The sequence below is a fragment of the Lonchura striata genome, chromosome 15, assembly GCF_050655825.1.
Source record: "Lonchura striata isolate lonStrDom1 chromosome 15, ASM5065582v1, whole genome shotgun sequence".
In the NCBI taxonomy this organism is placed as follows: domain Eukaryota; kingdom Metazoa; phylum Chordata; class Aves; order Passeriformes; family Estrildidae; genus Lonchura; species Lonchura striata.
In genome coordinates, this window is record NC_140717.1 from 15,100,613 (window position 1) to 15,676,053 (window position 575,441).

Here is a 575,441-nt window from a genome sequence, read left to right on the forward strand (position 1 = left end):
GGGTCAGTCCCTCTGTCCCTGCTGTTTCTGGGTCCCCCTGTCCCTCAGGGTCAGACCCTCTGTCCCCCCATCCCTCTGTCCCCCCTGTCCCCCAGTGTCTGTCCCTCTGTCCCCCCCGTCTCTCTGTCCCTCTGTCCCCCCTGTCCCCCAGTGTCTGTCCCTCTGTCCCCCCGTCTCTCTGTCCCTCTGTCCCCCAGTGTCAGTCCCTCTGTAAACCCCTGTCCCCCAGTGTCAGTCCCTCTGTCCCTCTGTCCTCCCTGTCCCTCTGTCCCCCAGTGTCTGTCCCCCTGTCCCTCTGTCCCCCAGTGTCAGTCCCTCCGTCCCTCTGTCTCTCTGTCCCCCCTGTCCCTCTGTCCCCCCTGTCCCTCTGTCCCCCAGTGTCAGTCCCTCTGTCCCCCAGTGTCAGTCCCCCTGTCCCCCTTGTCCCCCTGTCCCCCTGTCCCTCTGTCCCTCTGTCCCTCTGTCCCTCTGTCCCCCAGTGTCAGTCCCTCTGTCCCCCAGTGTCAGTCCCCCCTGTCCCCCGTCCCCCTTGTCCCCCCTGTCCCCTCTGTCCCCTCTGTCCCTCTGTCCCCCTGTCCCCCCTGTCCCCCTGTCCCCCCGTCCCCCCGTCCCCGCCGCGGTCCCGCAGCGTGCGCGGCCCCACAGCGCCCTCCGGCGGCCGCCGTGCCGCGCTGCAGCGCCGCGGAGCCGCCGTGGCCGCGGCGCTGCGGGCGAGGAGCGGCAGCTCCGCGTCTGCAGAACGGCAAAAAAACCCACCCGCGGGGCTTCTGCTCACTGCCCCGCGCCCCTCGCCATCCCTGGTCGCTCGTCCGGCTGCAGGGAGCGCCGTAGTGGCGTCAAAGCCCCTCAAAGGGAGCTCAGGCGTGCTGCTGCTTTGGTACCCTGTGGTGCCGCAGTCCCTGCCCCGCTCCTGGCTCATCACCGCTGGACGAGGCTGCGCCTGTGAGCTGCTCTTTGCCATGGATGCACTGGGATTCAAGGCCAAAGACAGTTCACAGCTGCAGTTTAAGAATCTCTCTCGGTGGTGATTTGTGTCATGAGATAACCCAGCAGTGATGCCACAAGAAGGGACTTGGCCAGTGCTGTCACACCTGCAAGACACACTTCAGGCATGTAGGGGAGTTCAGCCCCCAGAACAAAGTGCCACCTTTCCCCTTGTGAGCTGGGCTCCACCAGGGCTGTTTCCATGGTCAGGCAGCCTAGGCCCACTGCAGGACTGGGACATGGCCAGCAACGAATGCACTGGCCCAGAATTGGCTGTACATCCTGTGCTCCTCCTGCCCAGGAATGGAGGTGTAGGAGAAAAGCATTGCTTATCCCACTCGAAGGTCACAGGGCTGTCCTGGACAAAGGTTTCCAGACCCCATGAGCATCCATGTCACACACAGTGCAACAAGTCTGCTCCAAGCCAGAGCAGATTCCCCACCTCTGTCTCATCCTTGTCAGATGCTCCAGCACTGGCTCCTTTGGTTTTCCCAAACTCCTGGCTGGAAGTAGGCAAGGCAGGTGTGGTAGACAACTCCAGGCTAGTAATTTTTCAAAAATATTCCTAAGCTTTGGGGTTCCTTCCCATGAAAGTGAGGCCCAAACCACGCACTCCCAGGTAACATCCAGCCCCAGGTCACCCAGCACACCATTTCAGAAATCTGCAATACTTTAATCAAACCCTACTTAAGGCCATGGTTACTTTCAGGATTGCACTCATTCCTGCTTCCCAAAAGCACAAATATCTTTATTAACACACAAGGACAGGGCGAAGCTCCCCCCTCCCATGGTCAGCCAGGGTGACCAGTGCCTCCCAGTGCTGATGGCCACGACCAGAAGAGCTGGTCCCAGATGGCAGAGCAGGCAGCAGGGACAACTGCCAGGAGCTGAGTGACACCTCACATGGACCACCAAGCTTTTGCCAAGGCTCATCTCACACAGCACCTACAGCCAGGAGAGATTAAGTAACAGGGCTGTGAGCTGGAATTGCTGTGCAGCACAAGGGCATGGCACAGAGCTGGGCCTTTGAAAGTCACCACTCCTCTCCAACACGAGCAAAAGCTGGAGCAGCCCCAGGCAGGCTCCAGGTACTGTGGCAAGAGATATCACTGAAGTGACAGAGCCCAGAAATGATTTGCAGTGTAGTCCAAAAGTGGCAATAAAACTGTGAGTGGCTGCAGGACAGCGTGTCCCATTTGGTGAGATGAACAGTGGCTTTTAAAAAGATCACTAAATCCCATCAGTGCTACCTATACAAACCTCATTTATTTTAAAGGCTGCCATTAGAGTGCATTTTATCCCTAGCAATAGGCAGTTTTAAATTGCAAATAACTTCTCAGATCAGTCAGCAACCATCTTCATTCCACTGGAGAGAAGAGCAGTGGCTCAGGCTGGCCCTTGGGGACAAACGGGTTCTGGAACAGTGTTGAGGCTTCTGGATGAGCAGGTATGCTGAGCAGCATCGCTGTCCCATGGTTTTGCTGTGCAGGATCTTGGCCGAGCTGTCCACGACTTCATCTCCCAGAGAGCTCTGGGGACCCAAAGCAGCATCACCTGCAGCGTGGCTGTGTCCCAGTGGGGAGCTGTCCCAGCAGGAGGGTGTCCCAGGGAGGAGCTGTCCCCGTGGGAAGCGTGCTGGGGGTGGCTCAGGCCTCGGGGCTGTCACACAGCAGTGGCGTGGTCTCAGAGGAGGGGGTGGCTTTGCTCTGCGTGCTGCAGGGACCAGGGCTCTTCTCGGCGATGCTTCCCTGCAAGGGAGGGACAGAGGTCACAGCCTGCCCACAGCCAGCGTCCCCACCCAGCCCATGCACTCCCCGAGCCTCTCGCAGTGGCCAAGGACCCTGCTTTAAATGGAACATTTTTGTAATTTCTTTTTGTACCTCTCGCCTTAGCAAAATGAGGTTATTTCTGTTCCTGCCCACCAGCACCTATAACACCACCCGAGCACCCAGCCTGTGTGGAGGAGCTATGGGACAGTCACCCGAGATGGAAGGGACAGGGACAGCCTGCTGAGGGACACGAGAGCCTGGAGAGCCCCAGGCACCAGCTGCAGCTCACACAGGCAGCACTCCTTCCTGGGATAATGGCAGGGGCAGCCTTGGGAAGAGTGGACGCTGGTGCCTTCTGGCTCCTCCTCACCTAAACACACCTAAAAAACAGGGTCACCACCCTCTGAGCTGAGCAGGAGCCAGATACACCCTCCAACAGACCAATGGGCCCTGACCCTAAATCATGTGGGCCCTGACCCTGATAAATGCAAGAGCCTCAGGAGGAAGCAGCAGGTGACAGGAGTGGGTCACTTCCTGCTGCTGGGGACAGGGACACCAACCTGTCCCTGTCCCAGAGCATTTTTCTTGCTGGGGATGTGGGTTGGGGTGTTGTGGAGGGATGTGAGGCTCTTCTAACCCTTTGACTATTGCTCTTTGCTGCTCCAGTGACACCACCAGGAACACCTGGAGACTCTTTGGGCACAGTGGTATTTGGCTGAAATTTGGACTTGAGGATCTTGGAGGAATTTTCAACCTTGATGAGTCTAAAAAGGTCTCCAGACCTTTGGTGAGGGGATGCTGTCAGGGCAAAAAGGATGGCTAATACTCAAGGTTTGCCTCCTCCAAGTTCAAGAACAGTCCACCCTAACAAGCATCCCGAGCCAGGGAAAAATGCCAGCAGGGCAACAGGGATGAAGCAGGAGCTCCAAACACAAATGCAGAAAGGAGACCCATAGAAGGTGGGAGCAGGGACAGGGAACCTGGCAGGAACACAGGGAAACTCTCCCAGCATGCAGGGATGAAGTCTGGAAAGCCAAAACCCAACTGGAACTGGATCCAGCCAAGGATGTCAGAGACAAGGAGGGCTTCTCCAAGTACCCAGGTGATGAAGGAAAGAGGAGGGAACCATGAGGGCCTGGGGCTGAATGAGGCAGGGGACCCCAGAAACCAGGAGAAAGTCCAGAGCAAGGCAGATGCACCCTTGGTGGAAGAGGATGAGGTCAGAGAATGCTTAAGGAACCCAGACATGCAGAAATCCATGGACCAAGATGGGATCAGCGGGCTCATGTCACAGCAAGGCCATTCCCTGTTGTCTTTGAGCAGTCCTGGCTCAGAGACTGAAGGAAAGCAAATGTCACTTCTGTCTTGAAGAGGATCAAGAAGACCTCAGGAGCTACAGACCAGTCAGTCTCCCTTCATTCTCGAGCAGCTAATTCTAAGAACCACTTCCAGGCTCATGAAGGACAATTTAATCATGAAGTGTAATGAAATCATGGGCTTCAGCAAGGGGCAACTGTGCTTGAGCACCTGTGCTGAAAGGACTGGAGTGGTAGAGCAGGGGAGAACAGTGGATATTGTCCACCTGGACTCCAGGCTTTTGACACCATCTCCCATAAAAACCTTACAGGGAAGCTGGGGAAGTTGGGATTGGATGAGCAGGCAGTGAGGTGGACTGAAAACTGGCTGAACAGCCAGACCCAGAGAGTTGAGCTGGGGGCCAGCAACCATCAGTGTACACCAGGGGTCAATTCTGGGTCCAGGCCTGTTTAATATCTTTATTAATCATCTGCAAAACCTGGGGGTGTGGCTGGTACACCAGAGGGACCTCAGCAGGCTGAGGAAGGCACTGGAAGGGCCCTCATGAGGTTCAACAAGAGGATGTACAAGGTGTCTTTCATTTGGGATCAACAACCAGCACGCTCTAAAGGTCACCCAGCTCTGCAGCAGCTTGGCAGACAAGGACCTGAGGGGTCTTGGGCACAGCAAAGGCAGCCAGCTGCTTCCTGGGCTGCACTGGGAGTGTTCCAGCAGGTCTTGAGTGATCCTTGCCCTTTGCTCATCACTGGTGAGGCCACACACGGAGTACTGTGTTCAGTTCTGGGCTTCCCAGAACAACAGAGAGATGGAGCTACTGGGAAGAGTCCAGCAAAGGACCACTGAAGTGATTTTGGGATTTGGGGACTGGAGACTCTCATGTGAGCAGAGGCTGAGAGAACTTGTTCAGCCTCGAGAAGAAAAAGCTCAGGGGGATCTCAGCACTGAAAAGAAGTTTCTGAAGGGAGGGTGTAACTACAGAGCCAGGCTCTTCTTGGTGGTGTCCAGGGACAGGATAAGAGCAAAGGGACAGTTAAATACTTAAAGGGGATTCCATCTAAACATTAAGAAATATTTTTTTTTTCTTTTTTTTTTTCCCTGTGAAAACTGTAAAAATGGCAACAGATTGCCCTGGGGAATCTCCATTCCTGAAGACATTAAGAGACATCTGGACATGGTGCTGAGCTAGGTGACTCTGCCTGAGCAGAGGGATTGGGGATGACCTCCAGAGGTCCCTTCAACCTCAACGACTCAGTGATTTTGTGTTCCTGTAATAAAAACCCAGATATTTTATACATCAGCAATCCTGAAAGCCTCTCTGTTGAGGGGAGGGGTGACACCTACCAGTGGACTGACCTCTGTTACCCCACAAGTTTCTACCCATTCAAAAAACTTACCTCTGGAACTCAAAACACTCAGAGATGGGGGGAAAACAGGCAAGCAAAGTATTTCCTCACACCAATCCTACTTTTCCCCTGATCCCTGCTGACATTATTAGTGCTGCAGATCAGCTACACCGGGAGAAACAATAAGAACACGTGCTTGCAACCTGCTTTAGAGCCAGCATTAAGACATCTGGATTGCCCCAGATAAAACCATGAGACAACACTGCTCCATCAAGCTCGCCAGGAGCTGGGAGATGTGGACAGCAAACGTTTCATTTGATTGGTTTCCAGTGAAGCTGAATCAAGTGAGGAGGAGAGAAAAGCATGTTACCTTGTGTGGGTACCCACCTACAGTCGGGCTTCCCGCAACACCGTCCCCTTAACCGGAGGCAGCTTTTTGGCAGAGGTGGCCTGGTTTGTCTTATTACTGTCTGAGCTCTTTTTATTGCTACTCCAAAATAAAGAGCACTTTTCCTAGAAGACAATCAGTCTGGTTTATGGTGCACCCGGATGTGAATTTCATGAGGGTTCCAATTTTCGGAGGAGATTTGAGAAATCACTGTTTAACTAGAATCGAGTTATTAACGAAGATTTCAAAATTTAGATTAAACTAAGTCCTAGTTAAGATTTTTTTCAGTGTCAAGCCAGTTTTAAAATGGTCTGTTTGCCTTTTGAAAGTGTCACCACACAGGCGTTTTGCCACAAAGGTACAAAATCTGGGGGTATTTTACACCTGTACAGATTATGCTTTTTTTTTTTTTTAGAGCTGCAAGTCCAACAGATGCATTTCAAACTGGCTCCACTATGAACTAGACTAAGATTAAAGTATTTCACAGTACCTCATCTGCACTGGCCTCGGAGCACACTGCTCCCTCCAGAAGCCACAGGCACACAAGCCAGAGGGTTCAGGGAGCCCTTCACGCTGGCAGACACGTGAAGGTGTGGCCAATGTCCCCGCTCAGTGTCCCCTCTGACATGGCCTGGGACTTGGGGAGGCAGAACTGTGCATGATTAAGCAATCAGAGCTAGATCAGCAACGCTTCAATCAAACGAGGAACACACAGAGGAACACACCTTGGCTGCAAATCGCTGTCTTCCAGTTTACAACCTCTTATCTACTCATTAGGTGGAGACCTTCATGTGTTCTGCTGCCTTCTTAGAGATTGTAAAGTCATTGAGGCTTTTTAGTCACTTTCCAGGTAGTCAGGCACTTCCTGCCGTGGATTTTTAGTTCTAACACTTCATGACTCTTTTGCCTGAGCACAGAAATACAGCTGGCTTATGCCTGAGTTTGGGATATTTCACAAGCAGATATTCAGTTGGGTTCAATGAGTAAAAATCCAGCTTTTCTCCCTGCCCCTTCCTAGTATGGTTAAATCTCTTTGAAACCAGGAATTAAGACTTACACAAAGCAGGGTGAGGACATGCCAGCTGCTCAGGGTTGTATAAGGTGTCAGAAACAGTTGCTCAGCTCTTTCTCCAAGCCCCTGGGTCATGCAGCAGGGTGCAGCCTGTCTGTCAGCAACCACTCACTCACATGTGCTGAAGGGGAGCAGTTCAGCCCAGGACATCCCTGGGAGCACAGGAAGGTTTGGTGGCGAGCTCTGGGCTCCATGCTGGGCCCTAGCATCACTCCCACCTTGCAGGACAGTGTGTGGAAGAACAAGGGGATTTGGGATCATGTGTTTAAGTCACTTAAGTAATTGTAGACTTGATTAAAATCCAATTACGTGATACTCTGAGAATTCTGGCACTATTTAAGGTGGGTTTGCATCGGTGTTCCAGGAAGGGCAGGAACCAGCTGAGCAAAGGCAGCCCCTCACACAGGCTCCTCCTCAGTCTGCTCTCATCCCCAGAACTGCCTTTTATCCCCACGAGCAGCCTCTTCACCTCGGCAGCTTTAGAGCCAGCCTAAGCTACCTGACTGCAGTCCAAAGCTAAATCAGCTTCTTTTGATATAGGGTTAGGGTAGGAAGTCAGATCCCTGCTTCCTGAACTAAAGCTTGTAGAGAGAGCTTAGTGATACCAGATCACCGTGGGGCCAGAGCCACAGGTCTGCACTGAGTGTTTTGGCTGTTTTATGTTCAGTCCTGAGAGCTCAGCTCAGCCTCACCCCACTGCCTGCCCCACAGCCAGCTCCCAGCAGGCTTCAAAGGTCTTCACTCCTCAGGAAGCCCAGGTGCACAAAGGCTCTGAGGCTTTCACTTCCAGAGCTCTTTGGAGCAGTTTGCACAGCAAGGGCGTTTCAAGGAAATACAGGGTCTGTGCTGGGCTGAGAAGCAGCCACAGTGGCTGTGTCCCCTCTGCAAGAACACACCAACTGCATTTCACTTAACATGCTGTGCTCAGCTAGCTCCATTCCCTGGAGAAGACTCTGTTCTGACTGGAAAAACGCTGGGACCCTGCAGAGATGCAGATCTGTGCAACAGCACAGACCTGCTGCTGCCTTCTATGGAGACTGGGTTGATAAACCAGGATTATTTCTTCACTAGCTGGGTGAGCTGAGAAATACCTCCTCCTCCAGGAAACCACTTCCATCACTGCTGTGCACCAAAAACGCCAGAAATGCTTCATGCTATCTATTTTTTAGATGGCTAAGGAAGTCCTGCTGCTATCTGCTGGCACCTGGCACCATCAGGAGATTGCTGGTGGCGTCAGCCAATGTTTCCTCAGACAGGTTAAGATTGTCAGCCCAAACTACAGCGTCTGATTGAGTCTGATTTGACTGGCAGCGCTTCCCACCAGGCACCTGCAGATTCTTACCTTCCTCACTGCCATGAGCACAGCTGCTGAGATAATGAGAGGGACACTCAGGCCAAGGAGGGTGTACTGCAGGTACTCCAGCACCGACGGGAGCAGCACCAGGTTGGTGTAAAACTGCTTTAGGACCGAGCCCTCGATGGATCCGCTCTGCTCGAAAAAGCAGAGTTGTCAGTGGCACTTCCCTCCCGTCCAGGGCTGAGACAGACCAGCTGTGTGATTCCACTCCCACCACCTCCCAGCATAAATTAGGGAATTTATGCAAGATTCAGTCAGGTTAAGAGCTTTTACTAAATAGCAGGAGTCAGCTGGCCACGCACCCACAGCTGGAGGCCGCAATCCCTGGCCCACGGGAGGACAGGGATGCTGGCAGCTCTGTCCAGGGCCCTATTTAACCCCACAGCTAGGCCAGAGCCAGAGATTTACCATGTATAGTGCAGGGTTTGTTCAGCTCAGAGGTATTAATGGCATAGCCAAGTATTGAAAAGCCTTCTGTTGGTGCCTAATTAGTCTGGCTGGCTTAAAGCTTTATCCAAAGTGGAGTTTCCCCAGCATGGGGTGATGGGGAAGCAGGAGAGGCTCTGCAGAATCAGGCTGAGGAAGGCAGCTCACCTCTGCAAACCACAGCAGCGGCAGGACCACTGGCTTAATCTTCCCTGTTTGACTGGGGGGAAGAAGATTAAAAAAGCAGCTTAGGTTTATGGCTGATCAGGTCACAATGAGCACCACAGTTCTTCCTAAGGGGACACGACTGACAGACTAACAGTGGCCAGGAAACCAGCATGAGGAGATGGCAATCCCTGCTGCTCCAGTGAGCTGCTCCCACAGCACAGGCAGAGCTTGTGCTTCCACAGGGATTTAGCGGCCCAAGGGCAGCAGTGAGAGCCATCCCAGACCTGGCTCCAGGGAGGTGAAGCTGAGTGAGCCAGAATGCCAAAGTTCATGTCTCAGTCACCTGGGGGCTGCCTGCAGGTGCTTGCCCCTCAGCCCAAGCAGCAAGAGCACACTCCCACCCTTGCTGGCATTTAACATCTGGCACCACACAGTTTGGTTACAGAGACCTCCCGTTTGCTTTCATAGAGCTGGAAGTGTCTTCTGGACACAGGCAGAGTAGGTTTTGCCTCTCCGTGTTGCAGGTGACTCCTGAGAGGCAGCACAGTGTAGGTGAGCAGCTCCTGCCCCACCAGGAGGAACATTCCATGCCTCAGCTGCCTGGGGAGGGACAGGGACACTGCCCGAGCTGAGCAAACAGGCAGCCACTCTCTGTACTGCTGAAGGATGGAACTTGGAATGGCTGATGTTTCAACAGGAGCTGTCTGGCTCCAGCAATAGCACAACTGCTCATGGTAAAGCTTTGGAGAGAGTAAAGTCTGCAGCAAGCTCAGCATCAGCAGAGCTCCCTGCTCAGGGAAGGCAGGGGGACATTTCTAGGAGCTGAGCACTTACGTGATACCAGACACATGCTTTATGTACAGGTTCAGCTGGAGCTTGATGGAGCAGTTCATGGGGATGCCTGTCATCTGCAGAGGAAGAGAACAACCAGTTCATCAGTAACTTCCTAGTGACTTCTTGGGACCAACAGACCCTATCCAACATTCCAAGACCAGGAAAAACATCACACTTCAAAGCTGGTCTTGTTGACACCCATTAAGACATTGATTTCTCATGACTCTGCAGTTTTGCAACACATTTTTACAAGCAGAGAATTTTTGTTGTGCTGTCCCTGTTTGCAGTCAGCAGCCTGCAACTAGATAAAAATGTAGTTAACTGTACTGTTATCAGTATATGTTTGATACTGTAATAAACTTAATTAGATTTTCATAACTGTGATAAGAAAAGCAGTCAGAACCCAATTGCTAGGTAAGACACAGAGTAAACTCTGTGTCTGAGAGGGCAATAGGTTTTTTTTTTTGCTTGAGCAAATATCACGGAACATTTAGAAAAACTGACCTCACACAGCACAAGCTGTGGGTGGAAAATCCCAAAGTCCCTTTGCCATCAGCAGCTGGGACAGTGATACCTCAGGACACCCCAAATCACCCCTCTGGAGTGGTGACTTCACCCTCACTCTGTGAGTACATGAGGGCTGTAACACAGCACCCAGGCCAAAAGCAGTCAGTTCCAGATGGGCAGGCTGAGAAAGTGGAAGAAGCCAGCCCAAAAAATGGAGGTGCCAGCTTGAGCCACAGCGTGGTCCTCAGGCTTTGCCAGCCAGCTCTCATGGCAATGTGCATTTGCAGATCTGGGGCACAGCTGGGCTGCTGCCAGATACACCTCCTGGTCTATAGGCCTGAGTCAGTGGAAAGAGTTTCGCCGTGCTTATCAAAACAATTATGTTTATAATTAGTTCTGCAATTTTCTAGAAGCCAGGCTAATTATTCAATTAGTTTATGGCTTTGACATTTTTTATCTGCAGACGTCCTCGCACTATGGAACCTGCTCGGATCAGTGCCATGAGAGCAGAGTGCTGCCACCACTCAGCAGCTGGCAGGGTCCTCCCCGTGCTGGGCTGGTCCCTGGGCTGAGGGGAGGACCCTGCTGGGCTCACTCACAGGGTGCAGATCGAGGAAAAGCCCGTGCTGGTCCTTGTTGGGGTGCAGGCCTTCCACTGCATTCACCAGGGATGGGTCGGCGTTGTAGAAGTGAGGGTGGGAAATGAACATCGGCGCATCTGGATGAGATTAAGGCATCTTTAAGCTGCTCCACATCCACTTAAGAGCTTTTTTTTTTGATGTTTTTAAGGTCCTGCAGTACTTGTTCTGAAGAAGCTTTTATATTTTCTCCTCCCAGCCAGCAATCTCCTTCCCCTCTCTCCCTGCAGGTTGTTCCACTGATCTGGGAGGATGCAGGACCACCCGCAGCACATGCTGCGGTGTCCAGAGCCAACATTTAACCTGGGAGCTGTGTGGGCTGCCTCCTCCCTGCTCCCCCCAGCAGCCCAGGGGATGTAATGCTCCCACTGCATCCCTGGGCAATCCCACAAATGCCAGGCTCTCCTAGGGCTGGGCACTGAAGGTTAGGCACAAGGGTTTTCCTTGTGGGAGTGCAAGCAGCACTTTTCACCCTCCCAGCAGGCACTAGAGCTGTTTTTCCACACAGCCAAGCTTCTGTAGCATCTCAAATTGAACACTGGCCCACTAAGGAGAGCCAGGGAGGAAAGGACTTACTGAGCCTACAGGTGCTGACGTTCAGGATGCCAGACTGCATGCAGGGGCAGAAGCCCTCGTTGGGTGGGTAGTCTGTGCCGTTGGCAAAGAGGGTTTTGGGTGCCACGAAGCGATAGGTGGGCACACCCTTGAAGTCCCCCGACTGCTCGTACACCAGCCTCATGGATCTAGAAGGGTTTCAGTGGAGAAGGATCAGGGTTAGCCAACAGGCTCCCAGCACAGAAGTGGGTCCTTATCTTGGCTGGATAAGATGCAATTGCAATGTAACTTAGACTTTGAGATCAAGATAAACCCTCAGCAGTGCTTCAGGGAATGGGGAATGAGTATTTAAGCCTTTTGTTTTCCATGTTTTAAGCACATCTAAAGGGTTGGTCAGGAGTAGTTACTGAGAGAAACCACAAGCTTGTAAGTCCTCTTGCTATATCCAGGTGAGATTTGTTTAAAGGCATCCAGTAATCCCCAGGGCTGCTCTCCAAGAGATAATACCCACTTTATAGAAGCCTTGTCTACAAGGTGTTCCATTACAGCACTGGATAAATCTCTTTTGAAGGCCAGCTCCAGCAATACACTGCCAGGGGAGTGGAAAATTTCCCTACCTGATGACAGCAAGATTTTTTTCTTGCTACTAGACGCTGTTGATATTGTGCTGCCATATTGCTGACCAGGTTTGATGCAAGTCTCTAGGACAAAATTTTGCTCCCTTCACACTTGAGTGAGGCTTGCAGAGAATCACAGAATGGGTGAGTGGGTCACAGTGGGCTGCCAGGACAGCCCGGGCAGGCCAAGGGGATGCTCATTCCTACAGAGGAATGGTCCTTTCTGATGCTGGGAGCAAGGATGGGGGATTCAGGGCATGTCCAGCAGATACACGTGGGCCTCCTGGCTCTGCTCACCTCCCAGCCAGGAGGCAGAGCTTGCTGTAGCCCATCAACAGGATAAAACCTTGAGAGCTGCCTGTCAGCACCAGCTGCACTTCACGTGCACCGAGCAGAGAATGGGCCCTGCCTGCCCTGCAGAGGCAGGGATGCTCTTAGCCCGCCAAGTGATGTTTGTGACAGAGGCTGAGGCAGAGGTCTGGGGAGCAGGCAGCACTGTCTGAGAAGCTGAGCCACTTCCCCACAGCTCTGTGTGGCAGGAACCTCCTGTGCCAACAACAAACCAACCTGGGTTTCCTCCACTTCACTGGGAGCCTTGCCTGGAAGCATGCTCTGCTCCAGAGGTTCCTGTAGTTTGACAGGGACAGGTATGTGTTTAAACTTCAGTTACAAACAAACTTTCTTGTACATTCCTGGCTCCGGGTCATTCTGGTGTTTGCTGATGACCCCAGTGCAAAGGGATCCCTGTGCTATTGCTCAGCTCAGCTGCTTGCTCACCGGTCATTGTTCTCTACTCAACAGGAGCACTTGCCTGCTTTGCAGCACTATCTACAAAGCTGGAGTTATCATTATCTTCCCCAGGCTAGGACAGGGGTTCTGTGCCTGCTTCCCCCTCCTTCCAGCCTCAGGCACAGTGGGGTACTTTAACCCCTGTGTGATGATCAGCTAAGGTCAGGGTGTTTTACACAGGCAGAACAAAAAAGAAAAGAAAAAAAAAAGGGAAAAAAAAAGAAGAAAGAGCCTGGAAAATGGTGGCACGAATTTCCTCCCAGACATAATTTCTCCAAGAGTTTAGTCAGCTGAAAGAGTTCTGCAGTTACAGTTGCATTTCCCTCTGACAACCCTTACTTCTCCTTCCAACTGCCCACATCTTATCTACATTCAACAACCACATCTGGTTATTTTGTACTGATTAAACGTGGGCAAGCTGGACATCTCCAGTGACCTGCAAGGTATTTATGGACACCACAAGATGCTGATAATGAGACAACTACGCTGTTGTAAAGCTCAGAGGTAATGCAAACCCAAACTGCAGCTGAACTTTACCTACAGGAACAATTCCTGAGCCCTCTGCGTGTGCAGGATGGGTGCAGTGTGTCCTGCCACCTGCGTGGGGACAGGCTGGCAGCTGTGGCCTCACCTGCAGGCATCAGGGCTGTAGAAGTCCAGGAAGGTTGGGGACAGGAAGGGTGGCCACATCTCCCCCGCTGTCCCGTTGATCATGTTGCACTGGCTGCTCCGCCAGTAGTTCACCTGTGGGACAGGTGTGGAGAGAAGAACTCAGAAGGACGAGCTGGCTGGGGTCAGCTCTCACCCCTGCATGCAGTGTCCACCACCCCACACTGCTTCCATAGCAGCAGCAAAGATCTTTCCCATCCTAAGCATATTTTCCATCCTCCATGACTCTGTGAGCCAAACATCCACTTAATGGACAAGACCCACCTGCCCCCAGAATCTGAGCTCTACCTTCAGCTGATTTTAGTTTGGAGCAGAATTCTACAAGGGAAGAGTAAAGCATCCTTTAACAAGAGCATTTACACCTTCAACACAGGCCACAGGAGCCTGAAACTTCAACCATTACAGGCAACCAGCTCCAACAGCACTGCAAGGGAGTGCAAGTGAAAAACCCATGAACAGATGAATTTAATGCTTCCTGAAAAGCCCCTTGCCACATGGCTGCTACAACAGAAGTCCTGTAGAAACTTTTCTTCACACCTGAGGCATACACAACAGCACCCAGAGCTTTCAGCTTACCCTGCTTTAAATCAGGCACTCCCCATGATTCAGGGTTTGCTGCCAGACACTCACCATCTTCATCCCATTCCACGAATCCACCATGTGGACTTGACTGATGTTCTTCACGCCTGTGTTCACTGTGAACAGCCCTGAGTTGGAGTTGTTAAACTGCAGAGAGAGGGAAGGATTGTTTAATCTACTGCACGCAGCAAGGCAGCAACACATCCCCGACTCTGGGTACCCATCAGCTCTGGGGGTGCCTCACACACCATCAGCTGCTCAGCTGAGTGTCTGAGCCTTCCCCAGGATCAATATTGCTGTGATTTCAGCACTCCCAACCAACACTTACATCCATGAATAATCCAAACTTCCCCTTGAAAGGGAGCAGGCCAGGAACAATCAAGTTGATGGCGTCTATGAGGGGGTCATCGTAGCCCCACATGATCTCCCCCACCGTCCGGTTCATGAACGCCTCCTGCTTCAGGCTGGCCAGGGCTCCACTCAGTAGAAATTTCACAAAAGCTGGCAGTTTTTCCATCATCACAGCTGCTCCCTGAGAAAGGAAACCAATCTCTGGGATGAGAGGCCCACCTTTAGCAAAGAGGAAGCATTTTTGGTGCTAACCAAAATCATTCTGCTGCTCCCATCTATGGTCCCAGAGGAATTCTCTGGGCAGACTGAGGTTCCTCATTGATTCCCAGTTGGGGAAGGAGGCAGTTGAGGGCTCACAGGCTTGGTTTTCCCACAGGATGCTCAGATGAGCTTGTGGACTTCAAGACCAGCTGCCCTGCACACTCTGGTTGTGGAACTGTAGCAGCCTACCAGAACAACTCAACACCCACAAAGCAGAAAATTGCATTATACAAGCTTAACCACCTCAATGCTTGATCAGCCTTAAGCCCTACAAGAAAGCCATTGAGTAATTCAGTGGTTCAGTGCTGGATATCACCACGCTCCCTGCAAGCCCAGAAGGTGGAACCTTTGCAGGCAACAAGCACTTACCATCATCATGATGTTTGGCACAACAATGTACTCGTCCTCCGTGCCGTTGGACAGGTCTGGCTGGAAGAAAAGGTGCCGGTACTCCAGGTAGGAAACGGTATCGTTGTCATAGAAGGTGATGTTAGTTTTAAACCTGTACTCCCTGCCAAGAGATGGGAGAGCATGGGAACCAGCCCTAGGCAGAGCCCCTTGAGCCAGAATGGGCTGCACAGGCCTGGGCTTGCTGCTGAGGGAGACCAAAGCCTAGCAAGGAGCCTCGGGGCAGATGGGGAGGCAGTGTGGGAACAGACAGAAACCTCCCACCCCAGCCAGGGTTAGGGCTTGGCAGGAGGAGAGGGCAGCCCAGGAGCCAGGCATTCCTGACACGTTGGATTCTTGCAGGAACTAAGTGTTTCTTCCCAACCCATTACCCAAAAAAATTAAGACAGTAAATCTCCTCTGTTGCTTCACCCACAGGCACTGTTAAGCCCAAGCACACCAGAGAGGTGCCCAGACATGCAGAGCCCATGCACCAAAATCACCTGCACACACGAGAGGACCAGCCAAGATGCTCCATGCTCCACCAGGGATTTGTTCCCAACCTCCCTGGTGGCTCCTGGGTTCAGGGCAGCCTGACACTCCACACAGCACGTGGCCCTTCTGCTCCTCAGGGCTTCAGGCACACTGCCTGATACTTTAGCTTTCATCTTTTCCAGATTCTGCATTGCTTTGGTGTGTAGCTCTGAACTCCATATAAAGTGTCAGCAGCTCTGCTCACAGCTCAGGCACACAGAACAATCCTTCTCCAGCCCAGAACCAGCTCAGCACACAGAACAATCCTTTTCCAGCCCAGAACCAAGGACACCACTGCAGCTTCAGCCCAAAAAGTGTAAAACAACAGAGAACTGAGGAGAGCAAACTGGGAGGGTGGGACTGCACAACCTGGAGCTGGAATTGGGCAATCTACCCCAATATGGAAATGGACCAAAACTTCTAAAAGTGTGAAAACTCGTGACATGCCATCCATCCTGGGTGGAGCCACAGCTGGGCTCCTGTGCTGCCCAAGGTGCATCCTTTGAAGGCCTTTCAATAAATCCCTATTTATTAATTTAACTCTGTCCAGCCTCTGTTCTAGAGAGCCTCTCCAGGCATCAGCCCAGTGCTGCTGGACTTCAGCCCATGCCACAGGGGCAGCCCCAGGCCCATGGAGGCTGCAGTGCTCTGCAGCACTGCCAGGTTGTCCCCAACATCACAAGCCTGTTACTGCTCCTGGAGGAACTGAAGCTCAGCTCACCAGCAAAAACAAAGTCCTTCACTGTGGAGCCTCTGTTTTACAGCCCACATTAGGGAAGGGCACTAATCTTGCTCAGCAGAAACACAAGGACACTAATAAGCTTTGCCCCTTTGTTTAGTCTTACTTACAGCAAGTGAAGCTTTTCCCCGGGCCAGGAGAGCGATGCTATGGCAACATACAGAACCCACCCTGGCAAGGCCAGGGCACACAAGGGCACCTACATACTGCAGGTGTCCACTCACACTGCTCCAACAGCTTTGGATTAACCAGTAATCTTCCCACATGAGCTTGCTCAGGCTGCTGCTCAGCCTCACCCCACTCCTGTAGGTACTAACATATTGAAGATCACTGCTCACGGGGAGGTTCACATGCTCAACATCAAGCATGGTGTCCTCCTTCAGGAGCTGGGAAAGCCCCTGGGGCTTCAGCCACCATCCTCAGCCATGGCAAACAGACCCAGCCCTGCTGGGTGTGGGTCTGACCCAGTACTGGTGCTCCATACTTGCTCTCCATATGGTTCCCATGACCAGAACACTCACGTTGGGCACGTTCTGGGTCTCACGTCAGGTAAGGAGCCACGAAATTCGATATTGAGGTGATTCCAGCTCAAGAGCTGGGCTCTTAAATGCACAGAAAAGATAAAAGAGCACTCTGAGGACAGGGTCAGCCACCACCACACTAACACCCCTCATGTTGGGACTGTATCAGCCCAGGTCTGCCTGCCCAACAGGCCCCAGAAAAAGACTGAGCACAACTCAGTGGAGCACCCACCGATCTCCCCGTCTCAGCTCCTACACGTGTCTTGAGCAAGATCAGAGCAACTGGAGCACATCTGGGTCACTTTAAAATGCAGTGCCCCGGGCTCTCACCCAGCCTGCTGATGCCATGTGCTCCTGCCAGAGGAGCCAGGGGCAGCCTGGCAGGCAGCACAGCGGGCAGGGTCACGCCAGGCTGGCCACCAGTGGCTCCTGACCTGTACACGTAGGGCCCACGCTGGCTCAGCACCGGCTTCTCGCCCCGCAGGACCTGCTTGGGGTTCAGCACTTCGAAGAAATACACCGTCAAGTAGAAAGGAACAGGGATGTCTTTCCACATTTGGAAGGAGATGCTGTTGGGGTCGATCCTGACGTTCTGGAAGGCAAAAAAAATACAGGGTCACAACATTTGGGTTCTGTGGCTGCAGGTGAACACGTCCACCCTCAGCTCACTGTAGGGCACAGATGAAGGTGGCATTTATAAGAGCTCTCCAGAGGATCCAGGTGTGCTTGGCAGACTGAAACCCAGCTGGATATACAGTGAGAAATCCTGTGTGTGCAGAAGCATCAGGTTTTATGGCACAAGATGTTTGCTGGCTTATTTATTCACACTTAACTTTTCTAATCCTACCCACAAAGTTTCTGAGTGTTTTGATATGCTGCATTCACTCTGCACTCTGCATTCATTCAGCTCTGAATTCACTACTCTGCACGTTTCACTTGTCTGTTCCAGAGGCCTTTGCTCGTGGGTTTGGCAGCTCCACAGAGCTAAAAGCAAGCAAGAAGTGGCACAGCTATCCTCACAAGAGTTTGGGTACCAGCAGGGAGAGCACACTAGAATCCCAAAAAGAACTTTGAGAACTGGGATGGCAAGGCAGCTGTGTCCCACCAGCACAGCACACCTCTGCCTCCTCTCAGCTGCCAGCCTGCACTGACTCACAGCTGATCATGAGGCAGTCAAAGGCAAGGCACCTATCACTGTCCTGAAATGCCTGCAGGAGCTCAAAGACAACTTAAGTCCTCCTCAGCTCAGACCTGACACAGGGACACATCTGCCTCCATGCCCTCCCTGCCCCCAGGGTGCTGCAGAAGGGCAAGAGCTTGTTCCTTCTTGAACACTCACTCTGGATGTGTTCCACCATAATCTTTTCTTCTGAAAGCACACAGATTCCTGACCCTGCTTAGGTAACCCAGCCAGCTTATGGCAGTGGGGTTGATCCATGAACAGGAGGAGGGACGTGGGCTTTATGCTGGAGCGGCTCCATCTCACTGGGCACATATTTGCTGACACAGGAGTTGAGGTACCAGAGGCTTCCCCATAACATCTCCCCTTTCTTGGGTCATTTTGTGGCAAAGCTGAGCTACCTGTGAGTGGGAGGCCTCTGTGAGCCCCTCATCCAAGCTCCATCCCTGGGAAAGCATCTCCACAATGTTGTGCAACCCATGTAACCCTTCCCACCACCACCACCACATACTCCTCTAATTTTTCCAGCTTCAAGGATTTAATGGCAAAGAAGCAGAAATAGGAAAGATTTTTATTTAATCTGCTTTACAACCCTGATTCCCCAAGCATCGAATGGATTATGATCGAGAACATCTCCTTTCCTTTAATTGCCTGTTCTGTCTTGCACTCCCTTGACCACTTGTTGCATATGCATTTATTTTTATAATTTATTTTTATAAATAAGCATTTATTTTTATAATAAGTCAGATGGAGCTACATCCCAGCTCCCTGCTGCCCTTCCCAGCTCCCTCCCCACCTGGGCACAGCAGCTCAAGGTACTCGACAGGTGCTGCTAAGATCCCCACAACAGGGTAGCCTTAAAATTAAGCTATTTTTAGGTCAAAACAAACATGGTCATATGTCTGGAATGAAAACAGAGTATTTGTCAGCTAGATGGGTTGCAAAGGGTCACTGAGATGTTTGACCCCTCCTGACCAGGCTGATCTTTGTTCCCAAAGAACTGAAAGGAACTGGTTACTGCCCATCAGCTCCAGATGGGGCCAGAAGAGCAGCAGCTCCACCACAGCATCCAAATCCTGCCTGGCCGGGAGGGAGGGAGGCACGCTGCTCAGGAAAACAGAGAGCTGAGGTTTCCCCTGCGGGCTGGGAGGAACAGTTAAGTCTGTCAGTCAGACCTCACCCTTCACATCCCCTCAGCACCCTCCTCCTCCTCACCCAGGACCCCGCTGCCCCCGGCTCCTGCCACCCAGGACACACCAGGCTCCCAAGGGGACCAGCCACGGGTGGCAGAGGGATGAGCTGACGCAGCCTCACTGCGTGCAAGCTCGTACCTTAGGCAGGTCTGTGGCATTCCAGATGCTTCCAGAAAAGCAATATTCCCCAGGTTTTGCAGGGCCAACCCCACAGGCAGCCCAGTGCAGCTGGGGCAGGCTCCAAGCTCCCTGCTTGCACACTTCACCCAAAGATATCCTTGAAACAAACATCTCTCCATAACTCCTGCTTTTCCATCAGGGTGCACCACCTGACAGAGCTCAGGAAGCCAGGATGGGCAAACCTTTACCTGCCCAAGCCCAGCCCTTCAAGCTCCTCTTATCCACACTACTCTGAAGACCAACCCAGGAGTTTCAGTAAAGGCCTGAATGTTTCTCATCACCTACCATCACTCAGTTATTAGGCTTAATCTGAAATGGGAAAAAAAATGAGCTCAGGGTAATTTTGTGTCATGTTGAAGATGGGAAGACCAAGGGCTTGAGGTGAAGGGAGGAGAAACAAGGGTTGATCTTTTCTTAATCTTCTGTTCTCATTGCAAATTACTAGGATTTAGCTAATTAGCTTGAAAAAAATTAGATTTAGCTTAAAAAGAGGACAGAAAGCTTTTTGCACAAAAAAACATCATTTCTGTTCTGCGGGGGCCATTCAGCCTTTTATTTGCAGGTTCCTGATGTCGTGAAACTGAACAAATAATTTCTACTCTTTAATCCACAGGACTGTGTGGCTCTGCCCAGCCAGTAGCACTTCCAAGGGGTACGTTTAAGTAGGTCATTTTCAGCAGAGACTTTGTGCCACACAACACCAGCCATTGGCTATGAGGTGTTTGTTCTTCTCTTTCATTAGAAGGAAATTTTCAGGGGCTGACCTGGGTAGGTGGAAGCTTGGAGAAAGGCCAAGGCAGGGAGCACATTTGCCTTGGACAGGGAGAAAAAGGTTTGGCTAAATGTGGGGATGAGCTCTACATTACAGCAGGATGATAACCGGTGTCCCAGCAGCAGGGACGGGAGTGCTGGTTCATAAGACTGCAGCAATTACTGAACAGATCATCAGCTCCATCCACAGCCCCACATTTTGGCACAAACCCTCTTCAGCCTCAGGAGCTCTCCTGTGGATAAGAGGTGTTCAGAGAAGGAACTCTTCAAGCTTTCAGTCTAGGAGAGAGGACAACTTGGAGGCTGCTCCACGCACAAAGCTTCTCTGGAGCAACCTGTGCATCATCCCATTTCCAGCAGGGAAAGCAGCTCACCTGCAAGCCCGCTCATTTACTTGTGAGAGGAATAACGGGTGCCGCAGGTAGAGGCAGGAGGGAAGGGAGGAAGCGCCGGTGCTTAGGGTGATGCTCTGCCAAGCGCTTTTGCATCCCCAGCCAAATCCCCAGTGATGCCCAGAGCTCGTTAACCTGCGCGCCCAGAGGGGTGATTAACCTGCTCACTCGGGGCACGGCTGCTGTCAGCAGGGATGGAACAGCCCGAAGCTGCACCTACCCAGAGCTAGAGCCCGAGGCTGCTCGGGGCTGCAGCGGGGACAGTTACCTCCAGCGCTCCGCACCGCACGGCCCCAGCCCGCACCGAGCCCCAGCCCCGCACCGAGCCCCAGCACCGCACCGAGCCCCAGCACGGCACCGAGCCCCAGCACGGCACCGAGCCCCAGCACGGCACCGAGCCCCAGCACCGCACCGAGCCCCAGCACCGCACCGAGCCCCAGCACCGCACCGAGCCGAGCCCCAGCACCGCACGGCACCGAGCCCCAGCTCCGCACCGAGCCCCAGAACGGCATGGCACCGCACAGCCCCAGCTCCGCACCGAGCCTCAGCCCCGCACCGAGCCTCAGCCCCGCACCGAGCCTCAGCCCCAGAACCGCATGGCACCGCACCGAGCCCCAGCCCCGCACCGAGCCCCAGCCCCGCACCGAGCCCCAGCCCTTGAACCGCACCGAGCCCCAGCACCGCACCAAGCCGAGTCCCAGCCCCGCACCGAGCCGAGCCCCGCACCGAGCCGAGCCCCAGAACCGCACCGAGCCGCACCGCACAGCCCCAGCACCGCACGGCACCGAGCCCCGCACCGCACCAAGCCCTAGCCCCGCACCGAGCCCAGCCCCGCACCGAGCCCCGCACCGCACCGAGCCCCGCACCGCACCGAGCCCCGCACCGCACCGAGCCCAGGCCCGCACCGAGCCCTAGCCCCGCACCGCACCGAGCCCTAGCCCCGCACCGAGCCCTAGCCCCGCACCGCACCGAGCCCTAGCCCCGCACCGAGCCCAGCCCCGCACCGAGCCCAGCCCCGCACGCGGCCTCCAGCGCAGCCCCGCGGAGCGGACCGGGTCCGCCCGGGGGTGACTTTCAGCTCCGGCCCGCACGCCCCCGCCCAGCCGCGCTGACCTGGATGACCTGCCGGCGGACGATGCGCGGCCCCGCGAGCAGCAGGCAGCCCCCCAGGAGCGCGCAGGCCAGCCCGGCCAGCCCCAGCCCCACGGACAGCCTGCGCTGGGCCACGGCCATGGCGGGCCGAGCCGAGCCGAGCCGAGCCGGCAGCGGGGCCCGCCGCCGCTTTATGGCCCCGCGGCCCGGCCCGGCCCGGCCCGGCCCGGCCCGGCCGAGGGGGCGCGGCCGGGGCGGGGCGTTCGTGATGGGCGGCGCCACGGGAAAGGGCCGGCGGCGCGGCCCCGCGGAAAAACGGGGAAATCGGCGGAATGGAGAGAAAAATAAAATGTATATGTAAGGAAAGTGTCGGTCAGTCGTGCAGTTGTGGAATAGAATGGGTTTGCGTTGGAGGGGACTTCAAAGATCGTCTCGTTCCACCCTCTGCCCACCTCCCACTATCCCGGGTTGCTCCAAGCCCCGTGCAGCCTGGCCTTGGACACTTGGACACTTGGACACTTGGACACTTGGACACTTCCAGAGATCCAGGGGCAGCCGCAGCTGCTCTGGGAAATATGTCCCTGTGCCTCACCATCATCACAGCAAAGATTTTTTTTCCTAATATCTAATCTAAACCTATTTTTTTCAGTTTGAAGCCACTCCTTGTTCTGTCACTACATGCTAGATAAGAACCACATAAATGTGCTTGTATTTATGTGTGTATGTATATATATATATGTCTTGCCTGAGTAAACATCCAGCACACGTTACCCTGCCTCTGTTTTTCCATTTAACCCAGCTCTGCTTTGCCAAGGAACTGGGTCTTTTGTCTACCCAGCTCTGCTTTTCCAAGGAGCTGGGTCTTTTGTCTTTCTTGTGAATCTGAACATGGCCCCGAATAAAAGCCTTGCTGAGATGCATCCCCAGAAGCATCTAGAACACAGCAGAAAATAAAGAGTCCAGTTTGTGACAGCCTGTTTTAAATCAACCATGTGCAACATCCCATTGTCCCAGCTGAGCTAACACATCTGGAAAGTGGAGTGCTTCCACCTGCCACACACTGTCCTGCACGATGAGAGGAGGCAATCTCATGGCTGCCACCAGCAGGGCCCAGCACAGGACCTGCCTCTTGCCATGGCCCCCACCTCGGTGGAACATTTGTGTCTTTACACTTAATTGGGTCTTTTTTTTTAATTTTCTAAACCTTTTACACTGATAGTTGCCTCTGTTTAATTTCCTGATCAATAAACCAACGTCTTTATTCGATCCTGGCTGGTCTCCACTGTAGGACGGGCCCCCTCTCCCAGCAGCAATGCCTTCAGAACAGCACAAAATAGGCATTGTGTTTTCTTTTACTTTTTAAGACTTTTTTTTTTTTTTTTTTTTTACAAAGGAATGCAGCGAAAGTAATATTTCCTCAAATCCCAAAAAATCCCAGTAAATAAAATCCAGGAGATTCCCTGAGGCGCTGCGGAATAACGTAGCTCTGAGAAGATCTCATGGAACAGCACGTTCTGAATTTGTTAGAACAAAACACAGCCTTGAAGTTTATGACATGCTTTGGTGTTCTCAAAAACTTTGGCTGTTGGGTGGTTGATCCCACCCCAGCTGTAGTCTCTGCTCACAGGTGCCACCTCTGAAGCGCTGCCACTGCCACACTGAGCCTTGAGGTTCCTCCAACCCAGCAAAGCGACCTGCGGGGGTCACAGAACCATGGAATGTCCTGGGATGGAAGGTTCCCACTAGGATCAAGTCAAAAACCTGCACAGAACAGCTCCAAAGTCCCACCATGTGCCTGAGAGTGTTGTCCAAACTCATCCTGAAGTGTGGCAGGTGCTGTGGCCAGCCCCAGGATGCCTGCTCAGCCCACCCTCAGTGGGAAGAACTGCCTAACACCAATTCTAACCCTCCTGACACAATTTCACGCCGTTCCCTTTGTGGTCAGCAACTTCAAGCCCTTCCCTCTGTGGTCAGCAGAGGCAAGGCTGACCCAGCTCATGAGACCACAGCACGTGTTTCTCCTCCAGGCTTCCTGCTCTGCCTGCTCCAGGCCATTACAGATTTGTACAGCATCGTGGTTTTGAACAGGCCACTGCAAAGGTTTTTTACTGAGACGTTGGAAATAAAAGGATTTCTTAAAGCACAGCTCTGTAGCCATTCATGGAGGCTTTTGACATTCACCAAACACGCCGTGTCCTCCTGCAGCTGTCCCCTGATGGATGTCAGGCTGCCTTCAAAGCAGAGCCACGTGCAGTTATGTTCCCTGCACTCCGGTGTCAGCCTGACCTGCACTGATCAGACACCTCTGTTTAAGGAGCTCTGCAGAGGGGATGCTGAGGTCGTGAACTCCTATTTCCCCAGAGGATGCCTTCACACAGAGCTACATGCAGTTATGCTCCCTGCATTCCAGTGACAGCCTGCCCTGCACTGTTTAAGGAGCCCAGCAGAGGAGATGCTGAGTTTGTGAATTCCGATTTCCCCAGAGGACAGCAAGCCCACGCAGCTGCCCGGTGCTCACTGCAGTTGTTGGGGTTCAGCTCAGGAGCGTGGGCAGAGCCTGGGGCACTCCTGTGGGGGAGGATAGGATGTCCAGCATGGCACAGCACCGGCTCCCACCCACACGGGGTTCAGCTCCTTAGCATCCAAATGCTTTCTCCAGCACAGCACAGATCTTGGTGCTTCACTTTCACCCTACTCTGATGTAACTGGAGCCACACGCTGCTATCCCACCAGGCAGTGAGCTCCCTTCGGGTCCCCCTGAGGCTTCTCCAGCCGAGACCCTCATTCAGCCCCCACCCATCCCCTTCCACAGGCGAGTCCATGCCACCACTCCTGCCAAGGGCATTTCTGTGTCACTCTCCCTTTTCCCTCTCCACACACCAGCACAGCCACGGTTAACTGCTCATCATCCCCGCCAGCAAGCTCCACATGTATTTCAGAGGCAACTTCCCTTTTGCCAGGGCTTCTGCAGCATACAGGAACTGCTCTGAGACAGCTCAGCTCAGTAGCATTTCCGTTCAGGGCACAGCTGGAACAAAGCACATTCAGATTTCCAGCAAGTCCATCTGAAACTACTGCTTGCTTAATGCCACAAAGCCTGACAAAACAACAAGTCCACCCTGTAACTGATGAGCTACACTTCCCAAGCCCAAGGGCTGCAGGACCAGCAGTGACATCCAGTTCCCCAGCCTGTGAAGCAGCTGCAGATCACCCTTCTGCTCTTCCCCCACTAATCCCAAAATAAAGGGAATTGCTGGGCAACCAAGAGTTATCTCAAAGCCTTTTGACTCGGAAGCATCTACAGCTTCCCGCTGCATATCCCTGCTTATACAACACCTGCAGGCAGGCACTGAGCTGCAGCCAGGTACCAGAACACTTATACAAGGCCAGGGAAACCACAGCTGAGGGATTAGCTACAATCACCAGGAATGTGTAAGCCTTGCATAAGGCAGCTTTGCGACTCCTTTGTCTGCAGAAAATTACATAATTATTGTTTGTTAGACACCTGGGTTTGGGCAATATTATGAATGGCTGTTCATGTAACTTGGCACACAAACTTTTAGAGATGCAACAGCTTTATTGGAATGAACAAGTGCAGGGAACCTTTTATTTGGAAGCAGCAACCTGCTGGTTTAGTTACCACCCCTGAGGCGCAGGACAAGGTGCAGAGTTGACTCCTTCTGGATGTTGTAGTCAGAGAGGGTACGGCCGTCTTCCAGCTGCTTGCCAGCAAAGATCAGCCTCTGCTGGTCAGGAGGGATGCCTTCCTTGTCCTGGATTTTGGCCTTGACATTCTCGATGGTGTCACTGGGCTCGACCTCAAGGGTGATGGTCTTCCCAGTCAGGGTCTTCACAAAGATCTGCATCCCACCCCGCAGGCGCAGGACAAGGTGCAGAGTAGACTCCTTCTGGATGTTGTAGTCAGAGAGGGTACGGCCATCTTCCAGCTGCTTGCCAGCAAAAATCAGCCTCTGCTGATCTGGGGGAATGCCTTCCTTGTCCTGGATCTTGGCCTTGACGTTCTCAATGGTGTCACTGGGCTCGACTTCCAGAGTGATGGTCTTGCCCGTCAGGGTCTTCACAAAGATCTGCATCCCACCCCGCAGGCGCAGGACCAGGTGCAAAGTGGATTCTTTCTGGATGTTGTAGTCAGAGAGGGTACGGCCGTCTTCCAGCTGCTTGCCAGCAAAGATCAGCCTCTGCTGGTCAGGAGGGATGCCTTCCTTGTCCTGGATCTTGGCTTTGACATTCTCGATGGTGTCACTGGGCTCAACCTCAAGGGTGATGGTCTTGCCAGTCAGGGTCTTGACGAAGATCTGCATTTTTCCCTGGAAGAGGAAACCGCCTTAGTGCTTCAGTGACCGCTCCCCTTCCCCGTACCGCGCCGCCCGTGACGTCACAGTGCAGGTCTTCCCCTTCCCGCGCGAGGCGCGCGCCCACCTCCATCTTGAAGCACCGCTGCGCCTGCGCGGCCGCCATTTTGCCACTGGCCGCCCGCCGCGGCCCCTCCGCGCCACCGCCTCGCGGCGCTGCCGTTGAAGGGCAAGGCAAGGCCCCAGCCCTCCCCCCGCCATCCCTGTCCGCCGTCGCCCCCCGCCGCAGCGCCCCAGCGCACACAGCCCTCGCTCCCGCCCCGACGCCCAGCCCGTCTCTAGGCCCTCTCACCGCGGCGCCGCTCGGCCAAGCTGCCACTACAAAACCTCACCCAGCGCCAACTGCGCCACGCATCCTCCCCCCGCCCGGTTTTTATATGGCTCCCGGCGCTCCGCCCCCCGCGGCCGGATCACTCCGCCGCGCACTATTTCCCTCGCGCCGCGCGCCGCCGCTCTCCCGCGCGGGCGAGAGCGGATGGGCGGCGCGGAGGGATCGGCGCCTCGCGCGGCCGCGCTGCGGCTCCCGCGCGCGCGGGACGGCGGGCGGCGGGAAAAGCCGGCCTGGAGCCGGCGGAGCGGCGCCATCCCGGTGTCCCCAGCTTGGAGGGACGCAGCCGCACGGAAAAGTTTCTGTCGGAGCCTTTAGTTACGTTCAGGGGTTTAAACCCTGCAGTTGTGCCCCTGCTTGATACACACATGCTTGGCTTCTAGCCCTAGGGCGAGGCGAGGGTCCGCTCTGCCCGCGGCCGCACTCTAAAATGGTTGTAAAAATAGTAATGCAATTGGAGTAATGCAATTTAGAGTTAGGACAATTGCAAGACAATAAAAAGTGAAGAATTACGGATGTCTGGATGTTCTCATACACTAAGTCATGAATAGCCTACCTCGTCAACAAAGGAATAACCTTAAAAACAATAGCCTGCTGCATATTCATATATCCTCCATGGTTATGCATACATTCTATTTAAAACAAGCAACTCTGTTGTATGTCAACTGTTTCCTTTAATCCCCATGGCGTTTTCGAGTCTGAGCAAGGCCTGAAGAAATTAGCTTTTTTTATAAGAAAACTGTAAATTTCTCTTCTCTAGAGGATTTCGGTATTCCTCAAAGCGAGTATTTCATTCCTTAAAAAAATCCCCTTCACATAGCAGAGTTTCTATTTTAACATTATGTTGGAACCTGAAACTATATTTAACATACTACTTAAGAGAATTAATACCGCATAACTTTCTAACATTACACATATAATATTCATTGTAACATTTGTGAAAAGCCAATCATAAAAGATGCATTTTTCATGGGGGATGTGAGGGACAAAGAAAGACTGATAGATATTTTCCTGCAGATGGTGTGCCCGAGAGATAATCAATGAGTGTGTGTGCACATAAAGTGGAGTATGCATCTGAGCTGTAATGGAGTTTGTAACTCAGGGTAAAATCAGAAATAATAATGCCTATTTCTTATTCTGTTGTCAAAGGGCACCTCCTGATGGACCTCTGCTGGCTCCTGCACCATCCTGCTCGCACTGCGCAGCAGCTCCAGGCAGCAGCTGGGAACAGCTGGAGTTTTGTCTGCAAGATTCAGGCACTGCCTTTCGGTTCGGTTCGCCTGCAAAACCCTTCACTTTGTTATGTGTAATATTTTATCCAGAACAACTTGGCGGCTCCCGTGGAAAATGGAAGGGACACCGAGAGCACCCAGGGGTGCTCACCAGCAGGAAAGGAGCAGAGGTGCAGCAACAGCTTTGTGGTTTGAGGAAAAGTGCCTGCGTGTGCCTGACACATGGAGGGGAATGCTCTGGGGAGATCTTTGGCCTCTACTGCTTTGCGTTTTGCTGCCCTGATTTTTAAAAGATTTTTCTTTTATAGTTCTTTTGAAAGATTTAAAGTTCTCATAAAACTTCTTTAGCCTTCTGATAATGTTTAGAGAGTCAGAATTCCCACACAATTTCATGTAGAAATAGAATAGTTTACATATTCCTCTGTGGGTGGAGAGAAATGATTGATTGATCTTTGGACCAGTGTGGTTGTAATGTGGTGGTAATTCCATCCTCCAATCCACGGTCATCTTTGGAATTCTATCAATACCAGATGTTCGAATAAAACTGGATCTTTTTCTCTTTTGAATTTACCAAGCTTCTGTGTACTCATTTCATGTCCAATAGCGACAGTGTTTGTATCAACACTCACCACAGCTGTACTGATAATAATGTCAAACACTCAGGTCATTTAGATGGAAAAAAAAATGCCACAGAAGTCTTTTGGTTACTGCTCAGTGCCTGACACTGTGTGCTTTGGGAGTGTATAAACATCAAAAATTGGAGAAGCCTTCTAGGTTTAGGCCTTTCCTCAGCAGAAAGTGAATAATACTGTAAAGCTTGTTCTTTTACTTAGGACTGGTCAGAAATCATAAAAAAGGAACACGGGGAAGTGTTTTGTGACAAAAAGTCTCTTACTCCACGCCTGTCACTGCAAACTATCTCTTACATTCACGTGCAGGGCACAGTCCAAAAATACAGCTGCCAGGGAGATCCAGGGAGTAATTTACAAACGGGATCTTCACTGTGGCCAAAGATTGGCTCAAAATAACAACTTGGAAGTAAGATGAGCACAAGGAGCTTGCCAGCCACCGTGGCAGGACGTGTCCCTTTCCATTTGTCAGGGGTAGCTCCTGCTGCTGTCGGTAACCAGGCAGCGAGACACAAGAGCTGCCCCCGAGCTGGGTGGGTGGAAGCTGCCTCATGCAGGCTCTGCGTGGGCTTTGGTCAAACCTCTGGACCAAACCCCGCAGCTGTGCCCTAATTCCCGGCCTTCCAGCCACACGGAATTTCCCCAGCCACCCCGAGGAGAGCAGAGCAGGGCCGTGGTTTCCCTGAGAGCTCTTCCCAACCTGCTCACGCTGCCAGGACAGCGGAGAGGGTGGGCACCACCAAGCCAGGAGAAGCTCCCCGGGTGTCGCAGCCGGCGGTGATGTCCTGACCTCTGTCCTGCCCCTCTGGCTCCAGGGATGTGCAGCAGAGCCCTGTCGCTGTAGGACACGAGAAAACACAACAACTGCGATGGCAAGGTAAAAAAGAAGAAGGTTTCTTTTCTGACTCCAACCTTTATACTTTTCCAAAGGTGACAGTGGATTGGAGAGCGAATGGGCCACCGCTCCAATGACATTGGACAAACCACCAGTACATCAACTTCCTCCACCCCGACGAAGGAATGCAAAACAATATGTTGTTTATAGAAAATGTGTGGGAAAGTTTTCTAACAGAATATAAACTCAGAAGGCTTTAGAAAATCTTAAGAATCAGGGCGACAGAGCCCCTGCGCTCTGTGCGGCTGCAGGGGTGTGGGGTCTGGCGGTGTCAGCCTGGGATGAGTGGCCACTGTCCCCCTGCATTTCGGGGTTTGCTGCTTTGCCCTTCTCTTCGTGCCTCCTGCATCCCTTAGTGCACAGATGGGACACAAGAGCTGTGTGTGTTCGCACAAGCCTGAGGAGAACCAATTGGGAAAAAAACCCCAAAAAGCAACACTTTATGCCGCTGGGAAGTGCCACTGTGGGCCCATTCCGGCCGCACAGTCAGTTTGCTGCTGCTTAGCGGGACGCAGTGACTTCTGCCAGATAAAACATCACCAAAAAGCGAAAAAAATATGAGCAGCACCCGCGTGGAGATGCCGGGGATTGAACCCGGGACCTCATACATGCAAAGCATGCGCTCTACCGCTGAGCTACATCCCCGTGCCCGCACCGCATCCCCTGCCCGCCGGCCAGCTCCGCACCGAGGGCCCGCCAGGCCCGGGAGCGCTGTGGGGGCTCCTGCGTACGGACCCGGTGCGATCCTCAGGTAGCCCTCAAAAAGGCAGGAACGGGCTGGCTCGCACACGGAAACCTGCATGGTTTTGCTCCGTCGGAAATCAGAGAAATCCGTGCGGAAAGCAAAGAAATAAACCAAAGGGAAGAAAAATATGCAGTCAACCTCCCCGTCGGGGAATCGAACCCCGGTCTCCCGCGTGACAGGCGGGGATACTCACCACTATACTAACGAGGACGGCTGGAAGACGCCTCCCCGAGGGGCAGGTCATGCCCGGGCGGCGGCCGCGGGACGCGCTCCATCTCCGGCGCTCGTCGAGAAGCGGCTCCTGACACAAGAGTCCCACACGCGGGAGCGGCTGCGATGGCCCCGGCTCAGCCGCCCGACGCGGGGACAGCAGCCCCGGCCCCTCCGCTCGGCGGCAGAAGGAACCGTCTTGACGGCAAGGAGCAAAAAAAAAATACAAAACAAACCCAAAAAGCGCTCTGCCGAAACCCGGGATCGAACCAGGGACCTTTAGATCTTCAGTCTAACGCTCTCCCAACTGAGCTATTTCGGCGGACGAGAACGCCCTCGCTGGCAGCGGATACGACCCCGCCCCGCGCCCCCCGGGCGCCGCTGCCGCCGTCCCGCGCGGGTTCCGCCGCCCGGTTCCTGCGGTGCCCGGGGGTTCGTTCGCACCTTCCTTCCCGCAGGCATTTCCATCCCAGCTCCCGGCAGCGGCGGGTGTTCCGCACGCAGCTGCCGGGAGCTGACACAAAACGCGGCTCAGCCGGCTTTGTCCCGCCCCTCGGGCGGGGGTTCCACGGCAGCGTCACAGACAAACCCTGCGCGGGGCCGCCCAAAAAAATGACACCTGGCGACAAAATTGATCGCTCTCCCCGTCGGGGAATCGAACCCCGGTCTCCCGCGTGACAGGCGGGGATACTCACCACTATACTAACGAGGACGGGCACAGCGCCCGCCGTTCTGCCCCGCTCCATGAGGGCGCGGCGGCGGCCCGGCGCAGCTGCCCCGGCTCTATCCGCTGTGCGCAGCGCTCTGCCTAGCCAGGGGATGTAGCTCAGTGGTAGAGCGCATGCTTTGCATGTATGAGGCCCCGGGTTCAATCCCCGGCATCTCCACTTTTTTTGTCCCCTCCGAGCCGCGAGTTTATTTTTCCTGCTCCGTTTTCCAGAGCCGAAATTTCCAAACACACTCGCTAAGCGTCTGTTGGTTTTCTTCCCTCCGCTCAGCAGCAAGCATATTTCTCTCCCTCTCAGGATTTTTCATAGAGGTGCACAGAGAGAAATGAAAGGGAAAATTTCTATTTCTGCTCCTTGTTTTTCCCATGTGGAATGGGTTTGGAGAATTGTTTCCCTGGGGTGATGCTTGGTTGGATTCTGGTGAGGATTGTTTGAGCCTGGTGGCCAATCCAACCCACCTGGGGCTGGGCTCAGAGAGGGTCACGATTTGTGTTAGAGAAAGTAGTATGTAGTTTTAGTATCCTCCTTTTAAAAGTATATTAATGTATTTTAGCATAGTTATAATAAAGAAATCATTCAGCCTTCTGAATTCAGTCAGACATCAGCATTTCTTCCCACTGCATTTACAATAGTGCAGACCTGCGCTATGATTCCTGCTAAAGAAAGGAGTCCTGCCAAGAGCCCCCAGCCCCCTCCTGCCTGGGGTTGTTCCAAACCCAGTAGTACTGAAAAACCCCCAAAATCCCAGTCTTTGTCTGAAAACACACCAAGGGGATGTTTTCCTTCTGGCTCCAAACCTACAAGTTACTGTTTCTTCAGCTTTAGATGTTTTTCATGCTTGCTTGTCTTCTGGCCTTGCCCCCGGAGCACGTGGGAGTAATGGAATTATGGAGAGAATTATGGACACACATCCAGGCAGTTGGGCAGCACCAGTTTCCTTCAGAGCATGGGGACAGGAGGGTCCCTGTCCAGCCTTTCTCCTGCAGAGTGTCACAAGCAGCAGTGTGACCAGTGGTTATACCAAGGCTCAAAAGGAGCAGGTGAAGGTAAACTAAACTTCTTCCCTTCACTAATTAAACCATTCCTATCTCAGCCCATTAAATTCCTCATTTTTGTGCTTCCTGCCCTGAGCTGCTGCCCAGGTTCTGTCTGATACCTGTGCCTGCACAGCTCTGATGTTCTGCTCACTGCAGCATCCCACACAGCAAACATTTCTCCCATCCAGACCAAGAACTTTACATATTTATTACACTTCATATGACTAATATAGTCCAAAGAGAAACTAGGTAAAAAAAAAAAAAAAATCTCCATAAAATACAATGGATAAAATTATCCAAACATTACTATTATGAAATACCAGCCAAACAGCTTGCAGGACTCCTGGGAAAGCACAACACCACCTGGTTTGCCTACAAAAAGGTATTGCTGGTGAGTCCATCTGTTCCAGATTTCCAAGGAAACCCTTGGGATGATCTCAGAACCCCTCAGAGAAAAGGAATCCATCAACACCAGGAGTCACAGGGCTACTGGTGGCCACTTCAGGGCGAGCTCCTGGTGCATGGCCTCGGGCAGCCACTGGCAGTAGGCTGCGAGCAGATCTGCAGAGGAGAGGAGCAGTTAGAGTCTGGCTGGAATAGCAGCTCCTGAGGGACCACCCCACTGCTGGGATGCTGCTGGAGCTTGGATGTTTCCAAGCACAGCTGACAGCATCCTCAGGAATCTCTGTGAGCCTCACTGCAGCACTTTGCTGCTGCTTCTGTGAAGGAATTCTTATCATCTGGTACCCAATATTGAAAAAAATCCACTCTACCAGGGAAAAAAAAATCAATATATCCATGGAAAGTACCAACATAGTCCATACATTTAAACTGTGGTTACAACTATAGAAAAAAAAATCTCAGAATACAAATAAATATTCCTTTCTGAAGTGCTTTCTGTCATTTTTCACAAGAACCAAACAGGGCATTACTGCTTCTGGTAAGAAAATAGGAAATATCTGGAGCTTAACAAATGAAATAGTCAATTTTTTAAAATTATAACTCAATAGTGCTCAAGGTACCCCACTTAGGCAAGCAGAACTTACATTTAGGGTTTTTCTTCCACGCAGCCACCAAAGCATCACGATTATCACAATTTTCTTTAACCAGAGCTTGCAGGAGAGCTTCTGTCCTGGGCTGAAGTCTGAATTAATGAAATGGAGCAGTAAAACAAATGTTCATTAGCACAGCTTAGCAGAGCTAGAGCATTCAGCTTACCTTTATCTTTGAAAAGTCTAAATACAGATGTACAAACACACAACCCCTGCATACAGAAATGTTCCACTGGTTGAAGAAAATTCACTGTGAGTAGTTTGTCCCCCCCACCACAACCTCTTGTGGTCAGAAGCAGCAGCAGGTGGCTCTGGTGTCTCCTCTGCAGCTGCAGAGCTCAGGGCAGAGCCACAAGGAGCCCCCAGGGGCCGTGCTGAGCTCTGACCTGACTGAAACTCGGTCACTGCAGGGCTTCAGACAACATCTGTCACTTCTAACAAAAGTCTTCCCCAATCCTTGTGCTGATCAATGTGAGGAAAAGTCAGAGCAAACCCTGAGAAAGTTCCTTTTGGTGAGAGAGAGAACCAGGGGAGAGAAGGGGAGTGACGGCTGCCAGGAGGGTCACAGGCCTGGAAGTGTCACCAAAAACACTCCAGTGCTGGTTGGAAAGATGGTTTTGAAAAGAAATAAAGGCAGAAGAAGCGCCAAATTGCAAAGCAAAGCTCAGAGGGCAGCAGTGGCTCACCTGCCACTCCTCACAGGGCTGGGCAGCACGTGGGCAGAGCTCAGTGGCCAGCAGAGCCCAGCAGAAAAACTCATTTTCCCAAGGTCACAGCCTCCACCACCCTTCTCAGCACTGAATTTTTTAAATTTAGAAAGGAAATAAGAAATGTTTGGTGGAGACAACCACCTGAAGTTTGTTTTTCACAACTTACTTGGACCATGTCTTCAGCATTATGAGGGGACTGGACAGCAGGCACTGGCTGTAAGAACTCAGCTTTTTAAAGACCTGGAAGATTTGTTATAACAATTATATAATGAATAAGGTAAATTAATTGTGATGTGGTAACAACCATCAATGAACTTGCGCTACTAGAAATTTCCATGTCATATTCTCCATCATGACATGGAAATTCATGAATTTCCTCCTATCCATGTGTCCCTAAGTCTTGTCCTGACTGACTTGGACAATTCTTCTGTCTCAGGGTGGACTTGGGCTACTAGCTTTTCTTTACTTTGCAAAAACAGGATTTAAATTTGGGGGTGTCTTTCACTGAAATACTGTTTTTTTTCATGCTTTTTTGTGTTTTAAAGATACCTCATCAACCACAACAAACTCTTGCATGCACCAGCAAGTGCTGAGGAACGGGAAGACACAAAAAATGAAGCCACGAGGTTCATCTTCTCCAAAAATGGGGCTAAAAACTTATTGCTAACATCAGGGAAATGGTGCAGCTGGGAGCACTCTCACCTTTCCTTCCAGCAGGAACCTGGCAAAGTGTTTGTAGCGATCGAGTCCTGCGGGGTAATCGACTTCCACAGCAGGGAGCTGCCAGCCCACACGGTCTGCAAACAAACAGAACACCCCAGCTCTCCCCCATGCTCCCCAAGGAGGGCACAAGCCCAGGGAGGAGGGACAGCACAGGTGCCAGGAGAAGTGGGGAGGACACTGCCACCCCACCTCAATGGGAAATGCAAATATTTAAATGCTGCAAACCCCACGGAGGTGGCCAGAGCACTGCTGAGCTTTTGGAGCTTCTGTGAGAGCCTCGTGAAGGCAGCAGCACAGCAGCACCACTGCAGCAGCTGCAGGAACACCAACAGAACCCTACCTGAGGGTCTGTATCATCTGCTGCAAAATTCATTGCTTGAGAGAGACACATGGCATGCCTGCAAACAGCCCTGTGCACAAGTCTGGGGGAATATCTCCCCCCTTAGAAGGGAATTTCAGCCCTGTGGAATTTATTCCTGCTAAAGTGAGGCTTGAAACACAACCAGGCTGTGTGAAGTACAGCCACTCTTCCCTGGTTTCAGGCTGTGTCCCATGGCTCCACATCCAACCTCACAGCACCCACACCTTGAACTGACTTAAACAAAACCATGACTGCTTGGTGGAGACATTAAATCAGCTACTCAGGTCAAAAATAACAGCATCACAGCAGCACCACTGCAGCATCACTGCAGCACCACAGCAGCCCTGAGGGACACTCACAGAAGACACTGGGTCTGTGGCAGCGAACTCGGCCCGTGCCAGGGCAGTAGGAGGGAGGAGGCTTTTCCAGAGGCTTCCCAAAGTGGCAGTAGGGTGGCAGCAGGGCAGGGATCCACTCGGGTTCCACCGCAGACACACCTGAGGAGGGAAAACACAACTGGATGCAGGTTTGCTGACAAGGGCCACAGCAGCCCCAGGGGTACAAGGCACGGTCAGGGTCTCATCTCCACAGATTTACTTGTCCCTCATTTTTTTCAAACTTTTTATGTTGTAAAAAATCTGTTCAGAGATCAGCAGCGGGCAGCTGTGGTTGGCAGGGCTGGGGCAAAGCAGACATTTCAGAAGGTGAGCTTTGCTCCAGCCAATTCTGCCAGGTAAATAAATAAATAAATTTTCAAAAGGCCATTTCAGAAGGTGAGCTTTACTCCAGCCAATTCTGCCAGGTAAATAAATAAAAAAAAAAAAAAATAAAAAAAAAAGGCCAATTTATCTCCTGATCCAGATCTAGGAAGCCTTAAGGATCCAAATCCCAGGAGTCAGTAAGGACACCACAGAGGGGAAAACATTCTGCCAGGGCATTTCTGAGCTCCTCAGCAGGGCTGCAGCACACAGCACAGCACTCACCTTTCATGTACAGCTTGGTAGTCTCAACTATTTCTTGATACACCACAAACTCTGGGAGCTCTTTGAAGAGGACTGAGCTGGGGTGGATGAACACTGGGTCCTCCAGGAGTGCAGTCTGTAAGGAGGCACAAAGATTGAAGCTGAGTAAGACCAGTGCTGACAATTCCATTTCTTCATTGCCCCTCATTTCAGTCTCTCTCAGATGTACATTTGTACTTTCCTGAATGATGGAGGTTTTTAATAACCCCATCATTTTCTGCTCCACCTTCTCTGGAGACACCAAGCACTCCACAAGATGAACTAATGGTACTTCTTAGCCCTTTTATAACATTTCCTACGTGAACACCAGGAGATGGAAACACTGCAAACTTCAATTCCATCGAGAGAAGCTGCAGGAAGCCAGCACAGGCATCGCCAGCACTGCACCCAGCCAGAAACTTTGCACAGGAGCACCACACAGGGGAGGAGGAACTGAGCCCAAGCCAGCTGCTCACCTTGTAGGCATTTTTCCACTTGTCCTCCAGCAGCTCCTCTGCCTGAACCCTTCGGGCAAGGTGATCCCCCAGCCCTGCCAGCACAATCTGCCTCAGGTAGGTGACCTGAGCTTCTGTTGGGGGCTTCATCTTTGGGTCAACGTAGAGCCCAGCGTCCTTGCAGACAGAGTTCACTGCAGGAAAAACCAGGGGAGAGGTGCAAGAGGACAAGAATCAGCTCTGTGCACATGCCATGCCCCAAAAATAGACCCACCAGAGCAGCCCCCCCTCACCTGCTGTGGTCAGCTGCCCTCTCAAGCGCCGGACCTCCAGCATGGCTTTGTGCCGGAGCCCGTTCTCCTCACAGAACTTTCGGGTGCACCCAGCAAATTCACAGGCACCCACTGCTCCTGGGAGGGGACAGAGGGGCTGGTCAGCTCTCCTGATGACACCCACAGCACTGTCCCAGGCAGTGTGGGCATTGCAGGGCTTCCTCTGGGCACGGGGCAGTGAGTGGAGCCTGGGAAGCACTGCTGGACTCAGTGCTGCAGTGCCAGGGAGCCTCTGGCTGTGCCAGGAGAGGAACAGAACCCAGGGAATGGCACAGGGAATCAGGCTCTGTACCTAACATCACCATCAGGTCCCCCAGCTTCTGCATGGGCCCCTGCCCAGCCCAGACCTTCTGCATCTGCAGAAACCTCGCTCTCCTGCCCTTCAGCTGGGCTGCCTCCTCCTCGCTGCCTGCTGGCCTGCAGGGGACACAGAGCAGCACGTGTGAGGGCTGTGCTCGAGGCAGAGGGCACAGTGCATGTACCAAAATGAACTGTGAATGGCACGCTGTGCAGGGACAACGGCACACTGTGCAGGGACAACGGCACACGGGGACACAGCCCTGGGGAGCACCCAGCCACTCACCTGTCCAGCTCCTCAAAGAGCTCCCTGACGGTCATGGCAGACACGATGGTGATGCTGTAGGGCAGGCAGTCGTGCTGCCTGCTCAAGGCCAGCATCTTGGCATAGCGAGGGGCCACAGGGAAAGTGGCCATCACTCTGCCCAGGGGACTGATGGGGCAGCTCAGCTTCGCTGCCAGCTGCTGCTTCAGCCTGGGCCAGGGGAAAGAGAGCTCATGCAATGAGGTAACTTGGAATTGCAACAAGTTGGTGCTCCCCGTTCTGGCAGCCCAACAAATCTGAGGTGTTTTCTTCAGGTTTTGTTATGTGCTGGTCCCAAAGGCTGGGAGGAACATTCCTCTTCCTCCCACAGCTCCCACCAGCCCTGCCTGGGCTCCCAGCACCGTGTTTCCCTGCCCAAACACACCCAGGGCCAGTGGAAGAAGCAGAGACAGAGCTGGTGCCAGTTTCTGAGCCAAAGGACATCCCTGGGTGAGGTGGGACGGGGGCAGTGGGACAGCAGAGTGCAGGACACCAGTGGGGCACCACAGGCATTACCTTCCTGTCATGGGGGGCTCCTTCAAGGCACCCAGGGCTATCAGCAACTCCTCAGCTGCTGCCAGAGCTTCCGTGGGAGGAGGTGTTGGGAATGGGAAGTTGATTACCTAGGGAAATGAGAGCAAAGCCCCTCAGCCCCTCACTGACACAGCACCCACTGGAAAACAGCCTGAAAGGGACTGAAATCCTCCCCTCTGCTTAGGTGTACCTAAGGAAAACATTTAGGATGTTTGCCAGGAGCGAAAGGAAAGGACACATAATGGCAGGAAATGCTGGGAACAAAAACATGAGGAAACAGGAATACCAGAATCACCCTCAGCTGCCACAGGCTGCAGGCACCGCCTAGGGCAGGCTGCTGTAAGGTCTAAATTTAAGTGCTGTGCTGCCTGAAAGTGCTCCAGTATCTCCAAAACACAGACCCTCTTTAGAAAGGTTTTTTTTTAACATCTAAGATTATAAGAAAGCATTTACTGCTTGAACAAACATGTCTGTTGAGGCCTAGCGGAATTCAGAGCAGCTTCTGCAATGTGCAGAACCAAAATGGACTCTCAGGATCTTCATTTCTACCACAAGGCACAGCTTCGAGCAATGACAATAAAATACATTTCTGTTTGTTTCTGGCTCCTAAGGGCAACCACTTTAATGCATGCTGTAGTATAAAGCCCTTTCCAGCTCACCTTTTCTATATTTAATGCCTTCATTTGCAGAATCAAGTCTTCTACTGGTCGATTTGTTATTTCTGGAGCAGAAAATTTCTCAAAGTCCATGAAAACTGCTGAAGAGTATAGCCTAGTGAACCAGAGGTGTTATTTAGACACTTAAAAATAAATCTTAGCTCAAAGGATATGCAGGAAAATTTAGCAAGGGATTAAAACAAGGCAGCTGTGGATAGTTTTACACCATCATATCTTAATTTACAGGTTGGGGCATTTGCCTTATTCACAAGTTAACTTGGCTCAGAGTTAAATTCATCTGGCCATGGTGAAATATAACCCAGCCATGAAAACAAGAGTTCTCAGCAAGAGAAATGCCCCTGAGCAGCCAAACAGTATCAGCAGGGACAGCTCATGCCTGGCTTCAGCTCTCGCACTGGGACACAGGGCAGGAACACCCAGAGCACCCCGAGCAGCAGGGGAAGGAAAGGGCACTGGATGTGGGATTGTGGCAGGCACATTCTTCTATCCCTCAGGATTTTTCATAGAGGAGCACAGAGAGAATAAAAACAATTTCTATTTCTGCTCCTTGTTTTCCCATGTGGAATGTGTTTGGAGAATTGTTTCCCTGGGGTGATGCTTGGTTGGATTCTGGTGAGGATTGTTTGAGCCTGGTGGCCAATCCAACCCACCTGGGGCTGGGCTCAGAGAGGGGCACGAGTTGGGAGTCAGATATGGGAGTTAGAAAAAGGTTTGTAGTTTTAGAAGCGTCTTTAAACAGTGTATTAATGTATTATAGTGCAGTTATAATACAGAAATCATTCAGCCTTCTGAACTAGAGTCAGACATCATTTCTCCCCACCAGCTTCCCCTGCATTTACACTGATGCCAAACTGCTGGGGAGATCCTTGGGCTGCTGGCTGTGTCCAGCGATGTGGAACTCCAAGGGAATCCATCAGAAAGAGCAATAAAAACCCAAAAAAAGCTAAGAGAAACCTGTAGCAGTGTCCGGGCTCGGTGCGGCCGGCGCGGCCGGCGCGCTGCTGGGCCGAGGCCTGCGAGACCCAGGTGACCCTGAAGGACGAGACCCCCGTGATCCTGTCGTGGAAACGCCGCTTCACCCGCCCGCAGTCCACCACGTACTTGATGCCCGGGATGGTCAGGGAGGTCTCGGCCACGTTGGTGGCCACCACGCAGAGCCTGGTGCCGGCTGGAGGAGGCTGGAACACCTGAGGGAGGCACACGGGTGTGGGAGAGGGGAAGGGGCAGGGAAAGGAAAAAAAGGAAGGAAAGGGGCAGAAATAAAATTGGCTCTTTTTCTATTTTTAAACTCACCAAGCTCCTGTGTACTCATTTTGTGTCCCATAGCAGCAATCTCTCCCACCCTGCTGAAGTGGCACATCAGGGAGACCCCAGCCCAGTCCAGGCTGCCCCAGTCCCATCCCAACCTGCCCACTGGGCCATTCAGGCTGACAGAGCAGTCCAAGATGGGAATTTTATCTCACTTGTGACTTCAGTCAATGATCACTGTTATCTGTAAGATATCCTGCTCACTGTGACAAGGAATCCTTTACCTTTGCCTGTTTCTCTGGTGCCAGCAGGGAGTAGAGTGGCAGCACATACAGGGGCAGGGATGAATCGGATTTCTCCTCTGTGGGGAACAAACCAGCACTGCTCAGTCCAACTCCCAGGCTTAGCCCCAGCAACATCTGCACAAACACCACATTAAAACCAGGAAAGCAACTGGTGCAAACTGGTACCAGTAACTGGGAGTGGAGCTGGAAAACCTGATCAGCTTTGCTGTGACATGGGGCTGCTATGGTGCCACAGCTCAGCACAGGAAAACCAACTCATGTCACTCATTCCACAGGTGACACGAGATAGGGATTCCTTCCCTCACGTGTGCCAAACCTTCTTCTGAGTCTCCATCTCCTAAATCCAGGTCAAGATCAGAGCCTGCAGCATCATCATCACTGTCAAGGTCTCTGTCTTCATCTCCTTCATCCACTGGCACCACAGAGTAACTGTTCAGATCGATTTTGGGCAGTGTCTGAGAAAGAGAGGGAAGATGAAAACAGCACATTAGGAGGGGGACACAAGCAGCACTTTGCATTGCTTTGGAAGCAAAGCTGAGGCAAGGATTCACATTTCTCAGGTGCAAAATAAAGTATTTCCAAATCAGACATTTTTCAAATTGGAGGCATTGCAAAAGCATACAATGCCAAATCCCATTCCATCTCTTTATATTGTCATTTATTATAATGATCTTAGAATGAAGAGGACTGGCCTCCTAACCCAGATATGTCTAAGAAATGTTCAAAAGTTTCTGTCAAGATGGGGTAGTCTTAGAATTTTATCTCTCTGTCAAATCCAGTCCAAATTTTAGGTAACAAATGGCGAGATGAGGAGCAGCCCTGGTGCCAGCAAGTCTGGAGCTCCTTCCAGTCAAGTTTTAGTGGTCAGAACTCAATCTAAATCAATCTCCTGCCCATATAATGCAGAGTTCCAGCACTCTGCAGCAGTGTGAGCAGCACTGAGGGGCTATAGGGCTTCAGACAGGTCTGGAAGAGCTGGGGAGAGGCACAGCCTCACAGCAGGGCTGCCTGCAGGGAGGCACCTGTCCCTCCTGGCTCTTGGAGGAGTTTTACCCATCACACCTTACCAGAACTCTCCTCCGCTTCCTCGATTTCTTAAATTTCCTCATTTCTTCCACCGAGTCGTCTCTGTCATCCTCTGCTCCTACAAAGGCAGCAGTGGAAGAGCTGTTTGCTGCTTTCCTCTTGGAAAAGGCAGTGGCAGGACTCTGGCCCCACTCCCACCTCTCTGGGATGCCCAGTGTGGAAGAAGCAAACTGAAGGCAGGGGGGAACTGGAAGGGAACTTTTCCCAAACTCGAACCAGCACAAAATTTAACATCAGAAACAACAATCATCCACAACCAGCCCTTGCCCTGAACCTTGTCTGTGGTGGTTTTAAAATCAAAGTTTGTATTTTTAGATGCAAAGCAAGCCCGCTTCTCAGTGGGGTAAATCTGAAGTTTAAGTTTCTACAGCAGTACCTGCAGCATTGTTTTTTTGGTATGGGAATGCTTTCCTTAATCTTCTACAGAGAGAGTGAACTTCTGCCTGGCCTGTTAAAAACACCAAAATGCCACCTACAAGAGAAAAAAAAAAGAAAAACAAACAACAAGAAGAACAAACTTCGGGTGTGTTCAGTATGAGCAATTGGAGAGGCTCTCAGCAGTGAAGTTCTCTTACCTGCAGGCAGCATCCGATGGATTTTACACACTTTCCTGAAGCACTCCCCACTGTAGTCATCCAGGGGGGTTTTCTTGTTAAAATGAACAGTTACAGGGAACTGCCTTGCATCTACCTGCAGAAGAAATACCAAATAACAGTATTTATAGAAATAAAGGGTTTGTTTGCTGTCAGAACTCCACACAATCATTACAGCACCCAAGGGACAACCAGAAAAGCTCACCCTGTATTTCTGTTCTCCTCTAGAGTTTGGTACCCTACAAAACACCAAACCCACAGAAATTACTGGTGTTGTCTGCTCTGAACAGATAAAACCATGCTAGAAACCAAAGCTTTTCTCCCTTTCACATCATCAAATCAGATTTAAGTTTTCTAGCTCTCCTGAACCATAACTTAAGAGTTTCTCAAGGCAATCAGATTCTGCCAGGGCGGTTTTCTGATAAAAGTGGAAAGAAAAACACCAAGTCCCAAAAGAAACAATAGCCTAAACAAAATGACTGTTTTTAAATCATTTATCTGAAAGATTTCAGCACCAGCTGAAAAGATTGGAGTGCCCCTGTTTTGTGGTGTTATAAAGGCTGCCCTGGCTGTATTTAGCTCCCGGGGAGGGGACAGTACCTGGATGACAGGAGGTTTAACAGAGAACAGCCTGGTGTTGTCAGTGAAATCCTCCACTCGCAGAGTCGCCGACATGATGATCAGCTTCAGGGGCAGCCCCTTCTGCAGGGACACAGATCTGTCACCCCGTGCCCAGACAGCTCCCCCTGAGCACTGCTGCTGCCCACTGCAGCAATAAACACCTTGCTGGAATTCAGTTATCTACAATCAAAGTCTCAAGTGAACTGGGTTTTGCCTGAGAAGTCACCTCTTGCTACTGATCTGTGCTATTTCCCCCTTGGTGTAGGCTCTGTGCCTCTTCAATCATACAGAAAGAGAAATGAGTGTTATTTCTGTCAGATTTCCTTGGAATTCCACATCACAGAGCCTCCTCATACCCTCCCTGGCACATCCATGTCCAGAGCAGGAGCCCTGCCCCTCTTGATGTCTTGTGAAGGCTGACCTGGAACAGAGGCTGGATGGAGTTACAGAATAAATCAGGGATTTATTCAAAGGATCTCCTCATGGATCCACCTTGGGCAGCACCAGAGCCCAGCCAGGGCTGCACCCAAGATGAACCAAAATGGAACAAAATGAACCCAAATGAACCAAAATGGTCCCAAAATGCACAAGCACTCCCGGGGGCTCTCCCTGGGATCAGTTCTGCTCCATTGGCACCTTGGAGCTCATTCCCAATTCCATCTTTAGCCCATCAGTCCCATCCTGCTTGTTTTTCTCTCTCCAGCCCACGCTGTTTGTGCTCCTGGGCTGAGAGTTGGATCATTTGTCCTTGGTGCCCAGCTGGAGCAGGAATTGTTTTGTCTCCCTGCTCTATGAAGAGTTTAGCATCCTGTGATATGAAGCCCAGACCCACACGCTGAAGCAGCACAGAATGTGGAACACAGAAAAGCCAAACCTGAGGCCTCCCTCTCACCTTCTGACGGAGGGGCACGATGCGAGACAAGAGCCCTATCAAGATGTCTGTGTACATGCTCCTCTCGTGGGCTTCATCAACGATGATGACTCTGTACTTTGAAAGCAGGAAGTCCTGAGGAGAGAGATGGATTTCACCCAGGAGGTCAGGACACCCCACAGCTACACAAGCACTGACCCCATCCCCAGCTCTACTTCTCACTCAGTTTAATGCACTCACCCCACACAAAGCAGCCTGGTTCCCAAGCCTCCTCTTGCTCTCATTTTACCCAGCAAAATAACCTAATGTTTAGGGACTTGGGCAAAAATATCACGGGTAGAGATGAAATAAATCTCTGGTGCTGAAAGGGATTCTGATTTGAAAAACTGGCAACAAGTCCATGTTGGCCTCTCTTCTCAGCTATACAAAAAAAATCCCTTTTTTTTTTTTTACCACTAAGGACAGCAAGTTACCTTCTGAATCTCTTTGAGCAGCACACCATCTGTCATGAACTTGATCTGCGTTTCATCCGTGACGTTCCCTTCGTACCGGATCTGATAGGAAACCACTCTGTGGGGAAACCCCAGGAAAGAGCATGGGGGGAAGCACAAAGCCCGTGCCACCCCCAGAGCACCTCCGTGCCACCCCCCAGCAAGGTCCCAAGCCTTTTTGAAGCCCACCTGTGTGACAGGTTCATCTCCTTGGCGACCCTCTGGGACATGGACACGGCGGCCACGCGCCGAGGCTCCGTGATGCCGATGGCGCCGCCGGCACTGATGGGGTGGGGGAAGGAAAAGGAGGAATTGTTGTCATTAAACAGAGGAGCAGCCAGGAAAACGACAGTGGAGTTCTCACTGATGGTCCTAGATCAATGGCATCAGCCACACAGCCTCACTCTTGATTATGGCTGGAATACAAACACAGACAGGAAGTGCTGGGATTCCCTTCTGCTATATCTGTACTGCTCTGAAGATGCACGGATTACAGCTTAGTTTTTCTCAAAATGCTGTCTCTGCAATTCCATCTGCTGCAAATAAAATCCAATTCCTACCTGGCATATCCAGCTTCATAGAGGAACTGAGGCACTTGGGTGGTTTTGCCACTTCCTGTCTCTCCACAAATGATCACAATGGGATTCTCATTAATGGCTTCCATGACCACTTGCTCTTCAGCAAGGATGGGAAGCTTTAGTCTTGCCTCCTAAATAGTGTAAAACACATATTTTAGTTGTGTTGTTTCTCACTCTTTTTTTATTTTCCCCAGGACTGAAAACTGTTACCCTCCTCAGACCATAAAACCCACAAGAAGGAATTCTGCAAGCCCGTGACTCAGAAATCTCAAAACCAGCTAACACCACACGAGCCTGGCTGAGAACCAGAGTCATCAGAGCAGCTTCCCAGCAAGCAGAGGGCAAGCCCTGCACTTTAATTTGTGAAACTTCAGAGTCCCTTGAGTTTCTTAATACAGCACTTCAAGGGAAAACTCATTTCACAAGAGCCTCATCTGCTGAGACTCGTGCAGGGCTTTTCCTGCTTCTGCACGATGCCCTACCTACAACAAATGGGACAAAAGCATCCAGCATAAGGTACAAAACAACAAAGAGCTGAAAGGGACTTCAGAAGACTTCCCAGCAAAGGAAAAGGACTGTTAATAAATTCTGTATGTAAAACTAAAGATAAATGCTAATAGGCTAAAACAAGGCGAGTTTTCCTGCTGCTGGAGCAGAGCTGAGTGCACCCAGCTGCAGGAACACCTCTGACAAGCACTGTGCTGCTCACAGAGCCTCACCTGAATCTCAGGACTCCTGTCCACAGGGACAAACACTGCAGGCTTGCAGGGAGCCTTGCTAGGGGCTGCCTGGGGCGCTGGGGCTCTGGGACCAGCTGGAGGCTGCTCAGCCTCTGCCTTCCCCACTCCTCCCTCTGCCTTTTGAGCAGCATTCCCAGCATTGGCTGAGGATTTCCCAGGGTCCTGCTTCTGCTCTTCCTCCTCCTCAGAGCTGCTGGGCTCCTCCTCAGGCTCTGATTCTGAGCCTGAGCTGTGCCTTCTCTTGTTGGCACCGCTGATGCTCCTGATCCTTTCAGGGGCATCAGTCCTGGGCTCCTGTGTCACCCTGGAAACAAAACACCTACGTGTGAGCTGGGTTTTGGCACCTCAAACCAGATATGACTTCCCCAAAATCCAGGGTCTCCATCTCCTGGAGGTTTTCACAACTCTGCCAGGTAAAGCCTTGGCTTTGGTGGATTTGTAGCTAAGCATTTCCCATCCTGGGCTTTATCCATTTCTCCTGAAGGCATCTTTGTAGTTTAATCTCCAAATGCAGTCTTGATAAATCCATCTCTTGATAAATCTAGCAGTTATGGCCAACATCAGTAGATGTCTTCCAGCACAAGAAAACAAGTAAATGTTTATCCACCAGTTTTGTCATTTAGCACAATTGTTAAAAGCCTGCAGATTGTGTCACCCACCTCATCCTCATCCCATAGGAAGGACCAAGTTCTTTTAACTAACATCCTCTCACACAAGAAATATCAGATATCACATTATCGGATAAAAATAGCACATTATTTAACTCCATCCATTCTGAAGAACCTGTCTGCACCGAGAAGAAAAAAATAAATAAAGGGAAAGCTGAGGATGCTGCTGTTCAAATACAGTGATCAATTGCAAGGGTTCCACCCAAAAATCACTTTTACCTTTTAGCCTGATACATGCGTTCCCCAGTGCCCAGTTTGGAAGTTGTGTACAGGAGTTTCATTTCTGCCTCTGAAGCCTGAACCTCGTTCAGCTTGCTCAGCAACTCAGCTCGCTGTTTGGGGAAAAAAACCAACATCAGAGCTTGCTTTGACCAGGAAAGAATTCCATTTCAAGATTTGCACTTCAGCATTCCAAGGTGTGCTCTGGCAAACCCTGCTGCGATGTTGTAAAACCTTCCTGCTGCTCCGGGGGCAGACCTCCCTGATGAAGATTTCGGCAAAAATAGAAATGGGGACTTGACAGCACAGCAGTGAGCAGCAAAGAAAAGAGATTTGAACTGAACCGCTGGAATGGGGCCTGCAGCAATGGGAGCCTCCCCCCAAATCCCTCCCGTGGGACATGGCATGGCAGGAGGTCAGGCAGCCACACTGTGCAACTGCCTCCAAAACCAGAGCTCCTCTGTGAAAGCTTTGTTCACACACCAACAGGAGCAGGAATTTTGCCTGGAAAGGCTTTACAAAGACAGAAAAGCTCTTATTTCCACAGTGAAAATACACAATAAGCATTTCAGAGGCACTGACAGGCCAATGTTGGGGTGCAGGGAGGTTTGCGGCCACAGCTGCTCGCAGCATCAGTTGCACAGAGTGCTTTTAAAATGCAAAACCATCACTGAGTGCCAGTGATGTGCTCCCCAACACCTGTACACCAAGCCATCCTTTTAAAAGGGCACAGAGTTCCCAGAAACAGCAGCATACCTGTTTTTTCTTCTCCTTCTGCTCCAAAACCTTCTGCAGGTTTTTCTTCTGTTTCTTGCTCAGGGGTTTCTTCTGCTGCTGCACAACACAGGTGACTTTTTTCTTCTTGGCTTTTTTGGCTGGCAGGACCAAGGCATTGCTTTCATCAATTCCCTTCAGTATTGCTCCATCTGAAGGCAAAGGTTTGATTATTTTGATTATTCACCTGTGCCAGGCGGATTATTTTCAGCACACTCTTAGCAAGCTTACCAAGCACCATGCCAGATTTAGGTGCTTCAAACGAACACAACCCTCATGCCTAGCCAAAAAAAAAATCCTGCAACATCAGCAAGGGCAAAAGACCTCGAAACTGGGGATTCAATAACCCTGAGCTTTCTACAGCCCCGAGGGTAATTTTCCAAGATTTATGTAACAATATGATGCAATTTTTGCCTTTTTACTCAATCCCCCAGGGTCAGGACACAGTGTGCCCCGGGGTGACCCCCCAGTGTCCTGCTTCACACGGGCACCAGTGGATTTTAACACTAAAAAACTGCATTACTAGATTATGAATAATAAAGATAGAATAACAAATGCCATTTTTATGCAGTAACGCCTTTTTTTTTTCTTTAAAATTTGAGAAAGCAAATGTTTAACAGAAGAGATATGTTTAATAAATTAATAAAGCATTATTATTTAATAAATTTATATTATTTAATAATTTTATATTATTTAATTTTAGATTATTTAATAAAATTTATATTATTTAATAAATTTTAGATGATTTAATAAATTTTAGATTATTTAATAAACAATGAATTTAGATAATTTGATAAATAATTTATTAAATAGAAGATTATTTAATAAATAATGGAACCACTGAGTGTCGTGATTGGGAAGGGACCCCAGGTGCTGAACTCCCTGGAGGCAGTCACTGCTGTAACAGAGCCGGGGAGTGAACGAGGGAATGAATCCGGCTGGAAAAGCCCCCAGAGAGCACCGAGACCAGCACTGAGCGCCACGTCCAGGACGGGGAGCCCACCGCCTCCCCGGGGGGTTTCAAAACTAAAACCAATAAAACTAAAAGCAATAGTTTCGGCCCGAGCTGTGTCTCAGGAGCACAGCGCGGTCCCGCCGCACCTCCCAGCTCCAGCGGCAGCTCCGGCGGCGGCTCCGGCGGCTCCGGCGCGGGCGGTGCCGCGGGGCCCCGCGCCTGCCGCGCCTTCCAGTTGTGCCGGCGGCGCGCTCGGCCCATGGCGGGGACGGGGACAGGACGGGGACACGGCACGGCACGGCCCGGCACGGCACGGCCCGGCTCGGCTCGGCTCGGCTCGGCTCGGCCCCACGTGCGGCCCGTGCCGGCACCGCTTCCGGGAAACCGCGGCCTCGCGAGAAGCGCGGGAAAGGGCGGGGAAAGGGCGGGAAAGGGCGGGAAAGGGCGGGGAAAGGGCGGGAAAGGGGCGGGAGAATGAGCGGGGCGGTTTCATGGGATCGGGGACCCCCACAGAACCCATTCCGGGACCCCCGATCCCACCCCATTCCTTCCCATCCCACCTCATCCCTTCCCTTCCCCTTCCACCTCATTTCTTCTCTTCCCATCCCACCCCACCCAACCTCATCCCACGGATCCCATCCCAGCCCATTCCATCCATCCCATCCCATTCCACCCCACCCCGCCCCATCCCATCCTACACCATTCCTTCCCACCCCACCTCACCCCATGGATCCCATCCCACCCTATCCCACCTCATTCCATTCCATCCCACATCATTCCTTCCCATCCCTTCCCCTCCCCTCCCATCCCATTTCATCCCTTCCCCTCCCATTCCATTCCTTCCCCCCGCTTCCCTCCCATCCCACCTCATGCTTTCCCATCCTCATCCCTTCCGCTCCCCTCCCACCCCTCAGAGCCTCACCAGGCGCTCGCAGCTCAGTGCAAAGTCTCAGTAAACATTTATTTGAAGCTTTGCCACAATTAACCTTAAGTTGATTTGTGAAACTGGTCTACAAATACTGAACTACGGAGTACATGGTTTGGATGGTCCAATAAAGGAATAAATAAAGGCATGTAAAGCTCTGTAAAAAATAAGTCTGGTACAGTTGTAACTAGTTAACAGGATTACCAGTAGGATCTCCTATGTGTCTAGGATCAGAAGTGAACACACGGCGTCTCTTCAGACCAAACCATTTTTACATAAACAGTTGTACAAACTTAAACACTGTAATCATAAAACCTGATGTACAAAACAGGATGTGAAATCACTACCATCAGTGCCAACAACAAGTGCTACCACAGCAAATATAACTTCTGAATAAAAGGAAAAGATTGGTTTTTACATGTGCTGTCATCACAGGTCGATGGAATTATCCAAAAAGTTTAAAATACATGCGGATACAATAAAACCTTTTATTTTCCAACCCAGACAAAGAGAACTCATGGTCACTTAACGCCATTAGCTGCCAAATACAGATCAGTATGTGAGGCAAACCACACTTAAAACACTTGTACACCACCAAAGAGCTAAGGTTGATACTGGTCTATTTTCCACACCGACGATGCAACGACGAGTCTTGAGAAGCAAACCACGACGTGAAGGAGGAGCTACAAGTAGAGCACTGAGCTACACCGGGTGTGCACACTGCACTGACACCCAAACCACCAGCACTGAGCTACACCGGGTGTGCACACTGCACTCTGACACCCAAACCACCAGCACTGAGCTACACCGGGTGTGCACACTGCATTCTGACACCCAAACCACCAGCACTGAGCTACACCGGGTGTGCACACTGCATTCTGACACAAACCACCAGCAGTGAGCTACACCGGGTGTGCACACTGCACTCTGACACCCAAACCAGCAGCACTGAGCTACACCAGGTGTGTACACTGCATTCTGACACCCAAACCAGCAGCACTGAGCTACACCAGGTGTGTACACTGCATTCTGACGCCCAAACCACCAGCAGTGAGCTACACCAGGTGTGTACACTGCACTCTGACACAAACCACCAGCAGTGAGTTACACCGGGTGTGCACACTGCATTCTGATACCCAAACCACCAGCACTGAGCTACACCAGGTGTGTACACTGCACTCTGACACCCAAACCACCAGCAGTGAGCTACACCAGGTGTGTACACTGCACTCTGACACCCAAACCACCAGCACTGAGCTACACCAGGTGTGTACACTGCACTCTGACACCCAAACCACCGGGGAGCGTCACGTTCCACAGGACACATCGGCTATCTACAGGGGTGTGCGTCCAGAGGAGTGCCCTGCCAGAGAAGAGCACTGCAGGATCCCAGAGCAGGCAGCTGAAAACCTTCAGGGATGGGAACACTGCAGGATTCCAGAGGCTGGGTCTTAAAGCAGGTAGGTAAAAACCTTCAGGGATGGGAACACTGCAGGATTCCAGAGGCTGGCTCCCAGAGCAGGCAGCTGAAAACCTTCAGGAATGGGAACACTGCAGGATTCCAGAGGCTGGCTCCCAGAGCAGGCAGCTGAAAACCTTCAGGAATGGGAAGAGCACTGCAGGATTCCAGAGGCTGGCTCCCAGAGCAGGAAGAGCACTGCAGGATTCCAGAGGCTGGCTCCCAGAGCAGGCAGCTGAAAACCTTCAGGAATAGGAACACTGCAGGATTCCAGAGGTTGGCTCCCAGAGCAGGCAGCTGAAAACCTTCAGGAATAGGAACACTGCAGGATTCCAGAGGCTGGTTCCCAGAGCAGGCAGCTGAAAACCTTCAGGAATGGAAGAGCACTGCAGGATTCCAGAGGCTGGCTCCCAGAGCAGGCAGCTGAAAACCTTCAGGAATGGGAAGAGCACTGCAGGATTCCAGAGGCTGGCTCCCAGAGCAGGAAGAGCACTGCAGGATTCCAGAGGCTGGCTCCCAGAGCAGGCAGCTGAAAACCTTCAGGAATAGGAACACTGCAGGATTCCAGAGGTTGGCTCCCAGAGCAGGCAGCTGAAAACCTTCAGGAATAGGAACACTGCAGGATTCCAGAGGCTGGTTCCCAGAGCAGGCAGCTGAAAACCTTCAGGAATGGAAGAGCACTGCAGGATTCCAGAGGCTGGCTCCCAGAGCAGGCAGCTGAAAACCTTCAGGAATGGGAACACTGCAGGATTCCCCAGAGGCTGGTTCCCAGAGCAGGCAGCTGAAAACCTTCAGGGATGGGAACACTGCAGGATTCCAGAGGCTGGCTCCCAGAGCAGGCAGATGAAAACCTTCAGGAATAGGAACACTGCAGGATTCCAGAGGCTGGCTCCCAGAGCAGGCAGCTGAAAACCTTCAGGAATGGGAACACTGCAGGATTGCAGAGGTTGGCTCCCAGAGCAGGCAGGTGAAATCCCTCAGAACCCCGGTGAGTTCCCGATCCCGGGCAGCCAGACCCATCCTCGGCGCCTGTGCCAGCTGCTCACACAGGGATGGGCTCTCCAGCAGGCACAGGAAGGTCCAGGAGCAGGATCTGTCCTGCAGGAGCAGCCAGGTGGGGCTGTCCCTGTGTCACCCGTGCCCCAGCAGGGCAATACGGGCATGGCCATGGCAGAGCTCCATGAAGTCACAGCAAAAAGCTGAAGCTACCAGGGTTGTCCTGTGCCATCCCCACCTGGGACAGGTGACACTGCTTAGGTTGTCCTGTGCCAGCTGAGGGTTGTCCCGTGCCATCCCTGCCCTGGGACAGTGACACTGCTGAGGGTTGTCCCGTGCCATCCTTGCCCTGGGACAGTGACACTGCTGAGGGTTGTCCCGTGCCATCCTTGCCCTGGGACAGTGACACTGCTGAGGGTTGTCCCGTGCCACCCCTGCAGATGTCACCCACAGGTGACACAGAGCCCTGACTGTCTCTGAGATGCTCTATGGGATACAAAAGCAGTGCAGCCACTGGCACGGGTTTCTAAAAAACAGCAGAATCCTCCATGGATTAACTAGATGGCCCAGTATGGAAAACACTTGTAAAAGGTATTTACAAAAGTTGAAAGAGATTAAATACAATATCACGTTCATGTCCCCAAAGCGCTTTCACTACAGTGCATGTTTAAAAATACAGAGCATTTTTAAAGTATGTATTTATATATATATATATATATATATATATATGTATATATTGAAGATTAGATTGTGCTTTAAAAAAATCATTACTTCTGAATTTGACTAACGTGAAAACTGAGTGCTGGGAAAAATACTGATTAAAAATACCCAATTTTATATATACTGCTTTTCACATAACATTTTGCTATACATGGGATGCAAGTAATTATAAAAATATCATTTTTCAAGCAGCAGGGTGATTGAAATAAAGAGTATCAATATAGGAGGGCTGATTTTACAAAACTAAGATAAATTATTAGAGTGAGACAGGGAGAAACTGTAATCCAAATTAACATTTATATAATACTTTCAAAGAAATCTTTATCATAGACAACTCTTAATATATAAATGTTCAGTATTTTCAACTTTAACGTTAAATATGGATTACACAAAATACAATCTATGCAAACTGACCCATGCACATTGTCCTAAGGAGGTGATGGAGCCACTGACATGAGCAAGGTTTGCAAACTTTGGTCCTCAGGTCTCGAATTTGGCAAAACACATCAAGACCTGACAAGCTTTACTAGTCAATTCCTAATTTCCAGGCTGGCGTTTCAGCCCAGCCCTCTGTGCACAACAGTAGGGAGAACTGAGTCTACAGAGAAGACTCTGTAATACTATGGAAAATGAGCTGAAAAAAGGAATTTACTGTAATTTACATTTTCAGCTTGATAAAAGGGACTATTTGTTGCCATAGTCCCTATTTGATCACAGGAAAGATTTTAAGTTGTGACAACCAGTTATTTAACAACTCTAAACCATGGACTTGTTAATAAATGGGGTGCAGGGGGATTTACAGGTGACATAAAAAATTAAACCACATTCCAACCGTGCCAAGTGCATATGAACTTCAACCGTGTTGAACCAAAGTGATCACCAGGAGTAAAGGCCATTAACATGGATTTAAAAATAACCCCCATGGAAATGCCACACACAGACCCAAAGAGGTTAGGCAAGTAATACACATATTTCAAGAACATTAAACTTCAGCATCAAGAGAAAAATAAATTCACCCCACAGTTACATTCAGTTAAGCATCACATCCAGCTTTGCCCAGTGGAAGAACAAGCTGTGCTCAAGCTGCTCCAGCCTGTCCCACCAGAGCTGGCACTGGCAGGCACACCTGGGGAACCTCCTCCTCCTCCTCATTCCCTTCCTTGGTAGCCAGGCCCCATCCCAGACCAATTTTTGTTGCATTTTTTGATGTAGTTGTTTGTTTGGACCCTATGGAATATGGAGCTGTGCTCCATCCTACCCCTCGTGCTATCAGAACTGTGCTCATCACTAGGGGTAGGTGCTTCCCTTCCCTCCTCACCTCTGTGTGCTTGGGTGCTGATGTTTCCAGGTGAAACCACATCCCAGACTTCCCTCCCTGAGGTTACCTTTGTTTCAGTAAACCAGCACAGCCAGTGATGCCCTACCAAGCTCGTTAGCTCTAAGAAATACAGAAATCCTGCAAAATAAAATCGCTCCAAAGCTCCTCGGCTTTGAAAGAGAACCATTTCCTACACCTTCCTCTGAAAGGTGACTCGCTTTTCCCAAAACCTAATGAGGACATAGACTTCAAGCAAAAAGCTCCTAGAAAACTATTGTAATTTTAGAAAAAAATCCAGATCTTCCTGAAGGTAATTTATTGCCGCTGATTGGTCCTGAGAAAGCTTTAAGCAACAATACATTTGCACGTGTTTTATCTGCTGCCTTTTCTGAGAAGGGTCATGGGTCCTGAGATTAAAAACCATGTTTTAGTCTATGTACTTAAGCTTGGAAAATGCTTCACTGTGCAGATTGAATATGAATTACAATTTGTCACGCTACATCTTCCTTCTGTGCCAATTTATTAAAGCAGATTTCCTTCCAGACACTAACAAATTAAAGTTCTCGGGATGAAACGCGATGATAAAATGCCACACGTGTGCTTCCTCACATTGGACTGGCATTTAAGGACTTCAGATCTTCCTTCTCCCTCATTCCCCACCTCCTGTTAAAAGCTATGGTGTGAATTTTTTGGCCTGGATACCAGAAAATTCCTCATCTGATACTCTATGAAAGGCAACTTCAAGGCAATGGAATAAGCCAACAAAAACACAAAAACATTCACAACTCTGAAGAAAAAATATGGACCCACAGCAGTTACTTCTCAATGGAAGTGCTTGGTAGCTTGAGATTTTTTTTTTTTCTTTTTAACTGTTAGTGTCAAATTTGCATATGTTTAACTCAATTTCAATATCTGAAAGACTACTCAATTTGCTTTTATAAAAACTTTACAAAAGATGTTTTTAAATGCTTGTAAAAGTAAGCGTTTATCTACTGAGAAAATTCTAGTACTGGATAAAACTCTGAATATACAGCTGAATTTTGTAAATGTTTTTTTCTTTCTCCTAGAAGTCTAACGGCTGAGTGTTTAACCTAGATAAATTAAGTCTTAGACACGATGAAAAGTTATAACTTCGCACACTTTTTACCATGTGATGTTTTGTTGCTTTGTAACTTCGGATGAGACAGTGCTTAGGATTTTTCCAGAGCTGGTGCAGAGTGGTCAGCAGGGGCAGGTTCACTGCTCGCTGCCCCTGTCCAGGTTCTCGATCACCCTGGAAAGGCGGATGTTCAGCAGTCTGATCTGACTATCCAGGTGATCCATCTTCTCCTCCAGGCTGCTGTTGCTGTTTCTTCTCCAGTAAAACCCAACCGGCCCCGTCATGAAGTAGACGGCCACGACGAAGCAGAGGGGCAGCACGGCGTGCTCCGGGTCGCCCTCGTACTTCTGCAGGATGTACACACAGGACAGGGTGAACAGAGCCACCCTGGCGATCCAGAAGAAGCGGCCAAACAGCATGTGCAGCAGATAGAAGAAGAATCCAAGGAAAAGAGATAAAAACCAGTAGGCCAGTAAAATGGCACCGATCAGCAGGAGGGCGCGGGTCGGGTTGTTGGCAATCGCTGCTGGGCTGAAATAATGAGTCAGGTTGGAGGCTGAAAAACAAAGGGAAATGTGCAGGGTGTTAATGAGCGTGGGCCGAAGGTGGCACGGGGCAAACACATGAGCACAGCTCCAAAGGGTCAAATCCCCACAGCAGTGGGGTCACGGCTGTGTTTTCTAAAGTAAAGGGTAAAGCTGGTTCACCTACTTCTGGATGAACCTTCTTCAAACCACTGGCTCAGCTCCAGCGATTCAACTGAATTCAATCCAGCAAAGGCGCTAAAGGCTCTTTAAAGACAAACCACTGTAGAGCCTGAGGTCAAAATTCATACTGGGGCTGCAGATCCTGCTTTGTCAAAGCTACATTCTAAAGGCTCTCAACTGCATTTTTCTTTTCTCTGGTCCTCATTGATTTCCCTGCACTGTTCCTGGCTGTGTGAATCCATTTAATGATGACACCAAGGAACCAGCCGTGACTGGTAATTCATTCTCTACACATCCTGTAGATACACATACAGAAATGGAATGGTGGGGTTCAGTCTTCTTGTTTGAAGATACTAATAGGAAAATCAAAGCCATGTGAAGCAGAGACACCACTGATGGATGTTTAAGCAGCATGATAAAATGTAACTGTTTTCCCATTCGCTTGTAAACACTGATACAGGCTGAGACAGTTCAAGGGTGAACAGGCATCACACTTACCATCAATTCCAAGAACATCTAACAAATCAGTCCATATTCTCCAGAATGTGTCCATTAATACATCCACCCCATTCACAAACCTCTCTGTCAACCTTGAGAAAAACTGAGAAATAAAATTGAAAATTAAAAAAATCCTCAATTCCTAAATAATACTTTGAGACTTATTTGCCATGAGTAGAATTATAATTAATTAAGCAAGAATTGCAGATTATTTCGTAGTCCCCACAGTAAAAATGGTAAATCTGAAATTTTTTTAGCTCCATGAATCATGAATTTATGCGCTGCAATTATCATTACTGTAGGTATTTTGGAATGTAAATGTATACGTTGGCAAGATTTAAAAATGCACTTTATTGGCTTTACTATCGTTTTGAAGATTAGAGAAAACACTATGACCAACAACTAGTAAAGCAAACCAAAGAATTAGTTTTATCGAGCAACTGAGAGATGTCCCCAGCAGTCTCAGGTGTACTCAGAGGTCAATCCAACAGCATTTATTGCTGCCTGAGGAAAGGAGGCACGGAGGAACGCACGGCTCCCATGCCCCACGAGCACAGGATGCTGCAGACAGCCGGGATTTCAGCCGGCCTGCCCGTCTCCCCACCTCACACCCCCTACATTCGAGCGTTTAGCCGCTATTTCCCCGCAGTTCGCTGCACGCCTGGCCTCCCTCGCCTGCCTCCCTGCGAGCTCCGATGCCCCCAGCACAGGATGCTGCAGACAGCCGGGATTTCAGCCGGCCAGCGGGCGGCCCTGCGCGTCTCCCCACTCGCACCACCTACACTTCAGCGTTTAGCCGCAATTTCCCCCCGTTTGCTGCACGCCTGGCCTCCCGCTTCCCTGCCCGCAGCAGCGCTGCGCGCCGGGACGAGGCCGCGGCCGCTCCAGCGCCGCAGCAGCGCTGGGGAGGGAGGAGACGCTCGCCAAGCCGGCCGGGGAGGAGAGAGGCGAGCAGCAAGCTCACCTTCTGCAGGGCCCGCACGTTGTCCTCGCCGAAGAGGCCGCTGACGCCCTGGTAGAGGCCGCTGGCGGCGCGGCGCAGGCTGTTCTGGCGGTCGGCCCCGCGGCTCCGCGCCGCCCGGGCGCCGGGCCCCGCCGCGCCCAGCAGCAGCAGCAGCAGCAGCAGCAGCAGCGCTCGGAGCTGCACCCGCCGCGCCGCCGCCATGGCCGCCCCCCGCCGCAGCAGCGCCGCCCGCCGGCCGCAGCGGCCCCGCGCGGGCGGGTCCGGGAGGCGGCGCGGCGAGGAAGTGACGGGAGACGGGGCCCCGGGAAACGCGGGACGGGGCTCTGCTCCGCTGGTCGAGCCGCGTCCGCAGCGCTGTGCCTGGGCGTCGGGGTGCAGCGCTGCTCGTCTTCAGGTTCTGTGCTGCTTTGAAGTTCTGAGCTTCGTGTTTGTAAGCTCTGTTCTGCAGATAAAGCAATTCCTTCTCTAGCTAGCAACGATAAATGATCCAAATCTCAGCCCCAAGAGCATAAGCAACATGGACTGAAGAGAGAAAAACGAGAAGGATGGGACTTCATGAGCTAACGCTACTGTAATAGACAGGGACAGGCGAACGGAAGATTTCGAGATGTGATGGAAAGAAAAACTCTTCCCCCCTCACCCTGCAACACGTAACCACACCTAACCCAGTAGTTTTCCACTCCTTACTAACCCTAGAGACCCTACTAACCCCCCCTGACGTAGCAAAGTCCCCCAAGACTATTTAAACCCATGAGATGGGATAATAAAGGCCTTTCGACCGTCCACCACATTGGTATTAGTGTGTGTTGTTGGCCCGATTGCAACCAGGTCACCTTGCCTTCCCCTGAAGGCAACACGCTGCAACTGGATGATTAACTCCAACACGCAAATGGAGCAGAATTTACAAAAGTGTGAGACCCCCTCTGACCACTCGTCTTTATTGTGACCATTTTTGGGTGTAGCCCTGGTGGGGTCTTGTGCTGCCCAAGGTTGCAAATGGAGCAGAACTTATAAAAGTGTGAAACTCCCCCTGACCCACCAGTCGTCTTTTTTGTGACCATTTTTGGGTGCAGTTGTGCTGCCCAAGGTGGATCCATGGAGGAGATCCTTTTAATAAATCCCTGCTTTGTTCTGTAACTCCGTCTAGTCTCTGTTCTAGATCAGCCTTCTCAAGGCATCATGCCCAGCTCGGGGCTGCTGAGTGCGGGAGAGATAAGGAGCTGCTGGACAGGGTCCAGCAGAGGCCACAAAGATGATTTGGAGTTTGGAGCGTCTCTTAGGAGGAGAGACTGTGGCAGCTGATTTTATACTCCATGTTCTTGATGTTTAAGCCGTGTGGCTCGGCCTAGGACTGGTAGCTGAGTAGACATTTAGAATATAGACATCTCTGCTCTGGCCTTTTCCCCAGTTTTATTCTGGCCAAAGCGCTTATTTTCACATTTAGCAGAACAGCCCAGACATCTCAGCATTGTTTTCTATTTGGCCCTGGAAAGTAATGGGCCCACATCCAGGAAGGTACTTAGGATTCGATTTCAGCAGGATATAGATGCCTTATATATTAATAAAGGCTGCTTTCATTTAAGTTTTGCTGATCTGTTGATACCTGTGTACAGTCTGAAGCCTCATGCTTTTCCAGAACAGGTTGGTAGCTGATTTTTGGAGGTATTTTGGAGGTTCTTATGAGGTTTCTGGTTATCTGCCCTCAATTCCACATTGTGCTCTGAGCACACACTAAATGTCAGCTTCTGGGGCATTTCTTGCATGTTAAGAGTCTCATGATACAAAAAAACCCTGATGATAATTAGCTGTCATGAGTGTTGCTTTCTGTGCCTGGTATAATACTTTGATTTGCTTCAAGTTGGCATGGCCTTCCCTTGTGCTGCTTATGGTTCAACGGGTTATTTGTGCAAATTTGGGAACATTCCTATTTCTCTGTGTGAATGTCCATGGTGGAATCCCCTCAAAATCCTTTCTCCAAAGTGTCTGTTGTTTCTTCCCATCTGTTCTTCACAGAGTTCCAGAGGCCTGTGGTAGTGGCTGCCCTTTGCATGAGGTCAGGACAATTTGGGAAATTTCCTGGTATTTCATTGATATCCTGACCTGTCTCAACGAGGCCATTTCAGGTGTGTTTATCTCTCCAAATACCCAGCTCTTATGAAATTACATGGTATTTCACCCTGCTCTTTTAAATAAACCAAACAGTGTCTGCTCAAATAATCCATTGCATCATGGCATGAAACACAAATCTCAGCCACACTCAACTTCTTAATGAGGAGAGCTGGGAGGTTTCTAGAAAGGTCCTCTGGTGAGGGTCTCACTGTACAGAGGAGACATGAGTGTGCTTCTCTATTTCTTCATCTGCACTAAAAACTGTGGTTAGTTGTCTTACTCAAGAGAAAGGGATTTAACAACAATTTGAGTAGTGTTTAGAAAAAATTGGGGCCTTCTATGGGTATGAGTTTTAGCAGATCTCTTTTTATTTTTCATCATTATACTCAAAAAAGTGTGGCCTTAAAGAAAGCCAGCTGTTCTTAACCTCACTGACCCTTCTATTTCTGTCTTTGCTTCATTTCACAGCCTCTACCTGTCATAGCTGATCTCTTTATGACCATTTGTCATTTTAGGCCTTTTTTCCTTAATGTCCTCTCCATGAGGTTTTTCTTGCAATGTGTCAATGTTTCTTTTCTTTTTTTCCCTTTTCCTTTTTCCCTTTTCCTTTTTCCGTTTTCCCCTTTTCCTTTTTCATTTTCCTTTTTCCTTTTCCCTTTTCCTTTTCCCTTTCCCTTTCCCTTTTATTTATTTTTCCCTTTCTCCAAACACCTTTGATTTTGATTCTGGTTACTTGTACTTCTGACACCATATAGAGCTTGCAGAGATCATGAACATCAAATGAGCCAGGAATTTCTTATTCTTATCCAGACTCATTAACCAGCTGGCTGATGCTCTGTATGCAGGATTTAAAAAAAAATCAAAAATCTTTAGATATCTTAATCCAGTTGGTTCAAGGGATCATGGTCAGGCCTTGGCATATTGCAGAGATTGCCCTGAGGTATTATTACAAAACTTTTATCTGATAGATTCTGGCATTTCATCAGTCAGTTTAGTCTTGCAGGTGACTCCAGGTTACCTCCAAGCCCACAGCAGGGTAGTGCCATCAGCAGCATTATTGCTGCCCACCAGCTCTGAAGCATCTTTTGAACAGCCCCTAATCTAATCTGAAAACACGATTTCATTTCTACCCTTTTATTACTATTAGAAGGCATAAGGCAAGGCTTAAAAAGATTTGGAAATGGACAATTCCAGTTAATCTTATTGAGGCTATTTTCCTCTGGCTATCCTAATCTAGTCTCCAAACTAATTGCAATGGTCACTGCAGTCCTGTTAATGCCTATTTTCTCATTATAGGTTTGTTTAATTTTCCTTCTTTTACTTGATTTTTTAAAAATCACTTTCGAAAGAGGGAAAAACTGGTGTGGATAAGGGGAAACTGGAATGAAGGCAGGGAACATGGATGCATAATCCCATTTGAAGGACATGATAGTAAAACTGCTGCTAATAAGGGGAAAAGTGCTATCAGTCTTTCCTAAAAGCCCAGTTTTAAGAGCAAATCCATCATCCCCCTTCCTGCCCGATCTGTAACCGGGTCAGTCCTTTCTAAATTACACAATTTTCAGCTTTGATTTTGATTCTGGTTACTTGTACTCCTGACACCATATAGAGCTTGCAGAGATCATGAACATCAAATGAGCCAGGAATTTCTTATTCTTATCCAGACTCATTAACCAGCTGGCTGATGTTCTGTATGCAGGACTTAAAAAAAAAAAAAAATTCAAAATCTTTAGATATTTTTCCTAAAAGCCCAGTTTTAACAGCAAATCCATCATCCCCCTTCCTCCCTGAGCTGTAACTGGGTCAGTCCTTTCTAAATGACACCTTTTTCAGCTCAGCGAGAGGATTTTTGTGTCCCTTTCCAGGTGATTTAGCTGCTCATTTGCTTTGGGTAGGAGAAAGCGGCGTTTTTGCTGCTTCTTTTAGGAGGAAACACTTGGCAGAAAGGATGTTTGAGACATTGGAACAGCGGCTGGGGAAGGTGGGGGAATGAGCGGCCCTGGAGGGGTTCAGGAAAGGTTGCACGAGGCTGCCGTGGTGTGATTGACAGGGTGGTGTTGAGTCAGAGGTTGGAATCGATGACCTCAGACGTCTTTCCCAGCCCAATTGATTCAGGGACTGAGTTTTTTATCCTAAAACGGGCAATTCCGGCATCGCCTCAGCGCTGAGGGGAGCCGCGCAGCGACCCCGGCCCCAACCGCCCAGCGCCATGAGAGCGCTCCTCCGATTGGGCACACCTCCCGCTGCTCCGGCCGCTCATTGGTCGGCAGGCAGAGGGGCTTAAGAAACCTCTGCGCCGATTGGTCGGTGCTGGCGCCGGCTCTTCCCCCGCCGGGCCAGCCGCGAGGAGCGCGGGCTCTGGGCTGATGTGGGGCCAGGCGCGCCGCAGCCAATCAGGTGCGGCGGCGTCGGGGCCGCCGTGCCCCGCGCGGGATCCGTCCGCAGCGCGGGCCCGCCCGGCCCTGAGGGGCGGCGGCGGCGGGGTCAGAGCGCGGACGGCTGTGTTATAAATGAAAATTTGTCCAGCCAAATTAAAATAAAAATAATTAAAATATTCATTTTGCAATCAAATTCTATCTAGCCATAAGGAAAGAACAGTGCCGACCCCGGGGTCGGCGCTGGGTGTGCAACAAAGAGGCCAGCCTCAGCAGAGGTTTTCCCCTATGCCCACACACCTCCATCCTGGCACAAGCGGTTTTTGTAGGGAAAATTCTGCCTGAGGCCAAGATTTCGGCAGTCAGTCTTTTCTTCCATTCAGAGTCCATAGGTTAATAAGATTTTCATTTTTGGTGATGAGGAAGAACAATTCAGTGTCCGGAGTTGGTGAATCCCCTTGATGAAATTTATGGGAACGCTGCATTGATATGGATCTGCCTCAGGATTTCCACTATATGCATCTCTGGTCGTTTATGCGATGATCAGCGCCTGGGCATCCCCGTATCTCTCCACACATGGCCCATCTCCCTGCTGAGCCACATCCTTTTACCTGTAAATCGGGTAAATCGGGTTTCAACATGCACCAGTATAACATATATCATACTAGAGATGGCGCGAATTATATCTACTACACATAACGGATGGATGGATGGATGGACGGACGGATGGATGGAAGGAAAACGCCGCTGCAAGCACCAGGGCCAGCCTGCCACCCAACACTGCCTTGCCATCCAAACCAGAGCCCTCAGTGCTATGTTACACCTTTCCTTAACAACGTGATTCCACCACCTCCCTGGGAAGTACATTGCAGTATCTAAGTGCTCTTTCTGGGAAGAAATTCTTAATGTGTCAACCTAAACCTCTCTCCTGGCGCAGCTTAAGGCTCTGTGCTGTCACTTGCTCCCTGGGAAAAGAGCCTGACCCCTCCGGTTGTCCCCTCCTGTCAGGAGCTGTGCAGAGGCACAAGGGTGCCCCTGAGCCTCCTTTTCTCCAGGCTGAGCCCCTTTCCTGGGGCTCCAGATCCTTCTCCAGCTCCCTCAGCCTCTCCTGGGGCTCCAGATCCTTCTCCAGCTCCATTCCCTTCACTGGACATGCTCTTAATGCCCCCCCTGAAGGGAGAGTCCCAGAACTGGGCACAGGACACAGGGGTCAATAGGCAGCCCCACCCTTGAGCTGTGACCCCCTCAGTAAAAATGACAAATTACAGCTTTGCTTCCAGTCCTAGCAAGGAGCACCGCGACCAAGGATGGCATCCACCAGGTGTTTGCTCAGGTGTAATTCTCCACCTGTCCCACAGCTGGCTGGCCCTAAGCTCACCCCAGAGCAGGGCAGGCTGTTCATCACCGGGGGTAAATGGTGTGGAGGGGCTGCCTGGGGGTCTGAGGCAAAACCCCCCTGCCCCTTTTGGGTTGTGAAGTGTTTATGACATTAACAGAGCTTTAAACCTGTGTGGGTGCATCCATTGCTACATGACACGCGGGCAACCAATATAACTTATCTCTCCAGCAGATTGGAGAAGATGGATTCTTCAGGCAGTTCCCCCAGAACAGGCTAAAGATCCCAAGGCCATTGAACCCTCTGGCAGCTGGACACTGGAGCTCCCATTCTGCCTTCTCCCTTATCTCTGTGCTTGGCAGGTGTCCGGCCACGGATTTCACACTTCCACTGACCTCTGAGTGCTGCCAAGGCGAGGGAGGCACGGCGGGCAGATAACGTGTTCCCATTCCGCCTCCCCGAGTCCCTTAGGCTCTGGGGAGAGTTATTTTAAAATACATCAGATTTAAGGTCTGTCTCGAGGCAAGTCAAAATTGTGGATTGTTTAAATCACATTTCCACCGCCTTCAAATTTAATAAAGGAGTTGTATTCTGGTAGCACAAAAATCTGAATGACATGCAGAGCAAGCATACAATCTACTACACTTATTTTGCTTTCATATACAGTATGTCTGCATAATTTCCCATCAAATTCCCATTTTTGAGGTTTCCATGAATTAGAAGCAAAACCATGACCTTGAAAATAAGTTACATAAGCAGCATGAGTACATTGTGAATCGTGGAGTCGTTTAGGTTTTGAAAGACCCTTAAAGATACGGACTAGTGAATTTCACGTTAAGTGCTTTATTCCAACCAGTTTCCAGCTGAAATCAGTTGCTGCAAAATCTCGATGGTCACTCGCAAAGCCCACATTTAGAAAGCAGAGCAGCAATATTAAGTTTTAATCCAAGGAGCAAGCTGTGTAGCCTGGGAGCGTTACACAAGCGCAGCTGCGATGGCGAGGCCACGGAGAAACGCGTTTCTCGCCTCATTTTTGGGTCAAAGACACTTGTTGCTACTTCTTCACGCTTTCTCGGGGGAAAAACAAACAGAGCGGCGGTGATTTTGAGGCGTAAAGCGCCAAGTGATGGTTCCTCCCGGTGTCGTCTGGTGACCTTTAGAGGCGCGGGGCGGCTCTCGGGTGTCCGCTCCTCCGTTCATCCCGCACCTCCCGGGGCTGCGGCGCGGTGACCCCGCTGTGCCCGGGCTGTCCCCGCCGCCCTTCCCCGCTGTGCCCGGGCTGTCCCCGCCGCCCTTCCCCGCTGTGCCCGGGCTGTCCCCGCTGCCCCCGCTGCCCTTCCCCGCCGCCCTCTGGGCGGGCGGGGCGCACCGCCCCGCACTTTTCTCTGCGGCGGAGGGTTACGGAGTGATGCGATCGCTGTCGCCTTTAAAGCGTGCGCACGGAGCGGAGCCCGCAGTCAGCGCCGGGGCGCGGCCGGAGCGCTGCGGTTCGGGCCGGTGCCTGCGGGACGGACGGTGCTCGCCTCGCTCCACTGCCGCCGCCAACATGTCCCGGGAGCCCGAGATCATGGAGTCGCAGGTGATGTGGGAGCCTGACACCAAGCGCAACACCCACATGGACCGGTTCCGCGCCGCCGTGGCCAGCAGCTGTGGGATCCGCCTGGGTGAGCGCTGGGCGGGGGCCGGCGGCGCTTCCCGGCGCCGTGCTCGGGCTGTGGGGGCCGGCAGCGCTGCCTCCCCGGGCTGTTCTCAGCGTGGGCATGGGCAGGTGTGAGGCCCATCCGTGTGCCGGTCTCGCTCGCCGTGGGTGCCCTCCGGGCATGTGGGCACCGAGCTGCGGGTGGGATGCTCTGCTTGAGCCCCAGCCGGAGGCCTCGGGGCAGCATCCGCGGAGTGGAGGCACATGCGGATGGGAAGGGCAAACAGCCTCATCTGCGCCTGCTGCTGCTGCCGCAGCCCCGGCAGCGCTACCTGCGGATGCTCCCGGTGTGCGGCCAGCAGCGGCACCGGAGCCACTTCGTGCTTGAAAGGGATATGGGCAGGCGGGATCACCATGGTAAGCCTTAGCGTGATCCTTCAGCAGCAGCGGCATGTGAGAGTGGAGATATGGTCCTTTCAACGTGGAGAGTACGTGTCTTATGACAGGCACGCTGGGAGGTGAATGGGGATGCGTAAGCTTGTTCGGTAGTGGAAGCTGCTCTGCATCTTCCACGGCTCTTGAGCTGCCATCCCTGCTTTGTGCTTGTTCAGAAATACCTGTGTGGCTGTGACGATGTGTGTGGTTCTCTGATTTAGAAATAACCTGTTGCCTCTGAAATGAGGCCCGCTTTGAGCAGGGGTTTGATGTCCTGAGGTGTTTCCATCTCAAGAGTGTTGTTTTTTCCTTAAGTGCTGGCTGTAGGTTTCCGTGTCTCCCAGGCTGTCAGGATTTAGTGGTGCTGGGTAAACCTCAGTGTGCGAGGAAGTCAAACTCTTCAGTTCTGACTAGTTCATTTTATATTGTTCTAAGTATTTGGGGGCTGTATAAGCTGCTTGTGTAGCTTTCCTGTAATCTGATGGCGGGTGAAAGGAGTAGCTTTGGCAAGTGGCTTGGAAGTTTGTCAGTCTAGTCTGTGTGTCAGTGGTGTGAGCATACAATCAAAAACAAATGCAGTTTCAGATGGGCTGCCTGTGTTTATGGCTGAAACAACCAGAACTCTTTTCATCCCACTGGGAAGTGGCTTTATTGGAAGGTGGACTCTTGTGTATATTTAGAAACCTTTGTCAGCTTTCATTAGGCTTGCACTGGTGCTTGTTGGCGTGAGTGCTATTGACAACAAAGAATGGATGCTCTCCAACATTAAGATCTGGACTCTCTGAGGAGAGCTATGGGCAATATGGTCCCCTAGACAATGGTTCTGCTGGGCCCTGGAAATGTAATAACAAAATACAGTGTTTGATTGCTGAGTAGCAGGCCTGTGCCCTGAAGGACATACATGCTGAAGCTTATTTGGAACAAACTGCTGTAAGAAACCAAATTAGTAGTGACCTGTAGCTTCTTGCACATAGCAAATTATTTGGACAGGTGGTACAATTGAGTTTTGAAGGAGGAAGTGGAAAATTCTTCTTGTGGAATTCTTCTTGTGTCAAGTCTTATCTCTGTGCAGCTGAAGTGTGGAGTAGAGGGTAGTGATGAGTAACTCTGGAGTGTAAAAAGGGTGTGTAGAAGCTGGGATTTGGGCAATATGTGGATAAAATCTGCGTTATGGAGGAGAGTCTTTGCCTTGTCTATCAATAATACCTAGGGGATAATCTCACTTGGATGGAAAGGACAGACTGGGTGGGGAAACAGTTAAGCATTGGCTAAGTGTGAGTAACAGTGCAGAGATGGTTTTGAATATTTTTTTTTTTTAAAAGCTGGAAGATGCCTTCCTTGTAGAAAAGGGATTGCAAAGATGACTTTTGCAGCAATTGGCTGGATAACAGGCTGAAAAAACAGAGATAATTGATGAAAATGCCTTTGAGTGGTTTAGCTGAAAGCATCAAACAGGGAACAGTTGGCAGAGCAGGAAACTTACTGTCACTGATGGCAGAAACATTTAATTGGCTGCTGGCATAGCTTCAGATACTGTGGACACGATGAGGGAATGTCACTTCCAAGCTTGCAATGGGAATTGGCTTCAGTTATTCATACCTAGAACTGCTTTACACTAAATTTCAGCATTTAGTGTGTGTTTTGGGGTTTGTTTTGCATGCTTCAGGTTACTCCATGTGCCTCACAATCAGGTAAGACTTCAGCTGCTTATTTGCATGTTCTTAATGGCAGGCCATATTTTTAATATTTATCTAGTAAGCATATTGTTCAACTTCATTCATGCTGTTTCAGCATGAAGAGGTGAGCTGCAGTTTGTCAGACTTCATATTCACTGAAAATTAGATGTGCTTCCTGTGACAGTGATGTTGATGCCACAGTTGGATAAAGAGTGCCTCTAATCTCTGTGTCCCTGAGCCATCAGAAGTCTTTGGCCCCTGGCTGGGACCTTGCAGCAAACATCCCTTGTCAGGAAGCCTTGGTTATCTTTTGCTGTGTGAAAGTGTCCTGTTGATGGATAGGAAGTGTCAACAAGCAGGACTTGTTTCATCTTCAGTTGCACTGATGGGAGGGGGGTGTGTGTAGGCATTGCAGGGAGTTATTAGAAAAGGTCACTGTCTCTGTGGTGGCAAATGGCTCAGGACAGTCAGGTGAAGTGGTGCCATTGTTCAGGTGTGCAGGTGGACTCTGCTGGTTCTGCAGTCACTTGCTTCAAGCAGAAGTGATCCACTCCATGGTCAGATTTATCAACCTAATAGTTTTGACCACAGATTTTCTTTATATGGGATATCCCTAATTGCAGTTTGTATTGATCCCTGTAATTCTCTGCATAATGCTGACACATATCTCTTGCTTCCAGCCAACTATGATGATTTATACCAGTGGTCAGTGGAGTCCTACTCAGACTTCTGGGCAGAATTCTGGAAGTACAGTAACATCATCTGCTCTCGCCTCTACGATGAGGTAAGTTCACTGCTTATCTTGCAGCAAGTGTAACACAAAGGGGAAATAAACTGATGTTACAATCAACCTTTTGACCTCTTCTTGGAACTCTGGGAAGTGATACAAGGAATTGGCCTAGTCCTGAATTTCCTGGTGTGGTGGATGGTGGTGTTCTGTTGCTGGTACACTTCAGAACGGTGAAGCCCTGAGTTTTGTTCTCCTAAGCAGTTCTGTAGTGTCCTTGTGCTCTTGCACACCTTGTCATTCCTGGCTGCTCGTGGGGAGTCTGCCACTGCACTGCCTTCTGCCTTCGGGTTGTGCTGGTGGAATATCATCCTGGTTTTGTAAATGCTGGCATTCTGTCAAGTTCATGTTTGCCTTTCCTGAGTCACTTTGCCTGATAAGCACGTGTGCTGCACTCTGGCTTTGTAGAACTGGTTATGGAAGCTCCTGCAGTCAGGTGCAGGCTTGAAATATCTCTGGGGGAATGGTGGTGGTTGAACACAAGCATGGGTGGGTTACCAGACAGTGCCACAAAGTTCCTTTGGAAGAAAGGTGACTCTGCAGATCTTGCCAACGGAGCCCTTGCATAGTCCTGATGTGGGATATCAACATCACCCTGTGATTTTCCATCTGAGGGAGATGTTGGGCTGTGAACACCTTGATGCAGTGGAACCTTCCTGGGATTTAGCTGGGAGGACTGGGCTTGTCTTAATGCCTGGATTCCATCTGTTCCAGAGCCCCCAGAGTACTGGCAGTAGTCCTGCAGAGGGGGCTGGCAAGTTTCTTTTGACTTTTCCTGTTTTACTGATTTCTGTACTGATGAGATTAGATCAAGTGGTTCTTCCTGCCTTGGAACTATGTGCTCAGAGGTCTTGTTTAATGTGACCCACCCTTCAGAAGTGTAAGAACTAGCCTGCTTTTTGAAGTGTGTGGTCTGAGCCCTATGAACACTTAAACTTTTTCATTTTCTGTAGATGCTAGTTCAAACTCTGGGAACTGTCAGAGTAACTGAGCTGGTCTCTAGTAGCTAGAGGGCTGAAAAGTTTGATTTGAAGTTTCTTACAGATTGAGCCTGGCTGTCTGCTGGAAGTAAGCATTATGTTTTGAAGTAAATGCAATTTTTAATGAAACATAGTTGACTCTTTTGTTCCCAAGCAGTGAAATAGCTCCTACTTCCATTTCTTAAAATTACTTGGGTCATGCTAAGAAAAGCAATGAAACCTTGTGAACAAAGAATAGATGCAGCCAGGATTTTATTTAATCCTAGTAAAAGTTCTAAATATGGGATGTAGATGTGCTGATGTTGCTCTGTAGCAGTTGACATCTGTCACCTGTGACATGAGCAGAGGAACTTCAGTGAGCAGAGCTGAGCTGGCAGGGCAGCACTGGCACTGGAAATTCAACTTAGAGGCTGCTGGTTTTGAATGAAGGATGTCTCTGAATTTCTGCTTTTGCTGTGAGAAACCCCTGACACCTGTTGGTCCTGTGGAAGGGCCTCTGAGGGAGGGATCAGGCTGTTCATCTAACAAAGTACCACTGCCCAAGCTTGAGCTTAACTAGGAGGCAAAGCCGTTGCCTGGGCAGAAAATATTGGAGTGTGAGTCCAGCTCCTTTGTGCTTGTGGAGCTCTTGGAAGCTCTGGGAAGGATTTTTTCCCACTTCAAAAAAATAACCAGTTATTTTGGATCTTGTCCTGGAAAATGTTGGAAGCATTCTGCTCACTTTTCTTCAAGCTGAGGAAGTCAGAAATGAGTCAGTTTTAAGAGCAGCTTTAATTGCTGCAGTAATGTATGTTAGTATAAAAATCATTTGTGCAGCCTGAGTTGATATTGATGTTAACTCAGTTGATGTTAACTCAGTTCTTGCCAATTGTTAGGAGCAAAGAAATCTGAGCTCCCTCTTTTAGAAAATACGTTTGAAATGAAATAATGCAGTAGTGCACTTCTGCATGAATTTCGCTTAAGAGTTAATTTTAATATTTTCTCCAGTACATATGTACCCTGCTCTCAAAGCATAAAACCATTGGGTTTTCTGGAATGGGATGTATTTTGGTGCTTGCTTGGCTTTCAGAAGAGCCTTTCACTTGGGCTGAAGGAATGCTGTTTCTGTAATGTATGTGCAATCCATGAGAGAGAACCTGAGGGTATAAACTGAAGCTTTCAAAAACACAACTCTAAAATAAAGCTTCTATTTAAAGATTTCCAAAGAAATGTGCTGCTGAGCAGCTGAATCACTAAGCAGAGGGGCATTTTGGGAGCAATTTAGACCTCTGGCTAATGCTAAGGAGCTCTTTACCTATCAGTGTTATTAAAGCTAGTCTTAACTGTGACTTATGAAGGGGTATTTAATATTTTGAGGCTTAATCAGTTCAAGATGGGGGAAGTTTTTTCAGCTGACTATATTTTGGATTATTTTTCATTGCATTAAATTCTTTACATGTCTTAGCCCTAAGTGGGGAGTTATTTAATACAGGTTTATGAGGTTGTTGGATTGTGTTAATCCTAAAAAAATGGAGAACTTTAATAAAAAACGGAGTCCCTTCAGTTACATTTGACTCTACAATTAACTATTTTGAATTACCAGTGTGTTAGGGTCTCTGTGCCCTGTGGCTGTGGTGGGGAAGGGTGGATGCTCACGTCTCCCAAAGAGGGAGGCTGGCTCAGGGTTCAAATGTGCTGTAGCTCAGTCCCTGTTTGGGCTGTTCCTGGGGGCAAACCCTCTGTGTTTTCCTGAGTTCTGTGTGCCTCTCCTTCTCTGGGTGTAGTCACAACGGTTTGTTTTACTTGTGTGCTAAAGGCTGGTCCAAAGGTAGAGCTGTCAGCAAGGAACTTTCCCTGGTTTTGTTGTAATGACATATTTGCACATGACAGTTGACAAATAATTAAATTTTCCAGGCCTCTCATTACCGGATCATTGTCTGTTTGCCATCTCTAAGCTGGGAGAGGTGATTCTTGCCTAATAAAGTCTGCAAAGAGCTTGGAATGGATCAGTTGACTCTACACAATGCTGTGAAAAAGCAATTCTGTTTGATTTCTCCGGGAATGTGTTTCTTTCAGGTGGTGGATACATCCAAAAGTATTGCAGATATCCCCGAGTGGTTCAAGGGCAGCCGGCTGAACTATGCAGAGAATCTCCTGAAGCACAAGGACAATGACAAGATTGCACTCTACGCAGCAAGTAAGGGAAACTAATGCCTCGTATTTCTCTGCTGCTCTCAGGACTAGGCCTTATGAAACATGGAAATAAACTGGTTTGGATGAGGAAAAAAAGGGTGATAAAGTCAGTAACACTGCACAGTCTGTGATACAGCTCTGCAAAAAAAAAATGCTCTGGGAATATAGATCTGGAAAATCCTTTGCAAGTTTAAATGAAGTTTTCTTAGAATGTGCTCACTTGCATTGAGGTAGTGGAGGTCATGCTGTGTTTAACATCACTCAGTGTTTGAGGTATTGTTTCACATTTGTCTTTAACACCTACTGCTTGCCTACAGGAAGTATTTTGGCACTGTAGCTTAATGTGTCTTCCTATGCCTTTTATTTTGGGAATACTGAGAGCTACATAGGGTTTAGGCAGGAATTAACTCTGATTTTGGCACCACAGAAACAACAGTTATGTGCTTGGAAGACTTGGAATTTTACTTTTTGGAGCACTAAATCTCAGTCTTAATTTTTGTTATGCAAAGATTTGAGCCTAGTAAAATCTGTTTACACTCATAAGGATGGACATAGAAGCGACTTTTTGTTGTCTGCTGACTTTGGTAACTTTTAAAACATGTTCTAATCTTGTTGGGTGGGATTAACTTGTGTGCAGGTGTGTGAGTGCTTCCTTAGGGAGCTACATTTGGGGCTTCCCTTCTGCTGGACCTAATCCTTACCATGAGACTGAGCAAGCAGTGATGCTTCTTAAAAGCTTATCAGTGAACAATGAAGCCTTGCAGCTCCTCAGTAGAGAAAATGGTGCAAGACTCTGCATTGATTGTGTAGGTGTTAAAAATCTTAGTTTGATTTTAGTGACATGGGAATCAGTTTTTTGAGCTACAAATAAATTGTTTTTAAACAGCTGTGTGAGACAACAATCACATTCTGCAAGATTATTGCTGGGGAAATTCTTATCAGTTACATTTCACTGGTTAGAGGTGTTGAATATTGAAATATTGCTCTCGTATTTATTAAAATCAACTACCAGTTCAAAGAGAATGGTGAGATCTGTGGCCCAGTTTTGTTGGAGTAAGAATTGATCTGGTAAAGTCTGATGGAAATGAGGTTTGTAACCAAAAGCTGGCTTTAAAGTAATTGGACTCATCACTTTCAGATTTTGAGATCATTAGAAAAGCTTCTTATCTATTATTTAGTGGAAGAAAAAAAAGTCACTGTAGTTGAGTGCATCTTCTGGAGCACCTGAAAGCCAAATATTGGTTATGAAGTCAGTTCTAAATGTATGTAGAATTGATGTGATTGATTTGTTAATGTTAAAAGCTAAACATGCGACTTGGGAAGGTGGAGTTAAATATTGTCACCTCAAAATATCACAGGAATTATCAACTCAGTGAATTGCTTGGTTTGACATGTGGTTATTGTTCTGTAGGTCTTTTTGTCAGGAAGTCATGGGGTGTATCAGAGACTCACGTAATCACAGGTAGTGACAGCAAAAGGAGCAAAACCATTTTCTGGTTGATTGTAGTATGAATGCTGGAATGAACAGTTGGCTCCTCTGTGGTGAGCAGACTTCCACCTGCATCTCCTTTGTGACCTTCTGTGTTTAATCTTCTTAAGACCTCTTAAGTCAGAGCATTTCTTGCTAACTCCCTGCTGCTGGCTCAGAGTGGTGGTTTGGGGGCCTGGCTCAGGTTTGTGTTCACTGGGGATGATTCTGTAGGAGCCGTGTGGATGTCACAGGGCATAGGAATGTAAATGTAATTTTCCTAAACAATTTCACTTGTCACTGGCTCCCATGGTGAGTCTTTTTTGTGACTCCCTTCTCCTGGGGCTGTAATCATGGAGCAGGATCAGTGCCTCATTTCCTGTGGCTCTGTTGGCAGTCTCTGCTCAGTTTATGAACTGCGTGGAACAGGGACGTGGGCATGGCCTGCCCCCTTGCTCTGGAAGTCCAGACTTACTGCTGTGAAGGTCTAAGAAGGCAAAAGAGTAAAAAATGCCATTCCCTGCTCAAGGCAGGCAGTCTGAGGGCAGCTGTTCTGAAAGGAGCAGGGTGCAGCTCACCTTTCCTGGGGCATCCTTGACACGTGTGTCTTCATGGGAAGTGCTGGCTGGTGAAAACAGGACAGCAGTCACACTGAGGAGGTACAGGAAGGGACTTCAAGATGACAGATTTTTGCTTTCATAACATTTGGCTTTGTTTGTTTGATTTGTTTCACGAGTGATTTGTTAAGAGCTTATGTAACACCTGACATTCATTACAATAGGGAAAGCACCCTGCAGATCCTTTCAGAGGTGAGTTGAGTCCGCTTTAATTTGTTTGCTTTGTGCTATGTTGGCAGAGGCAGATGTTCCAAAAGCACATCAAAAGTCAGGCCTGGATGTGCATGATTTTCTAGTCACTGACTTGCTGTAATAAAACCTGAACTTGGCAGCTTGTGCTGCTTCCTAGACCTGATGAGAAAACTGAGCAAAAAGGGAAAATGAGGTTCTTGCCAGGGTAGAAATTAGCTTTGGTGAGTGCAATCAATTTCCATCAATCCTCCTTGAGAGCACACCTTTCTCCAGTGAATAGTTTGTGTTTTTGCAGAGGTGTTTATCTTCAGAAATGCTCTCATGCCTACTGAACAAATACCACTGATTAATACTCGATTCCCATTAAAAAGAAGAGGTTTTGGTGCCGCATAAGAGAACTCCAAAAGTGAAAATATTGATATTAGAGTTCCCTTATAATTGCTTTCTACTAGGATTAGTTATTTGTACTAGACTCATGTTTCAATGCCCGATTTCTGACTGATTGCCTTAATTTTCTTTCCTCAGGGGAAGGCAAAGAAGAAATCCTCAAAGTTACTTTTGAAGAACTGAGACAAGCTGTAGCTTTGTATGCTGCAGCCATGAGGAAGATGGGAGTAAAAGTAGGAGACAGAGTTGTGGGTGAGTAATTTTTTTAAGGGACAGGAGGTGGAATTTTTCCTTGAAGTGTGTGAGTAGTCAGTTACAGAAACATGCCTGTGAAATAGTGTTTCACAGAAAAATTCACATAAACTTTGTAAAGAAAAGGCTCTAGTGCTGCTGTATTTAGATTTGTAGGAAAAACATTTCTAGAGGGAAGGAACCTGGATTAGCCTGTAGGTTCTGTAGCACTGAAGGGGGAAGAGATGAGAGTTAGAACCCTGTGGTCCTTGCAGCATCTTCTGCAGCAGCATTTCCTGTCAAGAGACTGTCATGTGTGGTTTTCTCTATAAACAGGTTTTTGTCCTGTGAGCTGCTTGTCCAGGCTTGGAAGGGAGTTACATTTATTTCTAAATTGCTGGGTTTGATCTCCCAGCTGAGCTGCTTCACCTCTGTTTTGTGTGCTCTGTGATACTCTTCAATTTGTCAGTGCAGTGCAAGTCAGAACTGCAATATCCTTGAAACTCCTTGGCTCAAGGCAGTTCTACCTGGCAGTTCTGGTGTTTGTATAATTGTGCTGCTGGAATCCCATGTTCTTTGAGCAACACTTGACCATTATCCTAAATAAGTGTGTGTAAATTCTTACATGATGCAAGCTCACAGTGATGAAACTCTTGTTTTGTTTTCTGCATGCTGCAAACTTGATCATGTGTCTTGAAAACTAAATTTTAAACCCACAGCTATGACCTGGAAATGTAAATCTACTCAGTAGAGCTCATTTCTTGCATGTGGTACAAGTGTGCTCTGGAACTGGAAACATGAAATTATCATAGCTGGTGGCTTGGTTTTTAACATGGAATTAGAGCTAAATCCTTAATTAGGTATGAGCCATACAGTGAAGTTTGTATGAACCATAGAGTGAAGTTGAGAAGGTTTGTTTGAATGAAAATGGAGATGCTAGAATTTTATCTCAGTTTTCAGCCTTAATGCTGTCATGTTCATATCTGACCATTTCTTGAGCAGCAGCAGCAGGGAAAATGTACTTTGAAGCTGGAGAAAACATGGTCTTGAAATAAGGCTGTAGCCTGTGCTGCTGATAATGCTATTATAATTTTAGTAACAGTTCCTTTTGGCTAATGACTGTTGTGTTTAGCACTGCAGGCTGTCTGATTTTTGAGTTTTTCTTGTTTTGGTGGCTAGCTTGCCTCTCATTTAAATTAAAATACATGGTTGTTACTTTTTTAAAGTATTAATAAAGTAATTTCAGATACTTCTATGGGGGTCTAAATTTCTTTCCTATGTTTCTCTGCTATGCCAGAGGATATTTGCAGTCATTGGAAGAGCTCAAGTGTAACATTGCAGAGGCTGAAGCTTCCCAAACTGAGTGGGGCAAGAGGCATTAAGTGTTGGGTGGGGAAGCTGGAGTCCTACACCCACTTTTGGTATCAAAAATCAGGCTCTCCAAAACTTGCCAGAATCCAGGGGGATGTAATTTTCCCCAAAATTTAGAGCAGATGGCAGAGGGAGAGGCAATTCTTGCTGTGCTTCCTAGTAGTAAACACAGGGCATGCTTCTCTTGCTTCTGAAAAATCAGGTTTTAAATGGAAAGGAGGTATTCTATGAACTTCATTACAGCTGCCTACCATATAGTCAGCCTGAGAGGTTCTGACACTCTTTGTTGACACTTTCTCCTAAAATCTGAGCTGTTACAATTACACATGAGACTTTTACTGTTGTCTTCCTGTGAGTTTCATCTCCACGCTTTGCTGCCTCTAAGACAAGGCTGCTTTAACTTCTCATTACACTTAACATACCCCCTAGTTTGTTCAGCACAATTTATGGTTGCATCATGACAGTAATAGGATGTTGGAGCTGGAGGTGGGTGGGTGTGGGTGGACAGGCAGTAGTGTCAGCACTTTTTTTTAGCTTGATTTCATTCCATTCTTCCCCTTCCATCACTGAGAGTACTTAACAGTGAATGTAATTGAAGCAGATGTGTTGTGAAACATATTTCTTCCTCTGAAGATGTCTTGCAGTACTGTCAGTGATGCTTGAACAGTTGGAAGAAGCATAGAATACCTACTGCAAGCTGCCCAGATCCACATGTGAGGTACTCCTGGTTTCCCAGTGGCCATCTGGCAAATAATGTCTAGAATAAGAACAAAACACAACTGGGAGGATGTTTCTCCTCTCTGGGTTGCTTCTACTCTATCCCTGTAGGCAGCTTTTGCTCAGTTACAATCTGACCTTCCCCATGCCTTCACCCAAAACCATCCTCAACAAAACATCAGTGAATTACATTGTCTAAAGCTGCCATTTTATCTCTAGCAACTGTATTAGCCCTGGTTGCTTACGTGGGTTTTAAAGCTAGCTTTGTAAGAAGATTAGAGGGGCACTAATAGTTTCAGACCACAGTCATGTTAGGCAGGGTGGCCACTTGCAAGTCCTACAGGAGTAGGAAGTGCTGAAGAGGGAAAATAGGAGTCTGCTCTCTGAATTCTGCTCAGTTTGAGAGCTGGTGTACTTCAGTAATACAAGACATTGAGAAGATATTTTACTTGCTGTTCCCTATTTTCCTTACTTTCTGATTTATTCTTTCAAGGCTCAGACAAAACCTTGGATGCAGGGCCCCAGTTCAGTTGTTGATTTTTGTTTTTCTCCATGCACAAAATGGAATGTTTGGGAGCCTCTTTTTTCAAGAGGAAACCTTTATTAAACTTTATGAAGGCATTAGGTGCTTGCATGGAATGTGTCTCAGCACTCTGAGAAATCAGATTTTTGCCATAGTTTGCAGCATAATTATATCAAATTTTTGAATAACAGTTTTTGCCTATTCTGTTGGTAAAGTGCTGCAGTGTAAACAAACACATGTAAGTGTAATCTTGGTGTGTGCTAGATTAAGCAAATAGCAACTGACAGAAAATGCTGAGACACTTAGTCCTGAGCAGATCAGGCTGTAAGTGCCTCTTAAAAAAAATCCAGGCAGTATTTTTAAAATGCCACTTGTCCTGCTTGGAGATTTCACAGGTTTTATGTCAGATAAAGCTTTCATTTTTGTTTTTATGGTGACTGTATGCATTTTTATAAGTCAGGAGGAGTGCTGCTGGGACCCTTGTGTGTCATACTCTGATATTCCTGCTTGATGAGTTCCCAGCTCCTGAGTTTTGAGCCCTTTATTCAGTTGCTTTCTAGTTCACCCAAAGGAGGAAGATCCTTTTCTTTCTGGTAATAGAAAGTAGTTTTCGCCTTTCTTACCATTTTCAAGAAAGGGGTAAGGGAAATGAAGAGATAGAGAAATACCTTCTGTAGCCTTCCTCATGCTGACAAATCTCAGTTTTGATCCTTAGCTAAAATATTATCTCAAGGAGACATGGAGGCTCTAGTTAAATACATGAGCAAGCATGATAAATATTTAAATCAGCAGTACCATTATTCCTCTATAATACAGAGCTTTGGCACAGTGGTCACTGCTCTGTGATTCCTGCCTGATGTTAATCCAGCTGAAGATGCTTTTTTTTCATCCTCTTTGTCTGCAACATTCCTGTGTCTCCAGTTTTAGACACTGGGGACCTGTGGGGTGTGCTGATATCTCAGGGGGCACAGACAAATGCAGGGGGCTTGACCTGCATGGCAGTTGTGATCAGCTGGAAAATCTCAGATGTGGGAGGAAGAAAAAATTGACTTCTTTCTAAATGAGAATCTAGTTTTAATCTGAAAGACTGGCAGGAGATGTAGTTAGTGTCATTTAGCTGTTGAGAGAAAAGGAATGTGAATTCTTACTCTGCTGTGTTTGGAGCATCTCCAGCCAGAACAGACCCATAATTTTCTTTGTGGTGATGCTGGGACAAATGTGTGAGAGCCCAGAGAGCAGCAAGGCTTCTGGGGCTGGGAGAAGGCACAGAAATGCAAAATTAGTTGCTGTGCATGGTTTGTACCTTGGGGCACTTCTGGCTGGTATCCTCCAAAACTCAGCCAGCACCTCACAGCCAGCTGACAGATGAAAGCAATGATTTAATTGTCTGGCTCACAATAATCAGCAGAGACCTGTGATCTTGCCTTGAGGGCTTTTGTGTGAAGAGGTGAAAAGGAGAATTGCTTAGAACAGAACTGAGCCTTGTAAGCTGTGGCAAAGCAACAACTGCTCCAAAGCACAGGGAGAGATCTCTGTTTTCCTTGCACTCTGGCCCCCTGATGATCCCATCCAAGAAATGCTCAGTGGAAATATTTGGCATCAATTAAGGAACTGCTTTCGTCACACAAAGTGACATTTTGGTCTCTTCTGGTTCATATATTTCAAATTATTTGGGAGGAATATTTGTCTTACAAGAAAAATTGCTAAGACTTTGGGATACTGTGCCTTGCATAAACCTTGACCCAAAGGGGAAAATAGCAAAATAAACAATGCTTTTATGGGCATGAGTTTTTGCTGCACTTTATGTGCTTAAGAACTTCATGGAACAAACCACTGTAAGCTCCTGTAGGCAGTTCTAGGGAGCAATTTGTATCTTAACATGACATGAAGCTTTTATTCACAGTTGTGTGTTTTCCAGAAATTGTTGGGCTTAAGTCATAATGCTGTTTTAAAAGTTACTACTCCCAAAAGCACAGCAGCCTTCAGTAGCTGCAGTGGCCCTGCTGGTTAAAAAACTGATTTCATTGATTTTTAAATGAGGAAAATCTCAGTTTAAGACTTAAAATTCACTTTGTAAAAAAATTGAAAAAAAGGATTTTTTTTTTTCAAGTAGTGTAGAAAAACCTCACAAAAATCCAACTTGGCACCCTCCTACTTGGTAATATTAACAAACAGAAATTGCTGTTAGGATCTGTGTTCTTAGTTTCTGTCCTGAAATGTACATCCATAAAAATCCTTCTTTGAGAAGTGCCTTGCACTGGTGAGTGTATGCTGTCTGTAGATACTTGTGGTGCATCTGCAGTCTGATATTTGAGTGCTGAACAGGTTGGAAAGAATTTTTATTGCTATTTAAATTTTGCTTTCAAGTGTAGAATTCTATTTAGATGTCAGAGTACTGCTATTAGGCCTATTCCTCTGCTTTTTTCAAGTCCTTGGCCATCTTTTTGGTTGCTTAAGAAAGGTGATCTGAAACTCCAGGTTTTTGATCCACCTCAGTGTAGTTTGTGAATTCCAGTTGCACTTTTTCATTTGTGGGCTGGATTCTGATCCATGCAGACTCAGCCACCCAGCACCTTCTGGAGAGTTGCTCAAATTGAGCTCACTGAAACTAAAATCTGACTTTCTTGACACTAATTTATTCTGTATGCCGTGATAAATTGAATTTAAATCTTGAAATCTTGCTGCAAGCTAATGAGAGAAACCTGAAGAGCCACATTTATGTGGGAATGTTCCAGGGCTTGTCCCACTCTGTTACTCCCTTATCAGCTGAGACACTGGTTTTGCTTGTTTGTGTTTAAGATTACCAGACAACATTTAGCTTTGTGAAGCTGAATCTCTGCTCTTGAGCTATTTATAATATTTCCTTACAGATACTGGTTCTTTCTCTGATGGCTGTTCCTGCAATCTTGTTCTATGCCCTGCATGCTGCTGTATTCTTAGTCTCTATATACCCTAATCAATGCACTAATTTTCTCTCCCAGTTACTCTTTTCCTTGTGCTGCCCTCTTATCCTGAAAGGCTTATTAATTAAGCAGGAACATTTGTAAATTAGGAGTAATGTAGATAAAACCCCCAATACAAATATTCTTATAAATGGATTTATTACTAATTCTTTGTGTAATAACTGATTTGGCTTCAAGGTATGACATTGATTGTGTGGAAGACTCCAAAGGGTGCTTCAGTCTAGGATTTTGCATTTTTAAAACCTATTTACTGTATATATAAGTTTTTTAGTGTTGTTCCATCTCTAACCATTCCACCTCTGCCCTAGGTTACTTGCCCAACAGCGTCCACGCAGTGGAAGCAATGCTGGCTGCTGCAAGCATTGGTGCCATCTGGAGTTCCACATCCCCAGACTTTGGCATTAACGTGAGTAGCCTCAGTGCCTGTGCAGAGCAGTGTCCCGGGCTGGCATGAGGGTGATGAGTTCAGGTGGCAGAGGGTTTCTGTTCCCTTCAGCCTTGCTGCTGCCTCCTGGCACAGCTGGGCACTCCAGAGCTGGATTTGAGTGGCTTTAGCTGCTCTCTGTTGGGGTATTTTCACATGCACTTCATGATCTTGGTGAGCTTTCATTACATGAAATGTAAAAAATGAGCAGCAGTGCAGCAGAGTTGTCTGTCTTCTTCCCAAATCCTGCCCCAGGCTTAGCCACACTCCAATTTCCACAGTCCAATTTCTTAGCCAAGCACTCCCATCCTTTGCCTCCTGTCAGGGTGAACTCCGCACCACCCTGGTTGGTCTTTCCCACAGGGCTTTATTTGCCAGCAGTGAGGAATTTCATACTAATTTCACTAACCTGATCAACTCTTTTTAGTGTAGAAATAAATTCTGTCTTTGAAATGATGATGTCCAAACGGATGTGCCCTGGAAACTTTGGGAATGCATTCTTGGACTACCTTTGGAAAGTTTTTAGCACACCTCAACAATGCATTTAAATCACTTCTAAGGGGATATTAAACCTTTCTTCTAGCTAAAAGTTTGCATATGAAAAATGCAGTGATTTTGAATTGCACAGTGCAGAGAACAATGTTTTTAGATAAACCCCTCAATTTCAGTTTTTAACCCCAGTGTCTGGGAAATGTATGGAATAATCATTCCTGGTTTAGCACTAGAGGGCAGCAGTATTCCATGTTCTTACACTTGAGGGTGTATCATTGGGAGAAAAATGATTAAAAAAATCATTATAGCCTGTAATGATCAATCTGTTCTACAAATATTTTCTGCCTGCTCAGAAAATGATGGTATGGAGTATTTTGTGCAATGTGATTCGATCTCTTATCTGGGGGAAGATTGCTCACTTTACTTGAATTACAAAGGACTGGTATGTTTTCTGTCCATGCTGGTGTGCTGTTGTTTTCAGTGCCCAGCTTTTAGTTTTTTGTGATAGTTTTTTAATGAAACTTGGCCTTGGAGCTGCAGTGCCATCAATATAATTTATTTTCCTTTGGCAGCATGTGTTGGCATGAATTCAAATCCTAAAATCATGAGGGAGATCAGCAGAGGCCCTCGGAGACATTGGAGGAAAAGCTATTCCTCCCTTTGTGAAGTTGCATTAGTCCTGTTGATACACACCAGGATTCTTGGAGGAATAGTGTAGCATTTTCAACATTTGAAGTCCAATTGTGTGTGTGTGTGCTCTGTGGAGCTCAGAAATGTCACTCCTCAGAGCTGCCTACGCACTGCAGGCTCTGAATGCCATCCCTCCCAAGGCTCCAAGCCTTGAGGAAGTCTGTCAGAGAAGCACCGAGCTGCCTCCCACGCACCACGCCACTCTTGGCAGCTGCTGCTTCATCTCCCTGCTCCTGTTACCCAGCCAGCCCCAGAAATTAATGGCAAAGTGGTGGCCTGTGCATGAGAAATGGTTGGATTTGTGTGGGAATCCAGGACATCCCTCATGCTGCCCCCAGAGCCTGGCAGGGGCTCAGAGACCTTGGCACGAAGTCACAAACACCTGTGGCTTCCATTTTAGCCTGTGGAAAAAGCTGCCAACCTTGTATGAGGAATTACAAACCACAAGGGTTTGAGTAGTGTGATATTTGAATTAACACAGGGTGAAAAAGTAGAATTTTGGGATATTTAGAATGGGGTTCTGATGCTGTTAAGGCAGGACAGGAATGAAGAAGAGAACAGAATTATTAGATTTATAGAATTAGAATAGAATATAGAATAGACTTATATAGATTTATTTCAAAATACATAGTTCTTTTATACAGAGCTTCGTGTAGACCAACTCTATTGGTCCTGAAGTGAAAGCATCTCACACTATTGGTGTGCAGTGAATGACACACAGTAGCAAAACCTAACTATAAACAATGTGAACAACAAGAGGGATAAAAAACTTTATTTACATTCTTCTCAACAGTTTCTCAGGCTTCTGCCTGGTTGGAAACTTTGTTTTCTCCTTGACTGAATCTGAGACTTACAGGGTTCAAGGGGACAAGATGGAGGGATTTGGGCATGTCCTGACCTTCTTCTCCTCCTCCTTGCCCTCCATGCCTTGCTGTGCTGGTGACACTTTTCTGTTGGTTTGAGGCACAGACACACTGCCCATCATAAATGACAGATAATGGCACGTTATTGCAAACATGGCACAGGCAGTTTTTGGTATAAAATGCAAACACCCCCTGAGGGCAGACAGAATGCCATGGCCGAGCTGCTGGCCAGAGCTCAGCAGGGCAGAGAGAGAATGTTCTGGAGAAGGGAAAATAAACACCCTTGAGAAGCTGATCCTGCACATTCAGACTCCTTCTGTGGCTGCAGGGCTGGGAAATGAGGATTTTACACTCTTGGGGTCACCTCCACACCCAGACCCCGAGAGATTTGTAAGTTCATGAAGAAACTCTGCTCTCAGAACTGGGTGAGGAGCCTTTGGTGATCTCAGTGCAGCTCCATTTGTGGGGGTCCTGCACAATTTTTTGGACTGAACTGGAGGCTCATGGAATAGAATGAGCCATTACACCTGAGCTTTTTGTGGAAGGAATTCCTTGCTGAGCCGTCTGGTTGGATTGAAGTTCCAGTGCAGCAATTACATGTTCCATCTGTTTGTATTGCCTTTGTACCATACCAGGCTGCCCTGTGGGATTTGGTGCTGCCAGTGCTAATGAATCTAACTGGGTGTGTTAGTGAGTTTGGTAGGACCCTGAGAGCTGGAGCCATCTCTGCTTCTGAGTCACACTTCAGATTTGATTCTTTTCTTTAGAGTACCCTTAGTGCTCATTGGTCTTAATTTTTAAACATCAGGCAGCATGGAAATGGGGTGTGTGTGCCCTGCACTCAGCATGAGGGTTTGTACAAATGCACACAGAGTGTGTGGCTGCTTGATCTGTTCCTGGGAAATGGAGCAAAGGAGGAGGTAGAGAATTTACCAAAGAAGCAGGAAATTTGACTTTATACTCCCTTAGTAACTGTAATGTATTAATTAAATCTCCATTCCTGAGTTTGTTAGGTAACACACTAGGGGCTTCCTGAAAACTTCTGTCACCAGAACAGAGTCTGGTGAGCTTTTGTTTTGAAGTAATTGATAAATTTGAATGTCAGTGCACTGTCACTGTATTTTCTAATAATGTGAACAAGGAAAATACATGTTTGATAGAAGGGAAAGCTGTTAAATGCCATTCTCAGCTAATGCTTTTATATTTAGCCATATCCCTTACCTGTGGTTTCCTGAGGAGACAGCATGGAGAAATTGTCAGGACAGAACTCATGTGTTTTTGCAGCAGATTTTTTGTTTTTTGCAATGCTGAGCAACCCAGCTTGGAAAGGAGTTTAACAGAGATGAGTTGATCGTGATGTTTTTGCTTTCATCTTCAGATTTGGTAATAATTTGTTTCTCATTTTGGCTGCAATGTAGAGGGCAAAATAGAAAACAGAAAAATAAAGAATGCTGGGAAGAATAAACAGATGACTCAAGTCTGATTTCTGCAACGTGATTTAGGAGATTGTTCTTGAACACTTAGCTGACAATTTTACAGTATTGTGTAATCTTGTACTTCTTAATGCTTCAAGTAACGGAGCTAGAGAGGTTTGGACATCAGTGTGTGCTGAGAGCTTTTATTGAAAGGATTTGCTTCTTGCTGTTGAATACAAAAAGATCCATTTCTGGTAGGCTGCTGCATACAGTGTACATGGAAAACAGTAAATGCTAGAAGGGTTTTAATCTCAAATAGGATGATAGCTGTGGTAAATTCCTGAACACAGTGTAAGCTGGAGGAGACACCTGAAAATTTAGCATTTGAATGTGTTGTGCTGCAGAGATACTAAAGGAGCTGTGGTATCTTTTGTTGGCAGTCTGTGTTGTGTTCAACATCAATTTATTTTGCTAAAAGCCAGTGCTGAGGTTTCCTTTGTTGATGGTGGCAGATCAAAGCTGCCAGTCCATGTGGGGGCCCCTCAGCACATCAGTGATCTCCCCAGGATGGTTTTTGTTGCCCTGGTGCTCTGGCAGAGCAGCTGGGGGCACATGGAGCTGCTCCTGCAGGTGCAGCCAGGAGTCCTGTGCACCTTCATGGACACCAAGTGCCCAATTCCTGCTCACATCACCCTGCTTGTCCTCTTTACACTAATCTAATCTGACCTGCCAAGTGATTTTTTAGCTGTTTAGGACTTTGTGAGCTGGGCCCTTCCCTGAGTGATCCGTGGGGGTTTTATCATGGGCTGATCTGGCTGGGGGTCATGAAATAGGTTGTTACAAACCTGTTGTACTTCAGAGATCCTGTGTGAGTGAAAGACAAGCAGTCAGTCTTGTAACAACTCTCCCTTTCATTCCTGTCCTTACTCCTTGTTTATTTTGAAATTTTCATTTAGCTCCCACTGAATTTTCCTACTGCAGCAGTTAATTTCATTTCTTTAACACATTTTTCTCTTTATCTCTAGGGTGTACTGGACAGATTTTCCCAAATCCAGCCTAAGCTTATCTTCTCTGTTGAAGCTGTTATATATAATGGCAAAGAGCACAACCACTTGGAAAAGCTGCTGAGGGTGGTAAAAGGTATTTCAGTGCATCCCACCTGGTCTGTGGCTCTGTGAGCACTCAGAGCCTGCCCTGCCACTGCTTGTTGCTCTCCTTTCTTCTGTACAGTGTCACAGTGGCCACTGAGGCTTTCAGAACAGATTTGGGTAAAAGCTGAATGGTCTTTGCTGTAATTTTAACAGTCTTCTGCTTGCTTAACTTTAATAGATCATCAGAAATTAGCCAACAGTGGAGCAGGGGCTGATGATGGTGTTTTTAAGCTCAAGCAAAGTGCTGCTGAAGACAAATGGGGAGGTATTACAGCACTAAAGCTTGCAGCTTTCCACATAAAAGGCTGGCAGCACTGAGGAAATTACATCTTGGGTAGCAATTCAGTCCTCTGGGGTTTCAATACTCAGTGCATCAGAATTATTTCTGTTACATAGTGCATTACACTGTATGATTCAATCAGGCAGAAAAGACCTTTTCTTACGTAACTGAATGTAGGAAATAATTTTCTTCTTTCTTCCAGGGCTTCCAGACCTAAAGAAAGTGGTGGTGATTCCATATGTATCTTCAAGAGAAACCATAGATATTTCTAAGATTCCAAACAGGTAATGGGAGCACTGCTGGGTACAGAGGTGATCTTACACATGGGCTGGGGTAATGCTTTCAGAAAGTTTTGAAACGTTCCTTTTTTTTCCCCCCCCTCCTTCTTATGCAGTGTCTTTTTAGAAGACTTCCTTGCCACTGGGAAAGGAGACCAGGCTCCCCAGCTGGAGTTTGAGCAGCTGCCTTTCAGCCATCCTCTCTTTATCATGTATTCCTCAGGCACCACAGGGGCACCAAAATGCATGGTTCACTCAGCAGGGGTATGTCCTCCCTCCTGGAGCTGCACTGGCTCTGCTCAACTGCTTGGCTTACATTTTTCCTTTAACAGCATCACTCTGTGATGTATTTTAAGGAAGAACTGATTGCTGACAGTTTTTCAGTAACTTGACAGTGAACCTTTTTATGTGTTAGTGGCTGTTTGAAAGCAAATGTGGATTGGTAAGGATATAAAATACTTTGGTTTACAAATCAGTGTGGAGACCTTTCAGATTCCAGGTGATTCCTGGGAGCAAGTGTCATTCACAAAAGCACCAGTAGAAGTGGCTGGATTAAGTTCTTTGACTTTTCTTCTTCAAATATCAAATGGGGTGTTTGCAACTGATTTTTGGACATTGTTAGCTTGAGTCCCATGGGGAGCTTGCAGTTTTTATCTGGGTAATTTTTTACCTTGAACATTACTTCATGTTTATCAGTTTAGAGTAAGTCATCCTCATCAATCCTTTAGGGAAGGAAGGCAGAGAGTTGGAATCTCCTTCAGTGTAGGTTTTGCATTGTATGAAAGCTGCTTGAGGCAGTGTCTTGTTGTGGCTAAAGATAATATCTTTAACCCATGTTAAATTTAATTTAACCCATGTTAAATATTTCTGATATTGGTGCAGAATGACCCTTGCTCACATGCTTTCCACTTGCTGCTGATGTTCCAAAGTCCTAAAAATAGAGGAAGTGACTGCAGCAGTGTTGAAACTTTAATTCTGCTATAATCCTTAACAGAAGGCAGGTTTTTCTTCATTTAGGGCAGGCAGGATGTGGTGTCTGGAGCCTTTGTAGCAATGTGTGTCAATGGAGCTGCACATTTTTTAGCCAGTCCCTCATTCCTGCTGTTTGCTGGCATCCTGCAGGGCTGGGTGGCCCGAGGGCAGGATCCTTTGATGCTGTGCCCCCAGTGTGTGAGTTCTTGCCTCTCTTTGATGGCAGGGGCTGGAGGATTTGCCCCCAGACAAATCCCCTGCTGCCTGTAAACACTCTGCTTTGTGTTATCAGCCAGTAGTGATCATACCAGGCAGTACCAAATGGTCCCCTGGGACACAAATCCAGGGTTTGTGAAGAAGACAGGAGGTGGGTTTTGAAGTTTGACAGCTGTTTTGAAGCTGTGCTGGCTTTAGACTGGGTAAATGCTTGCAGAGGTGGATTAGCAAAAACAGGACAGGTGTTTTGTTCAGTGATGGTGATAAACAGAGATGAAAAATAGCTGTAGATCAGAAAACAGGACTTTTCTTTTGCCAAGTTTTCTCTTCCCATGTTACCTGTTATCTTGCCCTGAATCATGACTCTGCTCTCCTCAATCATCTACAGAGCTACCTTAGAGTTTAGGTCCAGACTCCTCATCCTTGCTGGGTGGATGGCTGAGTAAGATCTGTTATTGGTGATGATGATTCTGTTCCCACTGAGCAGCTATGTAGCTGTGGTGCAGAATGATTTTTTTTTTTTTTTCTGGTGCTAACACCTCTGTCTGAGAAGCAAATTGTTGAATTAGGAACTTCAGTGTTTGAATAGAGTCTACGCAAAGTCCATGCAAATAAATTCTTAGCTATCTTTTACACACTTGATTGGGTTTATCTGTTTGTTCTAGGCTTAATCTTCTTTCCACTGGAATTAATAGGATGATTTACATTGATTTGATTTTAAATAAAGCAGAATTAGCCTACTGTCTTTGTTTTATTTTCCAGCTTTAGTTTAAATCCAATGTGTTTCTGGTAGTGAAAACAGCAAGAAGAGATGACATTTTGGTGAAGACATTTCAATTATTGCTTATTTATAGTATGCTCCAATGCTAGTTTGTTACTGTACTGATTTTAGATGCCAATAGGCAGCTCACTTTAAATTCACAACTCAGTTTATCTAATTCTGCAGTAAGTTTCTGGTCTGTTTTCTTGCTACAAAGTGAAATGACAGTGAAGTGAAGCCAGGGCATGGGAGATGATTTTAAAAATGGTGGCTCAGAAGAGTAGGCTTTCTTTATGATCCCTGGAAGCAAAGCTGTGTGGTTTTGACCAGTTGGGTGTGCTGCAGAACAACGTTAGCAGTTGTTATTCTTTAGTCCTAAGAACATTGGTGGTTCTTCTTGCCTGTTTCCAGTTATTCCCTGCTCCCAGCTATGTAAGGAGAGAATTTGAGCTAAAATCCTCTTCAGTTCATGTCTATCCATCTCAAGGACTTGCAAGGCTTATCTTATACCTCTGCAGTGCTGCAGATTGCTGGTGTAGCTGCAGGCAAATCCCCCAGGGGCTGTTTGTGCTCAGAGCCCAGCCCCAGGACTTGCCCCTGACCCTCTGAGCTGTGACTGTGCCCATCCCTGCTCCTCCAGGCCCTGCTGGGGCTGTGCAAACCCCCCAGGGGCTGTTTGTGCTCAGAGCCCAGCCCCAGGACTTGCCCCTGACCCTCTGAGCTGTGTCTGTGTCCATCCCTGCTCCTCCTGGCCCTGCTGGGGTTCTGTACAGCAGTGTTTGTGCTCAGGCTGAGAGCTCTGCTCAGAGCCCAGCCCCAGGACTTGCCCCTGGCCCTCTGAGCTGTGGCTGTGCCCAGCCCTGCTCCTCCAGGCCCTGCACAGCTGTGCTGCTGCTTGCTGGCATTCCAGATGTTCAGCACTTCCCCAGCCCTGGGCTGGTTGGTCCCCAGGAGGAGCAGGGAGTTTTATCAGCTGCCAGAGCTGGTGGGAAGTGATAAATGCTTGGGGTTTATTTGGAGGGTTGTAAAAGTCCTATAAATAAATGAGTCCTATAAATTAACTCAAGAGAGTGTTTTGGGCCGTGGGTTTAGAACAGCTCTGCCTTCTCCCAGAGTCTGTTTGTTCCAGCCTGAGATGTAGCAGGTTTTGCAGGGAAATTGTTCATAGCTTATACCTAAAATCATTTTCAAAAATCCCCTTCTGGCTCCAAAACTGTGAAGTAGCAGAAACTAAACGAAGGAAAAAGAAAACCAATATTTATCTGAATTGAATATAACTTTTAATTTTGCTGTTTTGTGTGGCTCTTTCGGAATCTCCTGCAGGAGCAACGGGCTTTCCTTTATAAATGCAGTAATTATGTAAACACCTGCAATTCTTCTGGCAACCTTACCAATTCAGCTCGATCCAGTGTTTCCAAATCCCAATTTCTGGGTAATTTTCAGCTGTAGGAGATGGCAGCTGTAGCTAGATGGCAGCGTTGTGGCAGCTGAGGGTGCTCAAACAGCAGTAGGTAAATTCAGACCTGGTTCCTTTGAGCAGTGAAGTGAAAATAAGATTTACTCGTTTATTTTTATTTCATGTTTTCTGCTTTTTCTCCCAAAGCACGTGCCACTTTTATGACTCTCTTTTTTCATTTTGAATATTTATCTGTAATCTGTTTTCTTTCAGTGTAAATCTTGTTTGAGGCTTATGAGGCTCTTAATAGTTTCACTATGACTCCTTGCATAAATGCAAAACCTATTTTTTATTTTAACATTGGCTACATTAATTTGTCACTGCAGTGAAGTGACTTAATGAAGTAGTCTGTAAATTTATTTATCCTAGCAAGTTGTGCTTTAATGATGATGAGGAAGGTGGTTTAGCAGCATTTCCAACAAAAGGAAATAATACATTTCAGGCCATTGTTAATATTGATGCTCTGAGCAGTGAGACATTTCACATTTCTAGTCACTCCAGTGTTTACAAGAGATCTGTACTGTCAGGTCTTTTGTCTCCTAGATGTTAATAGAGAAGATAATTTGGACACATGGTGCTAATGTTCAGCAGCTGCTGAAGCTCATGGCAGCTCTCAGTCCTTCACTCCTCCCCTTGCCCAAATACACTGAAAATGAAACTGTCAAAGGGCTTCTCTTGGAAAACCTGACTGCTGAAAGCCTGCTGTTAAAATTAGGGTCTGCATGGAGTACTCTGCAACTCTGATGGCTGTGTGGAGTGGGAAGGGAAGGGAGTTGTTTATTCCATGGATTAAAAGTGATGTGCAGTGGGAATTGCTGAGGTCTAATGAGAGAGGCTGAAAAGTTATGTGAGAAAATGGAGAATGCAATTGCTGCTGCTGTTAGATAGGCCCTGGGATTTACTTCAGTTGTAGTTAAAGGGAATTCTTGCTTTAATCCTGGAGTACATCCTGCAAGCTATTGACTGTGTTGGTGTTTTTTAAGTCTTAATGTGCTGTCAGAGTTTTGCTTTTCATTTATGTGATCTTGTACTTTCTTTTTGCAGGGTACCCTAATACAGCACCTGAAGGAACACATTCTTCATGGCAACATGAGCAGCAGTGATGTGATTATGTACTACACAACGGCAAGTGGGGCTTAAGGCATTTTTAGAAACACTGTAACATCTTTTTCCTGTAAAGATGGGACAACTTGTCATACAAATCCACAAGTACACTTGTTTGTGTGTTAAATTTTTTTGCTGCAAGGGATTGTCCCATCTGAGTCTACTAAAAAAAAAAAAAAAATCAGGTGAAATAATAAAATGCAGCAGGGACCTTTCTGATGAAAGGTCAAACCCATGTTAAATGTTTTTGACCTAACTGGTGAGGAAAATGGATTGATTTTTAGTCTCTTGGGTGTATTGATCAAGCTGCCTCATCAATATCACCTGCAAATCAGATTCCACCTTGCTGCAGGGCTAGGTCATACTCAAGATGAGAATTTATGTCTGTTTTGTTTGTGAGGAAAGAAGATACCCAGCTCCAAGCTTGATAAAGGAAAGGGGGTAAACCTCATCTGTGAGGAGTTCAGTTATGTGGTGGGAGATGTTCTTCCTGATGCTGTGATAAAGAAAAATGATTGCTAAGCCTTTTGTGAGTGTAGCAGTTGGAGAAGGCTGATGTCTTTCCTCATGAGTTCCCTTGTGAACTTTAACATGCCTAGTCAGTTTGCAGTATCTCCAAGGAGGGATCATGGTAATTGCCTTGTCTCTGAGTTCTCCTGCCTCATGCTCTAGAGCTGTGTGTGCAGGGAGGCACGGAATCCCCACCTCATCAGGTGTTTGTAAGGCTCACTTGGATCAACATCCATCAGCAACGTGCTGCTGAGGCAGGCTGGGACAGCTGGCAGGATGAGCAGAGCTCCAGCCTTACTTGCTGATAGCATCAGACAAAATCAGTGGGGTGGGCTGAACAGCAGGAGAACTTCAGGCAGGGCAAGTGGAGGGGAAGGTGGCACCTCCTGCAAGAGGGCAGGGATCATGCTTGGGTCCAAGATCTGCAGCAGTGCATCCTTGTGGAGCTGGCTGTGCCTCCTGTGCCAGCAGGCAGCACTGCTGGGGCTGCCAGCACTGCAGGCAGGGACAGACTCATGGAGGTTTCTTCTCTGCTCCAGACTGGCTGGATGATGTGGAATTGGCTGGTGACTGCACTTGCTACAGGAGCTTCAGTGGTCCTGTATGATGGATCTCCTCTAATTCCTTCACCAAACGTGCTCTGGGACCTGACTGACAGACTAGGGTATGTATTGTAAATGCAGGTGGGAAGAAATGCTGATGTCTGACTCCAGTTCAGAAGGCTGAATGATTTCTGTATTATAATTATACTATGATACATTAATATACTATTTAAAGGAGATACTAAAACTACAAACCTACTTTTTCTAACTCCCATATCTGACTCACTCCCAACTCGTGCCCCTCTCTGAGAGCCCAGCCCCAGGTAGGTTGGATTGGCCACCAGGCTCAAACAATCCTCACCAGAACCAACCAAGCATCACCCCAGGGAAACAATTCTCCACACACATTCCACATGGGAAAAACAAGGAGCAGAAATAGAAATTGTTTTCTCTTTCTTCTCTCTGTGCTCCTTTATGAAAAGTCCTGAGAAAGAGAGAAGAAAGTGCCTGTGACAGGGTGTGTACCCAGGGCAAACAAAGGCTGGTGGCACTGGCTCCTGTCACACTGGCCCAGGCAGCCTCACTGAAGATGCTGCTCTCTCGGGCAGGAGCTCGTGCACAGCGTGACACATTTAACTTTTGGCTCAGCCCTGGGTGGAACTGCTTTTAAAAATTTGTACTAAAACATTTTCTGAGAGAGGAGAGACAAAGAGCTGATTGTTTCAAATTGGAGTCAGGTATTAGAATTCCAGGAAAACAAAGACTTTTGGTTCAATAGTTTCCTAGAGCAGCCTTTTCAAAAGGCAGTAATTGGAAGCAATCTGAAGAGTAATTTCTCAGCACACTCAGAACTTAGTAAATAAGAATTCTTTTTTCAAACGGCTCAACCTAAGATTTTAATATGGAACTTTGACTTAAAGACATAAATTGACTGGAAAGGCTCAGCAGGGCTGCTTATATTTTCATATTTTGCTTTTTTAACCTATAATGCCTAATTCACACTGATAAGCTGTTCAGTAATTGTTTTATGCCATTTTTTTGTGCCTGAAAATGCTCACAGCAGCCTTTCTTGAAGCTTAGAGAAATGGCAGGTAGCAGATAAACAGCTGTAAAACCCTGTGATTGCATTTAGCTTTGTACACTTTGTTAAACTTCGATTTTTTAGAAAAAAAACTATTTTGTAACTTTCCTATTTTGCCAGCTGCATGTAAGGAGTAAATTTGAATCTTATTAACAGTAAAATGAGTGTAGTTTTTAATTGATAATTAAAATTGTTTGTGGTGTAAAGTGGATGACAAAAGATTCACTTTCTGACTCTGCGTGATTAATAATTTAAACTTCACTGTCTTTTGTGACATGTAATATTTAAAGACTGACATTTTGTCTCTGGCTATTATAACTAAAGCTTAATGCCAAATCAAAATGCTTCCAGAAAAAAAAAGGCACAACAGAAACCCACAAAACTTCAGCCATGTTTCACCCCCAAAGAAACCTTGGTCCAACAACAGGCAAAAAAAAAAAAAAAAGAGAATTGAGAAACAACCCAGCTTATTTTTAAGCATTGTCTCCACATGCCAAAAGCAAGTGAAGATAAATGTGTCTGCATGTCTCACTTTTGTAATCTGGCGCTAAAAGCGGTGGCCATCTGCGTGCTACTTCATCATGCAGTCTGTTCCCAGCTCACTCATATGTTAAATATGTTAAAAAAAAAAGGCTCCTACATGTGAAGATTACCTTCTTCTCTGGAGATGCACCACACTTCCCTTCAGAGAGCATCTTCCCAGGGTATCATCAGGATATCTCCTCCTGCGTGGCAGGAATGACTCAAGTGGACATCCATTGGTGATCTGTGCAAGGGAATTGCTGGGTGCTGACTAAATGCTGTTATGGAGCTTTTGGAAGGGAATAAAGGGAGATTTGGCTCTACATGTGCTGTAGAGGAAGTGTCAAAGAGCTTAAAATAGAGAAGCATTTTGTATTCTAATGTAAAATAAGCACTGGTTTGAGGCAGGCAAGGAAAGTGAGATGTTACACAAGAGTAAAAATAGTTCATGTGGTTGGCATAGAGGGTAGCTGAGGAGCACTGGGCTGGGGGCTCTCATGCTGGAAGGCTCCCTGCTTATGGCAGGGGTTGGAACTAGATGATCTCTAAGGCTCCTTCCATTCCAAACCATTCTGTGAGCCCTTCCCATGTGCCTGGTAAATTGTTCTGGGCACTGATGTTTGTGCAAGGACCCTGTTCCTACCTGAGAGGGCAATCTTCCACCAGTGTGGCAAAGGGAGACATCCCCTTTTGGCAGTGTTGAAATATCCCCTTCTCCTTGCCTGGAACAGTGTCCTACCTCCCACCCTGCCTTTGGAGTCAAAGCCAGCCTAGCAGGATCTCATTTAAGCTCTGCTGGTGTTGGTACTGCCCATGTTCTGTGCTGTGTCCCTTATCTTCATCTAGCTCTGCATTTTCTTGAGGCAGTTTGTTGCTGTAATGTAAAATGAATCAGCAGAAGCCAGGTAAGAGGATTTCCTGAGTGTCAGCAGGAGCATTACACTGGCACTTCCACTGACAGATGGAAGAAACAGAGCCTTTGTTTCAAGTTTTAATTCTCTTGAAGAGCTCTAAATACACTTTGCAAGGGCAGGATGGAATTGTTCAGTTGGGCCAAGTTTCATTTTGGCATGGGCAGCTCAAGTTTCACCACTTGCAACTCAACAGGTGTCTCCAGAAAGTCACTGGTTGGTGTCCAGAATAAAGTAATTTTTTGTCAAGCTATGCCCTGAAATGGCAAAGTTTTCCTGTGTAAGACTGTACCAAGGCACTCTTGGAAAATTTTGGCCCATTAATAAAGTAAACATGATAACATTTTGTGCTGTCTTTGGAGTGTTCTGCAGTTACAAATTCCTGTAAATGCAAGTGAATGTCTTTGTGAGATGGGAAAGCTTTACTTAATATTTAAAGCTAGAGTTAAAAGTTTCAAAGCTGCAGAGATGACATTTGATCTGACTGATTTTGATAGTTCAAAAGGATGTGCCTTGCACTTGGAAAGCTCTAAGAGGCTGCATTGTTTGTCTAATCCACGTACAGAGTGTGTAACAGCCTCAGCTCACTGCAGTGGGAATGGCAGGCCTTTAGACTCTTAGCATATTTAAATATGCAAAACATGTAAACTTCTTTTCCCTCTAGGATCACCATCCTTGGAACGGGTGCAAAGTGGCTGGCTGTGCTAGAAGAGAAAAATTTAAAACCATGTAAGCTTCAAAAAGCTGGTGAATCCCTTTTCCCTCCTCCCTCCTACCTTTTCTCTCCTGGTTCTGGCTCCCTGTCTCATCTCAGCCCTTTATGTAATTATTCTGCATTGTAGTGACAAACAGTTCCAAACACTTGGAAAAATTCTGCCTAAACCTGTGTTGCTTTTCTGCTTTTTAAGGTGAAACACACAATCTGCAAACACTCCACACTATCCTGTCTACAGGATCACCTCTCAAATCTCAGAGCTATGAGTATGTCTACAAACACATAAAAAGCAGTGTCCTCCTGGGATCCATTTCAGGTGAGGCTTTTATGCTGCAGCATCTCAGTGATTCTCTGAATTGGCTGTGCAGTTCCTTCCTGCTTCTTTGGGAAGCTTTGGATCATTTGGGATTGCTTACAGTTAAACTGGAATGAGCTGTCTCTTTAGTGCTGAGCTTTTTCTGCATAATTCACTGTGCCATAATGAAACTCAGGCACTCCAAAGTGTTTTTGGTGGATGTTTTGGATTTTAAGTATGATCATTTATTTTGACTGGCTGTCCTTAGGGGTGGCAGGGTGAGATCAAGCAAAGAGTTTATTAACCTACAGAACATACTGTTCTGCATATAGCTGACTTTAGCAGAAAATACCTCTTGGAGAGTTCCCATTTCAGTTCTTTTGTGCCAAGTAACTGGCACTGCAGATGGATTTTTTTTTTGTGGATTATATAATTAGAGAAATATCAAGCCCCCATGCTGTGCAGTTTGTTGTGAGCAGTGCTGGCTGAGGCAACTCCTGCTCACGTAAGGTCCACCACAGCACTCCCCATTTGGCTTTGTAACAAGGACTGGCTTTTTCAAAGAGCTTTTTAACTCAGTTTGATTTTTAAAATGTAACTGTTCTCCTACTGGAGTTATCTCAGACTCTGGGCTCAGTAAGAGTAGTGCTGAATCTAGAACTTGCTACTACAGACATTAATAGACTCAAATGCAGAAGCCTATTTTTGAGAAAAGCTTACATGATTGATTTGTGTCTTAATTCTCTTCCATAAAGTCCTAGAAAGACTATAAATATTCCAGTTAAGTAAGCACTTTGACAGTATCTAATTCTTAAGATAACTGTTCATTCTGAAGGCCTGACTCCCCTCTTCCCATGCTGATAAAGGTACAAAAGCTAAGTAAATGTAGCTTGACTGGTTACTTTAAATTAATGAAAACAAACAAGAAGACATTTCTAAGTAATTCAGTAAATATCTGAAGTCTGTAAAGCAGGCCCTGTTTGTCTTCTCTCTCCTATAAATGGAAATTTCCTTAAATGAGATTAAAGAGACTGTTGAAAGGAGAAAAGTTATGCCTTAAGGGATAGCTCTGCATGAAAGGCATACACATATAACTAGATATATAAAGTAAGGAAGAAAACCTTTTAATAAAAGTCACAACATGCTAGATAATGCTGTTTGTTCTGTGCTGCTTAGTGTGGCTCAGAAGCCTTTGGCAAAGGTTGGCAGTTGCCTGTTCCAATGTTCCTATGTAGTGTTCAGGTTTGCTTTTTCTAAAAAATATTGTACCTTCTAAATGGATTTCTTTTATTGTAGGTGGAACAGATATAATTTCATGTTTCATGGGTCACAATGTTACAGTTCCTGTTTACAAAGGAGAAATTCAGGCCAGAAATCTTGGAATGGCTGTAGAAGCATGGAATGATGAGGGTAAGTATGATCCAAAATACTGTGCACACTTAGAAAATACAGTTGCTAGGTGATCCTAACTTTAACAACAAGTAGTAAGTGTAGATGCTCTTTACTTTGTGACTGTTATTTACAGAAAGGAAGTATGGAAAATACTTTTTTTTTTTGTCAACAGGAAAACCAGTTTGGGGTGAAAGTGGAGAGCTGGTTTGCACCAAGCCCATTCCCTGTCAGCCCACACACTTCTGGAACGATGAGAATGGAAGCAAATACAGAAAGGCTTATTTCTCCAAATTCCCAGGTGTGTCCTGAAGGCCTTTGGATACCGTAAGGGAAGGCCCAGGTTTATTTGCTGCTGCCCAGTGACAGCTTTGAGTCCCAATTTCCAGGGTGAGGTCTTACATTCCATAACACCTCCCTCTGTTTTCCTGTGCTTTGTTTTGACTAGAAATCCAAATACAAGCAATAAGGATCTCTGCAAAGCTGCACTCCAGTTTTTCTGCTGCTCTCACTGGGCAGCTCTGCCAGTCCCAGCCTGCAGTGCAGGCACAGATTCTTGGCACAAGTGTGTGAGCTGGAAGTGCTGAGCAGGGCAGGTAACAATTGGCTATTAGAGAGTGCTGCTGCACCTCTGCCAGGCTGCTCCTGCCTGCCTGGAGGAGTCAATGCCAAGGGAAATTGGGATTTCCAATTGAAATCCCAGTGCTGACCTGCTGCCTCATTAGCATGAGGATTTAATATGTATTAAATATATGCTGTCTCAGACATGCAGCCTTAGACTTCTACAGGATAAAATAACAGGCACCTGTGGACCAGAGGCTTTTAGTAATTGTGGAGGACTCTGCTCATCCAGGGCTTTTTCTGATGTGGCACAGCAATGCCAAAACCCCTGGTTGCCTCTAGGGCAGGGATTTTTTAAGAGCAGGATCTCCAGCTGCTGTTTTTTTGGATGGGGAGGCTTTTTTTTTTTAATAAATAGCAACAGTACAGAGTGGATTCACAAGAAAAAGTCAGGATGTGCAGCAGGAGATAATCACACAGGAAAACTGAGGAATGTGAAATTTGCAATCTGCATGTAAGCCTGACAGCAGTAAATAATAATAATAATAAAAAAAAATCTGTGTGAGAGTTTTAAGACTGAAATCATTGAGGTTCTGTCTGGACCCCTTTTCTGCCTTTCCTTTTAAATGGGCTTGAGATGGTAACAATTAAATTGGAAAATGGTCTTATGGGCACATAATTGAGGTTGGTGTTTTTCCTCAGTAAAACTTGAATAGAATTGGGTTGTACTTCTGGTTTTGGTAGGCTGCTGTGGCAGTATCCATCTTCAATAATACTGAAAAGTCAAACCTGATTTTGCATTTAAACAAATAAAGAAGAGTAAGCAAAAAGCTCTCTAGGGAATTGTTGATACCTATTACACAAGCCCAGAAAGCTTCTTACACAGAATTGTGCATAATAAAGAAGAGGATCAAGAAAGACAATAAATTGAGATGGGAATGTTGTTACTTCTGTGGAAAATGCTTCCAGTAATTCAAAAAGAGGTGCTCAGAGCAGCTGGATTTGTGAGGAGTGCTGTGTAGTCATGCAAACAGCAGTCAGATGATAGCCTGGCCTTGATCCCGATTTCTGAGCTGCTCCTGGGTTCGTACACTGGATGTGTGTGGATGGTTGGTGTAGCTCAGTACTGTTACCCTGGTTTGGGGAGTAGATAATATGTATTTCTGTGTATTCCACTCAGTTAATGCCCGTTGAGTTACACAATATCTGCTGTGAGGGGATGAGGAAATCCTGCTTAACCTTTGCCATTCCCCACCAGGTGTCTGGGCCCACGGTGATTACTGCAAAATTAACCCCAAGACTGGAGGAATTGTCATGCTGGGTCGCAGGTACAGTGCTCTGGTGGGAGTGCTTGGAGGAAAAAAGTGTTAAAATTTGCAGTCTTCATGTGCATTTTACTTCTAGGAGTAAAATGTACATGATTCTGTCACCCTTGTTAGCTTTATGTTAATTTTATTGAATCCCATCTTGTGGATTTCAACCCTTAAATTAATTTGGATTTGAGGGCAGGGAGCTCATTTTGAGGTTCACTTCTGTATTTATGAACACAAGACTGTACTGGACATGGTTTTGTGTTCCATGGTTCACAATGGTCACAGGAGTTTGGATTGAGAGTGCAGCACATTCAAGGTGGTGATTTGTGGAATTTGTTTTGTGATCTTGGCTATGCCACCACCTTGTTTTACAGCAAAACTTCCTTACAGAAGGTCAGGTATTAAGTTGTGCCTGTGTTCAGTGATCACAGACATTCAGGATCACAACTGAGGCTGAATTTACTGTTTGCATTTCAAAGTTGCTGTTTGAAACAAAGTTGGGTGAATTAATAATGTTGCTGTTCTCTGTAGAGATTCATTCTAATGAGTAAAAAGCCCTTTTGACTCAAAGTCTCTTAAAATTCTGTTTCTAATGTGGTTTTGCTCTCACTAGAGAGACTTGCTTAATTGCATCAATTTTTCCTCTTGATCAAGCTGTAATCACACTTTAATGTTTCTTTGTTTTCTTTGTGATTTTTCAGTGATGGTACATTAAATCCAAATGGAGTAAGATTTGGAAGTTCTGAAATCTATAACATAGGTATGAAATCAACTTTCCACTTCTTCCAGCTATGACATTGTTGTCTTAAATCTGAAATTTAAGCAGTAAAAAGCTGTTTAGAAGGATTAAGTAAGAAAAAACTTGCTGTATTTCAATTGAGACAGTACAGAGTACATTAGTATCGGTGAAATTTGATTTTGTAGACTTGAAACTGGTTGCTTTCCTGAAGTATCTGTAGGGTGGGAGGTGACTCATTGGGCTATACAAAAACAACACTTTATGGAGCAGGTTTTTTCTTTTTCCCCTAACCTGTCAGGGTTTTCTTCTTCCCCTCAAGGCTAGCCCTTGACACTGTTTCAATTGTATTTTCCTGATAATTAGAAGTAGTTCTTGAGCTTGTTCTTTGTATTTCAAAGCCTGTGTTGTGACAGGTGGGGAAGCTGTCCCTGCAGAGGTGCTCATCTGAGACTCAAGGCTGTGTTGCCTCCTTGTTCTTGTGGCACCAGGACTTTGTGTCCTGTCTGTCCTGCAGCAGGGAAAGCCAGTGAAAACAGCTTAGGGTAGAACCTTATCTGTCCCAAAAGCAGCAGTAAACTTTTGTCATGGACCTCAGTGGTCCTTAAAGCTGGATTTTCACATAGGACCTCCAGAGCAGGCAGAGGTGAAGCTTAGCCCAGGCAGAGGATGCAAAAAGCAGCAGTAAACTTCTGTCATGGATTTCAGTGGTCCTTAAAGCTGGATTTTCACATAAGACCCCCAACTCAGAGCAGGCAGAGGTGAAGCTTAACCCAGGCAGAGGATGCAAGAAGCAGCAGTAAACTTCTGTCATGGATCTCAGTGGTCCTTAAAGCTGGATTTTCACATAAGACCCCCAACTCAGAGCAGGCAGAGGTGAAGCTTAGCCCAAGCAGGAGATGCCCACGCAGGGGAGGCGATGTTTTTGTTCGGTACAGCCGCGCATCCAGGACGCTCGGCCAACCCGAGCTCTAACCAAGACTCCGTTTGCAGTGGAAGCTTTTGAGGAGGTGTCTGACAGCCTCTGCGTCCCTCAGTACAACAAGGACGGTGAGGAGAGGGTGATCCTGTTCCTGAAGATGGCCTCCAGCCACGCCTTCAGCCGCAGCCTGGTGAAGCGCATCCAGGACGCCATCCGCGTGGCGCTCTCCGCCAGGCACGTCCCCAGCCTCATCCTGGAAACCAAAGGCATCCCGGTATGTCGGGGGAAAGGCTGCCTGCTGTTTTCTTTGTCACCTTGAATAGTAATTAAGGAGCAGTTGTCACCGCTCTTCAAACCCACGTACGTGGAAATTTTAGCATCTCAAAAGTGTATTCGAGCTTTATAAATAGTTTGTCTACGTTGCCTAGCAACATCTTTTCATCTCCTCTTCAGCTGAGCGTGTTTTTTGTTTTTTAAATGAGTTGCGTTTTCTCAGGAGTGTGTTTTTCAACCTCTTAAAAGAAAATATTAAAAAGGTCATTTAACTTGAGCTTTTCTGGCTATCCATAAGCAGATTTTGTTTTTGTTTTCCTATTATGAGTGACTTTTTTAAGAAAGCTGAGAGCACTCAGCAAATCCAGAAGATCATTTTGAAAACCATTTCACTTTCACATCTGTTTAACCACTTAAATCAACTCTATCACTGCCTTAACTATAACAGCAATTAAAATGAAATTGTTGTGCTTGTTCAGGGGGAGAAATGTGTGCAGCTGAAGGTTCTCCCTGCTCAGGCTGCTGAAGCTGTTCTGCTGGAGCTCTTTGTGTGAACTCTTGAGTTGGAATGTCTGTTCTATAGCCCTCAGTGACTCTGAGCAGCAGAATGGGGGTGCAGAGTGTGATTTTTCTCCAGACTTGAGTGTGTCCAGACAAAAGACTGACTTCAGAGCCATCATTTGAAGCTGGCACCCCTTTGCTTCCATGTGGAAATGCTGTAGGGCTCAGCAATACTGTGTGGTCCACAGAGGGATCATCTGGACCTGATCTCTTGAATTAGTTTTGTTTCAGGATGCTGTTGGCAGATTTTGAGTCCTTGGCTCAAAGTGTCTCTGTGTGAGTGTAAAATTCCCTGAAGTTCCCATTTTCTGGGCTGCAGCTCAGCTTCTGTGTGGAGGGTTGAACTTGAACTGTGTGAATCACCTGAATGTACAGCAGGGAGGTGCTTGGGGTGGCCTGCCCCTCAGGAGAGCCTGCTTAGATCATTAATTAGTTCACACGTTGACTGAATTGAGTGAATTTTAATTACCTTTCAGGTAAATCTGCCAGTGGTGAAGTGATCAAAGCTGTCTGTCATCTTTCTTTAAAAGTTTTGCCTATTTTCTGCTACTTTTGGAAATGTGCTTGACTCCTCATCTGAAAACACAATCTGATCCTGACACTGTTCTGGTACAAACAGTACAGCTGTGCTGAGGTGATTTAGCAGCACAAAACATGTTTTTTTTTGTAGGATATTTAGTATTTAAAACACAGTGTGAGTCTGTCTAGTTCTGTCCTGTCCACATAAACATTCTGGTCATCATCCACAGGATTTACTGATTAAAGTAAACTAATTTACTTGGAACAGCCTTATCTTTTTTAAAGGGGGCAGTTCCCTTGCAGGGCACTGAGCTGTTGTGGTTTCTGGGCACGTGTGAACGTGAGGTTGCTGATTGTTGATGAGAGAGATGAAGGTGGCTTAGGAGGGTACACATGACTTCAGCAGATCAAATAAAGAAAAGTTGGGTTTTTTTTGTATCCAGACAATATTGTAAGGGTGTGCTGAGGATTATTTCACCTGCTCTGAATGATGTTCATTTCCAGATCCACCATTTATCAGTGGTGGTGCCTGGAGCTCAGGAGGTTCAGTGGCTTTGGAGGAGCAGTAAAACAAGTAGGGTCCTGGTCCCAGAGCTGGCAGAAACATTGAGGAAGGATTTGTGTGTCAGCTTTTCAAAGCTGCCACCCCCAAAATCTCAGTGGCACCAGCACCAGGAAGGGGCTCAGAAAGCCTTGGTGCCTCTGAAAACAGAGATCACCCAAGCTAGGCTTAGGCTGCTGCTGTTCACACTGCAGCCTATCCTCCTTCTGTGCCAAAAATTGCAGCTCTGATCCTAAGAGAAGAATTAGGGTTTTATTCTGTGGGGTCCTTCCTTTGAGTCACACAATGTAATAGAATTTGTGTGATTCATAAGTGGAGGTGAAGCCTCTGTTGGTTCCAGTTTATTTTATTTGTTATGGTTTGTTTTGAAATGCTTAACTGTAGAGGAGCATTTAAGCTCAGTTGCACTTCACCCTTTTAGAAAAACTGTCCAATTCAGATAAGAAAATCCTGGTTTTCTTCTTTCAAAGCCCAGTGCAGTTTGGCTTTTTTTTTTTTGAGTCCACCCTTAAAAAAAATAAAAATTGTTTGAACATTGGATATGTCAGAACATAAAAACCAAATATTTTTAGTGTTTATACCATGATTCTGATATGGTTTTGTTGTTTTATATTGGAGCTTGATCATGTTCTCACAGAATTGCCAGTAGGAGTAATAAACTGACACAAACTCTTTGAATTCTACCTACTCTTCAAGTGATTTTTTCAGAAGAAAGTGCTTCACGTGTAACGAAAGAGAAGGCATTCTGCTAAATTTTTATAGCGTGCTGGAACTGGTGGGGGGGTTTCATGAATATTTTCATAAAACCACTACATTAAAAAAAAAGTAATTTTATCTTTGCTGGTTTTGTTTTTCAGTATACAATAAATGGGAAGAAAGTGGAAGTAGCTGTGAAACAAATAATTGCAGGGAAAGAAGTTGAGCAGCGGGGAGCTTTCTCAAACCCAGAGGCTTTGGACCTGTACCAGAATATTCCTGAGCTTCAAGACTATTAAAGTCACTTTTTTTGTTGTTTGTTTTTTTTTTTTTGAGTGTCTTTGTTCTGTATTTGTTTTGTATATACCAATACTGTATGTAAAGAAAAAGCTCTATTTAATACCAGTGGTTCTTTTAAAAGGAAAAATATTTCATGAAGTGCATTATGAAAGGCTTGGGTAAAGCTTAGCTCGCTTTTATTGGTTAAATATGCCATATATTTTGGAGTTTTTTCCAGCCTGAAAGGAGAAACCTGCCTGTTTTCATTTTTATATATATGAGTGCATCTTTTCTGCTTAGATTTACATCAGCAGCCCATCAAATGGGAGCACCAATAATTGCAGATAGAATATTTCTTTCATAAAATATTTGCTTTATTTTTTAAACTGAATTTTTAGCAACATTTTTCAATCCCTGTGTTTGAGCCCTGTAAGGGAATTCACAGTGATTTGAAGCCCTTGCCCCTGAGCCATGCAAATGTTCTCTGTGGAGTGTGCATTAAGATGTTTTTATGAAGCCAAATCATAATGCACTAAAGCCATTTGACTTGGAGTCATCCTTGAAATATCCCACGGTACCTTTGAGGATAACTGCTGCTCCATTTTGTGCTTCTCATTGTTTTAAGCTGTTGGCTGAGAGACTTCTGGGGGCTCAGAAGGTGAAGGGAGCATTCCCTCCTCCTCCTTCCTGGGGTAACTCCAGGTTATTTCATGGAATTTGCTGACATTACTGTGGATTAGCATAATTACATTTAAAGAAGTAATTTTGCTTCCTTGGTCAAAGTCCTTTATTGGCTCAAAGTTTAGCTGAGGAATTCCAGGGTGTTTCTTGATTAAAAGCTGATGGGTTTTGTAACTTTTTTTACTAAATGTCATGTTGAAAGTGAGAGACCCCTTTTCTAGGTCCAGTTTATAAAGGGAAAAATACTATAATTAAAAAAAACTGAGCTTGCTGAAACAGTGAAATGGAAGCACTAAAGTGTTTTGTTTTTCATAAAATACAGTTGCAGTAGTTGTACCAACCCTCTGGCATTCAGTGTCTCCTGCACTATTTGAATTTTGTGGAAGAAATATTACTGTACTTAAAATTGTGTTGAATGCATTCAGCGTTGATAAAGAGTTAATTAAAATGAATAAATTCTTTATATATAATACTTATATATTACATCTCTCATCTGTTGCTGCCTTTATTTTTCTTTTAACTGGTTGTCATGAAATAATTTTTACCTCTGTTTGTTACTGATTTTAGTGGGTTTAATCCAAGTCCAAAATTTTTTGTGCTGGTACTTTCCCTACTGTACCAAGTCAGGCCATGTTAGTGTGCTAATAAAAATACCAAGCACCCATTGGAAAGCTATAAAAAGGAACTATCCAAGTTGCCAATAACCTGTGATTAAAGGTACTTTAAAATTCCTGCTCCTTCTGGCTTGATATATATAAATTTTACATTAACTATGACTTTGTATTCATTAAAACTTCATTATATTGTTCTTTAATTCATGCAAAATGTCTGAGGTTTACAAAGCCCACAGGATCTTATTAATAAGTAATTTTGGGTTCTTTCATTAATTAAAGATAGTTTAGAAGCACAGATACATTAAGAACATATACAATGCCTAGAGGCTGCTTTTTCTAATCCTTTATCATGCTGAAAACACTGGAGAAAGTTTAATTAATGGATATAATTTGGTCTCTTGTAATTGTCAGATGTTGCAAAGCTTTTCCCAGACATCTCTTGCAAACAAAAATCAAACAAAAATACAGATTTCCTTCTGTATTGCCCTGAAAATTACAGTTTTACCCAGAAACACTGGATGGATGCCTGAGGGCTGCCAGGATGTAGCTGTTGTACCTTGAGTGCATAGCCCTCTTCCTTTTTTTTTTAATTTTTTTTTCCTGTTTCCTATTTATAATTTGAGGTTCAGAGTGTTTTGCCTGGAAAGCTCCATGTGCAGATTTCAGTGGGATGTGTGGCATGCAAATAGAGCTCTGGGAATGGCTTTAAGCTCTGACTTAAACGTTCAGCAGCAAAGCAATTAGAGCAGAGGAACTCCAGGCTGGCTGCAAATTCGAGAGTGACTCTGGCATGGTGAGATGGAATCGGCCCATTTGCCCCTGGGGGATGTGGTTTTATCACTCCCCTCTTGGAAATCCTTTTGTCAGCTCCTGTTAGAGCAGGTACTTCCCCCTCCCACTGCCTTATGATCTCAATTAATTTCCCTGTTTAGGTAGTGCTGGTTCTCTAGGACATAAAATGAGCTGGTACACAGCAGCCCGAGCAGGGCACAGCTGATAAAATTGTTTATTGTTATGAGCAAGAGAAAGGGGTTGTGTGGATTACTTCTACAGTGATTTTAAAAACGCAGGTAATTGTCTGATGCAATGCAACTTCCCTGAGGCCATTATTGTCTTTCAGTTTAGTGCATACATATTTAAAAGCATTTCATTTATGAGCTGAGCAGTCACTCACACAGGTAAATGGGCATTAAAATTAGGTTTAAAGTGCAGTAGGAAGGAGTAGCAGGGTTTGAGACTTGAGACAGAGCTGTAGGGTTCTGGGCTGGGGGAAACTGGAGTGTGTAGGGAATGCTCTGGGCCACCTTTTTGAGATCTTCCAGTAGAAAAAGGCTTTGGAATTCCTTCAGGTGCCCTCTGGAGCTCTGCACCGAGCAATTCCCCCACTGAAATTGTTCAGCCTGTGAGTGGTTCCCTGAGGTGCCAGTCTGCTGCCTGCAGCTTGCAGAACTGAGGATAAATCTGAGATTGCTTGGTTCATCCTTCTCCTTTCAAGAGGAAGGGCATTTTTAGCTCATTTATAACCAGGTCTTGGAGAGCAACAAGATGTAACTTCATTTTCTTCTACTTTTTTTTTGTAGAAAGAGGAAGCTCCATGTCCTAAGCTGTGTTCTCCCAGGAATAAAAGCAGGGTGGGAGTTGCTGTGAGGTGTGGCCACACTCCAGGGTGGCAGCCTGGGAGCTGAGGGGAGCACCCACATTTCCCTTGCTGGGAATTTGGGGCTTCTTTAGATTCCAACGATGAAATAATGAACATCAGCCTGAGCACTGTGCTGTGCACGATGTGAGTGCAGAGTGGGAGTGGCTGTCACACACAGCAGAGGGAAGCAGCTCTGGAATTGCTGTCAGGGAGTTCAGAACAGCTCCAGCTGCAGAGCAATGAGATGTCCCAAAGCATTCATGCAGGGGCTCCAGCTCTCCACACGATTTCTCACCCTGGCTGCTGAGAGCCAGAGAAATTCTCCAAACCAGCAGCTGGAGATGAACTTGTGGCAGGCGCATTCTTCTCTCTCTCAGGATTTTTCATAGAAAAGCACAGAGAGAAGAAAGAGAAAACAATTTCTATTTCTGCTCCTTGTTTTCCCATGTGGAATGTGTTTGGAGAATTGTTTCCCTGGGGTGATTGCTTGATTGGATTCTGGTGAGGATTGTTTGAGCCTGGTGGCCAATCCAACCTACCTGGGGCTGGGCTCAGAGAGGGGCACGAGTTGGGAGTGAGTTAGATATGGGAGTTAGAACAAGTAGGTTTGTAGTTTTAGTATCTCCTTTCAATAGTATATTAATGTATTATAGCATAGTTATAATAAAGAAATCATTCAGCCTTCTGGAATCAGACATCAGCATTTCTTCCCACCAAGTTCACCTGCATTTACAATATGAACTCAAGTGAGGAACCAGCTCTGGTGGGGGTGGGAAAATCCTCTGTGCAGCACATTAGTGAGAGCTTAATTGGGCCTTGTACTTGTTAATTAGAAGACCATAACGAATTCTCGTCCTACTACTTTTGACAAGTGGTTTTGCTAAGTTCAAGAGGCTTATCAGCATTCAGCCTGAGATTCCAGCTGAAAGGATAATGTCCCTTGGGAAAAAACCATCATCTCCAGGACTGGTAATTAATTTACTATAACATTTTAAGGTATACATCACTAATGTGAAGAGGTTCACATTGCTAATGAGGAATCTACTAAAAAAAAAAAATCCCTTTTCCCAGTTTTGTTCTCTCTTCTGTAGATTCAAAGGGAGTTAAGTTTTGGCTGCTGCAGGATAACAGTGCACTGGTGGGATATTTGTGGGACCAGGGAATGGTTTGGGTTAGAAGAGACCTTTCAAGATCACCCAGTTCACTCCTATTCTGTTTTGTTTTACAAAGGCTTCCAGCATTCCCAGTCTATGGATCTACAGCCTGTATTTTGACAAGGATCAGAAGAGTATTTGTCTTCACCTTCTGTTAGCTACAAAGAGGTTAAAGCTAAATGGAAAGAAATTGTGAAGAAAACGGAAGAAAATGTTGAGAATTTGTTTGGTTTAACTGACTTGCTTTGAAAGGTGAGCTGAGTTTAAACCAGTGTCACTTCAACCCTCCCCAGAGCTGAAGGAGGCAGCCTTGAGAGTACAAATGTGAGACTCAGCTGAGAATTTTAATTTGTCTGGTTCTCATGTATAATAAAATATGCTAGATACATGACACTTCATGAATTAATGCAGGAGTAGAAAGCAGAGGAGAGATTCCTGTACAGGATTTGTTCTTCTAATGCAAATGCCAAGCAAGGCTTTACATGACCCTGGCTATCTGAGTCAGGGGCCTGTTTCATGCTTCACTTCAGGGTTTGTTCCCATTTCCTCAAGCTTTTTGTAATTAGAGGGTGTGTGATGTGAGAGGGGAGGGAAATTAGGCAGGAAATGCCCAAACCTGCACAACCCCTGCGTCTGTGTGGGAGCTTTTAGGGAGTTATCTTATTGACAGCCCTCAATCCTGTACTATCAATTATTGGGCTGATTGCTTCCCTATCTTTTTTTCAGGGGGTGCTGCTTAATTTTCACTGGTTGTGTCCCTTCCTTAAGCTTGATTACTGTGGGGGGGTCACTCTTTGCCCTCTGTGGTACATCAGAGGCCCATACCCCCCAAAATACTTCCTAATTTCCTCCTTATTTTCAATGGCTGTTAAACTTAACAAGGGAGGGAGCAGGGGGAGAGCTCAGCCTGGCAGCCCCTGCCCTCTGTGCTCAGCATAGGGGTGGGGAAAGGCATTTTTAAACCCTGCTGGTGTTTAAAAATGCCTTTTTAAATGCCCACTGCAAGGGCTGGCCATGGCCTTGCCAAAACTCCCTCCTGCCCCTGCTGAGGTGGGAGCAGCTCCAGGCTGGCAGGTGAACAAACACCTGCAAAAAAACCCAAAAAACCCAAAGCAAGGCTGATGGAAAGGTGATGGAACATGGAGAGCCTCAGACAGCTACAACCTCCCACTGCTACCAGGATCTGATCACTCCCCTGCTGAAACCTGTAATTACATTAAGAGGACAGCTGGTTCTAATGGCATAAAAATATTGAGACATGCCTGCAGAAACAGAGGTTTTCTCCTAATGCAGCTCAAATTACAACAGGGGAGGAGTACGGAGATTTTGATAGCTCATAAAAATGATTTTTTTTTTTTTTCCCTGAGTCGGTGTATTATCTTAATCTCTGTGAAAATAAAGCAGTGAAAGTGAAGAAGAAGATTTCTCTCACTGGGATTACGGTGGTTGCAGGCAGAGAGTGGGATCAGGGCTGAGCTGTTCAATATCTCCAGGGCTGATTCTCCTCCTCTCCCACCCTTTGCTCCTCTGGGACCTCTGCTTCATCCCTGCCCTGTGCCTGTGGCCCTTGGCACCACGGGCTCCTGCTGAAATCAGAATTTGTGCTCAGAGTGCCAGAACCCCTGGGAACCTCCAGACATCCAGGAGAAAAGGCTGAACACATTTCCTCCCCAGCTGAAGAGTTTCTGCCTTTATTCCCTGATGCAAAACCTCAGTTACCACTGAGTTCTAGATGAACTAATTACTTTCATGTACAAACAGGAGGAAGAGAAGTTTTTAAGCAAGGCAGAGCCTGGTGTGACAATTCTATTAGGTTTTGGTGGGTACCTGCTTGACCTGTAAATTGAAACTCCAGAAAGTCTTATCATGGTATTTAATTTTCTGTGCTTCAGCAGCAGGGGGTGAAAGGGGGCTGGAATGGGTTTATTCAGATATGAGACAAAAATAACTATTTTTAAAAAACGGCTCTAATCAGTCAGAGAGCATTTTTCAGCATTTTCTTTCTGTTCTTCTCCCTCCAGCCTCCCTGGCTGCTGTACCAGGTTTCTGTGTTGACAGGACAGATTGGCTTGCTGGGGTTTGTGAACTCCTCTGCCTGCTCCACGTGCTCGTTTTTCACTTTTGGGATCACAAACATCCTTAATGGAGACCTGGAATTGCAAAGGTGGAGTTGGGGGTGTCACATAATGGCCACTCTGAGCTGCCTCACTAAGAGGCTGATTCCAGGATTTAGGATCCCTGGAAATGCCATCTATGGACGCTAAAGGCATTAAGGTAATTAATAATAAAGAAAATGCCACGCTGACAGGGTTTGGTAATAGGTAACGCACCAAAAACCTGGGAAGAAGGATTTTGGTGGGAGAGAGTGACATAATTTACTGCCCCCCTCCCAAACCTCCCACACATTCATTATGCCTTAAATATTCTCACGCTGAGTTTTTTCCAATGGTCTAATTATAAACTTCATTATAATTGTTCATTAGTTTTATTTGGTTCAATTAGCTTAACAAGTTGCCAAATGAAATACAAGGCGGGCAATTAGCTTGATCTAATCGTAATGAGCCACTCAAACTGGGTCACCAAATATGTTCCTTTATAGCACTTCTCTTTTTTTTTTTTTCCAATTGGTGAACAATAACATAAATATTCAGAGCATCTCCTGATCCAAGGAGTGGAAATTTCCCACTCATTTATTAGAATAGAAAAAAAAAAAAAATCAATTGTTCTGCTCCTGGGAGTTCAGCAAGGTGCAGGGAGGTTGCCCTGGCTCACCCAGAGCTGAGCGGGGCCACCAGTCCCAGCCCTGCAGAGGAGTGACTGCCAGGAGGGAGGTCAGCTCTGACCTAAGCTCTGTTATCTCCTCAGAACCCCACAGAATTCCGTGTCGCAGTGGTTGGCGGCAGAAGGGACCTTGAGGCATCACCTGGATGCCACCTGGGCGGTGCCAGCCACGCCCTGGCAGGAGCTGCGGGTGGAGCTCAGGTGGGCTGAGCTTTGGGCTTTGGGCAGCCCCAGAGCTCAGTCTGAGCCCTCTGCTGGCTTCAGCCCTGCCCAGCACCTGGTTTTGCTGTGACTTTTGGATAACCCCGAGGTGACTTTTTGTTTTTTGCCAGATTTCCCTTCTGCCACTCAGTGCTCGAATCTGCTCCCCTTAAGCAGCTGCTTAGCAGCAGCTCCTGGCTCCTACGGTCCGGTGGATTTACAGCCACCTTTCCCAGGAGCTAATTTGGGCAAGAGTGATAATTTGGTATGAATAATTCCTCCTGCACGTCATGTGCATCACATCCAATTCTCAGGGGCGAGCAGCACCGGGGCAGCGCCTCAGCAAACTGGAGGCATTAACAGGCTCAGGCCTGGATTTGGATTTCTCTGGGATCTTGTCCTGCATCTGGATGGAAACACCATAAAACATTAAACCAGCACAGAGACTACAAGCACCTGTAAGTAATTCATAAAACACCGCAGTGAGGGCAAGCTGGTGGTGCCAAGTGCCAGTCCCAATCCGAATTTCCCTGCAGAATACCCACCGAACCCATCCCTGACACCAGTTTGGCGACCTGCTGATATGAACTCCTAAAATTTCACCCAGGCTCCTGGCTGCATGCAGGGAGGGGGGTCAGAAGCTGCAAATCCCAGCCCTTGGTGCTGGCTCTGGGCTCTGGCCCCACCAGCCTGGTCGCCAGCAGCTCGCATTAAAGGGAGAAAATTCACACCTCTGCTTTTGACACCACAGACAGCTCCATCAGCTCCTCAAACACCACCCAAAGGCATTGCTGGGTTTAATGAAGGCACCCGGCTGCAGCTGGAGATGCTGCACGAAGCACAGGATTCCATGTTTTAGTGGAATGATTCCCTGATTAGTGGAATCATTCCCTGATTGTTTTCCACTCCAGTCTCCGTGCCCCGAGCAGCCTGTGGGCGCTGCACCCCGAGGGCACTGCGATGTCCCCTGCCCGCGTGGGACGGTGGCACCAGGCACCAAGGACCCATTCCAGGCGCTGGGATGTGCCTGGTACCCTCTTGTGAGAACCCCAGCCTTGCTCTGGGGTCTCATATGGTGGTGAAATTTCTCCTCCAACCCGTGATTCCAAAGAAAAACTGCGCAGGCTCTTGCTGTTCAGTCTCAGGGCAGTTTATTGTGAGTTATCGAAAAGATTTTCTTCTGGGGCTGCTGTGGTTTGCTCAGCAGCCCAGGCAGAGGCACACACACACCCTGACATCCTCTCTGCCTGCTGTCTTCTTCTTCTCTCTCCCTGCCCAGGGCTGCTGCTATCTTTTATATGATGTATTACATGTTTATAGTTTTCCCCCAATACCTACTACCTCTATTACAAAGTGCTTTTCTACTCTAAACCAATCTGTGAGTGCCAACATCACCAAGAACATGGAGGCGAGGAAGAAGAAAGAGCAAGGACAGGATCAGCCCACTTTCCTCCATCTTAGAACTTCTGACCCCCATGTACAAAGTAAAAACCCCCCTATACAGGTGCTAAAACCCCCCTGTACAATACTAAAAAAAAATTCCCCTCTACTTTGTAATTACTTTTACTACACTATCTAACCCTTTGTGACTGCTTGTTCCACCTCCAAAGTTGGTAACTCATTCCATGGCTCAAACTCAAAATTCCAGCTGTTTCCAGCTGCCTGCCAGGGTCTAAAATGCTTTTGACCAAGGCCTGGAACCTCTAAAAATGTCTGAGAGGCATTTTGAGTTCTGACACCCTCTGGGCTGTGAGCCTCTCCCTAGGCCAGCAGGACCCGGTGCCAGCACTTGAGTAAGTCCTGCTAAGAGCATCGCTGCTCCTAATTCACTCTGCCCACTCGATATTAGTTTTATTCCTGCTGGGTTTAAATCAGGCAGGGGCAGATGTAAACAGGCTTGTAATAAGCTGCGGAAATCGCAAAAGGGCTGCGTGACACATGGCTTGCATTTGATTCAAGTAGTTACAGTCATCATATCCATTAATTTTTGTAGTGCTCCTGGGAGCAAAAGTCCCTCCTTTTCATTAGAGAGACCCGGATTTCTAAAGATCCCGGTGCTCGACACGGCCTGCTTGGCACTCACGCTGTGAAAAAAAAATCCCTTTGTTTACACAGCCGATGGCCTGGGTGGGACCTGCGTTTTATTTACGGTTCTGCGATGCTCCTGCCCCGAGCTCCGCTGAGAGGCGAAGGTGGGCGGCATGGCTTAAAAAAATAAAAATAATCATAATAAAAAAAAAGCAAGCAAGCAAGCAAGAAAGAAAGAAAAAAGCCATAAACCCACATATATTCCAGGCAAAAAGGAATTGTCGGTGTGAATGTTGAAGCGCAGCGGCGACACGGATGACGGGGCTTCGAAGGCTCGGGGAGGAGGGAGCCGGGCGGATCCCGGTGCCTCGATTAGCGAGGCGCCCTCGCTCCCTTTCTGTCTCCGGGCTGCCTTTGCAACAGCCCCTTGGAGGGCTCCAGGCTCGTCTCGGTTTAGCCCTGGAGGACCAGGGGCTGGTTTTTGGCAATTTGGAAGGATGGGATGTGACGGGGCTGGTGCAGCCCGGCCAAGGCTGGAACCCCCGGCAGCTCTGGGGGAAGCACCTGCCCGTTCTTCTCCTGCTCAGTTTTTAGGGGTTTTATTCTGTTTCTCCCCAGGGCTGAGGGGCTCCCGTGAGCTCTCCGGGACTTGGTGGAAGCGGGGTTTTCCTGCTCCATCCTTTGAGCCTCTCCGGCTGGAGCCTGCGGGAGGATGGGCACGCTCCCTCCAGCCCTTCTGGGCATCCCACTGCCCGGGAGAGTGTCCCGCTCCCCCAGCGCCCTCCCGGCCCTGCCACAGCTTCTTCCGAGCTCACAGAGACACAGGAGGGAAGTCCCTCTGCTCCCACAAGCACAAACCCCATTCCTCTGCCTCTGAGCCCCTCTTCTCCCCCTCCTGTGCGTCCCAAGCAGAGGAGGAGAGGAGACATCGCCAGCGGGGCGTGGACCAGGCACAGGAGCCCCTGTCCTTTGCAGGTGGCTCCTGCTGGTGGCCGGGCTCGCTGGCCAGGGCAGGGGACACGGCTGGTTGCCCCACAGCTGTGGGCAGTCGCCAGTCTCTGAGCATTTCCAGCTGGCCCCACACACGGATCCTGCCGGGCATCCCCCCGCACCTACCCCATACAGGTGTTTGAAATGACTCAGGGAGAAACCAGCCAGTCTCCTCTCAGACCTGTCTTAAACCAATTGAATGATCTACAGGTGAAGAAGGAAGCAGAAATTACGGCAATTCATCACCTTTTAGTCTCTGCAGGTGCTCGGCGGCACCACCATTCCCCCCGCTCCGCGCTTTTCCTCCTGGGGGTGATTAACCCGCTCCCTTCTGGCGAGCGAAGCCCTCTCACCCTCTGGGGAGGATAATGAGCGAGAAGATGATTAAAAGGAACAAAAGCCTCAGCAGAGGAGCGCTGTGATTCAGCTCCTGCTGGCTCGCAGGCTGGCTGCCTGCCGGGGCTCCGTGAATCACTCACCTGTGATTCAGAGCGGCTCCTCCCCGCTGGTCCCCTCGGTTCCTCCTCTGGGGATGGGGCAGGGACGGATCCCCGGAGGATCCCACCCTTTGTATCGGGGCACAATGTTCCAAGGCCGCCGGTAACTTCCAGCAGCCCCAGCCTCCATCCAGCACCCCAGGGACTCATAACCCCAGTGATTTTCAGCGTTGCTCAGTGGATGCCATTAATTTTTGGTGGAATCTGAGCTTTCTCTAACACTTTGTTGCAGCTTGCAAGCAAGCAGTGGGCAGACGTGGTCAGTGGGACAGCCTGGCTTACGACGCTCAAAGTGGAGCAGGGTTTCCTCAGATGCCCCAGTGGTAGAGTTTCTGCCTCTCTGCACACACAAGACTTAAATCTCAAGCTCCACATCCATTATAGGACAAGGAAATTGTCCTATAATGTTTGTGCAAAGCACTGATCAGTATCTCGTGCTGTGCAGAGCTCCAGGGTTACTCGAGCTCCTTATTCCCTCCAGGAAATCAAGGTCTAAACACAGCTCTGGATCTGGCCCCCATCCTTACCTCCCCTTAACTCCCAGCTGCTGTTTTGCCTCCTAGTACCTTAAGGCATCTTTAAAATTCCCATTCTTTCTGTTCTCCTAGGGGCATTCCCCAAGCCTCCCATCTTTTGACATGTGAGTGATGTGAAAATCAACAGCTTTCTGTAATGCTGCAAAGTCTTTCAAGTCTTTCATAACACAGGTTGCCTCTGTGTGCAAAGTCACGCCAGCACAAAGCAAGTGTAGCAACATCCCACCGGAATAACTTAAAAGAAAAATCTCCTTTGGGAAAAGAATTATTTTGAGGATCACATATGGGAGGCCCAGATTACGGCACCACGGGTGGCTCTGCTGTCTGGGCTCTCTCCCCACAAACCTTTGGATGCTCCCACACCAGAAGAAGACAGGGAGTGACAAGCCGTGCTGTAAGCCAGCTAAGGAGCTTGGAAACGGCTCAGCATTGATCTGGAAACCAGAAACCCCCGGCATGAGCTGTGCAAATTCACTCAAGGAGCACTCATTGTCCTGTTGCTCCCGTGAGGAAGCTGTGCTCCAGCAGCTGGCTGTGATTTTAGTGATTTAGCTGCAGTTCCTCCTCACGCTTTTTCTATCTCCCAATAATCCCCTTCTGCTTTTCCAGGCCTCCTTTTTTAACCTCAGCGAGGCAAATCAATGCTGGTTGCCCCTGTAGTTGTGATCAGCTGGGTCTCCAAGGGGTTTGCCCCCACTGCTCCCCAAAACACCTCAGCACCCCCAGCTGTCATGGGAGAGCTGCTGTGCCACGGGCTCACCCCACAAGGTGCTTTCTGGTCTGCAAAATCCCCAATTCTGATGCATTTTTCCTATGAGGTCTTCCTTTTACATGTTAATTTGTACACAGCCCCTCGTGTTCAGCCCAAAGCCGACCAAGGAGTTTATTGCTGTTTGTATTTGGTTTTGTTTTGGTTTGTTTCTTACAACACAAACGAGGGAAGCTGTGGGAAGGAGCGAGGGCACTGCCAAGGAACCTTCCTACAGTCTGCAGACACCACTTAATTCATGTTTCCACTTCATTCTTACCAGAATATTGCCTTTCATTAAAAGGCAGTAAAAGCATTAAAGCATTTTGTAGTGGACGGAGAAGACCTTACAGCTTTATTGGGCTGAGAGGCACATAATGGACCACTACAGCTTTACTAACATCTCAAGCACCAGTTTGGGGAGTAAATTTTGGAAGAGCCAGCCTGGTCCTGCATGGAACAAATGGGATGGGGGATGAGCACCTCTCAGCCAGTGCACCTGGATCTCTGCAAGCGGGATCACTTCCCTGTCAGCACTTTGGCAGCCTGCAAAATTTCTCACTTTGGGTTTTCTTTCACATGTCGGATACAAAATCCCACTTTAAAATGTGCAGCAGTGCTGGAGTAAAGTCTAAATGCCTCCCAGTGCTGCCCTAAAGGTGAGGTGAGGCCCTTGGCTGCGTGCAGGGTTTGGGCTGGTGAGGGGACAGGGTCCTGTGTTCCCCAGCTGAGGCTCAGCCCTGAGTTTGAGCTGCACAAGGGAATTGTTTCCCACTTCCCTGTGCCCCATAACTCCCCTGAGCCCTGCTGCTTCCCCAGGGAGTGCAGCTGAGCCACAGGGCAGAGCTCACACAGCTTTGGATGCCCCTTGCACACATCACACAGTGATCCTCCTCCCCAGGGCCAGGAGCAGTCCCTGTACCTCCAGCTGGAAAACCCAAGATCCCCCCACACTCCCGAGGAAAGAAATGGGGTGTCTAAACCAGCTGATCCCCTTGTTTTGGATCGCCAGATTTCCATGAGCTGCTGAACGTTCCAGTTGTATTTTATTAGATCAGGTACTGACAGCAGACAGCAAGATGCTCTTCATTACTGCCTTTTACTCGTTTTATATACTTATTTATTAGTTTTAGGTTCTTTGAGGAACCCAAATCTTTGGGTTCCTCGAAGGTTTTGTTTTCTCCCCAGCTCTGTGGGTCCAGTTCCTCCAGCCTGAGTTGATTCCCAGGTGCTCTCATGCAGCTGTACTTGGGAGATAAGCATTTATTCACGCTCATGTTTGTGTGGAGCGGTAAAATATTAGAGCTAAATTTTTTATGACATTCCTAGGAGTGGTTATGGAGCAAACAAGATTACAGCAAGTACTACAGAAAAGCTTGTTTATGCAGGGAGGGAAAAAAATCAGACTTGGAGACGTGTTTGCAAAACTCTAGGAGAGCCCAGGGGAGGGGTTTAGAGTTCCCTCTCCTCTTCCTTCCCTGCCTCGCCGCTCTCACTGCGAGCACAGCGCAGCTCCCGGCGATTCGGGCGGAGCGCCTTGGGAGGAGCGGAATTCCAGCTCCGGCACTGGGATGTGCTCGCATTCCAAGGCAGAGCGCACGGGCAGCGCCTGGCTCCGCTGGCACCGGGGCGATGCCGCTGCTGCGGCTGGCACTGCCCTGGGCACGCTCCTCACCCCGCTGCACATCCCTGGGGTGCCTTGGGCACATCCTTGGGATGCCTGGGCACATCCTCGGGGTGCCTTGGCACATCCTTGGGGTGCCTTGGGCACATCCTCGGGGTGCCCTCCAGCTCCCGAGGCTCCCTTCCCACACCTCTGGGCAGCCCTTTGCACACCCCCACCCTGCCTAGGGTGCCCTTTGCACACCCCCACCCTGCCTGGGGTGCCCTTTGCACACCCCCACCCTGCCTAGGGTGCCCTTTGCACACCCCCACCCTGCCTGGGGTGCCCTTTGCACACCCCTTTGAACCCTCGCACACTCTTTGAAGAGTAATGCCCCTTGCACAGCCTTTAGAACGCCCTGACACTGTTCAGGATGCTCTGCCATTGTTCAGGATACTCCCACATCCCACGGGATGTCCTTTGCACGCCCTTTAGAACGCCCTGATACTGTTTGGGATGCTCTCACCCTGTTCAGGATGCTCTCACACCATTCGGGATGCTCTGACACTGTTCAAGATGCTCCCACATCCTCAGGGACGCCCTTTGCACATTGTTCAGGTTGCTCTCACACCATTCAGGATGCTCTGATATTGTTCAGGATGCTCTGATACTGTTTGGGATGCTATGACATTTTTTGGGATGCTCTGACGTTTTTTGGGATGCTCTGACATTTTTTTGGGAGGGTCTCACCCTGTTTGGGGTGCTCTCACACCGTTCAGGATGCTCTGATACTGTTCAGGATGCTCTGACACCGTTTGGGATGCTCTGACTTTTTTTTGGGATGCTCTGACATTTTTTGGGGTGCTCTCACCCTGTTTGGGATGCTCTCACACCATTCAGGATGCCCCCACATCCCGCAGGATGCTCTTTGCCCACCCCCGGGATGTTCTCTTACTGCTCGGGATGCTCTTGCAGTTTTTGGGATGACCTCACTGGTTTTGGGATGCCCTCGCAGATTTTGGAGTGCCCACACAGATTTTGTGATGCCTTCGCAGATTTTGGGGTGCCATCACACATTTTAGGATACTCTCACACATTCCGGGGTGCTCTCACACATTTTGGGGCGCTCTCACACATCCCGGGGTGCCCTCGCTGTTTTTGGGGTGCCCTCAGACGTTCCGGGCCACCCTCACAAATTTTAGCATTCCCTCACACATTTTGGGGTGCTCTCATACATTCTAGGACCCATCCCGGGGTGCCCTGGCTGTTTTTGGGGTGCTCTCACCCATCCAGGGGTGCCCTGGCTGTTTTTGGGGTGCCCTGGCTGGTTTTGGGGTGCCCTCACCCATTACGGGGTGCCCTGGCTGTTTTTGGGGTGCCCTCAGACATTCCGGGGTGCCCTGACTGTTTTTGGGATGCTCTCACCCATCCAGGGGTGCCCTGGCTGTTTTTGGGGTGCCCTGGCTGGTTTTGGGGTGCTCTTACCCATACCGGGGTGCCCTGGCTGTTTTTGGGGCGCCCTGGCTGTTTTTGGAGTGTCCTGGCTGTTTTTGGGGCGCCCTGGCTGTTTTTGGAGTGCCCTGGCTGTTTTTGGGGTGCCCTGGCTGTTTTTGGAGTGTCCTGGCTGTTTTTGGGGTGCCCTGGCTGTTTTTGGAGTGTCCTGGCTGTTTTTGGGGTGCCCTGGCTGTTTTTGGAGTGCCCTGACTGTTTTTGGAGTGCCCTGGCTGTTTTTGGGGTGCCCTGGCTGTTTTTGGAGTGTCCTGGCTGTTTTTGGGGGTGCCCTGGCTGTTTTTGGGGTGCCCTGGCTGTTTTTGGAGTGCCCTGGCTGTTTTTGGGGCGCCCTGGCTGTTTTTGGAGTGCCCTGACTGTTTTTGGGGTGCCCTGGCTGTTTTTGGGGTGCCCTCAGACATTCCGGGGTGCCCTGACTGTTTTTGGGGTGCTCTCACCCATCCAGGGGTGCCCTGGCTGTTTTTGGAGTGCCCTGGCTGTTTTTGGGGCTCCCTTTTCCCAGTTTTCCCCCGTTTTTCCCAGTTTTCCCCGTTTTTCCGCGCGCAGTTCCGCCGGCGGCCGCCAGGGCGCGCGCGCGCTCTTTGCGCGGCTCGCGGCCGGCGCGCGCCCCCCCCTCAGAGCCCCCCGCGCGCCGGGGGAGCGGCACCGGCACCGGCACCGGGACCGGGACCAGAACCGGCACCGGGACCAGAACCGGCACCGGCCCCGCGGGCCGCCGGCCACCGGGCCGAGCCGAGGCCACGCGGGGCTGCCCCGCTCGCCGGCCCCGGGCATCGCGCATCCCCCCGGGGAGCCGAGCGGCACCTGCGGGCCCGGCCCCGCTCAGGTGAGCCCCGGCACGGCCCGGCACGGCCCCGGCACAGCCCGGCACGGCCCCGGCACGGCCCGGCACGGCGCCCGCTGCCCCGGGGGAGCCGCCGCTGCTGCGATGCGGCGGGGGCGGCCGTGAGCGCGGGGCCGGCGGGGACCCCCCTTCCTTTTCCCATTCCCATTCCCCTTCCTTTTCCTTTTCCCCTTCCCATTCCCCTTCCTTTTCCCCTTCCCTTTTCCCGTTCCCGTTCCCGTTCCCCTGCCCTGCCCTCCTCCGCGGCCGGAGCGGAGCGGGCGGGGAGCGGGGGAGTGGTTACGGGCTCCCGGCCCCCCCCGCCCCGCTCAGCCGCCCCTCTCCAAATAAATCAGCACCATGACTACTTCTGGGCATGGAACAAAGAGGATGCTCTCCCGGGGCCCCGCGCTGCTCCTGGCGCCGCTGCTGCTCCTGTGCCGAGGTAACCCGGTCCCGCCGCCGCGACCCCGCCACTGTGCTCCTGTTTGTTTCGGTTGCTTTTTGTCTTCATTCCCGTGTTTGTTTTCAACTGTTTGTGTTTATTTCATAGCTGCTCCCTCTCCCGCTGTTATTTAGGGCCGTCTCCCCCATGCCAGCCCTCCCTCCCCTGCGGGAGGAACGCGCTCCCGGCTCCGTCTGGGGCGCACCCAGGAGTCCCCATCCAGCTCCGCTGCCCCACGCGTGTCCCCTGTCCCCACGCGTGTCGCGGGCTCCCGGCCCCCTGCGCGAAGGCTGCCCGCTGCTTCGGCCGCTGCCGATTTGGGGGGGGGGGAAAAGGAAAAGTTTGGGCATGCCGGAGCTCTGGGGGATGGAGAAGGGTCGTGGGATTTGGGCTTTCCCACGAGGCAGTGACCCCCGTTCCTCCCCGATGCGCCTCGCTCTTTCTGACTACCTGTGGGCGCGGGTGGGGGGAAAGATGTGCAGGAGCTAAACCCCTTCGGTAACAAAATACTTGTGCGACCTTTTTGCGCTTATTTCCGAGAAGGACGGGTTTCGGTGGGCTGGCGGCGAGCGGGGTCTGGCCCTTGACTGGGCTCCGGTGGGATTCCCTCATCACGGCCAGCTGCGAGGCAGGGAGTGAGGCTGGGAGATGCTCTTCCTCTGTTATTTTATTTTTATTTTTTTTCATTTCCCCCCCAGCTGGAGTTGGGAGCAGCGTTTCGGGTCCAGCTTAGGGTGTTTTGTGGGGAAGGGCTCACCCCAGGCTGCCAGAGCGCTGCCCCTGGGAAAGTCTTTAGCAGGACTTCTGGGGACGTTCTCTTCTGCCTGCTCCCGTGAGCTCCCTCGCAGATGCTGTTCCTAATAAACAGGGGTTGTTAAAAGCAAATTAATTAAGGTGCATGGGTGCTGAAGTTGCTCGGGGATTCTTTTGCGCTTACTGCTTCTCGGGACGGTGCTCGCGTTTGGCCGTAGCGTGGAGCTGGGGCTGCTGGGGAAACTTCACGGGGGGTTTAGGAATATGCCTAAATGCAAGGATTTTAGGTGAGAAAGGAGCGATCCACGGGAAGGGGAATAGCAGTAGCTGTCGCTCTTGGGGAAGGCACAGGGAAGGCTTTGTGGTGGGGAAGTGTTTTAGGAAAGGTTCCTACAGGAAGAGCAGGAACGATTTGCTAGGAAGGAGGCATCAACCTTGGGGACACAAAGAAGATGGACAGCAGGGGCTCCTTGCTCTGCTCGCCCCAAAAAGCACTGCTTGCCCCTGCCCTCCAGCCCCCTCCTTGGCTGGGCTGTGTTGCAGCCACGGCGGCACCTGGAAATCCTCCTGAGCAGGACACGGGGACCGGGCTGCAGAGTTTGGGGTGCAGGGCATGGAAAATGAGGCGCAGCTTGTGGGGACTGGGGCACCGAGCACAGGACGGAGGGCACGGGCTGCCCGTGGGTCGGCACTGCCCCACGGAACAGTGGCTGCCCGTGGGTCGGCACTGCCCCACGGAACGGTGGCTGCCCGTGGGTCGGCACTGCCCCACGGAACGGTGGCTTTCTGTGGTCACTGCCATGCCCTGTGTGCCGTGCAGCCCTTTTATTGAGGAGGGAGTTAGGCGCAGCAAAGGAGCTGGTTTCCGGATTTTTTTTTTTTTTAAATCTTTTTTATTTATTGCTTTGACATATTAATGCTAATCTTTTCCCTGATATTCCCCCCCTCCCGTCTCCTCCTGTGTGGGTAGCTACCATGGTGAGATTGGGCTGTGGGTGTAATTCTTCCAGCGCTCTGAGTGCTTAAACATATGGAAACCCACTTTGAAACAGTTTGTGGCTGCAAACCTACCGACGAATGCATGCATGCATCCATCCCTCTCCGCTGCTCTGAGCCCTCCCTGCTCAGTGTGCGCGTCAGGAGCTCGCAGCGCGCTCTCAGCTCGGGCTGTGAATAACCAGCGCCTTCCCCGCCTGCGCCTCTGCTCTCCCGGCCTCAGCATCCTCCTGTCCCAGCCTGGCGCGGCCCGCAGCGATGGCCGTGCCTGCAGAGGGGCTCTGGGGTCAGGGCAGAGCTCCTCGGAGAGCGGCGGAGCCTCCCCCGGGGATCTTCCTGCCGCTCCAAGTCGCTTTTCTCCCCTGGATTGCAGGGGTTAACGAGCCGCATCTCGGTTTGGGCTCTTGCAGACGGGAGAGACACCTGCACGAGTCACGCCGCGCTGCTGCCATCTCCGCGAAGCTCGCAGAGACGCTCGCTTGGGCTCTTGCCATTTTTCTCTATTTATCTGCCTTCGCTCCCTCCCTTCCCCCTTGCCGGGGCCGGCTTTGGGCAGGCTGCGATGCGGGGGACCGAGGCTGAGTTTCCGCAGCCTCCTCAAAGCGGGTGGCGTTCGTTCGCCTGTCAGGCAGGTTCCCTGAATAGCTTTGTGAAGGTGCAATTAAGAGATCACTCTGCTGCCCCGGCTCTGCGGCTGCTGGCGAGCCGAGGGTGTGCGTGTGTGCCTGGCAGCCCGGTGCCGCTCACGCTGAGCCCGAGGATGTCTCCGGCTGGCAGCAGGCCCCCGTTTGTTGCTGGCATCTCGGCAGGGTTTTGGCCGCCTTCCTCGCTGGCGGCGGCGGAGCTGTCTCCGAGGTTTTATATGAATAGGTATCCTGCGAGCGAGCTGGACGAGTTACCTGGATGTTTTGTTTTGCTGCCCGGTGCTGTGTCACCGGCTGGCTCCGCTGCCAGGGGCAGGGCAGGGTCGGAACGCGCTCCCCCGGCCCCGGGGGATGCTGCTGGCAGCCGGGCGTCGGGAAGGACCCGCGATTGCTTTTACACTCTGGCTCCAGGGGGGCGTGGGTGGAGAGACATGATGCTTATTTTATTATGTGTCCCTGTGTCACTCTACCTAATATGGAGACACTTTTTGTGCAGAGGCTCTTTAGGAACAGAAATGAAAGACCTGTATTGTCTACTGTACAATAGATTTGCAGATCACGATCGTACAAACTGTTGAAATGTCGGTTATTTTCCCCAGATTAGTGCAGATCTCAACATTTTATGCAATGACTGTTTAAACTGAAGTGGGGGATAGTGGGCTGGGGGTAGAAGTCTGAAATTATTATAGTGCCTTTTGCTCCAGCATCCATTAGAGCAGAATATTTTAGATACCCTGATTTTACTTCCCATCAGCATAAATCTAGACCAGCTGCTCTGAAGTCGGTGAAGCTACTCTGGATTTATGCGTTGCTGCTGCGATTGGTATTGGGCTCTCTGGGAATGCAGGAGGCAACTCGGTGACTTACCCTGCACAGAATTTTTCAATTCAAAATCTCCTGTCACTGCTGCTGCAGCCTCCTTTGTGTATTTGAAATGGGGAAGTCTCACTGGTTTTGGGTTTTGATTATTTTCTTCGATATGTGTGGCTTGGTCATAGAACTCTGTTCACTGACTCTGGCTGATCAATAGAGGCTTTTGTGGTTTGAATACCAAAATAGCTACATGAAAATATAAAAATCAATTAAATGCAATTAATTTGCTGTATTTTATTGCTGGGAATGATAGTCACTCCCAGCCCTATCATCTGTGTTTAAAGCAGCTTAGTGTGGCGAGGAAGGTATGAGCGAGCCCAGGAGCAGCTGCAGGCGGTCAGAGCAGAGGGTTGGCAAGACTGGGACAGGGTTTGTGTCTCAGGAAGGATTTTTTGGATGAAGGATGCGCTCCTGAGCCAGAGATGGCTCCATTTATTTGATTGCTGTGCTGGGTTTGCCATCATGGCTTTGGTCGCTCTTTGAGCCCAGGCAGCAGTTTGGAAGGCACAGTCCCTGGGCAAGGACTCCCTTGTTTCAAAGTGCCTGGAGGGAAGAGTCTGTGCTCCACGGAGGTGCACAGGGATTTGGGTTACACAGGGCTTTAGGCTCTGCAGGGTTTTCCCATTGGTGGAGATGGAGATTCCACCCTGCTGGCCCCACGCTGAGTCGGGGTCATCCTTCCCTTCTCCATGGCTCCTCCATCTCCACAGCTCCTCAGAAATGTCTTTTGCAGCCAGGCTGCTCAGGGGGCCCGTGCTGGCCGTGTCCCTTTGCTGAAAGGTGGAGGAAGGAGTGTCATTACTCCTGATGTTGGGTTTGGCAACACGTGCTGCTTGTCCTGACCTTGGTGGCTGATGCTGGTACAAAGCACAGGTTCTGCTGTGATGGAAGGTGGCTTCCTTCGTGAAGCTCTGTGCTTCGTGGAGGTGGCTGCAGACCTGGCCTGTCTCAGAGGAGCAAAGGGGAGCTGGCAGCCCCCTCTGTCCTGCACAAAGCAAGCAAAACCAAGGTCTTCTGCCCTTAATAAACCTCCGGGTGAAAGAGAAGCCACCCCACCAACACAAATACCGTCAGCTCAACAAATTTAATTCCCCGATCTTGATTCCCCATTCCCTCCTTGCCTAAACATAACGAGTGCTAGCTGGTGACAAGCAGTGACTCGGATTGTTGGCAGAGCTGTAGCTCTCAGCCCTGTCAGTGGCTCAGCGATGTGCTGGCCCGTGGTGCTTCCCCAGCTGCCACGGAGGCTGTGGGGTGTGAGGCACCGTGTGGTGCTCTAGATGTCGTGGAAGATGCTTCGCTTTCGCGCTGCCGGAGTTCCCAGCTGGCATTTCAGAGGGAGCAGCTCCCACGTCAGGATGGGCAGGCAGAAATGACAAGCAAAGAGGTCCCTGGAGACAGCTTAGGGGAGGGGATGGGGATTGCTCAGTGTCTGCTTTCCCTGGGTATTCCCACTGCCCTCCGTGACGTAGAGAGCTGTGATGGGAAGGAAGCCAGGGCTGCTGGAGTGTGTGTGCTGGGTGAGCTCCTTGTGCAAGGACTTTGCTGCTTGGGCAGTGCACAAATTCGCTTTAGTCTCAGGTGCAAGGTAAATATTAATGTTTTTTCCACGCTTCCCAAAAACTCTCTTGCAACACGCTTTGAGCTGTTCTTTGTTTACATAAATGTTTCTTTCTGACAGCATTCAGAAAGCTTCATGAATTTATGATGTGCTCCAGATTCAAGCACACTTTTTTCCTTTTCTCTTTTTTCCTTTTTTTTTTTTTTTTTTTTTTCCCCCAAAAACACTCTTTCCTCCCAAATTTTGGTGATGAAATGGCAGGAGGAATACATATTTCAGCAGACTGTTGGGAGGCAATGTAAACACCATCTTTCATGGAAAATCAGTTTGTTCAAGTTCAAAAGCAGCCCAGCCTCTCCACTTGATCAATTTGCCTGTCATAGGAGATGATTTTAAAAGTGGTGATTATGTCCTATCTTGTCTCTTGCAACTTCAGGCAAGGAGAGAAAATTAAGTGTAGCATTTGATTTTAACTCTGTTTTTTTTTTTTCCTGATATTTTTTGGTGATGGTGGTAGTCAGAGAGCAAGCAAAGGGGTGCCCTGAGGGGTGAGGGATGGCCAGGAACAGAGGAGTTTCCACGAGGCTGCTGTCTGCTGAGTAAACTAATTGGAAACTGCACTAAACCAGCTCTGCTCATGTCACCGTGCCTGCACCAGCTGGCCCTCAGGAGCTGCTCTGCCCCATGGCTTCCCCAGACCAGTGGCAGGAAATGGGCTTTTAGTGACAAAGCTGCTAAATCCTGGTGAGCTCAGTGCTCTGAGCTTGCGTGGCCACGTCCTCCTGCCTTGGGATGCTGCTGCCATCTGCTTAAAGGCTGTGCAGGGACCCCAGCTCTGGTTATGGGGAGGGGATGGTGTGAAACCACCCGTGCTGGGCAGCTCTAGCTTGACATCGTGATGGAAAGAAATGATGGAAAAAACTCCACTGATGCAATTCTGTGGGAATCCAGGGCTTCCCTCTGGCTGCCTTGGAAGGCCTGGGACCCTGGCAGGGCTCAGGAACCCCCCTGGACAGAGCCCCCAGAGACACTGGCTGTGATTTCTGGCCATGGAAAAGAGTTTTCAATCTTACAGGATGAATTGCCAGCTCTGAGTGTTTGATATCAGTAATAAGTGTGGCACGGGTGCAAAAGTAGAATTTTAGGATTCTAGATGAGGGGTCCAAAGGGGACAAGATGGAGGAAATTGGGTGTGCCTTGTCCTTTTTCTCCTTCTTCATGCCCTCCATGTCTCACTGTGGTGTTGGCATTTTCCTGTTGGTTCAGGCTGGGGACACACTGTCCAACGTAGGTGACAGATCTTGGCACGTTCTTGTAAATCCAGCCCAGGGAGTTTCTGGTATTTAATGTTTGTCACATCCCACTGAGGGCAGAGCCCCACACGCTGCCCTGCAGGACAGAGCTGGGCAGGGCAGCAGAACATGTGAGAGATCAACAGAATAAACAACCTTAAAAACCAACATAAATTAATTACAACTTCTTCTTTGGCAGTGAGGCTGAAAGGCAGAGACTTTTACAATCTCGGGATCATCAATAGCTCAGATTCCGACACAATTCCAGCTGGGGCTAAATGGAGAAGCAGGGATGGAAATCCTCATTCTGGCCAAGCCACGGGGCTCAGCAGGCTCCAGAAATGGTGTTTGCACCATGGCATGTGTGGGAGGTGGTGCCTCTGGCCCTGTGCTGAGCCCATTGATGCACACATCCAGGCTGGGAGAGTTTAGCTGTGGGCTGAGGGAGCCCTGGGGGATCAGCCTGAGGAGGAAAAGCATTTCTGCTAGAGAGGGGAGAAATGTCATCCTCATTACCTCAGAAATAAAATCCTTCAGAAGGATTGAGAGGTGCACGTATCTTTGAGTTCTTTTGTTTAGCTTGTATGGAAACATTTCAAAAACAGATGGCAGAGCAGAGATTTATTTCCCGTTAAGTGCAGAGGGCTGGTGCACAGGACCTTATCTGCTTGTGGGCCCTGTAATAAACCTGCCAGCAGGTGATTTAAACTCAGTTTTTCTGATTGGGAGAGTAGTGAAAGGAAGAGGGTTTATGTTACTTAGGAATTTTATGGCCAATGTTAGATTTTTAAGATGCAGGAATGATCAGGGCATGGCTCTGTAGCACCGGAGATGTTCATTTCTTTAATAAAGGACCTTCCCTGAGTCAGAAAAATGAACTCTTTTCCATTATTTAGCAGCTGAGCTGCCGTTGCTGTTTGCATGAGTGACAGACACAGCTACTTTATATCTCAGTTTAGGAGTTGTTGTCAATTAGCCCCAGATTTTGCTGAGCAGCAAGACTCTTGTCACAATGGGGGAGGAGGGCTGTCTAATGGATGCTGCAGCTTCAATAAAGAACGAAACTCACACCAAAAATAAGACAGAGCCCCTGTGCCCTAAAAGGGAGCCCTTGAGCAGATGGAGCAGGTTTCTATGCAATAAGCAGTAATTAGAAACTCAGTAAAGAGTTGATAGCTGCTGACTGGTCTTGGTACCCAGATTTTTGTTTGAAAAAGGAAAAAAATCCAAGATGAGTTTTGGAAGGAGCTGGTCTGGATGTCTGTGTGGGGCAGGTCCCTGGGCAGTGTGAGCACCTGGTCTGGTGAAAGACAGCAGGCACCCAGCCCCAGTGCCTCTGTCCCTGACCCTGTGCAGGCTGAGATGTCACGGGGGGTTCCCAAGGGCACTCGGGAGCAGGGAGCAATGACACAGGGGCTGATTTGTCTTTCACTGAAACAGGCACCCAGTGAAACAGGCTTTTAAAAGGTTGCACCCAGAGAGGATGGTAGGAGCTTTCTGGAACCAGCAGAGCTCTCTCAGGGCAAGCTCAGAGTCTCCAAATCATGGGGATTAGCACTGGAAAAGTTGGCAAATAAGCTGCCTTTCCCATCTCTGGAGGTTGGGTACAGCCTGTTCCTGAGCACGGCTGGTTTTCAGCCATGCAGGACTTCTGCTGCTTCCCTTGGCAGAGTCTGCAGCCCATCAGACCTCTCCTCCATTCCGCCTACACTTTTCCTTCTTTGCTTCATTCCATCATTTATTGGGTGACCTGAGTTCCCAACTCTCTGTCCCTACCACCCATCCAAAGCTGAGTCCAGGCAAATCTATTAAATGGGGACAAATGCTCAAACAAGGAGTGGGAAATGCTCAAGAAAAAGAGCTGGGTCTGGCATTTAAATATCCAGCATGTAAATGCATTTACAGCTGGAGGTTATTTGGAGAAGAGAGGCCAAGGACTTGAAACACACGTGGTGATGAGCCATAGATTATGCTCTGAAAACACTCAGAAGGCACTTGCACTATCTAATTCATCTCCCACTAAGACATTCTGCTCCAAGGTGTTTGGAAATAATGGAGTAGCTTAGATACTAACATTATTAAATCCTCATCTCTGACAGCTATGAAAATTAATATACAAAGGTTTCTTCCACTTTTTTTTTCTTAATGCAGCACAGTTACTCATTTCAGGTATTTTGCTTAGGAGTAGCCCACTGAAAGTTATTAGCATGAATATTGCTGCAAAAAAGGCTTAACTCCATTAAAGAGGAAAAACAAGCACGGGATAAACAGAAGATAGCATGAATTTTATTAGAGTTGAGACATTTTTTTCTTTTCAAATATTAATCATTCATCATTCTTTCACCTGTAGATCTCAACGGGCTTTAGAGGAAAAAGTGGGTACCATGGAAGCCCTTGTCTGTCCTCTGCATCATCCCCAAGAGGTGCCCTGGGGCAGCAGCCCAAAGTCTAAGCCCTGCTGGCAGGGAGAGCAGAGCTGTTGGGTGAAGCTGGGCCCTGGGGTTATTTTTTGATGGGTTTTGCTGCTGCTCTTTAGGGAGTGAGGCTCACCTTGGGCAGAGGTTGCTGAGGTTTGTGGCCAGTCCATGAGCCCTGGTGTGCTGAGCACAGCTCAGCCCTGGCTTGTTCTGGTGCCTGAGCTGCTTGGCACCTCCAAGCCCCATCCCAGGCAGTGCTGAGGCTCTCTGTAAGGGCTCTCTGTCTGCCCCGGCATTGGCACTACCTGGTTCTTCTGCTGTGTTTGGTTTGCACCAGCCCATTACCATTTTTATGGGAAGTCATAAGCAGAAATGAAGAGCTGGAATTGTTGTTCTGTATTGCTAAAATCAAAGACAGCCCTAAAGAGGAGAGCCCACATGGTGGTGCCCATCTCATCACCTTGGTGGCATGAAGCTGGACAGGCCGTGGGGATTGGGGAATTTTCAGGGACTGCACTGAGGAGCTGTTCTTCAGACATGCCCTTTTACACCCCAGTGTCCATGCTGTGCACCTCATTTCACTTATTATAGTGTCACAATGAGATTATTGGAGTCTGGGGGACAAGTACCAGCTCCTGGGTGCAGCTTCACCTGTGTCTTCTTGAAGTGTCCTGCTCATCCAGAGTTAGAGCATCTCCCTCCCTTTCTCTGAGCACAGTGCAGCCCAAAACATTAAATGTGTAAGAAGGCTTTATTGCATTTAACCTCATGGGGACAGCCAAAGGGCACTCACAGCTTTGGTTCCTGCACCAACCAGCAAATCTCAGATGGATTCCCAAACTGCCCTAGAGCCTCTGAACCCTCCTCAGAGGGCTGAGAGCTGGAGCAGCCCCAGCTCTAATGCATATCTGTCAAAATGCTCACCCCTGAGGTGTCTGGGAATTGCTGTGGCAGACTCCACTGTGGGACCTCATCATCTGAGTTATTATCTCCAGAACACAGTTATCTCCCTCAATGGCAGTCTCCTATTGAAAATCATCTCTTTCAGCAGGGCACTTGCATTTATTTACTGTGCTGCTTCTCCCATTAGTATAATCATTACTCCTTGGACTGGGTTTGAATTCAGAGCATCCCACTGTGGTACTTAAAGAATTAATTACAGTGATGAAAGAATTCCTCTAAAGACTTCTATGAATTGGTCTGGTTGAAGTGTTTTAGCTTTGCTTCAATTGGTGCAGCCCTTGTCAAAGGACGGTGAGAAAATGCATGGGTCAGTGATTTAGATGAGGTAAATTATGTTAGAAAAATTGATTTGATTTAGAAAGTGAGCTTTCAGATCACAGGGAATTGCCTGCTCCTTTCTCTGCCGTGCTGATTCTCCCTGAAGATGAGCAGAGACAGATAATTCGGGGTTAAAGTAAGTGGTTCTTGTAAAAGGTTTGTCAGAGAGCGAGGAGAGATGGGCTGACACACATCTTTAGATAAACCATTATTGACCCCTATATTGCTATCTGTGCATCAGCTGGAGTTACAGATGGACAGGAATGCTTATAAACACGCTCAGGCAGCTCATGTGGCTTGCTAAAGAACGAGTCCTTGTTTTTAGGTTTGGCTTTTGTTTTTCTCTGCCCGGAGATGGTTTTCCCAGGCAGCACGCTGGGGTGTGTGCTGAGTGCTGCCTCAGCCAGCTCTGCATTGCCGGCTCTGTGCTTAGTCATTCCTGGGGCTGGCACTTTGCTTTTCCCGAGGTTTTTCACTTCCTCGGATCAAAATGTGTTTCCTCCTTCCTCCCTTGTCTTCATCTTAGAGGGGCTGCGCTGCCTGGGCTGCGCTGGGGCAGTGTCCCCTGGGGGATGGTTCCCAAAAATCACCTCCTGAATGAGCACTTCCCTTCCCTGCATGCTGAGCACTTCTCCCGGCCACTGCCTGTGGGAGTGCTGGGTTGTGAATGCAAAGAAAAAGTTTAGCTAGAAGTTTTTTTATTTTTTTCTTAATTTAAAAAAATCTTAGGTTTCAGCTTTTTTTTTTTTTTTTAACTGAGGAGGAGTAATACTTTATAAAGTTTTTTATATAATTCTATATAATTTTTTATAAAGTTTTTTATTCTTTATTTTTTAAGGAAGGGTTAAAAGTTTTGATTTTTTGAATTGTTTTTATATTTTTAATTTTTATGGGGTTTTTTTACTTTTTTGTTGGTCTATTGTTGGTAGATTTTTTTTTTAGAGAGATTTTGGGGGGAATGTAGATATTTTAGATTTTTTTTTTTTTTAATTTGTAGGGAGTTAGTTTAGTTTTAGGGTTTTTTTTTTATTTTTTGGTTTTATTTTAGTTAGGTTATAGGGGTTTTTTTTCCTCCATGGGCCAGGCAGGGGAGAGTCTGTACTGCACTCTGACTGGAACTAAAGAGAGAAAGTTTCCCTGGGAGTTCTGGTTTTTAACCCCTCTGTGTTCTCAGAGGCGTGTCCAGCCTTCAATTTGTTAATCTAAATGTTAATATCTAACCTTAATTACTGACTGGCTTGACTTGCTTTTTTTTTTCTGAGAAAATTCTATGTCAAACTACACAGGCTGCTGGCTGGGGACCCACATTGGTCCTACCATCCCTGAGCTGCTCCAAGCTTGTCAGGGAGCAGGGATGGAGCCTGGCAGCACTTCAGTAAAATTTGTCTTTAAAAAAAAAAAAAGTTCAGGAGATGACTTTTGGCTAGCAGTGCTTTTTGTTTCTTTCTCACCTTGCAGAACCCTCTAGATTGCAGAGTGTTTGCTGGAATGCTGAGAGATCTCATTTTTGCTCTGTCTAGCACTGGTGCTGTTTGTCTCCATGGCTCCAGCACCACCTTGGCAGGGAAATGCAGGAGTGGGGCTCTGCTGTGCCTGTGCCATTCCCTGTCCCCAGGGTGGGCACCAGCGAGGGGCAGAGCCCCACGGTACCCACAGGGCTGGGAAAAGGCTCTGTGCACATTCCTGTGCTTGCAGAGAGGTTTTTCCATAGCCCAGCCCCGGGCTGGGAAGTGAGATGACAAGTGCAAGGAGAGAAATGATGCTGGGGAGAGCTGGAACGGAGCCTCCCGCCAGCAACTGAATTCAAGGCTGCAAAAAGAAGTTGCAAAAGTAGCAATCCATCTGTCCACTTAGTGGGAGAAGCCTAAGATCATTTCACAGTAATCAGCCCCCTGGTGTTCAAAAAAAACCCAACCAAAAATACTGCAGGTTTGTGCTTTACTGTGGGTAACTGGCAAAATCTAAAGCAAATTAATGTTCTCAGAGGCTGTGAGGCTTTCTCCCTCCTCTTTTTGACAAGCAGGGGCTGTATCAAGTTAAAAATAATATAAGGAACAATAGACTGTCTTTGTTTTTTTAGATAACCATATTTCTGCCATATATTTCAGAGGTTTTTCTGTCCTCACTGCAACTCTCTGGTTAATTACCAGCAGAGTTATTGGCAAGTGGGTGTTTTTGTGCAGGGTCAGCTGGGTGGTGAGCAGGGTCACCATCACTTGGCGTGTTCCCAAGGCGATGCACCGTGCAGGTGCACTGCCATGCTACAGCTCCATGGCTCTATCAGTGTCTCCAATAACAGGCAAAATATCCAGGCATTTTAATTTGGTTGTAAAAATTTGCTCCAGGCACTACAAAGAGCGGGAGTGTTTGTTTATTTATTTATTGTAATCTCATTTTATTCTTCCTTTCCCATTAACTGTGAGGGCATAGAGGAAACAGGCTACAAAGATGCCTCTTGATTTTTGCTTATGTGAATTGAGGAGCATGGGGTTGGAGGAAGATCACTGATTTCTGCCTCTGTGTGTGGAAATGTTCATTCAGATTAAAGGAGAGGTGGCAAACGGGGAGGTTTGGACATGCCAAGCTTGAAGGTGTCCATAAGGATCACTTCTTGCGAGCCATTACTGGAGAAAGATGTTCAGGGTGGGCGTTTCCTTGTGCCAGGTGTGGGTGGCACGCTCTGGAAGGATGTACCTGCTGTCCCCTGCAGCCACCTTTGGTTTTTTGGGTGCCTGGGGCTGTGGGGAGCAGAACTGGACCTGAGCACACGAGCGAGGCACAGCAGAACTTCTCTGTGCAGCCAGAGCTGCTGAAATGCAGCAGCTGCTTCTCTGCTACACGACAATTTGTAATTAAAACACAACTTGCCATCCTGATTAGGTTAAGCATTTATATTAATTTGCAATTTTTTTCCCCTCTGTATTGTGTAATTAGCAACATATGACGCTTACATTAGCTCAGTTAAAAGTTATAAGGATTAATTTGCACATCAAAGCCTCCCCAGGAATCAGCTGGCGCTGCACACCGGGGTGTGGAGTGCCCTCACGAACACCTCCCTGCCTGCTCCAGGGGCACCTGGAGGCTCCAGTGAGCTGGTTCCTGATGTTCCATCCTCCTGCAAGGCCACAGGGTCCCTGTGCCCCCAGTCACTCCAAAAACGACAGCGTGACCCTTGCCAGGATGTGGCCATTGCCTCTGAGCTGGGGTGATGCATCCTGAAGCACCTGGGAGCGCTTCAAAGTCATGATGTGACATTGCTGGTGGTTCTAGGTGCTTTGTGGATATAAGCATTGCTCTAAAGCGTTTTGGCCAAATTCTGATTGTTTTTACCCAGGTTAATCTTCAATTATGGGTTTTGCCTGAAGGCTTTGTAAGTCAGATTGGAGCTCTAACTAGTAAAGAACCTTGTTCAAGCAAGCCAAAACCAACAAGAAAACTACTATAAGCTAATTATAAAGAATGTCTTCTTTCTTTCTTATCTAGTCATAATATTGTCTTTCTTTCCACCTTCTGCTGAGCTGTGAAAATATTCTGCGAAATGATATTTTTGAGTAGATGGAAAAGTACACCCCTGTCAACAATATTTTTCTATTGTTCATCAGAGACAGGCTTCATAACAGAAAAGATCTGTGCTGGGAAAGTACCTCAGCTGCAAACAGTTTATTCAAAGTCAGCTCAAATAGCAGGGAGGGTTTTTGAGTTCCTGCTCCAGCTGAAGTTGAAATGCAGAATGCAGCTTCTAATATTTCAGAGACATGAATGGTGCAGGTCATAATAATGTGTTGCCATTTTCACAAAAGATGGTTTTTTTATCAAAGCTTCCAGTGGAAAAGGGTCTGGAGGAGTTAAAATATTTACACACTGTTAAAGTTCCTGTGTGAGGGTGCCATCTCCTTCCCTAGGACACTGTGGGTGAGTGGAAAATGAGTTCCACCTTTTTTGGTTCGTGTACCTGTCTGTGTGTCCATGCACTGATGTTAAGTTGGTGGGGTGTTAAATGTTTCACTTTTCCAACCATCAATTTCAATTGAATTTCATAAGCCATTAAAGTTCTCTGCTGCTTTCTTTGCTCTTCCAGTTATGTGAGCTTCAGCCATTTAGCTGTGGGTCCTGAGGCATGATTGCTCTGTGGAGCAGCAAAAGTAAATTGGTTCCTGATGTAAAATCCTTTTTTTTTATATATATATGTAATTTTTTTTTCTTTTTTGATCTCTCTAAGTCACTGTGAGTGGTGTTACACTGTTGGGCTGATGATGGGAATCTTCAAGCTCGGCTTTTTCTGGTCCAGTTCTGGATTCCCCCTCACAACATCTTTTAAAAAGCTTTTGTGCCTGGCTTGAATGGCAAAAACGTACAGAGGAAGAGGAGGTTTTTTGTTTGATTTTTTTTTTGTTATTTGGGTTTTTGTTTGTTTGTTTTTGTTGTTGTTTATATATTTATCTTTAGAATCATGGTGCAAAGATTGGACTGGGGTTTTGGGTTTTCTCCCTGTAGAAACGTTTATGAGGATGATAGTTATTTGGATCAAAAGAGATCTTTTGGCAGTTCTCTGACTTTGATTCAGTACTGGCAGTGCGACAAATAATGAAAAAGCAATCATTTCCCCTTCTCCCACTTTTATTCTCAGGATAAATGAATGGTTAAGATCTCTGTGCTCAAAAATAATTGCTCATGGCTCTTACAGAAAAAATGAAAATCCATAACACTTGCCCTTTAAACAGATGATTTGATCTTTGCTGTTGCTTTGTGTTTTGTACTGCTGAGTGTCTTTGCTGCCAGTCGAGGATAAACTGGACAAAGTTGATGTGCAGGCTTTGCAGATTGAGTCTGGGGTGAGGAGGACTGGCCAGGGAATTTTGCTGTTTTGGAAAGCAGTTCCCATGGTGGGAGTTGGGCAGTGGGGATGAAGCAGGCTCTTGCTCTCAAGGTCCACTGGTAGAACTGTTTTGTACAGCATAAACTTAAGGAATTTGACAGAATACAGAATGAATGGGGGGAAAAGTGTAGCTTTAATTTGCCATGTGATTTTAAAGTAGCTCAAACATCTCCTGAAGTGTGTGAGAGTGACTGCTGGGGCCTGCTGGGCAGTTCTGTGTGCTCCTCCTCCAGCTGCCTGGGCTTGATGAACAGACAGAGGTGTCCACCAGTGCTTTGCCAGGATTTCTCTTTTTCCTTTCTTTCCCTGCTTCCGTGGCAGTGGATGTGAGGATGAACTGCCACATTTTACATCTTCCCCTCCCAGCAGCCAAGCGGTGCTGAGTGCCCGAGCTGGCTGCCCATCCCAAGGGATGTGCACTGCACCTTCCTGGAGCTTTCACCTCCTCCCATCGTTTCCAGCAAAGCCAGGCATAAAAAAATTAGGCTGGGCCTAATTTAGGCTGTACTCTTTATTTGGGGATAACTGCAGCAGTTCCTCTTTTTGTTTTTAAATCCTGCTAATTTGTGTTCTCAGCCTCAGCTCCAGCTTAATGAAGGCTGCTGTCTGGGAATCATCACAAACAGTGATGGAAATGCATTTAAATGCTTAAATCTGTTGTACTTCTCTCTTTATGGGCTTATTCCTTCAAAAAGCATAATTATGCCCAGGGTCCCTCCCTGCCCAAGATGAATTCTTTCCATGAGCCCAGTGGTGGGGCTCTGGCACCTCGCAGCACAGAGGGTACACGGGGGTTTTGTGCCAAAGCAGGGAGGGAGCCCAGCCCCGCTGCACCCCTTGTGCTGAGGGAGCAGCATTTTCACTCTGTTTGCTCCAGATGGGGCCTTTGGATGCTGGGCATGAGGACTGAGAGCATCCAGCTTCCCTCCTGGCCAGGGAGGAGAGCAGCCCTGCTCCTCTGACCTGCCCAGCACAAGCAGCATTTACTGAACCCAGGTAAATGAACAGAGCTGCTGTGGCTGCACCGCTCGTGTCCCTCTGTCTGGCAGTCCCTGCATGTCTGTCCCTCTGTTCCTCATGGTGAGAACTCTGCAGTTGCACAGAGGCAGAAAAGTTTTTAGTTAAAAGCAAAGAAAAAGGTTGCATGGTGGCTTTTCCCATCATGGCTGTGGTTGTAGCCACATTTTCTCCAGCTCTGGAGAGGTGTGAGCCAGGTGGTCCTGGGAGGGATTTGCACAAGACTTTGTGGCTTCTCCAGAGGCAGGATTTGCACAAGGCTTTGTGGTTTCTCCATGCAGTAAAACAAGTACTTGTGTTTAAAGAACAACGTGGGGTATCATTTATTTGGGCTCTGGTTGGAGGGAGATGCAAGTGGTCTAATTCCTGTATTTTAAGAGCAATGTTTAGCCCATGTGATGGACAGGGAAGATGAGAAGAGACTGCTACAAGCCAAAAGCAGCAAACCCATGAAGCAGAGCTAGAGACAGCTTTAAAGCTATGAACATAATTACCCGAGGAGTCTGCCAAGGAACCAGATGCTGTGAATGAAAGAATAACTTCCATGGCTTGGCATCTGTCTGCAATCCAGGGAGAGGAGGAGAAGCAGGGGAATTGCATGCAGGGCTGGGAAATGGTTGCTCCAGTTGCAAAATGAGTACTTTCAAAAATATTTAGTCAATACTGGCATTTTTTGTATGGAGGAGAATGAACCTGTTGGAAAGAAGAGAAGAGAGGTCAACGTGCTTGTCTTGTGGGCAGTTTGACTGTGTTCTGCAGGTTTGATGTCAGTGTTATGTGGTTGGTTGGCTTCGGGGAAGATCTAGGTGGTGTGGCAGCTTAAGCAGGTGGTGATAAATGAGGAAGATGTGACTGGGCTGAATTCTGAACCTTTGGGGACCCATTTGTGCCCAGAACCCTACAGAACACTCTGTTTTCCATGCATGGATGAGCTCAGTTGATATTTAAAATAAGTGGCTGCATGTGACTTGTCTGAGGTCAGGTCACTCTTGGCAGTGCTCTAGTTTCAAAAGCCAAACTAGGAAGTTCCTGCTATTTCTCTCCCCAATTTATTTTTACAATTACTGTTAAAATAATTGCAGTCCTAGCAAAGGTAAACAGCTGGGTTCGACATAATCAGTACATAAACAATATCCATCATTTACATGGTATAAAACCTCTGCCACACCACATCTTCCTGAGGCTGCATCTTCGGGGAAAAATAGAAAACCTTTATGGGAAGGGGAGCAGAAAATCAGCTGGGGTCCTCATGGATTGAGTACGTGTGGTTATCAGCAGCAGTGTTGGCAGCAGTAGTACAGTCTCCTTTCTGGTTGTGCTGGAACCAAAATTTTTTTTTTTTTTCCCCAGAAGAAGGTGGTGATAACAGAGCTGCACATAGGGCATCTTCAGAGCCAAGTGAGTGGTGCTGCCTGGTGTGCAGAAACAGAACTTGCCTCTCCCAGCTGGGAAATAAAGGCAGGGAGCAGTGATAAGTTATAGGGGAAGTTATGTGATTTCCGGCCAGGATAGCAGTGTTTTTCAAGCCAGGAAGAGGAAGAAGAGCTTTGCTCATGGGTTAGAGATTTTTTTTTTACTGTTTTAATAACCTTATTTTTTACTCTTATTTAGCTCTAATCAATAGAAAATATATTCAGCATGCACCTTGGGTGCCCAGGATGAGATGGACATGGGAGTGTGATGGAGGGTTTGGGAGTGGGGGACATCACCAGCATCCCCAGGAGCCTGGCAGGGAGCAGGGAGGAAACTGGAGGTGACTGGGGCTGCACTCAGCTGCTGCTGCCTCGGCACACTTCAAACCTGCTGTGTGTGCATCCTTCTTTGTAGGCAACTGTGGTTATTTTGCCTCAAAATAACAAACCTTTTTTGCAAATAGGAGTTAGGGGCAGGCCACTGTATTGCTGCAGCTTGGGGACACAGTCGTGTGCAAGTCAGAGAGCCACATCATGTTGAGTGCTGAATGATTCTGCTTATTAATATAATAAACCAGAGGAACACACTGTCATGACAGTCTCTGCAGCGAGAATCCAGGGGATTATTTGAACCAAAGCACATTAAATCTTCCTGTCTCCTGAAAATTGCACCCTGGAGGGATGGACTGGAGGGTAGGAGGGGTAGGAACATTTAACAAGGGCTTGCAGGAGTTTTTATGCATATCATGGTCTCCAGAACAGCACTCTGCTGTCTGGGGTTTTATATCTTCCCATCACTGTAGTTAAGTTCCTCAGACATGAGAAGAAGGAAAACATTCTCTCTTTTATTTTTTTTCTCCCTTCATTCTCTATTTTCAAGATGAACTTTGCTGTAGCAGTGGTATAAGACCTTTTCTTCAGATGTGCTATATGAAAACATGCTGTCATCTCTCTGAAAGCTGTGAAGTGTGTGCATGTATATGGATATTCTGTATACTCAGGCCCACACTACACAGAGATACATGTGTGCATACATAGGGCTTTTCCTCTCTCTCAGATAAAATAGGTCTTTCTCATCTCGTTAATCAAAACTGAGTGTTGTTAGCTGATGGAAGATAAAATTCTCACCAGGGTAACCTGGTGGGCTCCCAGCTGTATCTGCTGGGACTGATTCAAAGGCAGGGGCACTCCTCCCCTGCACCCCTGCCTGGGATTTTGGTCACTGGGTGCATGGGTAGTTCACCAGACCCTTGGAGAAGACCTGGTGTGGGTTAGTCAATGGCAGCAGCCCAGCTGCCTCTGTGAGAACCCAGCAAGATTCACAGAGAGCAAGGCGAGGGGAGTCCCTGCTGATGCCCTGGAGGTGTTTTGTGCTCTCTGGCTGCCAAATGCTGAGTACATCGGGCTGGTCCTTGTTGCTGTGCTCGGGAGTGGAGCTGGAGCAGCCCAGAGCAGAGGATGTGTCTCCCCTTTGCCACCCTCTGGTGAAAAATGTGCCCACATCTCCCTGTGTGTTGGCTTGACACACAAGCAGATTTCTTTCTCTTTTTCTAATCATGGAGAGGGCTCAACACATTGTCTGAAATAGATTTTTTTTTTGCCTCAACAGGGAGGTTCCTTGAGGCGGTAATTGACTCTTTCTTTCAAGTAATGGCATTTTACCTGGGAAAGCAGCCAGTTGGTATTTTCAGCACAGCAGACTTCTGCCTTGCTTTGAAAGGAGCTGGTTCCAGATCCTCCTTGTGTTTTTTTTCCCTGTTAGGATGATGTCATTTTACTTGGTGCACTCTCTACCATGCTGTACACAGTCTCTCCAGCTCCTTCTTGGAAACTTCCATTAGACAGGCACTTCATTTTATAGAAACAGCACCTGCAGGACCAACAGTGAATAATCTGGAGTCCTCAGCTGCATCATGTTGGGCAACTGAAATGTCCTTTAAGTGACCCTGAAATGAAGGCTGACTTGTTACTGATGGGTTTTTTATTTTCCAGAAGAATCATAGAATGGAACGTGTGATAACACAATTAAAAGTGAAGAATATGCTGGATATGGGCAAAAAACCTAAAGAGACCAGGAGAGAAAGATTTCCAAAGCAGAAACAAATTGTTCTTCATTCTTAGTTTTCATGCCAATTTAATGTATTCATGAAAATTATATCAATTTAACTTCAGGGGAGAAAAGAAGCTACAGGGTTGCTGTAGCTAAAAGGCTGCATCCTGTTTTAGTAAGTTTGCTATACTTTAGATTTTTATCTAGAGGGGCTTTTTTTATGCTACTTTCTACCAGCAGTTCTCCACACCTGTTTATTTTTAAAAAGCACTCTGCAAGCTGCAGGAAAAGGATGCTCTGCACAGTTATCCCTGTTCTGCAGGTAGAGGGAACTGGCAGAGATGTGCAGGAACCTTGGTCTCTGCCAGAGCCAGGAAAACAGATGAGCCTTTACCTCCTGAATCCTGCACAACACAACATCCTGAATCCTGATTTGTTTTCTAAGAGGTTTTGATGCATGAAATGCAGGGACAGTGTTTCTCTCCTGGTACCTGGAAGAACACGATGCTCTACAATAAATTAGCAATGCTGTCCTGCCTTATGCTTAGGAAAGGGTTTTAAGGTGTTTTTTTGTGCTGTGCCTCTTGTGACAGGCTAGAGACTCTAGTTTCTGGGTGTACTATATCCTCCTCAACATGTACAGATACAAATCCTTAAGAAAAAGAATATTACACTTTCAAATTTTGTAACTTCCTGTATGCAACATGGCCTTGTTGGAGTGATCAAGGTATAGGCACAGATCCTGCAGCGTGCTTAGGCAGAGGCACCAAAGGTTGCAGAATAGGGGTTGTAGTTTTTAAACTCTTTCAGTCCAAAGTTAAATCTTTTCCATCTTTGCAAGTATTTCTGATGCTGTATAAGTACTGTCTTTGAGGCTTACCAGCAGCTAACATTATCACACGCTTCCATTCAAAGCAAAATCAGAGTGCCTCTTTTGTATCTCTAAGAAGTATGAAAGCCTTCTTCACAGCATTGCAGACAAATGGAGATTGACAGTTATTAGCTGATGGTCTAACTGCTCTGACAGGGTTTGATGCAGAGGGATTTTCAGTGATGGACTCTGAGGCATCCCTCGTGCCTGTTCCACAGAGCTGCTGAATCCACTCTGTCCCTGCTGACCATTTACGTGGTCCCCACTGGGCATCTCTGGGTCCTGGGCAGTGAAGGTTCTGATAACTGAGCAAAGTGGGCAAGTTGCCCAGCAGAAACATCCTGCTTGCAGCAGGTGCTGAAAAGGGGACTGAAAAGCTGCTTTTTTTCTCCATGGCCTTGTTTGGGGCTATTTGGAGGCAATACAGAAAAAGAAGGATTCTGTCATTCACATTGCAGATCACTTTTAGCAATTATCAGCAGGAATTTAGCACCTAATACGTGTCTAACAAATCTGAATTAAATCTTTAATTGAAGGACTTCATGTGAGGAGTAACCAAAATATGAAACAACCTGTTCACTTGCAATTGCTCAGGTGTTCAGTGTCTCAAGAGCTGCAGGTCACACAGCTCCCTTTATCCAAGTATAAGCAGCATCTCTGTGGATGAGGGTTTGGGCAGCAAGGCTGCCCCATCTGCAAGCACCGTGTGGCTCCCAGCCCTGAGCAGTGCTGCAGAGCCCTGAGCCCTGTCACTGCAGCCCTCAAACACGATGTTTGTCCTGTGTCACAGCTGTCAGGGACTCGCATCAATCTCTGGTGCTGTTAATCCGTCCCGAGTGAATCCTGAGCAAACCTTTCTGGGAGCTGGGGGAAATTTACTCTGCTGATGCTTAGCAGCAGAAAGAGAGGCAAATCCATTATTGATCACAAATGATGGGGCTGTGCCCAAGCCCTCTGATTCCCAGGCTGCTTTTTGGGTCTCTTTCTGGGCACGGTAAGCTTTGCATAGAAACCAACACCACCCGCTGCTTCCTGCGATGCTCCAGAGAACTGGGAGTTCAATTTCCTTAAATCACATAGCAAAGGCAGAGCCTATTGTAAATACAGGTGAACCTGGTGGGAAGAAATGCTGATGTCTGACTCCAGTTCAGGAGGCTGAATGATTTTTTTTATATAACTATACTATAATACATTAATATACTATTTAAAGGTGATACTAAAACTACAAACCACTCTGTCCCTGGCACACATCTGTCCCCCACTGTCCTCACAGCTCCTGATCCTGCAGCCCCATCGATGCCCCATGGATGCCATCGATTGGGGGGGCATTGCAGCCATGGTGAAGTTAAGGAGAAAATGGCTTTGCCTGTTGCTGGTGGGAGGCAGTGGCACGGGGCTGCTCTTCCCGGGGAATTGATGCTCATGGCTATTGATTGCAAAGCACTTTGCATTGCACTGAATGTCAGTCTAGTTAGTTCATAAATTTATGGATGCCATTCTGCATTTGCCACACATTTTGCTGCTTTCTGTCATTTTTTTTTTTCAGGGGATTTTTAAAAAAAATGGCAACGTGATCTGAGCAAATGAAAATATGGGAGTAAGAGCCTAGCTTTTTAATTTGCATTTATTCTGTGTCTTGAAGAGTAGTGTTCAGCTACCTCTGCTTTCTAGTTCTGCCTTTTAACATGGCGTGAAGCCCAGGGAGACTCGTTAGATGTTGATATAATGATATTGGTAAAATATTGGTATTTGGAAATGATTGTCAGACAACTTTCATTTTCCATACACAAGTGCACAGTAAACACACACATTTATCCAATACTTTGGAGACAGCTTTAGTCTTTCAGATATACACTGGGTAATTGAAAACAAATGTTAGCTTCTCTTTAATGGTGCTCCACACTAGTCACAGTGCAGTGTGACCGAGATCTCATTTTAGTATTCTTCAGAGACATCTGAAGTATGCAGCTTCTTAAATCTGAGCTGACTTGGAGCTCTCTGTAAAACACATTATTGCAGCTGTAGGAGGAGAGTCTGTCGTGTTTGCTCCTCCAGGTAATGCCTGACCTGTTCAAATTGGATGCCCTCCTTGCAGCCGACCAACTTTCTGGGCTGAAATTGGGTAAAAACTTCAGCAGAGGTTCTCGTGTGGCACCTCGCAGCTGGCACCAGCTTTCTCCAGGTGGCACCAGGGCTCTGGCTGCCCCAGCAGGGGCACACCCAGCACAGCGGGCACTGCCGTGTGCCCGTGCTGTGCCAGCAGCCCGGAGGAGCTGGGCTGCCCTGGCAGCCAGGCTGGAGCTGCTGTGCCAGCCCTGATCCTGCACTCCACATCCCCAGGGGCTCCAGGAGGATGCTCAAAGGTTTTGCTCTGGGGACAGGGCTCCAGAGGCAGCTTGGCTTGGCTCTGCAGTGCAGATCCATCCCTGGGTCAGTGCCCCGTGCCTTCTCACAGGCAGCCAAAGGCAGCAGTGCCTTTTGCTTCCCCTTGCATACTGAATTTGGGCTGGTGGCGCTGAGGAGGAGCGTGCCACGTGTGGGATGGATCTTGTCTAACAATTAGTCATCCTGAAAGGGTGCTTTGGTTCTCTGTGCAGTCGCTGCAGGGAGTGGGCTGCTTCAGAGGCAGCGTGTCCTGCTTTGCCCCTGGTGTCTGTGCACAGGGCAGCAGGATCCCTGGTGCTGCTGGGGGGAGAGGGGCAGCCCTGGCATTGCTCTGGGCAGGGATCTCCACCCCGTGTGTGCCCTCAGCCAGCCCTGGAGCAGGGGAATATCCTCCTCCCCTGCCATGCCTTCATGGGCATTTTCTCAGGTGGGGAAGGGACCCTCAAGCTCTGCTCTGGAGGAGTGGCCACCACACTCCTCTCGAAAGCAGGAGAGGAGGTTTGCTCTTGGCAGAAAAAACAACAGGTTTGCTCTTGGCAGAATAAGCCACTGCTGAAGAATAGAACTAATGAAGAGATTTGAAGTGCATTTATCGTTTGAAAAGTGAGTCTAAATATAGTGCTGTGGGGTTCAATATCTCTTCAAGACATTTAGATCAAATGTACCCATTCTGAGACTTTTTTTTTTTTTTTTTTTCTGTAAACCCAATGGCCTACGCTGGGAATTTAAATTCCAGTTGAGGTCCTTTGGATTCATGAATCACTTCCAGTCACAAAGGCACCGTAGTGCACTTGGGACGTGGTAATTATGTTAGTGTTCAGCAGGGCAAAGTAGAGCCCAGCTCACCTCCCTCCTATTGTATCAGCTTTTGGTGCTGTCTTGGGAATAGTAGTAATAGTAGTAGTAGTAATAATAAGAATAATAAAAGGGCTGCCACGAAAGCCAGGGAATCTGACTCAATGCACACAGGCAAGAGAGGCTGGGGAAGCAGCAGCCCTTCCCAAGTGCTCCCCTGCCAAGTCTTTACAGTCCTCAGCCTTTTTTGGATGAGCTGGGGCCATGATCAAGCAGTGGCTTCTTTTGTGAGACAGCTATATTCAGAAAGGCCATTCTCATACACTGAATAAAAATGGAAATTCGTCCCCAAACATCCACATTCATTTGTAAAACAGTTAAGAAATGAAAACTGTCAACACCTGAGACTGAGAGCCCATCTGGCCCCCTGAAAGAGCTCAATTTTCTCTTTGCTGATCTGGGCCAGGTATATAAATGTGATCAGCAAAACAGCAGCAGAGGTGCCTGGGCTCATTTCTGTTTGCATCCATCCACTAGAGACTTCTTTTTTAAGGATTTGCTAGGCTCCTGAATTGTCATCTTATCATAAAAAGGGAAATAAATCCTGTTTTCCCCGTGCTGCCATTCTCCCCAGATCTGTGCCAGAACTGGGAAGTTCTCTGCCTGTCCTGGTGAAGTTTGGAAATCAACTTAACCCATGCCTTGCCATGCACCCTTCTGAAATGAAGTGTTGAAGATTACAGAATCACAGAATAATCACAGAATAATCAGGTTGGAAGAGACCTTTAAGATCCTCAAGTCCAACCTGTGCCCTAACACCAGAACTAGACCATAGCACCATGTGCCATGTCCAGTTTTTTTTTTAACATATCCAGAGATGGTGATTCCACCACCTCCCTGGGAAGACAATTCCAGTACTTTATTATTCTTTCATTGAAAAATATTTTCTAATATCCAACCTATACCTTCCCTGATTGGTTCTGTTTGTTCATTAAATAAAACTAGTAGAGAAAAGATCACATTCAAATGCGTTATTTTCCAGGAGTGACACATGCTGTTGACTCACACAAATATGTCTCCTCTGGAGAGCCCCTCAAATGAGAAATCTCTGAGCACTTCATCTTCAGTCCTTAATGAGAGCCTGTCTTACAGCAGAGCTATTAAAGACTCTGATCTTAATTCTCAAAAAAACCACAAAAGGTGTCAAATTATACAAATCCAATATTTGATATGTTAATAACCAAAGAGGCTGTAAGAAAATATAACCTGAGGAAACGCATTGACTTCCTGGTGGCGTGCTTCCCTTGGCTGCTGTTTATTGCCACCCTGTTACCTTGGCAGCAGCTTCTGCTGCATCCCTGGGTAATAAGATGCACACACTAATATGACAAATATGCAGCACATACAGCATGTGCAGGTGAAATGAAGTGTATTTCTTTATTTCCTTTTTCCTTCTGGTATTCTCCAGGCTGTAAACTCCTTAGAAGTAATTTGCTGACACGTGTTGTCATGAGGGTGGTGTTTCTGTAGCTCTGCCAGGAATTACCTTTGGGGGCTGTGTTCTGGTTTGGGGTGCAGCACTTGTGGTGTGGGAGTGGAAATGGCATTTTCCCTTTTATTTCAGTGGACAGCTAGCAGCTGTTGTGGCATGTGGCAATTGTATTTTTCTTCCTCTGTGTCAAGGAAAAAGCCTCTCAGAGGTGATACATTCTCAAGTCTTTGCTGTGCAGGGTGTGTAAGGAATGGAAGACTTGGAAATCCCAAGTATTTTTTTTTAATAGTCTTTTGAAAGATGATCTTAATTGCCACATCACATGGTTTGAATATTTTGTTTCAGAAAAAAATGCACAAGTTTTTCCTCGCATCAATATGTGGAGCCAGGCTCTGAATGGAGGAATGGGGGCTCGATAAGCTGGATTTATTTTGGTGGGGATGGGGACTAAATGAAGCTGAAAGGTTTAAAATCCTGACCCAAATCAATTTTTCTTCCTGTCGAGATAGTTCCCCTCTCCTAGCAGAGGCAATTACCATGTCAGCTGGGCAATTTACAGCTGTCTCAGGTGGTGCTGCCAGGCCTGGTCCACATGGGGCTGGTTCAGTGTCACAGTGATGCTTTTGAAGGTTCCAGTTGTATTTCTAGGGCTGTACTGAGTTCAACAAAAAGTGGTTACAGCACAGCAATGGCAAAGGGCAGCACGAAAGCAAAAACCCATTTCTAGTATGTATGTAATTCCAGTTGGGTATTTATTGCGCTCAGGTAGGAAATGCCACCATGCAATGACAACCTGCCTCCCCATTCCTCTGTACCCCCATGAGCCATTCCCTCCTGGCAGGAGATGCTTCCTGGATGTATTTTCTATGTCCTGGGTTATTTTGTGATGTCACTCACAGGGACAGTGTAAAATAATGGAATTGGTGTTTTCCCCACCGGCGGGATTTTCCACATTGTGCCTTCAGCCTGGTTTGGAGTCCTCTGCTTGCAAATGTCTCTGGTCTGCCACCTGTAGCTTTCTTGTGTTATTCACAGTGAGCAGGAGTTTGAGTCAAGGAAAAATGCAGAACTGTGTCTCTCCAGAGCATTGGGTATAGATTGCCTTCTAGGATTGGTTAGGGATTAGTGACTGTATTGAGAACTTTAAGAATTAGTTTTCCTTAAAAAATTGTATTAAAAATTTTAGATTTTCTGGTGGGAAGCTTTACGGCAAGCAGAGAAAATAATGAATCGGTCAGGCTCTGCTCAGGAAAGTCTTCTTTCCCTGCACTGAAATATGGCAAAGTTAGCTGCTGGCATTTCTTGGAGTGAGTGCATAAGGGCTGGATCTTCAGAAGCTCGTGCAGCTCTGGGAGTCAGGCTCAGTCCTGCAGGATGCTGATTTTCTCTGCTTTGCCACCAGAGGATCCTTGCAATGTCTTCATGGATGCTCAGTGTCTCCAACCAGGTTTTTTCAGGCTGATATTTTTTGCTCCCACTGTGGGAAATGAGAGGCTCCTTGGAGCTGAGGGGGGAGGCAGAGCGTGCCCAGATTTTGGTTTTTAGGGGCATTACTCCCTGCCTGAGGGCACAACTGTGCTCTGGTGGATATTTAGGTGGAACCCAGCTGTTTTCTGTGGGTGGCAGTGGATGGGAAATCTCAAGATGCTTTAGTTTGCTGCTCTTGTGGAGTTATGAAAGACTGTAGAAATGCTGACAAATTAATGACTTGGAAAACAAGCTTTCATAATGAAAATGTCAGAGTTTAGAGACTGGCTTGGTGGCTTGGGAGAGTCTTGTGGTTTTTTCCATTGCTTATGAAGGTGCTGGAATTTTGAGCTTCCCTCTGCAGTATTTTATGGCACTTTATATACTTGGCATAACAAATCAGGTCAGTGCCTTTACTATCTGTTTGTGCAACGTGTAACTCCTTGGAACTGGAGGGCAACATTTAAAATTTGCACAGAAATTGGAATTTAGCTGTGAGGATTTGAGACACTTATTTTGCTTGGATTATGCTCCTGTTTATCAGCATCGGAAGGTATTTGAGAGACCTAAAAATTGAATTTGAGGTTTTGCATTAAAAAAAAAAATCTGCTAGAATGAGTTTCTCTTTGGAGAAGTTGGATACTGAGTATAGATCTGACTCTCCTCTGTCTGCAGAAAGAGGATAAAGGATAAACCAAGCTTATTCTTTAAAGGCACATAATAAAAAAATAAATATGAGTTTTTTAAAAAAAGTCTATTGGATTGCTTTGAATCAACAACACTGAGCTGGGAACTTCAGAAACTTTTTAGAACAGGTTGTGCTTGTTTCTTTTTAACTCTGCAGAAACTAAAACTTAAAGAAAAAGAAAGGAAAAAGTAGCCAATAATGAAAACACTGTGACAACTGTTTACTATCATTTTTGATTAAACCATTTAGAGAGGAGCCTGTTGGAGTTGGCTTGAAGGATATTATTATTACATTGCTTTATAGCAATACCAATTTTTAACCACAGAATCTGTTCTTTAGGCATTAAATATTGGAGAGAGAAAAGAAAGTGAAGATTCTGAATTACATAAAGCTGCTGAAAATACATTTACGGTATGATCTTTCTCTGCTGGTGAGAGAGTAAATGCTAATTTACTCTTGCTGGCCAAACTGAGCTGGAGTGACAGGCACACCTGTGGTGAGTGTTATGACCTTTGTGTTGTGCTGCTGTGCTCCCTCCCGGAGCTGGTAGCATTTTGTGGATCAGCAAAGTACTTTCCATTTACCTAAAGACTTTTCAGCTCCTCTCTTGAATATGTGATTCACTTTGGGGATGTGCAGTTGTCTGGCAGAGCAGTGGCTGTTGCACTTAGTGATGTATTTTGAGATCTTTGAGACTGGAAGATGCCATCAAACTCTGTGATGTCTGTTACTTTAATTTTATGTTCTGTTCTATATAGTCCTGGAGCCCAATATATCTTCTATTCTGCTAGAGGGAACTGGCTTATTTTTAAGGTTTTGCAGGCTGTTTCTGTTGTGCAGTGGAATTCAAATTAGGAATTACTCTGTTCTATTCAGAAGAGAAAATCTTGTGTTAGGATGGAGAGCTAGGCAAGGCTCAGTGGCAGTAAAAGCATGAGGGAGCTGGGTCCATGGCAGTCAGACACCTGCTGTAAGCTCCTGTGCATAGCTGGGATTCTCCTTCTGCCTCTCAAAGAACACAGGCTCCTTTCACATAATTTGGTGCTCCTTCTAAACAAAACTGTTTCTCTTCAGTCCTCCTTCTCTGCCATTCCTGGGGAACAAAGTGGTTCAGGTTTTGGCTCGGATTCGCAGTGTAAAATGAGGGATGGTGATGGTTGCTGTCCTGTGCTCAGAGCCCCGTGTTGGATGCCAACCTTTGGGGTGATGGGTATGTGCCAGACCGCCGGGCATTGATGAATATTGATCCCAGAAAAATGATGAGGGACCCAGGCTTGAGTGGTCTGTGCACGAGGAGTCAGCTGCAGTCTTATCTCAATTGATTATCGAAGCTTTGGCTGCCTTGCAGGGCAGAACAAGCTGTTATTAGGTTTGGTCTTTAATGGCAGCAGTTACCTGAGGGCAGAACTGCAGTGTCACAGCCTCTGGATGTTTCCTGGCTCCTCCCTTCCCCTGCTGCTCAAGGTGACTGTCAAATCCACAGGCTTTCCTAGTGAAAGTTCAGCTACAGTTTCCTGTAGAAACTGTAAATCTGTCCTTTTTATTTTTCTACCTCTCTGTTCTTTTTATCTCCTAGTAATTATTCCCCTTAGGATTGGCTGCATGATATTAAAGAATCTTTTCTTGTTGTGCAATTAGTTTCAAAGAGGCACATTCATCCTGGGCATCAGTCTTGTGCTGGGGAGGCCAGCAAAGACCTTGGCACTGCTGCTGGAGGGGCACTTTTTGAAGCCTTGGTGCTGAGGATGTGCCATGTACCAGGTCTGCCTCCCAGCCCATGTGAAAATTTGTGCCTGGTTGCTCACAGATGATTTTTAACCTCTCATCTGCCCTGGGAAGTGCAGCTGTGCTCACGTGGGATGAAGCAGCAGCATGGAAAAACCAAAGCTCCAATAAGATATTTAAACACCTAAGCCCTATTATGATCTTTAGCAAGCCTGTTTTGGTGAAGCCAAACTTATAATATTTGACCAGAGTTGGACATGAGTCTGTTGATACCAATCTTGGGTCTTCAGCCCCAAAGCCAGTTCCTCACTCTTGCACCACTGGATGTGCAGCAGGGTGGGTGCTGTGTGTGAGGTTTGCTGTTCATTTGCTCCCTAAAAATCAGAATTTGGGGTCTGTGGAATTTGTACAAACCTTTCTGGGCCTCTGACTTATCTGGATTTAGTTTGGATGGACTGAACGCAGGAAGAGCTGAGTGAATTTAGGTGGATCAAATTTTCAAGGAGACTTGACAGCAAGAGGGATGTGCTTGAGTAAGGAAATCAGAGCTGTTCCACCATTTTTAATGGGTTCAGAATCCCTGCAAGCTCTGGACTTTTTTGCTGTTGTTGAATATATCCTACCTGTTGTAAAGCAATCTAGCCTTGTCTTAATAAATGCGGCAGAGCTCTGTGCTGTACCTCCACAGGAACAGAAAACTGGGAAAAAACATTTTTGGCTTTCAGCAAGCCTGCAGAGTGCGTTGCTATGGGTCTTCTTTTCCAAAGTTACAGCAGTGATAGGTAGAAAAGTTCTTTTCAACTTTTCCTGTGTTCCATTCAGAATATAAAGCTACTAATATTGCTTTTTAGAGTTTTTACACTGGTGCTCAGCACTGACCTAAAGTTTGGACTGCCAGCCATGGGAGAGAATAGAATAGAAATTAAATGCAGCAGAAGTAAACAGAAGTTTAATAAGATTCTATAGGAATTCCTGTACAAACCTAAGGAGTTTAATAGAAAATGAGATGTTATTTTTAATCATCCTCTGGAACTCTACAGCACGTTTTTAATTAAATTACATAGGATGGATAGGAAAAAAACCTAAGGAAAGATGATTAATTTCCTATTAACCTTTATTCCACTTTTTTATAAAATGAATTAAGTTAATGACTCAATTCTGTTTATGTCTTCTTGGTGAAAGCTCATATTTACAAGGTTTAAACTGTGTCCAATATTTCTGGTCAGTCCTGTGCTTCCACCCCTCATTTGGTTATTCTCTGTCCCAACGTGGTCACTCAAGATGAATCTATGTAAAACATGAGACTGCAGGACATTAAGCCATGCTCAACCTTTGATTTATTGTGGAATCATGAGGGTTTTTAGCTCTTTTTTTTTTATTATTCTGATTTCTGTGATTCTCCTGGAGAAGAGGAGATTCCTGAATTCCAGGTTCATCCTGACTGGTTTGGAATGATTATCTAAAAGAACAACCTTGGTTCTGGCCATCAGCAACTCAAGAGTGGAGCCATATGGACCCTTTTGTGGCCTTGTTGGATTTGATTTGCTGTGCTGCTTTAACAGCTGTAAAACACAGTAATTAAGGCAAACTTGAGAATGTCATCAACCTTTTGGACACTGATAATTTTTTGCTAGGCTGGGTAATGACTGCACTCACATGGGCCATTGGTCTCTTAAATGAAATTTCATCCTATGCTTTGAAAAAATGCTTTGATGTTTCCTTTAGTATGAGAGGAACCAAGTCCACAGATACCCCCTTGAAAACAGCTTTATTAATTAATCCCACGTGGCTCATCAATGTTGCTGGTGTCTCCATTATTTACACGCAGAAATAAAGACAAATGGCTCTTGTTAATAGCCCCAGGAATGCATAAATCTTGCTTGTTTATGGAAGAAGGCAACACAAGGAGACATTATGTTACAAGGCTTTTTGGATTTATGGCCTTGCTGCCTGTGCTGGCACAGATTTAGGTCAGAAATGTGGGGATGGGTGCAGTGTCCTGGTTTTCTTGCACTTCCCAGAGATGTTCCCTGCTGCTGCTGCAGCCTGGGGGTGGGAAATGCCTCTGCCATGGGCTGGAGGAGGCAGCTGGGGCATGGGAATCTCTGTGCTGGTCATCCTTGTGGTGAGAGGTCTTTTGGAGCCTCCATCCTCCCAGGAGTGGGGAGGGACTCCTGTGCTGGCTTCCCCTTCCCTTGTGGGTCTCAAATCAGGCTGTTTCCACAGAAAAGCAGTTTTGGTAAAAAGGCATCTCGTCCTCTGGGCTTCTCACTTCTCCTCTTCTTCATGGCACGTGCTTTCCTGCATCCTGCCCCTACTAAATGCAGCTCAATTAACCTCACACAGGTTGTAATCTCATGCCACTGCAGAGATGTCAGCTGGGAGGATCTTCTGGAGGTTTCCAGGCTCCTGCTTGGAGCAGGACAGTTGCCCACGTGAGCAGTGGTTTTGCTGAACTGAGTGGGAAATTCTCCTCCCCTGGGACTGGGATTCATCCCTCCCCTGTGCCCTCTGAGGGAAAACCTTCCTGACCCCTAGACTGAGTCTTCCAAACTGTAACTCTGGCTGTCACTGCAGTTTTCCTGACAGATCCCCTTTTGGGATCACTCCATCTGTTATTTATTGCACTCAAATTGAGCTGATTCTGCTCCCTCTGGTCCTTGCTGCCCTGTTCCCACCTTCCCTCCTGCCTGCTGAGGCTCTCCAGTCCAACAGTGTCAACAGCACATAATTTCCTGAAAATACCTTGGGTTTTCAGCTGTCACAGCTCACACCTCCCTTTGGCCTGCCATTGTAGCCCTGCTCATCTTGTATTGCTTGTCTTAGGGGAGCAGTGGTCCCCTCGCTGGGGAGGAGCTGCCTGAGGGTGCTCAGGATGCCTGTGTTCATCAGCTTACCAGGAGGCTGGATTTTTCTAAAAGGGTGCAGATGGGTACTGCTGAAAACCCATTTGATTGTCTGTCTAAGAAAATTTTGGTTTAATTTTTCTCTGTGACTGAGCAGTGCTTTATGGAGTCAGACCTCCTGGAAATCCATCCTGCACTGGGAGGGGACTGTGGCTGCTCGAATCATTGCTCCTTCCCCAAAGAGTGCAGGAAGGAATTTCCTCTTAATTTTGAAGTAGAGGAACAAGCACTTCGTGTGCCTTGTTTTAACAGCTGATGTAATTAATTCTGCTCTTTTAGCTGGGGTTTGCTATTTTTATCAGCCCTGGACTTGTGTACTGCTGTAGTAACAGCTCTGGGGCAGACCTCCTGTTCCTCCCAGTCCCGAGTGTGAGGTACAGCTCTAATTATATTTACAGTTAATTCACAGTTCAGCGAGCGGAGCTTGGGGCCAGTTTCACAAGTGCTTCACTCTGTTATCAAACTGCTAATAAATGTGGGGAGCCGTTGTGGGAGAGCACAGGCAGCAAAACCCTACCAGGAGTGAGAATTTGTGTGCTATGAACCCCATGCTCCAGCAGCTGATGAAAAGCAGAGCCCCACAGAAGGAGCACACAGGATATCACAGAGCATCAATCACAAGCATGGCATTTTACTGAAACATGATTTACTTGGTGTGTAGGCTTTGCTGCTCCCTTTCGAATGTTTCATGGTTACTGCGGTGTTTGGATGGAGGTGAGCAGGAGATATTCCTGAGTTTTAAGTTATTAGACCGTGATCAAGAGAGGTGTGTTAAGTTCTGCACAGTGGCTGGGCTTTGAATTTCAGTGGGCGCTTCCTCTGTGCGTGTCTCAGTTCTGCAGTTGTAGAGCAGAGATGAGGTTTGCAAAGTTACGCTGCCATCCTGAATCCTGCCTGGCTGCCTCCAGGCCAGAGCGAGGTGGCTCCAGCAGCTGATGGCTCCTGCTGCCCCTCTGCTGCTGCCTGCCCAGGGCACTCCAGCTGGCTGGGCCACCACAGCCTGCTGCCTTCCCACGCCACACAGGCTCCAAACACTGGGCAGCAGGGCCAGGGGATGCCACCAGTCCTCCCTCAAAGTTGTTTTGTTGAAACATGTTTAGCCAGCTGCACAGTGGGAGCTTCCCTGCCCAGGTAAGCCCTGGGCTCTGTTTGCTGTGGATCCGGGTCAGTTCCATCCCTGAGCTGGTCCCACAGCTTTCCCTGTGCTGAGACAGGGGCTCTGGGAGGGGAACATCTCAGGATTTCCCTCTTCTTCCCTGTAATTGCATCTAGGCATAGCAGCTCCCCACTTGGAACCTGATTTTGTTTTCAAAGCAAAGTGTAGGAGCAAGGAATAATGGGAGAAGAGGTGGTTTGGATGGTGGAAAACATCTGTGCACATCTGCCTGCCCTATTGACTTAGCCAGCTTTTATTCCCATCTCTGAGGACTGAGGTTTCTTCCTTCTTGTGTCTCCCCAAAGCTCTTGGTACGTTTTTCCATTAGGTTTTCTCTTTTCCAGCTCAACAGTTGGAGCTGATGGGATTTCAGACCAAGCAATGCCAGTCTTACCCATCAGTGGGAGCTTCCTCAGGGAGGTGCCTTTATTCTGAGTCCCTGCTGTTATTCTGAGTCCCTGCTGATGAAGCTGGGGTTAACTGGGAAATTTCACAGCAAACACCACAGCTGGGTCAGCTCACCAAACTGGTTCATTTTGGTGTGGAAATATTTCCAGGCTAATTGAGAGTCCTGTGCACAGTAGGGAAGAAGGAGGTTGTGGTACAGCCTGGCCTTTGGAAAAATCATGAATTATTGATTTGTCTGACTGGGATAGTTGATATATAACATGGCACTGTTTTGCCTTGCTTTCCTTCCAAGGATAGGCTGGGTATTGATTGGAAGATCATCTCTGTTTTCAAATGTCTTAGCCAGGCTGTAGGTGTTGAAGAGTTTTTCAGCGGGTACGACAAAATGTCAAAGTTATTTTGTGCATTAAGCCCTCTCCCTCAACTAAAAACTCCCTCCTGCCTTGACACTGTGGTATAGATGCCGATGTTTATATTTAACTTTATTTTTAGACTACTGGACCAGATCAAAGGGAGAAATTGGACATAGGTAGTAGGCAAAAGCTGCCCATTAAGAGATATGGAAGTCGTGCAGCTTTTCTGCAGCAGAGCTATGCAGGAGGCTAAAGCCCTGTGGGAACTTACTTTCCCCCAAATCCACTCCTGGCTGCTTAAAGTGAGTATGTAATTTAGGTCAAATTGTGCAAAAAGTGAAGAAGAGGCCCCTCTGTCCCTGCTTTTTGCCTTCTCAGTTGAGTTTCATTTTTCTGTCCCTCCCGAGGCTGTTTGCCATTTCCTGGGAAGCTGAAGGTGGTCTGTCCATGTGCAGCAGGTCTGTGTGGGGTTATCCACTGTGCAGAAGTGAACACCAGGCAGTTTTCCTGCATTTTGGGGTTATTTTTGTTCCTCACTAATATACCAGCTGGCTTGCTTGATAAAATACCAAGATCTAGTGGCAGGGAGGCACAAAACACTGAATTCACCTTATACAAAATTGCTGCTCTGTGTTTATATTTCCATGCTGGTTGCCAGCCATGGGTTTCCTACGAGGTTTTATCCAATTATTATCACTTGCACACGTTTGGGGTTTGGATTGGGGCAGGGTTTCAATGCCTTTGCCCTGCACGTGCTGGCAGAAGAAGGGAGCTGCCCCAGGTGCTGTCCCATTTCTGGAAGCACTGGCTGGTGCAGGTGCCCACCTGTGAGGGCAGGGGAGCAGAGGGCAGAGCTGGAGCAGCTGCTGTGGAGCTCTGGCTGCAGGCAGCTGGTGGGGCTGGTTGACATGTGTGATTTCCCCATGGACCAGCTCTGAGCAGCTGTCAGAAGGAGTGACCTTTTTTCCTCTCTTTCTTTTTTTTTTTTTTAAATTTTTTTTTTCCCTTTTTCTCCCCTAGCCTGCTCTAGAAGATCATTGTAAGTCTCCAAAAGGATGGGGCTGGTATCAAGTGTATCACTAAGTATAATTAACTGTTACAGCAGGAATTATGTTGGGAAGGCAAGTCCTGAGCCAGAGTCCTCACTATTATTTAAGCTCTTTAGGTGCTTATGTTGCTCTTGAGAGTCAGACTTGAGCTCTTAAATCACTTTGAATCCTTTTGGACAAAACAGTTATTGGAGCTGGGGGCTTTTTTACAAGACCTTGTGTACGTGAGGTTTCCCTGTGATGCACAGAGGTATTTGTAGAGTTGTAGCTGATATGTTTTAGTGGAAGAGACATGGCAGTGATTAATAACTTGGTCAGTTCATGCTGGCCCTTCCACTTCTAAGGCAGCAGGCAATGGAAAATGCTGTGCAGAGAAACACATTTCCTGTGGGGAAGCTGGGCAGGGAGTACCTGGTGAGGCTGGTACACCCCAAAATTGGTGTAATAACCCTGCTTAACTCAGGGGTTTGTGCAACTGCAAATAAAAATGGGGCAGTTGCATGAAAGCCTTTGTGAAACCCCAGCTTGGGAGTTCTTGTCTTCAAAGGTTTAAGCAGACAGCTGAGCTCTTTGAGAAGCTCTGGTCCCTAATTATGAGGCACCAGGACTGTCCTTACTTTGTTCCAGGTCACATAGGGTGGCAGTGCCCAGGTGTGTGAGTACAGGAGGTGGCAGTGCCCAGGTGTGTGACAGTGCCCAGGTGTGTGAGTTCTGGAGGTGACAGTGCCCAGGTGAGTGGCAGTGCCCAGGTGAGTGGCAGTGCCCAGGTGTGTGAGTTCTGGAGGTGGCAGTGCCCAGGTGTGTGAGTTCTGGAGGTGGCAGTGCCCAGGTGTGTGGCAGTGCCCAGGTGTGTGGCAGTGCCCAGGTGTGTGAGTTCTGGAGGTGGCAGTGCCCAGGTGAGTGGCAGTGCCCAGGTGTGTGAGTTCTGGAGGTGACAGTGCCCAGGTGTGTGGCAGTGCCCAGGTGAGTGGCAGTGCCCAGGTGTGTGAGTTCTGGAGGTGGCAGTGCCCAGGTGAGTGGCAGTGCCCAGGTGAGTGGCAGTGCCCAGGTGTGTGAGTTCTGGGGCTCCTTGGCACGGGTGGCACTCAGCAGCCTCAGCCCCAGCGCCGCTGGCCCCAGCCCTGCCCCTGTGAAGCCATGGCAGTGTTGTGGCAGAGTTCTGCATCAGAATCCCAGAGAACATGGATAATATCAGGGATTGTGGCCTCTATCAGTGGGTAGCAATTAAGGGGTGTCAAGATCATTAATGCATAATTAATCTTAATCTTTCTGCTGCTGTATGTACTTAACAAACTAATACAGAAGCAGGGATCCGTGGCCTGGCTTTGACACCCCAGATAATAGAGGCCAGCAACAAACCTGTTCACTGCATACTTCTGATTTTCCTTGCAAGTAACTTCTGAGCTCTAACAATTAAAAATTACATAAAAAATGATTCCCATTAGGAATCCCACCGAGACTGATGAGACCACAAAAGGAAATGCAGTGTTGTCCTTTGGGCTCTAGCCTGCAGTAGTCGTTTTCCTTTGAGCTGCTGATTGAAATGCAAGGTAGATATTTGAAAGGAAATACAGAACTTTTAATTTCTTGCTCATGTTTGTGAGCATTCCTGAGTTAGCAAATCACCAGGAAACTGGCTAAAAAGAAGTGATTTCTTAGCAAATGAATTGTTAATTATTGAGCTCCTGTAAATTCCTGTAATTTTAAAATCGTGTTGGCAACAGATCAAAAGAACATGTGGTGCCACAGTGTTAGAGTATTTTTATTTATATCTGATTCACAATTGTCTCCATGGCAATGTGAGAGATGAAGGCAGAGGAAAGAAATGAGTTATCACATTATTAAATGACCCAGTGGAAAAAAAATTAAGACATGTTAAGGATTAATTTTACATTATAGAGCTGCCTAGCAAGCCATTATCATTATAGTTAAGGATTTGTTAGCATTTCTATTATAAACATGTTTTTGAAGTGTTTATTACTGTTTCAATTTCCATCAGGTTGCAACTTTGCATACAGGTTCTCTGAAAAATGAAATCTAATTTTAAAATGCACCAAGTAGAGCAGTTTATTAATTTTAGAACATTTCAGTGCTCTGTGCCTTGTAGAGAGAGATTTCTCCACTCTAATAACTAAGTAATGTTTTTTTTTCCTTCAGAAAAGAAACCCCAGCCCCTCAATTGGAGAAGCAGCCTTTTTTGTTTTTTTTTTTAGTGGAACTTGGGGCAAATCAGTGTATGGCTTTTGTAGAGGTGAACACAGCCCAGCTCTTTGCAAATTGAGCTTTTTCTGCTCTGCTTTTGTCAGAAGTATTGTCAGTAGATGCATGACTCAAATTGAACAAAGAACTGGTAAAAGTCTCTTGGAGGACAGAGGTTTTGTTTGTTTTGTGTGGGTTGGGGGATTTTTGCCCCTTGGCAGAGGGGGGAAATGCTTTTCATTAGAGCACACAGTTTATGCAAAAATCCCCTGCCCTAGGTGGATTATTGCATAATGCCTGATAGCATTTTCAAGCTTGGCTAACTGTGATTAGGAAGCTAAATGGAAGGAAAAAAGCACCAATTTTTCTTCTAAAGCCAAAGCTTATTTGTGTCTTTTAGCAGCCAGGGTGCTGGTTCCCTGGCAGGGAAAGGCCAGAGGTGCCAACATTGCTGAGCCAGGGGAGGAGGGCTCCCCACCCTCTGGGATTTGGGGGTTTGCAGGGTTTTGGGGGGCTCTGGGTGCCCAGAGATGCAGGTGCAGCGTGGCAGTGCTGAGGGACAGTGTGCCAGGCGTGTGTGCCAGGTGGGAGCTGCCTGCAGGACAGTAATGATGGAAGTGTAAAACAGAGGGAAGGGATGAGGGAGGGCTTTATGGAACAGCCCATTTATCTTGAATTCCCAGAAAAATCTGTGAGGCTCTGCAGGGCTGGCTTCTGTCCATCTCTGTTCAATATTTTCATTATCAATCTGGGTAATGGAATGGAGAGTAGGTTTGTTAAACTGACAGGTGATGTAGAGTCAGGAGAGACTGCAGATGCTCAGGGAAGAAGAACCAGAGTGCTTTCTTAAAATAATTCCTTTCAGTCTGGACAGATTGAAACGGTGATCTGGAAGAAGGGATGAGAGGGCCAAGTGCTAGCCTGGGGCAAGGATTGCAGCAGAGCAGGTGAGGCAGCACTTCAGGCACAGATTTGGGCTTACAGGGGCTCTCAGCAGCACAGTCACCAGCGTGTCTGGAATGCCAGAGCCATTCTGCAGGGCAGACACTGGGAGAGCCCAGCAGGATGTGGGACACTGTGAGACTGGCATCGCTGACAGCCTGTCTGGGAGAGAGGAACACCTTCCCAGCAGATTTGACATCTGAAAGCAGTTCAGGGACTCTGGGTGGCTGGGGGTGAGGAGACACTGGGAGGAGTGTTGCTGCCTATCCTGGACAGGCTGGGAATGCAGGGCCACTAAACCCTGGTTGGTAATTCCTCCAGCAGCTCTGCTGTCTGGCTGAGGTGTTTATGCAGAAGAAAGAATCAGTAATGCACCTTTTTTCTGGCTCACCCTTTTTTTTTAATATTACTCTTCTGAGCACTGGCCTAACTTGACTCTTCTTAGCTTTTATTGAACTTTAATTTTAAAAGAAGTTATTAACAGGGTCACAGCACTGAGCAGGATGGAGGCAGCTGAATTCCCTCTATGAAATGCTACTTTACTTGATTAAGTCCAATGACATCTTTGCATTCAGCTAACTAGCTCTCTGCAGGTGATAGAATAACTAATCAGAGTAAAAACATCAGATGAAATGAAATATAGACTGTAAACACCATTCTAATTAGTAGCTTTATGGGACTCTGTCAGTGAATGATCATGGAAGAGATTTCTTGTTTTCCATCTTGAGAATATTTGGGTATTAGTCATGGCTGAATGCCTGCTTGTGTCTTCCTAGCTGGGATTTAGGGTATTTTAATCCTGGTTCTCTGTGCAGGAAGTGCCAAAATCTGTCCTTGGCCTCACACTGACCTCTGGCTTTGTGTCAGTCGGATGAAGCTGAAGGAGGTAGCCTGGGTTTGGTGGCCCCAGCCTCTCCTCACAGTGGCCCCAGCTTCTGGGCATGGGTGCCCAGAGCAGTGGTTTCATGGGTTTTATTTTGGGCACAGTTGTTTCTTCCTTTCTCTTCGGAGGCAGCTCAGCCACATTTCACTTTTGGAGCCAGCAGCTTTGTCTTGGAAGTTCATCAAAGGTAATTTTCAGTAATTAACTTTCCAGCCTGGAAAACCAGAATTTCTTGACTGCAGAATTTCTGCCTGTTATGTAAGCAGAAACATTTTTATACAAAATCCCCAAACACTTCCCATCTCTATCTGTATATATAGACAGGGAACAGGTGGCTGTAGCTGCACCCTGCATTTCTGAGCTAATGGCTCCTGAGCTGGCAGGGGGTTACATCTGGGAGCCAAAGTGCTGTGGCAGACTGGGCAATCACCCTAACGGGGTCTGAACAGGATCCCTTGGGTTGGGACCCAGATATTCCCTTGGGTTGGGACCCAGAAATTCCCTTGTGCTGGGACCCAGAAGTTCCCTTGGGCTGGGACCCAGAAATTCCCTTGTGCTGGGTGGGGCAGTGGGAGAGGGGCTTTCCTGGAGCTGGGGTGGCTGATTGCTGGAGAGGTGGAAGAGCAGGGGGCTGGATTTTTATTTTTTATTTTTTTTAAAGCCTTTCAGAAAGATGGAGAGGAGGAATGATTTCCATGACAACAATTCAGTTAGGGAGAGAAGTGATGGCTCTTGGAGAGGGAATCTAAAGGGAAAGGTGTCACTGCTGTGAACCTGGAGGGGGCTTAGGGGAGAGCAGGAGACTGAGTACAATCAAAACATTACAACACAAAGGCGTGATTACTGCTTGAGAAACAGCACTTTCCAAAGGAAACAGTGACGTGAAGCAAGCCCTTGGTGAGGAGATGGAAGGCTGGCAGGGAAGGAGGAGGAGGAGGGCAGAGTCCTCCCAGCTGGTACCTGGCTCTGGGAGAGACCACACATCCCCAGGAGCCTCTGGCCTTCACTCCAGTGCTGCTTTTGTCTTTTGTGCAGCTGAGACCATCTTCTCTATTTCAGTGGACATGGCTGGAGTCCATGTCTGAGTAGGTAGAACACACGTGTGATCTCTGTTTTTTTTTTGGGCTTTCTCCTCTTGCCCTGAAATCCTGTAGTTGTGCCTTGCAGGTCCCAGCAGTCTGGTGTCCCTGCCTGCTGCCACCAAGTCAGTTTCTAACTATTTTCTTTTCTATTGTCACTCTACATTAGCTGATTTTCTTCCTATATCCTTGTGGCCAGCTCTCTTTAATGCTGACCAGAAATGGCCTATCATCTTGAAATTGCTTGGACCTTGATTGTGATTATTCTTCTTTTCAAAGTCCATAGTTTTGGGTGCCATGTAGAGTGGAAACCCTGGTTCTGGCACTGACACTGTCAATTTTGAAAAGTTTGCGTTGCTGTAAGAAGCTCATCCTAAGACAATGCTGACTAACAAAAAACCTCCCAAAAACTCCAAACAATCTAGAAGCAAAATGTGAATAATATCTAAACTAAACTTTGCAAAAACGCCATTCATTGAGCTATTTGAATTCTATGCAGCCACAGCAGGCTGGGAAGACACTTGGATACATTTTCCAGCCATAAAGCAAACAGGTTGTCAACTTGAAAGGTACTTGGTTATTGCTGATAAAAGACGTGGCCAGTAAAAGGTAGGAAGATACACTGGGAATAAATAACAGAGTCTATAAACAGTCAGTATTTGTTGTATGTCTTTGTAATGCAGTGTTTTTGCAGACAAGTGCACTGAAATTTCAACTTATCAGATAAAAACAACAAAAAAAAAAGGTAAATAAATTCTGCTTGGGATGGGAGAGATAGTGCTGTGCAGGGTAATCACTCTCCTCCAGCAGCACCGTGGCTGTGTGTGAGCATGAAGTACTGCCACGTTCCCCGAGTGTCGGAACTCCAAATGTCCCTCAGACATTTTTTGGAGGTTCCAGGCCCAGGTCAGAAGCATTTGAGACCCTGTCAGGCAGCTGGAAACAGCTGGGATTTTGGGTTTGAGCCATGGAATGATTTACCAACCTTGCAGGAAGAACAAATCACAAAAGTTTAGATATTGGAGTAGAAGTAGTCACAAAGTAGAGGGAAGAATTTTTGAGTGCTGTACAGGGGGGTTTTGGTTTTGTACATGGGGGTCAGAGGGTTTAAGATGGATTTGGGATTTGGGCCTGCCCTGTCTGGCTGGCAGCAGAGCTGAGAGGCTCCTTTAGTGTGAAATGCAGGGCTGTGATTTGAGCTTGGGCTGTTGTGCAGTGCAAGCAAGGAGCTGAGCTTGAGGCACCCCAAATCCTGCACCTGGGCTGCTGGGGGAAGTTCGAGGCTTTTGCCTTGCCCCAGCTCTGGCACTGAGCCCTGAAATTCTCATTTCCATAGTAGCTGTACAGGGAACCCCAGTTCTTGAAATTTTTTGATTGCTGACTTACGTAACTGTCAGGTTGTGGGGGTTTTTGGTGTTTGATTTTTAAATGTCACCTTATGTGAAATAATTATGCTGCCTTAACTGAGGAGCAAACATTGCCCTGTCGATAGAGTGAAAGCCCTGGATTGATGTTGGTTTTTCAGTGCAGTGTCTGCACACGATGGTGCTGCCTTTTATTTGCACTTTGGCATGATCCAGCAGCATCTGAAATGAATGCCAGAAGGAGAAGTCAGTGCATGGCTCCCCTTCTTTATTTTTAACTGATATTTACACATGAGGAGGATTTCACAGACCCCTCTGTTGCAGCCTTGCACAAAATAATCTGCTCTGTAGTGGCTGTCTGTGGAGAGCTGCAGCAGAGCCAAGAAGCATCCATTTGGAGGGGCTGGTATGCAGAAAGGGATCTGAGCAGGTTCCTGCATGTGGGACATGAGTGTCTTCCTCGTTTGTAGTCCAGACCTTTTTGGGTAGAACAGAAAGGGAGGAGAGGAGAACCAGCTGACTGATGTCTGAAAAGCTCTTCAGCATTGATGGGAAAAGCAAAATTGTGTGCATGAGGCATTGGGAATTACTGATGAAGCACTTGGGCCTGACACTGTATCCTGCTTTTCTTTTTTTAACAGATGATCTAGCTTCAGTTTTCTGACCTCTTTGGGTATTAGGATCCATCCATCTCACTGGTTCCTACTCTGTTGTTGTTCTGAGTTTAGTTCCAGGTCAAAAAGTCTCAATAATCCTGGCAGGAGTGGAAGGCAGAAAGGCAGAAAGCACTCTCACATTCCCAGAGTACAGCTCAGCCGTGTTTTTCAAGTGGTCGTGCTAAAAAGTGGATGTGCTTTAAAAACATGCACAGTGCTGAAGCCCCAGTTTAATTGCTGGTTACAGATGCTGCTTTTGATCCAAGCTAAACTTCTGAGCCAAGCTGAAGTTCTTACAGACAAGAGTTCATGAAATTCTAAAGAGGAGGAAATCAGCATTAAAATAGCATTTTTAGAGAATCTTAAGCAAAATGTGCACTTTTCAGTGAAGGCCTTTGCATCATAAATTAGCAACATCTGTCCTCCTATTCTATATGTCATTTCCTCTCCAAATCCCCTCCAGAATCTGCCATTTTTCAGAAGTATTCTTGGATACATTGAACTGAGGTTGAAGATGTTTCATAAAATATGCATAAGCACTTGTCACTTGGATAATGCTTCTTAGTACTTGCCATTTTGCTGTGTTTTAACAAATTAACCCTCCAAACCTGTCTGATGCCCATGGTGAATATGGGCCAGTATCAGGATGAGACTATCTTGGGCTCAGGAAATACTTGGAAATGGGTGTTCAGTTGTGAGAAGTGGCTGCTCTTTTTTGTTAAATACGTGGTGGTGACTGGTAAGATCTGAGAAATTCAGAGTATGGCTTACAGATAAGCTCTGAGATAGGTGGATTTTCCAGGGATGACATAAAGGAGGATAACCTCTTTTCTTCCCCGCTGCTGAGGTGCTGCTGCTGTCCCAAAGGGCAGGTGAACTCCCTTGGCTTTTCCAGGTTCAGAGTGTGCTTGGTAGAGACATAGAGCTGGGAGGGAACATAAAGGATCACCTTGTGCATGCCCCTGTCCCAGGGAGAGCTCAGCTCTGCCTGTGGAATTCCTTACAGCCAGCCTGTCCTTGTGGCTTCCCCATGATGTTGACCTTGGGTTGGTCCCAGGCAATCTGTTCCAGTGTTTCACTGTTCAGCAGATAATATTGAAGAATAAAGTCCAATCTTGGAAGGCTTCTAAGTGTGAATGAAAACATGTAAAAATCAATACTGTGCTTTACAAGGAGAAAATAGGTGTGTGATGACACAGGAAAGAGAAACCAGGCAGATTTAATGCCTGATTCAGGAGCCCTTACTCAAGCAGAAATTTCATTTTATTCCTAAATTCTTTTACTTCTCTTTAGAGTATTTAATGGTCACTTGGTAGTGGTGCATCCTGGGCTTTGGGCAGTGCTGAGGCCAGCTTTGGGATGGACTGCCTGACCTTTGGGCTGCTTGTTATGAAACCAGCAGGCTGGATTTGTGTGGGATGGAAGCTGGCATCACCCTGGGGCTGAGCAGGACGGAGACTGCACACCCTCAGTCCCTGCAGAGATGGGTTTTCTCTGTGCCCACTGAATCCCTGTGTTTCCCTGCACCCTCAGGTGTGCCCAGGCTTTGCTGGCATCTGTTCTGCAGGTGGAGGTGGCTTGGAGGTGTCTTTGCTTCCTTGCTCCTTGGGCCATGCAGGACTAGACAGACGTGATCAGGAATTACAAGGCAGGAGGGAAAAGCCAGCTCTGAGCTTCACTGGAAAAAACAGGCTTTGCTTTTTGGAAAACGTGTTGCAACTACTGTAAATCACAGAAAAGAAGGCAGAAAACATGAAGTGTGTAATGAATGTGACACCCGTCACTGAAAGGTCAACAGCTTCCTGCACAGGGGTAACGTGCATAAAAAATTAATGAGGCTCTCTAATTAGTTTGTTGTGGTGGAATTTTATTAACGAGACACAATCGATTTCTGGTTTATGCTAAAAACATAATGAAGTGCAGTGAAAGCTGGTCTTCACAAATTCCTGGTTCTCATTGATGAAATGACAAGAGCTGGAGGCGGCGTGGGAGCAGCACAGCACAGTGCCAGAGCTGGGAGCTGGATTCCACCTTCAGTGCCCCTTCCCCTGCTGCTCCCCCACGGCACCCTGCTCCTCCTGGGCCCTGGTGCTGCCAGGAACCCCAGCCCTGTCGGAACTCCAAATGTCCCTCAGGCGTTTTTGGATGTTCCGGGCCCAGGTCAGAAGCATTTGAGACCCTGGCAGGCAGCTGGAAACAGCTGGGATTTTGGGTTTGAGCCATGGGATGAGTTACCAACCTTGCAGGAAGAACAAGAAGTCACAAAAGTTTAGATATTAGAGTAGAAGTAGTCACAAAGTAGAGGGAATAATTTTTGAGTGTTGTACAGGGGGTTTTGGTTTTGTACATGGGGGTCAGAGGGTTTAAGATGGATTTGGGGTTTGGGCCTGCCCTGTCCTTCCTCTTTCTCCTTCCTCACCTCCATGTTCTTGGTGATGTTGGCACTCACAGATTGGTTTAGAGTAGAAAAACACATTTAATATAGGTAATAGGCATTGGGAAAAACTGTACCCATGTAACACGTAATGTACCATATAGAAGAGAGCAGCAGCCCTGGGTGGGAGAGAAGAAGCAGTCGGGGTCAGAGAGGATGTCAGGGTGTGTGTGTGCCTCTGCCTGAGCTCTGAGCAAACCACAGCAGCCCAAGGAGAAAATCTTTTAGATAACTGGCAATAAACTGCCTTGAGACCCAACAGCAGAGACTGCTGAGCCTTTCTTTGGAAGCTTGGGCTGGAGGAGAGACTTTTCCAGCACACGGAGCCACCCTGACCCAGGGTGAGCTCTGGCACTCAGCTCTCTGATATTGTGGGGTATCTTTCTATTCAAGGCAAGCCTTGGCTTATTTGCGTTGCAGGTTTTGCAACGTGTCGTGCTTAAGGAAAATTAATTTGTCTGGGTCTTTGCTGCTAGCTGTATATGCTGGAAACATTTTGATTAAAAACTGAGGAAAGAATAAGATAAGACTGTTGATTAGTTAGAATTGAACTTTTTCCTTTTACTCCTACACTTAGAAAAAGCAGACATTTTTTTGGTTTTATTGTGGTCTATATAATTAAGTGCATGAATAAACATACAGCATTTCTGAAAACTAATACTCCTGAAAAATCCTCAGACATGTTCTGTTTAAAATATTGTAATCTCTCATGAATCCTGCAGTTATTGATGTCCAGACAATGAGCCTCTAAGGCAGGAGTGTTGCAGGGAAAACAGGGTGAGCTCTTGGTCTGTACTGGTGTAAATAAACTGGTTGACACAAAACCTGCTTGCAGTCCATGTCAGGTGCCCAGGTCCACTTCTGCACTGCTCCTGGTGTGAGAGACAAACCCAAAAAAATTCAGCTGTGAGCCAAGAAGAAGAGGAAGGTTTCCTCCTCTGGGCCATCCTCCATTCCTGCACAGACACCTCCAGTTTCTCTGGACATGTGCTGGGGAGCTCCCTGGAGTGTGGACATTGCCTTCCTGTGTGCAAGTGCTTTAAATTTGGTCAATGTGAAGAACACACATGATCTCTTCACGTGCAACCTCATACCCCAGTCAGATGTGGTTGTACAAGAAGTGCTGTAGTTTTCCTGAGAAACGATGTGCCAGGAGCACAGGGGAGCTTTGTGGAGTCCCTGTCTGTATGAATCATTTATACTGCACGTTTTTCTTCTCTGTAACTTCCTTGGAACTTGAGAATTCCTTTGGGTGCAGACTTTGGGAAGCCTTGCTGGCTGCCCAGCAGACAGGTGCATTTTTCCTTGCCGAGTTTCAGGAAGACTTGTGCAGCATCCTTGCTTTTGAAAACAGGTCACTGACAAGCAAAGTGCCACACTGTGACAGGTGGTCACTGCTGAGGTTAAACCCAAGTTTTGCTGTGGTCTTGCATTAGCAGCTTTGACTGACAAGTTCCCCCTCCTGAGCTAGTTCACCCTCCATCTCCATGTTTCTGTCTGCCCAGCCTGGCACTGAGGGCCAGGAGGGTGACATCAAAAGGGAGGGTCGTTGTTACACTTGGCTGCCTATAAATATTTGGCTCTAAGTTTCATCCAAAATTCAGTAGAGATGGTAAGGATCAAAGAATGTGTTTAAAAGGGAAGGGCTTTTTTACTTGTTGTTAAGTAAGTCTTTGTTTCTTAGTTGTTTGGTTTTTCCAAGCTCACAGTAGGCTTTTATGAGAACTCTTGAAAGTTGTGGCTCATGGCAGGGACTTTTGTCAGATGGGGTCTGATGATGGAATTTTCCACATCAGGCAACAAAGAATACCGGTCTGAACCCCGCTGCACAGAGCAATATTTTCTTGTATTTGCAGCTCTTACACATTTTCTGTATGAGTAGAAGAACACTCCTTGAAGATTGGCCAGGAATAGATCTGGATTAGGCTGCCTTTGGGAGGCAGTGCTTCCTGTTGATTAGTTTCACATCCCACCTTGGTGATCCAAGTGTACTTGTTGTGTGTGAGAGGATGGGTGAGTAAAGATGGCAAAATAAGCTTTTTTTGCCAGCCATTGATTTTGCAGTGTGAGATACATCCAGGCCTATTATTCCATATCCATGCACAGAGAGGCAGAAATGCCTGTGGCTCAAGACATCAACCTTGTTCCCATCCTCTCCCAACAGGTCAGCTCCTTCCCCTGGGCTGGAATGTGGTGGTGGGACAATGTGGGGGAGCCTGAATGTCCTCAGTGCTTGGGGTGGCACTGCAGAAATGGGGATGGTGTGGGTTTCCCTGCCTGCTGTGTTTGGGGTCTTTCTTCTTGTCCCAGATTGGGTCTCATCTCTTTGCCTCTGGCTGACAGAGCAGTGCTGTTGTTCCTTAGGGCTGAACACAGCTTGGTCCCTGTGTGCTGATGGGACGAGGTGCCCTCTGCTCTTGTCCCACGCCTGATTTCCCACTCTGGCTGAGATCTGTGCTTGTTCCTAAAGAGGGACAGAGGGAACACACCCAGGCTCCTTGCCATGAGACCCAAGTCTACCAGAACAAGGGTGGTGAGGTTGGCAGAGGACAGTCTCTACTTAGACATCAGTCAGATGTTGACTTTTATGCTCAGGCAGATGTTGAGGCCAGCAGATAAATATGCTGCTTGAGAAGTTATCTAAATAAATTTTCCAGATCAAAGCACCGTGCAGAAGAGCCAAGAATTATTAATCTCAGAGTGCCTGGGAGAAGCAGCTGTTCTCCCAGCCCAGGGGGAGAAGCAGGGGTAGAAGGAGAGGTGAGGAGGGTCCAGGTAAACTGGTACAAACTGCAGCTCCTGGGGGAGAATGCTGGGCTGGAGCAACCTTTGAGGCAGGAAAGCTTTTCTCCCTGATCCAGCTGGCTTAAGGGCAAGACATCCTCATCCCAGAGGAAAAAGAAAGGTTTCAAAGTGACTTTTTGGAGTCATTGATGGCTGGGGGTTTTTAAAATGGAAATAGTGAGTTGTCAGTCTGTGTACAGTCAAGCTTCATTCTGCTCCTGCCACCTCCTCTTTGCTCACTGCTTCTCCCAGCGCTCTCTCCTGGACTCTTGCCTCCTGCTTTTCCTTGGGAGTGTTTTTCCTGCCTACTGCTGTCTCTTTTCTCCCTGTGCTGATTCACAAGGCCAAACCTGCCAGCCTGGAAGAGTATCTGAGCTCAGGCTCCGTGCTGTGCCTCTCTTGGCACGCTCCCCTGTGCCGAGCATCCTGCTGCAGCTGGGCACCGTGGCCTCACACCCACCGTGGGTGTCTCCAAGGTCTGGCTCCTTCCTTGGCATCCAAGCCCCCCTCGATCAGCACGAGTGGGAAGCACCTGCATTTCCTTCAGTCTCACTGGGAGCTGCAGGGGTTCAGGCCCTTTTGAGAACAAGCAACTTTTTAAATGTGTGCAGAAGCGTTGGATTTGATATGTGTTTTATGTGCTGGAAGGTGAGATTTCTGATCCTGCTGCTGTGTGTTTGTCAGCAGGAATAAGTATAGATGGAACTTGGATGGGGCCAGCTTCCCACAGAGCCCGGGGGAGTCTGGCTTGATGGATCCCAGCTCCCTGTGTCACTCCCTGAAGGCTTGTTAATTCTGAGAGCAGTCTGGAGCAAAGTCCTGGACTAATATTTGTCTGCCTCCTTTCAAGATTCAACACCTAGAGTCATGGTAGTAGATTCCTGGCAGTTGCTTCTGATAGATATTTGAAATGCTGATGTTCCAAAAGAGTTCTGATCCAAAGTGCTCATCCTGCAGCTGGAAGTTTTACCTCATAAATTCATGAATTGTCAGATCATTATCAAAATCATTACTTTTTACAACTTTCCCTGTATTTATTTAATACTTGCTCTAGATTTGCATTTCTGAGCCATTGTGGATGTTTGTATTTTAAGTTCACATACTACACTGCAGTTCTTATCTATCTACAATGCAGTTTTCTCTGAAGGAAAATACAGAACCAATTTTAATGACAATGTACAATTGCACGGACATGTCCCAAAGCCTGGGGAAACCTGTCCATTAAAAAATAATGGAGTAGGAAGTCCTGGCATAAAGTAAAGCCTTGAGTGAAATTCCACAGCTTCATGGACTGTTAATTCTTTATTAGGTTTTCCTAAGACTGAGATAAAAGGCATTTTATCTTTTTTAAGGTTTGCATTAACATGTCATTGAGTTTTATAGATACATTGATCTTCATTTGGCTAATCGAGAAAGGGTAATAGAAATGTGTGTCAAATGCCAGAGCAAAGATAACTCTGTAACATTTCAAATTTTTGTGTTATTTTTATTTATTAAGTTTTCTTCAGATACAGAATTGTAGTCAGTGTCAAGTTGTGAAACTCCTCTCACTGTATATTTTTATTGGCTGTCTAATTTTCTTTCTTTTCCTTTTTTTTTGATCTGCCTTTTCTTTTAAGTTAATTTGGCAGTGAAGTTGATGTGTGATCACTAAAAACTAACAGAGACAATTGACAAGATTTTTAAAAGACTGTTGTGTCTGATGGATTCTTGCCTCTCTTGGCTGAGAGTCTTTTTATACCGTGTTCCAATCTGAGGTGGAGCAGTGAAGTGTATCTTTGGATTCAGAGACTGAATCTCACCAATGTCAATATATTTTTTTTTTTGCTGCTGACCACGAACAAAGATGAATGTCTTTATGTCCTTCCCCTAATGGTGAAATCTGGGCTTGGTGGGAGCTGTAGGGACTTGGAATCCAGTCAGGGGCTGCTCTCTGCTCCTTTTTGGGTCCCAGCCCTCGGTAACTGTCAGTGAGCTCTTCTCTGGGTGTTTCACCATGCCTGTCTCCAGAGAAACACATCCCTCACCCAGACTCACTGAGTACATTTAAGGGAGTCTCTATGGATAAAGCTTTATTAACAGCTGTCATTATTAATGAAGATTGTGCAGTGGTGTGTCGCTATAGGACACATGAAAGCACGACGTGAGCCACCTGCTATTTGCAAGGTAAAGAAGAAAGTTTATTTGCTGACTCCAACTTTTATACTTTCCCAAAGGTGCCAGTGGATTGGAGAGTGAATGGGCCACCTCTCCAAAGACATTGGACAAACCACCAGTACATCAAGTTTCTCCACACCCATGAAGGAATGCAAAACAATATGTTGTTTATAGAAAGTTGTGTGAGAAAGTTTTCTAACAGAATGTAAACTCAGAAGGCTTTAGAAAATCCTAAGAATCAGGGAGACATCAGTGGGTGTGTTAGCTCTGTGTATGCAGGCACATGAGAGGGAAGCAAAACGAAAACTTATTTTTGTCTTCTCTGTGTTGAAAGTGTCCATCTTCCATCAGTTCTGCTGGTGCATTAGGGAGGGCTGGCGAGAAGCTTTGGATTGTTGTGGTTCTCTGCAGCTGGAGAGAGCTCAGCCCCAGCTTGGGTGCTTGTTCCCAACCTCGAGGCACCTTGACAGGCAGGGAATGAGCGGAGCTCTGAACCAAATCCCCTGAGCAGCCCTGTGGGATGGTCACCTCCCTGCTCACCAGCTCTCAGAGGGGAAATCTTCCTCTCCTGCTGCTGAGACGTCTGCAAGGACTTCACTGATGGAATGGGCACAGGTTGGGTGGTCTCAGAGATGGTCCCCTTCGTGTCCAGGGTTTATTCCATCCTTTCCTTGCCAAAGCATCAGAGCAGCTCAGATCTCACATCTCATCCTCAGCTCCCAGTCCTGCAGCCTCCAGCAAATGCTTATTTTAGCACCAGCTGGCTCTGATCCCTTTGAACTCTCTGATATGAGATTAAATGTTAATTTATTACATATCATTATAGGATTATATGTTATCTCTAGGATAATGGAATCCAAATGTTAGAATAGCATGTTTGAGATTTAGTGCTTGTACACATTTTCCTCCACTCAGGAAACAAGAATAGCTAAAGGCAGAAGACTGCACAAGAGGTGAATTAATCTGTCTGATCACAGCTAGCCGAGAGCTCAGGCTCTGGAAGAGTAAAACCAGAGGTTCATAATCTTTTTGCAGAGTTCAGAAGCAGAGGAGAAGTTGACTGAATTTTCTAAAAAATAAATAAGTATGAAGAAATTGTTATCTGCTTTGGCTGTTCCATGGGCAAAATCCCATGGATAAATTATGCAGTGTGAATTATGTACTTGGCTCTAGATATAAATGCCAGACAAAGCAGAGTGCTGAAGTGACCTGGATGCTGAATTTCTGCAGAGTTTCATTCTCTAGGCTCTGGGTAGGTGAGCAGTACTGGATGTAATAAGATCTGACTTGAACTTGAATTGACTCAAACTTGAACTGCAGTGGTGATGTTTCCACACAGAGGTTTAGAGGTGATGCCACGAAGCAGAAGCTGAACACGGCTCTTTTGCTGTCCCTGTCACTGCCCATGATGGCATTTTCAGATGGGCAGATGCTGCTGCTGAGCTGTGATGAGCTGCATTCTCAGCACACAAAACGCTGTGCCCAGGCACGTTGGGCTGTGATAGTGACGTCCTGTGACTCTTATTCAATTGTATAATCCCTCTGTCATTGAGAAAAGAATTAGATCCAGCTTTTTGCCTTCTCAGGCAATCTCAAATCTGGTCTCATTTACTCCTCTTGACTCTTGGAGAGTTTGAAAATGCTGTCAGCTAATGCTCATTATCTTTTATTGTATTAATACATTGACATGAGTGAACCACACAGCAAGCATGACCTCATCCAGATTTGGGTTTTGCTCAAGAGTTTTTATTCCTTGCCTGTAAGTTAATAATTGTCTGTGAGCAAGGTAACTGTACTTGGTGCCTCGCAGCATGAAAGTCACAAAAAGGTTTCAATCTCTTTATACACAAATATTTTGACAAGATCTCCTTGAACTGCCTCCTCCAGAGCTATTGGGAATTTTCATTGTGCTTAGAAAATCAAACTCTAAATTGTGAATTGGCGACAGGGAGAGAAACAAACACCCAAGAAGTGCTGGGTGAGGCCCCTTCTGCTGTTCTCCAGGTGTGAATGACAAGCTGCAGCCTTTGATTGCTGTAGGAAGAGCAAAGAGGTACCAGGGGAGGGTTATTTTGTCCTTTCTGACAGCACCCGCCGTAAATTTGTAAAATATGTCAAATGTGTATTCATAAAGTAAAATAATGCATTCAAGCATGAGAAATTATGCTTTTTTCTGGTACTGGGATGTGCTCGAGCAGGGCTGTTTCAAGAAGCAGGGGAGCAGGTCAGCAATCACACTTGGAATGCAAAGCTCTCTCCTCTCTAACAAATTAATGGAGTTGCTTGAGGCTGTTGTCATTCCAAAAATAAAATGTTGAATTAAGTAAAGAAATCTGAGACAAACCAGAAACTTTTGTTCTGGGTATTTTGGGCAGGGGAAAAGAAAGAGGCTGTCATTAGAAAGGAAGGATTTGTGTTTTCATGTGCTGCTCCTTGAGAGGCAGACGTGAATTGATAGCTCAGAGATGTCTGAAGTGCAGAATTAGGCCTGTGTGCCTAGATGATAATATTGGTTACTGGTGAGAGCCATGCTAAGTGCAGGGTGAAGCCTGAGTTCAGAGAAAAAAGGCCCAGACATCTCTGAACTAACAGTGGGGAATCTGTAAAGCCATGGAGCTTTTATTTAAAGCAGCCAAAAGGCTGCATGCCCTTACAGGTCTCTGTCCTGGTATTTTCTATCTTGTGCTTCAATTTCCCAGTGGGAAAACTCCCCTGGAATGATCTCTGTGCTGTGGGTGTGCAGGATGGGGACACAAATCTTGCTGGAGGCAGCTGCCTGCACCTCTGCAGTTCAGCAGGGAGACCCAGGTGAAAGCTGACTTCTTTCCACAGAGCTGAACAGTGCCAGGGTTTAAGCAGGAATTTACACTGCTATTGTAAACGCAGGTGAGGCTGGTGGGAAGGAATGGTGATGTCTGACTCCAGCTCAGAAGGCTGAATGATTTATTTATTACAACTATGCTATAATACATTAATATACTATTTAAAGGAGATACTAAAACTACAAACCTACTTTTCTAACTACCATATCTAACTCACAACTCTATCCAGAGTCCAGCCCCAGGTGGGTTGGATTAGCCACCAGGCTCAAACAATCCTCACCAGAATCCAACCGAGCAACCACCCCAGGTAAACAATTCTCCAAACCCATTCCACATGGGAAAACAAGGAGCAGAAATAGAAATTTTCTCTTTCTTCTCTCTGTGCTCCTCTATGAAAAAATCCTGAGAGAGAGAACAATTTGCCTGCCACACACTGCTAACAGTGCCCAAAACCAGCATGGGTAGTCAGAGATCAGCAGAAATGGGGAGCAAAAATGGGAATATGCTCCCAGCTCAGAGCTGTGGGGCTGCTGCCCCACCTGGTTTTTTTCTGGGTGTCTCTGTGGTGTTTTTTCGTGGTCCCCAGCAGGGCCAGGCGTGGCACAGACTGCTCCTGGGATTACAGGCACAGTGGGATATGGATGTGTGCTGGTGAGACAGAGGATTTTCTCTGCATTCAAGACATATCAGTGTTGTTAATAACTTTACAGGGGGTTTACTGTAAGCTGCTTTTGTGGTTTCATGCAGCTCTTTGGGCCCATCAGTTCAGAGCTCGTTGCTCCAAGAGCTTTGAATCAACAGGATGGAGAATCCATGAAAGCCCATTGTTCTGGAGAAAGGCTTTGGACCAACTTTCCTCCTTTCTGATGTTCCTCTGGAGAAATCAGCATTTTAATATCCTGTAATTTTCAGCTCATGCAAGGAATTTTCCAATATCTCTAAAGAGAGATGCTTACATGAGGAGAATCATGAGTGCCCTAAAATGATGTACCTGTGTTACCTGTGGGTGCAGGAGTGTAGGAAGTTTCTGGTATGTAGCACTTCTAATTCCTTTCCTTCATTCTGGATTTAGGTATAATACTCAAAACCACTGACTACAGTCACAAGCTGGGATTTGTAAAGAGAAGCACAGCCAAAAATCTGTGTCCTCCAGAGCATGAGGGGAAGGGTTCAGCCCAAACCAGGGGAGAAATTATTGCTTAGAAGAAAAATGGAAAATGCTGAAGCAGATTTAGGGAAGGATCCCTTTGAAATAATAATTGCTCCTTAAAATGAGAATTAAAGAAATGCATTCAGCACTGTGTTTCTTTGCTTTGTTTTAATGCTGAACTCAATCTGGGAGTAATGGCAACCTGCCTTAGTGATTTGGGGAGCAAAATAGGCTTCCTGGAAATTTGGGAAGAGGAGTTGAGAGGGACTTTGTGGTTCCTGGAAGGCAGCTGTGCCGTGGAGTTGTGGGATGCTGTTTATACCAGTGCCCCTTGTTCCCTGCCCATCCTTTTGGGGTGCCATTTCCTGGGGGGTGAGGGCATTTACCCCAGTTCTTTCCTGCTGTGCCAGGGAGGAGCTTGGTGAGAAATGGGGATGCGCTTTGCTGTCCAGCTGTAGCTGCTTAGATCAATATCTGCAGCCAGAGAGTGATTTTAATAAAAGGACTCGCTCAGCTTTGCTATCTCCATGACAGATAGACCCCAGCTCACATAAATCCTGCCCTTTCTCCTGTCACTCTCTTGGCTTTGTGTGACGTGTAGGTGTTTTGACACAGAATACAAATATTTCACAGCTGGATAATGGTTTAGAGCATATATTTAAAAGATTTACTTTTGCAATCACCTGGTGCCTTTAGTGAATGTGTTTGGTTTGTAAAGCCTCTCTGTTATTTGGAGAACATATCCACTCACTCCCATACATGTATTCATTTTCTGTTGTTTATGAAATATCTCTGAAGGAAAATGAGTTTTGCTTTGGATAAGGGTAGGGAGCCCTCTCCTAACCTTCGTTTTAGCAATGAGAACCTCCAGTGGCCGTGACAAACCTTATTTATCAGGTGCCAGGAGGGATGCACAGGGGTTGTCAGTGTTGGCAGCTGCATTAGCAGCTGTTTCTCCTCTCCAGGTCATCAAAACAAAATCCCTGCATGGTTAATCAGGTGTTAATTCTATTCACACTAGTAGCTCTGTCCTTCAGTTCTTTCAGCTGATGAATTTGTGACCTTTAGCCTCCAATTGTAAGTGGCAGGACAATTCTCTGTTGCTGTTGCATGGGAGATGCAGAGAACTTTGCCAAGAGCAGCCTGTGACTTTTAACCACTGTATTAACAGCCCTGATCAAAACTAAAATGCCAAGTTAGGCCAGTGATCAGCCCAGCAGAGCAACCCGAGCCACTGCACCAGCCACAAGAAATGAGAAAACTCCTGGGGGGTTTCCTGTCTTCAGCATCCTCCCTGCTCTGAGGTGTGGGCAGCCAAAGCAGCTCTGTGCAACAGCAGACAGACTGTGCAACAAAAATCTGCCATTTCTCTCCAGCCTAATGGCAATTTTAAGCCTTTTTGTTTTTCTCCAGTTTTCCAAACTTTTGCTGATAGAGAACCCTGAATTAATCTTCAGGCCTTTTGGGTATTGGATTACGTTCTGTCCCAGTCCTTTCTGTGACAGCAGTGCTGGAACTGGCATGGGATGCTAATCCTTCTGTACCTATTCACTCAGTCGTAGAGGAAAAGGCATGAAAGCAAATTGCTAGTCCAAGCTAAATTTAGATTTATTCAGTCGGAGTTAATTATAATCTTTATTTAGTCCCAAGCGACGCCTTCTTATCATACACTTATTATAGCTGAGAAAATTAATTTTTATTCTACCATAAAGGTGAATGTAATAATCTGGGTTCAGGGAAGGGATTACTTTAATAAGATTTATAGGCAGCCTTTCAGACAGCACGGTTTTATTACTATCTGTAGGTGGCCTTGCTGCACATATGTCTTTCAGTATGGGTGACTGTGCAAAATGCAGGCAAGCTAAAAACTCAGCTCAGAAACTTCACCACCCAACTTAATCTGCTGGCAGTGGCAAGCAGGCAAAGCACTTGCCTTGCTTTGGAACACAATAACACAATTTATGGCTCAATGTGTGTCCTGATCAGGGGTTTCATTCATATGCATGGTTTAATTTTGCACTTAAAAATGTATTTTGGTAGACAAAAGATTTATGAGGCCAGAGATGTGCTTTAAAGCTTTTTTGGAAGCAGAGTGCTGGGTAAGCATAGGCATGTGGTTTCTCTGTTACTCCAGCCCGTAAAACCAGGTGCCTTAGCTACGCTTCCCACTGTACAAGGTTCAGAGGGAGCAATAAAAGCCTCTAAAACTTTTGGGAGGAGAAACTTTAGTGAGGAGTGTGAAAAATGCATATTATATGGCTCTATGCAGATAGTTACTTTATGTATTATGTTATATTGGTTAGTTGTGCTTTTGTGGTTAAAATGAAGATTTTAGTAGTTAAAAAAAAAATAGAGACCCTGTATGTGGTGGGGGAGTTTCTTTTTTTTCTTTTTTTAGGAATGAGATACTTGCTTTGAGGAACACCTGAATCTTCCAAAGGAGAGGAATTTATGGCTTCTTATCAGAAGAAACTAATTTCTTCAGGCCTTGCTCAGACTGGAAGATGCCAGGGGATTAAAGGAAACAGTTGACATACAACAGAGTTTCTTGTTTAGAATAGAATGTATGCATAACCATAAAGGATACATGAATATGCAACAAGTGTATTGGTTTAAGGGTGATTCCTTTGATCACAAGTCATGCTTTTCCTGGCTTAGTGTCCGAGAGCATCCAGACATCCGTAATTCTTTACTTCTATTGTCTTGTAATTGTCCTAACTCTAAATTTTATTACTCTAATTGTATTACTATTTTTACAACCATTTTATTATTATTCAACTTTTAAAATTTTTAAAAACCAAGTGATTGGCGTTTTCCACAGGAGGGAGCCAGGAGCTCCCTGGTGTGGGAGGGCTGCTCTGCCCGTGGGCACTGCACACCCAGCTCTGCTCTGGTCCCTGGGCTCCTCCCTGCCAGGACTGACCCCTCACCCTGCAGGAGAGGCTGAGGGAATTCTGGAAATTCCCTGCTCTGCTGAAAGGGAGGCTGGAGCGTGGCTGAGCTTTGACACCCTTCTGGAATGGGAAGGGGCCAGAATCTGCTGCCCAGACTCCTCTGCAGCTGCACAAATTTGACTCAGACTTTTGGAGATAAGGATGTGAGACATTGTCCCAAGCCAACAAAAGTTAATTGACCTCTCTTCAGTTTTAGATGTTTAGATTAAGTTGGATTTTTTTTTTTTTTTAATTGCATCTTTTTTCTTGTCTTTCCAAACAAGCTGCTGGTCCGGTAATGTTTTGCAAAGCAAATCTCTGTCTCCACAAATGTGTAATCAAGATTGAATGGAAGGACTGTGAATTGGCAAGTCCTACATCAAGTTCTATCCTTCCATCAAATTAGGATAAGAAGAAGAGAGAATGAGAAAACAGTTTTAAGGATTTTTTTCATCTTTTCTCACACTTTTCTTTTTTGTATCTTGACAGCTTCTGGTCTGACTTTAATGTGAAAAATGTACTCCCGAACTCTTTCTTGCAGTGTCATTGTACTTTGAAATTCCTCTGCTGCAGCTGGAAACACTGACTGTCATTATGGCTCTTTTTCTGTGCAGTGGGGTTCACTGGATAGCAAAGCCAAGCAGTAAAGGAGGGAGGCTTGTTTGTGAAGGGAAGGTGATGGAATTTTTCCTGCTTCAGTTGGGTGATGGAATTTTACCCCTCAGGGTGACTGCGGAGGGTTCTCCTCATTTTCCTTGTGAGTGTAAAGCTGAGGAGATGAGTCACAGGATGGGCTCTGAATGTAGGAAGTAAACAGTGACATCCTCCTTTCCTGGCTACTTCACTGCATTCTGAGTGAGTCAGGGAGAGCAGAGGGGGGTGTTCATCCCCACATCCTCACTCACAGTGCTCAGAGGATGAATAAACTCGTAGTAGACTTCCACACTGCAATCATCCTCCTCCTTTTCCTCCTGCCAGCCCCAGGAGTCAGAGTTTTCCCAGCTGTAGCCAGGCCAAATCACCTTGGGCAGCCTGGCTGGGGTTCTGAACAGCATCCCTTGGCAACGTGAGACAAAATGACCCACACAGCTGGTCCAGAATTAATTATTTTCCTATAATTGATGAGTTCCAGAATAGCTTTCCTTGTGGAGACACCCTATTCTGGGGCACAGTGTGTTTTTATTCAAGGCTAATGCCTGCAATCCCAGAACAAAATAATTATTATGAACAGAGCCATTTTTATAGTGGAATAATATACATGTGTAGTTTGATCTTTGTGGTGTTTCAGAGGGGGCTGGTGGGAGGGGCTGGTGATTTTTCTCCTGTACAGACAAGCCATTGATTGCCTCTGTGAGTCATGGATAACATCATAGCACTTACTGGCACCACATTACTTGAAATGATTCCTCTTTTACAAAGAGGAGTGTCTCTATGAGCTCGCTCTGCAGTTCTGATGATGCTGCAGGAAAGATGAATTTTAACATTTTCACAGTTTTTCCACAGGTGCAGGATTGGCTTCTTGTTTGTTTTCAGCGAAAGAGGATATTGAAAGAGTTGCAATTTTAAACAGTTGTTGTTCCTTGCACCTTCAGCTTCAGAATTACTGATGGCTTATGGAAGACTTGGCTCCTGTTAAATAGTTTGCTAAAACAGAGAGAAGATTAGATGTGAAATTTGGTTTTATGTTCCATCAGGAACTATTTTCATTTTTAGCTACAAAATGATGGTTTTAAAAGACTTTACTCTTACTAAATCTCAAAATAGATGCATTGTTTCTAACACTGACCTGCCACTGCCACCACTGTCTTCCAGCAGGATACTTGTTTGATTTCTTATTAAAAAGTAGGAAATCTAAGAAATTCAGTGAAAGATTCAGTGGAATCTTGAGTTCCATGAATGGCAGATTTTTGTTGCACAGTCTGTCCTGCAGCTGTGGCTTTGCTTCTCTATTAGTCCTGTGCTGCTTTTTGTGGTGGCACTCCAGGGACAAGCGAGATTAAAACCAAAAACTGTGAATAATTTTATGGTTAGATAAAAAAATGATCAAGAGAACAGAACAGAAGCTTCATTTGAGGCGTGAGCTGGGCAGGGTAAGGACCAGGAGGGGACATCTCTGATGCTCAGCACTGCATGCTCTGTGTGTGCCTGCTGCTTTCCTCCCTCTCTGTGCCTCAGAAACATCACAAGGGGATTTTCTTTCCATCTGTACTCTGAGTTTGCAGCATGAGCTGGGCTATGAGGATAGTGCCCAACTCTGGAGGGAAGGATTTTAAGCATAGAATTGCAATGATGATGTTTTAAAAGCTGACCTGTTGCTGTAGGTGTCAGTAGTTAATTAATCCAAATAAGTGTCTTAAAAGGGACAAAGCACCTGCAGAGAATCTGTTACAAGGGAAAAGTTTTCCAAAATTCCATCTAAATATCTCAATTCACATCCAACAGTGTGTTATTTCCACACATCTCCCCTCAACACCCCCAGTGCCCCAGACTGCCCTGTCTGAGGAAGCACTGGGCTCTGGGGAAGCTCATTTTGTCCCCATTTACCCCATTTACGTTTGCTCAGCTCTTGCTCTCTTTTGGTGCCTAATTAGAATGAACCCACATTCTGATTTAATGTTCTGCCCTCTCTGATCTTTCTGGAGTGCTTATTAAAGGATCAGGTGATTTTTCCATGGCATTATGGCACACCAGAAAGCTCCAAATGTGTCTGGTTTCTGATCGTTGCTGTAAGGAGATTGATGCTGTGGTGCTGATGTGCTGAATTAAAAAGGTGGGGTGTTGGCCTGCCATCGTATGAAGTATTTCTTTTTAGATCTTCCTACAGCATCATAAAATGCTGCTAAATTCAGATATCATATTTTGTTGCAGGCTGGTTCTAGGACAAAGCCCAGCCCTGTCTGCTGATGTTTATGGCTTCCCATATAAGCCTTCAGACAGAATTTGTGTCTCATTTTGTTTGAGTTACAGCAGGATGATATCCCAGTCCTCGTGCCAGTTCTGAGCAGAGGCACTGAAAAGTTGCCACTGAAATGAAATGGAGGAAAGGGAAAAACATCCCTTTTAAACTTCCTGTAAATCACTGCTTGAGAGAGATAAAATATCTGCATAAAGTGAGTGTGGGAGTCCTGTAATGTAAACACAAATGCATTTAAGCCTTGTCTTGTTTTTGGTTTGTAACTATGTCAGTGTTTAAATCTCCTCTGCAACCTGGTGTGTCTTGGGAGGAGATTTTAGCTCTTGCTCCAGAAATCAGAGGGTACTCTTGCTGCTCTGGCCCCTTGCTTATCTGCTTGCTTGCTTATCTGTATGGCTGTAAAGTTTTTAGGTTAAATGCAACTTCTCAAAAGTATTGCTTTCAAATGTAGTTCAATTTATTTACAATTAATCCAGAAAGGGGCTTGTCTGCATTTTAATGTTTAGCAAAGAAAGAATACCCTTCCTTCTCTTCTGCCTCAGCTTACCCAGGATCAAAGTTCACTTTTTGCTCCTGAGTTGGGAAGCTGCATGATGGCAGAATGTATCAAAGTGCCCTATAATAATAATTATAATGGTTAATAAACCACAGGGCAGAAATGGGGCTGCTGAAACGTCCCTTGGTGACTTTCTGCCTGGGGAGGGGAGCACCCACTGCCCATCATCCACATGGGATGGGAGATGTGGCAGGGAAGGACCAAGGACAATCTTCCTGACTAGCAAATTGATGTCCCACGTGTGATGCCACTGCCAGTTTCTCATCATTCGGGTTTCTGCATTTCACCGTGGGCTGTGCTGGTGTGTTCCAGAGCTGGGCTGATGTTAATGATGAGAGCAAGGCAGGGGACACCCAGCTGGGGCTGTGAAGCTGAGAGGAAATCCTGACCTGATCCCCAGGTGCAATGGTGAGAGAGGAGATGGTTGGCAGAGTGTTTCCTGCTGAGAATTGTTTTTATTTTGGCTGTTTTTGTGTGATTTTTGCATGTTTATTCATTCCCACAAAGCATATTCCAATGGCTGAAAAACCTCCTTGACACAAGAAAACTTACAACAAAAGTAAAGGCAAAAGTGCTGAAATGAGAGGCTTTTAAACAAGTGTAGATAATATCAAACTATGGAAAAACAAATGACCAGAATTTCAACTGAGAATGAGCATGGAGCAAAGTCAAATGGATGAGATTTGGCCTAGAATCTGTCTTTGATAAATGTAGGCTTTAAAAATACACAACCTGAAAAAAAAATAGCTTAAATATTAGAGCTTTTATCTCTGCTAAATCGTGGCTGCACGTATCTGAGTCATCTGGCTGGAGCAGGTGTAATTGTTTGTGTGCTGTGTATCTGCCCTGCCCAGCCCTGACAAAAAGTGAAATCACTGCTCAGCTCTGGAGAGACAATGAGAGCTCTGACCTTAGCTCTGCCACTGTGCCTTTGTTATCTCTGTGCATTATGGAACTGCTGCCTTGGAATTCCTTGGCTTTCCGTTTGTTTCCTCTGAGGCAGTCCCAGGAGCTCGGATTCAGCTTTTTGTTGGAGTGTAGGAATTGTTAGTTTGAAAGAGCCACTGTTTCTGGTGGGATCACAGCCCAGACTGAATATATCTCACTATTAATTAGAGACCAGCCCAAACCAAAGATGGCTGTTTGATCCCTCCCTCCCTCTGGAATCTTTTCTTTCCTGGGAAAAATCGCTCGGTGCTGGCTGGAGGATTGACCATTGTGTTGTAGAGAAACTTTTGTGGTTTCCAAATGTGTTTTATTCTCCTCAGGAATTAAACCAAAAAATCTTTCTAAGTGTCTGAGAACCTTCTGTGTGTAAAGGATTTCTCCTTCTCTCAAGTTCACTCTTGCCTCTAAATCCATCCCACTGAGACCTCTATCAAACCCATATATTTTTTTGTAAAAAGTTTTGGTTTCAAGAACATGAAGCTTTTATCAGGTTCTCACTGAATTCCAAGCTGCTGACCTGGCAGAATGGATTGGGAGTGATGCAGATGTTCAACCCCCATTGCTTGGTGTGTTAGTGATGGTAGATTAAAGGAAATGTTCATTTTTTACTGCTTAAACGGTTCTGTTTTGCTGCTACTAATATTCAATATGCCAGTTTCTTAGGCACATTGAACAAGGGTGAGGAGAAGTTGAAAGTTTGATCTGATGATAAAAGAAAAATAAAATAGACTGCCAGTGAAAAGTTTGGGAAGTTAGTTTGGGATCTGGCCAATCAATCCTGTCTTGGGGATACCCAGTCCTTGGTGAATGGCTTTCAAGCAGATAACAGCCTGGGGAAGGTGGAAAGGTTCCAGCCTGAGCTTTGAGCAGAAGTGTTACCCCACGTACCCGTGTCAGATTGTTCCGTAGCTGTGGCCAGCAGCCCTGATCTCCTGTAATCCATTGCTTTTGTCAGAAGCTGAGGGCCGTGCTGAGCAAACATTTGAGTTTCTGTTTCCTTTTCTCTTTGGCCCGCAGTGGTGGAGAGCCGAGGAGGGATCATGGACAGCATCCAGAGATTCTCCAACCTGCCAACGTATCTCCCTGCGAGCGCCCACATCTCCAATGCTGACACGTTCTTCTTCCTCAAGGAGGCCAACCAGGATATCATGAGGAACTCCAGTTTGCAGTCCAGGGTGGATTCATTCTTTATATACAAAGCCAAACAGCCGCCTGTCCTAAATGCCACGTATGGACCCTTCTCTGTTGAACAACCCGTTCCCTTGGACCTCATGCTGACTTCTGCATCTTTTGGTTTCGCAAATAAATTCACTTTTAACTGGAAATTAAAATCCCACATAATCAACAGCTCAATCTATTCCAACAAACCTAAAATACAAACCTTGTTCTACATTGCGGGGAAGGACTGGGATGACTACGACCCTGAGGAGATGCTGCCTTGCGTGAAGATGTTTGCTTTCCTGGAGTCGAGGGAAGTGGTGGCCAGCTGCAGGCTGACAGGCCACCTAGGATTATGTGTTGTGGAGTTGGAATTATCCCCCAGCTGGTTCAGCTCCCCTCCACCCCTGCTTTCAGAGGAAACAGCCTCCCTGGAAGGGATTACTGTGGAGCTCTTCTATAAGCTTTATACAGTGGATGGGGAATGTTCTCCAGAGGATGCAAAATGGGAAAACAATATCCATGCAGGTGAAGAGAATGAGCACCAAGCTTTGTCAGCTATGGAGAGGATTGGTAGCATCGTTGTTTACCCAAATCAAGACAAATTAAAGCAGTCTTCGCTGAGGGTGGATGAAAATATCATTATTCACTTACCACTCAGCCCGGTCAGAGAGGGTGACATTGTGACCTTCCATGTCTTCCTGGCTGATTACTCACTTGCAGACCAGTTTGTATTAAGGTAAGAGAATTTTTTAAGTGTTGTAAGCAAAACAAATAGGGGCAAATCAATGCTGGGTGTAAATCTTTGGTTATATTTAGTGTTTTCTTGAGAGAACTTCTGCATTTACTCTTCAACAGGGAAAAACTATAGATAGTCTTGAATTATCTGTGTAGAAGACACTTTTTGGACCATGGGCATTGATTTTAAAGTATGGGCTATAAATCTTTCTTTGGTTATTTTTTGTTTTAATTCTGTGTGCTTCTAGTCATATTTCTGCCTCTTAAATTCTGCCTCTGTAAGTCAACCAGGGTAACTGCTGTCATGTATTTTGCTAAAGAGTTTGCAGGAGGGTTTTCTATTTCTTTGGCGAAGTTACTTCTGTTTTTATTGACTTTATCATCATCATTTTTCCAAAATCCACGGGCTACATCCTGCACAGGTCAAATGTGGTGAGAACTCTTGCTGCATTGTTCAGAGGGGAGAAAATGAGCTCAGCCTGTGTAGGAATCCCTTGGCACAGCCAAGTTTTGGGGCTAAACTTTGCAAGTTGTCTTCAGTTTTCCTATAAGATCATCCCATCCTGCCTCTTCAAGTTTTTACTGCTAGTTTTGTGGCCCACTTTTGTTTCAAGTTTGGGGACTCTCTGTTGACCTTTCCATGTGAATCCGCCTGTAATAAGAGAATTCAGGCATTTCTAACCACCCCGAGGGTTAGTGCTGAGTGTTTGTTACATCCTTAGCTGTCAGAGTCTGCGTTCAGAGCTGCAGAGGGACCAAATTCAGAGAGAAATGTGAGCCAGACTGGGGGAATAAAAGGGCCAGAAGGTAATTGGAAAGTGTCATCTGCTGTAAGGCTGCAGACGCTCGGGAAAGAAGGAGCTGCAGCCCGTGCAAGGAAAGCTCAGAGCACATTCCTGCCTTACTTCCAACTTTTTGATCCGAGAAGGATGGGAGCAGAACGTGACACGAGTGCACTTTGGGGACAGATGTTGAGAAAACAGACAGCAAACCTTATGCAGCACTTTCAAATCGTTCAGCATTTGTGAAATAGCACATGCATATTAATAAACTTACAGATTGCTGCCTGAATAGGGACAAGGGATTCACAGCACAGCGCTGCTAACGGGGGAAATGTCTGAGAAATATAATGGGGTTTAACCAAACTTTAAAAGGTTTAGGTCGGGAAGGGGCTTCCTTTAAACACAACTTATTCTTGCTTTTCTGTGGATTTACTGTTTTTAATTTGTTAAATATGGATTTGGCCAGGATCCACCGTCAGTGGATGGACTGGCCTCACGGAGCAGTTGGGTTTCAGCAGGCGTGTATTGATCCTCGGTGCTATAGCAGAGAGATTATAGAATTTGCCTAAGGCTCTGCAAGGATTTAACATCAGCTCTTAATTCTCAGGGTTTTGTTCTCTTCCCCACATCACAGATAAAATTCCCTAGGTATTAGAGACAACCTAAGACGAGGATGTTTTCTTTCCACTGGAATTTTAAAAATACCATTTACCTCGTAACAAATGGTGCAAGGGCAGAGTTTGGATATTTCTGCTGGTCAGGAAATAACCAAAAACTTCTTGCAGAGACACTTTTGAAATGCTGTCTTTCAAAAGCAGAATAGGTGCTGGAAGCACTGAGCAAGTGGCTGACCTGGGTTTTCAGGGAAGCAGAAACTGAGGGAGCAGAGAGCTCCCAGGATGATGCACAGGAGCCTGGCTGCTGCTGAGACCTCACCTCGTCCCACAGCCCATGGGGTTTGCGTGGCTCCAGCTGCCAGCTGCTCTCCCAACATGTGGAACGTCCACCTCAGTGCTCCTGAGCTGCTGGCAAGGCAGGTTTCCATGTGGATTTCCTTCTCTGAAAAGTCTATGGGATCTGTTCATGTCCAGCAAATGTTTCTGGTACAATAAATCAGCATGTTTTACGTGCCCAGAAATATTTCCTTGGAAAATTCACTGTTGGCTCTCTGTAGTCTAGCCTGTCTGGGCTTTTATTTGGCTTTGCTTGCATTGTGCTTTTCATCAGAGAAACTGAAAGTATTTTTATTTACCCCTCAGTTGAATGCTGAGAGGCAGGATGAAATTCTGATGGTGGTTCACCTGCCCTTTAGAATGGGAAGAGTACCTGCAACTGTTGCTGTGATTATTTTGAATGATATATGTTGGCTCCCTGGAGAGATTTTCAGCTGAAGTTTCCATGGAAGGCAGGGAATGTTGCTGAGGGAAATACAAGCACTACAGTGCCTACATCTAATTTATGCAGTTTCCCTCACCAGCTTTCCCTGGATTTCTGCTCAGTGTTAATGTCTGTGAAAACCCAGAAGGTTCTTATATACATAGAATTTCTGTGTGTTATAGCCAGAGCAAAATACATTGAAGTGAATGTTTGCCTTGGGAAATATATTTTTGCCTAATATAACTGATAGTTTTTAATCATATCTGTTGTAAGTGCAGCAGGGTCTGGCTCATATGAGAGGATAGATCAAACCCAAGTCATTCTCAGCACAGCCTTGAGCTCTGACAGGATACAAAGGAGGAGATATACTCAATTTTATGCACCTCTTTACTGTTTCATGCTGTGTTGCATAGTATTTTATTTTATGCTGGATTTTTCCTAGCAGAACTGACTTCAATTCTCATATGGGAGCTGATTCTTTTTTTGTTTTGGTGAAATCTGTGCTTCTTAAGCAAGCTTGGAAGTGAAAAGCAGTTGGAAGCAGTTCCTTGATTCAGCAATGTGCTGTGCTGAGAGACACCCCCTTGCTGGATCCTCCCAGCCCTGTCACTTCCAGGGTGACACTGCAGCTTGTTTGTAAGCTCCAGCCATCACTTCCAGCCCCTTCCATCAGTCCAAACTGCTTTTGCTTGGCTTGAGCTAAGTCTTGGTTATTTTGGTTCAACAACCTGAATTTCAGGTGGAGTTGGAGCCCTAGTGGTGCTGTGTTTTAAATAAAATATCTTTTCTTTTCCTCCTGGAATGCAGGCAGCGTGTGAAGGACACAGATGTGTCAAGGGGCAGAATTGGGGACAGAGTGTGCATTTAGTGCCTTTGCTGTGCCTGCCACTCATATTGCTGCCTTTGTTGACAGATGATCTATACACGTGTGTGATGAAATGCTCGTGACACTGGAGATTAATTTGTGGCCTTGCTGGTCTGATCTGTACTGCAAAATTCACCATCCTGGAAGATAAATTTTGCCCATTATGTTTGGTGGCTTGTCACTAAGCATAGTTTAACTGTAAAGGTAGGTGAAATGGGCTATGTTGCCAAGATTAAACTCTTTTATGGGCCACCTTGTTAAAAAAAAAAAAAAAAAAAAAAGGTAAAAATGAAGGACAGCTTTGAGATTCCAGCAGGACTCGTGCGTACTTAAGTGTCACAAATTTTCAGGCACTTTTTGTCCTTTGATGTGCTGGACTATCTCTGTTTCCTTCTTCACTGACAAACTTAGATAAAATGTAGTAAATGGGGAAAGAAAATATGGAAATCGTGACTACAGAAGGGGTAACAGCAACTTCAGTGCTAATTGCTAAACAGAAGAAGTCTCCTGATACATGGAGGAGTTATAAAAGAGACAGGAGAAAACAATTCCTGCTTAACTGGAAGAACAGAAATCTCATCTAATAGCACTGGGAATGGCTTCTATTTCTTCTGTGCTGTTTGTTATTATTTAACTCCATCTTGAGACTCAGAGGATGTATTTAAAAGAAAAATGGGAGTCAATTTGTACAGCAGGAGAACATTTAATGGAATAAATGGACAATTGCCCCTTGGTTATAGGAAAGAAATGAGAACACTCTCTTTAGGAGCAAACAATGGATTTTTGGCCTGTTTTCCAAGTCTCCCCATCCAAACTATCAGTGAGGATGTGCTGCTCATGAAAGCTGAGCATTAACAGCAAATTGTCACACACCAAACGTGGCTCCCCAACAGCAAGGAGCCATCCTTCCTTTGTGCCTGGTCAGAATGGAGCTGGAGACTGGGGAAATTGGAGATTGGAGAAAAAACAGCATTAACAGTGAGGGGCTGAGAGCAGGTCCTGGGTGCCTGGGAAGGGAAATGGGAGCAGCAGTGGCTCAGCATGTGCAGCTGTGGCTGCAGGACCTGTCAGGGACCTCCCTGTCCCTCTGTGCCCTGGCAGCCCCAGGAGAAGGATTATCCACTGCTCCACCCAGAGCAGGACAAAGATTGCTTGGGACTGGGGCATGAACCAGCACAAGATGTAATTAATACCTGCCAGGAAACCCTTCCTGATTATCCTCACTAGGCAAAATGATATTAAGGATTTATATTAATAAACATATATCCATATGGAGGAGGTGATGTCTCCTGCTAAGGAATAAAAATTGCACAGACCATTAAAAGTGACTTAGAAGGCTTCTGTGTTAATAATGAAAGATCTGGAGAAGTCTGAGCAGTCGTCTAGAAGGCCAGAAAAAGATCATTAAGAGGATGTCTCCTGCCAATAGCTGCCAAGAGCAAACAAGGGAAAGAAAACAGAAGGTTTTGGATCCGGAAATGCATAGAAAATGAGAGTACAGGCTGTGGGGAATGCAGCCTGGCTGCCTGTGAGGAGGAGGCTCCACATGGCCTTCATCACTCCTCAGCAAGCTGCTGGGAATGGGAAAGCACTGCCACTGGCATTGTTACTGGGGAGAGAAAGAAATGATTCACTAAACATCATTTTAGGATGAACATTCAGCAGAAATCAAAGTGTTGAGAAAGGAAAAAAATACTCTTCTGAAAGCTGAAATGCTGGTTCTGATTTAGAAATAATCATAGCAATAAGCCATTACTCGTGGCTTGGGAATAATTTGGTTTTTGGCCCAAAATTTTAATAAATCCAGGATGAAATGTTGAAATTTTTGGTTTCTCTTTCCTCTCTAAATGTCCATGGAACTAAATGTAAATATGAACTAGTGATACATAATGTTAATAAAAATATCAAGCACTGCTAAGTCTGGAAATGCCAGATATGTCTGTGCAACCTTACTTATGCACTATTTCATATTCCTCTAGTACAGATTCACACTATATTTTTTTTCTAGAGCTCCTGCTTAATTTGATGCCAATATTGCCTTCCCCCCACTATTTTTTTTTTTTTTTTGTTACTGAATGGGAAAGGACACTTTTATGAGGACTGGGGGAGCTGTCACCAGAATGGTTTTTTTGGCTTGAATGAACCATTTCTATAAATTCTCTTTCAGGAAAGGTTGAAACATTCTTTTATTTTTCTTATTTTCTGTTTGAGGCCAGCTTGTGGTCCAGACAAATTGGCTGTAGCTGGTGAAAACTTGACATGATGGCATGGAGATACAAATTTCACAAGGATGCTGTATGGAGTACTTAGAACTGAATGTCTCTTGGCTGAAGGGAAAAAGGTTTTTTTTGCCCTGGCAGCTGCTGGCAGTCCATGGTTCTGCTGCATCCATACCCATGAAAACCTGGAAATCATTGTGCCACACTGGCAGCTCCTCTCTCCTCCTCACATGCCTTAAGATAATCTCTGCCCTAGCCACCCTGGAAAGGGAGAAGAAAAGAAACCACCCCCTCATACAGTCTTAAAACCAGCTCAAAATGACCAAAGAAATAACTCCTCCTTAGAGCTGGAGCAATTCTAAAAGCTCAGAAAGCGATGGATCCCCGACAGGGAATAAATGACCCAGTGAATCCTCAAAGAGCCTGCAAGACTACAGTCAATAAAGGTTTTTAATGGAATTTGAGATAAAGGTCAACGATGTGCTGCAATAATCAGCTGTCCATGATCACTGCAAGGCAGAGCAGCAGCTCCAGTGGCAGAGGGAAGCCCTGGGAATTGCTGGATATTGGCTTGGAAGCGCTTCCAGATGGGATTGCAGCCTCGTGGTGATAAAACAGGGCTTTAATTGAGATCTTTCCTGGTGGAAATGGCTGTTGCACTGCTAGAGGGGTCCTGGACGTGTTTGTAAGAGTTGGAGGGGAGGGTGGATCAAAGTGCAGAATTAGATTGATTACAAATATTTAGCCTGTGTGTGCATTCCACCAGTGTTTTTCACTGAGGAGGTGAAGAGTGTGCCAGTTATTTTTAATTTTTTGTGCTTTGGGAATATTTTATGTGTGTGTTAGAACACCGAGGACAGCTGGAATGAAACAAGGATCCACTTCCCACTGGAAAAGGTGTTTGGTTTGCCTTGAAAGCTACTTCTCCTTCCATTCAAACCCTGAATTCCAGCACCTCAGCTATCTCATTCATCTGCACCTGTGAGCAGTAAGGATGTGGCAATGTCATGTCAATTCATTTGCTGTATCTCATCTCCAGAGCCATAAATTAGTTAAAAAGAGAGGTAGCTGTGTTTGTTCTGAGCTGCTTGGTGCAGGAGCAGGTGCCTCATGCTGCTCTGCAGGCGGGTTGGTGGTGCTGTGTGTCCCTGGTGGCTCTGCAGCTCGTTTGACAAATGAGGATTGCGAGAGGAGCCCTGGCAAGCTCTTGTCTGCCAGTGTCAGCAGGCATTGCTGTGCTCTGCCAGGGGAGAGGATGTGAAAAGCACTCCCATGGATCTGGAAGGTGCCAATACGCCGTGAGACCTGACACCAGCTCTGCCTTGTTGATGGTAATGGAAAGAGATTTTACATTTCATAATGGGTCGGGTTCTACAAGCTTGTTGTAGGCTGAACCCCTTCTCCAAAGGCTTTGACATGACAGCTCCTGCTAATTACCTGCAGGCAGCTCCTGCAGAGCTCCCTGCTTGCTCAGGGGCTGGTGGGGATGTGCAGGGAGGGCTCTGGCAGGGACAGGCTGTGCTTCACCTGCCCGGGGTGCTGAGCTGCCTGGGACGGGCTGGGACCCCTTTGGATCAGGAGCTGTCGGAATCTGAGCTATTGATGATCCTGAGATGTAGAAAGTCTCTGTCTCTCAGCCCTGCTGCCAAAGCAGAAGCCATAATTGGTTTGTGCTGGTTCAAGGTTGTTTATTCTGTTTATCTCTCACATGTTCTGCTGCCCTGCCCAGCTCTGTCCTGCAGGGCAGCGTGTGGGGCTCTGCCCTCAGTGGGATGTGACAAACATTCAATACCAGAAACTCCCTGGGCTGCATTTACAAGAACGTGCCAATATCTGTCACCTACGTTGGACAGTGTGTCCCCAGCCTGAACCAACAGAAAAATGCCAACACCACAGTGAGACATGGAGGGCATGAAGAAGGAGAAAAAGGACAAGGCACACCCAATTTCCTCCATCTTGTGCCCTTTGGACCCCTCATCTAGAATCCTAAAATTTTACTTTTGCACCTGTGCCACACTTAATTATTACTTATATCAAACCCTCAGAGCTGGTAATTCATCCTTTAAGACTGAAAACTCTTTTCCATGGGCAGAGATCACAGCCAGTGTCTCTGGGGGCTCTGTCCAGGAGGTTCCTGAGCCCTGCCAGGGTCCCAGGGCAGCCAGAGGGAAGCCCTGGGTTCCCACAATGGAGCTGCATCCCAGGGCCCCAAAGGTTCAGGCTCTGCAGCCAGCCCAGGGCATTGCCACTGCTCTTCTCCAGAACTCACTTTTGCTGGGGGCTGTCCTGTCTTACCTTTGCTGTGATTAGTGTTGGTGCAGCTCTGAAATGGGAAGGGAAACCACAGAAGATGGAATTAGGAGCCGAGCTGTGCCTGTGAGCAGCCAGCTCTGAGTTGAGTTACCTCCATTAACGAACACAAAGCTGCCTTGGGGTGACAAAACTGCTTAAATTCACAGTATCACAAAGGGCAATTTAATGTTTTACAGCTGTCTTCCTTTTCTTCATCCATTTCTTTTATTTTTTACCTTGTACTCAGGCTGGAAACACAGGTCAGCAAAGGTTCCTGTCTTTGAGTGATCATTTCAAGTTAGGGGCATGCTGTGGCTCTCTGCAAACTGCGTGTCCTCATCAACAAGTCCCTGGTGGGGAGCTTGGGGGGAGCCTTTGTTTTGGACAATATGCTGAGTCGTCCCTGCTTTGTGCTGCCAGACAATGATGGCATTGATCAGCTTCTTGTACAGCTCTTCATTAGCTGGCAGTGCAGTAAATCACAGTCTTGTTTAAACAAGTCAGACACAACAGTTGATGCAGTTACTTCTCCTTCTATTCATTACATTCAGAGTAATGAATAGTATTAAAAGTAGAAAAATGCCACTACTTTGAAATTTCCTTTTTTCCTGAGATGTTTTAGGCCATGTATTACTGTCATTTTATCCTGATAAAAACCAGATTACTCTTCTGTGAAGCTAATGAAGTATTGCTTTGAGTGAGCACATTGATCTCAATTTCTTCGTGATCCCTCTGATGCAACAGAGAGTTGCTTTTGTCCTTGTGTTTACCCATGAGTTTTTGCATGCTCTGATAGAAGAAGGCCAGTGTGATAGTTTGCTGACAGCTTTGGGGAGAAAGGACTCTCAGAAAGAGCAGGAAACCAAATATTGCAAGAAAATTGTCAACATATCTTCTTGTTTTGGGTGCTGCTCCTGCTCCCCATACAATTTATGTCAATAAAAGTCTCAAAAGAAATGGTTTTGGACAAGGCAGAGCAGGGAGCTGTGCTGTGTGAGGTATTTAATGCTTCAAATAGCTGCCACGTCTGCCTCGGATGCTGTACTCGGCCAGGTTATGAAAGAAATCATATTAACAAAGTTATTGGATCCCAGATGAATCTAAAGAGCTGCAGGAGAAGAAAACAGTGACAAATGAGCCTGCCACTCTGAGGCACAGCAAATGGTGCTTTCAGTGAAAGCTGTTTCACTCCTTGCACCATTCCCTGGCAGCCCTGGAGCACCGCGTGGGCAGCGTGGCTCTCCTCTCCTCTCCTCTCCTCTCCTCTCCTCTCCTCTCCTCTCCTCTCCTCTCCTCTCCTCTCCTCTCCTCTCCTCTCCTCTCCTCTCCTCTCCTCTCCTCTCCTCTCCTCTCCTCTCCTCTCCTCTCCTCTCCTCTCCTCTCCTCTCCTCTCCTCTCCTCTCCTCTCCTCTCCCCTCTCCCCTCTCCCCTCTCCCCTCTCCCCTCTCCCCTCTCCCCTCTCCCCTCTCCCCTCTCCCCTCTCCCCTCTCCCCTCTCCCCTCTCCCCTCTCCCCTCTCCCCTCTCCCCTCTCCCCTCTCCCCTCTCCCCTCTCCCCTCTCCCCTCTCCCCTCTCCCCTCTCCCCTCTCCCCTCTCCTCTCTCCTCTCCCCCACTGTGCTTTCCTTTAAATGGCTCACCAAGACCAAAATGTACCTTGTCTCCCCACCACATCCTTCTGAAAAATCTCCTGCCAAGCAAACTTTCTCAGTTGCTTTTTTTTCCTCATTGTGTGGCCCAACCTTTTGTGGCATTAATGAGTCCTCAAATGCATTTTCACTAAATCCCCATCTCTAATTGTGCTGGTTCTGAAGGACAGCAAGTGGGAAAGGCAGAGAAGCAGAAGTGTGGGATAGGCAATGCCTTGTTCATGAGCTTTCTAAGCATCTGCTCAAGTTAATGAGGGTCTGGGCAAGCAATGTGCCAGGCAGCCACAGGGAGCACACAGATGAGATTTTGATGCAGATCCCCGGTGGAGGATGGTGATAAAATGCACCAAGTGATGCCTGGGGACAGCCTGAAAAGTTTGTTTTGTCCAAGCAGGTAGCAGAGGCTGAGGGAGAAGCAGTAGCAGACTGTGAGAATCTGGACCTGGATCCAAATGCATTGTGAGTTTTGGGTAGTTTTGGACCTGGGAATTTGGCTCTGGCCCATCTCTAATTTAATTTGCCTGGCCAGAGTCTTCTCAGTGTTACCCAGAAAAGAGGGGTGATTTAATTGACTTCCTTAGAGCTCCTTAGGATCCGTGCCAGTGAAACGATTTGAATTTGGTTGTGTGAAGGCACACGTGTGTGTGCCAGTGTCCTGGCTTCGTGTTTCTCTGGGAAATTTGTTAGGGACAGTGGCGACCCCGAGTGGGTGGGTGGGCAGGACACAGATGGAGAGGGAACGGTCGTGTTTGGAGCTCTGTTTTAATGACACACAGCAACACCAGCAGAACACTCTTAATTGTGGCATTTCCTGCTGCCATCTCCATAATGTGGTGTAAGTACCTGTGCTCCTCAGCTAAGATGACTTTTGACTCATTTGCCAAAGCTAATAACCCTTTAAAAATAATTTAAACCTTTTCAGAATTATTCCCCTGATGCTCTAGGGACCAGTAGTCCTTTATTTGCCATCGAGCAGCCACAGAATGAATAGCAGTACTGTGGACTCCCTCAAACAGCGACCTTATGTGAGATGTAGCGATTACAGCAATTAAATCCTCTTTGCCAAGGCAACCAGGGCTTTATTTCTAACTGAAGTTACATTTTTTCCCCCAAATGAATCTCTTCTGCATGCATTATTCATTTTTCTTTGGAACATTTAGCCCGAGCAAATTCCACAAGCTCAAATTCAGTATTATTACTTATTAATTATTGTGTTGAGGTAATGTCTAGGACAGACTGCCTCAAGGGGTCAGAGGGCACTGGGTTTCCCCTGCAGCCAAAAGCAGAGTAAGGCCATAAACTTTGTCTCGAGGTGGAGGTTGGAAATTTAACAGCATTTGTAGAACAACTTGTGAGAGTTTGCATTTGCATTTTGCTTGACTCCAAAACCCACGTTGAAGAAGTTTGGGGCATTTTGGACCAGTGGATTCTTAGGCCAGTACATTTTTGACCTTAAATTAAGTGCTTGAAGAAGGTTGGTCATGTCAGCTTAGGCATTTGAAGTCCAGCTGCATTTTCCTCATTGTGGCTCTTGCTTGGAGAAGGGAAGGTCAGTGATCAAAAATAATGGTCAAGGTGCAACATTTTCTTTAACAATTTTGGAAATTCTAGCATAAGATGATCTTTGGAATCCTTTGTTTTTAAAGACATGTGCTACACTCTCCTTTTAAGATTATGTGAGTTCATAGTCTCTTTCTGATATTACATAAATAACCTCTTGATTGACAAGGAAACTAAAATGATTCTGTTTAAATCTGTACTGCTCTCCTAAGAAATCTACATTCATTATTCCTGGGATGACTGAAAGATTTACAATAGTTTATAATCTGGTATCATTTCATTCTTCTTCTTGGTATTATTAATCACCTTGTCATGAAACGTCAGGAGAACTTTGTTCAGCTTGCATGATTTGGGCTGCGAAAGCCATCCTTTAATATTAATGTTTCTTAGGAAATTGGGTAGATATCTTTGCATTCTGGGAACCATAAAATGGATGAATGATGTCCTTTGACTAGGCATTAGATGCTTACAGGCTGCTGAAGCTGAAGAATGGTTGAAAAAGCCCTGCAGCTGCACCAGTGTGGGAGGAAAATGACCTTGCAGAGCAGATGTGGCTCAGGTCAATATTTGTTGTAGGATCTGCAGTCAGGAGTGCCAGGCAGGACGGTGCTTGTGGCTCTCCTGGAGCTCCACCTTGGCCTGGCCACATCAATGGTTGTGTCTCACTGGGGACATGAAAGCAGGTCCCAATTATTTGGTCATTTAAAGATTCTGGGTTGCATTTCCTAAGCCTGGAGGCAGTCAACCAGGATCCTGGCTGGCTTTCAGCTGCAGTAATTACAACTTGCCAGCTCAGATTTTCTCTGCCTCTTAAATCACATCCGCTATTTTTCACTTCCTTTGCTAAACTGCTGTGTCCCCTGTGCTGCTGTTGGTGATAATAGTGCTAATGCTTTGCCTATTTATGCAATGTCACTTTATCTGTAATGTCTCACCGTGTTTGTACAAGAAACGTCTGTCATTGCTTTCATTTTAGAAATCACTGTTTTTATTGCTCATCTTCCAGCGATACACCTCAAAGAGCAGATGCTTTCCAAAAGGAGGAAGGCAATGCCCCTCCTACCTTCCAAGTGTTATTTTCCAGTGAGAGGAAAGCTCCCTCTTTGTCCCTTGGGTCTGTTAGCAGGGCAGACGGATTTGGGATGGCCCAGAGAGGTACTGGATTGTCGGTGGGCGTGGAGGTGCCCCCCAAGGGGTGATGCTGGCAGCCTGGATGTGTCCCTCCATCCCGGCAGGGCTGGGATCCATCCGGACTCAGGCCAGGAGAGGGCAGAGCGGGCTCGTGTCTGGAGCAGGGAGCCTGGAAGAGCTCCGGCAAGGATGCAGGATGCGCCTCGGGGGGACTCAGGTGCCTGGCTGGGAGGGGGAGCATCGCTTGTGATCCCCGCAAAGGACTCAGAGCATCCCCTTGTGAAAAGTTTTTAAAGTTTAATAATAATAAAATGGTTATAAAAATAGTAATAATTAGAATAATAATAGTAAAAATTAGAACAATAAAATTGGACAATTGGACAATTACAAGACAATAAAAAGCAAAGAATTACAGATGTCTTGATGCTCTTAGACACTAAGTCACAAAAAGCATCCCTTGTGAACAAAGGAATAACCTTAAAAGCAACAGCCTGTTGCATATTCATATATCTCATACATGGTGCATCAATTCCTTGCAAATTAAGAACTTTTCTGGTTTTTGTCAACTTATTCTCCTTAATCCTGGTGGTTGCATAAAGATGGAGAGAAGGTGGAAGAATGTTTGTGTTTTCTGTAACTCTTTATGGGCCCCAAGTCACTGTCATCTCTGTGTGAAGAGTTTCTTGATTATCTCATATCTTTCTTGAGCTAGTAAAAATTTCCTACATGCAGAGTTTCTATTTCAACATTATGTTGCTACCTAAAACTATATTTAACACACTACTCAAGAGAATTAATACAGCATAACTTTCTAACATTACACATATAATATTCATTGCAACATTTGCGAAAAGCCAATCATAGAATGTGCATTTTTCACACCCTCCCCTAAAGATGCCTCCATGGGGGGATGTTTAGGAGCTGTTCCATCTGTGCAAGCCCTGCAAAGGGCAGAGAGCTGGCAGGGCTGCCCTAGCCAGGAGGGCATCTCTGCAATTTCCTGCCCCAAACTGAAATGCTTGTACTGTGCTTTATTATTTTTTTTCCCCCCTCCCTTCCTTAAACAATTTCTGAGAGCTGTTGCATTTTTTCTTTATGAATGTACCGTGCCCCGTGTGAGCCGGATATTGTAAATGCAAATTCATAAAGCAAATTTCCCTGCTGGTCTGAAGGTTAAGAAGCTCTAAGTGAGATTGTCTCTTTGCAGAACAACTTTCTTTTTCAGACTTGAAAAACAATGGAAATGTAGTTAATGTTCAGCCTGACAGAGTCTTAGCAAACACATTAAGGGTTTCATTTAATAAAATCATATTTCACTTCCATAGACAAGAAGCAGAATAGACTTGAGTCTTTTTTAATGAATAAAGTCCTTAGTAAGGTACTTGGAATCTTTCTTTATGTAAGGCTCATTCTCAGTTTTTTTTTTTTTAGGAGCCAGGAAGATTTAGTGCAGCATTTTCTAAATTGTGTCGTGCTTCCTTTGGAGCAGAATGTAAAGGGAAATGTATCTTAATGTTAAACAGACGTAAAACAAAAATGTGGTTTTTCCCCAAAGAAAAGTTAAACATTTGCAAGAAAAATGTTCTTCACAGCAATTTCAGTTCTGTTAAAAACACATTTACTGTCAGAAAATAATGGTGCTGGATGAGCTTTAATAATAAACCAATTTGTGTGTACCAGGGGAGTGGACTTTTTCAGCCTTTTGTTGTAAGTCATGCTGGAAGGGCTGCCACTGGGCTACAAGAGCACAGATATTTTCACACTGGGATTTGTGTCTGCTTGAATTATGTGAATAACTCCATTGAAGTACAACTGGGAAACAATTCATCATGTGACTTCTTATTAAAACATTGCTTTTTTTTACTCCGTTCAGTGATGTTTGAGCAGCACCATGTATTTTTCTCTCAGATTTCTCTTTTTAATTCTTTTTTTTTTTTTTTTTCCTTAAATGCTCTGTGTGCACAGTGCCTCTATTGTACAACCCGGAGCACGTGGCAGCAGACTCCTGATTTCTGGGGAGCTGCCCTGCTGCAGCTCACAAATGCCATTAATGGGCTGCGTGTGAGCTGCATTCCGGGGTCGCACAGTGCTCCCCTTCCCTTCGTGATTTCTTGAGATCAGCACCAAAGCACACAAATTTAAAATTTGCTTTGAGGAAAGCCGAGTGGTGTTTTCTGCCCTGAAATGAGCTGTTACTCTGAGCATTGCTGCCAGCTCGCTTGCTTGGGAGGATATTTGCAGAAATGGAATGTAAAAGTGGTACAAATGCAGCCAAATTGAATACATTTACAGATGTAAAAGGCTCGGCTTTTGCAGGCTTGTAAATCTCTTTGGGGTGAGTGTTGCTACAGGACACGTGAAAGCACGATGTGAGCTGCTGCTACTGCAAGGTGAAAAAAAGGAAGTTTATTTTCTGACTCCAGCATTTTTACTTTCCCAAAGGTGCCAGTGGATTGGAGGGTGAAGGTGCCACCTCTCCAATGACATTGGACAAACCACCAGCGCATCAAATCTCTCCACCTCTATGGAGGGATGCAAAACAATAGATTGTTTACAGAAAGTTGTGTGAGAAAGTTCTCTACGAGAATGTAAACTCAGAAGGCTTTAGAAAATCCTAAGAATCAGGGCAACAGGGTGAGGACTGTCACTTGGTTAGATTGATGGAGTTTGGTGTAACAGGTCCCTAAACACATCAGCCCTCAGGTGCCACTGCAGCCCGGTGGGCTCGGTGACACCGCTGGTCCCACCCAGCTCCAACACCCGCAGGGTTCTCCTCAGCACAGGTTCCTTTCATCCCCTCTGGACCCAGTCAGTCATGCTTGGTGACAGCGTGGAAATTGGATTTGTCATCTAGTAATCCCTCAGTGATCGATAATTAGTTGTAATTACGCGCTGTTTAAGAGCTGAGGAGAGAAAATTGAAGTTTGTGGCCAGAGGAGGAAATGAAGAATGGCAGGCACACCAAGGTGTTTGGCATAAGAGAAATGCAGCTAAAGAGCTGAATTTTCACAAAGAGCAGAGTCAAGCTGCCTTCTCCAGCCAGGCCAGGTCACAGGGCTGGAGGGGCAGGAGCGTTTAGGCTGAGCAGGGTAACAGAGACCTTCATGAGCTTGCTGCTCATAAAGTGTCAGAATCTGAGCTATTGATGATTCTGAGATGTAGAAATTCTGTCTGTCAGCCCCGCTGCCAAAGCAGAAGCCATAATTGGTCTGTGCTGGTTTCCAGGTTGTTTATTCTGTTGATCTCTCACATGTTCTGCTGCCCTGCCCAGCTCTGTCCTGCAGGGCAGCGTGTGGGGCTCTGCCCTCAGTGGGATGTGACAAACATTAAATACCAGAAACTCCCTGGGCTGCATTTACAAGAACGTGCCAATATCTGTCACCTACGTTGGACAGTGTGTCCCCAGCCTGAACCAACAGAAAAATGCCAACACCACAGTGAGACATGGAGGGCATGAAGAAGGAGAAAAAGGACAAGGCACACCCAATTTCCTCCATCTTGTCCCCTTTGGACCCCTCATCTAGAATCCTAAAATTTTACTTTTGCACCTGTGCCACACTTAATTATTACTGATATCAAACCCTCAGAGCTTGTAATTCACCCTGTAAGATTGAAAACTCTTTTCCATGGGCAGAGATCACAGCCAGTGTCTCTGGGGGCTCTGTCCAGGGGGTTCCTGACCCCTGCCAGGGTCCCAGACCTGCCAGGGCAGCCAGAGGGATGCCCTGGGTTCCCACAATAAAGCATCAGGACTTGGACAACAAGGAAGTTTGCTTTTGTTTGTAGTCTCCCAGAAATGTGCCCAGTGTGAAATGTCACAAGCTGTTATTTGTGAAGTGTTCTTTGAAACTTCTCCTGTGTTTGTAATCAGAGCTCTTTCCCCCACCTCAGTTTGAATTTTTGTCCAATCTAGGAGAAGCTGGAGTCCTTGAGTGTTCACTCATGGGACTGTGCCACTCCAAAAAGGTACAGCCCAGACACGTGGTTTGGTTTCAGATGGATGAGGAAAGGTCTTCCTTCTCTTCTTTTTGCTTTCTTCTCTGTTCCAAAGAGCACAACAGCTCAGGTTTCCAGACGGGCAGGAATGTTATTCCAGATGTCTCTGAAAATCTAGTTGTGTCTGTCCTGGGATTTCTGTACCAGCTTTGCAGTTAAATCTGTAATTCCTCTCAGTCACAGAGCCAGAGAGGGTCTGTGTTGCTTTGGAGTTATACCCATGGCTGACTGCCTCGTGTGGCTGATTGTCACTCTCCAAATAGACATGCAAAATGAAACTCTTTAGCTGCAGGAGGTGGGAGTGAAGGAGCTGGAGCAGACCTATTACCCAGTGGTATGTGAGAAAGAGCCAGCAAAATTTATGGTTTTTGAAGGAGCAGTATATTTTTAAGCTTCTGGTATTCCTACACTTCACAGTCCAGATTAGCAGATTGTTGACAGCTCCATGATATATTTGCTGTCACCTGGCTGGGGTCCGAAGCAAGTGATAAATTTTTAGTTTGAATGAGCTCGTGTGACATGCAGTGACAGATATATTTTTTGTTACTACAAGTATGTAGCGTGTCCTGTGCTTGGGGAGACTTTGGTGCTATTCTTGCTGTGGTCATGAGTGATTTGCTTGTTTTCCTTGTGCTTCTGCTTCAGCATCCAAGAAAAGGTGGGGAAAATGACACATTCCTCATTTGCTGTGATGGCTCTTTCTTTTTCTGCCGTGTTGTATCCTTGACACAGGCTGGGATCATCATCTTTGGGTTCAGCAGAGCCCATCTGCTGGCAGGAGGGAGCAAGTGGAAAAGAATTCAGCATTTCCAGTTGCTCTTGCTGAATTTCACTTAGCTTGGATATGTGTCACGGGAATGTACATGCAAAAAACTTGGGGTATTTTTGAAGTGATACTACTATACTTTGGGAAGCTACACCTCCCAAAATACACATTCAAGAGAGGAGAAGGGGCAGCAGGAATCAGTTTTGTCTTCACGTGACTGAACTCTTGGAGGAGCCGAATTTACAGATTCTGGTTTTGGGTAAAACCTTGGTGCTGCGTATTGGTGAGCTCTATTCTGACAAAGTTTCAGGGTAGAATAGCAAAGAAAAAAATGTGAATGTACATAATTAAAATGCCTACTTTAGACTTCATGTCATATTTTTAACACTAAATTGGTGTTAAGGAGTTCAGCTTTCCTGGAGAGTTTTCCTGATATTTTAAACCCTGGATACTTCCAGAGAGCAAGAGATCTGGTGGCAACAGTCCCTCAAATTATAGGGCCTGTGCCATTTTTACATACCTTGGGGTGAAGAGTATGAAAATTAATGGATCGTAGGGATTAATATTGTTTCTTTAAGTGTAAGTTAAATATTTTTGGAACAAAAGAATTATCCAGGTCCATAAACCAAGTTTACTTTGAAACAGATGGTAGAGACTGAGAGGGGTCAAGAGGCAGGGAAGCTGCATCTTCCCATATCAAGGAAATGTTTTGCTTTTGTGCTGGCAGAGCAAGGGATTAAACCTAGGCAAGAAATTTAAGAGTTGTGTCTACTCCTCAATGCCTGGAGAGGGGTCACAGGTGGAGCTGACGTTGCCTGCTTCAGTGAGGCTGTGTTTGATGGGCACACCAGGATCCGTGTCCAGCCCAGGAGCATCTCCTGCCTGGCTCTGAGCCTGCCCCCGTGACAGTTCTCTGCTGCTTGCTTCCTGCTCAGCTCCTCCAGCAAGGGTGGAGACGCTGTCTGAAACATCTCCAAAACTCTGATGTGCTTAGACATCAAAAATGGAAGGTGCACCTCTCTCATGTGACTGCCTGCCTTAGGGGGGAGAGCATATGCACAGCAAATGGACACTTACATAACCCTATTAGCTTCTGCTGGCTGATTTCAACTGTTGGTTTGCCACAGGGAGCTGGAGGAGAAGAATTAGGTAATATAAATAGAAAGATGACATCCTCCAAAAGAGCACCATTCAGCACATATTGCTGGCTGGCCTCATGGCTCAGAGCTGATAAGCAAATTTGGCCTGAATCCTGTTGCAGCATTTGATGATGGCACCAGCAGGGCAGAATTGGCAATATCAGCAGAGGTGGACGCTGTGGATGTGATCCCTGCCATCCCTGCCCGCAGCGCTGACTGCGGGAGCTGCTCTCTGTGGCAGAAACCTGGGGCCAAATTAATTGTGATTAATTTTGATTACAGACCATTCTCTTTGAAGTGACTCTCCAGATGAATTTGTCCCATGCGTACTTTAAAGGGCAAGTTGCTCACAAGTGCTTCTGCTAATGCATCCTCCAGGTTTATTTCAGATATCCTTTTTTTCTTTCAGCAATTGGTTCCTGGTGCAAATGCAGACACTTTGCATTAATTCCCTGCAGGGCTTCTATGCCATATTTTTAGGCTTCTGAGTGGCATTGTGGAAAACATGAAAGCATTATGGTAATGATCAAGGCAAATTCTTGTGTTCTTTATTCAAATATGAGTTAGGAGAAAAAACCTGTGATGCTTAATCATGCAAAAATCCTCCTAAGAGCTCATTTAAGTGAGGGTTTGAGTGGGGACCTCAAAATTTGGCCCCTAGTGCATGATGGATTTTAACAACAGCGAGGTAATGATTAGGTGGAAGAATGTAAGTACAAGTGGTTGAAGTGCTGGCATGGAAAAAGAGTGAAGAGCATTGTCCATTCAACACCACAAGGAGCTGTTGCATATTATTATATTTAATGAAAAGGAAAGTACAATGAACGCACTTTAAAGTGAATTCCCCCCCCCTGTTCTTTTCATTTGTTTGGGAATATTCTGTGGGACTGACTGAAGGCTTTGTCTGGTCTGGCAGGAGCCCCTCAGCTGCCTAATGGCAGTGCAGAAAGTGTGGCACAGCACCTTTTCTTACTTATTTACTGCTCAAAAGGAGTGCTTACAGAAAGCTGTGCTTTGCCCCCACTTCAAGAAAAGCCACCTGTGCTTCACTCCTTGTGGTCTTCTGAAAGCTCTTGTAATGGGAAGCATTTCTCACTACGAACAAACAGCCAAATGTGTTTGAAATGGAAAATTTCTGATTGAAATGGGCATCTCAAAGCTTCCAGCTGCTGGCGACCGTATGGCAAAACAATTGCAACGTTTGCAATCTCTTTGCAGAAGCTGCTTATCTAACAATCAGAACAGCTTTAAATATTTATTTGAAACTGGTTGGTTTCAAGTATTGAAGAGCACTATTTTTTCCCCGTCTTTGCCTATTTAAACCAGGGTCATGAGTGCTCAAGGTGGGTCACGTCAGGGCCTTGCAGGTCTCTGCAGAGAAGAGAGGGAGAGGAATTTGGAAATGCTCGGGCTCCCTTGGAAGCTGTATTTTGAAGACCTTTCTAAACAAATGTGAAGATTTCGAGGAGGGATCAGGAGCAGAGCAAAACTCCCCAGATGTTTTTCCATTCATCAGTAGAGATTGAGAGGGGCAGGGAGCTCTGAGGCTTCCTGCCATGGGCAAAACTTGAATTGGCTAAACTGGCCATGGGCTAAACTTGAATTGAGTTGGTTTTCTGTGTCATTTTTGCCCATTTTCAGCTAATGTAGATGCTGACCTCCAGCTCTGTGTTCTCTGCTCACACCTGAGCTCTGTGCTTGCGTATTTGTATCTGGGGGACATTTTGGTGGATTCTCCTCAACTGATCTCTCACTCCTGTCCCACAGCTTGTTCATGAGTCTGCAGCAAAGCTTTTCCTGACTCCACAGCTCTGAGACTCAAGTGCAGGACTCTGGAAAAACAAGATTTTGTGCAGGCACTGGTGTGGCTGCAGCAGCTGCCATGCCATGGGCTGATGGAAGCTGGGAAGAGAGGGGCTGTCCATCTCTGATCCAGAAAGTTCTGTACATAGGTGCAGAAAGTGCACCAAGTCCTCTGCCAACTAGGAAATGCCATTTTGAAATTTATCCTTACAAGTCCTTCTGACAGCTGTTCCTATTAGGAACTCAATCAGTACAGCATTGTGAATTCAGTCAAGTTTTCCCTTGACATGCTATAAATGTATTAAGTGATGAAATGTCATAGAATCAAAGCAAATTTGCACTTATTCCAGAAAGAAATCTGAATATGTAACTGTTGGAGCGGTGATGGGGAAAGCAGAGATTTGCATTCTTTTGCTTCATAATGGAAGTTCTGAAGAGTTGGGTTGACCTCCCAGTTAATGTAGTGGTAATCCTGCAGTAGCCAAATTGTTTCTCATTTCTAACCAGTTTTGATCAAGCTTGGATCCAAGTGTTTGTGTCTGGTTCTGGTTTGAGGCTGATTGGTTGATGTTAGTGATGTTCTACTCCACTGTGCTACTCCTGTGTGTCTCAGAATTCTCTTCCTGAGCCACAGGGAGTGATCAGGGATGGAAAGGGGGACCTCTGGAAAATCTCTTGTTGTTTAAGCAAACTGCCTTTTGTCTTGAGTCACCTTGAAGAAAGCAGCTTTCCACCAAACAAAAGGGGAAATCTGCTTAGTGCATTTTGGTTTTGATTAAGACTGCAGCTTCCAGCTAGCTCTGCTGCTAATCTGCCTGATGTAGAAATGGGCACCTTTTAAGAAGCTGCAGCCCAAAATTAATTTCAGCAAATTCTCTCCCTCTTTGAAGAAACCCTGCTCAAGGGTTTGAAGCCTGGAGGTGCTGCAGCTCTTGGGGAGCTGGTCAGGCTCAGGAGGAAGGGCTGAGCTGTGTGTTGGGTGTGTGCTGGGGTTGGTAGTGGGTGGATGTGGTGGCTGAGCTGGTGCTGCTTGTCCCTCTGCGCCCTGTGGGACCCACACCTGCCCTCAACCCTCCTCAAGTCCTCCTGGGACAGAGTCACTATCCTCTCCAAGCTCTGAGGTCTGCAGGTGGCTGAGCCATCAATAATGCACGTTGTCATCTCCAGACAGAGCTTTCCTGTCCCTGCTTTTGTCACATTTGTCGCTGCCACCTCAGCGCAGGTGCTGGCTGTGGGAGCCTTTCACAGCACAGAGTGACAAAAATCCACTCAAAGACATTGAGGTTTCTCCTTGGTTTGTTTCAAGCCTGCACATCTTGAGATTTTTCTTGTTCAAGACAAATAAAATGTCCATGCATGGGGTAATCCTAAGATTTGGCTTCACAGCCTCAATGCAGCAGATTTTGTGACATCAGTACAGGGTGGCTGGGCTGAGCGAGGGCTCAGTGGTGTCTCCTTTTAGGGCCTTTTCTTCTCCCTTGTTCTCCCTCCCCTTCCATATTCTATAAGGCATTTGGAGTTCTCCGAGGCCATTTCCACAGTGTTGTGATTCATCAGTAATGATAATATTTTAAATCCATTGTTTGTTTACTTTTTGTAAAAGTCCCCAGTTTCAAAACCCACTTTTCAACATTTATTTCATTCAGATTTATATTGATCTTGGGGGAAAAAAAATCCTGTGCACTTTGCCTTTTAGCATCTGCTTCATTATCCATTATATTTCAATACTTATTTATTCCAATGAAGGAATATAAATGTTGAAGCATTCTGCAGAGAGTCAAATGAACTGCCAGCAGTAAATAGCATTTTTGATCAATTTATTCATTTTTCTTTCTGTTTGCAAATTGCTTGTAAATATGCCTCCATTTGTACAACTGTGGAATTATTCTGCAAACAGATTACTTGAGTTGTCTCATAGGCAGAATTTCATCTGATCAGCTGTAACTTAGTGTTATTTATTTTTAAGAGTAATCCTCGTTTGTGCAGTGCTTTGGCAGCACTGTCCTGATGCATTGGCTTGCACACTTTCTCTAGATCAACTTTTGACTAATTTGTAGGAGTTAAATAAACAGCAATGACTGTGCTGTTTTATTCCTAGCTTTGATACATTTCCAGTCCTTTGTCCTTGTGTTTATTTTAGTATTCAAACTCTTGGTCTGTATTCAGGTTGCAATTAGTTTTTCCCCCTGGTATTTCCTTGCACTTCTTAATGGGTTTGACCTGCCCCATCCATTTATTAGCCTGATCATTATAAAAAGTCTTTATCATGGCGCTCTATGGAACATCTACAACCCTCAAAATGCAGAAAACTCCTCTGCTGTGAATTTGCAATCAAATTTCTTTGCTCCACAGAGCAGAGCTGACTTGTGCACAAGTTCTTAAGGTGGGCATAATTGTTCCTTGTGAGGCATTTAATGAAAATGAAATCTAAAATCAATGGTCATCTGCTGAAACATCAACATCCTAGAAATTTAAGATTTGAGCTTACTGGTACTTCGTGACTGGCATATTTTTCTGATGCTCCTGGGGAATTCAAGTGGTCACAGAGCACTTTCTCTCCTTATGCAGTGCTCTACCTGGCTGTGTAAAAGTAGTCTTACATCAAGTGTCATGTTCAGCATAAATTGAGAATGTGGAGGAGGCTGCACTTTTAAACCTGTGGCAGGAAATCACATTAAATTCAATGTAATTACATTGTTCTAGAAATGTGATTATGTGTTTCAACTACCAGCCTCCCACTAAATTACTTGAGATCAGTCTCAATCTGTGGAATGAAATCTGCCTGATTTAGATGTAAAAAATGCAATAAATATGAGGAAATGCATTTTGCATTTATATTTTATGTTCACCTGTGACTGCTTATTACATTCTCCAAATCTAGCCTTTCCCCATCTCACCTGCTGCGTGCAGGGAAATTAAACCCTGACTTTGCTTAATATCAAGATTTAGTCTTTGCAGCACCATGTGTATGACATTGGCTACTTAATTTCAGATAAAGCTGCAGAGAGATCCAACTGCAGGAATATTCAGTAAAGAAAGACGCTCCCCAAGTGAAAATAAGATAAAATGTTCCCAGGACTAAGCCAAAACTTGAATGTAATGATATGTCTGAGGTTTTACTGTTCCAAAAAGTAGAAAAGATGGATAATATTGGTATTTCTGATAGATGAGTTTGAGATTACAGCTTGCAGACCCACTTCTGAAACCCACTGCTAGTCTGGTGGGCAGAGTGTTCAAACTGAGAGAACTTGTGCCTGAAGTTAATTGAGGATGACGTCTTGACAGTGAAGATTCAAGCCAGGAAGGCAACACCACCAGGAAGGAGCGGAGCACTCTCAGCACCACTGAAAATCAGAAGATGTCAGCCTCACATTTAGTGATTTTTTGAATGGTGCCTCTCTAATTTGAGCTCTTCATCAGCAAATCAGATCATTTATAGCCCAGGTATCAGCTTAGAAAGCAATCTCAGCCCAGCAGCACACTGTCTTCACTTTTAATATCCACAGGTTATTGACATTGGTAATTGAGAATAAGGCTTTGTATCAGCAATTACTTCCTGGGAGGACACTGTCCCTGAATGCCTCAGCTTTTGACTCTAGGATAAAATCTGACACAGTGACAATAATTGCTGGAGGAAAAAATTACAGCCACAATCAGGCAGGCATCAACAAACAGCACCCCTGCAGGAAAGAGCTCTGAAAGGTGAGCTCCAACTCCGTGTTCATGTTGGAACTGGAAAACAATTATGACTTGTGGGTGCAAAACTGTGTCCATAAAAATACAGTGCAGATTGCTTTTGTTTCTTCATCCCACGGATCTTCTGTAGAAATAACAGAATCATTGGATCAGGTTGCATTTCTCAACCTTTCAGTCCCAACATCTTCTCCTGGGTGCAGAGCACCACAAGAACTGGTGACTTTTTGAAAGGGGAGAGCTTGATTTATGAATAAATCTTTTCCAGCTGTCTCTGGCTAACTCAAGTAGAAGACATTTTTAAGCCTCCCACCCCACCTCCTTTCCATATGAAGTCTCAGTGAATGGGTCTTCCCCTTTGGTTTAATGAATATCTCAGCAGTGCAGTCAAAAGGACCATGGGCATAAAGGTTTTGCAGCTCTAGAAACCACTCAAATGTTCTGTGAAGATGAAGTAGGGAGGAGCATAATTAATCTTTCTGTCTCTTTCAAGATGTTTTAAGATCAGAAAAGGTCATTTTCTGAGAAGAGCTGGTGAGGAGCTCGGGGGGAAAAGGGCTTGTCTTCAGGAATTAATCCCCTGGTCTCTAGGATTGGGCTCCTGAAATATGTCTAAAAGTGCCTGATGTAGGAGAACAAGGAGCATTTCTTCCATCTTCGTGCATGTTATAAACCATTTCTAGTATAATTAAGGTCCCCCCCACCTCCCAAATTGTTATGAATATTCATGTCCACGTGATGAGGGATATTATTTAATGAAGAATTCTTTTTGTTTTCCACTGCTATATCAGAATTTCCACGTCCTGAGAAATCCATTTTTATGTTCGAGTCAACAGGGAGGTTGGCCTGCTGAGGGCCTTGTCTAGCCCTGCTGTCAAGCCTGGGGAGCAGAGCTGTCCTGCCTGTCCCCAAATGTGCTCCTTGGACACCCTGGGAGCTGGAGGCTCCCCAGAGACAGCTCTTCCCCTGCAGGCACAGGGAAGATGAGCCACAACAAGCAGACACTTGTTTTACACATCCCCTTGAAGCAGCCGAGGAGCGGCTGCTGTTTTCCTGCTCAAGCATAACAAGCCATAATTAGTTTAGCCCTGGGTTATTGGTCCTTGCTGCACAAGCTCAGGAGATGTGTGTGTGCTCGTGTTCCTCACAGTTAAGGATTCTGGTGTAAAACCGTGCTGGCATCACCCTCGCTCACTCACAGCCGTTTTTTGGCTGGCCCCAGATTTACAAGCAGATGTTAAACATCCCCAGTGCATGAAGATGATTTTGCCCCCAGATGCCAAGCTGTGGGACCATCACATGGCACCACGGAGCTGAGAGCACAGCGTGCTGCCCCTTGTTAGCGTGACTTAACAGCTGATTTCCTTTAGTGAAGGTTTGGAATCCCCCCTAAGCACAGCAGATTCCCTCGCTGAATTAGATTGTCTTTCTGTGGTTAGAGCCTGTATATCAGAGCAATTTCAGTATTCACATCCCCTAAACAAGGCTCATTAATCAAGAATTCATGACTAACAGGGTTAGGGACTAGTGAAATTGGGAAAGCAGAATAGAAATGGGAAGTGCTTAATGCTCAGTTGGATACAGTGTCTCACTGTGAGTGTTTTTCTCTGAAAATCACTGAATTGTTATAATGGATTGTGGCTAGATTTTGAAATAGCTGATTCTGTGCCCCACAACCCCCCTCAGTGGGAAAGCCTGGCTTTGGAGTGTTATTGCAAACAGTGTTTTCTTTGACATGCTGAAAGTTTAAGAGGCTTCTTGGTATCTAGCACCTTGGCTTGTGTAGTCTTCAGAAAACCTGAATTGTTCCTCCTCTCCCTTTTCTGATTGTGACCTTTGGCAGAGATGGTTTTTCATCTGGTGTCTGAGGATGTGTAAGGAGCTTGAATCATAAAGACTGGTCAAGAAAACAGGCTATCCAAAATCACAGCTGTGAGAGTGGCTCGTTCATATCCTCAAAAGTTGGAATTTCCTTTGCTTTTTGTCTTCCAGAAGCTCTCCAGGGCAGTGCTGAGTGCTGGAGCCACCTGTGGTTCTGCCTGTAAGAATCAGCTGCTGCTCAAGGACCTTTTTTTAGTCCTTCCCCCTTGGCAATCTCCTGAAGGAATGTTGTTTTCTCCCAAACTGGAGGAGTATCTCCTTTAACAAGGATGTTGTGACTGAGTGTGGTGGAGGATCTGCTGTCCTTCCAGGGGGAGTGCTGCTTCTGCAGGTGAAACCAAACCAGAGAAGTCCTGGTGGCTACAGCTGCAGTGGTAAAGCAAAAATGCTAAAACCTAAAGGAGGTTTTAGGATGGTTTTAGGAAGGAAGGGGAAAGCTACAGAGGGAATGGTCCCATCCCTCTTCTGATTCAGGAAGTGAATTTATCCCTAATCCTGGAATACTCTTCTGAACACACACACAAAGCAGGAGCACGCTCCTCTGCCACTGAAGCCTCCAGTTTTTGGTTATAGCCTTTTTGTCCCATTATGTCCCCAACATTTTATTACATGCACGGGTCCAGGACTTAGGTCTTTGTTAGAGATTAATGATCTGGAAATGGATTTGGCCTCCTGAAATCTGAATATGTAAAAAGAAGTCAGAAGCACAGAGTGCAGCTGCCTGTCACCCTGCTGTTGCTGTGCCAGACCTGTCTAAAAGGTCTGTATCATGTTGGAACCCATCCTGGAGCCAGCTGCTGTCTGTGAGTGATCTTCAGTCCCATGAACACTTGAGTTTAATTTAAAAATTGCTGTAAGGATTAAAAAATCCTTCCCCAATCCTGCTGGTCCAGGGTGAGTAATTTCTTCCGACAGGCAAGTAAAATGCCATTAGTTTCTTGCATTACCATCAATCACTCTGGTAAACGGCAAGTAATTTTTGTGTGGTGGCTGGTAAATTTTCCTGACAGCTTTGCAAGGCTGGATAAGCTTTCTAAGTTGTGGCAGCACTGTGAGCAACTCACTTTGGAGGGCTGAATCCTCCTGAACTCTTTGCCCATCTTTGGCTCTGGAGCTGCTGGGCTCTGTCTGTCAGGCATCAGCTTGCAGAATAATATTTTGGCCAGATCTGAAGAGCAGAAGTTGGGAATTGGAGCTTCAGGATGTCCAGAGGCAAAAAACTGTCCGTTCATCTTCATAGCTGGAAACATTTTAGGCAAATCCAGGCAGACAGGGTTTGGCACCATCCATTTGTGGGGTTTTCTCTGGACTTCATTGCAGTGGATGATGGACCCAGCCAGCCTCTGCTGCACAGCTGGGCTCAGACCAGAGACCAAAATCCTTCTCAAAACTGCAGAGTTCCAAAGGGGGATTCACAGAGTCATTGGTGAAGGCTCAATCTACCTGCAGAGAGTGTTCAAAGAGCTCCTGAGAAGAATCACCTGAAGAAACCAAACTGGGCTACAGAGATAATATCTGTTGGCACCGTGGCCAAAGGTTTAGCTGAGCACCAGAGCGAAATGCTGACTCCTGAGGAGGATCCTGGAAAATTGTCTGCAGGTTAGGGGAAAAAAAACCAAAATCTCATAGTGAAGAAAGGAGAATGGAGGGAAAAAACCCAGGGTGAAAAAAGTCTTTGATGTTTTATCCCAGCTGGAGGGCTGTTCTCATCAGAACTCGCTCGTTATTAGCCCTGCTCGGTGGTCATTGGTGCCTGGAGTACAAACCACATAATCATAATGCTCACTAAAGTTTTCACTACCAGCAGAAAAATGCTTTTCTGCTGTAATATATGGTGCCACCTTTTCAAGAAAAGTACTGGCCTGAGCTATGCTGGAAATTGAATTCTATCTTGTGGAAAGGGAGATTATTTCCTAAGGTTCCCTTATTCACCGTCCTAGCACAGTGCTCAAGGTAAAGGTGCACTCCAGGATGATTGATTGGCAAGCGTGAGAGGACTGCTGTTCCATGTGACAGGGATATAAAGAAGGATATTTTTATTTTTTGACAGTGAAGGGGAAATGGCATTACTAGCAATATTCAGCAATGTACTCTGCAGCCCCAGTTAGCTCTGCATATTTTATGGCATCCATTTTCTTTCTTCGATTAAACAACATAAAACCCCATAAAATACTCCAATAAAAACAACAACTACTAGTTCAGACAAAGTTCTTGTGGCCTTTTTAATTCTGGGAGGATTTTTCATTGCTGTGTTGTTTTTTTTTTTTTCACTTCCCTCTAACTCCATCCCTGTGCTCAGGTCAGTGTCTCCTTGCCCCAGCCTGGGTGGGGGTCCTGGTGACAACCTGTTCTGTGCTGCTTTTGTGTGCAGAGTGCTGAGCAGGCATGGGATGCTGCAGGACAGATCCCTTAAAGACCACTCCATGCTGTGAAACAACTGCTGGATGTGCCAAGGGCTGGGATGAGTTCAGTGGAATTAGAAGTGCATATAGATTTCAAAGATTGCTCTTTTGAATTATCATTTTTAGTTTATTCTTCTGCTGGTGCAGCTTGAAGCAACCCAGGAAGGTTCTTTTCACCCTATTGATGTCTGGTAAAAGAGAATTAATTATAATAATATATTGTTGGATTTAATAAAGTTTGAAAAGGAAATGCCTGATACTCCAGGATGGTGAGCAAATTCAGCTGCAGTGATGGAGTATTTTAAATGCTGTAAATCCTGATCCAGTGTTGACCATGACATGCCATGGAGCTCGTTATCTGCTTTTGCAAGGAGAGGGATGGAAAGTTTTTATTTGGTTGTTGTTTAGGCACTTCCAGAATCTCTGACCTTCAGAGCTTTTTGTTTTATTTGTACAGGCAGAAAAATGACCCTTTTATAACAATTCTTTGTCTCCCAGGAGGCCTGAACTCTATTCAGGCTGCAAATGTTCATTGCAGAGATGATCTCCAAAAGGAGCCTTTCAATAAAAAGAAACCTGTTAAGTAGCTTTGTCTTTGCAGGAAGAAACTTCTGCCTTACTTTGATTTTTTTCATTCTGGTTTCCAAAGATGTGTTTCTGCATGATTGCAAAATTCCAAGTTCAAATACTTTGAACTCCTTCAGGCTGGTCATGCATATTCTCCCTTAAAACTTCTGGGTTTTAAGGAAGAGTTTTGTTTCTTAGAGCACTGTGTTGGTTTCAAGGTAAAGGGCATGGTCTGAGCCTTTTAGATCTTTCAGGGAAAGGCTGAAGAGGCTGAAGGGGCTTTGATTTTTATTCTGTAGATGTGTTACAGAGAACCACTCCAGCCTTTCACCTCTCCTCTCTGCAGAGAAGGTTTAGCACAAATTGTTGTGTTGGAGGGAGGAGGGCACCCAGTTGGGTGCTGGAGGTGTCTGAGGACACATGGCAGCAGCTGGAGTAGCAATCCACATCCAGCTCAGACACTGGCTGTGATCTCTGGCCATGGAAAAGAGTTTTCAACCTTACAGGATGAATTACCAGCTCTGAGGGTTTGATATAAGTAATAATTAAGTGTGGCATGGGTGCAGAAGTAGAATTTTAGGATTCTAGATGAGGGGTCCAAAGGGGACAAGATGGAGGAAATTGGGTGTGTCCTGTCCTTTTCCTCCTTCTTCCTCCAGCTCAGGTAATTCCACAGGGGCACTGGGATGAAGGAAAATATCCCTGTGCCTTAGGGCAGGCTGGGAGCTGCCTGTGCTCCCTGAGGAGGGAGGGATGGTGGGAGCTGCTCGGGACTACCAGGATCATTTAGCTTGGAAAAAGACCTGTCTCCTCCTGATTAACAGCAGGAATGGTTCATTCATGTTTATTGGATATGTGTAAAGTGTCCAATGAGTTCTAGGAATTGTCTGTATTTATTTGCAAATTCTGGGCAATTTTTCCTGCCCCCCAGGCGGGCAAAGGACAGAGGATCTGCTCCCTTTCCATGCTGGTGTAGCAGGATTCTCTGGAGCTGGGCTTGTGAGCTGCCAGGGTTGGCAACCCAAACATCAGGCCTGTCCCATGCTGTCACAAGGAGCTGTCAGCACAGTCTAGACCCACACTTACTTATATTTTGATTAAAGTAATTTCTACATCAAAGGTACAACAGTGTTTTCAGGTGGACTCCAATAAATGGTGACTTTTAGTTTTATTAAGAACAAGCCAATTGTTACAGAACTTTCTGACCTGCAGTTTGAAGCAGTGCTGGAAAATTACAGGAATATATTGAAATTCAGTAGCTGTACAATTTTTAGGAATACAAGTACATGGTGTCTCCATAGAAATAATAGGGTTTTATCTCTTTGCATGAATTTCCAAGCAAAGGTGAGTAAACATCCTTATTTTGAAGTTGCCCAGCGAGTTAAATGGTTAATAGCATGTCTTGAGTCAATAGATTTGGACCTGATGTCTCCTGTCTCAGTGCCTGGCAACCCTTTTTCTGCCAGAGGGACAAAATTCCACTGTTGACATATTTCAAAGAAAACAGTGCTCACTGTGGGAGACGGCGTTTTCATCTCGTGTTACATAAAGGCTTCAGAACCTCTCAGGTTTCCATAGCAGTGTTGGAAATCCATATAAAACAGGTCTGGTTTGTGACAGGAATAAATAAGAATAAAAATTAATAGCTTTAATTTCAAGCCAATTAGGATGCCTTTCTGCTGTTTTTCTAAGCTGTATTTGCTTACCTGAGAGAGAGATAGAGCAGTTTGAAAAATGGAGTTTCTGCTGAAATGTGAAGATGAAATCTTAAAATGTCTTCTCTCCTTTAAAAAACTGACAAAACTTGGGAGTTTTCATTTGGATATGGAAATATAACATGATGCTTGGCTGCTTTGAAGTTGATCACATCCTCTTTGCTGATTTTATGAGCACAGTCTTATGCCTAGAAAATGTTTCTCAGACACCTTCCCTTTCAAAAAAAATCCTAAGGAGGGGTGACACTTCTTCTGACCTTGCTTCACAGATGTCAAATTTAACATCTCAGTGTTAAAAAAGCACTTTAAAATTCATCAATCTGGTCATCTAGAGCAGCTGAGGAACTCTCCTAAAATGTTGAGTCATTCTTAGGAAAAGTGGGGGGCTCTTGAGAGAAGCTGCTGCATTTTTTAAAGAGAAGTTATATGCACAGTTTGGTGAGAAGAAGGAGGAAGAATTTTTGGTAAAATACTCCCTCCATCATCATACCCTGTTTTTCATCCTGCCTTATTTTTATCATGCTTCTGTAAAAGCTTCCTCAGAATCATAAGCCATCATACTCAAGGGGTGGTTGTGTTAATTTGTCTTCCCTAATAGTTAATTTATCACATGGAAAGCGCCTTACTGTCAGAATCCAAATTAAAATCCTGTTTACTCTTTTCATTATTCAAAATCCAATATGCTAGTGAGCTTGATGTTTTACATAATTTGAAACATTTGATGGGCTGGGGGGGAAAAAAAAGGTTGATAGCTTCACCTTTTTGGGTAGAAGAGTGGTAATTGTATCATTCTAAATCTTCAGCATTTCAATAATTTCAAAGGGTTTTCTGTCCTGTGAGTCATTGGGCTTTTTTCCTGTCAGCCACCACTTGTGTTGAGCAGATTTGTTCCTGCCTTGCCCTCCCTGGACCTCTTTTATCCTCTGTGGAGCTTTGGCGTTGCCGTTCCTCCTTGGGCATTTTTGGATGGAGAATTTCTGTGTGTGACAGGAATCACTGCAGCCCCAAATGCTTGGCAGGGTTAAGGACAGCAGCTACAAAAGGTTCTTTAAAAATAACTGGTGCAGGGAGGAAGTGAGGTATGGCAGAGGGAGGGAAAGGCACATTTCCAGCGGGGTGTGAAGGTGGGCAGCACAGGAGAGCTCTGACCCGGCGCTGGGGAGGCGTTCTGGGGAAATGGGGCCAAGCAGGCAGAGCACAGCACAGCCAGCTCTGCTTTATGAGCCCGTTATGCACTGAGGGGTCAATCACTGCTGTAGGAATCCAGAGCATCCCTCTGGCTGCCCTGGCAGGTCTGGGACCCTGGCAGAGGTCAGGAACCCCCTGGACAGAGCCCCCAGAGACACTGGCTGTGATCTCTGCCCATGGAAAAGAGTTTTCAATCTAACAGGATGAATTACCAGCTCTGAATGTTTGATATCAGTAATAATTAAGTGTGGCACGGGTGCTAAAGTAAAATTTTAGGATTCTAGATGAGGGGTCCAAAGGAGACAAGATGGAGGAAATTGGGTGTGCCTTGTCCTTTTTCTCCTTCTTCATGCCCTCCATGTCTCACTGTGGTGTTGGCATTTTTCTGTTGGTTCAGGCTGGGGACACACTGTTCAACGTAGGTGACAGATATTGGCACGTTCTTGTAAATCCAGCCCAGGGAGTTTCTGGTATTTAATGTTTGTCACATCCCACTGAGGGCAGAGCCCCACACGCTGCCCTGCAGGACAGAGCTGGGCAGGGCAGCAGAACATGTGAGAGATCAACAGAATAAACAACCTGGAAACCAGCACAGACCAATTATGGCTTCTGCTTTGGCAATGGGGCTGACAGACAGAGACTTTTACAATCTCAGAATCATTAATACCACAGATTCCGACACACTGGAGCAGTTTTTAGCATGGATGAAATTCAGATGTCAAATCTGAAGTAAAACCCCAGGTGACTTTGGAGGTTGCTGCCCTTCTCTGCCTTTAACCCCAAGGGCACTCTGGGGCTTTTGTCCCACCATTGTTTCACTGGCAACACCTACTGGCCCTGGCATTTTCCCAGGGCCATGTGGAGCTTTTTGCCTGCTTTTTTTGCCTTCATCAAACCCTTTTACCTGGGGTTTGCTTCAGTTTGGTGCCTGGCAGTTGCTGTTTCCAAATTGCCATCTGCTTGCCATCTAGTTACACCTCTCCATGGGGCTGTGTAGGCTGCTTGTTTTACTTTGCTATAAAGCAGAATATTCTTTGTGTTTCTGCTCTTGTGACCTCTTTGGAGAGGGCTCAGGTCTTTGCAGGATCTTTATGTATTTTGAAGTGTATTTTAAATACTTGGAAAAATAACTTTGCTTATAGTGACATTAATATGGAATTGCAGAAGCAAACACAGCTGGCCCAGTGCTGCTATTTTAAGGAGAATTTGATGGGGAAGTAATTTGAACATAAATCTGTGACAGGTCTTTTAAAAGATAAAAGAACAAAGAACTAAAGTTCTTGGGAAAATATTTTGGAAAATAAGCCCTTGCTTAGCTTGGGAAGATTTAGGACCTGATCCCCAGAGCTGTTGTGAATTCTGTGAGAGGTGAGGCAGTGCAGGGTTCCTGATTCTCACTCCCCAAGCCCCCAGCAGCAGAAAGGGCATTTGCCTTGGTCTTTCATGGCTGGCTGCTATCAGTGGCTCTGCAGCAGGAGGGTGAAGGTACCAAAATATTCCTTGGCAGCTCTGGCTCTAACTCCTGGTTCTGCTGTTTATTTTCTGGGTGACTTTACATCACCTCCTTTCCTCCTATTTCTGGATTACCCATGAAGAATTTTGTCCAGGAGGCTCAGGAAGGGAGAAGAGAGGGATGGTGCCTCCCCCTGGGGGAGCTCCCTCTGCTCTGCCTGAATTTCCCAGGAGGTTTTGCTTTCACACCCTGCAGGGATGAACTCCTGACTGTCTGTGCCTCCCTCCCAAACGCCATGGATGTGGGAACTGTGAATCACTGACCTGCTTCTCTCTCCCAGCCAGCTCCCTCTCCTTCCTCCACCTCTACAGGAATCCTCGTGTTCCTCCCCTTCTGGAAGCACTGCCCATCTCACCCACACCCAGACCTCCCCAGATGTTATATCCGAGCTCAATGATGATTTTAATTTCTAATGCTTGGTTTAATGTAGCCTAAAACACATGTATTTTAACTAGAAAACTCCCCGGGGACCTGGTTCACAACTAATTGCTTGCTGTTTGTGCAATTCTTCAAATATGTTAAATGCTCTGTGAGGGCTTGGAATTACTCAGCTCTGCTCTGCTCTGGTCTTAAAGATGGGGAGGGCTGTCCAGCTGGGAATTGGGATGGATCAACTCTCATTCTGGCTCTGCAGAGAGTATAATTTTGGGCAAGTTGACTAAACTGGTTACAGCTTGGATTTCCTGTAGGGAAAGGATAATGGCTTTATTTTTAATTGGGCTAAAAATGTGTGTGGAAGGGCTGACTATAGGAATGGCTGGAAACTACAAATGAAATTTATCATAACTGTTATTATTAGTACGTCATAGAGAGTGAATTTAGCTCAGACCATGCTTTCCTCCCTAATGGAGTGGGGAGGGGATAAGAGGATTTCTAAAATAGCTCTGAAAAAGTCATTTTTCTCATCATTTTGAGCATTTCCCATCTACAGTGAGCACATCTCTGTTTTATTTCCTAAATATCTTTTCCTTCTGTTTCTATTTTAAAGTTCCTTTTGCCAAGACTTTACCTCCCAGTTGCTGCTGCCAGGCTTGGGGCTGGGGCTAGGATTCACAAGCAAGGATTTACCTTTCAGATTTTGCACTTAATTGTCTGGGAGGCTGTGGAATTCCCCTCGCCAAGTGCTCGCTGCTCAAATCCCTCCTGCAGCTCCCAAGTTTCCTCCCAGCCCTGAGGATGACTTTTCCCTTCTTTCCTTGTGTTGGGAGAGCTGAGAGAGGAGGTTTAGACTGGCTCAACTCACGGGGTCAAATCCATTGCAGGCTGGGATTGCATTTTAAAAGAGTTTCTGGTTCCAGGTTGGCAGGCTGGGAGTGCTGCTCCATCCAACCCATCACGTTTGTCTCTTTATATTCCGCAGGAAATGGGGGACACATTGTTCAGGGGAAAGTCCTGCCAGGGCTGCCCAATGTGTTCCAAAATCTACATTGTAAGCAGCTCCTCTGTGCCTCTGGAGCTGCAGGAGGGGGCTGTGCTCCCTCTGAAGCAGCTCTGGCACTTCTCCCCAGCTGCATCCCCTGGAAATCCTACAGGGACAGGGCAGGGCTTGAGGGGACCTCCCCCACCCCTATGGCAGAGATATCCCAAACACACAGAACCTGCTGCAGGGTAATTTCTGCCCAGCTCCCTGCCTCACATCCCTGCTCACTGCATTTTCAAATGCCACGGACACTGCACTGTTTTAAAGGTGGGTTTTCAGCAGGACACTTTTCTGTCTGACGGTTCTGCTTTTCAGAAAGCAAGTATTGCATGGCAATGAAAGGTTGCTTTTGCCAAATTTCCAATTGGCTGTCATGTTTTGTTCCTTTTTTCCTTTTTTTGCCCTTCTCATTTCAAAAATTATCTTTATAAAAAAAGTAATTAAGCCATCTTAGTGGTAGCAGTTGCTTATTGGGTCACGGTTCTGTGAAATACTTCAGCAGCTCCTTTCCACACTTTCATGCACAGAGAGGCAGAACTCTTGTCAGCTGGCAAATTTAAAGGACATCAGATTTTTTTTCAGGCAATTCCATTTATCCTTACAGTTCCCTTTGAGTTGGCAGAGCAACTCAGTATTTTATATGTGGGGAAGGGAGGTATAAGAAAATGAAATTATCCACCCAAGCTTCTAATTGAAGCCTGGCACAGAGTAGGGCCCACACACGTGCCATTCACCATCCTTTCTCCAGCTTGTGGCAGCTCTGCTAGGAATTTCTTACTCTTTTTTGAAGCCTCAGTCCCCAACACTTACAATGATTTTTGTGCCTGTGGAGTTTGGGGGAAGATTTAAAGATGTGAATCACTTATCTGAGGAGCAGTAGGCTCAAACTCCCATATGTAGGCTGGTTTCATTTGAATTTCTTGACTTTTCCTAAGTGAGAAGCTGAACGTAGTTTCTTCCTTCTTTCAACCTTCCTGGCTCTACTGATATCCAAAAATGCAAAATGACATCTTGTCTCAGCCCACCAGAGCAGATGCAATGCAAGGGATTAGACTGGAATTTTTCCTAAAATGCAGCGTTCTGAGACACTTTTGGAAAACGTGGCTGGGGAGCAGCGAGCGCTGCTCACTTGCTGCTCAGCCAGCAGGGCAGCACGGCCAAAAACCACAGGGCTCCTCTGAGGGGTCACCCTGAAGGGAAGCCAGCCTTGGGCCAGCAGGAGGGTCTCACCTGATGGCAAAAACCATCTCAGACACGGGAGGGTGAACAGCAGAGCTCCCTGGCTGAGGGGACACTCAGCTGAGGGGCTGGGCCAAGAGGGAGGTTGGTGATTTGGGGTGCAGGCTCCACGAAAGAGGCTGGGACAGCTGGATGTGCAGAAAGGGGGATGGTGGAGCTCCTGCATCCTTGTGCTCTGGGGGAGGACCACTGATGGAGGCAAAGGGGAGCAGCTTCAGGAGGAGCTGCACAGGGGTCCTGAATCCTGCCCAGGTGTGCAGGAACTCTGTCCTCTAGCTCTTCATCCTTGGTGTAGCTCCTCATCCTCATTGTAGCTCTTCATCCTTGTTGTAGCTCCTCATCCTCGTTGTAGCTCTTTATCCTTGTTGTAGCTCCTCATCCTCAGTATAGCTCTTCATCCTCATTGTAGCCCCTCATCCTCATTGTTGCTCCTCATCCTCCTTGTAGCTCTTCATTCTCATCGTAGCTCCTCATCCTCCTTGTAGCTACTCATCCTCATAGCTCCTCATCCTCGGCATAGCTCCTCAGCCTTGTTGTAACCCCTCAGCCATGTTGTAGCTCTTCATCCTCACTGTAGCTCCTCATCCTTGTAACTCCTCATCCTCTTCCTCCCAGCTTTGGTTCAGGACAGACAAAAGTAGCTGCTGCAGAGAGAAGCTCTCTGCAGTGCAAAGCTGTGTAGGAGGACATAGCGAGCTTCTGGCAGATGGGAAAAGGCTGATGAGTCCTGAAATTGTGAATAAATCCCAACTGTCCTGGTGTGCCCGTCCCCCCAGCATCTCCTGCCCTTCAATTAACCTTTCATTAACTAGGATTTGACCTAGGTGAAAAATCAGGTTAGAAGATTTCAGACATATTGTCAAGAAAAACATGGGAACTTGAGAAAATGGTGATATGGATTTCTTAAAAAAAAAAAAAAAAGAAAATTGGCTGGGGAAGAGAGAATTTAAAAACTGGTACTAACTGGTACTTTGATTTTTTGGGGTTTTTTTTTGGGTTTTGGGTTTTTTTTGCTAGGCCCTAATGATTTTTTTTTCAAAAGTTGTTGACTAACGAAAGAAAATATTGAATCCATTGCTGAGGGCCTCATTCTCTATCTCATGTCAATTAAAAGATTAAAAGTCAGTCTGAAATGAAGCCATGCAGGTGTCTTGCAGGAATTATTTGGTCCAGTGTAATTACTACAGAATAAGTGAATGTCCCTCTGACAAAAAGAAGAGGAGGTGATAGGAAAGGGGCACATCAACTTTGAGGAATGCTGTTTGGAGATATGAATGCCTGTGGGAAAGCAGGAAGGAGACAATTACAAAAATATCAGGTGAAATCCTGTTACAGAGGGTATTTTTCATCAGATTGGTTATGCCAGGCATGGATGTGACCCACCAAGTCGGTAAAGGCTTACAGGCAAAAAATAAGGATCTCATAAAAGCAGGATGAATTAATTCCTTCTCAGAGGAAAACACCACCCGTGGAGCCGTGAACTCACTTTGATCCAAGCACATGAAGCCAGCCAGAGCTCCAAGGAAGTTTTTAATGGTGTAACATGAGCACCAAGTGGCCATGAGGCATGGGGCAAACCCATCACAATTCACTGTTAAATAACACTCCGGGTCCCAGCAGTGCTGTTCCATTCCACCATATAACTGAAAGGTCCCTCTTGGCTTTGCTTTTAATTAATTAAGTCGCAGTAGTGGCGAGCGTGGCGCTGCAGCAGTTTCTCTCTGCCTAATTGTTCTCCAGGCATATTTGCAGCACTCCTGTTGCAATCCCAGGCTTGTTTCAGGAGTCAAGCTGCACAAATGAAGTTCCTGCTAATAACAGCAGTTAGTTTCCTATTCCTTGGCAATCTGTTCCTAACGCTGAGCCTCGCTGGAGCATGGACTTTTTATTTTTGGCAAGTTTTATTTCTTCTGAGCCAAAAAACGGTGACATTTACCAGCTACCACACTGCTCTCAAACTCTAGCCATTCTCAGGAAATCAAAGTTTTCCATGTCAGCATCATATTATTTTCAGCAGCAGCAGTCTGATGTGCCCAGTTTGATAGATCCTGCTGCAATGACATAATTATTTTCCTCCCTCAGTCTAGGATAACTTACACCTCTTCTCTCCTTCCTGCATTATGGTCTTTGAGCAATGAAACTCATTTTCTTCCATGCAGACGTCCCTAATATTAGAAGATACCTCACTCCCAAAGGTTTGCAGGCAGGAGGATGTATTTTTTATCACATTGCTCTTATTCCCCGCCTTAAACTGCAGGACAGACAAAGCAAATTAAATCAACTTACACTTCATCCCATCTGTTTCATTTGTATCAGACTGGTGCCACAGGAGCAGAAACCATTCTTCATCTCTCCACATTGCTCAAGCTGAAGTTGGCTTTGCACGTAATGAAACTCATACCTCACCTCTTTAAATGATTGGGTCCGTTTCATGTTTTTGAAGCAGAGTGACTCGTGTCGCTGATTACTGATGGGAGAGGGAGCATTTCCTTTCCGCCTCCTCGTTCACCCGCCTGGGTCCATGTGCGGATCTGTAGCTAAGGCAATCCTTGCTGTTCCCCACCAGGATCAGGACGGCCTCAGGAGTGAGGATCTCGGACATCAGGGTCAGCGATGCTGACCAGTGGGGAGTGCAGGAGGAGACGGACAGCGCCAGGAGCACGGCCACCCTCACCTGTGTGCACAACGACCCCGGCGCCGAGGACAGGTGAGCCCCTCCTGCCCAACCCAAACCTGCCAGAGACACACCCCTCCTTAACCAGCTCCAGTATTCCTCCTCTGCCTCCCTGCACAAGTTCTAGGTGATCTGCTCAGAGCTTTATTCCCCTTTGGTTCACTTCCGAGCTTTTGGGAGTAGATGATTGAATTAAACTGGAGGCGACCCCCCAGTCCTAGCTCACATCTGCTTTTCATGACCCTTCAGGGCAGCAGAACTTCTGTTGCCAAAGAGCCAACAAAAAAAAAAAAGTTAACTAAACCAGAGAAATATGGAGAACAAAAAATTAACTAAACCAGAGAAATATGGAGAACAATCAAAAGCAATGTGGGACGATGCAGCCTTCTTTATTTGAAAGCCATGAAAGTAACAGCTATTCAGTGTTATTTATTAATGCTGCAAAACACTCGGAGTGTCTCTGAACTCTTGGAATGCTCCGTACATTTGTGATGGGAATGCTCCCACCAGCTGGATCAAAATACTGAGAAATTTACGGTGTTAGTCAGAATGATGGATTTTACAAAACAAGCAATTTCTCCCCAGTATCCTGCAGTTACTCTACAGTTAAAGCACACCGTGCATAAATTTAGCTAGAAATTGTATAATAATTAGGAAATCACAAAACTTTATGTCAAAATTGTTATTTGCAGAGTCTTTTGCATCCATGTTTCTTTTTTTCCTGAAAACTCCTGTAAGGGAGGAAGATGGCTGCTGGTAATTGCTTAGACCTAGGAAGGTTATTGTCAGAGATCTGGAGTACAAAGAGAGTTTCTGTTCTGTTTAGTTTCTGAAGCTGTATTTGAGGAGCAAACAAATCCCATCCAGCCCTGTGTACCTGCCACTGAAGTGTTGAGGGGGAAGATATTTAATGTGGAAAGATATTTAATGGGAAGATATTTAATTACTTTTTAGAACAGGTGCTGCTGAGGAGAGTTCTCCTGGCTGTGTAAAACAGGCCTGGGGAACCACCAGGGAAAAGTGGGATGCAGAGATTTGCCTCCTAAAGCTGTGAGGTGAGGGGAGGTGATTCCCCTCTCAGAGTCTCTGCAGAGGTGCTACACAACCTCGAGGCATGAATTCCAGGCAAACCTTTCCCTTCATTTGCTGTTCCATGCACTTGTGCCCCAGTTAAAGAAAAAAAAAAAAAAAAGGATAGGAAAGAAGAGGAAAACAAAAGGAAATAAAACACAGCAAGAAAGGGAGGTGGGGGAAGACCCCTCTTTTTCCCTAAGCACATTTGTAGGTTGTAATTCTGGGGGGACGCAGGAAGTTCCAGCCACCTTCCATCAATATTTTCTGAGGTTTCATGGGCTGACAATGCTCTGGCCACTGCATTTTCACTTTGTCTCCAAACTGTTGTCTTGACCTCTGTGCCTGGCCTGGAGCTGGGAGGGGACACGGTGGCTCCAGCAGGGAGGGCTCAGCTCCAGTGGCTCATGTGGGTGTGATGCCTTAGGATTTGAGCTTTTATATTTTCATCTATTGGTAATCCTGCAGTTCTTTAGTGTGTAACTAAACTCCACACGCAGTGTGAGCTGCTGCTCCCCCATGTTGGGCAGACACAACAATTCCTCTGCAGGCCTGGAATAAAGGACACCTCACTGCCTCAGGTCCCAAGAAATGGAAACAAAAGGGAATTTTGTGGGGAGTAAACTTGGCATAAATTACTTCATTAGCTGAAGCTGTAATTGGAAGATTAACCACCAATATGCAAATGGACCAAACTTATAAAAGTGTGAAAACTCATGACCCATCATCCATTTTGGCTGTAGTCCTTTGGGGGTTTTGTCTGCCCTAAATGTACCTAAAGGCCCTTCAATAAATACAACTGCTTTTTATTCCCTTAATTTTGTCTGCCCCCTGTTTTTAGGGAGTCCCAAAAAGCAACAGGTGGCTGGGCAGGCTCTGCTCCCTCTGAACTCCACCAGGTTCTTTCCTTCTAACAGCCATGACCTCTGTTCCCTTTGGAGCAAGGTGGAAAACCATCAGTTTGAAAGTGAAATACTGAGGTTAAAGGAAGATTGAGGTCATCTGATGTTACTGAAATCAAAATGAAGGGGCTATTTTTAAAGTTGGATGGGAAAAAAAATAGGCTGAACACTGAAAACTTATTGCCTTGTATGTGATTTCACTAATCCATGAAATTATACCTGTCACAGTAACTTACTTTTTATTAAAACTGAATTTTGCTTTGTGTTGAACTGTTAAATTGCACAAAAGCAATGCATCTCAAGTTAATTAATACTTTGACCCTTTCCTTTGTGAGATTAGTTTAATATTTTTGGATTAATTAAAGTATGCAAATAGAAACTGCTGAAAGATCACTTCCAGATTTGCAAATATTGTAGTGCTTAGAGTAAATATTTAACTTTGATCTTTCCTTTAATTTGTCTTTTTGGTCATAATGATGGCCCTCCTGTTCCTTTTGTAGAATGTCAAGTGTTTATGTAGAAGTTCTGCTGTTTCATTTAAATGATGGGTGACCTGAACTTGCTTCTATTAAGGTCAATGTGACAGAATTATCACTAGACCTGGGTCATGTGTTCCATTTTAGCAATCCAAGGAGCTTCACTGAAGGCAGTTTGTGTCTGAGTGAGGGTGCAGGATCAGTCTCTCTTGTGCAGGGCAGAAGCTGCCAGTGAACACAGTCGTACCCACCTCAGGGGAGATGCCTTTTTCTCTCTCAGAATTAATTTCCCTTCTGCTGACTCGCCCAGCTGGGTAGAGGAGCAGTGGGTAAGCCAGGACTGAGCCTCTGGGCTGAGCTTAGCTGATTTCTGGGGAGATTGGGCCGAGTTCATGGTGGGTTTGATATCAGAATGAAGACAAACCCGACACAGGGAAATGATCCTCTCTGGCTCCATATCAGAAGGCTTTGGAATGTTGAACACTTACATTTCTAAAACTATAAAACTATAGGTTTAAAGTGTAAAACTATTAAAACTATATTACATTAATATACTATTTAAAGAGATACTGTACTATTCTACATACTTACTCCTTACCTATTTAACTAATGAATAAACTCGTGACTCTGCTGAGAGCCCGAGCCACAGCTGGGTCCCTTTGGTCACTGACCCCAAACAACTTCCCCAGAATCCAGCCCAGCCATCCCTGCAGGTGAACAATCCCAACCACATTCCACATGGGCAAACAGAGGAGCAGAGGCAAAGATTGTTTTCTCTTCTTCTCCCTGTGCTTCTCCAAGAAACCCTGAGAGGGAGAGAATGTGAATGGCCCAGGTTTGAGGCTCGCTCAGGCTTTGTGCAGGGTGGAAAGCTCCATCAGCCCCTGGCCCGGCTCTGGGGACACCGAGGAACCCCCAGGAGTCACAGCCACCCCGAGACCTGTGCCCTTCACCCCACCAGGTCTGCTCTGCACTCGGGCTGGGCTTTACCCAGTGCTCAGCTCTGAAAAGAGCCTGACAGACCCAGCCTGGAGGAGAGCAGTGGCTCTGGGCTGTGACATCTTCTAATCCTGCCTGCATTCCTTTCAGCCCCCGTTATCAGCTGGAGCATTTGCAAATTTGCTTACTTTTCCAATCTTTCTGCCTCTCCCCTCTGCAGTGTTAACTGCTATCGGGAGGTTTTCATCTCCATTTCTCACATTTCCCTACGCAAATTGAGTGTCCATTAAAATGCTTTAAATTAAGACCTTTTCTCCTTTCATGCAGAGTGCATCGTTGCCTTTTTTGTGCATTAGTTAAAAAAAAATTCCTTATCACAGTGTTTCAGGCAGTTTACATTATATTCTATTAAAAATCCATTTTGTCCAAGGTTGTCACAATTCACAGATTAAAGCCTTCAAGAGTGTGTTTTGTTAGGAATACATTCATAAATTCACCTCTTTAGTAGTCCCACAAGCTTGTATTTAAAACCTCTTTTTTGATAATGCAGTTGAACAAAGAGCATAAAAAGAAGAGATTTATTTTTAATATACACACACCGGTATATTTGCCCACATCTTTTCTCATCTGTGTGGAGCCTTGCTTTGCCCTTACTTTTGCTCTCTCAAGGGAGGTTTTTGTAGCTCATTGAGTGAAGAGATTGGTTGTTGCCATCTGCATCTCTTCTCCCTCGAGCTCTCTCCTTGGGGCAGAACTCTGAGAATCTAATTTCGGTGGGGATAGTTGAAGCAGCAGTGTTTTGGTTCAAAAAAACACAGTTTATTCTTCAGACACAAATAGTTCTGCTCTGTGCCTGCAGCTGGGACCCAGCACTTCCATTCCATGGGGAAGGACCCGTGTGGATTTCTGCTTTGAGTGCAGACATGGCTTGCAAGGAAATCGGGGCTGGGGGGCTTTGCTGAAAATCAGGTGTTTTCAGCCCTCTGTGCACAACAGCTGAGCTGCTGAAGGGCTGGGATCTTACCCAGTGCTGAATTAGTGCAGCCAAAATTTGGGAGCCTACCAGACACGAGTCCTTGGTGGTTTGCTGCAAACAGATCCCACTTTGTAAGGACCATGCATGGTCCATGTTTTTTTCCACTGCATTTGCAGAAGATGGATGGAGCCTCGCAGTTCTTGTGTCCTTTGCTCCTGGGAGTTCTCTGGAAGCATTTCAGGAATATGCCACAAATTCACCTGCAGTGAGACCAGGGCAAGAGGGCTTGAAAAAAATGCCCTGACAGCCTGGACCATCTTGGCAAGCTGTGGCACCCCATAGCTCAGGGCTGATATCCTGAGGAGCAGGACTGCAGGAGCCTTGCCAGAGTGATTTAGCATTTTTTAGGATTAGGTTATTTCGAATCAGTGCTGAGCAGGAGCTGAGTTTCCATGGTCTCATTTGAAAGGCTCCAGAACAGAACATATTTCATGGTGCTCGGTGTTCTCCTTGCTGGGAAGCTGAAGAACAAACCCTTCATGTGACCCTCCTCAGGGCAGAGGAGGTGGCACCAGCACAAAAGCTTGGGCCAGAGAGCTGCAACAGCTCTGAAAGAGAATATTATACTGGGACATCATTTTCCCTCCTCAGGAACAGCCATTAAATTGGATTGGATTATTACCAGGTAAGAGTGTCTGGTCCTTGGCAAACTAGTATTTTAATCAGGAAGGTTATATTTATGCTAACTAGCAACGTTAATCAATTTGATTTTACCTGCAGTGCTGAGTAGAGCGTTATTGAGACCAAACTGGTTCTTCTCACCTAGGGATTATTTTATCTTCATGTCTTTAATACAGCTTCTGTCTCTCAGGATATCCATCACTGCATAAATTAAACTTGCATGAGGGGCACTCAGCATGCAGAAGTAGAAAGAGTGAAATCTTCAGAAGGCTTTTTTTCAGGTGTCCTCAGAAGTATTTATTCTGTTACCTGAAAATTTATGTATTTTTTTAAATTGATGCAGTCCAGCTCAGCTCTAACATTTGACATCCTCTGTCTTTAAACTTGAATGAAAAACGAAGATTCCTTTATGATCATTCAGTTTCTTTACTATTTTAAGAGGTGTCTACAGAATTCAAATTATTAACTTATTATATAAAATGGTAATTGTCATATATGTTTAAAACAGAAAAAGCAGCTATTTTATGTACTTAAAGGCATGCAAATACATCCTCCTGTTTTAAAATAATTCACTGCTTTTCCTGTTCTTGTGAATACCCTTTGAACCAGGAATATCAGCCAAAAGAAAGATGTAGAACTTGCTGCCAGTTAAGACTTGTGCATATATTTATTTAAAGTTAATATGTGTTGCTGGCATGGATGATCAGCTGAGCGAAGATGCATCATTTGGTTTTGTTTTCAAAGCTTTGGGGATGTCTTGAAAGCCTCTCCCAGGCTGAGCCTGAGCTTTGCTGAGCTGATTTACTGCAGTGGCTCGGCCTCCTGGAGGCTGAGCTGTGCTTGTAGCTCAGCACAGGGCAGGCTGCTGCTGCACGGAGGAGTTGGTGCTCCTGGGAGATAAATAAAGCCAGAAAGATGGGCTGCAGGCACTGTGCACACAGCTGAGAGCTGCTCCCCACGCTGGGGCCGTGCTCTCCAACACTTGCTGATGTGTTTATTGCCACAGGAACCCACTTGGCCCCAGGACCCCGAGTGTGTAAAGTGCCACCAGCAGCAGCAGCTGGCTGACAGATCAGCTGCACGTGTGGCTGTGCACAAAAGAGCAGCAACTGGTGCAGCCAGCCAGCCTTGCTCCAACTCGTTTTAGGCCACGCAAAGGCAGCGGGCTGGATGCCACGGAGTTCACCCAGGACAATAAAGTGAATGAGCAAAAGGAGCAGGGGAAAGGAAACGCAGGGAGGTGTGGAAAGCAGGCAGGAGAGGATGAAGAGCTGAGGGGAAATCCTGGGAGATGGGGAGGGAAAAATACAGGGAGATGGGGAGGAAAAAACCAGGGAGATGGAAAGCGAAAAAGCCAAGGGGATGGAGAGGGAAAAAGCCAAGGAGATGGAAAGGGAAAAAGCCAGGGAGATGGAAAGGGAAAAAGCCAGGGAGATGGACAGGGAAAAAGCCAGGGAGATGGAAAGGGAAAAAGCCAGGGAGATGGAAAGGGAAAAGCCAGGGAGATGGAAAGGGAAAAAGCCAGGGAGATGGAAAGGGAAAAAGCCAGGGAGATGGACAGGGAAAAGCCAGGGAGATGGAAAGGGAAAAAGCCAGGGAGATGGACAGGGAAAAAGCCAGGGAGATGGAAAGGGAAAAAGCCAAGGAGATGGAGGGGAAAAACCAAGGAGGTGGAGAGGAAAAAGGCAGGGAGATGGAAAGGGAAAAAGGCAGGGAGATGGGGAGGGAAAACCACTGCTGTCACCTCCTGCCAGACTGATGTAGGTGAGGACATTGGAATTCTTCGGGAGCTCTTCCCACCATGAAAGCCTTATTTGCATGAACCCGGACTTGAGCTGGTTTGGAAAGGAAAGTTTTGAATTAAAAATTAGGGGTGCTTAAGGTGTAGGAAGAAGCCACAAATGCTGTGATGCTGTTTATTTGGGTGTTTCCTTCCTCTTGTTAGGCGCTTTCCTCGGGACAGAGGTGTGATGGACAAAGAAATGTGCAGTGGCTGTGGGATGCTCATGGCCTTTGGGTCCTGCAGGAGTTCATTTCCTGGCCTTTGGCCACCCCCAAGGCAGCTCTGTCTCCTGACCATTGACAGAGAGGATTTTATCTTTAATGCACAATGTTCAGGCTGTGACCTCTATTGTGAGTGCTGGAGTCTGTTCTTAGTGTGAGGAGTGTTCCAGTGAGAAGCATCCACACACATTTTCAAACGTAAGCGACTCTACTGAGTCACAAAGAAATCCTGAGTTAGAAGGATTTTAACCAACCTTTGTTCTTTATAGTTTGTGTGAAAGAACCCAGGACAGCCTGGCAGTGTTCCTATTAGATGAAAGCACTGACTCCTCACAGGAGCTTAGAGAGGACATAAAAATAATAGACAAATTACCAGCAGCAGGAGGGACATCTTATTGTAGAAAACTGCAGTGTGAGGATCAAATATCATTTCTGGAGGGTCTTTTTTCCTATTTGATTTTTTTTTTCCATTCTAAAGAACAATGGAATTGTCTCCATCTCCTGTAGGTAGCTTAATATCCTGGAAACCACATGGATTCCTTCCTGGCCCCGTTTCACCAGCTCAGGAAGGTGATGGCTTAGCCACTCTTCTTGTTCCATCTTACTCCATCACATATTATGACCCAAAAGAATATTTTTGAACAAATGCACTTTTGGTAGCTGGAGCAGCCAGTGCAGGGAGCCCCAGCAAAATCAATGTTCTGTTGTCTGGAAATTTTGGAGAATAAGGAACATTTTGTTGGAAGAACTCAATACAAACAGATGCATGAAAATTACTTGGAAAATTAATGTTTGATGAAGATCTCTGGACTTGCCAAACCAGTAGAAAGCTTTGTGCAAATCCAGAGAAAAAATGCAGAAAATTTATTTTGGCAGCATTTGGGACTACAGTGAATTAGAAAAATACTAAGGAAAAAAAAGCAACAAAACCCAAACATTGGAACTCCAGATCCTTCGGTCTACTCCTTGGTGCAGAGGTGAACATGCAAAGGAATGGCTTAAATAAACTCTTCATGAGTGTAGTCCACAGAACCTGATCCAAACCCTATCCTGAGCAACACAAAAGCGAACCAAATCATTCTGAAATTAGTCATGTTTTTTAATTTGACCTAATTACCTCGGTTTTGGGCATATCATTCCTCCATGTCAAGCTTAATATTGATGTAACAGTTGGGAAAGTTTAATTTCAGGGTAGGGTGGTCTGTATAATTAGGAGTGCAAGGACGTGGCAGGAGGCTGGAGCCAATTTGCAGTGTGTGCAGAGGAGCAGTGCTGCAATCCTTATTCACCAGTGGAGCTTGCCTCCCTCTGCACACTGGGTGCCAAAGGGAATGCTGGCCCATTCCCAATCCACGGCTTCTCCAGGGCTCTGCTGGCTCCTGCCTGCTCCTCCTGTGCAGGGGGTTCTAATGGCCGTGGGCATGGAGGCACCTGGGCTGCCTCGGGAGGTCCATGGCAAAAATCCGTCCAACTGTGGGGATTTTCTAGAGCTTTTCAGAGTTCTGTGGGCACTTTGCAGCCGTGCCAGTTGATGGTGTGAGTGATAAAGGCCAGGTAACCATGGCTGCTGAACAGATCTGGCTCCAGGAACAAAATGGAGTGTTGGATTTTGGGGGTTTTCCCCCCATAATTTCCATAATCACATTTTTCCCTTGATAGGTTGAAGTAGCCTTTTCCTTGGTGCCTGCTGGGGTGAATACCCAGGAAACACAATTCTTAGTACAAATAATCTTATAAATGTGGGGTCTGCACAAGATTAGGCATCTGTGCAGCACCTTGAGATACTTCCCATCCCCTCACTGTTGGAAAATCTTCATGGATCCTTACGGAAATCCCAGAGAGAGGGAGGAGACGTGACCCAAACCCTTATGCCACAGAAGCACGACCTGATTGTTCTGCAAATATTGTAATTTTTTATGAAGTCCCAGCTTGCAAACCTGTTCCAGACTCAGGAGAGCCCCTTTAGTAGGGTGCCACTTGAGGACCCACTGGCTCTGAAGTACCTGGCTGGTTTCTGTGTGTGGCAGGTGTAATGATAAAGGAGGTGCTCAGAACCTGCAATTACAGACACCAATCTGCAGAAAATACAAGTCTTGATGGTGAGCCACGTTCTGCATAATGACAGGTGTTGGTGTGTCACACCTGACACACCGTGAAAATCAAAAACTGGAATTTTCTGTAGTGCAGGAACATTGCTGGGGATAGCTCAAGTGTTGCTAAGGAATTTATTTTTGGCAACTGTGCGCAGGGACTTAAGTATCATAATTGGATTGTTCTTTGATATAATAGACTGGAAAAGATTATTGAATGAATGTGAAATCGGGGAGCTGGTATTTGTGGTGTGTTTACTTCCCTCTTTTACCAGTTTATGAGTTTGGCTTGTAGCAAAGCCTACTGCACACATTTGGATTCCATTGGTGATGTGCTGACTTGCTTACTTAATAGCCAGTGCATTAAAGTACAAAAGCTAACAACTCATTTATTAGGCATTTAGCCAAAACTTCAACTCATTTTATTGTTAGGAGGTGCTGTTGCTAGACAGGCAAATATTAAGTTTGTTACATTGATTTATTTGAATCATCTGTGCCAAATACATTATACACCAGCCCAGCATTAACTTTGCATAAATTATATTTGCTTTAGTTAGAATTTTTCACTCATTTTGCCATTAATATGCCTCACCTGTGTTTACAACTTAAAAAGTTACAAAGTTTTTTATGTTTTTATGGTTAACTTGAAAAGTTATAAACTCTTGTAAAATGAAAAATGAAAATTGGCTGATGCTTTTGTCAGTGTCAGGATGTGATTTTTGTTTGTTTCTTGTAAACCCCAGCGTTTATTTGAGAAGAGCATTACATGGGAGTTAAGCTCTTTGCAGCAGGACTGTTCACCAGCTCATCTCACTGTACCAGGGGAATCTCCCCTTGGCACTTGGCTGAAAACACCATTTTATTATAAAGATGGACGTGCTGGCTTTGGGAACTCACACTCAGAATCTGTGTTTATTCTTCGAGTTGGCCTACGTGGATTTTCCCAGGACACTTGTTCAGGGGTTTGCTGTGAAATATTGCATTCATTAAGGCACTCACTAAAGCTTTAGCAAAAAAAATTTCCTAAAAACCAACTGCCAATAACTTGATCTTGCAAAAATTCCTTTTTTTTATTTTTTTTTTTTTTTTTTTTTTTTTTTTTTGGTGCAATTAATGAACTGATCTGATTCTTCTGGAGTTGTTGGGCTCACTGGGCTCAAAAGCTTGGCAGTGATTCCCAGCCCTGCTGGGCTGGAGCTGTGCTGTCCCCAGGGAATATCCCTGCTCCTGGCAGCTGGGACAGCGGGGACCCTGCCTCCCCCACCTCAGCTCAGGGAGACATCAGCCCTGCACAAGCCAAAAGAATTATTTTGTCTTTTCTCTTGGGAGTTTTCAGTGCAGAGATTGAAATCTGGAAGTATTGGCCTTGGCAGGGAGGGGATGGAGGAGGTTTTTGGATGTATGGGCTCCTGTTTGCACTCTCCCTCTTGGACAGTTTATGTCTGTGCTGGTTTTCTAAGTCTGTGGCTGGTGTATCTTCTTGTTAGACAAGCACTTCTTAATGGTGTACCACTTAATTTCTCTAGTAACAAGAGCAAGAAATAAGTTATTCCTCTTTTAAAAAGAGTCATTTAAGTAGTGAATAATGAATGCAAAATGCTGTCATTAAAAATCAGCAGATAAGCTGATGGATCATCTGTCATTCCCAAGCCTTGCCATAAGGGAAAAGTAGATTTATTTTTTTTTTTAAATAAAAATGGCAATGATGAGTATGGAACATACTAACTATGAATGCCTTAATAATGAAAACTGTTATTTATTCAGTCAACAACACCTTGCAACTGCTGCTTAACAACACCTGGTAGGAGAAAAGTACTTCCTTCATACCGAATATTTTCATTTGATTACCAATTTTCACCCTGTTATTGTTATGAGCTGTTTATTACTCAATACCACAGGGCTCCAAAAAGCCACCTCTGGTACCTGTGCTGGTGTGGGCTCACGTGCAGGACACTGTCCCCAGTCCCAGTGGACTCGTGCTTGTTTTGGGGACAGACTTTTGGGGAGCTCATCACAGAGCCTCAGCTTATGCTCACGGAGCCAGAGAGAAGCTGTTCTCTCTGTTTTGCCTGCTTTTATTTAGGTTTTTCCTCAGATGGAGCCTCTGCCCCTCTGCAGTGTGGTCAGCAATGTGGACATCAGGCTGAGAGCTCCCTGGAGCTCAGTCATGTTGAAAAGTGACACTTGCATGAAATAAGAGCTGTCCCAGGCCAGCCTCTGACTCGGGCAGAAACCAGAGCTCTGCTCCTCCCTGCACCCCCTGGACCTTTTATCCTTCCCATGCACTGCCAGGACACAGGGAAAGGGAAGTTCAAGCCCTCACCTCCCTGTGCTCTCCATCCCAAAGGAGCATTTCCAGGGGCTGTGCCTGAAGATCTGAGCTCCCTTTGAGGAGCTGCTTGCTGCTCCACAATTAGCTCAGCTTTTCCAATTACTCATGGTTTACATATATGGCAACCCCAAGCCAGATGAACGTAGACATGTTCTGAAAAGACTGTGGTGGAGGGGGAAAAAAGTGTCAAATGTTTTCTCAGAAGCTGAAAATACCAGCAGATGCCTGTTGATTTGGAGCTGTGCAGGCATTTGTACCTTTATTCCTTGCATGAGTGATGAAAGCCACTGTAGGGCTTCTTTCTTGGTGTTTTACAGAACAAACTCTAATCTTTTTACTATATATATATATGGCAATAAATAGTGTAAAGAGCTGGAGAACTGGATGGGTGGGAGCAGGAATTGAATGGAACAAGAAGCTGATCACCTGCAGTGGGACAATTTGTGGTTTTGCCTCTTGTGATTCAATGAATTGGTGAAGCTTTGGGGCTGGCACCAGTTTTAATGCTTTAGTTTCCCTTTTTTGATGAGGGGATGTCTGCTGGACTTCTTCCCTCCACCTCTTCCTCCACCCCAGAGCTCCAGCAGAGATCAACAGGAGTGCTGAGGTTCTGTGAGCTGTAATTCTGCTTCAGCCATGATTATATGTCAGTCTGCTGCACTCTGTAAGTGCTACTCCTGGCTTCCTGCTGGGAGCAGTTGATTAGATTCTAGTACCTTTTATACTGTAGATAAGGATTTTTTTTTTTTTTAACAAAGCACAGTAACACACAAAAGCCCCCATTGATATTTTACTATTTTTCTTCCCCCCTGCTCATAACTCATGCTTAAATACAAAACTAAAATGTTTTTGGCAAGCCTGGCCTTTCTTAACCCAATCTGTCCTCCCACTCCAAATAAAATTCAATTTCAAAATCTTTTCTGGCCCTAAATTGTAGGATAATCTTTGACCTAGGTAGAAATTTTCTACAAAATGTGAATCTTAAGCTGAATTTTGGACTCTCTCTGATAAAATGAATGCCAACTGCAAGATTATTTGTCCCACTTGTTACATTTTTCATTGTCAGCACAAGCTTTATTCCTCCAAATACATTATTGAATGAAAGAAAGCAGCTATTCTTTTATGTGTTACTGCTGATGCCTGTAATTCATCCTGTTCATTTTCTGTGCTGCTATTTTCTTTGTATGGTTCTTCTCCGGCTTATGTAGCACAGAAAATCTTAATTGCTTAAGTCTGATGTACTTTTCTATTCCTGGCAGCAGTGTAGGTTGCTGAACCATTATGTGGGAGCTGCCTTCTGGAATATGAAGTGTGTGTTGCAGTTGGGATGTGGCAGGGTTAGGGCCCAGCCCAGGAGGAGCCTTTTAATTGCTTTTGGGATTGCTTTTGGGATATTTTCTATAATGCAGCCGATTCTGCTGTTGTTTCCTGAGTGCTGTTTGCAAGGGGAAAGTTTTCTTTTTGGAGGTCTCATGCTGCAAGGCTTTCTTAAAGCTTATGGGACCATTTGATTTTGGGAGAATTCTGAGTTCATACCAGCAGCTGATGCTTGACAAAAACCAGGAAGCAACTCGTTATCTGATGGCATGAAAGACCATTACTGTTCATAGCTAATCTAGTTTGGTTTCCTGCTAATTAAAGCTTTATTTGTTTGGTATTCCAGCCTTGGTTCCACCTATTTACCATAAAACACCAGGACAGTGCTGGTACTCATATACAGAGGGGTTTTATTAAGCAGTGATGATGATACATATTGACAAATCCCATTTTTTATCATGTCTTTTCAAATATTTACATTTGAAATCCCAGACTTCTGGAGTCAAGTGATTCTTGAAGAAGGATTGCTCTTGCATTTGAATGTAAAAAGTAAGAGTCTGCTGGTTTTGACTGATGAAAAGTCTTGAAAATTTCATGAGACTCAAAAGATTGAGAGACAAGAAAGAGCAGTTAGAGCTGTAGGAACCCTTGGGGTGAGCTCCTGCGTGTGCAGGGTGTGATTTGTGATGTTTGTGTGCTGCTGATGCTCTTGGAGCTCTTGCTGAAGGACCACACCATGGCAGGGAGGGCTTAAACTCCAGGCATAAATTATCTGTCTGCTGAAAGTGCTCATTGAATCTCCTGTCTTGGTGATTAATGATGGAGCAGACAGTAATTTTAATATGAGCATGGTTAGTCTACCTGCTAATACCCCATGAACACAAACGGGGCAGGTTCTGAAGAGCCTGCCCAGCTAATTAATATTTCTGTGCTTTCACTAATCACTTGAACTGGGAACTTGGCCAAGACCAACAGAAGAGACTTCCAGTACAATAAATTGTTTTAGTTTTGTGATCTGATCTTATGCATGGCTCAGTGTTTCTGAAGGCAAGGGCAGAATAAAATCTCATTTTGCATGATAACATATGCAAATCAGAACTTTTTGGTCCCAGATGAAGCTTTGCTTCTATTGACATGGTACTAGGAAAATGCTGCTAAGAATAAAAAGCCACTAAAACTTTATTTTGCTGATAATATTCCATTATTGCTTTGTAAGCTACTTTATCCATAGGGCAAAATCTGCCAGAGAGATAAGATCCCATAATTCCTGTTTGCTTGTATCATTCCCTTTATGATTTATAGACTGCTGTAGATGGTCGTGGCATTTTGCAGACATATAAAAGATTGACATGTTCTTGCCTCAAAAGAACTTAAAAATTCTGCAGTTTAGCAGCACTCAGCAGTTCCTCCCGTTTGAATTTTACTTTTAATGGCACTGTATAAAATCACTATTGCACAGCCACCAAATGAAGTGGCATTTTATTTTTAGTTACAAATGCCATGTTTTTAATGTATTTGCTGTAGGTCCTAGACTGTCTGTGGGATGGGCTGGGAGGTTCTGTTCCCAGTCCCCATCTCAATTCTTTACTTGTATTTAAAACCTTTTCCCACCACTGACTGGAAAGAATTGAATGCCATTTTATTTACCAGCACTTGAAATGTCACTTTGCTGCATTATATCCTTGCAGTAAAATGTGAGTGAAGTCCCACCTCTATACCTGCAACTTTAGGATTTCCAGGCATTTGTGTAAAGCAAAATCCTTCTATATCCTGCCCAGGTAATTTTACAGAATTACATCTATAAACATAACATTAAAAGCAATTTTCTGAGCCTCATGATTACACTGATTTTGTTTGTCACACACCTGCATGTCCTGACTTGCCACGTTCTGCCACTCACAGCAAACTCTGTCTCGGGGTGTAATGTGACAGATGCTAATGAAGATGATGCAAGACAAATTTTAAAGGAAGAGACACTTGGAAAGGTCTTATTTTCACCTTATTACATGCTTTGAAAAATTAATTTTGTTGAAAATAAAGTAAAATTCTCGGGGATTTAAGGTGCTATACACTTGACCCTATGCCTAAATTAAATTCCCTAAAATTTTATGGCTTGCTTTGATGAATCCCAGCCAGAAAGATTTTTGAGCAGCAGACTGGTGGGAGGCAGGAATTATTCAGAGAGGTTTTGTTCCTAAGGGGGTGAGTGAAAAAACTCCTGCTAATTTCACTGGGAACCCGAGTAACCTGCAGCGCTCTTGTCCAGTTACATTTTCTCAGTGCAAGGCAGCAGCAGGGGTGGCTTTGTCTGGATTTGTGGCTGAAATGGAAGGCACCTGAGGATTGTAAGGTCAGAAATCCTGGAGTTCTGTCAGACACCCTGCCTGTCCCTTTGAACGCACGCTCAGCAGCGAGCACGGCGGAACAGAATTTACAAAATACACTTCCAAAGGCAGCAAACTTTGTTAAGGACTTTGGGCGAGGAATCCCCACTGCTGGCTCTGTGGTCAGCCTTGAATGCAGCGTTGTGGGGTGAAAGATCCTCCCATGGAAGTGTGAGGAGAGAGATTGTCAAAGCTGCCTTGTGATTCCTGACACGGGGCTTTAATCCCGTGCTTGCTGTGGGACAGGAGCTGAAGTGCTGGGTGAGCACTGGCTCAATCTCCTGTCGGAACTCCAAATGTCCCACAGACATTTTTGGAGGTTCCAGGCCCTGGTCAGAAGCATTTGAGACCCTGGCAGGCAGCTGGAAACAGCTGGGATTTTGGGTTTGAACCATGGAATGAGTTACCAACCTTGCAGGAAGAACAAGAAGTCACAAAAGTTTAGATATTAGAGTAGAAGTAGTCACAAAGTAAAGGGAATAATTTTTGAGTGCTGTACAGGGGGGTTTTGGTTTTGTACATGGGGGTCAGGGATGGCAGCCCAGCCTGGCATTTGGGAAGAAGCATCAGGAAGCCCAGAGCAGGCATGGGAAGAGTGAAGAGGTGAGGAGGTGGGCACTGCCACACTCCCTGTCATCCCAGGGCACCTTCAGCGTGGCATGAACCGGGTCAGCACCTCCCTGACGTGCACAGATGTTTTATCAGCCGTGCTCTAGACTGCAGGGATGCTCAGCAGTTGTGTCCCACGCCCTGCTGGGGGGAGTGAATCTCCTCCCTGCCTCAGTGCTCTGCCTGCAGGGACTGCCTGGTGTGCAGCACTGAGACGCTGATGTGTGCTCAGCTAAACGCTGGCTGGGGCTTGGCTGGGGCCCCATTCATAAAACACAACAAAGTGGCAACAAGTACAAACCTTGTCAGCTAAAGGATCTGCTGGGAATACCAGAGAGTACTTAGTGAGTAAAACAAATCAAATTTTGAAATCCTCCCTTCCAAAGGAAAGCGCAGAGGGGATTTAACTGCAGTGAGCGAGTGTATTTGCAGGGAAGTGGCAAGAGGAGGCTCTGAGTGAGTGGGACAGATTCTCTGGCAGGGCTGGTGGGTGGCCCCAAGCAAAGGGACAAGCAGGGCTGCCTGCAGCTGTGGGACCATCCTGAGCAGCAAACCCAGCCTGGCTGTGGCTGTGCCCTCGTGCTGAGCCACTGGCAGCAGGTGCTCTCCAAAGCCCTTGTGCATGGGGAGAGCCTTCCTGCTCAGTGCTGGAAGGGGTTAAATGTACATTGTGCACTGCTGCCCTATTTGTGTACGGGAAGATTCCTTTTTAATTGTAATTAGGCTGTCCTTGTGTTCGTGGCATGTTTCCATATGGGAATTGTTCCTGACAGAAGCTGTTCCAGGAGTTTGGCTGCTCGCCTGGTGCTGTGGAGCTGGGCTTCAGCTCTCTGCTAAGCCAGATGCTCCCTCTGTGACTCTGGCCAAGGCACTGAGACTCTCTGCCTCAGTTTCTAGTCATAAAATGGGAATATGCTTCTCTCACAAGGTGCCAAAGGTCGGGGGTGGCTCCGTGTGCTGGAAAAGTCTCTCCTCCAGCCCGACCTTCCCAAGAAAGGCTCAGCAGTCTCTGTTGTTGGGTCTCAAGGCAGTTTATTGCAAGTTATCTAAAAGATTTTCTTCTGGGGCTGCTGTGGTTTGCTCACAGCTCAGGCAGAGGCACACACACACCCTGACATCCTCTCTGACCCCGACTGCTTCTTCTCTCCCCACCCAGGGCTGCTGCTGTCTTTTATATGGGACATTACGTGTTACATGTGTGCAGTTTTCCCAATGCCTATTACCTATATTAAATGGTGATTTTCTATCTTTTATATGGTACATTACGTGTTACATGGTTACAGTTTTCCCCCACTGCCTATTACATATATTAAATGTGATTTTCTACTCTAAACCAATCTGTGAGTGCCAACATCACCAAGAACATGGAGGTGAGGAAGGAGAAAAAGGGAGGACAGGGCAGGCCCAAACCCCAAATCCATCTTAAAACCTGACCCCCATGTACAAACCCAAACCCCCCTGTACAGCACTCAAAAATTCTTCCCTCTACTTTGTGACTCCTTCTACTCTAATATCTAAACTTTTGTGACTTCTTGTTCTTCCTGCAAGGTTGGTAACTCATCCCATGGCTCAAACCCAAAATCCCAGCTGTTTCCAGCTGCCTGCCAGGGTCTCAAATGCTTCTGACCTGGGCCTGGAACCTCCAAAAATGTCGGAGGGACATTTGGAGTTCTGACAACAAGGGATTTATGAGTGTGGTGATCAGAGGGAGCTCTGAGAGCTCTGGGGGATTGGTCCATGTTCCTCAGGCAGGCACAGAGCAGCACCCAGGAGTCTGACTCAGGCTTGGACCATGTCCTCAGACGAGGACAAGTGCTGGCTTCAGTTCCCCAGCAAAGCTCCAGCTGAACCTGAAGTCTTTGATAGCCACAGAAGGAGAGGCAGCCAAGGGAAGGCTGTGAAATGGACACTCTCTGCCTAAAAATGAACATTAACTCCCGTGGGATTTTTAGAAATGTTTGGACCTAACTCTGGTTGAAGTTTGCAGCAGCATGAAAGGAAGTTCTACTAGGCCTTCAGTAGTTCTGTCTTCTGGTCACTTAGGTAATTATTTTCATTTTTACTGAAGGGCTGTTTATTCCCTTGCAGTGTTGCCTCATTTGCACCACCATTAGTCACCCTTGGAGCTTGACTGGAGAACTTTCAGTCCTTTCAGTCCTTCAGGGGCTGGTTTGTCCAGCACAGCCTGGCCATGGGCCACAGTGCTTTGTCTTTGCTTGTGTGTCACTAAGTAGCCCAAAACGCTGGGCTGGAAGTTGATTTGTGTCTTGCTTTGATTTATATTTTTTTCTCTGAACTACAGCATAGTTCCCCCTAAGGACAGGACAGGGCCTTTGCTCTATTACATGGAGCATTATTGAAAAGCTGTAGAAAATTACGTTGCCTCTCACAATTCTCTACTATTGCATTAAGTTGTTGAGAGAGCTCCAGCAGGTAACTGAGTTTTCTCCAGCAGAGATTCTGCTGCCTTGAGCCTATCATGTTAATCTCCCCTTAATTAGATCCTTCATCCCATTCTCAGGAACAGATGGGAGGCTCAGGGCTGTGAAATACTTGGGATCTCCTGGGACACCTGAGGAGGAGTCCTCCAGCCCTTCCCAAAAGCAGTGATGCCCATCAAGGCTCCTGTGAGGCTGTGCCAGGGCAATGTGTGTGCTCTGCTGCCTGGGGAGTGCTGCAGGCTCTGCCTGGCCCTGCAGTGCTCCCACCTCCCTGACCTCAGCAGCCCTAGGGACCTGCTGAGGTGACCCTCCCATCTTTCCTGCACGGATTTTTAATTTAAAGTGGATTTTGGCTTAGCAGAAACACATCCTTCTGATGAAAACCTCTGAATTTCTGGCTGAGCACTCCAATGATGTCCCATAGAAGCACATGGAAAAGCTCAGGACATCCCATGATAATCAGATTTCTCATCAACAGTGTGGGCTGTGCATTGCCATGCAGGGTTTCCAGGGAGACACTGCTTTTTGCCTGGCATCCACAGCCTTGGGAATATCCTCTTGCAGGACAAAGCAGAAGAGTAGAGGTGTCCCTGTGTCCATAAGCAGAGCTGCTGAAAAAGGGGATGCTGACAAGGAAAGGAAAGCAAACCAAGAGATCTGAGCCCTTTTCTCCTGGCTGCTGTCAAAGGAGATGTACAGCTGTGTGCTGGTGGTGACAGTCATTTCTGACATCACTGAAATCTCTTTGCTTTCTTGGCTTGCCAGCCACAGGTGTGCTGGCCAGCAGACAGCCCTGTCTCTGGATCAATACCTGCTGGAGCTTGTTTTGGGGACAGACTTTTGGGGAGCTCATCACAGAGCCTCAGCTGATGCTCACAGAGCCAGAGAGAAGCTGTTCTCTCTGTTTTGCCTGCCTTTATTTAGGTTTTTCCTCAGATGGAGCCCCTGCCCCTCTGCAGTGTGGTCAGCAATGTGGACATCAGGCTGAGAGCTCCCTGGAGCTCAGTCATGTTGAAAAAGTGACACTTGCATGAAATAAGAGCTGTCCCAGCCCATGTTTTCTCTGACAGGAACCTGCTGTACAGTCCTGCTGGTTTATGCCCCTCGTTCCTTCCTCCACTGCTCCAAGGCTTTGGCTCAGCTCTGCAGATGCCCCAAGGGTTTGAGTGAAACTTCTGCATGCTTGGATTCCAGTCTGGAGCAGAGCACTGTGACCATCCCTTGGAAACTCTGGGAGGTGGAGCAGACAGTGAGCTCAGCCTGGGGAGATTGGGTACGTGAAGATGAGGAAGAGGCTGTGAGGGAGAGCCCTAAATGGAGAGGTTTGATCTGTTTTGTTTGCTGGGCTTTGGAATACAGACAAACCCATTAAAATGAGACCATAAAACAAGCCACTGGTTTTGGTCTATGGACAAGTTTGGCAAGACTCAAAGCACAGATCGACGAGATTTAAAGCAAATATCCCTCTGAAATTATAGTTTGGAGCAGGGAGCCCCACACCAATCGATGGAATCTGCTTTTGTTATGGTCTCAAAAACTGCGAGGCTGACTCATGCCATTACAGTGATGCACTGTGTTGTCAAGGTAATGGATTTGGGCACTTGGCAAAGACAGGGAGGGTGTAAAAGGCAAGGAGGTATTCTGCCAGACTCCAGGGGGAAGCTTCATGCTAAGAATTTTTTTTTTTTTTAATGGCTGAGATGGAGAACACTCAATTTTTGTTGTAGAAGTGAGAATTTTATGCCCTGGCCTATTGCTGTTGTGGTGCACATCAGCCATGGGAATGCTGCTGTTTCCCAAATGTTGCAGGGTGTGTGAACTTCTGCTGCCTTGCCTCCTGCTGCTGAGAAGCTTCTGTCCACAGGGCTTAAGTAGAAAATAGAAATTGGAACAAAGAGGGAGAAAGTGGGGATGTTGTGCATATTGCAGTTCCTTGGGGAAGGAGTATGGCTGTAAAGGAATTGTTGGGCTGAGTTCTGAAGAGATTGAGGTAAGGGATAAGCCTCCAAGGACCATGTCTGCAACCTATCAAGGCCTTTTTTCCTTTCTCTCTCTTTTTTTTTTCATAATAGCAACAACATTTAAAAGCACTGTTTAAGGACAAGCTTGAAAAGATCAACCAAAAAGGCAAGAGAAGTGGGGTTTCTCTTATAAAACCTTTGCAAGCCAGTCAGCCTGCTTAATTGTACTTTGATAAAAAGAGAAACTGATAGGAGGAGGGGGGAAAGAAAAAGAAGAAAGCAACTACCTGTTAAAAATCATCAAGATGAGGGATTGCTGTCTGCAAAGCTTCTGAAGACAAGTCCTTCCTTATGTAACTCCTTGGCTTTCTTTCACTTACTGAAACAAATCAGGAGCTGACAGGAAAAGTGAAATGTCTGCACTGATGAGATAATCTGACTTACCAAGACCAGCAAGGCACAGGATGTTTGAATAATGGAGCTGGGGGCTCGTGTGGAGCAGGGAATGCTGTGTGGGGATGTGCTGGGAGAGCTCAGGGAGCAGCAGGGCTGTGGGATTTTGTGTGCCAAGCCCACCTGGGGCCAGGCTGGATGGACAGCTGTCTAAATGACCCCTTCTGTCTACTCTGTAGCCTTTTTTCCTCCTAAAAGAGACAATGGCCAGGGACAGGAAACCCAGAGACAGAGCAGAGAGTCCATCCCGAGGTTTGGAAAAGGAGTGTCGTGGTTTTAGGAGACTGGACATGAATTGCCAGGACTAAGTGGCTCATTTATCCACACTCTGTGTGTTTGGACCTTCTTCCAAAGGTCCCAATCCAACCTTCCAGCCAAGCTGGCGGGAAAGCTTCCCTGAATTCTTGTTTTTTTGGATCAGGCTTTTGGTGGTAGAAATCTGGACAGGATTTGGTACAGGGCAGGAGCAGGTGGAAAGGAATTGAGAGGAAAACACCCACCCATGTTTAACTGCAGGCTTGCAGTTATCATGAGCATCAGGGCCGAGTGTTTATGGAGCTCCCTGAACAAAATCCAAGGCAATATTTGTTTTTATGTGGTACCAACAGCATGCAGACAGGTTCTCTAATAGCCTCTGGTTTTGCCTGAGGTGAGAGATAGCTGGGGCTGGCATTTGTTGGAGATTTATCTTGTGAGAGGTGCACTTTCTGCAGCTCAAAGAGAATGAATCCACTTGCAGTTTGAAATGTCAACCTTTTTCTTCAGCGTTCAGGATTCACAAGCAGTTTTACACTGGAAAGCCATTTTGGGGGGAGTTTTGTTCTATTTTGGTGACAGAGCTGAGGCCACTTCAGTCCAACAGCCTTGGCAGTGAGGCCCTGGAACATTCCCTGCCCCTGAAGAACAGGCACAGCTCACAAATGCAGCATGGCAGCAAATGGCCCAGATGATCCAGTGGGTGACCTCCAATCCTACTTTGTCCTTGCTGGTGCATGAGGAAATCTCTGAGTCAATTTAGAGTGTCCTAAACTACCCTAGAAGTGACAATATTTTACTTCTCCAGTGACAACACACAATGAAGTTGGATTGTACATGTGACAATTCACTGAGGCTAAATGAGCTGCTGCTTAAAAATAGTATGGTGATAGGCATTTAATCATCCCAATCTAAGTGTAAGATATGGTGATAATCCTTTCGTTTCAGTAAATTAAATGCCAACTGGGCATTTAAGCAAAAGAGAGTGAGGCTCTATGAGAAACATGGCACAGTACATTAAAAATAACTGTGGAGAAAGGTGATTCATTAAAGAAAATGCCAACCTTGAAAGAAGGACTCTAAAAACCTATTACTATATTACTATAAAACAAATAATAGCTTATACCTGGTCTTTTGCCATCCCATATTCTGTTATTTCTGTTTTCTTGGGGAATACAGAGGTTTGAGAGCAGTGAGGGAAAAGCCCATGAGTGACAAACTTTGGGCTGATTGGAGTGACAGCATTTTTCAGCTTAAGTAAAGATATTAAAAGTCACCACGCTACCTGCAGAGGTAAACTTTTGATGTGTAGGAATCACTGAGCTCAAAATTAAGGGGATATGGGTATGGGATATGTTGCTAATTAGCTCTGCAGAGCTGCAGGGATCCACCAGGATTAATAGCAGTTGTAGAGAGGTAGAGATTTTATGTGATGCCTTTCTCTTGTTAGTGTTACGTTGTGCAGGAAATCTATTTTTGTTTACTTTAAGATTTGATTTTTTGGGTGAAAATGGTTTATCCAGACAAAAAAACCCAAAAAAAACCCCAAAAAAACAAAACAAAAAAAACCTCACCAAATAAATCTTTCAGCTCTTTACCCATGTTGGAATATCCGCTTCAAAATGTGTTTCCTAAGAGAAATGATGGCACACCATAATGACCACACAGAAATACCTTACAGCTCAGTGCCTTTTCTTTTGAAGAATCCCAGATGCTTACATGTAGTCACAGGCTTTTCAAGGCAATGGAATATTAATTCTTGGTCATATAAGAGCTTTTTCCTGATTCATCCTGGGCATGTGGAGCACACGATGAGCACTTCCTGGCTTTTGGCTAAAAGGGGCTGTGGGAATGGCCAGTGAGAAGGGAAGAAAAGTCTGTGCTGTGCTGCCAGCAGACAGACCTTTCCTTCCCTTCCCTTTCTGCCACTGGGAGGAGCAGAAAAACAAGGGAAGCCACATCTTCCTCCTCAGAGCAAACGCTGCAGCTCCCAGACTGGAAGGACTGAGGCTGACACCTGGATTAATTTTCCTGCTGGTCTGTGGGAATTACTGCTCTCACCTGTTGGGATACTGGTGAATACAATTATTTTGTGTTGAACACTCTGATTATCGGGGCATGGCGCTTTTCAAGCTCACCAAGTGCATGGGGGTGTTGGGTGTTTGTCTAAGGGTGCCATTAAAAATGGGCTGATTGTCACCTTGTGCAGTCCCAGCCCTTCCACAGCTGTAACCCTGCCAGCCCTGCTCTAGTTCTGAGCCTTCCAGAGCAGACATGGGCCCCCAGCACCACCTAAAATCTTCAGGGACAGAGAGGGGTGGGGAACAGAGAATGTATTTTTTTTAAACAATTGTCATTACCTGTCTGTCTTTTGTCCATCTTTAGTTGAATGAGGTATAAGCATGTTGTAGAAAACTGGGTGTTCTCCAGTGGAGATGAGTCCTGCTGCCTGGGAGATGACAGGATTGCAGGAAGAGCCAAAGGAGGATGATGCTGGAAGTGACTCTGGTCCTGCTGTGGTGACATTTATGTTTCTGGAAAAAAAAAAATTTAAATTTCAGTAAGTGAGCAAAGCCAGACCCTTTCTGGTGCTTAGGGGTAACTCTGCCTTTCCCACCCTGTGCAATAATCCCACACAGAGGCTTTCAGAGCTCCGGGAAGGCTGAGGTGGTGGTGCTGCCCTGGGCACACGTGTGTGAGGCAGGGCAGGGCTGCTGGAGCCAGCAGGGAACGTCAGGGATGCCCAAAAATGCCTCCAGCAGGGACATGGCCCCATGGGATGGAGGCTCAGGAACCACTGCAAGGGCTTCTGCCCGATGCTACCAATTACCAATAAAGCTCAGGGGCACGGTGTAATTATTTACTTTGCTAAATAACACAGAGGAGCTGTGGTTTAATTACAGCAGTTCAGCTGTGCCATGGAATGGCAGAGACTGAGGCCTCAGTGTGCTGCATCAATGAGCCCTGCTCTCCCTTACTTCTAATATTGGATAATGTTTCTTTTGTTTTAAATCATCCTTTTCAAATGAGTCCCATGCAGATGAGAAGGAACCTTTCCAAAGTATCACAATGGATTGTTTTTGTTTCTAAAAGACACAGCCCAACAAGGCACTTGATGCTACAATTATCCTCAGTAAAGCCAGATGCATTTGGCTCTGCTCTTGTGTCATTGACACCCCTTTTGTGCTAAGCTTTTGATGAAATTTAAGCAAAAAGGATGTAACAGAGCATCTTCAGATGGCAAGAGCCTGCATTTCTCAATCCTATCATCATTTCAATCAACTTTGATTTAAAGAAGATTGGAGAGGGGAATAATGCCCTTTAAATAACAGCCTTTTCTGAACATTTAGGGCATACTAATTAATAAACAGTTCATGGCAACTTTAAGGCCAAATTTTATTTTTATTGAAGTCAGTGTCCCAGCTCCTTCAACTGAACAAGGATAGAGTTGGTCATAGCTGTGTAGTGCACCAGAAAATCTATTCCTTCTCCATTGTTGCCTCTTTCCTCTTTCCCAGCCTCTCCAGCTTGTCTGTCCTGCCTGCCTTTGGGTGACCTTTCTCTCCATGATTCCCATTTCCTGAGGGGCTGGCATGCCACTGGCAGCCCAAGGGAGTCCCATTTCAGACAATGACATTTTGTGCTCCATGCTGGAAGATGCCAAACAACCCTTTGTCCTGCTGGCATCGTGGGACCCTTCAAGGCCTTTGTGTCTTTTTTCCCCATTCTGCAATAATTTGCAGCTCTGTGGTTTTACTTTAAAGCATCTCTGACTTTTTACACTGAAAGCTCTGCTTGGCTCTTGTTCTCTGCTGTTTAGTCTCTTGCAGATTGCTCTGCATCAGTTCACCACCCTCACCAGATTTCTGAAAAAGATGGTTGGTTTGGTTTTCTTTGCCCTCTTCACTTAAGTTTTTATTTTCATTATTATCAAATATTTCTTACCACCTCAGAGCCTCCCTACCCTGTTGCAGCCTTGACCAATTGTTGAACATCCTCTTTGCTGAGAAGCTGCATTTTTGGTGGTGTGAGGAGATCTGGGTTGGGTTGGGAGCTGATTGCTGTGTTTGGTGCTGTTCCTCAGGTTCTCTAGCCATGTCCCATTCTCTCTTTTTCCCACCCTCAGTGAACTTTGAGGCAGTGCCAGTGTGGGGTGGGAGTGGTATGGTAAAAAATGTGTCAAACTCCGGACTCAGGGAAGAAATGCTGATGTGTGCTCCAGATCAGGAGGCTGAAGGATAGCTTTATTAAATCTATACTATACTACATTAATATACTAATTAAAGAGATAATGTACTACTCCTTACTTACCCATCTAACTAATGAATAAACTCGTGACTCTGCTGAGAGCCCAAGCCACAGCTGGGTCCCTTTGGTCACTGACCCCAAACAACTTCCCCAGAATCCAGCCCAGCCATCCCTGCAGGTGAACAATCCCAACCACATTCCACATGGGCAAACAAAGGAGCAGAGGCAGAGATTGTTTTTTCTTCTTCTCCCTGTGCAATCCTGAGAGACAGAATCGTGTCTCTGTGTCCAGAGAATGTCACAGGAATGGTGTGTGCACTTCACTCGGGCAGGATGGATTTCTGCATTTCCCTGGTGGAGATGTAGGGCTGGGGGAGTGACAAGGCTGCTCCTTGTTCTCAGATCTGCAGATTTTTGTATTTATTGCTGTAGGCTTTTCAATGGCTCTCAGAGGAGCCATTGAACAATTCTGTGTTTCTCCCAGGTGTTACAGTGAGTGGACAGGGCTCTCATTTGAGAGAAGGGAGTGTGGTCAGTGCCTGCAATCACACCTGACAGGCGAATTTCATTTTAGTTGATGCTGTGCATCCCAGCGATGCATGGGAAATTCACAGTGAGGCAAAATGGGCTTTCCTTCTGCTTTATACCTCTGAAAAGATTGAATGCTTTTCACAGACAAACTGATAAAACTCCTCAAGTGCTTTGTGTCGAGCAGGGATGTATTAACATGGAAATCTGGGTTGTTCACTGATTCAGCTGTCCAGGCTTAGTTAAGTTTCATGTATCAGAAGCTGATATTTTTCAAACTGTCAATTTTGAGGGTGGATGAATGACTAAAACAGATGTATTAATGTCTGGCAGTTGAAGTACTGTAGCCTGTGGTTATACAGACTAGGTTAGTGTCTTGCCAAGATTCAGAAAATCAATGGAATAAGTGCTAAAAAGGGAAATGCTGTGTACACCAGGAAAACTCTGGCATTTCCTCTTGGGAAGAAAAGGAAATAAAACACAGGTTTAGTGCTCATTTCTGCTGTCAGAGGTAGAAGTAAGACTGTAATACTTAGAGATACAAGAGAGGTTGTTGTCATTTTCTTCTCAGAAATGTGGCTAGAAGTCCCCAGCTCCTGGCCCAGTTGTGGTTTGGGGAATCACATTTTATAGAACATTTCCCCTGTTGTTTCAATTATCTGAAGCTGTTGATGAAGGCTATGAAGTTAATTTTCATTTCAAAATGCAAGTGAATGACACTAAATATCTTTATGCTCTTGCTCTTGTGGGTGCAAAATTTGGCATGGAGAGAGCATGGCAGGAGTTGGGAGCTGCAGAGAAGACAGAAGTTCAGTCCCATTTCCTTGCTGGTTTTGGTTTGCTTGCTTTGTTTTGCAACAGTCTCATCAGTTCTCAGTTGTCTGTAGTTATTTGTGGAACTGCTGAAAAATCTATTTATTCACTGAAAAAAACCTGAATCACTGTGTCAACCAGAAGTCATTATATATTTAGACCATTTAGGTTATAAATAAGGAAAAACTTTTGACCCATGTTTTCTCTAGACCTTGGAAAAAAATAGATGAGTGGTTTTTTGTTTTGTTCATTTATTTTCCTTTTAATATCCTTGTTTGAAGCTGTTATTTTCTTTTAAAGTATTTTTACTGTGGCTTTTTAAAATGTTTGGGTTCTGACCTTGAAAAAATGTTACAAAATTTTTAATTTTGTCTGTTCTGATCTGAAGAAATATTGCAACTTTTTTCCTTTTCATATTCAATCACGTTTTAAAAAAAAAAATCTTTGCATAGCTCTCTGTAGGTGGGACATTTATGGGTCTGTCTTCAGAGAGCTGAGCTTAGGAACCATCTAGGGAAGAAAACAAGGGCACAACAGGAAATGGAGCACTGGTATTTCTGTCAGGTTTGCCCAGAGAAATGCCAGCAAGGGAACCTTGCACAGGCAGGCAGGAAGGGCACCTGAATTCACTCTGGCTCAGGAGGAAATCCAGGCACCAGCAGGACTGAAAATGCAAATAAACTTGCAGACAAGCCTAAAGAAAAGTGCAGCAGCAGCAGAGGAGCCCCCTGTGTGTCCCAGGCCCCCTGGCCACCCCGCACAGCTCCAGCTCCTGCGGCCAGCAGAAGTGATGATGCAGAAAATGGATAAATATAATAACCTCAGACAGCAGCAGCAGGGCCAGGGAAGCCTGGTGCCACAATCTCCTGCTCCCCACTGCTCAGCAGAGCCTTGTTGATGTGCCTGGGACCGTCAGAGATGTTTGCATGCTGCCCTGAACATATGCTGCAGGATCTCTGCACGGGGGCTGGCAGATTGCTGCCTCTGTGCAATCATTTCTGAGCTGTCTCTGCCCAAATTCAGCCTCAAACCCTCAAAGGCAGCGTTTCCAGCCCTGCTTGAAGTGCTCCTGCTGCTGGGTCTCCCACAGGACTGCACCTTGTGAAAAACGCCAGTCACTTGGTGTTTAAAATTTTAAAAGTTTAATAATAATAAAAAAATGGTTATAAAAATAATCATACAATTAGAGTAATAATGTTTAGAGTTAGGACAATTACAAGACAATGAAAAGCAAAGAGTTACGGATGTCCGGATGCTCTTGGACACTAAGCCAGGAAAAGCATGACTTGTGATCAAAGGAATAACCTTAAACCAATACACTTGTTGCATATTCATACATCCTTCATGGTTATGCATACATTCTATTTAAAACAAGAACTGTCTCTTGTATGTCAACTCTTTCCTTTAATCCCATGGTGTCTTTGAGTCTGAGCAAGGCCTGAAGAAATTAGCTTCTTCTGATAAGAACCATAAATTCCTCTCCTTTGGAAGATTCAGGTGTTCCTCAAAGCGAGTATCTCATTCCTAAAAAAAACTCCCCCCACGTACATAGTCTCTATTTTAACAGTATGTTGGAACCTAAAACTACATTTAACACACAATGTAAGAGAATTAATACAGCATCACTTTCTAATATTACACATATAACATTCCTTGTAACATTTGCGCAAAGCCAATCATAAATATGCATTTTTCACAATGTTAAACTGGGGTAATTTTGGGGACAACCCTAAAAGATGCCCAGGGATTCATAGAACTCAGAAAGGTTTGGGGTTTTTTTTCATTATTTTGGGCTAGAATTTCAAGGGTGTATCTTAGCAGCTATTTGAGTAAAAATTCAACCTAGCTCTGGTTTAGCTTAAAGCCTGAGTTCTCCTCTAAAACTGGTCCTGATGCTGAAACAACCCTGTTTGTTCAGCAGCATGTGTGAGATGTCTGAGCAGTGTTGGTGCCCTTTGCCTGCAGCTTGGTGAGGAATTCTGCTGGCACCAACAGTGCCACGCTCCCTCTGGGAGCTGCCCCGACCTGCCAGGAGCTCTCTGGGATCCCAGCGGGGCTCCCGGGTCCCTCTGCACCCCAAAAGGGAAGGATGGAGGAAGGATGAGAGGAAATTGCTGTGCAGCTCCTCTCTGCAGCGTGCACAGGAGGACACACTCTGTGTTTACACTGCTGAGGTGTTAACCCACTTTCTGTATTGACAGCTCCCCTTTCCTTCCTGCAGAAACAGCTCAATATTTTACTCTCCTCGTTGGTTTTTTTTTCCTTTCCCACCTCTTTTTTTTTTTTTCTAGTGGCCATATGGGCATTTTGGCTTTGAGTTGAAGCACAGGACACCACGGTGCAAATAAACAAACTTTGCATATGGGCTGCTGCTTTGTTTGGGCAGCTAATGTCTGTTCAGCTGTGAGCAGAAATCTGTTTGGACAGGAATAGAGCTGGGTAGACAAAAGTTTCCACCTCAGAAAATTCTTCAGAAGACTGGGGTAGGTGCCAGAAGAACAAAGGAAGCTGAGCAGGTGCCAGAAGAGCAGAAGAATGAGCCAAAGTGACATTGTGTTTTTGGGATAGAATCACCCCGTGTGCCCAGCTGGTGATGGATGGGGAGCGTGCAGGACATTGATGTGCAGCCTGCACTGCCCTGGCCTGGCTGTTCCCTGCTGGGTTCCTGGGCAGTTCTGCTCCCCTGTGAGAGGCACAGATCCCACCTGCACCAGGACCCTTTCCCAGCCTTTTTCCTTTGTGCAAGGGTCTCTGTCTGGCTCACAACCAGCCCCAAGACCTTTGCTAAGCTGCTTTTCCTCTCCTATCCAGCATCAAGCCAAACCAGGGGATGTTATTCCTCCCATTGTCAGGTGTGAGTATCTGCTGGGGCTGGGGTGAGTCTCCCAGCCCTGATGAGTGGGAATTAAAGGGATTTTCAAAGGCACAGAGCCACTGAACAGGCAGGCATGGCAGGGATTTCTGTCCCTGCCTGAAACAGGGGAGCACAGCAGATGAAACAGCAAGAGGTCAAAACCTTGGGCTCTCTCTTGTGTTCTGAAAGTTGAGTTTTTTTCAGGTAAGGAATGTTTTTGCCTCTTCAAAAATTATTTGTATTTTTCTGTTCCTTTTGGAGGTCTAACCAGTAATGATCCCAGAAATCACCAGAGATTGTTTCTGCTGGAAGCAGGAGCCAGATCTCCCCATACAGAGTGCTCAGAGGTTGATTTTCTAGGCTATGGATCAGTTCCTTCCCAAACAGACTCTTCTGTGTCTTCCAGGAGTGGCTGCAGGGGGCTAAAGGATATCATTTCATTGGTACCATTTGGATATATTGTAAATATGATAGGAAGTTAAGGGCAAATTCATGGGCACTTTGCTGAGCAGCACAGGAAGGGAATGTGGAACACATCCCAGACGTGCCCAATCTGAATTCTTTGTCACATTTCTGCCTTGGGCAAAGCCCTGCCAGTCATCACGTGAGACTGAAATAATCTGCTGAATTTTAAACAAATCCAGGCCTTCAGATTGAGGCTCTTGTCCAAATGAAAAGCACAATTATCTCCTCTATTAAATATGCTAATGAAGCTAAAATGGGGGCAGGGGGGCAAAGCCATTGTTTAATTTTAATGAAACGTATTTTATTTTAATGAGAGATGTCCTATTAAGCTTAATACAGTCAAACTTCTGATAAAGGCCCTTATCAAAAACCATGCCATAGGAAAATAAATTAATTTAATTGTGGCAGCCAAACAAAATGAACCATTTTCTTGGGTTGGAAGCAAAAGAGAATGTGATCTAATAACACCGCACTTATTAATATTTCTGATATGTAAATTAAAAGCATTAAGTGAATAGCAAGATGATCCATAGCTTCTCTAGATAGAGTAATAAGTGTGAGCCAGTTTTTTTAACACAGAAAACTGATATAATTAGAAGACTGTTAACAATTTTTTTTTTAGCTGCGTGAAATGAACAAGCCACAGGAGACCAGTTTGTCATAATAATTAAAGTTCAGAAATAGTTTTATATTACCATAAGTGAGATTTGATAGCTATCTTTTTAATTTACTGTAAATAGCAGCTTTTCTTTTTTGTTTGGGTTTTTTTTTTTTTAGAAACTTTGAAAAAAAATTTGTAACAGAAATATATCTCATCTTTGGGTGCTGGTTGTGCTTATTTCAGATGCTCTGTGGTTTATTTGCCAAGGGCATACATTAAATGAGATATGAGATACATACGGGTTGCCTTTTCACCACAGCATCTCCCTCATGCAGGGTACACACTGAGCAGGACGCTGGATATTGCTGAATTCCAGAATTCCTCGGCATTCCCAGTCCTTCCCACTGGAAGTTTCTGGTGTGCTGGGGACCAGTGAAGGAGCAGGAAATGATGCCAGGGCTGGGGAGCTGTTAATGGCCAGGAAATGATGCCAGGGCCAGGCAGGGTTGTGCTCTCTGGGGTGGGATGCCACGTGCCACTCCTGCTGTGTGTCGTCCTGATTCTTAAGATTTTCTAAAGCTTTCTGAATTTACATTCTGTTAGAAAACTTTCTCACACAATTTTCTATAAACAGCATATTGTTTTGCATTCCTTCTAAGGGTGGAGAAACTTGATGTACTGGTGGTTTGTCCAATGTCTTTGAGAGGTGGCCCATTCACTCTCCAATCCACTGTCACCTTTGGAAGGGTATAAAAGTTGGAGTCAGAAAATAAACCTTCTTCTTCTTTACCTTGCAGCTGTGTGTGACAGGATGGCACAGAGAGGGGCAGATGTGCCCCCTGTGTCCCTCGAGGCTGTGGGGTGACTGTGAGCAGTGGCCAGGGGAGCTCTGCAAGCAGGATTGCTCCTCCATCCCAAAAGATGTGCCCTTCTGCACCCCTGGCTTCAAACCTCCCTTCCCCCGTGTTCTGTGGGCTCTTCATTCCTGTCTTGCCCTGTTCAATCCTGAATCCTTCCTTGATGTATTTGCAGCCTTTCTTTAGTTGTTCCTACATGGAAGATTTAAGGCCAGCAAATAACTTTTTCCCAGAGCATGCAAGTGTCTTCTCCAATAAATAAAAACCACATCTCACATCAGTGGGCACCTTGGGACTTGTGCAACAATTCCAGTCCTGTTTAGCTGAGATGGGAATGAAACAGAGTCCAATTGTGCTGCATGATGCAGAGGCTGCTGTTTCAATGCAGGACTGATTTTCCACTTTATTTGTAATGGACAATAGGCCATCACTGTGTTGGTAGGGAAAAAACAAGGAGCCACTGTAATCTGCTTTAGCTTGGGGCTCTTCTGCTCTTTATAGGTCTCCAGCAGAGTTTAAGTAACTTCAGTTATGTGGTGCAAGAGGCCAAAAGTGGAGTTAAAAGGATTCCTGCCCAGTCAATCAGAGCAGCCGTGGGTGCTGGGAACCCAGAGCTATTCCCTGCTCCTAAACACTGACATTCCATTTATTTTGGCTTTCAATCTTCATTGAAGAAATAGATCTGTGTGTCAAGAATCCTGTTCTCTCAGTGATGCCCAGGGCCACAGCCCAGCCCAGAGTGTTGTAGGGACCTTGTGCAACCCTTCCTGGTGGCACTGCCAGCCCTGAATTCTCCAGCAGCTCTATCTCAGTGGGGAACCCTTCCTGGTGGCACTGCCAACCCTCTGAATCCTCTACCAGCCCTGTCTCAGTGAGGAACTCTTCTTGGTGGCACTGCCAACCCTGAATTCTCCAGCAGCCCTGTCTCAGTGGGTCTGGGAGCCCTCTTGGGAGAGGAAAAGCAAAAAAATGTCAGAGAGGGACCATAAATAAGAGAGCTGAGTTATTACTTCTGGAGAAAAGGGTAAATTCAGGAGTCAAAGAACATATTACTGGCAATCAGGAACTTTATCTGAATGTACTGATTTATCTGTAGGACATAAATAAGCTGGCAGTTTGGGGCTCATGAAGCATTCCAAACTTGGTACCCTCGCTTGTTCCTAATTCCCAGAAGAGGAGCTCAGAATTGGTCTGGGCTAAAAGTGCAGAGAAAAGTTAAAATGATCTGGATTGAATTCGAGTCTGCTGTGATCTTTAATGCTGTGCTGAGTCCTGCTGCACAGGGCCAGGGTTTCTGAGGGGATTCAGGGCAAACAGGCTCAGATTTCAGGGGAAATTCTGGATGATTTGTTTGAAAGGCTCAGTTCGTGTGCACCCACTATCACCGTTAATGCTGCTGCTCCCTGGTTCGGGGGGTGAGGGGGACATTGAACATTTTCTTGTCATGAAGATTTGGGAGTTTGGGGATCAAAGTGTTCTCCAGTCACAGTGGATGGGATTAAGAAGATGCTTGATTGATAAGGATGTGTTTGAAGGGTAACAATTTGCTTCTGAGCTCCCGTACACACCAGCCTTAATTTTCATCTGCCACCTTGAGGTGTGCTGGGGGGGAGAGTAAATTCCTGCAGTCAGACTGGGAAAAGCATTCCTATAATTCTTATTTAGCACCACTTCCTATTAGTCCCAGCCTCTCATCAGCTCCACTCAGATGATAATTTATGTTTTAATGGGCAGAGCACTTTACTGCCCACAGGCTTCTAAACCAAGCCAGAATTTATGTCCCGTGCCTCTAAAATACCATATATTTATTTCCCTGGCACTCAGGGCTGGTGGAGTTGAATCTTTAAAGAGCCCAGCTCTGTCCCTGTGCTTGCCTAGGAGGGGACCTCAAATCTGGTTTTTGTTTGAAATCAGGTGCCAGAGGAAGCAGTTTAGTCCTGGGATGGGGGTGCAGGAGCAAGCCTGGAAGGAAGCACTGCCATGGGGAAGTTCTTCTGATTTAGGCACTGGTTTCTCTTTCCACCCGTTTTAGGGCTCAGCACATCCCAAATTCTGAGATCAGGGAAAGCAAAACCTGTTCTTTGCCTTGGTCTTTGACCTGCCAGTTTGCTTCCCTCTGTCCTGAGTGAACAGAAAAATTAATTTATTGACTATCCTAAAAGTCAGGTTTTCCCTTTAGCAAAGAGGTTTTTGGGGTATTCCCATTTTTAATGCTGCAGTTCCCAGCACTGCTCAGAGCTTTGTGCAGGTGCAGCTCGAGCAGGCTGGTGGATCAGGGAGGGTTTGACAGTGACTGCAGTGACACCAGTCCTTGACAGTCAGAACCTGCAGCTCTGCACTTCAAATTGTTTCTAAATTATCCACAGGCCTCCATTTCCTGAATTCCAATTCCAATAAGTCTCAATTAAAAGTTGCCACTCAGACCATCTGAGCATTACTGCTGTCAGTAAATCTGCTGCTGCTTTGCAGTTAGAAAGCTCCACTGGGCAATTAATTTAAATATGTGGCAGCCAAATTTCTTGTCTGGGTGTGGGATTCTTTTATTCAACTTATAAAAACAAGTTATATAAAATCAACTGTGGCAGGTTTTTTTTTTCATTTATTACATGCAAAAACTTCTCCCAGCATGTGAAATTCTGTCTCACGGGTGTCCTGAGCAGTGCTTGAGTGGGACACTGGGGTTTATTAGCTTTTCTACAACCCCTGAACATCTTCTCACAGTTTGAGGCTCCTGAAATGATCTATTCAAAACTCATTTGTTCCGTAGATAATATCTGTAACACGTGCAAACCTTTCTGCCTTTGCCCAGACTTACATCCCCAATGTTTGCTTTGCTTTTCAGCTTTGAGTGAAATGAGTGGCAAGGTTTACATTAGGAATATTAATATTAATTTGGTTTGAAGTGAAAAAGGGGAAATTTAGGTTAGATATACAGAAGTTCCTCCCTGGGAGGGTGGGCACGGCCAGGCTGGACACTGGGTTTGGAGCCCTTGGGACAGTGGGAGGTGTCCCTGCCTTCCTGCTCCTGAGCCAGTTTCATGCTCTTTTTAACTGAAAACATTTTATATTTATTTTACCACTGTTGCCTGAAGGAATTTCTCTAAGCAATCAATACTCATTATTGTTAAGGAGCTGTTGGAGAGGTTTAAGTCATGTATATTCATTTATGTCATATCACAACAGAATATCCACTTCCCTCTAAAATGACATCGTGCTGAGCTCTGGAATTCCTGTCTTGTAGTGCTTGGTTGTAGGATTACTCAGTCATAATTTCTAAACTTGAAAGTATAATTTTTAACAATTTAATTTCCAACTAACGTCATTTCAATTTACCTTAATGGATATTTTCCTAATAATTATTATTTAAATAAATGTACCAACATTCTTTGACTGAATTTCTGCAAGCTGCACTATAATCAACATATGGGACATTTCGTTATAAGATTAGGGATGCAGAAGGTAATTTCAATTAAGAGAAAAGATAAAAATTAGCAGTTAGGAAGGCAACATCTGTGCTCTTGTGCAGGAAAGGGAATATATCCACTGCTGTGAAGATGCCCATCTCAGTGAGAACGAGCCAGGTCTGGAGGAATTACCAGCGTGGCAGGTGAATAGGGAAATTACTGTCTTTTCCAAAAAAGAGGTGGTGCTATCACTTGAAACTGGCAGCTGGCAGATTCCAAATGGAAGGAGGTGCTGCTCCACCAGCTGCAGCCCTGGGGATGCTGTGGGTTATAAAAGTTTATGTGGGTTTGCAAAGGAAAAGGGGGGAAAAATCTATTCAGTGATATTAAAATTCCCTGGTTTATTCTACATTTCTCTTTTTTCCCTCGGAGTCCCTGCACTGTGGGCTGCTGCTGCTGGCCAAGGGGGTCCCTGCTTGCTTTTCCTGGCACCTCTGCTCAGCACGGCCTTTTCTTCTTTTATTCTGAGCTGGTGGAGAGAGCTGGGGCTGGGACCTGCCAAATCCCCAGCGTTTCTCATTTTCAGTGTCTCCAGAAGGAAGGAGAAGCTCCAAAATCAAGAGATTCTTCTGCTCCATGTGGGATGTTTCCTGCTCTCCCTCCCGTCTACCTGGCTGGCTACTGGTTTCTTATATATAAATATAAATAAATAAATAAATAAATAAATAAAATATAAATATATATAAAATATATATAAAATATATATTGTATATATAATATATATATAATATTTATATATGTGTATATATATTTTTATAATTTTATATATTTGTATATATTTATAGATTCACCTACTTACATTTTATATAATGTCCATATATTTCTATTTATGTTGATAGTGTGCAGGTCCCTGGCCTGCAGGGGCCATTTGGTGCACTCAGGTGTTGTTGTCCTTGGCTGTGTTCTTAGCCTGAAGCCATCTGATGGAGGCTGACCCAGGATTTGCATTTTCCTGAGGCAAAGCTCTGATTCTGCTTGGAAATGTCTCACCCAGACATTCCCGGATCCCATCCTGGAGCTCATTTCCATTTCTTCTGCCGCTCCCTGGATTTCTTTACTTTATTCTAGCAGAGGTGCACCACCTTTATTTCTGTTTTTCCATTTGATTATACACAGCCTGTGTCCATTCTCTCTCTAGGTCCTTTTTTGTGATTTCTGATTCTTTGCCCTGGCTAATGTTTGCTTTCTCTTCCAATTTAATACTGTACATTTAATAGTAGACATTTTTACAGTAGAAAAGAAAAAGCCATGCTAAAATATATTACTGATCTAACACTAGTCCTGGCTTGTTTTTCCCTAGAAATGGAAATAATCTTTAAATACTGAGTTTATAAACTGGGGTTGAGTATCCAGTTTATTAAAGGTCTTCTACTTCAATAATTACATACTAAATATCCTTGCAGCTCATGTTTTCTTATAATTTCAATATTTTTTTCCCTTTACAGTCTTCAGAAGCATCTCTATTTCAACTAAATAACAAGCAAATGTCCATTTTCTCTCTTCCAAACAAAACCCAGAAGGAAGAGGCAGTTTCCCAGGCAGTGCCTGTTTTGTTTGGAGAGATCTATATTTCAAAAAAAGGGATCATGGTCTGTATCTCACCTGTGACCTGCACCTGCAAACTACAAAAAAATCATTGCTGGAAGGAGCTCTAAATGGGCTCCATTTATTGCTCAGCAAAGCTTCTGCTCAGTTTTTGTGCTGAATTATTCCAGGTGACAAACCAAAACAGGGCAGGGAGTTAGTCACCCTGATTTTGTGATGCACAATTGGTACCAAAAGCTTTGCTCCGTTCTCAGGCTCAGAGGGATTTGTTGTAATTTGAGATTATTTGCCAAGTAACTTTCGCAGATTCCTTCATTCCTTGGATTTGTGGGTAAATCAAATACTCAGAGTTTTCTCACTGTGTGGAATCACAGAATGCTTTGGGTTGAAAGGGATTTTAAAGAAGATTTTGTCCAACCCCTGCCATGGGCAAGGACAATTTCCACTACCCCAGGTCACTCCAGGCCCTGTCCAACCTGACCTTGAGTTCTGCAACATGGCACAAAGATATAAAAAACATACAAAATAAAATATAAAACCCACGAGGAGTTAAAGAGAAAAATGCCATGGGAATCTGTGATTTGTAATGTATGCAGATATAAAGAGAAAAATGCCATGGGAATGTGTGATTTGTAATGTATGCAGATAAATTTACTCTGGCAAAGCTGTCCTAAATTTTTAATTCATGAGTTTGTTAAAATAGAGAAAGGTAATTATCCTTTTAATTATAACAAAACAGTTTCCTGATTGCCATGGCAATAGTTTAATGTATTTCCTATCAATTTATTATGGTGATTGCAATGACTGTTAGCTTTAAATTATTTTTCCTTTTCTTTTTAATTATAACGCACATAATTTTTCCCCCCCCAAGGTTAAAGACCAAAAGAGAAGGTACAGGAAGGAAGGACCCACCTCAGTAACATTCCCAGGGTAACAAAAGGATTTCCAAGAGGAAATCCAGGATACCTTGGCTTTCCTGCAAGTGTTTAGTGTTCAGCCAGGATCATATTAATTATATTAATTTCAGAGAAATTTGCTCTGAATTGGAATATTTCATTTTCTTGGACTGGAACAGTTGAAATCCAGTCCATGAACCCATTAAACATTGTCTTGTGAGCAGGGTCTCAGAGGGTTTAGCTGAACAGGGACTTAATAAAAAATATAAAGATATAGAAAAATGGAAAAATTATAATTATAATATATATAAAAATTATATAAATATAATATATATATTATAAATTATAAATGTTTGAAATATTAATATATAATTATATTAATACAACCAATCTACATATTATTATACATATATTAATAAATATACAATAGTTATTATATATTTATATAATGAATAGATATTATATAATAGATAAAATATTATATCACATTATATAATATTTATCGATATATAATATATTTATATATTATATAGATATTATATAATTATATAATATATATTTTATAACATTATATAATATATATAATTATATATTTATAGAATATATAATTAATATATAAAATTATATATTTTAGAAATATATATATTTTTATATATATATAAAATTAATATATTAATTAAAAATCTAATTTCTGCACCAGTTCAGAAAGCAGAGTAGCACAGGGCCCTCTCTGCTTGCCCTGTTTGATTTGCACCCCCTGCAGCCGGGCTCTGGCTGCTTTTCTGGGCGCCAGGGATGTGAGTGCCCCTGAGCAGAGCCCAGCCATGCTCCTGAAAAGATTCTTTGTGCCTTTACCTTCATCAAAAGCAAAAGCACTTCGCTGAGCACCCAGGGAATGCGAGAGCCAGGAGGGAAAGTGGTTTTCTTGCTGAGATACACCCCGTAGCAGTTACTCATTGTACATAAAATAATTGCACATGCCACACGTTGCAGGGGCTCAGGCTGCAGGATGTGTCACCACCGCCACGCTCCTCTCATTTCCTGTGCATTCATCTGAAGGGTACTGATTCAGCCTCTAATTGGCTTGTTAGACACTTAAAAAAACCCAAAAAACCCCAAATCTGCAACAAAACCCTTCAAACTTCTGGCTGAAAGCAGTGCTGTGCTGGTGTGTGTTGCAATTTGAATTTGAATCGGATGAATTCGATGGGAGCTTGAATTTTCAGCGCTCTGAGGGGGAGATGAATAGGTGAGTGAAGAGAGAAGGAAGAGTAAATAAAAAGCCCTAAGTAAAATAAAAGGCTGTAATAAACCTCAGTTTTGTGCACCTCTCTGGAAGCACAGCCATCTGTCCTTTTGCTTCAGACACCTTCCCTTTCATTCACACGCTCCTCTCAATTCTCAATGAAAATTTAAAACAACAGAAGAGTTTTGAGGGATACCTCATTATCTGCTTTTTTTTAATGGAAACAACTCCCAGAGCAACTTGATGTTTAGTTTATTGCTTGATGTCTGTGCAGGGCTGGGTGGGGAGGAAAACCTTCTGGATCCCTTTTGCAGTTTGCTGTTTTAATTAGAGCATGCAGACCTCCAAAGCAGCGTTGTGGCGTGCTGGGTTATTCACTGGACCTTTCCATGATTGATCTTCTTGCAGCTTTTCCTGTGGTGATCCTTTCATTTCAGGAAGCAGATTTGTGATCCTTTCATTTCTGGGAGCAGATTTTCAATTGGGCTTTGGATGCTTGGTAAATAATGGAATGAAATAATAGTGAAATGGAGAGGAGGAACACATGGGTCTGTAAGCCACGAGAATAATGAGGATGGGAAAGTGAGATAAACCAAAATCAGGTCACAGAATGATAGAATGGCCTGGGGTGGAAGGGACCCTAAAGGTCATCCAGGAAAGGACCTTAAAAATCATCCAGGAAGGAACCCTAAAGCTCATCCAGCTCAAACCCCAGCTGGGGCAGTGACACCTTCCACTAGGCCAGGTTGCTCTGAGGGATTTTCCCACTTTCTCCCAGTACTCGTTGGAATCCCTATTAAAGTAGTTAATCAACTGATCTCACTCCCAGTTATAACCTGCAGAAGCATTCCCATAATTAGCTGTGCTGTGGTAATCCCCTGGAAAACAAAATATGGGCATGGGCAGTGGATAAAGTGATGTAGTGGGGAATGACTAATTTATGGTTTAATATGCAATAAGTTTAAATTGTGTCTCTAATGAATTCTAATGGTATATTTTTTCCTTAAATTTATCTTCTAAAGGCAACAGTAAACTTTGAGCTTGATATTTTAGCCAGAATTTGTTTCTATTTTGATAGCTGCTTTTTTAAATTGATGGCTGTCCTCAGAAGAAGGGAATAGATTGCAAACAGATTTTCAGTCTGTGCCCAGTGAAAGCAGCTTGGACTTCAGAGAGTTGAACTTCTCACGTGGTCCTGCACTGAGCATCTGCTGGGAGAGGGATCTCCCAGGTAATTCTGGATCACAGATGCCAGCTCTTGACTTTGGGCACTGCTCTGATGCCAAGGGACTGGAGCAAATGCTGAACTGGCAGGCCAAAATGATAATTCAGTAAGGGGGCTCAGAATGGAGAGCTGGCCCTGAGAGCTGGGCATGAACTGCAGGAAACCTGCAGGGAGGGGGAATGGGAAGTGTAGGGAGAATGGCTGGGGCCAGGGATGGGCAGGGATGGACATGGATGGGCAGGGATGGGCAGGGATGGATGGAGATGGACAGGGATGGGCAGGGAAGGACAGGGATGGATGGAGATGGACAGGGATGGGCAGGGATGGACAGGGATGGATGGAGATGGACAGGGATGGACGGGGATGGACAGGGATGGATGGAGATGGACAGGGATGGACAGGGATGGGCAGGGATGGACAGGGATGGACAGGGATGGGCAGGGATGGGCAGAGATGGATGGAGATGGACAGGGATGGACGGGGATGGACAGGGATGGACAGGGATGGACAGGGATGGATGGAGATGGACGGGGATGGACAGGGATGGACAGGGATGGATGGAGATGGACAGGGATGGACAGGGATGGACAGGGATGGATGGAGATGGACAGGGATGGGCAGGGATGCACAGGGATAGACAGAGATGCACAGGGATGGGCAGGGATGGATGGAGATGGACAGGGATGGGCAGGGATGGACAGGGATGGACAGGGATGGGCAGGGATGGATGGAGATGGACAGGGATGGACAGGGATGGGCAGGGATGGACAGGGATGGACAGGGATGGATGGAGATGGACGGGGATGGACAGGGATGGGCAGGGATGGATGGAGATGGACGGGGATGGACAGGGATGGGTAGGGATGGATGGAGATGGACGGGGATGGACAGGGATGGGCAGGGATGGGCAGGGATGGACAGGGATGGACAGGGATGGACAGGGATGGTCACGGATGGACAGGGATGGACAGGGATGGACAGGGATGGGCAGGGATGGACAGGGATGGTCACGGATGGACAGGGATGGACAGGGATGGACAGGGATGGGCAGGGATGGATGGAGATGGACAGGGATGGGCAGGGATGGACAGGGATGGGCAGGGATGGGCAGGGATGGATGGAGATGGACAGGGATGGACAGGGATGGGCAGGGATGGACAGGGATGGATGGAGATGGACAGGGATGGGCAGGGATGGGCAGGGATGGGCAGGGACGGACAGGGATGGATGGGGATGGTCACGGATGGACATGGATGGACAGGGATTGATGGGGATGGACAGGGATGCACAGGGATGGACATGGATGGGCAGGGATGGGCAGGGATGGATGGAGATGGACAGGGATGGGCAGGGAAGGACAGGGATGGATGGAGATGGACGGGGATGGACAGGGATGGACAGGGATGGACATGGATGGACAGGGATGCACAGGGATGCACAGGGATGCACAGGGAACAGGGATGCAGAGGGAGCAGGAGCAGGTGTCTGTGGAGACCTCAGGGATCTCCCTGGGGACCACCAGGTGAGGACAAGCTCTGCTGCAGCCCAGGGAGTCCCCAGGTTAGCTGGAAACAAGTGTGGAGGGCTTGCCTGCAGTGACACCAGTCTGGAGGAGGGCTGTGTACACGGCTTTGTATTTCCCTTCTGTTTGATCCAGTTACTTGGAGTTTTCCCTGTTTAATGTTACATATTCGAGGTTTATTGTGATGAAATCTGCCTTTATTTGAGCTACAAAGGCTTTTGCTCTTCTTTAGGGAGCTCATTATGGAGAAAAATCTTAGGCTGCAGATGTCAAAGCTCTGGCTGACCCGGGAGCTTATTATACCTGGTTTCAAAAAGAGTAAAAAAGTGGTCACAGCACCAGCTCTCCCTCCTCGTTTTGCACAGGTACTGGAATTCCCCCCAGCACAGAGAATGCTCCTCTCTGTGGGCATTTGCAGCCTGAGCCCTTTGTCCATGGTGGCTTTCTGTCCCCTCTCTCCAGTGGTTTCCTTCCAGTGGGAAGAGCTGAGCAGAGCTCCCTGAGGAACTCACAGCAGAGCCTCCAGTAAATAAATCCTGAGCCCACATCAACACCTAATTTCCCTTCTGTGGGTGGAAGGTGAGAAGAGGAGCGATGAAAGCTGAGAAACAAATGAATTTCATTCTTCCAGCAGCATTATTTGCAGGGCCATGGGGGGCTGTGCCTGCTGCAGATTATCTGGGAGGCACAAGCTGTGCTTGAGGGCCATGCAGGAGATGCCAGACCTGCACAGCCACTGCTGTGCTGCAGTCTCAGGGTCTGCTGATTCCCACCACCCTCTTTTCTCCTGCAGGAAGTGCTGGATGCTCAGCCAGCTTTGTTTTAGAGTGCCTTTGTTGCTCCAGTGTTTTCTGTCCCCTTCTACCATCAGGCTGCCCTTTGGATTATTTTCTCCCCTCTTAATCTACATTCAATAGACAACTTCAAGTTGCTCTCTCCTGGTATTTAGCAAAGATAAATGAGTTTGGAAACGGAATTCTCTCAGTTCAGAATAAAATTATAAACACGTGATATAAGGTTAATAAAAGCCCCAAGCTGCTGGGTGGATATTCCCATTTCTGTGTGCAAGCCAGACAACACCCTCCTCCACCAGTTTCCTGGGTTGATAAATGCCTTGAGCTGATGTAAAAATGTGTAGGTTATTTTTAACCGTGGTAGCAGAGCCATCTGTATTGTATCTGATGAAGTTCTGTGATAGAGCAAATTGATTTATTCTATCTCCTTACAAGTTATACTAAGCTTTATGTTATAAATAAGTTGGTTTGAAGTACATGATGTCATTGAGCTTGAAAGTCTCTAGATAAATTTGTACTTAAAGGGTTTGTGCCTTCTGTATGAATTTAAATTGGTGCAGATTGTTAAATCTCTTTTCTCTCTCTGTCTTGTGGACTGCAAACTCTCTGGGGTCGTGGCTGTCTCTGTAGCTGTGTTTGTGTGAAATGCACAGGGGCCCAAAACAAGGCTGCTGCTCTTACACATTACAGAGATAAAAATAAGAGCAATCAAAAAGCCAGAGCCCTGCACTGCATGGCAGGATTTTCAGGAGCACTGCAAGGAGCTGGGTGCCCAAATCCTACCCTTTGTTGGGATAAAATCGAGGGAATTAATGAGGAGCTCGTTTCTCTTGAAGCAGGAGCAGTCCTGGCTGTGGCAGGGATGAGCCTCACGCTGTGGCCATGTGAACTGAGCAGGATTTGAGATTTGTGATTCAGTTCCAGGAGCTGAGCAGGGACAGAGCCTGCACTCCTTCACTGGGGCTTCTGGGAGTCCATGGAAATCTGCCTGGAGCTGTGAAAATGGGAATTAATCAAACCTGGGAATAACGCACTGAAACTCATCTTAGTTATCAGCTTACAGAACCAGCAAAAACGAGGCAGAACTTTGGGAAGAGAAGGACTGAAATCACTGTCCCTGTGTTGAAGGGTAGGTTTGGAGAGACCAATATTGAAAATGAGATGATGCCTGATGAGAGCCATGTACAGTGCAGGTTTTGGTGTAATTAACAAGAAAATGAGCAATGTAATTGAGATCTGAAGATTAAAAGTTGAAAGCTCAGTATCCTCTATTCCTTACTGTCAGACAGGAATTTACGTTGCACATGTGTAACAAGCCATTGCATTTTAAAAATGGAACCATAAAAAAGTTGCTGTAATTTAAAAGCAGCCAATTTACAGGGAGTACAGTTTGCAGCTCTGTCACTTGCTAATCAGTCTGTTAAACATAATAGCCATTCTTGTCTGGAGGCAGTTAATCATGTTGTGAATGCACTTATCAGCACATATTAGAAATACAATACAAGACTTTCCAGCAGAGGAATGGATGCAATTACTGCAATCAGTATACATTTAGCTACGCTCTTATGTTTTTTCTTTCCATTCCTTTTTTTTTCCTTTTTTTTTTTTTTTTTTTTTTTTTTAATAGCCCAGCAGTGACAGATTTTCCTCTTAGAAAAAATAAAGGATGCACTTGAAAGTGTTGTTAAACTCCACAGAGTGCTGGAAGGTGACCTGTCCTGCTCCATGGGATGGCTGCTGAACCTTCCCTGGACCAGCAGTGCTGGAAGCTGCTGCCTTTGAGTGTTTGGTGATGCTTTTCAAGGCCTTTGAGCATCTCTGTGGCTGTGGTGGCATTCATTAGGTGCTGGGGAGCTGAAGTTGCTGCATTTGAATGAGACTAAAGGAGCTCAGCATATGGATGAACTCTTTTTTTCCTTCTTTTTTTTCTTTTTTCCCCGTGCTTCTCTACATTTAAATCGACAGAGATGAGGGATCTCAAAGTTTTTGAAAGGCAATATTGAAAAAGCATGAAAGCTAATTGCTTCCAGCATGACTACCCAGCAGCCAGGGGTGTAAATACAGCTGTCCAAAGAATGCAAGGCCTCGACAAAATCTAAGGATTTCAGCTCAACAATTTTCCAGGGCTGAGCATCTTCTTGTCTGGGGAGGAAGGGAGCTGGGAGGGGGGCGGGAGAAGGGAAGAGATGATGAAATCCTGAAGAGATTCAGGAAAGAGAGCAATAGAAGGAGAATGGTTTTGTACATTCTGCTTTGCATTAACCCGTGATGTTGGGGATATTTTACGTAGCTTAGCATGATTTGCAGTGTTTACAGGAGCCTGCCTTCTTTTTCTAGAAATCCTTTTATCTGTCTCTTTGTTCTTTGTGACAGCTGGTATTTTTGCTTGGGTGAAATTTTTGATAGTAGCGAGGAAAAGTGAAAAAGCAAAACCATGCCCAAATTGTGTGACTGCTACAGTGGGAGGCAATGGAACACCACACCCACCACAGCAGGATTTCTGTCACTGCTGACTCGGGGTCATTTTGCCATTTTGGGTCATTTTCTGGGAAGAGGAGGGATGGGATGTCCTTGGTGGGATGGTTCCCCACATGCTCAGCTGGGACACTCACCCCACCCCATCTCAGGCTGTTAAAGGCTTCATTGCTGGAGAAATTCCCCTAAATGAAGTTTTGGGATCATGTTTTGGCTTTTACCATACAATGGGTGGGACAGGCTGGGTGGAACACCAGTTCTCCCCTTTCCTTTCTAATTATTCCTTTTCAGAGGCTGAGTGAATGATCCTCACTTGTTCCTCACTTGTGCCTGCACTCATTTGCTCGGGGGGTGACCTTGGCTTTGAGCAATGTCCCAGCAGCTCCCCTTGAGCTGTCACTGTGGTGGGAAATTGTTGTCTTGTGAGTGTGCCTTTGGAAAGGTGACCTGGAGATGTTACAGGGTGCCTGTGGTGCTGACCTTACTTTTCTGCCATTAAAAAATAACTGTGGAATGACTTTTAAAAAGAGAAATATGAAATCCACCCCTCTGCATTTTGTTATTTGGAGTTATCTTTGCATGTCTAGGAAAATTCAGATTCATTTTTAGGATAAAAATAATTTTTTTAATGGGGTGACTTACATTGGAACTCTTTGCTTATCTTGTGTTTTTAGTTCTGGTGTGAAGATCAGGACTTTAAGCTCAGAGGACAGAGGTTCAGAGACTTACTGCAGATGTTCTTTCTGTTCATACTCTGAATGCAGACCCTGAGCCACCCTGTGTTTGCTCAGCTGGATAAATTAATCTTGCTTATTAATTAAAACATGAGAAACGGATGTTTCTGTGCCAGTTTCACTTTCATGTTTTTACTGCCTGTTCAGTGGGTACCAACAGCGAGAGGAAGGGCTTAACTCATTTGTAAAACAACATTATCAGCCTTCAAAATAAAACAATTTTGTGCACACCATGTGTCTGTCAGGGAAGTGGGGAGAGAGGAGGTCCCGTTTGTGTTGATGTTAATGGGCTGCCCTGCTCCCTGCCCTCCCTGCTTGGAGGATGTTGCCATGGACATCTATTTCCTAGCCATGGACATGTATTTGTTAGCCATGGACATGTATTTGTTAGCCATGGACATGTATTTATTAGCCATGGACACGTATTTCTCAGCCATGGACACGTATTTATTATCCATGGACAGGTATTTATTATCCATGGACACGTATTTCTTAGCCACAGGACACCCTGCACATTCCCTCTCCATTTAAGAGTACACTGGATTCAAGGAGAGCCAAATCCAGTTCATTAGGTGCTTAAACTTGTTTGGAGCTGGAGAGAATGTAGGAGGAATAAAATAATTCTTGCCATGCCCCTATTTTGATTTTTTTCTACAATTATTTAATGCAGATGGCATCACAGCATCTTCTACAGCGGACCTATGAGTTCTGTGCAGCTTTAGCAAGCTGTAGAGAGAAAAATATGGACTGGTTTTTAATTTCCCATTGTCATTCTGTTATTTAGTCATTTACACAGTCTGCCCATTGAGCAAATGATTAAATTGCAAATTTTTTTAATTTTTCAATTAAGTGTTGAATAAGACTTTTGGAATGCTCACGGGGAGAGCCCCATTTGTCCCTGCATCCTGCAGCAGTTCAGGTGTGCTCTGCCACAGGCTGCAGCTTGGCTCCCTCCTGCTTCCATTCAGAAATTCCCTGCCTGGGGAATTTGCATCTCTAGATCCCCTCTGGCTGATTTTCCTCCCCAAGGAGGTTCAGCTGTCAGCCTCAGTGGTAATTCTGAAATCAAAACAGCGACGGGATTGCAAGGAACTTCCTCCTGGTTCTGGCAGGGCTTTTCTTTTCTCATGGGATTGGTGCACAGGGAAAGGTCTCATCACCTATGCTGATGTCACATTAAAATAGTAAAGTGTTTAAAATGGCAAGGGATCCTGCTGGAGCTGGGGTCTGAGCTGCTGGGGAGCCTCCAGCTGACCTGCCCCAGGTCCCACCTCTGCCTGGGAAGGTGAGGAGTTGTGAGCATTGCTAAATACAAAACTCCAGAGCCTCAGTGAGTGCACATCCAGGAGCTGCCACGCAGCACCGCTCCTGAGGCTCACAATTCATCTGGAGGAGGCACAGGTAAATGAAACTGGTGCTGCTCCCATTTCATGGCTGCGAGGAAGGCTCTGATGGAGCTGTGCTGAGCTCCTGCCTGCTGTGGGGACCATGGAGGAGCTGTTAAGAGCAGACAGGAATCTCAGGTGTTTGCCTGTGTGGTGGCAGTATGGACAGCTGTCCTGGTTTTGAAAAGCAAAACCGGTGAGAGGCTCTAAGTCAGAAATACAATTTATTAGGAAAAGGGAACAAAGAACCAAATACATACAACAGCACAAAAGAAGAACCACTGACAGAGTCAGAGATCCAACCTGACACTTGCTGGGGCAGTGGTGGCAGATATGAGACTGATGGAGTTTCCCTCTGGAGGTCCAGTGTAGAGAAGGTCTCAGCTGCTCCTCTTGGAAAAGGAGATTTATTTGCTGTCTGCACAACCCCACTTAGATCCTTGATGGCATCATTTGGCTCCTCCCTCTGGTGGAGCCTCTCACAATAGAATGTTGTGATCTTGTTAGTTCTGTGGCTAAAAGAGCAGGTCTTCTTGGAGGGACTTATTTCTGAGTCACGAGATAAGGGAAAAAAAAAAATGGAATTGCAGCTTGAGGTAGTAATGGAATACATCCCATTATTATAACCTAAGACAACAGCCCAGTGCCTCCAGGGATTCCCAGGGAATATTTCCTATCTCATGGAACCTCTGGATGCCCCTGTCCCTCCCCTGTGCTTTCCCTGAGGTGCAATGTTGTCAGCTTGGCTGAAGTTCCCCATGCCTTGGGTCATCAGGCTCCCTGAGCTGCACTCTGGTTCTTTTAAAGACCTTTGGAGAGCCTGCAGAGCTCTTTGTGTGTGAGTTCCTGCACTGCCAAGAGCTTCTTATGTCACTGAATTTATTATCTTTAATTTTCAATCACTGCTTATTTAAAAATTCATCTCTGCTTTTTGATATATTTCAGCTGCTTTCACGGCAATGTTGGAAATAGACCACGTGATTATGGCATGTAAAAATGTAAGGATTTCTCAATAGTTCCGGAAAAATTATAAGCACCATTTGGGCTGTTGATATTTATTGACTGGATAGGTTTCAGCAGAAGTCTTTCATCACAAAATCATTCTTATTTTTTAAACAACAATAGCTCCCTCTGTATTTGCCTCCAACATCAGCTAAAGCCTGGCCCCAGTTTCTCACTGTGTTTGTTGTTTCCCAACAAGACGCTTCCTCCTGACAGAGAACTTTATTTTAAGAAATACACAACACAGCAATAAAGAAGTTCTAAATAGTAATCAGAAAAAGATTCCAGTGCAATCAAAATGCTTTTTTAAGCCCCAAAAGATTGCATGCTGTTCCTAAAGGGGAGAGTCATGACAAAGGTACAAATGGTTTCCCAGTCCCAGCAGCGTTACCAGTGGATCTCACCAATTACCCCATCCCGAGTTCAGCCCTAAAAGTTGTTTTGTTAAAGGTTGGCTTAAAGAGTATCTAAGGACTCTTTTACCAGAAGCATTTCTGTGCACTGTCACAAGGGTGAAAGCAAATAAAAATAATTGAAGCAATTGTCTCAGTTGTCTCCAGGGTTGTCATGATGATGTTGATAAAATCAAATAAAGTGGGAGTTATTGCACATTGTTAGTGAGCAGCACAGTTGTGAATTGGCAGTGGAGAGGCTGAAGAGCTTAAAAGGTTTGCTCATTATCTAGATTTATTGTTTTCAGTTGTGGGAAAATGTTGGCTAAGCAAAATAACATCATAATACCTGGTCTTGGTGGTGTGTTTTGAACAAAAATATTTTCTTGTTGTTTTTATGGCTTTTAATGGATTATTAAAACATGTTGTGTCAATCCATACATTCTTAATGGATTCAGAAGGTTGGGTTTATCTTCTGTAGCCATTTTCTTTGCCTGTACATCTGTGAGGAGCGTGAACTTTTATGGCAGTGAAAGAAAACCAAGATCAGGCCCCAAAAAATGTTTGGGAAAACATTGATAACAAAGCAAGTTCTCTGTTAGAGAGCAGCTTTGTGTCCTTACAGCCTCATCAGAATTATTCATGCTGGGAGAAAAGGGTTTAGGCTCTGATATGCTTTGCCTGGTGTGGAACAGCAGGAGCTTCCCCTTATAGCAAAAATGTGTCAAACCCTGGATTCAGGGAGAAATGATGATGTGTGCTCCAGATCAGGAGGCTGAAGGATAGCTTTATTAAACCTATACCATATTACATTAATATACTAATTAAAGAGATACTGTACTACTCCTTACTTACCTATTTAATTAATTAATAAGCTCATGATTCTGCTGAGAGCCCGAGCCACAGCTGGGTCCCTTTGGTCACTGACCCCAAACAACTTCCCCAGAATCCAGCCCAGCCATCCCTGCAGGTGAACGATCCTCAACCACATTCCACATGGGCAAACAAAGGAGCAGAGGCAGAGATTGTTTTCTCTTCTTCTCCTGAGAGGCAGAATCGTGTCTCTGTGCCCAGAGAATGGGAATGTCACATCCCCTCTGAGAGCTGTTGTGGGGATTTTGGGCTGGGGGTCACACCCAGGTGTTGGAGGTGCCCTGGGCAGGAAGGCAGCACTCAGCAAGGCAGAAGGGCTGCAAATATGCAAATTTTCATCATTCAGAAACTGCACACTGCTCTTGGTAGGTATTTGCTTTCATTTCCTTCATCTCAGGCTGCTCAGATCTTAATTTCCTCAGGGGGAGAAGGTCAGGACCTTTAGTCTGGATATTTTCCCTGAGAAGTCCTGGCCATCTGCTGCTTCATTTGGCTTCAGCAGAAATGAGGGTCTTGAGCTCTTCCAAAAGTCCCCTCTTGTAAGTGTTTGCTCTTCAGTAAACCATACTTACAGAATTAATCCTCTTCAGATCAAAGGAGCGAGACCTTTTTTACTGAAGTATTTTATAAATAATAATGTACCTTGGTAATGTAAGGTCACTGAATTCTTATGGAGTTTGGTTACAATTTGGCAGAGTAAGAATTGGCCATTATTAACCTAGAAAACACTCTCAAGCAACATGATACCCCACATGTATTATTTTCCAATTTTTCCAATGCCTCTTGTCTGCTCCATTTTTGAGGGTATTGTTTACACTGCTGTGGGCTCATAAATGAATTGCCATTTACTGAAAGCATTATTTTATGAGTGAATGGAACTCGTGATTTCCTGTAATAGCCAAGTGCAGTAATGGAAGGCTCTGACTTTTTCAACTCAGCTGCTGCTGACCCGTGAGTGGGAGCCAGCAGAACCCTGGTGTGGCACTGCAGTGCCCAGAAATGCCACCCTGCATCTCATTCTCTCCCCAGACACACAGGGCAGGCACTTCAGCTTGGGTAGCAATGCCAATCTTTCTTAATAGTGAATAATTTTGTTTATTTAAGGTAAATACAGACCAGTTGTGCTGTTGCTGCTGCCATAATGTTAGTCAGAGTATCATTCATTCAATAATTCATGTTGGGCTCAGAAAAATTCAATTCATCGTTATTTCAGTGCCGGGTGATTTCGTGGTGCTGGTTAAAACCTCTCACATCAGAGCTGTGCTGGACCCTCACAGAGATCTGTTATTTTGTAAAAATAAACTGCAGCTCCTTTGCATGGATGTGTCTATTGGGAAAGCTCAGGGACTTAGCAGCACTTTCCTGTCCTGATGTCAGCGTTCAGGAGCACACAGAATCACAGGATATCATTATCTGCAGTGCTTTTATTGGGAGCTCTGGGATCAGGGCTGCAGACCCAAATCTGACTCCCACATGGCTCTCGAGCTGAACATATTTTATATTCTATCATTATATAACTTACATATTAATTATTAAACTTATATTGTTCTATTGTATACATTGACATGAGTTTCTCGTGATCTTTCTTAGGCCCCTGACCACAGTTCCTCATGATTATTCTTACAATTAAACAGTAAATATATTTAATTACTAAACAATCATCACATCTAACAATTATATCATTTATCATGTACTAGCTACACAGGTGCAGTTCTAGCAAGGTACAAGGCCTTCATGTACCATGGGTATTTATATTTTTTTTCAGGGCTTACTAAGCTTAATTTTCCTTTTAACCCTAAATCCCCATGATTTTAAAACCCTTTTGCTATCACTGATAACTCCTTTATTCTGAAGCTGCTTGGAGCTGAATTGGCTTTCTTTGGCATGGATCTGCCCCTGTGTGCTCAAACTCCACTCCAGGCTGGGGTGACAACCACAGCTCCCAGTGCTGGGTGTGTTTGGGACCTGGTGGATGCGTTAGACAGGTCTGAGGGCAGACAACAGGAGAAATGTGCAGAAATCTCAAGGATTTGGGCATTCTTCCAGCCCCCAGCAGAGGCAGGAGTGTGAAGGTACGCAAATAGGATTATAAATCACCGTTTGAAGAAGAGGACCTACTTACAGGAGTTTGTGAGAAGAAATAAATCCAAAAGGACCCATGGGGTTTTTTTTTTCTCCTCTCACCAGAGAGAAAAATGTGTAATGAATGTCTCATGTCTGAAACACTGGGCTGGATTCATCAAAGGGAGTTAGTAATTACCAAATTGAGAGAATCATGAAGCGCTTTTCTAAATTTGAAAGGCTCATCAAGAATAGATCAGGAGCAGGCAAAATTAATAGTTATGAACTCATTTCCATAGAAATGGACTTATTAGCAAGCATGCCAGCTGCCTAAAATTATAAGGTCTTTTCCTTGTGCTTGCAGGAAATAATCTTTTTTTATAAAAGTAATTTTGACTTTTTATTTTTTATTGCTTCTCTAAACTAGAGTTTGGCAAAATCCTAAACCGGGAGAAAAACTTCACTGGACAATAGAAATACTTAACTAAAAAGAGAGAAAAGATTTGCAAGGGAGAAGTGATTTATAGTCCTTGGATTCCATCAGGCTCTCCCCAAGAGTGCGAACTTATTTAAGAGAAAAATGAAATAAGTCTCCAGGAAAAGCTGAAAAATCTTGATAGGATAAAGTTTGGTTTAACAGGATTTAATGGCTGATAACAGCATGAGTTACAGCCCTTGTCTTCTCTGCTTGTGGGTTTTCCCACTGGGGCGTTTTGTCTCCAGCAGGCAGCTGCAGATGGGCAGTGGCCACCAAGAGCAAGGCTTTAAAAACCCTGACAGCGACATGCAGCCAGGAGAGACATTTAAATGCAGGTGTTGGGGTGGGAATTTATCAGCTAATGGAGCTGACATAAGTAAATGCTGACATTTGAGGTCTTGATTATGGTTTAATTTATCTCTGGTTTTACTTTAGCAACCTCCATCAATTTCAGTAGAAAAAGGCAGTGGTCTCCCACACGGTATTACAGAGGATGGTTAATAAATTGCAAGAATTATGAATGTAATACCAGTCTTTCTACCAGGAAACCTCTGTAGGATAAGAGATGCAGCAGCCAGTAGGTGAGCGCTAGTCTGAACATGAAAGAATTCACTTTTTAGGTTTTATCATGAGTTTGTTACAGTTGTAACCTGGGAAGAAGCTTAGAACAAAGAGGGTGAATTCATCCGTGGGGTGCTCGGTGTCCCAGATACCACAGCAGCTGGCATTGCTCCAAGGCTCAGTCTCTAAAAAGGACAAAAGAAGACCATAATTTCACAGAAAATTCATTCACCTGCTGGGGAATACGAGGGCAGAAAGCTGAATCCTGCTCTGCCAAAGCTGTGCAGTCAGGGGAGGCTCTGCAGGTGAAAGATGGTTCAAGGCCATCTCCTGCAGCAGAAGCCCAAGAGAGAAGTGGAGCTTTTTTAATCAATATCCATCTGTCTGTCATGCTGCATAATTGGCTACTGAGACAAAGCAGAAAACCTCTGGCAGACATTTGGAGTTGGTTTTCAAAGTGGTGCTAAGGATTCTCTTTGGAACCAGGATCGAGACCTGGGAGGACAGCTTTGTTTGAATTCAGCTGTTAATGCAGCTTTTTTTGAATTCACCTCTTAATGCAGCTTTGTTTTAATTCAGCTGTTAATGCAGATTAGTTTGAATTCACCTGTTCATGTAGCTTTGTTTGAGTTCAGCTGGTAGTGGAACTTCGTTTTATTTCGCCTGTTCATATAGTTTTGTTTGAATTCACCTGTTCATGCAGCTTTGTTTTAATTCAGCTGTTAATGTAGCTTAGTTTGAATTCACCTGTTCATATATTTTTGTTTGAATTCACCTATTTATGTAGTTTTGTTTGAATTCACCTGTTCATGCAGCTTTGTTTGAATTCACCTTTCGTGTAGTTTTGTTTGAATTCACCTCTTCATGTATTTTTGTTTGAATTCACCTGTTCATGCAACTTTCTTTGAATTCACCTGCTAATGTAGCTGCACCTGAGGAAGGCTTATGTATAAGATACAAACCCCTGTTGTGGTTTATTTCTGCATATATAAAATGAAAACCAGGAAAGGAATAATTGAAGAAGTTCCAGTCAGTGGATCCATGGAATGGATCTGTCATTGCAGACCAGCCTGAGCTGGCATTGAATTGGTGTCTCTGTACCCAGATCCTCCACTGGTGGTTTTGCTCTCAGTTTGAAACCACTCCTGGGTGCTTTTGTGAGTGGCAACTATTGGCCTGAACAGGCTGGAGTGAAATTGCAGACCTAAACACACCCTGACGGGCCCAATATGTAAATCCATAGTTAATGCAAAGCTCATATCTGAATTTTAGTTCTGTGTTGTGAGCATATTAATTTTATGCAGTTTAGATAAAACAAACTGCTGGAGGTGGTACACAAAAAACAATGAAGTTCAGTTTATGTTTTTAACAGAAATGGTTTAATTACATCCCTATTATCATGTAATAAAATTTATTTTAAAAGATTTTTGCTGGTTATCTGGTTGGCCACACAAAAGATGTCTTAATAGCTTCTAGTTTTGCCTGGAGGTGGATATTATCTTCTGTCAGTGTGGAAAATATTTATCCTCCAGGCATTGAAGCATATGTTTAGGTTGTTTGTTGTCAGAAAGAAAACACGAAAATCAATAATTCCTGCTCAGATTTTTCTCCCCCTTTACAATTCTCCTTCAGAAACATATGGCAAACCCAGATTCTGCCTCTGTGCATTTGGGAAGTGGAAAAAGATGTTTTAAGTCTCTGTTGTCTGCAGCAGAAGCTAAAACTTCTGTGAGCACAGCTCCTGGAATGGCTGCGTTGGGGAGGGACACACAGACAATGGATGTACCACCGGCCTGACATACAGCAAATTCAGATTTTACCCCAAAACTTGAGCAGTATTGATCAAATCAGGTGATTTTGCATCAGGAGCAGCAGCTGGCTCTGCAGGCAGAGCCTCTCCATCCCCTCGCCGTGCTTGTGGCCTCCATCAGGTCTCCACACTGCAGGGTCTGCCTGGGAGTCTGGGCGAGGAATTGTATTCTTTGTAAATATTTGTCTGTAAACTTTGTGTGATTTGTAAAACAACTCAGTTTGTGGGGAAGTTTGGATGAGCAAAGGCCTGATTTCTAAACAGATCCTGCTGTGGATGCATTGAGTGCTGTTGGTTAAATCCTGGTGTCTGTTTGCTTCTCTGTAACACAAAACAGGATCTGTTTTTCTAACCTGAGGATTAATTATTTATATTTACATAGCTTTGGACCTGAGGAAAGTGATAAGAGTTGTTGCTGAGAAAGGAAGCAGAAGTAATTCTTAAATTCAATTCTGAATGCTGTGCATTTACATCCATTTCTTTACTTTTAAACTTTTATTTCCAGATGAGCAATATATGATTGCCATATAATTACAAGGCTGCACCACTGACGAGGAGAATGTTGTCATGAATTGAAAAGAGGGATAATCTACCCCTCATTTATTGTCATGTATAATTTCTGCAAATCCATTTTTTCACTGAGATAAAGACCAGTTTGGGTTTGAAGGACTTTTTTTCCCTCCACAAGGGCTCATTTCTGGTAGAACATGAGGAATGGCCAAATATTCTGTTGTTTTGCAGCATCAAAATTATAATAATGGTATATTAAATAATTTAGCAACTTCTGTGCAATGCTTTTCCAAGGGTTTGTGGCTTATTCTGTAAGTTCATTGTGATTATAGAGAATGAATGCCTGAGTTTAATAGGAAAAATACCTCCATTTCAGGAACACTAAAAGACGAAGTTTCACCTTACTTAGAAAGTTCTGCTGTTGTCCATGTGCAGTTTTAATTGGGTGTCTCTCAGTGTCTGAAATCTGCACGTTGAATTTAATGGCAAATCTGATGAGCAGGAAAGAGAAATGAAAATAAATCCATTTTGCTGGCAACATCGCAGTGACGCTGCGGGGAACTCTGCCTTGTTTTCCAGAGCAAACATGACCTCCTACGAGATCCTGCAGATGGATTTTGAGATTGACAACACCAGCAGCCTGGCGGGGGCCCAGCAGATCACCTGGCAGGTGGAATACCCACGGGACGACTCCGTCAGCGAGCTCGTGGTGTCCGAGATCTTCGTCAGCCGCACCCTCTTCGTGGGGATCGTCCCTCTTGCCATGGTGAGGATCTATTGCTGATCCCTTTTCTGAATGGTTTTGTGGGAATTGTTCCTCTCCCTTTTCTGAATGGTTTTGTGGGAATTGTTCCTCTCCCTTTTCTAACTGGTTTTGTGGGAATTGTTCCCTTTGCCATGGCAAGAACCTGTTCTTGCTCCGTTCTCCTGAATGGTTTTGTGGGAATCTTTCCTCTTGCCATGGTCCTTTCTCCTGAATGTCTTCATGGGAATTGTTCCTCTTGCCATGGTAAGGACCTGCTGCTGCTCCCTTTTCTGAATGGTTTTGTGGGAATTGTTCCCTTTGCCATGTCAAGAACCTGTTCTTGCTCCTTTCTCCTGAATGTTTTTGTGTGGGAATTGTTCCTGCTCCCTTTTCTGAATGTTTTTTGTGGGAATCGTTCCTCTTGCCATGGTCCTTTCTCCTGAATGTTGTTGTGGGAATTGTTCCCCTTGCCATGGTATGAACCTGCTGCTGATTCTTTTTCTGAATGTTTTTTTGGGAAATGTTCCCTTTGCCATGTTAAGAACCTGCTCCTGGTCCCTTTTCTGAATGTTTTTGTGGGAATTGTTCCCCTTGCCGTGGTAAGAATTTGCTGCTGTTCTTTTCTCCTGAATGTTTTTATGGGAATTCTTCTTCTTGCCATGGTAAGAACTTGCTCCTGCTCCCTCTTCCTGTATGATTTTATGGGAATTGTTCCCCTTGCCATGGTAGGGACCTGCCCCTGCTCCCTTTTCCTGAATATTTCCGTGGATCCTCGTTAGTATTCCAGGAATGGGAGCCTTTTTATTATAAGCTGCTTCCTATGCACCTGCTGCAAGCGATTTAAATGCAAAAAATACATTTCAATAATATTTTATTTACCTGATGTGCTGGAATGGCTCCTTGGAAACCATTTTGGGCCTTTTGTGAAAATCCTTTCCCGTTTTGTGGGTTATTGGCCTGGTACATGGAAATAGCTCCTCTGGAGCCATTGTCTTTTCTCTGTGAATGGGACTGCCACGCCTGTGCTCTGAGAGGAGCTGGTGCCAATAGTGGGGACATTTTCAATGAAATAAATTAGCATTGCATGTGTGGGAAACTTCATTGCTAAACCAAACAACTGGACTGTTTGCTGCTCTGCTTTTCCCCGAAAGAGCCAAATAGTCCAGCGAGCTGCAAAGGAGCAATTTAATAAAAGGCTTGGTTTGTGTTGCACAGAAAGGATAAAATACTTCCTGAAGATGGAGGTGTCCAGCAGTTTAAGGTGTATGTGTGCAGAAAGCTTGAAGCTGATGATTTATTTTTAAAATGCAAATATGCAAAAATCAGAGGCACCTTTAACAGGAGGAGCCTTTGACCTGTGTTTGGGCCTGAATTTGAGTAGCAGAGTTTTACACACAAACAAGGATTTCAGTGGGGAAATTCGGGTGGAAAACCAGAGAATTGGCCAAAGTCTAGATGTTACAGCACTTTCCTCAGAAACACCCACTCTTTTTTACTGGCTTCCTCATGAACATTTGCCCTTCCTTTCTGAGTTGGTCTGTGCTGATTTTCTTGCTATTCCACCTATAACCACCAAATATTGGTGTTTTCCTCTGCGTGACCACTGGCATGACCAGAAGCAAGGAAAGATGCTTGTAATGGAAACAAGGCTCCAAATAATTTAAATTTCCACTTCCCACTGCCAAAGGCTACACTTGGCAGCCCAGTGACAGGGAAGATACTATGTGCAGAAAAGCCAACAGAGAATTTTCTCCTATTCTTTTTTTTTTTTTTTTAAGCATGTAGGAGATGAAACAAAACTCTACTTGTGTGGATGGAATATTATCAAGCAGTAGTGGTGAATCAGATATAAAAATGACAGAATGTGGTGCAGGAACATCTTGCACGTGGCATTGTGGTGCAGAACACAGAGCTTGGGAGGTGCAGAGCACCATGGATAGAAAGGAAAAGCAAATCCTGTGCAAAAGCCCCCTGTGAATGTTGGTTCAGAGCTTTGCTGCTGTCTCTGCCAGGGTCTTGCAGGGTTTTTCTTCATCTCTTTGCAGCTATGGCAGCTGTTGGCCACTTCAGCTCTCTCTGAATGTTCTTGGATAAAATTTGAGGCTGAACCTGAATTCAGGGCTGATCTAATCTCTGATACCTTGTTGTTGTAAAGTGTGGGGTAAAAAAAAAAAAAGGTTTTATTTAGGTGGATTTATGACCTTAATACTTAAATGGGGTCTCACGTGGGCTGTCCCTTTGTGGTTGCATGTGCACATCCCTGACTGGCCCGGCCCAAGGCCAGCTGGTGAATTGATGGCAGTGGCTGGGACAACAGCTTGGATTTGCATTTCTGTCCTTTGTATTTGGCACTTTCAGTGCTGCTTCGTTTAACAGTCACTAATTGGTGCAGGTTCTGGCACCGAATTGCCTGGTCAGGAGCAAAAAATAATCACTGTGCATATCATCCTTTGAAGTTCAGAGAAGCACATTCCTGGGGACCAGCGTTCCTGGCTGAATTAAATGTGTTTTAATGTTCATTCCTCTCAAGATTGGCCTGGTTTGCTGCCTCACTCTGAGAGCCTCTGGTGTCTGTGGAGGAGAGTTTGGGGTTCCTGGACTTTGGCCCCTCAAAAGCTCCCAGGAGGATTCCCAAGGCAGAGTTTCCATGCCTCTGTCACTGCACTGGGCAGAAACCACTCAATTACTCAATAAATACTCAATCCACCCTTTCACTGGGAGCACTGAGTATTTACAGATGAAAACACAGAGTTCCTCTGAGAGTTTCAGGTCTGAGCACAGCACTGAGTGCCTGACTCGCAGGAGGGAATGTTTTGATGGGATTCCCAATTCCTGGTGTTTCAGGGGAATGGCACCAGCACTGGCATGAAAAAGTGCAGCACGGTGGCATGAAGAAGGAAAAATTTCTTTCCAGAAAAGAAATAATGGAGAAGTTAGCTAGGAAATCCTGCAAAGCAAAAATTTTCTTTAATTCCCAAGTTATCCATTTCAATTTGAATGATCCTTCTCTAATAAATCTCAGTTTTATTTATGGCATTATTCAGCAAATTCTGCATGTGTAAATAAATAAAAATTTTGCATGAATGAGAGAAACTAAACCAGATTTTCATATTGAAGGAGAACCTCCTTTCGGAAGGTTTTCCCCAGCTCCTTGAGCTCCCTGTAATTGAAACAACCAGTCTCAGCAATTTTCTGTGAGCTGGAACACATAAAATACCTGAAGATCCATCGTCCTGTAGCTGCCAAAGTATTTTCTACTAAAAAAGCTAAAAGGGATTGGATGGGCCTGCTTGCACAGGGGAAATAAATAAATAAATGCTAATTCCTAAAACTCCATGCAAATTAACAAATGAGCTTTTCCTTAAGTACTCTATTATTACTTAGTATTTATGTAGTGTTTTATATTTTTGGAACTCATTGTAGACATTAATTAATCAGACCTGAATAAACTAAGCTTGATGAGAATAGAAAATTAAATGGAAATGAAGTCACTCTTATTTAGTTTTACCTGTTTCTGAATGACTTCCAAGTCCCTTAAAGGTACTTTTAAAAACACTTGATCTTACAAAGCTCTTGCTTACTATCTCTAAAAACTATTTTGGTTAGAAAAGAGGTAGAATTTATACCTTCAAGAACAAGTGACAGCAGGGATGAGTGGCTTTGAAGGATGCAAATGCTGTTTTGTCACCTAAACTCTTGTTTTGTTTAGGCTTTAATTCAGCTAGAAAAGCAGGGACAGCAGGATTAATTAGAAGCTGGGATATTTGCTGGAGGTTTCTTTGCAGGGGAGTAGAAGGAATATTTAGTTTTATCTCAACTTTTTTGTCATAACCTCTTGAGATGAAAGGTTGTTGGGAGATTTTAGCTGTAGAAGTGGCTGCTGAGGAGGGAAGGTTGGCATCCATGCAGGTTTCTGGCTGCACCATCTTCCTGTGGGACAAAAACGTGGCCCTGAGCTCCTCTGAGGACCTGCTCAGGTTAACATTCCAGGGGCAAACATCAGCCCCTCTGCTCCTGGCAGCTTCTCTCCTCTTGTTGCTGATAAACCAACGAGGCTGGAGAGGGAATAGAAACCTCATGAGGAACCCCTGAGGGAGCTGGGGGTGCTCAGCCTGGAGAAAAGGAGATCAGGGGTGACCTTGTCACTCCTGAGAGGTGCCTGTGGCCAGGAGGGGCTGGGCTCTTTCTCCAGGAGCTGACAGAACCAGAGCACACATCCTCGAGCTGCACCAAGGGAAATTTAGGTTGGATATCAGGAAAATTTTTCAATGGCAAGAGTGATAAAGCTCTGGAATGGCTGCCCAAGGAGGTGGTGGAGTCCCCATCCCTGGAGGTGTTTAACAAAGCCTGGATATGGCACTGGGTGCCAGGGCTGTGTTGAGGAGTTAGGGCTGGGTTTGATTTGATCTTGAAGGTTTTTTCCAACCTGGTGATTGTGTGAAAACATCTCTGCTCACTGATCCTTCCCACATCTGGTGCCCAGATTAACACATGTATTGTAAATGCAGGTGAACTTAATGGGAAGAAATGCTGATGTCTGACTCAATTCAGAAGGCTGAATTATTTCTTTATTATAACTGTGCTAAAATACATTAATATACTATATAAAAGGAAGATACTAAAATTGATATTACTTTCTCTGACTCTAACTTCTCCCAACTCGTGCCCCTCTCTGAGAGCCCAGCCCCAGGTGGGTTGGATTGGTCACCAGGCTCAAACAATCCTCACCAGAATCCAACCCAGCAATCACCCCAGGGAAACAATTCTCCAAACACATTCCACATGGGAAAACAAGGAGCAGAAATAGAAGTTGTTTTCTCTTTCATTTCTCTCTGTGCTCCTCTATGAAGAATCCTGAGAGGGAGAGAAATGTGCTTGCCACGCACGCGGAACTCACATCCCCCAAAGTAAAGGTGATCCATTCCCACCAAACAGCAGAAGAACAGAGCAAGGTGAGGAAAGCACAGCCAGAACTCTTTTTGGTGCCTTTGTTTGTTGTGCTGCTGAATATCAGGGGGAAAATCTGCTGTTCTGTCTTCTGCTGTCAGCAGTGCTGACTTGGAACACAGCAGGTGATTATTTAAAAAATGTTTATGGCATTGACAGAGGATGGGAGTTGTGAATGTGGTTGGTGTCTGAGGCAGCAGAAGGTGTGTTTGAGGTGTCCAGAAGGTCCAGCAAAACATTCTAAAGTTGGATCTAAACTAGACAGCTTGATTTATCTTAATATAAAAATGTGATATAATAATCCTGCAAAGTGGAAGTGCATGTCCTGCTAATTACAGAAACTGATAGCACAGATAAATCTGTTCTGTCCAGTGATGATATAATCTATAATTGTCAGTTATTGCTCTTGATCTAAGCAGACATCATCTGCAATTTCCATAGCTGTGGAAAGTTGCTGGTAGCAAGGTCGTCAGTGGAGTCTGACACTGCTGGGATGCAGGAAACAAACACTGCCCCAGCTTTGAGTCTGCCATCCAGGTTTCTGTCACAAGCACCTGTGATTTGATTAATCTGTTATCTAACTAACAGTTGGCAAAAATATATAAAAAAAGAGAAAAAATTAAAATCCGGGTCTTTTAGAGAGTTTCTAGGCAACCAGGAACTTAGTTAAAGTAAAGAATAAGACATTGAAGAGATGTATCTTAACTGGTTTATACAGGAGGGCTCCAGCTGGGGCTGAAGGCTTGAGCAACAATAGATTTAATAGTAGGAAAATACCTGGCACTGTCTTCTTATCTGGGGAAATGATGGCTTGGTGTGTGGCTGGCAGCCCTGCTCTTTCAGATGTCCACGCTGCAAATCCTCTCCCGTGTGGGGATGGAATTGTGAGTCCCAGACTGTCATTGTTCCACAGCGTTTCAAATGCAACAATCAATATTTCCCCAGGGCTCTGTGCCCCTCAGCCTCAAACACTTCTCTGTTTCCTACAAGTATTTGAACTATGTCTTCAGGAAGTTTGTTTTTCCTCCCCCCAGAATGGGAGCTGTTGGTGGACTGATGGTTTCCTGAGCTTGTGAGTCACTTGCACAGATGGCTGTGCTTGCTCTGGTGAGGTTTCTCTAAAATGGGAGCTTGGATAATTGCATTTCTGGTTGCTGCCAGACAAGAACACCCAGAAAAATTGTCCTTAAAGGTGCCCATTCCTGTAACTCGGGCTGAAAGGGGATTGCTGAGTGCAACACTTGGCTGATTTGTTTGAGGAAAAAAGCTTTAAAGAATTTATTTTTCCTACAGAAGTCATGGTTTGCTAATGGAATTTACATTCAGACACCAATTAAAGGAGCACACTCAGTCCAAGCTGGAAGGTAACCCAGACTTAGAAAGCAGCTTACCTGCGCCTTAAACTAAACCTGAAAATCTCAGTCTTTGCCAGCTTTTCCTTTGCTTGCTCTGGGGTTGGGTATAAAGGCCAAACCCTCTTAATTCTCAAGTATAAAAAAGCCAGGATAGGATCAGCCATTTCTAGCAAACCCAGGAGATTTACATATCTTTCAGAAGTTGGTTAAATGCATTTATGTGCAAAATTGTCCCCTATGTGTTTATCCATTGCACTTAATGAATATTTTTCACTTGAAATCACTTAGGCCTTTGGCTTTGCAGTTCCTTTTTAACAGTGTCTTTCTGCTGTACTTTGCATGCAAAGGAACCTGTCCAGAATGGGATTTTGTCCTTCCCAACGTTCACCGTTTTATTAAGAAAAAAAAATTAAATGTAAATTCAAACTAGAATGGATCTTCATCCCAGAAATATTAGGGATTATCAACATTATTTTTAAATAAAACTGGAATCTGTGGCTCCCAGATCACAGATTTCAGTGTGAATTTTAACACTGATTAATGGAAGCAGGATTGAAGCCTTGAGCTTTCCTAAAATCCCACATTGGAAAGATTGATTTTATACTCAGAGCAAATTAACTGCTGTGGAGAGAGTACAGAATAGGAAAAGAAGAGATTCTGCTTTTGTATTACTTTATTTCCCATGCCCATAGCGAGTGTTTTATGTCTCTGTAGCAGAGATAAGATCTTGTGCAATTATTACCATCTCCAAATTAATTGTCATAGAGAATTAAATGGTTTTGTTTTGTCAGGCTGCTCCTAAAACCACAGGGTGAATTTTATGGAGAAAGATGAAAATTTAAAAGGTTTCTTGGAACACATCAACCAAAACACAAAGCAATGAAGGTTTATTAAGTTTGATCAGGGGAAGGTTTGACTCCGAAACACTCTGGGACAGAAATGTGTGGGGAGCAGATGTGAGCAACGTCCTCATGGGCTTGTGCTGTCATCAGACACCCTGAAAAGCCATTTTTTAGTGATCACAGCTGTTTCACAGCAGAGAAAACTTATTTCTGTGTAGAACTGAGGTGCTTGATTCAGCTTGATTAAATCACAGAATCAGAGAACGGATTGAGTTGGAGGGGACCCTAAAGCTGATCCAGTGCCACCCCTGCCATGGCAGGGACCCCTCCCACTGTCCCAGGTGCTCCAGCCCTAGTGTCCAGCCTGGCCTTGGCACTGCCAGGGATCTAGGGGCAGCCCCAGCTGCTCTGGGAATTCCATCCCAGCCCTCCCCACCCTGCCAGGGAACAATTCCCAATTCCCCATGTCCCATCCATCCCTGCCCTCTGGCAGTGGGAGCCATTCCCTGGCTCCTGTCCCTCCATCCTTGTCCCAAGTGCCTCTGCAGCTCTCCTGGAGCCCCTTTAGGTCCTGCAAAGAGCTCTGAGCTCTCCCTGGAGCTGCTCCTGTCCAGGTGAGCCCCCCAAGGTGTCCCAGCCTGGCAGCAGCTCTGGGGCTCCTCTGGGCTCTCTCCAGCAGCTCCAGGTGTAACAAAAGATGTGGTGAGCCCCAGAGGCAGGGAGGAAATGATGATGTGTGCTCCAGATCAGGAGGCTCAAGGATAGCTTTATTAAATCTATACCATATTATATTAATATACTAATTAAAGAGATACTGTACTACTCCTTACATACCCATTTAACTAATGAATAAACTCGTGACTCTGCTGAGAGCCCGAGCCACAGCTGGGTCCCTTTGGTCACTGACCCCAAACAACTTCCCCAGAATCCAGCCCAACCATCCCTGCAGGTGAACAATCCCAACCACATTCCACATGGGCAAACAGAGGAGCAGAGGTAGAGATTGTTTTCTCTTCTTCTCCCTGTGCAATCCTGAGAGGCAGAATCGTGTCTCTGCAATGTCACACTCCAGGTCCTGGTGCTGCTGGTCTCAGAGCTGGTGCAGCTCTCCATGTGGCACCTCACAAGAGCAGAGAGGCAGAATTATCTCCCTGGCCCTGCTGCCCACACTGCTCTGCATGCAGCCCAGGGCAGACAGATAATGTATAAATATTCTATTTTGGGAGAGAAAAGTGGTTTTGTGTTTTTTTTTTTTTTTTTTTTTTAATTGAAGTGAAAATGTCCCATTCTGAATATGGCAGATTAGGAACATTTTGGTGATGTCAGCATTCTTCCTCAGTCTTCTTCCTAAAATGAAATTTCGGACAAATCTCTTCAATTTCATCAAGTGTTTCATTTTTAACTGGACTGTGTTTCCCAAAGGATATCACATTTTTTCCTCTTTCAGTCTAATTCTGGGCATCTGAAGTAGGTTTTGGAATGGCTCAATGTGAACCATTATCCCTTTTTTCCCTCTGCTCAGTTAAACATCCTCTACCATTTAATTTTGAGAGCGAAAAAGAAAGAAACTAAAGGAAAATTTGCTATTGGTGGGACAAAAATAATGTCATTTTGAGTGTTTCCATGAAAGCAATGTGACATGACAAATTTTAAGAAGCTCTGTGAATACTATTAATATTTATGATGCACTCAAGAAAACAGCTATTGTGTGCCACATCCATCAAAGATAAGAATTGTATTCTACTGTGTTGGATGATAAACATTGAATGACAATAGCTGGAGATTATATGAGGTTTTCATCCTCATGCTTGAGTGAAGCACCATGTTATTCCACTGTGAACCAATAATTTGCTTTCATGAAATTTGATACACTTGCTGATACTCGTTACAATCAGAGTCCAAAATATTAATGAACATTAATTCAGACAACATTAATGAACGTTCATTCAGGAACATTCTCAGCAGAGAAGGCTGATGCCAGATGCTCCAGATCCTTTAGGATCCAGTCCTCCAGGCAGCATTTCCAGCCTGGAAATCACTCGGAACCTCCCCAAATTACAGAGATTTGCCCACACATTGTCAGTTGTTTGCAGTTTGGATGAATGCAAGTGGAGTGAAGCAGTGCAGCATTGCAGGCTGGCTTTTTCTGTCCCGTGGTTGTCCTTAGAGCATTCCCCAGCACAGGAATGGGGCAGGATTGTCTGTGCCATGGGAGCCCCGTGCTGGTCCCACAAACCACGTCCTGAGCGTGGCTGGGGTGTCCAAAGTCTGGCTTTGCTGTTCCTTGGGGCAGCACATTTCTCTCCCTCTCAGGATTTTTCATAGAGGAGCACAGAGAGAAATGAAAGAGAAAACAATTTCTATTTCTGCTCCTTGTTTTTCCCATGTGGAATGTGTTTGGAGAATTGTTTCCCTGGGGTGATGCTTGGTTGGATTCTGGTGAGGATTGTTTGAGTCTGGTGGCCAATCCAATCCAACCCAACCCACTTGGGGCTGGGCTCAGAGAGGGGCATGAGCTGTGTTAGAGTTAGAGAAAGTGGTTTGTAGTTTTAGTATCCTCCTTTTATATAGTATATTAATGTATTTTAGCATAGTTATAATAAAGAAATAATCTGGCCTTCTGAATTGAGTCAGACATCAGCATTTCTTCCCATCAGGTTCACCTGCATTTACAATAGTTCCTCTTTGGCATTGCTGTGAAATGCAATTTTGGAGCTGATTTATGATCACCTGGGCAAGCAACCCTGGGGACAGACAAAGGGGATTTCTGCTCCTGCTCCCAGCAGCACATTTTCCTGTCCCCCTGCTTGCAGCCAGTGCTGCTCCTGGGGTTAATCCCCTTGGCACAGAGTGCTCTGCTGCCCTGCCTCCTCCCCAAAGGGCAGCGAGGGCTCTGCAGAGCTTTTCCTCAGGACCAGACCTGTGGTGCCTCAGTTCTGCCCCACACGGGTCTGGCTTGGAAAGAAGCTCTCCTCTGGAACTGATGGATGAGTATCCGCAGCAGCTTTGGGCAGGGGTTTCTAAATAAAGCTGGCTTTGGGAGAGGTGATGTGCTGCCCATCTATCAAGGGTAGGAGGACATCAGGCATTCTTGCAGCCAGAATAATCTTGGGTCTCTCTGATCCATGTGGACAATTACTGTTCTTAGAAAATCCTCTCCAGGGGCGCTCAGGTGCTAAATTCTTGTTAGAAGTAAGTGTTTCCAATAATAAATGTGCAGGGGAAATGCTAAGAGGCGGCTTCTGCTGAGCTGGAGACACCTCTGCTCCATTAGGTTTGCTTCCTTTTATGACAGATATTCTGATGGGAGTTCAAGCTGAGGGAGAGGTTCAGGACAGAGCAGCAGGAGTGGTGGGAGCTCCAGCAGGGCAGGAATGAGGGCACAGGGACCCTCCTGACAGGGTCCTGGGGGATTGTTGGAACCCAGCACATCCCCCTGGCTGCCCCAGACCCTGCAGGGGCTCAGAGACCTTGGCACCAAGTCACAAACACCTGTGGCTTCCATTTTAGCCCATGGAAAAAGCTGCCAACTCTGTGTGAGCAATTACAAACCACAGGGGTTTGAGTAGTGTGGTATTTGAATTAACACAGGGTGAAAAAGTAGAATTTTGGGGTTTTTAGAATGGGGTTCAAGGGGACAAGATGGAGGGATTTGGGCATGTCCTGACCTTCTTCTCCTTCTCCTTGCCCTCCATGCCTTGCTGTGCTGGTGACACTTTTCTGTTGGTTTGAGGCACAGACACACTGTCCATCATAAATGACAGATATTGGCACGTTATTGCAAACATGGCACAGGCAGTTTTTGGTATAAAATGCAAACACCCCTGAGGGCAGACAGAATGCCATGGCCGAGCTGCTGGCCAGAGCTCAGCAGGGCAGAGAGAGAATGTTCTGGATAAGGGAAAATAAACAGCCTTGAGAAGCTGATCCTGCACATTCAGACTCCTTCTGTGGCTGCAGGGCTGGGAAATGAGGATTTTACACTCCTGGGGTCACTCCACACCCAGACCCAGGAGGGATGAGCTGAGCCTGCCTCGGGGGCTCTGAGCAGTGCAGAGCATTCCCAGGACGCCCCACTCTGCTGGAGGGACCTGCAAAACTTTCACTTTGCCTAAAAAATTCTCTGTTTCCTCAACAATTCTCCCATAATCTGGCTCATCTCTAAGTTTTTCCAGCGTGCTCACTCTGGTTTTATTGCCAATTAGCATTCTAGACTTGGTGCACAGCTGATTGGCCAGTAATTCGAACCAAAGCCCTCAGCAAAAGGGCATCATTTGTAAAACAGAGAAGAAATCTCCGAGATACTGAAATTACTGTTAATTAAATCAGCACATGAATATAATGGACACACATGAACAAAATGATGTTTGTTTTTGAGCTGTTCTGCTAGCTGGAGAGGAAGCATTATTAGGAATATTTAGCAGTCAGCCTGCATTTATAAGACGTACAGCAAGTTGAGTCCTTTCTGCATAAATTAAGTTTGTATTGTGTGTATATATGTATATATAATACAATATTTCTTATGTACAGGCTGCAGTGAAAGCTTTCCTTTTTAAACAGTCATTTATGTTCTGCACAACTCCTGTTCAAAGCTGTCACTGACCTCAGTGTAGTTATTTCTGATTTACATGGTCCCAATACAGTTAGGCTCAGGAATTATTTGTCATGTAATTTCTATTTTTTAAATTAAATTTAAATAGCAGCATAAAGATGGAGCAATTCAAGAGCTTTGGAAGTTGCAATGCAGCCTATAAGCAGCTATTGTGTGTGAAAAAATTTCTTGCAAAGGTGCCTCAGCTTTACTGAAAATGCTAAACTGCAGCTTAATTAATATGGTAAGGATACTCCAACCCAGAGCTTTGGGACAGCTTTGGAATATTCTGCATTGCTCAGTTCTGGAGTTTGGAAATTAGCAGTTCCCAGCTCTGCCTCCTGTGGGGCTGGGAGGTGCATTTTGTGCTGGTTGGCATTTTTGGTGAGCTCTTTCAAAATCCATCAGAGCACTCCCTGGTGGGGGTGGGAGAGAGGCAGCAGCACTGGGGAGGGCAGGGAGAGCAGCACTGCAAATTCCAGGTGCTCAGAGGGAACAAATGCAGTCACTGCTGTGGCTGGAGGGGAAGGAGCAGGTCCAGAGAGTGTCCAGGGGGGAAATGTTGGCATCATGGAGCAAGGACAGGGAGGAGCTAGCAGAGTTTTGCATCCCTTGGGCTTCTGGGCTGCTGAATGCACTGGAATGGCAACAGCTCTGATCATTCCAGCTGCTCTCCACAGCTGGGAATGTCACTGCCCAAAACCTCAGGGAGCAGTGTTGGTGAGGCTGCTGTGCCTGGGAGAGAACCCAACCCTGCTTTATTCCTGCCCTGCCTGATTCCTGCCCTCCCCAATTCCTGCCCTCCCCAATTCCTGCCCACCTTAATTCCTGCCATCCCCAATTCCTGCCCACCTTAATTCCTGCCATCCCCAATTCCTGCCCACCTTAATTCCTGCCATCCCCAATTCCTGTCATCCCCAATTCCTGCCCTCCCCAATTCCTGCTCTCCCCAATTCCTGCCCTCCCCAGTTCCTTGCCCTGACACACTGAGCACAGTCAGTGTTTGCTGTTGCTGCTTGTGCTGTTCCCTGTAAGGTTGTTGTAAATAGTGGAAGGAAAATTGTAGAAGTCATAACCCCAAAATCAAACTTCATTCATGCCCATTCCTTCACACACCCTTCCTCCTCCTCTTGTTTCCTCGTGGCCAGGAGCAAGATGATTCCTGTGGTGTTGGCTTGGCCCTGCAGAAGAGGAGGAGCCATGGGAATTAAGTGTGATAGAGAGAAAATATGGGGCCCTTTGGACCCTGCAGTGCCAGGAATGGGTTAAGAGCCTTGATGTGCCTCACATTGCTGAGGATTCCAGTGGCAAACAGAGCATTTGATCTCCGTGTCTCATTAGTGTGTCATTTATTCCTGAGTGTGTGGATGGCACATTTGATCTGTGCAGAGTCAAAGCCCCTCATTGTTTCAGCCTCCGTTTTGAAGCTCACCTAATGAAGAGCAAATTTCAACGGGAAAAAGGCACTGTTAAATTCCATGTCAGAGCAGGAGCTGGGATGGTTGCTGAGTCTCTTGCCTCTGGATTGGCAGCTCAAATCCAGCTCTGCCCACAGAAATCAGAAATATTTACCTGTAGCATCATCTGGTTTCTAGGACCCAGCAATTTTCCAACCCTTCCTCCAGTGCTCCCCCAGCTCAGATATTTCTTATTTTCCCTCTTTCCTTGTGGGCTTTTAAACCCAAAGTAAAGATGAGGGTCTTCCCACTTCATCTGTGGTTTAAAATCAAGAATTAGCTGTTGCTTATCATTTGTATAAGTTCTCTTTATTTTGTAACTTACACAACAAAATGAGCATCAAACTGTTTGGGTTCTCTTTTTGTAAAAGCACTTTAGCATTGCTGCTATTTCCATGATGAACTGCTTAAGCAAAAAGGAACAACAATCCCAGTGGTCTCCATAGTTTCTATCCCATAATGTGAATTTCAGTCCACAAGTAAGAATAGTTTGTTTTGTGAAAAAATGTTCAGGCTAAGAATTATTCACAGAAAATAACTCTGATAAATGAGTACATTTTCAAGTTTTCCATGGTCATGATCAATTGACAAAGAGGAAAAGGAATGCAAAATTAATCAAATAAATTATTCATTATATTCACTCAACTATAGCTAACAGTGAATTGTCTAGACAGTAATTACTAATTTTTAACCTATGCATGTTCACATAACACTGTTGTGTGAATAGGTTCAGTATACAGTGGCTTGAGATAATAGTTAATGGATGTAAGTCAACTAGCAGGTGATTTTAATTGGGAAATTATATTGGATTTTTCTATTGAACTTCCATAAAATATTACATAAATATTGAATCTTCTCAATGTTTTTTCTCCGGTTGCAAATACAGGCACAGAGTTCTGTGCTAGTTTGATCAGTGCATAAGCAAACATCACATTTTTATTATTTTTATTATTATTATTATTATTATTATTATTATTATTATTATTATTATTATTATTATTATTATTATTATTATTATTATTTTAATTCTGCTGTAAAACTCTCAAGAAAACCATTACATTCAGAACACAGCAAGACTCTACAAGGGGACATTTTCCATTTCAGGGTTGATTTTCCAGCAGCAGGGTTGGATCCTTGAGGAGGGCTGGGCTTGCACTCAGGGCTGGTTTGCTGCATTGTGCTCCTGGGGTTCAGGGAGCAATCCTGAATCCTCCCACTCCATTGCTTTGGCAAAAAACCAACATTTTGGGGGGATTTCCTGCATTTCCCAGGCAATGCAGGACCTCTGCAGGGAGGGATCTGCCCCTGCTGGGATTTGCTGGGTGGAGCTGGTCTCCCTTCTGTGGTAGTGACAGTGCAGAAAACAGGGAGTTAGGTTCTTTTGACTTCTATTTTTTTTTTTCTCCCAGAAATCTCTATTACTGTTACAGTTAATTAGAAAAGAGATTGAAAAGAAAGTAGAAGAACCATAATTTCAGGTGGATTTATTATTGCAGCTTGTGCTCTGTGGACTAATTGGGAGTTGGGAATTTTGTGGTGCTCAGCTGCTCTGAGTTGATCAGAAGCTGTCATTTATAAAGCTCTTCCATCTCGCTTCAGGTGACTTGCCTGAAGAGGAAAATAGCAGGAAACCCACACAAACAATTGGAAATGGTGCAAAAACTAGGACATTGTGAAAGAATATTTGCATAAAGTGTTGGTTTTGTGCGTGTCAACTGCATCCTTTGGGATCTGGCTTATAGACAGGGCATTAAAAACCATCCACGTAGAGCTCCCATTAACCCTAATACCAGCTCTGATTCTGGTTTCCTGTGTGCTTAATGTTATCTTAATGCAATTTGATTTGATATTTAATTGCAGTAATTTAATTAATGGTTCTGTAAATAAAAAGGCAAAGTTGTGGCCTCCTGCACGCACAGATATGCACAGCAAGCAGCTCTAGGCTCCCGTGAGATTTGAATTTATGTGTCTTAAAGCAGAGTTTAACCCTAAGGATGTATGACAAAATGCCCAAATCCCAAAATAACACTGCAATGGTGTTTGCATTGGAATGTTCCAGTATTAGTTCAGGGTAATGGGAGGAGGGTGACATTTAAACCCTAACCCATGGATTTCTCCCTAATGCTTGTCGTGGTCACCTCACACATAGGAATTGCTTCCTTGTGTAATTGCATTATTTTAAATTGCATTTAAAGTAATTTGCAAAGACTCAATTATTAATGCAACTGCTACTAACTGGATAATTGCTATTAATATTGTTACAGAATCCTGTTGGCCCAGGGGGTTATTTGCAAGTCAGAGCTCACAGGTGTTCCTAATCCTGCTATCGATGTGCCTTTGACCTTCTCCAACACATGCTGCTCGTGTCTGCTGCACACTTAAAATGTCTATTAAATATTGATTAGTCTGCCTTATAAACCATTTATAAATAGAAGCATGTAGTATAAATATAACCTCAAATCATTAAGGCTACATGGTGTGCAAGTTAACAGGAGCAATGTTGAAAAGTTAGGGAGTGCATGAATTAAGAGAATTGGGTTCATCAACTGTTTGCTTAGTACAGGATGGTGGAGTTCCCATGGAGGTCAGGGATTTCTCATAGCATCCACTGAAGATTTTCCTCTTTTTAAAAATTTAATTCCAAACAAGAGGTGACATAAAACACAAATCTTTATCCAGAGTACAGCAGCATAAAGCACAACTTCAAATACTTATGCAAAGGAGGAGGAACATCCTGTATTTCCATATGGAAAAGAGGTCCAGGCTCCCCAGTGAAATGCAAAGGTGTTCTGCTGATGTTAATGGAATTCTACTGCATTCCCTACACCATCAATCACAGCCAGATGTTTCTAAATCAACCCCAAGCTGAACTGAATTCAGTGTAAGCAGCGTCCCATTTCAGCACAATTGCTGGCTGTTAAGCTTGGAGGTAAATCACATTTATGTCCCTTCAAATCCATACCTGGTATAAGGAGATGTGAGTAAGACCCTTTGCCTGAGCTTGCCTTGCCCTGAGCTTGCATTGCCATGGGATTTGGTATGACTGCAAATTCCCTGACTGTACTGTGCCCGTGGTTTTATTTTGGACATGGCACTCGACCCCTAAGGACAGACCAGATTCTGTTGGCATGAAGGGGGTATTGAGATAGGCAAGAGCCAGCTCTGGTTCACAGTGTGATGTGCTCTGAAACCCTACAAAGCAGTGTGGGAATGACAAGTCCAGCCTCCCAGGCAGTGACAGAAATCATCAGGCCTTTCATATGCCAGGGGGGAAATCAGATAGACAGAAACAACAATTGACCAACAAGGGTTCAAAGTGCTTTGAAAGCATCTCTTGCCATTTCCAGCTGCCTCCCTTCTTTGTGACATCTCCCTTCTCAGAGAAGCAGCAGGATCAGCCAGGCACAGCCTGTGCAATTTTCACTCAGCACTCAGTGCCTGTACCTGACCCCCAGCTCTTAAAAGCAGCACAATTAAGCCAATCCCAAAGAGGATTACAATTGAGAATTAGAGGGTATAAATGTGATTTAGCACGGAGTGCTGAGCATGACAAATCATTTATGTGCCCAGACCTCAGCAGCTCTGAAATGAGTTTCATTTGGGAGCGTGGAGCAGGTTCAGCCCTGGTGCAGTGTCAGAGCAGCTCCTGCAGCTGGGCTCTGGCCAGGCTGCAGAACCTCTCCTGAGGCACCAAGGGCCAGCATTTTTGGCAGCTTCTTATTCATGGGAGGCAATCCAGGGACATGAACATGCCAACCAAGCTCCCAGGTTATTTCCCTCTCTTTGGAAGAGCTTGACTGAAAGCTTGATTGTAGCACAAGGACAAGGCAAGGTGGACTCAGGGTTCTGCGTTTATGTGGCTGGAGGAGATCTTGATGCAAAAACTTTCCAAAACATGAGGTCTAAGCACACTATCAAAGGGAAGAGCTTCTTGAATGTTTCCCTGCTGTGAATTCCTCTGTGAGAAGTTTGTCTGAGTCTTTCACTCCTGCAGAAGCTGTTGAGTGTTTCATTGATAAATGAAGATATTTCCCCACCCAGAAGGAATATTAATAGCTCGCACGTGTGTTTGCATGTGTCTGTGTATTGAGTTGCCTTGGAAACAAGGAGAGAAAGCTCCATGGACCAAGACATGCTTTCCATTTAAGGAACACTTGTGCTATTGTGGAACCACAAGCAGAAATAAGCAGTCATTCATGCCCTGTGTGAGGATCTTGCTGCAGGGAGCAGCCCGAGAGCGCCGACGCCGTGTCAAGATGACACAAAGCCACTTGACTCTGCTTTTGAGCACGCTGCTGAGCAAATGACTCGACACTGGTGAGGCTGCTAATAAGGTGGAAAAAAAGGGAATGTATGCAAGTTATCCCGAGCCCTGGCAACGCTCCAGATGTGCATTAAAGCCACGAAGACACGAAGCAGCCCTTGAGTGTTCACATTGCAAAACAAAGCGGGCAATTTTACCTTATGTGTAAGAGCAGCTGGTTCAGCATATTGCCCTCAAAGACAGCATGTTGAAACAGCTGTCCAAGTGTTCTGGAGGTTAATCTACTCAATTAATCATTGTGGGTTTATTTCAATGTATAATCATGTTTGTGCTCTTCCTTGTGGGCACGTGAACAAAATATTGAATATAAAGTTTTAGTCATCAGTGAAACGGCTGTCAGAAGGCTTTGAGTGAAAAAATCTCTTCAAAATGACACTGGCTCTTGGAGAGATAAATGGGGGCTTCCCTTGGAGCAGCTGAAGTCACACATTGCCCCCCTTCCCGTGGTGCTGCAGAGGTGAGGACACAAAGTGTAAAATTAACAGGTGTGATTGTTGTAGTACTCCATCTGCAGTGAGACTCTGCCCTGGAGAGAGGAGAGTTCTCAGGGTGTTGTGCTCTGAAAGTCACACTCACCAACAGGCTACAGCTCCCACCCCAGCTGAATTCATTGTGCAGCACTTTGTGAATGAAGTCCCAGGATCTCGCACATTTTCTGCATATTATTCACTGCCATGGAATTGTAAACAGCCACTGTCAGAAAAATCCTCTGGCAATCCATTTGACCAGAAAGAAGTAAGATCTAAACATCATTCCCAACCTTTCTAAATATCACTGCACATGTAAAAATAGCAAAATCTTTATATTCCGTATCCCAGTGCACCTTTCATGTCAGTGTTTTTCAGTCCAATGCAGGGTTTCTGGCTTTGCTTACCCCAAGAGAGCATGCAGAATAAGTGGGAAGAGCTATCACAAAAGTTGGTGAAATAGAAACTACAGCAGCTACACACAGCTATATGTAATAGAGCCTGCAGTCCTTTCCTCTGCCTTGATTTTCCCAGATTATCAGTTTATTCCCCTCTGGACTGAATTGCAGTTCATGCTGGAGTGAGGCTTTTTAGATTGAAACTCTGGTTTTGAGATCCCTGTCCAAGAAAGGAGTGAAACCAAAGGAAAGCAAAGCAGAAATGCTGCTGCAGAGGAGGGAGCTGCTGCTCCTGCTCAGCTGTCCCAGGCTGTTCTGTGTCTCAGCCCCACATCACTGGCCAGGAACCCTCCTCTTCTCTTCCACTCCTCTCACCACTTGTCTTTAGGAAGAAATGCAGCTGCAGTTCTATTCCAGGTTGTTCTCCACAATAGCTTTTGTCAGATTGCATTGGATCTGGGTACCAGAATTAATTGCCACACTGCTGGGAGAAAAATCCCAAACTAAATCAACAGCAACTTGCACAACTGCCTTCATTATCCCAGAGGAAGAAAAACAGCATTGAAGTGCCACATTTGAGGGAGTGTAACTGGTGGGCAGGTAGCTGAATGCCAGTGGCATTTGACAAAAACATTAAAACCAAATAGAAAGGTGTGTTTGATGTAGTTGCTGTGACTTGGTTGACCACTTGGCCCTGGTTGACCACTTTGTATCATATTGGCCATGAAAACAAACACAAGAAGGAAATGTTTGATTACCTTGTTTTGCTTTTTGTTAGAGGAGCCTTCTGGCAGTGATTTTTGGGCTTTTGGAAAATTCTTGCAGCGTAACAAAGGAGCAAAGGTATACAGAAACATAATTTTTGTTTCAAGGTCCAGTTTATCCATTGCCAGCTCATTCCTGTTGCCTTGAAAATTTGGAGATGCAGTAGTTTAAATGAGATATCTGAATCATTATGTTGAATTTGATTTAGGTAAGAACCTCCCTTTTTGGAGGAAGCCTTTGAAAACAATCTGTAGGAATTACTGCCCCACATCTGTGCCCAGTGTGTTTCAGCACCGAGGGGTGAAATATCACCAGGAGGGGAGGACGTGCCCAAATATTCCATGGTGGGGGAAAAAAAGGGAAAAACCAGAGTGCTGAGAAGTGGAAGGTGAGGAGAGCTTGCTCTTTTCTGCGTGGTAATTGTGCAGGGGTGCTTCCGAGTGGAAGCACTTTGCAGCTGGAATTTTGTGTCAGGTTTGTGGAGGCCTTTAAGTGCAGCGCTTTTCCCACCTTTGTCAATTCTTTGCTAAAATGATGTGTCAGAATGCCAGAGAACCACATGTTTTCTGTGTTTTCTGCAAAAAGCTCCTTCTCCTGTGCTCCTCTGTCCATTTAGCAGGAGCCATGTGCAGGGAGGGCACCCATCAGCTGCAGGGCAGAAAGGACGTGGCCTCACACCTGGCCTTCCTCCCCCCTTACAGCAGGCAACAATTTGAAATTTCCAGTGCAAAAGGAGAAATAAATGGATTATCATTTGAAAACCTGCCAATTTTTAGAGGGAAGGTAAAGAATGAATGCAGCCAGTTTTAAGGGAGATAAATTTCCTTAATGGAGGAGAATAGCAAATATTCCTTTTATTTGAACAGGCCAGCAGGGCTGACCTGGTTTCTTTCTGCAGCTCGGGGTGTGTATTTTTGTGTCTCACATTAGGGAAATGGCAGAAAATGGGAGAGGCTTTCCTTCATGTAGAGAGTTCTTCAACACAAACTGGGTAATTCTCTTTTTCCTCTCTTGCTGTACCCAGTTTATCTTCCTGGAAAATCAGTGCTTTTCCCATTCCTCATAATGAAACAGGTTCTGAAGAAACAGATGGGGAGGTTTGAATTTAAATCATGTCTTAATGACTTCTAAAGGCTAATTATGAAGACAATACTTTGGAAGCAAAGATAGAAATCTTTTTTCACTTTCCTTCTGTCCTTCAGTGTCTGTTGTTGGAAAACCAAGTCAGCCACTCTTTCACATAGTTTACAAACAGCTTAAAATGAAAAAAAATTAAAGCTACTGTGGAACCCCAGCCTGGTCTGAGTTTGCTGTTGAGGTGTAAGAACAAGGGAGCAGTTAAAATCCTTTATCAAGGAAATGTGCTGTGATTTTGATATTTACTTGCCTTTATAGAATAATAAGTGGAAGACCTTAGTCTGTTTACAGAATACTTCTGTCGAAAACCAATAATACTGTCACTTTCTATTCCCAAGGAACATTGATGTCATCCCCTTGCCCCATTTCCAGCCACCTGTGAGGTGACACTGGAAGCCCCTGGAAGTGGAACATTTTGCAATAGTTTCATCTGAAGAGATATTCTGTGATTTTCCCCTTGAACTCCTGCAGCTGCCAGTGGCATTATAAACTCACATGCCATTATAGACATTAGATATGCCATTATCATTTTCCACTTAGGAAGGATGGCAAGTAATTCTCTATTTTTTCCTTTCATCTGTTGCTGCATTTGGAGCCCTCTGTATTTCCTTGCAGTCACTGATGTTTGTTTGGCTGCACAGCAGAATTTCAGGGAACCTGCCAATAAAATCCCCATTTTCTTGTTATGCAAAAAGGCCACTTAGTAGGAAAGGGGTGGAAATTGGTGTTTGAATTGGTCAGAACCAACAGCAAGTTTGGGTGTAGCCACAGAACAGGCGTGGACCTGGCACTGGGGAATATGGAATTGTTTTCCTCATCTGTCTCTGACCTGGTGGGATTTCCTTTGCCTCAGTTATTTTAGATGTATAATGAAAATAACTAAAATAACTGTCCTGTTGTCTTTGCAGAACTGAGAACTGGCTTGGAAGTATGGTGGAAAGACCAAATACTAGAAGCAGTAGTTTAAATAAATCATTGTATATCTAATTCATAGAACAGATGAAATAGAGATGGGGAAAGGTGAAAAATTCAGTAATTTGATGCTGAATTCACAGCAGTTTTACATTTCTGTGGATACTTGGTCTTTATTATAGTTACTACCTCCAGTCAGTCTCCTTTTTTTTTTTTTTTTTTTTTTTTTATTTTTACCTTCTCACAGATTCTTAACACATTCTTTCATTTGTGGGACTGTGTTCCCTAAAAGCTGATGGACTCTGGAAAAATATTGATGTTCTGACAGCAGCAGCCCAGCTTTTGAAACACAGATGATATTGTCCTAGTCTGCAGGAAATAAATACACTGCACAAGAGTTCACTGAGAAATTCAATCATGAAAAAAAAAGGGATTTGGTTCTGAACTTGAATAAAAAAGAGGTTGTTCTTTGTAAAAGTTGAGCAGGAAAAGAAATAATCAGACACGGGAGCATGTCAGAACAAGGTGGAACGTCACAGAAGGTGAGCAGACTGACAAATTAATGTCAAGAACAAAACTCAAGCCAAGAAGAGGCTGAGGAAGGAAATAAAAGTCCTCCAGTAGTTCTTAGATCAGTCAGAAAACTCTAAAAACTCACCTCGAATAAATAAATGTTCTGATTTGAAAAAAAAGAAAAAAAAATTCCCGTTTTAGGGTTTTTGGGAAAACCCCAATTTTAGTTTTTTTTTCTAAAAGAAATTAATCTCAAAGTTGTATTATTTATACTTTATTTTTGTCAGGAAGCTAATTAGTTTCCTCCAAGCCAAAAGCATTCCCAGGCAATGCCAACCACAGCCAGGGGAAATCTCCTTTGGGGTTTGTTTAACAGGAGCTCAGTGTTGAAGAGGTCAAAGGCAGCACTTCACTGGAGTGGAGTGGCAGTGCAGGGGTGCTCCCAAAATCTGGGAACAGAGCAGGAGAATCTCTGAGTGTGGAAGGATGGAAAGGGCTGATGCTGCACTGGCTGTAGATGTGTTTTTTTTGTTTGTTTGTTTCCTTTTCCCTGCATCCCATATTTTGGGGTCTGGGTGTGGAGGTGACCCCAGGAGTGTAAAATCCTCATTTCCCAGCCCTGCAGCCAAAGAAGTCCAGATGTGTTGGTTTTGCTTCTCAAGGGTGTTTATTTTCCCTTCTCCAGAACATTCTCCCTCTGCCCTGCTGAGCTCTGGCCAGCAGCTCGGCCATGGCATTCTGTCTGCCCTCAGGGGGTGTTTGCATTTTATACCAAAAACTGCCTGTGCCATGTTTGCAATAACGTGCCAGTATCTGTCATTTATGATGGGCAGTGTGTCTGTGCCTCAAAGCAACAGAAAAGTGTCACCAGCACAGCAAGGCATGGAGGGCAAGGAGAAGGAGAAGAAGGTCAGGACATGCCCAGATCTCTCCATCTTGTCCCCTTGAACCCCATTCTAAAAACCCCAAAATTCTGCTTTTTCACCCTGTGTTAATTCAAATATCACACTACTCAAACCCTTGTGGTTTGTAATTCCTCACTCAGAGTTGGCAGCTTTTTCCATGGGCTAAAATGGAAGCCACAGGTGTTTGTGACTTGGTGCCAAGGTCTCTGAGCCTCTGCAGGGTCTGGGGCAGCCAGGGGGATGTGCTGGGTCCCACACCCATACAGAAGTAGGAAACTTTATGAAGTGAAGCAGAGACAAGGTGCATCAAATGTGAGTCTGTGTGATCATGCAGGGGTGTAAATTTTAACTCCTGGTGAAAGAACCAACAGCTGTGCGTGGGTACTGACTGTTTATAGTTTGGAAAGCATGGAGGGATAAAGATCCTCTCCCCTAATTCTTGACTTCAAGTATAAAGAGACATCTGAGCCCTCTAATAGGCAATGGGGAGAGATAAATCTTCCTGAGTGTCTCTGGTGCTGTCCTGCACTTCTCAAATCCAGTAAATGTGCATCCTGCTCTGGCCAGTGTTTGGTGCTGAGGGGGAAGATATAAACCCATTTCTTCTGCCCCCTGTCTAGTGCCTGCTGGGCAGCTGTCTCCTCTCAGATCTCAGAGGATTTTTCTCAGTGTCTTTGTTGCTTTTCCATGGACCTTTTCCTGCTCATAAATAGGTTTTCCTATTACTGGGCAGGGCTGAAGGGAAGGAGGCAGGGGGAGAAGCACGCTCCCTCCGTGCTGCTGCTCCTGCACCATGTTGGGATGCGGTGTAGACACGCTGCAATTAATTTGTGCATCCTTCTATAGCATTAAGCAGCTGTTCTTCCAGAAGGACATGGATTTCTGCCCAGGTAGTGCTCGTGGAAGAAGACGAGCACACAGATTGCGGCGCTGAACTCACGTGCTGCACAACCTTATGTTTCAGTGGCTGCAGCTTTGCACTTGTGAAACGGAAGCCTCTTCAAGCCACTGAGTTGCCAGCTCTCCCATTGCACCAGTGGCAGAGAATTCCCTCTAAAAACCCTCCCTCCATCCCAGTCTGAAAGAAATTGTCAAGAGAAGAAAAAGAGTTAGAGAAGTGTCTGAAGGAAACTTTTCCAAATGGCCGTCCCTGATGTCGTTAAATATTATTAAGTCTGTGGGACAAACATACAGAGCCAGAAAATTGTATCTTTGACTGCTGATGGTACTCAAGTGGATCTGATAATTATGTTCCACGGCAAGACATTTCTCCTTAGACCGCTCGGCGGAGAAAACAATGCCTTCGAGGAATGTTCAGATTAATTATTTCATGGCCATTTGGAAACAATCATTAGTGTATCAGTTTGTACACTCACTGCTCTCGAGTAGAGAACTCTGCCCATTTTGTGTCCACTTGCAGGGGGATATTGTTTGATTTCAGTCAGAGGGGAGCCACAATTTTATTAAGTCAGAACATGATTTTGTTTCCCTGGAACAAACAGGGAGAAAACAATATCTTTAAATGAACTGCGAAACTCTAAATATGCTTTAAAATGGTTCCCAGTCACCCGCTGTGGAGATGGACTGGCTTGAGCGTGTCAGGAGAGCGTCCGGATCCTGCACAGATTTCTGAATACAGCAAAAATTCCAGTGTGAATGGCTGGCAGAGTTTCCCAGACTTTCAGGCTGACTTTAGGCCATGTGTTTGTTGGCTGAAACACGAGTCAGGGGCTCTTGCTGCCTGTCCTCTCTGCAGACATTTAAAATCAGGGACACAATAGTTGCTCCCCAGCTCCTCCAGCCCCAGGTGTGCACTTGAGAGCGACGGTGTCACAAAGCAGGGTTTGGACATGATGTGCTGAGGAGAAATAACCTGAGCCCAGGCTCAGGAAAAGGCTTTTGCTCATGCAGAAGGCACAGTGGAATCTGCCTGACAGGTTGCAATTACTTCTGCCAAGTGCACCAGGCTGTGTTCTGAACCTTTGCTTAATGGGGGCAGATCTGCTCTGAGTTATGAAAAAAAATAAAAAACCCAAACTGCCTCAGGTCACAGAAATGACAGTCTCTGTGTGTCTAATCAGGTTTCACCTTCAGCAGCAGGTTTTTCTTGTTCATCCTACATAAACCTCAAAATGAGCTGAATTTCCTTTGTGAAAAAACATGAAATGGAGTAAATCTCAGCTTTAGTTTCCATGAACTCCAAGACAGAGTTCCCCCTCCCGCTGGCTCTGTGTGCCAGGTACACTCTGCTAAGATCAGAGCTTCCTTCAGTGTCTCCATGGCAAAAAGACAAGTTCTGAAATGAGACTCTGCTTTGGAGTCTCTGGATCGTGCTTTTTTGCGCTGAAGCAAATTGTTTTTGCAGCACCGATACACATCTAGAATAATATTCAATTAGGCTAATGGCTGCTGCTTCCATTGTTCGGTGAGAAGCAGTGATTAGGGAGCTCTGAGTAAGGTTCAAGCTGCAGCAACTCCTGCTGCAGAACACCTGCACCTGCCTGTCCTTCCTTGGTGTGGATTTCTCTCGGGGGTTCCTAGGTCAGGGTGACCCCAGGAGAGATCAGAAAGAGTCTGTGCTTCCCTTAGCCCAAGCACAGCCAAAGGAGGAGCCTGGAATGCTTCTGATTGTGCTTTCAAGGTTGTTTATTTCTTATTTTCTATCATATTTTCTCTCTGACCTGCTGAGGTCTGCCTAGTTCAGAAGCCATGGCAGTCTGCCTTGAGTCCTGGGCAGCTCCCCATTTTATACCAAAAACTGCCTGTGCCATGTTTGCAATAACGTGCCAATATCTGTCATTTATGTTGGACAGTGTGTCTGTGCCTCAAACCAACAGAAAAGTGTCACCAGCACAGCAAGGCATGGAGGGCAAGGAGAAGGAGAAGAAGGTCAGGACATGACCAATCCCTCCATCTTGTCCCCTTTGAACCCCATTCTAAAAACCCCAAAATTCTACTTTTTCACCCTGTGTTAATTCAAATATCACACTGCTCAAACCCTTGTGGTTTGTAATTCCTCACTCAGAGTTGGCAGCTTTTTCCATGGGCTAAAATGGAAGCCACAGGTGTTTGTGACTTGGTGCCAAGGTCTCTGAGCCCCTGCAGGGTCTGGGGCAGCCAGAGGATGTGCTGGGTCCCACACTCAGCCACCCCACAGATAATGAAACCTCTGAAACCTCCGTGCAGGAAAACAAGAAGAATGAGGATGACCTTTGGCTGGGCTTTGTGATTGTCCATCTGGCCAAACTGACCCCTCTAGCAGGCAGGAGGGAACAGCCAGAGCAGGGGAGTGAATGCTGGAGGGAGTGGGAATATCTGAGAACTTGGGAAATGAGTGATTCCACCACTGGCTGCACTGAAATGATGTTTGCAGAGTAAGGAAGTAGCTGAATTCCCTTTAGTAGGAGGGAGGAAGGAAAGGAAATGAGGAAGGAAAAAAGGTCAAAGAAAAGAATCTCTTTGCATGGTTGTTTACATTTTCTAATCTTTCATAAACACATAATCCCAGTTGTTTGTTCTTGCCTTTGGGTGACTGAATGGTATATCTTACCTGATAGAATGGAGGAAAATGGAGTTTTCTCACACCCAGGCTTCATTAATATGTATTGGAAACCTAAAACGGTATTCAGCCACGAGGGGGGAAAAGTACAGAATTGCTGTGGATTATAATAATTTCAGCAAAGCATCTAATTTATATATTAAGCTTGCTTAATGGATTTATATTGCCTTGCTCTTTGATCTGAAGCAAAAGGTGGTGAATAATTTATCAAATAAAAAACCCTCCCCTAGCCCAGCCCACACGTCACAATCTGCCCTGTAATTTACATTTTTTAAGAGATGCCGTTTCCAGGCAGAAGAACTGGTTCCTAAAAGACTCCTTCTAATATTACAAATGTATTTTCGTGAGCTACACTCTGGGGAAAGAAATAATAATGAAGGAATGCAATTCTACAGACAAATGTTCCAGCTCTCTGCCTTCCTCACTAAAGACAGTCATTTCAGCTGAATGCCAAAAGGCATTTAACTGTAGCATTTGTCAGTGGAATAGGGTTGGCTTTAGGTTTCCCTCCTGATTTACAATTGAGTGTTTATTGGGTTTAGTGTAGTGTAGCATGTTTTGTTAACCTCTAGAAAAACGCAGGCAGCTGGTGCATTAATCACAGGGATGATACCTGTCAGGGGAGCCCGGGCTCTGGGGAAGGATTCTGGCTGCTCCCAGGGGCAGCAATCAGCAGGGCTGACCTGAGCCCAGCTCCTGAGGTGCTTTCTTGTGACATGGGCAATGGATTTCTCCACGTCTTCATTTTTCAACCAAAATAGGGTGGAAGTGCTGCATGGTGCAGGGAGCTGCGTGAGCTGCCATCAGCACCTGCCTAAGGAGCATTTGGGTCACTGTTTGGGTGGTGTGAAAAGCACAATTATTGGGAACTCCGTGCCTGGAGCTGCTCAGCTGATTTGTGCCCACCCATGGGAGTGACTCTGATGTACTAAAAAACATGGATATTGATCTAGTACCGATAGCCAACTGTGAGGGACCAAAACTCTCTAACAGTTTAATGTTAGAAAGTGTGTGTTTATTGTGTTTATTGTGTGTGGGACAGCTGCCAAATCCACACCGCGGCTTCCAGGTGATTACGGAGTCTTTTTATCCATACAAGTATTGAATACCCAAAATAAAAATCCATATTCATCATTTTGTACATCCCATTCCTCACTTCATATGGTGATAATTTCAAAATCTATTCAGCATGAAGTTTGTTCCTTGGAATGGGTCGGTGTCCCTTGCATGGGGAGGGGTCCCAAAATGAGGACGTCAATGAAATCTTCCTCCTTCTGACCTTTCTACCTTTTCAATGCAAATATGAAAATGAACTCTTGGTAGAACTCCCCTTCCTTGTCTTCAGTTGGTTTCAGAACAGAGGAGGCCACAATTGTCTTATGTTCCTAAAAGCTCTTTGTCAGTTTGTGTATTCTTCATTATAAACCCAGCTAACTAAACATTGTGCTGACAAGCAATCTGTTATTCGTTAACTACTAACTGTTAACTTCATCAAGGCCTACTCATTTATTTTATTTAACTCTAGTAAGGCTTATTTCTCACTAAAATCTTGGCTCCACTTAAATCTCTAAATTCTTTAAAATTTACGTTTCAACTCCTCAGCAGTCCCAGCTCCTGGTTGCATCCCCAGGTGACAGCAGTGCTTGCAGCCACAGCTCTCTCATGGCTCCTGACACATCTCCCATTCACTTTTCCTCCACCTTTGTCCAAACCCAACACTTGTCAAACATTTACTACGCTGTGTGCAGTGTTTATTCATATTTAAATAAAGCCATTATCCCGGCCGTGAGTTCCAGTAGTTTTCAGCTCTTCCTCTTGAGTATTTCTCTCAGTAGTGCCATCTAATCAGCTTTAGGTTTTAATTAAACAGCTGTCATTTGCTTCCTAGTTCTGTTGCGACCTGATGTTGTATTAAATTTTAATTTAGCCTGGGCTGCATGAGAAGTAGATTCCTTCAGACAACAAAGAAATGCTATTAGCAGGTTACAGTTGTAATTAAGAAGAGCTCTGCTGAAGTGTTAATGCATTCAGGTGCAGATAGCTGCAGATAAACACACACAATAATAATAATTATTATTATTATTCAGGGATGGAACCTATGATATGAATGTGTAGCTTCCACCCAGGCTGCTGAGCTGAAGGAGTTGGTCAAGATCTGACCTCAGCAAAAGAAATGGGAAAGGATTCCCAGTTTTTCTTTGGGGACCTTGCAGTGCCCACAGCTGGAGGATGGTGCTGGTGGTCCCTGGGTGTTGGTGCTGATGTTTCACTGTGCCCTGTGGAGTCACACACGATTTCCCACCTAAATCAGCACAGTGTACATTGTACATCCCCTCTGTACATTGCAGATGCTGTCAGAAATCACCAGCACAGGGAGCTGAAGTTCAGCAGCAGTTTTTTAGGAGTTCTTTTCCTGCAGGAAACTCTACCATGGAAATGCAAACCAAGCTTTACAGAATTTCGATAAAATGTTATGACTTGTTGAATAAGCACTAAAAAGTCTGTTTATAAATCTACTGGACAGTGAATTAGTTCCTATTTCTTCCTCAGAGGAAATATATTTTTGCAGTCTATAAATAGCCAGCTCTTAAGGCCTTTACACAGCCCATTATATTTGTGTAAGACTCGCTGCAGGCATCAGGCAGCTGAGATATTGATTTCTCTGGTGGAAGTGCTTACAGAGAAGTGCAGGGCTGGTGAGGCTGCACCAGCTAATTAGCACGGAGGGCTCCTGTGTGTGCTGGAAGCAGGGGAAGTTCAGGACAGGTCTGCTGCTTGAGCTTGTCCCACGCTCATCTTTTCTGGAAGGAATGCAAATGCCTTTATAAACTTCACCTTGTCCTTCAGTGCACCAAAGTCTGAGTGCAGCTTTGGCAGCTAAAGAGCTCTTAGGCTTCGAAAGGGGCTGGAGGCTTTGCCACGGGATGGTCAACAGCCAGGTGATGGAACAAACAGCACAAAAAGCAAACAGAGACGGGTCAGGCCTGCTGAGGAGCTGTTCCAAGCCACCAGGTGCAGAGAGCCCTTTAATCCCGACTCAGGAGAGGTTAATCCTGACTCCCTGGTGCTTTGATCAGCTGTGATGGACACAAGCTGCCTGCCTGACCTGGAGCAGTTCATGGCTGTCCTAACAGAGAGCTGGGAAGTGGAATTTGTTGTGTGCTCATTGTTTGTGACCTTGGCCAAAATAGATTTGCCCCAGATGCGTTGAAGAAGATCATCTATTGTTGGAGAGTGTTGGAGAATTGCTCTTCATGAGCCATTTGACCCAGGACCACCAGGCCTTCATCAAATGTCTGCTCTTTCAGGGCTCAGGATATATGGGATGTTTGCGGTGGTGAAATCTAACTACCTCTTCTCTGACTTGTGGATGAATTACCTCCAGTTTCTCTTTGCTGTCTTATAAAACCTTTTTCCATCTGAGGTGCACCTAAGTGCTGTCTTTCACCTGGCAGTGCATTTTCTCCTCAGCCTTGTTCAAATCTCAGTCTTTGTAAAGGATTTTCAGTTGTTTTTTTCACACTTCCACTTCTGTCACATACTTCTCTCTTTGTCTGTGTCCCTCTCTCCTGCCTGGCAGCTGGTTATAAATGAGCCCGTTCAGCAGAAACAAAAACTAGAGAGTCATTTACTGTGTAAAACATCTGGTTTGTGCCTCGCAGAGAACAGAACAAAGCCTGTACTTATTTCCTGAGGTGTTATTCCGCAAAGCCTCTCTGCTCGGGATGACTCTTAAATCACACTGAGGTCTGAGCGTGGAGCTGAGCACGTCCTTTCAGCGCTGCTCTGATCAGAAATGGACTCCAGCCTGTGCTGGATGCTGTTCTGGCTGCCCATAAACCTCTTGTAGGCTCTCAGAGGTGGCTGGCACTGCTGTTATTAGTGCTGCAGCTCATTTAATTCAGGGCGCTTTTTGCACAAGGTTCCGAATATTGATTAATAATACATCTTAGTTGCAAGTATTTATTGGTCTTCTCCAGCTGTCCTTAGCTTGTGGTCAATGCCCATTATTCTCTATCAATCTAGCCAGCAGCCAGAGCAAATGATAGTGAATATATCTCCCTATGCAAGCTGCCATCAAATTTTTCACTAAAATCCATTCCTTCTTCCACCAATTCTAATAATGGAATTTAAAGTTAGATTAGTTTGAAGCAACTTTTTTTTTTTTTTTCCCCCCAACTGGCAAGCAATTAGTTTTATGGAAGTTGAGAAATGAAAAGGGGATTGAGTCAGTGCAGTATTTCCTATCTCAGGCTTTTTGAGGGGCCCGGAATGAATCCCTGTGAAATCCCAGATCATTCCTTGCCCCACTTGTGTGTCAACTTTTGGGCTGGCAGTCAGCGCTGCTTCTGCAGAGGCTGTTCCCCTCAGCCTGGACCTGCTTATGCCAGGCAGGGCCTCTGTAGCAACTCATTTGGAGTAATTCATCAAAGTGAGGCAGAGAGGAAGGCTGTGTAATGGAGTCATTAGAGTGCCAGCACTGTGAATTCATCAGGATTGCAGATAAACATGGTTAAGCGTCTCTAGGTGGGATTTGGATGGGGAAAGACTAAAAAAATTGCATATGGATGCATAGCTTTTCTCCTAATGTATTTATGGAAATAAATGGTCGGTTCACAGCAGAGTTAGCTGGAACAGGAAGAAATGTTATGATGGTGGAGAATCACCTCCCAGACCCCTGGAAAGGGGTGGGAGGAGCTGCTGATGCCCTGGGGATCCTACTGAGCAGTCAGTGCTGTGTTACATGTACCATTGCCCTCAAATGGTGCTAACTTTTTTGATTTTTTTCCCCCCGCAACTGGCAAGCAATTAGTTTTATGGAAGTTGAAAAATGAAAAGGGGATTGATTCAGTAGGCAGTATTTCCTATCTCAGGCTTTTTGAGGGGCCTGGAATGAATCCCTGTAAATGGGCTCAGAAGGAGTAAACCCACGTTTGCCAGACCCAGGGCTTGGTGCTCCTGATGCAGCTTTTCCTTGGAAAGTTACTGGAAGGGTGATGCAAGGGGGGGGCCCATCCTGTGCCTGTCGCTGTCACGACCCCGGTGACATTCTCCTGGTGTTGTGCTGCTCTAACACTCATCCTGTGTTTGTGTGTGCACCCAGGACACAGAAATCCTCAACACAGCCATCCTCACGGGCAGGACGGTGGCTGTGCCAGTCAAGGTGGTCGCTGTGCAGGAGGACGGGGCCGTGGTCGACGTCTCGGACTCCACCGAGTGCAGATCCGCCGATGAGGACGTCGTAAAGGTGAGGCACCACACGAGTTGGTGGCTTTGTTCCTCCTCCAGCACCTCCACACTGGGCTTTTGTGACAAGCACGTTCTTCTCTCTCTCAGGATTTTCTCATTGAGGTGCACAGAGAGAAGAAAGAGAAAACAATTTCTATTTCTGCTCCTTGTTTTCCCATGTGGAATGTGTGTGGAGAATTGTTTCCCTGGGGTGATGCTCGGTTGGATTCTGGTGAGGATTGTTTGAGCCTGGTGGCCAATCCAACCCACCTGGGGCTGGGCTCAGAGAGGGTCAGGAGTTGGGAGTGAGTTAGATAAGGTAGTTAGAAAAAGTAGGTTTGTAGTTTTAGTATCTCCTTTAAATAGTATATTAATATATTACAGTATAGTTATAATAAAGAAATCATTCAGCCTTCTGAACTGGAGTCAGACATCAGCAATTCTTCCCCCTGGTTTCTCCTGATTTAAAACAGGATTTTCCATCAGCCGTTCCCCAGTGCTGCCCTGGTGGTGAGGAGGGAGCTCCCAGAGGTGCTGCAGGGTCCTGTGGCTGCTCAGAGCTGCCCAGGTGTTCCTCTGCCTCATTCTGACGTGGCTGATGGATCCCATGGAGGGGTCTCTGTTCCTCTGGGCGGGTCCCTGTCCATGGTTCCACAGCAATAATGCAGAATATTGGCTCAGGGGGCAGGAAGTTTCCTTCATGCTCTGGCTGCATCGCCAGCCAAGAGTTTCTTATAATGAACTTATATTCTTCTAATCCTGAACTGTACCAACACCCGGAGGAAAGTAACACAAATAGAAAATAACAACCGTATTGCAAAAATAGTCTTAAAATGAGAGCTGCAAGCTTTTAAACAATATTGTGCTATGTTTTAGTGGTTTTTTTTAAAATATTATGTTCAGGTGGTTTTGTGTCCCTGACATTGTGATGAAAATTGTGTTGTGACTTTATCAAGACTCTGCCTGCCTGACTTCTGACACCGTTGCATAGCTTCCAGTTTTTAGCTCATTATACTAATACTAATACTAATACTAATACTAATACTAATACTAATACTAATTATTATTATTATTATTATTATTATTATTATTATTATTATTACTACTTTTAGACATAAAAGAGGTGCTCTTGAATATCTTAAATAGATTCATTTGTTTTATTATGTTGTTTGGGGGTGTTCTTGTTTCAGATGAACTTATAAATGAACTACAGGGAATTCTGTACAGGGTGGGGTTTCTTGGTATTTTTTATGGGTTCCATATTTTCCCTTAGGTATCAGGGCAAAAAAAAGATCCCATTTTCTTTTTCTGGAAACCAAATTTCTTTAAAGGTCCTTACAACAGGAACATGGATAAATATCTTTGTTTATGACTAAATTAATTGTCAAAGGAAAAGTCTGCCTTGATAAATGTTGCTATTCTTTATCTTTTTTTCTCTGCGTAGCATACAGCTATTATCTGATTAGTGAGTATTGTTTATCAGTTGATAAACATGAACAATGAATTGTAGATTATAAACTCAAGCATCGAGTTGTACATCATCAACATATTGCTGGGACTGTCTTGTTTTTGCACTTCAGAAAACCAGATCCAAAAGATGCTGTGTGGGGACTTTTACTTTTATTAATTGAGTTCCTAGGACTTGCTGTCCTTTGAGAATACTGGACTGAACCAGACAGGATTTACAATGGTTTTTTTGAGTTTTTTTGGTAGTGACTTGATATAAATCAGGGCTTCATTTGCCTGCTTTAGGAAATGATTTGGGTCTCAAATCACTGACAGTAGGCAATGCTCCTGGGACCCTCTCCCAGACCTGGTACTCGTCTCTCAAATATTTGGATATAGTGAACAAACCCAAGAGGTTTGAATGTGGTCTTTGTTGAGTTGATATTGCCTTATCCTGGTGGTAGAAATGGGGAGTAATGTTATTTTTGTGAAAATTGCAGCATACTTGCATGATTCCAGTCACCAATTACTGAGACCAAATGCTGTTCAGGCATAATTTTTTAACTGCAAATATATGTATTGGCTGCAAGATTGAATCCATAACAATTAATTAGCTGAGTTAAAATTTAGTACAATGTTTATGTGCCTATATTTTTTCAGAAAAATGCATATTCTGTTTACAGGCCCCTTTGGTAAAGTCAATATTGACTTTGCTTCTGAATTTCTGTTGCCTGTTCCGTATAGGTTGTAGTGCTAAACCCTCTAATGAGAGTTGCCAGGCATTTTGGATCTAATTGCCTTATCTTAAGCTTCTTTTCACTGTTAATTCTGCCTTTATTGTTTCTTTGATGCTGGAGACGTATTCCTATTCTTTTGGGCAGAATAGAGTGTTGCATTCTTAACCTTTTATTTCTGTTTAATAGCTAATGATTTAATAGCCAATTAATGAGATAATTCTTTGATCACTGCTCTAACATCATTATTTTCAGTTAAGACATTTAATTGAAGCCAGATTAAATAAAAACAGGCTTCCACCCAGGCTCTTATGCATTTATACAAAATGTGTTTCTCTGCGTAGTGACCTGATGCTGCTCAGAGACGAGCAAAGAGATAAGAGATGAACAAGAGATTTATTTGTGTGCCAGAGCTGGGAATCTTCCCTGTTCTCAGCCATTTAACAGTTTAACAGCTTCCCAAGGAGAGAATATTTCAGCCCCTTTTTCCAAAGCCTACCTAATTAGTGGTAAATATAATACATAAATATAATAAAACACACAGGGTTTTTTGACCTTGCAGTTTTAGCATATGATCCTCAAAGGATTCTGACAGGTGAACTTGATTTAGTTCATCCCAATCCCTCTTTCCTAGATTTGGACATAAGTCCTACCACTGACCAAATGGAAATTGGAACGGGCTGCCCTCTAAAATATTTGGATAGAAACATTGCTGTAAGTCAGTGAAAGCCTTCTGCTTATTCCATTATTTAAAAGGAACGTTTAATGCTGTTGGCATTTGAGGGAAAAGATTGGCTTTATGATTAAGGCACTGAAATGCTTCTCAGCATTAATTTCCATATCTCTTGCTGATTTCCTGTGTGACTGTGGGTAAATCACTCATTCCCCTTGGAATCTTGCTTCCTTATCTGCTAACAAGGAGAGAAATTCATCCTTCTCCCCTCCTCCACCTGCATTATTTGGTTTCTGAAGCTTCTATTGACTCTGAGTGGCCAAAATCCTCATCTTCACCTCATTCACCTCAGCGGTCTTCTGCAGGGACTCCTCTCTTCCAGGACCTCTGTCCCCGTGTCCTGCTTTTCCTGCAAACCCTAAATAAAATCTGAAAAGAAAGAAATGGTGGAGGCTTGGCAGAAGTTGATTGGAGAAGGTTTATTGAGGAAGGAAATGGACCCGGAGGGGCTTTGGCACAGCAGCCTTTAGTGAGGAGCTGCAGGCAAGGTTCATGCCCTCCACTGGAAAATGCCTCTACGAGCCTGAGCTGCAGCAATTCCACGTGAAGGGAAATTCTGAAACTCTGGAGTCTCAGGGTAGTTGTAAACATCACCATCAGCATCAAATGGAGAAATTCTAACAAGGACACCTTCTTAGCCCAAATGTTTATCTCAGTAGTGCTCAACTGCAAGCGAGACAGCTGCCCAATTAATTCATCCTTCGATTAGTCATAACTCCGTGTCCTTTGCAAGTTACACAGAAAGTGACTGATTGTTCCAATTAATCTCTGCAGTCACTCAATGCCTTACTCCATTAGGACTAATTTAGCCTATATTTTTTTTTTTTTTTGTGGGAGAAAAGGCCCTCAGTAGAACAGCAGGGAGTCAGGGGCCTCCCCTGCCCATTTCTGCCCACACATGAATCAGTAGGAACAGGCTCCCCGTGGCCAGCACAGGCACACGGAACAATGGTGCTCAATAACACCCCGTCAACTCCATCTGGGCCAGAATGTGCCTTCCTTGTTATCTTGCTAGAGGAAAGCTCTTCAATGAATTATTTTCCACCTTTTCATAATTTCCTGTCTAATTATAATGAAAGTCAAATTCAAACCGTTCCTGCCCTCTACTTTTCGAACACAAACCTTATCTTGAACTCTCCATAATTAATGGTAAAACAATAGAAGACCTAATTTTCCTGGCAGCAGCCAGCCAGGCTTTATCTAATATGCAGAAAAAACCAGTGTAACAAAGGCAGAGAGGTAATAGCTGAAATAGATTAAATCTGAGGAGAGTTCTTCCCTCTTCCAGACAAAGCAGATGAATGACTGAGGACCTTATCCAACAGCCCTGGGCACAGAGATCTCCAACCCCAGCACAAAAACTGCAGCAAGGATCCATGGGCAAAAAACAAACAGGGAAATGGAGAGACACTGAGCTTCTCCAATGTAGATGACGCTGAATTTTTGAGAACAATCCCTTGCTGCAGACTCATGGCACATTCTTGGGACAATTTACAGAAAGAAGCGCCCGCCTGGAGTTGTTAACTACAACTATTTATGCAGCAGCTCTGAAAACAAAGCCAGAGCTTGTAATCTGCAACTTCTGCAGCTGCTTTGCCATTAAAGTATGTGATCAAAAATGCAATGGACTTGTACATAAAGCAGAGCCAATCTTGTTCCTCCATCTATCATATTTTTGAGTACCTATCGCAGTATTATCTAACAGCTTTATTTTGTGGTCACTCGTGCAGAAATTACCTTCCTCCACGAGGCCAAACTCTTCCTGGAAGCAGTGAAAATCCTCTCTGCTTGTTTATATGATGGATTTACTTTGGTGCCACTTGGCTCATCACACTGTGAATTTTGAGCTAGATCTTATTTGCTAAGTGATCTTTTTCTTCAGTGGAATGAGTGGTTCAGGATTGGCAGCCCTGCAGACGTGACAGGGGCCAGGCTGGGGCTGTGTGCTGGGAAAGCTTTTGAAGTGTGAGTGTTTAATTTGAGTCCTTCTCCCTGCCCATCCTGTCCTTTTAATCTCACCTGCTCAATTGCAGTGAGGTCAGAGCTGAGGAGTCTTTTTGGGACTGAGGAGTTCTGGTTTTGCTGCTGTCTCTGTCTCAGCAGTGCCAGGGACACTCCTGTCCCAGGAGGATTTATTGGAAAGAAAAAGTTGTCTCATTAAACATCTTGCCTTTTGTATCTGTAGAGAGATATGCCTAAGTTAGGGCAATAATGAATTATCATCGAGCTGTTTGCAATTTATCAAACTTATAAATTAGAGCTTCTTACAATTTCTGGGTATTTTGGACAAAAAGCCCATTCTCGTTGTCCCCATACAGAGTTCATCTTTATGAGTCATTAGGGGTGGGCAGGAGAGCACATCAGACCTCTCTACAATATGTCTGCTGTTGAATTAAGGATTTTGCTCTTTGTTGAAATATCAGAGGTTCTGACATCCAGGTCACCAGATTCTGCTAATTAGTTTTTTAGCTTGACAAAGTATGATCAGAAGAGAGGACCACAGCCACTTACTGCATATTAAAGATTTGAATTAAAATCTTGTTACAACAGGTGGGAATCTATATTGTTTTAGGACTGTGCCAAGCTGAAACTTTGTGTTTGGAGTTCTATTTGCACACAAGCCAGCTCCATGTATGGCAATAACGATACCAACGAGGCAGCACAAAATCACATATTGAGGCATTAATATTCTGTATACAGCACACATTGTACACAGTTTATAGCAAAATATATGTGTGTGCCTTCCTGAAGCTATATTTGAACACACACAGTCTTCAAAGCCAGCTTGAGAAAACAGTGTTTTGTCTGGGAGAAGGATTTGCTCAGAGCAGACCACACCGACATGTGCAATTACACAGATTTCGGCAGAGATGCTTATGGTGTCTTCCAAGGCAGCAGCTGCTACTTCAGAGGAAGAAAACAATTCTATGGCTTAGCATTTGGCTGCTGGGAGAGCAGAAATGCAAAGGGCACAGATCCCAGTCCCGGGAAACAATCATTACCCAAACCACGGCATTGCTTAGGATAAACTCTGAATATTTTATACTAAGAAATGCATGAGTAAATAAATAACTCAGTCCGCGCTCAACAAAGGCAGCAATAAGTAGCTGTTGTTGGGAGAAAATAACAAACATTTACAGTTTTTTTCCTCCAGATTCTGTAGGACATAAACTCTACTTTGTAAACTTCATCCTAGCTGGCCATTTAAATATTCTAATTGCAGCTATGTGACCCTCATGATTCCAAGGCTTTTATACCTCTTGAACTATCATTCTGGCTGGGCAAATTAATTCAGATTCCCGTTGTCATCAAAAGCCCCGGGGCCAGGCTGTGCTCTGAGCTGAAGTCAGGGCAGTGGTGACAGGCACGGGAGGAACAGGGGCACTGCAGAGGGCACGGAGCGCTGGTGGCAGAGGTAAAGCAGCCCTTGGCTGTCAGCTCTGGGTGCCAAAGCCTTTCCCTCTGCCCTCCCTGATGTGGGGCTGGGCAGCACAGGGCTGCAGAGCATCCCAACCATCCCATCCTGAGCCAGAGCAGGGCTTGGGCAGCACCACTTGGGTGAAAATGCACCCACCCCAGTGCCTTCCTTCCTTTTCCAGGTGAAAATGCACCCATCCCCAGTGCCTTCCTTCCTTTTCCAGGGAAAATGCACCCACCCCAGTGCCTTCCTTCCTTTTCCAGGTGAAAATGCACCCACCCCAGTGCCTTCCCTCCTTTTCCAGGGAAAATGCACCCACCCTCAGTGCCTTCCTTCTTTTTCCAGGGGAAAATGCACCCACCCTCAGTGCCTTCCTTCCTTTTCCAGGGAAAATGCACCCACCCTCAGTGCCTTCCTTCCTTTTCCAGGGGAAAATGCACCCACCCCCAGTGCCTTCCTTCCTTTTCCAGGGGAAAATGCACCCACCCCCAGGTGCTTTCCTTTCCAGAGGACTTGCTGCTGAGGTGTTGCAGTACAAACACACAGGACTCAGTTTCTTCATGCAGAAAAGCCAATGCTTCATTCACAAAGCATTATTATATTATAAAGGATATTATATATATTACTATATCCTTTATTATATATTAAAATGATATATATATATCATATATATTACAATATCCTTTATTCTTATTAATAGGAAATATCAGAAGGCACCCTGTTAAATCTAATTGGCTAACAATACACTGAAACTCAGTTTACTCGCTGGTAAAGGGCCTGTGTGTACATCCATCAAATCTCTCTCTATTTTTGGTTAGTTTACATATTTTCTTCACAGATTCTCGTGGGACATATATTTTGTTATTACAGGTGCAACCTGTTTTTCTTTACAAGAATAGATTGTTCTGCAAACTGATTGTCATTCCTCTGAATTTTTCACATGGGAACTTACAAGCTAGCTGCTAGCTTAGCCCGAGTAGTAGGGCCTGAACCTTATTTTATAAAACCTTTCTTTTATGCTATGTCCACCTGTCTGCAATGCTGAGGCAGCTCAGCAGTGATTTGCAGTGACAACAGCCAAAGCTTTGCATTCCCCGTGCTCCGTGGGTCACAGCTGGGTTTTGAAGGCAGCCTGGGTATTTATTTTTGTGCTTTAGCTCAGCCACACCTGTGTTCTAGTAACGTGTTCCGAGATGCTCTCCCTGGAGATACAGAATTGGAGTTGGGGATGGAGATGAGGAGGCTGACACAGCACCATCAGTTTGGAGTACACTTAATTTATTTGGCAGAGGAAGCACCTACTGCTGACAGTAACCAGCTCCCTTTCTCCTCTGTGGGCAAAGGCAGGCTGTTTCTTGCTAGGTTTTTTGTTATTTCTGATTTTGCATCCTCATTACGTGGAACTGGAATTCAGAGTGAAAAACTAGTTTGGTGTTCTTCATAGGATCAGGAACAGGAGGAGAATTAACAGGTTGGACTGGGATTCTGAGGGGAATGGGAAAACCCAGCCTTAAAGAATAGTACTTAATGCTGGGTTATTGAGTCAGACATCTCACTACAAGAGGATGAAAGAACAAAATGAAGTTATAAGTGGATTTCTTTTTCCATTTGCCTGAAGTATGGTATAGTTGCACTGGGGTGTGGCTTTTCTCTTCTTCTAATTAATTACACACTCTGGAGGGGGATCTCTCAGCTTCAGTTTGAGCAGTGGCTTCAATGGTTAATTAAATGTCAGGATTTAGCATTTTGTTTTGTGTTGTCAATTATTAAGGTCTGATTTATACTCATGGCACTGTACCAAGACATTTACTCCCACATCTAAGACTTCTTGAATTGCTGGAGTTGTTTGTGTGAGTTGAGCCAGGCTGTTGGAGAATGGTCCAGGTATATCTTTTAAAATATCAGAAGTGTTAAGCAATTAAACTTTAAAATTTGCACGTGTTCAGCAAGAAGTTGAGGGGCAGAATTAAAACTCTATGACGCCTGGCTGGGGAATTAAGCAGCTTTGCACCGAATTAACTGTGAAAATGAATCACTTTTTGTTAATATTAAGTTGCTGAGTTTTACTCCTTTGATGAATTCCTCCCGAGGAAAAGCACTGGAAGTGCTCCATGGCTCCAGAACAAGTGGACATTGTGCTTGTGCTCAGTGAGAGCAGTCAGTTCCAGGAACAGCAGCAGCCTCCGTGCCCCGGTGCTCCAGGCTCTGATCTGCTCCAACATCTGCTCCAGCTCCGCTCACCACCCAACGGCAAAAACTGGCTTTCATTTCAAAATACGGAACTTTAGACTCAACCCCAAACATGAGGTCCAAAACCAGAGTCTGGCAGCAAAGGGGGAGGCAAAAAGTGCTGGTGCATCCAAGGCCATAGGTGTGGATGTGGATGTGGAGCCTGCTGGGCGGCAGGATGAGATCTCCCAAATCCCTTGTGAGCCAGAGGGGATAATGAGCAGAGGGGCCTGAAATGGGGCAAGTGTCAGCAAGAGGCTGAGAAATGAGCATTTCTCTTCTTGGCACGGGTCTGGGCATTTGTGGGAATCCAGGGCTTCCCTCTGGCTGCCCTGGCAGGTCTGGGACCCCGGCAGGGGTCAGGAACCCATGGGCAGAGCCCCCAGAGACACTGGCTGTGATCTCTGGCCATGGAAAAGAGTTTTCAATCTTACAGGATTAATTAACAGCTCTGAGTGTTTGATATGAGTCATAATTAAGTGTGGCACGGGTGCAAAAGTAAAATTTTAGGATTCTAGATGAGGGGTCCAAAGGGGACAAGATGGAGGAAATTGGGTGTGTCTTGTCCTTTTTCTCCTTCTTCATGCCCTCCATGTCTCACTGTGGTGTTGGCATTTTTCTGTTGGTTCAGGCTGGGGACACACTGTCCAACGTAGGTGACAGATATTGGCACGTTCTTGTAAATGCAGCCCAGGGAGTTTCTGGTATTGAATGTTTGTCACATCCCACTGAGGGCAGAGCCCCACACGCTGCCCTGCAGGACAGAGCTGGGCAGGGCAGCAGAACATGTGAGAGATAAACAGAATAAACAACCTGGAAACAGCACAGACCAATGATGGCTTTGATTTGGCAGTGGGGCTGACAAAAACTTTCTGCAATCTCAAAATCATCTCAATAGCACATATTCCCACAGGCATTTATTCGATGGATTTTTCGCAGGGTGGCTGCAGCGTGCTCAGCCCTGCAGCGTGCCAGGGCTGTGCAGGCAGTGCCACCCTGCAGCTGTGCCCTGCAGCTGCACGGGAGCCCCACGGGGCTGGCTGCAGCACGGGCATCAGGGAGCTCAGCCTGGCTCAGCTCCTTGTGCAAACACCCAGGGCAGCAGCAGAACAGGGATGCAGGAGATTGCAGGGCTGCCAGCAAGGGCACTCCTTTGTGTGACAGGCATTGTCACAAGGAGGAGTTCCCAGCAGGAAGTGCTGGCTCCTATTTATATTGTTTATTTATTTGCTCTTTTCCAATTGCTGCTTCTGAGATTATTGTTAGGATTTAATTTGCAATCCCCCTCTGGTGGCTCTAGGGTTTCCTTCTGGAAACACAAGAGGAAATACTTAAGACACAGTTCTTCCTTAGATCTCTTACAATCAGCATTATGCACTGCAGAGCCAAATTAATGTATGCCCTTCCTTATTGTTTCCCTTCTTAATTCATTTCTTTCCATAAAGACTCAGCAAGCACCAATTTTCCAAGTGAGTTTTTAATCGCCTGAGCTCAGCGTGATTACTGTCTCACAATCTAGTTGCCATTTGATGCAATCAGTATTTCAGAATACAATAATCTTTTTTTTTCCTTCCCAAAACTGAATATTACGTGGCCAGCTGATAACACTTGGCTTCAAAGAGACATGAAATACTGGCAGTGCTGTGTGAGAGAATCCAACCTGTGATGGCGAGGTCTTCCCCAGCCAAGTGCATGGAGGTGATGTGAAACACTTTTGTAAGATGGGGCACAAAGAAATTTATTATTCCAATGCAAGGAGCACAGGCTGGGAAGGAAGGGGAAGATGGGAACGCGGCGTGCTGAAGTATTTCTTACTGCTGGGATGTTTGCTTTGAAAGGGCCTTTCAAGAGTACATGTTGCCAGGGGAGATTTTCTCTCCACATCTTTTATTGCCACCCCACAAATAAAAGATTTCAAAACACCCGTACTGGAAATCTGCAGATTTCAACAGTTGCTGCCACACAGAAGCTGGAGACTTTCAGATTTCCTCAACCTGCAGTGAGTTTAGCATGAGAGATTATGAGAGTGAAATGAGGAAATCCTTCCTCGGAGTAAATGCTTCACCGCTGTGTTTTTAAGCACATTTTGTGCACTATAAATGCCGAGGAAATGCTTTCAAAATTGTTAAGTGGAGATCAGGATCTGAGGACAAAAAGCAGAGGCAAAGCGACACTGAAGGAAAGAAAGGGCAGGAGGGAAAGAGCAGCTGCACATCCTGAATCCTTAGGGCAGGGCTGTGTCTCCTCCCAGCCCATCCTGCAGCACCCCAGAGTCACCCTGCTCCTGCACAGCACCAGGGATGGCTTTTGGTCTATGTGGAATCTGTGTTGATGATTCCCAGATTGTAGAAAGTCTCTGTCTGTCAGCCCCGCTGCCAAAGCAGAAGCCATAATTGGTCTGTGCTGGTTTCCAGGTTGTTTATTCTGTTTATCTCTCACATGTTCTGCTGCCCTGCCCAGCTCTGTCCTGCAGGGCAGCGTGTGGGGCTCTGCCCTCAGTGGGATGTGACAAACATTAAATACCAGAAACTCCCTGGGCTGGATTTACAAGAACGTGCCAATATCTGTCACCTACGTTGGACAGTGTGTCCCCAGCCTGAGCCAACAGAAAAATGCCAACACCACAGTGAGACATGGAGGGCATGAAGGAGGAGAAAAAGGACAAGGCACACCCAATTTCCTCCAGCTTGTCCCCTTTGGACCCCTCATCTAGAATCCTAAAATTTTACTTTTGCACCCGTGCCACACTTAATTATTACTGATATCAACCACTCAGAGCTGGTAATTCATGCTGTAAGATTGAAAACTCTTTTCCATGGGCAGAGATCACAGCCAGTGTCTCTGGGGGCTCTGTCCAGGGGGGTTCCTGAGCCCTGCCAGGGTCCCAGACCTGCCAGGGATGCTCTGGGTTCCCACAGGTCCTGGAAGGGGACACAGGGAGGGACCCTGGGGCACAGCTGGGTGCTGGTTCTGCTGCCCTGGGGAGGATCCAGCCAGCGCTGCTGCCATGGAGAACAGACACCTGAGAGCTTCTCCTTGTGCTGCCACTGAACAAAGCAGAAACCCTCAGGGTGTGTGTTGCAGCATTTGTGAGACAGAGAGGCCATGATTTACGTTTGGAATGAGATTTGAGCTACTCCAGTCCAGGCCTAAGATCTGGGCCTTGTGAGGCTTTCCAGCCTGTGACGCCGTTAGAAATTAAGAGTTTGTGGCACAGTTAGAAATTGTACAAAGGTGTGATGGGGAGCACTGGGCTGTCTGGGTGTGAAGCAGTACAGGTTTATAGTGTGAAGTTTAGGCCACCTTAAGACAAAGACAAACAATGTTAGCTTGCCAATGAGAGTGCCTTTGTAAACTGTAAACTATACAGAAATATATAAAAACTGCCATCTTCTCTGGAATAAAGGGAGAACGTTGCATTAACCACATTGGTTGGATGTGCGTTCTGTCCTGTCCAGCTTTCCCATTATCTGAGGTCCCTGCTCGTGGTGGGGATGTTCCCCAGCTCTGCTGTGGCTGCCACACCACTGGAATTGTTGAGTCCCAGCCCGTTTGCTGTTTGCAGAGCTGTTGGGTTTGAAATCTCACAGACAGCCATTTGCTGAGACCTTCTGTTCCCCACAAACTTGACAGTGTGGCTTGTTGCATTGCCTTATGTTATTATTGATATTTTCATCTTGTGTAACCAGCTCTGCTGAGGAAAAATCCATTCTTGCCAACTTTGATCCCCTTAATTCTTGTAAGAAGATGCCTCCAAGCTTTGGCCCATTTGAGGAATGCACAGATGGTTTTGTACAGGAGTGTGGCTCCTCAGAGAAGGCTGCTGACCTTGTGTGAGTCAGGGATCCTGTTCAGTGAGACTGAAGGGATCCTGAAGGGAGCTGCTGCTGCCTGTCTTTCAAAATTCTTTCTCTGTCTGTCACTGGGAGCTCAGGAGGAGCTGCAGCAAGCTCAGGGAAAAGCCTGCGGTACCTGAAAATGAAGGTGATTCTAAATAAAGAAGGCTGGGGTGAGACTGACAGGCAAGAAGAGAAATAAGGAAAAGAAACAGAAGGTATCCTGAAAAGCAGGGATTTTCCTGGAGCAGCTCATCCCTTCCTAGAATGTTGGTGCAGCCTTTCCTAAGCCCTGGGCTGTAGCTGCAGGCACCGTGCATGTGCTGCTCTCCAAGGAGCAGGAGATGCCCAGGGGCACAATCTGTCACAACTGGGGAGGCTTTTCACCTCGTAAGAAATGGACCCTTTGCACCAAATCCTTTCCATGGCCCTTGGGAGCTCCTTACAGGTGTGTGAGGTGCATCCTCAAAGTGCCAGTGTGTTTTCCACAAGAGCACAGAAGTGACTTCTGGTTATCCTGGTCTGAATAAAATATTTGCTGCATAATCCCCCTGAAGTGCAGCATGTAGCCAGAGCTGAAGGGCAGCATGGATGGGCATTGGAAGGTGCAGAATGGCCCCAAATGCTGAATCAGGAGTTCACTGAGCACTGGTGTCCTTCAGCAGCTGCAGGGGCTGCAGTGAAGGCAGCAACGTGGTGACAAACAAACTTCTCACTGCCACAAAGAAATGTCCTCTCTCAAGTGACCTGCATAAAATGTGGGACTTTAGGAGAGTTATTTCTGAGAGCTGACAGCTTTGGTCACCACAAACTGACTTGAGAGCCCCCTGCTGCAGGGGTGTCGTGCCAGAAGAATGAGATTGCTGGCAGCAGAGAGAGTTTCCTTAAAACTCAGAGCCCTCCTTGAAATCCTGGCAAGAAAATGGAATTGTCTCAGAATAAGGTGAATGGACAGAAAAAAATGTCTGGGTTTTGGCAGCAAACGTGGTTAAAATCCCAAACAGAACTTCACCAAACCCTCCTTTGCCACAGGAGTGGGAGATCAAGGCAAGAAACTATTGGAAGTATGAAAATTCTTCAAATGAAGGATGAAATAGGAAGTGAAGCTGCAGAGGAGGAGATGACAGCTGTCCTACCACGGCCTCCAAAGTGCACCTGCAGCACAAACATTGGGAAAAAATCCCTGTGATGTCAGCTGAGAAGCCACTATTAAGAACAACTTAAAAGAGCGTGAGCCTCTTATAGAAAATAAAGAAAAACTACTCAACCTTCAGTGCTAATTGCACAGAGTATAAAAGCACAGTGCAGCACCTGCAGCAGGGATGCCTGGGATGCAAATGCTGCACAGGACTTGTGTTCTGCTTGGGCAGAAATGTGACAGCCACAGCACTGGCTTGCAGTGCCTCTGCCTGGTCAGTGTGGATGGGGAGAACAGCAGCACAAAGAAAAATTGGGCATTAATTAAGAAATTAAATCTGTTCTTCACATTCATTTGTACTTTTGTAGCTCTAGCAAGTAGGAGATGAAAGTAAGAGAGGGAGCTGGGGTTTCATGGGACAGTAATTTCTGCATCTGTGCATGGAATGTTCACATCTGGATTGCACCTCTGATCAAACCCCGCTGGGCCTGGCAACCTGACTAAAATTCAAATAAAATCTCTGCTACCTTAACCAGTCTGGGTGGCAGCCACAGCAAAGAATTCCCCTTGGGCTAATGGGCCTGAGCCTGCAGCACATGGAAAATTGCAATTTATTTTTACCCAAATCCAGCCTGACCAAAGTCCAGCTCCTTCAGGTGCACTCACTGCTGCTCTCTGCCTGCTTGCTTACCTGGCTGCTGTGTTTTCAGTTTGCTTTCCCTGCCTCTTCTTCCGGGCACTTTTTAACACATTTTTAACTCATTTTAACTCATTTTTCCTATCTGTTTTTCTAGGGATTTTTTGCAAAGCACCATTTTTAATGACATCATTTCCTTTCCAGACAAAATCTGGAAGCATTTTCGGTTTGTGTGGCACCCGTAAATTTTCTGGTTAGGAAAGAGAAGTCATAATTTCTAGTAAAAGTATCAGATTTATAGGTTTTCTGTGATTCTGGGGATATATTTTTATGTTTCACATTGCTTTTACCTAAACTTCTCTTGTGATGAAATGAAGGTAGAAACCTTTTTCTCACTCCCCCCATGTTTTTCTCCTCTTTCACTGTGGCATGTTTTTCTGTATCTACACAGCCCTAAGGGAAGCTGTTGAAAAACAAACGAAAAGAGAAAAATCCTAAAGTACAACAGCAAACTTATGGCAGCACTCTGCAGTTTGTCACTTACCTTTCATGCATGAGTTGGAACAGTTGTTTGTGCCCAGATTCGAGGGGGAAGCTGAAGAACTTTACAGATCTGCTTTGGCATTTAGACAGGGCTCTTACAAGTCCATGGCAGAAAGACTGACAGATAGGAAGGCCAACTCATTTGTAAATGGATTTTTACAGGGTGTTATTGGATGAGAGGAGCTCAGTCCACGTGTGTCACACAGGCTTTGGATCAAAAATGATCCAGTGAAGAGCACAGGGGAGGAGTCAGCTCTGCACTGGTTTTTCTGATAATTCAATCCCTGCCTTTAAATAAAAGTCAATAGTGAAGTATTGATTTCAATAAGTCATGGTTTCTGAAGAGCTCTGTGAAAAAAGGCAAATTTTGTGTCACCCAGAATGTGGCATTTTGACATTTGTTCTCACGGTGATTAGGTTTTTTAAAAGTTCTCCTCAAAAGAGAATTCTGTGGTTTGTTTTGTTTTCTGCAGACCCTCATAGCCATGAGGTCTGCAGAATCTTTTTGCTGGGATTTTGGGAGTTTTGGACCTGCCACCCCTGTGCTGCCAGGGCCACCCAGGACATGTCCTCGGGGCTCCTCTCCTGCTTGAGGGGTTTGACAGGCTGTGTTCCTTTCCTGGGAAAAAGAAGGATTGTGCCAGTTAATTCTTTTGTAAAATACACTGGGATGGCTCACAGGGAACCTCCAGAGAAACAGAAACACCCCTCAATGCTCATTGACAGTGTTGAGCCAGGGATGGGCGAAATGACTTGTGTGATTTCAGAAGTAAAGGAATGTTTATTCAAAAGCACCTCTCTCTTTTATAGAGAACAACATGAAGACTGATTCCATTGGTCTTAAAGTAAAAACATTTAAAGTGAACATCTTAAAGTAAACATCTTAAGTAAAAACAAAAACCTGATTGGCATACTGGGCTTAGGTCAGTGTGGTAGAACAGATCTATGAACAATATGAACGGAAAGCAAGGTAATCGATTGTTTCCATTCCTCCCAGATTTTCCCCAGGCTTAGCCTGGCAGAAATATTTCTCTTTTTCTCTCTGACTGAACTGAGAGCACCCACAGCTCGTGGCAGGCGTGTGGGGCTGGATGGATGGATTTGGACAGCAAGGTGCAGGGAAAGGTGTCACCCTTGGCAAGGCCATTTCCCCAGCGCTGGGCAGGACACCCCAAGGGCAGCAGAGCAGCTCCAGCCCGTCAGTGCAGGAGGAACAGAGGTGGGAGGTGTCAGGAGATGTCAGATCCCCTCGTTCCTGCAGCCCTTGGGGCTGGAGACACAGCAGCAGTGCCCAGCACTGCCAGAACGTTCAGTGCAGCTCATTCCCTGCCAGCCCTGCAGCAGCCAGGCATTTGTATTGCAGTTGCACCAGGCATTTGTAATTACGCCTGTGTAATGACATTCATAATTATAAATATACGTAATTATAAATAATTGTTTGTAATTACGAAGCTGCTGTGCCCTGCAGAGGCCGGGGCGTGCTCCTTTCACCCTGCTGGAGTTTGGCTTTGCTGACACAATGGAAGGGGAGGAACAGGGGGAGCAGAGCAGAGGTCACCCTGAGCTTTCTCCCGTTCCTGCAGGATTTCTTCTGTTCCATTCTCTCCCCTTCCTGCACCAGAGGACAATTCTCTCCTCTCCAGGTGCAGAGCACAAAGGCAGCTGCTGGGGTGAGCAGCAGATTTTCAGGATTTTTGATACACAGGGATTTTCCTTTCCAGTCTCTCACCCAGAGGAGCTCCCTGTGTTTCCCTGAGGAATATTCCCTGGCCTGGCAGTCAGAGGGAAATTCCAGAGCCCTTTTCTGAGCAGGGAGCCTCTCCTAATGCTGATCCTCTGTGCCATCCTGGATTAGATGAACAAGGCAGTCCAGTACAGTCCAGTCTCAGAAGAGCAGAGGACAAAAGTAATTTTTTAGGTAAAGGCTCTTGACATTCTCTCCAAATAATTCTATTGAAGCACTTAGCTGAATGAATGCAGTTTAAGGACTGCTTTTCTTGGCTGTGTTGTCTGTCTTAAAGTCCCTTTTTTACTAATTAATGAATTATTTGTTGCTCAGAGCCTAAAAACTAACTGGGAAGACTTATGAATGTTGATGCAGCTCTGTCTAGGCATAGGACCAGAGCTATCTTTACAAAACAAAAGTGTGCTGTTGTGTATTTAAGAGCTTTCTGGGGATTTTTTCTGGTTTTCTGTTGATCCTTTGGGATAAGGATGGTGTATCCTTGCATTACTAGGAGAAGATTAAAGGCTAGATTAGTGTGGCAAACATTCATGACTTAAGGCATTCCTCTTAATACTGTTAAACTCCCAAGCTTTACAGCCTGTCTGTCTGCTCTTGGGGGCTTTGCAGTGGTCTGGGGAAGGGATGCTCTGTCCTATGGCAGGAGCAGCACTTGGGCTCCTTTTCCTTGAGTGATGCCTGGAGAGGCTCCCTGGAGCAGAGGCTGGACAGAGTTAAATTAATAAATAGGGATTTATTGAAAGGCCTTCGAAGGATGCACCTTGGGCAGCACAGGAGCCCAGCTGTGGCTCCACCCAGGATGGATGGCATGTCACGAGTTTTCACACTTTTAGAAGTTTTGGTCCATTTCCATATTGGGGTAAATTGCCCAATTCCAGCTCCAGGTTGTGCAGTCCCACCCTCCCAGTTTGCTCTCCTCAGTTCTCTGTTCTTTTACACTTTTTGGGCTGAAGCTGCAGTGGTGTCCTTGGTTCTAGGCTGGAAAAGGATTGTTCTGTGTGCCTGAGCTGGTTCTGGGCTGGAAAAGGTAAAGTTAACTATTAACTCTTAACTTCATCAAGGCCTACTCATTTGTTTTAATTAACTCTAGTAAGGCTTATCTCTAACTAAAATCTTAGCTCCTCTAAAATCTCTAAATTCCTTAAAATTTAAGTTTGAATGGAATATCTGCATTCCCCAGGAATGCTGAGAAGGCAGCAGGGTGTTGGCTTCAGCAGTCACAGTTGATCTGCTGGGTTTTCTTAAACACAGTCTTCAGAAACCTCTGTTCCCCCCTGTTAAAATTTAGTTGGGAAACTTGAAGGACGTGCAACACTTGAAATTGAATGAATATGCATGTAATTGTTTCTTTTTCTTTAATTTCATGGAGACTTAGATCTTAAATTTCAGTCACAGGGATTAGAGCCATGAACATGAACACTAAGTTTACTTAGTGCTCAGAAAATTACTTTTAAAGCCCATTATTTTGCAAAGAACGTTGCATCTGATGCTGCCTGAGTATTTTCCCCTCTTACTTTTCTCACCCATCTGCAAATTATTCTGTCAGTTTATAACCCAATTCGTATGAGCAATTCAACTGGGGGAAAACAGAGAGAGGGGGGGGGAAAACCCACCTTAGCTTATAGCTCAAACATATGTGTTATTTTCACCTAATTAACAGCTTTTACAGAGCAGGTTCCGTGTTTGCAATTAGATGGGTGCAAGAAGGAGCTGGTACCATCTGCTGGGGTTTCACCACAGAAACAGCTCTTGAGCCCTTCTGGGATAGCAGCTGATGAATATGAAAAATGTGGATGTTTACATCAACCAACAAGTGCTGGTAATGCACAAGTGGAAGGATCAAATATTTAAACAAATCCACCTCGGACGAGAGCGTGTGCTCGGAATTTGTGCTGGTGAGAGATCCTTGATGGCAGTGCTGGGAATGAAGGGGTGTGTGGAGATGAGCAGGGAAGGATGCTGGCCCAGGAGAGGCACAGGGTGGTGAGGAGGCCAGCAGGAGCCAGGCTGGCTTGCAGGTGAGATTGCTCTAAAGAAACAGAAACTCACGGGGCTAGAATGGCACTGACAGGATTTTGATCACAAGTGGATAAGGAAGAAAGGAGATCCTGCTCTTAGCTCTGCTCCAACTTGCTTTTTGTTAATTAAGATCTCAGCTGATGGCTAGAGGATCTCATTTCGTGCAGCAGAGAACATTTTGGCAGCCCCATGTACTGCTTTAGCTGCTCCCCATTTGCTTGCAGTATTCCCTCTCCATAATCCATAAGGAGGAAACGCTGGAGCATCTGCCCTTGCTGTGTGCTGTGGGTGCTCAGGGGTTCTTACTGAGCTGAAATTCAGCAGCAGGATGGAGCATCTGCCCTTGCTGTGTGCTGTGGGTGCTCAGGGGTTCTTACTGAGCTGAAATTGGGCAGCAGGATGGAGCATCTGCCCTTGCTGTGTGCTGTGGGTGCTCAGGGCTTGTTGCTGAGCTGGAATTCAGCAGCAGGATGGAGCATCTGCCCTTGCTGTGTGCTGTGGGTGCTCAGGGGTTGCTGGAATTCAGCAGCAGGATGGAGTGTGAGTGCACACCCAGCTTCCCCTCTGGAGCTGTGCCTCTGCCCAACATCTCCTCTCCATCAGGAACGCCCCTGCACGATGCTGGGAAGAGAAGGGGAGCAGCTGCTCTGCACCTGGGACTGCAATCCTGGCACATCTCAAGTGTTGTTTAATAATTTTGCACAGATCAACAGTTTTTGAGCAGTGCACACTCCGTTCCGTTCAGCAGGTTTTTAAACTCTCATCGTGCATTCATGGATCAGTGCACCTTTTCTAAGCCTCAGCAATTGTCTGCATTGTTAAACCCAAATGTTAATATCTGCCATGCTGTCCTTCCCTCGAGTTCAGTGCATTTCAATGGGGGTTAAATGCTAAAACCACTCTAAAACTTCAAACACCCATTCACATCATCACAGGCTATACCTGGGCTCATCTCCCTCAATTTCCTGCTTCTCTTCCTCAGCAGTGTTAAACACTGATCCTCAGAGAAAACCAGCAGAGGCTTCTGTCGCTGTTGAGGCAGGACAGGAATGAGAAGACTGATCAGAAGTTGTTGAGAGTAAAACTCTGGTTTATTCAAAATACACCACGCTTTTATACAGAGCTTTGTGAGGACCAACTCCATTGGTCCTGCAGTGAAAATAACCTACACCATTGGTACAAAGTGCTTGATGCACAGTGATAGAACTTCACTATGAACAATGTGAACAACAAGAGAGATAGAGAATTATTTACATTCTTTCCCAGCTCTTTCCCAAGCAGCTGCCAGGCTGTGCTTCTGTATCTCACTAGAAACACTCCAAGTCCAGACAGGAGTTTTGGATCTCCTGCTTTACTCTTTTAGAACAATAAAACTGGGAAGAATGACTTACAAAATGATGATTTCAAAATGGCCTGGACTTCCCAATGGATTTGGTTGTGTAGTTTTGGAAATGTCTGATAACCAGTGAAACTCTGATACTGGATCCTCCTCCCCTTGATTCATTAGGATTGACTTCGGCAGTTTTAAGATCAAGCCTTTGGGTGATTAAAAAAAGGGCAGATGGATCTGAAAAGAACCAACCCAAACACAGCCCTGTTCCTGCTGACAGAAGGTGTGACCAGCCTGTTTTTACAGGATAACACAGTGCAAACTCCCCTGCCTCAATCCCAATTTCCCCAAACAGCAAAATTAGGGACACCTCTTGTTCCACTGCAAAGTGTGGGATTTAATTCTTGGTGGAGGCTGCAGTTAAAGACTACTTAGGATGAAGAGCAGTGGAACTGCTTCAGGCTCACCTTGGCATATCTCTTTTTTTCCCTTTTCTGGTGGTAGGGAGGGGGAAATCCTTCTAATCCTGTTTGTAGGTGTAGCTGTTGGGCTGCAGTGAGCCATGCAGTTTGTATCCTGCTCCTGTGGAACATTATTATTCAATGATAAGATGAAAAACAAACACATATCGAACACACGGGATGGGGAATACTCGACTTAAACTCCGGCTATTGTTTCTAAGTAGGAAAGAAAGCTTAGAATATATCTCAGGGGATTCCTAAAGACAACACTTCTATCTGAAACTACAGCAGCTATTTCAGAGAACAGTGCTTGGACAACTGATTTGCCAATAAAAACAAATTAACAGGAAAAGAATGCTTCAAAAATGACACTTCCAAGACTATTCTGCACACGTGGAAGATTAAAAGGGAATAAAACCTCTTGTTTTATTAGTTTAAATTCCAGCATCATGTCATTTGCCATCCTTTACTCTGTGTATTCCTAATCTACCATTTGCCTCAAACTGCTTGCAGGCAATATCTGCAGAGCCCAGTGCACAAGATGAGCTGGGGCAGGGCAAGGCAGAACTATTGTGAGAATTATCTGCACGGCAAAATCCCTGCTTGTGGAAGAGAAAGAGATCCTTGGGAGGCCTGGCACCTCGTGCAGGGCTTTTGCACCAAGGAGGGTTTGTGAGGAGCACGAATGTAAACTCAGAAGGCTTTGGAAAATCCTAAGAATCAGGGCAACACTCTGCTCCTCTGCCCTGAGCAGGCTGGAGATTCTCCTGCCTCTGCTTCCCCAGTGCCCTGCTGGCTGGAAAAGATGCCCTTGGGGACGAGGAGTGGGCTGGGCACCCCGAGGTGCTGCAGCCACGAGGTGGATGGAGATGTGGCCAGGTCCCTGCTGGAGCACATCTCGCTCTCCCTCCCACGCTTGAGAGCGTGGAGAAAAATGGTTGTGCCCAGCAGGGTTTCAGCACGACCAAAAACCTCCTGAATAACAAACAGCCATCAGACTGTGACTGTGCTGTCTGCTGCGAGGGCTCCTTCCAGGAGGAGCCTGGAGCAGAGCCTGCGTGCGGAGATGAGCCACGAGCAGCCATCACTTGTTTTCCTGGCACTCCACGTCCCCTGTGTTTCACCTGCTCCCCCAAAGGCTGCGGAAACCTTTGTGACCTGGACGTCGAATGGTTTCCCAATTACTCCTCCTGAGCTGCTGTCTTCCTCTGGTCTAGATTAGCCTAAAACGAGGAGGCTGTCACGGACTGTACAGGGCAAATTGAACTTCTTTACAATTACTTGTGGGGATTGGAGCCAACCACCTGCTTCAAAGCCCTGAGAGGTTAATTGCAGCTCTCTTTCTCTTGACCTGCACGTGGGAGCACATGGTGGCTCCCCTGCAAACTGTCTCAAGCAGCATTTTCTGGTGCTGCCAGGCAGTGACAATGGATGGTGTCAGACTGCTTGAAACAGCCTTGCTCCGTGCATTTTACATTTTACTGATTCTTCTCACGGCATGTAGTGTTTGCAGGAGAGATTTAAGAGTGTGCAAAACGCCAATCGCTTGGTTTTTAAAATTTTAAAAGTTTAATTATAATAAAATGGTTGTAAAAATAGTCATACAATTAAAGTAATAAAGTTTAGAGTTAGGACAATTACAAGAATTTGGTAGAATTTGGTATGTCTCTTGAAGGATCTTTTGTATTGTTATTTGAGATGGCTTCTGGAATCCAAGGAAATGGGACAAATTCTCTGTTTGTGTTCTGTGGGGTTGTGTCCTGCAGAGATGTTTTTTCTTCAAGTTTCGAGGCGCTTTAATTCCTTTCCCTTGTGAAAAACATGTTCATTCTCCTGTGAAAATGTAAAAAGTTTATTAAAGGACAAGAGGAGACAGGGATCATAAAGCAAAGGTTATTTATGGCTGGGTGCATCGTGGCACTCAGCCAAGAGCACACTGTCACCTTTAGGGATTCCCCTTTAAATATATTTTCCCTTACACCAATCTGTTGCATATTCATAACCCTTATGCATATCCACAACTAGTTTACATTTTCCAGGAGCTATTTTACACGGCCTCTCCCTGGGGCCACCTTTTTAGGGCATGTGTGTTTCTTGGCTGTGGTTTTGGCTCCTTTTCCTTATCACTTCCAGTTTGGGCCTTGGTCCTCACTGCCTTCAGATGGTGAGTGCTGATGGTTGGCAGATCTGTGTGCATATCTATATGCATATCTATATGTATATGTTGGCATATCAGATGTAGCAGGTGTCCTCATCCTGTGTTCATTGGATGTTATCCCATCCAAGCAGGCATTTTAACACAAGCACAGCTATTTCATTACTGTATCTAAGCTTAATTAACAGGAGAAATACTACAGAAATACTAAATACTATACTATATTTCTACTATAACAGTAGAAAACTGTATAGTTATAACAAAGTTACTTTAACATCACACATATAAAATCCATTTTAATATTTGCGAAAAACCAATATTATAATCTGTCTATAATTTATATCTATCAATTCCTTCTGTGTGAGGAGTTGTTTGCTTGTTTGCATTTGTTTTATAATTGGAGGGTGCAATAATGGAAGCGGCCAGAGGCGGCGCTGCAGCAGGAGGCTGAACACAAAATGGCGCCAGGCATCATCCACGGACAGGGCGCCGCCATGTTTCCGTACGGAAGAGGTGTGCGGGGCACGGTGGCTGCGCAGATTGCGTAACCGGGGCGCTCCGCGCGGTGCCCGGCTGCGCAAACTGCGTACCCGGGGCAAAGGAAGTTTTCCCGCAGCCGCGTTCTTCAGTGTAGCAGCGTTGCACTGTGAAAAATGCACATTATATGCCTTGCATACAGTAACTGCGCAGATGGTTACTGCACGTAGTATGTTATATTGGTTAGTTGTGCTTTTGTAGTCAAAATGAAGATTTTTAGTAGTTAAAATAAAGACTATGGATATGGGGGGTAATTTTTCTCCACGTTTCGGTGTCAGCATCCATGTTCTGGTTCAAACAGCATTTAGGGATTTCCGAGTTCTTTTTCCTTCTTTTCCCTGGGAATTTTCCTTTCCAGCTCACAGCTGCGGTTATCTCTGTTTCTTCAGAGAGGTCCCAGCCTCATCAGGGTCCTCCCACCACTCGCTGCTGCTCCTGGCTTCTTTTCTGCCTCTCCAAGGTCGGGGTTGAAGCTCTCGAGATGGTAATTTTGTGTTCAGACTCAGATTTTATTATTTCTTCTCGAGATCACAAGTCCTGAGTTCCACAGCATTCTACTAGCGAGCTGCTGAATGGCTGTCTTTCTCTTACAAGCTCTTTTAAGGCTAAAGTATCCAATTAAGAAATGACACCTAAATGTTTTTTACTTTTAAACCAATAGCTAAACCCTCGTGTCCTGCACTACAGACTTTTCTATCCAATTGCACAATACCACCCAAACCCATGAAGAGAAGGAAAAAGGTGAAGAAGAAGGACCAGCCTCTGCCCTAAAACCTCCATTTGTTCTACATATATTGCTATATTCTAAAACCTTAAAAACGCTGCATTTTCCACCACAAAATACCACAGATTTCTAATCAAACTACACTCCACAATCCCAGTGCTGTTAATCAGTTTTGGAAGCCTCCTTCACGGCCTCAGGTCAAATGCAGTGTTCTCTTGTGGGTCTGTGCCTCTCAGCACAGAAAGTTTAAAAATTCTCAGCTTCCAGCACTCCAACACCTAGACTGATATTTTTATAGCTACAATTAATGTCCATATTTCAATTCCCTAATTTAGCACCTTTCTTGCCTGCTGACAAGAACATTTGCTGCAGCAAGAAGAGAATCTGAAAAATTAGCTGCTGTCTTGTCAGATATTAGTTATTCCCCTGATCCAGCCTTGATGTTTATCCCTCCCTTTTTGAGTTTTCTTAATTATTTCTGTCTTGTATTAATTCTCACATAACTCCCTAGATGTAAGCATTATGGTTTAGAATCTCAACTGCTCATTCAATTAATAGGCTTGCTTAATGTGCTTAAACTTTCCAGAGACGCCCGTGACACATTATGAGGGAGGGAAAAAAAGATTCCAAGTGTGCTCCATCTCATTTGTGGTACTCCTGAGCCTCAAGTCCATTTTAAGCTCTTTATCAGATTATCTAGATGCATTATTTTTATATTCTTGTGTTCATTAAGCATTTATGTGGAGGAGTGTTCTCTCCAGAAGAGTGACTTCGTTTCCTTTGCCTCATCCCTCATCACCTGGCTTAGCCCCTCTGTAAATTGTAGTTTCAGCACATTGAGAAGGATCTGAGAAGCTGACTTGAATATGGCAAACATGGAAGGACAGATCTTTTACTTCATATCTGAAAACTGTTTATTTTTTGAGCAAAATAAAGGATCTGACAGAGATTTTCTCTAATTTTTCTTGGCTTGGTAACCCCTAATTCCTGTTAATACCTGACAAGATTTGAGGTAGGTTTGCAGAGGGAACCCAGCCTGTGTTTCAGCCTATTCCCCACTGAAGGCTGCATGAGTTATCTTAGTAATTCCAGGAAACCTGAATTTAAGCACGGGCTCAGGCAGGATCCCACGGAGCCCTGGTGACACAGAGCAGTCCTGACAGGAGAGCAAAGTGCATTCCAGGAACACAACCACATGGCATCAGCTCGGGTTTAAAAGATTAAAACCACACTACATGGAGCCCGTGGGGTGTGATCTCCTCCTTCTCTTCAAGGCAGAATGCAAACCAGATAAAGATAAAATACATGTACACGTGCAGGTCTATAACTCATGTTATGCATGTGTATAAACATGAATATTGTGCATGAATGTTATACATGGCTGTGTGTTTGTGTATCTAAAACTATATTGTTTGTGTATCTAAAACTACACACACATATATTTATAAATATAATATTTATAAATATATTAGAAACCCCTTCATGACAAAGGAGTCCTGTCTTTCAGGATCATGGTTTTATATAAATAAAATCTGTGCTCAGGACCTTGATTTTGTGCCAGAAGGTCCCTGGAACCAGGAGGGCAGATGAGTTGTAGTACACAGCCCACACGCTCGTTTTAGCAGTGATTTCATAGAATGCCACGAAGCAGCTATGAATACATTTTGTTAAAACAGTTACTGAGAAGTTCTAAAAAATAATGCTTCTGCTGCACTTCTGCTCATGAGCCATAAGGGGATCTTTGTCTTTCAGCATTACAGTGCTCAAGGAAAAGGGAAAAGATTCTGGTTTATGGTTCTGAGTCAGTCTTTTTCTTACTAACATATGGCCCCATTTTTTCCTGGTTCTTTAAGCAAGTTGTAAACATAAACGTTGATGCACATGGAGTTTGATTCATGAAGAGTTTAATTTGCCTAGTATAAAAGATTCACACAGGTTATATAACATCGTTAAATTATTTTTGTAGTTTGAGCAGCATCCTTTGAGGAATGCACAACTCTTTCCTTGGGGTCCATTTATCACTGTTTGCTCCTAATTAGAAAACTGGAAATGCAATATGCGTGACTTATATTTGCAGTGTTGTCTTAGGGCTCGTGTATCATCCTTGTTCTTCCTCAGGAATTTTTATTTGTTTCCTAATACATGATATGTTTTTTTAAGGTTTCTGAGAGCTGTGACTCCATCTTCGTTAATGGCAAGGAGATGAAGAGCAAAGTGGGCACCATTGTGAACTTCACCTACCAGCACTTCAGCTCGCAGCTGGAGGTGACGGTCTGGGTGCCGCGGCTGCCGCTGCAGATCGAGATCTCTGACACCGAGCTCAGCCAGGTCAAGGGCTGGAGGATCCCTGTCACCTCCAACAAAAGGTGTGTTGGATTTATTCAAAAAATATGGATGTCGATCTAGTACCGATATCCAGCTGTGAGGGACAAAATCTCTCTAATGGTTTAAAGTTAGAAAGTGTGTGTTTATTGTGTTTATTGTGTGTGGGATCGCTCCCAAATCCACACCACAGCTTCCAGGTGATTACAGAGTCCTTTTATCCATCCAAGCATTGAATACCCAAAATACAAATACAAATTCATCATTTGGTACATCCCATTCCTCACTTCCTATGCTGATCACTCCAAAACCCATTCAGTATGAAGTTTGTCCCTTGAAATGGGTCGGTGTCCCTTTCATGGGGAGGGGTCCCAAAATGAGGAAGTCAATGAAGTCTTCCTCCTTCTGACCTTTCCACCTTTTCAATGCCAATATGACAAGTGAACTGCCTTGCCCAGGTCTCCTCCAACCCAAGCCCTCTGTGATCCCGTGACTTTGGGTGGTTGTTCAGCCTGTGCAGATGCACTGAACAGCAGCCTGGCTGCTGCACTGCTTAGCAGCTCTGAATTAAGTAAGAGACAATTCCTACTGATGACCATGTTCCACCAGGAAAAAGTGGACAGGGAAGAAGGAGGTGAAGAGAATGGGGACAGGGAAGAGAATGGGGATTCTGAGCTCTGACCCCATCATTTCCTACTGGAAACGCCCATTCTGTAAAAACCATCATTTGGAAGATTAAGAACTTCCAGGAACGCTGCTGTGTTGGTGGATTTTTGGTGAAATTGAAAAATATTAGTGGGGAAAAGGTGTGCCACCAGCTCAGATTTATAACCCAGTGAAAAAGCCTTGCTGGCAGCAGCAAGTGGAGGGCTGGACACTGTGGCAGCTCCAGCTAAAGCTCTCCAGTGCCCAGGAGAACATCTCAGCTGCTGGAGAGCCCAGAGAGCAGTGGGGGAGAGTTGCCCAACACTTTCTGAGGGCACAAAACTAAGGGAATGCACACAGTGTGCAGGGTAGTCAGATCATGAGCTCCAGAGACAGGCAATGACTGACCTCTTGATGATTTGGGTATTTTTGTGGCTATGACAGAAGAGGTGATGAGAACCTGGCACAAGAGAAATCAGAGTTTGCTTCAGTGGCAAAGGCAGGAAGAGCTGTGCTGGGTGAGGAATGAATGGATTTGAGCTGACTGCTGAAATCTTCACTGAACCTCCCTTCTCCTGCCTGTGCTGTCCCAGCCCTGAGGCACAGATCCTGCTGCCAGCAGTGGGACTTTTGTCTTGCTGTGGGGATTTTTGCTGAGCACACAGCTGCAGGATTAGGCTGGAGTTTATTGCAGGAGCAGACATTCAGCCACGGCCCTTCTCAAGTTAAACCCATTAGAGGCAGCGCTGGAAATTTCCTCCCTGGTGTCTCCTTCTGATTTATTTGCCCAGCTGAAATGAAGGGAATGGTCTGAGAGTCTGCTCTGCTGGCAAGCTCTGCAGAGTTTTGGTGCAAAGCATTTGCTGCTGCTTGGATTGCACTGGAGCTGCTGGCCCAGGTCCTGCAGGAGGAGGAGACAAAGTGTGGACACTGTGCCACCCCCCTGCAAGGTCCATCCCCATGAGAACAGCAAAGGTTCAGCAGGAAATAAATGATCTCTCCTTTTATTGGCCATTCATGTGGAATTTTTACCTTTGCAGGGCTATTCCGAATCAATAGTTCAGAGCCAGCATTAGTTGTGCTCACGCTGACATTTACTTTGCACATTAGGTTTTTACATTTCCTTTGTTTTTAGATTTGGATGGTTTTTACCTGAGATTTAGTGGCTTTTCATTTTGGCTCTTTTTTATTATTATGACTTTTCTCTTTACTTTTTAATCTGCTTATACCCCCACCACCTGTGTTTTTCCCAAAATCCTAAACAAGGGGGAGTTTTTATGAGTTTTTAAGTGATAAGCTGAAGCACTCAAGACATTTGGACTGCAGTCAGGAGCTGTAGGTTTGAGAGTGAGCAGAGTGCTTTTATCTTTGCAAAAACCCCAAATCCAAGCATTTCCCAGCAGGTGAAGCCATAGCATCGTGTTGTTTCAACTTCACCTTCATGTGAGAGCCAATATTGGCAATTTGCACGAGGTTTTTGATGTCTGTCCTTGAAGGAAACTCAAGGATTCTTTCTAAAGTCCCCGTCAAGAGGCTTAGGCAGCCTTAAACTTAGCCCCAAAATCAACTGAAGCCGTGTCACTGTTCTGGTCGTGGCAGGATTGCAGTGTGGCTTCTTCACAGCCCACCTCACCACAAACAAAACAATTTTCCACTTTGCTCCTGTCCTGCAGGGTTGGTGTCCTCACCCCCCTCCTTGTGTACAACTCCTTGTGTCTTCTCAGCAGGAACTGAGCATTGCTGGAAAGTTGCTCATCAATATTGGAGTATTTTTATAGGGATTGTGCAGAGACACTTGAGCAACCTCCAGACTTTCTGCCATCCCCTCTGGCTGCCCCAGGGCCTCATCACTGGCTGAGGGGCTGAGCCAGATGGCAAAACAGAAAATAATCCTTTAAACGTGTTTATTGGTGCTGTTAACAAAAGAAATGTTTGTACATCAGCAGAGCTGTTCTTCTCCTGAATGCAGCTGCTCTCCTTCAGAGCTGGGGGAGTTCATGTGCCCAGATCACAGCTGGACTTCCCAGGAAAATGTCTTGCTGCTCCCTCTAAAGCCTGCCACGTTTGTAATTGTAAAATACATGTACTTACAGACATGTTTGCCTATCTGAATCATGTTGCCTATTCTTGAATCGTTTCCAAAGCCATGGAGAAAGCAGGGTCTTTACAAAACTTTTACAAACAGCCCCTGCACAGTTTGATCTGTGCTGGTTTTTAGCTGGTCTGAACTGTGCTGCAAGAGCAGGAGCTTGTCAGAGAACAGAAAGGAAAAGACAGGCTGCTTTTATGCCAGAAACTGGAAAAAAAAAAAAAACAAAACCAATTCATCTCCCCTGTGTAAGAACAGGGATACTATACCAGATCAGGCTGCAAATATATGGCAAATCTTTAATTTTATCAGAACTGGATCTCTGGTGAGTGCTGCTGCAGACAGGAAGGGCCTCCCTGGGCAGGTGAAATTCAGCCCACCATCCTCTCCTGAGTGGTGCAGGGAAACAAACCCCCAGCCTCAGCAAACAGTAGGTGTATATTTAAATTAAAGTCAAATATTAGAGTGTAGAAGAGGTCCAGGCAGACTCTGCTAGTCTAACAAGAACATTTATTTCTATTCCTCATGCATCTGCAAAATAATTACCTTCTTCTTGAGGTTCCTGCACCAGCTCTGTGCACACATATTTACATGGCATGAGTGGCTTCAGCTTGCATTAATAGGAATTGCATGGCCAAAGTCTCACAGAACAAGCTGGAAATTTAATTTCAGTAAATATTTGCAGCTGGGATAGGACATTGCTTTCAGGAGGCTCCCAACACCACCAGCATGGGCAGAGTTTATTGAGCTCTGCTTTGCTCCTGTCCAGTTCTGGAGACAAAAGCAGGAAAGCTGGCCTGAGTTAAAAGCAGGACAAAAAAAAAAAGTGCTTTATTTAAACCCTCAGTGAGTGCTGCCCCTCAGAAGTAAAGCTGTACTTAAGGGAAATTAAGTGACACTGGATTCCAGCCCTTCCATTGGTGGGTAACAGCATCTGCACAAAGCTGGAGCACGCTGTAAATTTGCTCCTCTAGTTAATTGATTTTAATGTCCTCTGGAGATAAGGCCTTGGAGATTTTTGTTAATAGGTAGGCTGTATTTTCAAGATCTGTAAAAGTACCAAATTACATTTATTCTTGAATGGTGAGTGGAGTTATGTGCAGCTTATTTCTGTAGCCTCCACTAAATCAGCTTCTAGTGGTTTGCAATTTGTATCTGAGAGAGATTTCTTTTTCAATTAGGGGAGTTGCAAATGTTTTTTAAATATACGACTCTTTGTAATGAGTATTTCAAACCCAAACCCAGTGACCCTGATTTCTTTAGGGTTGTTTTTTTTTTTTTAAACAGAAAATTAGCATCTGGCCCAAGATGATGCCTGGTTTGAGAGGGGTGCAGATGAAAAGAGACACACTTGAAGTGCTCAGAGACAAGGTCTGGGGTGTGGAGCTGACAGATCACTGATGAGATCAGTGCTCGCAGGCACCCTTGGAACAGGCTGCTGCTTTCACTCAGCTCCCTGGCAGAGCCTTTCTCTCTGTGAAATGGAAATTAAATGTAATTCTGGCAACCTTGGCTCGCTCCAGAAAAGCAAAAAAACCTTCCAAGCAAATTTGCCAAGCAGCAAGAAATAGGGTAAGAAGCACTGCGAGAGGTTTGCAGAGATGACCAAGAGGAAAAAAGCACAACATGCAGCAAAAGCTTACATTCATCAGGACTTGTCTGGAGCAGAAAATGAGCTCCCTGCTTAATGAAGGATTTTAAGCTTCCTGAAAACACTTTAATGAGGAGTTTAAAGGGAGCTGTGCAATTTACTGGATCTCAAGCATTTTGTTGTACACATGGAGACAAAGCACTGACTTACTGCCTAAATCTTGATTTTGTGGCTTTAAAATGGAAAAAATTGCATTAAAAAAAAAAACCAACAAAACCAAACAACACCCCCCCCCAAAAAAAAAAACACCAAAAAACAAACCAAAAACCAGAAGGAACTTGAGTTGAGACCTGGCAAAGCAGACTTGCAAAGCTTGTACTGAAAATTCAGACACCTCCCTCTCCTCTGCACTGACAAAGAGCCTGCCTTGCTCATCTCGGGCTTTGGGAAGGCTTTTCTGATGCTCCACATTTGTCTGCCACAGAAAACATGTTTCTGAGGAGAAGTAGATCAACATCTCCAATGTTTTTGTGCTGAAATGGAGCCTTTGCATTGGAGATACCCCAAGGAATGGGCTGGACTTGAATCGTGGTTTTGTTGTGGTAAATCCTGGCTGCCCACACAGTCCTGGAGATAAGGACAGGAGTGCTCCCTCTGTGCCCCTGAGCTGCAATCCTTCCCTCTGGCCATTGCACAGCTCATATTTATCAGCTGGGGCTGAAAACAAATTCCCTGCAGTTGTTTTGAATAGATTTCCTCTTGGACAATCCAGCAGTGCAAAGTTTGAAACAGCAAAAAGTAGAAATAAACAAGCACATAAATAAAGATAACAGCAACCCAGTTGGATCTGAATAAAACATCGACTCACAGAGTGGTTTGGGTTGAAAGAAACCTTAAAAATTATCTTGTTCCAACCCTGCCCTGGGCAGGGACAAGCAGGGACAGAAAGGAAATTGTGTAAGTGATGCTGGCTGTTGAGTATGTGAACATCTCCTGCAAAGCTCCCAACACTGTGGCTCTCTTTTCCCATAACAAGGCAGGTTCCCATCAGTTCTGTGCTCCTTTGCCCCAAATCCCAGAAGTGCTCCTTACCTGAACAGCTTTTGCACGTTTTTCCCCAGCTCTGCACAGGCACTAATGTTACTGTCTGTTATTAAGAGAGGGTCAAATCCCAAAATCTCTGAGCTGAACTTGGTTCTGCCAAAGTCTGGGATTGTTCAGAGCTGGGTTATGGCTTAGCTGGGCTGAAGAGGGTCAGAACACAGAATAAATGGAAAGTGGGAACATTAAGGAGTCCATGAATTCATTTACAGCATAGATGGATATGGAGGACAGAAGCTGGAGGAACATTCCCCTTCTAGAACTTTCTTTGTGGCTGTTTGGCCAGCTGTGAGCTGACTTCAGGCTGACACCAGTGTTGGGAAGGAGAGAACAACTGAAAGTTTCCCTGAAATACCCAGCTAGTCAAACTCTGCAAAACTAATTACTTTGGGAAATAGAAACCCTATTTTTTTAGCCTTCCCTCTAACAATTCCACTGTTATTCAATGATATTTCATTCAGCAAGTAATGATGGACACTTGTTTTACACACACAAAACCAAAAGGTGCCACAGACCATTTATTGAGGCTGAATATAAATATTCAGGTAACAAGTGATGCATTGAAAATGTATTTCCAGTGGATTGGGTTCTGTAACACAGGGACTTTCAGTAATTTTGAAGAGCACAAGGGTTTTTCTTAGATATTTACTGGCTGCCAGCTTTGTCATAAACCAATTTATAACAAAAGCAATTCTGTTTTATAATAGTTTTTTCATAGCTGCTATTTCAAAGGAGGAGATAAAGGGACAGAGTAACCACAAAACTACCTCCTGCAATACTTTGAAAAATGAGAGCCTTACCCTGTATTTCCCACCCTTGATATAGAGGTGGCTTCAGGCTCAATAAATACAGGAGGGAGGGAAATTATTTCTGAGCAATGAATCCACAGCATGGGGGCATAATGAGTAAAAGTGTGACCACCTACTGCTTAATACCTGACTTGGAAGAGATAAGAGGATCCATGTGTTTGTGCCAGGCAATGAGCAAGAGAAAAAAAAAAATTAAAAAATATTAATATTGGTGGTAGACTGAGTCTGTAAGCAGAAAAAAAAAACTCTGTCAGGTGTGACAGCAGTGCTCTCATGTACAAATCACTGCGATGCCTCTCTGAGCTCTGGGGAAAGCTGTTTTATCTCACAGGTTCTGTTTTGAAAGGGGGACAGATAGAAAAGATCCATCTTAAAACCTCTGACCCCCATGTACAAAACCAAAACCCCCCTGTACAGCACTCAAAAATTCTTCCCTCTACTTTGTGACTCCTTCTACTATAATATCTAAACTTTTGTGACTTGTTCTTCCTGCAAGGTTGGTAACTCATTCCATGGTTCAAACCCAAAATCCCAGCTGTTTCCAGCTGCCTGCCAGGGTCTCAAATGCTTCTGACCTGGGCCCGGAACATCCAAAAATGTCTGAGGGAGATTTGGAGTTCCGACTGGCTGGGGGGACCAGGCTAACAAAGCCCTGTGTTCACAGGCCCACCCGGGACAGCGAGGATGAAGAAGATGACGAGAAGAAAGGCAAAGGCTGCAGCCTGCAGTACCAGCACGCCCTGGTCAGGGTCCTGACGCAGTTCGTGGCCGAATCCTCGGAGTTTGGTGGCCAGCTGAGCTTCCTGCTGGGCTCGGAGTGGCACTTTGACATCACGGAGCTCGTGGCAGATTTCATGAAGGTGGAGGAGCCCCGGGTTGCCAGGCTGCAGGAGGGTCGGGTGCTGGCTGGGCGTGAGCAGGGCATCACCACGGTGCAGGTACAGCCCAGCAGGGCTCGGCTCACACTCACAGCCTGCCTCAGCAGGGCTCAGGCTCGGGCTAAAAAATTCACTGATCTTGGGGGGGAAAAAAGCAGCTGAAAAAAACAGGCATGCTAAACAGAAAAGGAAGTTTGAACGGGTTTTCATTGTGGCTGTTTGTCACTTCCTTAAAATGGCCTTAGTGAAGCTTTTGTAGGGATTTATCCATCTTAGTGTGACTGGAACACAAGATTTCTCTGGCTGGTGAAAGAGGTGACATGAGGCACACAGCCAGCTCCTTTTAACTTCAGTGGGACCATACGACCATAATAACTGTTGGGAAATTTTACCAAATATATACCTGCACCTTTATATGCTTGAACATATTTGAAAAATTAGTCCTTTTATGATCACAAACCACGGACACAAAAGTAATCTTCAAACACCTTTCAGAGTGTTCATGTTCCCCACCTAACCTCCAACCAAATTCATGCACCTTCCTTAATCAAAATAAAGGAATGGAAGCACTGGGACTGCAAACACCTGCAATGTTCTGGTCACACTCTGGAGTCAACACAGGGATTTTAGGGCTCAGCTCCCTTCAAGCTGAAATAAATGGGATAGAGAGGTCAAGGGATTTCTGCCCTTAAAATGTCTCTTCCTCTCCAGTGACCCTAAAAGAGCAGGAAGCCCCAGTGCAGGGAGCTGTGCTGCTCTTGTTGGTTTAGACAAATCACACCCCCAGTATTTTGGGCTCAAACCAGCTCTTTCTGTCACCAGTATGAAGATGAGTCTCTTTCTGGAACAAGGTCTTAGAGCAACTGGCAGGCGTGTTTTGGCATTGAAAAATGCAGGCAGGCACCCAGTGGGATTTTCAAAGTTCTTTTGCAAGTCTCACTTTGATTTCATTCAGGGCCTCTGTCCCTAGGAAGGCAACAGGCCAAGTTCCTCTCAGCCAGGCTTTGAGCACTTATTTATCCCCTCACTGAGTTGCAGTGTTAATCAGTCTTACACTCTGTCCTGTGCTGCACTGCATTAACAGGGAGTTTTATAGACCCCACAAAAATGGCTTTCAAAAAAACCCCAACAAATCTATTTAATTTATTCTATATTATATATATTTTGTTGAGATCGAGCTGCAGTTTTGAAGTGATTTGTTGCTTTATTTAATTATTTTTTAAAAATAAAGTAACTTAGCAGCAAATGAGTGTAATGTCTTGGGGAAAACATCAGCTCTGGCTTAGGCATGGATGTGACAAACCCGGGATTAATTTGTTGTGCTGGTTAGAGGCCAAGCTTGCTTTAGAATACTCCATTGCTGTTTCATGCAGGCTGTTTCCTTTTTCTCCCCAGGTTCTGTCCCCTCTCTCGGATTCCATCCTGGCAGAGAAGACAGTGATAGTTCTGGATGACAGGGTGACCATTACTGACCTGGGGGTGCAGCTGGTGTCAGGCTTGTCTGTGTCCTTCCAAAGCAGCAAAGGAAATAAAAGAGCCATCGTTGCCACCACCTCTGCCCACGACATCCTGCGCACTCCCAAGCAGGTATGCTCCCAGGGAATACAGCAAATTATTAATAATTTAGGTGTTCCCTCTGCTCTGGCACAGGAATTTGCTGTACATTTCAGGCAGCAGATATAATGAAGGTATGGCTGTGAAAAGCAGTCCCTTGTTGTGGTAAAGGCTGTTCATCTTCCTGACCCCTTCTCAGAGCTGCTCTGGGCACCTGCACAGCACAGGGAAAGGGATGGACCTGTCTGGGAATGCACAGTGCCAGACAAAGCATGGACATGCCACAAAAATCTCCTTTTCTCTGGGGAAACGCAGCCTAGCTGTGCAAGCAGGGCTGGGAGTGCCAGTCCTTAATTGTCTCACAAAGTCAGCTCAGCCAAAACAACCTCTGGCTGCTGCTGCAGAAGTTTTCATGACCTGCATTGCTGAAAGCTGATGAGTTTGTGCTTGCTTTGAACCATATAATCCAAGGAATTAAATAGCTTTTAATGAGACCACAGAACAAATTCCATACGTGGTTTTTTAATAAATATCATAGAGCTGAGGTTCTACATCAGTGCAGAAAGTGTGACTATATTTTTTTGCACTAGCAATTTCCAGTAAGAAGACAAATTGGTTTGGTCAAAACATAAAAATGGTGTTTTTTATGAGTGTTTCTATGGTTCCCAGGAAAAGACCACAATCCTTTTTGCATATTGCAAGTCCTGCATATTTGAAAGCATGACAGAAAATATAAAGTGCTGCACTGAGATGTGTTTTCCTCTCAGTTTGTTCCATCCACAGGCTGGATGGGCTCGCTGGCCCGACACATTCCAGCCCTGCTCATTGTATTACATGAGGCACTGGAACTGCAGCATTAGAGAAATTCCCCATTATGGGTCCTTTGCAAGCCTAATTGACCGTGGTGTTGGAAATATGATTATTTTCATCATAAGGCTCTGGCATTCAAAAGAGGCTTCTCACTTCAGACTGAGAAAAAAGAATCGTCAATTGTTTTTTTCCAGCACTTTTATTAAATTTCCTTTGATAGTTCCTGAAGGTGAGGTAAATGCCTCAGTGGTCTAGACAACACAAGCCTGCAAGAAAATGAGAAGCAGAGTAGACATTTCCATTTTCTTTAAACAAACAAACCAAAAACAAGCCCAGAAATTAAACTCTAATTTTTTTTCAGGCTTTAACAACGGAGTTTCTGATTTGTGCTGTCTCTCTCACACCTATTTTCCCTCCCCCCATGCTCTCCCCACCAGGAGGCTGTGGTGAGCGCTTGGGTTTTGTTCAGCGACGGGTCGGTGACGCCCTTAGACATCTACGACTCCAAGGACTTCTCCATGTCCATCACCTCCCTGGATGAGATGGTGGTGTCCTCACACCAGAGCCTCCAGTCCCTCTGGCCCGTGGTGGTGGCAGAAGGGGACGGGCAGGGGCCTCTGATCAAAATTGAGATGGTGATCAGTGAGCCCTGCCAGAAGACCAAGCGCAAGAGCGTTCTGGCCGTGGGGAAAGGAAACGTCAAAGTGAAGTTTGGTCAGAAAGATTCGGACCAAAAAGGGAGCACCAACGACATCGACGACGTGGAGAAGGATTTTAAAAGCCATGCCAGCAATGCTATAGAGAAAGCTGCAGAACAGGAGAGGACAGCACAAGACTGGTCCAAAAACCACGAGGACGTGGCCGGTCCCGAGGACAATGCGAACAAAAGCACAACTTTCATCTATCCCATTGATCAGGAGTCCCTGGAGGATGGCCAGCTTCAAAATAACCCCACTGCCTTCACAGGTTTCCCCACCCAAGTAGAAATACCAGGAGAAAACAATCCCAGTGATCTCTCATTGACTTCCAGAGGATTGACAGACCTGGAGATTGGCATGTACGCGCTGCTCTGCGTTTTCTGCTTAGCAATCTTGGTCTTTTTGATTAACTGCGTGGCATTTGCTTGGAAGTACAGGCACAAAAGGTTTGCTGTGAGCGAGCAAGGCAACATTCCCCATTCCCATGACTGGGTCTGGCTTGGAAATGAGGTGGAGCTCCTGGAAAACCCAGTGGACATTTCGCTCCCATCAGAGGAGTGCACTACCATGATTGACAGAGGGATGCAGTTTGAAGAAAGCAACTTTCTCCTTAATGGGAGCTCTCAGAAGACTCTTCATAATCATATCCTCAGGTCTTCTGAGTACCTTTGTGAAAAAGAAGTTAAAAGTGAACCTATAAATCCTTCTGGGCCAAAGCAGAAGCGAGTAAAGTTCACTTCATATACAACAATACTGCCGGAGGATGGAGGCCCCTACACCAACTCAATTCTATTTGACAGTGATGATAATATTAAATGGGTATGCCAAGATATGAATCTTGGCGATTCCAAGGAACTTAGGGACTATATGGAAAGACTGCAAGACAATATGTAAAACTACTTTCTTATGTTTGTAATCACCTTTATGCCTTCTGTTTATGGATGGTGGAGCAGTCAGTCCAGTCAGCAATAGGAACAAGACAGCCCAAGCCTGGAGGTACTGAGATGAGAACCTGATATCAGAGAGCAGGTCCAAGAGGCTGGCTGGGTGAACCCTGTTTCACCACAAACCAGGATGTGCCCCTAAAACAGCTCCCTGTAGGTGTTGGAGGTGTCACACACGATGGCTGTTTCTGTGTACTGCCTGGTACTAGCAAAATGCTAATCCAACTGCGCTCAGACTCAGAGGAGACTTCATTTGTTTGTCATCTCCCATGAGAAACGGTAAATCAGAAAAGAAAGGGATGTTTGTTTGCATTGATCTTTTCTAGTCGTCGTCCTTTGTAAAGCACAGTGGACATTTCTTGCTTACAGCCTGAGAGGAGGCTCACGGAAAAAGGGATTGGAATGAATCTCATTTTATTGCCTATGTGCAATGCAGCCAAGTAGTCTTATTATTTTTTACAGATATAAAAAACCCCATGTGGTTAATTTCTTCTTATATTGTTTGTGAATTTTATTTGACTTAGGGAACATTAAATATTTTCTTTGAAGGGGTTTGTTTTTTTTTTTTTTTGGGTTGTACCAAAGTGTAGTACAGTAATATTTATAATGATTTGAGTTTTTTTATTCATCTGCTTCAGCCCCCAGAGATACCTCCTTCATCACTGATTATCTTCCTCCTTTCCATATGGGTCGTTAGTTTTTGAAACATAGAAAGGAATTAGAACTCTTACTGGGAAAGGGTTGTGTCTTCTTACAGGGAACTGTAAATATAATAATAAACCCTGGAAAATAAAAATCAAGGAGTAGCCCTGGGTTCACTTTTGTCATTGCTAATGTGAAAAGATAACCTGTAAAAAAAAAAAAAAAAACCCAGCACATACTTGAAAGGGAAATGCTTTGCTGAAACAGTAGCATGGCTGAAAATACATGTTATTATCTGAGTGAGAAAGTCAAACGCAGGATTGAAATTCATAAAGTAGGAAGGAAAATTTCCTGGGAAATAAGCAAAGCTTGGAGTCACTGTTACTCTGTTCTAATGGTGGTAGAGTTCAGCAGGCCAGAGAGGTTCATGCTCAACAGCCCCAGACCTTGTCTAAAACATCCCTGGGCACGAAGCCATTAAAGAGAAAAACTTTGCACCATTGTTTCATTAAAAAGGGAAGAAAAGACACATTGGGACTGCAGCCACACAAGAGACTATCCGATTTTATCAAGGAAAACAAGCTGGAAGTTCAAAGCTGCCATTTCATATGCATCACATCTATTTTTTTTTTTACTGAAGGATGACTGAGATAAGTGGGAAATTACAGTTAGGAAAAACCTGAATCTACAGAATACTTAAACCCCCCAATTAAAGCACATGTTTTTGTGCTGGATCCTGTACAATGACCACATGAGCCAAATTACAACTGCCTTACATACTGGAGTTCCCATTTTTAGGTAGATCAAAGCAAGATTTGAATTTATAGTTCAGCAGTGATATTTTAAAAAAACAGAAAATTGTGTGAAATATTGTGTTTGGGTCTTGATCCACAACTGGGAACATATTTAATGTCACTGCTGCAAAATACAGGAATTTGAACATTGAGACTAGAAATGAGGACACCAGGTTTGTATAAGTGATTAGAGACTTGCTTTTGCTGGCACTGAACTGCACAGGGAGGGAATGGCATCTGTTATAATCTAATTTGGAGGAGAGGAAATAATAGAGCACAGATATGCTTCTGTTTCATAAGGGATGCAGCACTTGCTCATCAGATGAAGTCTTGGGTTGTTTAACAAATGTTCTCTCCCCTTTCAGTGATCCAGGAAATAAGGAAATATGAATTCCTACAATGATCCTTATCACTAACAACATAAAAAACCCTTTTTAGAATTTAACTTCCCTTTCCAATGCATTATTCCGTATTTGGCCCAACCAGAGAGCAGAACAAATAACCCCTATTTACTATTGTTTGCACAATATACTATAAACTGACCACAAATTGATTTTGTCTTGAAATCAGAGGAGCCAAGCTGCTGCTGGCAGGTGCAGAGGGCAAAGAGCCCAACTGTGGCAGAGTGCAAACCCCTCAGTGTGCCAGGGGGCCGTGGCCTCGGGGAGAGCACGGAGCTGTTTCCTCATGGAAACCTTTCCTTCCAGCCCTGCTTTGGGTTCCATCTCCTCATGGAAACCTTTCCTGCACGTCCTGAGCTCCATCTCCTCATGGAAACCTTTCCTTCCACTCCTGCTTGGGGTTCCATCTCCTCATGGAAACCTTTCCTGCACGTCCTGAGCTCCATCTCTTCATGGAAACCTTTCCTTCCACTCCTGCTTGGGGTTCCATCTCCTCATGGAAACCTTTCCTGCATGTCCTGAGCTCCATCTCCTCATGGAAACCTTTCCTTCCAGCCCTGCTTGGGGTTCCATCTCCTCATGGAAACCTTTCCTGCATGTCCTGAGCTCCATCTCCTCATGGAAACCTTTCCTTCCAGCCCTGCTTGGGGTTCCATCTCCTCATGGAAACCTTTCCTGCACGTCCTGAGTTCCATTTCCTCATGGAAACCTTTCCTTCACTCCTGCTTTGGGTTCTATCTCCTCATGGAGACAATTCCCATCAGGAAGGAGCACAGCTGCTACTGGGAACCAGTTAAACACTGCAACTGGGCACAGCTGTCCTCACAAAGACCCAATCCCCAAATCTTGCACTGGGGGGAAAGAGAAAGATCTGCACTTTCATAAATTTTCTTTTTTTTTTTCCATCACATGTCATTACATGAAAGCTCTTACATGGAAAATGGCAATACAACCATGGAAAAAAGCAATACAATAAAAAAGAAAAGAAGTGGGACGATAGAATTCCCTATTTTCAGTAAAACTGGGATAACACCAATAAAGTGGAGTTATTTTGGATTTGAGCCTTTATGCTACTTCTCATAAGATGAAAGGAAAATATATTCAACATGAATATATCTGATGCAAAATATGAGTTCTGAGTTGATCAGTTCCTTTTATTATCTCAAATTTTAATTTCAAAATTACGACATGCTCTATAAATTTAAGCAAATTCAATTTTCAATTATTTTAAACTCCTCCTCCCCCCAATTTTTCTATTCACCTAAATATTTTTAAGTGACGCTGTTAAATACAATATTTTATTCATGGAATGTATAATATTCCACTTTGCTGTTAACTGCAGCATTTACACATTGATAAGAGAGTCTCTGCTTTTGAGAGAACAAAGCAATGGTAGCCGAGTGATCAAAAGGCACAAAGTGTATGTATGTATGTAAGTGTGTATGCAGGAAAGTAGAATTGGCTGAAAAATAGGAGCTGCACTGTCAGATTAATTCGAATTCTGCTTCAGCAGGAGCCTGGGGAAGCGATACCTGTGCTTGCATCCCCACAGACCCGTCCCTGGCTGCTGCTGTGGGCAGGGGGGCCGTGGCACTCATGGCACACAAACCCAGCTGGTGCCAGCCCCAGCCTGCCAGGGCACCTGGGACAGCAGGGACAGAGGGGACAGGGGGACAGAGGGACAGGGGGACAGGAGGACAGCAGGGACAGGAGGGACAGGAGGACAGGAGGGACGGGAGGGACAGGAGGGGACAGAGGGACAGGGGGACAGAGGGGACAGGAGGGACAGAGGGACAGAGGGGACAGGGGGACAGGAGGGACAGAGGGGACAGAGGGGACAGGGGGACAGAGGGACAGAGGGGACAGGGGGACAGAGGGACAGAGGGGACAGGAGGGACAGGAGGGGACAGGAGGACAGGAGGGACAGGAGGGGACAGAGGGACAGGGGGACAGAGGGGACAGGGGGACAGAGGGACAGAGGGGACAGGAGGGACAGGAGGGGACAGGAGGACAGGAGGGACAGGAGGGGACAGAGGGACAGGGGGACAGAGGGGACAGGAGGGACAGGAGGACAGCAGGGACAGGAGGACAGGAGAGACAGGAGGGACAGAGGGACAGGGGGACAGAGGGGACAGGGGGACAGGAGGGACAGGAGGGGACAGAGGGACAGGGGGACAGAGGGGACAGGAGGGACAGGAGGACAGCAGGGACAGGAGGACAGGAGGGACAGGAGGGACAGAGGGACAGGGGGACAGAGGGGACAGAGGGGACAGGAGGGACAGGAGGACAGGAGGACAGCAGGGACAGGAGGGGGCAGGAGGGACAGGAGGACAGGAGGGACAGGAGGGACAGCAGGGACAGCAGGGACAGGAGGGGACAGGACGGACAGGAGGGACAGGAGGACAGCAGGGACAGGAGGGACAGAGGGGACAGGAGGGGACAGGAGGACAGCAGGGACAGGAGGACAGCAGGGACAGAGCCCGGGTGTGCACAGGACAGGGAAAGGAGAGCTGCAAGTTCCCATGGGCAGAACCTTCTGTTTCATTCACTCCACGGTGCCCAGCTGGGGCTCCCTGTGCCCCTTCCCCACCCCAGAGGGACCTTGTCCCACTCTTGGGGCTCCCTGTGCCCATTCCCCACCCTTAGGGATCCCTTAGGGACCTTGTCCCACTCTTGGGGCTCCCTGTGCCCATTCCCCACCCTTAGGGATCCCTTAGGGACCTTGTCCCACTCTTGGGGCTCCCTGTGCCCATTCCCCACCCTTAGGGACCCCTTAGGGACCTTGTCCCACTCTTGGGGCTCTTCCCACCCTTAGGGACCACTCTGTGCCCCTTCCCCACCCCGCAGGGACCCCGCCCCACTCTACAACACCCCCACGTTCATGTTTGGAGCTGCTGGTCCTTCACTCACCTTGGGGAATGTACAAGAAGACCTTACAGCCATACAAGTGCAGAGAGTCCATTCTCAAATGGAGAAAACCTTTTATTGCAAGGTGGGGGCAGAGCCCCACGAATGAAATGCTGATTTTTCCTAGCAGATGTGCTCTTTTATGGACTAGAAATCATGTGCACTACATTGAAATACACGAGAGTGTATTGTGAAATGCATACATTAACTGCTGAATTATAACACTGGATATGTATATACATCACAGCCCAGATATTTATACAATATAATAAGTCTTAGATGTATAACATAATGAATTCTGTACAAAATAAACTGTAAGTTAAGACAATGAAACAGAACTTTTATATCTGTGTAATTTGTATGCTGATTAAGTTATTCAACCTTCAGTTTTCATCTTTTAATGTGCCCTTCAAAAAAGTACTTATTTTCTATAGGCAGATGTCTGAAATAAAGACTTGAGTCTTCAGAAGAGAAGCAAATGAAAGACTGAAAGAAACAGATTATGCTGGAGAAATAAAAATAATGTTCATGTGGTTGTTTCTTTTTTTAAAAACATTTGGTGTTAATGCTGGTCAGGGTGAGCTGCTGGCTGGGCTGAGGTGATGTGCCCCTGCCAGGTGAACAGGAACCAGCAGTGTGGATTTTTGGTGTGTTTCCTTCCTCAGAGCAGCACAAATCCCTGCTTTTCACAGCTGCCAAAGACCACCCTGGGTCAGGGGTGGCTCCGTGTGCTGGAAAAGTCTCTCCTCCAGCCCGAGCTTCCCAAGAAAGGCTCAGCAGTCTCTGTTGTTGGTCTCAAGGCAGTTTATTGCAAGTTACCTAAAAGATTTTCTCCTGGGGCTGCTGTGGTTTGCTCAGAGCTCAGGCAGAGGCACACACACACCCTGACATCCTCTCCGACCCCGACTGCTTCTTCTCTCCCACCCAGGGCTGCTGCTGTCTTTGATATGGGACATTACGTGTGACATGGTTACAGTTTTTCCCAATGCCTATTACCTATATTAAATGGTGCTTTTCTATCTTTTATATGGTACATTGTGTTACATATTTATATTTTTTTCCCCCAGTGCCTATTGCCTATTATTAAATGTGTTTTTCTACTCTAAACCAATCTGTGAGTGCCAACATCACCAAGAACATGGAGGTGAGGAAGGAGAAAGAGGAAGGACAGGGCAGGCCCAAATCCCAAATCCATCTTAAAACCTCTGACCCCCAAAAACCCCCCTGTACAGCACTCAAAAATTATTCCCTCTACTTTGTGACTACTTCTACTCTAATATCTAAACTTTTGTGACTTCTTGTTCTTTCTGCAAGGTTGGTAACTCATTCCATGGCTCAAACCCAAAATCCCAGCTGTTTCCAGCTGCCTGCCAGGGTCTCAAATGCTTCTGACCCGGGCCCGGAACCTCCAAAAATGCCTGAGGGACATTTTGAGTTCCCACACACAGCCAAGGGTTTGCTCCAGCCCCGTCCTCCTGCCCTGCACCAAGAGTGAACCTCCCACATGAGCAGAACCCTGCAAAGAACACGTTTTAAAGGAAAATGAACAAACCAAACCTGGCCCTTGAGCTCTCCAGTGGGAATCACCACAGGTCAGTATTGGATTCAGCCCTCTGAATTCTCTAAAGTTCCCATTAGACTCTCCAAGAGCCTCAAAATTCTTAAGTGGCCACCGACCTCATCACGAGAGCTGCAGGAAGGTGTTTTGCTAATGCTAAAAAAGGGAATTTGAGCCTCAGTTTTTTGCTCCAGGTGCTGGAAATTCTGGCAGAGCCATAAGCCCAGAGCCCCCTGCTAGCTCGGGGACTGAGCCTCTCCCAGGCACTGGGAAGGAGCCCCGGAGGTGCCTCCTCCATCCTTTTGCTGCTTTCACCCCTGGGATCCGGCTGTCCCAAAGCCAAGGGCTGCCTTGGCACCCATGGGAGCAGTAATTTAACATCACCTGAACGATTTAACCAGCACTCCTGTAATTTCTAATGCATCGAGATGTGCCTTTGTGGGAAGTCAATTGGACAAATGGATTGAAAAATGTGATTTAGGAAGTGCCTCAGAGAGCCAATGCTTTGGCGTGCTTCAGGCGCAGATTCCACTCAACTTGGTGTTCTAAACACTGAAGTAAGAAATGTTTTTATAAATGACACTTTTTGTGTCCTGCAGTGCTCGTTCTCCCTGTTTGTCCTTTACTGGATACCCATTCCCTTGGCAGCATCTGCCTTTAGTGACAGCCAGAGATCAAAAATCTACAGAAAAATCAAAGATTTTTTACAGAAAAGCATTCTTTATTTCTGTTTTATCCATGCACACACACATGAACCTCCCCAAACACCTGACCAGGGTACATTTTAACTACCAATACCTGTGTAACTGGAAATAATTCCCTGCATTCATCTGAGAAACAGCCCAACAAATACAACTGGGTTTGTTTTTGGTTTTTTTTTTTTCCAAAAAAGGGAGCCCTGAGGATCTGGCAGGCAGGAGGTCTGCAGAGTGGAATTTGTCACAAATTAAACAGGTCAAATCCTGGAGGCTGTCTGAGCTGAAAGTCCCCCTGGCCTTGTTGGGAGCTGGGCTGGACAGGAGCAGGGGCTGGAGGATCCCTGGTGTGGCACCAGCCCAGCCTGGGACCCTGCAGGGTCGAGGGGCTGGGGAGATGCTGGGCTCAGGAAATGCAGCCCGGGTGAAAAATCAGCATTTCTGCCCCTCTCTGTGCTCTCCTCCCAGCACAACTTTGTGTTCCTCGCCCTTCCCAGTTTCTGCAGAACTTTGGTTAAAGAATAAAACTGAGCTTATTGAGAGAGGCAGCTGGCTTAAGAAATTAAAGCAAAGTGGGTGATGTTTTGAGGCCTGTTCTGAAGCTTGCTTCCAAAAAACATATGTATCAGCATCAGGGTTTCTAAACCAACATAGATGAAGGCTTGTCTCGTTCCTTCTGATAATCTTGGGTTAGTCTGCTTAAAAAACAATGGGATCTGATGGTAGAAAAACCAAATAAGGAGCTTAGGATTTAGTGGAAACGTAGAATGGATATTTTTAATCCTCCAGTTTAAACCTGTGGTAGGCAGAGCAGAACACACCGTTTATACCATGGAATTATCTGTAGGAATTTTTTTTTTTTTTAATCAGCAGGGTTTTAAAAGGGAAAGTCCTCGATAATTTTGACAAAGAGTGATGCCACTGAGTGCCCCACATGAGGGTGGCACAGAAAACAAAACCCAGGGCACACACACACCCTGCCATGGTGTTATTTCAGTGTCCTGAAGGTCCCTGTGTGTGACACAAAAACAGCACAACAGTCAGGCTTCAGAGGAAAACAGCAAACCTGAGAATAATTTATCCTGCTGGATTCCCCATATCCCCTGAGAGAATTCCCCCTATCCCCTGAGAGAATTCCCCCATATCCCCTGAGAGAATTCCCCCTATCCCCTGAGAGAATTCCCCATATCCCCTGAGAGAATTCCCCCTATCCCCTGAGAGAATTCCCCCTATCCCCTGAGAGAATTCCCCATATCCCATGAGAGAATTCCCCATATCCCCTGAGAGAATTCCCCCTATCCCATGAGAGAATTCCCCCTATCCCCTGAGAGAATTCCCCCTATCCCCTGAGAGAATTCCCCATGTCTCCTGAGAGAATTCCCCCTATCCCCTGAGAGAATTCCCCATATCCCATGAGAGAATTCCCCCTATCCCCTGAGAGAATTCCCCATATCCCCTGAGAGAATTCCTCCTATCCCCTGAGAGAATTCCCCATATCCCATGAGAGAATTCCCCCTATCCCCTGAGAGAATTCCCTTCTCCCCAGGACCAAACACATCCCTCACACTCAGCAATTCAAGCCAGAGGCCAGGCTGTGCCAGGGAAGCTGCTGTGATTCACATTTAAATGCCTCATATTTGCAGTTCTGTAGCTTTTAGGTGTTTGTGCAATTAAAAGATTGGCAATTTTCATGGATTTAAAGGGAAGGGAAAAAAAAAAAGGATTCCTGCTATCATTTTTGGAAATTCTTTTTGTGACAGGTAACAACACGTAGCATGGGCACACTGGCAGGTTTGGATCAGCAAGAGGAGCAGCTCGGAGCACAGGGACAGGCACCTGCCACCCCCTTTGTCCCCACCCTGAGCAGAACTCGCTCCCAGCCCTTTGCCACACGAGCTTTGTTCTAATTCCAGCACAAAAAGGGCACTTGTCCATACACCTGAATTAGAAAACACATGCTCTGCCATTTCCATGGCAGGCAGAGCTTAGTGAGCCATTAAATATGAACCAGTTCACTGGGCAGAGAAACTCAGATGATAAACAAACTCCCATATTAGCAAAAAATAATAAAAACAAAACAAAAAGATGCTCTTGGCAGCAGCTTTTTAACACCCATCTCAGTGAATGATCAGTTTCAAAGCCATGATTCTGCTTCCTCCTCATTTTTATCTCCCTGCTGGAGTGGAGACATCTCTCTAAAGGGGTTTTTGGGGCAGGCTAAGGGGGTTTTGAGGCAGGCTGAGGGGTTTTTGGGGCAGGCTGAGGGGGTTTTTGGGGCAGGCTGAGGGGGTTTTGGGGCAGGCTGAGGCGTTTTGGGGCAGGCTGAGGCGTTTTGGGGCAGGCTGAGGCTTCTTTTTATTCTTATCAAAACTTCAGCACGCCATCTGCACCAGACTCTGAGCAGGAAAAACAGCACAAAAATGGCCACAACCTCATGCTGCAAGGTTTTTAAGTCTAATCAAAAACTAAGCTACCCAATTAAGAAGTGACACCTAAATTATTTCCCTTTCTAACCCAATAAATGACCCACAATGTGGATTTTTCTGCCCAATTACAAGATAGCACCTAAACCCAAGAAGAAAGAGGAAGAAGAAAGAAGAACAGAGCTCAAGACAACACCCTGTATCCTCCATCCTGAACCCGTCTATAATATCCTAAAAATCCTAAAACCTAGATTTCTCACCCATGTGACATACTCCACTACTTTCTGCAGAATCTATTTCACACTTCTGTGGTTTCTGGTTTACCTTGAGGCTTTGGAAGTTTTCTCCATGGATGAGGGTCAAAGGCAGAGCTGCCCTGGGGGTCAGGACACCCCAGAGCAGACAGAGGAATATTCCCAGTGCCCGGGGTTCCCACAGTTTTTAGGGACAGGTATTATTTCCCACATCTGCCTCCCACAGATCCCACCCACATCTGGCTCCCCTTTGACCCTGGGATGTCCCTTGGATGTCCCTCTCTCCTTGGGTGCAATTTCAGGATAAATTAGAGGAGATAAAGTGCCCTGGGGCTTTGGCAGCCCTTTGTCAGTCCTGCATCCCCTGGACTGGAGCTGCCCCTGGCTGATCCTGGGTGGCTCCTGCTTCCCTGCACCTCATTCCGAGGTGTCACCACGTCCCCTGCACCCTGCAAAACCTCAGCAGCATTTTTGCCATCTTCTTTTTGCACTTTTTTTTTTGTTGAGCTAACCCCCCTTTCACTTTTCTTCTGCAGTTACTGTAAAAGGCCCAGCAACTTTACTAATTGCTTTGCAGAAACCATTGAAGATCCCATCTACTGTGATCAAATCCCCTTAAGTAAAATATAAACTGCTACTCCTCTGAATGTAAAACCTAAATCAATAATGGACATGAAATCATCAAGTTTAATCTCAAGCACAGCGAACCCAAGTAATCACTCTTCTTGATCCAAAACTAATTCTGTTTGACAATAAAATACTTCTAGTCTGTGCCAGAAAGCAATGGAACAAATAACTTTCTTAACCTTGACATCTGCTGTCCAAAATCATTACATCTCCTCTCCCCAGCAATCAGGGATGTCACTGCAGGACTCCCTCAGCTCGGTTCCTTCACAGGAACTATTTCATTATTTCATTATTTCATTATTTATTTCATTATTTCATTATTTCATTATTTATTTCATTATTTCATTCCTTCCCATAAACACTCATGTGCACCGGTGCTTGCAAAGAATTCCTCCTGCGGCAAAGTGTGGTGCTGGTTTGTTTTCTCTTCCTCCAGCTGGCCAAAAATGTACCAGGGCGGTACCAGGAGCACAGAGACAGCACTTGGGGTGTTCCTTGGGGTGTTCCTTGGGGTGTTCCTTGGGGTGTTCCTTGGGGTGTTCCTTGGAGTATTCCCAAGCACATCCCGGGGGTTTGCCAGAGCACAGCACACAGGCAGCAAGAGAAAACTTCAGGGAACAGAATTCCATGATTTTCCTTGCTCAAGAGTCTCTGAATACAGAGCCTGCATGTTATTATTAATTAACTCAGCGACACTAAAGCGTTGCTGCTTTTTCAAAACCAGGAATTTTTGATTTAAGATGCAAATATGCACCAGAATCTCAATTATTCACAGCGACAAGAGGTACCCAACGCATTTTGCCTGTTCCCATTTAAACCCTGGGTTATAGATAACCCATGGGCTCAGAAATCAGCTCAGGAAAAAGACCTGAAAGAACATCTGCCAGTCTTTTTGGCTGCCAGCTGCCACTGGTGGAAATCACACGGAAATTCCTTTATGAACCCTCAAGCTCTGCCAGCATCTTCCACGCCTGTAATCCCATTTTAAAGCATGAAGCCACAAGACTTTTTGGAGCAGAGCAATGCCTGGTTCCTTTTTTCCCTCCTGGCAGAAGGTTCCCTGCCGAGATCAGCACCAGAGAGATGCTCCAGACGTTCACAGCTCTGGATTTCCAGGAGCTCTGCTCACATCAGCCATCGCAGGGGTGCAGAGCTCATTCAGGCTCTGATTTACCTGTCTCACACGCTCCCTGCTCTTGGGAGGGGGATTATTATTTTTATCAAAACTCTTCCAGCACATTAGTGCACATCATAACAGCCAGGCCAAAGATCAGAGTCTGGTCCGTGTCAGAGCCCTCTGCACACAAGTCACTGAAATTCTGATTTTCTCACTGCTGAAATTCTGGGGTGTGAACGAGAGCCAGGGGCTGCTGTCATCTTGCTCATGTCAAAGCTTGGGGGTTTCCCCCTCTCCTTTCAATATTCCTGAAAACTGATACCCCCTCACAGGCCTTGATAACAGTTTGGCATCTCTGAAGCTGAGAAGTTTTAATATTCTATGGTTTTTTTTTTTTCTTTTCCCAGCACTTCTATAATTTCATGAAAAAAGGTATTTGATATAGTGGTTTTATAGGGAGAGGAGGAGCAGGAACATTTGCTATTGTGTGAGGAAAAGACATTTCAAATAAGTGTTATAATTTTATAACTCCTCTTTTTTATTTTTTTTTTTTTTTGTAAGTATAACAGGAGTGAATAGCCTTGGAACAGAATGGTCTTTGCTTTCTGTGCAGGTAGGAATTTTTAATTTCATTTTTCTCTCGGGCCTTGATATTTAAATTGAGTAAGATCTTAAAAATGGAACAACACTTGCAAATGTATTCAGAGTGATGGTTTAGATGTATAATTATAAAGATTCTGAAAGATAAAGAATTCGGTATTTTAAACAACGTGCCAGATTTTAAATGACAATTATAGCTTTCTGTGGTTCAAGAATCAACATGCTGTTTCTCTTCTGTTGGCGAAATATTCATCAGCACCACGATGGCATTCTGGCAGCAATTATTTACAGCTCAGCCAGGAATAGATTTCCAGTGTTACCTGTGACAAATGCTGCAGAAACCTGCCCAGCACTGAGGTCCAAAACTGGAATCTTCTGACTGAAAAGGACATATTTTGTATTTTTTCACTGGGCTGTTTCCCTGCGGGCTGGATCCCTTTGCAGTTTGGATGAGTGGAACACCAGAGCACTCCCCATGGCCAGGAGAACATTTTTCCTCCCAGACAGGGGTTTAGGGAGGGGATTTCATTTTTCCTCCCAGACAGGGGTTTAGTGGGGGATTTCTTTCCCCTGGAGCCCTGACCAAGCTGGGAATTGTTTTCCAACAAATCCCAGCTTTGTACTGGGACAGAACCAAAGCTGATGGGCACCACGGGACACAGTTTGCCCACCTGAGGATGGAAACTTTCCTGTGGGTATGGAGACACCCCAGGGCTGTCCCTGGCTCTCCTGTGGGCATGGAGACATCCCAGGGCTGTTCTTGGCTCTCCTGACACCCCAGGGCTGTCCCTGGCTCTCCTGTGGGCATGGAGACACCCCAGGGCTGTCCCTGGCTCTCCTGACACCCCAAAAGTTCTGTCCCCCCTGCCCCACGCTGGCCCTTCTCCACCTGAGACACCCCTCCCAGCAAAAGGCTCCTCCAGGTGCTGCAAAGCCCAGCCTGGGCTCACAGAGGGCTCCAACCCCATGACCACCAGGATTACAAACACTTTCCAGGCTGTTTTCCCACCAGGAAATTCCAGTTTGCACTTTTCCATGCCCCAGCAAAATCTTTGCCTGCATTAATTGTAAAGTACTGTATTGTAAATGCAGGTGAAGCTGGTGGGCAGAAATGCTGATGTCTGACTCCAGCTCTGAAGGCTGAATGATTTCTGTATTATAACTATACTGTAATACATTAATACACTATTTAAAGGAGATACTAAAACTACAAACCTGCTTTTCTAACTCCCATATCTGACTCACTCCCAACTCCTGACCCTCTCTGAGTCCAGCCCCAGGTGGGTTGGATTGGCCACCAGGCTCAAACAATCCTCACCAGAATCCAACCAAGCATCACCCCAGGAAACAATTCTCCACACACATTCCACATGGGAAAACAAGGAGCAGAAATAGAAATTGTTTTCTCTTTCTTCTCTCTGTGGTCCTCTATGAAAAATCCTGAGAGGGAGAAGAATGTGCCTGCCACAGTACTGGAATTGTCTTCCCAGGGAGGTGGTGGAATCACATCTCTGGGTGTGTTTAAACACATTCTGTGTGTTCTGGACATGGCACTTGGTGCTACAGTCTATTGAGGTGTCAGGGCATGGGTTGGACTTGATGATCTCAGAGTTCTCTTCTAACCTCATCATTCTGTGATCATTCTGTGATTATTCTGTGATTATTCTGTGATTCCCCCTCCAGTCTGCTCCCTGCCCTGCCCTAACCCCTCCCAGCTCTGTGACACAGCAGCTCTTACCACAGCCAGGCAGAAAATCTGATTATTCTTTGCTGCCTCTAATGAGTGGTGTTGCCAAAAGCAATTATTTCTGGTGGGTGGGGATGAGGAGCAGCTCTGCAAACACAGCAATGGGGTCACCCTGCACAGCCCCAGCTCTGCCACGTCCCCCTTGTTCTCTTCAGAGCAGGGAAATCCCACAGCTCTGTCCTTGGGCAGCTCTCAGGGATGTGCCACCAACTGCCCCAGTGCCACACAGAACAAGGAAATTGAGGAAAAATCTCCCCGGCTCTCCACACCTGGAAAATGTTCCATTGACCATCACAACCACAGCGAAATGTCACTGAAAAACACTGGGAAGGAAATGTTTTAATTAGGTTTCCCTTAGCAAAAGGAAAAAAAATAAAATGTTTTAAAGGCTTTCAGGGATTAAAGTTTTGGGTTGATTTCTGTGTCAGCTGGAGGTTTCTTATTTTCCTTTTTCTTCACGTCAATAAAATTCTTGGTGAGGGGGATATTTTGGAAATTTTTAATCCACGTGGCTTTTTCTACTATAGAGTGAAAATCAATGTGTAATTGTCCAAATTTCCTGCAGAACCCAAATTCTGAGTTTCAGCCTGATGTTAATTAATTATTGAGCCAAATTCAAAGCCTGATCTAACCTCCTTGACTCTATTCCATCACCAAGTGAAAGAAACCAGCAGGAAAAATGTCATTTTTCTATCCTGGACTTGATTTTTTTGTGCTTTTCTAGGCAAAGAGTGTGCCCCACTGTGGCTGGAATTCTGGCAGGAGAATTCCCAGGATCTCCACTCCAGCCCCAGCCGTGGCAAAGGGGAGCAGTGCAGGTCACCCACCTGTGATTAAGTGATTCCAGCACCTGCTGAAAGCTTTGCTCAAAACAGGATAAATTTTTAATCCCTCCAAATTGCTTCTGCAGCTGCACAAGGTTTCTCTTTCTTTCCTAAAATATTGATAAGGTGGGAGCAAGATTCTGCAAGGAGAAGAGATCAGTTTAAAAAATGAACTCTCCCCCTCCTAAGCATTTTAATGGGACTTGTTCATGGATTATTCTTCTCTGATTATCTTAAAAATGTCTGCTGGCTGTTTTTCCTCTGGAGTCTCCTGACTTTCCATGCTGGTGACCTGCACCTTCTTGTGGGTTTTGAAAAACTGGGGATGAAAATTGAGGCAAAACATCTCGTGCCCCACATCTCAAAGTTAAAGAAAGCTCTGCTCTCACCAAGGGTAAATTTGGTGTAATAATTTCAAATTTCTCCTAAAGAGCAATTTCCCCCCTCTGGTTTGTGTTTTCTGCTAATCTCCTTCTTTTCTAAGGTCTTCATGGCCAGGAGACAGACATAACAAAGCATCTCTGAGGATTTAAGTACTGTTTTCCAGTGTTTCAGGCAAGTTTAATCTAGGTCTTTGTCCTAATCAGAACCTGTGAAGGTTTTTTAAATCCTCTCCTCATAATTATTATTTACAGTTAATGCCACAGTACCCAGAGTGAAGCTGGTGGAGCATTTCCTTACAAAAAAAAGCATTTTCAGGAACAAAAGGCTGGTTTTGATGAGTTTGAGGGGAAAACTGGCTGAGTCTGGGCTGGAATTTCTGGTACAAACCATGGAACAAATCTCACCTGAATTTCCCTTTCCTGGGGCTGTGAGCACGACATAAAACTGAAACCTGAGGTAAAAATGAAGGTGGAGATGAAAGCGGGGACTTGAGCTTTGCTCCCCACGCTCAGAGAGAGAAAGCAGGGTTCTGCTGGAGTTCCTGCAGGGAAATACTCCAGTGGAATATTCCTTTGGGACTCAGAGGTGCTGGGAGCTGCAGTGGGGCTGTGCAAGGTGAGCCTGGCACCCTCAGGAAAACCCTGCAGGGTCGGATTTCTTCTGCTGGATCACCTTGACAAACGACTTTTGCTTCTTAAAACAAATTATTGTTTTTCATTCTATTTTATTTTTTTTTTCTTTCTCACTGCTGGTGCAGAATTTTCAATTAATGGCATTTGAAGAGATCACAGATGGGTGAACAGGCTTGGAGAAACCACAAAATTATCTTTACCAAAATGTTCAAAATATGTGTGGAGCAATCCTGTCTTTATTTTGATGTTTCCTATGAGTACTCATGTCTCCTAACTAGAGCTTGCTGGGGTTCTTTCAATAAAAAACACCTGAAAAAACTTTTCTTTTGGCTTTCTGTACGAGTGCAAAAATTTTTTAATGTCCTCTTGGAATCAGCAGATCATCCTCAAAGCTTCACCCTTCCCAGAATCTTAATTTTCATCCATTCCAATGGTTTTTATATTTCCACAGAACAGAATAGAGGTTACAATTGTACTTCTTATTTATATTTATAGATTGAGCCAGCCAGCAGCACTCGGTGTTGTTGAAACTGGTAAGAATTTCAGTTCTTGTTTAAAAAAACAAACACAGATCCATCAGAGATTTTTCCATCAGAGCCAGATTTCCAATGGAAATTTCAGTTTCAAGCAACATTCTTGCAGAAAACGCTGTTTTCTCACTGAAAAACTGAACCACCAAAGTGAAGTATATGTTAATTCTGAAATACTGCAATCATGCCTTTGAGAACTGGGGTTTATTTGCTTTTTTTTTTCTTGCTCTCCTCCATGGCTGGAGCTCTCCCAGCCCAAATCTTTCCAGGACATTTGGCAAATACAATTTATTTCCCAGGCTCTGGTTCTGAGCAGGGATCCTCGTGGGAGGCACAGCCTGACCTGAACAACCCTGCAGGCAGTGGCCAAGAAACAGAGATATTTAGCTATAAAATACAATTAAAATCTAAATAATAAGGATTAAATACCTGATTTCAGCTTTTGACTGAAAATTCTGTGCTTGCAAAGGGAAATTCCAGTTCCTCCCTGCATCCAGGTGAAGATCCCACCTACAACCCCTCATTCCTCAGGAGTAATTGAGGAGAATTTCTCACTCCTGTCCCTGCTCTGTTCCCACCTCACAACTCCTCCTATTTAAGTGGTAAGAAAACAATTTGAAAATCAGGGAATGCCCTGAGGGGTTCATTAATTGCTGCCAGGCAGCTGGAAAAGAGCACAGCGATGGCCAAGCCCCACAGTGAGAGGCACCGAGGATCAGGCAAGATTGGTATTGTAATTTTGAGAGATGGAATTATTGAAAACATCCACGATGTGACAAAATCCAGCAGCATCCTGGCCCCTCCTGGCTCATTCTGGGCATGGTGCTGGCAGTGCCCGAGCTACTCCGAGTGTGGATGGGGAGCACCCAAACAATGGGTTTGGTTCTGTTGGGCTGGTTTTGGAAAGGGAAGGGAAAAGGGGAAAGGGAAAATGAAAGGGAAAATGAAAGGGAAAAGGGAAAGGGGAAAGGGAAAAGGAAAGGGAAAAGGGAAAGGGGAAAGGAAAAAGGAAAGGGAAAAGGAAAGGGAAAAGGGAAAAGGGAAAGGAAAAAGGAAAGGGAAAAGGAAAGGGGAAAGGGAAAGGAAAGGAGAAGGGAAAAGGAAAGGGAAAAGGAAAATGAAAGGGAAAAGGAAAGGGGAAGGGGAAAGGGGAAAGGGGGAAGGGAAAAGGAAAATGGGTAAAGGAAAGCAGAAAAGATAAAGGGGAAAGGAAAAAGGAAAGGAAAGGAAAGGAAAGGAAAGGAAAGGAAAGGAAAGGAAAGGAAAGGAAAGGAAAGGAAAGGAAAGGAAAGGAAAGGAAAGGAAAGGAAAGGAAAGGAAAGGAAAGGAAAGGAAAGGAAAGGAAAGGAAAGGAAAGGAAAGGAAAGGAAAGGAAAGGAAAGGGGAATGGAAATGAAAAAGGAGTAGAAAAAGGAACAAGAAAAGGAAAAAGGATTGTAGAACCAGAGGCAGGAAGGCAGAACCCGTGGCAGCTCCATCACTCAGCTTTAGCTGCTAGGTAACCACAATTTGGAATTTGCTGGTTCCCTTCCCTTCTGGTTGCATAAGAGCCCTTTGGAAGCAGGGCTGGAGGAGCACTGAAGCTGTGCCTGCTAAATTGGCCTCTCTGCCAGCAGCAGTGTCTGGGGGAGCAGGAGTGCTGCCAGAACAGCACCGTGCTGCAGCACAACACTCACAACATTTATTCAAGGCTTGTAAATCACCTTGCAAAGATCATAGCAGGTTTTCCAAATGCTAAACTTCTCGTTAAAGCTGCACTAGCAACTCTATTTCAGACAGAAAATACGAGCAGGAGCCTCCTACTCAGCTCCACACCGGGGAAAAGTGGCAAGGGGATGAACAGCTGTCACCTCCTGGCAGGAACATTGCATTTTACCTGAGAGCAGGTGAGGTCATTTGTCAGCAGGCTCTGATGTTACAGCAGCCCTGGTTTGGAGTGGCTGGGGTACAGAAGTGTGGGAGTCCAGGGCTTCCCTCCGGCTGCCCTGGGACCCTGGCAGGGGTCAGGAACCCCCTGGACAGAGCCCCCAGAGACACTGGCTGTGATCTCTGCCCATGGAAAAGAGTTTTCAATCTTACAGCATGAATTACCAGCTCTGAGTGGTTGATATCAGTAATAATTAAGTGTGGCACGGGTGCAAAAGTAGAATTTTAGGGTTCTAGATGAGGGGTCCAAAGGGGACAAGCTGGAGGAAATTGGGTGTGCCTTGTCCTTTTTCTCCTTCTTCATGCCCTCCATGTCTCACTGTGATGTTGGCATTTTCCTGTTGGTTCAGGCTGGGGACACACTGTCCAACGTAGGTGACAGATACTGGCACGTTCTTGTAAATGCAGCCCAGGGAGTTTCTGGTATTTAATGTTTGTCACATCCCACTGAGGGCAGAGCCCCACACGCTGCCCTGCAGGACAGAGCTGGGCAGGGCAGCAGAACATGTGAGAGATAAACAGAATAAACAACCTGGAAACCAGCACAGACCAATTATGGCTTCTGCTTTGGCAGCGGGGCTGACAGACAGAGACTTTTACAATCTGGGAATCATCAATAACACAGATTCCAACACAAAAATGCTTTTTTCCTTCTGCAGCACCTGATGCTTTGGCTTCTCCACCGCTGGAGCCCAAAGCTTTATTTAATGTACTGTGTGGGCCAAAGGAGAACAATTTCTCTCAGCTCTGGGGCTCTGCTCGAGGCACTTCCCTCAGCTGAGCCTGGGCCAAAAGCCCCTGGAGCTGGAGTCAGGAAAAGGAACAGTCAGCTGCAGTGAGCACTTTGTTAATTATTAAAGGCCCCCACGGTTATTAATATTAGAGCGTGAATTCCTCTCCCTCGTCTGGGGAGCAGAGGGGACTCTGCAGGGCTGCTCGGGAGCTGCCAGAGGGGTTTGGCTGTGCTGCACTGCTGACACCAGCACCCAAGGGTGTTGGTTGTGTCAGACACAACCAGGGGAGGATCTGCTCCTCCTCCTCCTCCTCCAAGGGGCTCCCAGGGGAGCCAGAGCACAGGAATTGTGCTGCTGCTCCTGGACAGCCAGAGCTCCTTCTGCACGCCACGGCAAAATGGTTCCATTCCATTTTATTTTTTATTTTTTTGAGATTTTGGAAAATTTTAATCACTAGGATAAAATAAATAAAAACCGAACCAAAAAAAAAAAAAACCCAACCAAAAAAAACCAAAAAACCCCCAAACAAAACAAAATAAATAAAACCCAAAAAAACCCGAAACAAAACAAATCAAAACCAAAACCAAAAACCAAAACAAAACCACAAAAAAAACACCAAAAAACCAAACAAAAAAAGCCCCAAAAAACCAAACAAAACCAAAAAAACCCCAAAAAACGAAACAAAACAGACAAACAAAAAAAAAACCCAAAATAAAAAACCAAAACAAAACCACAAAAAACCCCAAAAAAACAAACATAAAACCCAAAAAAAACAACCAACCAACCAAAAAAACCAAAATAAAAGAAAAAAGCAAGAAAACCACCAAACCAAACCAAACTAAAATAAAAAAAACAACAACAAAACAAAACAAAAAACACCCCCAAAACAAAAAAAGAAAAAAACCCCAAACCAAACCAACAAAAAAACTAACCAAACAAAAAAAGCCTCCCCCCAAAAAACCAAACCAAAAAAACCCGAAAAAAACCCCAAACGCACAGCTATTAAATTAAGAATTATAATGGAATTGTGTAGCCCTATAAATTAATAAAGCAATTCAATACAATAAGGAAACCGAGCTATACAGCAATTATAAAGTCAAACTGATTAATTTACATTTTTCTCCATTAAAAATTCATGGGGAACAGACATGTGCCGTGAAACGTTTCCATTCCGGCAAAACTTTTCAATGGAAAACTTCCATCCAAACAGTTCTGGAGTGCTAAATGGCTTTTTTTTTTTTTTCTTTTTTTTTTTCTTTTTTCCTTTTTTTCCCCAAGTTTCCTTGCAGCAACAGTGCCATCCGCTGGCTGCCGGAGCCGGGGCACAGCCCGGGGTTAGCGCTGCTTAAAAGGCTCCAGGAATGTCCAGTGCCCCAAATCCTGCCAGGGAGGAGCCTCCCAGTTTGTCCCAGTTTGTCCCAGTTTGTCCCAGTTTGTCCCAGCCCTGCAGGGACCCGGTCCTGCCAATTGTCCTCGTTATCCACCAGCCAGCCTTGTCTCCATCCCCACAGCAGAGCAGGAAAAATGCATTTTTGGGGCTCGTTTTTCAGATTAGAAACGAGCTGGGGGTTTTATCTCAATAACCAAAGTGTCACTGGGCACCTGTGCTCGTGTCACAAGCAGAAATAAAGAACAAAATAAAGAACAACTCTCCTCTCCCTCTGCATCTCCCTCACAATTTACACGTCTCACCCTCCCAGCTCCAGTTCTGCCCAAATTTCTCCCTCCCTCTAAGCCCATTTTCCCTCTGAGCATTTTCTCTGCTTTCCCTATTTGTGTCCCTGCACTGAGCACAGGCCAGGGATGGGGCACTGCTGCCCTGATTTGTAAAAGTGCAAAGCTTTCCTTTGTAGTTCTTTTGAAAGATTTTCAAGTTCTCATAAAACTTCTTTATATTCTAATAATGTTTACATGTTTGAGAGTCAGAATTCCCACAGAATTTCATGTAGAAATAGAATAGTTTACAGATTTCTCTGTGGGTGGAGAGAAATGATTGATTAGATCTTCAGACCATCGTGGTTGTAATGTGGTGATAATTCCATCCTCCAATCTATGGTCACCTCTGGAATTCTACATATGCTAGATGTTTGAATAAATGGAGCTTTTTTCTTCTTTGAACTCACCAAACTTCTCGTGTCCAATAGTGCCAGGGCACTATTCCTCTGATATATATACTATTCCAGCATTTTCCTCTGATTATTCCACTCTCCCTTTGCCTCCTCCACTGCAGCTGGCACTGAGGTGTGTTTTTAAAAGATGTTTTTTTCAAAAGATGGTTTTTTTCAAAATCTGTTTTTTCAAAAGCAGTGTTTTCAAAAGCAATGTTTTCAAACAGTGTTTTCAGAAGCAGTGTTATCACCACCGTGGTTTTGTCCTCTCCTGTGCCAGTGAGGCCAAGCAACCAGCCAGAGCCTGGCTGAAGCTCAGAACAGCCCATGGATTTTTGTGGTGATTTTATCACTAGAACAGCCCATGGATTTCTGTGGTGATGATTTTTCCACCAAAGCAGCCCATGGCTGAGGCAGAGGCCAAGAATTCCATGGTTTCAATGGCCCCAGAGTGTTCATTCCCACCTTGCCAAGGCTTTGTTAGCTGAACCATGGGCACGTGCAGACTCTCAGTTTGCAAATTCCAAACATTTCCAACATTTTGTTCCATCCTCCTGCACTCCAGCAGCCTGAGGGGCTCCTGCATCCAGCCCAGCTCCCTTCCAGGGGAATTCCTGGACCAGCTCTGGGGACAGAGGCTCAGTCCCTGCCCTGGGACTCTCCCCAAGTGTAAATCTCCTGGCAGAATGAGGAAGGACACCTTTTCCAGGAAAAGCTGATCCTGGTCATGTGCTTGCTAATATTGTTATTTGCAGATTGCTTTGCTTCCACTTTGATGTCAATCAGATGTTTTCATCTCTGTACAGCACTCAAAAATTCTTCCCTCTACTTTGTGACTACTTCTACTCTAATATCTAAACTTTTGTGACTTCTTGTTCTTCCTGCAAGGTTGGTAACTCATCCCATGGCTCAAACCCAAAATCCCAGCTGTTTCCAGCTGCCTGCCAGGGTCTCAAATGCTTCTGACCAGGGCCCGGAACCTCCAAAAACGTCTGAGGGACATTTGGAGTTCTGACAGAAAACAGCAAACCGGCCCTGAGATGGGATCAGCACTCACAGCTGGGCCAGGATTCTCTTCATCTTCTCAGGTGCTGCAATAAGGGAGCAGCTCCTCGGAAAGGAGCACCAGATCCTGAGCTCTTTTGAAGATTATTTCCAATTAGACATTGTGAGAAACATGCAAAAAGAAAAAACCTGCTCCAAAATCTTCAGGAAAAAGAGCTATTTTTCAGCTATAGCTGTAGCTGGAAAAGAATGTACCCCAACCCAGCCATGTCTGCAGGATCACAGAGGTCTAAATCAGGAAGTGGATTCAGTATGTCAAAGACAGAAAGATTTTGCAGGAAATAAATTAAACCAAATCAAATCATTATTTTTGACTAAGAAGAAGAAGAAAAAAATAGGTTTTATATTAGGTGAGCCAGACAGAAAGAAGTGCCTGTATAAAAAGCAGATATAGTGTAACTTTTAGGGATCCAAGAACCATTTGTGCCCACAAAGTTTAACAGGCACCTTCAACTAGTAAAAGTTTCTAAATTTGATCCATACAAAATCTGTATTTAATTGGAAGCACTCTTCTGCCAGCTCTGTCATAGGAAGCTCAACACAGATTTCCAAGCCATTACAGAGAGAATAAATGGTGATGCTTAGGTGCTGCCTTTGAATCCAGGCCCTTCAATTTGGTTTTATTTCCCTCTTTAAAATTAATGATATATTCCACATGTCTGTGGAATAATGGGAACAGAAGTTAAGCAAAGAATATAGTTCTTTCTAACTATTTGCTTGCTCTGGAGATTCAAACCATCCATCTTCCCATAATTGCTATCAGGGTAAACAGTTATTTAAAAATACTGAGTTGACTTTCAGTGCTATCAGCTCTCATGACTGTATTTATTTTGGGTATTTAAGGATGCTGGGTGTGTTTTAAGCACGGGACAAGAGAAGGCCTGGGAGGTTTCCAGGCAAAAAACTGACTCCTTGCCATTGTACCTGCCTGAGAAAAAGGCCTGGCTCCAGCAAGGAGGCCAGAAATGGAAATAATCAGGTTGGAAAAATGTAATGATCACATCCACGGCGCTGATCAGCCACAGGAGCTGGTGGTGCTCGCTCCCATTAGTGCAGCAGAGAAGGAAACCAGACCCCAGCAGAATTTGTTCAACAGTTCCCCAGGATTAACAAGAGAGGAAAAACCTATAGAATGGTGGGAAAATTATACACTCCTGAAAAATATTGAGAAAAAAAGGGAAAATGCTCTCTTGTTATGATAACAAGAAAAATTAACTCCTCTCTGACAAATTATATGCTAGTGTTCAGCTTGGCACTAACCAAGGCTTTGAAAGCACATAATATAATTACTCTAACACAATGATTAGCCAGTAATTAGCACTGGCCTATCTTACATTCGAATCCTGGCTTTTTTTAATTCGTTTTTATCTTTACCTACATTCATTTAGCACAAAAGCTGAGACACTCACATCAGGGCAAATAATTAGGGCATGGATTTCAGCTTAGCACTTTGCAACAGAGCACTACAGTCCAATAACTGGAACAGAATTTAATGTATAACACAAGGGCTAATTCACATTATCTATCTGCTAATTATTCATTTGTTTCTTTAGCATTTAATTTAAAAGCTGACTGTTATATTCTGCCATCCAGGGGCACACCAAGGCTCCCTCCTTCCATGGAACTGTGTTTTGGGGGGGTTTGCCAGAGAGAAATCAATAAATCTGCAGGACTGCTGGTTGCTGCTGCTGAGGAGGGGCAGGCAGGGCGTTCCAGGGTGGGTCAGTGCTGCTTTGATTTTTAAAAGTGTGAACTTTTTCTTTTATAGTCCTTTTGAAAGTTTTAAAGTTCTCATGGAACTTCTTTGGCCTTCTCATAATGTTTACATATTTCTACAGGAGTTCTCACGCAGCGTTGATGTCAATAATTGTCCTCCTGCAGCTCCTCCTCGCTCTGCTCCCCAGCACAGGGTCACAGCTGCCTCTGTTACCCACAGGGAAATCAGGAAAAATCCTTGGCACATCCTATTAATACACGAGGTGACAAGGATTGGTGACCCAGAAGAGGATCTAGCGTTTGCTGGCGGAGTCTTTGCAACGACTCATCCTCCTCATGCAGCTCCTCTCCAAGAATAGAGCAGTGCTGAGAACAGGAGCTGTCAGTCTGATTTTCCTGCTTTTCCTGGTGGAAATTTCAAATCCACAAGGGTGGATCCCAAAGCAGGGCTCCATTGCAGGGACAGGGAGTGAGCATCCACGGGAAAAGCTCATGGGAAAGATGCTTTTAGTGACAATAAAGAACATTTTTGTCCGACATGCTGAGAGCCATCAAATGACACATAACTGCTGTAAAGTGACTGGAATTTATTTCTGAGGGAGTGTTCTGATATTTGACATTAGGATTTTCTGTTACGGTGCTGAAGAAAACATTTCCATTGTTGTAAAAAAATGACATTTGTGATGAGAGTCTTTAATTTCCAGTCTGTCTGTTTGGTGTTTATCTCCAGGATCAGCAGGCACATTGTTCATTTACCCCATGTTACTTTTTTTTTTTTTTCCCTGAAACATTTTTTTCTTGAGCAATAAAATGTCTGATAAGGGGGAGAAAAAAAAAAAAGATGGCATGGTTTCACTCTAGCAGATTGTTGCCCTTGAAGAACAAGAATAAACCTTCCTCTCATAATTTTGCCATCAAGCAACCAAAATCATTACAGGAAAAAAACACACTGTCCTCACACAGGAATAATATGTTAATGATATCATTTCACCTAAGAATGTTGCTGCTTTTATTACTTTGCAAATATCACCAGGCTAAATCAAGTTGTTTTCTTTTGTGTGAGGCTGGCTCCATTTGTGCTGGTAGGTTTTTTTGTGTGCGTGGGGTTTTTTTTGGGTTTTTTTGGGGGGAAATATGCAAGATTTAAACCACCTCAAAAGGACAAAAAGAAGTAACGACGTTCCAGACGATTACACAGCCTCCAAATGAATTTGGGAGGCTCCTGTGCAAATGGTTTGCAGGGTCCTCCTCACCCTTGCAGAAACCTGAGCTCCTGCAGTGCTGCCAGTGAAACCTGTGCTGAACCCAGGCTGGGCATCCTCTGTGCCCTGGTCCTGAGGAGCTGGGGCTGAGCATCCCTGGGCATCCCTGGGCATCCCTGAGTGTCCCTGGGCATCCCTGAGTGTCCCTGAGTGTCCCTGAGCATCCCTGGGCATCCCTGAGCATCCCTGAGTGTCCCTGGGCATCCCTGAGTGTCCCTGAGCATCCCTGAGTGTCCCTGAGCATCCCTGGGCATCCCTGAACATCCCTGGGCATTCCTGAGCATCCCTGAGCATCCTTGAGCATCCCTGAACATCCCTGAACATCCCTGGGCATTCCTGAGTGTCCCTGAGCATCCCTGAGTGTCCCTGAGTGTCCCTGGGCATCCCTGAGTGTCCCTGAGCATCCCTGGGCATCCCTGAACATCCCTGGGCATTCCTGAGCATCCCTGAGCATCCTTGAGCATCCCTGAACATCCCTGAACATCCCTGGGCATTCCTGAGTGTCCCTGGGCATCCCTGAGTGTCCCTGAGTGTCCCTGAGTGTCCCTGGGCATCCCTGAACATCCCTGGGCATCCCTGAGCATCCCTGAGTGTCCCTGAGCATCCCTGAACATCCCTGAGTGTCCCTGAGTGTCCCTAGGCATCCCTGAGTGTCCCTGAGCATCCCTGAGCATCCCTGGGCATCCCTGAGCATCCCTGAGCATCCCTGAGTGTCCCTGAGCATCCCTGAACATCCCTGGGCATCCCTGAGTGTCCCTGAGTGTCCCTGAGCATCCCTGGGCATCCCTGAGCATCCCTGAGTGTCCCTGAGCATCCCTGGGCATCCCTGAGCATCCCTGAGTGTCCCTGAGTATCCCTGGGCATCCCTGGGCATCCCTGAGCATCCCTGGGCATCCCTGGGCATCCCTGGGCATCCCTGAGCATCCCTGGGCATCCCTGAATGTTCCTGAATGTTCCTGAGCATCCCTGAGCATCCCTGGGCATCCCTGAGCATCCCTGAACATCCCTGAGCATCCCTGGGCATCCCTGAATGTTCCTGAGCATCCCTGAGCATCCCTGAACATCCCTGAACATCCCTGAGCATTCCTGAGTATCCCTGAGCATCCCTGAGCTCTGCCTTCACCTGCCCTGGCTGCAGCAGGGCAGCTCCAGCTCCCACGTTGCCTCCTGGCTCCATCTGTTTTTAAAAATCTTCTCTCTGAATCACCTTCTATCAGTGCTCTAATCCTTGAGCTGCCTCCTTCTCCTCTTCAGCATTTCTGTCTTCATTTTAGCCAACAGAGGGAAACTGGTGTGGGGGAAAACATGGTATGTACAGACACATTCCACAGGTGGCTGGGCAAGCATTAAATAATGCAGTCATATTGAGATTACACGACTGCTGGTTTTGGAGACACTTTCTCTGGGGAAACTGAGATATCAAAATGGATATTTGTTAGGGTTTTTTTTTGTTATTTATTTGTTTATTTGTTAGAAGGCATTTCTTCTGTCCTTCCAAACCACCAGGTGCCTTTTCAAGGGGCTGCCAGAGAAGAAAAGGGAGCTGCAGCTCCCCAGCCCCTTTTAAAGCCTTGGTTTATGCTTTACTGGCCACTGGCAGGAAGATCAGCCTGGAAAGTTCTCACTCTCAAATCTCAGCAGTGGGAAGTGTTCTGCTAACTCTGCAAGGAGGTGGTGAGAAATATCAGCAGCTCCCAAAAAACACATTTGCAAATTATGATCTGGCTCTAGTCGAGCCCAGGCACAGCAACACTTCTTGTTGCAGTCCATTTAGCATGACACTGCAAGCTGGAGGAAAACAGCCCTTGCAAGTTCATTATCATCAGGTTCCAGCTAAAAATATTTGGAACAGATCCTGAAATAATTACAAGAGCATGTGAATAATATTACAATTAACAGGAACAGGCTGCAGAAGGGTTTCTTGCCTGCTCACCTCCAGAAGAAGAGGTGTGAGCCTTTTCTGAAAACTAACATCAGCCTTCCAAATCTGCCTGATGATGTCATGAAGAATGAAATCTGAGATTCTCATTTAGACATTGCTAAAGCAAATCTACACATCCCTCTCTCTGCGTGGAAGTCTCTGTCTGGTTCCCAGTGGTGACATTTCTCCAGTGCTTCCTATTTCCTCCATGCTGACATTACTCATTGCTTTAAAGATGACTGGCATCAAAACTACAGCCCAGTTAATCTCAGGAAATTTTACCCAATCCATTCATTGCACAGCGTTGTTTAATGAAATCTGAATTTTTTTTTTTTCTAAGCAGGGCTGCAAAACCGTGGCTGATGGAAACTTATTGGAGTCTCAGCAGTGCCAGAGGTGGTGGTGAGTGCTGAGCAGTGAGGAGGTGAGGAGAAAAAAGGGATTTTGCTTTTCAAGGGCCACCACCACGCTCCTGCTTTATTCCCACGTGAGGACGCAGCCCCCCAAAGAAACCGCAGGAGATTTTTCTTCCAGGTGAGGCTGGAGCAGCACTGGGGCTCTGTTTGGCCCTGGCTGGGCTTGCACAAAGCCTCCCAGTGCCCAAAACTGAGGTGCAGAGCTCAGCCCACGTGGGGCAGGTCACGCCAGGAGAGGCTCCTGGGGACATCCCTGCAGGGTGGCAGGGACTGAAGGCAGCTGAACACTGCAGAGTCCTTGCAAAGCCCTGCAGAAGCTCCCAGACACGATGGGATGCCCAGGGTTTGCTCCCTGCAGAGGGAAGCAGCCCCAGGGCACAGAGCTGTGACACAGCCACCCCCAGAAAATGCCAACCATTAAAGCCCCGCCGGGAAGTTTCACTAATTTTTTAAAAATTTATCAGCTCACCAACACAATCCATCACTTCAAGACTAAATCCCCTGGCACGAAATCAATGCAGCTCGAGTCCTGACCTTGAATACATCAATTTCTTCTAAGGGACAGAAGAAATTGGGGTACCACTTGTTTAAATAATCCCAGTGCTGTGGAGCACTTGGAAAGCAGGAGGCCTCGTAATGAATCCCATAATTACAGAACATGAATTTTTGCTTTGTCTGGCCTCGTGCAGGCACAAAGCAAGGGGGAAGAGAGAATATCCAGCCTGAGCTGGGAGCTGGAGCTGCAGCAGCAGCACACAGGCTCGGGCTGGGCAGGAAGGGTCAGGCTGGGCTGGCTGTGCTGGCTCCTCGTTGCCAGGGTGTTGGAAATCTCAATTTTGTGTACAGCCTTAGGGAATCCACCTCCACACACTCCGAGTGCCTGACTCACCCCCAGCCACAGCAAACACCCTGCAAGGGCAGCCCAGTGCCACCAGCCAGCTGGCTGGGGTGTTTCACTGCCAATAAATGGCCTGGCTGCTGTCACAGAGGCAGGGGAGTGTTGGAAATGCCGGCGAGCCCAATGGGAAGAAATGATGATGTCTGACTCAATTCAGAAGGCTGAATTATTTATTTTATATATATATATATATATATATATATATATATATATATAAAATAAATAATTCAGCCTTCTGAATTGTATATATAATAAATATTTATATATAAATATTTATTATAACTATGGTAAAATACATTAATATACTATATAAAAGGAGGATACTAAAACTACATACTACTTTGTCTGACTCTATCTCTAACACAACTGGTGACCCTCTCTGAGAGCCCAGCCCCTGGTGGGTTGGATTGGATTGGATTGGATTGGATTGGATTGGATTGGGTTGGGTTGGGTTGGGTTGGGTTGGGTTGGGTTGGGTTGGATTGGCCATCAGGCTCAAACAGTCCTCACCAGAATCCAACCAAGCATCACCCCAGGGAAACAATTCTCCAAACACATTCCACATGGGAAAAACAAGGAGCAGAAACCAAAATTGGTTTTCTTTCATTTCTCTCTGTGCTCCTCTATGAAAAATCCTGAGAGGGAAGAAATGTGCTGCCACAGGGGAGGGTGGCACTGGGCTGCTCTGCCCCCACTGTGGGATTTTGTGTCTGCTCAGGCTGGGGAGGCTCTGGCTGAAGGGATGGATGAAGGGTGCCAAACATGGTTTGCAGAGCTAGAACTATTAGAGTTATAAAATTTTAAATTAGTATAGTTATAAAGTTTAAATTACTATAGTTTTTAAATTTTTTTAAATTTTATTTTAAATTAATATAGTTAAAAAGTTTTAAATTTGCTGACTGGTAAGTGCAAATATTACTGGGGAAAAAAAAAACAAAAGGGGGCAATCTTTTTTCCAGCAAGGCTGGGGAAGTCTGCTGAGGAGAGGGCTGGGACTGGACTTCTGAGGATCTGCAGCGTCTCAGTCTGGCAATCCTGAGCAGCTCTGGACCTGTCTCACACTTCTCTCCAAGTGTTCACACCTACTCGACAAGCACTGCCTCTGCAGCAAGTTTTGAGTTTCTTAACTAATGGAGTTTTTATTAGGGGAAAGCAACTTCAACAACTTTATTACATTTTTTCCCATCTCTGCCAATTACTGGCTACCTCTAGTGCAGATTTCTGGAGTCTCCTGAAGAGCTGTTAAAAGAATCCTGCCATTTGCTGCTCTTGTTATGATCGTACACTGGTGATAAACATTCCAAGAGTATTTTATAAATTGTGACACTGGAAGGTAATTTTCTACACTATGGCTGAGGTAAAAGGCAATGATGACTATAATGCATTTCCCTAAGTAGATATAAATCATGGCAGCTCTTTTGAAACTTGCCTTGACTGTTTCCCAGTTTCTGTTTACCAACTCCTGCAGCAAAATTCTGTTTCTGTCTGGATGAAACCTCTGGAAGAGGACCCACCAGAGCAAGTTAATTCTCTCATATGTTATGTGCACCGTGGTGGATTTTTGAGTTCCCTGATATTATTTCTTATTTTTTAACACAAGGGTAAACACTAGCCCTGTCCTAGAGAAGAAAACTAAGTCAGCCCAGATAGAATTTGGGATACCTTCCAACATATTTAAAGAAGTTTTTTATGAATTTAAATATATGCTATTGCCAAGATGAAAAGCTGTTTCAGGGGAGATGTCCTCAACATTCCCCTTCATTTCTGCCCTCTTCTCATGGCACTGGATGGATTTCCTCTCCCCTCAAAGGCAGAAATTAATACCACACACATACAATAATGGAAGCAAGAACCAGGATATGAACTGGAGACATTTTGGCCTCCAAACAATAACTTCTGTGGATGTGCTAAACGCCTTTGACTGAGGCAATAGAACATTTCTATCTACAGAGGATAATCACAGCCTCCAGCACAACCCATAACTGATGTTATGTTTGGGCTGGGAAAGGACACAGCACAAAGGTGGGCCCATCAAATTCCATTACTGCACTCCACTGGTTAGTGGCAGGCTGGGAAAAAAGGCAGGGGCAAGCTCCACGGGTGGCTGGAAGTGTTTTCTCAAAGGCACAGCTGCTGCAGCAGAGGCAGGACTGGAGTTTTGGTAGAGAGGCACTGCTGAACTCTGCTCATTTCCTCCCCTATTCTCAGGGACCCTCTGTTGCAGCAAATGCTGCCTGAAATGCAATTTCTGCAACAGACCCAACAGCCAAATGCCACCTTGGGCTGAACTTGAGCACGGGATCAACATAAGCCCTTTAAAAAACCAAAATTTAAAGTATTATTTTTTTTTTTAGAGCAATCTGAAAGGCTGGGTGAGCCTGTGGCTGTCACTGTCATTGTCACCCTCCTGAGCTGGCTCCTTTCCTCACCCAGGGCACCACGGGGATGCTCTGCTCCTGCTCCTGCAAAAAGCACATTTTTGATGCCCTGCTCACCTGGCCAAGGGTAGATTTGGGGTCAAAAATCTGCTGCTATATCTGGTGTACAGCCCATCAATAAAGCCTGAAACACATGGGGGTCTGTGACTTATTATGTTTTAAACTCCACTAAAAAAAAAGCTGTATAAATATCTGTGACAAATACAACTGCTACAGTCAGACCTTTGTGGGAAGGTCCTAATAAATTGTTACACTTAAAGGTTTTGGTGTCATCATCTCAGTTACCTTTTCATGATCTCCTGAGCTCACAGACCCCTCCAAGAAAATCAAAGTCATTCCCTTCTGTTTGCTAGCAGGAGCAGAGGAGGAACGGAAGAAGATTTTTCAAAATAATCTTTTTTTTCTTTCTCCCCCCCCCCCCCAAAACAAAGTAAAAAAAATTAATTATTTCAATTGAAATTATGATTCTTAAAGACCTCATCTGTGTTTCCCCTCCTCTCTTTGCTCTTCTGAGGCTGCCCAATAAATCTGCAAGCGGTGCTGAGACAAATGTTCACGGAGAAAGGTGAAACAAAAGCAATGAGGTTAAAAAAGCCCAGCCCAGAAGCTGCAGGGCAGGGACCTGGAGGGGCTTTCAAATGTAGGATTATTTCAGCTCTGGCACGAAGTGGCTGGGGAGTGGGTGGACTCTTCACCTCTGGAGGAATAAGAAATGCAACACTTTTCTCTCCGTGCCATAAAGCCCAAGGATTGCCCAGGAAGGACCTCTGGGCATCCATAAAGCTCCAAGTGCAGAAAATGTTCAGGGTGAGTTTGGAGCTGCTGCCAGAGTCATTTACACCTGACTCCAACAACTCCAGGAAGGAAAAAAAGAGAATTTCTCCTGCTGTGAATCATGGTTGAATCATTCCGAATCAAAATCCTGAGAGGGAAAAAAAACCCCAAAAATTCTGATGTTCTCTGGCCTCCCAGGAGCCCACACAATGCAGCTGACTTTGTCCTGAGCAGTGTGTGCAAAGCACCCAGGACAGAACATTTTTTTCTCTAAATATCAAGGAAAGCAAAGTTTGTCAAGGAGAAACACACCGAGTCCTTTTAACTTATTCAGATTCTGACACAGTATTTTTTGAAGCATTTTCCCTCATCCAATTTAGATAGGAAAACCTGAAAAACTGTATATTAGCCAAGTGAGAATGCTCCTTTTTTTTTTTTTCCCCACTTAAAAATAACTTCCCAGGATGAGATTTATTCCATTTTCTGGTAAAACAGCTCCCATTTGAAAAGGTTAGGCTCAAAACAAAATTCCTCAACATAACTGAAATGTTAAGCCTTTTTTTTATTTTATTTTAATCAGTATGCTGTACACTGCCACCAAAAATAAACATTCTTTTTGAGAAACTAAGAAAACTCCTAGGAAGTAGAAAAGCCACTTTATCCACAATTCTTCTTTAAGAGGAACAGAATTAAAATCCTTTTTTCCCTGAGCCTCTTCATTTTCCGATGTCGCCAACATAGCAGCCCTCCAATTTCCATCCTTTTTTTGTCCAAAAATAAACAGGAGAGGATCAGACCTTGGTTTCCATCATACAGAACAAGCCTTAAAGAATAGAATTCTATTTACAGGGGGAGACATCAGGAACACTCTGCCTGCATTTGTCATCCAGTGCAGGGCCTCTAAAATCACAAAAAATGGGATTTCCTCGGTGCCACCAGGAAACTCCTCCTTTTTAGAGCATCTGTGGGAATCTGAGCTATTGATGATTCTGAGATTGTAGAAATTCTTTTTCAGCCCCGCTGCCAAAGCAGAAGCCATAATTGGTCTGTGCTGGTTTCCAGGTTGTTTATTCTGTTTATCTCTCACATGTTCTGCTGCCCTGCCCAGCTCTGTCCTGCAGGGCAGCGTGTGGGGCTCTGCCCTCAGTGGGATGTGACAAACATTCAATACCAGAAACTCCCTGGGCTGCATTTACAAGAACGTGCCAATATCTGTCACCTACGTTGGACAGTGTGTCCCCAGCCTGAACCAACAGAAAAATGCCAACACCACAGTGAGACATGGAGGGCATGAAGAAGGAGAAAAAGGACAAGGCACACCCAATTTCCTCCATCTTGTCCCCTTTGGACCCCTAATCTAGAATCCTAAAATTTTACTTTTGCACCCGTGCCACACTTAATTATTACTGATAGCAAACACTCGGAGCTGGTAATTCATGCTGTAAGATTGAAAACTCTTTTCCATGGGCAGAGATCACAGCCAGTGTCTCTGGGGCTCTGTCCAGGGGGGTTCCTGAGCCCTGCCAGGGCAACCAGAGGGATGCTCTGGGTTCCCACAGCCTTGGGGTTTTTGGGGTTTTTTGGGTTTTTTTTGAGAGTTTTAAAGTTCTTCTAAATATATATATATACTTTTAATATATTTTTATTATATATATTATATATAATTATATCTAATATTTATTTACATGTATCAATATTTTATATATAGAAATATATTTTTATATATACTTTTTTATTTTTTATTATATATATTATACAATAGAGATACTTATACATAATATATATTTAGATATGTATTATATATATATTAATATATATACTTTTTATAGATTTTTATATACTATATATACTTTTATATAATATATATTTTTATATAAATATTTTATATATACAAATATATTTTTATACATACTTTTAATAGATTTTATTATATGTATAATATACACAATGTATATACTTCTATATAATATATATTTTCATATATACATGTTTGATATATAAAACATATACATATTTTAATAATTTTATTATAAATTATATAATATATATACTTATATATAACATATATATTTATATATATAAATATATCTTATATATGCAAATATATTTTTCTACATGCTTTTAATTTTTATTATATATAGTTTTATTTTATACATATACAGATACATATACATATATATATACATATATACATATATATACATATATATACATATATATACATATATATACATATATATACATATGTATACATATACACGCACACACATATATATATATATATAAAATATATATAAAATATACAATGGGCACTCGTGGGGTCAGGATCACATCCGCTGTCCCAGCTTGGACAGAGTCCACCCCTCCTTTCGTGGAGTGAAACGTGTGAAATTCAATTGCTCTGGTGAAATCTTAATTTTGTACCAAATTTCCTCAGGAACGCTGCAGGGAAAATGAAATTTAAAAGGTGCAGAAGATGAAAGCACTCTCGTGCTAATGAGAGCCATCTGTTTGGTTCCTCCCCTCGGAGCACTTCCCTAGGTGGGAATGAAAGGCTTCAGACACATTTTGATGTCTTGAGCATCGAAAACAAAAAAATCAAACCACAGACTCGGCATCTCCAGGCAGAAAACCTGGGCTGACAAAAGAAATGAACTGCAGGGCCACTTTTAATGGCACCACCGATGGGAAGGTGCTTCTATCCACAACACCAAAACACACACATAAATATATAAAATACAGATTATATAGTATTGTATCATAATATATTAAAATCTAGACTACATATCATTATATAATAGCATATTAAAATAGTATATTAATAGTATAAAAAAATACAGATTAAACAGATTAAAATACAATCTGTATTTTAGTGTATTATTATATAATAATATATATATTGATATAATATAATATAATATAATATAATATAATATAATATAGATATAATATAATATAATATAGATATATTTATATATTATATATATTTATATTAGTATTATAGATATAGATTATATATTATAAATATAATATATAGATTACATATATATTGTATATAATATATATTATTATATCTTTTATATATTATTTTAATATATTAAATATATAAAAATATATAATAATATAATATAAAATATGTTTTAGATGAACTATTATATAATAATATATGAAAATACAGATTGTATATTATTATATAATAATATATTCAAAGATAGGTTATATATTATTATGTTATAATAAAATATGTATTATATATTATTAAACAATAATATATAATATCTATGTTATATACATATATATAATATTATATATTATATATAATATTTATTATATAATACCTATATTATATAACATATAAAATACATATTAGATCTATAAAATACATATAATATAAGCACATAAATATATAAAATATAACCCCCACACCACATCCCAGAGGGCCATGCCCACTCCAGGCCGTGTTTAAGAGGAAGACGAATCCTCTGAGCACACAGACTGGCAAAAGGGCACGGAACTGGCGATCCACTCAAACAGATTTGCAATGCCACCCATGCGTGAGACACCTGGAATAAAGAGATTTACAGCCAGCTCCGAGCTGCCCCGCAGCACAGCAGTGCTCAGCGTTCAGCCAGGGGTGCCTCTCGCCAGAGCCACGCTGCAAACCCGCACAGATCTCACAACCCACGGAGCAGGTGAAAAATGAGGGATGTTTGGAGGAGGGGTTATTGCAGTCTGGGCAGCCACCTCTTGCAGCAGAATTTAATGGGTGGTGCAAGCAGGAGTGCTGGGCTGGTGACAACCACCCTCACCCCTCTGCTCTTCGTGCTCAAATGGGAGTTAACTGGTGAAGCAGCCAGAAAAAAAAAAATGTTCATTCAGAAAATAACCCAAAACCAAACCAAACCAAACAAACAAAAAAAAGAAAAAGAAAAAAAAAACCCAAAAAACCCCAAAAAAGGAAAAAAAAACAAACCAAAACAAAACCAGACAATTTCAAATGCATTTTCAAAAACCACCCAAGATGCAGAGTGGTGCATTAATTTTTTGATTGGTGAAAATGTAATGGATGGTGCAAGCAGGAGTGCTGGGCTGGTGACAGCCACCCTCACCCCTCTGCTCTTCGTGCTCAAATGGGAGCTAACTGCAAATGAGAATGAGGGACCCCAGGAGCTGAGGAGGGAATTTTGAAACATCTTTTTGCAGGATCTCAATTAGACTGAGTGGGACAGAGCTGTGGTTTGTTGGAGTGGAACCCCAAATGAGATTTGCCTCTGTAGGGTACCAGAACCTGAAAATGCTGGCTGGATTTCCAGCAGTGTGTGACACGGAGGGACAAGGACCTGGAGCAGAAGTCAGATGAATGAAATGACTGCATTCTTCAAACTACAGTGGATGAAAATCCACCCAAATACTTCATCTTTCCAGTAGCTTTTCACCTCTTATTTTTTCTCCCTTTTATTCAGCTTGACACAAATGGCTGCCTAATAAATTAACACAACCTTGATTTGACAAGCTTTTCCCCAGTTGCATTACAATGTCAAGTACCAGGGCCACTGCCTTCAGCACAGCCTTGACCATTTGTCATTTTCTTATAATTAATTACAGCTGTCTCAAGCAAGGCTGGACAGAAATGATAAGACTATTATGCAGCTTTCAACATTCGTTGTCTGAAGGATTTCCACTCTCTTCATTGTTCTCCAGGGGGCCATTGTCCAATGGTTTGGGTATAAAATTAATTTTATCATTAATAGGAATCCAAAGCCCATTTTCTTTCATAACTTAAACTTTTCTTTTCTTCATATTTTGCTAATAGCTTGGATGGTTAAGAATGCACCATGTGCTGGCCTGGGAATATGCAGAACTCACCTTGGGCTGGGCTGGAGTCACATCCAGAACCTCCAGCTTGCAGGAAACACTGGAATTTCAATTCTTGCTTCTCACTTGCACCAGAAATTCTTTCCTCCTTTAGGGTTCCCAGGTGAGAAAAACCTAAAGGAAAAAAAAAAAGTAGTCTGGGTGGTAAATCTTGTAATTAAAAGTTTCTTTATGGATTTCACTTCACAAGTTGCAGCTGGCCATATCTATGACTTTCTTTACATCACCTCATGAGACAGATGCCCAAACTTCTGCCAGCTGTGGAATTGCAGAATGACAAATGGGACTTCAGCAAGACCCTTTCCTTCCCAAAAATCTCTCCCATGCTTTGAAAAAGTTTTATCTCACTCATCCCTATTGTCTTGATATTTGGGCAGATCTTTCAGGGCAAGTAAAGTTACACACATAATTATCTTGGATAATTCCCTTCCCTTCCCTTCCCTTCCCTTCCCTTCCCTTCCCTTCCCTTCCCTTTCCTTTCCTTTTCCCTTCCCTCACTTCCATCACTTTGTGCACGATGAACTTTGGGTTCACTGCTGCAGGAAATGAGATTTCTCCTCCTTTTATGCCAGTTTAGGTGACAACTGGGCAGAAATTCTGCTTCCTTTCCCCTCTCTCTCCTGCTGGCAGCTCCGTGGTCCCCCCCAGTTCCCCACGCTGCTCCCGTTGCTGTTTCTGCTTTATTAATTAATTAATTTATTTATTTATTTATAATTGATCAGGCACGGGGGGAATGTTGGCTCCACAAACACCAGACCTGCCAGGAAGGTTCTTCTCCCCCCACAAAATGTGGCTCATTTTGTCCTGACCCGCAGCAGTAAGGGCAGGCAGGTCCAAGCTCCACACCTATTTCCACCACAGCTCTCCCTTGTCTCTGCTTTGCAAGGGCAGGTGATAAATTGGATAAATTTTGATAAATTCCTGGTGCTTTCCCAACGGGGTGTGGATGCATCTGCCTGGTTATTAGGCACCCTGAATAAATCAAAATCGGGCTGTTTTCAGGACAATATTTATTTCCAGATGCGTTTGTAAGGCTATAAATACACTTCCATGTGTGTTATAAATAGAGTTTTAACGAGAACACATTTTAGACATCTCTGCCTATTTCTGGAAAGTTTCATTCTGAAAAAAAATTTAAAGGGTAAACATTTAGCTGAAACATAACCACTGACCTCACGACAATATTGCAGCTATTCAATAAACCATGAAGAGATCAGCATTTATAATTCTCTGCCTGAACAAGTTCTCTTAATTGCATTATAAGACTTCTGGCCAAGCCACACGTACCACTTTCCAAGAGAATTTTCTAAATACTTCTGGTTTTGTCCCCAAAGCTTCCAATGGAAGTCTTTCCATTTGTGGATGAAAACACAAGCCAAAATAAAGCCAAATATTCAGTTTTCAATGAGGAAAATATAGCTTTAAGCTAACAAATTATGTTCTCAACTTTTCAAGGGGGAAGTTGGGGTGTTAAAAAGTAAAATACTCATCTTGAGTTCATTTTGAACAGCTGACTCTCCTCCAAAAAATTATTTCCCAGTAAAAGTTAAGGAGGTGAGAGACCTCTGTTAAGAAAGAAGAGATAGGATAGCTGCAGACACACGAATAAAAACGACTTGAAGCCTTATCTGTAGCAAATAATTTTTCATTAAGCTGGCCTCCCTGCCCAACTGCTTCCACACTCCCAGGTTTTCTGTGCTCCATGAAAGAAAATTAGAAATCTCAGGAACTGCAATGCCAAAGCTCCTGACCCCAGCTGGTTCCAGGTATTTTCCCCTCCGCACAGGTGGAATTCCCATTTTCCTGGAGCCCTGCTCCCAGCACTTACTGCATTTGCTGGTTTGTCCTTTGCGTGGGAGCCCTGCCCTGAATTATAAAGGCAATAAATTATTCTCCCAGTGAATGTAGTGGCAAAAGCTCCCTGAAAGGAGCCAGCCCTTTCCATGGAATGTTGCACAATTCTGACAGCAGAGCCGCATTTCTCCTGCCTGCGGGTATTTGCCTTTTTTCTTAAATCCCCATTTCCCTATTTCCACTAATCTCTTTCCCGGGAGACTTCGGGCAGTTTGCATCTCCTTCCTAAAACCATCCTCGCTAATGAGCCCATTGTTCCATCAGTATTTGGGAAAGGAGGATCAAAGTGAAAAGTGTTTGTTTCCACCTGAGCCTGCCTCTGCTGCTGCAGGTTTTCTGTGTGCAGTATTCACACCTCAAAGAATTCCTCTGTTGGTGTTCAGGAGCACACATAACCACAGGATATCATTATATACAGCTGCTTTTATTGGGAGCTCTGGGATCAGGGGCACAGCCCCAAATCTGACTCCCACATGGCTCTCGAGCTGAACCTATTTTATATTCTGTCCTTATATAACTTACATATTAATTATTAAACTTATATTGTTCTATTGTATACATTGCCACGAGTTTCTTGTGATCTCTCTCAAGCCCCTGACCACAGTTTCTCATGATTATTCTTATGATTAAACAGTAATTATATTTAATTACTAAACAACCATCACATCTAACAATTATAATCATTTATCATATACTGGTTACACAAATGCAGTTCTAGCAAGCACAAGGCCCAGGGTATTTTCCTAGGGCCTACTGAGCTTAATTTTCCTTCTAACTCCCCAAATCCCCATGAATTTAAAACCCTTTTACTATCACCTCCACCTTTAAAGGAGGCAGAGGTGGAGACAGGCAGGGTTTGCTCCCACAGTCACCTGCTATTATTCAGCATCTCCAAGGACAAGTCATTTCAATCTGAAGGAACAACTTAAGCCTGACACCAAATCAGAGTTGCTAATGGTTACAGCAGCATTTTCACAATCAGGTGCTGTTCTTCAGTTGCCAAATTGTTACTAATTCAGCCATTGAAATAATGCAAGTTTTTTATCTTATCCAGCCTGTGAAAATGTCCTGCTAAATAAGCTGCTCCTGGAAGAGCTGCACGTCCATCATAGGCACAAAAATCAGCTGGAGCAGCTTTGACAACAAAAACAAGACCAGCAGAACATGCAGGGCTTTCTCTGGTTTAATGGGTGGCCCAATAAACAGAATAACCCTTCCCTACAAACTCCACAAAGTGCAAATTACGCTGATCTCAGTTTAAGGTCAAGCCCTGGAGGCTTGGAAGGATCTCTGCCAATCACTTGGTTTTTAAAATTTAGGAAGTTTAATAATAAAAAAAATGGTTATAAAAATAATAACACAATTAGAGTAATAAAGTTTAGAGTTAGGACAAGTACAAGACAATAAAAGTAAAGAATTACGGATGTCTGGATGCTCTTGGACACTAAGCCAGGAAAAGCATGACTTGTGAACAAAGGAATCACCCTTAAACCAATACACTTGTTGCATATTCATATATTCTTCATGGCTATGCATACATTCTATTGAAAACAAGAAACTCTGTCTGTTGGATGTCAACTGTTTCCTTTAATCCCCTGGCATCTTCCAGTCTGAGCAAGGCCTGAAGAAATTAGTTTCTTCTGATAAGAACCATAAATTCCTCTCCTTTGGAAGATTTAGGTGTTCCTCAAAGCGAGTATCTCATTCCTAAAAAAACTCCCCCCACATACATAGTCTCTATTTTAACAGTATGTTGGAACCTAAAACTACACTTAACACACTACGTAAGAGAATTAATACAGCACAACTTTCTAACATTACACATAAAACATTCATTGTGACATTTGTGAAAAGCCAATCATAAAATATGCATTTTCCTCCCCAAAACTGAGTGACAGATGCCACCCAACAGATGACACCCAGACCATTCCACCTGTCAGAAAACAAAATTGGGAAGCTCTCTGTGGGTTCCCCAGCACCCCAGAGCTGAGCCTCTCACATTTTCCTGAAGTGCTGCATGAAGCCACAGCCATGACTTCATGAAAAATCCCCTTTTTTAGCAGTCAGAATTCCACTTTCTCTTTGGTGCCTGGATCCTTCACAGGTTTCTGTGCTGTTCTGTCTGGAAGCACTGCTCTGCTCTGCCCGTTCCTCTTTTCATGTTTCCCTCCATGCCCACAGCTCCTCTTCCCTCTGAACCCCCTCCAGAACTCCAAACCTCCCTCTGATCCCAGGAACTGACAACGTTCCACTTGGATCCTGCTTCCTGCGCTCAGGAACATTCTGTGCCGAGTTATTCCTGTCATTTAAACTATTTCCATGAACAGATTTTACAAGTTTTATCTCCCGTACATTTTTAATTTTTTTTTTCTTTTTTTTTTTCTGGTGCCAAACTGCAGCTGTGGGTGAGGGGGAAGCAGGGAAATGGAAGTTAAATAGCAAGTCTGGGAGGGTTAGAAAAACAAGTAAGTCTCAAAGGGAAATGGGATTGGGATGACATCATTTTGTCAAGGATCTCTCTCTCTTTGTATTTCAACAAGATCAAATCTGGCCAGTCAAAATTTTTAATAAGGATTGTACAGAGAATTAACACGCTGATTCCACACCATAACAGTGATGGGAAATTTCAAGTGTTCTGCCAAATTTCACATTGAAGTTATTTTTGAAAATGCCAAAATGCTTCTTCCAAAAGTATTCTAGTTAAATTTTAACATTTTCCTCTAAAATTATTTTGGCTCCAGCTTTCATTTACTCCTTTTTTATTATTTTCTTTTTTTAATGCAAGAAAACATCAGTGAAGAAAAGCTTCTCAAAACAAAACCTTGATGAGGAATAAAGTTTCCTGAATGCAGGAATTTTTTTTTGAAATTTCCTGAATGCAGCTTTAAAGAAGATTTTAAATCAGTCACTTTCACCCTGAATTTCATCGTTTCCACAAAGCTAAAGAATTTCCCATTTTCATTCTGCTCCACTTTGCATTTCTATGGACAATGCCATAAACAGCACGTCTGCCTAAGCAGTAATTTCTGTCCTGCACTAGAATCTGCCAATTTGGTAAATGACAGCAGAGCAAACAGAGATTTGCCGAGCTGTAATGAGAGGTATCCATGGTACCTGCAGTGGGTGATTGTCATTAAAGAATGAGGAGCCTTAATGCTGGATTAGCAGTGCTCCTGTCTGATTGAGCAATCTGCATTCTATTTCTTTCTGCTCACTCTGATTGGAGGTGTGATGAGAGCTGGGAGAATTATCCTGCTGTTGTTTCACTGCCCCTCCCACTGTGCAGTAAATAAAATAAATTCATGGATGTTCCCAAGCCCTTTGACTCTGCTGATGCACAATGGCAGCAGTTTCAGTGGGGCAGAGAAATCCCAAATTCTCAGGGACAGACAGAACCACGGCCAAGGCTTCCCTGAAATTGTTCAGCTCAAAAAACACAGGGAACCAAATGCTTGGATACAGAGAAAGGCAAGCACTACAAAAATCCCTTCCAGACATAAAACAAAAATGTTTAAATGACCAAAAAGAAAGATTTCTTCTCACATTCACTAAACCTGTCTAGGACAGTCATGTTTTTGAGTCATGGCACAGACATTTTTCCTTCAGACACTGAACCTGAAATGCATTTCTTCCTCCCTCCCCACGTGCCAGTGAGATCCAGTTTCGAAAACAAAAGTTTATTTAGCACTCAGGGGTGAGCTGAGAGAAAAACTAGAAACCATTTTTCCTCTGGAGGAGCCATTGGGAATTTTCAGTCCCAGGGATGAATAAAATCCCAAGCAGATGTTCAAGGGCTCAGTTTCCTCTCTGGCACATCCCTTTGCCCTTCCAGCTGTGCAGCCAAAAAACCAAAGGTGATTTTATTGGAGTATCAGTGTGGGGCAGACCTTTCCAAAAAGCTGGCTCTGCTCAGCCTCCAGAGACCCTGAGGACATTTTTCCTGTTTGGTTTTTTTTTCATTTTACACCTCGTTCCAAGCACAGAGGAGACACCAAAGTCCCACATCCTTCAGGCAGGGTGCAGCAGATAAAAAAGCCATCATTGATAAATTACTAAAGGGGAATTGGTTGGAAATATTTCATGTGGAGCCAGTTGTGGCTACGTTTTTCACTTTAAACTGGTGGGACTTTGCAACACAGGAGGAACAAAAGCCCTGAGCCCCAGCTGGGCCCAGCTCTGCATTTCAGGACAGCTCCTTCCTCGGGTGGGTGGGTAAGAACCTTATTTTTCACTTTTTTCTTGCAGACCTGGGTTATTCAATCAACAAAAGAAACATGAGGGAATTCTGCAGGGAAGGGGAAACCTGACGCCAAACACCAAGAGCTGAGGCTGCAGGGGGCTCAGGAGAAACAGCCTGGATTTAACTCCTGGGAAAAGGAGAGTTGGGATTGCTCTCGGTGACCTGGTTGGTGGTATTTTTTTGTTGTTGTTGTTTTTGGGGTTTTGTTTGTTTGTTGTTTGTTGTTTGGTTTTTTTTGGTGGGGTTTTTTTTTTTTTTGGTTTTGGTTTTGGTTTTGTTTTTGGTTTGGTTTTGTTTTTTTTTTTCAGATTACCAAGATAGAAGACTTGGTACCTGTCATCGTTCTGAGATGAAAAATGTCAAATTTCCTTGTTTCTAATTGTGAGATAAGAAATTCCCAGGAACAAACTCCAGCAAGAGTGAAGTTCTCAGGTCATACACACACAAATGGGAGATGAGCAAATCAGTCTGACCATCACAAATTACCTTAAATTTGTCATCTGACAACACAAAATCTCCATGAACTTTGAAGACAAGCATGACCAGGCAAGAAGTTAACCCAAATAAACTCATTTTATAGCAAGAACAAAATTCCAAAACCTGTAGCCTATTAATGTCCAATGATCTAGCTGTTATTTTTGTAAAAGGATACAGAATATATAAAAAAATCCAACAAATATCTATTTCAGTCATTACTAATGCCCTGCTTCTGACCCAGGAGAACAAAGATCAGATTTTGGAAGCCTCAAATACGAGCTGTCAAGTTTCCTATTTTGGAATTTTGCAGAGAAAGCCTCTGCTAAAATAATAATTAAAATAAAAAGAAGCACAACTGTAGGGTTTCACCAAGAATAGATCTCACCATGCTCTATTCACAGCTCGCTGTAGGAAGACAGAAGAGGAAGGAAGGAAGGAAGGGAAGTAATTGCTATTTAATTATATCATGAAAACATCAGCTGATGTTGGCACGGCACCCCATGCACAACTGCCAGCTTCTGGAGCTCGTGGAAGCCCAGGAAGGGTGGAATGCCCAGCCCAGGCTGGCACCCCAAACCCAGCACCCCAAACCACCCTCATTTATCACCCCAAACCCAGCACCCCAAACCACCCTCATTTATCACCCCACAGGACATAACCCCAACCATTTCCACCCCAGAATGGAGCACTGCCTGCCAAGGCAGGACCTGGCTCCACTCCCATCCCTCACTTCCCTCTCCACACCTGCCTGCTCATTGCCTCGGCCTTATTTTGGGCAGGCGTGACCCCACTGGAGGGTCCTGCAGCCAAAACCAACTGCAGGGCTTAAAAACTCAGCAGAAAGGAGGCTGAGAGTCGGAGAGTGATGGAAAATGGAATTAACAGCAACAGGACAGGCTGGGGAACACTCAACCCAACCCAACCCAATCCAACTGAAAACAACACAACCCAACCCAACCCAACCTAACCCAACCCAATCCAATCCAATCCAACCCAAGCCAACCCAACCCAATCCAACCCAATCCAAACCAAGCCAAGCCAACCCATCCCTGACCTCCAGAGCAGACCTGCCCTCTCAGGGGGAGCAGGGACTGACCAGTGAATGTCCTGGCCACTGTCCCAGCACTGCTCTCCATTATTCCAGTGCTCACAGACCACTGGGGGCCTCCTCTGATGTTCTGCAGCATCTCCTGCTTGGCCCAGTGCTCCTCTCATTCCTCCTGCGTTCAGAATCCAAGTTCTTCTTTCTGTTTTTAATTTGCCCAGAGGCACAGGAGTGGATTTTACTGCATCTCTGGGTGTATCTTCACCCAGGAGCCGCAGCCATCACCAGTGATAAAACTCCTCGAGAATTTGCACATTTTGGTGTTTGATGTGGAGGTTTTGCACTCCTCTCCAAAAAATCTGTCAGTACTCCATAATGACACCACTCTCCCTTGAAAATAAGTCTCTGTAATGAAAGACCCTGGTTCCTCCAGTCAAAAAAATTACATTTATAGGCCTCTTTCTATAAGCAGGCTTCAGCATGTGAGAGGATATGGATGTGGGATTGAACTCCTTTTCATTTGGTGTAATAGTCAATAGTGGCTAATCACATATTGCATTTTTACTTGGGGGAAATGATCTCATTATATCAGTTTTTGATCCCCCATGATGCCTGAGACTCAGTAAATGAGAAGGCTTCCAAGTGAGTAACTGCATTCTTGATGAAACTGATTTCTTTTTATATAATCCCATAAAGGACATCTCTCCTCATACTCGTGGTGAGCACTGTGTAATATCCAGTGTTTCATCATTAGCCAGCCTAAATGGACATTCATTGGATTAACATTATCATGTTGAAATTTCTTCTGCAAAATAATACATTAGAGATTATTGCTGGAGTTTTTGCTGCAAGGCACTACTGCTGGTAATCAAAATCTCATTAAAAGGAATTCATATATTCTGTAGCCCAGAGGATCTCAGTTTCATTCCTTCCCCTGTCCCCGGGCCTTCCATGCACTGATTTATTCGGGTGTTTTACCTAAGGTAAAAATGCCCAATTTGCCTCTTTTAAGAGCAAGTGTCAGAGGTACAAATGGAATCAGACACCAACTTGTTTACACACACTCAGGAGCTAACCATGTTATGGCACACAAACCTACAGTGCTGTACTCTAAACTTCTTGTTTACCTACTTTTATTTTTATATCTTAAACTCTAAAACGATAAAATTTACTTAGCTTGATGTGTCTCTGCTTTGAACTATAAATCCACATTCTCCCTTTTAGCACCTCAATTTGGGAGCCTTTCCAAGGTCTCAGATCAAACCCTGGGTTTAATTCTCAGCTTTGGCTGACAGGCCCAAAGTCCTGAGAGGTTCTGACATTTCAGATGCCAACACTCAGCTGCGATTCCTCAGGGATTTATTGCATTTATTCATTTATTAATTTATTCAGTGGGCTCCCCATTTTTGTCCCTCTGCCTCAGCAGTGCCAAGGTGGGCACGGGGCAGGAGGGGGCAGATGGGTGAGGCTTGGAACTGCTGGAGTGGCACAAAAGCACCTCAGTTCAGCCCCTTTGGAATCCTGGAATATTTTTAGGATGAATGTGAAGCCTGAGAGCCGTGGGAAGATTTGGAAATCTTTGTTTGATAGCCCCTCTGAACTCCCCACACCAAATGCAGGAATGGTTTTTGTTTCCCAGCTGAAAATTCCCTTGGCTGGAAAACACCTGGGAGATTTCCATCCCCGTCTTTGAGCTGGGAATGTTCTTTGTACTTGCCAAGGTAGGGAACACTTTAATGACCTTCATCACTAATCCATCACTAATTGTTTTAGGAGTTGCTTCTCCAAAGCACCAGCTCAGACTGAGCTTGTTTACTGATGCTCACTCATCCGTGGAACTCACACTTTGCAACTAAAACCACTTTTTCTTTCATATAATGAGATCTTAGAGAGTCCTCTCTGGGTTTCCCAAATCAGAAATCCCAGAGTGGCAGGTTGGGATGTCAATAGACACTTTATTTACCTCACCTTCAGCATGGGGACAGCCAATTTCAGCTTCCAGGGAAGCTGGAAAAGAAAATAAGCCAGGATTTAGGGAGAGGCTATCTCCTTCATGGTCCTTCAGAGCAATGGGCTCTAAGTTCCTTCCCCTCATCTAAAAATCTCTGGTATTTTACTGCCTCTCACAATTCAAATTAAGATTTTTTAGATTTTTTTTTTTTTAAGAATATTTTAAGGCTGTGAAAATTTCAGAGGTTCACCCAGCTGGTTGTATCCAGGAGCAGATTTTCTACTGAACCCCCTATTCCTCAGCAGCACAGGAACAATGGGCTCAGAGGGGATGAAAACCATTAAATTTTGGGAGGAATTGCTGTGCCTGGCAGTGCTGGGCAGCAGCACAGGTTAAAGCCAAGACAGGTGATTAGTACCCACAACTTTAGTGGAATTATTAAAGCTTAAACAAGAGCATCTCAGCATTAGTGAGCTCCTTAAGGATACCTGATATTTCTGGTTAAAGATATTTTTTTAAAAGTCCATCATCATAAACTGTGGATAAGCAGTAGGAAACCTTCCTTTTTTATTCATGGTTTTGCCCTTAAAAAATTGTTTCAGGTGATTTTTTTTTCCTCCCTGGAGGAGGTTTGTTTTTCTGATATTACTGGGAACAAACTTGCACACACAGAGAATTTTCTAACATTTCTCTACCCAGCTGCTGCCATCACCATGATGTATGGGTGCTGCTGCTTAGCTGTATTACTAATATCCACAAAGATCTAAAAGGAAAATATTCTCCATTAAATCCACTGGCCCTTCTTCTGGGAAAGAAGTTGAATATTCTCATTATGACTTTATTTTTTTTTTTAATTTTATTTTAATCACATCTCAAATTGGCTTCATTTGATCTCAACTACCTTTGTCCTGAAGCTATTGCTTTTGTTCTTCTTTTGCTGAAAGCCAGGGTTTGTGATTTTGGGAAAGGAGAAATAAGCTTTTTCTCTCGAGTTTTATTTCATTGCTCTGTGCATTGCTTGGAAGATTGTAGCTTGAGGACAGAAAGTTACACTGATGTGGGAAAAGGATGGAGCAAGCTATAGGAATCCACATTTTAGAATCAAATTTTAATTTTGCTTCAATTTTAGTCCCAAACAGAATTCACTCGCCAGAGTTTGCATTCATGACAATTACTTGGAAATTCAGAATCACTCCATAATCTCTCGTCTTTTTTTTCCTCCCGAGTTTCATTAGGAATTGCTGATTATTGAGCTCAGTCAAGCTGCCTTCCCCCTAAATGCCTGCAATTCAGTATTTTATAGTTGGTTTCATGGTCCAGATGCTATTTAGAGCTATATTTATGCTCACAACTGGAACTGCAAACCCTCCTCTAGCCTCTGGCTGAGGGACAGATGTGCTCAGCCAGATGTTCTGAGGATACAGAGGAAACCATCCCTGAAATAAGCCCATGACCTGCTTAGCCAAGTTCCTGCTGCCTGGGATGCCAGGAGATGGGAACAGCGAGGAGAAATCCTCCCAGAGGCTGGGGCTGCTCCTTCTGGTGCCTCTCAGGGCAGTCCTGGAGCTCAGCTCTCAGCCAGGGGCAGATTGTGCCTCAGCACTTCCTCTCCTGTTGCCCTGATTTTTAAAAGTGTTAATTTTCTTTTATAGTTCTTTTGAAAGTTTTAAACCTCTCATAAAACTTCTTTAACCTTCTGATCATGTTTATGTATTTGAGAGTCAGAGTTCCCACACAATTTCATGTAAAATAGAATAGTTTACAGATTTCTCTGTGGGTGGGGAGAAATGATGGATTGATCTTTGTGCCATGTTTGCAATAACGTGCCAATATCCGTCATTTATGATGGGCAGTGTGTCTGTGCCTTAAACCAACAGAAAAGTGTCACCAGCACAGCAAGGCATGGAGGGCAAGGAGAAGGAGAAGAAGGTCAGGACATGCCCAATCTCTCCATCTTGTCCCCCTGAATCCCATTCTAAAAAACCCAAAATTCTGCTTTTTCACCCTGTGTTAATTCACCTATCACACTACTCAAACCCCTGTGGTTTGTAATTGCTCACACAGAGTTGGCAGCTTTTTCCATGGGTTAAAATGGAAGCCACAGGTGTTTGTGACTTGGTGCCAAGGTCTCTGAGCCCCTGCAGGGTCTGGGGCAGCCAGAGGATGTGCTGGCTCCCACAGGGGAAGGGCAGAGCCTGTGGGGCCATGGGTTCAGGGGGCTCTGATGGAGCTGGTGGCATCAGAGCTGAGGAACCCCTGCCCTCCCTGCACTGGCATTAATTTACTGCTGTGTGCAGTGAGCAATTTTTCCTCTCCAGTTTTTGTGACATCTTGCCATGTCAGCAGAGACAGGACTGATCCAGGGAGGACGTTCCAGTTCTTTTCCCTCTGACTGCAGCTCGGGAATGTGGCAGCTCTGACATGGGTGCAGGATTGAAGAAATGAGGGAGTTTACACTTTCACTCACAGCATGCTACCGACAGCAAGCTGCAGATAAATTGACACAGATTAGATTTTCAGTTAATCATATTCCTGGCTCTGTGCTCATGAAGAAAGAGCTGAGGATGAGGGGGACATAAATCATGTGGCATTTTGGAACACAGGGAATGGGAAGGGAAGAGCAGGAACCCTAAATTCCTCATAGGGTTGGATATTTCCAGTGGGCAGCCTGGATTCATCCCACTGTAGCTTTTGCTCCCTGGATTTGTGGGTTTCAGATTAGGTCTCACTGCTGTGTTAGCTCAGGCTGAGCTCCACACTGTGTGATAGAAAGTGAGGTTTGGTTCCTGGGAGGAAGGAACAAATCACATTTACCTTGTTCTGCTCCTGACCTTGTGAGCACCCCAAGGTATTTGGGAGGTAATTTGATCTCCCTCATTCCTTGTTTATCACCTCCTTTCCCTTTGCAACACAAAAAATTAATCACTGCACTCTGCCTCCACTGAGAGGTTTGGATTATTGCAGAGCTAAATTTCTGCTCAGGGATGTTAATGCTGGAGTGCTGAGGGGTTGGGAGTGGTTTTCTCACAAAAGCAGAATATATGTGCTTCAACCCAGTGTCAGAATAATTATTTGGGCATCCAGGCATTGGCATAAACTCATTAAATGTTCATTTTTTCCTCTTTTTTGGAGAGTGGAAAGCATTTTTACAAACAGGAAGCTGAGAGCCCGGGTGTCAGAGTGGAGCTGGTGCAAGTGCCACCTCTGCTCTGTGGCCACATTCCCCAGCTGTCAGAGCCCAGCACATCCTCTGGCTGCCCCAGACCCTGCAGGGGCTCAGAGACCTTGGCACCAAGTCACAAACACCTGTGGCTTCCATTTCAGCCCATGGAAAAAGCTGCCAACTCTGTGTGAGCAATTACAAACCACAAGGGTTTGAGTACTCTCGTATTTGAATTAATACAGGGTGAAAAAGTAGAATTTTGGGTTTTTAGAATGGGGTTCAGAGGGGTCTGTGCAAGGCTCAGTCACCACTGACATTTTATTTATTTGGTCACTGCCTGCTGAGGCCTCACCAGGATCAAAATGCCACTGCCCACAAAGAAAACCAGAGACACTTTCATTCTCCTGAGCTTTCTACCCAAATGCACAGGGACAATTATTATTATTATTATTATTATTATTATTATTATCATCATCATCATCATCATCATCATCATTACAGTTTTGCAGATGGCAGCTGAAGGCAGCGCCCTGTGTGAAATATCCATTCCTGTACTTCAGAAACACAACACGTTTTCCTTTCCAGGATTGTTCTCTCAAGATAACAATCTTGGGGGAAAAAAGGGGCTGTTGTGGCACAAAATCTCAAGGCTCAGTTTTGCTTCCAGTGAAGACTGAATCCAGAGAGGGCAGGAGTGAGCTTGGAATTGTAAAAAACAACAGAAAACCCCAGTAAAACCCAAGTGAGCAATTGCACAGGTGCAACTCAACTCCATGCAGCAACTTGACAGCCACTGATAGTATTTTTTCAGCTCTTTGGTCTTCATTTATTTTGGATTTGCCCAGCAGCAGGAGGAAAGGAAGTTTGGTGAGTGAAGGACAATGCACAAGGAAAGCTGTGCACCCAAAAATCACCAGTGAATTGAATCACTTGTTCTCTGCTCCTGCAGCCAAGGAAAAACCAAATCCAGATGAATCCAGCAAATAGCTCTGGATTTATGTTAATGAAAGAGAAAATCTCTGAAGCTCTCCTGCATTAGAATCACCTGAGCATGGGGTCAGCACTTGTGCCAGCCTGTCACAGCTCATCCCTGCCTTCCCTCACCTTTCCTCACCTGGGAGTTATTTATTAAATGGCAAAGTTCTCCACAGGAGCTCGTGGCTCTTTTTGATAAAATGTTTCTCCCAATTACAACTGCTGCAAAGTTGGAAAAAAATCAATTGTTTATGTTATCAAGCAGAACATTTTCACTTTTTAGCTGTAGAATGTCGCCTGGCTTTTCCAAAAAGAGGGGAAAAAAAGGTTTTCTGTCACTTATTAAAACTACAGAGCCTCTGCCAGGTAGCTTTCTACTGGGCCTCCCTCTCAGATCCCTGAGAATTCTGCCTGGAGAATGGCAGCCAGCCCAAATCTACATGAAACTCCCATTTAAATATGACATTCAAAGGCAGTCTGAAATGTGACAGGTATACAAAACAGCACCTCCGAGGCTTTGTCCAAGACTCTGAAATAAACATTTTTCTGGAACTGGAAAGGGCTGGTGATTCAGTTCTGAGGCTCTGTTCAAAGGTCCTTGCAATAAGAAGCACAGTCCCTGAAACTCCCTGGGGAATTTTGAAATACAAATATAATTTATAATGTATAAATAATATACCGTACATAACAATACAAATAATATTTATAACATTATTTATTAGCTTATAAAGGCTCTGCGTTTATTTGCTTGCTTAGACACTTTTTTCATGATGTTTGGCTACCACAGAAATACCTGAAGAGCATCCTGCCATCACAGGACTGGAGTGTGATGGCATCTGATGAGTGGCAATTCCTTATGACAAGAGAAGGGATTTTCCTAACTTGACTTGGGTTTTAAGTCCTGCATTTTTGGGGTGATCAGATTAACAGCTGATGCAAACAGTGGATAATACAAGCCTTGAGTAAATGTTTCTGCATCCAATTCAAACAGGAAAACCTGGGACAGCCCATCTCAAAGCTCTTGCAATGATGCCTCAGGAATTTAGCTTTTGTATTTTTCATATAAAACATGAAAAATTAAAACCACCTGGTTTTAGGTGATCCTGAAAAGGCATCAGCAGAATTCACCAGGATCCCAGCAAACACTCCAGAGGGCTGGGAGCTGAAGGACAGAGCCAGCTTTGATCTCAGCCAGATCTTCCCTTGGAAAAGGAAAGAATTTGGGGTGAAAAGCTGGGAAGTGCTTGCTGATGGGCTTGGGACGCACTTCTCACGCAGGGGAAGTTCCTCAGAACATTCCTCACATGAACCAGGCTCAGAAATGAAGCTGCACATGTTCCACAGAGCTAGGGCTGAAAGACACAGCCTGTGCTCCTCTGTCACAGCAAAAGGCTGACCTTGAACCCAGGGAAAAGCAAACTGCAGCCATGTGCCAGAGATGATGAACGGCAGGAGAAGAGAGCTCTTTGAAGCAGCACTGGGGGCAGCTGTGAGGAACAGCAAACACATCAGTGCCCAGGACACAGCAGCACCAGGGCTGCCCCTCTGGAGAGAGATGCTCATTTCCTCTGCAGCTCATCCATCACCCCTCCAAACACCTCCCCAGAGGACCCTGCCCAGGCTGGGATCTGATCAGCGAAGCCAAACAGGATAACAAGGCAAGGAAACCTCCAGATGCTCTCATTTCAGGGCAGAGAGGAAAACAGAGGAATTATGCTTAAAAAGAGACCAGAAAAAAGTGAGAAGGTGTAATGTGAATTCTCTCATCCCTGTGCTGGTAGGTGCTGCTGGCTGCCACCTCATAAAGTGATCAAAGAGCTCCTAAAACCGTTCCCCATCAAAGGCTGGGCCAATGTGGGGGGCTCAGAGCTGCCTTTGGGGTGTGGGATGGCAGAGCAGAGGCAGAGAGCAGGAATGGTGCTCACAGGAGCTGCAGCACAGCAGGTCTGAACCCAAATGTGGCATTTCCCTTCCAGAGCCCTCTCTGAGCGTGAACGAGATCTCCATGGGCTGTTTTATTCCCCAGCTGGCAGAGGAGAAAACCACTGTGAGCAGAACAAGGAGGCAGCATTGGTGGTTGCAGCATTTTTGGTTGCAGCTCCCAGCTTTGCTTTCCTGCACCTTTTCTGCCTTGTTTGGATTGCTCTGCTTTGTTTCCATCTTGTCGGAGATCACCCTGGGTCAGGGGTGGCTCCGTGTGCTGGAAAAGTCTCTCCTCCAGCCCGAGCTTCCCAAGAAAGGCTCAGCAGTCTCTCTTGTTGGGTCTCAAGGCAGTTTATTGCAAGTTATCTAAAAGATTTTCTCCTGGGGCTGCTGTGGTTTGCTCAGAGCTCAGGCAGAGGCACACACACACCCTGACATCCTCTCCGACCCCGACTGCTTCTTCTCTCCCACCCAGGGCTGCTGCTGTCTTTTATATGGTACATTATGTGTGACATGGTTACAGTTTTCCCCAATGCCTATTACCTATATTAAATGGTGCTTTTCTATCTTTTATATGGTACATTACATGTTACATGGTTACAGTTTTCCCCAATGCCTATTACCTATATTAAATGGTGATTTTCTATCTTTTATATGGGACATTACGTGTTACATGGTTACAGTTTTCCCCAATGCCTATTACCTATATTAAATGTGTTTTTCTACTCTAAACCAATCTGTGAGTGCCAACATCACCAAGAACATGGAGGTGAGGAAGGAGAAAGAGGAAGGACAGGGCAGGCCCAAATCCCAAATCCATCTTAAAACCTCTGACCCCCATGTACAAACCCCAAACCCCCTGTACAGCACTCAGAAATTATTCCCTTTACTTTGTGACTACTTCTACTCTAATATCTAAACTTTTGTTCTTCCTGCAAGGTTGATAAATCATTCCATGGCTCAAACCCAAAATCCCAGCTGTTTCCAGCTGCCTGCCAGGGTCTCAAATGCTTCTGACCCGGGCCTGGAACCTCCAAAAATGTCTGAGGGACATTTTGAGTTCCGACACCATCTCACTCTGGGACTGGCACGAACTGCAGCCCCTGACCATGAGCTGTGCCATGGAGCAGCACCTCCACCACCTCCACCACCTCCACCACCTCTGGGGGACTTGCCTGCCTTCCTGCAGCAGATTCTGCTCTCAGATCTGGTAATTAATTGTCTCTAAACTACCTGAACATCCTTGTTAGGCAGAGGACTCAGACTCAGCCTTTGCTCATGTTTTGTGACGAGCCTAAAAGGATATTCAGATTTCAGCCAACTTTTGTGACTTTGTCCTGTTCAGTTCCCTTACACAGGTCTCCACATGTTGTTTTTTACATTTATTTCTGTCCCCATTCCTCACTCCTGTACAACCCATGCTTGAGGACAATATTCCATCTGTGCAGGTGACTTTCTTTCCACACTGCATCACCACCATTTACTCCAGTCCCTCCAGAGATGGAATTTTTCCAATTAATTCTCTCACCAGTACAACCCCTCTGCCTGCACCTCGTCTCCCTGCTAACACAAGGATTTATTTGCTGGAAATACCTGCAAAAGCCAATATCTGAGTAAAAAGAGAACGGAACCAAATATTTTTGTCTGCATTAAGGAAGTTTAATTCCCCCTACAGCTCCCTGAACCATTGACAATCATTACCCTTGTTCCTTCGTGCATTGTTTTTGCCAGTGCTCATTATTAATCCTGCTCTTCCTGCTGCTGGATGGGTTTCAAACCATCCTATGCAACAAAGAAAAGTAAATTGAAATTAGCATTATCTAAACCTCTAATTAAAATGGTATTAATTTTTCTTCAGTGGAAAATTAAAGGGAAAAATACCATTCTTGAAAAAAGAAAATACGTTGTCACATTTTAAAGTCAAAGTTAACCATGAATTATGGATCATTTGAAATAAAGCAATACAAAAGTACCCATCAGGCCTGTATCCAAAGTAAAAATGAATTTATGACGAAGTTGATATTGACCCATCATTTATAAGGTCTGTTAAATTCATCTTAGACTGGGCTCCTAGTGGAAGATGATTTATTAAACAAAGGAATATAAAATGCAATGAAATAGATTAAGTCTCTTTTTGAAATATTGTTATCCATTAGATCTGGTAAATTTAAGTCTGTTTAAACATGAAATACCACTTCAGCAGATCCTCCAGCTCCCACCTCAACGTGGGGTTGCTGAGTCCCTTCCAGTGAAAAATCTCGGTCAGGAGAAGAGATGGCACTAATGATTTTATTTATTTGGGGTTTTTTAAATTAATGGTCTTCAGGCTATCTCAACAACTGCAAATCTTTCCTGCCTCCTGCAGGAATGCAGATTTGATCTGACTGAGCTGCAGAAGTGAGGCAGCTCCTGTCCCACCCAGGGAAATGTTTGGGGAACCAGAGATGGATCTCAGGGGAAGCCAAAAACTCGTGTGATGGAGGAGTGATGACATGGTTGACTCTCACAATTAAAAGGCAAATATTATGGATATGTTAGGAAAAGTTTTATAGGTTTATTGTTATGTTTTACACCCCCCCGCCCCTTGAGTTGCTATCAGCTGGGTTTGGGACACTTGGGAGGGTGGGATTGCCACTGTGGCAGCACCTGAGCTCCAGTCAGGATTTGAGGAATTAAAACTCCAGCACTGGACAGCAAAGAAGGAGTGGATGGACAGAAATTTGGGAGAGCTGAAGAGTGAAAAGGCAAAACCTCCATCCTGTGGGTGAGCACGAGGTGAGACAGATCCTCTGCTCCCAGCGCTGTGATACTTCCTCTGTTCAGTCTCCTGCTGTATTTTTGATAAGGTTTAATCAACCTTTTACATTTTTTGAAGGTGAGGATCATTTCTCACACTCAGCCAGAGCCAGGCACACCCATGGGAGGCAGCTGAGGGGTGTGAGGAGCCTCAGAGAGCCCCGAGCATCCTTCCCCCTTCCAGCACCCAGACATCTCCTGCTGCCAGGGGAAGGGAGCTCCTCTGGGAGCCCAGCACATCCTCTGGCTGCCCCAGACCCTGCAGGGGCTCAGAGACCTTGGCACCAAGTCACAAACACCTGTGGCTTCCATTTTAGCCCATGGAAAAAGCTGCCAACTCTGTGTGAGCAATTACAAACCACAAGGGTTTGAGTAGTGTGATAGGTGAATTAACACAGGGTGGAAAAGCAGAATTTTGGGGTTTTTAGAATGGGATTCAGGGGGACAAGATGGAGGGATTTGGGCATGTCCTGACCTTCTTCTCCTTCTCCTTGCCCTCCATGCCTTGCTGTGCTGGTGACACTTTTCTGTTGGTTTGAGGCACAGACACACTGTCCATCATAAATGACAGATATTGGCACGTTATTGCAAACGTGGCACAGGCAGTTTTTGGTATAAAATGCAAACACCCCCTGAGGGCAGACAGAATGCCATGGCCGAGCTGCTGGCCAGAGCTCAGCAGGGCAGAGAGAGAATGTTCTAGAGAAGGGAAAATAAACACCCTTGAGAAGCTGATCCTGCACATTCAGACTCCTCCTGTGGCTGCAGGGCTGGGAAATGAGGATTTTACACTCCTGGGGTCACTCCACACCCAGACCCCGAGAGGCTCTGGGGGAAGCTCCTGAGCATCTCCTGCCCAGCCTGGCCCAGAGCTCTGCTCCCCAAGCTGCTGCTGCAAGCACGAGCACTCATTTCTTGAAATAAATCTCTGCTGTGGAGCCCAGAATGCTTTACAGCCTCGCTTCTCTCTGTGTCCCAACAATAGTCATTCTCTTGTAATGACTCCTGTAAAGATATCATTTGAATAGTAATGTTTTATCAGTTTTACTTTCGCCTGTTTTTCCAGAATAATCCATTCTCTTATCTCACTTTTACCTTTCAGCCTTTGAACATTTCCAAGCTTTAGTGTTTGTGCATAGCACAAAATCTCGTGGCCATGGGAGCAGCGGTGCCTCTTTTTTTAATTTATTCATAATTAAAAGTCCTGTGTTAGTGACAGTTTCAAATCTGACATGACATTTTTATAATCTACTTAATATCTCCAAAGGTTTCTCTGCACAGCAGCCTGGGAATTATGCAAATTAAGAAGAGGAAAAAAGCACTACCTCAGTGTTGCTTAATCATAAAGCTATAACTGAAGAATTATTGTTGTTTTTATTGTAGGAAAACTACATTATGGGGTTGCTCAGTACATTCTGCACTGCAAGAATTCTCCCTCTCACACAGACACAATCACAGATTCACTGCCACTGCAAATATGCCTGGCCTCAGTCCAAAGCTGTGCTGAAGTTAATAAAAATATTCTGCAATGGGCCTGGGATCAGGCCCTTTATAAACATAATTGAGTACCATCCTTTCCTCCCTTTATTCTGTGCCTCCTGGCATTTACCCTGGCAGCTCTGGCACCCACGGAGCCGTGGGCACACGTTGTGCCCAGCCTGGGCTGCAGGAAGGTGCCAGGTGGGCTCCTGGCTCTTTGTAATGACTGCAGATTTCCATTTTGTGTCTGCAGTTAATTACTCATCCTTATCCCACTACTGAGCTGGGACTCCTGGCTCCCTCAGTGCAGGGGATCTCATTTATCCCTGAGTGCAGCTCTGAGGGAGTGCATGCATTTCTGGGCTGTGCAGTGATTTCTGGGCTGTGCAGTGATTTTTGAGCTGTTCAGTGATTTTTGAGCTGTTCAGTGATTTCTGGGCTGTGCAGTGATTTTTGAGCTGTGCAGTGATTTCTGGGCTGTGCAGTGATTTCTGGGCTGTTCAGTGATTCCTGGGCAGTGCAGTGATTTCTGGGCAGTGCAGTGATTTCTGGGCTGTGCAGTGATTTTTGAGCTGTTCAGTGATTTTTGAGCTGTTCAGTGATTTCTGGGCAGTGCAGTGATTTTTGAGCTGTTCAGTGATTTTTGAGCTGTTCAGTGATTTTTGAGCTGTGCAGTGATTTTTGAGCTGTTCAGTGATTTCTGGGCAGTGCTGGGCTCTGGCTCACAGCACTCCTGAGTTCTGCCGGGTGAGCTCTGTGTGCTCAGATTAAAGCATGTTTCTAACATATATTTTGGAAACCTCTTTCTCCAGCTGAGCTACAAACCTTCCCAGTTTCTTCTACAGCTGCAATTTGTGCCAGCCTGCAGCAGCCTCACCAATGGCAAAATCAATTCCAAGTGTGGCTGTACAGAAAACAACACGTGTGCTCCTATTGCTGGAAACCCCAACAACTACTGAATATTTGATTTTAAATGCCATGTTTTCACTGGCCTTTTCACAGTTTGCAAGTATCTAATGGCAGACATTAAGTTCCACACCAGAATAATTATGATATAACTGAGAAATACCTTTAGCATAATTTAGGGAGGTTGCTTAGCTGGTATTTACAGCAGCTGCAGTAAATCCAAGATGCAGCTTCAAACACAACTCACAGCATCTCCCTAAGATGTAACCTAATACTGTCAGGAAGCGTCAGCTTTAAACAAATAACTCAACACAACACTGCACCAAATAAAGATTATGACAATCTAATGCTGATCTTCCAGCTTGAGATGTTTAGACACAAAAGAATTGATTTTCTTTTCTTTTTTAAGAGGAGAAGGTCAGGCAGAAAAACAGTATTCCAGAGGTCAACCGGCCCACAGCCCTCAAGCATATTTTGCTACATCTTGAAATCTCACTCCAGAGAAAACATTATGAGCATTTATCTTGTCCTGCTGAGAGGGGAAAGGGAAAGATGATGCAGCATCTAAGCTTTGGTGAAACAAACACCAGCAATTTCACTGCTTGTACAAAATAATCCCCCAAAACCACAAAGATACACTGGGTTAATTTAACGATAAAGTCCACAGTCATTGCATTGACTTTTACTGCATCCAACAAGATCATTAACTCATTTTTTTTTGTGTGTAATAATCTTCTATGCTCTGTTTTCACATCCTCTCAGTGTTACAGCAACAACCACAAACCCAAAAACCCTTCAATTCCAGCATTATTCATTCCTCAGTAGCCAAAAAAGGCTTAAGGAGGAGGAAAAGGAAAAGGAAAAGGAAAAGGAAAAGGAAAAGGAAAAGGGAAAGAAAGAAGGAGGAAAGAAGGAAGAAAGGAAGGAAAGGGGTCAGCAGTCCCCTGAGGAACGTGAATTTGGGAAAGAACCTGAAAATTCCTAATAAGTGGACCTGAGAAATATTTGCTGTCTGGGAAAAGAAAATCCCCCACAAACTAAATCCACCCCCAAAAGAACAGGTTTTAATGCTTTGAAAGCAGCCATGGTCAGTGTAATGACAGCATTGCTTTTCAAAGCAAGGCCCCCTCTTTCCTCCCACTGCCTCCTCTCTCACCTGATTAATCAGTTTTTTCACTGTAAAGCTGTGAGAGGCCTTTTTGCCATTTTAAATGCATTTACCTGGAAAGTCAAAACACAGCTGGTAAATATGCAGTGTGGCACAAAGGCAGTTCCAAGAGGGAAGGTACCAGGTGCCCTTCACTGCTCAACTCCCACCATCCCACAGGAATGGTCGCTGGAATTCTGGTTTTTGTGTGCCACTTGCACACTCCCTCACCCATCCTCACTGGAATGCCAGGCAGTGATAATAAAAGGGTTTTAAAATCATAGGGATTTAGGGTTAAAAGGAAAATTAAGCTTAGTAGGCCCTGAAAAAAAAAAAAATACCCTAGATACATGAAGACCTTGTACCTTGTTAGAATTGCACCTGTGTAGCTAGCGCATGGTAAATGATATAATTGTTAGATGTGATGATTGTTTAGTAATTCAATATAATTACTGTTTAATTGTAAGAATAATAATGAGAAACTGTGGTCAGGGGCTTGAGAGAGATCACGAGAAACTCGTGGCAATGTATACAATAGAACAATATAAGTTTAATAATTAATATGTAAGTTATGTAAGGACAGAATATAAAATAGGTTCAGCTCGAGAGCCATGTGGGAGTCAGATTTGGGGCTGTGCCCCTGATCCCAGAGCTCCCAATAAAAGCAGATAATGATATCCTGTGGTTATGTGTGTCCCTGAACACCAAGATCAGGAGGGAGCTGTGACCCCCTCCCTGCTGTCCCTGCCTTCCCAGGTACCACAGAGCCCCGCCACGAGAGGCCCAAATCCACTCTGGCGTGCCCCGATGGCATTATTTGGGACAACGCCTTCAGCAAGATGCTCAGCAGGATCTGGGAGGTGAAACACAAAAAAAGAGATTTTCTCCTGCAGAACAGCTGTTCTCCTTTACCTGTGCCTCCAGGAATGGGGCCGTTTTAGAAATAGTTTTCAGTTCAGCAATTAAGCAAGATGTCTTAAACATTGCAGCAGGCTGTGTGATTGCTTTAATTGGGTTCAAACCCTCTTTTCCCTCTGCTTTTATCCACCAACCTGGAATTACATCCCCGCTTCCCAATGCTAAATGTAAATCTCATTTTCTGCTGGGTCCCGTCTCTGCTCTGGTATCAGATTTCTCCCTTCTGTCCCTGCTGTGACAGTGATCTGTGGCCAGCCACATCTTTACATGTCACACCTTTAAAAGCTGCCCTGGGAAGGTGGCATTTCGGAGAGGAGGCGATTTAATAAATCTCAATTATTTAATACATTTGATAATTGAGATTTAGTAATTATGAGACAAGGAAGAGCTTAGGTAAATAATTGGTGTCTTGCCTTCTGCCACGCCAAGGTGTGAGTCAGAGCTACCTTGAGACCACGGGCAAAAACAACAGTTTGAGCATAACTTCGAGAGCCATGGGGGACAGACAGATTGCAGCCTGTGCTGCTGTTTATTTTTTATCAGCTTGGCTCTGCAGAAAAGGAAATACGAATTCCTGATGGAATGCAAGGAGTCACAACAAGTGCATCAGCTGAGCTGGTGGTTCCCACCACTGGGAAAAAGATAATTAAAAAAAAAAACCAACAAAAAACACTTAAAATAAACTAAAACTAAAAATTAAAATAAAATAAAAATAAAAAATAAACTAAAAATGAATTAATAATAAAAATAAAATAAAAATAAAAATGAAATTTAAAATAAAAAAATTAAAATGAAAATTAAAATTACAATTTAAAAAATAAAATAAAAATAAAATAAAACAAAATAAAAATTAAAAGTAAAATTAAAAATAAAAATAAACTAAAAATACAAATAAAAAAGAAAAAAATAAGCTAAAAGTAAACTAAAAACAAATGGAAAATAAAAATAAAAAGAAAGTAAAAATAAAAATAAAAATAAAAATAAAAATAAAAATAAATTAAAATAAAAATAAAAATAAAATAAAAATAAAATAAAAATAAAAATAAAAATAAAAATGAATAAAAAATAAAATAAAAATAAAAACAAAATAAAAATAAAAATAAAACAAAAAATAAAAATAAAAATGAAACAAAAACATCTCCTTCCGGTGCAGCAGCTGTGATGGCAGCAGGGTGAGGTCCTTGTCCCCAGGGAGCTGGGCAGGACTCGGTGCCTGGGATGGCTCCGAGCCCCCAGCAGTGGCCGCTGGCCCCGGCCCTTTCCAAGCCTGGCCTCTGGCTGAGCCTGCCTGGGTTTGGAACTAATACTGGAATTTCTGCAGTGCTGCTGTTCCCTGGACAAGCTCTGCGGTGACTGCAGAACCCCTGGCCAGGTGGGCAGCATCAAACATCAGCAGAGCCTGGCAGAGCTCTGGGGGCATTTCCAAAGGGATCCCACCCTGCCCTTTGCTCCCTCGGGCCACAGGAGAGCTAAAAAACCCAGCCACAGGCAAGGAAGAGACAAGGAATGTCATATTTTTATATTAATGCTCATATTTCCAAATGATGGTGCTCTAATTGCTCAGGAAACCGTGACTGAAATGTAAATTCCATGAGCAAAGGAAAGAGGAAATGGGCATTCAAGGCACATTTGGTTCGCACTGAGTTAAAAAAAAGGAATTATCTCTTCAGTTGAACTGCAAAAATGCTGGGGATTCCTGAACCTGACATGTAATACCCTTCTGTGATTAGATTATTAGTTTAATGAATAAAAAAATCATCTCAGTGTTCCTAGCTGGTTTTGCTGCATAGATTAGGAAAGGATGCAAGCTGGGAAAGGGTCGTACATGAGCAGTTGGGTTTAACTTGTCAGTCCATCAGAAGAACATTTGAGTAGGCAACTGCAGAAACAGCCACTCCCTGAGAGTCAGAAAAAAGTGTTTGCAGTTCATAAAATAAACCAAAGCCCTGTTCTGGGCTGAGGGACAGCACTCTGCTGGGGTAGTGAGGAAAGGGGGAAAAAAAAAAAGCTGTGTGTGGCCATGGAAAAACAGGTTTCCTGCTCAGATCCCAATCCCAGGAGTGGGAGCCAGCACATCCTCTGGCTGCCCCAGACCCTGCAGGGGCTCAGAGACCTTGGCACCAAGTCACAAACACCTGTGGCTTCCATTGTAGCCCATGGAAAAAGCTGCCAACTCTGAGTGAGCAATTACAAACCACAAGGGTTTGAGCAGTGTGATATTTGAATTAACACAGGGTGAAAAAGCAGAATTTTGGGGTTTTTAGACTGGGATTCAGGGGGACAAGATGGAGGGATTTGGGTGTGTCCTGTCCTTCTTCTCCTTCTCCTTGCCCTCCATGCCTTGCTGTGCTGGTGACACTTTTCTGTTGGTTTGAGGCACAGACACACTGCCCATCATAAATGACAGATATTGTCACGTTATTGCAAACATGGCACAGGCAGTTTTTGGTATAAAATGCAAACACCCCTGAGGGCAGACAGAATGCCATGGCCGAGCTGCTGGCCAGAGCTCAGCAGGGCAGAGAGAGAATGTTCTAGAGAAGGGAAAATAAACACCCTTGAGAAGCAAAACCAACACATCTGGACTTCTTTGGCTGCAGAGCTGGGAAATGAAACTTTTTACAATTTTGGGGCCCTTTTGACCACAGAACCACAAGACCCAAGGTGCCCAGATTTCCCTGGGATTTCCTGAGCAGCTCCTGAAGCAGCAGCAGCAGCGTGGGGATGGGGCTTGGCTCAGGTCACACCTGCACCTGCAGCCTCCTCATGAGCAGGAACGTGTTCCTGGCCCTGAAAACATCCAACAGAGGTGCTCAAAATCCAGATCACTGCGTGGGTTTAAAATATCTCATCTAGGCAAATAAACAGGCAGAGCTCTGCTCCTGACCCTGTCTGTTCCTGTGAGTTATTCACTGTCCATGATCTCCACTGGGCTGGACTTGCACCATCCTCTTGAGCCTCTGAAAATCAGCCTGAACCACTGCCTGTGCCCCAGCGAGAGAAATCACTTTATCACTTTATCACTTTCTCTTACAGGAACACTTGTTAGTTTTAAAACTGAAATTTCATGTCTGCCCTTTAAAAAAAGAAAAAAAATAACAAGAAGAAAAAGCAAATACTGCAGAGGTCTTGGTCCTTCTTAACTGGCAGGAGCACTGTCAGAGTGCAAAACTTTTAAACTCCAGTGCTCTGGAAATAAAGAGACTAGACTTGGAACTATTTATAATAATTTAATTGGGACTCTTCAGTTAATGCTGCATTAACACTTTGCATAATCTAATCTCTGCCTTACAGAAGTGCTATTTTAAGCTCTGAAATTTCGTGTCGCAATTTTCAGGATAAAGAATTTTGATTGTAATGATAGGGCAGAGGCTGGTTGGGAAAAGTGGCATGAGACAAGAATGCAGAGCTGTGGTTTCCCTCCCTGGCCACAGCTTTTCTCTTGCACTGTGCTCCACAGAATAAGGAACCTGCAATTAGATTAATCCTACAATTGATTCCAAAAGGTTCAATGATTAAAAACAACTGTACAGAACCAACATTTAGAAAAAGAATCAAATACTATTTATGCACCAGTAGCTTTGTTAGAAACAGGGAAAAAAACCCACTCAAGCCAGAGGAATAAGCCCAAGGTTTAATTTATATAAATTGCAGCCACCTGCTCATTCCATTTCCAAAAGAAAGATTTTCCTGCATGCTCTAAATCAATTTCTCTAGCTAAAAGAATCTCTGGGAGTCTCACTCATTTATTCCTCCATCTGAGGTTGCCAACCTTTCCCCTTAAGCTGCAGATATGATTAGTAAATGAGGAAGTGATTACCTTCACCCAACCAAGCTGTCTCCAGACAACCACATTCACACACACATCCAGTGCAGCAATACATAACAAATGGAGAAAGGCAGGAATCCCACTGCTCTAATAAAGTATTGATTGTTGATGTAGGATCTGTGTTAATGCCTGGGCAATAAAATCCTGACCCTCAGCCTGTCAGGAGCTCTCAGCTGGCACTAAAGCATTTCCAGAAGAGTGTCCCCAGCAGAAAATGTCACTCCAAAGATACAGGAGTCAGTGGAAATGACATTAAGAAGAGATAACATTAAGAACAGTGCTCCTGGTTCCTAAAACCACTGCAATGAGGGCTGGCTTTGCTGTGGTTTACAGGAACAGGCTTCTCCACTGGAGCTGGATTCTAAACACACTCCCAGGGGACCCACACCATCCAAAATGCTGCCCAAAGAACCACACAAATGGTTTATATCCTCCAGTGGGTCACTATTGCCTCAAGCAGGAGAGTTTGTCTTTGATCTGGAGCTGTTTGCAGCTCACCAGAACATTTGGTCCTCAATCACTGGGCCAAACTGGAGCCTCGTGTCCTGGCACAGACACGCAGGGAAAACAAAACCTGCTGAACTCTACAACATCTTCACAAGTACTTCTCAACCATTTCCTCATTTTAAGTATTTAATATTTTTATTTAAATCCCTCCTGTCTTGGAGGGATCACTTGCAGCAGGGCATATTCAGGAACTGAAGAATGCTGGACGAGGACTGACAAATTTGGACATCATTCTGTCACTTGCAGTCAAAACTCAGTGTAGCAGAGCATGGGAGGAACAGGACTGGGTTGGATTTACAAGCCATTGTTACTTCATGTCAGTTGATATTCTGCATTGCTGCTGCTCATGAGGCAGATTTCTTTACTATTTGGGTACTTTATTCCTTAAAAGTATGCAAAAAAGGGACCCGCTGCCAAGAGCCTTTCCAATTTAAAGCAGGCTTGTGGCAGAACTGGCAGAGTGAGCGTGGTTATTTCCTGCTGAGCTCCAACATGTGTCCTCAGGATGGGAAAAGGTTAAGGAAGGATGAAGGAAAACACATCCTTCTCTGAGTTTGGTGTGCAGTGTGCCCTCCCTGCCTGCTCCCTGCACAGCCAGAAATCCTCACAGCCACCACACAATCCCCTGGCAGGAACGGGCAGATTCTCCTTGCCCATCACACCCTGTCACAAACCCACACCAGGGGCAAAAAGCAGGGCTCTGGGGTCTCAGTTATCAGAGATATTTAAGAACTTCAGGGATCTTTTTTCCCTTCCTTTCCTATAAAATTTTGCAGGTGGTGGAGCGAGTGGGAGATGAGAGGTAGCGCCTATAAACTTTCCTTTGCATTTTAATTAAGCCTGAATACTAAAAATTAAAAAGCTATTTGCTAAGATTAGCATAATTTTTAAAAATGATCAAGGCAAAATCAAATTAGGTGGCTTTTTGTCACGACTGTGGATGAGTAGGTGAGGTCACATCCCTGTGCTGCAGGCAGGGCTAACTCCCTCCCTGCAGGGGAGCTCAGGGTGGTTCTGCCCAGGTCTCATCCTGTGGGAGACCTCTGAAAAAAACCCTCTGTCAAATGTATTTCAGCATCTGATAAGGGGTGCTTTACACTCTGACTCGTGTGCACTTCAATATCCTCATTCCTATTGCGTGTTTGTTGCTGGTAGCTGATGAATCTGGTTTATTAACTGATGTTAGTGTGAGTTATCTAGCTGTGCAGGTCAGAGTTGGTGCTGCACTGACAGTGGGAATCCTCCAGGCTCTGCCCAGGAAGGGAGGAAGAACTGGAACAAGAGGGAATTTCTGTGGCAGCCAAGGATGCCCACGCTGAAATTAGCAGTGGCCTTGCCCACAGCTTGCTCAGCAGCAGGATTTCTGCTGATGCCTGGATGCACCTTGGAATCGAAACAAAACAATTACCTTAAAGCTGAAAACATTTGGGTCTGGGAGAAAATTATCACCATTTAGAATTCTGAGCTGGAACTTCCTCCAAATATTTTTAAAAACAAATTTTTGACAATTTCTGCCTTTTAATTTTTTTTTTTTTAATAATTTTCATGGTGTTGGGATCAAATCTTAACAAGAATTTTAGTGAATTGCCTCTGATTTCTCAACCAGTCCTTTATATTGTTTTCCCCTTGTATAAAATCTTCAGCATTTCCAGCTCCAGCAAAGCCAGGCAGAAATTTGGAGGGCTCTGCTGTAAATATGCAAGTTGAATTCCCTTAAGCACAAGGCAGTGCAAGTTGGATACTGCTGTTCCACTCCAGTGATCATCTCATTTGCAGCCCAGGCCATGATTTGGGATGAGTTTTTTTTTTTTTTTTTATAAAGAGCAAAATGACAAATAATTGCAGGTAATGCCATGCAACTCACCATTAAATCAATTCAGCAAAACGAGGCAGGAATATTAAAAGCAGGAGCGTTTCCCTGTAGCACACAGCAGATATGTTTGAGGAACAAAACCATCTGACTGGGTTAGAAGACTTTGGCTTTTGCTCTCAAGGATGTGATGCCACAGCTCCAGCTCCATCAGGAGGAATTACATCCTCTGCTCCATCCCTGTTCTCTCAGGGCTTTCATGCAGGGCTGCTGAATTGGAAAGGACTTGACCACAATCCCTGCTGACCATAAATACAATAAATACCAGCACAGTGCAGGAGACAGGCAAGGGACACACGGTGAAATAAAGAAAACCACGTTGAGCATCCCAGCTGCTGCAGAAAGGAAAGTGCCCCACTTCTTCCAGGATTTGCTTTTGTTACCTTCATAGTGACCAAGCATCTCTTTGGTGTTCTGGGAGTTTTGAAGCTAGAGCACCCAAATATTAGAGCCAAAATATTTATCACTGAAGATACTGATTCCACTGCCAGCCAGAGCAGAACCTTCTCTGTGTCAGCCAGCAGCAGGAATGATGTCTGCATCCCCAAAAACCCTTCCACTGCAAAGGTCAGGGCTGCCAGGGAGTGGGACTGACAGGGGACTGACAAAAAACCCCAAACCCCTGTGCTGAGGCAGGAGAACCACTTGGAGGGGTTCCCAGAGCTGCTGGAGCTCAGAGCTTTGTTGCAGAGCTGGGCAGAGCTCCAGTGCCCCCACATCCACACAGAATCTGGGGGCAGAATCACAGATAATGAGGGACAGATTTAAGCTTAATTAGATCGTATTTGGAAATTTAATTTTTTTTTGTGGACAGAAGGTGTTGGAGAAGAACTAATGATTGGTTTTTAATAAAAACAGTTTTGCTTTTCATTTGGAGGACATATTCTGCAGAAGAGCAGAGTTCAGAGAGGTTTGGGCAGCACCCAAGAGCTACTGGGTATCTGCTTTATTCTATTTCTTTTCACAAACTTGAGGAAACCTCAGGAGTTTTGGGTCTGCTGTCCCTGGCAGGAACAACATCAGAGGAGCCTGCAAATCAGTGTAAAACTGGGAGTTCTTAGGTCCAGCATCAAACCTGCCATTTGCCGTGCTCAGAAGGGGAAAAAACCCAGTCTGAACCTTCATATTTGAAAGTAAAGGTTTCTTTAAGACAAATCAATTATAAAAATATTATAAAATACCCGCTCTCAACTTTTATTCTCCTTCCACCCTAGGTCAAAGCACAGAGGGAGAAAATACCACAATCACCTAATTCCAGATCAAGCATTTCTTGGATTATTCAGGGATTTCTAAGGATTTTAAGACCAAATTGTCCTTCCACACCTCACAGGGCTGTTCTGGAGGCAGGGGAAGGTCCCTGAGGAGAGAGGTGGGGTGGGTGTAGGGGAACCCCCAGATGAGCCATCCCTCTCACCCAGCTGTGATCCCCAACCCTGGATGCACCTTTGAACCTAGACAAAACCTTTACCTTAAAGCTAAAACATTTACCTTAAAGCTAAAACCATCACCTTAAATTTAAAACCATCACCTTAAAGCTCAAACCATCACCTTAAAGCTCAAACCATTACCTTAAAGATAAAACCCCTTGGGTTTGGGAGAAAATGACCATCATTCAAAATTTTGAGCTGGCATTTCCTCCAAATATTTTTACAATCAATTTTGTGACAATTTCTGCCTCTTTGAATTTTTCTCCCTCCCGAGAGGAGGAAGGCTCTGGCAGAGCTGGGAGAGGAAGAGGAGAGGGAGGGAATGGCCACGATCCCCCTGCAGGTGTGGGACAGGGATGATGAATGGAGCACAAGCAGAGGAGACACGAGTGAACTTTAACTTTTAAACTCTGCAGCAAGCTGGGGGATGTGATTTGTGAGCTCTGCTTCTCTCTGCAGGCCTCTCCCAGCTCTGCATCATAAATATGCACAAAATGAGACCAAGAATTCTGTCATGGCCTTAAAATCTCTGCTCCTCCCCCCTCTTCATCCTGCCTGTCTGTCCCTCTTTTCAGGTAATTTATAGGTATAAAAATTAAATAACAATAATAATATAAAACTATTATAAAAATAACAATATAAAATAATTTCTATTTTGAGCTGCAGGAAGGACACGGCAGCTCCTGCCTGGGCACTGAGTGCCAATGAACTCACACCTCTTACCACTGCTTCTTGTAGTATCTGGCTCTCCCTACAATTTGTTTGCTTTAAGTATAAAATTGTAATTGTTGATGGTAAATTTTAAACTGCTTGTAAATATAGGAGAATTTTTAATAGCTTATGGGCAAGGTTTTCACAATGTGTATTTTGAGACACGCTTGCTTTTGCAAAATATGTATTTAAGATGGCATAAGCAGAGAACCAAAAGCCAAGAAAGAAGAAGTGCCAAGCTCAAAGGGGCATCAGGAGACCATCAGAAGACCACCCTAGACTGCCAACATTTGTAATTATTAAATTCTGCAGTGTTCCAGTGAATCCAGCTATGTGAGAGCACACCATCCATTCAGAGGGAGGGCTATTTTGTCAACAGATTGTAAACTAATTCAAAAAAATAGAAAGGAACCCTTTGATTTTAAACTGTAGATAAAAGTTAAACCAAAAAAGCAGCTGGGAGGGAGCAGAACAATCAATCATTCCCCAAGTGCAGCTGATTGCCTCCAGCACCATCTTGGCACTATGGAACAAATCAGAAATCAAAAGCTATTGAATGCCAACACACAGAAACTACAGCAGTTTGCACCAAATTATTAGAAAGCAACATTCTTGAATTCAGAATGGGGACTTGCATCAGATTGCAGCCTTACCTCAGCCTTGGCACAGCAAACAGAATCACAAAATCACAGAATAATGAGGCTGGAAGAGACCTCTAAGATCATCATATGGCAGCTTTGCTTCCCCTGGGAACATTTCAGTTTTTGGGTTTGAGTCCTCACAGACCTGGGTCACTCAGGGGCTGCTAAATAAAGGAATTCTGTGCCAGCTGTGCCCTCTTTCCCTTCACACTTCCCAGGTATCCAACGTGGGGCTGGGCCAAAGGTTTGAGCAGCAGCCCAAGGAGGTTTTCAGTTGGTTTCTGCTCCTTCCCTCCCATTTCAGAGCCATAATGATTGTTCAGGGAACAAAACCCCAACGTTGGAAACCTCCTGTTCCTCACCCCAGTGAGTGGCATTGGCACAGTGCAGTGCTGAGAATAAAATCATTGAAATTCACTTCCAGAGCCATGGAATTTTTTGGCCATTGGAACCCCCCTACCCACCACTTGCACACAGTGTGCTACAAAACGTGGGCTGGGTGAGATTTTTCTAATTAAATATTTGTCCACAAGGACACATTTATGAGTCACCAACTTTTGCTATGGAAGGGGCTGGGAAAGGGAGCCAAACAAAAAGAATAAAAAGGTACATAAGGTCTGACTTTCCACCAGGCTGGAAGTCTCCTGTTCTTTTTGGTTTTGAAGTGCACGAGGATGTTTTGGACTCTAAGGAAAGGTAAAGGTCTTCAGCTCTCCCTTAACAAAAGTGGGAACCTTTGGGGGTTTTTGTGGGTTTTTTTTTGTTTTTGTTTTTTTTTTTGGGGGGGGGTTGTTTGGTTTTTTTTTTGCTTGGTTTTTTGGGGTTTTTGTTTGTTTGTTTGTTTGGTTGTTGTTTTTTTGGGGTTTTTTGTTGTTGTTTTTGGGGTTTCTTTGGTTGGTATTTTTTTTTTGTTTTCAGTGGTTGTTGTTGGGGTTTGTTTGGTTTTTTTCCGGGTTTTTGGGGGTTTTTTGAAAATGCAAATATCTCTGAATAACAGGAAAATCAGTTTCTGCCTGTTTCTATCAGAACCCCACCAAAGAGCTCCAAATTTCTGCCAGCAGAGGGCTGTGGGATGAACACCACACCTCCCAGCTCACTGCAGTGACCTCGAAACCAACTGGGACCTTCACCCCAGGGACAGACCTGCTGCACCATGAAATGGAAGATAAGTTTAGCCAGGAATTCTCACTGTACACGAGGGTTCAATGGCCATTTTATTTCTCTGACTGCAGTGCTTTCCTTTCAGAAGTGTGCACTGTGCAGGCTGGCCTTAAAGCAGTTGGGTTTCACACGGGCACTCTTTGTTCTCAGCTTTGTTTCAAGTCTAAAAGCAAATTCTGCCTTGGTAAAATATATCCAGTATATCAAAAGACAGCAATTATTTCAAAGCAGCAGTTGCCAAATAACATTTGTACAGCACAGAATTGAGTCCTTGGCTGTTCCTGACATCAGACCATGTTTTGGAGATTTTGCAGGGATGGGTTTTTGAACCAAGGGCGATTCTGCCTCACTGATTCCCCAGCCTAGAGCAGGACAGGCTGTGCTGGGGCAGGGGGCAGGAGTTCCAAGCTGCTTCCCTGTGGTTCCCATTCCACCTCCAGCGCAATGGTCCTGACATCTGCAGTGTGCCAGAGCACACCGTGCCACCCAGGGGATCCCAAAGGTGCTCTGCTGCCTGTCTCCTCCCCAAAACACATCTAAATTACATCCAAAGCCAGGGCACAAGCACAGTGAGACAGCAAAACCTCCTGTAATAGCACTGAAATATGTGTCAGAGAAGAAACTAGAGATTAGCTTCAAGTTTTGGAGAAGTTAGCAAGTAACAGTGAAAAATGGGGTCATGCCCAACAAATAAAATCCAACTGAAAATCCTCATTCCATTAAACTCTTTGGCTGGTGGAGTGTCCTCCTAATCCTCCTGTCCTGGAGTACCTTCAGAATCATCCCCTCTGCTCCAGGGGAGCTGGCACAGCCCAAACACAGAAATTGGAGCTGTTCTCCTCTGGGCTTTAGCTGAAGCCACTGTGAAATGTGTACAACAGTGCCTGACCTCTGGAAGGTCAAAGATGGTGAAATCTGTGTCACAGGCTTCCCTCAACACCTTCAGCTATGGGGGAAATATTTCTTAGGGTAATTAATTAATCAGCATCAGCAATTCATTCCAATTATCATCTTTCCAGGATGGAGGCCCTCCACAGATTTTCTAGGAAACAAAAAAGCAGATTTTTTTTTTTTTTGCCTTTGTGTGTGTGCACAATGCCAGGTTCTGCAGGACTTGGCAGCTTGAGCAGACTGATATTGCTGCAAGTTTTTAGGTTTTGCACTTCAAATTTTACCCTTTCTGCTTAAAAAAAAAAAAAAAAAAGGCAGCAAGTATCTTCTGTCATTAATTTTCTCACATGTTTTCAGAAATGTGATGGCTCTTCAGCACTCCTCTTTTGTTGTCATATCCCAAGTGTAATCGATGCCTCTGCCAGGCCTGGGGGCATGCACACGACTGTTCTCAGGCTCAGCACTCACCCACCAATGGTGTCAGCTCACACACAGCGAAGCCAAGATCACAAAAACTGAATTTAACAGAACAAAACCACTCAAAACCTGCTTCATCATCCTCTGAGATCAATGAGCATATTTTGATTGGGTTCAGCAGGTTTCATGCCCACAGAGCCTCCTGGACGGATGCCCAGTGATTCCAGCCCTGAACCAGAACTTCAGGATGTGACAGGAAATCCCACAGGTTTTTATGGTGCAGGTCAGTCAGCTGCTGCTGCATCTTTTTACTTTTCCCTCTCATGTCCTTTGGTGCCTGGAGGCTGCCCCTGCCCTGAGAACTGGTTCAGTGGGGGAATCAAAGCAGTTTGATTATGTTGTTATATCCCAGAGTCTGTCTCAGCTCCCTGCCCTTCCCCCAGGCTGATCTGCACTCAATCCCTGCATTACCAGGAGTGCTATCACTCATCTCTCCCACTAATGCAGCAAATGAAGAGTGCAGCTCGGAGGAAACAAACACCTCCAGCAGTTTAAAGTGCCACTCGTATTTGTGCTGCAAGAACAGATGAACTACACTTGTCTGAGATGAGCCAGGTCAAATACCTGGGGCTCAGAGCTCTGCAAATCCATGAAATATGAATGTGTTTGTTACAGAGCATATTCAAACAGCTAAATTAGGGTTCACTTCACCTCCAGCCCCTTCACGAGTTTGGTGGAATTCCCCTGACATGCATCCCCATGTGCTGAGGTAAATACATTCATAAACACAGGATTGTTTGTAGAATAAAGGGCAGCTCCTGTGACATTCCCATTCTCTGGACACAGAGACACGATTCTGCCTCTCAGGATTGCACAGGGAGAAGAAGAGAAAACAATCTCTGCCTCTGCTCCTTTGTTTCCCTATGTGGAATGTGGCTGGGGATTGTTCACCTGCAGGGATGGCTGGGCTGGATTCTGGGGAAGTTGTTTGGGGTCAGTGACCAAAGGGACCCAGCTGTGGCTCAGGCTCTCAGCAGAGTCACGAGTTTATTCATTAATTAGATGGGTAAGTAAGGAGTAGTACAATATCTCTTGAAATAGTATATTAATGTAATATGGTATAGATTTAATAAAGCTATCCTTCAGCCTCCTGATGTGGAGCACACATCATCATTTCTTCCCTTTTTACTCCACAGCTCCTTTGCTGATGGATGTTTTTCCACACGGGGACCAGCCCTGTTTGCTGTTTGTTCACCTTTTACTTCAGCTGGACCAGGAGCTGACCACAGCCTGGGTGTTACACCAAAAAGCCAAATTTTCCTGGTGATAGCCTCGACACAAAGAAAGCTCCAGCTGGTTTTTAGGGTTTTACTCTCAGACTTTTTGAGTCAGTGGGAAAACCTGACTTCAGTGGGCTTCTGTATCAGAAACCATTCCCTGCAAGAAAACCCAGCAGGTTGAACACAAACAGCTCCCTAGAACTGAACTTAATTATTGCTTTGACAAGCCTCCACTTCTTCCATTTCATCACAGACTTAGTGAGAAATTTTGTGATGTTTCCTTTCTCCTGCAAATATTTAAACATATGCACTATTTCATTATTACTTTCCTCTACTCTTCTATTTTTTTCTTTTACATTTCCCTGCACCAGATATATGCCCCAAAGGGATCAAAGCAGAACAAGGGTAAATGATAGCTTATTAAAAGAGGAATGGGAAATATTCCTCTGATTACTTCTTTGCTTCTCTGTCCACAGTCATACCCTGCTTTCATGGCTCTTAATGACCAATTTTACCAAGAACTGCAGGGCACTTGTATGACATTGTTGACCTGATTTTGATCCATGCTGTGCTGCAGAGGCTCCCAGCCTTACAAGAGAAAAAGCCTTTTCCAGTTGATATGGGCTGGGTGTAATGGGTTGAACGTGGGCCAGCCTAAATGGGAATTCTGTCAGCAGACAAAGCACTGCACTGGAGACTGAATGGACTGGAAGGAACAGAGACAAGTGAAGCATAATTAAATATGCAGGAGCTATTTTTAAACCTATTGAAATGAAGACAATTGAATGAAAAAGAGCCAGGAGAGATTAAATATCGTTACAGGTGGACAAGAGGAGCTGGGTATGGAGGGGATGGGCTCAGTCACGTGTTGGGATTTTGGGAAATGCCAAGAGCTCGCAGCACCACAGACTGGTGTAGTCCAAGGAGAGATGGGGTTAGCAAAGCTGGTGGCAGCTGCAAATGGACCACCCAGCCATGAGAGCCTCAGGAAGAAGAGTGAGTTAAGGAATAAGCACGAGTCCCTAAGGAAAGAAAAAACAAAACCAAAAAACAAACCAAAAACAAAACAAAAACCAACGAAAACAAAACAAAAAACCAACAAAAAAGTCAGAACACGGAGAGATCACTATCCAGACCTGCATCCTGCAGATCTTTGGGTAACTCTGGGGATGTGCTGGCTCTTTAATACCCTAGTGCTGGGAAGTTCTGTGCAGTGTCTCGGGGTTCTGGGGTCAAAATGACTCTGAGATCATAAAAAGGCTTTTCCTGCCAGCCCCGCAGCCAAAGAAGTCCAGACGCATCTGGTTTGCTTCTCAAGGGTGTTTATTTTCCCTTATTTATAAAATTCTTTCTCTGCCCTGCTGAGCTCTGTCCAGCAGCTCAGCCATGGCATTCTGCCTGCTCTCCAGGGCAGTGTTTGCATTTTATACCAAAAACTACATGTACTTTAATTATGATTAATTCCCAATATCTTCCATTTATGTTGGACAGTGTGTCTCTAAACCAATGAAAAGTGTCACCATCACAGTGAAAGATGGAGGAAGAGAAGGAGAAGAAGGACAAGACACACCCAAATCCCTCCATCTTGCCTCCTAAACCCCATTCTAAAAAACCAAAAATTCAACTTTTTCACCCTGCATTACATTAACTCAAACCCTTGTGGCTCCTGCACAATGAATGCTGAGCTGAGCAAGAGAACAAACTTTTGCCACAAAACCAAAGCCAGTGTTTAATGTCCAAATTAACCCTTACAAATTGTTCCCTATGACTCTGACTTCTTGTACTTTTTAAATTACTTTTTTTTTTCTACTTTTCCAGTCATAATCTGATTATTGTTGGTTAAATCAGTGAGTACAACCAGCAAAAGCAGAGAATTACAGGCTAAAGGACTTCAAACAATTTTCTGGAGCTTTCAGTTTGAGATACTCATGGAGCACAGAAAATTAGGAACTGCTATTTAGTTATTTTTTATTCAAAGGGGATCTTCATCAATTAAAACCTCTTATAGATATTTGGATGAACAATGAAGTTTGTAGAGTGTATTCCAGATCATAAAAATAGATAAAGCAAGAAAACCTATAAAATCAACTATCCTAGGGAGGATAAGTAAAAATGGCAAGCACTTCAATTTTCTTTTAATAAACTATTTAGCAATATTTATTTAATGATTGCCCAATTCAGCTGCTGTAACACTCTTTAATAACTCATAAAGCGTATTTTACAGCAGCCATGAGATTTAATGCCATCAGAGTGGAAGGAAAATCTATCTTGACATGAAGCTTCTGAAAGCAATGGGGAAAAATGAAGCTGAGGTTTCTGGATGGGAAAAATACCTTTTTTTTTATTGAGGCAAATGCTTTCTATCACCTTCTTTTTCTGTGTACTGTAGCCAGGCAGCTATTATATGCAATTTGAGTCTGTCAGTTGAAGGGTGTGATGCATATTAGAGTGGGTAAAAGTAGTTGTGAGCAAGTTAAATTTAGCCCTTATTACCTGCATTATGTTAATGCCTCTGGGTGCTAACAGATTGAAAGCCGTGGTGATAGACACTGTACAAGCACAGAGCAAGACAGGAGTCACTCAGGGCATGGGCTGAATCAAAATAGACAAGACAGAAAAAGGGTAGGAGGCTTGGAGATGAAAGCAGAGGAAAATAAAGAGCAGCAGAGCCAAGGGAAAAAAATGGCTTAAGATTTTTTTTTTTTTTTTTTTTTGGGCAAAAATATATTTCATCTACAAGTGAACATTTGTCAAAGCCATAAAATGTTTTCAGGAGCGATATTCTTCCTTGGGCATGTGAAAGAGAGCAGCAGAGCTTCAAATGTCTGCTTCAAGGATTAAAAGATTTGGATCTTTGGGCTCCTGAAGAGTGACCTAATGACCAGGCTGCTGTGGCTCCTCAGAGATGCTTCCACGAAGACCAAACGGAGGTTTTTCCAGATGTTTCCAAGGATTTCTGTTGCAGAGGATAGAGCCTAATCTTCCCACAGATATCACAACGTGGGAAAAGGGTTTCCAGCCCTCACCAGGAACATCAGCACGGGGCTCTCCCTCCCCAGGTGCCCGTGCTGTCCCAGTCTCTGCAGGCTGACACTCTTTGTCCTCTCCTCTTGCTGTTCTGATCTTGCCCAACAGCAGCAGAACAGCTGCTCCCTTTGCAGCTCAGCTCTCTGTCCTGGCCTTTTTGGGCAAATAGCTGCAAAAAGTTGAACTTTTCTAAGCCCATGCACAGGGAGTCTGTTTTTGTGGGAAGTGGCAGGTGAAACAGCTCGGTGACAGCTCTGAGTTAACGTGCCAGGTACAATTTGTAGGAGGGTTTTACACACCTGAAACCAAAGCAAAATTACCTGGTAGGTTACCCAGATATATCATCAACCATCACTGAGCTGTGAAGGGCTCCAGTGATAACTTGGAGCTGTGATAAGGGAGGGAGGGAAGAGAAAACTGCTACTGGTCTATTGATTATGGTCACACACTGTTTTATTTAACAGCTAAATTCTTGCACAGAATGATTTAACACGAGCAGACACACAACATGTATGTGTGTGGATATCAGATTAGCAGCTGACAAGCCCTATCACTGTGGCTTTATTTCTTTGGCTGTTCCAAAATCTCCATCTTAATGTCCTTTCAGGTGACTGCTGTGTGGTGACAGGCAACAAGAGCGTTCCCATGTTTGAGAAGCTGGAATGGCTGTCACACAATGGTTTGAGGCTTCTCTCCAGCCCTGCACTGCAAGGATGTTAAATCCTGAGGATGTTAAATCCTCAGGAACAGCCTCATTCCTCAGTGCAGCAGCAAACAAAGTTTGCTGTCATTTTGGTGAGTTTTGTTTTGAAGCTTCTACAAGAGCTGATGGCATGCCTGAAGGAAGGCAAATATCTCTGAACTGTCTGTGTTTCCCCAGAACTCCTACATTTCAGCAGAAGAAAAATGGAAACTTCTTTCCCTGTCCCCTTTCCAATTGTGTTTGTCTCCCTGGCTGCCTGCGAGGCTGTCTGATGTCACCACAGGGTAAGTGATAAAAATGGATGCATCAGAAATATTTTCCTCTGGCAACTTAATTTTAACGGTGTTTGCAACTTTCCTGAGCTCACAGTGGCAAGGGAAAGCCTGATGGGTACAAGGCTGGGATCTGTGCCTTGGATCCATCAACAGGAATGTGCTTTCTGCAGCACTGGAGTGCAAGGATGGATTGAAAATGATGTTCCTGAAGTATTAACGCTTCAGCTTTGATATTCTGTCATTTTTCTCCACCTTCTCCAGTGTTGTTGAAAGCCATCCATAGAAAATCAGCTTCACTCTGTTTGTCCCTCCCTGTGACACAGCTGCCCCTTGCTTGTCACAGCTCTGTGCTGCCATCCTGCCAGGGCAGGAAAGGTGGCAGCAAGGAAAGCAAAGTGCAGCCTGCTGCCAGGAGCACAGTGAGCTATAAACCGGGTGTGCTGTTTTGTTAGCTTTCAGGAGCACACAGAATCACAGGATATCATTATCTGCAGCTGCTTTTATTGAGAGCTCTGGGATCAGGGCTGCAGACCCAAATCTGACTCCAACATGGCTCTCAAGCTGAATGTATGTTATATTCTGTCGTTATATAACTTATATGTTAATTATTAAACTCATATTGTTCTATTGTATCCATTGACTTTATTCAACCATGAGTTTCTCGTGATCTTTTTTAGGCCACTGACCACAGTTTCTCATGGTTATTCTTATGATTAAACGGTAAATATATTTAATTACTAAACAATCATCACATCTAACAATTATATCATTTATCATGTACTAGCTACACAGGTGCAGTTCTAGCAAGGTACAAGGCCTTCATGTATCCAGGGTATTTATTTTTTTCAGGGCCTACTAAACTTAATTTTCCTTTTAACCCCGTGATTTTAAAACCCTTTTACTATCAGTTTAATAAACTCCTTTTCTCTCTCGCTGCCAGGTGGATGGAGGTTTCTGATGGGTGCCCTCGCTGAGGCTGAGGGTGTCCCCAGCCCTGCAGAACCCACACTGTCCTCACCACAAAGCACCCCCTGCTCCCAGCCTCGTGCCTGGCCACAGCACAGGTGTTGATGGTTGGGGTTCAGAAGGTCGAGGTGACCCCGAGATTGTAAAGAGTCTTTGCTTCCTAGCCCTGCAGCCAGAGAAGGAGTCAGGAATTCTTCGGAGCGAGTTCTCAAGGTTGTTCATTCTTTCTCTGACCTGCTGAGCTCTGCCTAGCAAGTCCTCCATGGCATTCTGCCTTTCCCTCTTGGGCAGTGTTTACCTTCATATCAAAAGTTACCTCTAGTCTGTTTACAATAACTATACCTATCATCTACGTTGGACAGTGTGTCCCTATCCTAAACCAATAGAAGAGTGTCACCATCACAGCAAGACATGGAGGGCAAGAAGAAGAAGAAGAAGAAGGCTAGGACATGCCTGAATTCCTCCATCTTGAGCCCCTGAACAATGTTCTTAAAACCCCTTTTCCACCCTGTGTTAATTCAAATATCACACTACTCAAACCCTTGTGGTTTGTAATTCCTCACACAGAGTTGGCAGCTTTTTCCACAGGCTAAAATTGAAGCCACAGGTGTTTTTATCTTCATGCCAGGGTCTGGAGGCAGCCAGGGCAGCCAGAGGGATGTCCTGGGCTCTGACACACAGGGACTATGAGGGCAAGACACAATTCCAGTGCCCTGCCAGTTCTGTGCAGGAAATCTTTTCCCTGGAATTAACTATCAACAACAAAGAAAGAAGCCTTAGTACCAAGGCCAGTACCCTGCCTTCATTGTCAATTCACCTTCCTTAGTAGTTCCTTAATTTTCCTAAATTTTAAAGAACTGAATCAACAAAGGTAAAGGTCTAATGAAGTGATGAGATGAATCCCATTAGACTGAAATGAAAACAACCCTGAAAAGCAAAGAAAGAAATTCTGAAACTGTCTCAGTTTGGAGCTGAATTTGTGCCGGCAACAAAGACATTACACAGCCAAGGTGAGTAGCAAGAACATTGCTTGGCAGTTTTCTTTAGCAGGTTATATGACCCCTCATAGAGAGACTCCAAGGCTTTAATTTATTTGTCCTCACAACATATTGCATTGGGGAGAGTGAAGAAATATTTCCCCATTCATTAGTCAGAGAGGAAGTGAGAGACCAGAGCACCACAGAAAATATGCAGCACTTTCTTCCCATTGAAATGGCATTAAGGGCCAACGAGAATGAGTTACATGCTCACGTAATTTATTTACCTATATTGCTATTACAAATAATACTCAACAAATACACACCAGGCAAACATAATCTGAGCATCTTCTGCAATAGGAGAGCTCAGCAAAAATAAACCAGAGTAGGTACCAAACACCCTCTTTCATTTAGCCTGTCCCTGACCCTCCATGTTTCTTCGTGACTGATTAATATTTATGCAAACCACCACTTCAATTAGAAACCTAGTGGGATTAATTGGATGGAAAACTACTTGCAAAGCAGCACATAAAGGGAAGGAAAAAAAAATCAAAGAGAGCTTTTCTGTCTTTTGTCTACTGCCACCAAAATAACGCAGGCGGTCACAGGTTTGGGTACAGGGATGTACCCCCCAAAGTGTTTCAAACTAATAACCTTTGGAATGGATTGGCAGCAGGGTACTCCAGGGAATCAGCTTTGATTGAAGCTGAAGCCTGGCTCACGTGCTCATTCAGGCAGCCAGCTCTACAAGAAAATGTCAGAGGACCACGGGCAGCCCCTACACTCAGAACAATCTCTGTTTCCAGCCTTCTCCAGGCTGCGGGAAGGGAGGGCTGTGTGCTGATCCTGGGCTAGCAGATCCTCAGGAGTGGCAGCAAACAGGGGCCTTGTGGCCACTCTGTGGCTTGGCTGTGTGGGGCTACCTAAAAACAGAGGGCAGACAAAATTAAGGGAATAAAAAGCAGTTGTATTTATAGAAGGGCCTTCAGGTACATTTAGGGCAGATAAAGCCCCCAAAGTGCTACACCCAAAATGGATGATGGGTCACAGGTTTTCACACTTTTTTAGGTTTGGTCCATTTGCATATTGGGGGTTAGTCTTCCAAATACAGCTTCAGGTAATGAAGTCATTTACCCCAGGTTTGTTCCCCATAAAACTCCCTTTTGTTTCCATTTCTTGATTGACCTGGCAATCAAGGACACAGTGAGGTGTCCTTTATTCCAGGCCTGCAGAGGAATTGTTGTGTCTGCCCAACATGGGGGAGCAGCAGCTCACACTGCGTGTGGAGTTTAGTTACACACTAAAGAACTGCAGGATTACCAATAGATGAAAATATAAAAGCTCAAATCCTAAGGCATCAGCCATGCCAGGCATTGTGTGTATGGGGTCTTCACATCCCAACTTTGATTTCTTGCCACCAGAATTCCGAAGGGCATCACACAGAGATTGCAGTTCACATTTCATGTGTGTGTGTGCCTTCAGCTGGCTGGTTCACATCTGATAGAGCACAAAGAGGAAAAGGAGAGAGCTTCGAGTGACCTTGGGGTGGATTACAGCCCTGGCTGCAGACTGCATGCCATGGAATTCCTGACTACATTGCAGTGGGCTCCTGCAGCACATCTGCAGACCACAAACTATCCCAGGAGCAGGAAACTCAAGACCACATATAGGAGACTTCACTTTTCCAAAAAGCAATTATTCCCTCTCTCCCAGCTTTGCCTGGTAGTGCTGTTCTCACCCACAAGGCAGGACCCACCACAGGCAGATCTAGGGCAGGGTTTTGCCCACGTCCACCAAGTGTCGCACAGGAAAAAAAGGAAGAAATTGTTTGCTGTGGGTTTTAGTTTTAGTCTATATTTAGCAAATGTCCTAACAACATTTCAATTGCAAGACAGTTGTGAAGAAACTACTTCCATAACATCCAGACTTACTAGCAGCTGGTCTTACCTAAAAAGAAAATTCTGCCTAGGCTCATACCCATGAAAATAAAGATGCAGTAAGAGATTAGATTTCTGCAATTCAAGATAACATTGTAAACAGTTATTCCCATTTTCTTGATGAGTTTTTCATGTCTATCTCCAGCCATGTATCACCTAGGCTAAAAACTGAGCCATGCACTATAATATTTACTACTGAGCCCTGGAACATTTACTGCTGAGCCCTGAGCTGCTCTCGTTTACATCCAGAAGACCTCAGGTCACAACCAGTGCCAAAAGCTGTGGGGTAAATATACAGAGTCATCAGTTTAAGGACAAGCAGAGCTAAGAATTAATAGATATTGTTAATCATTCTGGCTCATGCTATTGGGGTGGCCAAAGCCAAGCCCCAGCCTGGCAGTAATGTCACACCAAGGTGACAGCCCACGTGCTCTGGTGTGCAATGCAAGGAAGGATGTTGGAGTGAATGAAGTGAGATCAAATATGGAACAAAACAGGAGGTTTTGTGCTGTTTTCCATCCAAACTCCCTTCATACCTTAATGTAGGACTTGGTCGTTTTCCCATAATACCTCCAATTGCCTACTCCTCTCTTTTTCTGTCTGGGCACAGGATTTTACCTGCCCAGAGCAATGTTCTCTGAACTGCTTTGTCTCTCATTCTCTAATGTAGCCCTCCTCAGACACAATGAACCTGCATCACTTTTCCTACAAGTTTAATCCTGTTATCTCAGAGAAACTTTCTGACCACCTGCACCTGACTGAGAAGTAGGCCCTAATCCTCTTGTACATCCGTCAGCTTCCCAGTCAGATTCACAGATGAATACGTAAAAAAAAGAGATTTCTTGCCAGGAATCAAGTTCCTTTCTTCCCCTGGTTGTTAAAACACTGGGCCAGTTGCTTGAAAAAATAGATATACCTCTCCTCTCTCTCTCCTTTTTCTTGCCAATGGATGTTTTTCTTCAAATCCTGGCTTCAAACACCACCACAGCGAAACGCTGCAAAAACGTGAATAAATCAGGCCTTCTAAACAAAGGGAAGTATGAAACTTCTAAATGGAAAACTCAGCTTCACTCTGCTAGCCTTAAAAACAGTCATTGTGGGTGACAGAAATAACTATCAAAGGAAAAAAAAAAGAAATATGGGGCCTTTTTATTTCATCCTAAATTATTCAGCTGATGTTTATTACCGCTGCGAAACAGAGTAAGGAGCCGTGGCCCGGCTGAAGCCGCTGCACCTCCAGGAGCAGCGGTGTGAAATGTCTCCCCCAAGACAGCTCTCAGAAATTCGGATTCTCGGAGCAAGAGCCGCTTGCACAGTGGGTTTGAAGAGCTTGATTAGACTCTGGCACTCGCTGCTTTTTCACTCTTGGCAGGCAGCGAGGAGCTGTCGGCGCCAGCCCCGGGGTTTGATTTGCTGCTGCTGCTTCTGAGCAGCTCCTCGCCACGCTGCTGCGCCCTCGCTGCCTTTCGGAGGTGTTTTCTGCTTTGATGGACAAGATGTTGGGTACGTGCATCCTTCTCCCGGCAGAATTCACGGATCCCTGGCAGCCCAAGCGGGAAGCGGCTCGTTGTGCGCTAATTCTGGCAACCTCCGCGCTCCAGAAGGAACGTGGGATGCTTTTGGCTAAATGCCCTGCCCGAGGCCTAAAAAAAGGCACCTTGTCAGTGGTTAGAGTGCTGCCAGGATGGGGATTTTGCCTTCCACTGGGATGGCTGCAGATGGAGTGGGCTAAAGCTGGTGTGTGGAGGGGTTTTCAACCTGAGTCCCGCTCTGCGGGAGCTGGTGCAGCTCCAAGGAGGTCAGGGGAAATCCTGTTCCCTCCCAATCCCGGATCCCCTGGGATGGCTGGCTGCATTTCTTCTCCTCCACGGCCCTTTGCTGCTCCTTCCCCGTCACAGCACACCAGGAGCCTCCCGTGCTGGCACACGGCTCCTCTGAGGAGGGGAACAGCCCCGAGCCCACAGCCGCCCTTCCCACCTCCGGCCCAGACAGCAGAAGGAGCAGCTCGGAGTGGGCCATGGCCTGGAGTCCCACAGAGACAGACAGACAGACAGACAGAGCCTGAAACCTCACACAGACAGACAGACAGAGCGACAGGAGAGCCTGGAGTCCCACAGAGACAGACAGACAGACGGACAGAGCCTGAAACCTCACACAGACAGAGCGACAGGCAGAGCCTGGAATCCCACAGAGACAGACAGACAGACAGACAGAGCCTGAAACCTCACACAGACAGACAGAGCGACAGGCAGAGCCTGGAATCCTACAGAGACAGACAGACAGACAGACAGAGCCTGAAACCTCACACAGACAGATAGACAGAGTGACAGGAGAGCCTGGAATCCCACAGAGGCAGACAGATAGACAGACAGAGCCTGAAACCTCACACAGACAGACAGACAGAGCGACAGGCAGAGCCTGGAATCCCACAGAGACAGACAGACAGACAGACAGAGCCTGAAACCTCACACAGACAGACAGACAGAGCGACAGGCAGAGCCTGGAATCCCACAGAGACAGACAGACAGACAGACAGACAGACAGAGCCTAAAATCCCCCACAGACACAGCCTGGAATCCCACACAGACAGACAGACAGACAGACAGAGACAGACAGACAGACAGAGCCTGAAATCCCACACACAGAGACAGAGCCTGAAATCCCACAGAGACAGAGCCTGAATCCCACACAGACACAGCTTGGAATCCCACACAGACAGACAGACAGACAGACAGAGCCTGAAATCCCCCACAGACAGACAGACAGACAGAGCAACAGGCAGAGCCTGGAATCCCACAGAGGCAGACAGACAGACAGACAGGCAGAGCCTGGAATCCCACAGAGGCAGATAGACAGACAGACAGGCAGAGCCTGGAATCCCACAGAGGCAGATAGACAGACAGACAGGCAGAGCCTGGAATCCCACAGAGGCAGATAGACAGACAGACAGGCAGACAGAGCCAGAAAACCCCCACAGACACAGCCTGGAATCCCAGACAGACAGACAGACAGACCCTGAAACCTCACACAGACAGACAGACAGACAGACAGAGCCTGAAATCCCACACACAGAGACAGAGCCTGAAATCCCACAGAGACAGAGCCTGAATCCCCACACAGACACAGCTTGGAATCCCACACAGACTGACAGACAGACAGACAGAGCCTGAAACCTCACACAGACAGACGAACAGACAGACAGATAGACAGAGCCTGAAACCCCACACAGAGAGACAGCAAGAGAAGTCCGCCGAGCCTGGGATGTTATCCCGTGTGAAAAATGCAGATTAAACGATTGGCTCTTCGCAAAAATTAAGTTGAATATTATACGTGTTATGGAGGGTTATTTTGTAATGCTGTATTAGTCCTTTTAAGTAGCGTGTTAAATATAGTTTTAGGTTATAACATAATGTTAAAATAGAAACTATGTGATCTAAGATATTTTTTTACTAGCTCAAGAAAAAGATAATCAAGAAACTCTTTGCACAGAGATAACAGCAACAGGACACCTAAAGAGTTACTGCAAACATTCTTCCACCTTCTCTCCAGCTTTATGGAACCACCAGGATTAAGGGAAAGAAGCTGACAAAAACCAGAAAAATTCTTAATTTGCAAGGAATTTATGCACCATGTATGAGATATATGAATATGCAACAGGCTATTGCTTTTACGGGTTATTCCTTTGTTCACAGGGCATATTTTTGGCAGCTCAGTGCAGCGGACATCTGTAGTTCTTTGCTTTTTATTGTCTCATAGTGTCCTAATCCCCATTGCCCAAATTTTTATTACTCTAATTTTATTGCTATTTTTATAACTATTTGATTACTAATAAACTTCAAGAAGCAAGTGGCATTTTTCACACAGTGTTTAGGGGTATCCGTGGCTCCAGGTGTCCCAGTGCCAGCCACTCCTTTGTACATTCCTGTGGGAAAACAGGAGCTGGGAAGAATAAAGCACAGCCCCACCACAGAGCAAGACCTGCGCTGTTTTTGTCCCAAACGCCACTTCTGTGCCTCGCCACCGAGCCCTGGCTGGGAATTTGGATAAATTATCGACGCTGACCTGGCAAGGGAGCATTAATGGGCCATTTACCACCCGAGAAGTGCATTAACAGGTCATTAATGCCTACCCTGCGGTGTTCTGCTGGTAGGACTCACCAGATATTTCATATTTTTTAAAAGTTTGTTCTTTTTTTTTATTTTACTTCCCTTTTTCTCCCTCCCTCTGAATAAATCTTGGGGTTGTAGGGGAATACCAAGCCACAAAAAGAGAACGAAAAGGAATTATTCTGTTATTCTGTGGACATTATAAAAAGGAATTATTCTGTTATCCTGTGAAGCCTCCCAGTGATGCTCATCCATACCCAGCAGGAGGAACCTGCCAGCCCTGAGACCTCATCTCTTCCCACAGGAATGGGACAGAGTTTCACAGAAGCCTCAGCTGAGATATTAATGTCCTTAATTATTTCATTAAGAAGAGTGAGACCCGAAGAAAGGTTAAAATCAATCAATGGCTCTCCCACTTATCCTATGGAGAACTGAGGATTCCCAGAACTTCATACAAACACTCCTGGACATCCAAAAATTACTCAAAAATTTCTATTGGGATTTGTCTTTGTGTGGAGGAGAAACTGGATGGAAAGTCCTTCCCAGTCCTGCACTCAGTGAAAATGTTACTTTTCAAACATGAGGCACTGCTGAGTTTTCAGTGCTTAAACCTACAAGAGGAATCAAGAATTGGCAAAAAGTTACTATTGCAATATCGGAGATGACATCATTCTCCTCTTCTCTCTTGTCTGTACAAGTTTGGGAATTAAAAATAAACAAAACAGTGGTTTAATACCACGGGAGAATTTGCTGTTCTATCAGAAATGTGTCCTTTGCCAAGTGAATGCAGATGTTCATGCCAGGACAGGAGCACTTTGTAATTGGAAAAGAGCTGAAAATAGGAAAAAAAAAAAAATAGAAGTGCATTCCTGCCATGCCTTAAATTGCATGTAATCCTTGAAACAAAATCAATTGAATTCAGCTACACTGAAGTTTTTTGCTGGATTACTTCTCAGTCTGCCAACAATAGCTGGGAATTTCTACAAAGGGAGCAATGCTTTTCTAGAGATAATTAGTCCACTTCGATGTGCACTGAGAATTTTTAGAAGAGGAGAGTACCTGTCTGCTCCTTCTGCATTCACTGAGCCTAAGAACCAAGAGCAGTAAAGGACAGCAGAAATTTCAGAGTGCATTTGACACTGGGATCTGCTCAGCAAGAGAAATCCCCTGGGACTGGGGTGTTATCCCCTTTGGAATTCTCTCTTTACGATCACTTGTGAGCTTTATTTGTCAGAAATAGAAGGGAACGCTGTAAATCACAGGTAAAGCTGTGGAAGTTGGGTTTTTAAGCTGTGAAAGTTGGGTTTTTGAGCTGCTGAAAACAGTGGCACGGACCTTGCTGGCTGCTGCAAAGTGCCCTTGTGATGGAAGCAGCTCGCTGAAGCATCAGGTCATAAAGAAAACCAAGGGCAAGAGAGTGATGAAACTTGAATTTCAACAAGTTCCAGTTGTTCACAGCAGTGTGAGGCATAGAAACCACTGGTCAGTGGCAGTGCAAATGAAGTGAGCCCAAGGTGGGGTCAGAGAGCAGCTGAAGCTCTTGTGACACCTTCCCACCCTGCCAGCACTGAGGAAACAGCCCTGAAAGGGGCAGGTCCTCTCTTTCTAAGAATTTCTGTGCCTCTGTTCAGGTACTTCTGGCAGAAGGAGCCAGACTTTGATGTAAATTGATGTAAGGTCTTCCTGAGATCCCATCTAAATTTAAGAACCCCGCTGAAAGCTGTCCCACTCCCTCTGTAAGGCATTGTTACCGAGCTCAGAGTGAAGCACTGTTTATTATTGCCCCAATTTTCAGCCACACCACACTCTGTCCCAGCACAGCAGCCTCCCAACGAGCCTGGCCCGCAGAATATGTGACTGTCTTTAAAAATAAAAAGCTCTGGTAATCCAGGGAGAGGAGCAAGGCACGGGCTGTGCATTTCCAAGGGGGAATGGTGATTGAACTGACCAAGGAACAGCTTTTAGGCTGAGCTGAAGGAAATGGATGTGGCAATAATCCCATGTTACCTATTGAATGGTAATTTCAGAGACGTTCTTTGCTGAGTGTTTGAAAGGACAAAATTTGAATTCTAATTTCCAGAGAAGGCAAAGGCATTTATAACAATTGCCTTTGTGCAATTGCTGGAGCCAGAGTCTATGCAGGGGCGCAGGACAATGCATCTCGTAAGGAGTCAAAGATAAATGGAATAATCTGAGATCTACAACTCTAATTATGTACATCTCTCTATCCTAAAGGGGTTTATTTGGCTATAGTTGCTTTTGGAGCCATTAACGAAATGTTGCATTATATCTCTGTTAGTGTGAGGGCATGTGCAAAGCTGCACTTATGCCTAAAGCCAATTTTTACATTGAATGAGCCCTAAAATGGAATTCAAATTCAGTTTGTTTCCATTATGGTGCTGCAATCATTGTAAGTTATTATTTTTTAAAAATACCGATAATCACATTCCTCCATTAAAAGGGTGTGTAAGAAAGGAATAGAATCCATATTAAAAATGTGAGTTAGGAAATATTTACAAAAGAGGAAGCAAAGAATATATCTGCTGCAAATGCATTATCCCTTAGCAACACAAATCTCAGCCCAAGCTGAGCTCTCCAAACTCTGTGGGCTCCAAACGCAAGATTTCCTGTTCCTCACTGAGCCTGGGGCTCTGACTTCTCCGTGCTGGTGCAGAGGTGTCGGGATGGGCTGGAAGGATGGGAAGTGCCAGGTCAGGGAGAGATGCAGGAGGAGCCACAGCCCACACAGGGCTGAGCTGATGGAGCCAGGAATGGCTGCAGAGCATCAGCACTGCTCTGAAGCTGTGTGGGACCCAGCACATCCCTCTGGGTGCCCCAGACCCTGCAGGGGCTCAGAGACCTTGGCACCAAGTCACAAACACCTGTGGCTTCCATTTTAGCCCATGGAAAAAGCTGCCAACTCTGTGTGAGCAATTACAAACCACAAGGGTTTGAGTAGTGTGATATTTGAATTAAAACAGGGTGAAAAAGCAGAATTTTGGGGTTCTTCAAATGGGGTTCAAGGGAACAAAATGGAGGAATTGTGGCATGTCCTGACCTTCTTCTCCTCCTTGTCCTCCACGTCTTAGTATGATGGTGACACTTTTCTGTTGGTTTAAGGTACAGACACACTGTCCAACGTAGATGTTAGATATTGGTGAATTGTTATAAACAGACTGTAGGGAACTTTTGATATAAAAGGCAAACACTGCCCAGACTCGAGGCAGATGCCATGGCTTCTGTACTAGGCAGACCTGGGCCGGTCAGAGAGAAAATATTATAGATAAGAAAGAATCAACAACCTCGAGAACTCAACTTCACACATTCCAGACTTCTCCTTCAGCTGCTGGGGTCTCCCAGCTGAGCCTGACAAAGCTGGAGTGCTCAGAGGCATCCAGAGAGCTGCCAAGCAAGTGTGCAGAGTCTGGTCCCCAGGTGATGTGCTCCTTCTGTGCCCCTTCTGCAGGCTGGGGTCACAGACACACAATCAGCTGGAAGTGCTGCCTCTCTCCTGTGCTTGCACCAGCCTGCAATTCCTGGACAAGGCTTCTTCTGAGGACAGGTTTGAGTGATAGCAGTGTAAGAGCAAGGAGATTTATCTTCTAAAACAACACTTTGTCTCAAGATTCCTGAATTTTTCAGGACAGCAGGGAATTCCTAAATTTTCCAGGCTCAGCCGCACCCTGAGCCAAATGTTTTGGTTTGGAAAAAGTCCTGGTAAAATTTAGGAGAACATTTGTGTTATAAGTGAAAGTGAATCCTGTTGACCAACAGATTTTGATCTTTCTCTTGCTGTCACCCAGCACTGCAAGGGGCCACAGCCATGGAGCTTTGAGCATCCAGGATCTCACCCATTTGGTTATAAAAGCAGTGTGGTTTGGGCCCACAGCATTACTGCTCTCACCCTACATCTACACACCTCATTTTAATGGCAAGACTCATATTATGACAAAAGAAAGGAAAAGCCTTTGACTAGAGACAGAAACGCAGGCTAAAATAAGAAGAAGAATTTGCAAACTAAACCTAAGTCATCTACTCAACAAGTTTTCAGGACAAATCAGAGATTCAGGGCGAGTTACAGACAAGGCTGGTCCTACCAAAGATGAGCTGGCTGCTTAGGGGATCAGCAGTGCACAGGGTGTCTGTGAGCAGGAAATCTGAACACAGCCATGGCACAAACAGCATTTACTGTCCCCAGCCCCAGAGTAAGTTACAGCCAGAATTACCAAGAACAACAATCAACACAGATCCTTTGTTCTCTTAATCCTTCTGGTCTCACTTTGTGTATTCTGAGCTACTTGGCCCTTCAAAGCAGGAGAGGTAATTGAATTTCAGTCATATCAAGGTCTGGCTCAAAATAACCCATAATGGCACTCATTTCAATATTGCACCCGCTGATTCTTATTCTGGGTGCAGTGTTCTTTGCTGGAGAAATTTCCATATACTCCTTGCCCTGAATTTCAAAGAATAACTCTGTCTAATGAAGCTGAGTATTGAGAATTTCCCCCTCCCATGACTTATGGGTGCAATTTAAAAGGGGGGGGAAAGTAACAGGTAAATGAAAAGCACGTCCAACTCTGTGTGATGATGAACAGCCCTTGCAGTTTGCTTAGCCAGAGCTTGTTCTTCATTCCCAGAGGCACCAGTCACTTTTATTACGAGGTGACAGCTGAGTTTTATTCTCAAGATTGTGCAGATTTCTCACCTGACTAGCTCATGACTGCATATTTCAGGTCAGAGAGCAGCACAAGCTGGGCTCTCTTTTCCCCTCGTGGCTGTTCTCCCCTGTCCTTGTGCAGATTTCCATCTCAGTCCCACCAGCAAGTTCCATTTTCTCAATTTATTCATTTATATCTCCAAGAACAATCCCTGTGCCCTCTTGCACAGGCAAGTCCCACCCTGCACACCCCAACCCCGTGTCCCTGAGCTGCCTGGGTTGGGGATCCCAGATCTCTGCTCCTCGTTCTTCCCTCACCAAATTCCTGTTCACACTCCCCGTGCTGCTCTGGGCAGGCAGTTTGCTGCAGTGTGAGGGTTAGTGGACGTGGGAGCACTAATAGTGACATTTATCAGCAACAATTTGTGTAAGTGGAAGGGCAGAGCGCTGCCTGCAGTTCAGAGGTTCAATTATCAGCTCTGCTGCTGGTCTGCAGAGCCACCCTGGGCTGCAGGCTGCCAGCTGGAATTTTAATTTTCCACGTGGAAATGGGCAGATCTGGCTATCTGTGAAATCCTTAAATCACATGGAGCTTGTGTACCTAGATAAAAGTTCTATACTATTTTTAAACATGTTTATAAGCACCTAGCAGGGAGATATTCTATTAGTTCAGTTGAAGTGGATCCATTCCTGTGTCCCTGGCTTTGAAGCATCATCTCCACAGCACTGCTGAGCAACTTTAACCTGGTTGTTGCAGGATAGGAATGATGGTAAGAATAGACTTGAAATTTGTTCTACCGACCTCCTTTCCCTGGGCCACCAAACCAACACTGCTCCCCTCCACTGCTCTTGCTGAGGAAAATAAATCTGAATTAAGAGCACAGCCCACATCTGCACTGCCAGGTCAGAAACTCAGAACACTTGGATAAACACCAGCCAAGCCAGATGGAACATTTAGTTAGCAAGGAGACTGCATTGAAAAGCTGGATTAAAACTCAAATCACCAGGGCTGCTTGCAGGGCTGATAAGATCATCCTCAAGCACTGCTGCTGCATTTGGCTGTGTCAGTTCCTGTCAGTGCTGGCTTCAGAAACTTCAGGGTCCCAAAAGGGAAGAGCAGATTGAATCCTCTCCAGAAATTCTGCTTCACTGATTAAAATCTCTGCAAGCTTCCCCCACAGCTCATATTGAGACCATCTATGCCTTTGAAATCATCTTCATCTAGGAACGGCCATTATTTTGGTAATTTGAGCAATACAATCCAGACTCCATGTTACATTTGCAATGCCACTTGTGAGACTCAAGACCATCTCTACATCCTACAGTTCCAGGATCCAGTCTAAGAATGAAAAACCCTTCAAATCTGAGCATTTCCAAGTAGATCCTTTTCTTTGTCAGATGAGAAGATGAGTATTACATCACACAAAGCACTGGGTATATTTACTTATTCAGTCCTCAAAAATCTTCCTTTTGTAACCTTCGCACGTGTAAATTTGATATTGCTTCCTCAGGTTTACCAATAAACAAAGGGACAATTACCAGGAAACAAATAAACAATTTTATGAAATAATGGAACAGTTTCCAAAGTCCCCTCCAACGGGATTGGAACTGAGGCCAAACCTTGAGGACCCGTGGTTAAAGGGGTGAAGGATGAGGTGAATCATCCTGGACAAAAAGCTTTTGATATCTTAAGTCACCAACTGGGCAAGTGGAAGCTCAGCAAATTTTCTCATAGATTTTTACTTGCGCCCATGTGACAAATTCTTGTATGTGCAATGATTTTAATGAACATCTTAAACTTGTCACAGTTCCTCCAGTTCTCCCTACAAAGACACAAAGCAAGAACAAGTTAATCCAAGAATCCCAGTTGTATGTGAAATATTGGTGTGCTGTTTGATGGGGAACAAAGCTGAGTTTTCTCACCAGCTTTTCACAAACATTCTCAGTTAATCACAGAGGGACTGGACACTTCCTCGCTGAACAAATAAAACTTGAATCTGCAGGTGGCTGCTAATATTTCCTCTCCCAGCTCCCTCCTTGCTCTACTTCCCCTGAACAGCAGCAAAGCAAACCCTGGGCTCCTTTAATCCATCTGAGCTGGCCAAGGAGCAGCTCTGCTCTCATCTGTGCAGGCAGCTGCTCGCCCACCCCTCTGTCTGCAGCACAGATAAATACAGAATTTCCCATTTTTCTTGGCCTACTTAATCAAAATCCACCCTTGCTGCCAGCTGTCAGCACACTCAGGGTTTGTAGATGTTGTAGTTCCACACACAGTAATGCTGTGTGCTGTCTTAAAATAATTACAACTTTCATCTCGACCAAAATCGAGGGGTTTTTTTGTGTGTGTGTGAGGAGCACACTTGCTAATGTTCAGTTTTAGGTGAGTTTTGTAACAGTCTGGCAGTTTAAGCTGGGGGTTGAGCATTTGTATTTTGTGTGAAGGTGTCAGAGAATGAATCTATTGAATTTTCCCTGATGTTATCCTTAGATTCAGAAAACTCGAGCAGCGTCTCACATCCTGCAGCACTGCTTTTTCACAGAGGTGGGGACTGTAGACAGCAATGTAATAGAAAAGCTACAAATGCAGGATTGTCAGGGATTGTCAAGAAGCCTTTTACTGGAAAAAATCCTCATAATCCAAGTCCATCCTCCCTCAGGTGTGAAAGCTGCCGTGTGCAAACAACTTAAAATATATGTATTTAACTGGAAGTGTCATAAAAAGGAAAAAAAGAAAAAGAAAAATTAAACAGAAAGAAATCTTCTAAACAAGACAAGAAAATCCATTCCCCCCTTTCTGAATGACAGCAGAAATTATATGCAGCATTTCAGAGGTAAAACCTCCTGGAAGCAAAGGAAAGCACAGTGAGACAAAAAGAATCCCATGGCAGGGAACAGAAAGAACAGGCAAATGGCAAGGAGGTGTGATGGGAGAAAATGAGTTAGGGAAGGTTTTTCATCTCCTGGGAGCAAGTCCTGGGCATGACTCCTGCAGAAGGAAGCTCTTATCTGCTACTGACTCCAAAAGAAATGATCCAGCCACTTGGCAGGGAATGAGAACAGCAAAAAAACCCCAATGGAGAGCAAAGCTGGTACCCAGATCTCGGGGATGGGGGCTCAAATGCCTGCACATGCCAGGGGAGACAAATAGTTTTGTTCTGAAGGAGAAAGGAGAGATAGAATCAGGCAGCAAAGTTCTTGGAGCTAAACAGCTGGAAAAAGTGTAACTCAAATGCTTCTTGCAATTAGAAACAGAGAGTATCAAAATGGGAGGGAGTCAAAAGCAGGGCTGCCTCATCCTAAGTGCTCCAGCAGCCCTTTCATCTGCTCTTCATTATTCTGGAAGGTTTGGGTCGTTTTAAAAGTGGCAGGATAATTTTATTTTATTTTTTAAAAATAAAATCAGAGTCTGGAATGAGTCATCAGCTGTCCATCAGCACTGAGGCAGGAGTCAGAGGGGATGATGCAGGTTGGGATGATGCATCCTGAAATCTCCCTGCCTGGGCCACCCCTGGAGGTCACCTCCAGGCTGGCAAGGGGGTACCACGAGAGCCCAGCTCAGGAAATTAAACCCAGGTTTGGCTGCAGAAGTTTCAGATTGATTGATCTTGTAAGTATTTCACAGAGGGTTACCATGGAATTTCACACTCAGCACCCAGACATCCGAGGAGGCAGGAAAGCATCAGCTTGTCACAGCCTGGAAGTGAACTTCCCACATTCAAACCCAAAGGACGTGGAAAAGTATCTTGTCTGCTTTTAGGGTGAATTTATGTAAATCAGCACAGAACTGAAGACACGTGAAGTGTGAGTAACAGCTGGGGGAAGCTGCAGAGCAGCTGCCAATATCAATAATTTACCATTAATTGGTTCCACGACCGTTTCTGAGGCTGGCAAGCCAGGGAACTGTGCAAAAGGATCACAGACTTACAGGGCAGGGGAAAGGTGAGCACTGCTGTGCTGCTGGCCCACAATTTCCCAAATATTTGTGTGCTCCTGGTCTCGAGACACGAAATACAACCAAACAACCACAAAAGCAGCAAAAAGACAAAAAAAAAAATCCAACAATTTGTGTCCCCCACCAGGCAGGGAGACAGAAATGGAGGGGAATGCATGACAAGCATTAATCCTTTGCAGCAATTGTAGAAATAGATGCAGTTTCTCATCAAAGTGAAACGGGGCTTTGGAAACCTCTCTGCTGCAAGTTGTGGGGGCTGAATCCACTTCTGGCTTGATATTGTGTTATCAATTAATTTGAATGAACTTCCTGGGCAAGTTATTAAGTCCCCGTGCCACTTTCTCATTATCTGTAAACCAGGGCTAACAGTATCAGCCCCAGTACTTTACAAAGGAGATCAAGGATTATATGGAACTAGGAATAATTCCCAAATCCTGCTTGAAAATTGCATGCAAACTTTTCCCTCTTATCTGGAAACCTCCAACCTCCCTTCAGCATCATTAAAAGAAGACTTATTCCAACATATTATTGTATAAAAACAAACCAGACAGTAAGCATTTCAGATAAAACTTGCCTCCAATCCTAGCTGGACTGCCACTCTCCCTTTTCCTAAAAGGAATCTGGTTTTGAAGGTGACCTGCATTACTGCAGTGTTAATAAAAATGCACTGTGTGTAATCAGTTATTATTTTATCTCTGGGCATATTCAGTGCCTCAAAAATGCGTGAGCATTCCCAAGGGGAGCATTGTGCCAGGAAGAGAAGGCTCTTCTTCAGGAAAAAAGGGGTCAAATCCTCCCCAAAAGTACAAAGTCCCTACTGATACTGATCTGTTGAAACACTGCCTAATACATTTCATAATTAGATTGTCATAATGTCTTGGACTTGGTCACTTATTTTATGTTTTGCCACAAGAATAACTAATTTTCCTGTTGCTGTCAATGCAGGTGCTTCCGAGACCCCACTGGCCACAGCACAGGTGAAAATCTTCCTCATGAAAGAGAATTTCTGTGAAATAATGCTGAGCTGCCGAGAAATAATTTAAATTTTCAAGCAAAACTGCCCCATTCTATGCACCCTTCACTTTGCTTTCAGACACACACTCTTGCTTCCCAGAAAACTTGAGCTCTGTAAACAAAAGCATCTCATTTTTTAATGCTTGGTCTTTCCAAAAGCACAGGATCACGGGGTTGGGAGGACAAACTCTCTGATTTCCAGTAATTCCCAGGAGCAATTTCCTGATGGAACCTAAGTAGCTATGGAAACAATCTCTTTTGTTTCCTGCACAATGGGCTCCATTTCGAGAAGTTTCTCCTCCAGAGAAGGGCAGCACTCCCTCCCAGTGACAATTGCTTTTCTTGAGGCAGGGCAGGCTCAGTGCAGTGGAATCGCAGCCTGAGCAGGGGTTGGGTCAGGCACTGATCACCCTGGGGTGTCCAGGTGGGAATGCTGGGGTGCACTGAAATCCACACGGCAGCGCTCACCCCGTTCATTCCCAGCTGCTGCTCTCCAGGTGAAACAAGTGGGACCTGTTCCACACAGAAATGGGGCTCACAATTTGCATTTCTGGGCCCCCCAGTGCCCCACCTCCAGTGATTCCTGGGCACATACATGTTGCTATTGCACACAAAATGAGTGCACAGTAAATTCAAAAGAGAAAAAGAGCCAGTTTTATTCCAACGTCTCGTATTTATAGAATTCCAGAGGTGATTGTGGATTGCAGGATGGAATTCCCACCTCTCCAACCACACTGCTCCAAAGATCAATCAATCATTTCTCTCCACCTGCACAGAAATCTGTAAACTATTCTATTTCCACATGAAATTGTGTGGGAACTCTGACTCTCAAATATGTAAACATGATCAGAAGGCTAAACAAGTTTTATGAGAACTTTAAAACATTCAAAATAAAGTTTTATATAAAAATTCTTATTAAAAAAAATAACACTTTTATAAATCAGGGCAACACATACAGAGGTTTATATCAAATTAAATCTGGCCTCCACTACCCAAAGGCCAGGCCCACAGGAGATGGAGGTCAGATGTGGGCCTGGGAAAATCAGGATATTCCTTCTGCCTCTAGAGTGGTTCCCAATACAACCCTGGCAAAAGCCATTCTGATTGCCCCTGCCTCAGTTTCCTTTTCCACAAGAACAGGGCAATGCCATCCACCTGCAAGTTTCTGATGGAAACTGCAAAATGAGAGTGGCAAATATCTTTATCAGCAGGGAGAGAAATAATCCTACCTCTCTTAGCTTGTATTTTGAGGAATGGGTCAATAGATTTTCTTCACCTGATTTGTTTCCTCCTCCCCAGCAGATTTTATTCTTATCTAAAACTTGCTCTTGAAAACCCCATTTAGTTTTATAACCTGCTTGGGGATCCTTTGGAGCAGTATATACTTCATAAATGCTAGATAATCCCCCACTATTTCCAGCCTTCTGCCTCTAACACTCATCTAAAAATTGCAGACAGGTTGAAAATTTTGCCAGAAATGCTCCATTTCTCTCCCTTGGAGTGGGGGAGCAGGAGGCTGCATTTGTGCCTGGCTGCATTTTTGGGTGGGTTACACAGGGCTCATGGAATGGGCAGCAGCAGCTGCATGCCAACACAGCTCCTACCAAATTCCCTCCCAAAAAAGGGAATCTCCTCCTGCACTCAGGGCCCTGGCTGGGGTGTAAGAACCCAGCCCAGCCTAGAACAGAGTTAATAACACAAAGCAAATATTCTCCAGCAATATTTGCAATCCCAGGAGAGCCTGGAAGCCTTCTGGAACTTTTTTTTTTCTTTTTTCTTTTGGTTTAACTCTCTTGATGACAGCTCCATTTCTAGCTCCTCAGATGTCACACTGTGATTTAACTCACTGTAATGATCTTTCAAGGGCAGGGTCAATTTTTCCCATTTCTTTGGTGTATTAACACTTAGAGAATGGATTTGCCTCCTTTCCCCCGTGGATGCACACTGGCTGAGGTTACCAGATGGAAAAGGCTGCTCAAAACTGAGCCCAGTGACACTTTCAAAGACCCCCAGGTCATTCCAATCCTTGCAAACAGAGTTCCTCCTGCCTTTGGGGAGGAATTCTGCTTTCTTAGGAAGGCTCTGATGCACATTTAGGCCTGGAATGTCTCTAATACCAGCTTTTCCAATGGCAAAAATGAAATAACAATTTCAAACTGCAGGGATGGAAGCCTCCCCCAGCTTTTATTGAGCTGCCATTCAGAGATGTCTGTGGCAAGCACATTTCTCTCCCTCTCAAGTTTTTTTATAGAGGTGCACAGAGAGTAATGAAAGAGAAAATAATTTCTATCTCTGCTCCTTGTTTTTCCCATGTGGAATGTGTTTGGAGAATTGTTTCCCTGGGGTGATGCTTGGTTGGATCCTGGTGAGGATTGTTTGAGCCTGGTGGCCAATCCAACCCACCTGGGGCTGGGCTCAGAGAGGGGCACGAGTTGTGTTAGAGTCAGAGAAAGTAGTATGTAGTTTTAATATCTTCTTTTTATGTAGTATATGAATGTATTTTAGCATAGTTATAATAAAGTAATAATTCAGCCTTCTGAATTGAGTCAGACATCAGCATTTCTTCCCATTAAGTTCACCTGCATTTACAACAGATGTCTGAGAAGGAGCTGTTCCTGAAGTGCACTGTTCTCAATGCCATAAGCACCAATTTCACAAAGCATTTCCAGGCCACATCACGCCAGTTTTGGCTGTCTGAGAGCATCTGACACCCTGAACTCTGCACACCATCCTGGGACAGCCACTGGCTGTGAGCTGTCCCCACACAGAGCAGGAATTTGGGACCTGGGTGCCATCAGTCCTGCTCTGCTTCCAGGAGAAAAGTGTTCCTTCCAAGCATGCTGCAGAGCCAGGGCTCAGTTTAAATCCCCCAGCTGGTTCTTACTCTGCACGTCCGATCCCACTCTTTCATCACTTTCAGGATTGCTCTCCTCTCCCAGGGACACTCCCTAGACAGAAATCAGGGAGTAGAACTGAAATCAGGATGTGGATGGATTGTTCTGTTCTGGGACACTGACTTGCAGATGGGAAAAACACCAATCACTTGGTTTTTAAAATTTTAAAAGTTTAATAATAATAAAATGGTTATTAAAATAATCATACAATTAGAGTAATTTATCAGCATTTCATTCATTGCACTAGCACCAAAGGAAAAAAAATAATATATATATATATTTATATATATTTTTATATATATTAAAATATATATTTATATATATGTGTGTATACATATATACATGTATATATATGCATATATAGATATATAGAAATATAGATGATATATAGATGTGTGTGTGTGTATATTTTTTTTTTAAGTTTGAATGAGAACAAGCACTTCATTCTCAAGCACTGATGACAGCCTGGTGTCCTGAGCCCTGTTTTGGCACCAGTGATACAATCCTGTCCCCTTTCCCCTGCTTCCCTCTGTGCAGCTTCCTCACCCACAGAATCCCAGGGAAATTCAGGATGGAGGGATCTAAGGGGTCACCTGCTCCAACCCCGCTCAAAGTAGGGATAAGGCATTAAAACATTACAAAACACTAAAAAAACCCTTTTTTTCCTATTTCTTCAAGCAGTTAATGCACAGAAAAAGCCTTTCTCTCAGCCCATGGCAGCTCAGTTATTTCAAAAGTTTTTCTGATGACTCTTACCTGGACGATTTTGGAAATCCATCTAACGCAGCACAAACCAGATCACCCTTCACATATTTATTGATTCTATCCAGAACCTCTGATGGGTTTGTGAAATATGAGTCCCCTCTACAAAACCAATGTTGTCTCTTCCCCAGGATGTTTATCTGGGTGTCTATCAAGTCTCTTTATTACAGTTTTCTACCATTTCATCCAGGAGAAAAGTCAGAGCTGCTGCTCTGCACTTTCTCAAGTTCCTCCCACGCTTCTTAAAAGAAAAAATATCCTTATTGTGGCTTTATGTGTCCTACTTTCCCTTCCTTTCAGTTCATTTCAGTTCTCTGGAAACCCTTGGTGCAGAATTTTGGTTGCTTTGGTAGGGCAGTGCTTCAGTTCCTTGATGCAGGAGAACCAATAACAGCATTTCCTTCGCTGTCACAACAATTCATGACAAGTCTGGCACAAACAGAATTTTTAAAAAAAATTTTGCTAATAGAATAGTTGGAATTTTGGCTGAAAACTCCCTTTTTCTCCCCCAGGATTGCAGAAAAGGTGATGCTCCTGCTGGCTCGTGCAAGCTAATGCCAGGAAAAGAAATGGAACACGGCACTGCTTTCTCACTTGCAGAGGAAATCAGGAAAAGGGCAAGCTGAATCATTTACTGTGATTAAAAATAATACCTCAGGGTTCAACCCCAGCTATGACAGGAGTGACTTTCTTTACAAAGTAAAATTATACCAATTTCCCCCTGGAAGGCAGAAGTGCTGAGAAAATGGGAAATGGAGAGTTTTGTAATGATGATAAATGTAAAACACATCGCAGCTCCTCTGTGTCAGGAGGTTTTCCCCCAGCCTCCAACAAGTGGAGACTTGTTCTGTTATTTGCTTTATTTAGGCACAGGAATAAAGCAAAGGAGCTGTAGGACAGAATCTGCCACGTTATGGTTTCTGCAGCTTGGGATTGCTATTTGTTCTGAATTACAGCCTATTAATAAAGAAAGGAACAGTTTAAAACTACTGAAATGTTTAAGTGGTATAAAATGTTTAAGATTAGCACTATTTTTCCAAAATGTAAATCTGATTATGTGCTCCATGCAAAACCAGATTATGCATGTTCTAAAGAATATGGAGTCCTGAGTCTTATTATCTTGTTTATGATTGAGCCAGGAGAGCTGTAACACACCAATGGTGGTTATTTTATATATATATCTATATAAAATAGATATAATTTTATATAAATACAAAATTATTATAGTATACACATGACTATATATAGTATATACTATATCCTATATATAGTATATAGTATATAGAGACAACATTGGTTTTGTAGAGGGGACTCATATTTCACAAACCCATCAGAGGTTCTGGATAGAATCAATAAATATGTGAAGGGTGATCTGGTTTGTGCTGCGTTAGATGGATTTCCAAAATCTTCCAGGCAAGAGTCATCAGAAAAACTTTTGAAATAACTGAGCTGCCATGGGCTGAGAGAAAGGCTTTTTCTGTGCACTAACTGCTTGAAGAAATGGGGAAAAAAGGGTTTTTTAGTGTTTTGCAGTGTTTTAATGCCTTATGCCTACTTTGAGCGGGGTTGGAGCAGGTGACCCCTTAGATCCCTCCATCCTGAATTTCCCTGGGATTCTGTGGGTGAGGAAGCTGCACAGAGGGAAGCAGGGGAAAGGGGACAGGATTGTATCACTGGTGCCATATATATATATATATATATACACTATATAATAATATATATAATATGTCATATAAGAAACACATACACAAAATAGTATATACAATATATACAATACTATATCTATTTAAAAATATTTATATATATACTAAATCAGAGCATGAAGGGGATCTGTAGTGTGCATTTTGATGAAAGCTGAGTGAAATCCCTTTGCCTGCTGCAGTCTGGAGGTCCCTGTCTGCCCAAGGGACAGCGCTCACTTCCAGCAGGTGCAAAGCTGAGAATTCCAACCCTCCAGTGCCACGCCCCAGTTTCAGTGGGGTTTCAGTGGGGATCAGGCCCCAGTAGATTCCAGAGGTGTGGAATAACCATCAGGGCAGAAGGAGGAGGCTAGGGGAAGTGGGAACAGGTTTCCAGATTAAATTCAGCAGCTGCAGTGTGACTGCATGGCACTGTTGAGCCAGGGACAGGCGAAACGACTCACAGGATTTCAGGAGGCAAAAATGAGCATTTATTCAAAAGTACTTCTCTCTTTTATAGAGAACACCATGAAGACTAATTCCATGGTAATTAAAGTAAAACCATTTCACCTGATTGGCACACTGGGCTTACGTCAGTGTGGTAGAACAGATCTATGAACAATATGAACAGAAAGCAAGGTAATAGATTGTTTACATTCCTCTAGGACTTTTTCCCAGATTTCTGGCAGAAATCTTTCTTTTTCTCTCTGACTGAACTGAGAATATCCACAACTGCACAGCAGTGTGGCAAGCACATTTCTCTCACTCTCAGGATTTTTCATAGAGGTGTACAGAGAGAAATGGAAGAGAAAACAATTTCTATTTCTGCTCCTTGTTTTCCCCATGTGGAATGTGTTTGGAGAATTGTTTCCCTGGGGTGATGCTTGGTTGGATTCTGGTGAGGATTGTTTGAGCCTGGTGGCCAATCCAACCCACCTGGGACTGGGCTCAGAGAGGGTCACCAGTTGTGTTAGATGAGTCAGAGAAAGTCGTATGTAGTTTTAGTATCCTCCTTTTATATAGTATATGAATGTATTTTAGCATAGTTATAACAAAGAAATCACTCAGCCTTCTGAATTGAGTCACACATCATCATTTCTTCCCCCTGGGTTCACCTGCATTTACAATGCAGCAGGAACAGCAGACAGGAGCATAGCCAGGGTTACCTTCATCAACCACACGGCCCCCATAAACCCTGGATGCAGAACTGCCCCATAAACCACAGGGATGTAAAAGAATACCCACTGCCTGGAAGGGTTTCACCCAGCTCACTCCTTCTTACTTCTGTGCTATTGACTGCAGGGAAATTACTGCATCCATAACCAGCAAAGCCCCGGGCTCTGTGCCTGCCCTCCCTGCCCTGCAGACACATCCTGCACCTCATCCTGCACTCAAAGCCCTTCCAACCCACAGCAAGGTCACCTCAGCCTCTCCACACACACAGGGGACGATCTGCAGCCACCAAACGCTGGGGGTATTTTTTGGGAAGTCAAATAACTGCTGTGAAATATCTGGGAGGAATTGGGAGCAGTTCTGCCAGTCCTGGCTCTGCCTCCAACTTTTCCATTGCTGTGAAGGAGGAATTCCTGCATTCCAGCACCTTGCTGGGACTTCCTAACTAACACCTGTTTGTGAAGGGAGGATTTACAGCATTTTTACAGCACCTTGCACTACAGAGCCATTTCCAAAAGCAGAGCTCTCCAAACACAGACCCAGAAGTCAGAAGTTGTTTGATGTGGTCTGAGATTGGAGCCAAACCCATCAGCAGCAGGGACAGCCCTGCCCACACATTTCTCACTCTGCTTTTGGCTAAGGGTGACTCTCAAATGATCACCAAAAGGGCACGGGGAAGTCACCAGCAAGGGCTGGAGCTGGATCAAACACTCCCCATAAATAAAAAGAACAAAGTCACACTTCTGCCTGGCTGAGAGCTCCAGGAGCACAGTGCTGGTGTGCTTCAGGATGCTGAGGAAGTGTGAGCCAAGGCACACGGGCTGTGTTTGAGTGCTCTGAACTATTTCCATACTCCAGAGGTTGGAATAGGCTGTGAATTTATGCTTTTGGTTGCTATGGTAATTTGTATTGTCGAAGTTTTAATAACCTCATCAAGAACATGCACTCAGGAGCAATGTGGCACCTCTACGTAATTTAACAGCAATCCATTCATGGCTTGTGCTACCCTTTGAAACACTGCACAAGGAAATTAAAAACAAATAGAAATAAATCACCACCATACCCAAACCAATAAATATTTAGGCTGAAAAGGTGAGCAGACAGTGGAAAGAAAAAGATCTTTTCAGAGAAATGATGGAAGCTTCTCAGACAATTATTCTCCTCCCAACAGGAAGAGCAAGGTTAGCCCACATCAGTGGTAATTAGCTGAGAACGATGGCCTCCTGTGCTTATTGTGCATGAAAAGCCATTTTCAGCAGCAGCTTTTCAAAATTCAGATTTGTTAGCCTCGAAGTACAAAGTACACACGTTGGTAATATTTAATTAAGGCAGGTTAAAAATGATAGGCCAAGCCCCAGGGAATATCAGGACTGCTGTACACAACAAACCCTTTTGGAGTTCATTTGCAATGGTGTCAGTGCTGGCTCATCCGAGTGTACTTTGGTCCTGTCTCTAAATCTCCTCAGTGTCCTCACACACCATCAAATTACTCGAATCATTTGTTTGGTAGCTTTACATGCTGCTTGTGCATCATTTGCAGGAAGATAATTATGTTTCAGCTCTTTAGTTTGTTTTTCTGCTTGAACTTTATTGCATTTTAATAGTTTTGCTAGCTCTCTCTAGTGCCTAAGTAAGAGAAGGAGAAGGGACTTTAATAAATAATATTTCTTTCTTGTCACTGTTACGGTTCAATATGTCAAAATGGCAACACCTTGAACTTCCTTAAGTTTTTAAACTGTATTAAAAGAGCTTGAGTTATACAAGGCCAAAGAGTAAACACTGAGTATTAACTTAACTGAAGCCAAACAAGAATCCAGTGCAGGGTGAACCTGAATTAACTTCAATTTCTGACAGATGCACAAACAGTTACAACCCACAGTTCCCCTCTGAATGCCTAATGTTCCTCTGGACAGTTTTATTTTCCTCTGGGCCCATCCTTTCCCCCTCCTCCCAACATGGATTTCTGCCTTTTTCCAGCCCCAGTCAGCCCAGCTTTTCTTGTAGTCTATTGACATGGCTCTAATCTTACTGAAAGGGAGACAATATTTATTCACTGCCCTTTTTTACAGCTTCCACTTGGAATGAGTAAATACAAAACTGGTCCTGATCCTTCTGGCTTTGTGTTGCTACTGGAGAGGAGAGAGCAGCTGAGGAGCAAAGTGCTCCAAGGCAGACATTGGCATTTGCATGGAAAGGACAACACTTCAGTGGATTTGCAGAAATCCTTCTAAACACAGAGCTCCAAAGAGACTGGCAAAAAAATCCTGGGGGAAATCAAATTTCTTTTAGTGCTGTGATCTTGGGGTTCACAGAGAGGCCAAACCCAGACATTCCAGAACAGGTAAAATCTCCTGCATCACCAAAAATATCCCAATGCAGCTCCTGCCCTGATGCTCAAGGTGCTCCAGAGGCCAAATTGTTTCTTTCTCAGGACAAGGCAAAGTTCACAACCTGAAACACCTCAGAAAGGAATTTCTGGGTGTGGGATCTGCCTCACCACTTAATCCACACCTCCCTCCTAAGCAAGCCAGGCCTGTGCAGTCACCTCAGGTGTTCTTTCCACCCACGAGGAGCTGAAATCCTCCCTGCAGAGCCTGCAGAGCACTTGCACTGTGAAAATTTTAATAGCCTCGAATACTCAGTAATCAGAGCTTCCCCAGGTGCACGATGCTAAATGAATCTCATATTGAGCTTTTATTTTTAGAGAAATATAATGATCAGATTCCAGAATAGCCCCGTTACGGCTGTCACTTCGTTTGGAGGGACCTCAGAAATAAACAGGCTTAAAATGTTTAAGGTTAATTAAGGAAAACAGAAAGATTTATAGTGTATAGAAAAGCTTGGAGGAAAAGGTGTGAAGAACAAGTGATGTAATTCCTTTGGTGGCTGTGTGATGTGAGTGAGGGTGGGATGGCAGCAATACACAGAAAAAGGAGAAGAGGTTTGTGCCGGGTGAAATTTGGCAAGAAAGTCCCATTTCTGTCAGCAGGGCCATCCCTGTGGATTGGTGATAACACAACCAAGTGTGCAGCTCAGTTTGGCCTTGTTCTTTTCATTTTTTAATTTAATTTGATAGTTGTAGGATAGGAGTTTTCTGTGAACAAACTAAACTCAGGTGCTCCTTTAGCCTTTTTCTTCTCCTGGTTGCTCTCAGGACTTATTACAGAAGTGATCATGCCATCAGCTATGGTTACTTTTCTCTAAACATTTTCTCTAAAGCTGGCCCAAAATAAGTTGAAGTAGTTTTGACAGGGAAAAAAAAACTCTTTCTACAAAAGCTTATCTTCTAAAAACTTTAAATTGAAATGCTCAACTTTCTTGAAGTTAATTTGGAAACAAAATATTTCAACGAGCAACAGAAGTTTAGTGTTTTGTTCTAGAAGCATCTTTCCAACAGCTCGGTATTTTAAGTCTGTGAAAATCTTTAAAATTGCCTGCCATAAATTTATCACTTTGTCCATTGGAATATTCACCAAACAAAAATATTCAAGAAGGCTGTTGAAAGGTGTCACAGGCTCATTAAATTGTTTTTGTCAAAGTGAAGCATGTAAGTGTAATAATTAGATCAGTGCAGACTTTAAATACACACACGCATCGTGTTGCACTGAAATCAATCCTTGCACTGACACCTGCCGTGCTGCAATGCCTGTGGAACCAAAATTCTGAAAGAATGAAGACCAAAATGGGTTCCAGTTGTTGTGCTGAGCCTCAGTGTAAGATGGGGTCAGAGAAACAAGGAGCTTAATGGATTTTATTCCAGGAAACAAAGGCTGCATGCAAAGCATCAGCTGCTCTGAGAGCAGTGGGAACAGTCATTAAAAGCTGATTAGTGGGAGAGGTCCAGCCACAAACACTGAGCATTCAGGGAAAAAAAGTTTTCCCAGCAAGATCAGCATGGTTTGATTTTCCTCCTTGAAGTTTCTTCTTGACTCCGAGCACAGAAATTGGGAATGTTCAAGTGAAATTTGTTCAAGTGACATCCCAAGCCCCTCCCCGGGCTGTGGCAGCAAGGTTAGCACTCAGGCAAGTGGTTTTAAAATGGATTTTAAATCCCCACTGTGGATTTTAAATCCCACTGTGGAATTCTATGCAGCATCTTACAGTAACTATCCAAAACATTTCTCACACTCTAAGTGCCTGCCACGAGCCCTGGGAGACAAATGATGAATGTTCACTGCCTTTGGACAATAAATATAAATAGGAGTCAAAACAGACACAGCAGCTCTGTGTGAGAGTCTGAGGAAAGTTAAGGAATCAGGAGCTGATCTACATGCTCAGTGTGCGAAAGGAAATGTGGATATTTGTCTACCAGAAAAGTGACTCTTGATGTTTAATAACTTTTAATTTTGGATAAGATTTGCTCTCCTCACAGTTTGTTCCTGTGGGTTTTCAGGACAGGGTTTGTTCCCTGTGCTCAGTGTTTGGGAAAGCCAAGTTTGAACTCCTTGAGCAGTCAGGTAAGGAAGGCAGAATTTCTGCAAGAGGCAATATCCTCCTGATGAGCAGGTATTAAGAGCAGTAAGTGTTTTTTTAGTCAGATAGTGCCTAAAGTGAATAATATATCAGCAGAGCCAGTGCCTGTGGTGAGGCTGGTGGAGCTCTTGGTTTAAGAAGTGCTCATTATTTCATATTTCCTTTGGGAAAAACTGCAAATCCCCAAAACTCAGACAGCAGAAATGAAGTCTGGAGAGAAAACCAGTGTCCAGCCACAGCTGATGTTGGTGTTCATGCTGTGACAGAACTGCTTGTGGGGCAGTGTGATTTCTGACCCCCAAAACCACCAAAGGGATTTTGTTCTCCATCAGTCTGACGGGAGAAGAAAGGGGTGGGCACATCACAGAGGAATTTATTTAATTGATTTATTTAATCACAGAGGAGGGCACAGATGCTGGCACTGCTCATGCTGAATCACAGCAGATCCTTCAGGGAGTCCACTAAGGGATTAAATTCAAGTGTAACACCCTGAACTTACTAAAATAAAAAGAAAAAATTCAGCATCTTCAGTGATTTCAGGTTTGGTCTTGTTCTCTTGCTACCCTTCCCACCCCTTGACATATTTTCCTACCTAGAATATTTTCTCACTTCTGTAGAGCGAGAAAACCTTAATCTGGCAGGATCTTAACTCTTCTATTTTCAGCCTGAACTTAAATCTGGTATCAGATTGATATCTGATATAACACAGATACAGAAAATGCAAATGTTTCCCATTTTGACTCGAGATTTGATCAGATCTCCTTCAGCTGCTGTTGTCACTGTCAAGTCAAGGACACCAAAGATGCTCCTGCTCCTATAAAAATATTTAATAGCAGGAGCAGCTCCATGGAGATGACACCCAGCTCCTCAGGGCTGAGGGCTCTTTGAAGGAGGTGAAAGAATCAGAGTCTGAATCAGTGAGAGGAGAGAGAAATTAAAATTATCTCCCCTAAAATAAAACAGCATTTGACCACGATGAGGTCTGCTTTGGGAGTGTAAAGACTTGACATATTTTAGTTTAGTATGTAGCCAGAAAATATAAATTCAGTGTGTTTTTCTGCAAATGAACAGGCTCACATGCCCAGACAGCTGCAGATATGAAGATAACCAGCAGACAGATATAGAACCAGCAGACAGATATAGTGAATGAAATATTCTCAGAAAGAAAAAGAAATCAAAAATAAGATTCCAGAAAAAAAAAAACCAAAACCCCTTGGTGAATAGTATCACAATAAAATTCCTGTGCTCTCCATGGCTGGGTTGCTGGTGTCTCCATCAATAATGTAAATAAGTGGATTTTTAATGCCTTCAGAAATGCTCACAGCCAAACAGAAATGTGTTTTTAATAACTGTTATTGAAGAAAACTTGGCCCAATCTGTATGCAAATTGTGAGATCTGATTCTCTCTGCTTGTTAGAGAAACCTGCTGTGGAAAATTTATGTGTGTTCTTTTACTTCAAAAGCTTCCAAAGTATTTCACCCACCAAAATGACACCACGGGTTTGAAATATGGTTACCTTGAAAACAGAAGCTGACAGTGGAAACAGAAGAAATACTACAAAACTGTGATCAAGTGAAAAATGTGTTGTTTCACAAACATTCCACACAGGCCACAGAAGTCCTCCCATACAAAATACTGTCCAAAATCCTTTATCAGCTAAAGCAGGTGTCTGTTGACACAGAAAGAACCCAAAACAAACCCTGATTTTAAACTTCTGAATAGTGAGAAAGGAAGGAATGACAAGAAGATGGGACCTTAAACAAGAAACTGCTGAACTCTCTCCTCCTGCTTTGACACTGGCTTTTTCCATGGCCATAACACATCACAGCCCCCTCATCCTCCCCTCGAGGATCACATTTATTTACTCAGGTCCTGATGGAGTGGAAGTGATGTTTTACTCAAGTAATTTTACTGACTCAGGAAACAAAGTGAATAATCTGGTAAGAAAGATCTGACTCTGAACCAAAACCTGCAGTGGAAACACTGAAATCGATTCCCTGTCTGCTGAGCCTTGTGTTTAAGTGAATTTTTGGAGATGTAAACCTCTGTGTAAACTCCAAATAGGGCTATTTTGTGTGGTTGTATTTACCAAAAAAAAAAAAAAAAAGAAATATCCTGTTTGTAGAGAACTCCAGAGACAGAGAGCTGCAATTCCAAAAAAATGCCCACCAGGTGTGCTCCCAAGGCTGCAGCCCAAAGCCAGCCCAGCACAGAGGCTGCAGCAGCACCTGCAGCTGGCCAGGAGCACCAGGATTTACCCTGGCAGGTTAATTGGACAGGCACCTTCCATGGGAAGCAGATTAAGCCATAAATCCAAGCATCATCAATCTAAAATGATGCACTTAAAATTGCTTCTTCTCTTGTTTCTGCATTGCACTGTGCTGGGTCATTAGTTTTTATTAAAATATGACAGTGCTGTGGAGTCTGCTCCTAACTGGCTTTTAGCAGGGAAAGAAAGAGACAAAAGACCATAAACTTATCCTGCAGAATGTGGTCTGGCCATAAATACAATTCTCTGTCCCGATGGTTTGACTTGCCTTTCTGCTCTACAGCTGGGGAAGGGGGAGCTGAAAATCACATCCAAACAACCTCAGAAAAATTTGAAATTTTTACCTGATGCAGCAAGAAGTTAACAGAGAAGGGAAGTGTAGGAAGTGCCCTGATCTGAGAGAGAGAAGAGCTGAGAAAGAGGGTATTTTTTGATACTGCACTGGATTTCATGAAGAGCCAGAAGGAAAGGTTCAGTTTCAACAAGAAAGTCGCATTCAAAAAAGGACTTATGGCACCAACAAATAGTTCTTTCATTTTGTTGGTGCTCAGACCCTTAACAGGTGGGTAACTAAGTCATTATTTCATGCAGGCTTTTTACCTACCTTTGTTTCTGAAGGCATAAAAAATTCCTTTATTGCTACATGTTTTGTGGTAATACAGCAGCTGCTGTTTATGGTAATTCCTGCTTACTTGCAAATAGACCTGTGTTTATTTTGTGCCACGCCAGCTGTCAGCAAAGACATTTGAAGAATAATTTCCATGCTCAAAGGAAAGGCTCTGCTCCCCCTTCCTACTGCTCATTTTTTTCTCCTGAATTTCAGGAGAAAAATGATTTCAGATGTGAGGGGTGCTGGACTGGAGAAGTGTCTGATGGTGAATGATGAGATGAGCTGAACCTGGGCACAAACCCTGCTGGGGCTGCTGTGACAGCCACACAAGGAGCCCCACTGCAGAGTCCCCCTGGGGAGATCCCTTTGGTGCCCACCTGGCTCTGGGCTGATCAGCAAAAATCCCAGTGCCAGACTCCGTGCCCACAGCTTCTCAGTGCCCTGGGAGGAGGCTCAGAGAAGCACAGGGGATTTGGGAGCCACTCCTGCCTTCAGCACCAAGAAACTGATCCCATAAACAGCTTCTTGTACCAGGCACCTGGATTTTGTCACTGAATTCCTCTCGGTGCAGCTGAGATGAAAGTCTGACTCGGGATGTTTTCCAGCAGCTGAATCCCAGACTTTTCAGCAGCTCAGTGTTCCCTGAGCTGGGGCCACAGCACTATTTTCCCAAAGTATCTGGAGCTGCCTGCCTTTTCCTCTGGGATGTGAAGCTGCCAGTGCCTCGTTCCTTCAGCCAGCGTGTTACTACCCATTAGCATTTAGCACATTTAGTAAGATCAGAGAGGCCCTGAGGACAAAGTGCTCTCAAATCAATCATTTGGGGACTCCCAGATCAGCCCAGCTCCCTCATTCCCTACAGCTTCTGGGCAGGGAGAAATTCCATCTCTGCTCCCACAGAGCCATGGCCTGGCTGGTCAGCGAGCAGAGGGATGGAGCCTTGATTCACTGCTCACACCTTGGAGAGGTCTCTGCCATTCCTCCCCAGGGCTGGGGGCTCTGGGGGCGAGCCTGGAGCTGGTTTATCCCCTCATGGCTTATCCATGGTTTATCTTCATGGTTCACACTATCATGGTTTATCCTCATGGTTTATCCCCTCATGGTTTCTCCATGGTTTATCCTCATGGTTTATCCCCTCATGGTTTATCCTCATGGCTTATTTCCTCATGGTTTATCCCCTCATGGTTTCTCCATGGTTTATCCTCATGGTTTATCCCCTCATGGTTTATCCTCATGGCTTATTTCCTCATGGTTTATCCCCTCATGGTTTCTCCATGGTTTATCTTCATGGTTCACACTATCATGGTTTATCTTCATGGTTTATCCCCTCATGGTTTACCCATGGTTTATCCTCATGGTTTATCCCCTCATGGTTTATCCTCATGGTTCACACTCTCATGGTTTATCCTCATGGTTTTTCCCCTTATGGTTTATCTCCTCATGGTTTACCCATGGTTTATCTCCTCATGGTTTATCTCCTCACGGTTTATAACTATCACCAGGCCACCTTCAATTGTTTCACCATGTGCCACGGCAGGCCAGGGAGCTCAGGGAAGGGAAGCACAGCCATGTCATTGTTCTGGAATGGACCTGTAGCAGCTCTTGGTACCAAGTGAGCGCAGAGGATGTTGTCAGCAGCACGTCTCATCCAGGAGTACTGCCTCATGGCAGCAGCCGCGCTGCCAAGCTGTGCTGGCCATGACACCTACATTTAGAAATGCAAGCAGGCAGAAGAACATGCCAGGACAAGTTGGTGATTTCTCCTTTTTTCTGCTACAATCACTTCCCAGCCAGCAGACACCGAGAGCAGCGCTGAATCTATTCTCACTCAGTGCTCTCCATATGTTCCCCGGGACTCCAGCTCAGATGATGCCAACAGGAACAGTTACACTGCTGTGATATGTTGCATACTACGCTGGCTGTCTAAAAGTCACTTATCCAGGTTCAATTAGCAGAAACGTTCCCCCAAAAGGCAGGAAATCCTGCTACGAGTGGTTAATTAACAACAGGGAGTTTGATTCATCCTCCAGCTTTTGGGATAGCAAAGATTTTCCTGTGCTTTCTTTTAAGAGTAAGCATGTTTATGATATCATTGAAATGTTCATAATATATGGAAATGTTCATAATATCATAGAAATGTTGATAATATCATTGAAATGTTTATAATATCATGGAAATGTTCACAATATCATTGAAATGTTTATAATATCATGGAAATGTTCATAATATCATTGAAATGTTTATAATATCATGGAAATGTTCACAATATAATTGAAATGTTGATACTATCACTGAAAAGTCCATAATATCATTGAAATGTTGATAATATCATTTCATGTGCACATACAGGCCTCTGCTTGAAGAAGGTGCTGTATAAATAAATAAATATATTGCTACAGAAATCAAAAGGATTTGTATACAGGACTTGTGTATACACAGAGTTAACCAGGGTCCCAAATAATTCTTAAAAGCTGAAACATTTAATTGAGGGATGTTTTGCTCAGTGAGAGTTCCAAAAGGGAGAGGATCTGTGCACACCTCAATGCAAAAGGGTCACCTTTCCAACATAGAAGGCAAAGAGGAAAAAGCAGATATGAAAAGGAGGATGTGCCACAGTTTAAAACAGTCCTGGCACATGGGAATTTCTACACAATTTCTGCCCTCCACTCAGCCAGGGCTGATTTTTAAAGCTGTCCTGGCAGGGAGAATGTGGGAACCCAGAGCTTCCCTCTGGCTGCCCTGGCAGGTCTGGGACCCTGGCAGAGGTCAGGAATCCCCCTGGACAGAGCCCCCAGAGACACTGGCTGTGATCTCTGCCCATGGAAAAGAGTTTTCAATCTTACAGGATGAATTACCAGCTCCGAGTGTTTGCTATCAGTAATAATTCAGTGTGGCACGGGTGCAAAAATAAAATTTTAGGATTCTAGATGAGGGGTCCAAAGGGACAAGATGGAGGAAATTGGGTGTGCCTTGTCCTTTTTCTCCTTCTTCATGCCCTCCATGTCTCACTGTGGTGTTGGCATTTTTCTGTTGGTTCAGGCTGGGGACACACTGTCCAACGTAGGTGACAGATATTGGCACGTTCTTGTAAATCCAGCCCAGGGAGTTTCTGGTATTGAATGTTTGTCACATCCCACTGAGGGCAGAGCCCCACACGCTGCCCTGCAGGACAGAGCTGGGCAGGGCAGCAGAACATGTGAGAGATAAACAGAATAAACAACCTGGAAACCAGCACAGACCAATTCTGGCTTCTGCTTTGGCAGCAGGGCTGACAGACAGAGACTTTTACAATCTGGGAATCATCAATAGCTCAGAATCCCACAGGAGAGCAGGTAAATGAGGCCAAAGGGTGGGAAGAAGGTCCAAGATGCAGTCCCAGATGGACAGGCTGTGTTAAATCCCCATTTCAGAGCTCTGGGATGGCTTTCACCAGGCAGGAGCATCCCTGGGATGTGCAGCTCACAGCCCACAGCCCCGACTCGCTGGCTGCTCCCAGGCCAGCAGCTGGCAGTGCCCTTTGGAACCACCAGAAGTGTGCCAGGAATGAGGAGTCGCCAGTACAGACATCCCCAGCCTTCAGATCTGAACTGTTTCTGCAGAAATATTCTGAATTTCCACGTGGTAAGTGAGATGGAGGGAAAAGGGGGTGGAGGAAGGAGAGTGGCTGCACTGGAGCTGAGAGGCTCCAAAAAAATTTGCCTTTCCCTGCCTCTAGGAGCAGCTGATGTGCTGTCAGGAGGTGAATGGGAATGCCAGCTTTCTGTTTAAATGTCTTCAAGCGTTTTTCTTTAATAACTTGTCAGTTCCTGGTAAAAAGAGCTTCCCCCAGCAGTGATTTGTGGTGGTGGTTCAACCAGGAAGAAACACTGCTGAATTCTGAAAAATAAAACCCTGCTGTGCTACTGGGTCACAGAATCTGTGTCAGCTGAGAGAAGGAATGAGCAGAATTGGGCAGGAAACAACTTCTGTCTGTCTGGGTTTTGCTCACAGGGATTTAAATGAACTCAGCTGTACCTGGCCAAGTGTGCATGGCTGGACAAGCCAGGCCTGTGTTCTGCACATTCATCTGGCCTTGATGAAAATGAAGTGTCCAATTTTTGAAAGATACCTGGTGTATTTTCATCATTTTGTTGTAAAGGTTACCTGGTGAATTTTCATCATTTTGTTGTAAAAGATACCTGGTGAATTTTCATCATTTCCTTGTAAAACATAAATATTTCCTCAGAAAACGTTTCATGAAAGATACATTGGTTTTTCTTTTCCCCTGAGAACCTCTGCAAAGCAATTCGGTGAGAATGAAGGCTCTGCCTTAGAAAACAGGGGTGGTGCAGTCCTGAAGGGGACTTCCATTTAACAGCTTTGGATTTTTGGAAGGAGTTCCTATATGCTATTAACTATATGCCCCATCTGCAAATGAAGTAATGAATAAATTATCATGAATAAACACAAACATCCAAAGTCAGCAACAGCTAGAAAGCAAAAATAATGAAACTATGAAGGAAACATTGCCTTTTTTTCAAAAGGTGTTCCTAACACATAAGTTGTCAGGGTGGGAACCAGTCCATCAAAAAAGTTTGGATACTTTTGCTAAAAGTTCTCTCCTAAAAACTGGTCTAATGGTAAGCAAGCTTCAAATTCCTCAGCACAGGCTGTTTACATGGATTCTGCAGGCACCACACTTGCACAGATTGGCACAATATAGGCAGGCAGATAAGTGTGGAGGCATTCACATGGACTCAGTATCCTGAGAAACATCTTGACAGCCCTCACAGATCCCAGTCACAGATCCACTGTTGGAAATGCAGCAGCCAAGCTGCTCAGCTCCGAGTTATGCAACTGGTATTTCTTTTCCTACAGCCATCAGGCTCAATAAAATCCTAAAGTCCTATAAATCCCCCAGGAGTGCTCCATCCAGGCACTGTTTTCAGCCAGGAATAAACAGGTTGGGGGAGTGGAATCTGTGGGTCCCAGTGATTTCAGTGCAATCCCATGGGGAATGCAGAGGTGGGCACACCTAAATTAAATCCTAAATTAAATCCTTGGAAAAGAGGACAGGCTAAATTAAATCCTTGGAAAGATTTGCAGCTGGGTGGATCCAGCAGGGGGGTGAAGTGTTGCTCTAGGACACGTGAAGGCACAACGCGAGCCACTGCTATTTGCAAGGTAAAGGAGAAGGTTTATTTTCTGACTCTAATTTTTATATTTTTCCAAAGGTGCCAGTGGATTGGAGAGCGAATGGGCCACCTCTCAAAGACATTGGACAAACTACCAGTACATCAACTTTCTCCACCCCGATGAAGGAATGCAAAACAATATGTTGTTTATAGAAAATTCTGTGAGAAAGTTTTCTAACAGAATGTAAACTCAGAAGGCTTCAGAAAATCTTAAGAATCAGGGTGACAGTGAAGCACACAAAAACAATTAACCCAAAAAGGATCTTTGTCCCAGAATCCTTCCCATCAAAGCCCAGGGGCTGGGGGGGTGCAAGGCACACAAACCAGGGGTGTTCAACAATGCAAAGGGAGCTGGATTTGGACTCCTGCACTCTCCTGCCTGCCTGGAGCCTGTGCCCAGAGCTGGGGGAGCACCAGGATCTGCACTGAGTGCCTGAACATCACCCCAGGACAGGGAACACCCTGCAGAGGAACCCTCTGCTGCAGCTGGAACCCTCTGCTGCAGGTAGAACCCTCTGCTGCAGCTGGAATCCTCTGCTGCAGCTGGAAACCTCTGCTGCAGGTGGAAACCTCTGCTGCAGCTGGAACCCTCTGCTGCAGCTGGAACCCTCTGCTGCAGCTGGAGCTGGCTCAGAAAAAAGCCTGCAGGCACAACATCTGCAATGGGGACAGACAGATGTTGGCACTTCCCTGCTTTTCCCCAGGAATGAACAGGCAGTGGTGGAATTTCTGTTCCCTTCGTGGTGCAGAAGAGGCAATCCTCCCTCACAGCAGCTCTATTTTCTGCTTCACTGTAAATGGGGAGGTGGGTGACATTTATTTGTTAAACATTTCCATAAATATTCAGCAGGGCAGGGCTTAGTTGAGAAGAGGACATCCAAACAGATTGCTGGTGAGCTAACCCTTGGAGATTTTCCAGGTTTCTCTCTCTTCCTCCCCATTTTTTTTTTCTTTATGGAGAAACTAAATAAACATTTGAAAGGAGACGCACGACTGCAACAAAACCCCCATAAATAATTCAAAAGAAAATTAATAGGATTCAAGATACACTTTCTGATTATCAGCACGGATGCTACTCTTTATTTCAGTTTTTTACAGCAGCAGCCAGCTGCTACAGTGCATCATGCTAATCAGGGAGTGCCTTTCACATTCCTGAAACACTCCTTGGAAACACATCTCCCTCCATCAAACTGCTTTGAAGTTCAATTTTAATTTAGCTGCAAACCGTCCCAAAAGTCCTGATAGTCTAAAGAGCCCCTCTGGCAGTCCATAATTATGAGGCAATGGAGCTGTCAGCTTTGATTAGGGGGTGGCTGCAGTCACTCATTTAGCCCCTCCTGATCATTTAAAGAATAAATATTTTATTATTTATTTATTTATGTGTTCCTATCTTATAATAAATCATATAGAATAATATTATATTTTATAGTTTGAGTTTATTATTTATATAGTTAATATATTCTTTATATATTATTTAATAATTTATTATAAATTATTTTATAAATAAATTCTCAGTGCTCACCCAGCACCAGGGGGTGTGTAGGGAGGGTATTTTTATTTGTTCCCTGCTTTTCAATCACACAGACCCTGCTAAAGCTGTGCAGGAGAGCATCCTCCAGCCCCCTCCTCACACAGACATCCCTGCTGCAGCATTTCATCTGTGAGATATTCACAGCAGGAAGCTCCAAACAATCTGCTGGAATTAGGGCTTAATAAAAAAACAATATTGTGCCACAAGGCTGGGGCCTGAGCAATGTCACTGCAGCTGAACATGCCAGTTCCAACCAAAGTAAATCATATTTGGGGGATAAGCATCATTCTTTTGAGAAGAATTTCTCTGCTCCTGGACCATTCATGTATCCCACATTCAGCTGATTTCAGTGGGGCTACCTGGGACAGGAACCTCCTTATCTCTCCAACATTCACCTATAAACCATCACTACAATCAGGCAGGGGGGTGCTTTGGCCACTTCTTAAAACGTGGAGCCCAGAATCCTCATCTCCACCTTGAATCCTCTCCTCTGCTTGTTGCAGTGCTTGCTCTCCTCCCATGAGCAGAGGCTGCTTCAGGCAGAGGGAAATCTTTTTCCTCTTGTGCTCATGCAGAGCACCCACCACACGGAGGTTCAGAAAAACCCTCCTGGTCTTGTTGCATTAACTGGTTTGGATACGAAAATCGCGGCGTGAAGGAAACGTGAAATTGTGAAGCAGTTTGCATCAGAACAAAAAAAAAAAAAAAAAAAATTATTCTTTTTTCTTAAAAAATCATGCAAATGTTCTCATTTCCCTCATGGATTAGGAATGCACTTAGTCAAAGAAAACATCTGTCCAAGCAGTGAGGAAGGAGAGAGCCATATGCCTGAGTGAACTCCTGCTCAGGAGTACGTAAAGAAAACCCAGAGGGCTGCCTTGGGATTTGGCTCTCCAGAGGGGAAAAAAGCAAAAATTCACAGCAGCCTGTTCACCTAGGAGAGAGGGACAGACAAAGATGGGAGGGCATCGTGACAGCAACATCTGCAGGAGGAATTTTTATGAACAGCAAGCAGCACAGCCCGGCAGGGGTCAGGAACCCCCTTGGACAGAGCCCCCAGAGACACTGGCTGTGACCTCTGCCCATGGAAAAGAGTTTTCAATCTTACAGCATGAATTACCAGCTCTGAGGGTTTGATATAAATAATAATTAAGTGTGGCACGGGTGCAAAAGTAAAAATTTTAGGATTCTAGATGAGGGGTCCAAAGGGGACAAGATGGAGGAAATTGGGTGTGTCTTGTCCTTTTTCTCCTTCTTCATACCCTCCATGTCTCACTGTGGTGTTGGCATTTTTCTGTTGGTTCAGGCTGGGGACACACTGTCCAACGTAGGTGACAGATATTGGCACGTTCTTGTAAATCCAGCCCAGGGAGTTTCTGGTATTGAATGTTTGTCACATCCCACTGAGGGCAGAGCCCCACACGCTGCCCTGCAGGACAGAGCTGGGCAGGGCAGCAGAACATGTGAGAGATAAACAGAATAAACAACTTTGGAACCAGCACAGACCAATTATGGCTTCTGCTTTGGCAGCTGACAGACAGAGACTTTTACAATCTGGGAATCATCAATAGCTCAGATTCCAACAGGTGGGCACAGGGAAATGATGGGATAATGGAACTGTCTAGGTTGGAAAGCACTTTTGAGACCATCAAATCCAGCTTTTCATGCAATGCTCTTACCCGAATCCTTTCTCCAGGGCTGATTGGACTGGAAAAGTGGGGAAAGGAAAATTCAAAATTCAACCAAGTAGGCAAATTAAACCCTTCCAGTACAGGAGTTACAGCCTTACCCCTAGAGCTCAGTCCTGGACCCTTGTTTTAGCTGTGCAGATCCCTTTGCTTCCCACATCACTCTCTGAACTCTGGGTGTTGGTTGCCCAGGCTACCTCCACAAGACAGATGATACCTCTTGAAATAAGTAGAATAAATCATCCCCTGAAAGTCCCTTTCTATTTACTGAATAGAGGGACTCTAGTTTATTTAGACCAGAAATCTATTTTTCATATGTCCAAAGCTACGTGACATGAGCCTCACCATTTTTTCTACCATTTTTTGTGAAATCTGTCAGCAAACTGGGGAAAACATCTGCAGTGACACTGCTGGACACTGAAGACATCACCCACTCCTGTTTCACATTATTTTACCAACAACAGCTCTCTAAGAATATTAACAGATTTTTAAAAGGCACGGGGTTGGATTAAAATTTAAATTATTATTATTTACTCGTGCTCTAGGTTTCAACACTAACTTTTTTTTATTTTTCCTATTAGAAATTAGAGGTTCCTGTAAAGCACAGCTCCAAAGGGAGTTCTATACAATATCAAAGGCAGTCCTACAAAGGTAGGTTTTTATTTGGCTGGTTTTGAAATAAACAAAAGGAGAGGATTTTGATCTACATTCCAATGGTCTTAATTCTGTGAAGTAGTCCTGAAACACTCTTATCACTCAAGGTCCATTTCTGTATTGGGCAGGTGAAAAAGTCTGCAGCTTCAGAGAGCTGACTGCACTTCTAAATGTCTGAAAACACAGATTTGACAGAATTGAAGCTCTTCACAAACAGATATTGATCTCTCCAAGACTGGAGATAAAAATCTGTTGAATAGGTTTGACACATTTGTTTGTCTTGAAGCATGAACTAAATGTTTTAGGTAGCTCTGATTTTTAGATTATATGCTGAATGACACTTGTCAAAAAGATACAGCTGGAATATGTCAGAAAAACCAAAATTAAATATTTCAGCAAAGTTAATTATAAGATCTCTGAGATTTCAAAGGAATTTCAGCTTGTTTTTTTTTTTCCCCTGTATTTGGAACAAACCCAGAGTAAGAGATGGCACATCCTCAAGGAGCTGAAATCCAGGATATCAATACAAGCAGTAAATGCTGTTATCTGCCAGTCCTACAAGGGTCACGTCTTGGAGGAGCATCAGAGTGAAGACATTACAACATTTTGGGGGATTGTTTCTTGTCTCACTCATCTAATTTGCCATTCAATCGCACTGTGAGTGTGAGCAGACACAGAACAAGGAAGGCATTTAACATGGTGTCAGTGTGAAGGTGTCTGAGCTTTTGAGTGACCCCGATTTCCAGGGAATTATTTGTTATTTCCCTCCTGAAAACTATGATAACATCACAGAAGCAGCTCTTAATGCTCCTTTTCCACATTGAATCCAGCACTCCTCAGGAGGGTTCGGCCACCAGGTGCTATTTTGATTTAACGTGCACAGGAGAGATGAAAATGAGTGGAGTGTATTATCTCTGCACGCATTTGTCGCTGACAAAACGCATTAATTGCACATGGAAATCAATGCAGAGCAGTGTAGCTTTCAACCAAGCTACAGAATTAAATCCAGGCCCTATCAAAGCTGATAATCCCTTATTGGATCAAACACACGGCCAAGGTCACCCAAAATGAGCAGCCTGTGAAATGTATCAGAGTAAATCACACACACAACTGTGGGCATTGTGCTGCACATCCTGGGCAGCCCCTGCCAGTAAACATACCCACAATATTGTCATAAAAATGAAATATTGTCCCTTAGAAATGGGCAGCCTTGAGGAAGCAGGGAAGGAGCCCCACGTGGGACTCATGGAATTAAAGCCACGTTCTTGGTTTAGCTTTATATTTGTGCCAATGTTTGTGTGCTTTGGCTCTGTACCTGGAATAACCCTGCATCCCAATCTTTGCCTCCCCCTGGAGCCACTCAGCCTGGAGAATTCCAAGCGCTGAATGTCAGGGGCTGGTGACATCTGTCACCAAAAGGGGCTGGCTCAGCACTCAGGGTGTCAGTGATTGACACCCAGGGAAGATTTTGAGCAGAAAACTCTGGCTGGTGATTGCCCACTGCAGAAAGCACCAGGCTGCTCCAGCTGAGCATCCCTTTTCCATTTCAGCGTGCAGCAGCCCAGCTGATGGGCACTGATGGGGTCACTGCCTGCTCCCTGCACCACCTCTCCCTCAGAACCCTCCTCTCTGCTCCTTCCTGCAGCTTCCTCCCTCTCCTCCACTTGGGAGCTCCAGCTGATGCCTTGAGAAGGCTGAGCTGGAGCAGAGACTGGGCAGAGTTACAGAATAAAGCAGGGATTGATTAAAGGATTTCCTCATGGATCCACCTTGGGCAGCACCAGAGCCCAGCCAGGGCTGCGCCCAAATGAACCAAAACGGCACAAAATGAACCCAGGATGAACCAAAATGTTCCCAAAATGAACCCAAATGAACCAAAATGGTCCCAAAATGCACGAGCGCTCCCGGGGGCTCTCCCTGGGATCAGTTCTGCTCCATTGGCACCTTGGAGTTAATTCCCAATTCCATCTTTAGCCCATCAGTCCCATCCTGCTTGTTTTTCTCTCTCCAGCCCACGCTGTTTGTGCTCCTGGGCTGAGGTTTGGATCATTTGTCCTTGGTGCCCAGCTGGAGCAGGAATTGTTTTGTCTCTGCTCTGTGCACAGAGCTCACCATCTCCTCATATAAAGCCCAGAACCGCACACTAAAGCAGCCCAGAATCTGAAAGTAGAAAAACTCAACCCTGAGGCATCACATTTTGTACCTTGAGCCCAAAGCCTGGAAGTGCCCAGTGCCCCCAGCCCAGAGTGAAAAGGACATTTCTGTGCTCAGCAGCACCTGCTGCTCCTCCTCCTCACTCTTCATCCACCCTGCCTCTGCACTTGGAAGAGTTTTGGGTCAGGGATTGGTTTTTGTTCTCTGGGCTGAGGGAAATAAGGAGCTGTTTGCTAATCCTGTCATTCCCACAGGAATGCCACATTAGAGCTCATCAGTAGCTGATTATCGAGTCCACACCACACTTAAAACAATGCCCAAATGGATCACTTTTAAAACAATGCACAGCTATTCCTTCAGTAATTCTGGCTGTTGCATTCTCAAGTGTTCCTTTGATTTATGAGCCCAGTATGTTATTAAAATAATGAATTATGTGTTGGTACATTGCATTTAACACAGCATACACAGGGGCAAGTACATCTGCTAGCTATTAATCAAATATTCACTAACAAAGCTTGATTAACAGCATTTTACATATTTACAGCAAGAGTGAAAAACATAATAGAGCTGCACTGAAGATAAATGACAATAAATTATTAAAATGCATTTATCTGTGCACTGATTAGTGGGTGGGACAGACAGAACTGCAGGTATGGTTTTGTTCATCACACAATACCAGTTTCCTATAGAAGCAGACATTTATTTAACACATTATTTTCAACTTTTCTGGGGGAGAAAAAGCCCCCACAAAAACCCAGCAGAGCTGTGCACCTTCCCAGCCCAATTGAAAGCCATGGGATTTCCATGTGCAGCAGTGCTCTGTGGATCTGCCCCATCCCCTGTGCTGGGATGTGCAGCTCAGAGTTGAGCCAAGCTTTGGGCTTTGGGTGATTCCCTTTGGCTCTCCAGCCCTTCCTGCAAGGGAAAATTTGCCAAGGAAGCACCAACAAAACCCAAGGCCTCTGAAATGGGTATTTCACAACTTCTCTCTGCTGGGAGTTGAAATTCCAAAATCATATTTTCGTATTTGCTGCATGGAGAAAAGGCCAGGGGCATTTTCCTTTCACTGGAGCTGAGCTGATTTGCACAGAGCTCAGCCTGGTTCTCTGGTTCCCAGCTCTGATGATGGATTAAAGGTCTGGAGTCCCTGGACCCCTGGAAATCCTGCTGGAATCAGTCAGAAATCCTCCTGGAATCAGTCAGAAACCCTGCTGAAATCAGTGAGAAGTCCCGCTGAAATCAGTCAGAAATCCTGCTGACATTAGTCAGAAATCCTGCTTAAATCAATACAGAAATCCTGCTGAAATCATTCAGAAATTCAGCTGAAATCAGTCAGAAGTCCCACTGAAATCAGCCAGAAACCCAAGGGCTCCCAGGCAGCAGGATTGTTCTCCCCTGCTAATTATTGGCAGCTTCTTTAACCAGACTTCAGAGAAAATTCCTAAATTGCCTTTTTATTGATTTCCTACATAATAGTATCCCGGAAAGCAAACATGGACTATAAATGAGAGCTCCAACATGCAGTGCACATAGTGTGGAACAGGGGAGGAAAATGTAGTATGTTAATAAACCCAGCTAAAAGAATACAAACCAGAAAGTAAATAAACAGATGCAGGAATTATGGGAGCTCCGAATTTGAGTTCAGGGAGAAGAAATTAGAGTTTGCATTATGAAAAAATTACAGTACAAGGAAACATATTATAGGGGAAATATTTGCAGCTGGTGTAAATCAATACTGACTCTTCATTTACTCCAGCTGAGAATCCGGTCTATGCATCCTCACGTTGGTACAGAGAAAAACAACCCAATTTTTCTCTGTGGAAAATAATTCCACGTGGAAAAAAAAAAACAACCCAACTTCTTCCTGGTCATTTATCTAAGAGCTCACTTGTAAACCATTCCACTGAGAGTAAATCACTTATCAATCTTTTCCATGAAACAAAGGCAGAGGGAGAGTCCTGGGTTTAATCTGATGTGAGTGGCTCTGTGTGGCCAAGAAAGCAATCTATAAATAGGGCAATTAAAATGACCTTCAAAGTTTTGCAGTGCAGTCTAAAGAAGCCCAAACTTGAGAAATTTAAAGAATTAAGAGCATATAAAATATAAACTGTTCATCTCTCACAGATATTTCAGAGCCTGAGCTCAGTTCTGAGGGAGAGGGGAACCCGGTGGGCAGAAATGCTGATGTCTGACTCCAGTGCAGAAGGATGAATGATTTCTTTATTATAACTATACTATAATACATTAATATACTATTTAAAGGAGATACTAAAACTACAAACCTGCTTTTCTAACTCCCATATCTGACTCACTCCCAACTCATGACCCTCTCTGAGCCCAGCCCCAGTGGGTTGGATTGGCCACCAGGCTCAAACAATCCTCACCAGAATCCAACCAAGCATCACCCCAGGGAAACAATTCTCCACACACATTCCACATGGGAAAACAAGGAGAAGAAATAGAAATTGTTTTCTCTTTCATTTCTCTCTGTGCTCCTCTATGAAAAATCCTGAAAGAGAGAAGAATGTGCCCGGCACAAAGTGCCAGAGGGAGAGCAGAGCTGCACACGCAGCCCTGAGCCTGGCTAAAGCCACCCACCCTCTCTGCCAGGTGGGATTCCCAGCACCTTTTGTCACCTTTTGCAGTAACATTTTTGTAAGGTGCTCACTTCAGCTGGGTGACTGCAGCACAGTGACCATTTTTGAGTGACTGTCACACTTTCAAAGCTGCTGCCTGGGATTTGCACACAGAATTACTGTGCCTCATCCCTTCAATCATAAGCACAGGTAACTCAGGCTTGTCAAGAGCCCTGCATGCAATTCCTCCTCAGAGCAGCTCGGTGGGAACCCAGAGAAGTTGGTGTGAGAGATGGATTTGGTGCACTGTCTCTTGATTGCTGATATATTGGGATCAAAGCCTTGCCAGGGATCCCACTGTGTATGAAATGGTTGCATTTGTCAGTGTTCAGGCATCCAGCAAAATACTCCCCACGTTTCCTCCACTCCAGAAAGAAACCAAACACGTTCAATAATGGAAACCTGCACCGGGCAGAAGGAGCTGCAAATACAGAAAATGGGCCTTGATCATCACCTGAAATGAGTGAAAATCTAACAGAACATTTCTGAATGGATTGCTTTGCTGATAATAGCTTTTTGTTGTCTTTTCCTTGCATGTAGCTAGGCTGGGATACCCGAAGCCAATTTTTAGCCTTCCACGTAAAAGATAAAAATGATCAGTATTATTTCTAGGGGGATCCTGACCATGCAGGGAACAGAGGGTTGGGCTGGCTTGGCAGTAATTAATTCCCCATGGTCAGGTTCCATCTCCTGTGAGTAACACAGCACCAGTGGTATCAGTGTTTTCTGAACACCTGGACATCCCCAAGACTGCTGTGCTCAGAGCTAAATTGCAGCACTTCCCTGAATTCCAGTTACACCAGGACTTTTACCTTGTTTAACGTTAGCAAAGGTTACACGAGGTTTGTTTTTTTTTTTTCTGTAACAGTCCTCTCAAAGCAAGCAAAAAGCCCAGAGAAGGTCAGGAACACACTTGTGTTTCCTTGCCTACAGCAACAAAAGCTTCTGAGGAGCTGTGGAACATCCAGCCCCTGTTCCAGTGCCCTGGCAGCACTCACAGCTTCACAAACCAGCACTGGCACCACACGTGCATGATTTGGGGTTAAAATGGTACCTAAAAATTGGCTTTTTATTCTGCAGAGCAGCATTCGAGCACATCAGGTACGAGGTCCCTGACTCTCAGCATTCCTGTGGTGAAAGTGTAATTTCTCCTTCCAAGCACAGAATTTTCTTTCTGGGTTTCTTTGAAGAAAAAGAAACTTCTTTTTAACCATATGTCTGCTCTGTGTATGTATTGGAGCTGGAAGCGTGTGGTAGCTCACACGAGAAGGAGACATATGTTAAAAGCTGTTCTCTTTTTCTCTGTTCTAGAAAATAAAAAGAAATAGCAGTTGCTCCAACAGACACTGAAGTCAAAGTAATGCCTCACGCTGATCAAATATTCCTCACAGTGATTATTTGCTGCTTTTCCTAAAACGAGGTGGGGTGGCTGAGGTTGTGCAGTGTCCTGGGATTTCCCAGGCCAGGATGCAGCAGAAACAAAGAGGATGGAACAGGGGGAAGCAACCCACGCCAGCATCATTGTAAAAGTCGTATCAATTATTTAAACAACTTTAAAACATCCCTAAAAACCCGCAGTGCTGCGGATTAAACAAAAACTACAGATTGCAATGAAAAAAAAAATAAAATAAAGTCATTAAACAATGTTTTGAATGAACCTGTCACTCCTGGTGGCACGACTATAATTTCCCAGACACGTAACATTTGCTCTTGTGCTGTGCAGCACACACACTGCAGCTGCAGGAATAGCTGCTTGCCTGAATTAGTGCCTGGGTGGTTATTTTAGAAACCACCTCTGTGAGTTCAGGCTCCAGGCAGTGCAATTACACCCTGCAAGGATTAGCAATCCTTAATTGCACTTTCCCCTCAGCCCTGTCCATCCCAAGGATGCCACGGGTTCTCAGGTCTTTCCTTCCCCTCAGAAAATGCTCATGTTTCACAGGGAAATTGTTTTCCACCAGGTTATGGCCCCTCAAAACCACATTTCCAAAAAAAAAGAGAAGTAAGCAATAATCTGTTTGCTCTCAGGTACAGCCTTGTCACCACTGCACTGTAATCTTCTTGTGAAACATCCAAATCCTTCAGGAAAACAGGAAAACACTCCTTTTTGCACACAAAAACAACTGTCACTTTTCAATTCTAAAAATCAGAATGGAAAGAATTTCAATTTGCTCTGAAAAGTTAAACACTATCCTTCCACTCTCTTTTTTTTTTTTTTTTTTTTAACTTAAATAATGGACAGAAATACCAAAGAAACGTGAAAAAGCCCCAGAAGTCAGGCATACATTTTGCAAATTCCCCAAAAAAAACAGATTGGTTCTGTGGTCAGCCAGCTCTGAACACCTGCATTCATCTTGCTTTAACTCCAAATTGTGCATTAGTCCAGGGCCAAGGCACATTTTGATCTCTGGAACAGCCCCCATCACTCCTCCTTGGCAATGCTCAACTGGCAAGTCCTGCAGGTAATTTTTTAAATCTTCCAGCTCATGAAATATTTAATTTAAGGTATGACTTTTCCATTAGTGAAATCAAAGGGGCTTGGTGGAAATATTCTGGAGACTTTTTATCATTAGGCCATTTAAAGAAAATAGTGAGAGGAAAATCAAAACTCTGTGATGTCTGGAGGGGAAAAGTAAGCGAGGAATAATTCAGAGAGAAGATGAGACGAAGTGAAGGGAAAATAAAGGAAGTAATGTAAATTTTATTCTGGTTTGCATTCACAGCTCCTAAGTAATTTCTCCCACTTGTGCCCCAAATTATATTGTCTGTGCCCTTAAAAAGCAAACACAGACTTCTTTTATTTGGATGTAATAATTTATATGCCTTTCATAAGTGGCTCTGTCAGTTAAACAGCAAAAAATAGCAACAAGCTGTATCATGCACAGCTTCCTCTGTCACTCCCACTGCCCATCGGAGAGGCTCTGACACCAGCAGACACCAAAACAGCTTCAAGTGCCTGGGAAATGGCAAGTCAGAAGCATTGAGGAGGTTTTTTCTGGCACATCTTATTAAAAATTAAAATCCTAAAGATGAAACCCCCCAGCTTTTCTGGCTGATGGCTCTGCAGAGCTGAGCAGGGACAGGGAATGTCACAGCCTCACAAGAACTGGGGGCACAGCAGACTCCAAACTCCTGAATAAAATGCTGAATAAAGTCTGTAGTGCATGGGGAGGGTCCCATTCCTGGAAAATAATGAGGGGGAGCCTAAGAGTTAACTGTAATTTTTCATTGAGCCTAAGAGTTAACTATAATTTTTCATTGAGCCTAAGAGTTAACTATAATTTTTCATTGAGCCTAAGAGTTAACTATAATTTTTATAAGTCTGTATTACATGGTGAGGTTCCCATTCCTTGAATGAGGGAGAGCCTAAGAGTTAACTGTAGTTTTTCTTTGAGCATAAGAGTTAACTATAATTTTTCACTGGGCCCAAAGCTGCTCTTGGTGCTGCTTTTGAGGCCACAACAAACTCAGAAAAATGCTGCCAGGCTGCTTCTGGTGAGCTGTGAGTCCTGGCTAGGCTGGAGGACACTCTCTACCAGAAAAAGAACTGCAGCAGAGAGGTGAGAGCACACAGGGGGATGATTCTGTTGAAGATTTTCTTAATTAATAAGGTGGTTGCTACCTCCCTGTGAGGTGACTTCATTTGTTTTGACTTGACAGAATTCTGCTTTATGGCCTTGGTTGGGTTTCTAAACTGCTCTGTTTCACTGTGTTTATTAAAACCAACAGCAAAGAGTTCTGCCATGTCCAAATATAACTTAATAACCCTTATTTACAGCAAACAGGCACTGGAAGACTCAAAATGTTTGGCTTCAACAGCACCAAGCCAAGCAGAGCAGAGAATGCAATAATCAAAGAAATGGTTGTGTGGGGCTGAAATAAGAAATACACTCGGGGGGCTCCACAAAGGCTCATGTTGGGCCCAGAAGCTGCTCTGGGGGCACTTTCTGTCATCAGCAGAGAGGGACAGGACCTTCAGAGGGCAGCTCAGAGCAGCAGCTGATGGCAGTGCTCTGAATTGCTCACCTGAACCCAGGTTTGGAATTTGTCAGTGGGGTGCAGCAAACATCCACAGCATCCCCTGGACACACATTTTCCTGCTCTGGGAAGCAAGTTATCCCACAGCCCCCTGCAGGAGAGGAGCTGAGGGCTCAGCTTGAGCTCAACAATCCTCCAGGTCTTTCCCAACCTAAAGGATTCCAGGAAAAGGAAGGAGCAGAAGCTTTTCCCTGTCTTCTGCCACTGCCCGTCTCTGGCAGCAAAGGAGCCTTGGCACAGCCTCCTCTTGCTCCCACCAAGGCTCCTGCAGGTATTTCTATTCACCTGGGGCTGGCAGCAGTAAGAGGAACAGAAGCTGAGTTCCAGCACAGCCAGGAAACCCCAGGACCAGACAGGGAGGAAAGGAAATCAATTTGTGACTGCTCTTCTCCAGAAGAGAAGCTGGGGAGGGACAGGATTGATCCTTGCTGGTGACAGCTGGATCAGAGTGCTGCTGAAGCAGAAGGGGAATTTGGAAAGGAAGGTGTGTTCCTGCACTCTGGGTGGGACACAGGACAAATTCTGGCACAGGAGGCAGCCCAGAGAGCTGAGAGCAGCAGGAGCAGAAGGTGTCCTGCAGCCTGGCCTCACAGAGCAGGACAGTCCTGGGGTGCTGTGACCCTGTGCTGGCAGAGGCTCACGGGGCACAGGGGCAGCTTGCACAAGCCAAAACTCCTCTCGAGGCTGCCATCAGCAAGGAGGAAAGCATTCACAGACATTCCATTTACCCAACTTCTTCCTTTCAGCAGCATTAACAGCTTCAGAAATAATTTGCAACAAAGGCTTCCAGTGTGTCTGAGGAGTGAGATAAAGCAGCAAGGACATGAAAAATGAGGAGAGCTCCTTGAAGGACCACAGTGATTTCAGCTTTCAACGATTTTAGATTTTTTTTCTCAGGGAGACCTGGGTATAAATGAACCCTCACTGCTGAAGGATGGAACTGATGGATTTAGTTACGTTTCTTAGTTAATGGTGAGACAAGGCAGGTTTCATTTAGCTAATTAAGCTCAAGCACAGGAGAGAAAGATCAGAAAATCTATTTCTTGCCACGTTCAGAGAGGACAGTGACCAATTAGACAATTCAGCAACCTGATCACAGGCAAAGTGAGCAGCTCCCTGTGTTTCCTTTGTCATCTCTGCCAGGGATGCTCTGGGCTAGGTCACTCCTGCCCAGATCTCCTGTCCCTGCAGGGGTCAGGCTCTGCTCCCCTGTGGCACAGAGCAGAACCTCAGTGCTGGCAGCCCCTGCAGGGTCAGCTTTGCTTTGGAATGACCCTGAGATTGTTCAAGTCCTTGTTCCCCAGCCCAGCAGCTGAAGGAGAAGTCTGGGATGTGTGAGGTCGAGTTTTCAAGATTGTTTATTCTCCCTTATCTATAACATTCTCTCTGTGACCTGCTGAGGTTTGCCTAGTACAGAAGCCATGGCATCTGTCTTGAGTCTTGGGTGGCTCCCACATTATATATTCAAAATTACATGTACTATGTTTACAATAACGTGCCAATATCTGTCATTTCTGTTGGACAGTGTGTCTGTGCCTTAAACCAACAGAAAAGTGTCACCAGCACAGCAAGGCATGGAGGGCAAGGAGAAGGAGAAGGAGGACAGGACATGCCCAATCCCTCCATCTTGTCCCCCTGAACCCCATTCTAAAAACACCAAAATTCTACTTTTTCACCCTGTTTTAATTCACCTATCACACTACTCAAACCCCTGTGGTTTGTAATTGCTCACACAGAGTTGGCAGCTTTTTCCATGGGCTACAATGGAAGCCACAGGTGTTTGTGACTTGGTGCCAAGGTCTCTGAGCCCCTGCAGGGTCTGGGGCAGCCAGAGGATGTGCTGGGTCCCACACTCCAAAACCTCCCTGACCCTGAGGGATTCTGCTACAGAGCTGCTGCTTCTGCAAGCCAAGCAAAACCCAAACCCACCAAAAACCATTTCCAGCTGCAGGCAGCAGGGCCCAGGCTCCAGAGGGGAGCCCCAGGTCAGAATTCCTGCAGGGAAAGGCAGCCAGGCTGCTCCTGCCAAAGAGAAAGCAGCAGCTGCATCGTCACTGTTGTCATGGAAGTTTTCCCCATTCTGAACTAGTCCAAACAAAAATAAATTCTCAGCAGCTCTACATAGTTGTGATAATCAATTTTTAAAGGCTTGTGGAACACTGTAACAAAGGGGTTTGATTTTAGTCCCTGACAACTAGAGAGGTAACTTGATTTAATAAGGGAATGCAGCAGCAACCACGCTTCTGAGCCACTATGGCTAATTCTAAAGACCCCATAGTGATAAAAGAACAATAATGACTGAGGACTAATAAAAACAAAATCAGTGAGGGTTTAATCATCAGCAGAAGGACATGAATTGAGTGTTAGAAAACATCTCCTGTTTAGAGAGTTAAGCTGTTATGCATACTGAAGCATAATTTGCTGTCACTCTTTTATTGTCATGCAATATATATTGTAGAGTAATCATTTTAATCTGCATGCAGATTATTAATTAGGGAAATAATAATTTAGCCCAGAGTGAAAGCACAGGCAGGCTGAGGAAGCAGCTGGTTATTTCCCCGACCTTTTCCATTTCCAAAGCTGCTCCATAATGACCCAGCTGCTGTTTGGGGACAATATTTATGTTAACTTTGTTTAAAAAAACTGTATTATGTATAAGGCTGTGTTACAAATATGTCCTTACAAAGACTTTTCTATTCTTTGTGCCAGGCTAGTAAACTACACCTCACCATTCATTCCAGGGCACATCTATTGCTGAAAATTGCCTTTCACCAAATTCCTGGCAGGTCAGGCCTCAGGGGAACAGGGTGTGCCAGAGCCTGCTGGCAAGAATCAGGACAGAAAGATGCTCTAGGTCACAAAACTGATAACAAAATCTTCATGGAACTTCATGTGACCCCTTCCACTTGAGCTCAAGCCTAAACCAGAGTGCCCCAAAACAACAGCCCTGACCCAAAGCTCCTCTCTTGCCCTGCTTTTCCTCTTCGTGCCACGGTGGCATTCAGAACAGGGCACGAGAAATCCACGTCGTGCAGAGCCCCAAAGGCAGCTGGCTCACAGCAAGGCAACAATTCCTGGCAATCCTTTTCACAGAGGCAGCCTGTGAGTAAAGAGAGCACACACAGTGCAACCTGCAGCACAGCTCCCCTGAAAGATCTCCTCTTCTGCCCCACCCAGGTGAATGTCTGCCTTCAGAGGTGATGCTGCATCGGAAGAAATGCGCTGATCCCTGGATGCAGCAAGAAATGATGTGTGCTCCACATCAGGAGGCTGAAGGATAGTTTTATTAAATCTATACCATATTACATTAATATACTCATTAAAGAGATACTGTACTATTCTACATACTTACTCCTTACCTATTTAACTAATGAATAAACTCGTGACTCTGCTGAGAGCCCGAGCCACAGCTGGGTCCCTTTGGTCACTGACCCCAAACAACTTCCCCAGAATCCAGCCCAGCCATCCCTGCAGGTGAACAATCCCCAACCACATTCCACATGGGCAAACAAAGGAGCAGAGGCAGAGATTGTTTTCTCTTCTTCTCCCTGTGCAATCCTGAGAGGCAGAATCGTGTCTCTGTGTCCAGAGAATGGGAATGTCACATCCCAGGCCAGCCAAACCCATCCTCTGCCACTCCAGTGTGTTTCTGAGGCTCCCCTTTACATCAAATCCTTCAAAGCAGGACAGGCAGCTGTGGGTACCAAAGTAATTAAGGGATTTGCTGACTTGAGTGAAAGCAAAATGAAATGGAAACCGAATATGAAGATATGTGGGAAAATCAATGCACGATGTGCAGGGGGGCTTAAAAAGGCTTAAAGGAAGGATTCCCAAAGCTTGTGGCGTCTCAGAAAGCTTTCATGTTCACCTGAGTCAATACCACAACACATTTGGAGAGGGAGAAAAGAGTGATCTCGCAGATTGTTGCTGCATCTCAGCCTGGGATTTTTGAGGAATGGATTTTGACTTCCAAGCAGCCAGTCTGTTCCATGGCTGGGAATTGTGCCTGGCTGGTGCTTAGCAATGAGATCTCCTTTAATCTGTGTGTTCCAAAGGAGACAAGATTTGTAGAAGGCTTAGGTGAAAAAAAAAAAAAATCCCATTTCTTGAGGCCTCCTGCATTGTACATTTAGTGAATATTCCTCCCTCCAAGGCTTTTTCTCCTCATCCCACCAGGCTGAGCTGATGAGGGCTCTGCGTGTCTCTGAGAGCTGCAGCGCACACCCACGCTCAGCCAGCACTGTTCTAATTATATCAGCAGGCCTTTGAATGATTGCTGGTTAAACTCTATATAAACACCTCTGAACAGAGGTGAGCAGGATTGTGCTCCACCTTCCTTAGGCAGCCTGCACAAAGCAGCCACTTTTTGATAGTCTAAAAATAAAAGCCTTCCTTCCCTTAGCAAAGGACTTATTAAGGGACTACAGAGCTCTGGTGCTTCAGGGCAGAGCAGCAGCAATTGAGGGGGAGAGGGACTGAAAGCTGCTAACATCACAAGTTTGGGTTTAATATATATGGAAAAATAAGGTGGGTTCACACCACTGCCTAGAGTTGTTAGTGTCCAGGAAAACAAGATACCTTGGGAGTTGCTCTCTTTATTTTTTTTCAGAGTAAAGCACAGATTTTCATAATGGAGTCCCAAAACTCTTATTCACAGGACTGTCATTAATTCAAATAAGAGTATTTTCTATAATCAAGGAAATAATCTAAAAATAAAAGTAAACCCATGACAGAGTATGTCTTACTCCTTTCAACCTTCTAATTTATGGAAGCCAAAGGCTCATTAAACTCATTTACATGTGGGCATTAACCCTGTGTTAGAGAATGGCACTGGACTTCACACATTTGTGTTTGAGCAGTTATCAGCAGCTTGCTTTTTAAAGAAATTACACACTACACACTGAGCTCTGCCCAGAAGAACACTCCAGGATAACATCAGGAATCAGTGGCTCAGTTCTGTGCAGGCTGTCACTGAATCCTGATCACAGAAAAGGGATGCTTTGCTCTATGCAATCCCTCAGGGCTGTCTCTCTGCCAGTCTTGCTCCTTCCAACACACAAACTGCATTCCTCACTGGCATTTGGGCCTTCCCAGCTGCTTGCCCACCTTTGTAAGGAGCTGTAACATGTCCTGAGCTCAGTGACACTCACTCTTCATGGCTGAGCCCAGTGATACTCACTTTTTGTGGCTGAGATCAGTGATTTTTACTTTTCATGGCTGAGACCAGTGATACTCACTCACTTTCTATGGCTGAACTCAGTGATTTTCACTTTCCATGGCTAATCTCAGTTATTTTCACTCTCTATGGCCCATCCCTGCATGGGAGCTGGCTGAGCCTCAGGCACCTGCCCCAGGTGAGCCTGGCTGGGGTGTGCTGCTAGGAGAGGCACTGCTGCACACCCAGCCTCTCCAGGGGGACTGCATCTCTGCCTTGCCACCAGCACACTGAAGCTGCTGGATGCCAGCTCTTCAGCAGGGCATAAGTTACTCCGAGCCCTCATACTGGAAATTTATAGACAAAACAGTTCATGTAGCTGTCACACTTAAAAGTTAGCAAAACTCCATTAATGCTCCCTTAACTTAATGGGGAAGCAGACAGAATATCTGAACCCATCTGAGGATCTGACAGCTCAGGGCTATAGATCAGGAATGCACCTCCTAAGCCAGACATAAATTCCCCCAGTGTTTCAAACAAGAAGATAAATAAGCTATACCCTCAGATTTTTTTGGCAATTCTCCTTGCTTGGGATGATATGTAGACAGAGCTTCTTCATCGCCAGAATTTTAAGAAGGGTTCCAAACAAATGACCACATCAGCCAAATAGTCTTTATGCTGAGCTTCTAGAAGCTTCTTCATGAGTTTGAGCACATTGTTGCTGCTGTATTGTGATGGTTAAATAAATTTGGGGGGGGGATCACAGAGCAGCACCTTCAATCAGGTGAGACTTTGGTTTTCTGGGTAGGTATAGATGGTACAGAAATGTCACACATAAAAAGGAACATCAAAATACTCTGACAAATTAGGTCAAACAAGAGCAGGCTCCCCAAAGGCATGGCCAGACATTCATTTATGGCTTTGCTCTCAGGCCGGGGGGACTCTGCTCTGCTCCCTCTGTGGCTGCAAGGCATCTGAGCTTTGCACCCTGCAACCTGGAGCACCTGAAATTCTCTCTCCCCTGAAATTAGCTGCAGGTTCCATTCACTAATTACCTGCAGAAAGTGGCTGCAGGAAGAGGCTGAAGGATCGGAAGGAATGTATGGTGAAGGAGGAGTGTTAATTGTGCAAAAATGTGATTAAGAGGAAAATAAATACAGAAAGGTTTTCCTGACCCAGCAGAGGGCCTTGGGCACTAATGCAGGTCCAGCTCCTCTCACCTGCACCCACACCCAGCTCAGAATCACAGCAAATCCTCCCCCACACATCCCCGTGCCCTTTGCAGGGACACGGAGCTCTGCACTGCCTTCAATCCCTGTGAAACACCAGGAAAGCCTCAGTTAGGATTCTGCCAGGAGCTGGATTAAAGCAGGGCTGAAATGGAGGCAGGGAAGGAAAGAGAACAATCAGGCACAGAGAGTGACTGCCTGGTTTCAACCTTCAGCTCACTCCCCTCCAGAGGTTCTGTGAACCTGGCCCAGGCCAGGTGGAGAATCCAGGCTGGGAACCAGAACCCTCCTCAAACAGAAGGGCTGGAAACATCCTGGAGCAGGAAAAGTTGCTATTTTCCCTTTTTCCCCCTGCACTTTTGATGCTTTCAGCAGAATTCCTGTTTGACTTTTTGTGGGAACCCAGGGCTTCCCTCTGGCTGCCCTGGGACCCTGGCAGGGCTCAGGAACCCCCTGGACAGAGCCCCCAGAGACACTGGCTGTGATCTCTGCCCATGGAAAAGAGTTTTCAATCTTACAGCATGAATTACCAGCTCCGAGTGTTTGATATCAGTAATAATTAGGTGTGGCACAGGTGCAAAAGTAAAATTTTAGGATTCTAGATGAGGGGTCCAAAGGGGACAAGATGGAGGAAATTGGGTGTGCCTTGTCCTTTTTCTCCTTCTTCATGCCCTCCATGTCTCACTGTGGTGTTGGCATTTTTCTGTTGGTTCAGGCTGGGGACACACTGTCCAACGTAGGTGACAGATATTGGCACGTTCTTGTAAATGCAGCCCAGGGAGTTTCTGGTATTTAATGTTTGTCACATCCCACTGAGGGCAGAGCCCCACACGCTGCCCTGCAGGACAGAGCTGGGCAGGGCAGCAGAACATGTGAGAGATCAACAGAATAAACAACCTGGAAACCAGCACAGACCAATTATGGCTTCTGCTTTGGCAGTGGGGCTGACAGACAGAGAATTTCTACATCTCAGAATCATCAATAGCTCAGATTCCAACAACTTTCCATCTCACACACCTGTGCACACAGGAGCAGCCTGCCAGGGCTGCCCTGCCAGGCAACTGGATTGTTGGAAACCACCAAATTCTCCTCAAAATAACGACCCCGACAGCTGTGGTGAAAGCTGCAGGAGAAGAACCTGACTCGGGAAGCTGGAAAGGAATAAACTGCTGAGAAAATGAGGAGCCAAGCTGCTACAGAGAAAGAGAGAGAGATTAAAAACAATGGCCCCTCTTTCTCTCGCCACTGAATGCTTCTTCCTACACAGAGTTGCCATAGTTTCAGATTTCTGTGCCTCCCTGGCTGCTGGTTACCAGGACATTTTTATAAGCCCTGATGATTTTATGATATGTACAGAGTTGGCTTGGTTTTGCACTCTATATGGCATCACACCTTACATATTAAACCAGCTGTAATTTTTCACTGCTCTTAAAATAATCTCTTTTCAGGGTCCTTTTGCAACTTGAAAGCTTAAAAAAAGGAGCTCAAATTCCTTTTTTAGTTCAAAATCTAGATTTCAAAATCTCTTTGAAAACTGTGGCTTAAAGAAAGAAATAATTAAGTTTATATTATCAGAGTTTTCTCCAAGGCTGCATACTAGAGGGAGCCAGTAGTTAATACCAATGCAGAAAGTCCTGTGCTCTCAGTGGGAAAAAACCTACTGGGAGTTCTGGAATAAAACTTCTTTTCCTGTTATCAATCCACATGTTCTACAGAGATGCTTAATTATTAGGGGGTTTTTATCCTTTTTACAGGAATAACCTGGATACTAGAGGCATGAAATTAATAACAGGTACTTATGGTTTATTTCCAGCAATTCAACTTTCTCTCTTGTAGTTGTTAAAACATGAGATTTGAAAACTCCCTCCAACCTTGGTACTTTTCAGCCTCTTCCACGTTTGGGTTGACACTCCAAGCTGGTTCTGGCACAGAACATTTGCTCTGTCCCCCCTGCCTGTGTCTCTGTACAACAATCCTGCATCCACATTCCAATGACTCTTTCCAAGCCTCTTTTTCCAGGTCTCCAGCCCTCCTTCCTTTGTGTCTGGTCTTGGCAAGTTCTCCTTGCACTTCTTTCCCAGCAAGGCCAGGTTTTAGCTTTTTCTCTGCCTCATTTATTTTGCAGCTGCTTTGTTCTCATGCCCAGGCTATTTAGCAACATGTCCTGTGGAAATGCAGAAAATCCCCCCCAACCATCAACATCTCATCCCCCTCATGTCTTTGAATCAAATGCCAATGCTGCTGCTTGAATCAGATTTCCAGGCATTTGCACTCATTTATTCCATCCCCCTAAGAAAAAATCCAAACAAACCAGGGAGACCTGGCCAGTTTGGACTGGAAGCACTGGGATTTGGAGAGCCAAGCAGCATTCCTGCGTTCCAGGAGCTGCAGAGAGCAGCCACTGCTGTCAGAAGCAGGATGTGCTCCTCTGCAAAATGTTTATTTCTCATCTTGCTATTCCTGCTGGAGTTTTTTCCTCCCTGTGGGTTGATGTTGTCCACCAGCCACTCTCTCTTGCTGCAGAGCCCTGCCATGCCCTGATAAAAGATCTGCAGATGGCATCCTGAGGAGGCAGCTCTGCCCTTTCACTGCACCCTTTCTGTGCCTTCCACCCTCAATCCTTCCTGCCAGGAGCCCAGAGACAGGGACCTGGGTGGGGTCAGGCTGCAGGAGGGGTCAGCAAAGCCCAGAGATGAAACAGGGACCTGGGTGGGGTCAGGCTGCAGGAGGATGCTCCTTTAGAAGATCCCAGAGATGGGCACCTGGATCCAGACACAGAGGATGCTCCTCTCTGCTGCCTTTGCTGCTGTGACTGCAGCTGGGAGCAGAATGCTCAAACCCCCTGGGCACTGTGAAACCCCCCCATGGCACTGTGAAACCCACCTGGACACTGTGAAACCCCCCCAGGGCACTGTGAAACCACCCTGGACACTGTGAAACCACCCTGGACACTGTGAAACCCCCCCAGGGCACTGTGAAACCACCCTGGGCACTGTGAAACCCCCCCAGGGCACTGTGAAACCACCCTGGACACTGTGAAACCACCCTGGGCACTGTGAAACCCCTCTGGACACTGTGAAACCACCCTGGGCAGAGCTGTTCTTGCTTGGCTGAACCAGGAGCAGCTGCTGTTATTTACCTGGGGTTTGGTGGGCTGGGTTTGTTGTCAGCTGGCTGCCCAGAGGAATGCTGATCCCCTTTCCCCTCCAGTCTTCTTCCCCTGCTCATCCCTTCTCCTGCTCATCCCCTTTCCCTTCTCATCCCTTTCCCTGCTCATCCCTTCCCCTGCTCATCCCCTTTCCCTTCTCATCCCTTCCCCTGCTCATCCCCTTTCCCTTCTCATCCCTTCTCCTGCTCATCCCCTTTCCCTTCTCATCCCTTCCCCTGCTCATCCCTTTCCCTGCTCATCCCTTCCCCTGCTCATCCCTTTCCCTCGTGGGATGCAGGGATTTCTGCCTGGTCATTCCTGGCTGCACATTTCCATCTTTTCCCAGCCAAGCTTGGCTCTGATGGGAAGCCCTTCAGGGGCTCTGCCCAGGGTGCAGATAAATCAGCCCAGCCCAGCAGCAGGGTGAGTGTCCCCCTCTCTGCAGCCTCAGTTGTGTGACTGAGCTTGGGAGAGGGCAGGGTACCACAGGAGGGCAAAGGAAGGCATTGTATGTTCATAGAGACTGGTTTTAATCCACAGATAAATCTGCAGTGCATCACTGTCTTATTATATCCTTTCCTTACAAATGGAAATTATTGCATTTCTTTTGCCTCATTTAATTCTTTTTAATCGCTCTTCTCTCTATTTTTTTTATTTTTTTTTTTTGCCTTCTGTTGATGGCTTTGCTTGCTAATTGTCCAAGGCTGACACCCAACGGGAGGCATCGTGCTCTGATGCTCACAGAGCCACATCCACTCCCCAAGAGCTGCTGGGGAAGAAAACCCCAATTATGGACAAAAAGGACAAGAATTTTCTCCCTCTGTGCTGGTGACAGACCTAGGGCATTGGCTGCGCTTATTTCAGGGGAAGTGAAATGGGATTAAAATTTGCTTGTTTTCAACTGTTTTGTAGAATTTTGGGATGGGCAGGTGCTCATTGCCACCCCGCACAAGATAACTTTATAAATATAATTATAAATAACAAAAAAGTGCAAATCTGGGGTTCTGTGCTCTGAGCCCACACTCAGCTCCCAGGAGTTTCTGTTCCCCAGCTACAAACACTCCTGCAGGAAGGGTCATCTGGTGGGAAAAGCATTTCCACCCCTGTCCCAAGGCAATTCTGACTCAGAATGATTGTCAACTGCAAAAACTGTTTTGTTATTATCTGAAAATCCCACCAGTGCATTTTACAGCAGACTCAATGGCAAAGTCTGAGTGGGAGATAAAATACAGGAACCTTAAAGATGTTATTAATGCAATTAATTAGTTTTTATTTCTTTGTGCAGTGTTTGAAAAAAAAAAAAAAAATCCAGACAGAACTTTAATATAAAAGAGATCCTCCAGGAGACAAATTAATCAGCATTATGATACCCCAAGTGATTAGGATAAAACACAGGGAGGCATAATGAGAATGTCAGAATTAGTGTAGTCAAAATTTCTCACCCCACCTCAAAGTGCTATTAAAAATGTTAAAATCCATTCGTGTATTTTATTTCAAGGACTTACAGTCCAGATCTAAAGATCTTTAAAATCTGGGGTTTCTTCTCCCACTTGTTTTGTTGGTTTCAAAATGTTTTCCTGAGTTCAGAAATTAGGAGTTTCCTCCTGGCAAAGAGCAGAGGATGAAGGTCTGATAGACACCCTTTGAAGGGAAAAGGCAGATTAACTCCTGAGCTGCTTTACCCAATGGCAAAAGCTGAATTCAGAAAGCCCAGAGTTCAAAAAAAAAGGAGAAAAATTTCAAATATATCACTACTCTATTGGGTAGAAACTGTGCTAAATCAGGGAGCAAAGTGCAAAAAAGCCAAAATATGAGTCCAGTTGTGCTGAGAGCAGAGGTGGAGCTGCACTCGGGCATCTCCAGCCAGGGTGGGCATCAAATACACCAGGGAGGGACAGAGGAGAGGCTGGGAATGCAGAGATCTCCCTGAAATGAGAACTAAATACACCAGGGAGGGACAGAGGAGAGGCTGGGGATGCACAGAGAGCTCTGAGCATCAAATAAACCAGAAAGGGACAGGAAGAGGGGCTGGGAATGCAGAGATCTCCCTGTCCTGAGCACCAAATAACCCAGGGTGGGACAGGAGGAGAGGCTGGGAATGCAGAGATCTCCCTGCCCTGAGCACGATCCTGCCCAGGCACCAGAACTAACTCTGCTCTCAGGTCCCTCTTCATGATGCACACACACAGAGCAAGTTTTTGGAAAGCGCAGATAGGGAGACAGCTAAGAACCAAAGCAGATGTTGTTATTTTAATGGAGAGCAAGAGGGGACAAAGGGGATCTCTGCACACTTGGGTGAGCCCTGCAGAGGTTGGTTTCCATTAAAGCCCCTGGATGTTCTCCATGCTCTCCCCAGAGCACCAAAGCTTTGGCTCCTGCAGAAATGGCAGGAGCTGCTCTAGGTTAAACACGAGGCTATTCCCCACCTCTGGAAAATTGCCACCTAATAACAAAGGAGAAAAGAGCCATGCAGCTGCCTTGAAGTGTCTGATAACAGAGGAGGGCTCCTCATAAAACATCTTTTTAACCTGAGCACCCAGGTGGGAGAGCTGCCATGTGATCCCACTCTGACCTTTGCTGCCAAAAGTGAATGATCTCCACCGAGCACGGGTCTGTGCACTGCAGTTATTGCTTTTTATTTTCTAACAAATCACTTTGTGGGGTTTTTTAAAACTTATTAATGCTTTATTCTTTTATCTGTTGCTTCTGAAAATCTGTCTTTGAGGAGCAGGGGTTTTCCTCTAGAATTGCAAAGGGAAGTTTGTTCAAATGTATGAACAAGTGTCAGCCAAAGCCTAAAGGGTGTAAGGCTGTATCCTGCTTTGTATAAACCAATTTCTTCCTGGGCATCATGAGTCAAAGAGACTCATCCCAGCAGAGTTTTGCTTTGCAACACAAAGCTTTGCTCCCACCCTCTCTAAACAAGCCAGGAGTGACCATCCCAATGGGCCTGGCACTTTTAGTGGCAGACCCTGGGGCAAACCCAAAATTCGAGCTCTGAGGGCTGTGAGGCAGGGCAGAAGGGGTGGCTGTGCCTCTGTGAGAGCTGCAGCTTTGTTCCCTGAGCTGACCTGGCTGCAGGCTTTGGGGGCAGCTCTTTGGCATGGTCTTGCCACCTGCAGCACTTCAGCTCTTTGGAGTTTCTGGGGGTTTTGCTGGCAGCAGCTGGGCAGATTTCACCCAGTCACAGCATCAGTGAAGGGCAGAGCCTCAGCCAGCCTCTCCTGCCACTGTGGCAAGGGAAAATGCACTTTTCATCTTACACTTCCTCATTTGTGAGCACCTCCCTGTGGCAAGCACATTTCTCTCCCTCTCAGGATTTTTCACAGAGGTGCACAGAGAGAAATGAAAGAGAAAACAATTTCTATTTCTGCTCCTTGTTTTTCCCATGTGGAATGTGTTTGGAGAATTGTTTCCCTGGGGTGATGCTTGGTTGGATTCTGGTGAGGATTGTTTGAGCCTGGTGGCCAATCCAACCCACCTGGGGCTGGGCTCAGAGAGGGGCACGAGTTGTGTTAGAGTCAGAGAAAGCAGTATGGAGTTTTAGTATCCTCCTTTTATACAGTATATTTAATGTATTTTAGCATAGTTATAATAAAGAAATCATTCAGCCTTCTGAATTGAGTCAGATATTGTCATTTCTGCCCATTGGATTCCCCTGCATTTCCAATCCCTCCCCATGCAGGGAGTGAGGGGATGGAGCAGGAGGAAGGGCTGAGCAGCTCCTCAGGCTGGGAGCATTTTCAGCCCCCCAGTGTGCCTTTCCAGCAGGAGCACCACGGTGGTGCAGTTTTATTTGCCTGTAATGGACAGGCAATGGCAGGCAGGAATCCTGGAGCTGTGAATTGTAACTGCACCCACCAATTAACGAGGACGCGCTGCAATTAACTGCTGCCTTTGCTCCTGCTGCTCTGGGAGCTTGTCAGGCACAGGATTTACCACAGGGCCAAATTCTGCTTGCAGTTACACAGGTTTAAAATGAGGGGGGAAAAACCAGGCAGCAGCGTGGTACCAAGGAACAGCCTGGAAAATCCCATTTAAGGGACAGCAAGGCTGTGAGGAGCTGGCTGGAAGAAGGGATTATTTTGTCAAGAACTGAGATAATGCTGGAGAGCCCCAAATTCCTGAAGATCTGCAGGTGTGGCTGTTTTCAAGGCTCTGGGTGAGCAGCCAGGCCAGTTAAAGCATCCCTTTCAATGCTAGCTGCTTTGGGAAGGCCAGGCACACGCAGCAGGGAAAAGAGCATTTAAATCCTGCTGGGTTTGTCTGCCCTGGCACGCAGAGCAGAGTCCTGGGGCTGTTTGCCTTCAGAGAACACTTCCAGAGGCCAAGGAGAAACTGCCCTGCAAGGGGAACACAAACACCCCTGAACTCGCTTCCCTTCAGCCTTGGGCTCCTCTCCCTCACTGCAGCAAGATTATTTCCATATTTCCACATTTTTACTGATTTATGGCAATACAGGAAAGCCCTGCACAAACCCTAACAATGAGAATAAACTGATACTAAAGAGAAGTTGTGAGCTCTTATGATGACCTTGTACATCTCTCGCCCCTCAACACTGACAGTCAGTCTCTGGCAGAGCCAAAATATTGGGCTAAATTAAGATATTTTTCTTTTGGATGTGAATTCTATTTATTACTAAACTCACCTGACTTATAAAGGCATTTTTGGGGCTCTGGGGTGCAGATAACTGCTCAGTTCAGCCTTCTCTTGTAAATTGTGGAGCCTCAGCAGCAAAACTCCTGTCTGGCCACAGAACCAGGAGTTAAGCCAGGAGTTAAGCCAGGAGTTAAGCCAAGCCAGAAATTGGTTCCAACACAGCATCACCTTAAAATTCTCAAGGTGAGCTGAACAAAGCAGCAGTTTTTGTGGCCCAAAAGGCCACACGGATCATCTTTTATTGGAACACTTGCATTAAAACAAGACTGTGCCTAGAGAAGCAGTGGACATGCACCATGGATGGAGGCTCAGAGCCAAGCTGAGCCTTGTGCTGAGCCCTGCTGGAGCTGCACTTCACCCCAGGCCTGAGTCACTGCTCTCCTGCTCTGTTTATTGTTTGCATCCAAATGATATTAAGACAGGAGTAGAAACAGCAAAAATAGTAATACAAGAATGCCTGGCTGGGGGAAGAGGAGAAATAACTCAAGCACTTGTGATCACTGATTATTACATTTTCAGCGCTGCTGAAGGGAATCTTTGAAGTATGTTTACAATCATCTCCAAGTTCTATAAATATTGCTTTATTATTGACTTTGTGCCATGAATCCAGTGCAGATGAAAATATTCCCCTTTCCCCTGCCAATGGCAGATCAGCACTCTTGCTCTGCTTGGCCTCTGTGCAGCTCTAGAATTTGTAGGAATGAGACTTCAATGGATTAAAAATAATGAAAAGAGTGTGAAGAAAACAACTTCTGCCAGGATGAAAGAATAGTAGGAGATTTAAGTGCCAGGTTGTGTTTACATAAGAGCACAGAAAGAACACACAGAAAGCTCCCAGTATTGCAGCTGTTTGAAAACTGCCACTTGTAAAGGGAAAACCTTGTTAAGTATGGCCACACTGAAAAAAAGAAAATCTTTACCTGTTCATCATAGTCACACACAGAAAGAATTAAAAATACTTGTTACAATGCATTTCAGCTTTTAGAGGAGGAATGCAAAATACAAAAGTTTTTTATAAACAGAGGGTGGGAATGTGTTTGCCATATCCACAGTTCCCCTTGGCAATGGAATGCCATAAATCCCTCTGGGATAGAACTGATATTATTCCAAATATTCCTGATAAGATTTGATAATATTGATAACTGATAATATTCCAAATAACTCCACAGGGAGAACAGCACTGGAGAATGCTGGGATCACTGGAACTCAGGGACACAAACTCCTGAAACTGGGGCTGTCCTTGGGCCCCTTTCCAGGGAGCTGAAGATTAACTGCAGGCCCAGTTACCTTCTTTTGCCCCAAATTCTGATTCCTGGCAGTTACACATCAAATACATTAGAAATGCTAATAACTACAGAAATGAATGCAGAGCCAAAGTCTTTACAGCCATTGAAGTAATTTCAATTCCATACAGAAATGCATCGGGGTGGAATATTAAAAACTTCCAGTTCCTTCTGCAGTTTTATAAATTGATCTGAATGGAAACGTTTCCTCTGCAAGGCCAGGGCTTCACTGGAGGAGCTGATGCAGAGGTGGCAGCAGCTGCAACAAGAGCCTTAATGCAAATTTAAGAGAAGGTTGGAGCTGAATATTCGGGTACATTCCTGCTCCTTTCCTCATTAACAAAGCCAAGCCCAGCCAAGAGGGTGGTGCTGATAAAGCTGGGCTGAGCTGCCCTGGGAAGACATTTATGATTATCCCTGCTGGGATGGGAATTTTATTGACCAGCTTCTAAAGGCTGTAGCATCATGACAGAATCCCAGTATAGGAACATGTGGCAAACCCCACTATATAAATTTATTTATTTATAAAAATAAAACTGCTCTAATTAGAATGATAGTGGTTACAGGATTTTCTAATGGCTACTTTGAAGAAACAATTACTGTCTTTATTTTGATAACCCTCCAGATGAGATACTACAGTTATCTGCTGGATAAACACTCATAGCAAAAAAGGTGACCCTGACTCAGGGAAGAAATGATGATGTCTGCTCCAGATCAGGATGCTGAAGGATAGCTTTATTAAACCTATACCATATTACATTAATATACTAATTAAAGAGATAATGTACTATTCTACATACTTACTCCTTACCTATTTAACTAATGAATAAACTCGTGACTCTGCTGAGAGCCCGAGCCACAGCTGGGTCCCTTTGGTCACTGACCCCAAACAACTTCCCCAGAATCCAGCCCAGCCATCCCTGCAGGTGAACAATCCCCAGCCACACTCCACATGGGCAAACAAAGGAGCAGAGGCAAAGATTGTTTTCTCTTCTTCTCCCTGTGCAATCCTGAGAGGCAGAATCGTGTCTCTGTGTCCAGAGAATGGGAATGTCACATCCCAGCCCTGAGAATCTCCAGTGTAGGAATGTGCCCCCTGTTAACAGAGTAAACAAGTTACCCTTTGTCTACTTAAAAAGGAAAAAAGCCCAGAAGTTTCTTTCCTAAATTTGGTTAAAAGACACCTCATAGGACCTTGGGGACTTCACCTCAAACTTAAGGACACCAAATTGGACAGGAGCCAAAAAGTCCTGCCTAAGCAATACTAGAAAAAGAAGAGAACAAAAGAAGTAAATTGCTTTCATGAAGTGTTTTATCAGGAGCAAGAACCTCTTACTCTGGCTCGGTTTTCCTCTGTAAAGAGCTCTTTTATTTTGCCTTTTATTAAAACTTTTTGTTTCCAACACTGTCACAGGAACCATCCTGCTTCTTTTATGCCACCTGAGGTAGCTGAGCTATCAAGGGTATAATAATACTTGTCTCTGAGAGCTTGTACAGCCTGGCTTGAATAGACAAAGTATTCCTCCAGTCTCAGCACCAAACACAGCAGAGAGGACAGAAAATACTTTTCTGTTCCTTGCTCTGCTGTTCTGCCCCCAGAGCAGGCACCTGCAGCTCTGCAGGGCTGCCAGGCAGGGCAGGGAGGATGTGAGGGACGAGGAGGGCTCTGCAGTGCCTGTGCCTCCCTCCCACAGCATCCCCAGCACTCCATCCCACACGGTGCTCACACACCCCAGGCAAAGCTTCCAAGGGCTTCTGTGCCAGCACGAGGCAAACAGAGACAGAGGCAGAGCCAGAAAACTTCGGGCTTGGCTCAGAGATGATTCCAGGCATGAAGCTGAGCCTCAGCTGAGCTTGGAATAAATGTGAGAGGCAGTTCAAGGACAAAAATGCTGTGTGCAATGGCCTGGCTCCAGTTAAGGATGCTGGCTGTTGGAGCACTGCAGCAGATCTGCAGTGGACACTGGGTTTCTCACCATGCACTTCAGGAAAATGCAGCCAAGTTACACTTGGAGACTCTTGGTGGGAAGGCTTTTATTTTTTAAAAAATTCTCACGGGCAGTCTTCTAGAGGTCACTCTGAATTTCTTACTTTTTTGCCCAGAAGCAGAGAGCAGCAGAACAGAGCTCAGGTAGTTTAAAGCAGAGTTTTGGTCAAATTGAGATGCTGATGTTAATTTGATGCCAGGTTTTTTACCATTTACCTTCATTATCCCTCTAAAGATGAAGCTGAATGAGTTAATTTTCAGTTTAGTAGGAACTTGCACAATTTCCTGCCTTTGCTCAGAGCCATGCCAGCACATCCATGCCATCATGGGAGTGAAGGAAAACAAAGATTATCCTCAGTCACTCTCCTCCTTGCACTCCAGGACACTGGATCCACCAAACATTTAACCAGCCCCAGAGACACAAGGACGTGGCAAAGTGGCCTTTGAGCAGAGGTTTTAAGGATGGGGATTCTCAGTGGTTTTTTTTCCCATTAAAGTGTCTGGATAAGGCTCTGCCCCACCATCCCAGGGATCCTCCTTTCCCCAGCACTCCCCACACACAAACGCCCCTGGTTCCTCTCTTTAACACACAATTTTTCTCTGCTTTTTGCTACTTATTGGCATTTAGTTCAAGCCAGCACGTTTCCCCAAAGATTTGCTGTTTCTGTGGCAATACATCTTCATCTGGCAGCCCTGCCTTTGACCTCTCCCGTGCCTCCTACAGGAGCCAGCAGCACCCTGGATCCTTCATCACACCCCACTCCTGCTTTTGGGGCTGATTCACCTCTGTCACCTTGGATATTAACCTTCATTCAGTAGCTACAAAAGGAGATCAGCTCACAGAGCAGGAATGACTTGGCTGCCTCAAATCACAGCACAAAAAAAAAAGCACCCAGCTTCATAAAATTAAGATTTCGTATCACTTTCTAAAGAAGAATGTTGCCAAATATCATTATGGGCTTATAAAATATACTAAATTTAAGCAACCTCCAGTGAGAACTCAATGGAGCAATTGGAATAATCTAAAATGAGGGAATAATATTCGAAGCCATACCAGCACCTATGAAAATCATGGTTGTGTAAGTGATGGGTCATTCTCCTGTGGGTCGTGTCACAGGGCTGTGGCTGGTCCTGAAGACAGATGAACTCTGAGAAACCTGAACCAACTTCCCAAAGCTGCCTCCTTATTAATTACAACAAAGCCACAGCAAGAAAAAAAAACCAAAAAACATCACAGGAGAAAGTTTCTGTAGAGGAAAACTTCACTGCATGAGAAGACAAAAATAGCAATCTGTGGTGGAGTGAGTGGCTCAGGGAAGCAGGGGAAGCTGCTGACAGATCAGGCTGATCTTTGCAGCGTGCACTGCCCAGTTTGATGGCAGATGGGAGAGTGGAAAGCTAATGACAGACGAGATGGATGCAGCTCGTGCTTGGGGAGCTGCTGTTTGCATCATGTGAGAGACTGAAGCTCCCAGCCAAGCATAAGCAGGAAAAAACACTTGATAAAAGGGGAAAAAGGAAAAAAACACTGAAATAACCACTCAGGATGGGAAAAAATTACTTTAATAGAGTTCGGTGATTGCTCTCTGCTCATTCAAAGTGGATAATCTGAGATTTTCCCATTTTGCCAGGGGTCTCCCACAACTCCCCACTCCTCTCCCTATAAACACTGCTCCTGGTAATCACTGTCATCAGCTAAGCACAGGGAAATGAGTGGGATCAGCCTTTTAGGGAGACCAGGATGGCTCACTGCTCATTGATAAAAGCCATCTCGTGTCCCCAGGAGTCCCACTGGAGAGCATGCAAACTCTGCACAACACCAAGAATTAAAACTCGCCTTTTAAGATTGCTGAATTCTGCTGGTTTGCAATTTCCTGGTGTTTTTAACACTTGCTTTGTGAAATGACCCAGTGGGGCAAGTTCAGTGTGCATCATGCTGATGGACCCAGCTCTGGTTTGACTTGCTAATGCCAAGGTCTGTGCAAGAGCAGCAGTGAATTTGTGCACAGCCCATTTCTGAGCTGGTTTTTGTGAGGCATTTTGGTCTCTGCCTCGTAAGAGAATCCTTTTAGAGCAAGTGCAACACTGCAGCTCGGGGCAAGCCCTTGGAGGGGTTTGTTAGAGAAAATTACCTGGCTCTTGCCTGAAATAGCTGCGAGGGGAAGGCAGGGGCAGCCCCGGGGCATGGCAAGGCTGGAGCTGCACAGTGGCACCTCCAAATGCTTCTTCAGAAACCCAAATTGCTGCCCTTGGGGAGAGGCAAGCTTTGCAGCAGCTGTCTGCAGTTTGAGCTCCTTCCTGAGCCCTGTCCTAACACAGCATTAATTAGAAAATGCTGGTGTAGCAGATAGAAAAAACATTTTTCAGCCAGACCAAAGAGTGGAAGTTTTATGGGAAAATGTGCCTCCTATGAAGGGTTCAGGGCAGCATGGTGTGTTTTCCTTCCTCCTTCCCCTGACAATCCAGTTTGGTGCTCTGAGGCTTGACTCAGTTACCAGAGAAAATAAGAAAGAAATTTGTCCTGGATATACTTGTCAAAATTTTCTTAATTGTATTTAGTTTTTAGATTTCTGAAATATTCCAAGTGGTTTGTAGAGAGACCACACCAGCTGATATTTGGTTGCTGCAACTCATTTGCAAACATGATTAAAAATTCCGCCAAGATTAATCTTTATTTTTTGCTCAGCTACCTTCAAACAAAATCACCTACAGCAATGTGTAATCAACCCATGCTAAAAAGCTTAGAAATGGGGAAAAAAAACATGAGGAAAAGGTAAAGTTATTAAAAATGTGAATTATTTCTTTTCTACAAAGTTTTGAGATAGTGCTCTTTAGCTTTGGATATGCAATTCCTCTGCCTCTGCTGCACCTGAGGTGAATAAATAGCTGACAGTTATTTGACAGCCCTTTAGAAACAGCACATGAAATGTATAAATAAGATGTTACAGGATAATAGCGAGCCTCCATCCCACAGACAGGAAAGAGAGTTTGCTTGCAATCTGCATTGTGGAGGCTCAGCTGTGCTTGAAATCACTTCAGGGAAATATTGGGACAGCCAAATGCCCAGGGAATTCAGGGTGCAGGCTTCCCCCAGGGATGGCCCGGGCAGGAGAGGGGCCAGTGCCCCCCAGGCAGCCCTGGGAGCTCTCAGAGCAGCTGGCAAGGGCAGGGTTTGCATTATAAACTGATTTATGTTGGCATATTCTGCACTCTTAGCTGCTAAATCACAGCAGAGCAGGGGCTGAGCTCCTCCAGATCTGCCTCCCTGGCTGCAAACACCCTCCTGGGGCGAGGCAGAGCCCAGAGCTGGGCTGGGAGGGTGGCAGGGTCCCATCCCACCAGGAGCATCTCGTGTTCCCACGGGGGAGGATGTGCAGGTCCTGCAGTGCAAACACTGCTCACACGGTCACTGCGTGGTGCTGGCTCTGGCCTGAGCAGAACTGGGGCCCTGATTTTTAAAGGTGTTTTCTTTTATAGTTCTTTTGAAAGTGTTAAAGTTCTCATAAAACTTCTTTAACCTTCTGATCATGTTTACATGTTTGAGAGTCAGAGTTCCCACACAATTTCATGTGTAAATAGAATACTTTACATATTTCCCAGTGGGTGGAGAGAAATGATGGATTGATCTTTGGAGCAGTGTGGTTGGAGAGGTGGGAATTACATCCTCCAATCCACAGTCACCTCTGGAATTGTATAAATACCAGATGTTGGAATAAAAGTGGCTCTTTTTCTCCTTTGAACTTCCCAAGCTTCTGTGCACTCATTTTGTGTCCATTGTGATATCAAACCCCAGATGAAATAAAATCCTCTGGCAGGATGCTCACTGCTCTGAGGACTGCATTCCCTTTTTCCAGCGTGGGAGACACAGATATACAGAAAAGGCAAAGGTGAGGATGCAGAGTTTCATTTCCCTGGGTTCAGCAAAGTTCATCTCCTGGGTTCCTAAGGCCACTCCTCGTCCTGACCTGGATTCTTGTTGCTACCAATCAGCTCCAATTTCCATCACCAACCTGTGACCCTACAACAGCAGGGGGAAGGCCCTAAAATATGTTCCCAATTGTGGGAGTGACAGGGAACCAAACCTTGCTGGAGCTTTTCCCTTTGGTTCCCTGCAAGCTGCCTGGGGGAGAGGTGGCTCAGCTACAAGAGCAGGGAAGTGAGAAGGCACAAGGATAATTCTGCAGGCAGGGAAGTGAGAAGGCACAAGGATAATTCTGCAGGCAGGGAAGTGAGAAGGCACAAGGACATTTCTGCAGGCAGGGAAGTGAGAAGGCACAAGGACATTTCTGCAGGCAGGGAAGTGAGAAGGCACAAGGACATTGCTGTAGGCAGGGAAGTGAGAAGGCACAAGGACATTTCTGCAGGCAGGGAAGTGAGAAGGCACAAGGACATTGCTGCAGGCAGGGAAATGAAATGAGAAGGCACAAGGATAATTCTGCAGGCAGGGAAGTGAGAAGGCACAAGGACATTTCTGCAGGCAGAGGGGCTCTTCCCAAACAGAATCCTGCAATCCAGGCCACTGCTCAGTGACACACTGAGCTCATCTGAAGCTGCAGAAGCAAAGTTTCCCCCAGAGCTGTCTGAAGAAGACCAGGGCTGCCATTCAAAGTGTGAAGAGTGTCTGCAGATACCCTGTGGTGGATAACTCACTTCTCAGAGCCTGAGATCCTTCCTGGCAGCTCAGAGCAGCTGGGACCTGCCTCACCTGGCAGGGAAGGTGGGAAACCCATGGAGCTGGAATGCTGGGGCCTCAATTCCCCTGCCCTCTGCTCACAGGGTCCTTCCCAGCAGCAGAACTGGTCCTGAACCATCCTGAGCCAAAGCAAGCACAGAGGTTTTGTTCCCTCTGCTCCCACTGCCAGGGCAGCTCTCCTGGCCAGACCCTGACACCTTGGGAGGCTCCCTGGAGCAGAGACTGGACAGAGTAAATTAATAAATAGGGATTTATTGAAAGGCCTTCAAAGGATGCACCTTGGGCAGCACCAGAGCCCAGCTGTGGCTCCACCCAGGATGGATGGCATGTCACGAGTTTTCACACTTTTATAAGTTTTGGTCCATTTCCATATTGGGGTAAATTGCCAATTCCAGCTCCAGGTTGGGCAGTCCCACCCTCCCAGTTTGTTTTACACTTTTTGGGCTGAAGCTGCAGCAGTGTCCTTGGTTATGGGCTGGTTCAGGATTGTTCTGTGTGCTGAGCTGGTTCTGGGCTGGAAAAGGATTGTTGTGTGTGCCTGAGCTGGAAAAGGATTGTTCAGTGTGCCTGAGCTGGTTCTGGGCTGGAAAAGGATTGTTCTGTGTGCTGAGCTGGTTCTGGGCTGGAGAAGGATTGTTCTGTGTGCTGAGCTGGTTCTGGGCTGGAAAAGGATTGTTCAGTGTGCCTGAGCTGGTTCTGGGCTGGAGAAGGATTGTTCAGTGTGCTGAGCTGTGAGCAGAGCTGCTGACACTTTACATGGAGTTCAGAGCTACACCAGTGCAGTGCAGAATCTGAAAAGATGAGAGCTCAAACTGAAGGCATCAACCCCACCCTCCCGGCTCTCCTGCTGCAGGAAGATGAGTTCTCACTTTAAATCTCCCAGAATTGTCTCAGACTCTGATGAGCACAGCGTGCAGGGCTCAGAGGGCTCTGAGCTCCTTCAGCCCCAGGACGGCTCTGCCAGCAAGGGGGACTGAGGAAATCTGCTCCTTCTCCTTTGGATGTGAACTGAACATGATGCTGCTTCAGAAGGGATCAAGATCAGAGAGGTGAAGCATCAGGAAGATGAGATGTGACTCCCTGACTGATTCAGGCTGGAATATGCTATTGATTGCCCCTTTCATCACAGACAGCCCATCTGTGCTCAGCCGAGTTTGGGTCAAAGCATCTGCAAGCATTTCATTATTCAGACAAGTTAGCCTACTTAAACAAAACCCTGATCAGCCACGGCAGGGTGATTTGAAACGACACAAATCCTCCAAACACTGAGCAAACAATGACAAAAAGCAGACCCTGCTGGTAATAAGTGTGCAGCATCAAAAGCCTTTCAACAGCAGCCACCATTTACTTATAAATTATTTGTTCCAGCTTCTCCTAACGTGGATGGGAAGACATCAGCAGCAATTGTTGCCTTGGGAGCTTGGGAACTGCGACGCCCTCCAATCTGCAAGGCTCAGAGTTGTGCAGCTGTGGAGCAGAGCCTGGGATAATGAATTTCAGTCTGCCAGGGATGGCCCAGATTTTGTCCTGTCTCACACAGACGCTTCAGAAGGACTCGCACACCCCACTGTGAGCTGCAGACCAGAGGTGGAAATCTGCCCAGCTCGCTGGTTCTGACCAAACTTGAGGAGGAATTGCTATTTCCAGGGGAAAAAATTAATTTTCAAGTCTGTTCTGTAGATGTGCTCCAAAGAAAAGCACAAGAATGAGTTGGAATTTTTCAGTTTAATCAAAATATTTTATGATACTTTTAACTTTTTTCAATATAGAAAAAAATGTCAATTGAAAGGCCATTTCAAAACAAACTTATAATGCTGTTTTCCCATATATATACAACACTCCCTTTATCTGTGACTAATCACAACAAAAATGAAATAAAAAATAAAATAGGTTTTCCATGAAACACCCAAATTCTGGAAGAAGTGAGAGCCTGACAGATGCTAGAAAAAGATCTTTAATAAGCTCTGATCTAGTGAGTAAAAATCACCTTTTCACAGCCAACTAAGCCAGCAACTTGTCAAAAGGATGAATTTGTAGAAGATGAAAGCTTCCAAAAAGAAGTGAAGCAGGACATGCAGAAAGTGCCCATAAATCCTGCTGACAAATTCCACGGTGGAATCCCAGAGCAAATATTGATGGACAAGATACTGAGAGCTGGGCTTCAGGGATGAAATGGGCATTCAGATAGAAACCAATTAAGGTTTGCAGAGTTAAGATAAAAGTTTTGTCACTACTGAACCTCAGATATAAAAATTCAAAGTGATAATGGCTTACTTTAATGCAATAAAGAGCATAAAGTTTCCTACTAATTGAGCAAGAAGAGCAATTAACCTCATGGTGCAGCCCTGATTTATTTGTAAATTAGGTAATTAGGATGCTTTAGGTTTTATACACCAGCCAAGTAAGCCTGGCTTTCCCAGGAGTCTTGCAGAGGGCAGAATCTTGAGGGAATTTAAGTTCACTGATGCTATATAAGTTTGAGGCACACCTTATGTTAGCCAGAAAAATAACACACTCTAATTAGTCCAGTTTGCAAATGCACAGGACAACCTGGATTTGCAGAGCTTTTCTTGTGAAAGGTGTGGTTTTAATGCAGTTTTTAATACAGTTTTTTTTTCAATACACACTATTTCCTCTACTAAAAGTAAGTTCTGTTCAACAAAAGGAAAATCCAAGTACAGCAAAGCTGTTGAACAAGCCAACTCTAGCTTGACCTCATTCCACCTGGGAAAAATGGGTAGATACAAAGAAATCCAAACCTCTCTGTGTAAGAGGAGCATTCTCCTGCAAGCCTGCTGTGGTGCACAGAGCTGCCCTGGCATCCTCCCTGCCCTGCTGGACTGGTCCTTTGCATGGTAAATAGGCAGGAGCAATAGGAAAAAAAATTCACTGGTGTTTTCTGATCGTTTAAGAGGACTTTGCACAAGTTATGTGCCTCAGAATAGCTCAGTGCATGCAAGAAAATGATTTAAAGGCCATAGATTTAAAGGCCACAGGGGAATGGTTTCATCTGAATAGCAGTCTTCATATTTCCCTTACATATAATCACTCAGTACCTGACTCTGATAGCTAAGGTGACTTTTTCCCTCCCTTGTCCAGCTCAATGAGAGGGTCCCCTAAGTACTTTTATACTCCCAGGTGCCTTGGTTAATTGGGTAATTCATGTGCCGTTGTTGCTCCTGCAACACTGCTGGCACTTGTGTTTATGCAAGAGCATTTAAATAAAATGCCAGTTACTAGCCAATGGACTGAGTAGCAAGGAAACCACTAGCCAATTGGAGCTACACACAAAAACTGTAAAAACCATGCAAAAATGAGTTCTGTAAACAAAGAATTTCCTGCATGAGTCCTGCCTGCTTTGCTGCAGCAGGTTCCTGGCACAGCTGCTGCTGAAGAGCTGCAGCAGCCTCAGCATAGGGCTGCAAGTCAGGCTGGAGCCATGGGTTGGTGCTGGGGGAGGCAGCAGCCCTGCAGGCTCTGCTCCTGCTCAGCAGCATCCCATCCCTGGCCAGATTGTCTCCAGCATCCCATCCTTGGCCAGATTGTCTCCAGCAGCCCTGCAGGCTCTGCTCCTGCTCAGCAGCATCCCATCCCTGGCCAGATTGTCTCCAGCATCCCATCCTTGGCCAGATTGTCTCCAGCAGCCCTGCAGGCTCTGCTCCTGCTCAGCAGCACATCCTGCAGCATCCCATCCCTGGCCAGATTGTCTCCAGCAGCCCTGCAGGCTCTGCTCTGCCCAGCAGCACGTCCTGCAGCATCCCATCCCTGGCCAAGATTGTCTCCAGCAGGCCCCAGACTGCAGATCTGGAGATCTGGATGTGAGAACTCTCAGATCATTGCTTTCCTGACAAATGGAACAGCACATCACTTCCTAAATATAGAAGAGGCACTGGTGTAGCACAGACCAGCCTGCTACACGCTCCTTTCAAAATTTCCATGGCACAGAGATGATGTGAAAGAAGAATTATGTCCAGCATTGTGCTGGATTTGTTGGTACAGTTGTCTCTGCATGGTCAGCTGAGGGAAATGAGCTGGAATTTTATCTCCCTATCACCCAGCAGATCCTTATCCCTTTGAACCCAAAAACTTGCATGAGATGAGCTGACTGATTTCCCAGCTTTTGAACTGGCAGGGCTCCTAAGGCAGGGCAAGAGAAGAGAGAAATTGGTTGAATGCAGAGAAGTTTCTCAGAGAGAATGGACAAAAAAAGGAAATGTCACTGCCACAAGCTGGCAGTGTACTCCTTTAACACGGCACCTAATCCCAGGGGTCAGGTAAATTTGCTGTTCTACCAGAAAACCCATTAGCAAGACATCCCCTCAATCCATCCACAGAGAGGGTTAATGAGCTTCCTTAATTAGGTACAATGGAGAGGGGATTCTGGAATGTCACATTTTAGCTCTGCAGTCAAACAAGACCTCAGCACCCTCGGGGCATTGTCTTTAACAAGACCCAGCAATGTGAATAAATCCAGGAGCACAGAACCCAGCAGGGAGAGGCCAGACCCAGCCGGTTTGGAAGGCACCATTCACAACCTGCAGCCTGAGTTTTGCCAGATTCATCTTCCTCACATCACTGTGTGAAAAATGCATATTTTATGATGGGCTCTGCAAATGTTGCAATGAATATTATATGTGTGATGGTAGAAAGTGATGCTGTATTAATTCTCTTACATAGTGTGTTAAATGTAGTTTTAGGCTACAACATAATGTTAAAATAGAACCTCTGCGATATAGGATTTGTTACAAGCAGGAAGATGAGATAATCAAGAAACTTGACACAGAGATGGCAGCAAAGGGGGCCCATAAAAAAGTTACAGCCTCCTTATCAGAAAAAAACATTCTTCCACCTTCTCTGTCTTTTTGGAACTACCAAGATTAAGGAGAACTTGACAAAAACCAGAAAAGTTCTTAATTTGCAAGGAATTGATGGACCATGTATGACATATATGAATATACAACAGGCTGTTGCTTTTAAGGTTATTCCTTTGTTCACAAGGGATGCTTTTTGTGACTTAGTGTCCGAGAGCTTCCAGACATCTCTAATTCTTTGCTTTTTATTGCCTTGTAATTGTCCTAACTCTAAATTTTATTACTCTAATTGGATGATTATTTTTATAACAATTTTATTATTATTAAACTTTAAAAATTTTAAAAACCAAGTGATTGGCGTATTTTACAACCATCAGCAGTGAAGTGCCCGCCCTGGGCTGCCTGGCACAGGCTCCATGCCCAGGTGCCAGCAGGAAATCCTGGATGTGGGAAACCTGTGGGACAGGGCAAACATCCACCCTGCTGCCACAGCTGAGCTGAACAGAAGGATGGGAAGGCTTTGGATGTACCAGAATTTCTGAGAGAGAGGACATGATTTATGTCTGAAAATGGAGCTGCCCCTCAGACCAGGCCCTGGTGAGCGGCCTTGGTGCGGCCCAGGAGCCTTTGATGCAATGGGAATTTAATGTGGCACAGTTAGAAATTTTGTTAAGGTAACTACAAAGTAATGAGCTATCCGAGTGTGAATTAGGGCAGAGCTGCACTGTGAAAAGCCTGACCAGCTTAAGGCAAAGACAAACAACGTTAGCTTGCCAATGAGAGTGCCTTGTAAGCTGTAAACTACATGGAGTGTATAAAACCTGCCATCTTCTCTCAAATAAACAGAGAATGTAGCATTAACCATATTGGTTCCAAGTGTGCTCTGTCCTGTCCAGCTTTCCCGTTTTATGAGGTCCCTGGCTTTGTTTGGATCCTCACAGAAACAAAGCAAAGCTGTCCCAGACCCTGGGATCCCCAGCAGGATGAAGGTGCAGGAGCTCTCTGGCAAACCTGCCCTTCCAACTTTCCCTGCCCCACCTCTCGTTAGGAGTGAGAAAATTCATATTCAATACCTAGGAACACTGCTTTGGAAGAGTTTTGAACAGCTCAGAGCGTATTCTCTGCTGTCCTAAAATCACTGCAGTTTCTAATTGGTTTTGATCTAGATCCTACATTGATGTTTCTCAACTCGCTTTCAAAAAAAGGAGATCTGAGAGCGGTCAAGCACCTCAGAAAATTAAGAGTGAATTCTTAGCTGCTGCCATGGCCAGGGCTCAGGCAGCATCCTGCTTCTGAGGGATGTAGATGGAGGCCCTCTTCTGTAATATGGAGGCAAAGGGATTTTCTTTTCACAAAATTACACAATAAATAAAATAAAGGGCAGATTATGATGCAGGAAAAAAAATCCTACTGAAGGTGAAGCATATGGAAGAGCTGTAAATAGACAAGTACAGGAAGAAAGGCTTTGTGTGAACTCATGTTCTGTTAATATCAGGTGGAAAAAAACCCCAAAACCCAACAAATGTAAGGAATCAACAAACTTGATTTGTAAATAAACCCCGTATCAACCTAGGTCTGCCAATTCTTTGCTCCATTTGGGGCAGCATTTCAAATTCTGCCAGAACCTCACATTTCTTCCTACAGGGAGCAGAGGGGGGAATGCAGAGTCAGCCTGGCCACCAGACTGCCAGCACAGGAATCAAGATAAGTTTGGGTTCTTTAGCACTTTGCAGTGCTTAAATGATGATAAATGCAATGCCATAATACAGCATCTAGTTGAATGTAATTGCTTTGACTAAGTCTAGAAAGAAATCCATTTACTCCAAATGAAATTATTCTGAGGGCTTTAGGGGTGTATTTTTATCTCCTGTGGAACCCCAGTGCCAGCTACCAGCCTCAGGTGGCTTTTTCTCACAATCTTGCCAAGAAGTTTGAAGCTTTATTGTCTCCTAATCTTATTTATTAATGATTTTTTATATATCGCTTAAGTGGACAACAATTAGCCTGAAGGTATTTCCTTTGATCAACCACCAGAGTCTTGGTATGCTGAATCAAAAATGGGAAAATATATCCCAAAGCCTTCATAAATAACAAGGAAAAGCCAAATCAGGCACAAAAAAAACCAAAACAAAAACCCAAACACAAACCACTACTGCCTTCTTTAGAACAAGCTGTGCAAAAATCCAAATGAGTCAGTAATTGATGTGGGAAATCCAATCCTCTCTGAGCCTCCTTTGTGTATATATTATATTTGTGCACACAGTATATATAAATTATTCTGCTGTTAAGGGCTGTTAGAAAATTTCTAGAAAAAAAAGAATCCAAAGATCTGGCACAAAAATAAATTCTTAGAAGTTTCCAGAAGTGATGTGATCTAATGAGAATAAAGCACCCAGCCCAGCTCTGAAATGAGATGGCATCCCCAGAGCTGTCCCAAAGCATCAAGGATGTGATAAAACAGGAGCAGGGCATGGCCACTGCTTCCCTCTGCTCCTCTGAATGAGTAACTGATAGCCTGGAGGGGTTTTCCACTTCACTTCATCAATTCTTATCATATTTAATTCAGTTCCTCTCAAGAGAGCTGCAGGGAGAAGCAGTGATAGCTCAGCAGATAATCCCCCAAAGTAAGAAAACAGCATTTTTCCCAGTCACAGGTCGGGTTTAGGGGGAAAACCAGCCAGGGGATCACACACAAGAGCTGCAGAGGTCCCAGGGCTTGTTCTGAGTGTGGGATCTGCAGCATCTCGTGGGATGGGGCAAAAAGTGATTTCTGGTCCTGTCCTGCCAGGATCCCCGAGTCCCTGACAGGTCCACAACACACCTGAGAGGATGCTTGAGTTCAGAAGATGCTGATGGCCTCAGGAAGAATGAAAGCATGGCAGGGAGATGTCCACAGGAGGAATAACATTGCTGCTTTCATTCCCAGAGACCACCTGCCACAACATTTGCTTGCTAATGAAAAGACTTTATAGATTTATGGATTATAAAATATACCTGTTACTAGAAATTAGATTGGAAGGAGCTAATTCTGATCCATATGTCTAATTCTGATCCATACAGCTAATTCTGAGTCATGTAGCAGGGAAAATACCTGACACAACACAGAGATAAATGATAAGTAATGAAAAACGCCCTAAATCTTGAGGGGTCTTTTTGTAAACCACATCAACCTGAGCTTTTGTTCAGCTCTGACCAGCTTGGCCTACTTTGCTCCCTCTCCAAGGAGCCTGACTGCTTCCTCACCTTGCAGGATGTGGTGCTGGAGTCTGGGACAAGCACCAGGCACGGGTGAATTCCAGCAGGGAATAAATGAAAAGCTCCTCACAGCAAGGGCTGAGCACCAGAACTTACACAGAAATCAAGAGGATGACAAAGTGCAGCAAACTCCAGCAAGGTCAACAAGCATGAGCAAACTTCAGAGGAGGCTCTGTGCTGCCAGCTTCCAGCATTCCTTCCTTCATCCCTGCTCCTGGATGTGCCCAGCACCCTCGGCCAGGCTGCTCCTGGTGCTGAGCCCGTTTGAAGTTTGCCTTTCACAAACACTCCCATGGCAAAGGTGGATAACAGAGCTGGTGCACTGCCTCTTTTTCTGTACAAATGGGCTTTGAGAAACATTTAGAGCTCCTCTCTAGCCCCTAGCACCTCCTTCTTCTTCAATAACTCTCTGAAATAGAACTCTCTTTTAATTAAGGTCTCAGCCTTTGCTTCTTGCTTTCATCATGTCTCAGTCTGGTGCTTAAAACTAAATCCTGTTCTTGTCCTACAAAGATCCACAGGCCCTAAAGGGAAGTCTGTAATGATGAACAAAAAGCACTTAATGCTGTATTAGCAATTAGATTAAAACTCAGCAAAACTTTGCAAAAGCAACAGGTAACAGCCTGTTACTGTAAATTAATTTTTTACACAGACATGAACTCAGAGCAGGGCTGTTCCCTGGACCAGCAGTGTATTCCTCACCCTTGCAGGATCAAGCATAGTGACTCGAGGAATAGAAATATATAGAGTGTTGGAAGAGCCTCAAGGCAGCCTGAGCTCTTGCCTTCATTTGTGAAGGTACAATTCCTGTCCAGCCACACCAGAACCTTGCCAAAGTGAACATCTGTACAGTTCCTCAGCAAGTTTCTGCACTAATCCTGGAGCAAGCACAGCAAAATGCCCAATTCCAGCCACTTCCTACCCCAGCACTTGCAAACACTCCATTGCTGTTTCAAAAAGCCATCCCTCGTTTTCTACCAGTTTCAAGCACGAAGGTGAGAGGGGCCACAGAGCTGCCTGGTACTTCCCACAGGTTCTGCTTGCTCCAGGATTAGTTCCATGAGCCAGTCACAAAGAGGAGAATTTGGCTGGCTGGCTGCAGATTCAGAGATCTCCATCGATTTCAGTTAATTGCACTAATGAGGGTGAGCTGGTGTGGTGTCCTGGGGGCCACAGCAGGGACAGTGTCCTACTTGGGGGCTCTGCTCCTCAGGATCTGCCTCTCTGCTGACTGACAGCCAAAAGAAACACATCAAGGCTTTCCAAATTGCAAAACTTGTGTGACAAGCTCTGGAGATTTCAGAAAGTTGTTCCTTTTTTATCAGCTATTGCAGACTAACACACAAAGACTGATGTTTCCGGATGTCCCTTCTCTTGAGAACTTGCCACCTCAAAAAACAAACCAAAGGGAGAAAGTGAAAAAGGCAAAATAAAATCATTAGGGACTGGAAGGCCTGTTGCTATTGGACATGAAATGAGTACACAGGAGCTTGGCGAGTTCAAAAGAGAAAAAGAGCAAATTTATTTCTGACCTTACAATATATAGAGTTCCAAAAGTGGCAGTGGATTGGAGGATGGAATTACCATCTCTCCAACTACACTGGTCAAACCAACAGCCCATCAATTCTCTCCTCCCACAAGGAAGAATGAAAAACAATCATTGTTTAAATGAGCAGTGAGTGAGAACTCCAGTAGAAATATGTAAATATCAGAAGGCATGGGAAACTTTTAAAAGAACTTTAAAACTTTCAAAAGAACTATAAAAGAAAACTTAACACCTTTAAAAATCAGGGCAGCAGAAGGCTGTCCCTGAGTACTCAGGTTTCTGGTGTTTGTGAGTTCCTGCAGTGTCACAGGATGGCTCAGCTGGACTCCTGAACTCTGGGAAACAGCTGCACTCCAGTGAGACTTCATTAAAACACACAGCAGTGGAAGAATGCCCTTCAGGTGCAGGAAAATGAGAGCAGGAGTCAGCACAGAGTGAGAAAAGTCTTGAGAAAATCCCAACTAATCACCAGCTTGCTGATGGGGCAATAAACAGCCGTGGAAATAGGGAGGGAGACAGGCAGTGACCTTGCAGAGGGTGAGGCTGAAGCAGCAGCACCATCTGACAGAGGTGTCTGGGGTGATGGATTGGCTCCAGGCTGTGCTGGACAGAACTGAGGTTCATGGAGCAGAGGGGAGGGCTCCATTCTGCTGCAGGGATTGCATTTTCAGGTGGAACCAACCTGCCAGGCCCTGCATTAACTGGGCCCATTTAACTCCATCTCTGAGCCCAGACTGCTCACACCTCTGAAAAGTCTTAATAAACCTGGGGCTTTCTCATGGGCAAACACTGAGCTGGCACTAAAAACACTCAGCTCAACTTCAGGCCTCAGGAACCGAGGCCAGGAGCAGGCAGGGAGCTGAATATCAGCTTTTCACCCAGGCTCAGCTTGCAGAGCAGCATTTGCAGCTGCAGGGATGAGCAGGTGGGGAACCCAGCACATCCCTCTGGCTGCCCCAGACCCTGCAGGGGCTCAGAGACCTTGGCACCAAGTCACAAACACCTGTGGCTTTGATTTTAGCCCATGGAAAAAGCTGCCAACTCTGTGTGAGCAATTACAAACCACAAGGGTTTGAGCAGTGTGGTAGTTGAACTAACACAGCGGGGAAATGTAGAATTTTGGGGTTTTTAGAATGGGGTTCAGGAGGCAAGATGGAAGAATTTGGGTGTGCCCTGACCTTCTTCTTGCCCTCCATGTCTTACTGTGATGGTGACACTTTTCTGTTGGTTTAAGGTAGAGATTCACTGTCTGACATAGGTGATGGGAATTGGCACAAATCTGTAAACATACTACATGTAATTTTGAGTATATAATCTGGGAGCCACCCAAGACTCGAGACAGATGCCATGGCTTCTGTACAAGGCAGACCTCAGCAGGTCAGAGAGAGAATGTTATAGATAAGAAGAAAAACATTCCAGACTTCTTCAGCTGCTGGGCTGGGGAACACAGAGTTTCCCAGTGCTGGGGTCTCCCAGCTGAGCCTGACAAGCAGGCAGCTGAGCACTGCCCTTCCTCAGCCCCTCAACAGCCTCAGCACTCAGAATCCAGCTCACCCTCATGCTCCCAGACAGCTCCTTGCAGACTCGGTGCACAAGCATCATTTCTACCAAAAAGAGTGAGAAGTACCCCAACTCACAGGATGAACAGACTCATCATGATGCTTTGTCTTTGAAACCTGTGTAACTGACCCAGTCCTGACTGTATTTTAATGTATTTAATGTGCTAGGGATATTAAAATCCTAAACAGAGTCCTGTAAATCTTTTTAAAAGCATAAGGAAACAATCTCTAAGTCAGTAGAATTGACTAGAGAATGGATGAATAGAGAATGCATTGATTTTCGCTGTCAGAAATGAAGCAATTTAGCATTTCTTTTACTCAAGGTGCTACTGTTCTGTGCCACCACTAATTAAATCTAATGTTTTCTGAGCACAGAAATGATGTTGCCTCATAGAGAAGTAACAATACCAAATTGAGGGGCAGAGACATTAATGGCCAATTGGTTTTATTAACATAACTCAGTGCTCCTTCTCCTTGCATAAGTAAGTTGTTCCATCAGGATTTACACTTTTGTTAAATGTTTTTTAAAAAAACCAGCTACTCAGTGGAGAGGATAGGAGTTCAGTATTTTGCAACTCCAGAATTAGGAACTGCAGAAGAAGAAAATGAAAATTGTTCGGAGGTTTAAAAGAAAGTTAAAAAATAAATTCATGGGACAGAAAAAGTTAATGGAGCTGGACTCGTTTTCCTTTGCACGTGCAGCCCTGCAAAGCTGAAGCCTTGCTCTCCTCCAGGAGTGTGGAAGTCACCCCAAAGCTGGTTCTGCCTGTGCTGGCCCTGCCCAGGGCTGCACAAATGACACTGCAGAGTACCAAGCAGTGGAAATCAAAAGTGTGCAGGGTAAAGAGCCAATTTCATTGAATTCATCAATTTGAGGAACATCTGCAGCTGTTTGCAATCTCCCAGTTGAGATGCTTTAAATTAAAAAAAGCTACCATGAAGGGTTACTTGCAGAAAAGTGTTGAATTTGAACACAATTATTTCAACTGGCTATCTGCTCTTTTAGCTCCTTTAATAAAAACACAAATCCAGAGAGAACAGGATTAGGATTTGCATTCATTACTTCTCTTCTTGATTGAGGGTAAGAAAAATAATGAAATGTGAGAATTTGCCACATGACAAAAAAATATTCCCACTTGGGTTTTATTAATAGCCTGGACCAACTCCCTGAAGGTGTGATCAAGAGGATCAGATCACTTTTAATTAGTTGTGAGTTGGTCTGTGGGTAAGAAACCTTCCTGCCTTACCTTGGGCAAGCCTCTCCCTGGTGAGGGAAACCCTTGGGGCCCCTCTTGGCCTTTTTTGGTTGCAGAAGCCCAAAGTGAGGCAGGGAGGAAAATCACTTTTTTGGGAAAATCCTCCTGCAGGTGCTGCTTTGCCCCTGGGGCTCAGATCCAGCCAACATTGCTCATTTCAAAGGCCCAGTCTGCTTAAACAGCTTATTTTGGAGATCATGACCCTGTGCCTCAGTTTACCTACTTGTAAATAGGTAATTTTACATATTTGTAAATAGGTAAAAAAGATAAATACCCACCTATTTTAAATGAAAATTTAAAATAAATTACCTATTTATTTAGCCTGGTGGGAAGAAATGCTGATGTCTGACTCCAGCTCAGAAGGTTGAATGATTTCTTTTATAATAACTATACTATAATACGTTCATATACTATTTAAAGGAGATACTAAAACTACAAACCTACTTTGTCTAACTCCTATATCTGACTCACTCCCAACTCGTGCCCTTGTCTGAGAGCCCAGCCCCAGGTGGGTTGGATTGGCCACCAGGCTCTAACAATCCTCACCAGAATCCAGTCAAGTAATTACCTCAGGTAAACAATTTTCTGAACACATTCTACATGGGAAAAACAAGGAGTATAAATAGAAATTGTTTTCTCTTCCTTCTCTCTGTGCTCTTCCATGAAAAAATCTTGAGAGAAAAAGAAATATACCCACCACACCCACCTATTACCTAAACCTACAGGCCTCTGCCTACTCTTAAAATTAATATACTTGAGCTGCAAGTTCCTGGTCCAAACTGAGCTGTAGATGTGCACGGCAGCAGCAGCAGATGAGGAAATTGGAGGAGATGGGTGAGAGCAGGGCTGGCGTGCAGGGGACACTCGTGTCACGCCAGACAGATGGGCTGTGCCAGCAGCAGCGTGTCCTGCCCGTCACCCAGCCTGGTGACACGTGTGAGCACCCACAGCACCAAGAGAGCTCCGAGACCATGCCAGTGCTCATCCATCAGCCTGGTGTCAGGTTAAAGCCCAGCTCCGAGGTGAGAGGAGACATCTCAGCTCCTTAATTACCATTTGCCCCAGCTCCTGCAGTCACAGCCCCGTAAAGGAACCCCAGCACTAATTGGTTTTGGCTAATAAATATCAAGTCAGGGATAGATAATGAACCAGAGCTCTTTCACCTCTATTAATCTGTGATATTTGCTGTAAAAGTCTCCACAAAGGAGCTCTGCCCTCACAAGCAGTGAGGAGGGAAGGAATGCAGCAGGTTCTTGGGGTCTGCTGGACTGAGGCTTGTTTTTTAAGAGTATTAATTCAAACGAGTAGCAGTTTAGGGCAGTGCTAGAGCTTCAGTGACAGTGAAGTATCTTGTTCCATAAAAAAAAAATTCTTCCCTCCAGGCTCTTCTTAAAGGTTATTTTCACATGATCTGTGTTCCTGATAGGAAACAATGCTGTACTTAAGATATCTTTTTTCTGTTTATCCCTGCATACTAAAGAAAGTACTTCTCGAGGACAAAACAGGAAAATTGTAGTTGTTTTAGAACTGAATGTTGGTGAAAATGGAGGTGGCAGCAGAAAGAACCTGTGAAATAGGACATCTGTGAGCGTGGCACCCCAGACTTGAACCACGCCATGGCAAGAACATTTCAGCAGAAAAATGAGCCCTTTGCTTGGCTGGTGTCCACCTGAAAAACAGGATGAGTCCCCTCCTGTGAAAGGGCCAAGGTGAAAACAGACATTTGAGGGAGCAGGAGACAGGCTGCAGCCAGAGCTCTGGGGCAGAGGGTGGGCAGCCCTGGCACAGAGCAGCTCTACATCCCTGGAAATGTCCCAGCCAGGGGCACAGAGCTGGGAGCAGCCTGGTCTGGTAAAACCTGGCCATGGGATGTGAGAGGGCAGAGCCTGATCCATGAACTGGGGCTGAAAAGTGTGTTTGTGTTTCTGAGTGTGTTTGTCAGACAGCAGAGCGTTGAAGAATGAAGCAATAAATCAATACCTGGTTTTATAGAGGGATTACACAATATGGAAATGGGTCTTAGTTCCCTTTAATCCTTCAAACCTTCAGGAGATCCCATATTCCCACTGCCCACACCTCATTTTGACACCTGTGCCTCAGCCACATCCCACAGAGAAGGATGAGCTTTCCCTTCCCACCTCCTGCATTTCTGCCTTTCCTCACCACATCTCACTAAGCTCCATAAAAAACAACTTCCTCAGGTGCTGAAGTAACTGGGGGTTAAACTTTGGGGAATCTTTCGGGCTCTTCCTTTCTGGTTTTATTCACTTAAAAATAAAAATCCTTCCAAGTTCCCTGTCTTGTTGAAGATATAATTTTGCCTTGGGTCTGGAGGCAGTCATGGCATTTTCTGACTGGCAGTAGAGGATTTTGGTCCTCCGAGCAGCACATTCTCCTCCTGTCTCCTCCGAGGAGCAACCTTGAAAATTTTTTAACTCCAAAATTAGAATTCTGAACTTGCTCTAGAGCGCCTCAAAAAAAGCTCTGTGTGAAATAGCTGTTTCTTGTCAGGCTCCTAAAATCCCTTGCGGTTAAACGTAATTTTTTAAAGGCTTTATTTGCTATCAAGCACCTGAATCCTGTATATTTCACAAGTTAATGAGCTCGTTTTTGAGGAGAAAATGTAGCTGTTAGGAATATTAACTGAAGTTATGCTTACTGCTGGAGCCTGTGTAGGGTGTGTGTAAAAATCCTGCTTTAATGTCTAATCTTGGAGTGAGTCCCAGAAGAGATTGATTCAATTTCCATTCATTATGGGAGCAAAACTTAAAATTACCCCGATGTACAGACACTCACTGCTGGCAGCAGGGATCAGTGGTGTGTGGCAGGGAAACCCTTCACCAACAGAAAAGTGTCACCAGCACAGCAGGACATGGAGGGCAAGGAGAAGGAGGTCAGGACATGCCCAAATCCCTCCAACTTGTCCCCTTGAACCCCATTCTAAAAAACCCCAAAATTCTGCTTTTTCACCCTGTGTTAATTCAAATACTAAACTACACAAACCCTTGTGGTCTGTAATTCCTCATACAAAATTGGCAGCTTTTTCCACGGGCTAAAACGGAAGCCACAGGTGTTTTTGACCTCGTGCCAAGGTCTGAAGGCAGCCAGGGGGATGTGCTGGGCTCCCACAGGTCTCTCCAAGCACTCAAAGGAAACACGTGTGCTGCAAGCCTCAGAAATTGCTATAAACTCTGATTATACAAAGTGTCTGTAGCAGAACACAGTAAGGGCTGCACAAAGCACCTCCAAACAAGGAACATCCTCTGCTTCATTAAATCATCAACTGGACATGAGTGACTCTGAAAGGTTTATTGCCCTAAATGCTATTGATTAGCAATAAAACACTGCATTTCTTCATTTACAATCCAGTGAATCAGTTCCTAACCTTCCCCCAGCCCTGCAGGGCCCTGGCAGGTGGGACAGAGCTCTGGGCATCTGCACAAGGCTGCCCACTCTCATCCAAGCTTCCCTGCCAGCATTTTCCCCAATTCCCAGGACGTCTGTGACAGAAATCTTTGGTGTTCAACAGAAGTAGCTGTGAAACAGGCAAAGTGCAAAATTACATTGAGGAGTACATTTGATTAAGGCACAAATATTCTGCATTTAAGGCTGAATAAGCTTCTGAACAGGCACAGAGAAGTGCCCATAACGAGCCCAACCCTGACTCTGATCCTTTCCCACAGATGCATGAACTGATCTGAAGCTTTATTTTCAGCTATGCTGTTAAACTATATTTTCATTTATGCTTATTTGATATTATATATTTTATATAGCTGAATCACCACAAAAGGTTTTTTTTTGCATTTTAAAACTCTCTTAAAACCAAGAACACAGTCATTACCACATACAATCGTGCTTTCACAATTTAGCGAGATAAATTTCATAAACATTTCCAAGAGGCTTTGGCTTTGTCTCTTTGTGGCTGAAGAATTTATCCCTGACTAAGTCTATTAAGCTTATTAAAGATTAGCTTATTTCCCAGCCCATGTAGTTTTTGTGGTTTATAGAACTTGCCTCAACCACACAAAGGTCAGGGATAGAGAAGAACCTTCAAGGCAAATACGAAGCCTGATGATGGGTGAATACTCTGAGTGTTGTATAAAATATAGAAACATATTTTTATTCAGAACTTGGTACTTCTGCCACCTAAACCATTTCCAGGAGAGGGAGGAATTCCTGCTCCTGGCTTGTCTGCTGGTGCCCTGAGCACATCCCGGGCAGTTTTCAAACACATCCTCCCCACCTGTGAGCCCCGTGCCCCACACTGCCTGTCCCAGCTCACAGCCTGGTTTTGGGGTGGGAAGGGGCCTTTGTGCCTCTGGATTTGCAGTTCATAGAACCAGCTGGATTGTCAGAGCTGCTCCTCACAGGGTGTTTCTGATTGCCATCAAATCCCACCACACAGGAGGAAATGTTATCAATCCTGCTATTGACAGGTTGTAAAGGAAGAGTGGAGACATGAGAGCAAATTAAGTCATCAACAATCTCTTAATTGCAAGAGTATTAGGTGGAATCCCAAGGAAAGATAAAGGATTAAGAATTTAACACCACAAAGTCATTTTCCTTTTATCTTATTTACTCTCTTCGGCCCCAGAGGAGCAATTTGTGTCAGTGGGGTATTGTACATCCTCAGATCCCACCTGGGAAAGTGATTTTAAGAATAATTTCCCTGCTTCCACTTGGTAGGAGGGCAAGCATTGTTTGCAGATTTACTGAAACACTGTGATTACAAAATAAAGTGTTGCTTGTAAAGCAAGGCTAAATCAGCAGTATCAGGATGGCAGTGGACAGCTGAATTAAGTGTTCATCTTTGGGTTAGCATGTGCTTTGCTCACAAGGAGATTATTTTTCCAGCACAGTCTATCACAATCACTCACATTATCATTACAGTTTTTCTACTGCATCAAAATTCCATGCTGTGCTCTAAAAACCATCACCCTGCAAGAGAACCTGCAGCCAGCCTGAACAGACTTCACGTGGAGATGCACTCACTCCATCCTTGGTGGGGTTTTGAGCAGCAGAAATCTGTATTTTTCAATCAAACCTGACATAACATCTCAGGATAAGGGAGGGTCCTGCAGAGCTGCTGACTTTGGTTGGGCACGGTGGAATGGAGTTATTTGGGCAAGGCTGGTGGGCTTCCTCTGCTTGTGCTGGGAACATCAGGGTTTAACAGCCAGAAATTTGGGGTTTTGTACATTTTTGTACAAGGAAATCCATTTTTGGCAGCCCAGGTGAGAGTCAGTGACTTCCCAAGCTGCTTTGTGCCTGTGCAAAACTCTGCACTGCTCCACTGAGCGTGGCTGAACAGAGCTCATTAATGTGGCTGTAGCAGCCAGAAACAGCAGAGGGCCATTGCCAAACCCAGAAAATAAAGATATTTATCTGAGACCCAGGGCTCAAACACCAGCTCACAAGTTAATGCTTCTGCAATCTTTCCTTGGGCATTACTGAATGCTTGGGTGCAACACATGATTGTGGCAATTTTTTTTTTTTTTAAGGTTAGAAAGAAGCCCTACTGATTTATTATTTAAAAAGTAAATCTCTGAAGAATATTAAACCCAGAATTATTTCTTAATTAAAATTATAGGGTGCAAATCAAGCATTCAGAGCCTAGGAGACATCAGACCTTGAGTTTCCAGCAGTTTTATCAATTCAGCTACAATGAAGATGGTGTTTATTGATGTCCTAAATGCTCACGCAATTGGAACATGTCTCTCAATACAGAAATTAGAGGATGAAATGCTTTATTATCTACCCTGAGTGCCTCCATCCCACACTCCCCCTGGAATCCCAATTCCTGCAGGTTCTTCACTTCCCTCCTTCCCTGGGTGTCTCCTTTGCTGGGGCAGAGGGGAAGGTGCAAACCCCAACACATCAGCCTATTTAGCACAGGAAAGATTCCTTACAGAAAACAAACAAAAACACAAACACAAGCTGACAGCTTTCCCACACAGCTTGAGCTACAGATCTGTCTTGTTGGTTTTGGGGTTTTTCTTTTAAATCTAAAATTTCTGGAGAGCCCACAGAGACATCTTGTGCCTGGATGACACATAGCAAGGCAGCAGTGCAGGAGGGGTCATTCTGGGCACTTTGGAAGGAAATTGGAATGAGTTGGAGATGGGACCTCTGAGCTGTTTAGATGATGCAATTTGTTTTTCTTATCTTCTGTATAGATAGGGAGAGTTCAGCTCACATCTTTGCAGTGTGGTTCAGAAAGTCACAAGACCACTTAATGAGTTATTGACCAATAAAGCACTGCTAACAAAGATATTTATGTTTTGACTTGATCCTTAAATATTTTGTCTTATGGACTCATGCTACAGTGTTAAGTTTTCTTAGCTAACCATGTTATGGCACACAAACCTACAGTCCTGAAATCTAAACTTCTTGTTTACCTCTGTAACTACTTCTTTTTCTATATCTTAAACTCTAAACCTCCAAACTTTCTTATTCTTAACATGTCCCTGCTTTAAGCTATTGTCCTGGTTTTGCATGGGACACATTCACAGAAGTATAAATGCACACTGTAAATCCACATTCTCACTTCCAGCACCTCGGTTTGAAAGCTTTTTCCAAGATCTCAGACCAAAGCCTGGCTTTAATTCTCAGCTTTGGCTCACAGGCCCAAAGCTCTGAGAATTCCCTGCATTTCAGGTTCCAGCAGGCCCATACCAGGAGCACACTGAGCTGGCACCCAGCATCACCCTGAGCACCAAGGGAGGGTGGTGCTGGAAGCCCCTGGCACGGTGAGATTGGCATGGCAGGCAATCTTTTCATCAGGTGGCATCTTTCAATATTTTTGAGTCTTACTGCACAAGGGATTTTATCCAGTGGCCACTGGTTACTCACTGCTAACTGCAGGGCAAACCTTCAGAGGAGACCACTGAGCTCTGGAACCAAATGCTCAGATCCCTGAGTGCTCTTTTCTCCTGTGGATTTCTTGGGTTTAGGCAACAGAGCAGGAGCTAAACAGCATTTCAGCATGTCAATGTTTCAGGCAGAGAGCTGGAGCACAGGTGCTGTGAGCTGACAGGAGCAACCCAGAGTGGTTTTGCCATAGGCAGCAAGAGAGGCTGGAGGCAACCTCAGAGAGGGGAGAGCCAGGCTGAGATTGATTCCTCTTAAACCAGCTCCTCAGAGCTTGCAAAGGTTTCCATGTTAAACACCTTTCTCCTACTGAAAACTATGTGCTGTCCCATAAAATGGGTATTTATACTGGGCTGGGTCACTGTTGAACCATGAAAATCACCTGACATCTCATCTGAAAACCCACTGGAGTATAAAGAAAATAAGGGGAAAAAAATCTGTACTCTTTAAGCAATTTACTTCAGGAGAGGAGGAAGCCACGCATTGCTCTCTGAAGAGGGGAACCCTGTCCTTGCAGGAAAATCCCAGTGCTGTGAGCATTTGTAAATGCAGGGGAACCCAGAGGGAAGAAATGCTGATGTCTGACTCCAGCTCAGAAGGCTGAATGATTTCTTTATTATAACTATACTATAATACATTAATATACTATTTAAAGGAGAGTAAAACTATAAACCTACTTGTTCTAACTCCCGTATCTGACTCACTCCCAACTTGTGCCCCTCTCTGAGCCCAGCCCCAGGTGGGTTGGATTGGCCATCAGCTCAAACAATCCTCACCAGAATCCAACCAAGCAATCACCCCAGGGAAACAATTCTCCACACACATTCCACATGGGAAAACAAGGAGCAGAAATAGAAATTTTCTCTTTCTTCTCTATGAAAAATCCTGAGAGAAGAATGTGACTGCCACAGTGAGCCAGCACAACCCTGGGTGCTCCAGCAACTCTGCTCAATTCCCACTTGTGTTTGCAGTGCTGTGCTGATGCAGAGGGGAGGACCCAAAAATCTGACAGGTTGTCTCTGTAGATTATTTTGCTTTTGTCCTCAGGCACTGAAATCCTGCTCTGCACCCAACAATCAAAACCTCTGGGTTTTCCTTTCAGCACTCTTACATTAATGATGTGTTCTGGCTTTTGGAGATAAAAAAACCTGGCCAGAAACCTGCCTGAATATTCCACCTGCCTGAGCATCCTCACAGCCCTGCCCTGGACATCCCCACGCTGGGATGAGAAGCCCATGGGGCTGGGCAGCACAGGAGGAGCTCCAGCCACAGCAGCCCCACCCAGAGAGGACCTGCACTGCAAGGAGAGACTTTTTACCTTAGAAAAAAAACAGTGTTTAACTCCTCCCTAGGAAAAAACAGCTCTGACAGCACTTGCTGCAAGTAGGGCAGGCCTGAAATATCTCAGCAGCTACCACAGGCAAGGTGGGAAACTCATAACACGATGAGAAGTGGCTTTGAAATGAGGTAAATGAGTATTTTAGGCAAGTAAGCAGGGGGAGAGCCAAGCAGGAGCCCGGCAGGCTGCTGTTGTCAGGAGCAACCCCACTTCCCCCACAGGCAGCCCTGCCCCAGGGCTCCCGGCTCCTCTCCTGCCTCCTGTGGGTCCCACTCTGGTTTCTGGCACTGCAGAGATTGCAGAACCTCCTGACGTATGCTAAAGGCTTTCTGGCCAAAAACGAAATTCCAACATGTACAAATCCAAGAGGCATAATTCTGAGAACGGGAGAAAGAGATGGGAAACAAATTCTCATGGCAGAGCCTCGCTCTGTTGAAACCCCAAATTTAAGAGTTCTGCTCTGTTCAAGTTCCTCAATTCCCACATACTCCAGTCACAATCAGAGATTTAAGTGCAGACATAATGTAATCCCCAAGAACCTCTCCCCCAGAAGCCAGTGGAAGCCAGCCCATATTAAATTAGCTGACATTCCTGTTTATTCCTTCAACCACATTCGGAGCCACAGCTGACTGTAACGTTCTGCTGGTCGATGCACTCCTCTCTATTACTTTCCACCTCTTGCACATGGAACAAAAGGCTACAAAGTGCAGACATCAAGGAGAAAAATCCCAGTTCCACTACATTAACTAAAGCTGTCTGCTATTGAAAGCAGTGATAGGTAATCTATAAAATAATTTCCACAACCCCACCATAAAAGAATCCCATTGTCAGTGTAACTCAATAGCACCAGTGGTTGGAAGGGAATTTAGTCTACAATGAAAGCTACTCCACATGAAAAAAAAAAAAAGCCCAAAACAAACCATGTTTTCATAATGTAAACCACGTGTGTGTGTTTATGGTTGGAAATCACTGGGCATGAATGAAGGAAGCTTTCAGCAAGATCATATCTAGCTTTGTGCTGTCACCCAAGTTTTGATGACTACAAAGACTTATTTAGGATAAAATGAGTTTCCAAGCCATCCTCCAAAACAGGTCCAATTCTTTATTCCCTCTAATAAAACACACTCAGAAATCCAGAACTCCATTCTTTGTCCAAATCTCCAAATCTCTGCACTGTTCCCATTTGCTGCTCAGCCTCAGTGGGTCAGGAGCCAGGCCGTTGGGCAGAGGCAGCACAGATGTGCCCTCACCCTTCCAGAGCAGAGAATATCAAATGCCAGCTCTGTGCTGCCCAGTTTCCCTTCTGGCAGCACATTCCCAGGCCAGAGGTGCCACAGAGATTTTTTGGGATGGCAAAAATGCAGAAACCTTCCCACAGAGCACCAAGCCCTGCCCTCTGCTCCTGTCACTTGGCAAACTGGGATTTCTTCTGCCTGCTGACACAATCTCTTGGATTAAAGGGACTGAACAGCCTCTGGTGGAAAGCTTGCAGCTGATCTTTATGACTGAGCCTGTGGCCGTGCCCAGCAGAGCCCCAAAGGGCAGCTGGACCCTGCTCTCCACCAGGGAAAGAGTAAGTCAGAGGAGAAGGGAGCTGCTCCACCTCCCTTCTGCTCCTCGTAACCCACCCCAAGGCTCTGGGCAGGCAAATTTAAGCAGCACAACCTGATTCCAGCTGAAAGGATGTGGGGCTGAGCCTCCCATCCTGAACTTTTCCATGGTGGGATTTTTCTCTGCCCTCTCCCATCTGCTTTCCTCCTGCACCCCCAGCTCTGGGCAGCACAGATTTGGAGGGGCTAGGGAGTCATGGAAAAGCAGTAACAAGCACCTCAGCTTGAGAACAGAAATATGAAGCTTGTGAGGACTTCCTCTGGCCAAATCTCTTCCATTTCCAGCAGAACAGGCAGTGCAAGGCAGCAGGCTCAGGAACCCAGGCCTCTGCCTCCCCAGCTGAGCTCTGCAGTCAGGCATTAAAATGATTCGAGGCTGAGATAACACGGCTCCAGTCCCTGGCAAAGCCTCCTCAGCTGCTCATCACTCCGTGTATTCCTGAGCTCCTGAGCAGTGTAGGAAGCAGCAGTAAACTTGCAGTTTATGCCTGGCCCAGCTACAGAGACAAGCTTTTATTTTCCTTTCCAAGAACTCATTCAATCGAATCCAATTTTGAAAGCTTTGGAGTATAATTTGAAATATCAGGAATTTTGGGCTCCTTCTGAGCCTTCACAGTGCCTTGACACTTCTCAGTGGCTTGGAGGCTACAAATTCAAGTAGAACTAATGGCAAAACTGCTTCTTTGATTACATTGTGAAGGTGCAGCTTGTGTAAGCAAATATCTGTCAAACATTCCCACTTCCATGAAGCTCTTGCAGATACTTACTTCAAGTGGAAGTATTTTTAGTATAATTGCCATTAAATGAATTATAGGAAGCCAATATAATTTTACAACTGATGAAAAATATTGCCACTTTACATCATTAAAACGATTTTTAGAACTGCTGCGACCACATTTTCCCATATATTGTCTGTCAATATGGCTGAGATTCATAAAAGCAGGCCAGCTTCACAGAACACTTAAAATGCAGTTTATGGGCAGCCAGAGACACTTTACAGTGAGCAATATGTGCTTCCCACTCTGCAGTTGTGCCATGCAGAGCACATTGTGGGGGGCAACACAAGCCCTCAGAAGAAGCAGGATGATGCTGTTGAAGCAGGGATGGAGAAAAGACTCCAATGGTTCAGAAGGTAAAGAATAATCTTTACTGACAAGCAGAATTCCCTTTTTCATAGCTAGCATCACCAAGGTGAACTATGATTGGTGTCAAACCTTTCTCCCCATTGGTGCACTATGAATAGCACACTGTGGCTGAACAGATCTGCAAACAACATGAACAGAACGAGAATAATTTTCATTCTTTCTCCTACCTTTCCCAGGCTAGGCCTGGAAGAATTCTCTCTTTTCTCTCTGACTAAACTGAGAATATCTACAGCAGGAGAAAGAAATCCCCACCAGCTGCTGCCCACTGCTCTCTGGCAGCCAGAGCTGACCCCAACTCTGCTTAGAAAACCATGTAAAACTTACTTTATTCAGTATCTTTAGGCTGGTCATGGACTGTTGGCTCAATAATTTTACAGTTTACTTCCCAGGGGAAAAAGGGAGGCAGAGGAGCCATCCCAGAGCAGTAATGAGTGCTGGGAGCCTCAGGATTTGGATGAGTGGCCCATCATTGCCCTTGGCAAAAACCAATCTCAACAAAGTAACAAAACAGAATCCACAATGCTGAACAGAGCAAGAAGAAGAAATTCATTGCTGTTCTTTTGCAGGATAAAATGCTTAAAACAACCAGCTTCGTTATGTGAGCTCAGCAGTGATGGCTGGGCTTGCTTTTGGGCTGTTTCAGTGGGGAGAAATTTTCCTCCTGCTTGGGCAGAGGAATGAGTGACCACAGTCACTGCCAGGGTGAGTGACCAAGGACTGTAAAGAGGCACAAAAAAGGGACACCAGCAGAAGAAATGCCCAAGCCACATCCATGGACTCAACAGCCAAAAAAACCCCAAACAAACACCAGCATCCTTCCCCCAAAACAAGCTCCTGAGAAAAACCAAAAGGCATCCTTTTAAATGAATTCATTCTCTTCTCTGCTGCTGATTTCCTCTTTGGCTCTGCACTGATTCTGTTATCAGGCTTCCCTAATGACACAGAAGAATAAATTCTAGTTTGCCATTCTTTTCCTTCAGATAATCTGCTCTAATTGAGTGTTTTACTGAGCAATCAATCGTGCTTCACTCACTTTTCCCAGGCTTGAATTACAGAATTAGGAGGGAGAAGCAGCTTGCTTGTTAAGACCACGTTGCTTTGACCCTGGTGTTAGGATGGAAGAGAATTCCTTTGCAACACTTAACCCCAGCTCTGAGCAGGTAAAAGGAGACCTTGTGCTCCTCTTCTGCACGGGATTTGAGCCAATTTTGGGAGGAGGCAGCAGCACCCCAGGGGATGCAGCTCCCCCTGAAGCACCAAGCACACTGCCCACTTCTCCGGGCTTTCAAGTCTCCAAGGCTTGAATGTCTCTAATAATTAGTATTTTAAAGTAGGGCTAAGGAGGAACAAAGCCTTTTCCCAGCCTGGCTGTGGTTCTTTCCCTGGTTCCAGCCCCTGCAAACCCCCTCAGGAGGAGCAGTGCAAACGACAGGGAAGGAATAGCTGGAGGCAAACAGAGCAGGGTTCTGTCATTGATACCCAACAGGCATCACACCAAAGATGCCATATTCCTGATTTAATAGTCTGCTATGTAAAAGTTAGAATTAGCTTCCAATGCATCCTATTAGCGAGGCTGCAATGTGTTAAGTTAATGTGTGAAGGCATTTTTAATATTAGCTCTGGCTACAATTTCCCATCTAATTGAATGGAGAGGAGGGGTGGAAAAAAAAACAGGAGTTTGTAAATCTGCCACTGCAATGGCCAGTTACAAGGTTTTTTATGGCTCCCTTGTAATGGAAACATCAAGTGCACAGGTAAGCACTGTAGCTGTGGGTAAAAGACATCAGTTTATTAGAGGATGTAAAGAACCAGAATGAGCTCCTTGGTCTCAGATTCATCCCAGTTCTTTATTGTGCCAGAGCAGCACAAAGGGATGGCTTTGGCCTTTATGGAATGAGCAATACAATGTGATAACTGAAATTTCTCCTGCTGGCAGACAGCCAGCTTTGGGAATGCCAGTTCAAACATTTGCCTGAAAAATCCATGTAAAGCACAATGCTGGGCTGTGTTTGCAGCTGTCAGACCAAGTGCCCCCCAGGACTGCATGATCAGAAGTTAAAAAGGTGGTGGGTTTTTTGTCTTAGCTACAGTAAAAGCTACAGAAAGGTAGCCTAGAAAAGTAAATATTCCATAAAATGAGGTTCAGCTTGGGATGCCCATCATTCTAACAATAAAGCTGTGTACTCGCCCTCACCAGGAAGATTCAGTGTGCTGTTTATTGTCTGACTGTCAGCTCTGGAACACAATCATCAAGCAGACTCAAAACTGCTGCCTCATTATGTATTTTTTCATTACAGGGAAAGCATACTTAATTTCTTTCATTTAGTCCTTTTCCTTCAGGATCTTTGAAAGTCCAAGTGAATGTGAAAGTCCAAGAATTATGGTATTTCCTCTGCAAACTGAGATCTGAATGGTTAAAGTTAAAATAATTTACACCCTAATTTTTTTCCTTTATGCCTGTATCCCCTATTATTAGAAGTTCTTTCAGACATGGACTGTTGCTCATCATGGGGACTGCAGAAAAATAAGAGAGGTGGGAAAAGCACCAGATGCAGCAGCTCTCCAACACCCTGCCCACTTCTCTGGGGTTTTAACCTCCAGGGTTGAATGTCTCCAATAAACAGTATTTAAGGGTAGGGGTGAGGAGGAGCAAAAAAATAAGAGATTTTGCTCGGGAGACAGCAAAGGACAATTCCCTCCTTTTCAAAGCAGGTATGGTAAAATGATACCTGCTCTGGCTTTGTTCCAAGCTGCTTTGCAGACTCATTTAAAAGGAACGAGCAGTTTTAATTAGCTCTCCCTGGACTCGGGAACATGTGGGTCCCAGGTGAGGGGGGAGCAGAGAGAAATAAATATATATATATACTTAAATGGAGAGCAGGCTGGCCTTGTTGCCAGCTCTCAGCTCTGCCTTAATCGCTTTGAAGAACACAAGTCCACAGTGACCTCTGTTGTTCCTTTCATATTGGAGATTAAAAGATGAAGCACTGGTTCTGCAGCTGGTGAACACACAGAGAGGAAATCAATGACTCTTTCAGACAGGTCTCCGTGCAAAAAGGGTTATTGCAGACATGAAATAATTAATTTTAATTCAACTGTTTAAAAATAGACGCTACAAAAAAAGAAATGGCCTTTCTAAAAAAACAAGGGAAATGGATTTTTTTTCAGTAGACAGAGAACCAGATGCCTCTCATTTTAGAATAGACCTTCAATTATATATTTTTTCCCACTTCTCATCTTTACTTTCAGGCAGTAAATGTGCTGGAGGAGAATGTCAGGTAGTCCCTGCACGCTCTGCTGCTCTCAGGCTCTCAAGGCTCCCTATCACCATCACAAAAAGCTTGAGCAGCAGGGCTCAGTCACAGGAACCTGCACAGAGGCTGCAGGAGGTTACAACACACACTTCTGATGTGTTCAAGAGCCAAATATTGCATCAGCACCTGCAGCTCGTGCTGTGCTTCCAGCTGAGGGCAGCCAGGCAGACACAGCCTGGCCCAAGCCACGGGGACAGCTCAGAGCCACCTCTGCCTGCTGTCCTGGCCAGCCTGCTGACACGCAAATTTTAAAGAATTTAGAGATTTTAGAGGAGCTTTTAGTGAGAGATAAGCCTTACCTAGGGTTAAATAAAATAAATGAGTAGGCCTTGATGAAGTTAAGAGTTAGTAGTTAACTAGTAACAGATTGCTTGTCAGCACAATGTTTAGTTAGCTGGGTTTGTAATCAAGAATACACAAACTGACAAATAGCTTTTAGGAATATCAGACAATTGTGGCCTCCTCTGTTCTGAAACCAACTGAAGACAAGGAATGGGAGCTCTACCAAGAGTTGTCATATTTGACTTGAAAAGGTAGAAAGGTCAGAAGGAGGAAGATTTCATTGACTTCCTCATTTTGGGACCCCTCCCCATGGAAGGGACACCGACCCATTTCAAGGGACAAACTTCATGCTGAATAGATTTTGAAATTATCACCATATGAAGTGAGGAATGGGATGTACAAAAGGATGAATATGGATTTGTAATTTGGGTATTCAATACTTGTATGGATAAAAGGGCTCTGTAACCACCTGGAAGCTGTGGTGTGGATTTGGGAGCGATCCCACACACAATAAACACACACTTTCTAACTTTAAACTGTTAGAGAGATTTTGTCCCTCACAGTTGAACATCGGTACTAGATCAATATCCATATTTTTAATAAATGACAGGAGGGAAGGGATGGCAGCACAAACCCAGCCCTGCCTCACCTGCACACCTAACTCGTGCTGAGGATGGGGTGGGGGACCCCAGGATGGCCTCAGCAGCGGGGCTGGGGCTGCTTTCCTTCTGTGTGCTGAGGTTTGAAACAGCACCAGCTGCACTTGCAGCTGCAGCAGCGCCGCTGGAACGCTGCAGCCCTGCTTGCCTCCTGTGCCATCCCAAGCTGCTCAGCAGCCATAAGCAATTCCACATGAAAAGGAGCTCAAAACACTATTTTTCCTTCGTGTGTAACAATAACAAACTGCATATTGATCCCTTTTTCTGGAAAACAGCCTCCATTTGTGACTTGGGAATTGCAGCCAGGTTAATTGTGCAGTTTGCTGTTTGACCTTCTGTTTTTACCTTCCACAATTCCTCCAGGGAGCACCCAGGCAGGCTCAGGGCACAGCCCAAACTCTGATTTATCAGAGATCTGCACCCTTTGTGATCACAGGGAAGCGAGAAACTCTTTGATTATTTAAATGATGGGAGCTGAACAGGTATACTCAAAGTTAGGGGGAAACACATGTTCCATTTGATAATAGTTTTATTTATTAATGAAAGTCATCATGCTGTAATGTCATCTAAATTAGCCTCAATTAATTTCTGAATTAATTAGGTTCCTGGTAATTTCTTTCTCCTCTTACACTTTTCAAGAATCTTTAAGTGATAAAAGGAATTTTAGTACAAAGAAATGGAGAGGTCTCTTTATAACAGACATTCGAGATAAGAATAGAATAGATACAGAAGGCAGGAGGGTAAATCTCATCAAACTGCTTTGAAACCATATATTTGAAGTCTATTATATCAAAGTCACTAAAAGTTATCAAATACCCTCATTAGCCACAATTTTTGATTTTCAAAAGTGATAAAGACTAATGGAACTGCAAGTTTTTCAACCCAACTCCAAACCATCCCCAGCACAAAACCTGGACACTGACAGGGGTTTATGACTGGGGAAATATTTCTGTAAATATTGAGTGTGGGCCTGGGCCTCCATTGCACAGAAACCTTGGAAGGCAAATCAAGCCTCCTCTAATTTTAGGTACAACCTGAAGATGATCAGACCCACATGGATTAAGGGTTGTTGGGGTTTTTTTCAGCAGGATGAATTTGAGTCATCAAAAAGGAACAAAACACTGAGCAAGCAAAATTCTCAGGGTGCTGCACATCCCATCAGCATCCAGCATCACCTGCACCCACAGATGACACTTCTCCCCTAAATCACTTTTGGGGTTCACACAGCATTGCAGCATTTAATCAGCAAAACAAGCAGCCTGCAGATTTTCAAGGTAAGGTATGAGGGGAAGAAAAAAAATACAAAAACTCCTGAAAAGGAATAGTCCAAAAGTTTGTTTTCCTCTCTTCACCTTCCAAGGATTGCCAGAGGGGTCTTGGGGGCTGCAGCTGATGGGTACAGTGAGGCTGCTTTACCAAAATCAACCTCCCACAGTGTGTTACACATTCTTTACTACTACGCTGATGCTTCTAAAAATACAATTGTGAAGCTGTATAATCTGATATGAACTTACAGCTTATTTTGCCACAGAAGGAGGAAAGAAAAAAGAAGAAAGGGAGAAGAGACTGATGCCACTGACACATTTGAGAACACATGATCTGTTTTGATAGCACATTGTATTTGCAAAGCCTGTCCCCAGGCAGGCTGTGCTGGAATGAATTTGGAATCAAAAGGCACGTGGGTCAGGTTAACTAGAAATAATTCTGGTACTTTTCTTTGTGGCAGTACAGGAATGACAGAGGATTCAGAACATGCATCCAAATATGTATCCTCAGAATTTAATTAGAGAGAATTATTCTTGCCTACCTAGGATAATTGCAACATTATGTTGTGATGGCTGTTAGCATCACATATGCTTACAGATTAATAGTGTTTCTTCCATGTCTGCTTTTGATTTAATCAGGCCATCACTCATTACAATCATGCATGGCTGGTTCTACAAGATGAGAAAGCATAAAAACCAACTTGCCTGGTAACAAACAGACCTGGAGCTGCAGGGCTCTGCCAGCAGCTGAGCAGGGAATTCACCAAAATCCCACCTGAGCTGCAGCCACCACGTGTGCTGCTGGATGCACTGCTGGCTTTTCCTGCAGCATTCCCAGGGGATCCCTTCCCTACAGGCAGGCAGGACACAGCTCTCAGGTCAGCCTCACCCCTGGATGTTCTGGGAGTGAGATCTCATTGTTTGGAATGTGCTGGTTTACAGCCATGCCATGGGCTGTGGTTGTGGTCAGCCCCTCTCTGCCACGCCATCAAAACCCACCTGGGGACTTCTGTGGTCCTCATATACATCAAAAAGAAGGAAAAAAAAATACAAGTATGTGGCTACTTTGAAGCACAAGTGATCACAGAGGGAGTAGATTTACACAGAAAAGCAAAATATACATTCATACATAAAAGCAAAATATACAGTCAGACATAAAAGCAAAATTTACATTTTTACTGTGCCAAAACAGAGACTGAACCTGTGTTTGATATTAACACTGGATTCCTGACCACAACAGAGCAATTCATAATAGCATTTGTAAAAGCAGTAATAACAAAAGCTATATCACCAAGTTAGACTCCTGAACAATTCTCCCAACTCTACAATATCATCAAGACATTGACTTAAGAAAAAAATCACAACTGAGATTGTGAAGAACTAGACCACCACAAACCCCATCAGAACCAAAGGGAACAGCATTGTGATGTTTCATTCCACATGACAGACATGGCAGCAATTACTTTCATGCATTTCCAAATACATTTTAAAAGGCTTTTATGGATAATAGTGCCATTTCACAAATTCTGGCTGAACAAAGCCGTCTCCACACTGGCCACTGTTTGGAGCTGCTATTTAATTGGAGAACTTTTTTTTCTCTCTTTCCTTCTCTACCCTTCTCCCTCCCTTCATGCTACAGGAATGCAATCCCTCTGAAATTAAGCACCAATACCTAGGACACACATCTTTTCATGCAGCCCAGAAGCCATGATCATACCCTTAGAAACAAGCAATCCATAAAGCAAAATACACTCCGTGCCTGAATGCTAATGCAGCAATTAATCATTTTGATATCCTTGCTCTCTCCCCTGCTCATTTTCCCTTGATTTTTTGATGTCAGAACCAACTCAGTAGAACAGCACACTTTTAAAAAATCATCTTTCAAGTAGCAACATTAAACACCTCGGCGTGGAAAGCAAACCAATCAATACATATTACAGCACTCATGGCACAGCCAGCTCCAGACACACGTGCCAAAATGCCTCTGAGGGCAACAAAATCCACATGAAATCCAGCAGCAGCTTTGTTCCAAAAAGCCACCCAGCATTCCTTCTTCCTGAGCCCCAAAGATTGCCCAAGTGACTGTGCCACCAAGCAGAGGGATTTGAAGGGAAACAAATCCCATTTATTCCTCCAGGAGCACAACATGGTCACAAAACCCTGAGCCAAGTGTGCCAGGCAAAGCCCTCCCATCAGCACAGCGTGGCACAAAAAGCACCACTGAGACCAGAATTAACTCCAATCAACTGCAGAACAAGACTAAATTCCACCAACACCACACATTTTGATGGTTCTAAGAAAGTTGAAAGCCTTTCCTTACCTTTAACAGCACAACAGGAACCAGCAGAAGCAGGGCAGGAACCAGCAGCAGCAGCAGGTGATGGAATGTTCTGCTGTTGGGTTTTGTGGGTTTTGTGGTGGGTTCTGGTTGGTTCCAGCACAGGTGGGGCCAATAACAGGGTTGGTTCTGGTTGGTTCCAGCACAGGTGGGGCCAATAATGAGACTCATAACTCTAATGAGGATAATTAACTGCACCTGTGCCCCAACTGCCAGGCTCCTGTGCCCACTGAGAGCCCCTGCCCTGGGTGCCCTGGGGTGGGTTCAGCCAGAGGAGATGGCAATTCCCAGCTCAGGTTTTAATGCATTCCGTGGTTGGATCTGCACGTGGCAATTAACATTCATTTGCAAGAACAACGGGCTGATTAATCAGCTGGGATTGCAAATGACACACTTGCACTTGAGGCTGGTTTTGTTTTGCACCATGCATGGTATTTAGCTAAACCTGTGATTAAAGGCCAGCTTCTGAGGCCTTGAGGAATAAACTTCAGCTTTGATGTTGCTGATAAAGGCAGGAGTTTTCAGAGAATTAGATTTTGTGGGGGAGTAAAAAGAAATGGGGTGTTTTGCTCTTTGTCAGTGATTATGAAATCCAGGAGCATTTTAAATTCAATGAAGATTTGTCACGGCGCTGCAGAGGGGACACAGGACTTTATTAGCAGAGGAGGGAAGAGGGAGAACATAATGGAGCAAGATTAAAAGTGGGCTGCAGAAATCACAGAGCTTTGGTGTTCCAGGTTCCAGCAGCTCAGGCACTGTGTATTGGCCCCAGGCCATGCAGAGAACCCTGCAGAGCCAGCTGCTCTGGGTGGCAGCAAGGAACAAATTCAGCTTGCATTACTCCGTGCTTGTAATGACATTTATCACTTTTTTATTATCATGGCTCTCTGATTTTCAACAAAGAGTTCGTGTTGATTTATGGAGAAGGAGAACAGAGACAGGAAGGTTTTGGGGCACCCCAGCTGCAGTAGGGGTGCACACCCATGTTCAATCCCACGCTCTGATGTTCCTTCCCAAGTGCCTCTCCCCATACAATTTGCTGCCTCATCTCCTTGGCTTAGCCTGGCACTTTCTGCCATGCTTTTGATTATTTTCCTGCCTTCCTCCTGAGTGGTTCTGTCGAACTCTGCCAGACCTTTGCATCCCAAGTGCTACAGACCCACTAGCAATGTGTCACTGCACTCCTGAGCACAGCAGCTGCAGAGGAATCCTCAGCATTCAGGTCAGAACTTGGGACCATAACTGAGGCTGAGAAAATGGTGATACTGCCTTTAAAGGACTAAATAAAATAATTCTTTAGCTCCAGTGCTATTAGGCTGCAGCATTAGAGGAGAATGACCAGGCTTCCCTTCAAGGTTTCCTTCCATTCCTCAGGTCTGTGATGTTGATAACTTTGATTCTTCTGCTCATCCCTAGAGGATCAGCAGTAGTAACTGGGAGCCAGGATGAAATTCCCCTCCCAGTGCAGGGGGCAAACCCAGAGCTGTGACCACCTTCACACATTGGCAGCACCTCTCTGCACACAGGTATCACCAGACCCTGCTTTCCCTGCAGTGCTTTCCCCCTGCCACTCACAGCAGGTCAAATTGGAAAGACTCATTCCCAAAAAGAATTTTAATGGAAAAATGATCAGGTTCCCAACAGATATTATTTGCACGAGATCACTGAGCTGCCAACCATCAGTTTGTAGGTGAGCAGCAGCCAACAGTCAAGGACTTCAGACTCCAGTCTGAGCTTGCTAAGAGTAGTTCTCCTAATAATTAAACACTAATGTTCTTCCATGAGTACATTATAATGAAATAAATTGCTTCAAGGGAACAATAAACTACAGGCAGCATCCGAAGCATTTTAACAGCACAGAGCATTTGGCTGCTGCAAGATTCACTGAAAGAGGAGAAAGGTAATAACATCTCAGAAACCATTTAGAAAACAATTTTCTGAACTTTCAGCATTTGTAGGGACAAACTGGGGCACTCCAGTGTGTGACTTGCCTCAGCTGGAATGGAAACACACGTGTGGTGCTCAGCTGTGACCAGGAACAGCCCAGGCCACGATGGCTCAGGGCTGGGTTTGGGACCTGTGCTGTGCCCTGAGAACATCCCAGAACGTTTCTCTTCAGTTTTTCCTGCTTATCTCTTATTACAGCACCTGTCTGCTGTGTTTTGGGTGTGTTTGATGTGTTGGATTTGCCTGTAACTCACTTGGGGACCCTGTCTGGTCCCACAGCTCTTGAGCACTTTACTCATCCCTTGGGACACAGCCCCAATTCAATAACAATTCCAGACAAAAGCCAGGCCCCTCAACAATAACATTTACTTGCCTCCTAAAGCAGAATAAATGAAATTATCATTGTAGCTTCCTAATACTTCAAGTGTGCTATAGAAATATTTATAAAGGATTGAGAAAGCATATTGCACATATGTTTCCAAGTGAATGAAACTGTGCACATGCCTCTCTAATTTAAGATAATATCCTGACATTTGAAGATGTAAGTTGTGAGCATAGCAGTAAAAAATAGTTTAACTGTTCTCTTCCTGCAGGGCAGCAGTGAGGGATTTGTCTCTCTATCTTGGCTTCTTTAACTTTTGGAGCTGGTGGAAAGTACATTTTTCTGTCATGATGCTTGTTTAAAGCACCAGGTTGAGCTTGTTCTGCTTGAAGAGTTAGCTGCTGCACAGAGTTGATTTAAGAGAATAAAGCATATTCATGTTTATAGTGCCATTTGCAAGCAGGGATGAGCATATTCTGTGAATGGGAGCTGCTCAGGGTAAAATCTCTCTGGCACCCAATTCCCAACAGCCACTGTGAATGTAAAAATTCTCAGAGATCACTCTGAGTCATGTGCACAAGAAAGAGAAATCTCCCTTCTTCTGTTCTCTCAGTGTGGCACAACTGCCTGTGCCTTGGCCTTCAGCCAAGACAGATGGATTATCACTAAACAAATTTCTGTGAAGCCTCCTTGCATTTACATAATGGAAGTTGCTAACATTTAAGCAATTAAAAGGATTGCTACTGATGGCTTTAAAGAACTTGTGGGTTAATTACGACTCACTCGTTCTGTGGGTATGATGGGAGAGAGAAAATGAAGCATTTTGGAAGTTAAGGAACTTGCTCACTGCTTTACCCTGCATGGGGCACGCTGCTTTGTTGGAGGACTTTTTATTGCTTGAGGAAGAATAATAAGGGTTGAATTTCAATTTGCTTTCAATGCACAAATCCCCTTCTGGAAGACCTCTTTTAACAGTGTAATTCTTTTAGGATGGGATTGACTTCTTTAAAGGTGTGAATATACAGTTTTGTTTTCCATGAAGAAGCTAAAGACAGCCCTTCTTGGCTGTATTCTGAATTCCACCCTTTAATCTGAATTTTATTACTTTAAACTATGTTTAGAGGACACTGATTTTTCCTTTGTGAAAACTAAGTATTAACTGACATTAAAGCTCCATCCTTTGATTTCTCTACATGAGATCAAATTTAAAATTGCATGTTACTCACAAAAAACAAAAAAAAAACCCTAATCCTTTTTTTATGGAATTCAGCTCTATGCTTACTTACTTTTTTATCCTCCTTTTCCTTTCCATTTTGTTCTGTTCTATCAAAATAGGCCTCCTAGTAAGTAATACCAGTTAATAGCAATTACTTAAAGAACATTTTGTTTAGTAGAGAAGCAAAAATCATCCTTGATTTCTTGATGTGTTCTGTAATCCATGTCATATGGATGGCTCTGTAAATCTTTCTAATGCCTAATAAAATACACTACTGAATAGTACACTCATTACATATTAAACTGAAAATTCTGCTGCCTAACTGCTGGTGTGTGGTTTGAAAACAATAAAACCAGCATGGAGTTATGAATTACAATCAGTTTTCTACATTTCTGATTCATAAAAATACATTTTTATGCTCTCTCCTTAGCCAGCATTTGAACTTTTCATCCAGCCTGAATGCAATCAAAACATACTGGCTTTATTTACTGCTGCATAAGAAAATGTCCCATTGTGTCTGAATTTGACCCCACATGTACGCTCACAAGGTTGGTTTTATTTATTCTTGCCACTCTTTGTTTTGTTCTGCTTCCAGGTCAGGGCTCACAAAATTTGAATTTCCTCCTCTAAATGTTTTTGAATTTCCTGTGTGCTGCTTTGGTATTGCAAATAAATACATTTGGGTTTTACATGTGGCTTTGTTTGGTATTCCACTCCTCTCCCTCTCCTTCCAGTCTCTTAGAAGAGCTGATTGCATCCAGAACAGCCTGTTTCAAAATAAACCCAGCAACCACAGTCCTGAAGAACTCCATCTTTTTCCACGACTTCAGCTTGCCTGAAGCCTCCAGCAGCACAAACTCTCTGTGCACAAATTATTTTCCAGGTGAAATCAGAGACTGCTGGAAAGTTTGACTCCAATTAACAATCCCTAGCAATTGCTGAAAGTAGAGACAAAATTACTTCACTATAAAGTTGAATCCATAGGGGTTTGTGCAGTATTAAACACAGCACATTGAGGGTACAATTTATGGAAGAAAAGAGGATCTAAAAGAAAGTAACATCACTCAGATCAGGTTACAAGATGTTTGACCAGGGAAGGTCAGGAAAACTTTTAAAAGTTTTGGATAGAGAAATCTGAAATTTCTCAGCTGGGGATGACTGAAAACTCGTAGTTCAACCTTACACCTCACATGAAAGAATTTCCCCTCTGTGTAACAGCAAGATTGAGGAATATTAGGGAAGGGAGCTTAGGAGATGGCAGGAGGATCTCTGTGGTGGTCTGTTGTTGATTGTTAAAATATCCTCAGCTCTCACCAGAATATTTCATTCCCAAAAAGTCTCTTGTGAGGTCAGTTGTCCTTGAAGAAACTTTACGACTTAGAAATGAATAGAAAAGGATGAGGAAATATTAAGGATAAGTACAATTTTCCAACACTTCCAATTGCAAAAAAAGTCTGAAATCACTCTCAGCCTCTTTTGTTATTTGTTTGGAGTTTTTTTTCGTTATATGCTTCCACATCCCTAAATATACTCCACTAGTTTGGCAGCGGGGCTCGAAAAACAAAGTTAGATTTGATCTGTGGGTGGGCATGGCAGGGAGTACTGGGACTCAGACTGATTCTGAGCTTATGCAGCAGTTAATTTATTGCTGGGCTAATTGAATAATGCATGAGACCTTCCACCTGGGGCTGCTGAACTTCCTTTATGATCTCCATCCAGCTTTGGAAGGACGGTGATAAACCTCTTCCAACCTACATTCAGCACCTACACTGGAACATTCTGAGTGTCAGCTTCTGAAATATGGAGTGGTGATTGCATGCTATGGAAATTTTGCTCAGATTTGGCAAGTATTTAATGGTGCTTTCCATATTTTCCCCTGAATTTTTATCATCCCAATCAATTCAGAAGAAGATGTAACGTTCAGATCTTAATAAGGCTGTAAGCAAGCATTTATTTCCTTTATAATTTTCTATTAATTACACAGCAGCTAATGACTTTTAAGAGTCTGCTATTAATTAATTTACATTGGCTGTCTTTAATTGCCTATTAAGTACCTGGATTCATTTGTGAGATTTACATGAAATTGTTGCCAAAAATGTCTTGTGCAACTGCACCAGATCCTTTTTCTGCCTGAATTCTCCATTGTTCCATGCCATATTTATCATGGTTACTTTCCTTTTGCACTGCTAGCCTCTTAGCAGCTTAGATCTAAAAGCATTTAAAGTAATTATCCTCTGTAATTACCTTCCTCCATTTCTCTGACTCTTTTCTAATAGTAAAAAAGCCAAGAAAAAAAAACTCAACAACAAAACAAGAGATTTAATCAGTTGTTGGTCAGGCATTAATTATTTACAAAGAATAACTGTGTAATCTATAACAAAGCATACACTAACAGTTAAGACTTGTCCGTGAGGCTAAAATATGAATTTCTCTTATTTCTCTTCCAAGGAAAATTTTTTAATTGCACAAAAAATCTGCAATTCCATGCTGGGAAGAAAACGCGCTATTTTTAGCATTTCAGATTGTGTAGGATATTTCCATGGTCATGGCCTGCAGAGATGGGAATGAGGTTTTCCACCTCAAGCAGATTTTCCAACAGACCAGCCCACAGCACAGCCCTCCCTGCCCAGCTGCCCAGCCCGGAGGAAGCTGCCAAGAAAACAGGAATATTTTGGAGCCCAGTCCATTGGAATATTCCCTGATACGGACACATCCCTGCACACAACCCTTGCAATTCCCAAAAAGGCATTTCCAGGGGAAGAATATTGCACAGGAGAATTTATCTGTCTCTCTCAGTAACTGGCCATGCCCTGAACCAGGAGTGCCTCCACCTTTTTTCCCTTCTGTAATCTTATCTAACATAGCTGTGGATGTTCCTATTATCCATACAAATGTCTAATCCCTTTTGAATCCCACTAAATCCTTATCTGTCCCACAGGGTAAATTTTCTTTGTGTAAAAACCCAGATTCCTTTTAGGCTTTTTCAGATTTGTAAGTGATCCATCTCTTTTGTCCTTGCATGATGAGAAAGGGTAAATGGGAGTTTCCTTCCACCTGCTGTGTGTTGTTTTGCATACCTCTTACACATTCTTATTTCGTGAGGTTCTCCACTAGGATAATATCCTTAATCCTTCTCAGCCTCATTTCATAGGGAGGGGGTTTGTTTAAACAGGACGTTTTTCCCTTTGGATGGAGAAGAAAATAAAATTATGAGATGTGAAATATATAATTTGACTCACCAGAACTGTAATTTTACGCAAGTGTAATTCCATTGAAATCAGCATCTCCTAATGTGCAAGGCTTGTCTGTGCTCTGCCTGTGCCTGCAGTGGCACCATATCATTTTCTGTCCTCTGCTGCACATTAGTGAGCACTTTTTATCCTTTTTTTGAAGCACAGCTGTACCCTGAGCAGAAGGCTTCCTGCGACTCTCCAGAACAATTCCCAAGGCTTTCTGTGACCTGCTTCCAAATAATTTGGACACTCACACCGTGCCCCAGCAGAAAGCTCTTGGAGAGACATCTCTGGGCTGATTTCTCTGCTTCAAATGTGCTTGGCAAGGAGCAGGAGATGGATGGGGAGGAGGGAGAGACCACATGTGGCCATTTATTTTAAGATATGTAAATGGCTGGCAATACTCTCATTCTATCATATTTTATACCAGCAGCTGTATCTTAATAACAGAACAAGTTAAGTTTTATTTTGATGCTATCCAGAGCCCTCACCTTCAGTTGGGTTGGGTGCACCTAACAAATGTCTGTTACAACAGTGAGGATGAATGGAAGATTATTGGAAGGAAGAGTCAGTGTTGTGCCCAGAGCCTCATAACAGATTTGTTTTGAAGGTGGAAATTGGATGTGAAATTCCCAAGTCCCAGTTTGGAATGTTAAACCCCCAGCACTGCTGTGCCTTGCTCCCCAGAGGAGGCGAGCTCAGAGTGGGACTTTGCTCCTTTCCCTGTTCCACCCCCGTGTCCATCTGCTCCTCCTGCTTGGGGGCTTCACATTTTTGTTTGAACTCGGTGTTTTTGGGGGTCTGGCACAAGCAGAGAGCCTGGCACAGAGATAACCCACCCCTGGTGACACCCAGAGCCGAGGGGCTCCTGAACTGTAATTAATGAACACGCAGGAGGTGCTCCAGCAGTGCTCAGCTCCACCAGAGAAGCAGAAGCAGCAGAGACAAAGCAGCTTTTTTCTGCTGATAATTAAGTGACCTTGTCAGAAATTATAGATGTTTACTTATTCAGCAGAGAGTACATGAGGACAAAATTGCCTTTATATGTCAAATCAACAATAAAAAATCCAGCTTATGATAGAAGAAGAAGGAAAATCTGTCACCTAAGTCTTTATTTTCAGAAGCCAGTATATAATGGAACTAATGTGACAAAAGCTTGAAGAATACCTTCATGCATTTTTGGGCTTTTATATATGCAAATCAAATAAATGTTGGGCTTAAGGCTGCTTATTTAACAGCTGTACAATGAGAGCATTAATGTGCTTTGGCTTGAAAAATGCATATTTCAGGCAAAAGGAACTGTGTGTGTCAATATTACTGTGTGAGTGATGGAGACGTGTAAAAGAAGATTGATATTACAAATGGCAGCAAGTAATTCCATGCAGGTGAAATCAGTGGAGAAACCCCCTGGAAATTAATTTGTCACCATATCCCAAATTCCAGAACTCTGGTGTTGTGCTCTGATGGGGAAGATGCTGAAGACCACCCTGGGTCAGGGGTGGCTCCATGTGGTGGAAAAGTCTCTCCTCCAGCCCGTGCTGGGAATCCCCCCTGGCAGAGAGGGTGGGTGGCTTTAGCCAGGCTCAGGGCTGCGTGTGCAGCTCTGCTCTCCCTCTGGCACTTTGTGCCAGGCACATTCTTCTCTCTTTCAGGATTTTTCCATAGAGGAGCACAGAGAGAAGAAAGAGAAAACAATTTCTATTTCTGCTCCTTGTTTTTCCCATGTGGAATGTGTGTGGAGAATTGTTTACCTGGGGTGATGCTTGGTTGGATTCTGGTGAGGATTGTTTGAGCCTGGTGGCCAATCCAACCCACCTGGGGCTGGGCTCAGAGAGGGTCAGGAGTTGTGTTAGAGTCAGAGAAAGCAGTGTGTAGTTTTAGTATCTCCTTTAAATAGTATATTAATGTATTTTAGCATAGTTATAATAAAGAAATAATTCAGCCTTCTGAATTGAGTCAGACATCAGCATTCCTTCCCGTTGGGTTTGTCTGCATTCACGGCAGTGCAGAGCTCTCCCCGTGTCAGGAGGAGGATGGAGCAGAGCCTGTGCCCTTCCCCATGCCCAGACCCTGCAGGAGCCTCCCCAGAGACCTTCCTGAGCTCTCCTTGGCACAGGAGCAATAATTAATTGTGATAAATTGTAATAAATGTAATAATTGTTTGGAACAAACCCAGCTGGTGGTGATCCCACGCTGGCTCCACGCCTCGGGAGGGGTCCACGGGTTCAGGAGATCCCAGATTTGTCACTATTGGACACAAAATGAGTACACAGGAGCTTGGTGAGTTTAAAAGAGAAAGAGTCAGTTTTATTTCTGACCCTGCAATATATAGAATTCTAAAAGTGACCATGGATGGGAGGATGGAATTGTCACCTCTCCAACCACAAATAGTCCATCAATTCTCTCCTCCCACAAAGAAGAATGCAAAACAATCATTATTTATATGAACAGTGCGTGAAAACTCCAGTAGAGATATATAAACATCAGAAGGCATGGAAAACTTCTAAAAGAACTTTAAAACTTTCAAAAGAACCATTAAAGAAAACTTAACACTGTTAAAAATCATGGCAACAGAGATGCAGGGGTGTGTCCCCACAGGGCTCATCCCCAGTGTCTGCAGGGCTGGCCAAGCAGCACAGGCCTGCTCCTCATGCATCAATTAATTGGGCTCTCATGCATGCAGTAATTGGCTGTTCAGACATGCAGCAGTGAGCACTCATGCAGATGTTAATTGGGCACTCATGCAAAAGTTAATTGGGCACTCATGCAGGAGTTAATTGGGCACTCATGCATGAAATAATGGGGCACTCATGCGTAAATTAACTCTGTGCTCCTGCATGAAGTCACTGAGCAGCCATTTTTTGAGTAATTACAGGATTTTATTTTTTAAACTGTGCAGTGCCCCAGCTAGCCAGATGTTGTATCACTGTCACAAGTTACCTGCCCAAAAAAGTGCCTGAACTGAAATATTTAGGACCAGAAAATATACTGGGCTTCATATTAATTAAAATGGCATTTTTAGTTAATGAAGTACTTATCACATTTACTTGATCATATACTCCAGAAGCAAGTATCATAATTTCAAGTGTTCTAAAAATAAAATTATCACTTTTATGCTTTATATAAATATTGTGATTCACCTCTAGCTATCATCCAGAGCTCCATGCCCACCTCACTGCTGTGCCCAAGGGCTCTGCAATAGTGAGAAGACCTTTAGGAAGGAACCAAAGCAAACACCAAAAAGCCAAACACACACAGAGCCTGAGAACTGTTTAAGGCAAGCAATTCCTTGGCCTTGCAGTACTTGTATTTTCTTAAATGTGATGGCTGTAAAACACACCTGGCAAATTAATAACAGGATGAATTTTAAATGCTGCATCAGATCCCTCTGAGTTTAAATCAATGTGGCATAATTAACACTGTTCCTCCCAGATAAAGGTCTTCTGGGCTGTCAACATTTTTTAATACTCTTCAGTCTGAATAGAATGTTCTTTTGGCAGTAGATATTCGTTGGCAGGGAAAATTACTCATGACCTTTTAGCTTACACAAATAATTCAGGCTTCTTTTTTTGCTTTAAGCCTGCACACTGCATCTTCCAGAGAAAGTGACAAAACATAATGGAAATAATTCTATTTTAGCATTCAGTGCTGGGTGGTTGTTTTCAGGCAAGGAAAAAACAATATGCACTTTTTAATTTTTTTTAAGGGCTAAAGTCCAAGAGAGACAGAATTTCATTATTAGACCATGCAAATTACTCAGCAGCCTGTGTGCCACTGGTACTCATAATATTTGGATATTCTCTGTATTTGGAGCGTTTCTGGCCAAGTGCTGGAAGCAGGCAGGCTCTGACAGGCAGCAGTTGTGTGGATTTTGTCCCTCACGAGGCATGGACAGCAACAAGGAGAAACCTTTGATAGCAAAAGGGCTTGAAAATCATGGGGATTTGGGGACTTAGAAGGAAAGTTAGGCTGGGAAAGTTACCCTGGGAAAGTGTAGGCCTTGTTCTTGCTAGAACTGCACCTGTGTAGCCAGTATATGATAAATGGTATAATTGTTAGATGTGATGGTTGGTTAGTAATTAAATATAATTGTCACTACAGGACATGTGAAAGCATGATGTGAGCTGCTGCTATTGCAAGGTGAAAAAAAGGAAGTTTATTTTCTGACTGCAGCATTTTTACTTTCCCAAAGGTGCCAGTGGATTGGAGGGTGAAGGTGCCACCTCTCCAATGACATTGGACAAACCACCAGTACATCAAATCTCTCCACCTCTATGGAGGGATGCAAAACAATAGATTGTTTACAGAAAGTTGTGTGAGAAAGTTCTCTACACAAATGTAAACTCAAAAGGCTTTGGAAAATCCTAAGAATCAGGGCAACATATAATCACTGTTTAATTGTAAAAATAATCATGAGAACTGTGGTCAGGGCTTGAGAGAGATCACGAGAGATTCATGCTTGAATAAGATCAATAGAACAATGTAAGTTGAATAATTGATATGTAAGTTATATAATGTTGCCCTGATTCTTAAGATTTTCTAAAGCCTTCTGAGTTTACATTCTGTTAGAAAACTTTCTCACACAATTTTCTATAAACAACATATTGTTTTTTATTCCTTCATAGGGGTGGAGAAACTTGATGTACATTGTTTGTCCAATGTCTTTGGAGAGGTGGCACATTCACTCTACCAATCTACTGTCACCTTTGGAAAGGTATAAAAGTTGAGGTCAGAAAATAAACCTTCTTCTTTTTTACCTTGCAAATAGCAGTGGCTCGTGTTGTGCTTTCATGTGTCCTGTAGCGACAATATAATGATAGAATATAAAATACATTCAGCTCAAAAGCCATGTGGGAGTCAGATTTGGGTCTGCACCCCTGATCCCAGAGCTCCCAATAAAAGTGCCTGTATATATCCTGTGATTCTGTGTGCTCCTGAACACCAACACCCTGATTGATGTCACTGCCAAAGACACTTGGTGCCACAAGGCTGTGCTGGGGACCTGCCTGCTTTTTGTAGGCTTCTGCCTGAACAGCTCGGGAGGGGCATTGAAAGCAGAGGAGCCAGCTCAGAAATTCTGGTTTGTAGCTCAGCCTGTGCTTCTGCTGCAGCAGATGCCCAGCTGCCCGGCAGCAGCGAGGCAGGGATGGGGAGCAGATGCTCCCTGCGAGCCCCAGCTGTGCCTGTGGAAGGGGTCACGGCCCCAAGTGCCCGTTCCTGACCCCCTCTGTGCTGGGAGTGCCCAAACCACCCCATCTGTGTGAGGGCAGGACCCCAGACCCGCTCAGATCACTTGTTCAAATCCCCTAAATGAAACCTTGCAAATCTTCGCTGTTTTAGCGGGGAGAGAAAACTTCTGCCCGGGAAGAAAAGGGTAAGTGACTTCAGACAGGAATCTCTGCTGGCATTGGGGCCAGAGCTGGAAAAGAGAATTTTGCTGGTTTTACCCCTTGATTTGGTGTAAGTGCTCACACACCAAGGCTGAGTCTGAAGCACTGAGCCAGGAGCTCTTGCACACCCTGAGAAATTACCCTGCCAGGTTCCCTCCCTGCTTTACCACATTCTGATGGTCCAACCTTCACAAAGACAGCACTAAATAAAAAGTTTCCACTCTCTAGTTAACTTCAGGCACTCTGCTCCATCAGTGTGGATGTTTGCTCCCGTCCTTGGGTATTCCTGATAAAATATTTCCCAAAATATTTACTGTAGTCAATGTTTATTGGTTATTGTGCTGCTTACAGACATGGATAAAGTTCTAAATAAGGGTTAAGTGTAATATTATATAAAATTTGGGGGCTAGGTATACTTAAACTTGGGTATAAAGTTATGAATAAGGGTTAAGTGTAATATTATATAAAATTTGGGGGCTAGGTATATTTAAACTTGGGTATAAATTTATGAATAAGAGTTAAGTGTAATTTTATATAAAATTTGGGGCTTAGATGTACTTAAATTTGGCCATTCTGTCCAAATTTACATTTGCCAAAGCAAGCAAAAGCTAACATTGACAGGAGGAAGAAAGCTCTGGTTTGCTGACACCATGTTCCAGTTAACAAGAACAGAAGAGAGCTGTTAAAAATGGATTTTTCAGCAGGTGTGGTCAGGAGCAAGGCTGGATTCCCACCGGTTCAAAAAGCCAGGGCTTGGCATCACAGCTCTTTTCCTCTGGCTGCTTTTGCAGTTCCCACACGTTTTTTGCACTGCTGGTGTCAGCAACGGGGAATTTTCACCTTCCACACCAGGGCTGTTGAATCTGCAAGGAGCACAAGAGCAGCAGCAGCAATTAGAGCCTGTTAGAGGTGGCTGAAATCCCCATAGCAAAATTCAGAATTACTCAGATCTCAAAGCACTGTGCATTCATTCAGAATTTAGAGTGAGGCCATTTTTCCATGTAGAAAACAGAAAAGATTGAGCTATTTCTATAGGGAAGTCTTGGAGGCCAGCAAAATCTGTGTTACAGAGATTTAGTCTCTAGGTTTATTTTTTTCTTGCATATAGGAGCATATTTTAGGCAGAAATAACCAAATCAGAGTAAATTTCTTTATATTGGGACTGTTCTATCATGGAAAAAGCCCCTCAAACCAACCCACACCTTGGGCTTTTACCTGGAGTGAAATATCTTGTCAGCATTTCAAGAAAATCCAAGTTCTGTGCTGTAAAGAAGGAACTTAGGTGACAAATAACTTTATTTCAAAATTCAACACCCACTCCCCTCCCAGCCAGGCAATCTTGTCCAGCCTGACTGGTTTGTTTTATGGAACTGGGGGAGTGGAGTTACAGATATTTATTTGTTCTAAAATCCCCTGCTTTTGCCATCTGCTGGGATGAACCACTTGCCACTCATTAGTGCTTTTTCCAGGTTAATTAAGCTTTGCAACAGCCAGAGACTCGAACAACACTGCCTGACACATCCAATTTATGCTGTGCCATTGCCACTGGATGGCATGAGTTAGTTGTGCTGCAGCACTGGATGTGAAAGGGATCAATTCAACCTGGACAGCTTTTGCCAATAGATATTGAAGCATTAAACTGGTTTAATTCCCATCAAACTGGGAGTTCTCATTGTTCTGTCAGGGCATGGCCATGAGCACTGCCTTTGCCTCCCAGTGCTGAGCCAGCGCTCAGGAACACACCCTGAGAAGAAAATCAGTGTTTCCTCTTGTTTAAATGAAAAACACAAATAACCTTGTCCTGGCAGTAATAACCCTTAGTACAATACTAAGAGTTTTAGTGTTGCAGTAAGATACAACAGATTGGTGTTTCACACCAATCACAGATTGCTGTTTCTGCTAGGTTATGATAACATCACTACCTAGAAATTCCAGCTCCAGCAAGGGAACCAGCACAGGTCAGAGCCTTAATGCCAGCTTCAGAGCACTTCCAAAATCCAAAGGCACTCTAAACCGAGTGGTTCAAGCTAAGCTGATTGCTAGATTTCCTTCTCCACCAGCCATGTGTTTGAGAGTGGTGCCAAAACCCACAATAATCCAGCTGAAAGACAAATACACTCAAACACAACCCATTTTTAAGCCACTCAGACCCACACCATGGCAAGGGCTTTGTTCAAAAGCTGTCCCTGTGTGGAGCATTCCCCAGGGAGGACTCAGCTCCCACGGTGTTCTTGGAGCACTGAAGGAAAAAAACCAAACCCCAAAACAAACCAAAGGGAGCTCTGAACTGATTTCCCCCGTTCTTTCCCCAAAACGTCCCCTCCAGAGAGGATTTTCTCAGGAAGGAGGAGCCCTTGGGCACACAGCTCTGCTTTTCTCCTGGGGGGCACCTCAGTTCCAGCCCCATTCCCGGGGCGCAGCAGAAGCACAAAGGGGAAGGAGGTGGGAGAGCAGGGTTTGGGATTTGCTGTGGCTCTTCTCCAAATTCTGGGATGAGAACACGCTCAGGTTGGTGTCCTGTAAAACCCTCAGGTACAACCATGCAGGATGCAGGGGAAAAACTGGGAAAAGCCCTGAGAAATCCCAGCAAGGCTTTCTGAGCTTGCCAAAATTCAGTCCTGCAGCAGTACAGACTCCAAGGGCACATCTATCAGACTGAAATCATGAAATATAAATGACAATTTACTGAAGGGAATATGAGAGCTGTTCAGACACAATCATCCCCCTGCTTTTTGTCACATCCCAAAAAACATCCCCAAAAACTCTCTGGACATCTTCCCTTCATGCTTTTTTCCTACCTCACATGGAAACAAAAGGGAAAATACAGTAGGAAATATCTCTTCTCCTGTAAGAGGATCTAAATGTAATCTATTTATGAATCACATTAATAATGGAATAAAGAATTGATGCATAAGAATGAAAACATTTACATAGCACAAAGAAGCAACTTTTACTATACATTATTAATAGCCTAATAATGACAATATGAAATAATAATTAACAAAGGCACAGCTATTATCACCCAAACAAGAAATAGCTTGACTTAACAAAGGATCCTACATAACAGATATGCTAATCTTATTTTCCAATTTCTGGAAACATTTTCTGTTACTTTTCAAAAACTCATTATCAACGTCACAAGTAGGAAACTACTCAAACATTGCAATATTTTGGTTGTAAAACAATTTGATAGTTATAATAAAGGTTTTCTTCATCTCCCCGTGGGAGAAGAGGATGAATTCATTTATGCAAGAGTAATTTCTTCCAGAGCCATTTTGCGAGATGATTTATTTGTAGAGCGGGACAGACGATAATAAAGTCTCAGATTTGAAGAGCTCCTTTCATCCCAAAGGATGCTAAAGCAGCTCCCAAATCTGTCTCTGCCCAGGAATGACATCCCCCACCCCAGCAGGGATGGATGGGGCTCTTCAGCACAGGGATGCTCCCCGAGGAGCACAGGGCAAGCAGAGCCTGTTGCCCTGATTTTTAAAAGTGTTTAGTTTTCCTTTATAGCTCTGAAAGTTTTAAAGTTCTCATAAAGCTTCTTCAGCCTTCTCATCTGTTTACCTATTTCTACTGGAGTTCTCATGTGCTGCTCATGTAAATAATGATTGGTTTGCATTCTTCTTTGTGAGAAGAGAGAATTGATGGACTGTTGGTTTGACCAGTGTGGCTGGAGAGGTGGTAATTCCACCCTCCAATCCACAGTTGATAGTAAAAGGGTTTTAAAATCATGGGGATTTAGGGTTAAAAGGAAAAATAAGCTTAGTAGGCCCTGGAAAAATAAACACCCTAAGCACATGGAGAACTCATACTTGCTAGAACTACACCTGTACATGATAAATGAAATAATTGTTAGATGTGATGACTGTTCAGTAATTAAATATAATTACTGTTTAATCATAAGGGTAATAATGAGAAACTCTGGTCAGGGACCTTAGAAAGATCACGAGAAACTCATGTCAATGTATACAATAGAACAATATCAGTTTAATAATTAATGTGTAAGTTATATAACGATAGAATATAAAATACATTCAGCTCGAAAGTCATGTTGGAGTCAGATTTGGGTCTGCACCCCTGATTCCAGAGCTCCCAATAAAAGCACCTGTATATAATGATATCCTGTGATTCTGTGTGTTCCTGAACGCTGACACAGTCACCCTCAGAATTCTATAAGCAAGAGACACAGAGAAACAACAACACCCATGCAAATCCAGATCAGAGACAAGATGCAGCCCATGCAAAGCCTTTTTCTACAAATTCTCTGAACCAATAGCCTAAAAGAAAAGGTGCAAAGTCATTATACTCTAACCAACAAGAAAAGGACTTACGTACGTTTAACATTAACAAAAAAACTTCTATAAACCTCAAACAATACACTGTAATTCATTATATAAGATTGAAATTTTTTTATCTTTGTAAAGCATATATCTAAGACTTTTCACATCTCAAACTATCAATATGTTCTTGTTTTTTCTTACTCCTTATGATAAATATAAATATATTCACTTAGTTCTTATTTTCCTAGCTTCCCATGAGAAAGTTTTAAAATTTCTCAACTTTTCTCAGCTTTATATCTATTTTCTAAGACCTTTGTACACTTTCTAAAATCTTTTACCTTTTTATATTCCTACAGCAGTGCTTTTGGAAATGCCCCCACTCGCTCAGAATTGATTCTCCCAGCACAGCGTTCTCCCCTAGTCCTGCAGAGGAATCCCCTGCACACATTTGGGAACCACTTCCCCATCCCATATTCCCAGATTTGTATGCTCAAAAGATTTAGGACACAAAAAAAAAAAAAAAAAAAAAAAAAAAAAAAAATCATCTGACCTGTCCAGGCAGCTAATCCCATTCTCTAGGATAAATTCAGAATTGATAGACTGGCCATGAGCATCCAAGCCCCAGGGAAAGCATTAAGCAGCATTTCACTGCTGAGCAGCAGGTGACCGTCGGTTTTTTCAGTCATCTCCTGCTGACAAAGTGAGTGTTAAATGCCAGCCAAGCACAGCAACATTCACCTGTTCCCTGCTTTTATCCCAAATTCACTGCAGGCAGCCAAAAGGCTCCCAGTGCCTTCACTGGCTTTGGGCCACGAGGTGTTTTCTTTTTCAAGTCTTTTGGAAGAGAGAAATTTCTTTTTGCTTTTATTTTTTTTCCTTTTATTTTTTGCTTTTATTTCCTTTTTTTTTTCCCATGTTATCATGCAACACTTGGGTAGAGTTTCTGGCCAGGAGTTGCTGCACTCAGCCCAAAGGATTGGTTCTGAACCCCCCCAGCTGCCAGGAGCAGAACTGAGCACAGGCAGGATTCTTGCATGCAGACAACAGTGATTAAAGCAGTTTAAAAACACCAGGAAAGAATCCAGGCCTGGAGTAAGTTTGCACAGCTCCTATTAAACAAAAAAACCAACCAAACACCAACCCTCTGCTTCTTTCCTTCTAGTCTGATTTCATCTGGAAATCACCAAGAAGCCAAATGCTCCAGGCTGGAGAATCCAGCACTGAGCCAAATTCCAGCAATGGAAAAACTCCAGCATTCTGAAAAAATATAAAAATAGGGACACAATTCATTTATACAACTTAACAACAGCACAGCAACACCAGCAGCTCAGTGGCAGAAGATTTATGCTACACTTGATAAACATTTTTAAGGACACGGGTGGTGTGGAGTTCCCCAAAAAGCAGGGAACCCAGGATGTCCCAGCCCGAGCTGCTGGAGCACCGAGCTTTCCTGCTGAACAACTATTTAGGTCACTAGAATTACAGACAGGGAATTTAAGCATGGATTAATAAAAAAGCAATTTCCACTATCAGTGTTTTTCAGCACGCTTGATAATCCTTTGCTTTTCATGAGATCTACCCACCCTCGCCCCCAGGTCAGTGCCCAAATGGTTTGCATAAGGCTGCAGAGGATAATAAATTGGGGTTGCCATTTCCTGAGCTTTGTTTAGTCCTGGAGCAATCTGGTGTGTCACAGCCCCATGTTCCCTGTGACATCAGATTCAGCTTATTTTACTAAAGTCACAATTGCTTGAGCAGCAATGGGAGCAAAATTTTGTTTGTTTTGTTTTTTAATAAAAAATTATCCTTTATGCTGCAAAAGGGTTGTAGAAACAATTTTTCTTTATGTGACACTTGGGAATATGGGTGATTATGGTGGAGCTGGAATAGATGGTCCTGAAGGTCTCCTCCAGCCTTGATGGTTCTGTGATTCCGTGGGACATGGACCTTTTTTATTTATGCATTCTGCAGTTATATATTAGAGCCTTTATGTTTTTACAGCATATAATTCAAAATGTCCAATGTCTGCATTTCTTGTTCTCCATATCTAAGCCCAGAGAACAGAATTTCAATTCCATAACAACTTCTTGGTGTTTCTAAATGTTTTCATCCCTTGGTAACAAAGAAATGGCTTCTGGACATTTGGAGGAGCCAGAATGACCCCACACTTCATATTTTCAGATTGAAAATTTGAGTTTTCCTCCCAAACCTTTCTCTTTCTCCCTCTCTCTCTCATGAAAGGATAAACATTCAGCAGCAGATGTTTATTAAAGGTCACTACATTTATAAGTATGGGCTGAATCGTTCCTTAAAGGATGAAATTTAATACTAAGTGTTTCCTGACAAAATGGAATTAATTACTACAGTCTTCCTTGCCTAACTTCCCATTAAATTAAATTTTTAACTTATTGCAAATCTAAATAAAGATGTGCTAAAGGTTTGATTGTCAACCAAAGGCCTGCTTATCTAAGGGGAAGGTTAAACTTGCTGGCAGCAGCTGGTGGGAGAGGATTTCAGGTCAGGTTTGGAGTCTGTGGTAACTGGCCATCCCTAAATGTTTATAAGGTTGCATATTTGAGTGATTATGCCCAGTTGGTGGATTTATTTCCAGACAACTCATTAGCAGCAGCAGCAGGTTTTGCAAGGACACAGAGACATTTCCATTCACGGGAGTTTTACAGCATTTGATTGGCACTTCTGGACAACGCCGCGCCATAAATATGGAAATATGAACACATTTATTTTTCCATCATAATGGTGCAAAACCAGGATTTCTGTGGATGTCTTTTCCAATATCTGCATAAAGCGAGGCCGTGGGTTCCCAGCATACACAAATGCCATGTGCTGCAGTTCAGAAAGCAGAGGAGGAGAAGCTCCTTTATTAACATATTCCTGCTCATATCCCCAGCCCATTAGAATTCCCATCTCCTGGGAAAACCACATTCCTGGTGGGAGATTTAATCACTGTCAGGCTGAAACGCCCCCAAAAAACTGACTCCATCACTAATAAGCTCTTAAAATGGATGGAGATTGATGCAGCTTGATGTAGAATATTACTCAATTAGAAAAAAACAGTATTATACAATGCCATTAAATGCTGAGCAGCAGAGTAAATCTCTTGATTCCAGCCACTGGCTACTCTGAAGGAAGTCTTTCCTTCCTAGTGGTGATTCCCAAGGAGTTTTCCCAGTGAATGGAAGCATGAAGCCGGGCAGGCACACGGGAGCTCTCAGTCCATGGCACTGGCATTGTCTGCCACACGAAGCTGCAAAACCATCGGGGCAAAACCATCGGGGTCGTTAAAAGCCGTGATAGCATCTTGTGCTTAATGGGGTACCACAGAAAAAGGAAATGAGCCTTGAGAAGCTGAATGCCCTTTACCCAATCCCCAAACATTATTTGTTCTCGTCCTTATGCTCCAAATTAATATCTTGTTTTCCAAGCAGTGTAGCAATTCCATTACAATCACATGCCACTTTGGGTTAGCACAATCATTAAGCAAGCTATTTACATCAATTCCCGGGATTGCTGCTGTTCCCTCTGCTGAAGGTCCTGATCTCAGAACAGGGAGCAGGCGTGAGGCAGAAATGGGTGCCAGCACACTGGTTTAGTGTTGCTGTCGAGGCAGGATGGGAATGAGAAGACTTTGACTCAGAAGGCTGTGAGAGTAAAACTCTAATTTATTTAAAATACAATGCTCTTTTATACAGAGCTTCATGAGGACCAAATCCATTGGTCCTGAAGGGAAAATAACCTACACCATTGGTGCAGAGTGCTTGATGCGCAGTGATAGAACTTCACTATGAACAATGTGAACAATAAGAGAGATAGAGAATTATTTACATTCTTTTCTAACTCTTTCCCAGGCTTCTGCCTGGCTAGAAACTCTCCGTTTCTCTCTTGGACTGAATCTGAGACACACCGTTTAGCTGTTCAGGGATTGTTTAGGGATTTTCACTCTTATTTAGCTGTGGGATTTTCAGCCCGGAGCCATCCAGGACAGTTCCACCTTCAAGAACAAAAATCTGGCACAGATTTTCCTGGGGAGCACGCAGTTCACTCCTACAAATTCTTCAGGCTGAAAATCCAGCACTGTGCCCCATTCCAGCAATGGAAAAACTCCAGCATTCTGAAAAACTATAAAAATAGGGACAGAACTCATTTATATTGTAACTGCTGCATTCCAATTCCGAACTTTGATTGCTTATCTCTGCCTAAAACTCCTAATTAAACTTTTCAAAATATAAATACTTTTTAGTATTTGAAATCTGCTATTTTATATCTTCAGGATTGATCTATCTTGTTGAATAAAGGCCAGAATGTCTGGAAAATATATTGTGCAGGGCTCAAACTTATCTATTTGTAAAGAAAAGAGAAAAGAAAAAACTGGTTTTTTTCAAATGAAAAATTGATGCTGCCTATCCCTGAGAAAAAATGCCTGGACAGAAGTTGTGAGGCCATTTTGATAATGCTTCAATCCAGTATTTATTTATTTATTTGTTTGTTTGTTTGTTTGATTGATTGATTGATTATTTATTCATTCACTTATTCATTCATTTATTCATTCATTTATTCTTATATTTAAATATATATAATTAATCATGCAAGTGGAAACTGGGCTGCTTTGTTAAAAAAAATAAAACACAAATCATTATTAATCTTACTAACACAATTTCTTAATAAAACATTAGCAAGTATCTTGTCCCCCTAAATTTAGACACTGACATGGCATCAGTTTGCTTTCTTTTCTGTAAACGTTTCCTGTGTGAAAACCAAAAGTAATGGCCATGGTTTTCTTGGCCAACCCTTTAAAAGTGGAGGATGCAGCCAAACCTGATTTGCCAATTTAAATATGACAGTTTTATTGCCTGCTGTTTAGCATCTGCCATAATTAGAGCCATTAGAGGAAAATATTTTATCATTATATGAGAATTTCTCATCTGTGGAAATATTTCTGCACAGCATCTAGTAAAGTATTCTTACACAGCCTCCAATTATTCAAATTTTTCGGTCTTAATTCTTCCTCTAAATCAATGTGGCTCATAATTATTTTAAGCTTTATGGAATTAGCTCTTTTAAAAGCACTGCTGTACATTCCATGACAGATTTGGGCTTTATTCTGTTTGCATATTACAAATATAATCCAGCTATAATCATCTACTCCTAAAACACTGATTTTTTAGTCCTCTAATGTATCAGCCTTTTGTTCCCAACGCCCTAATTCTGTGCTAAACGTGCTTTTTGCTTTTCACCATTTTCATTTGGCTGTCAAGGGCAGCACGGTGGGATCAAGCTCGTTGAGTCAGGGCCAGGCAGGAGGGAGCTGTGCCATTTCTTTTTCCTCCCCTTCATCACAGGTCATCCTCCACCACACCAAGGATCATCTGGTTTTTGCAGAAGTTGGAGAATTCTGTTGAAATCAGCTTGATTTTCCTACCACTTCTTTAATCCACATTGCTCGGTCACCTCCGATTTCTTTTTCTTTTCAGGGGCAAACCCTGAAATTCCCAAATAAGAAATGTGGATCCTCTGGGCTTTGATGTGGAGCTCCCTCAGTGGGGTCTCAGAGAAAGCAGAATTCTCTGAGAGGGTGCCTTAAATTTGGGGTTTCCCACCTGGCAAACACAGTATGAATTACATGGCTTTTGAGCACATGAGGAAAAGCAAACCTTGGAATTCTCAGAGGTTAAATCAGAGGCTGAAGATGCTTTGCCATTTTGGGATGTTCTGCCAGCACCATGCATTAAGGGCAGAGAAAAGAGTTGATTTTAAGCTGAACAACGCAGGGTAATTCTTAAAAAGAATAATTTGCTTCTGCTCCAAGTGGTTGAGCAAGCAAACACAGCAAAACTTCCATTTTCCCAGTTCCCTGAGGAGAAATGGAAGTTCTCTCTCAGGCCAGAGGAGTTTCATCAAGAGCGTGGTATCAATGTTAACGTGCTCTCCAGAAGAGGAAAACACTATTTTCTGGCAGGCACTTTAATATATTTTTCAAACTACTTGGCTGGTTTGCACATTTAAGTACTATTGGATCCAAAGTTATGCCAAAATTAGGCACATATCAGCAAATAAAAATGAAGAGAGAGGACAGGCCTGCAACAGGTCACAATTCAGTGCCTGTTTTGAACTGGCAGATTTGTCAGACAAATATGAAGATAATGGGACAGGAAACCAGCTTGATAATTTTGTACAATACAAAATTTGCACGCAAACCTCTCTTAACACTGCTCCTTCAGTCACAAGGGCAGGGAACCAATAGGCTGGAAGAGGAGTGAGTCAACACCAGTAAATAAAAATATGCATCCCTTGGCATTTTGAAAAAAACCCCACAGATGTCACATCTATGCAATTACGGGGCCTCAAAACGGACCATGCTGCAAATGGGAATGAGAAATGGCATTTACTTACCCATAGTTTTAATAACATATGCAGATATTGTGTAATGTGTGTCAAATGCCATTTGGCTCAGCAGACTCTAATTAATCTCAGCTCTTTGCACCAGACCTTCTGCTCTGCAGACTTCACGCCGTGTGCTGTGGGGAACATCTTCTGTGCCTGTGCCTGCCTGAAGAATCTTTCACTCCTCCTGCTTTAATTCCCTGGTTGTTGTGGGGCCTGGCTCAAGGTGAGCCCCAGCAGGATCCCTCGCAACACTCCAGCTCCATCCGCCAACATTCCAGCTCCCAGATGGAAGGGGGTAGCACAGAGCTGCCTCTGGTTCCCAGAAGAGCTCAGAATCTCCTGCAACCAGGCTTTAATAGGAGAAATTGGATTTTCTTTTCCATGACTGTTCCACAGCAGAGAGCCCAGCTGCCTAAAATGAAGTTAGAGCCATGCCTGCCATGATTTCATTTTCCAGCAGGCAGGCATTGTTGGCATCTTCCTGGAGTCCTGGGCTTGGAGTCAAAATAAATGGGAATGACTGCACTGATTCCTTGGTTTCTGTATGAGGAAAAGGAGTTTTACCTCTCAGAAACATCTCATGACTTAGGAATGAACATGGGCTCTTCATTCACCTCAGAACATTTCAAAAACAGAGCCCAGTGTCACTGCATGTTCTTCCTGAAGATCTTTGATAAGCCCCAAATCCTGTGGAAGAGTTAAACTGTGCAATAGAAATACTTAACAGAAAGAGTTAAACTGTGCAATATAAATAGTTAATAGAAATTTAAACTGTGAAATATAAATACTTAATAGAAAGAGTTAAACTGTGCAATATAAATAGTTAATAGAAAGTTAAACTGTGCAATATAGTTAATAGAAAGAGTCAAACTGTGCAATAGAAATACTTAACAGTTAAACTGTGCAATAGAAAGACTTAAACTGTGCATTTCTAACTGTTAGAAATGCAGGTGTTTTTAACACCTTGAAAAAAGGAACTCGTGAATTTAAGTTGTCCCACAGAAGATCTTTGGGAAGTTCTCATTTTTCTTACAGTGATGAACAAAAACCTTGAATAACAGCACCTAAAATAGACACCCAACCCAAAAAACAGTAATTTGGAGAGGTGGGATACACTGCTTTCCATCCCTTCCACTTGGCACCAAAAATGTTCAGCTACTCAAATCAACTTTCAAGAATTTAGGAGCAATAAATCATGCTACAGTTAATTTATTTAGGATTTTCTCCTAAGTTAATTTTTATATTGTACTTAAGGGGAACCAAAGCATTTATTTGCAAGGCTCAGGAATGTCACATACAATTTCTGTTTCAACCCTATTTTAAAAGAAATAGCAATGTTTCATTTCTATTAAATTTGATTTAGGCAAAACAGAGAAGTTACAGCAACAGTTTTCACCACAATAACTCATTCTAGTGGTGAATGCCAGGCATGGCAGGAATCCTGAGCTACAGATCTGAGTCCTTACCACATCTCAGGGCCAGGAAGGATTTTTGCTGCAGCTTTAAGAGAATTCCACTAATTTGTCTTTATAATTTGTCTTTTTTGTCTAATTTGTCTTTATAATTCATCTTCTAATTGCTGTAAAAGCTAAAATATCCCTGTAAATTATTGATTTTGAAATGCCTCATTGTCATCCCACGCCAAGAATTCAAATAAAAGTGTGCTATAAGAAAACACAAGCCTTTACTTCTGCCCTGCTCGAGCTGTGATGTTTAATAAGCTAATACTGTCCCTGATACCAGATCACAGGGAGGTTTCCAGCAGATGATAAATAGTGGACTCTGAGCAGCTTTATTTTGCTGTCATAATTCTAGAATGTGTCACTAACAGTTGCTGTATTTAGAGCTAATTTTGTCTTTAGCTCTCACAGCTGCCCTACCTCTTTGTTTACATGAGAAGAAAGAGATTTTAATACTAAAGAGAAAGGCAAAGTAGCAGAGAAATGCATTCTCCAGACAACAACTGTAAGTGTTTTAAAGACAGACCTCCATGGAAAGCTCCTATTTTTATCCTGCAAGAGTCTCCTCTGACAGCATCTCACAGTTTGAATCTAAGGAGCCACAAAGCACTTGAAAAGAACTTTGCCCAGCTTTAGGGGGAAAAATAAGAGAGAGAGACTTGGAAAACCAAAAATCAACTCTTTTTTTTTTTTTTTTTTTTTTTTTCTGTTTAAGAACACTTGAAAATAACAGATGACATATCACAACAGCAGCCCACAAAAAACTCTCTGCTTAGCAGTGGCTGCTAATCTGTGACGAGGGACAATAAAAAGATAAAGATGTGTTTAAAAGGATCTCAATGTGTTTAAAAGGTACCCGATGTGCTGTTTTCCTGGCTGTGCTCTCTGAAATTAGCAGTTTGCTGATGTCACCTCCAGAATTCATCCAGGAATGGGGCATCTCAGGGTCTGGGTGTTGGGATGACCCCAGGAGTGTAAAATCCTCATTTCCCAGCCCTGCAGCCACAGGAGGAGTCTGAATGTGCAGGATCAGCTTCTCAAGGCTGTTTATTTTCCCTTATCCAGAACATTCTCTCTCTGCCCTGCTGAGCTCTGGCCAGCAGCTCGGCCATGGCATTCTGTCTGCCCTCAGGGGGTGTTTGCATTTTATACCAAAAACTGCCTGTGCCATGTTTGCAATAACGTGCCAATATCTGTCATTTATGATGGGCAGTGTGTCTATGCCTTAAACCAACAGAAAAGTGTCACCAGCACAGCAAGGCATGGAGGGCAAGGAGAAGGAGAAGAAGGTCAGGACATGCCCAGATCTCTCCATCTTGTCCCCCTGAATCCCATTCTAAAAACCCCAAAATTCTGCTTTTTCACCCTGTGTTAATTCAAATATCACACTGCTCAAACCCTTGTGGTTTGTAATTGCTCACACAGAGTTGGCAGCTTTTTCCATGGGCTAAAATGGAAGCCACAGGTGTTTGTGACTTGGTGCCAAGGTCTCTGAGCCCCTGCAGGGTCTGGGGCAGCCAGAGGATGTGCTGGCTCCCACAGGGACACAGAAAATCCCAGCCCCTGAGTCACACACACAGCAAGCACTCCTCTTCAGCCAAACATGGATGGGAAATGGGAGGTAAAATTTGTCAGGAATGTGAAATCTTGACAACAATACTGTACACTCTGTAAAAGCCATCAAAGGCACTGCTTTGCCCCCGGGCATTGCAGAGGAGAGCCATAGCCATGCCAAGCACAGAATCCCAGGAGCACCAGGAGCAGGCTGTGATCCCAGCTTTTACAGGAATTTCTAATGCTGGTCATCCAAACATGAACCCTCTTTAAATTATTTCAAGTAAGCAAAGGAAAAAATAAAAATTATATTGAAATTGCCTTAAGAAGCAAAAACAATTTACTTCAGTCATGGACTGCCAGAAGTGATTTGCCCAAGTTCAATGGCTGGAAGTCTGTTTCACTCATTTATGCTCCCTTTGCCACAGCAATTGATGTCAAGTGTGAGCCATTGGAAAGTTTAGGAAGGCAGCAAACAAGCTGTAAACAAGTGACTGAGGGAGAGGGAAATGTTTTATGGCTGGCAGCTTGCATCAGGCTGGAGCGTGGTGTTTGGGAGTGCAGTGCAGTTACAGTGCACTCTGATTTATCGTGTTTATGGCAGCAATATTCGATGACTGTACAGTGTAAAGGAGTGTCAGCCCTGCATTACAATCGCTGTGCCGTGCTCCATCTGGGTGATTTACAGGAAAACACATTCTGTCATCAAGCTTCTTTCACTTTTTTCTTTTTTCTCTTTAGGAAATCTGACTTGAGTTCTGTGTTAAATGATGATTGCTCACAAACTGGAAAGGGTGAACAATTGCGACTGCAACAGAAGCTGAAACCTTCAGGGACTTATAATTTTATTTTTCGTATGAAACAATTTCACTTTTAGATGGATGTGCACAACTTGTAAGAGGAGAAAGAAACAAGGAACATGAGAAATGGAAGAGCTGGAACACAATGGGATCCAATATTCTGTGCTTTTGCTCAGAACAAAGATGAATAATCCGGAACCAAGAGGCAACATTAGCTTGCAGCAGGCAGTGTTATTAATGGAGCTAAATAAATTGCTGAACAAGAGGCATCCCCATGATAAACTGCAGGTAAATCATAACACCAGGCCTGCTTGGTTTATTAATTGGAGGAATTTTATTTGGTTTCCCAGGCCACTGGCTTCTCTGGGAGTCGCTTTTGGAGTATTTTGAAGTGTGTAATCCCAATTTTAGCATGCTGAGTAGTCATAAAACCAAGGACATTCATGTTGATGAACAGAGGAAGGTCTCTGTAGCAAAAGGAAACAAAGGCTAAATGGAGAGAAGAGATCATTCCATTTACATCAGTGAGCCAACCTGCAAACATCTACAACCTGACCCAGGCAAAAGACACAGAGGTTTCTTATTCCTTTCTGTTTCTTGATGAAAACATGCATGGAATTTGATGCTCTGACCCTCCATATATCTTCCTAGGGAATACACAGCCCATTTTCACATGGGCAGACTTGCAGCTTCCATGGAGCTCTGAGTTTCTTTGAACACAGAATAAAAACTAAAAAAAGGGGATAACTTGACACTCCAGTGCTTGAGAGAACTTTCTGCATTTGCACAATAAACAGCAGCTGGGAGCTGCTTCCCAAATAAATATTCAAAATTATTTAATTGACAAATGCATCTCTTAAAGGAGGGAGAGAACTGTCACTTCCTCCACAAGGTGATACCAATTAAAGTTTCCAGTGTTTTTAGCAGAAAAGAAAAACAATCCAGCAGCAGGAGTAAGGAGCAATTATAGGTATTTCATGACAAAAGAGGAACTTGACAAAAAAGAAAAAATAGCAGAAAATTTTTGTGAAAAAGTAAAGCACTTCATCTTCCCTAGCAGGGAGAGTTTGAATTATGGCTGCAGTTTACAGCTCTTGTGAGTGGAATTGCTCCTTTAGAACTGTGTTTTTTATAGCAAAGGGTGGTAAGAAGGAGCAAATGCACATTTCTGGGAATGGACAGAGGGAGGATAGGAGAGCCCATCCCTGCAAACAACAGATGATGTGGGAAACATTTTTTGTTTCTAGCACAAGGGGCAGATGGACCATGGAGGATGGATTCGAGTGACCACTGTGTGACTCTCTGTTCCTACACAGTGCCATTGGCTTCACAGCATCTGAAGATACTAAAATAAAAACGTGTCTGAGTGACTCCTTTTTGAGCCTAGAATATAACATTTCAACTGGAAGAAACAAGTGGGGCTCTTCCCTGTGTTCCCTATCGTGAAGTCAGCAAACCCTTATTTTTAAAGACATCTCTGTCTCCCTGTGTTAAGGAAACTGCTCAGTCTGATCATTCCTGAGAAGGAGTTTCTCAAATGCAAGATCCTCATTAGGAAAATATTTATTTTCCCCTGCTTTCTGAGCAAATGCATTTCATTGCAATTATATCCATGCTGCAAGCAGTAGATGTGAGTAAAGATTAGGTTCCTGGAAGGCTGCTCTATAAACCCATCAGGATAAATTTGCTAGTAATGTTTTCTTGGATAGATCCTGTACAATTGCTATTTGTATTATGGTGGGATTAAGAGGCTCTCAGCTGGAGATCCATCATACTCGAGGCATGAAGTACCTGATAAGATCTCCAGTGGATTTTGTGGTTTTAATTGGGAAAAAAATAACTCCTATTAACATAGGACCATGGGAGGAGACAACCAAAAAGGTGTTTGGCAGGAGACTGCACTAATCTCCAGCCTGTCAGATAAAACTGTCAGTGTTAATAAAATCTTCACCATTTTCTTTCAGTTCTGCAATGTTACCTTAGCATGTCTGGGGTTTTGCAGCTCCCTGTTGCTGAAGGTGATTTGACAGAAACCTGGAGGGGACAAGAGGAGAAATTTCAGAAAACTCCTCGCTGGGCTCAGCACTTCCACCAGGGCCAGGCAAGGAGAGAGGCAAACACTTAAAACATGGAACCTCAAAAACACTTAAGACATGGAACCTTAAAATCACTTAAAGAGGCAAACACTTAAGACATGGAAGGTTTAAGGGGCAGGAATTCAGATATACAGGACACGAGCTCATGTGAATCTGCCTGACCTGTCTGACAAAGTGTGGAGAAGCTTACTGACACCCTACATGGAGTTCAGTTCTACACCAATGCAGTGCAGGATCTGGGAAATATAAAAACTAAAAGCTTCAGGCATCACAGGGTGTAGCTCTCTCTCTCTCTGGGTAATTGAGTGGAGAGCATTTGCTGGGATTTTAATCCTCAATTCAAACAGGAGGCTGAAGTCAGTGAGGTGTCTGTGCAATTTCCATGGGAGACCCTTTTTCCTGCGTGTAATCCATGTCTGCAAATCCCAACAATCATTTAGAGCAGTGATAATCCTCCACAGCACTGACTCTAAAGATCTTTACAGCAACCCAAATGAGATCAAAGGACAAATAAAAGTCTCTTAATCCCTCTAAGTGTGAGTTCAACCTAATCTTGCATTTCTGTCTTTTAATTCTCTCTAAATCTGTTTTTAACTTTGCTTAACATTCATTATCCTTTTTCATGACCTAATTCTGCAAAGAAAAAAAAAAAAAAACCCTGTCCAGGAGTACATTCAGCTACACAGGGATGGCATTTTGGCATTTTGAACATGACACACTGGTTTCTCTTGTCACTCTGGAGTGGGACTGGATGCAGGGGAGAAGTGGATGCAGGATATGCAGTGGAAGATTAAGATTGATGAACGAGGTGCAAATCAGCTCCTTGCTGACAGCTCTGTCACTTGGGTGAACACAAAATCTAGATAACTACATTTCAAAACGAGACAGAAAAAAACAAACCAAAACAAACCCAAACCACAAACAAAACCCCCCAAAACAACAACAAAAAAACCCCTCACCCACCACAGCACACCCCACACAGCATTCCTGACGTTGCCTGGCACTAATAGACCATAATTAGCTATTCCTTCTACCCTGCTGAGCTCATGTCTTACATTAAAGATCTCATCGCTTTGGACTGTGTCATTAATGAGGTCCTGTATCAATTGTGCAGTGCAGCTCTTGCTCAGTAATATTTGGAAGCCCTGCCAACATTTCTATGTTCCGCTGATTTGTGTATTTTGGGATATTGAAGGCGTTTTTCATTAAGCATTATTCTTTGCTAATGTGTAGTTAATAACTTAATGGAAAAGCTTTTAAACTGCTCTGAGAATTAATCCACTCATACTTGTTTAACTGCTTGATTTCCTAATGGATATAGTGCAGGATTTAATATTCTGCTCATTTACATTACTTACCAGAAGAAAGGAGACCTTTAACTGCCTTTTCTAAAAACAACAGTAAATCATGTTTAGGTTGATTGATTTCTGCATACATATTAACACAATAATGAAGGGCACAATGTCTTCATAATCCATCCATTGTGTTCAACTACAGCTGAACAGTTAGATTTTTTTTTTTTTAAATTTTTATTTTTCACTTAGACTGGAGAAGCAGCATCCCTACTGTCTGAATGTGACTTATCTCACAGCTGGATTCACTCCCTTGTACAAAGGGTGGTGCTGGCTTAAAATGAAATTCCATTCAGTCACTAATTAACAGAGCTACACTGATTTACATCAACCACTGCTCTAGCCCTAGACATCTGGTATCATAATTGAAAATCTTTCTTCAAATACATCAGACATTAAAAAAATACTGAGGATTAGATTATATCCACTTAATTCACTCTGAGGAATACTCTCTCCCCTTACACAGTCACTGGGATGGACACTGATGGAACAAGAGCAGGAACGGAAGCAGCACATGGGGAACTCTCTCCTTTCAGCCCTTCCCTCCTGCAGTTATTCCAGCAGCTGCATCATGATGGTGAATTTATGACACAGATTAAAATCTTCATATATAACCCCAGCCTGAAACACACCCAGCCAACCCCAGTGAGGATGCAGAAGCTAACTGAGCACAAATCTCCATATTTCACTATCAAATTCATGCCCAGCACCTCAGGGTGCTAAGCCCCATCAGTGTCCCCAGCAGAGGAGCAGCTCCAGGCACCTGAGCCAAGCTCTGCTGCTCCAGCAGGAGCATCCTGCACTTCAGGAGGAGGCAAGCTGCAGCAGGAGTGTCTGACAGAGAGGGGAGCGTGCACCAAGGCGAGGGTGATGCTGCTGGGCTCACAGTGTTAGTGTTCAGGAGCACACAGAATCACAGGATATCATTATCTGCAGCTGCTTTTGTTGAGAGCTCTGGGATCAGGGGTACAGCCCCAAATCTGACTCCCACATGGCTCTCGAGCTGAACCTATTTTATATTCTATTGTTATATATCTTACATATTCATTATTAAACTTATATTGTTCTATTGTATACATTGACATGAGTTTCTCATGATCTTTCTTAGGCCCCTGACCACAGTTTCTCATGATTATTCTTACAATTAAACAGTAATTCTATTTAATTACTAAACAATCATCACATCTAACAATTATATCATTTATCATGTACTAGCTACACAGGTGCAGTTCTAGCAAGGTACAAGGCCTTCATATACCTAGGGTATTTATTTTTCCAGGGCCTGCTAAGCTTAATTTCCTTTTAACCCTAAATCCCCATGATTTTAAAACCCTTTTACTATCAACAGCCTGCAGCTGTGGTTACCCTGCACCTCAGAGCTTCCTTCTCCTCCTTGGGGCTGTCCCAGGGTCTCAGCACTGCTCAGCATGTGCAGGAACATGCTCAGAGCTGAACACAAACTCCTCACCCAGACCCCCAGGATACCCCTAAAACAACCCTCTGTCCTGAGGGCAGTGGCAGAACTGATGTCCCAAGAGCTGGGCTTTCTTATGGAAATGCCACATTTAGAACATTGGAAACCCTGACAGGTTTCACTGAGGATGCTGTGAAAAATTAGTGCTCAAATAATCATAAAGTGACTGAAAATTACTGCCATGAATGCTGAAACAATCAAATCCATAAAGAGCACCACAAAATTGAGTCGCTGCTCCAGGCCACATGTCAGGTTTGTCAGATGATATTTCTGCTGTCTGAGTGGCAGCTGTGGTTCAATACAATCACACCCCAAACGCCCCAATAAACTGGAAGGCTGATACAAATGGTGTGACCTGCAAGAGCTGGCATCCCACAGAACTTATCTTAGGCAAAAAAAAAATCAGCAAAGGTCAGAGAAACATCCAGGCAAATTAAACAGGATATGTACAATCCCCTTTGCTTGTTAATAAATCTTCATTTTTCTTTTCTTACGAGGCAATATCCTTTAAGAGAACTTCTCAGGAAATTAAAAAGAAAGATAAATTACCAGACAAATATTTCAGAGTAAAGATCTCAAGCCCTAAACCAGTTAGTGAGATGGATCACACAGCACCCTGAGTTCCAGATGAGCACTGCCTTCCTGCTCCTGAGCCAGGCTTGCAGGCAGAAAAGGCTGGGTGTGATTTCTTCTGGGCTTTTGAAGATTTGGGTGTCTCTAGAGAGATTGTAAAGAGTCTTTGTTTTCTTAGCCTGAAAGCAGCTAAATGAAGGAGCTTGGAATGCTTCTGATGGCATTTATAATGTTGTTTATTTCTTATTTATATGATCTTTCTCTGACTTGTTGTGCTCTAGTTAGCAAGTCTACTATGGCTATTTGCCTTTGAGCTTTGGGTGGCTCTTTATATACTCAAAACTACGTGTCTTTGTTTATAATTTCTTTACCAATTCTTATAATCTATGTTAGATTGTGAATCTCTACTTTAAATTAATAGAAAAGTGCTACTATCACACTAAGACATGGAGGACAAGACAAAGAAGAAGAATGCTAGGGCACGCTTAAATTCTTCTATCTTGTACTTTTTTGAACCTCACCCTAAAAATCTCAAAATTCTGCTTTTCTACTCATTGTTAGTTTAAATACTACACCACTAAAACCCCTGTGGTTTGTAATTCTTTATACAAAAGGGAGGCAGGGTTGGGTGAGCTATTAGGGAGCAATACTTTACTCAGAGGGAGGGCAAACCCTGGCACAGGTGCCCAGGGAAGCTGTGGCTGCCCCTGGATCCCTGGCAGTGCCCAAAGATGGGTTGGGTGAGGCTGGGAGCAGCCTGGGACAGGGGGAGGTGTCCCTGCCATGGCAGGGGGGTAGGAACAAGATGAGCTTTAGGGTCCCTCCATCCCATTCTGTGTTGGAGACATGTTTGTGTTTCTGCACACTGGTGTAAACAGTATAAATGCCTCTGTAATACTCTGCAGACCAGCGCAACAAAACTTCTAAATGCAAGTGAATATTTCCCCCTAAAGCCACAGAAGGGAAGGGGGCCCTCAATCATGGGAATAAGCAGCTGAAATAGCATAAACAATTCCATTTGAGCCTCAAGTTAATTATGGCACTGGAGCTGTCAAAAACTCATCTGAAGCACTTGCTGCCTAAATTGAAGGTTGGACATCCAAATTGAAATGTCGTTTTTATTAGTGTCTGACACAGAGGAATAGCCTCTTCTCTTCTAGTAGGCTGTGCCCATTAGCTGCCATTAGTGCTAATGGATTTATGCACATACATCACATGCACAGACATCACTCAGCACCTTGGAACACTCCTGGTGTCACATTAGATAACAGCTGCTTTATTGCAGCCTGCTAGGAAAGATTCCAGGTGAGGCTGAGCCTGTATTGGTGCTCTCAGTGCCCTGACATCTGGGGCAAAATAGGGTTTTTAAATAGACCCTGCAGAGAAACTTTAATCCAGAGCTGCAAAGCCAAAAGGGATCATATCTCAAATTTTGCCCAAATTATAGCTATCATTTCAGAACTTTTTCCACCTTTCCCAAGGACTTGCTCTCCCTGCAGACCTGTGGCTGGAGTGCTGTCCACACCAACTCTTCTGGGGATGGACCCAAAACCTTCCAGCCACCAAGCTGTGCTTAGACAATCACAGTTATCTGCCCAGACATTGTTGCATTTCCAGTTTAAGCATAATTCTCCTCAGAACCCCCTGTTGAAACACAGCTGAGCAGTCTGGAAGCAGCCATCCCTGCTGCCAGCAGCAGCACAGGCCACTCTGCCTCTGGTTGGCGTAAGCACAGTGTCACCTTCATCTCAGGAGACCAAGTCCACAGAGAAGGAACAGAACCAAGCCCACAGTGGTGGCCAGTCCAACCCACTGGGGCTGGGCTCTCAGAGAGGGGCACGAGTTGTGTTAGAGTCAGAGAAAGTCGTGTGTAGTTTTAGTATCCTCCTTTTATATAGCATATTAATGTATTTTAGCATAGTTATAATAAAGAAATAATTCAGCCTTCTGAATTGAGTCAGACATCAGCAATTCTTTCTATTTACAATACTGCAAAGCTTCATTCTTGTGCATACCTGTAAGCCAGCCTGGCTTTCACTGACCTGCTGCTCACCCAGGCTTTCAAACCTGTGGTGGCACTGCTAAAGCTGAGCCACGGAGAAAGAACCAGCAGCTTGCCATGAAACAGGTTAGTAAATCATCCTAGGGTTGAAAGAAGCTTTTATGTTAATGAAATGGCTTTGTGTTACAAACCTAATCTGGATAACCTGTTTAATTCCTTGTCGTCTTAATTCATGAATTTACATTAGGAATTCCCAGAAGTCTGGAACGCTGGCCTGAAAATTTTAATTCCTTTCAAAATCATGCATCTCAATCAGAAATCAAAATACAGTGTACCAAGTATTTCTTAAACAAGTGGAACCTGAAAGTAAATATCTCTTACACACATCTTATGTGTTTACCTATTGAGAATTATTGTAAATAATAAAGATATCACTTCAGTCTAAAATTCAGTTAAAGGGATTTATGTTACTTAGCAATTCACACATAGATTTCTTTTCCTAATGGAATTCTCAAACATAGATAATCCTCACAACACGTTCATGAATGCTATCTTAGTCTCATAATGTTCTTACAAAGCAGTGTAGAAGGCTTTTCTCTTTCAACAGAAATATCTTGGGAATGGCAAGCAAACCTGGGGATCAGCAGAAATCACAGAATGTATTACAGTCTGGATGTTTCCAGCTCCCACATCTCAGTCCTGCCAGCTGGGCACCTCCAGTACAGCAACAGCTTGCTTAGAACCAGTTTTGCTCTTCCAGAATTGGGAATGCAGCTGTGAGGTCCCACCCACCTCCAACTGTGGCTGAGCTCAGCCCATCAGTAACTCCAAACCATCTAGAGTTAATTTTTCTTCCCTGTGCAATGAAAAGGTTTTCAAAGGGCCATTATCGACCCCCTCAGTTCCCTCAGAAAAATGTGCTTTGGCTTACACGAGGATGCTCCTTTATTTTGGAAGTTAATCACTGCAAGGTGATCCATGCTGGGGGGGGGTTTATGGGTTATTGCTGTCAGGCAATGCTGTCCCCCACCACCGAGGCTATCAGAGCTTGCAAATGCAATTTTTATTTGTCTTTGTTCTTGCTGTACAGCTGACACAGATAATACCTCAGTAGTTTTCTCAGCCAGCACCTACAGAGAGCTGGCTCATTTAAACAATCCCTGAATTGGATCCAATTTGGCTGCAAGGCTGGATTTTTCATAGCACAGCACAGGGCAGATAAAGACCAATTTTTGCCATGGATTTCTATTCTTTCCCAGCTCTCTGTCACACCTGTATATCAATACATCATTTGGATTATTGCTCAAAGCATCACATGCCAGTTGCACTTTTATATTTTCTGGGGTCCTGCTGTACTTTCAGGTGCAAAGTAATGCTGAAGTGCTGGCAGTGACATGCACAAGGCTCCTGCCAGGCTTGGCAAGGAGAAGGCTGAGGTAACCAGCCTATTTATACAATGCAAGACCTCATAAAGACAGCTCTGCCCAGGGTGAGAACCAGGAATAGCCCACACACTGGGGTGGCAGAGCACAGACCTCAGAACTAACACAGCACGGAGCAGAATGAATGGAAGTGCCTGGGCTGGCCACCCTGTGACAGTAATAGTCCAAAGGAGTTGGATTCCTCCCTGTCATGCAGAGCTCCTGCCTGATTTCTCATCTGGCTGAGCACTGACAGCAGCTCCAACAAGACACCACAGCACTTTTCCATCTCCTTTTATCATTTCTAATGGCAAATGCCAGCAGTGTACAAACACCTGCTGCATCACACGTGCTCCTGCCTGAAGATGAAAGGAGGATATCAAAGCTGAGGTGAGGGGGTTGACTGGCTTTCCTTATAACAGCAGGCAATAAATGGCCACAATGGGCAGCTCAGAAGTCCCAAGGGTGGTTTGCAGCTATGACCCTTGGCTGCTTGTGCTCGTTTGTACAATCCCTCTGTGGCTGCAGGGCACAGGGGCAGCACAGGCAAGGCAGGTGCTCTGTGATAAATCCTCATTTCAGGCAGATGAAGATCCCCCCACCAACCTTCAGAGTGTTTTTGAGAGGAGCCAGGCTGGACTCCAGACTGGCCTGGCAGTGCCACCATTCTTCACCACTCTTCACCATTCTTCACCACTCTTCACCATTCTTCACCATTCTTCACCACTCTTCACCACTCTTCACCACTCTTCACCATTCTTCACCATTCTTCAGCACCTTCACCACTCTTCACCATTCTTCACCATTCTTCACCACTCTTCACCATTTTTCACTGTCCTTCACCATTCTTCACCACTCTTCACCACTCTGCAGTGCCCAAATGCCCTCTCCAGGTTTGTTTGCTTCCTCAGACACATGAGAACCACCACCCCTCTATCAGCCCAGGGGTAATTTCCCTTCAGTGCCTGGCTGGGACAGTGAGTTTGCCAGTCCATGCTTTGTGCATTGCATTTGATTTACCCAATTTACAAATGCTTTACTCCACCAATGGCAAAACCAAAGCAGCTGCCATGCTGATTTGTTTTATTTCATCCCTTACCAACCCTTCAGAATCTCAAATTTGCCCAGTATTTCCCACACTCCTGTGCTTCACCTGTTCTTTAGACTTGGAGTTATTCACAGTGACTTTACACCCTGGACAGCCGAATTCTGTACAGACATACAGACCCACTTTCTGTGGAATCTGCCTATGGCTCTCTTGGGTTTCCCAAAAGTTCTTTCCCAGCTACACAGATCTCAATTCTGCATGTCTATTTCAAGAAAACTGAAATTTAAGAAGAACTAGGATCAATTTCCCATTTTTCAAATTGGGTTTGCAGATTTATTCACAAAATTAACCCTCCATTCCTTTGGGATCACTAAATGGAAGAAGAAATCCTTCCAAGAAAATTGAGGCATGTTGAAGCAAATGCTTGCCTGAAATGAAGTGGTATTTTGGTACTCAGTTCTGCTTTCTCTACTGGGAATTGCGATCAGATTAAAAAATCATCTGGCAGACATCTTTCACCCTATTTACATGTTATTTTAACATCTTCTCAATCAGAAAATATTTTGCATATTGTTTTCCCTTTGTATAGGAGACACAACTCTGCAAATTGCTGCAATATATGAAATTTGAACTATAGGCAATAAGTAGTTGATGATGCTAAATGTTATGACATTAATTGCACTTTCTAGGAGGCAGATTATTCCACTTTTCAAAAATGGTTTCCCAAGACACTTTGGTCTAAAAATACTTCAGTTATTGTGCTCACTTTTGTCAGGCTTTTCAATTCACCCTTGAGTTTCTCAGCCAAACCATCCTAATGGGCACAACCTCTTCCAGTGCAGGTCCAGCCCATCCTCCCCTTCCTTGGACACATCTCCTGCAGGACAGAAGGCAGAAGGACAGACAGTCTGCAGACTTCACTGCAGGCAGTCACAGGGATCTGACTTTTCCTTGGGTGAGCTGAGAGCCATTCATGCATTTTCAGCATGGATAAGCTCATTTTTATGGAGCCGTGCATCCCATGCAGGCAGTCCCACAGGAGCTGGCATTTTGTCACCCTAGAAGTGCTTGACTTCAGCTTGGCAGCAGATTTTGGCTTCCAGAGCCTCCTCTCTGCTCAGCAGTTGAGGCAACTCTTCCATGTCCCTTCTAAGCCCCACTGGCTCATGAAGAAAACTCTGAACCTCAGCTAAGGCAGCAGCCAGGAGAGAACACATCAGATCACACAGGAGGCACAGTTCCATTATCCATCTATTTCTGTAGAATAGATCTTCCCTCTTTTCTTTTCCTTTTTTAATTTGTGTCACTGCCAGGTGTATCTCTCCTCAAAGATAAACTGATTATCTTTAAGAGATTTTAACAGACACAACAATAATTTTTATCTTCAAGACTGTAATATCCTAACACCAACCTGGCTCTAAAATACATTCAAGCCATCAGAATATCAGTCATGTAATGATAGACAGACTCTATAATGCAGATGTGTGTAAAATAATCCCTTAATTATGAAGTGTAGCTGTGGCAGTATTTTGCCACACTACGAAATGACACAGCATGTAATATGGAGGAGCAGCTCAGTGCTCACATTGCTGATTTTGTGCTGCCTGCCTTTGCAGCAAGCCCTGCTATTGCTGCTTCGAGTAGCAGGGCACTAATTCAGGATGCAGGAATTGAATTGGCCTTCCCAGAATACAGAGTGGGCTGTTTAAATAATCTGACAAGGTTTTTGCCTTCCTTTTCTCCTGCCACCCCCCAGCCTCCACACACAATCATACAACATCATTTAGACAAATTGTTTCAAAGCAGCCTTCCCATTTATTTTTTTCTTTTTGCTTTTTTTTAATTTTTTTTAATTTTTTTTTCTTTTTTTTCTTTTTTTTTTTTGCTGGTGTGAATTTATGAGAGCACTCGGATCCACCACAGAGCAGGAGCTAAACTAACACACTACTTAATGCACATGCTTTATTCAGCATCACCTCCGGGAGATTTCCTGCTTCTGAGCTACTGTGCAAACAGCCTTTGGTTCATAGCAGCAGAAATCTCTTTTGTCAACATTAGCATTCCGTGTTTGGATTTATTACAGATCCTGAAAATAATAATCATGTTTTCCTTCTCTGAAAACCCCGACCCATTACATAACTCCTTTCATTGATTATCTCTGCAGCAAAGGGATTTCCCAGTCCTCAGGGGAGGGGGAACCTGTGGCAAAATGGGGTTTTCACAGCCACCCCTCAGCCCAGTGAGAATAGAACCTCTGTATCTTTAACAGAACCTCTGTTTCCTCAACAGAACACTTCTTTTCTCAGAACACCTCTTTCTTCAACCTCTGTTTCCTCAGCAGAACCCCACTTTTCTCAACAGAGCCTTTGTTTCCTCAACAGAGCTCCTTTTTCTTTAGCAGAACCCCTCATTCCTCAACAGAACCTCTGTTTCCTCAATGGAACCCTTCTTTTCTCAGAACACCTCTTTCCTCAGCAGAACCCGTTTCTCTTCAGCAGAACCCCTCTTTCCCCAGCAGAACCCCCTTTTCCCTCAGCAGAACCCCTAATTCTCCAGCAGAACCCCCTTTCCCCAGCAGAACATCCTTTCCTCATCAGAACCCTCTTTCCCCATCAGAACCCCTAATTCCCCCATCAGAACCCCTTTTCTCCCATCAGAACCCCTTTTCCCCCATCAGAACCCCTTTTCCCCCATCAGAACCCCTCACCCCCCTTTCCCCAGCAGTGGCCCCGTGCTCCAGGCACAGACCCCTCTGAATTGTTGTCCAGCGTTGTTGTTGTGTGGAGCTGAGGTCCTCCAGCAGCAGCAGCAGCACTCAGCTCCAAGGCACTGCTAATCTGTCCTGTCAGGAGCTATTAATTGATTATTAATTGTTATTAATTGATCACTTCCTCTCCTTGGTCCCCACGTTCTTGGCCACACCAAACAAGAACTTCTCCACACAAACCTCCCTGATCACCAGGGGAAGGTGATCAGAGCGTGGCCTCTGTACTTGAGCTTTGACCACAACAAATAAATCTCCCTGCCATCTCCCTTTCAAATTCTGCACTGTTTCCATTAGAAATGAATGTTAGCAGGCCATGGCCAATGCCTACTTAGAGTTTTTCCTTTATTTTCCAATATCTACCACAAAAACTGCGGACCTCTTTACAGCTCATGGTGTAATTTTCTTTCTTTCCATTTGCTGCTTTGTAACTTCAGCCTCTTGTAAATCACATTAAAAGAACTTGCTTTCTAATAGTTTTTTTATTGACTAATATATTTTATTTGGCACCTGTTACCTTGGTGGAGATTTCTTCTTGCAGTAATTTACTGTATGTGCCACAGCCCCTTGAGCACTGGGCAAAGGAAACCAGCACAGTTAAACAGGAGATTTACTCCATGCTCCTTGGGCTTGGGGTTAAAAAAAGAACTTGTTCCTCTTCTGAAAACCCAGCAGCAGCCTCGGATCTGCAAGGAGAGCACTTGCCACCCTGAGTACTTACACCAAGCAGCTGGCATGATGGATTACCATCTACAAGTTATTTAGGCATGCTGGGCCCATTTATCTGTTTAAAATATGAAATCACTCTTAGCTAACACAGAAGTGTTTAGTGAGACTTAATGAGCTGCTCGTGTGTTTATTACAGATTCCTAAGAACCAAATGGCAGAATGTTGCTTTAGATATGAAAGATGATTAAAGCATCTTGTGAAGTATCAATTTGTAAGTAAAAAGGGATCCAGCTATGAAACCACATGTGCTATTACACTCCAGAGGACATGCCATAATGCCTGTGTCTCTTAAGTATATTTGTTTCATTTTAGTACAATATTTCTTTATGACCACAGTTTATTTTTATATTCGAGATTTAAGCACTACAGACTCCTGTGAGATTGGGTTGGTTTTCACATATTCTGTCTGCTGAGCAACATTTGCTCGCTGAGTGAAGTGTCAGCTGTGTTAATATCTTTGTTTTTCCATGTGCTAGTACCTGTGTGTTATCCTGTACAAGACACAGGTGTCAAAACTGTCCCCCTCCTCTAGATACACAAAGCAAGTTTTAGCAATCTATTCCATTATGCTCTAAAGACTTCCAAATAGTCCCAGAAATAGTTGTGCTCTCAGTGCTTAAAGTGAAGCTTCTGAGAGGAAAGGAAAAAATACCACAACCAAAGCAAAAAAAGTCCTCAGTTAAAGGAAGCTGTGACTAGAGAGAGGTTTCCCAGCTTTGGGGTGGCTGGGCTGGGTTACAGCTCAGCCCTGCGGGCAGTGCCAGAGGCAGCAGTGCCAGAGGCAGCAGTGCCAGAGGCAGCTCTCCTGCAGGCACGGGGTCTGCAGGTGCCAGCACACAGCTGGGCACGCCCTGAGGCAGCAGGTGCCAGCTTGCCCTGGCCACATAACCAGATTTGGAACCAGCCTTGGTGCATTTCCCAAGATAGGGGCACCCATCTCCCTCCTCTGTCTCTGCCTTCTTCACCTTGAGCCCTTAGTGTGGGAGCCCAGCACTTCCTCTGGCTGCCCCAGACCCTGCAGGGGCTCAGAGACCTTGGCACCAAGTCACAAACACCTGTGGCTTCCATTTTAGCCCATGGAAAAAGCTGCCAACTCTGTGTGAGCAATTGCAAACCACAAGGGTTTGAGCAGTGTGATATTTGAATTAACACAGGGTGAAAAAGTAGAATTTTGGGGTTTTTAGAATGGGATTCAGGGGGACAAGATGGAGGGATCTGGGCATGTCCTGACCTTCTTCTCCTTCTCCTTGCCCTCCATGCCTTGCTGTGCTGGTGACACTTTTCTGTTGGTTTAAGGCACAGACACACTGCCCAACAGAAATGACAGATATTGGCACGTTATTGCAAACATGGCACAGGCAGTTTTTGGTATAAAATGCAAACACCCCTGAGGGCAGACAGAATGCCATGGCCGAGCTGCTGGCCAGAGCTCAGCAGGGCAGAGAGAGAATGTTCTAGAGAAGGGAAAATAAACACCCTTGAGAAGCTGATCCTGCACATTCAGACTCCTTCTGTGGCTGCAGGGCTGGGAAATGAGGATTTTACACTCCTGGGGTCACCTCCACACCCAGACCCCAAGCCCATGGGAGTGTGGGGTGATGGAAGCACATCCCTCACCCAGCAGGGCTGGCACGGGGACAGGAAGGACAGGGCAGGTCTGGAGAAGGGGTTCCAGGAGAGCAGGGTAGGGCACGCACACAGCTTCCCTTTCTGCAGCTCTTTGAAGATCAAACATTATGAAAATATTATGGTAAGAAATCAGAAATGCCCTGATACTCCCCCTGCAACCCAGCAAGGATCGAGCACAAATATATCAGGAGCAGGTAGGCACAGAAGCCCCGTGACACAGAAATCATGCTACACATATTTGTACCAGCATTGTGTCTCCTTCCTGAGAGAAATGTGCCTGAAGTTGGATTTTTAACACAGTTTCACCAGCCTGAAAGACCAGGTCCTTCAGCAGAGATCACCTCAGGTTAGAATTGCCCTAGAAGAAACCAGGTTAAAATCTCTGCAGTCTCAGGGGTTAGGCAGAGCCTAATGATTTTATCTCCTCCCTTTCAAAGCACGAGCACAGTCAGTATTGAGGGAAATTTCAGGGAGCAGAGAGCAAACAGCTGCCTAGAGTAGATGGGGGATGGACTAAAAGAATGTGTATAACCAAGTTTTTTCTCTAATAGCACAAGCAGACAAAATTTTATGACCTCCCATGGAAATGAGTTCCATAAGCTGGTCATAAAGTCAACAAATTCACGTTTCTTTATGCTTGTGACAAATGAACAGCTCTTTGTAACAACACTTTGTTCCAGAAGAAGAGCAGCCAGCTTTTAAAAAGGGCTCCATGGCTTAGCACAGCTTGTAAGCTTAACGTAGTAACGAGCAGGGTTTGAATATTGAGGATGACTCCAGGTGTTCCTCCGAAGCCACCTCACCAGCTGACCTTCTGAATCTATAATATCAAATGTTTTATGAGGCACATTGTAATGAACACAATGGAAATGGGAAACTTGGTGGCTAAGACAAAAATGCTGCCTCCTCCAGCATTGTCTGAGATTTTTACTATTGTCCTGGTCATGATCTGTGAAGTCAAGAATGGCAAGCAGAAATAAAGGGAGAAAAACGAGCTCATGAAAAAAGAGACTTTTATTACATCCATGCAGGAATGTTATTAAAGCGAAAGAAACCTGAGGGAACAAGAGCTTTGAGCTATGATATTCTTTTCTGTAGAGCTGATGAAAAGAGACTATGAAAGGTCAAACAATTCTAATTCTCCTCCCTGAAGTTAGTCATTCTTCCTGTTGTCAATGTCCCTCTGTAGTGTACTTAGCCAAGGCAGGGCTGCAGCAGGAATGAATGAAACAGAGGAATGGATGCATTCCTGCTTCTCATTTCCCTGAGATGCTGCCAGTCTCAAAGCCACCCCCAGCCTGTCACCCTGTTCTTTTGAAAGTTTTAAAGTTCTTCTAAAAGCTCCTATAGCTTCTAATATTTACATATTTCAACTGAGTTTTCTCACACATGTTCATGTAAATGATGATTGTTTTACATTCTTCTTTGTGAGCAAAATAATTAACAGACTGTTGGTTTAACCAGTGTGTTTGGAGAGGTGGCAGTTTCACCCTCCAATCCACTGTCATTTTTACTGTTGTATATATAGTAAAGTCAAAAAATAAAGCTAACCTTTTTGAGATCTTTTTCTTTTTCTTTTTTTTAAGGGAAAAATTGTGACACCAGCCCGTCACATCAAGAATACCAGCTGTGGGAAGGAGCTTGGTTTTGTGGGTTGTACATCCCAAACCTGGCTGGGAGTAAGTGCCTGCTCTGAGCTGTTCCTATCCAGAGCCCTGCTGACATCCCTCCCACACCTCCTGCAACACTCCCGAGGATTTGGGGAAAGGTGCAGAGCACATGACTGTGAAATAAAGTGTGGAATCCCAGCTTGATAAGAAACCATAGGGATTCACTCCAGCATGGTGAGGATTTCACCCAAAACACCAATTCTACACACATGTGAATGAAATTATGTGTCATTTCTAGGATTTTGTGATGTCCTAAATCAGCTGGGTACAAAGGGTTAAAGATAAATATTTATGTAGGGAAGACATTTTTATTAGTAGTATCTTTAATGAGTTTTGTGTCTCCTGGAGATAATATTTAAGAGCTTAACATTTCAATGTCACAGGCACGTGACTGAATTTTCTTTTTGTGGAACATGAAACTGTGGCTAGGCAGTTGGAGAACAAAATACAATCTTGCTTTCTTTCCATATTCATGATGATATTTGTCATAATAATTTAGTTTTGTTTCAGTAACAGGAATGTTGGTGTTTTTCCATTTCCCCAATGCATTTCCATTTTCACACTTCCCCATCCAATATTAAATACATTGAAAATGCTGCCAAAATATTCAACAACATCGAAAAAGAAGAGGAGAAATAAAATTACAGTCACAGATTTCACTTCACTCCTTTTTCTAAATTAATAAATATTTCATTTTCTTGTCTGAAGAAGTAGCAATGTACCCCAATGAACTCCCACTCCCAAATCCAAATTTGAAAATCTGACAAGCTGGATTTAAAAGCATGGCTTACCAAGTAGACTTTGATTATTACAAGCAGGCAAAAACAAATTAGATTTTGTCACATGATTTTATCCATAAAATGTCTGCAGAGGGAAAGGTTTAATAAATAATTTCAGGAAATGCCAGTGGGAGGACGGGAGGGCAGAGCTCAGGTCACAGGCTGGAGGCAGAGGTATGGCTGAGCAGGATCAGCGTTTCCCTGTGCTCACTCACATTCCCTCCCCTGCTGCATAGCAAAGCCCATAGTGACACTTGCTGGTGCAGCAAGGAGTCTGAAACACAAGCTGAAGGAAGCAGAGCCAGCCACGGCTGCTTTTTTATTCCGATTTTCCTTTGGGGATAAATGCCCTGAGGGTTCTGTGTCCTGCCTGGCCGAGCAAAGGATGTCCAGCACAGAGCAGTGATTCTCTCCTGATCTGCAGCCTGGGCTCTCAGGAGCTGAGTTCCTTCCATTTTCCCTTTTCTCCTTTTTCCCCTTTTTAAAAGCTGCCTGAAGAAGACAACCGTGGGACTCAGATTCAGTCAAAGAAAGAAATGGAAAGTTTCTAGCCAGGCAGATGCCTGAGAAAGAGCTGGAGAGAATGTAAATAATTCTTTATCTCTCTTGTATTCACATTGTTTATAGTTAAGTTCTATCACTGTGCATCAAGCACTCTGCACCAATGCTGTGGGTTGGTTTCACTTCAGAACCAATGGATTTGGTCCTTGCGAAGTTCTGTATAAAAGAGCAGTGTATTTTGAATAAATCAGAGTTTTTACTCTCAGCAGCCTTCGGAGTCAAGTCTATTCATTCCCGTCCTGCCTCGACAGCGACAGACAACTACCCCAATATTTCCCTCCCCTTGCCCTCCTGCCCATCTCCTTGAGCACCCTGTACCCCGACGCCCCGGGCTGTGAGAAGCTCTCCTTGCAGAAGGGGGATTGATTGCAAGGTGGGTGTCCTGCTGTGCCTGGGATTCCTGCAGCCCCTCAGCCCTGCCCAGGGCTGTGCCCAGCTCCCAGCAGGGCAGAGCATGGCACTGACCCTGCAAGGACAGCCACAGCCTCGGGATGTGCTTCCAGCCACTTGAGCAGTGCCTCATCAGCTGCTCCAGCACCAAGGACATTGCCAGACACGAGCTGGCCTTACCTGAGGGAGCTCTGCACTCATGTTATCCATTTTTTAAAGCCATCTGGCCTGTAATATACTCTTAAAACCCCCCAAATTTGTGATCGTATGAAAATATTTCATCAGGGAAAACTCCTATTTGTGCAAAAGCAGGAGCAAGTGTTTGTCCTAAATTCCTCTACAAAAGAAACACAGAGTGGGAGATTTAAATAGCTGCATGGAATGAAAGGGAGAGAGAAAATGATACTCACCAAAGAAACCCAGGCTTCAGATATTGCCATATTTCTTCTGGGAAAAGCATAACATAAAGCAAGCCTGAGCTACTGCTTAGGTGATGCCTCAGAAATGCAAGTGCAGCCCCAGTAGAATTTCACAAGTTGCTGTCAATTTATTCAGGAGAAATGCGACTTAGCAAAAGCCATCAGCACAACAAGCTTCTATTTACCCACTCCAGGGTTTTGATCCCTCCACTTCAAGCACAATCCTAAGGAGAATGTCTGTTTGCTGTGGTTCAGGATGGCTGCTCTTGACTCTTTTTTAAACAGCCAGGCCTGGATAGACACAAGATTGTGAATCTACATGCACAGCAGCCCTTGTTTGCAGCCAGCCAACCACAGACTGTTGCTTTTCCAAGACCAAGCATCAGCTTACCCATGACCATGCAAGGGCAGTACCAACACAAAAATGTGTTTCTTGCACCTTTTAAGGTCTGATGCACTCACATCCTTTATCTTAGAGGCAAACAGCTGTGCCTGGAGGAAGTTCGTATTTTTTTAAGCATCACACAATCCTGTAGGGCAAGTGTTAGAGACAAGGGGCCTGTAGCCACTGTCCTTGGTCTGTAAGCTTCTCCCAACTCATCAGAACCAGAAATTTAAATAAGGCAGGAGCTGAAAACATGGGGGAGCTGGAAACAGCTGCTGCAGCAGGACCTGTTCCCCTTGTGAGCCATGGGGCTGCTGAGCTGGGGCAGCAGCACGTGCCACAGGAGATGAAAAGTTTCCTTCTGCATCCCAGGGGCAGATCCTTCACCTTTGGAACTTAATTCTTGAAAAGAAAGGAGAGAAATCAGCCTGGCAACTCACCAGGAGGAGGGGGCCTCTGCCTCTGCTGCCCGAGATGGGACCTGTCAGCACGGCCCTTGTCCAGGAGATTGGGAGATTCCAGAAGGCACCTGCAGCCTGGAAAATGAAAAACTCATGGAAGCAGGAAATTAAAGCTGAGCAAAATGCCTGTGCTGAGGTAGCAGGCCTTCTCCTTTCCATGTGGCACATACAGCAGATAGGGAACCTTTTTCCCTAGAAGTCTATAATTGTGTCTTTTTTTCATCCATGATCCCACCCCAAATACTGAAAACAAAACCCACAAAGACACAGTCCACAGCTCTTATAATATTTCAAAATACAGAACTGTAGCAAAACCAGAAAGGGAATCTTTCCTTGAAAAATGCTTATGAGAAAGACAAACACTGCTCTTGGGATTACATATGAGGGAATGTAGAACAAATTAAGTTCTCAATATAATGACATTGAGGCTGCAGAGAGCATGAATAGAGGTGAATTTGATGTTAAGAGTTTAAATAATTTGCTCAAGGTCACAATGAAGTTTTCTGTCTGCCCTGAGATTAGAAGCCAAGAGCTATTAAAGTCTTTCTTTTGTTCCCAGACTGCCAGACTGGGGAATAAAGCTCCCTGCGGGGAGGAATATTCAAAACCAGAAAAAGAAGAATGAAGAAGACTTATTTACTCAGTCCAAGCCCTCGAGTAAGAGCACATATGTACTGTCACCAGTGCTTCTGTGTCCCTCCTGTTCCCTGCCTGACCTCCCCTGACTGACAGAAGTTCTGACAGCTTCTCAGGAGCCATCTGCTCCAGACTGAGGCTTGGAGCTTCTGGGGCTCGGCAGGAGGGACTGAAGGGTGGCTCCACAACCCGAGCGTGAGAGATGGCTTCACCCCTGCCCCTCAGACATTCTGGGGAGCTGTCCCTGTTGGCAGCTGCTGTCGGATCCACCGAGAGCCTTCGCCAGGGTCCTCATAGGATGGGAAAGCTGGACAGGGTGAACATAGGTCGAACCAACATGGTTAATGCTACTTTCTCCCTTTATTCATGAGAAGAAGGCAGTTTATACACACTTCCATATAGTTTACAGCTTACAAGGCACTCTCATTGGCAAGCTAACATTGTTTACCTTTGCCTTAAGCTGGTCAGACTTTTCACAGTGCAGCTCTGCCCTAATTCACACTCGGATAGCTCATTACTTTGTAGTTACCTTAACAAAATTTCTAACTGCGCCACATTAAATTCCCATTGCATCAAAGGCTCCTGGGCCACACCAAGGCCGCTCACCAGGGCCTGGTCTGAGGGGCAGCTCAATTCTCACTGCAGACAGAAATCATGTCCTCTCTCTCAGAAATTCTGCAACAGAGAGCTTGACAAAGGCAATAGGAAGGCAGGGCTGCTCCTCGCAGCCGCTGGAGGAGCACAGAAAATAGGCCACCAGATCCTGAGGCGCTCCAGCCTCCCACACGGCGGCGGTGGAGGCGGAAGACGGTGACACGTCTCAGTCTGGTCCTCTGCTCCTGCACGGAGCTGTCAGCGCCTCCGAGCAGACACCTGCGGGAGCTCCCCCAGCCCCACTGCCTCCTGCTCCCTGCAGAGAACATGCCAGCCTCTGCTTCCCGGCCTCTCCCCTGGAAAGCTCCCCACGAGTCCCACGGACACCAGGGAAGGACCATGGACACCAGGGAAGGACCATGGACACCAGGAACAGACCCACAGACACCAGGGAAGGATCCACAGACACCAGGAATGGACCCACAGACACCAGGGAAGGACCATGGACACCAGGAACAGACCCACAGACACCAGGGAAGGATCCACAGACACCAGGAATGGACCCACAGACACCAGGGAAGGACCATGGACACCAGGAACAGACCCACAGACACCAGGGAATGATCCACAGACACCAGGAATGGACCACGGACACCAGGGAAGGATCCACAGACACCAGGGAAGCACCCACTGACACCAGGGAAGGACCCATGGACACCAGAGAAGGATCCACAGACACCAGGAATGGACCCACAGACACCAGGGAAGGGCCCACGGACACCAGGGAAGCACCCAGAGACACCTGGTGTCCCCAGGGTGACTCCCCGCTCCCTCCAGGGCTCCTGGGAAAGCTCTGCTTTTAGCAGGGGACCCCAAGGGATTCGCTCTGAGCAGGGGGCTGTGCCACGAGAGGGACACCTCAAATGCAGCCCAGGGGAAGGGAGAAGCAGGAAATCCCACCTGGACCAGTCCATCCCGCCTGGATCTATCTTAACAGCCCAGCAGCACCAAGAGTGTCACAAAAACCCCACCAATATCACAGGGAACAGCACCAGTTTTTCAGTAATGGCAGTGTTTGCACAGATCAGCAATATTTCTGATACTGAAAATCAACCTGAACATGAAATCTTTTGGAATAACAACAGGTTTTTTTCTCTATCTGAGCAATTCTTACCCAACCACCGTGGAGATTTGGCCATTTACTGGGCCCTCAGTAAATGGCCAAATTACTTCAGTGCAATTTGAGAAGTACTGATTCCTCATTCAATTTTCTCATAATTGTATTGCCCAACACTTGAGTGTTGAAACTGCAAATGGCAGAGGTATGAGAGCATTAAAATATAACTACAAATAAAATTTGAGATTAAATCAGCTGGGGTAAGATGGCAACACAATCCTACACGTTTCAGCACTAAGCTGATCAGTAACTGTGAATGGGAGGAGGTTTTAATCAGGCTACAATCCAAAATGATCCTTACACATCTTTCTGCACCTGGAATCCAACAGCAGAGCACCTCCTGCTGCAGCTCTTGGGCACTCTGGTTCTCTTCTTGGTCACTTGGAGGAGGCTCCTGAGTGCTGCACTGAGGGGTCAGTACCACCTGAAGCTGGTCCCTGTGCAGACAACAGGTTTGGAAAGGAATTGAGCCTTTTCCCTTTCTCCTACCAGTTTGGGAATTCAGGCTGCATGGACTCCCTGGTTGTTTGGTGTGCTAATTTTCAGGCTCCTACAAAAACCCCACAATTTCCACCTTCAAACGGGCCTTTTCAGGCATTATTATCCTCATGTGCATTCAGTAAAGAACCCGATGGTCCAGTTCATGCTGTTATTAGCTTTTAACCATGCAGCCACAGTCCCAATAAACCTGGGGTTTGCAATGCCACGATCACATTGACCCTCCCCTGGTCATTTATTCTGCCATGAAAAGACAACCAAAAACTGTTTGTGCTTGGAGCATGTCTGTCTTCCTCATAACAACTTCACCCAGTTCTTTGGATTATATTTTTTCTGACAAATGAGGAACAGCTGATTAACAAATACATTGCTCTTTTTACAGCAGAACTTTTTTTCCAGGCTGCAATGTTTGAGAACAGAACACCCAAAATCTGTCAAAACAGGATTTCTTTGGAATCGAGCCACAAAGGAGAAAATGAAGTTGCCACTGAAAGTTAATTAATACAAAGCATCAATTGATGGGAGGAATTCATCCATAGACCCAAAAATACCTGTGCGATACAAGCTGAGAGGTTATTTTTAGTCCTACTCTTAACAAGAATACCTCAATATGTTTAATAATAACAAACTGGATCTCCAGGGCAAGATACTGAGAAAAATTGTTTACAGCAAGCACTTCCAAATCTCAAGAACTTACCTCAACAGATTTTAAGTTGTTATTAAGCTTTTACTGGCTTTTTAAAGAAATGGCTTTACAACATTTTTCCATTATGTACTTTCATTGTTGGTTATAGCAAGTGAGGTTTCTGTGTAACCAAAAATCATTACAGCATAGGCAACTTCAGTGCCTGAGTCCCCATGAAAGCCTGTTTTCTGGAATGCATGTGTGAAGCGTGGATACACAAAAAATTGCTTTTCATGTACTGAAAAGAATGTATTTTGAAATTAATTCAGAGTTCAATTAAAAATGTTTCATCTTTCTTTTGTAATAAATAGCTCCTTATGACCAAGGAGGCGGCAAGAATTAAATCTTCTGAGCTTCTTTTAAAAATCTATATCCAGTGCTTAAAAATCTATATCCAATTCTAAACATATTAAACCACTGGAGCCTTGTCCTGGCTTCTCCAGAGGGAGGGAAAATTCTCATCTGCTGAGCCATGAGAGCTTTTAACTTTGTCTCTTTGGGAACTGGATGAAGCTGGATATACTGTGAAGGTTTTTAATGCATCCTTTTGCAAACCCCAAAGCTGTGCCCAACGAGCTGAAGTGGGCACATGGGTTAATTGAATGATTTTCCAGGAAGAATTTTTTAACTTCCTCAAGTAAATAGTATTTACCAACAACTAAAAATTACTCTTTACCATGAGGAACACATGTCAGAAGATGCATTACTATTGAGGAAGATCCGTGCGTGCTAGAGGCATTCTCTTCTGAGAATTTTGGAGAATATCAGGCACCTTAGAATAAAAAAATAAGACACAAATGTTCTGTAAAGGACAGAGAAATGGCAGTTCCCTTCAAACAGGAGCCCAGACTGGGTAGGGGCTGCAGGGAAGCCAGGTGACACCGCCTGGGATGCAGTGGGTGAGGATTTAATGACACACACAGTGATGCTGGAAGGCACAACCATGAATTCAGCCCCCTCCTGGCTAAGAAATCATGTGCAGTCCAGTCCTCATTTCTGTGTGATTGACATTCACAGTGCTTCACTGGGAGTTTGGATATTCTGTGAATTTTTGCCACGCTTTCTGTCATATCCCTATGCAAATTGTCCCTCGAATAATGTGTTATTGTTTCTCTGTCTTGGAGTGCTTAGTTACAATTTCTGTTTTGTCTGACTAAAAGAGAAGAAGGGGAAAACAACGTTGGGCACCAATTCCTGAGCAATCAGTTGCCATGAGCTCTGGAACTGAGAGTTTCAAAGACAAACACAATTTAAATCTGATCAACATTCTGGAATAACTTCAGTGTCCTTCCTGCTGGAGATGCAGCACCTTCTGGGAAAAGAGGTCTCTGTAGAAGATGGGGACACACAGAGGGAGATGGTATACTTAATAAAAGGTTTGGATGTGCCACTTTTGCTTACCAAAGAAAATTGGACAGAAAAAAACCCTTGGCTGCTTGATGAATTGTTCAAATGCTCATTAGCATCAATCAGATTTATTTGAACAGATAATTATCCCCATATTGTGCTTTCATCACTGGAATTGTTTATGTTAAACTGTCAAGCAGCCGTTTTCAAATTTTACTCCTTGATGTGTTAAAGTTCCTTTTAAGGCAAGAAAAACAAAGAAGGATTTATTTTTTCCCCCCTTCAGCTCTGTTTTAACCCTATTTGAAGCCTTCCACGAGGCTTTTGAGTCTCCAGGAGCAGTGGGTGATTTCCATTCCAGATATTTCGGATTTCAGGTCTCTGTGTCCTGCTTTAACCCCTTCAGTGCACAGGTGAGGCCCCAGCACAAGGGTGCAGCTCACAGGGGACGTTTCCCTCCTTCCAGAGCTGAGCTAGAGGTTGGCAGCCCCTGAGTGCTCACTTTGGGGGTTGCCATCAGTGCAAATCTTTGCACTTCCAAGGGATCAGAGCCCCTGCAAGATAGCAAACTGCTCTGCCTGAGCAAAACAAGCCCATCCCTGCCTGCAGGCTGCTCTCCGTGCATTTAGCTGCTGCTAAAGGAAGAACTTTGCCAATTTATGTTTATTTATTTATTATAAATTTATTTCTTTGGGGTCAAGGTGACTCCAAGAGTGTAAAATCCTCATTTCCCAGCCCTGCAGCCACAGAAGGAGTCTGAATGTGCAGGATCAGCTTCTCAAGGCTGTTTATTTTCCCTTATCCAGAACATTCTCTCTCTGCCCTGCTGAGCTCTGGCCAGCAGCTCGGCCATGGCATTCTGTCTGCCCTCAGGGGGTGTTTGCATTTTATACCAAAAACTGCCTGTGCCATGTTTGCAATAACGTGCCAATATCTGTCATTTATGATGGGCAGTGTGTCTGTGCCTTAAACCAACAGAAAAGTGTCACCAGCACAGCAAGGCATGGAGGGCAAGGAGAAGGAGAAGAAGGTCAGGACATGCCCAGATCTCTCCATCTTGTCCCCTTGAACCCCATTCTAAAAACCCCAAAATTCTACTTTTCCACCCTGTGTTAATTCAAATATCACACTACTCAAACCCTTGTGTTTGTAATTGCTCACACAGAGTTGGCAGCTTTTTCCATGGGCTAAAATGGAAGCCACAGGTGTTTGTGACTTGGTGCCAAGGTCTCTGAGCCCCTGCAGGGTCTGGGGCAGCCAGGGGGATGTGCTGGCTCCCACAATAGCAGAAGTGGAGGAAACATGGAAAGCCACTCCAGCATTTCGTGAAGGAGCCCGTGAAGATTGGCATTATCACCCTGAACCCTCACCAAGGGAGCTGTAGAGCCCTGGGAGGTGCCAGTGGCTGCTGGCCCAGCCTGGGACAGCCACACACAGAGGCTGGGCTGCTGCTCGGGGCTGCAGCTCCAGCTCTGCTCCAAGGGCAGCCATGGGAAGTTGTTCTCCTAAGGGAAATAAATCAGGTGGTTTAACTCCACGGAGCAGAGGAACTTGCTTTATTAACTGTTGGTTTTGAGAGTGCACAGGCAAGGCTTGAGAAATGAAGTGAGGATGGCGCCTGTGTTTTGCATTATAATTCAATTTAGAAATACCACACACACACACAGGGCTTTATTGCTAATGGATGCACCAAGCAGACCTGACTGCTCTACATCAACAGCAAAACAAAGAACTGCACATCAGCAGTAGACTCTCATTAGCAGTAATGTTATTGCAAAGCGTGGAGTATCTGTCAGGCAAATGTAAGTGCCTCTGACATCCACCACAGCTCCCTTTCCCTGGCTGGATGATATGTTTCAAATTGAGGAACATCTGTTTCAGGCATGTGATGAATCATCTTCAACTGTATTTCCTATTTCCTGCTATCCTGTGAGATCAGATAGTGGAAAGAATTTGTATAATACCATGATTGTATTGTTTTTCAGCACTTCTGAAATTTTAGATTTTAGATTTTTTTCTCATCTATGGCTCATTTAATGGTTTAAACAAAAACAAAAAAAAAAAAAATAGTTCCCTGAGAGAGGATATTCCATTTCTAGACTAGGAAGAAGTTGAAATCAAAACGTCATGGGCATCCTTCCTTTCCTCTTGGTAGTGTGTTGGCTGAAGTGGCTCACCTACCCCAAGATAACAATTCTAGAGAGGTACAATGCTATTTTTGTCCGTGTCCTCTTCAGCTGATAAATTGTCTCACTGGATGTATTAGAATTGCAGCTGCTTGCAGAGGTGTGGGGGAGTAAGCAAGAAACAGGTAAAGCGTAAGGTAAAGTGTAGGTTTAACTAAAACACAAGAAAAACACTGTGCAAGCTTTGGTCATAGAGGAATTTGGCAATGAAAAATAAGACCCTTTGATTGAAATGTAAAATTTCACACATCAAAAAAGGGATTATTATTCAAGCAATGGGACCTGACAGCATATCAGCACAGCACATGTAGAAAAATTAATGTAGCTCTAGTGTGCATGTCTTCTGCATTTCAAATGAAAATCAAGAGCTTATGAGAAGAATAAGGATGTTTAAAATGTTCTGGATTGTGAGCAGCAATATGAACACCTTCATGCATGAGAAAACACAATTTGCCAAGTCTCAGAGGGGGATCCCTGTGTATTTAGCTCATCCACCTGCTGATATACCAGCACTCGTTGCTCTGGGAATAGGGTTTATACAGGAAAGGGTTTTTACAGGAAAGGGCTTTCACAGGAAAGCTTTTGGACTGCTCAGCTGATAGAAGGCAACAAGTCCTGCAGCTTTTGGAATTCACTTTGGTTTCTGGACCCTTGACGTTATCCTGGATCACACCAGGTGATTCTGGCTAAGCAGAAATGTCTTTCACTCAGCAGCAGTCCAAATGTGGATCCCAGCTTCCCTTAAATCCAAAGGAATGAAATTAGAGATTTAATTGGGCTGCTAGGCCAGCACTCCAGTTCAGAGTTCTGTCCCTGAGCAGTACAGGGCAGAACTGTACTGAATTGTTTATTCAGCTTCCAAAGCTGAACCCCTCACAGCTGGCCATGAGCTTTCCTCCAAAAGCAAACTGCCACCTCAGCAGGGCACTGGGAGCAGCACGAGCATCTCCAGCACAGCAGCTGGTGTCTCTCAGTGCTGTTATCACCCTGCTAAATGCTGCAGGTAGAGAAATTAGCACACAAAAATGAACACAGTATGAAACCCTCATGCCCTGGCATTTCCACGGCCCTGTCCCAACTCTCACCATGAACAAATGATGCCATTTGTCTCCTTCTCTGTGATCCCACAGTTGTCCACATCCAGCCAATTCAGGGTTTGCGTTGCTTTCAGAAGGAGGCTGATTTATCAGTTTTTGCCTGCAATCAAACTTGGGCTGAATGAGGACAGCCTGGAAACTGTGACATGACCTGTGCAAATCAGCCTGAAGCAGTCGAGGAGGTTTTTGATCAGTCTGCACCAGGTACTTCTGGAGAAGCTCCCTGTCACCCCCTCTCACTCTTGGCTACTTCCAAAGGTGCACCTGCAGCCCTGAGAATATAAAGTAGTATTTTCCTCTGAGGATGCACATCTGAAATGCAGATCTTAGTGATCTGGGCATCAGACAATTCTAAGGAGATCCTTCTTCAGTTCCCAGGAAGATCAATGACCTTGGAAAAGTGAGTCCAGTACTTTATTCCTCTCTACTTGCTACAGTATTCTGCTTTATTAAGAGTGTGCAGAATCCCAGCTAATGAGGACCAGCCTATATATATATATATATATATTTATATATATATCTATATGGACAACAACTTTATCTCTTTCTAAATGAGTGTCTCCTGTGACTGAATTCTCAGGGAAGGCTGTTCTTAAAATTAATCTTGAATGCTCTAATTAGAATGGTAGTGGTTACAGAATTCTCTAATGGCTACTTTGAAGAAACAATTACTGTCTTTATTATGATAACCCTCCAGATGAGATACTACAGTTGACAAAAGATTATTAAACAAGTTATTATTCAGTCACTGGCTCACTTAGGCAATAGCTTGTGCATGTAATGATGAAGGCCAGCATGCCAGCACTTAAAAGAGTTCTAATACAGTGCCCAGCTTTGTAATACTTTTTGGACAGTATGATATTGCAATAGATTGGGCCTTTTTTAGTAAATCGATGGTAATTGTACTATAATTAGATCTTCATAGGAATGTATAAGGTGTGATTAGCATACAGAATTTTAAACCTTTTATTTTGTGTCTCTCAGAAATTAGCGTAGAAGGTCAGAATCTGAGACAATGGGCATTATTTCCCATGGTGGAGAATGGATTTAATCCAATTTGTGTCTCCTTATAGGAATCTGTGAGTCAGAAATGGGGCTTCAGGATAAACAATGTCAAGTCTGTGATAAAGCCAGAAAAAAAAAATCAAAAGGAAAAATTAAATCCTGACTTGTACCACTGAAAGCAGCGTTATTTGGGCTAAAGTAATATTTATTTCTACAGCCCTTGGGTTGTATCTACTTGTAAAATATCTTGGCAAGAAAGGCACTGCAGGAATGCAAAGATGTTATCATAAGACTACCTATAACCACTTTGCTCAATTATTCTCCCCAGGGATGGCTGTGTGAATAAGTGAGTAGTCATTGAGATTTTGAATTAGTCTTGTGTATTGTAACCTCACTGCATAGCTCATATTCCTCTGCTAGGAGAACACAAAGATCCTTTCTAAAAAGGCAGTGCACCAAGTTTTCTAATCAGATTCTTATACCCTGGTGACTCTGCAGACCATTTTCTGATAGAACTGAGGCATGGGCTATAGAGCTAAAATAGAACAGGCTATTAAAAATGTTATCTCTATGGAAGCCTATAATAACAATACTAAAACAATTCCATGATAGAGAAGAACCCACTTGGAAAAACGATGCTTTAATTTAGAGTCACAAAAAGCTTCTAGAGAGAAAGAAATCTATAGAAGGAAGGTCTGGTCTCAAGGAAAGCAGCTGCATCTCTAATGGCATAATTAAGTATACTAGAGAACAGCTTTAAAAAAAAATGGTGTAATAATGACTGAATCACTGGTGATTGTTTTATCTGATCTCAGATTGGCTGTATAATTAACACAGTCATACTTGGGATTCTCTAAATACGAGCATACATATGAGCAAAGTCTAACA

At 45.0% G+C, this 575,441-nt stretch overlaps 6 protein-coding genes and 5 non-coding genes across 18 annotated transcripts; 3 read left to right on the forward strand and 8 right to left on the reverse strand.

Moving 5' to 3' along the window:
* Nucleotides 1–1,636: 1,636 nt before the first annotated feature.
* SCARB1 (scavenger receptor class B member 1) lies at nucleotides 1,637–21,826 on the reverse strand. 2 transcript variants are annotated; one of them, XM_021532803.3, is made up of 12 exons: nucleotides 21,635–21,826; nucleotides 17,240–17,397; nucleotides 14,994–15,135; nucleotides 14,341–14,544; nucleotides 14,064–14,159; nucleotides 13,396–13,508; nucleotides 11,380–11,546; nucleotides 10,765–10,883; nucleotides 9,659–9,732; nucleotides 8,825–8,876; nucleotides 8,216–8,362; nucleotides 1,637–2,732 (listed from the first exon to the last, which is right to left on the reverse strand). In XM_021532803.3, exons 1-12 carry the CDS (start codon nucleotides 21,752–21,754, stop codon nucleotides 2,631–2,633), a joined length of 1,494 nt encoding a protein of 497 aa, XP_021388478.3. In that variant the 5' UTR covers nucleotides 21,755–21,826; the 3' UTR covers nucleotides 1,637–2,630. The 2 variants fall into 2 exon arrangements, with proteins under 2 accessions (XP_021388478.3, XP_077643394.2); XM_077787268.2 differs by lacking the exon at nucleotides 1,637–2,732 and adding an exon at nucleotides 5,719–5,926.
* Nucleotides 21,827–25,170: 3,344 nt separating this feature from the next.
* Nucleotides 25,171–26,393, reverse strand: UBB (ubiquitin B). 2 transcript variants are annotated; one of them, XM_085593383.1, is made up of 2 exons: nucleotides 26,319–26,393; nucleotides 25,171–25,941 (listed from the first exon to the last, which is right to left on the reverse strand). In XM_085593383.1, the coding sequence occupies exon 2, from the start codon at nucleotides 25,933–25,935 to the stop codon at nucleotides 25,246–25,248; it is 690 nt and encodes a 229-aa protein (XP_085449509.1). In that variant the 5' UTR covers nucleotides 25,936–25,941; nucleotides 26,319–26,393; the 3' UTR covers nucleotides 25,171–25,245. The 2 variants fall into 2 exon arrangements, with proteins under 2 accessions (XP_085449509.1, XP_077643395.1); XM_077787269.2 differs by having other exon boundaries at nucleotides 26,279–26,335.
* Nucleotides 26,394–29,643: 3,250 nt separating this feature from the next.
* TRNAA-UGC (transfer RNA alanine (anticodon UGC)) lies at nucleotides 29,644–29,715 on the reverse strand. The gene has a single exon. It is a non-coding gene; the product is annotated as a tRNA-Ala (tRNA).
* A 238-nt stretch (nucleotides 29,716–29,953) lies between these two features.
* Nucleotides 29,954–30,025, reverse strand: TRNAD-GUC (transfer RNA aspartic acid (anticodon GUC)). The gene has a single exon. It is a non-coding gene; the product is annotated as a tRNA-Asp (tRNA).
* A 249-nt stretch (nucleotides 30,026–30,274) lies between these two features.
* TRNAF-GAA (transfer RNA phenylalanine (anticodon GAA)) lies at nucleotides 30,275–30,347 on the reverse strand. Its single transcript has one exon. It is a non-coding gene; the product is annotated as a tRNA-Phe (tRNA).
* A 318-nt stretch (nucleotides 30,348–30,665) lies between these two features.
* Nucleotides 30,666–30,737, reverse strand: TRNAD-GUC (transfer RNA aspartic acid (anticodon GUC)). Its single transcript has one exon. It is a non-coding gene; the product is annotated as a tRNA-Asp (tRNA).
* A 103-nt stretch (nucleotides 30,738–30,840) lies between these two features.
* TRNAA-UGC (transfer RNA alanine (anticodon UGC)) lies at nucleotides 30,841–30,912 on the forward strand. The gene has a single exon. It is a non-coding gene; the product is annotated as a tRNA-Ala (tRNA).
* Nucleotides 30,913–31,964: 1,052 nt separating this feature from the next.
* Nucleotides 31,965–47,780, reverse strand: DHX37 (DEAH-box helicase 37). The gene is made up of 27 exons (XM_021532823.4): nucleotides 47,532–47,780; nucleotides 46,413–46,582; nucleotides 45,657–45,769; nucleotides 44,749–45,073; nucleotides 44,012–44,160; nucleotides 43,641–43,733; nucleotides 43,434–43,530; nucleotides 42,982–43,095; nucleotides 42,069–42,170; nucleotides 41,451–41,565; nucleotides 41,252–41,347; nucleotides 40,857–40,933; nucleotides 40,106–40,244; nucleotides 39,769–39,845; nucleotides 39,191–39,423; nucleotides 38,219–38,330; nucleotides 37,542–37,648; nucleotides 37,008–37,196; nucleotides 36,717–36,841; nucleotides 36,386–36,502; nucleotides 36,114–36,286; nucleotides 35,620–35,734; nucleotides 34,996–35,133; nucleotides 34,255–34,349; nucleotides 33,719–33,792; nucleotides 32,837–32,934; nucleotides 31,965–32,351 (listed from the first exon to the last, which is right to left on the reverse strand). The coding sequence occupies exons 1-27, from the start codon at nucleotides 47,644–47,646 to the stop codon at nucleotides 32,269–32,271; spliced, it is 3,441 nt and encodes a 1,146-aa protein (XP_021388498.3). The 5' UTR covers nucleotides 47,647–47,780; the 3' UTR covers nucleotides 31,965–32,268.
* A 541-nt stretch (nucleotides 47,781–48,321) lies between these two features.
* BRI3BP (BRI3 binding protein) lies at nucleotides 48,322–56,283 on the reverse strand. Of its 5 annotated transcripts, none has more exons than XR_014958688.1 (4): nucleotides 56,072–56,283; nucleotides 55,108–55,210; nucleotides 50,559–54,458; nucleotides 48,322–49,720 (listed from the first exon to the last, which is right to left on the reverse strand). XR_014958688.1 is itself a non-coding variant. In XM_021532804.3 (3 exons), exons 1-3 carry the CDS (start codon nucleotides 56,270–56,272, stop codon nucleotides 54,040–54,042), a joined length of 723 nt encoding a protein of 240 aa, XP_021388479.2. In that variant the 5' UTR covers nucleotides 56,273–56,283; the 3' UTR covers nucleotides 48,322–54,039. The 5 variants fall into 5 exon arrangements, 1 of the variants encoding a protein (XP_021388479.2); XR_014958685.1 differs by having other exon boundaries at nucleotides 48,322–50,494; XR_014958686.1 differs by having other exon boundaries at nucleotides 48,322–50,136; nucleotides 50,201–54,458.
* A 7,025-nt stretch (nucleotides 56,284–63,308) lies between these two features.
* On the forward strand, nucleotides 63,309–101,690 carry AACS (acetoacetyl-CoA synthetase). Its single transcript, XM_021532805.4, has 18 exons — nucleotides 63,309–63,555; nucleotides 66,322–66,425; nucleotides 69,464–69,584; nucleotides 72,383–72,496; nucleotides 78,358–78,455; nucleotides 82,959–83,073; nucleotides 83,567–83,648; nucleotides 83,759–83,906; nucleotides 88,091–88,171; nucleotides 89,200–89,324; nucleotides 92,381–92,445; nucleotides 92,625–92,747; nucleotides 94,023–94,136; nucleotides 94,291–94,416; nucleotides 95,935–96,004; nucleotides 96,691–96,749; nucleotides 97,719–97,921; nucleotides 100,420–101,690. Exons 1-18 carry the CDS (start codon nucleotides 63,438–63,440, stop codon nucleotides 100,555–100,557), a joined length of 2,004 nt encoding a protein of 667 aa, XP_021388480.2. The 5' UTR covers nucleotides 63,309–63,437; the 3' UTR covers nucleotides 100,558–101,690.
* Nucleotides 101,691–116,436: 14,746 nt separating this feature from the next.
* On the forward strand, nucleotides 116,437–345,421 carry TMEM132B (transmembrane protein 132B). Of its 2 annotated transcripts, XM_031506201.3 has the most exons (9): nucleotides 116,438–116,786; nucleotides 178,092–178,971; nucleotides 216,731–216,871; nucleotides 271,648–271,834; nucleotides 303,090–303,233; nucleotides 329,059–329,264; nucleotides 336,120–336,393; nucleotides 337,729–337,920; nucleotides 339,135–345,421. In XM_031506201.3, exons 1-9 carry the CDS (start codon nucleotides 116,702–116,704, stop codon nucleotides 340,287–340,289), a joined length of 3,264 nt encoding a protein of 1,087 aa, XP_031362061.2. In that variant the 5' UTR covers nucleotides 116,438–116,701; the 3' UTR covers nucleotides 340,290–345,421. The 2 variants fall into 2 exon arrangements, with proteins under 2 accessions (XP_085449510.1, XP_031362061.2); XM_085593384.1 differs by lacking the exon at nucleotides 216,731–216,871 and having other exon boundaries at nucleotides 116,437–116,786.
* Nucleotides 345,422–575,441: the final 230,020 nt, after the last annotated feature.

What these genes read in the sequence shown, in the direction of transcription:
- SCARB1 (XM_077787268.2), bottom strand. Translation starts at nt 21,754, where the DNA reads ATGGCCGTGGCCCAGCGCAGGCTGTCCGTGGGGCTGGGGCTGGCCGGG. An exon ending in CGTGGGCCCTACGTGTACAG is followed by an intron (nt 15,136 to 17,239) that starts GTCAGGAGCCAC and finishes ATCTCTTGGCAG; the next exon opens with GGAGTACAGGTTTAAAACTA. An exon ending in TACAGCCCTGATGCCTGCAG is followed by an intron (nt 11,547 to 13,395) that starts GTGAGGCCACAG and finishes AAACCCTTCTAG; the next exon opens with ATCCATGAGGCTGGTGTACG.
- UBB (XM_085593383.1), bottom strand. Translation starts at nt 25,935, where the DNA reads ATGCAGATCTTCGTCAAGACCCTGACTGGCAAGACCATCACCCTTGAG.
- DHX37 (XM_021532823.4), bottom strand. Translation starts at nt 47,646, where the DNA reads ATGGGCCGAGCGCGCCGCCGGCACAACTGGAAGGCGCGGCAGGCGCGG. An exon ending in ACAGGAGTCCTGAGATTCAG is followed by an intron (nt 44,161 to 44,748) that starts GTGAGGCTCTGT and finishes TACACTATTTAG; the next exon opens with GAGGCAAGACTAAAGCTTCC. An exon ending in TGCTCAAAGAGATTCAGAAG is followed by an intron (nt 43,096 to 43,433) that starts GTAACTTGCTGT and finishes CTCTCTCCTCAG; the next exon opens with GACTTCCTGCTTTCAAAGTA.
- BRI3BP (XM_021532804.3), bottom strand. Translation starts at nt 56,272, where the DNA reads ATGGCGGCGGCGCGGCGGGTGCAGCTCCGAGCGCTGCTGCTGCTGCTG. An exon ending in ACGTGCGGGCCCTGCAGAAG is followed by an intron (nt 55,211 to 56,071) that starts GTGAGCTTGCTG and finishes TTTATTTCTCAG; the next exon opens with TTTTTCTCAAGGTTGACAGA. An exon ending in AGATGTTCTTGGAATTGATG is followed by an intron (nt 54,459 to 55,107) that starts GTAAGTGTGATG and finishes TTTGTTTTTCAG; the next exon opens with CCTCCAACCTGACTCATTAT.
- AACS (XM_021532805.4), top strand. Translation starts at nt 63,438, where the DNA reads ATGTCCCGGGAGCCCGAGATCATGGAGTCGCAGGTGATGTGGGAGCCT. An exon ending in CCTCCTGGGATCCATTTCAG is followed by an intron (nt 92,748 to 94,022) that starts GTGAGGCTTTTA and finishes CTTTTATTGTAG; the next exon opens with GTGGAACAGATATAATTTCA. An exon ending in AGAAGCATGGAATGATGAGG is followed by an intron (nt 94,137 to 94,290) that starts GTAAGTATGATC and finishes TTTTGTCAACAG; the next exon opens with GAAAACCAGTTTGGGGTGAA.
- TMEM132B (XM_031506201.3), top strand. Translation starts at nt 116,702, where the DNA reads ATGACTACTTCTGGGCATGGAACAAAGAGGATGCTCTCCCGGGGCCCC. An exon ending in GGATCGTCCCTCTTGCCATG is followed by an intron (nt 271,835 to 303,089) that starts GTGAGGATCTAT and finishes GTGTGCACCCAG; the next exon opens with GACACAGAAATCCTCAACAC. An exon ending in CCTGTCACCTCCAACAAAAG is followed by an intron (nt 329,265 to 336,119) that starts GTGTGTTGGATT and finishes CTGTGTTCACAG; the next exon opens with GCCCACCCGGGACAGCGAGG.